Here is a 487,587-nt window from a genome sequence, read left to right as displayed (position 1 = left end):
CCATCCATTACCTACTCCTATTTCCAAAAGGGATGAACTTTGAACCCGTCAACTGTATGCCATGTCGTTATAACATCCTTATGCATGATGAACCGTTGATCAATATAAGCAAACATTTAAACAAATACAAAGCCAAATGGTGTATGGTATAAAATATTAAATAAAAAAAAATGATAACGATATCCACTAAGGATTCTAAAAGAATAATAGGTGTGGAGTATTAAATGTATTTATTTCTATTCTGAAATCTGGAACTTTCTAATTTAGATCTGTATTATTTTATCAGTACCGACCTATATAAAACTATAAAATCATATAAAGTTTTGTCATCTATATTCGACATATAAACACAACTCTTCTTTTACTACCAAAAATATAACAATCGTCTATGTATTACATATTAGTTTTTATAGATTTTGTTCTTTCAAAATCTATAGGTTTATGTTGATCAAATCCTAGTACAAAGGTGTACTTTCAAAGTAAAGGCTTTGCGATTTGCTTCATCTGTACAGACAACTTTTTTATCTTCTCATTTAACTGAGATTCTTATTTAATTAATTTACGGATATTCACTCAAACTTAGCAATAATTGAGTTGCTATTTTTACTTAAGTAAAACTTGTAATTCCTGTAGAAAATAACAGCAGGAATATACGGCAGACATACAAATAAAGAAAGTGAATAGTAGAAGGGGAGGAAAGGAAAAATACAAGTTATTCATAACCAAGGAATCTAGTAAAATCAACAAATATAGAACAAAAAATATAGATCAGAAATGAAAAATAGTAAAGCAAATAATAGAAAATATATAGAACAATTTGAATCAAAAAGTAATTAAAAATAAGAATAAATGCTTCGATGACGAATGCTGAAAAGAATTGGATGAAAGAAATAAGTTACGTTTAGAGGAGAACTAACATACAAAGATATGCTCAATAGAGAAAAATATGTAAAAATAACAGCAGAAAAGCAAAAAGAAATTTGTACTAAAAGGTTAACGATAAAAGAAGGGAATATCAAGGCGAAACAATATGTATTAGATATAAAGAAGGACAACCAATAGTTACTGAAAAAGAACTGGCATTAAATTGGGGTGACTATTTTAGAGAACTTATAAGTGAGGAACATACAGAAGAAGAAGTGGAGAATAAACATGGAAGTAAAGATACAAAGAAGCGAAACTGAAGAAACAACAAGCATTGAAGATATTAAAAAAATATTAATTAGCTTGAAATCCAACACAAAGTTCAGATGAGGACAATGTAACTGCAGAAATGCTGAAATATAGATGAGAGCAATTTGGTAAAAGAGATATGGACATAACAACGCGTGCAAAGAAATTGAAATGAAGCTTTATTAATCCCCTATAATAATAAATATAGATAAAAGGTGCTATCGACGTGTATAAAGAAAAAAACTAACGAAAAAAATGGAAGACATAATATGAAGGTATCAATTTGGATTTAGGAGGGGAAGGATTTTGTCGTCGACCAAATTTTTACTTTAAGAGATATACAAGTTGAAAGTAACCATCATCAAGTAGAAGAAAGGAATTATTTAATACACTAAAGTACCTCACTTTAAAAAAAGTAACGATGAAAAAAGGATACAAAATGGAAGAAAAACAACTTTAAATAATCTGCCATTTCGACGATGCAATTCTAATCTCTAAAAGGGAAGATGATTTATAACGAATGCTTTACCATTTAGTATAACTGCCAAAAAAAATTCACATAATAATTTTATCAAAAAAGACAAAATGCATGGTATAACAGAAAGTCTACTAAGATTTAAATTGGATATGGAGGCCACAGATAATAGGACCAGTGATAAAGTTTCAATATCTGGCTATCACACTGTCTAGTTACCGAAAGCTCGAAGCACAAATAGGAGATGAAGGGAGTAGAGCAAATAGAGACGCAGAATGCCTGAATAAAACAATATGGAGTAATAGAAATATCGGTAAAGAAATGAAAGGCAGACCAATAATTACTTGGCGCCAGAAACACGACCTGATACAGAAATAACAAAAAGAAGAACTAGACAGAGTTAAAGTGAACGTAAAAATAGCATTGAAATGGTTTTTAATTTTGTATTAGAGAAAATATTGAGAAAGCCTAAGTTGAATAGATATAGTATATGTACTGTATAATAGGAAACATCAGTATATGGATTTTGCTGATGATTTTATCACTTTAAGTAGACGTAAGAAATAGTTGCAACAGGCGATACAAGCAATGGAGGAAGTCGCAAAAACAATGGGTTGAGAAATAAATGAAGTAAAGAAAAAATACATCACGTGTATACATACATTTTTTATAAAAAGAAATACCCTAAATGTAACAGCAAGAAGAGGATGTACAACTTTGAAGAAGTCGCCAAATTTACTTTTCACGAGGATACCCCATGTCAAACAAGACGTTACAATAAATATGAATATATATCTAAAAAGTAGAAATCCGGAGATTTCTAGGTGTTCAAAACAAAAATTCAGATTTTTGCCTAAATCTGTGCCTTCTACAATTTTCAAAGCAAGCAGACGATGAATGGCCAACATAAAGAATCTAAAATTGCATTCCACGACATATCGATTCATCTGGACAAGAACCTTTCGTGAACTAGTTTCTTATACTCAAAATACGAGTAAATAAAGATATAGAAAAGACAGTTAAGATTTGATTTCGCGTATAGTGCCTCTGCAATTCGCTTATACGTATTTCGTCCTAGCAGGACTCATCAGAGCGACTGGGTAGAAGTCCTGAACGTGAAATCAAATCTTTTCCGTTGAAGGAAGTGCTAATAAAATAGTAAGAAAAATAGAAATCCGAAGATTTCTAGGTATTCGAAACCAAAATTTCAGATTTTTGTCTAAATCTGTATCTTCCACAATTTTCAAACCAAGCAAACGATGAATGCAAGCAGAATAAATATATATATATATATATATATATATATATATATATATATATATATATATATATATATATATATATATAAGTTGGGAAGAACTTAGTATCCTACCTCCACAAGTCTTGTAATTACATAGACGAGCTATAATATTAAAAAGTTATTGACATTTTTCATATATTAAAAATATTAGATTTGATAAAACCATACTACAAACCTGTCGTTTCATTGATATAGTAAAAATATAAAGACCAATGGATTCTAAACATATGCATAAAATTATTAAATTTACAATATAATAAATGTCTACCAACTTGAAGGCAGTTTTGAAAATACAGGGCTGTAGGTTTATATCGAATTACTTCTATTACAAATTATTGGAATATTGCCAATATTCAAAATATACAGAAACTATTTCATATTAATTTTCACTAAACATAAATAATACAATAGATGGTTGATATACATAGGTACCAGAATAAATTCACGTTAATGGTATTACTAACATTAATAGCAACAAATAATTATAAAGCAAGACCTAATTACAGTATTTTCGTTCATTAATAATAATTGATCCTCAACAAAGTATTTTGTTACATTATTGCTTTGAGAATGTGTTAAGTATCTTGCATTTCAAACTAGAGCTTTCAGTTTTATATCCTGTCATATCATGATATTTGTGATATCAGAGTCTTCGGTTTGTCCCTTGCTTGGATTTTCCGGTTGGCAACATCGATCTTCTCAGCATCCTGTGTTAACCTGTTTATCCACCTCATCTTTGGTCTGCCCCACTTTGATGTTAAAATCTTTTTCATGTTCGGTTCCGTGGTCCGGTCTACAGTCTGACCAAATTCACTTAGTATTTGAGATTTGGATGCGCACTGGTGTTGACGTTCGGTAAACCGGAATTTTCTGGATTTTATTTTGGTAACGGCTCGCCAAGTAAAATATCTGCACGGTGTGTACATTCGTTTCCTGTCTCGCTTACGAGGTCTATGGTTCCGTTCTCTTTGTGCGCATCTCAAATATAAAGTGAATTTGGTCACTTTTTTGTCCCATTCACTACAAACGGTTTCGCTTGATTATATTGGTAATATATTTTCCACCAAACTTATGCTTGTAGATTATTCTGCAGTTTAAGGTCATATATGTACACCTCCATTGACAATTAGATCTGCGTCAACATTTCCAGCTCTCGTATTTGTGATAGTCGGCATGCATTTAGTTTTATTTTGATTTATATGTAATCCTATTCGTTCTGCTGCTGCTACTAGCTCGATTAGGATTTCCGTGGTTCTCGCGCTGGTTCTTATTATAATGTCCACGTCATCAGCTTATGCTAAAATTTGGACTGATCTGGTAAATACAGTTCCTTTGCTATCTTAATAAGCATCTCTTACGACTTTTTTAAGGCCTGTAGGTATGTATTTTAAGTGGGGTTAATGAGTCGTTCTGAATTTTTATTGATATTTTCTTTGGATAAGACGAATTAATTAAGTTATTTCCGTTTAACTAAATACTTAGGTTGAAAATCAGCAGAAAAATATTAAAATAGTGTTAAGTTAATATTTGGTGAAAATCTGACAAGATAAAAGAAAAAGATAAGATAATATTCAAAAATGCAAAATATTGTTCCTTAAAACAAAATAGCTTTGTAGAAGTCTTTATAAGTTTTAGAAAAATTCATAGATATCATTTAGGTTTAGTGAATGAAAATAATGACATTTTGAATTGCACATATATAACAATTACGCTAGTGGAATGTTTAATACATTGTTTATAAATTAAATGTTTATACAATATCTACAATAAACCTTTTTGAGACATTTAAATAGTAAGTATAAATGAACTCTACAATTATAAGTACACATACATTGGCAAGATGATGTCGATAAGAGTACCTATGCAGAAACCTTTATTTTCATATAAGGTGTATTGGACATATTTAAATATAAAACTATAGTTATAGATTGTTTCTTAAATTTGGAGACAGAGTTAGTTATTTTCATCAAGTTTTGAGTTCTCTAATTGTCGTTATTGATGCATTTTAATTATCTTTGATTTTATTACTCCGATTATTCTTTATTTTATCGATTTTGATAACTAGAGATATTAAGCAACCGATAAAAACAGTGGAATAAAGTAGAAGACAGACCACTGAAAATAACAAGATATCGTTTTACAATGGAATAATGATCAGTAAGACGATTATGAACGATAATTTTCCGCTTTTCGATTATTTTTTGAATCTCAGTTATTCTTAATATCCTTGTATATTTATTATTTTAACGATGAAATTATTAGCTAGAGAGATTTATTTGTTGTCATGATTACGATGCTATGGTGAAATGTGTGGCATTAATGAAGACTAGAATCATAATTTATTATTCTTTTTTTGCTATAGTTTTGTATTGCTGACATGTCACAATTAAATAAACTATCCCTAAAAAAACTGTTGAGTAAATAAAGTAGACTCAGGCGCATAACGTACACGAATAACTCAGCAGTAAAGATTAAGTCAAAAGAAGGAACTTGTTGTTTTTCCAGTATTTTAAAATTAACTTTTTTGGCTTAGTACTACTAAAACAGTTTATTTTGAAATATATTTTTGACAGCGCCTTTTAATTTGGAAGAAGAAATATTAACAATAAAGAATTTATTACTAACAACTTATGTGTTTTTTTCCATAAAAGTTTTAGACAAATATTTTGAAGACGCGTTATTAAACTTACAGTATTACAGAATTATAATGAATGTAAAGTATAAATATTTTTCATTTAATAAAGTTTCTGCATACCACAAAAGTGTTTAAAATATCTCAGAATATTATACTATATGTGATAAAATTATATAATGTCCTGAAGCAAGTCTACATATATCGTAAATATATAAGATGTTCTTATTTAACTCAAAAAAAAAATTACGGTTTGAAATTAATTTAATGATTATTAAACAGGAGACAGAGTGAATAAGCAATGTTATGGTTGGGTATCTAATTAGTCATTATTTTGGTTTTCGCGATGTTTACATTTAAACCTACATTTTGTGTAGCCACAACGAGTTCCTGCACCTTGCCATTCCTGGATCGTCATCTATTATGACTATATCATTAGCGAAACGTAAGTTGTTTAGACGTTCTGCATCTATTTTTATTCCCTTTGTCAGCCAATCCAAATTCTTAAAAGCACATTCCAGCATCGTATTAACAAGCTTATGTGACATTGGGTCTCCTTGTCTAATCCCCGCTCTATTTTTATGCAATTACTATTAGTATGTAATTTGCTGTTGCCTGTAGGTATATATTGTATAATAATTTTGTATACCTATAATCTAGCCTGCATTCTCTAAGCGCCTGTAGTATTTTGCTTAGCTCAACTCTGTCAAAGGCTCCATGTAAATTGATAAATATTAATACTAGAGGTTTATCGTATTCCACTACTTTCTGTATTAGGGTTTTTATGCTTTGCAAATGGTCATTAGTTTCGAAAGTTTTTCGGAATCCAGCCTATTCTCTTTCCACTTAACTATTATTCGCGTAAACAACTGAGGAGGCTAATTGGTCTGTAATTCTTTAAATTTGCTTTGTCTTCTGCTTTATTTAATACAATCATAGTAGCGTTATTCCAGTCTGTTGGAATATTGCCGTTGTAAAGGCAGATATTGAAAAGTAGTTAAATTTTTTCAAGTAATATATATCTCCTCCAATTTTTAGTGCTTCTGACACTATTTCATCTTTGCCTGAGATTCGATTATTTTTATTTTCTTCAGAGCCTATTTCATTTCTGATTTTCTTATATCGGACAATAAATCTGATTTTAATTTTTTACTGTAGTTGGAGGCTGCGGATTGTTATCTTTTTTTTATCTATACAGCTCTGTGTAGAACTCTTCTTCTATTGTTAATATTTCATCTCTGTTCGTATTTTCTCCTCCAACTCTATTTCTTAGTTTGTTAATTTCCATTTTTCCCTTTTGCACACTCCTTCTCAAAACTTTCATGTCCTCATTTTGCTCTATTATTTGTTTAGTTTTTCCTTCTTTGTAGATTCTTATGTCTTTGGAACCCTTGAATATTAGTTGGTTTTGTCCATTTCTATGGTTGTTTTTTATTTATCATTTTAAGTTTTTCTTTTTCGATCGATATCGTTATTTTCGCTGTTAATAACCTATGATCACTGCCTGTACAAAACTGGTTTAACACATTTACGTCTTAAATAATTCTTTTTTGTTTGTTAAAAAATAGTCAATTTCGTTCCTTGTATTTCCATCAGGGCTCTGCCATGCATATCTTCTTTGTTGTCCTTGTCTTTTTAAAGAAGCTGTTCATTTGATAGAGATTGTTTTCCAAGAAAAGTTAACAGCTGTTTGCCTCTATCATTTCTGCCTTCGCTTCCAAAATTTCCCAATATTATTTTAGAGAGGTTTTCCTTAGTGCCTATTTTGGTGTTAAAGATGCCACCTATTATAAGAAGTGGCCAGGATATTCCTTGATTGTACAGGATATTTGATCATAGAATATTTTAACTTCTTAGTCTGGATGTCCTGTAGTAGGGTCGTACACTTGATTGATCTTTAGGATATTTCACAAGGATTTGACACAAGTTTAGATGCTTAGGAATAGCACTAAATGACAAGTAGAATCAGATATAAAAATAAAAACAGAAATGGTACACGGCAAAAACATATACTCCAACTGGAAGCAAATTATCTACAACCGAAAACTAAGCTTAGACGTCCGAAATAGAGTTATTAAATGTTAAGCCACTAAAATTAAATTCATGAGAAATCTAGAAGCCTTTGAAATATGGCTATAGTGCAGAATGCTCAGCATATCATAGTCACAAAATATAACGAATCAAGCAGTACTAAACAACATAAATAGATATCTATAATTAATATTGCTCCATTGCAGAATGCTAAGATCACAACAAATAACAAATCAAATAGTACTAAACGACATAAACAGATATCTAGAATTAAAAGCAACGATTAAGAAAAATAAAGACTTAGTACCTAGACGACATAATGAGTTATGGCAAATATAACTTGCTAAGGCTAATAATTGAAGGCAGTATAGGCGTAAGTAGAAGAGTAATCATCAGATCACATCAGACCTTGAACGAATGTTCAAAAATTACTAAGAGCGGCATAGAATAGGAAAGATTTTGATGTAATGATCGTACATCTAATAATGTATTTCACCAGAAGAAGAAGAAGCGTGTTTTACCACATAGAGTTGTTATTTTTTACTTAATATACATTTCTATATCATATTCAATGGAGCACTTGTATTCAACAATGGAACATATTTTCACTCAAAAGAGCTTTACTTTTATAACTAACTGAAACCATAGTTTTAAAATAAGGTAATTTTATAATATTTTCGTAATATTTTCTCCGTTTATTAAAATTGATTTTATAGTTCAAACATTGCATATTTTATCACACAGTAAAAATAAAATTAAAATAAAGTTACAAAAATATATCTGGTTTACTTACTTTGTACAAAGATAAACATTTTCTGTCATCACAGTTTCTAGTTGCGCCCTACATTGTTTAAAATAATATTTATAACATTCAACATCTGTCACATACTTTGTACTGAATTTTTCTAAACATAATTTTAGTACTTGTCAAACATAGTCCGATGGTACACTGTTACTACTTTCACTAATAGCAGCTAGCCTTTGCACCGGTCTTCTGAGTTCGCAAGAACCAGGACTGGGGTCCCATGGAGGCATGGTTACTAAACCAACTATTTCGTAGGCTCGTTCTGGCACTGTAGTTGTGGAGAGGTCTGAGTAGTAGGCACTGCTGGGGGCGCTGGAAATGGGAGCATCGGGATCCGTATAAGCAGAGTTCTGATAGGCTGGACTGTTGCTATCACGTTCATTGTCTTCACACTCGCTTTCTCTGTCAAGCTCGGCGTAAAGACCTTCGCCTACGCTATTGTATCCTAAAATTCAATATAAAAAATAAGAACAACTACATAGATATAATCAAGCAACTGTGACTAAATATTTATATACAGTTGATTAGGATTAGATTTTTATTTTTTTCGAATTTTTTTTTAACGAAAACTGAAAAAACAATTATATAGCGTAGTAGTGATAATGAACTACAATGATAAACTTATATAAAATAAATAGAAAAGAATTGCAAGGATTTTTTTGGTAACCAGAGAAAAGGGGAGAAAAAAATTACTTATTCAAATACCTCTTGAGAACAACTCTCAAAATGTAAATTAAACTCTTTATTATATCCTTTTTCATATTTCTGTATAGATTTTTCTGTTAAAAAATAAAAGCAGAGCGCATCTCAATAATTTACTCATCCCCCTTATATAAATCACAGATGTGATAATACCCACATCAAAAATGTTTAAGCAACACCACTATTATTCCACTTTTTTCAATAAAAACTTAAGCACTTTTTTGTTAATATTTAACATTCGATTTTACAACTTGTTCTTTATAAATCAAGGTACGCTCCCAGAAGTCATTTATTTTCTCACAAATAAAATATACAAAACGTACTGTTAGTTTATACCGGGTGTTTTTTTAGAGATATAGAAATTTAAGTTAGCAAAATTTTTTTAACTGGCGTCCATTTTGACAACTGTCAACTGATTTATGTTTAGTTTAGTTTGTCATTTCATCATGAATAGACTGACGCCTGAACAACGCTTTCAAATTATGCAAATTTATTTCGAAAATCATGGTTCTGTTCGAAATACCTATCGCGCACTACATTCATTTTATGGTCAACATAATCGTCCATTAGAGCAATTAATTCGATTTAGAAGACCATAAAATGTTTTAGCACCATGTTTACTTAAATGATAGTAAGCATCCACAGAGACGTCGTGTAGCAATGGGCCCAAAACGAGATTGCCGTTGATCCCGATTTTCATAAGCGAATTTTGTTTAGCGATGAAGCTCATTTTTGGTTGAATGGCTACGTCAACAAACAAAACTTCCGTATTTGGAGTGAAGATAATCCTTAAGTGTATGTTGGAAAACCATTACATCCAGAACTAAGTTTTTGGTGTGCTTTATGAGCTGGCAGAATCATTGGTCTGTACTTCTTCAAAAACGATGCTGCCCAGAACGTTACAGTTAATGGTGACAACTATAGAGCCATGATTACTAACTTTTTGTTTCATTTCTCAATTGAACAACCATGATCTGCACGAGCTGTGGTTTCAGCAAAACGCAATTCGTGCCACAATTGTTTTAGTGAAAGAAGTGATTGGTAACCGCATAATTTCACGTTTTGGACCCGTTAATTGACCATAAGATCGTGCAACTTAATACCGCTAGACGATTTTATGTGGGGATATATATGTGAAGTGGCTATTCTACGCCGATAAGTCTGAAAATATTGACCACTTGGAGGACAACATTCGCTGCGTTATTGCTGATATACGGCCACAAATGTTGGAAAAAGTCATCGAAAATTGGACCTCCAGATTGGACTACGTCAGAGCCAGCTGTGGCGGTCATATGCCAGAAATCATTATAATGCCAAAAGATTATCTTTCGAATAAACTTAATTTCATGTCAATTTAAACAAATCATCTTTATTTTATTCCATTTTACAGTTCTATACCACTAAAAAAAACACCGTTTACTTTGAGTGTATGCATACCTGCTAGCTTAGACCAACGGGCAATACATCCTACCAGGTGGTAAAGGTAGGTAAAAACAGTTTTAACTTTTCTTAAAGTCTCAGCATTCAAAAAATATTAGATGAATTCCCATCTTGGCACCAAAAGGACATTTTAATTTCTAAAAATGATACGACCCGTTCACCGTGCTTGGAAGGGCACTTAAAGACGTCGGTCCCCATGGGCTAGTGTGCATCGATACTACTTCAAACAGGGTTAATGATACAATTGGTGCCGGAACCTGTTCGAAGGATCTCCCCGGTAAGAATACCACGATACTACTTAAAGTCTCAGTGCATATTTTTACGTATGTTTAAAAAAAATGTTAAAAATTAATGACTAATACTGCCAGACTTATTTTGTTTGCGGTAACTTTTACCAGACTCTTTAAAGCTTCCAAAAAACAAATAATGTAACTTTACTTATATTGTCACTCTTGATTTTTATATATGATACTCAGTTAACTAATCCAATAATTTTTGTAAGCAAACAGACCAATCGGAAGGGCCAAACATTCCCGCAGACGCACACAAAAGCTTGCGATATGTATACAATAGTACTTACTTTTCTCAAAGTCCAAGTGCTTATGTTTACGTATGCTTTAGAAAATATTAAAAATTAATGATTAATACTGCCAAAACAAAATTTATGACGATTTCCAAAACACAACAACAAGACATTTTAAACATAAGAGGGGTTCCAATAGAAAAAGTAAAAAAATACAGATATCCTGGTACAATTATTAATGAAAATAACGAGTATACAGAAGAAATAAAAATAAGAATTGGACAAGCTAGAGCAACATTTAATAGGATGAGAAAAGTATTATGCAGTAGAGACCTTAGTTTGCAACTCAAAATAAGAATATTACGTTCATATGTGTTTTTGGTGCTGCTGTATGGGGTGGAGTCCTGGACCTTAGAGAAAGAGGTGAGCGATTGACTTGAAGCATTCGAGATGTGGACCTAACGAAGAATATTAAAAATAAGTTAGTAACAAATGTTGAGGTCCTCAGAAAGATGACAAAGGAAATGGAAATCATGAATACGATTAAAATAAGAAAGTTACACAATATCTCGGCCACGTTATGAGAGGGGATAAATATGTGTTGCTACAAACCATAATGCAGGGAAAAATACAGGGAAAACAAAGTATTGGAAGAAGACCCATCTCCTGGCTCAACAATCTGAGAAAGTGGTATAATTGCAGTTCCGTCGACTTGTTGAGAGCTGCAATCTCAAAAGTGAAAATAGCTGTGATGATTACCAACCTCCTTAGAGGAGACGGTACCTTTCGTCGGCGGGAACTTTTACTTTTAATTATTGGATTAGTTAGAGAATATAAGTATATATGTGTGGTTGGAAATAGGACTGCGGATTACTGGATCTATTCGCCTAACCAATTTTTATTATTTGAAATCGTGAATTTCTGCACTTTGTAATTTTTGTTTTACATTTTTAATATCCTTTACTAAAGGACATTTTTACAAGTTCTTATTTTTGTTTTTAGTTTTTGTTTGTTGTTGTTTTGTTTTAATTTTTTTTTAATTTCTTTAATTTTCTTTAATTTTTGTTAGAGATTATAAGTAAAGATATACATTCTTTTATGGAAGCCTTAAGCGTCTGGTAAAAGTTACCGCCAACAAAATGAGCCTGGCAGTATTAATAATTAATTTTTTATATTTTCTAAAACATATGTAAAAATAAGCAATAAGATACTTTAAGAAAAGTAAGTACTGTAAGTAATGTATATACATATAGCGATTTTTTTGTGTGCGTTTGGCGGAATGTCTGGCCCTTCCAATTAGTGTGGATTCTTACAATCATCATTGCATTAGTTCCGTGAATATAATATAAAAAAATCAAGAGTGAAAATATTATTAAAGTTACTTTACAAAAGTTATCTAAATCTCAATAAGTCTGGCAGTATTAATTATTAATTTTTAACACTATTTTACACAGGTAAAATACCATCAAACTGGCTAAAATCAACATTCGTAACATGACCAAATGTCTAAAAAATCCAATGCCTCATCATGCAGTGACTATAGAATATTAAGCTTAATGTCTCAGGTCCTTAAAGCTTTTCTCAGAATCATCCATACAAGAATTTACAAGAAATGTGATGTTCAGATCAATGACACTTAATTCGGATTTCGAAACGGATGGGGAACACAAGAAGCTCTTTTTGCTTTAAATGTCTAAACATAACGATGCAGAGACATGATATAGATGTATATACATGTTTTATTGGTTATCGAAAGGCATTTGATTGCATTAACCTTCAAAAGATCATCGAAATTCTGGAATTGAATAAGACTTGCAAATTATCTCAGAACCATATTGGCAACAATTGAAATAGAGCACACAACATCCGAAGATATACGAATCCAACAAATGATGCGACAAGGTTGCGTCTTATCACCGTTAATATTTAATCTATATGTGGAATCTATATTCAGAGAAGCATTGGACGAGGTCCAAGTGAAATCGTGATTAACGGAACCAGCGTAGACTGTACTAATAGCAAGCAACGCACAAGAACTATAAAATATAATAAATGCGGTAGTTCGTCATAGCAAAATGTTCGGTTTACATCTAAACGTTTCCAAAACTAAAATTGTAGTATTTTAAAAGATACCACTAAACGTACATTTGTATGCCAAGGGAGAAACAATAGAACAGCTAACTTCCATAAAATATTTGGGAGCAAATATCAACAGCCAGGGTAACCCAAAAAAAAATAAATACTATCAAGAATCGAACAAGCGAGAAAAACACTCATCAACATAAAACATTTTTTACAAGATCAAATCTTAGTCTTGAGCTCAGAATCCGAATGATCAGATGTTAGACATTTTTGATGAGTTTATCTAAATCGGAACTGCAGCTCAGAAATAAGAATCAGATTTAGCCACTTAAAAATCTAAAAATATTTCACTTAAGATTGGGTATAACTATTCCCATTCCATCCTTCTACATGTGAATTTGATCTTCTTTTTGTGGTACCGCACCCAATTCGGGTGTCAGCTGTTTATTTTTGCATAAATCTATCTTATACATACATAGGTAAGTATATGCACATATACGGGACCGACAGTTTACATTGATTCCAAAAGACTAAGTAAAGAGGAGCTTCACTTAACTTAACTTCGTAGGTTGGTTTTGCATTTGAAGAGGTGACTTTGAATACTTTTTGCTTTTCTGTTTGTAGTGAGCATCGAAAACATATCATTTGACCACATGGGCGGATACGCTCACTTATCAACTACCTAAGCTGATTTCGACTTCAACAGACTTAGAATAAATTCTTTGAAATATATATTACAAGTATCCACTACCTATATAAAAAAGATTGAACTCATATTATTTATACAATATAAAGTATTAAAAGAAATACTTAACAGAAATAGAGAGGTATTCTCAAAAGAAGTTGAACAACTTGAAATAATCTTTTGTAAGTGATTCTTGGTACCTATAGGGAAAATATTCCAGACCAGTGCTAAAAAGGTTAAAGATTATTCAAAACTTCTACTCGCTACGAAAAAATAATCATAATCACAAGTGTTCGCTGCTCACTCAGATATTATCTCTGTAAAATGGACAAAGGAAACAGAGCAATATGTATATTATGCGAAAATGCAGATGAAAATGTAGAAGTAGGTATAAATCTTTCTAAAACTAAAACGTATGTCTAGAATACATATAAAAGATCATTTAGGTAGTAGTGTGGAAACGTCTATGAATAACCTCTTTGAAATCTACAAATTTAAGAGTTATTGTTACTTAAAGATTTCAAACAATTTCCTAAAACAATTAAAAGAGAGTAAAAAGGCATACATATAAGTATTGGATTATAACAATACCCAATAAACTCACAGATACAGAAGTGTCTATTACTACTACTTTTTAATTTCCACTCATCAATATTCTTGTCTTCTTGTATGCCTTGTGACCAAGAAATTTTCGTTTAAATTTGCAGTGACAGTTGTGTACTATAAGTGAAAACAGAGAGTATACAGCATATTCCAGTTTATATTATTGTGGAAGTTGATATATTTTGTTTTTCGAGATATTTTATTTATGTTTGTCATATCAGACAAACAATATTATAACGAATAAGAAAAAATATAAGGCTTAATAGTCCCGTTGACTGATATTACGGCTTGCGTACATTGTTTTTTGACATTAGGGAGGATTTCCACACAAACAGAATCGTTAATTTTAAATTTTTAGAAAATGGATTTAACAGGAATTACATTCTTCTCGCCCAGAAGTCGATCAGAGGAAGCTCGCTCACGTGATAATAATCGAAAAACCAGGGGAAAATGACACATTTCCCTAGAATTATAGGCCGATATAGATTATTTTCAGCAATAAGCAAAATTGCAGAGCGGATCATAATAGCTAGACTAAAACAAGAATCAGAAGAAATCGGAACAATACCTGAAGCACAGTTCGGATTCAGATCCGAACACTCATGTGAACTTCCGGTACTGCGTCTAGCAGAATATATCACAAAAGGGTTTAATGAAAAGAAATATACAGCAGCCGCCTTTCTAGATGTCAGTAAACCATTCGACAGAGTCTGAAACGAAGGCCTGCTGTATAAAATGAACCAGTATGGTTATAGTGAGGCAATGATATGTCTGCTCTCGTTATACCTAGCCGACAGGAGGTTTAGAGTTCGGATAGGGCCAATCTGTCCAAAGCTGGAGCCATGGAGGCTGGTGTGCCACAGGAAGCGTTGTTGTCGCCGTATCTATACACCATATACACAGCAGACACCACAACCGAACCCAAATAGTTGCTAAGTCTATACGCAGACGATACAGTGACAGTTGTTAGCAGTACCAACCCAGACACGTACTAGCTACAAGACACGTACAAAGGGCACTTAACGAACTACAAGATTGGTGTGTACAGTGGAAGATAGCTGTCAACCCTGACAAAACACAGGCCGTCATGTACCAATAAAGAAGAGGCGGACCAAATGGGGTTCTATCCCTATTCGATACGCAAGTCGAATGGTGAAACAAGCCAAATATCTAGGAGTAACGTTGGACCTTAAAAGCTGACCTTTTCAGAACACGTGAAACAAACGGCCCCGAAAGCTAAAATAATTAGAAGTCAACTCTCATCATTAATAGGTCGGAAGAATAAACTGAGGTTTAAAACAAAGGTTAGGATGGCAAACTGTATAATTTTACCAACACTCACATACGCCTCGGCAGCATTGAGACACACTTGCAAAACGAACAGAAACAATATACAAATAGTACAGAACCATATGATTAGAGAGGCTCTGAATATACCTAAATACATTTTATTAATGTACGTATTTAGGGACTTAGAACAAAAAAAAACTTTGAGAACAATGGACGAAAAAGCACAGGCGATTTTTAACGATCTCAGGAACCATCCTAGTAAGTATTACGTATTAAGAAAGTTGACAGACTATGACAAAAAGTCCAGTACATAGGCGGCCCACACAGCAGCTAGCTGGATATAGAGAAGAGTCCGAAAAACAGTGAAGAAATAATAACCACGCAGCAGTCGAATGTACGCAGTCACAGAAGACCCAAAAAATACCATATCCTTATATTTAATTTCTTTTACTTTAAGTAATTTTTATTTTGAATACTAATAACCTTCTGTTACAGCAGCCATGCAGCACCAATACAATACAAAAAAGTAGAGTGAATGCTGATCAGCAGCACAGGCAGAAGAGCCGTTCAGGCAAAAGACCCTTTAGGTAGGTCAAAAGGACCAAGGTCGCGTAATCGAGGTCACGTACCGACAAACGTGACGAGAACAAAAATTATTTTGCCAATTCGGCGGCTGAGTGACTATGAGCATTTAGGAAAACATGAGTAATAAAGGTGCTGTTTTACCGAATGATAACAAAATATCATAAATTTTTTTTTCTATAAATCCAGCAGATACATTATATTATAAATGAGCTTTCCACTTTTAATTGTAGAAGTTTCCTGACAATTATTTTAATAGATTGCGCCGTACATTTTAAGCACTCAACGAAAATGTGGTCTAGATTTCCGATTTTGTTACAGAACTCGCAAATATCGCTCTGGAGTATTTTGATCTTATGCAAATATGCTGGATAACATGCATGACCAAATTTCATTTTACTGATAGGCGTACATTGCTAAACATAAGTCTCCATTAAAAGTTTTTATTTACACAGTAGTTAGTTGCTAGTTTAATGATACTCTATTATCGTCCATTCAACATATAAGTGGCCTTTTTGTGATGCACTTGTTTGTTCTTGATCTTTATTCTATCAGTTTTTATGTTTGTTTTCAGAGTATCTACTATTAAATTATTCAGGAGTACTATTACTACTTTAATACCAATGACCATTAATACATTTTAGCGCGTTTATTCTTTCTATGGTTTCTAAATTTCAAATGTACAAACTAGGCTGATAGCGTCAACGCCAAATATTATCCGAAAAAAAAAGGACCAGAAGACCAACAAGTATAGTCCAGTATAATAGTGGAACTAATTCTAAAGAGTAATAATCTAATAATCAATAATTAAAATAGAAAATACTATAAATTTATAACTTTACTTACCATCTTCCATATGTGTATAATGATTTTCTGCTGGTAAAGTTGGGGGTGTGTTTAAAGGAGAAGGGGAACTCACGTTTCTTCTAGACAGCCACGACCACACCCCATTATTCGCATTTTGAATGTTTGGAAGGTTCGGAAAAGTCGGGGGTGTAATAGTACTTATTTCCTTATCGTCGGGGATACTGATGGGTGGCCGTTGGGCGACTACCCTTTGATTTAGTGCTACACCTCGTTCTGATTCTGTAAAAATACAGTTCGGAATTAAAGAAGTGGTTAAAAGTAAACAGATTTTATACTATACAAACTTGATCAAGAAATTCTTCATAAATACACCATACCTATTATTCTATTTTAATGTAATAATCGATGCTGCAATATTTTTCTTTATTACGCTTTCAATATCTCCAGGAATCACAGCTTTTTGTACTTTTCATTTTCTGTACATAGTGTTCTTCCTTATCTAGTACTAAACTGAGAGCATATTGCTCTCTAAATCCTCGCCATTGTTCACGCCATATTTTTTTTTTCGATTGTATTTCACATTATCTTGATGCTATTTTTTCATATTCGCTTTGTTAATTGTAAGTATTTACTTTTACTCTTATTTAAGATTTTTATGATAATTTTCGAATTCAACCTTTATTACTTTTACTATTCTCATCATACCTTTTCAGTACTCTTAACGTTGATCTGTTATGTAGGCGTTTAAGCGATTTAACACGTTCTAATTTTTTTTATACCTTTTAAGTTCAATTTTCGGAATAAATTCTTATAATGGAGATGTGCAAGTGCTTGGAGCTTTTGAGAGTTTGAAGCTTCTCATATAGGTGGTTTGACATGTTCTTATGCTTTTATAGGTTTATAAGTTCCTTTTTCAGTACATCTAATTCATTCTTTTTAAGACTGGCGGATTGTTGCCCCCATGGTTGATTATCCCCCCATCTCTTGCGTGGTCGGCTAATACTTCTATCACTTGGTGATTTCTCCCTTGCTATTTTAAGAACTCTTGTATCCGCCAATATACTGATGTGCTTGTTCCATTCTTTTTCTGTTTAGTTTCCACTCGTTTATACCCTATATGTTACGCCATATAGAGTTATTAAGGCATCCTGCTAATCTATTTGCTCTTTATACCTGATCTCGTACTTCTTTCTCAACGTCTCGATAGGTAGACATTTTAATTTCCAGGTATTTTGTTTTCAATACTACCATTTCAATGGTACTTAACTCCACTGACTTCCAATTTATAGCTTATTGGCTCGTTACTGATTACTATTATTCTAGTTTTCTGAGATGAAATTGTCATTTTAAATTTTATTGCTCTTCTGTTAAATCTGCGACCTAGACTTTAAAGGCTATCTTTAGACTATCAATATTGGCTATCAAAATTGCATCGTCTGCGTAATAGATAATTTTAATTTCATTGTTCCCCATTCTGTATCCTCTTCTTTTGTTGACGCTGTTTATGACTTCATCCATGATTAGATTGAATAGCTAAAGCTTATTTCATTACTCGTGTCTATAGATTTCGTATGTTGTCCATCTATTCTAACTTCCATCTTGTTGTTTTGATAGACGTTTTCAATTATTTTTATCATATCCAGCAGGATCCCTATTATACAAAAGATGTATACATCTTTAAGTGTTACTCTGTCAAATTCTTTCTTTAAGTCGATCAAACACAAAACAATGCGAGTCTACTGTATGCTAATGCTTTCTCTGTAATGTAGTAAGTTTCAGGGTAGTATTTAGCAAATTGATACCTCTGTAGTTTTCTGGTTGTTTCTTATTGCCCTTTTTTGAATAATTGGATTAGCTCGCTTATCCTCGATTTCTTTGGTATTTTATTGTGTCTTATAATCTTCTTAATTAATATTGTCAGTTGATCCATCATTATTGTTTTCTGCTTGTTTATATGAACTTCCTCGTTTATGGGTATTTCTGATGTTTGTAGTTCCAACGTCATTTGTTAGTGCTCTTTACATAATTTCTTTAGGTAGTCAATCCATGAAGCTTTTCCAATATGTTTCTTTTTGTAAACCATGAAAATCATGCTCTACTTACTTTGAAAAGCATTCCCAGTTCTCGTATTTAATTCTTCTTACAAGTCCATGTGTTTCATTTCTTATTCTCTGGTAATCGTCGTATGCTTGCTGTGTCTTGTTTGACATGTACTTCAGGTAAGCTTTTTCTTTTAATTGCATTTTTTCTTCACCTGTGTGCAGAACCACGGACTTTTTCGTTTTAAAAAAAATTTGCTTTTATTTATCTTCCTTTCGCCCAGCTTTCCTCGAACTCATCGCTTTGGATGATATGTGTTTCTGCATCTTGCTGCTATTCTTTTTTGTCATAAAGATCTTGTTAAGTCGTCCTGCATATTTTAAAGTTTTATGTTTGTCGTGTATTCCGCCTTTTTACTTTTATGATATAAGATTAAAGCTACATAATAAATTTGTACTTACCATCTACTGCAGTTGTTTTTAACCGTTTACAATGCAGAACTATTATCATTACTATAGCTCCTATTAAAGCTGATATCAAAGATACTATCACTAATGTTAGGACCCATCCAAGTTCTGGAGATTCTGAAACAAAAATAGAACATTACATATCTCGAATGGAAAGAATCAGCACAACATTAGTTATATTCTAAATTAATATTACTTTTTTTAGGTATCCTGATAAATGGCTAACAATGAATGTTACACAGAGGGACCAAAAGTCTTGAAACGCCTGATTATCTTTCAAATGGATGGTTCGTACGTGAATTGTACAAAAACCGGGATACGCCTATTCTGCAGTATAGAGATTTTAAATTTGATGCTTGCAATTGTTGACAAATTTACCATTTTTCTGATATCATTAGTTCGATTCTTTCCCAAACCATTCTCTTATCCATAAGACGACGCGCGACGGTACAAAAATTGTAAAGCGCTTTGAGAAAAATGGACGAGTAAAGATGGCATTCGAACAGGTAGACCAAAAAATAATATAAATTACAATAAAACTTTAGATTTTATGCAGAGTTTCGTTGAAGATCCACACACACATCCTCACGCAAAGCTGTACAAATAATGATGTAAGTCATTTTTTAGTCTTGCATGTATTACATAAGAGTTCATTTAAACCCCACAAAATCTAGTTGTTACAAGAATTTTTTTTTTTTTTATAGCCCTTTTTCTATCCGAATTGTCAAATAAATGCCTCTCCCATTTCTCGCCATTCATCCCTGTTGTGTGCTAGGCGTTTCCACATTGGTCCTGCGACTCTTTTGATATCGTCGCTCCAGCGCATTTGAGGTCTTCCTCTTGGTCTCTTCGCATCGTACGGTCGCCAGTTTCCGACTTCTTTGTTCCATCTACCATCTTCGAGACGTTCGTTGTGTCCAGCCCATTTCCATTTTAATTCAGCTGCTTGCTTCGCGGCGTCCTTTATTTTTGTTCTGTTCCGGATTGCTTCGTTCGTTTGCCGATCTATTAGTGAGATACCAAGCATCTGTCGTTCCATGGCTCGCTGAGTTTTTCGAATCTTGTCCATGTTCTTTTTTGTGAATGTCCAGGTTTGAGCTCCGTAAGTGAAAACGGGAAGGATACAAGAATCGAACACTCTTGTTCGAAGGTTTTGGGGTATCTTTTTGTCTTTCAGTATGTATGAGAGTTTTCCAAATGCGGCCCATCCCATTCTTACTCGTCTGATTATTTCGGTAGTTTGGTTTTCTTTGTTTACCTTCTTGTTCTTGTTACAAGAATTAAACGAAGATAACTACGATCGTAGATTACAGTTTAGTGAGGTAATGATGAATACAATTGTACCTGACGAGAACTTCGTTAAAAAGATATGTTTTTACGACGAAGCAATATTTTCACTGTGTGGGAAGGTAAATTCCCGCCAAAATTCATGGTATTGGAGTGAGGTAAATCCACACTGGATACATGAAAACCATACTCAAAGATCACAAAAACTAAATGTATCGTCGAGTATATAGATTACTCAGTTAATTGAGCCGTTTTTTATGGAAGGAAATTTAACAAGCTATAGTGATGAAAGTTTGGAGCCAATTTTAAGGATATATGGTTTCAGCAAGGCGGAATTTCAGCTCATTTTGGTGTAAATGTTTGGTGTTATTTAGATCAGACATTTCCCGGACGATGGGTTGGTAGATTAGTTAATACTGAAAGGCCTCCTCGTTCATCCGATTTTAATCCTAATGATTAGTTTTATTCGGGATACTTGAAAAGTAGAATTTATAAAACTAAGCCAGCAGTTGTTAGCAAAAGCAGAGCTAAGGAAAATAATTATCAATGAATCCAGATTAATTTCTAGTGAAACATGTAAAATTGTAACATACGTACATACATTCAACTACCATTTAGGATACTGTCAAATTACCAACGGAGGACATTTTGAACACTTGATTAGGTAGATATTCATTTAACAATGTAGTAAACTTTTAAATATTATGTTCAAATTTAGTTGTATAGAATCTGAATAAAAAGACTTATTGAGACGATTAGCCGTTTCTTGGTTTTTGTTCTATCTTTTTAAGATGTTCCTGACTACATAAAATTAAATGTATTGTATACGGTTTAACTGGTAATGAAATGGTGATTTCAATCAAGGTACAATATACAGCATGTTATATGATATCTGATCTGTGACTAATGATATCAGAAAAATGGTAAATCTGGCAACATTGCAAGCATAAAATTTTAAATCTCCATATTGCAGAATAGGCATGTTCCGGTTTTTGTGCCCAACTCAGGTTGTTTTTCAACAGACGAAGCCACAATATATTATTCCGGTAGCGAGAATAACCAACACAGACACGGCGTGGCAGTAATAGTTAATAAAAAATCTAATAGAGCGGTGGAATGCTATTTCCCTATCTCAGAAAGAGTAATGGTACTGAAGTTAGTGACATCTTATGCCAAACTGAATTTGATACAAGTTTATGCTCCTACGGCGAATGCTGACGAAGAAGAAGTAGAATTATGTTATCGAGATATCGAAGAGGCACTTAGAATAACGAAAACAAGAGAAATCACGATAGTCCTAGGTGATCTCAATGCAAAGATTGGAAAGGGACAAAGCGGAAAGTGTATAGGAAACTATGGTCTGGGAAATCAAAACGAGAGAAGAGACCGTCTGTTACAATTCTGTCAAGAGCAGAACTTTATTATTACAAACACATTTTTCATGTTACCAAACAGACGACTGTATACATGGCGATTGCCCGCAGATACATCGGAGAAAGTAGTCAGGAACCAGATAGACTACATTATGATCAATGAAAGATACCGTAATGCTGTTAAAGCCGTGAAAGCATATCCTGGATCAGACGTGGCCTCAGATCACAATCCACTTATAGCCAAAATTACACTCACCCTTAAAAATATTAAAAGACATCAAAGAACCCCTACAATAGACACAAGAAAACTTAAAGAACCTAAAGTAAAAGAATGCCTCCAACATGAACTGCAACAAATTGAACACAAACACCAATGATATTGACGAGTACTGGAATCGACTAAAAGATTGTCTACTGGAACCTTGTAAAGAAATACTAAAGACTTCCTCAAGGAGAAAAGAGGAATGGATGAATGACGAGATACTCAATACGATGGAACAACGGAGACAATTTAAAAACAAGGATAACAATAAATACAGAGAGATAAACCACGAGATTAGGAAGACGATAAAGCAGGCAAAAGAAAAATACTTTGAAGAGCAATGCAAAGAGATCGAAGACCTTCAAAATAAATATGATCTGTTTAACCTACAAAAGAAAGTTAAAGAACTGGCAGGACTAAGAAAACAAAATCCCACTTGTGCAATTCTGGATAGATACGGTATTGCTATAACACATACGGACGAGAAAATACAAAGATGGGCAGAATATATCGACGAATTGTTCGATGATGAAAGAGGAGATCTGGAGCACATAGAACTTACGTCAGAAGAAATAGGTCCATATATTGCAAAAGCAGAAATATTACACGCATTAAAAACAATGAAGAGTAGGAAAAGCCCTGGACCTGATATGCTTCCTATAGAAATCCTAAAAATTCTAGATGAGAAGCACATTGATGTTTTAGTGACACTCTTGAACCAAATTTATAGTTCAGGCGTATTACCCAAAGAGTGGTTAACATCTATTTTTATTTGTCTCCCTAAAAAGAAAAACGCAAGAGAATGCAGCGATTACCGCACCATTAACTTAATGTCTCATATGCTAAAATTACTACTTAAAGTCATCCATAACCGAATATATCACAAACTGGACATAGACGTTAATAATACACAATTTGGTTTTCGCAAAGGCCTAGGAACACGTGAAGCTCTTTTTTCACTTAATATATTAATACAAAGATGCCTGGACGTCAATCAAGATATATACGCATGTTTTATTGACTATAATAAAGCATTCGATAAAGTACGACATAAACAATTAATGAATGTCCTGAAATCAAAGAAGATTGACAACAACGACCTCAGGATCATATCAAATTTATACTATAAGCAGCGAGCAAAAGTACGTGTTAACGAACAGCTGTCAGAAGAAATTGAAATTAGATGAGGAGTAAGACAGGTATGCGTATTGTCGCCAATTCTTTTTAATGCCTACTCCGAAGAGGTCCTGAAAAAAGCTCTTGAGGGTGAAACACCTGGAACAAAGGTAAATGGAGTTCCCATTAACATTAGATATGCGGACGACACTGTGATCTTAGCCGAAAACATTGAAGATCTTCAGAGACTGGTGACCAGAATAGCCGAGTATGGAAAAGAATATGGTCTAACAATGAATGTCAAGAAGACGAAATTTATGAGAATATCGAAAACTCAAAGAAATAACGAGAATCTTCTAATAAACGGAACCAACGTCTAACAAATGGACAAATACGCATACCTGGGAACAATGATTAACTCCACAAATGATTATAATCAGATCAAAATAAGAATAGAAAAGGCTAGAGCAAATTTCAACAAAATGAGAAGAGTTCTATGTACCAGGGATTTAAAACTGGAACTAAGAGTTAGGTTGGCGAGGTGCTATGTTTTTTTCGACTTTATTTTATGGAATGGAATCTTGGACCTTGAATGCGACATCACTGAAAAAACTGGAATCATTTGAGCTGTGGGTGTACAGAAGAATTCTGAAAATATCATGGACAGAACACGTCACAAACAAAGAGGTTCTGGGAAGGATGAACAAAGAAATGGAAATTTTAAATAAAATAAAAACAAGAAAATTAGAATGTCTCGGACATATTACACGTGGAGAGAAATACACCTTGCTCCTACTGATTATGCAGGGAAAGATCCAAGGAAAGAGAAGCATAGGGAGGCGTAGAATGTCATGGCTGCGCAACCTGAGAGAGTGGTACGGATGTACATCAAATGAACTTTTCAGAGCAGCCGTCTAAAAAGTCCGAATAGCTATGATGATTGCCGATCTCCGCCGCGGAGATGGCACTTGAAGAAGAAGGTTTTTGTACAATTCGGACCATCCATTTAAGAGATAATTAGGCATTTACAGACTTTTGCTTCACTCTGTATATGGTATCCTGGACATATAGAAACAAAGGTTATAAATCAGAGTTTACATTAATCGAGATAATAATATTTGATCGTTATAGACAAACTATACATCAATTCTTTGAATACTATTTTTTCATTGAATTGCTTACTAAAACATAATATTTTCACTTAAAAAAGTCGGAAACGGCGATGAACTAATTAAACTTTTAAATAACATCGAAATAAACAACCGAAATATACATAACTGTGACACAGGTAAAATAAGTACAGAATTTAAGAAGTAACTGTACTTTTATGTATAAAATAGATAAATGCTTGAAGATAAACATTTCCCATGTAGAAACCGTTATATATTTGGGAACAAATGGAAGTCATAGAAAGCCAGATCTGGTGGTTGTGGTGAATGTTTCAAGCATTCGTACTTTAATTCTACTAGTTTCGCTGCTAGGAGGATTGGCAAAGTGATAGATGATTTGTTTGCAGTCCATGCGTTTTCTTGCGAGTTTTTTCATCAGGATTAAATTGTAGATCCAAACATTATCCTTCGTTATGAATCGATGCACAAAATCTGTTTCCTTCTTTTTGAAAATAGTCATAGAAAGCCAGATCTCGTGGTTGTGGTGAATGTTTCAAGCATTCGTACTTTAATTCTACTAGTTTCGCTGCTAGGAGGATTGGCAAAGTGATAGATGATTTGTTTGCAGTCCATGCGTTTTCTTGCGAGTTTTTTCATCAGGATTAAATTGTAGATCCAAACATTATCCTTCGTTATGAATCGATGCACAAAATCTGTTGCCTTCTTTTTGAAAATAGGCCTAATGTTGTTTAAGTTCCACTTTAAGCAATGCGGCGCTCTCTTGCTAATAGCATTCTCATTGTTCAAAATAATTATACCCATTTAGCTGAGCATTTAGCACCACTTTCTCTTTTTTTCTGCATCTTTCGTTTTTTCTTTGCATATTCGTTTAGCTCTTCTTTAGATATCTTCGTATTTTTGTTTCACCTCTACTATGTTTATTATATTAATCCCTATTTTTGCATTGCCTCTGTTTTCTAGTTCTTGTTTACAATCATATTTGTGATCTTCGCCTTCTTCTCCGTCAACTCCTCTGCCATCTATGTTGCAATTTTAATCATATTTTCTTTTCTACTTTGTTCCCATGGAATTTCTTAATTTAATATTGTTGTCAGTAGGAAATGGTCTGAATTAGCATCGACTTTGTGTAGCTCCTACTACTCTGTACAATGTGAACGTCAATGATTTCTATTACGGAATGGTTGATTTGATTTGCAGTATTGCTATCAGGGGAGATTCATGTTGTTTTGGAAATATTTTTCCTATCAAAATATGTGCTATGATTTTTAGTCTGTGTTCTGTTGCGAAGTTTATGAGGATGTTCTCTCCTGTGACAGTTACAGTTCTTCTCGGGCAGTTTTTGATTGCAATCTCCTACTACAATTTTCACATCGTATTTTAGTGTACTGTCTAAAATATTCTCGAGTTGCTGGTACAAGTCATGCTTTATATATATGTCCTTATCTTCGCTTGGGGCAACATATTTTTCTGATATTGACTTGTCCACTACAGCCTCTTTTATTTCTGTATTTAATGAAAACCCTGTTCCTAATAATCTATTAACGCCGGCACTTTTAAACAATACAAATTTATAATATTCTAATTGGTCAGTGTCTTTTAACTTAGCCCCTTGAAGCGCCAGAAGTGGCAACTTGTATCTTTTCATTAGACTTACTAGGTTTTTTTCGGTGTACTTTCACTTGATTTTGCTTTAATTTGCAGTTTTGGTTTTGACAATGTAATATATCTGCATTTATTATATTTTCCTCCTATTTCCTTTGACACTATACCGCCTCGATTTCCCTTACCGTTTCCATGTTCATTACCGTTGGTATTGCCGGGTTTTTCATTTGTTTTCATTTGCTGTCTAAAAATCTTTTTGCCAGTAGCGAGTGCTGGTCTCTCTTGGTCAGATGACTTTTGAGAAAATGATTTTGTTATCTGTTTCTTTCCATATCGGCTGGTTGAATATGCTATTATGTCGTTTAATATATGCTAATACTTTTTTTGTAAAGTTTCCTTTTTTTATGTATAAACCTGCAATATCTCTTATACCAGTATATTAGTATTAATTATAATATAATATTATTCTTATATATGCGAATGATTTGTTTCTTTCTTTCTATTATTAGTCAATGTCGTATGCGAATTACTATACGATTAATAAAATTTTTTTTGCATTGTATTTAAATGACAAAAATATCACCGGTATGTTATGCAAAGTTACCTTAATGTATGTAATATTTGTTGAGTGCATCGATACAGGGTACTACAACAGAGCGAATATAACAGTGAAATATATAAACACTATAAATACTATATACGTCTTTGCTAAATTTAATTAGGAGTTCTTCGTTTGACGCAATAACTATATTTAGTTCTAATTAATCTAATCCTAAGTCATATTACTGATATGCAGTAAATTTTGTATTATATTTATATATATTGTGCAATATGAATCATGTAATGAAGGCTTTTCCAATTAAAGTGAATAGCTCTAACGATGATTTTGAAGCGAAGCTTCTATAATGACGTTGTATTACTTTTTCTCTATAGTAAAATGCTAAGGTGAGCGTTAGGAAAGTAGCGCCACAAAATAGTTGGAAAAGTCCATTTATATAACGAGGTGAGTCCATTATACAACATGTAAACTTTTTTAACTTTATCAAAATCTATAACAAATGGTTAAAATCTATTAACTAACAGCGGTTTTATGTACTTTCGAATGTACAAAAAGTTGTTAAAACAAAATAAACAAACTTTGTAAATCCATGATTAAAAAAAATTATAAATAAACAATCAAATTACTTAATTCTATTTTAAAAATATGCCTACCGCCTACCGTGGCACTTTTTTTGGTATAATGTCGCACAAGAATTTGATAAAATAAGGAAGATAATTAGCTTGCTGCAACTAGGGGAAATGAGATTTCTCTCGGGACTGTGACAAATCCAGGGATCTAAAAATTTTTTTAGTTATTATAGGCGTATATAATGCAGGGCACAAGACCGGAAAATAACAGTAAATCTTCAAAAGGATTTTTAGCTGTAAGAATGATCTTTTTTTAACTTTTTTTTGGATACATATTGATATTTTGACTATTGAACTTTCATTTGGTATGCGCAGAATTACCTTATCTTCATTATTTTCTGACTACTTTTATTGCAAAAAAGGTCTACGGGATAAACAAATAGAAGAACTTTTAAACTAATGTATGGATCAACATGAAATTTCGAGCGTTTTTTAAGGACTACAATACCTTTGGGCTCAATAACAAATATCTAGGTTGATTTTTTACAATCGTTATAAACAATTTGTATTATTTTGCAGTTTTCGAAGAAACACATTAATTTTATAACTGTTAGCAATCACCATTTTAAGGCTTTTTTATATTTTAAAAGAAAGTTTTACAATTTGCCTCTCATATTAAACTTTTTAATGGTAAGCAAAAAATCGAAAAAAAAATGAATTCTTTACACTAAATTGTTAATAAAGGATGTTTTTTTAGAGGTATAGAAATGTAAGTTGGCAACACTTTTTTAACTGGCAGTCATTCTGACAGCTGTCAAGTGATTTATGTTTAGTTTGGTTGGACATTTCGGCGTGAATAGACTGACGAATGAACAACGCTTCCAAATTGTGCAAACTTATTTTGAAAATCATAGTTCTGTCCAAAATGCGTTCGCGCACTACGTCAACTATAATCGACTACATCAATATAATTGTCCATCACAGCAATTAACTCAATTAACCATGGAATGTTTTCGCACCACGTTTACTCTAAATGATAATACGCATCCACAGAGACGTCGTACAGTGCGTACAGAAGAAGTTGTTGCTGATGTGGAGCGTAGCATAGAGGAAAACCCGAATCAGTCTATTCGCCATCGTGCACAGAAATTGGATATGTGTCCATCCACTTTACTTAAGATTTTGCGGAAAGATCTCGGTTTGCGTGCTTACAAAATCAAACTCGTGCAAGAATTGAAGCTACACGATTACCTAGCTAGGCGTAGATTTTGTGAATGAGCCCGAAACGAGGTTGCCGTTGATTCTGATTTTCATAAGCGAATTTTGTTTAGCGATGAATTTCACTTTTGGTTGAATAGCTATGTCAACAAACAAAACTGCCGTATTTGGAGTAAAGATAATCCTCAAGTGTATGTTGAGACATCATTACATCCAGAAAAACTCACTGTTTGATGTGCTTTGTGGGCTGGTGGAATCATTAGTCCGTACTTCTTCAAAAACGATGATGAGACGTTCTTCAGAACGTTACTGACAATGGTGACTGCTATAGAGCCATGATTGAGTACTGACTTTTTTTATTCTTTATTTGAACAAACATGATGTGCCGGAGCTGTGGTTTCAACAAGACGACGCAACATGCTACGCAGCTCTTGCCACAATTGATTTATTGAAAGAAACGTTTGGTAACCGCATAGTTTCACGTTTTGGACTCTGATGATGAATTAGCCTCTAAGATCGTGCGATTTAACACCGCCAGACTATTTTCTGTGGGGATATGTGAAGTCACTAATCTACGCCGATAGGCCTGAAACGATTGACTTCTTCTTCTTAGGGTGCCTGTCCGTTCCGAACGTTGGCGATCATTCTGGCTATGATGACTTTGTTGGTTGCTATACGGAATAGCTGTGTTGAGTTGAGGTCTTTCTATACCATGCTTTCCGGTTAGCAGGCCAGTATATTCTTCGCAAAATGCATTGAAGTAGCTCGTATCTGCCTTGATTTCTCATTATATGTCCCAAGTACTGCAGCTTACGGCCCTTCACGATGTTGACCAAATCTGCGGTTGTGTTTATCCTCCGTAGTACTTCTTCATTGGTGACTTTGTCTGCCCATGGTATCTTCAGGATCCTTCTGTATAACCATAGCTTAAAAGTCTGAAGTTTTGATGGAGTTTCGACCTTCAATGTCCACGTTTCTACTCCGTACAGAAGCACAAATATTCGAAAAAGTCATCTAAAATTGGACGAATCATATTTAAATTATAATGTCAAAAGATTATCTTTTGAATAAAGTCAATTTCATGTCAATTTAAAAAATCGTCTTTGTTTTATTCCAATTCAAAGTTCTATATCTCTAAAAAAAACACCCTTTAATTAAAAATGTGTATGTTTTCTTTATATAGGTCTATAATAACTAAAAAAAATTCAGATATATGGATTTGTCACAGTTCCGAATTGAGTCTTTTTTTGCTTATTTTCCTGCACTACGGTCCCTTTCTTCTATTGAACATCAAGTTAATAAAAATATGTGAAAGACAGATATATTCCCACCAAGACTATTATTATATACGGCCGTCTCAAAATTAAGAAACAAAATGCTCTTTGAATATTCAATTATCGGTGTAATTGACACTAATATGTACATACGATGTCACAAAGTATCTAACGACTTTGTTAATCAATCAGTGGCCAATACGAAACTTATGTCAAGGTATTTTTCATACTTTAACGAAAAAATAAAACATATCACATTAACTCAGAATTAGTGAATAATATATACTAAAAAAATTAACAATACGTTTACTGATGTCGTCATTTCATAAAAAAACGCATTGTTTCTTATATATAAAAAATTATCTCTGAAATCCATTAAATTATAAAATCCAATCAATATATAAAAAACAAGTAGTTGTTCTGAAGCTATTTTCTTGTGGCATTTTAAAGTAATTACTATTTAAATGGGAATAAACCACAATTAGAGGTTAAAGTAAGTTTATTGACGTTTCAATTTCGACTTTTAACCTGTAATTGTGGTTTATTCGCATTTAAATAGTAATTACTTTAAAATACCACAAGAAAATAGCTTCAGAACAATATTAAGAAACCGTTATGGGCCCAGCGTTATTAAAATTTTTCGGAAATTCTTTACAAAAAACTGGCACATTGTCAAAATTCAATTAAATTTTTACTTACGAAGATGTAGAAACAACTTAATAGCAAAGGGCTTGAAGTTACGCCCAGCATATTCAAGTAGAAGGTTGGAAAACATTCTACATAGATCCAGTTTGTCCATGATCCGCGAAAGGTTGCAATTTCACAGATTTAATTTATTTGTTGTTGAAATGATATGTAAGTATTGAAAATTTGCTTTTCAATGTGACATGAAATTCTGATTTTGATCAAATTATTTTTAGTTTACATATAGTATATGAAAAGAGAACGATTTCCGAAGTGGAAATTGAAACGTCAATAAACTTACTTTAAACTGTAATTGTGGTTTATTCCAATTTAAATAGTAAATAAGTAGTTGTTTGATAAATCACCTCTAAGAGAGATTTGGTATGATTGGATATAATGAAATGAATTAATAAAAAAGCATAGTTAATTCGAAGAACCATCACTACCAATAATATAGTCCTAGGTTCCTCAAACTGGCAGATGACACATCTATTGCATCAAACCAAAAAAGGTGTTAGGTCATGTCTAATGTTTACTTTAAATGCTCTAAAGAACATAAGTAATTCCAATATTTCAAAAGACCTTATCCTTGGATTCCTTCACCGACATTTATCTACCGCTGTCTTAACAAAAGAAAATATATATCCCAAAAGTCCAATAAAAAACAGGATACAATCAGAGCTTATATATACACAGGGCACAAATAAATACATACAATTTGTATGCTTCCATTAGATTGGCGAATAAAGCAATGACGAAGCAAGGAATAGGCGGATGAATGCAGCGTCGAGTACAGTCCGCCAAATAGTGTGTGAATGCGTAACTATTTGATACAAAATCCTTAACTATGAAATGCTAGTGATCTTAATCGTAATCCAAACTTTAAAAGTTTGTATGAACTAATATCATTAAAACGAGTACCTTGGAGTCAAAAAACCACAATATCCATTTCATTCATATCCATTTTTAAATATAGGCCCTACCTCCCCAACACTACATTGAGTACCAGGCATTTATTATTTGACTATAAAAAATGTGATCAAAAGCGATTTTGTCATGGTTTACTCAACAATTTCCGACAGGTTGTAGGTGAAATGTGATCCGTAGGATTAAGTCTACAAATGTTATGTATCAGTTCTAAATTGTAACCCTTACTTATATAGCCCTATATAGCCTCCCTCGTAAACTCTGCTTAATGTGAAATTTTCTTTAATTAAAAAAGAAAGAGAAATATGATCATTCTTTATTCTATAGAATGTTTTGTTTTGTGTTAAATTTTACTTCATTAAATCTAATGTACTATCTTCAAATCAAGTCGTCCCAGAAACGAACCTTTAGAATTAGAACTAGAATTAGAATACTTTAGAAACGATGAATTACTCATATCATTTTACAATCTTATACTTTAAAGTCTGTCAACGTTAAATTGTAAGAAGAATTTGTTTTATTTTCAACATAATAGATATAGTAAGTAAAAATAGTTTCTTTAATTGGTTGCCAGGTTAAAAGCAGAAACTGAAAAAAATATTGTGGTTTATTCGCAACAACTTTTGTGAAAGTTAATATTATGGACCTTTATATTTTTATTTTGTAAAGAACTGTATCTTTAGTGAAAAGTAGGAGGAAGCTTATAAGTAATAAAATAAAGATTTATATCTGCAACATATTTGCATCACTGACTACGTCACATTGAAAGAATGTATTTAAGGACAACACTAGATAATTAAAAACTCCGTAAATGGGCTTTGTCTTCAATATATACTGCACATTAATATCGAAGATTTATTATGATTGAAATGAATTTTTAAAAAAGCCAGTAAACATTTTGGTCCGATAATTTATGGTCCTTTAAGATGTTATTCATTACATACATAGGAAAGCCCGTTGAGAGGAAAGCAATGCGGCTAGTACGTAGTAAAATTTATTTTTATATTTATTTTATGAACATATTAATCATATGGCCGCATAACATTTTCTTACATTTTTATAGTTCATGCGTTGCATTTAAAATTGTTAACGAAAATTTGGGTAATACATGAAAATACGGTAAAAACTTATAATCATCGATATATCACCATGTCACCGTTTGAACACGTGTTTCGATTTAGAAAGCAAAACGTCAAATAAAACCTTTATTTCAGAGTTGTGGATTATTCTCAGTGTTTAGTGTCTAGTGTTAGTCAGGTTTATTGGTGGTAAAATCTGAAGCATAGCATGATATAGTAAGTAAGGAATATAATATAAAATCATAAAAATAATAACCACGAGGAAGGTAAACATAATACTGATTAGCGTACAGAGGTGCCATGTACTTTGATGGCCATGAACGAAACCGATTTAATAATATCGTTTTCTGTCCTCTGGGCTTTACGAAATGGACAAAAGATTAAATCTTTTAGCAAAAACTGCCATCGCTTTGTACAATTGAATATTCAAATATACGGCCTAGGAGGACAAATTTATTAAACTTTCCGTGTTTAAATCGGTATCAATAGAGTCTTATGACGTCACTTCAGCATCCCTGCTTCGTTAGACTCGGTCTGATACAAATTAAACTCTGAAAGTCCAACGAATGTCTCCTAAATCTTTACCACTGCAGTGGTTAGCGTACAGAGATACCATCTACTTTGGTGGCTATGAATGCTCATAACAGTCTATTGATACCGTGTACAGTAAGGGTATAAACCTTTACATTGTAGTGTTATAAAGAATATCTTAAATCATATATGTTGTCAAAAGTGGGTCATGACACGAGCAGTTATGTTTGGATTACATACACTTATTTTTTATACACAGCTTTTTTTATACACAAAGTCCGATAGGGTAACCCTGAGAGAATATGTAAAACGTGAAAGAGATTTATTATTGGATTATTATTGTAAATTTACTGTTCGAGATGTGTACATAACGTAACAAACTCCTCGTAGACCTGTAACAATGTACGTGTAATATTTTAAATAAAATATAGTGGAAAGTTGGTGCTTTTCTTGAGTTCGAGAGTTGGCCCTTTTTATCCCTTAAGGACCAACGTGACAACCGATTCAAGCACGGGAAGTTAAACAAATTTGTCCTTCTAAGCCATATATTTGGCTATTAAATTCAACAAAGCGATATAAGTTTTTGCTAAAAGTTTTAATCTTTTGCCCATTTTGTATAGCCCAGACGACATAAAACGATCGTTTTCGTTCATGGCCACCAAAGTAGATGACACTTCTATAAGCTAACCACTGCAGTGCTAAAGATTTAGGAGACATTCGTTGGACTTTCCGAGTTTGAATTTGTACCAGCCCAAGTGTCTGATTAAGCAGGGATGCTGAAATTACGTCATAACACTCTATTGATACCGATTCGAGCACGGGAAATTTAACGAATTTGTTCTCCTAGTAGATCATATATTTGACTATTCAATTCAACAAAGCGATAGCAGCTTTTCAACAAAGCGTTGCATTACAATGACCTCACATTCGTTTGATAGGTGGAACGACTAAACGAATTCGTTTCGTAGGTTTCTGTAAGAGTAAAATTACCTATATCAGTATAGACTTATTTTTCACAGGAAAATATAGTCAGATAGATTAAAATGGGCGAAAAATTACATCTTTTAATTAAAATACATTATTGGTATTTTCCAAGTAATATGTTTAAAATCATATTTTTGTTTAGCTATTTTTCGAAGTGGTGGCTGTGAAAATAAAATTAGTTCTATAAAAATAAAATAAAATAAAAATTAATTCCAAAGTACTTAAATCAAAAATCTATCCAAAAAATTATATGTATAAACAAACAACCATCTTGTACCAAACAGAAACCAAATCTGTTATATACAAAGCCTTTCTCATAGCGCTTAGTTTATTTGCTGATATGTTTTGAAGTTCGACTATATTTTGTCTTAGTTGCTCCAAGGTGGCTCGCTCGAATTTCTGTCTATACAAATTATATAGCTTGTGTACTAATCACACGTTCAGGAAAAATTTAATCTTAATAGTCTATGACTGCCTGTGCATTATATGAAGAACAGCCATCTTGGTGAAACCATTTAAGTTAACTTGAAGATATAGAAGTGCGGGAATAGGTTGATTTCGTAGTAATTCAAAATATTTTACTGCGTTTTAATCTCCTTCAATGAAAAAAGGACCAATAATATGATCTTCCAAAATTCAACTTTTGTGGATACTACATACGCACAGACACACTCAAATGCTTATTACCAATAACGTACAACGAAATTATGTCTCCTGTGAATTGTGAAGGAGGACTTTCTTCAAAAAATTATTATTTTTATTGGATTTCTCCATAATAATTTCATAGAATTCCATCCCAATGAAAAATGTTTCTAATAAAAGCTACTTATATTTTTTTTATGATTAATTCAAATCTATAATAAAAATGGGGTTCTTATTTAAGATTTCAAAGTTTCCCACTCCTTTCTGTACGGAGTGGGGCTGGGGGGTCGTGTTTAGTGTCATTGGAAAGATTTTTGAAAAATATTGTATAAGTATTTGCCAGGTTTTTGATCAGATGTTAATTTTGCAAAATATTCGACCATTCCTCTTCTTTTGGCACACTCGGTATAAGGGTGGAAGTAAAATATATTTTGGGTCCATTTTGGGCTTACCAACGATTTTAGTTACGGTTAACGTTTTTTGAAGTCTATCCCCATATCCCATCTCTGCTGTCGCAAATGCATAAAAAACAGCAACGTTTTGTGTAGTCAACCTGTGGATTACAGCAATGCCTTTCAGATTACGATAGATTTTCCATTTGTAAGATTATGACATTTGATTGAGTTAATGAATGACGTTTCGAGCAGTCTATCGATAGCTTTGATTTAATTTTATCATGCTCCAACTTTAAACGACAGCAGATTTCGCTGCCGCTGTCTGTATTGCGATACCCTGACATCATGTTGGAAAAGATTCTATTGACGTAGTCTGGACCTCCGAAGTTCTAGCTTCCCCTGTGACAAGTGAAGATCTCGAATAAGGTCGCTCGAGACAATCCGTGTGGCTTAATATGGTTTCCCTCAATATCAGGGTTATAGAATATGGAGAATTTATTCGTTTAAAGTTTCTAAAGCTACATATTGTAGTTTTGATTTATATGTGATTTATGTTGAGCCAAATCATTATCTAACAATGTCCCTTGGGCTTGTACTCTATTAGCACGATCTACCGGAAAATATTCAAAATTTTGCTGAAACTGCCGATAATACAGAGTGATCATATTAATTAGAGGAGGTCTTGAAATAAGCTTTCCTTTTTTCAGATGGTTAGTCACTCCTACACACGGAGTTATATCTAATAACCTACGTGGACTAACATGATTATGGCTCTTTAATCAGATAATCTTCTGCGAGGAGATCAAGAGAGCACTAAAACATAAAAGTGTATTGTACCGTTTTTGTTCGGATATTATGTTTTAGAAACCGGTCGTACTTCAGCCAATTGTTTTTTGTGCAACTTCTATTTATTTATGATACCCATTCCAGAATTATGGAACCTTGTAACAGCTTGTACAGGTCTAGTGGATTGGTACCATATGTTTTTGGAGTCACTTAACAGTCTCCAAAAGTACTTCGCAGTACCATTACAATCATGCAAGATGCGGTCCTCTGGCATGTTTCATGTCCAGTACAGAGTCTGCAGCTTAAGTTTCCATAAAACGTCCTCATTGTATGCAGGTGCTCTTTAATTGACGCCTGTCCAGTAATGAACCCTGTTATGATTCTGAGTTGTCTACTATGACTATCTCAGTATATACTCTAATAATAAAACTTACAAATGAATAATATTCATCAGCTTATGATATAAAGGAGGATGGCTCATGGATGAGGATTTTGATTTCATATGTGCTGAAGAAGAATCCTCCATTGCAACATCACAAAATACTTTTTTAGAGAAAAACGAAGTGAAAGCTGATAAGCCTTCTCCCTCTCCAGTTCTGACCCACGGAGGGAGTGTATTAGTTATCGTAATGTCGTTTATTGTCAGTCTCCAAAGATCTCTGTCTCTGGTCATTTCTTTTAACTCATGCATAGGTCTTTTGCATATTCCTGTAATTTGGTCGATATTAACTTCTTAACGTCTTGGTAAACAAAATAAAAGTCTCAGGGTCATTTGGAATTTGTCATTAAAAAAACTCTGGTAGCTAGAACAATAATTTTGATAACGGATTCATCACATATGTGATGTGAAAAACTCATCTACTTGTAAATGATATGTACGTGAAAACGCGGGTCTAGATAATAATATCTAATATTTTACTTCCGGTGGTTCTATGTTGGGCGAGTTACTTATTTCGATACATAAACTTTTGTAAAAGTTGATATCGTCGCACCTTTACCTTATCAAATAAAGCTATCGTTACTTTCTTAGTTTATTTTAATTTATAGTATTTTATTGAAATAATAATGAATTAGAAACATTTTTTTTACCATTTATTTTCAACTATTATATATTTCGGTATCACTTTAAGTTCAGCAAACTTTTTCACTATCTCTGTAGTACCCTGTATGAGCATACCTTCACATACAAACGAGTCGAAGTCATTCATTTTACCGACCCACGCTTTTTTTAGAAGGACATAATCAGTCCCAAAGAGATCCAATTATTCTAAAATGGGTTACATAATTTATAAGCGATACAATGTTGTGATAAGTACCTGTTCTTTATTTTGGATATAAATATTAATTGAAGAGTGTATATTAAACATCAATACCCGATAAAAGATACCATGAGATTGAATAAAAAAATCTTAATAACGTCAAAACGCTCTGTGTGGATTGGAGAACGTTTTGATATATAAAAATTAAACCAACCCGCTATTTTGAAGATCAGAGCTTTGGTCTAGGTATACATATATAGATATTGGAATAAGTATTTATTGATATACGGATGGGTAGATAAAATTAAGCTTGATATTCGTATTTTATATCTCTTTTTTAAGAATAGAACCATCCAAAAAAAAATCGTAATTTAAGGAGGCCAAGGAATCGATTACTTCTAGAGGTAGATAATAGCCTAGTCACCATGCTGTTGGCATTTATGGTTTGACATTGTCAATATAAAGTTTGGTTGGGCCTAAATTAATCATAAATATTTTTAGATAAATTAAGTAAAAATGGCGTTCAACGAATAGTGCTTCTACAGGGTGTCCAGAAACTCTCCTAACAAACGAAGACTGGAGATTCCTCAGATAATTTTAAGACAATTTAACTCAATTCACCTAGTCCGAAAATGCTTCCCAAGGGAGCTGGAGCTCTTTGAAGATGGCGCCTAATTAGATTTTTTTAAATAGCTCTAGAATGCTTCTATTTAGAAAAACTAAAACTGGTACGATTATTTATCCTCCAGAGTTAAATCGATTTCGTCAATTGTTAAGTTTCTATTACGGATCACAGCCGTCCGTTTTGGGTAGGTCAACGGTTATTTTAACGCATAACTTTTTTGTCTTTACCTTTTAAGCATTTGTGATACTAGATTATTATATTTTTAGCGATTCTATTACTAAAAGTACTCTTACTCTAAGTCGATAGGATACACCGTTTTCTATAAAAATCAATTTGAAAATTTTTCGTTTTTTCGTCATAAAAGTTCAATCAATATTGTTTGCACTAGTTGGCCGTGACTTGTCAACAGAAGTATAACCTACAGTTTTTCATTGTCAAATTGTGGTCAGTTCGTGAAGTTAATTTTTTTGTTTTTTATTTTGTGGCATTCATATATAACAGTTTCAATTCAACAAAAATGGTTTTTACTAATAAAGAATATACTGATATGCTTTAGTTTATGGCTCCCTTTAGATGCCCTGAAAAATTTCCTAATTGTGATGCCACTCACTCAGCATTTACAACCCTTCATCAACGATTAAGAGAAACAGGTTGAGTGGTCCCAAGAAATAATGAAAGAGGCAACGTGATGTTATTTTAATTGAAGTTGAGAAGTTTCATAGGAATATCTTACACAACAAAAATTTATATCCTTTTCATTTTACAAAGGTACAAGCACTGCTACAAGGAGATTTTTCTGCTCGTGAAGAATTCGCTAGATGGTTACAAAATCAGAAGATACATTTTGCTTTGCGACAAAACTACATTCTCAAAATAGAAATTGGAAAAATGAAAATTTTTAATTTGCATAATGCACAATATTATTCATACGCATGTGACAATCCTCGTTAAAATGGTGCTGATTACTTACATTTCCTGCAAAATGCTATACCTGTTTCGTTAGATGATGTGCCTTTAAATATTCGGCAAAACTTATAGTTTTTACATTCCAGCTGTCCGGACCACTTTAGCAGAAAGTTACGAGACTTTCTTGATAATAACTACGAAGACCACTGGATTGAAAGAGGCCGTCCAGTTGCTTGGCCAGCAAGGTCGCCGGATTTTAAACATTGCAATTATTGTGTTTGGGGATACATTTGTTTATTCCATTCCAATACAAAATTGTGCATAACTCTAGCTAAGGATACAAGATGTTTGTAACGAATTTCTAAATTACTTTGGAATTTTTGCAAGAATTAGGCGTTCCCTAAGCAAAGGGGCAAATTTATGCGTAGAGATTAATGATCATCAACATTGAACATTTTTTGTAACTATCTACTTTTGATACTTGTGCTTCTGTGTTAGCTTCGTTCTATCGTAATAAATAGTTTGTTTTTAAAACCCTTTAATAAAATGTTGTTTCAATTTGATTTTTTGCTTCTATTCCCAAACCTTTTTTACGAATTGCATACCGCATTTATTGAAACAAAAGATTATTTATAAAATTAATTAAGGTAATTATTAATTTAACTTTCATGACAAAAAAATAAAATTTTTTTAAATCGATATTCCTAGAAAACAGTGTATCCTAACGACTTAAACTAAGAGTACCTTTTAGTACTAAAATACCTAAAAATTTAATAATCTCCTATAACGAATGATTAAAAGTTAAAGACAAAAAAGTTAAAATAACCGTTGACCTACCCAAAACGGACGCCTATGACCGGTACTAAAAATTTGCAATTAATGAAATCGATTAAATTCTGGATGATAAATTATCGTACCAGTATTTGTTTTTCTAACTAAAAACGTTCTGGAGGTATTAAAAATAAACTAATTACATGGCGCCATCTTCAAAAAGCTCTAGCTCCCTTAGGAAGCATTTTCGGACTAGGTGAATTGGGTTAAATTGTCTTAAAATTATCTGAGGAATCTTCGGTGTTCGTTTGTCAGAAGAGTTTCTGGACACCCTGTATATCATGGATTCCTCCAGCTTTAAAAGTGGGCTAGACTTGCAGGGGGTCCGCGAAAACGAAAAAAGAAATTGGAGGTCTAGGAGATGTGAATGAAAGTCCACGTGAAAAGAGCATTCCTCTTATTTATGTTCCGTTTCCATCATTTCAGGTTAGCGGTTATGGTGGCAAACATTGCTCTGTCTTCAGCTGCATGCATAAGCTCTACAAAGCCTAGTCCTGTCCAATTTCAGATATTAAACAGCCAGGACAATTTTAAAGAAGCCAAAAGTACTATTAAAAGTACTACCAAAACACACATACTAGGAGATATTGCAAATATATTCATATGTGATACCAAAATAGGGGAGAGTTATATCAGAGCTTCACGGATTTTGAGATTTTTATATTCACTAGGAATTACAGATATTTGAAGTTAATAGTATTATTTACAATAAATTTATCAAGTACCAAAATTAATAAACGATTGTGAAGGCATAAAATTATTTAATGGCATGTGGTAATATGTCAGAATGAAGATATGTTTATACGATAATATATTAAATGAATTATTTCTCTTGGCTCATCACTTATACATTCAGAAATTCATTTTAAGATAAAGTAATAATGCTAATGATGAAGATTCGTGTAAGTTATTCGAAACGCACACTAATGCGCTTTTAAACGCAACTGCAATCAACGGAAAATTAAATGCGGTTTTAATTTTGCACCACGCCGGAGAAAGAAGAAATTTTGCGCTGTTAATACTAATAATAATGGGCCGTCTGTCGAGTGTGTAAAAACACACCAAATTTTATAATTATACCTTTTGTGTACGGAACTATATGAAATTTCCCAAGGGCTAATGAGAAACCCCTGTACTATATTGCTGCATTTAACTTTATTCACTTTTCTTACTAATGCATTTGAAACAATTTTTATTAAGTTTTTCCTGATCTATCACTTCCTTTCCCGTTTTTAATATTCTTTATTTTGTACCTTCACCCAGTGTCAGATTTTCTTTATGTATTTTTGTTGGTAAGATTTGTTTTTTAACGTGAAATTTTAGCATTAACATCATGCAACGTTGACCATTTTCATTTTTTTTATTTTTATTTTTATTTATGATGAACAGTTGTGGCTGGTGGTTCTGTATTAACAGATTTTATTATGCAATAGGACGTGAAAACCGCAATAGGTGATCCTATTCATCCTATTTAAAAACTAAATGTAATAAAATGGAGTTGCATTCAGAACACCTGCGTATTCGGGTTTCATTGCTGTTCCAGCGCTTCTAGTCAAACGCAAACTTAAGTAGCTTGTGTGATTGTATTTTTATGAGAAGTACATACATATAATTATGTCAGCCCGATTACAAAACTAGAAAACCCGAACAATCTGTACATATATGATCTCCTTGCAGGCTACTAGTGGTATAAAACATATTTATGTGTGTGTGTGTGTGTGTGTTTGGTGAGTTGGCTTGGAAACTAGTCCTTTAGCCACAGAATTGTAATGTAAGATATTAGTTTTTAAATAATGTAACCAACTTTAAATAAAAAGTTACATATTAGTTCGTATACTTCTCTACTATCTAAGGAGAGTAAATGGGTGATGTTTATGGGAGACTGAATTTTAAGTTCTGATAGTTTTGAGTACAGCTGATCTGTTTCATACCTATGTTTATCGCCCTTAAAAAGAATATGGTTGATGTCACATTGTGATATATTATCGCATGAGCATACCCCAGAAGGGATAATATTTAACTTAGCCAAGTGAGCTGGGAATGCACGGTGATTAGTTTTCAGTCGTGTAATTGTGGCTGTCAACTTCTTTGGCATTGCATATTTGAAAATATAGGCAACATCTTGTGGTAAGGTAGGGTGGATAGTATAATATTGATTATTTGAATTCGTTGCTATGTTTTTCCATTTTTCTTTCCAATTTATAAAAATTTTGTTATAATAATGTTGTTGTAAGTCCTCCAATGTAAATATGGGAATATAGAGTCCAACATGGGTCGCATCTTTAGCAAGCTGGTCTACCAGTTCATTTCCCTCGATACCAATATGACTTTTAACCCAAATAACTGTAATATCTTTACTATATGTTTTATTTTTAATAGCACAAAGAATATTATTTCTTTTATGTTGAGTGATATCTGAGTTTAATCCTTTAATGACCGATAATGAATCTGATAATATTACTGCTTTATTTAAATTGTGTAAATCTAGCCAATCTAATGCTTTTTCGATAGCTACCGCTTCAGCAGTATATATTGAACAATGTGATGGAAGTTTAATTTTCAAAGATTCGCTTTTATGTGGAATGTAAACAGCGCAACCTGTGGCACCATCCTCTTTTTTGGAACCATCGGTATATATTATTACGTGATCATTATAGTCACTCAATATGGATCTAAGTAAGACAAAGTTTATTTGTGGGGATTCTGTGTACTTTGGTATAATGACTTTTGGTTTATTTAGTGTTACCCGAAAATTAGCTTTATATATTGGTAATCTTTTTTCTTTGCCATAGATATTAGGATACTCATTAGTTTCTAAGAAAGCATCAGCAAGTGGAGGAGAATTTTTTATGCGCCAGTATTTATTTGAGAGGTTTTCAATAGATAACTTATACAGTTGACTAAGTAGATTATTATTATTTAATCTTAGCTTCAGGATATGTTTAATTGCCATAATTTCTCGACGATTTTGAAGAGGTATTTCATTACTTTCAGCAAGTAGTACAGGGCAAGGAGTAGACTTCATGGTGCCCAAGCATATTCTTAGACATTTAAACTGAATGCGGTCTACAGTTAATAAGTGTATGTTACTGTTAATATGTTTATAATAATATATAATATGTTTATAATAATATAAACATATTTATATCAATGAGTATTTTTCCTGGTGTATTCTATCCAATTTATTGCTGACTGCATTTATGGATGTGACACTTTTGTACTATTTTCAGGGTTGATCTCAGATCGCGTTTCTTAATTTTCAAAATTAGAAATTACACTCACAATCTTATTCGTTCTTGAGTTGTTGTAACGTACTTATTAAGATTTAAATGCCGGGTGTCTGAATGATACGGTATATATTTTGTTTGGATTTGCGATCCATTTCTGTCTTTTGTTATATTTACGTTTCGATATTCAAGTTTTTAAATCACGATGTTCATAAGTCGTGAGGTTAGTGGCTCCGTGAAGAAAATTTATAAAATGAGAATATGATATATATATATATATATATATATAAATATATTTATATATATATATATATTTATATATATATATATATATATATATATATATATATATATATATATATATATATATATATATATATATATATATATATATATATAAACATTAATCATCACGTTTTGTCACACCTCCATTACTCAAAAAAAAAAAAAATGGAGTACCCCTTCCTTGAAGAGGCGTAAAACCTAAACAAGGTTAAAACTAATGAAATGAGGCACCTGGAAAGTTTGGGTTGTTACATAAATTAAGTAAGGCAAAATATTCGGAAGAAAATGTCCACGAAGAAGAAGAATATCGCAGTTTAAAAACCTAAGACATATATGTACCAATAGTTGAATACATACCAGTCGACAGGTATGTATAAACAATCCAATCTTTTTTTCGGAAGCAGTTAATAATAGTGATGACCGCCAATATGGCTGCTAACGTCCACTAAGCGGATACAGCACTCCATAAAAAGAAGGAGTAAGTGCAAGTAATACTGTGTGCGCCTGCGCCTTTACATTCGACTACAGCAACCTGACGCGTTCACCGTATATTAACATTGTAAATTTTTCTGTAGTATTACTATTAACCAACACGATGTGTGAAATTTGCCGGTCATCCTGTAATGTGCACATTTTCTTTGGTTTACATTTATTTCATTATATTGCCTCTCATGATACCACGTATGATATTTCTCTAGTTCTTTATTATTTAATTATTCATCTATTATTATCAAGCCAGATCATATCGAGGAGCGATATGCAGGTCAGATCATACTCTCCTCGTAGCTAAAGTAAAGCTCAAACTTAAAGCGCTCAACAAACGGAAAGAGACAAAGAGGATGAAACTGAGAAAGAGGTACGTCCTTCACCAAGAAGTGCAAAAAAGTATGTCCTTTATTGGTAAAGGTACATCACAAAAAATATGCATTTATAATAATTAAACATTCTGTAACAATACCATTTAATCGACCAAAGCTAAATAATCCTTTGAAACAGAAACACTGGATAATAGATGAAACCCTTAAATAGAAGAAATCTTATAGCAAGATACTTTAAAGCCAGAACTTGCAAATAGCCAAGAAGACAACACAGAAACCCTGAGAACCAACAGAGAAGATATAGCAGAGACATGGAGATTATATTGCCAAGATCTATATAAAGATGATCAACGCCAGGAACTTATTCACCAAACTCCTGAAGAAATTGAAGAAAAACCTAATATACTTGATAATGAAATAAAACTGACGATCAGTAAACTTAAGTATGACAAAGCACCAGGTTCACAAATGAAAACAGCAAAAATGCTCAAAGGCACAGAAAAAACTGGAATAAAATTGTTTCACTTGCTCTTTAAAAAAATATGGCATTCCAAGCAATGGCCTGACGACTGGAAAAAATCTACAATAAGGACAAGATATAAATAAGGGAGCTTCCATAAATGCGTAAACTACAGAACCATTTCTCTTAACTTACATGCCAGTAAAATATTGCTACACATAATCTATAAAAAAATGAAAACTTTAGTACGAAGAGAAATACCCCAAGAGCAAAAGGGATTTACTAAAGCTAGAGATACTCGAGAACAAATTCTAAACATAAGACAAATAATAGAAAACTCTAAGAAATTTAGTTTAGTATCCCATCATAAATTTGTTTTATAGATTACCACAAAGCGTTCGACGCGACAGGATCAAATGGCGATACTTATATTAGATAAAAGAAGTAGGCGTACAGCATGACTTAATTTCGCTTATAACTGAACTATAGAAACACACTACTGGAACATTTAAAGTGCTTGACATACTCTCAAACAAGTCCCATCTGGAACAAGGTGTCAGACAAGGATGTATAGTATCTCCACAATTATTTATTATATATGGGGAGTATATTATAAGACGAGCACTTAGAGGATAGGAAAAGGACATTTTAATAAATGTCCGAGAAAGAAACAACTTACGTTTTGCAGATGACACAGCCCTTCTTGCAAATAGTCAAGAAGAGATAATTGATCTCATACGGCTGGTTGAAAACGAAAGTCAAATATTTGATCTGCAGTAAAATAGATCGTGACAAAAATCGTGATAGTTAATAGACTACATAACAATTATCCACCTACAACCACTATTGACCGGTATGAGGTTGTGAGCTCATACTTATATCTGAAATCATTATTAACAAATACAGGGTCACTACAGGAAGAAATAAAACGTAGATATGATCTAGCAAAAGTGGCCGTAGGAAAGATGGCCAAAATATGCAAGGGCTCTCAAAATTTTATGAACTCTAAAAATGTGGTTGATCAACTGCATAATATTCCCAATAACAGCTTCAGCAGATGGCTCATTAGGCTTATTCTTCACAAACTTGTTCTCCTGGTTTTTTGGGCAATGATACGAACTCAGATTTGAGCCACTCTACTGGTATTTTTCCTGCCTTGTACATTTCATTTACTATTTCAGTTATTATTTTTATTTGGTCTGCATTTAATAGCTTCAGCAGTTCTGCAGGAATTTCATAAAGTTCCGGTGCCTTTCCATCCTTCATTTGTCTGACGCCTGCCGTTATTTCTTCTGGTAGGATTTTGGGACCTGAATTTTCTTCAATTGTGTGCTCTTGTATTAATCTAAGGTCATGGAAAAGTTTCTTCAAGTATTCTTCCCATACTGTCTTTTTATCTTCTTTGGTTATGGCAAAATTGCCTTCATCATCTGTTATTTTTCCGCTGCTGTTGCGTTTTCGGAACTTTCCAGCTATTTCCTTCACCTTTCGATGAACATTGAAGTTATCATATCGACTTCGATCATATGACATTATTTTGTTTTTTGTTTCTCTTTGGCTTCTCTTACTTTTCTTCTGACGATGGTATGTATTCTCTTATATTCTTGGAGATTGTCTTTGTTTTTATAAGTTCAATAATATTTCAACGGTCATACACGATTTCGGTTTCTCTGTATCTTTCTTCAGGTGTTGTTCTTTTATTTCTCTCACTATTTTTTGTATGATGGTCATATTTTCCTCTATAGTTCCTGCATTTCTGCATTTTAGCACCTTTGTATTGAGGTTTTCACTCACCTTCAGTCGAACATTGGGATCTTTCAGTTTTCTAACTGTTGGCAGATGGTTAGGAGTTAAACTTTTTGGATTTAGTAAACAGAATAGATAGGAATAGATGCAATCAGAAATTGTTCATAATTTCATAAGTTCTATAGTATCACAAAGATCTGTTTCCAAGTGTCTTCTGTTTGAAAAGTAAATAAGCTGTAAATATTCCTAATATAATTTATATTATATTTTTAGTTGAAGAAACTTTTGAATCAGATGATAATAATTGACTTGTCGTAACAACCTAATCCAAAGCTACGATTTTAACCTAATTGTTAATTGTAGAAAACTATTTTGGCTATTGACCTTTTTTATACTTTAGTATCTTTCAATTTTACAAATATTAATTCGCATTACCCATTTTAGTGCTGTCTTAAGACAGATTATACATTCGATAGCACAAGTACCTACTATTGTTATAGCTGAAACTTAAAACTCGACGAGACACTGATCATTTACGCCGAAAAAACTAGGACCTGTTTGTGATATCTATACCAACACAAAGAAAAGAAAACCTCGCAGAAGAAGAAAGACGTGGAGCGATTATGCTTTGGGTGAAAATAACCGTGTCTTGAGAGAGCATATAATTAAGGAGGACTTAAAGAGTTGTTCAGTCACTCAGGAGGACGATACATACTAATCTTCTTCTTTGCGTTATTTAATTTTTAGGCCAGTCAAACGAAAAATTTTACAAAATTTTAGGGCAGTAACGTTAGTATTCATATGTGATACTGATGGTTCGCTAGGAAAAAGTACGTATTTATTTGCTACATTTTATTACACTTATTACAAGCAGTGACGGCTGGTGATAATTTTGTTCAGGGGCACTGATTCGTAAATACAAAAAATATAAATAGGCACTGGTACTTGTTAAAATGAAACTTAACCCTTCTGTTCTTATCGGAGATGAACCTGTCGATCAGAAATTTCTTCAACTAAAGTTTTTTCGATGGAAACGGCGTCAGTCTTTCCTCCGACATTGTATTCCTTAGTCCTAAACGTCTTGATCAATTTCAAGAAAAAATTTTAGACAAAAATCTTGAGATTCTGCAGTTGCTATTGGTATCGTTATTAAAATAATCAAAACTGTACGTATTTCACAAAATCTTGAATCTAAACTTAAAACCATATGAGACTATTAAATTTGAAGTACGTAAGCAACGTATTACATTTTCGTTTCCTTGTGTTATTTCTGTCCACCAGTAAAATAATGTGAATTTCAATTTCGGGGCTTATTTTTCAACTATTGAATATGCATTGCAGAAAACATCAAAGTCTTCTAAAGGAAGTTACTTTCTATAATATTCATAATTTCCTCTTTGAAACAACTTTGCTCTAGATAGATGATTTTAAAACAAAACGATCCTTAATTTGAAAAATAATATTGTCACAAGTTTATCTTGCAGATAAATTCAAATTCTTCTCATTTCGTACCCGTCTCTTCGTTCTCCCCGAATTCTGGCAAATTTTCCGTTACAGAGGATAGGCTGTTTCTGACGTTAACAAGTTATTTTTCAAAACTGTTGAAAACATATTGCAATTTCACAGAATCCGTTTCAATTTTCTGCATTTGGTTAGATAATGTGTCAATATGTGTTATAATTATCTAAAAGAAATCCAAAAAGTACTGGAATGTAGGATAACTAAACCATTTGACCAAACCATCGGCTCAAACTGTGGTCACCTTGTTATATATTTTAGGACTTCGGATTTCATATTTTCAAAACATTCCAGATGATGCTGTCTCGATTTTCAAATACAGTTTGTATCGCTTAAGACTACAAATTCCTTAGTGTTTGCGATGATTTTTCATTTCGTTTGTTCATTACTTACTTTAACGCTGTTGTTTTATCCGAATAATTAGAATAATATAGTGCGCGTATATAATGTGCATTTTTGTAAATTTCTCGGATATTAATTCCCCGCAACGGTCTCAAGCGAGTATTTTAAAATAGCAACAGCATTTTGATCTTCCGGATTTGAAAAATTCCAAAATCGCTCAAGTATTTTCACTCCAAAAAAGTAACGAAGGTCGGTCAGATAGCCAAATACTCTAATGTTTTAATGAAAGTGCGTTCGAATCCTAACTTGGTGTTCAGAAGAATAAAAAAGAGGTAAACGTAGCAGTTTAAAATTCTAAATCAATCTGCAACAGTCTATAATATGCTACAATAATAATAGTATCTGATAGGCCTAGTAGGGCCAGAGATAAGGACTTGCGGCTTGAAAATACTTCTCCATAGATCCCTACTGAAAGGGCGTGACGACGCCTAATATACCGGTATATATATCTGCCATTAGGGCAAGCGATGAATACTGTTTTATTTCGATTACACTTTGCTTCCTACATATCTGAAGCATACGGTCTAAGAGCTCATTTTGTATAGTTTTCGAAGTAACTTTTTAGTGAATAGACAGTGTGGAAGCACTATGTTTAGTACGATCAACTAGTTCTAAAAGCACGGTCGACGCTTCAGACCCATTATGACTAAAGTATTGCACTACGTGGTCAAAACTGCTTTTAGAAAATAACTAAAGTGGAGTTTCATTAATTTACATATCCTCAATGTAATTTCTTGATACTTTAACTTATGTTAATCAACACAAAATAATTATGTATTACGTATCCACGCGTAATACTCAACCAATCAAATGGTAAGTTGTTCTCGGGGCTGATTTCTGAACGCCAATACCGGTCCTTTAGAGGCCCGATGGACTTCGAAAATATTTTGGTTACTGCATTTCTTTATCGGGCGTTATAAAATCAGAATATCAGAATAAAGTCCGAATATAGTACGGACGTTTAAAACATTTGTCATTATTGTTAAATCTATTTTGGTTAGGTAAATATATATTAATTGATCAAGTTTCAACAGAAAGGTGTGAATATGAAATATAATTAATTGTTTGTACATGTCGCCAAGTGCTCGGTCAAGAGTGACCAATGAGCACTCTTGGCGCGCATCGCCCCGCCTTCCTTCCTTTTCCAATTTTTTCATTAGTCTTTTGATTTGGAATCTTGTAAAATATTATGTATAAATATTAATTGATTTCCAAACCAAAGGACAGTCTACCTCGGTCTCTCCTAGAGCCCTAAACTCTAGGGAGCCGACTAGCGGGGCTCTGCTCCACCTACCTTAGACTCTGAGGCTTTGTCTTCTCTTTCTACGAATTAGTTTTATTTTATCCTTCGAAAAAAACAATTCAACGTCCCAACTTGAATAAGGGATAAGTGCCTAGGATGTTTTGCACACCGACTTCACGAAATATCCTAGAGCAGAGCGTATAGCAGAGTGGATAAGTTCATAGGTCCATTCTAGCTACGACGACAGTGTCGTCGTAGCCCGTGCCTATAATCCGGGAATCATGGTTATCATTACCAACGTCATCCCATTTAAGGGATTGGTAAAATTCCATTTCGTTGGCTGGAACGTAGTTGGTAGCTAACTGCATTACGTCTTTGTACTTGGCCTTTTTTACGGATATTGATGACTCATACACCTTCAAGTTAGTTTTAACTGAAAGATTATCTTTATTGTCCCTCAAAATGTAGTATGATTCAAAAATAGGAATACCAGTTGTAACAGACACATTAACTGTATCCATGTGGTATTTGCTGTTTTCAAAAATCCGGTGTTGAAAAATCTTAAACCTCTGTTTTTGAGCATTCATTATAACTTTTTTAAATTGGTTCTCAAAATGATTGCTACAGTTGAAGATCATATCTTGATGAACCACAATTTGAATGTCTGTTGAATAAACTGACAGTATTGTGTAGGAGAGAAAATATAATCTATTTTTCGTAAAAACTTTTCTATAACACCAAAACAACGGTCACACGGTAGGAAACTGTGCCCTTATTCAGGAAAAGATGTTAAATATTCTCCAAAGACGTGGTTCTTACAAGAAGATGCAGAAACTGTAGTATCGTTGAATTTTTATTTTGAGCTGCAGCATTATCGGAAAAGAGGTACAGTTGTCTGACATTTTTTGGAAGGATATTTTTTATGTAGTGATAAAGAAAAGAAACGACTTCATTCGGTGAATTTCTAGCGGTTATTTCATCGTAAATGTAAAAATGAGCTTTTCCGGATTTGCCCGAATGTATGCAAAAATTGTAGACCCATAGTTGATGTTTGTAGAAGGCTTTGCCGCCCGGAATTTTCGGCAGAGGAAGATTCTGCTGAAAATCAAACGTTAAAATTTCTATGTCGTTATTTTGTTGGCTCAGTTTTGTGTAAATCGTTGTGTAAATAAAAGTCGTAAATTTTTTAAGTGTAAAAAAACGACTTGCTTTAACCTCATGTACTTTCTTCTCGTAAATTTTCCTTTTCAGTATCATCAAGAGCTGGATCGTCAAGGCTATTGTGTAATATGTCACATCTTTTGCAGGTGTCTGAACGAGGCGCCCTACAACTATAATTAAAATTTGCTTTAAAATACCTAAAATTAAAATCGTAGGTTACTTTAGGTTTATAGTTTTTATCAACAACAATTTCCGGTTCATTCACTTGCAAATAAAGTTCATGCATCTTTTTACCACGTATTGAAAATTTTTCTGAAGGTAATACATAGTCGTATCTACAATAAATGCGAGGAATACCTGGATGACACACAGTTTGGTTTCCGTAACGGGTTTGGAACGAGAGAGGCACTGTTTGTAATGAACGTACTTGCTCAAAGATGTCGAGAGTCCATGTGTCGAGATATATCTGTAGACATATACTGTTGTTTTATTGACTTCCGAAGGACATTTGATCGTGTTAAGCACTCTATATTGATCGAAGCTCTAAAAGACATTCGCTTGGACGGCAGAGATGTTCGAATAATTGCAAATTTATATTGGAATCAAACAACATCAGTTTTAGTAGATGATGTGGAATCACAGGCTCTTAATATTAAAAGAGGAGTACGGCAGGGATGCCTCGTCACCCCTGCTTTTCGACGTTTACTCCGAAAGAATTTTCAGAAAAGCACTTTCTGAAAAACAAGAAGGAATACTTGTGAACGGTGAAGTTATCAATAATTTGCGATATGCGGACGATACAGTACTCCTAGCTTCTAGTCAAGAAGATCTGCAAACACTACTTGATAGTGTCGTTGAGAGTTGTAGGGAGGCAGGTCTGGATCTGAACATACGGAAAACCAAAATATTCATAATAAGTAAACAACAGCATATAAAACCGTCTATATATGTAAATAATACCAAACTTGAGCAAGTTGATAAAATCGTTTACCTTGGACAGCAATTAAATTGTAACGCAGAAAGTCACGGCGAAATTAGATCTAGGATAGAGCAGGCTAGAGCGGCTTTTAGAATAATGTCCAAGGTTTTATGTAACAGAGACCTAAAATTGGCATTGAGGATCCGCCTACTTCGCTGCTACGTGTTCTCGGACTTACAGGACTCGGTGGTAATATACAAAAAACACCGTTTTTGCACCTTAAAAGTGCCATAAAAATTTTTTGGAGTTGCAAACACTTGAAGGTTACTCCAGGTATTGCCCTTTAGAACGCTGTGCTGTTTTCAAAAATTCACTAATTAATGCACGTTTTTTTCTCTACAGCTTGGACTATACATATAGTATATTTAAAATATCCCATTCAATTATTTCTCTATTATCTAAAAACAACTCCAAATACTGAACTATTTTTTAACCCACGACGTCTTCAATGTACAAATGTTTAATTAATGCAAGTAAATCCAGTTTGTAGGGCTACCATGTTACATAGTGACTCTTCTACAGCACAAAGAAGATAAGAGACGCGCCTGTTCGAATGCCGGAGGCAAAGAACCATCATATCACCAACAAAAGTGTCTTTAAACATAAATTATCTTTAATTCGTCGCGTTCGAGGAGCCACTATGTTACTTTTGATGAGGTAAAAATCGAGACGTAAATAGAATAGCTAGAATTTTATAGGCGTAGCAGTTTAAGAAAAAGCGATAGGTATATTAAATATACAATAATAAAAATAGTACAGTAGATAATATTTTCTTAATGTTAATTAATCGGATAATTAACTAGAAAACTTTTTCCATCCGGTTTTGATAGCGTTCTACGCTTTGCGGTTCCTAGTTTCCATTTTTTCTTGTCGTTCCTATCTCCAGCCTGATGTTTCCTCTCCGACATTTCTCTTTGGACGCCAACTAATTATGTCTGTTTTGGTCTTTCTCTTTTCCTTCTTTCAACATGTACCCATTTTATTATTTGCTTAGGAAGTCCTCTACCATCTATTCATTGGACGTGGCGATACCAAATAATTTGTCATTGTTCAATTTCTTCATTAATGGTTGTTAAGACTCATATTTTGTCGTATTTGGTCGTTGGGTATTTTTTACAGTCTTGAATAGATGGCAGATCTTCGCCATCAGTCCATTTCTAAGCACAATACGCCATTATGATTTGCATCCATACTATTGTATACAATACTTTTAAAGACTTAGTTAAAGAGTAGGTGTTTTCTTTCTCAGGATATATCTTATCCTATAACCTTTGGCTCTCTTACTGTCCGTTCTATTTTCTATTTAGTCCGGCCACTATAGTTAATTGTTATTCCTAAATATATGTATTCCTTGCAAGCAATAACTACAGTGTTCTCATCTGTGATCAACTAGTGTTAAGCAGAAGAGAAGAAATTATAGTGTCAAGTTAATTATTACAAAGTAGGTTCATAGTTCCCTGTCGAGTGCCTGTTTTCTCCATTCTGTCATTCCAATCGCTCTCAAATCTTCTTCCAGATCATTTAGATGTTTGAGCCTACGTCGTCATCTTCTTCTCTTTTCGACGGGAATTTGTTTAGTATAATTATTTTAACAGTCTCTTCCATCGATCTGAGTTTCTAGAAGGCTTTAATAAATATATCATAAAAAAACAGAGGGAAGAGGATAAAGTGCCTATTATGGTTAAATATATTTGTGTGAAGAATTTAGCTCTTAAAATATGTGGAAGAGAGCATTTTTTTGCGAGATCAATCAGAACCAAAAACTTGCATATCAAAGCTTACTAAAATGTACTACGGGTTGTCTGTTAGAGAGTTCTTCTTCTATAATGTTCATCCTCTATGGAAGTTGGAAATCATCACGGATAAACGAATCTTGCTGACAATACCTCAATATTTTTAATCAAGATATACCTCCTTTTCACACATTTAGTTTTTCCTGAATTTTGTATTGCATAATGAGCTACAATAATAAGTATTTTTGCCCTATTATGACATGTCCTAAGTACTCAAGTTTTTGTCTTTTAATAGTGAATATAATTTCTATTTTATTTCCTATTATCCTAGGTAATTCCACGTTTAACACTCTTTAAATTCATAATATTTATAAGATTTTTCTGTAACACCAAAATTCAAAGGTAGCCAATTTATTTATATGTACGTATTTTATGCTGGAGCCATGCTACAAAAAAGGGTAAAAAATACGTAACAATGAAGTATCCTTAGGCGTATCTCTAAGCTTACATCCCGAGAACATAAAAACTTTTTAAGTATAATAAAAATAATGTATATGCTATTTCAATATGTCTTGATTTTGTCTGGTTTGACAAACATTTGGTACTATCCATATTCCTAAGTATTTGTAGCTATCCACGATGTCAGTTATAACATTTTCAATAACCAGTTACATCGTTGCAACTGCTCATACAATCATAATCATGCACTATTTTTTTTTTTGTAAATCATTGATATTATCTGTCGTTATTACTGTATCGTCTGCAAAATGTAAGTATTCAAAATTTCTTTCTTGATAGATTTTTCTATTAAATCTTTTTCTCTCATTTTTTTGAATATTCCAAAGAGTAACCATGGCGGACTCTATCTTTATCTATCTGTATTTTGATATTTCGGTTGTCAACTCTTACATGGGCAATTTGATTCCAATATGGGGGAAATGTAATTTTTTATAACGACTGTCAATATTTTTGGTTTTTTAATATATTTACAAGCTTTTTATATTTAACCTTTAAATGTGCCAGAAGAAGGGAATGCAAAAAGTAGAATAGAATATATTGTCTATACACAAGATATAAACACACAAAGAAGCGGAACTAGGAACAGAGCATAGACTAGTAATAGCAGAAATTCTCATAGAAATAGATATAGAAAAACGGAGAAATAAATATTATTAAATAATAATATACGAACTAAAATGATGGATCAACAAAATTAACGAAAAAAAAAAATTCCTTGAAAAAAATTTAATAACACGGAAAACAAGAAAGAAAATAAAAACAAACGATATCTTAAAACTATGGAAAGATTACTTTATAAAAACGGAATAAATATAACTAATATAATAACTAAAGAAATAATGAATGAAGAAGACCAATGATGAGTTAAAAATAATTAAAATAGGAAAAGCATGCGGTACTGCTGTGCTAGAACCAGAAATAGTGAGGTAGTTGGGAGGAGATGGAAAAGAATGGCTAGTAGAAAATACCAGTGGAACGAGAAAATAACCTGTTTACTTCCGTACATAAAGGGTACACAAGGGTAAAGTTTACACAGGGATAGTAGAACAAAGACTTAGATAGTTGATAGAAAATGAAATAGGAGGAAAAAACTACTTTTATGGAATGAAAATAAAAGAATCATAATAATATATACATAGAGAGAACAATATTACCGCGATATTAAGGGGGAAGAGGACTTATGGATATAGGTGAGCAATTGGATAAACCGTTTGCTAATTTAAGAACTTATTTTCAGGTGCATGCTGAGACATCTACCTTACATCGAGCAATTTGCACAGTAGATAATACAACGGCCCTTAATCTGAGGGAACAAGAAATGCGCATAAACCACCTGACTAAGCAAGAAAAAATTCGCCCTTGGATAAGTAAACCTCTGCATACGAGACATCTGAATAAGATCAGCCAAGAATATGTCGACAATATACCGTTGAACTATTGGTTGACATCAGGCAAGATGTTTACCGAGACTGAGGGCTTTTTACTTGCCATTCAGGATCAGGTTATTCCAACTAAAAATTACCTGAAATTTATTGTTAAAGATCCTCAAGTCCAAAATGACAAATGCCGATATGGATGCCAAGCCCAAGAAACCATCCAACATCTTACCGGAGGCTGCCAGGTGTTTTTTGAAACTGATTTTAAAGAACGCTATGACTCAGTAGGAAACATTATCCACCAAAAACTAGCTGACAAACTGGGACTTCTCCAAAGCCACCATCTTCCTATCCTACGTCCCTGACAATGAATGCTTGAAAATGACAACTACAAGCTATACTGGGATCGCACTTTGCTCACAGACTAACCAGTGGCACATAATAGACCGGATCTGATAATAGTTAATAAACTTACTAGTTTGGTAAACATGGAAAGAGTTCCACCAGAGCTCAATATTTTTGATACCGTAGGTATCTGGGATAAGTGAATTTTCCCCTTAGAGGGAGTGTGAGCCCTATGGCTAAATCTGGAAAATATATACATAATTAAAAACATTATAGAAGGGAAATTAGAAAAGAAAGAAGAGCTATACCTATAAATTTCAAAGACTTACAAGCAGTTTTCATTACAGTACACACAAAAACTATAGATGAATGCCGAATAAAGTTAGAAGTACCTTTTCGAAGTAGTACGAGAAAGAACTTATATAAAAAAGTATTTATAGAAGTTCAACTCTATGGAAAAATAATCAGAAAGCTTCGTAATGCAAAAAGGTATAAAGCACGGATATAGCTTAGGTGTACTAGTATTTATAATAATAATAATGAACAAAATATTAAAGAATACAAGAAGATGAAAAATTTATAATCATAGTTTATAATGAAATGGAACACAATAAATAAATGAAGAGAAGAGCACGATAATGATAATGAATACTGAGAACAAAACACAGAATAAAACAATCAAAAAGAGAACTAATTGGAGTTAATAGAAACATGATTATCTAGGAACTATCTAGGAAGGACCCAAACAGAAATAAAAATTATACAACAGATGAATTAAGAACCGCTAGTAGAAAAAATTGAATAAAACAGTGGAGCTGGTACAGACATCTAATGAGGAAAAACCCAAACAATTTAACTAATAGGATAATAGAATCAAAGAGAACAACGGAAAGAGAAAAAGACAAACCAAAGAAAAAATGAATAGATACAATAAACCATTTGGACAAAAAAAAAATTGAATCAATGAGAGCAATGAGCGTAGACGGTAAAAGGCTTTAGGATTCACGCAAAGAACAAGACGAAAAAGTATCTTGGTGAGTTGATTGAAAATATACGTTATATATGTTATATTAACAATGGGACAAAGGAATACATACGAAGAGCGTACAGAGAGATCAAATTTTTATTGTACAGATGAAATTTCTAGTTGGACTTTGATTGTAGTATTACGCTTGATCTAATATGAATGTAATATATTCTTGAGTAAGTCCTTACTTTTTTCTATATAGACAGCATTATCTGTATTATGACAGTAGTAGTAGTATAATAGCTGTATATATCTAGTATCGATGGATGAAACGGATATACCCAGAGGTCTATATGAATTAATTTAATTGAACTTAAAAATTATTCGCGCTTATTGTTATTTTTCTTTCTGGTTTCGTACTCCAATTCTATTTCTTCAATATATTCATCGTCAACATCGCTGGTGCTATATTCCTAAAGTGGAGTCTCAACCTTCTTAAGTCTTCTTCTCTTCAGTCTCACCTATTGGCAACCAGGGCCAGTTTGTCACACCAATTTCCTAATGCTAATGAACTCTATTCTATCGTCCAAGTTTTGGTCTACCTCTTCGTCCACCTGGCTTTGCCATACATGGATTTTTATGGAAAGGTTGTTGTGTTGTGGTTGTGCTAGAACAGATAGTCTTTCTATTTTTATGAGTGATAATGACGTCTTTACATCTGATATGTGATTGTATTTCCTATATATTTTAAAGCAGTAATTCCTCTATCAGATACTGTTCTTCATAGATGACCAACAGATTTTCATCTGCTTTTCTAATGACCCATGTTTCGAATCCGTATATCAGTGGTACGTCAGTGGTAAAATAATGGTTTTATATACGGTGATATACTTTTCATTTGTCACAAGGGATAATACATGAATTATGACCAATATTTCTGTTGCTTGTGCTGATACCATCACTTTAATTTTTTATCATTTATTTTGCAGGTATCTATTTTTCGAGCCAATTGAAAAAATAATTTCATAAGAGTTTTTTAATATAAAAGAACATTTCTTTTAACTTGTACGGTTTGTATACGTTCTCCATATGTTTGTAGATAACTTTATGGTGTTTCTAAAGAATTGTAAATGTTGGTTATTGACTTCTTAGTAATATTCAGTAACGTTATTAGTAGTGATATTCAGTAACAATTCTGAAAATTATAACTTTTTATTACAAGCGGTTTCTTAGACTGTAAAACCTAAAAATTAAGCTCTTTCAAATAATTACTGACACATAAACTGTTATTTTGAGATCCGTAAAGATATACACTCGAAAAATGAAATATAAAGAAGACACAACCATAAACAAATGCCAAGCTAAAGAAAGCAATAACAGCTCTAGATTTTTGTACAAATCACAATGTAAAAAGTAGTAAAACAATCGTTAAGGAATGTTTGCAAAAGAAAATTTACAAATTACCCTACGAAGATTGTCTAACACACAAGAAAAATTGGTTTATTTAAACAATTATAGTTAAACATAGGTATTTTAATACGTTCATTGTATTGTAGTTTCAATAAATATTAAAGCATTAGCGAATCTACTACATAATATTGTAAATTTCCTGATGGACTCAATATTGTAACTTTTTAAAATTCTCATTATGGAAACTCTCTAAATGTGGCGACAAACATTTAGTTGTGAATATTTCTAATTTTCACATGGTAAGGGCAAACTATGTATATCTCCGAGGAACTGCTTGGTTATATCAAAGAGGTTGTTCACCTCGTCGATCAGCAATCAAGTTTGTGTTCTAATTACTAGAAAACCTCCATGAATTTAATGAGAACAACTTCTATAGAATTATTGATTTTATAGTTTCTAATCGAGTACTAAGATGGGTATCACTTTAAGGAACTTTAGGCGGATGGAGTTTTGTGAATTTATGTTAGATAAACAGAATGAAAATATACACTTTTTAAAAAATATTTTATTTTCTGACGAATCTTCATTTTCATTACACAAAAAACACAATCCATCCGTTGCAAGGTATTATTCTCGGAAAAATAAGCACCTCAGTGTTGCAGTGCGAACGCAGCATCCGCAAAAGTTAAATGTTTGGACTGGGATGTTAGGCGACCATATTGTCGGTCCATTTTTTATCGATGGAAACCTAAACGGGCCCAAATATTTACAACTTTTACAGAATGAGATCATTCTGGCAGTTCGACGCCTTCCCGTTAATTTTCAGGAGCTTTATTTCCAACAGGATGGGTGTTCGGCTCACAACTCTAGAGCAACTATTGACTTCCTCAATCAAACGTTTCCTGATCGACTGATAAGTACACGTGGTACAATTAAATGGCCCGCTAGATCCTGTGACTTAGCGCCTAACGATTTCTTTTTTTGGGGTTTTCTCAAAGAAAACATTTATAGGCATCAGTTTGAAAGGGCCGCAATCCTAGTCGAATTAAGGGCAAAAATACTTCATTTCTCTGCAAGCATTACACCAGCTCTACTCCAAAATATGAGGAGAAATCTGTATGACAGATTTGGTTACTGTTTAGCACAATTTTTATTTTTTGTTAGATACATTTTACGAAGCTTGTAGGTTTTTAATTAGGTAGTATTTTTATGTTTAAGTTTGGAAGAATTTTATTGTTTTTTTTTATTTAAAAATACAAACGATTCTTATTCTAATTTTTTCTTCTTTCTTGTCTTGTTGTTATAATCTTTGAGCATAAAATTTGTACAATTTTCAGTGACAATAAAGCATATTACTTATTTACTTACTTATTTATTTGTATTGCTATTAAGGCTAAAAAATAACCAAAAAATTAGTTTTAGAGCATTATAATAAATATACTCTAGAGATGGGATTGCAATAAATTCCTATGGTCAACAAAACAACGTTGTTATCTGTATACAATAAATATGAATAGTTAATATCTAAGTTTATTTGTCCCAGCTAAACTCATTTTTCAGATTACCTTTCTCATACATAAGAGATTGAGCTAGACAAGACCTAACAATTGGCCCCCAAAGAAAGTTATGAGTTTTATTGTTATACATTGCCTTCCAACTTTCAGAGGTAGTTATATTGTTACCCAATGGCATCCACCGTTTCTGATTGGTCGTTCGATGGTTACAATGGAATACTTATGATATTCAAACTAACGAAACAAACTAAATAATCTATGAGTTCCTGGTTAAATTAGTTTTGTACCGCCGATAGACAAAAAAAAAATAAAATCTTCGTTACAACTGTAAAATATAATAACATATAATTTCAGCGTTTAAGATCAATAAGCAATAAATTAAGCGATTTCGAACCCGTATACAATTATAACAAATACCCAACCAATAAGTCTATGTTGAATGGAAGCTAAATTTTCTGCGAGCAGAATAGATATAAGAAATAATGATATCCTTTGGCAACATACTGGCAAAAAGTGAATTGTAACGTACACCGAAGAGCAGTTCATTAGTCGGACCAATCACAAGCTTCCAACTAATTACCGACGAATAAATGAGAAATAGTCCCACCGCGTTTTACAATTAAAGTTATTATTACAGTTTGTTTTGCATTAATGGTATCAAGAACAAAGTGCAAATACCTGTTTCAAGTTTCTTTTAATGCGAATGTTTTAACGTCTAAAATTACCACTGTACTGAAAGGTGTATAAAACGAGAGGAAGGATTCGTGGGACACTCTACAGGAGCTAATCCTTTTACGATTTGAGTAATTAATATACAAATAAATATCTTACAGAACCCCATTTTTGCAGCATGAATAAGTTGTTATTTGCATATTCTTAAAAGTAGAAAAATTATAATGACATTTGAATTAAAATTAAAATTTTATTAATATTGTTGAACCTATAATGTTATGTAATGTTTTATATTTGACTACTATATGTAATGACTAGAAGCATGTAATAAAAAAACATAATACTTTAACGTAAAATTTTATTTATGCAATAAGGTAGATCATTCTATTATTGTAATAATTGATTTGTGTTAGCTGAAATAAAGGACCCACGTTTAGAAGGACTCTGCTATTGATGTATCTCGAAAATTAATCGTCAATCAATTGTCATATATTGCAGTCAGTGGCGTCCATTATATGCCACATACATATTTTATGGACAGTACTAGAACACATTAATTCCATCCCAAACCGAGTTTTAGTCATCATCCTGGAGGATTTAAATCCCAAAGTAAGAAATGCTGATGAAAGTACTCCCAAGCTTATTTAAAATTTTGTACTGGGAGAAAAAACAAAAGGGCAGACCATCTTCTAGATTTCAGTATGCAATACAATCTAAAAATTATCATTTGTCTCTTTAAATACCACCCAAGAAAACAATACACATGACGCAGTCCAGATGGACGAGTCAAAATCAAATTAATTTTATTTTAACTAGGTCAAGATGGAAATTACCAACCACCAATTAAAAACGTACCCTGATGCAGACTGTGAAAGTGATTACCAACTACTGATACTAAACATCAGGCTTTAATTTAGAGTCTTTTACGAGAAACACTTACAATGATATTACTTACAAAGTTAAAATATGATATTAAATCAGACAGGTGTGTATGTACATAAGGGTTCGTTTCAAATTGCCTCTTATGACCATAAGAAGAGGTTTCATCTCATTTTACTGACGCCTAAGAATAGCACTTAAGGTAATATGTTAATAATATATATACACACAAAAAGATTTTGCTTTAGGTGTGTAAAAGGATCTACTCAAAATGGTTTTTATATCGATAATGTTGTATCGGATTGATGACTCAGATATTATGTAAATAATACTTTTTAGAAAATATATAACAGGGTCTATGATTTATGAGATAAAAACTTAGAAAAAGACATTTAACGAAGGCTCGAAATTTTTTTTATTGTAAAGTAATCATCATCATCAATTAGCCTATATTTGTCCACTGCTGAACGTAGGCCTCCCGTAAAATTTTCCACCTATTTCTATCTTGAGATTCTTGCATCCAGTTTGTGGTGTTGCGCTTGATATCATCCGTCCATTTAGTCGGTGGTCGTCCTCTGCTTCGATATGCCTCTTGCCTTGGTCGCCATTCCAGAATCTTTCTGGTCCATCTATCATCCGTTGATCTGGCAACATGTCCGGCCCAAGCCCATTTCCATCTTCTTATTTCTAGGTTTGATATTTTATCTCTGATGGTAATACCTAATATTGATCTTTCCATAGCGCGTTGTGTAACTCTTATTTCATTTATTGTTCTTTTTGTCAGAGTCAGTGTTTCTGCACCATATGTAAGAACCGGAAAAACGCACTGGTTAAAAACCTTTCTTTTTAAACAAACTGGGATAATAGACTTCAAAATGTTATTCAATCTACCAAAGGCAGCCCATGTGAGACCTATCCTTCTTTGTATTTCAGTTGTCTGATTATCTCGGCCTAAGCGAATCTCATGCCCTAGATATTTGTAAGCTATTACTTGGTCGATGCTATGGCTCTCAATCAGAATTTTACCGCTGACTACAAGGACGGTCATAAATTTTGTATTTGAGGTGTTAATTTTAAAACCAATTGTTTTTGACGCTTTATAGAGCGTGTGCAGCATTTTTGTAGCCTTATCAACTCTATCAGATATTAAAACGATGTCATCGGCTAATCTTAGGTGGTTCGGTAGCGGGTAGCACTCCTCTACGATCCCGGTAGAGGACAGGCTGCTACAGGGAGTGGCGTCCCTGCCGTACGCTAGCTACTGACTTTCTCCTATGTACAAGCCTTTAGATGGGGCCAGGTCCCCAACCTGGGGACCTTCCTACCCATTTTCCAATCCTTTCCACATCCCGATATATCCCGCTACCAACCCGCACTGGCCAGCGTGGTAGTGAAATTGAATTGAAACATTGTTTTAAAAATTGCAAAAGTAGTGACACTTAAACCATTGTAACCTGTAAAGTACCTAATTGAGCTCCAATTTAATATTATATATATATATATATATATATAATTTATAATTATAATTATAATTATAATATTAATTATAATTTATTGATATATGTGATATAATACATTACATTATTTTTGGTGATACATTTTTATGCCATTCTTGCCCATACATATAACCTTACTCCTGGACTTGATAACTTTATTGTATATATTTTGCACAATTTTCTAGCTAAAATTTATTTTAAAACTTACACAGCGCTCTTCTCAAAATCAGGAAATACTTTATAAAAGCTTATAACTTCATAACCGTCTCAACGACCACAATTATATTTTTAATGGCTGTCTTGATTGTTTATTACAATTAATTCATGTTTTTATGACATTTTTATGCAAAAAAAAAACCAACAAGAATTGATTGTGACTTGGACTGGAAATTGGTGGAACTAACTATACAACCAAACACACGTGCTCATAACTAATATTAATTGTCACTTGAAGTAAACGATTATTTACATGCAGTTTACCAACAAAATGTAATTGAATAAATTAAAATTCGGTATAAATATTTATTTTTGAAATTTTTAGTCGTTTGTAGATTAATATTTATATATAGAAAAAGTTTTAATAACAATTAATGAATATACACTCCTATTATTCACGTTTATCCTTCTTCTTACAATTAAAAAAGTCTGCAATAGTAATTTTATTTCAGCTATTAATAAGGTGTGGTAGGAATTTTTGCTTTGTATGTTTCGGACAATGACCCTGCCAAAATATTCCCAAACTTACTAAACCGACTATATTTTATAGTCAATTATGTGTCACAATATGGCACAAAATTAACTGAAAAAATGTATATATACTATTGTTTCAATATTTCATTATAAATCTTCAAAAAACATGATCGTGACTAAATTAGGAACAAACTTCATAGAAATTATCGTAATGTTTCACTTCAATTGAAGCTCAATTAACTACACGATGTCAAATCAATGAGGAGCAACTTTCGTACACAACCGTGTCTTTCAATTTGTTCTATAAAACATAATATCTAAGAAGTTTTCTGGAAAGTTTCAGATTTCCAAATGGAATAATCAAAAATTACAGCAATTTTTATTCGAAGCGCTTTTAGCGTGCAACTTCCTTTTCGTAATGCAAAAAGAAGGAAAATAAAAGATAAACAGACATGGAACTTAGCAGAGCTAAGAAATTTAAACAAAACCATTTAAAAAGTTGTAAGCAAAAACATATTAAGGAAGTTTAACAGTGAAGAAGTAACTAATACCATGAAACAAAATAAAAACCTAAAACCCATGTTGAAGACTAAAAACAAGGAATATTTATAAATAAGATAATAAACAATCATAAAATAATCATCGAAGGGTACCGAAGAACATTATATAGTCGAGATTATCACATTTCAGAATTAGAAATGCCAGTAATACAAAATCAAGGATCAGAGGAACATATCTAATCATAGAGTAAATTAAATCAGGTTTAAAGGTATAACGAACAACAAAACACCTGGAGAAAAAGGAATTGTAAGTGAAATCATAAAACTAGGAGGCTAAGGCGTTAAAAAATCATTTAACTCTTTAACTCTTTATATTGAGTGTCTTTTTAAAGGAATTACACCAGAAACATGTATTACGATATAACAAAAATTGGAAACTACAGACATATCAGCTTGTTATCTTATTTATATAAGCTATTTATGAGAATAATTACTACATATGGGGATCTAAGCTAGCTACAAGTAATAAAGTCATTGCTAGAGAAAGTTATAAAATATAACAAGCAATTCATATAAATATTTGTAGACTTTGAGAAAGAATTTGGCTCAGTCTAGCATAGCTTAAGAGCACTTAGAGAGTGCAGTATTGATAATAGGTACACAACTATTCTTTGGAATGTTTATAATAGTTCAACAGTTGCAGTCAGAACGTACTATGGCAACAGAAACACATTTATTTTGGCAAGGAGACACTATCTCCCCTATACTATTTACCGCTTTATTGCAGAGTGCTATAAGAATCAATAATTGGGAAACTATTGGAGTCAACATAAATGGGGAGTTTCTGAACAACTTGAGGTTTGCAGACGAGAGATATCCTTATTGCAGATCGGGTAGATTATGCCTCTCAACTTCTTCAAGACATTTCAAAACATTTCAACGTATGGCACGCAAATTGAACACAAGTGTACCTATAAGTATCTAGGCTACGAAATTAAATTACGAAGAGACAACTAAATAACAGAAAACATGAACATAGAACTAACATGGGTAGCTTACGAAAAACTGAGTGAACTGAGCTTATGAGAAACTGAGCCAAATGGCTTCTCTCAGAAGAACTGAGAGAAGCCATTTGGCCGGAGTCAGAGATGGAAGATGGCCCAAGAAAATTTTAGCATAAAGACGTAGAAACGAGGTTTATCGTAATCGATGACGACCTCCAACAAGATGGCCGGATGACATTAAGCACATGCAGCATAACTTGATTCAAGGTGGTCAAGACCACAAGCAATGGAATTATTTACGGGAGGTCTATGTTGAAAAGTGAGTTATTTCTTTAAGATATTTGATAAACAAATGCACGCTATTTATAAATAATTAATTGTGATCCTCTCATAATAACACTGGTCTATTGCTATTTTTATCTTTAACCGACCATTGGTCCTAGCTTTCGTAGACTTTCGCAAAGCATTCGATACGATAGAAATTAACAGCGTAATGAGAGCATCGGAGGAAAGTCGCATAGATTATCGGTACTCCAAAGTGATCGCGAGTATATACAGTAATGCAACTATGCCCGTAAGACCACACAAAGGTACAAAATGTATATAAGTAAAAAAAAAGAATCAGGCAAAGAGATAAGTTCTCTCCCAAACTTGTTTCGACAGTTCTGGAATATGATTTTAAAGAATTGGGCTGAAAGTCAAAGGAATCAATGTCGATGGCGAAATGCTCTCCCACCTACGATTTGCGGATGACAATGCTTTGATAACAGATAACTTACCAGTTATCAGACCATTAAAGATATTGGAACTATGCTTACTGAGTTAAATGCCGCCTGTAATGAAGTTGGCTTCAACATAAATTTTGGAAAAACACAATACGTGACAAATCTGGTACCAAGCGAAAATCCAAAATTCGACTTCAACGCTGTATTTACCAGCCTACATGGTCGTTTTTATATGCAATTTTTTTAATTTTCTAGACAATATGTCATTATTCATAAGGAGAACAAAAGCTTGGATACTTTTCAGTCGTTATCTGGGTAGATAAATAATCTAACGTGAACAAAGACTCTCAGTGCCATTTTTTCGAAAAATCTTCATTGTGTATTTAAATTAATAGGCATTAGAAATCGAACTATGCTTACTGAGTTAAATGCCGCCTGTAATGAAGTTGGCTTCAACATAAATTTTGGAAAAACACAATACGTGACAAATCTGGTACCAAGCGAAAATCCAAAATTCGACTTCAACGCAATAGGATTAGTTCATAAAGATAAATACCTAGGTCGTGAAATCCAAATTACTAGGGACATCCAAACTGCTGAACGCACAGAAGAATCACTTTAGCATGGGCCACATATGGAGCTCTAGCAGACATCTTTAAGAGCAACAAGCCAAATTATTTAAAAAAGAAGATGTTCGACCAATGTGTGCTTCCAGTCAGGACTTACGGCGCTAAAATACTTTCCTTAACCCAGGCTACAGCAACCAAACTCAGGGTAGCCCAAAGACGAATGGATCGCTCGCTACTTGGACTTGGATGGACAGACGACGTCGAAAGAATCGCTGGAATTTGGCTACAGAAAACTCAAGACCGACAAAACTGGAAGAATTTAAGGGAGGGTTGTGTTCAACATTAGACGCAGAAGGCTAGATGATGACTGCTATATTTAAAAGTTACCAACAACAAGTTAGCAGTTGCCGAAATACGATAACCAGATAGTTTTAGAACAAAATAATCACTAATAAGAGCAGAAAACCTTACAATTTCTTGAAAAATTCACCAATTTAATATTGAAATCAAGAAACCGGCGCCGATGGAAAATAATTACAAATTAATTCCATTATCTCGTTCATAAAAACTATTGACGTATTTGAATGATAAAACCCGGCGACCAAGATGTTATCACAGACGCGGTTCGGGCTACCACAACTTTTTCTCTTAGAAATTATTAATCTCTTTTTTAAAATTAATAAAGTATTCTGTAGCGAGAGATACATCTCTAGGACGGTAGCAAGTCTAGAATGGTGGCTGCACGCCTTACAGCACGAGATCACAGCGAGATAGTATTAAAAATATTAATGATTTAATAATATGCGGGATGCCTGTCTTCTTAACAGGGCCGGTTTGTTAAATGACAGCCGAGATCTAGATAGCAGTGTGAAAATTTTAGAATTGGTCAATAGAAAGTTGTCTTAAATATCCGTGAAGAATGTCTTTCAAATATTTTAGTTTATTTTGACCTATACAGTTGTACACAAAAGATTCGTAAATAAGAAATTAAACTTAACCTTAAAACGGGTATACAATACCAATAACACATACACAACCCTACCAGAGCAGACTTTTCTAGACATAAGACTCATATTTAGAATTTGAATAGTGGAAACATTGGAGTTTAGACAACAACAAACGGAATATTCAGAATGTTGATGTGAAGATGTAAATACTACTAAAAATTTAATGGTGAACTTCTGATTGTGAAATGATTTACAAAAGTAATAGTTTTAAATATCCAGCATATTTATTACGTAGGATAGGTATTGCATACAAATGATTAAGTAGAAGATATGTATAGTAGCGATAGAGCAGCATGAATGAAGTCTATCTTGTGTCAAACAAAATTCAAATGAAACTTGAAGATAGATTTTATAAGACCAGTTATGATATATGACACGTAATTTTAAGCAGGTCAAAAGAAAGAAGAACAGCGAATATTCCTTGCCGAAGATAGCATAAAACTAAAAAATGTGAGAGATAAGTAAGTATATGAATTTGTATTTTATATGTGCATTATCAACAAGAAAAATGACTGGTAAACGAGCATCTTGAGGTTATTGAAAAAAGTTTGCTTTGAAAAGACTTGGGAAAAAATCATCGTATCATCATCCTAATTAGCTCGACAATCCTTTGAGGATCTTAGTCTGCTCGCAGGGGTCGCCACTCCAATCAATTTATAGCAACTTTCCTCCATGTTCTGACCCTTAAGGTCTTCGTCCACATCATCAATCGATCTTCTACGTGGCCATCCTCTACTTCTTCTGCCCTCTGGGTTTGAGAATGTCTAATATCCTTGTGTACTCATTATCTGACATCCTAAGAATGTGTCCAGCCCATCTTAGTATCTGCCTCTTAATAAATTTTACAATATCTGAATTAGAGTATAGCTGGTATAATTCAGAGTTATATATTCAACGCCATAGACCATTTTCGTTAAATCTTTCAAAGTAATATTTTTTTCTCAAAGATACCAAGTAGTCTATTGTCGTTTTGGGAAAAAGTCAATGTTTCAGCCCCATATATCGAGACCGGTCTTATTAAGGTCTTGTAAATGTTAAGCTTTACTGCAAGTTTTAGGTTTTCATTTTTCAGATTTTTTTGAAGATCACCGAGAGTTTTGTTTACTATTGCGTTACGTCTTTTTTCTTCGGCGCTTGTCGTGTTTGTCGTATTTACTAGCAATCCAACATATGTGATTTCTTTAACTTGCTTAAAGGTATAATTTTTGAACACTTTGAGAATTTTTAGCAACCAATATAAATTTGTTTTTTCTTGGTTTACAAATTTTACAAGTCTTAGTTCACGTACCGCGTTTGTAAACTTTGTAAAACACTGCATTACGTCTGTCATACTTCTACCCACTAAAACGATATTTTCAGCGAAAGCGAGAATTTGTGTCGATCTATTAAACATAGTTCCGTTAAATTAAATATTTATCTGTCTGACTGCCTTTTCCAAGGCAATATTAAAGTCAGTTATCTTAGACCATTATTAATATTAAAGAACGAAAAGATTTCTCATTGAATTCTAACGCACGAGCTTACGTTTTACATTGTTAGTTTTTTAAAAAAATAGTTTACGCTCAAATCCTTAGTATTTCCTGTATTATTACATTCAGTCTACTCTACGCCATAAACATACAAAATATGTATGATGTCTCCTCCAAGCGATAAAATATATTTGTCAGTTGGCAACTCCGTTCTGGCATGTCAGTTTTCGCTTCAATGGAAGGGAATGTTTTTTTGTGCACCTTTACATTTACTTAAGCTGAGGTTTTAGTACATAAATTCATTTTATATTGTTTAAATCTCCTTTGAGTTTTTTTGGCCTAATTTAAATTTTTGTTGAGGACTTCTCAACCATGTGGTACCACAAAGGGAGTAAACTGCATTAGCATGGACAGTGCTATGAAAAACTCAACATCTGCTTGAAATTACAATTGATCTACATTTAAGCCAGCATCTGAAGCCAACAAACACACTAACTACAATCCATCAAATTGTATGAAGCATACCATCCAGTCATATCTGTATGAAGCCAACAATATATGCAACAACAATGCCATAAGTATCATTTTTAAATTTTGTATGGCTCTAGGCAGGATTTGCTTTCTTTTTTTATTATTTTCAAATCATTTCTGTATAATAAATATGATAATATATTTTTTTATTTGTCCTAGCCAAACTCATTTTTTAGATCTATATTTAAGACAACTCGAACTTACACCTGAGAGATTGAGCTAGACGAAACCTGTGTCTCCAAATCTTTAACAGTTGGCTCTCAATGTTAGTTGGAGTTTAATTGTTACAAATTTAACTAACATAGGTGGGATTCTAAAGTTTACCATTACATTATATTGCTCAGTTCTCTTAACACTGTCATAGGCTGCTTTGAAGTTGAGGAATACATGGTGCGAATATATATATATATATATATATATATATATATATATATATATATATATATATAATATTCTAGTGACTTTTCTAAAAGATAAAATGCCTCTGTGCGTGTATTTCGTGTATAGTTAACTTTCCGGTAGTGAATTAGCACTGGTAATGTCGAAATATATCCTTTTTAAAGAGTCTCTCAAAAAGTACGTTGGCAAATCCAAGCCAATATAAGTATACTTATACTTCAGTTTATGGATTACCACCAAAATATGGTCACCACCTTCCTTATACATTTCAGAGCATATTTCATAGATACCTGGGACTTTACTGAACAAAATTTCTTAAAAATATTGTAAAACAAAATAATTTTACACAAAAGTCAAAGCAACAAAAATGAAGATGTTAAAAAAACAAGTTAACAGTTGCTTAGAGATTTAAATGATATTTCATAAAAAATATTAAAAAATATCAGCTAAAATCAAGAACAGAAGAATCAGGATTTGGTTACTACCTAGAATACATAAACGAGACGACAACAATAACCAGATTGCGGAAATTAGAAATTGAATATTGACTTAGCTTCAACCAAAAATTAGAGACTAGTCAAAGCATTAGACAAGACATTTATCTTTGCCTTATTTAACCAATTTTTAAAAACATTGTAATTCGCTAATAACCTGGCATGGTTGATGATTAAAGAATAAAATATAGTTATAAAAGAATCTTCCTATTTTTTGAAAATTACGGTAATAATTAGTTTGCTTTATTTTTAATGCAAAAAACAAGATGGTTTTTTACATTAAAAAATTATATTTTAAAACATGCCCACAAACTATAAATTCCGATCTGGAAGCCTGATTAAATAAAGAGTTTATTTTATAATTTTAGTTCATTCTTAACAATGCATTTGATAAAAGCTGAGATTTCATAAGGAAATAGTATCCGACCAGTATTAGAGTTTTTTGTTATATTTTTTGTAGTTTGAGTTTTGAAACCTAAACCAGTCCTGTATTTACCAGCCAACATGGTCGTTTTTATATGCAATTTTTTTAATTTTCTAGACAATATGTCATTATTCATAAGAAGAACAAAAGCTTGGATACTTTTCAGTCGTTATCTGGGTAGATAAATAATCTAACGTGAACAAAGACTCTCAGTGCCATTTTTTCGAAAAATCTTCATTGTGTATTTAAATTAATAGGCATTAGAAATCGAGCGTCTAATTTACTGGCTGATGTTTTTTCACCGGCAGTGTATAATTATTAGATGAGCTCTTTAAGGCTTGCTGCAACCACATAAATTCGTTAATTTCTGCCGGAAATGACACGTGTAGGCGTCAGATGGGAATTAAAAGCAATAACCACGGTAACTCGAAGATCAAATCATTAATTCCATTTTATTGGTGCTAAAAAAGCCGAAAGCAGGAAGGAATGAAGAGAATCCGATCATATATATATATATTGTGATATGATATTTTTAATGTTTAACGTCAATTCAAATTTGCCTATTTACTCTATCTTTGAGAAAAATAAACGTCTTGAAATTCACGTCGTATTTAAATGACCAATGGTGCTAAGTATATAGTATCTGTATATACCTATATCAGCAATATTTTTACTTTTTGACCACTTTTCTATGGTAGTATATCATTGCGAAATTTTAGTATATCATTGTACCTTTCAAAAAGTACACTATAACTATTTTTTTAGCCCTCTAGGTGCCACTGGGCCTGTGCCAGTGTTCCTGTGTCCCTTAAAAAGGTCATGTGTAGTTCTTTTTATTCTATATTTGAAGAGCTATCTATCTGACCCCAGTGGACCGAGTTTAACTCAGAAGGTCTCATTTTTTTGTTATAATGTCAAATTTTTGATGAAACAATTTACAAAATCGCAAAAGATAAGTTTTATTTTATAGATCAAGAAGAACGCAAAAAAAAACTTTCAAAATTTTATGATTTTCAATTAATTGTCAAAATGTAACCAAACTTCGATCTTTTTTACCTATAAAATAAAACTTATCTTTTGCGGTTTTGCAAATTATTTTATCAGAGAGTTGACATTATAGCAAAAAAATAGAGATATTGCGAATTAAAATCGCTCCATTAAGCTTAGAAATATAGCTCTTCCAATATAGGTAAAAAGGGCTCAAGTTCAATTTTTAGACAGTCAAAAAAAAAATAGTTACAAGACCCGTGCCAAGAAATTCCATAAAAAAACATTGTTGTATACACGTAGAACTATATTCATCTAAATTTTTATGCAATTTGAGTTTGTCAGAAAAAAGTACTATCAATGAAAACAGAGTTTTCAGTATTTTATTGTTATATAAGACTACTATCAGTTTACAAATGATAAAAAATGCGATTTTCGAAAAACTGGCTATTTTTAAACAGCCGTATCTTCGAATGTAATATAAATACATTCGAATGGATTGTAATTTGTCAAAGCTCATTTGAAAGTTATTTAAAAATCCTTTAATTAACCTGTTTTTACAATTTTTTCCTGTTTTGGTTAAATTTTGACAATTAACAAAAATTTAAAAAAATTCTTTTGGTTCTTCTGGACCTATAAAATAAAACTTATCTTTTGCGATTTTGTAAATAATTTCATCAAAAAGTTGACATTACACCAAAAAAATGAGACCTTTGAAAATAAAATCGGTTCACTTGGCTCAGAGATAAAGTTCTATAAATCTATTACAAAAACGGCTATTTTGAAGTAGTTATAGGCTACTTTTTTTAAGTTACAATGATATACTAAAATATGGTAAAAATCCGCGGACATCCCCAAAGTTGTCGAAGAGTGAAAATATATTCTCTGTATATTCTCTGTTCTCTTTAAAGGGCACTAAGATATCTAACAACGCTTGTTAGAGAATTTAATCTAGAATACAAATAGCAGAACAGGGAAGGCGATCAGCTAGTTCATTTTTTTAAAGAACATTACAATGATTTAATTGTCATTGTGAAAACGAGGAACATTTATATCTAGTTAGAACGTTTAAAATTAATTGATCGTAAATTTTCTATTCTCTTAGTACTATTAGTCCAGGGGCAGCTAAGGGCCATCGTGGCCTTTTCAATTCTGATGGGTCCACCCAAGTTTTTTTTTATATATTTTTGGCTGTTGTTACGAATTTTGAATGTAGATTTTGATCCAAGTGGTCACAACAAAAAATTGTTATAAACAATTTAATTGTTTATGAGGCTAAAACTATCGTAAACTAGAGGAGCTAAAAATTTTTTTAAATCAGATTTCTTGCTTGAAAAAAAAAACCAAAACAAGTGGCGTTTACTAAACTTCAGTCCAATAATCAGAACTTGTGATATTGTAAAATTAGTGAAAAATGGTTGCAAAATAAGTATTTTTAAGAAAAATTGCCCCGGCATGGGTTCCAAATGACGACACTGTACAAGAACATATCCAAACAGTACCCCGACAAAACCACAATTTTGACGAAAATTTTCATTTATGGGAATTGCATCGAGCCCTTGAACAAAGAAATAATACATCTCCAGGTATTGACAATGTGTCATATTCGCTGTTATACAACTTAGCTATAGAATATAAAATTTCACTATTAAACATTTTCAACAATATTTGGAAAAATAAGACACCAGTACCAAATAGTTGGAAAGAGTACCTGGTAATTCCGATTAAAAAACCTAGCAGACCAGAACGTGATCCAAGTTCTTACCGACCTATCTCCTTATCTTCATGTGTTTTAAAAACATTTGAAAGAATAATTAAAAATAGATTTGAACATTGGCTAGAACACAATGGTATACTTCCAAGTTCCGAATATGGTTTTCGCAAGTCTAGGTCCACTCAAGACGCAACTACAGCTCTAGTTACTTCAATTCAGCTTTATTTTACATCAAATAAGTCTACAGCAGCTGCGTTCCTTGACATTTCTGCTGCTTTTGATAATGTCAATTTAGACATTCTTTACCAAAAAATGTTGTATATTGGAATCCCTAGATCATTTGCTCTCTTTTTAAAATCTTTATATTCTAACAGACTAACTTTTTTAAAAATTAATAATGAGGAATTTTAATACCCCCGACTCACTAATATTGGATTGCCACAGGGGAGTATGTTAAGCCCGATTTTATACATCCTGTACAACATAGATCTTGAAGTTAGTATACCGAACCATACAAAAATTCTTCAATATGCTGATGATGTTGTTTTATACACAGCAGAAAAATTGTTAAGTACCTGTGAGGATAATTTGAAAGTCACATTAGAAATCGTAAATCAGTACTATGAAGAAATAGGTTTATCAATTTCTGACACAAAAACTGAGGTGTGTTACTTTTCACAAAAACATAGAGTTCCACAAGGCAATCTTAATGTGGGAAAGTTGAATTTCCCCATAAAAAACTGTATTAAGTATCTTGGTACCTATCTAGACAGGAAATTGTTATGGAAAGATCACATTCATCAAATTGTTAAAAAATCAGAAAACTCAATAAACATTTTAAGAGCTTTCTGTAAAACAAATTGGGGAGCAGACCCAAATATTGCTTTGATGTTTTACCGTAACATGATCAGGCCGATTTTCGATTATAACTGTCATTTATTTGGATCAGCGGCCAATACACATCTAAACAAACTTGAAATTCTAAAAAATAAATACCTGAGATTATGCCTAGGTTATTTAAAATCCACTCCAGTCCAAATAATGGAAAATGAAGCGGTGGAACATCCATTGCATTTACGCTGCCAATTCCTTAGCGACAAATTCACAGTCCGAATTATGTCCAAAAATTATAAATACCTTCAAGATCTTAATGAGCTATCAGTTTTAGACCTTACCCATAGGTACCTACTGGAGAACTAAAAAGTCTATACCTTTGGTAGAAAGCTATCTAAGTACGGTAAAATATAACGATATTCTCTATAAAAGCCAAATTCCGCCCTACTACGGTGAAATGGCAACAACACTATTTTCTAGAAAGGTTAGGATATGTTACTTAAACTCACATTTACTCCCAAATATGTTTAATATAATTATTAAAGAAAAATGGACAAATTATCAGTACATTTTTACTGATGGGTCAAAAGATGCAAATGGAACGGGCTGTGCAATGTTCCACGAAAATAAAAATTACCATCACCAGTATAGCTTACCCAGTGAATGCTCAATATACACAGCAGAAATGATGGCAATAATGTTTGCTCTTCAGTATGTAGTACTGAATCCTACTAGCAACTATGTTATATTTACTGACAGTAAAAGCGTGGTCGATAGATTTAACAACATTCAAACAGTCAAACACATAAACCACATTGAACTGAAAATTCTTAAAATTCTTTATGAAACTATACAATTAGGATTAAATGTAATAATTACATGGATCAAAGGCCATTCGGGAATAAAAGGCAATAAGATCGTTGACAATTTGGGTAAATCAGCATATATGCTTGGAGAAAAAGTAAACAGAAATTTAATTCCAGCGACAGATATTGACACCGTTAGTAGACAAAAACTTAAAAATAATTGGCATTTACATTACAGAGAATGTAAGACTGGCTTAAACTTTTATCATTGTAACACTAGGATACCATCAATAAGATGGTTCTACACAGAATCTAATCGACATTTTATAAAGATCATTAATCGGCTGAGAGCAAATCATGCTCTTACTCCATCTTACATGCATGGAATCGGCTAAAAAAAAAAAGTATTTTTTGAAGCTTTTTCGATCATAACTCGGCTTATACGCATGAAAATGAGCTCAACGTCTCATTTTAAAGCTTAATTTATAGAGTTCCAAATAAAATTTATTAAATTGCTTTATCTTTATTTGTATTAAAGTTATACCCGTTTGAAGTTAAAAAAAAAAATTTCTTAAAAGAATAATTGTAAATTAATTTATTAATTTTGAACTTGGTAAAATGTTCGTAGGGTAAAAGGTACGTGCGCGAACCGCTCGATACAAATTATAGTCAGTAAATAATTATTTTTATAATTATTGTGCTATGACGAGAGGGATTTAATTTCGATTCGGAGCCTCTGCATATGTCGGTCTGATGATACCTAATGAGGTTAAAATACGTATAAGCGGATGGCATATGCCCTGCATTGAAATTAAATCTAAGGCCGTCTTTCTGTTTTAGTTTTTTACTCTGTTTCGAGTACCAGAAACTAAATTCACTAAGAATTTTTACCGTGATGAAGGGCATGTGGAATGCATATTATAGATTCCCTTGTCGACTAATTTATCAATCTGTCTGCTTTGAAATTTGAATTTAGTTTCGCCAAGTAGGAAATCTTAGAGTTTCTAATGTTATTAGATTAAATTTTAGTAAACGCCATTTTTGTTGTTTCAAAATCCACCTTCGAACATTTAAAATTAATTGTTTCGTAAATATAATATAAACAAGATCATAATTATAGAATTTGAAATTAATAATTATAAAAACAGTTTTTTGTTGTCTGAGTAATATCTTATTCTTAATTGTTTCTTTTAAGTTTAAGGACAAAAAGGTTTTTGTGAACTCGCTCAAGAACCCTGATGGTGAAAATTTAAGTATTTGAATAACTACATTATATAATATATTTCTATTAATTATACAGATAACATTAGATAACAATTCTACTTAATTTCAATTTCTTTATTAAATATTCGTTACTTTTCAATATTTTGTATCATGTCTCTTCCGTCCTTTACTTTGGTATATGTACTGACATATATATATTTTTTTCGTAGCATTTATTAATCCACGCCGCTGTTAATTCCCAATTTCTATTCTATCTTTTTTAGTTATACCGACACCTTCATGAGATGATTCAAATTTAAATCCAAAAATAAACGAGTTGAGTGCGACGGTAGTTCCACCTTTATCTAAATGACTTTAAAAAAGCGATAATTTTTTAAAACAACCACTATTTTCTCATGATTTGTTTGTCTGAAACTAGATTTGAACATTCTTACTGGTTTCGGTAATGGTTTCCTTATCGCCATAATACATATGGATTTATAATTAAAAATAGCTACATTAAGATATACAAAATGTTGGGTAGATAGTGATAATGTAGCTACTTCTTAAACATTTCTTACTTAATTCTACTGAAAGTTGGATATTTATGACTTTATTTTTAGGTTTTTTCGATGGTTATATTCACGTGATACGCAACACTTAACTTTTAAAACATTATAAAATCTTTGAACTTTGCGTCTTCTTCTTCTGAATATTATTGTATAATTTGACTGTTTTATTTCATTACTTACTCCTTACTCTTCATCGGAAAGGCTATAGCGGGATAAGATCGTAAAATCTGTAGTCGGCTGGATTCTTATTTGGGATAAGGCACTCGAAAGTACATATTTAATATCCCTTTAGCTAAATTTTTATTTCCCTAAGTGGTCCCAGGGGTCCACTGTCGCAAAAAATGTGTTGTTTCGAAAAGAAATTTTCTTAAGCGATCTGTTGCCTTAAAAATCTGAAAAAATTACTGAACATATATTTTAATACCCAAAAATATTCTCATTCTTCTCAGTTTTTTTTGGGTCAAAATTGAGCTCAGGAAAAATATTTGAATTTTTAAAAAAAATTTTAGGTTGTCTAGATAATTTTTGAAATTCTGCAAAAGGTTCGTGAACGGTTCTATTGGATTAACTGTACAGAAAATGTAAGAAGATAGTGCCGGAAATAGGAAACTGTGTACAACCACTAATGGTCCAGTTGGCAAGAAGAGCGCACACATAAAACAGTACAATGTTATTAGTCATATGGAAAGAGTAGCACTCTATAATTGCAGATCCATTTTCAGAAACGGATGATGGAAATAAATATATCCTGGTAGCTATGGAATATTTTACGAAATGGACTGAATCAAGAAGCTGCTACCGTTATACCAAATCAAGAAGCTGCTACTGTTGCAGAGGTTGTAATTCTTCGAAATAATCAATTACGATGAGGCTATTACCATCTGGACTTTTCTATTTTCACCCTCTGTGTAGCTTTTTATAGAAAAAAGCTGTTAGTCTGGTAAATATGATTTCTTAATAAAAATGACATGCACCTCTCTCATTACTAACCGGATTTCCGAAATATATATTTCCAATGTATCCAATTGTGTCCCTATATCTGAATTAAAATCACCATCAACGATAGTTAAAATGGGCGGTTTTGTCTCTTATGGCTTCTCTAAATACTCCTAAGGATTGTAAGAATTACTTAGTAACTCAGTAAAATAATAACTCATGAGTCACAGTTCTAAAAGATTTATGATTCAATACCTTTTAAACCTACTTTGATTAAAATTAGACATATTAAATGACGCCAACATTCAATGCATTTGTCAGTATAAATTTATTAAAGGAAATATGTAATAATTCAAATTAATTATTTAATTTTTTTCTAGCATTTTTAGTTCTTGTTTGCTCTCCTGAGAAATTTGATTTTTGGTATCACGAAGTATTAGAATTAAACAGTCTATATAGTTTTTTAGTTGTTTTACTTAAGTTTAATAGCAATTGTTAAAAATAAAATATACGTTTCGATCAATATTTTGGCGATATCATATGGCATGGTCGGTAACAAACCCACCGTTATAAAACTATAGCTATAATTTATAGGTTCTATATTCTTGATATAACCCGAACAAGTTCGTTTATAGCAAATAAAATATACAATTGGTATGTCTCTAATGAAGCGTCAATGTCGGACCATTAACACATAAGGTTCGATTTGGGCGCATCTGAGGAGGGCCTTGAAAAATGTCGAGTCCCAAAACAGACCGATTGGATACTTATAAAGAGTTTCTCTAAAGCGAAAGGGAGGATCTCAATGTGTCTCGACACAGAGGAAAATCTAGATAGAGCCCCATGGCAGCTTCAAAATGTCATAATAAAGGCATATAAATCAAGTTGTCATTGAAACATATGAAAACCACTAGGGATGTTCCCTGGTGAAACAAAGAGTTGGTTAAACTTAGGAAACAGGTCAGACAACTCTTCAATAGGGAAAAATGTACAGGTGGCTGGAACTCCTACAGAAGTACTATTACTGAGTACAACAAAGAACTCAGAAAATCAAAGAGGATTTTTTGGAGGAAACTGTTCGTAGGGATAACAGAATTAGGCCCTGCACAAGGACTTTAAAAGGTTCTCTTAAAATATCACACAAATGAAATCTGGCTGATCAAAAAGCCGCAGTAGACAAAGACAAAGTGTCGTCTACTGCGACAGACCGCCTTCTCGAATTGAGTAAAAATATAAAAATTTTCACTGATGTTTTCACTGGTCACTGCACTCTGAGATATCATCTCAAAAAATGGACAAACTGCCTTTTCTATAGATATTAGTGCCCAAAAATGTATTGTAGATACCCTAGTAGACACTATTAGATGTAGATTTGCCCTAGTAGACACTAGGACAAAAGTATTTATTTTATCAGATAATCAAGCTGCCTTAAAGGCTCTAAAGTCATTTGTTTGTGAGTTAAAGTTGGTTTAGTACTAAACAATCCCTCAAGAAACTGGAAATACGCAACAAAGTAACTTTGATGTGGTTGCCAGGTCACAAGGGAATTGCAGGGAATGAGGAAACTGACAGCCTCGCTAAAGAAGGGGCTAATACCCCATTCCAGGATCCAGAATCGTTCTGTGGATTATCTAAAAACCACATCAAAAAGAAACTCTGGGCCTGGGAACTCAATCAACTAAGATTACATTGGTCTAACACACCAGGACAAAATACAACCGCCTTCTCAAAATGAATAAAAAACATATCAAAATGGTCACTGGTCTTCTCACTGGTGACTGCCCTCTGAGATATCATCTCTAAAAATAGACAAATCATATAGTGAGAATTGTCGTTTCTGTGACAACGAAAAAGAAACGACAGAACATAATATCCTGTGCAACTGCGTAGCACTGTTCTGAAAACGACTAAAATTCATAAGAAAGGTCAGTCTAGCGCCCTCTGATATAGGAAACAAGCCACCTAGGAAGCTAATCAACTTTATCAGAAGTATTGGCATCGTAGAGTTCAACTAGAATAAGGTATGCACAAAAGATCTCTATAGATCGAAGTGCGGTGAGGCTGCTTTACCTCACATAATCTAATCTAATCTAACAGCATGAATAAACTTCACGCGACTAACGGACGATCACTGAAAAACCCTACCTAATAATTACCACAACAAAAATATATTATATTATATAAAAAATAAATCAAAAACAATGTTAAAAAAATAAAAAAAAATTCTTCATTGTTTAAAGACGATTATTGGTGAACTTGAAGGTCAAAACTCGGTCACTTCATAATAATAATATATTATGTATCCGCCCATTCTCGCTATCATTTATTAAATCTAGTAAAACATCTTAATCCACAGTGTTACAAAATTTGTAACGGATACTCAGAAGAACCGAAATTATAAAGCTCCAATAATTTGTCCACTAATTAGGAGGAGGTCATTAGAAAAGCGGCTTTTTAACATGCTTCTTCGAGGATTTGTGTTAATGGGACGATGGATGATGGTATTCGGTATGCCCATGGCCCCATGGCGTGTCGGAAGGGATAAAGGTATTGTGAGTTTTGACCGTATACGAGTGGGAGTTTGATAGTTGTTAGTTTCCGTTATTTGAAAAGTGCCTCTAGCGTGAATGTTTTAATTTACGCAAGACTTTTTTATTATGAATAATAAAATTCTGATTTAATTAGATGTCACGCTAAAAATAGTAGGTTTCAAAAATAATTTTTACTTTTCAAAGTTAACATACATGCGTTTCTCAATCAGTGTTATACTGCCCAATGAAGCAATTTTGTATAACCGTTAAGGCAAGCTTCCTAACAACATAATAACATAAATCCATTTTTATTGCGTTAGGTAAAAGATATGATGTAGTTTCAAATATTAAGAAATTTTTCATTATTACTGATCTAACAATAGTTGGTAATTAATAAATGCTTATTATTCCTGTAAATTCAAAATCCACTTTTACAATTATCAAGAAATAAGTATGAACTTTTATAATGCCTTTGTATAAGAGACTTGTATATGTATGAATTATTTTACGTATCTGACCATGGGGTCTATGACTGAAAGAAAAAGGGAGCGCTGTGATACATGTTTTTGTCTTTTGTATCTATTACTTATTTTACATTATTGCTAATTTCAAGATACATGGAAATTGTTGCATACATTCTGTCGCTCTCATTAAAGCCGGAAGAAGTCTAATCTACTTGGCTAACAGAAACAGGGATTCACGTAATACCTCGCAACGAGCATTTGCATGTTTTTTAGAGATATCATTATAGATTAGAGACTTATCTTCAATATGCCAAAAATATAAATATTAGTGATAGAACCGTTAGAAAGGTTGAATGTTGCTTATCTGAAGTATCGAAAGCCGTTAGCATCGAAATAAGGATGCAGGCAACTACAAATATGATGAAATGAAATTTTGCCACCGAACGACGTATGCTGGCGGAATAGCATGAGACGAATATACTCAATGATGTAACCAGTGTTCGTTTAGTCCTCAAGTAAAATTGCCAAATAAAGTTTTAGGATAGTAGTTCAAGCTGTAAAGATGAAAATAAATGATTTTGAGCATTAATTACGGAATTTTTAAAAGCAGCACAGCGTTATGAAGGTAAATGCTTGGAGTAACCTCCAAGTGTTGGCTACTCCAAACTGTTGGTTATAGTTTTTTATGGCACTTTTAAGGAGCAAACAGTGGTGTTTTTTGATTATATGTATTTTTATTGTATCAAATCAATATCTTACGGTAAAATGAACACAATATTGAATGAAAGTACATAAAAAAGCTTTAATTTGAGCTGTGCTATATTAAACTTAACCTAATAGTTTACCATTTTTAATTTTTAAAATAACTTTTGTAATTTTTTTACGCAAAAAGCATTATATATCGAATGAGACTTTCTAAGATCCGATCGTTCAATTACTTTTCTAGATACGTTTAATTGTTAATCTACAGCGGCTTATATACACATTTTTAACTTATTTATTCTTATAGCTGAAATTAAGACAAAGATTAAAAAATATAAAGTTTTCTACGACCAATAGAAGTGGAGTTAGCTTAATTTGTTTAAAAAATCATAGCTGCGTTGTTTAAAACAATTAGGAATTAAAATTAGCGTCATCCGATAGTTTAAGGCCTGTATTTTATGAAGATATAATTTTTGTTTTTAAAAATCTGCTATTTCGAATAAAGTTGATTGTTTTGCTGGTTCTCTTGTGAGCCAGGCGTCCTAGTGTAGGCTGTAGAGACAAAAATGAGTGATTTTGAGCATCAATTAGCGAATTTTTGAAACTAGCACAGCGTTATGAAGGGCTGGAATAACCTCCAAGTAAATGCAACTCCAAATTGTTGGTTATAATGTTTTATGGCACTTTAGGGTGAAAAAAATGTCGCTTTTTGATTATTTTTATTTTTATTTGATCAAATCAATATTTTAGGATAGAATGAGCACAATATTAAAAAAGTACATAAATTAAAAGCTTTAATTCGAGTTGTGCTAAATTAAATTTGACCCAATAGTTTATGCAAAATTAACGATTGAAGGTCCAAAAATTTTAATTATGTAGTATATCTATCCACATATACCTTTAATGTATGTAAATAAATACGTGAGGGCTGCGTACTTTCACCAGCACTTTTCAATATATACGTGGAAAAGATATTTCAAATGGATCTTGTAGGAGAAAGTGGAGGTAATCAAATAAACGGAATTCCAATAGTAATTATAATATATGCTGAACAATGCGAATTATAGTACCAACCTTTGAGGAGCTGCAGCATATGTTGGATAGGATTGACGCCCCTGGTAAACTTTTTGGGCTTAAGACCAACGCTATACTATACTAAGACCAAGGTTATGGCAAACGGTCGACAGCAGATAAGTAATACTATCTTGACAGTCGATGGAAATCTTATAGACCGGGTAACACGATTTAAATAGCTGGGCACCACGGTCAATGAAAAATATTATTGCGATGAAGAAGAGAAACTAAGAATCAATTATGCAGAACAACATTTATCAAACCTAAAAATTCCTATAAGCACACAGTCTCCCACTTGCCCTTAGACTTCGTGTTGTGAAGTGCTCCATATGGCCCATTTTACTTTATTGCACAGAGACGTCGTGTCTTAAGGTTAAACTTTACGGAGACTGTTACGAGTGCCATGGACTGCACATGCCACGAATGAAGAAATTTTAAGAACAGCAGGTTGCGAACGAGAAATTCTCAACGTAGATAAGGAACAGAAATTTTCTACCTTGGCCATGTCCTTAGGGGAAGCAAATAATATATTTCCAAACTAATCTTACAAGGAAACATACGGAGGCGCTGAGGCCCAGGAAGAAAACAACTACGCACAACGTGACTGATTAATATAAGGAACTCGTGACTGGTGTAATATCAGAGATGTAGTCATAATATTCTGAAGCCGAAAGAAGTATTCTAAAAATAGTTTGAAGAGTTCAGCAAACCGCCATTATGGGGCCAAGCACATGGCACACGAAAAAGAAGAAGGTTTAGTTTAATTTTTTTTTTAAATTGAGATGCCACAACGAAATAGTTACAGAACGGAAGAAACAAGGACGTAGATGATAAAGATCAATGAGCCATAACTAATTAGCTCATAGCTACCGATAATTAAGAAAAATTTTGTACTACTCTCTTTCGCAAGTTTCTTCGGACAAAGTATATGTAGTTGTCAAGTAGAAGCTAAATTGGAAGAACATGTATCTAACTTGTAAAGACTTCACTGTCAAAGAATCTATGTGCATGAATCAACAGAACGATATCATAATTTATCTGAGCTGTAGTTAATTAAGTCGACTCTGGGTTAAAATAATCAGATAGATAGATCAGATAGATATGAATGTGCCATTACTCTACGACATTTTACTCAACACTCGTATAGGTATTATTACACACTAAGGGATAATAATAGACAAGAACCACCGATTCAGCTACACTTCTTCCACCTAGTGCCTCATTACTTTTTTTCGTCCTCGGTAAAAATAAACCAGTTTTGTATGTTCGGCTCAAGGTAACATTTAATGTAAATTATTTCTCTGACATCTCAATTCCCACAAATTACTCTATTATGGAAACACGTACCCGGATTAGAAATTCGGAGGGGATATAGATTTTTATAGAGAATTTACCTTATAGTAATATTAATATGTGAAAAATTTTACAAATATAATATCTATCACAAGATTTTTATGATAAAAAATAAACTGTTCATTTTTTACACAACTTAGTTATTTAAAAATTTAATCAATTTAAACCTACCGTCCTTTATAAAGACCGGAAGATTTCTTCTAGTACATTACAAACTTCAACCTTTCAAATGTAGATTCTGCATTAGTTTTATAATCCTAAATTATCATATATTACCCATCGAATACCGTTATGAATCATTTTTTGTTAAATTATTTCCAGGTAAGCTAGAAAAGCTATTACTGTTTGGTTTATAAATTAGTGATATCGGATCGTGATAAAATTTAAAGTTTAGAGACTAATTAATTATTTCACGGAATACAATAGATTTTTTGTCGGTTATAATATCATAAGACGTGCTCAAACTATCATGTTCTTTTAAAAGGGCAGTATGACAATCAGCGTCTATAGTGTTCTGTATTACTATATATATATTTTTCTTTTTCTCAGTCGTTGTTACTGGAAAAAACCTTATACTAGCTTATACTAGCAGAGCTACTTGAAGAAATAGAAAAAGAAGATATTGATGTTCCGGATAGAATTGCGATTTTGAAAGCGCTAACGATGATGTTATCATGAGGATTCGGGTAAAGAAGATAATGGCAGAGTCTCAAGCTAGTGTACCAAATCAATCTAATTCAGATGATGATAAGTCATTAGCGGTCTTTGTTGAACAGAAACCTGAAAAATTCAAGTACTCAAAACGAGATTTACAATCTAATTTCCCTATATGGATTCCAATTCAACCTGTAAACAATCAACGCTCACCAGCAACGATATTTAAATTGTTTATGTCTGATATATTTGATCAGATTACGGAATATAGTAAGCCCAACAAAAAGTAGGTGATATATCTAGGGATGAAATGTTCTGCTTCATTGGTGTATTGCTGCTTAGTGGTTATTGCTCTGTTGTTAGAAGAAAAATGTATTGGAAAAATTCTGATGATACAAATAATAAAGTAGTTTGTTCAGCCATATCTAGAGATCGGTTTCAATATACCATGACAAATATTCACTGCAATGATAACACCTAACGGGATAAGTAAGATAAGTTTTCTAAAATGAGAAAAATTTTTAAAAAAGAATCTCTTTAAAAAAATTCTTCGAATATGCTCCATTAGAAGAAAACCACAGTATAGATGAAGCTATGGTGTTCTATTTTTGGCGCCATAGTTGCAAACAATTTATCCGGGGGAAGTCCTTTCGCTGGGGCTACAAGTTTTGGGTTGGAGCAGCAAGACTTATATATAATTTATTTTAATCCATATCAGGGAGCATATTTAAGTCTACCACCACAATATACTTATTTAGGTTTAGGATCAAGTGTTGTGCTTAAATATGCAGATGTTTTACAGAAGATGCCATTTGTGCCATTTCATTTGTTTTTTGTTAACTACTTCATATTTTTGTCTCTCCTGAAAGAATTAAAGTTCAGAAATATAAAAGGTACAGGTACCATAAGAGAAAATAGAATTCCAGAATATCTCCTAAAAACAACAAAAGAGATGAAAAACTGGAGAGAGGTGCTTTTGATGATATGATAATAGTGTCGTTCCTTTGGCATCGAACGTATCTTCAGTTTTCCCTCTAAATAAAGTAAAACGATTTTCACAATCCGAGAAAAAGTATATATACATAAATCAGTCTAAGCCCATACAGCTGTAGACTGATAACATGTGTGGAGTTGATAGAAGCGACCAGAATATTGCTCAATATCGAACAAATATACAAGGAAAATGATATTTTCTTTTGATAACCCATTGTGTCAACATGGCAGTTCAGAATTTATACTACATGCAAAAACAGGATGGTGGAAAACTTGACCAGTTATCATTCTGAAGGACTATTGCAGTTAAGCTTTTAGAAATCCACAAGCGAACCACCAAAAGCGGTCCTTCAAAAGCGCCAAACAATCAACGAGAACACTGACGTTACGATATGTTGGATCATTTAGTAACCTATCAAGTACAGCAACGAAGATGCGTACACTACTATAAAAAGGCAAAGTGTAACGTTGTCCTTCATCCTAAAGAATGTCTTGTTTTTATAATTATCACACTCAATCAATATCAATTGTACTTACTAATAAATATAGTTTTGGAAAAAAAATGTATTCATTTAAAATGTAATCTGTAATCCTACTGCCCTTTTAAAAGAACACCAAATTGTGGCCAATCTAGAGGTCGGATGTTTTTTTTATTCATTTTTCCTTGACTTTTGAAGCCTTTTTAATCGCAACTTAAAGTATATATTCATGTTTAAACAAGCAAGGGTTAACTAGGGCAACTAACAATGGGAAAGACAATTTTAGGAATACATATTTCACTACGTACATAAATGTTAAAATAAAAAAGAAACACAATTGTGCAACTTTGAAAAATATATAAGCGTCTTTTGCAAGTGCGACTAAACTTTGTTTACAATATTCGATATTTTTTAAAGTGTCTTTTTCAGAAATATAATTTAGTTATTTAGTAAGTTTGCATTTAGAATTGCATAAAAAGTGAGGTTAAAAGTAGGATGTTAAAAAATCATTACTAAAATACTTATTTAAACTCGCTTTTAGCACAGATAAACTCTGTAAATATATAAATTGGTATAATATAGTTATTTATGCACCAAGGGTGTTATTAAGATGATTACGCCCAGAGAGCAACATAATCCAGCCAGAGGGCCTTTGGCTGGATATATATATAAAATATATATGCATATTTTTAGTAGTCTATGACAAATAAAGTGTTTGAAGTAGTCTATGACAGTTGTTAATATTTTGACGTTTGTTGAATATATTATTTAATTGTCAGTTGGATTTATATTCAGTTATGAATTTACCGGAAAGTATTCAAGAAAGCGCAAAAAAGGCAACGGAAAATGTATTGCCGCTTCGATATAGGCCATTGTACGACAAATAGTACAAAATATTTATTCAATGGAAATTGAAAAATAAAATAGCTGACATAAATGAAACCATAATATTGGCTTACTTTCAGGAATTGATATGTTTATTTTTGTTCATTTTATGTTTAGTTTACTTTTCTGATTGAATTATTTTAATCCGAAAAGTATTCTCCAAATTCCTTGTGGACTAAATATTCCATTTTGAAATCAACATTAATTGTTAACGAAAATGCTGATATTTTCCATTTTTGTCGTCTAATATCGTTTTTAAAAATGAAATCTAAAGGATACATCTCGAAAAAATCTAATGTTTTGAAAGCTAATCAGATTCTAAATTTCATATATTCATATATCTGAAATTTCATATATATTCATATATTCAAATATTTGAAAATTGTTTAAAATAAAAAAAAAACTTCGTGCTACAACATTTATATTTTTTTTCTTATACATCAGGGCATCATAGGCCAAAAAACGCTTATTATACCCATATAACAAGTCTGTTTATGGTAACCGTATCCAAGGTAAAATAAATAATATGCAAGTGAAAAATAAAATATAAAATATATTATGTTTAAAAAATATTATTGTTTAAAAAATATACATAATAAGTTGTTAAAATATGTATAATATATAACTTTAACTTGTGTTTGTAAAAATATCCAAATTTTGAACTGTCAACAAATCTATTTGTATAAAAGTTATCCACAGTCCATCTAATGTATTTACCGTTGTACGTCTATATCATTGACAGAGATCGAAGTTGACATAGTTGCCAAAGTATAAAAAAATCCTGAATCTATTTTAAATCAAATAGGTCACATAATTATTGCAAAAGTGGATTATACAACAAAACAAATTAATATTTAATGTAAATAAATAAAAACAAAACAATAGTTAAAAAATAATCTTGTTAAAAACAATTTAAGCCGCTTGTATGCGTCGTATAAAGATGTAAAATGGAATACTTAAACAAAAACAACACTTTTTTCATTACTTATTTACTTTGAAATGTTTTGTTACAACTAAATTTTCAAATCCTTTTTTGTTTTTTCTTCGGATTTATTTAAATTTCGATTTTCTGATCGATAGTGATTAGATAAAGATCGATTATTCGATTTCGTTTCCATCCAAACTAATTCATAATAAAGAAGCTATTATCTCTTTACAACGACTATTTAAATTCTTACGTGACATTTTTTAAATAAAACACACTAATTTTGTTATAAAAAGAACAGATTTTATTAAATAGGTAAAAATATAAAACAAGAGGTATTCACTTTAAAATTCAAAATAATAAAGTACAAAAAGTGTCAACACCGCAACTGTCAAATAAGTGTTACCAATTTATGCCAAAATATCACCTTCGTTCGATTACAGTTACAGTGTGTTTCGAACAAATGTTCTTCATAAAAACTCTTTATAATGCATTTATACAAATTAAATATTTAGTGTTGGTGTCATGTGACCTCACGGGCTATGACGCGGATGACGTGCAACGGTAAGTAAATTAGATGAAGTATATCTATATAAAAGGCTAGGACGACAAGTCACACTGCTTGGCTGGTAGGGTAACTAGGCCAACTAGGAAAGAAATCTGAACTACCAACATCTGACATTTCAATCATATTTTGTTCTTGAAACGATACGGTTGATTTATTGCTAATTCATTTTTAAAATTTATGATTCAAATATCGGAAATTTTACTACTTCATCAGTGATTAATTTTTTCGCAAAATTGCTAAAAATATAGGTTAGGTACTGTAATTTTAAGGTAAGATTTACATACATTTACTCAACATCTCGTTTGCTACGTCTTATTATGTCAATGTCATCAGCGTATGCTAAAATTTTTATCGATCTATTGTAAATAGTACCGCCGTGTCTAATTAGTGTGTCTCGGACTGACTTTTTGCAAGGAAAAATAATCTACTATGCCACTGTTATTATATCTCGAGTATAATACTCATTATCATTGGTGCTGATACAGCCCTACAGTACTCGACCTTCCCAATATTTCGCCAGTCAGCCCTATCCACTGCCAACCGTTGCCAGATTCCTACACCTATTTTTCTAGCTTCTTTATTTATGAAAACCTTCCACATGAGTTTTGGTCTACCTCTCCGTCTACTTCCCACCGATTGTGAAAAGATTCGTCTAGAAGGGTTGTTCTGCTGCGATTTTGCTAGATATCCTATCCATCTTAGTCTTCCTATCTTTATAAGAGATATCACGTCTTTACCAACAGATATCTGTTTGTATTCGTACTGTACCTCATCGTTGTACCTCCTTCTCCAAATACCGATTTCACAGATACCACCTAATATTGTTCTCAGAATTATTTATTTAAATATGAGCAAGGCGTTTTCATCTGTCTTAGAGATGGTACAGGTTTCCAATCCATATGTTAGCACTGGTAGTATAAGGGTTTTGTATATTGTTATTTTTGTTTTGTGGTTTAAGTGTCTACTTTTCATGTGTTTACGCCGCCCAAAACAGTACTTGTTTATCAGAATTATTCTCAGCTTGGTTTCTTTAAAGCATGTACACCACTTTCCCAAACGTCTCAAAAAGCCCATACTTTTTAAAATGTTTCGGAAAGTGGTGTACATTTCTTCTAGCTTGCACATTTTACAGGCAACTAGGTCTAGATCATCGGCATAGGTCATAATTTGTAAGGTTTTGTTACAAATATTTCCTAAAAAAAAGGAGGTACGCCAGCGCATCTACCTGCGGCAGTCTGATATGCATTTCAAATGCTTGAGATTGTTCACCCTCTTTTTTACTTTACAAACAACTTTAGGCATTGTAGTCCTTAACAGTTTTATTTGTTGGGCATGACCGAGTAAATTATAAAGATCTGTGAGAAACACTTATGGCATCAACTACAAAGATGTTATTAAAGTGATTGGAGTTATTAAAAATTTGTACTCGGAAAAAAACATCCTCCTAAAGAGGGGAATATTGAAAATAAATGGCAGGTAAAAGTGTCCCATGAAATGCTAACCCATCAGCTTCAGGGGATTGGTAATAGTGAACGCATGCTCTCTTGGTTGGAGAGCTACTTAATAGGTTAAAATAGACAATTTTCTCTCAAATTCCATTCTTATGTCCTCCGGCGTGTCTTAGGGATCTTATCTTGGGCCACGTCTCTTCGGTATCTTTATAATATTAAACACGCAAATGATTTTAAATTAATCTGGCTGATTAAGTCCTATGAAGATTCTAGCAAATTTCAATATAGCATACAGAGTTTTTCACGAATTACACTGAACTAATTTCGTCTAAAGGACTTATGGACTAATGGATCTCATAAATAAATAAAATATAATCGACAATTTGGATTTGAAATATTCATGCTATTATTGATCATGAAATAGTCTTAATCTCCTTTCGAAAACTTTTAGAATTCCTTTATTCGTGGTCTCCTCATCAACAATTCGGATATTTAAATGCATTATGTAAATTAGCTCCCAAAAACAGCAACTGACTCTGATCTCATCTTGCAATGACAAAACCAGAATCGAGAAAAAATATAAATCAATCAGTTTGCGTGCCAAGTCGAATTCGCAAATAAGTTAAACGACTTCATTTCATTAAGTCCGTATCAAATCAGGATCATAAGGACGATGAATTTGCATTTATACAAACTGTAATTCGTGCAGAAGTGACATCGTAATAACGAAATTAAGTGTCAATTTAGTATTCAACTGGGATATATTTACGACGGTTTGATTCTTGTTTTTATTTTTGGGTCTTTTCAAGAACAGGTCTGAATTTACGACTGTGGGTGTGTAAAAAACGGTAATCGTCTTTGAGAAGCGCTGATATGTTCGCGGTTTTATTTAAGTATCAATCGTTTTTATATATTTTTATACCGTAGTTTATGTGGATGTTAAACTGGCAATCAAAAAACGACAATAATTGACAATCACCTAATATATGTAAACAGTAATATACATATTTATTAAATTTTCAGTCTAAAATAAAATTAAATCATTTTACTTGACATCTCAACATGTTGCCAATTATTTATAAGCTTCATTAGTAATCTACTGTAATTACAAACAATATATAAACATCTGAAATATAAAATTGTTAAAATTGACAGAACTGGGAATTAAATATTAAAATTGTTTTGAAGCTATTTTTTTGTGGCATCTTAATGCAATTACTATTTGTATTGGAAATAAGCCACAATTTAAATTTAAAATAAGTTTATTTTTGGCGTCAAAAAATATGAAATATATCCGGTAATATGGAATACCATATTTTCGTCAAAACTACTAGTACCATCTATGCTCAGTTGCTATTAATGTAATTCCATTAGGTGAAAGTTCACCCACAAGAGTATTTAGATTATATCCATTAAGTGTTTTAGCCCAGTCTGGTTATACAAAAATCATCGATTTCACGGCAAAATTTTTCGCAGATATCTGAAGCTTTTAAGACATAGGTGTCTTAAAAGCTATAGTAGACTTATATTTTAAATCAACAAGATTTCTATCATTTTTTTATATTAAGAATATCTTTATTTTCTCGTTTTTTCAATTAAAATTGATAAACAATTTACGGAGATATTTGCAAAAAAGCAGCTTTTTTTGCACTAATTTATAAATTTTATTAATTTTTTTATTAACAAAATAAAATGTTATTAATACATTTGAACATCGAGGAATTACCGTCTTTTAAATTTGTGCGAAAAATTTCCTCCCGATCGGTCAAATAGTTTAAAAGTTATTTCATTTATTTATCCTTGAGGCTAATTATTTAAACTATTGAACTTGCCCTACGAATGATGCTAGACACATTTAGCAAATTTCATAGGATTCTTTAAGACTTAAACTATCTCAGAAGTTAAATGCATATTGCGTTGTCATCGAAATTATTTACAAAATAAACGTTTGAAAAATGGGTATGTTTTTTACTTATAAACAATTGTAATAACTTCTATATTTTTCAAGCTACAGACTTGTACGTACAACCATTGGATAGCTGGTAAAAAAAACTCACATTAAGTGTTACTGGTTATGCAAAAATCATCGATTTCACGGCAAAATTTTTCGCAGATATCTGAAGCTTTTAAGACATAGATGTCTTAAAAGCTATAGTAGACTTATATTTTAAATAAACAAGATTTATATCATTTTTTTATATTAAGAATATCTTTATTTTCTCGTTTTTTCAATTAAAATTGATAAACAAATTAAAAAAAAAAGTAAGTTTTTACGGCGAATTTTCAATGGACATTTATTCATATTTCGACGAGCTACCCCAGAATAAAAAAGAGGCTTCCCGCTGCAATGGAAGCCGAGATAATGTTAATTTTTCCTACGTGTTTCAATTTGAAGTTCCGATGTCGAGAAAAAAACGGAGCTGAAACAGTTATCTTCTCCACTTTCCTATGTCGATCTTTCGAAAGTACCTTCGTTTCGAAGGGCTGTAAGTTTCGAAAAATTGGATGAATTTTATAGCTATAAGTTTCAATATAAAGTTTAGATTTTCATCAAAATTTATGCAAATTTTACTTCCTAATGTTTATAAACAATGGAGATACGATTTTTTAAAAAAATAGTCGCTAACTTCGTTCCTATTGGTCATAGAAGTTTTTTTTTTAATGTGAGTTTTTACCAGCTATCCAATGATTGTACGTACAAGTCTGTAGCTTGAAAAATATAAAAGTTATTACAATTGTTTATAAGTAAAAAACGTTTTTTTCAAACGTTTATTTTGTAAATAATTTCGATGAAAACGCAATATGCATTTAACTTCTGAGATAGTTTAAGTCTTATAGAATCCTACGAAGTTTGCTAAATGTGTCTAGCACGATTCATAGGGCAAGTTCAATAGTTTAAATAATTGGCCTCAAGGATAAATAAATGAAATAACTTTTAAACTATTTGACCGATCGGGAGGAAATTTCGCACAAATTTAAAAGACGGTAATTCCTCGATGTTTAAATGTATTATTACCATTTTATTTTGTTAATTAAAAAATTATAAAATTTATAAATTAGTGCAATAAAACTGCTTTTTTGCAAATATCTCCGTTAATTATTTATCAATTTTAATTGATAAAAAGAGAAAATAAAGATATTCTTGATATAAAAAGATGATATAAATATTGTTTATTTAAAATATAAGGGAAAAAACTTATAGACAACAAATCAAATTGTGACCATAAATTATTGTTTAAAAAAAAAACGCAAGGTAAAAATACGAGTACCTTTTCATATATTCGTCATCTAGTAACCCCCACCTATGGCTTAAAAGCTTCAGATATCTGCCAAACATTTTTCGACCTTTTTTTTTAACCAGACTGGGTTATTTGGTTGTTCTAACAGTTGATGCGATTTCTGTGCACATAATATTTTTAAGCAAGTACATAAAAGTTTTATTTCAAACACTTTTAAAGGTGATTTTACTTGATATTATTGTTTAACTAAGTAGATGAATGATGTATGTAGGCTTTAAGGTATGGATCCCGCTCATTCTAGTACCTTGTTACTTTTTTTCAGTTCTAACCCCCAAATTAATATAGGCGGCAATTATGAAATAGTATTCCATATTACCTGACTAAAAATTTAAATCTTAAAATTATTGGTTCTATTTCAGAAATGCCACAACGATTAACAAAATGAAAAAGAATGCCACAACCACATCGCCACAACGTAAGAAGTGGAATGTGGAAGACATAAAAAAAGCAGTGATAGCAGTTAGAAGCAAAAGAAAGGAGTTATTTGAAGGCATGTAAAACATTCAACGTGCCTCGTGCCACCCTTTTTATGCTTTGTAAGAAAGATAATGCTTTTGGGCACCATCGTTGGGGTATGCCAAACAAGACTAGGGAGAAAACATATTTTCTCAGATCTTCTGAAAAAGGAGCTAGTGTAGCATTGTCTGGAAATGGAGAAAAAATATTATAGATTAACCAGCCGGGATTTCTGTAATCTTGCATTCCAGTTAGCCAGAAGACATTCCAAATTCCTTCTCATTACTTATAAAAACCGTTGGAAAGGACTGGCTAAAACGTTTTAGATAAAGGCACAAGGACGTGTTAAGCCTACGAAAGTCTACAGGAACTGAGCTTTAACAAGAAAAAGGTTGGCAAGTTTTTGGATCTGCTAGAAAAATAAATAATAACAAAATTTTCAGCTAATCAAGTTTTTAACGTCGACGAACGTGGTCTTAGCATAGTTCAATCAAAGTATTATGAGGTTTTTTCCCAAAAGGGAAAGCGGTAAATATGAGCGCTGACGTCTGCAGAGTGAGGATCTCTGATTACTTTCGAATACTACTTAGCGAATTTTTAAATAAGGGAGTTCCACCTGGAAGTGTTTTTGCTTTCCATCCATTAGGGTGGATTCAAACCGACATTTTTATGCAATGGTTCAATCACTGCATAGATTATGTAAAACCAAGTTCCGAAAGGCCTACACTTTTGATTTTGGACGGGCATTACTCGCACACGAGAAACCTAGATTTTATTATGGCTGCTAGGGAAAACCACGTAACTTTATTATGCGTACCGCCTCACAGTACACACAAGATGTAATCTCTCAACAAATCGGTAATGAGGGCTTTGGGCATTTTTTACAGTTAAGAAATTCGTCAATTTTTAAGGTAAAATATTCACCCAATATCTCATTTTGATATCAGTGAACTGTTTGGTAAAGCTTACTTGAAGATCCAAACTGGTGAAAGGGCAGTCAATGAATTTCGACTCGACTCGATTTTCAGTCCATAAAATATTATTTCATGGGCCAGAAATTATAACTTCTGCTTTGTTACCAATTGGACAATTATCTGAGATAGCTCAGGAAGCACGAAATGAGGTATTAAAAGATTTCATGCTTCAGGGAAATTGCTTAAAAGAACATACAATAGAAGACATTTTTAATCGGTTGATGATTACATCGCATCCATATATTTCTAGTGTTAGGATTTTACTACAAAAATCACAGAAATCATTATTATCAGAAGTGATAGAATTATTAGAACCTCCAACAATTCCTGATGCAATTATGGATGAGATACTAACTAGATTCGATGGTGGATCTTAACAAACTGATACCAAGTTTGATATTTATTGCGATTCTGATACTGAATGTTTATAAAATAAATATGTGTTTATATTTTACATGAAATTATTTTCTTTATTAACAATTAAAAAAAACCCAGGATATAAAATGTCGACTACAATAAATATATTTACAATACATGTATCTGCCTTATTACATCCCTAATTTTGTTTTTTGCAATTTCGATTTTGAATTCGTAATCAGCGACCTCAAAAACCCTAGAAACCAAATTTTTACTGCATTAAATATATTTATCCGCCATATTATACTCCCTATTTGTTTGTTGCAATTTCGGCTTCGGATTCGTAATCCGCGACCTAAATAACTCCCGGATACCAAATTTCAACTGCATTAAATATATTTGCAATACATATATCCGCCATTTTATTTTTTGAATTTTCGACTTCGGATTCGTAATCAACGACCTTAAAAATCCACAGGTACCAAATTTCATGCAAATAAAAAAAAAATGTTTTATATTTTGGCCATTTTTTCGGAATTTTGGACGAGTGTACCACAGTCTTACAAAACATTAAGTGTATAATTTTCCAAAATGACACCCGTCTGACGTTTTTATTGATTACGTCAACAACAAATCATAAACATTATGAACAGGTGCCCTATCTCTGTTACTCAAAAAATTATTATTTTAAATTTTATAGTTCAGAAAATAATTGGGGTGGGGAAAATTTGGACGCGCACTGTATATATATTTAGTGCCTTGTTGAATATAATAAAATATTCAAATATAAGAATTTTTTATTAAGTCTCCAAAGAGGATATATTAATAAATTTATTAAAAGTTGCATATCTTTGAAGGTTATATAGATAAATTGAAAATTGTACTACATAATATATTTAAAAATTATCCTTACCCCTAGATGTATCTACACTATATCCTCTCCCTTGGTGTTGAAACGACCACGTGCATAAGTCACAGGTAGTAAGACCATCAGGAGTGGCAGACTCGTCTAAAAAAAGAGGTCTGGGTGGTGGTGGCACAAAGTTTCCTGAGAAAAATCCCCCCTCGCTTGCATCGAGGGGAAGAGGTGAGTCGTCATCTAGGATGTCGTTCCATAACTCGCCACCTCCTTGATCCGTCGTGTTCAGAATATTTGTTGAGGTCGAGGGTGGCACCTAAAACAAAATATTTATTTTAAAAGAATCAATGAATCAAATTTTTACTTAAAACTTATAAGTTAATATTTTGTAATTGGGAAAGTTAAAACATTTTATATTCATTTTAGAAAAGAATATAATAATCTAAATTATTTGGATGGAAACGCACTTTTTGTAACCAAATATTTTAAGAGACAAAGAAACACTTTTTTTAGAGAAACATTTTTTTTTAAGTTTAACTCTGATGGAAAACAGGCACAATGAACTGGTGTTAACCTCTCCAAATATTCTAGAAACTGCAAATACCAATCTAACTTAACCTAATTCTCTTTTAACTTAATCTAAATGCTCTTTTGGTTTATTTATGAGAGCTGATGCAGATATCGTGATATCATGAAACTATTAGCTGAGTTTTCCAATATTCCCCCATTTCCCTCTATATCGCATTTTGACAGTGAAGTGCAAATAGTAGCAGCACTATGGTCCATGTATCGAGTAGGAGTTCTACTTTAAATTCTTTTGCTTCCTACCTGGTAAGTTTTTAAGACCATTTCTTCGGAAGACGTGTCCACAATAGGCTATTATTTGTCCTGATATTGGCATTTTTGGTCTTTTTTATGTTTATCTGATCCAATATAGATTCATTTATTCTTAGGGCTACCCATGGTATTCTCTATATCTGCATCCAACAATACATCTCAAATGCATCTATAATCTTTTTGCCTTTCTCCATAGAGTTTTTTGCAATTGCTGACCTGCGATTTATTTCTTACGAAAAAAAACTCCTTGTTAGTTATTAAACATATTCAGCGATATTCTTAATTACCCTTAGTTGATTTTGATTATTATTTCTGTCAATTATCATAATCCTTGTTTTATCTCTGTTTATTTTAAGACTTCTGTTTATTTTAACTTCATTTCTTCATTCATTTCTTTAATCCGTTTTAGCAGGTGAATCAATCGGAGCTAGCGAGGATATTTTGTATGATGTGCATATCTCAGATTGCAGATTTTATTCTTGCCGATAGTGACGACCACGCTTTAGCCTGCAGTAGCTTACTTTCCACATTATCCATTCGCCACATATTTTAAATAAAATTGGGCTTAGTTAGCAACCCTTAAGTCCAACGCTTTAAGTGTCCCTGAAACTTTCAGGTAGTTTCCCATTTACTCTTAGTCTGGCATTATTTATGCCAAATTAACATACCATATTATTTGAAAAAGAAGATGATGGACCAACGTATGCTTTCAGTCATAACTTACAGCACCGAAACAGTTTCCTTAACCCTGGCTACAGAAATCAAACTCAGAGTAGCCCAAAGATGAATGGAACGCTTGCTACTTGGACTGACTCTCAGATAAATAGTTAGAAACGAAGAAATAAGAAGAAGGACAGGCGTTACAGATGTCATAGAGCGCATAGCATGGCTGAAGTGAAACTGGGCGGGTCATGTGTCCAGAATGAATGACAAGCGGTGGACCAAAAAAAATACAGTGTGGAGACCACGATCTGACAGAAAAACGAGGTAGACCACTTACACGATGGACAGACGACGTTAAAAGAATCGTTGTGAATTGGAAGCTTAAGACTGATAGAACTGGAAGAAATTGGGGGAGGCATATGTTTAACTTTGCTTTTTTAACTATTTCTATGTTATCACAGTACAACCAACTGCTGCTTCTTAATTTTAGGGTTTTCACACATATATTTGGGAGTTTTTAAACATGTATGCATAGTAATTATTAAACCACATTTGCTTTAACTTTGGTAAAAATTTAACTTTTCACGTTTTTCTTAATTAGTAGTTATACTTATTTTAGGTAGCAGCACTGAAGATGGACTTTTTAATCCAAAAACGTTTTGTAATATGCTTTTTTTTAAACAAATATACTTTTATAAGGGGTTTTTAATAAAAAATTTTGTGATATAGAGTATACAGCTGACTATAGGAAAAAGGAAATTAACTTTTCCTTGTGAATAATAAATAAAATCTCTAGAGTTATTTTGCTTGTAAGTTAAATTCTACTGAACGTACTCGTATAACAAATATATACCAAAAAAAATATTGTTATTCACTACAACAAAAATTACAAAAAAAATACTTACTACAAAATTATACTTTTAGTTTGCAAACGGAAGTTTAAAAACCGTTATTTTGCGTTATATCATTTAATCGCGGCAAGGTTGTCAATAAAATTAGGAATTCATCTCATTAGGCACATTAAACGCAAAGAGAAAAAGCAAACTAAAAAATTGAACAACTCAGTAAGTAACTCCGATAATTTTTTTGTGAAAGATCAAACGAATCTCAAAGTAATAAGACGTAATATAAATCATATCTGCCGTGATCAATCATGTTGCCCAACGAAAGATAATAACTTAATTTGTCTTTTCTTTTGGGCATTCAAACAAAGGCGTACCCAAAATGCATCAGGGTTTGTATATAATATATTTTAATTTAAATTATATTTTGTTTCTATTGCATAATTGCTTGCCATATTTCAATAGAAGGAGCATATTATTATGTGGTTGTGGTATATTAAATCCATAATGTGATCGGAAATCAACCTATGTAGATCTTGTTTGGGTTTATTCGGCGTAGAATTATTACACGTGTAAAAAGAAATAGGTTAATTATTTTTCTCCTTTTGGTTTAGTATTATTAAGTTGTGTTAAATAGTAGTTGTGCTAGTTTTTGTTATGCGGAGTTTCAATTTACATACTTCTTTTTTGATCGTCTGTTCTCTAGCCTCCGTTTGTTTAGTTTCTCAGTCTGAGCCCAACGTACCCATCTGGCTCCTGTCTTTATCTTTTTCTTTTTCTTCTTCCTCAGCTATTCACTTTATAGGGGTCGCTGTTCCTTACTATTCTTAGCAACGCATTCCTTTCCATCATATCGTCTTTATTTAAACCTTCTTCTCGGTTTTCCTCTACCTCTTTTCCCTCAACTTCTAACAGGTCTATTCTTCGTCGCCCATAGTTCTTTTTTCTACGTATGATGTGACCAACCTATGGCAGTCTTTGTTCTTGAACCTTTTTTGGGACACTATTCAATCCGACTCTTTCCGTAATCACGTCGTCCCTAATCTTGTTTCTTCCAGTCTTATCCAACATCAACTGCAATATTTTCATTTCAGATGAATCCATTTTCTTTCCCTTAACCCTCTTTACAGGCCATATTTTACCACCGCACACCAACGCAGGCATATACAAGAGTGTGATTATAACGTTCCTTTTAGCCCGTCACCGATTAATCGATCACATAGTACTCCGCTTATTCACTTTGAGTTAAACTAACTAGCATGTATCGTGTGGGTAATTTTTCAATCCAATGTCCTATTTTTCATTATGTACGAGCCAAGGTATTTAAATTCTCCTACTCGTCCTAGTTTTTCCTAAAGTAATTCGATGTCCCCAACCATTCCTTTTCTTCCCAACTACATATACTCTGTTCTCGACTTGCTAACCTTAAATCCTCCCTCTTCAATACCTCTTTATCTAAGGAATATCTTTGTATCTAAGGCCTAATTACTTCAATATACAAACTATACCAATTACAAAATATACCAATGATTACAACCGACATCACAGCGGGCATCAAAACACAGTATTGAAATCTTTTTAAGAGTCTAGAATGACACAATTAATATTGATAGGCAGTATTTGGCGACCTAAGTTTCATAAGTGATGGAGAATAAGCTTAGTTACTATGAAAAAAGCTACATCACATTTATAAGAATAGTACTTTAAACTGTCTAGGACAAATTAATGTTTGATCGGTACCATTTTAGCATTGTTACCATATGGTCGTATAAGGTGACGCGAAATATTCAGATAAATAAATATTATAAAGAATTTAGCAACTTTCAAGTCTTTTACTGTTTTCTTTTCGATCGTCATTTTTTAAAATGGCTAGTACGCAAGCACGGCTTCCCCTTCTAGGCGCTAGCCTCTAAGCGTGCGTAGCGCATTATGAAAACGTAGAAGGTAGTTCAGTTAATTTCTTGTCATTATCTCAGTGCTCGCATTAGTTTTTGTTTGTTGGACTAACGATTAACTTAATAATGCGGTGCTGTTAATTTTAAAAAGTTATTTTTATAATTATTCCAAAAATTCCACAAACAAGTGGCAAGAGTTCCAAGAAGCGAAAACGTCTATGACGATAGTTATTTCAATTTTGGAATTTAGTAAACTAAAAAAAAAATATAACAAGAGACCACAGTGTGTATTGTGTATACAAGTTTTGGTACCAGAATAACCAGAATGTATGCTTCTAAGCTCCATGTAAATTAAAACGATATTTCAAAACCAATAATCCCAACTTTCTTCGTAAAACTCACGAATTTGTTACCAAAAAATTAATTTAATTAAAACAAAAAAAAGGCAGCATTTATAAACATATGTGAATACCACATAATGCTTTGCTAGCATTATACAAAGTTGCCTATAGAGTTCATCATATAACGGGGGTCCTACGGCGATTGCCGCTTCCCTCATTTCAGCCTCCATCTTTTCCTATCTCTCCAATCTCCCTCTTCTAAGCCTCTAGATTGCATTGTTTTTGTAATTTCTCTTCTCTAGGAATTTGGTGGTCTTCCCCTTTTCCTTCTTTCTGGCGGAACATACATTAAGGCTTTCTTTGGCCACCGCTCCTCCTCCATTCTCATCACGTGACCATACCATTGTAATTGCCTTCCTTGTATTCTATCTGAAAGAGTATCTCTAATTCCTGTACGGTTTCGTATTTCCTCATTCCTGATTCTTTCCATTCTCGATACTCGACATGACCTTCTAAGATAATCGTGCTATAGAGTTGCTAAGTGTAAAGAGGTCTATGTCATCACAGCAACTCATTCTAGCGGCTGCTGTAAAACTGGCGAGTCGGCGAGGAAAGTGCTTTCAAAAGTCCCTTTGTCTAATAATACCATTAGTCGCAGAATTCAGCACGTGGGCACGTATACGAGTATCGCCATATACAATTAATTGAAAAAGTAAAAGGAAGTGAATTTGGATTATGATGAGGACGCAGACTTGATTTGTTACGTACGGTTGGTAATTCAATCGTTCAGAACTTTCTCTTTTGCAAAAGTATTACTGGAATTACAAAGGCTCAGGCTTTGTTTGAAAATCTGAATTATTTAACGTGTGGTCAATAAAATAAACTATATAAAAATTTCATTATGCCAATGAAAACAAGATTAAAAATAAGTGTGAAGATATGGAAGCTGAATAAATATATTTGTTGTACTACTGTGACTCACGATCACTCTCTCGTGGGAGTGTATTGTCTCGTACATCATAATTACAGCAAGAAAGATACGCTTTCATTGAAAAAGAAAACTATGAGTATGCCAAACACATTGTAGAAATAACTTTTTGGATTAAACTCTAATACCTATCTGATATTGTTGAATGCGTTGACTTTTTACTTATATGCAATATGCACATTTTAAAGCAAATAGAAGCTTGCCATGAGTTTGCTCTGGTGAAGTCAAGGGGCAGAAATATGCATATCAGCGAATGGTGGTACGTTGTAACAAAATCAAACCTAAACCGTTTATTTTATTTTTATTATTTTACACTAGTATGGAGTATTAGGAAATCGTTTTCACAATGGGATTTCTGTCTAAATAAATTGGCATAACGTGGATACAATTATAAATCCTCATGCCAGTGTATTTGTCGTCTGCTTGCTTTGCAACGTTTAGAAAGCACAGATTTAGACTGAATCCTGAATTCGATTTCCGATTTATATTCCAAATAGAAAATATTTCAGCTCTCAGAAAAAAAAATTCAACTTGGAAAATACAAATTAATGAAGAGTGTGTCAGTGATTATTTTCCTTTGTTGCACAAGTTTGTAACCTCCAATGACATTATTTTGTCTCACCTATCAGAGTTTATGAAAAAGTCAGAAAAATTTGAAGCAGATAATGATAAATTTACATGGATTCAAGATCCACTTGGTGCTAAAGTTCCATCGGAATTTACTTCTTTAGAAGAAGAATCTCTTATTTACTTGTCTTGCGATAATACTTTAAAGTTGTAATTTAGCTCTACGAAAGTTTCAGTTGTAATTAAGCTCTTTAGTAATAAAGCTCTACGAAAATTAATTTTATTTGCAATATCTTTTTTGTGCGAAGATGGCTTTTTAGCGGTAGCGGTAATAAAAGATAAATACTGCTCAAAAATTAACATTGAACAAAAAATTAAGTTCGCCATATCCAATATAATTCTAAATTTTATGAAGTTGTGTAGTGACTATTAAGTCCATGCATTCTTTTAATAATATTAACCATCAATTAAATTTCCATAAATTATTTCAATTAGGCTTTCAATAAATTATTTGTAAATTTTAAATTTGCACTAAATTTATTTTTCAACTAATCTAACTACATGGTGGTTGTCCAGTCTTAATATGGATATTACCAAAAGTATCTGTTTTTAATTTTTGGCTGTTAAAGGGGTAATCGTTTTAAAAACGAAAGTTTTTCAATTTTTCAAGATAGTCAAAAATTTTAAAAATAATCTGATGATTATTATCAAGCCGCAAGCCAAAAAAATTTAGAACTTATTATATGACTCGGAACCTATATATACTTAATCCAACTCAACATTAGTCTACAGGTTAACATCAGCTATCTATTATCTTATTCAAAAAAATCTATATACAATATTTTAATTAATTTTATACAAATCTAAGATAAAAATTTGAACATCATTATAAATTTATGTGGCAAAAAGAATCTTTCAATAATCCTTTTATACATGTTTGATGTAAAATGATTTCTGGTACTCGCATCCTGGATAAAAGCATCATAGGTTCCTTGAATTAGGAACTAAGTTATTTGATGGTTGGGCTAAATACTCAGTCGCATGCTAATTATATTCCACACATGTTTAATTGGTGATAAGTTTTGGTAACAATAAACACATATAAGCAAAGTAAGGTCATTTATTTCTTGTGTGTTAAATGGTTGGAAAAAGGGTTGAATTATTATTCATAAGTGTGGAAGTGTAAAAAATTGCGGCATGACACTAGTGTTACGCAATCGCACTTCATTTAATCACACCTCGTGTAAAGGATGTCAGCTTCTGTGGCCATCGAAGGCCTAAAAGCAGATTCAAGACTCACAGAGAACACAACACGATTTTATTAACTATCTATGGGGAATTTAATCTGTTGTTACAATATTCAACGCAGAAAACACGATGTCGAGAATATGGACGTCTTCAAACCACATGGACCAACACTGTAAAACTGTTGGTATACCGTATCTTAGACGATCAGAGATTTATCTAATTTAAAACTAACTTTTGAGAGACGGCCCGGCCTTACCAATACTTTTTGGTTTCCTCTTTGTAGTGGGAATCCAACTCGCATCATTTGGACGGATAAACTCACAAATGAGCTATCAAGGACCTTATCTTTTATATCATAGTAAATTATGAAGCAAATTTTTTGGTATTTAAATGGAACCATTTTAAAAATATTTTGAAAATCTTATTGGTTAAGTTCCCAGAGTTTTTCTTTAAAGCGCAAGTAAGATAATGAATGAAAATATACTTCAAAATCAATAATGGTAATAAAAATAATTTGTGAATTATATTTTTTAGGATTGCATATATTACATTACTTACATCGTTACTCCATGTAAAATAATTAAACACTAAAGCTTTTTGGTAAGAACATAATTCTAATTTTCAAAACACTGTCGTAAAAAGAAAAGGTACAACCAAGAACAAGAATAGAGGGACAATATACTTAATAAGTAACAAATATATGATAATATATAGTGATTTGGTCACTATAAAATAGGAATAATTTATCAAAATTAATCAAAACACGAATAAGGTAATTGCGAAGTAGGCTCGTAATTACTTATATGTCTTCTTCAGTCTCCATAAAGCATCTCTTGAAGATCATTATTTGCAGCAAACCTAAAAGATCATCATTTAACTTAATCAAACAATATTTTACGGTTACATTTATTCTGACGTTTACTGTTATTATTTGTTTGTTTACTTTTACGGACATTATTTTAGATACTTTAGATATTTTAGATATGCAATATGCACATTTTAAAGCAAATAGAAGCTTGCCATGAGTTTGCTCTGGTGAAGTCAAGGGGCAGAAATATGCATATCAGCGAATGGTGGTACGTTGTAACAAAATCAAACCTAAACCGTTTATTTTATTTTTATTATTTTACACTAGTATGGAGTATTAGGAAATCGTTTTCACAATGGGATTTCTGTCTAAATAAATTGGCATAACGTGGATACAATTATAAATCCTCATGCCAGTGTATTTGTCGTCTGCTTGCTTTGCAACGTTTAGAAAGCACAGATTTAGACTGAATCCTGAATTCGATTTCCGATTTATATTCCAAATAGAAAATATTTCAGCTCTCAGAAAAAAAAATTCAACTTGGAAAATACAAATTAATGAAGAGTGTGTCAGTGATTATTTTCCTTTGTTGCACAAGTTTGTAACCTCCAATGACATTATTTTGTCTCACCTATCAGAGTTTATGAAAAAGTCAGAAAAATTTGAAGCAGATAATGATAAATTTACATGGATTCAAGATCCACTTGGTGCTAAAGTTCCATCGGAATTTACTTCTTTAGAAGAAGAATCTCTTATTTACTTGTCTTGCGATAATACTTTAAAGTTGTAATTTAGCTCTACGAAAGTTTCAGTTGTAATTAAGCTCTTTAGTAATAAAGCTCTACGAAAATTAATTTTATTTGCAATATCTTTTTTGTGCGAAGATGGCTTTTTAGCGGTAGCGGTAATAAAAGATAAATACTGCTCAAAAATTAACATTGAACAAAAAATTAAGTTCGCCATATCCAATATAATTCTAAATTTTATGAAGTTGTGTAGTGACTATTAAGTCCATGCATTCTTTTAATAATATTAACCATCAATTAAATTTCCATAAATTATTTCAATTAGGCTTTCAATAAATTATTTGTAAATTTTAAATTTGCACTAAATTTATTTTTCAACTAATCTAACTACATGGTGGTTGTCCAGTCTTAATATGGATATTACCAAAAGTATCTGTTTTTAATTTTTGGCTGTTAAAGGGGTAATCGTTTTAAAAACGAAAGTTTTTCAATTTTTCAAGATAGTCAAAAATTTTAAAAATAATCTGATGATTATTATCAAGCCGCAAGCCAAAAAAATTTAGAACTTATTATATGACTCCGAACCTATATATACTTAATCCAACTCAACATTAGTCTACAGGTTAACATCAGCTATCTATTATCTTATTCAAAAAAATCTATATACAATATTTTAATTAATTTTATACAAATCTAAGATAAAAATTTGAACATCATTATAAATTTATGTGGCAAAAAGAATCTTTCAATAATCCTTTTATACATGTTTGATGTAAAATGATTTCTGGTACTCGCATCCTGGATAAAAGCATCATAGGTTCCTTGAATTAGGAACTAAGTTATTTGATGGTTGGGCTAAATACTCAGTCGCATGCTAATTATATTCCACACATGTTTAATTGGTGATAAGTTTTGGTAACAATAAACACATATAAGCAAAGTAAGGTCATTTATTTCTTGTGTGTTAAATGGTTGGAAAAAGGGTTGAATTATTATTCATAAGTGTGGAAGTGTAAAAAATTGCGGCATGACACTAGTGTTACGCAATCGCACTTCATTTAATCACACCTCGTGTAAAGGATGTCAGCTTCTGTGGCCATCGAAGGCCTAAAAGCAGATTCAAGACTCACAGAGAACACAACACGATTTTATTAACTATCTATGGGGAATTTAATCTGTTGTTACAATATTCAACGCAGAAAACACGATGTCGAGAATATGGACGTCTTCAAACCACATGGACCAACACTGTAAAACTGTTGGTATACCGTATCTTAGACGATCAGAGATTTATCTAATTTAAAACTAACTTTTGAGAGACGGCCCGGCCTTACCAATACTTTTTGGTTTCCTCTTTGTAGTGGGAATCCAACTCGCATCATTTGGACGGATAAACTCACAAATGAGCTATCAAGGACCTTATCTTTTATATCATAGTAAATTATGAAGCAAATTTTTTGGTATTTAAATGGAACCATTTTAAAAATATTTTGAAAATCTTATTGGTTAAGTTCCCAGAGTTTTTCTTTAAAGCGCAAGTAAGATAATGAATGAAAATATACTTCAAAATCAATAATGGTAATAAAAATAATTTGTGAATTATATTTTTTAGGATTGCATATATTACATTACTTACATCGTTACTCCATGTAAAATAATTAAACACTAAAGCTTTTTGGTAAGAACATAATTCTAATTTTCAAAACACTGTCGTAAAAAGAAAAGGTACAACCAAGAACAAGAATAGAGGGACAATATACTTAATAAGTAACAAATATATGATAATATATAGTGATTTGGTCACTATAAAATAGGAATAATTTATCAAAATTAATCAAAACACGAATAAGGTAATTGCGAAGTAGGCTCGTAATTACTTATATGTCTTCTTCAGTCTCCATAAAGCATCTCTTGAAGATCATTATTTGCAGCAAACCTAAAAGATCATCATTTAACTTAATCAAACAATATTTTACGGTTACATTTATTCTGACGTTTACTGTTATTATTTGTTTGTTTACTTTTACGGACATTATTTTAGATACTCACTAGGAATATTAACGCAACTAATTATATAACATGTTTTAAGACCAGAGACATGCTTGTTAATATTTGTTTAGCGAAAATATATAGCTCCTTAAAAAGTGTTACGTTAATTTTGTGAAAAACTTACACTAATTCTTTAACCGCATTTCGCAAAATTACGTAGAATTTTTTTATATTCAGGAAATCGCAATATTTCTAACCCTCATCTGCCTACGTCTTTGTTTCAAACCCATAGATCGTGATAAAGTGAGAGAATGATAGTCCAGTCGGACGGCGAAGAGATGAAAACAATGACCGCCTTGTGATAAACTGCTTAAGATCTCCCAAGTTTTCACTTCGAGATAAATTCTTCACCGGCTTCGCCGCTCGATAGGTGATCCACCAATCGATGACTCGCTTTGACTCGTTCTTGCGGTTAGATCAGGAGATAATTTTGAAAAGTCAATAGGTATATAGTGCCTGCTGTAAAATTACTTAGGGATTGATAGTATGTCAGGAATAACAGAAATACAAGTTTCAATATGGAAGGAATAAATGCATAATACTAAAAGCACAAAATTTATTTTTATTACATAATTCATATTGTCATAATTAATCTTAGATTAATGAAACCTCGTTTCATTAATCTAAGTAATTAACTAAGTTTCCTTTAGGTATTCAGAAATTGCATACTTTAACTGTTTGTGTAGATCTATTGTATAAAATCTACGAACTTATTGTATTTATGATAATGACTTAAACAAAACAGTATGATGCCACAATACGCGAAACCAAATGCATAACGACACTAAAGAAGCGAACTCCATGCTAATTCAAGATATACGTAAATGTAATCACACAGGAAATGAAATTCAAATATATATGGAAATCAAAAGTATACAGTATAGTGAAATAAACATTAATTTGTAGTAAATTTAAATATTCGGTGCAATCAAATTTGCGCGAACAATGGACCGTCTATATAATATGGTTCAATGACCAATTTAAGTTTTGTGTCCTTTGTGTAGTTCTGAAACTCTTGTCTTGTGGTATTTCTATATCATAAATTATATTTTAAGCGAATAAACGGTTATTTTAATTGGAAATAAGTTATACTTAGGAAAAAATGCCAAAACATGGTTATACCAATTTTTTGTGTTAAATTTTGCAGACGGTCTCGGACTGTCCTAGCTAAGGATGAAACATATAGTACATGCTTAAAAAATTGATCGAAGAGTACAATTCTAATGGCCTTAGAAAAAATATGAAAAAAAAACAACCTACACTAACCGGCAAAAAAGTGGCCACCCTATAAATTTCCGAAAATAAAAATTCATTGGAAATTTTATGCACTGTTTCATATTGTATTCTCAACATATTTTATTTTTAAAATAAAAAAGGGCCATTACTGTTTAATTTCTTAGCATAATTTATATAATTAGAAGGCTACAAAAAAAACAGTGTGATATCGAAACGAATTACAAACAATAAAAATTACGAGTGAACATCAATATTATGCCTTAAAACATCAATAACCTTTTGAATATGATTTGGAAGGAAAAGGAAAAAAATTTAAATAAAAACTTAAGGAATACGTTCATATTCTTTACGAAGCATTTTTTAAAGTCCTGCAAGACTTTCTGGCTGACCTGGTTGACTTATAACCCTACGATAAAGTTCATCCCAAAGATGTTCGATGATATTCAGATCGGGGCTGCAGGCTGGCCGTTCTAGAGTCTTAATTTCAACTTTCTCCAAGTAATGCGGCCGTGCATTATCATGCATAAAGACAAAATTGTCCCCAATAAAAGAACCAAATGAAACTACTGCTTCTGCCAAAACATCCTCTATATACCAGTGATCATTCAGGGGTCGTTGATAAAAATAAGTTCAGTTCGAGTTTTAAGTGAGATTCCAGTCCAAATCATGACACCACCACCGCCAAACTTTCTTCTCTGGGACATATAAAATTGGGCATATCTTTCATTTCTCCGTCCACAAACCTTCTCTCGGCTATCGCCAAACAAAACCACGATTCATCAGTAAAGAGTATTCGGCTGCAATCTTGTATATCCCAGTGTTGATGTTGTCGAGAAAAAATTAATCGATTCCTACAGTGTCAGGATTGTAATTCGGGAACAATAACCTGCCTTCTTGTTACTAATTCATTGAGGCGTCTTCTAACCGTTATCTCACTTATATACCCATTTTGAACCTCTTGCAGACAGTTTCTTCAGCAATTGCAGTGGAATGGCGATTTCTTGGTATCAGTTCCATCACAATAAAACGACCATCTCTTTGCGAGGTAACTCTTCTAATTCTAAGACCGGAACTATAAACGTCGAAACTGTCAAAAACAAGCATACAAGATTGCAAAAAATATTTAATTTGAGATGCAATATAAAACAATGCATAAAACTTATAATGAATTTTTATTTTCGGAAATTTATAGGGTGACCACTTTTTTTGCCGCTCAGTGCTTTTTATTGCTTTAGCTTTAGGACAAGATCTCTGTATAGGGACAAAGTAGAAGCTACTGCCAACTTTACGTACTTAAGTGTGAAGTTGGCAATAGATGGTGGAAGCGACATAATAATAGAAGTGTAATAATATAAAGAATGGATCGGACACGTGCACCCTCGAAACAGCTAAACAGTTTATTATGGAGTAGACAAATAAATAAACATACAACAATAACTCTTTATTTGTTTTTTGTAATTATAATCTCAAAATTACATGCTTAAATCATGCAAGTTAAAAGCTGTTATCTCTTTAACAGAAACATGCAGGTATGTCAAAATGATAGCACTTCAGCCAAAAAGAAGTGCTCTTTTTCGTTAGGTTACCTAATTAGTACATTAATCAGTGAGCTTTTATTACAAATATACCACTAGGTTGACTAGAAGCAAATCCACTTAAGCAACTGGTGCATTGGCTATAGAAGGTTTATTCTCGAGATAGCTTAACGGCCATACCAATTGTTGATATATATCATGAGCTTAGTATGGAATTGATTTGTGACAACAGGAGCTACAGCCTATGCGCATGGCGGAAGATGGAAACAACGTGTAACACATGCTGAAGACAGCGTGACAGAAGCAAATGTAAAAAAGAAATAGAACATGCACAGTCTTTAGATAGTGTTGAGAGCTTTTAATCAGACTCCAAGTGTGTGAAATTATTAAATAATCTTAGGTTCTATAGGTTACTGGTTCAGTGATAAAAGGTAATTAGCGGTGTACGTAAGGTATTAGCAAGACTGCTTTTTAAAATGGTTAAATTCTAGCCCAATAAATATTAAAGAGACAAGTAATTTTAACACATTTATTCTAAATGAAAACTTGACAAAAATGGATATGAAAATATATGTAAAAGTAAAATAATAATGAGAAATATTACTAATACTAAAACTAGTGTATATGCCGATAAACTAAAACTACGGTATTGTATCTGTAATAATGTTCCGCGCACTAATAAAGTCTGATCTTTTCTCTCTTCAGACCTTTACCGAGAAATATGAACTCATAAGACATTTGTCCTTTAACTTATCTGCTGGGTTTATGGGTATCACTTAATAATCAACAATAACATTAACATAATGCTGATATCTAAAACTTATTTTACCAGCCGCAGTTATTGTTCCAATTATGTAATCTACAGTACTAAATATCCAGACGGTACGACACACTGCGGATTTGCAGGAATGATCAAGAAATCAATTAAGCATCACGAACACAGCAAAACCACTAAAGACTATTTGCAAGTCACCAGCATATCCATAGAAGATTAAGAAGGGCCATTAACAATAATAGCCATCTACTGCCCACCACGACATAATATAATCAACAATTCACACAGTTCTTCAGATCTACACACTGGGGATCTAGATTTATTTCTCCAAAAGAAAGATAACCTTATACATGTATGCAGACAACAATCTTAAAAACATATCCACGGGTGAACATACCAAAGGTAGGCCACGGGCCTACCAACAGACATAAAATACCAGACCTGGTAGATTTTCGTGTCCCCATGGGTTTACCAAACAACCACTTGAGGGCTTCTTCTTGTTATGATCTGTCTTCTAACCATTCTCTTGTATTGATAAAAGTAAGTTTAGAAATCGTTTACAGAACACCATCTAGTATATTAACTAACAAATCCACCAACTGGAGGCAATTTAGAGAATTGCTAACTAATAAATGAGAACTAAATTTCTCACTAAAAACAAATCTGGAAATTGACAATGTCACAGAATATCTTAACCAATCCAAACAAGAAGTTGCTAGGAATCAACGACAATCAAGACATTAACCGCCCTACTCATGAACTGCCTAATAAAATGAAACAAAAAATTATTGAGAAACGAATATTACGACTTAGATGGCAGCTGGCAAGGGCACCACAAGACAAGACCAATCTGAATAAAGCTGCATCACAGTTAAAAGCGTTAATAAATAACCACAAAAACAATGATATACATTTCTATCTTAGACATCTTTCGCGTACAGAAGCTACCGAGTATTCACTCTGAAAAGCAACCAGGCAAATAGAACGTCCTTAATTCTCAAACCTTCAATCCGCACTGAGGATGGTGCATTGACAAATAGCAATAAGGAGAAAGCCAAAATTTTAGCTGAACGTCTTAAAATGGTTTTCCAGCCTTTCCCTGCAGATGAATCTATTAATATAGGTAATGAAATCCAAATTTATCTAGAATCTCCCTATAAACTTGAAACTCCCCCTGAAATTTATATTAAACGAAGTCAATAATATCATTCACACTAATTTAAACCCCAAAAAGTTTCCAGTGTATGACCTAATTACTGGAAAAATCTTAAAGAAGTTATCAAGAAAAGCACTTTATCTTACACAACTGTATAACGCCCTATTAAGAACAGAAAGTTTCCTTTAGCTTATAAATTAGCCCAAATAATATTAATTCTAAAACCCAGAAAATCTTTGGAGGGAATAAAGTCCCACATAACTATTAGCCTGCTCCCTATTAGGCTTAAAACGTTGGAAAAACTGCTATTATGCAGAATAGAGTCAATTTTCATAGACAAACAAATAATATCTCATCACCAGTTTGGCTTTAGGTCACAGCTACTACTGAACAAATTCACCGGGTTTATCAGTAAATGCGCCAATCACTGGAAAACAGGAAATATTGTTTCGGAATCTCCTTACACATCTCCCAGGTATGTATTTGACAAGTCTTGCATAATGGCCTTTTACATAAAATCAAAAAATCCCTTCCCAACAATTAATTTCAAATCCTAAGAAGAAGAAGAAGTCACAACAGCAACTGCAGACGATAGAGCAGTAATCTTTTCTCATGAAGACGTATTTCTCAGGAAGAATGTATTTGAATCGCAGGCTTACATGGAGAAAACACATATTTACTAAACGAAAACAGCTCAGCAAACTATATTGGTAAATAGGCCGAAAGTCGAAACTGTCAATCGACAACACAATTCTCAATTCAACATATAAAGTTATATTTTAAAACCCATTTGGAGCTATGGGGAACAGCAGCTAGATCCAGTAGTGACATCTTGAGAGATTACAATCGAAAGTCCTCCGAATGATAACTAATGCTCCATGGTACGTTCCAAACAAGACGATCGCACGAGACCTAAAAATGAAAACTGTCAACGAAGAAGTCATCAAACTCTGTCAACGATATGCACAGAGACTGACAGACCAACCCAATAATCTAGCCCAAAGTTTAATGACATAACCAATCAGACGAAGGCTCCAACTAAAGATCCCAGCTTAACTATTAACTAGTCGCAGAAGCCCAGCCAAACTCCAAGACATACGTGACACTATTCCAGTGTCCACAAAACACAGGAAATTGTCAATGGGAAATTTTCTACAAGACTTTTTTTCTTTAATAATATTTATATTGTTAAATATTGTCATAAAATTTACTTATTGTAACTTATTGTAATTATATTACAGATTGTAAATATATTGGGATGTTAAATAATAAGAAAATACAAATTTCTTCTAATGATTGATTTGGCAGTCTTGTACTATAACAGAATGCCAATTCAGTGATTGTCGCATGATTTCATTTTATATCAACTCTTAGCGCCTGTAGTTTGAAGATCCAATAATATCCACTTTTAATGAATATATGTCAACTCTCAACTTGATATAAGGAAATGTTAAAAAAAATAATACATGACAAATTAAATTTTTCATTAACTAAATTTAATTCTAAGTAAAATAATCACCAGTACTAAATAAATCTCGTATATCTCAAACCTTCTTAAAATCAACTTCTCCTCAAATGAACACTATTCAAATACAGACATTAGAACCTTTGCTGCAACTTTATAGCCAACCTCCATTGATGATGGCACAAGTACCTACTTGTGAATCAAAGAGATCTTGTGTTTCAATATTTCAAGTACCTGGTTATGAGATATAGAGGTATCCTGAATGTAAACGATTGTTGGATGCTTGAGCGTGTTCGTATGTCGATTGATGACAGAAAGAAAAAATGAAGTCATTAAATGTACACATTTGGGTACTTAGAAATTTATAAAAATGACTTGGCTATTATTTTAAACAAGAATTCCTTCATAATGAAATATTATATTTATACTGGACTGCGTAATAAATATAAGGGCTTTAAAATAAAAATAACTTGACAGCATTCTGTTTCAGTCTTTAAATTTGTTTGATTTTGTTGGAAACTTTTAAAAAAATTGATATACTTATTTTTCATTCTAAAATGTGTAAAAAAGAAAATTATATAGTTTTGTATTTAAAAGTATAAAAAGACTTTTTACAGAAGGTTCAGAGTAAGTAATGAATTTTATATATCTACTACATATTTTTATATAATGCAAAATAATTTCTTCATCAGACTCGGAATTTTTTGTTGAACTTTCTCACGTTTCATTCTTTGTCAATGTGCTATATATACCATTAGGTATATGGATAGATATATTTAAAAAAGTGGCTTTTGGCTTATTCCACTGCGACCTTTTCAGATCTAATTGTGGTCCTCTAGCCCTAGATTACATTCTCTAGCCGTATCTCTTTTAATAGGTCTAATAACTTCGGAACTGAACCTTGCATGTAGATCTTTGCCAGTGGCTTTTCTTCGCCTAACGCAGAAACTTCGCAAGAACTGCATATTTTCCAGACTGTTACACTGACATAAAATGTGCTCTGCTGTTTTTTCTTCTAGGTGCCAGAATCTGGATAGGTCATTATTTGCCAATCCCATCAGCTTCAACTACCTATTTACCTTACAGTGCCCTGTTAGCAGACCTGCTATGGCTTTGACTCTTTTCCTGTCTTTGCTTATTTTTTCTGCCTTAAATTTTGGCGAATGTTCTTTAATGAACTGTTTCGTCTATCTTAATCCCGGTGAATTCCTCCACCATTCCAGAGATTTGTAAGCTACCCACTTTCTTGTAGCCGTTCTTGTTAGCGTCTTTGCAGCGCCGCAGAAGGGTTCTGGTCCAACGAACGGTATTGATGAGCCTTATTTGGTCATTTGAACTCCTTTTTCATTGTCCTTATGACCCTTAAGCCCCGGTACCCAGGCTACCGTAACCATGCTACGGTTTCTTAGTTTATTTCGAGCACCCACACAATCACATAATAGCTTAGAATTGACCTTTACGGAATTGAGTGTCTTAAGCGCTGCCTGGCCATCTGTGAAGATGGCAATTAAACGGTACGTTTTTTTTGCCTATTTATTTATATTACTATTTATACTAGTCCCGATACCCTCCGATGTTTTTGAGCCATCATTGTACCAGGTAGCTTCCGCCTATATGGGCACACCTTCCTTCCAGTCTTTCCTGCCTGGTATATTTATTTTGAATTTATTGTCAAGGTTATATCTCATAGCTCTTGCATAGACGGGTTGCCCCATTACAATATCTGCTTTTAGCTTTCTATTGTCAGCACTATGCGCCTGGCTTGTATACTGCTGACCATGAAGTGGTGGTAGATTCAGCAGGTCTTCCAACGCCGCTGTATGAGTTATTGTTATGGTCCCCGTAATACACAGGCATGCTAGCCTTTCTGTATTACTTAGCAGCCTTATTACTCGCAATTGCTGTTTCTGTTTCCACCACATCACAGACTCATGGGTTCTTATTGGTCTACTAACCCTCATGTATAGCCATAGGGTCATTTTGGGGTTAAGCATTCTTATCGCACTTTCTACGTCTGTCTACGAATATAGTTGCTTTCTGTGTGGTTTTTAGTATGTGAGTATTTCATGTAAGCCCATGATCAAAATATACCCCTAGGTGTTTTGTTTCTTTGATAAATGAAATCTCTGTTCCTCCCACCACCGGTGGTTTTGGCCTTGTAAACCGGCAAAATATTGCCTTTTTTGTGAAGTAGTTGATAATTTGCGTTTTTCGAGCATTGCCTATCACTCTCTCTTGTTTCCACCAGTGATCAACTATCTTTAGCAATATCGTCAGCGTATCCTAGACAGTAATTTTTGAGAAAACCATCTACAAAGGTTGCCCAAAGTAGAGGCGGCAGAACTCGTTGTGGAGCAGTCTCCACCTACTCTTGCTTTGACGGTTGCTTTACCCAGAATAGATACTACTATCGTATTCTCCAGATATGTCATCCATCTGTATATTTCCGTAGGTGTACCCTGTCCACTCATCGCATTTATAAACATGATGGCATGTACATTTTACATGGTTTGGCAGAATCATCATGTAAGGTTTACATGGATCTTGACAAGACCGCTATATAGGTTGCCAGAGCCACGTGAGACGTCGGAGGTGGGTTATTTTCAATGTTAAGTACCTAAGGGAGAATAAAATAACACATATTTACTAAACAGAGATCCAGTTTATTCTAGTTCTTTAATTGAATGTTAAATTGTATTTTAGCAATCACACAAGTTGCTAGCTCAGCAACTCGTGTTTAAAGAATTAGGACACTTCATATTTCGAGTTCACGTTACAAAACAATTAAACAAATATTCATTCGACATTTGTATATAACATACATAATCTTGATCCAGTTTAAATATTAAGTAATATTTGATATAATATATGTGTTATATATATATATATATATATATATATATATATATATATATATATATATATATATATATATATATATATAATATATATATATATATATATAGTTTGAGTTTAGTTCTTGAACCTTAATATATATTTTTTTAGTAGATTTTCTTGGGCTTTAGGTTCATAAAAAAGATTGTCATGATACAAAGACATTTTTATTTACTTTTCTCTACGTTTTGGCAGGAAATCCATGCTTTTTCAAGAAATAATATTGACTAAAAAACATATTATCAAAGACATTATAAGGTTTAAAAAAGAAACTTTTGATTTACCAAGCATGTAAAAATCCGTTGCCAACAAGTGCACATTAAACGTCACAATTAAAATAATAATAAAATCATAGGACAGACCCACTAAGATACTACATGTAAAATGTATTTTAAAATTTATTATGTTGTCTATTGATGTTAGTTTATCATTTAAACAATCAGTTATTTTAACATCATAGGCACTCTGAGATTATCTTTTTGTGTGTTTTTAAATTAAATTAAAATATATCTTGTTTAAATTTTTGACAACTTTTTTATCATTTATTGCATTATTATTCTTTTTGATTTGTATAGACTCTAGAAGCTCCCTTTTCTTCCTGTTATGTTCACTTTTTAGGATCTTGGTTTTATCAAAATCAAATTTATGTTTCTTTTCATTTTCATGTTTTGTGAGGGCGGTTGAGTTTTTTTGTCATATTTGTGAGAACGTATTCTTGAGTTAAGTAGCTGACTGTCTAATATATACGCCATCACAATTCAAGCAGGGAATTTCATACACAACATGCGATTTTTTTAATAGATGGTTTTTGTTTTTAGTCTTGTAAAATTCTTTTTCAAAAGATTGTGCCCTTTATAAGCAACCGTAATGTTATGTTTAGACAGAAGATTTGCAAGTTGTTCTGATCTGTCCTATGCTTTTATTATTATTATTATTATTTATTATTATTTTAATTGTGACGTTTAATGTATACTTGTTGGCAACGAACTTTTACATGCTTGGTAAGCCAAAAGTTTCTCTTTTAAACCTTATAATGTCTTTGATAAAATGTTTTTTAGTCAATATTATTTAAATGTCTTACTATCATGACAATCTTTTTTATCAACCCTAAGCCCAAGAAAATCTACTATATGTATATATATATATATATATATATATATATATATATATATATATATACAATGCAAGTGGGATAAAAATCTCACTTTAAATGAGGATATCGGTCAAGAAGAAATGAAAAATATAAAAAAAACTATTTCAATCTTTTAATAGAAAACATTTCATACAGTATCTCTGCACTTTTTCAGTTCTAATGATTGTAAAGTCATATAAAGATGTCAAACAATGTCAAATGCATAGGTTTAGATGTTAGAACATACATTTCAAAATTACAATAAAAATACAGTAAAAAACACATTAAGAGTTTTTTTGTAAATTTATACAAACAATAAAGGTCACAAAAATGTCACAGTATATTAACAAGAAAACAATATAATATGATATATAGAATAGAATATATTTCTATTCTATCGCTGATGTAAAATATAACGAAAATAACTTGTTTTAATTAGAGCTTAAGCTTAAGTAATATATATATATATATATATATATATATATATATATATATATATATATATATCTATATATATATATATCTATATATATATATATATATATATATATATATATATATATATATATATATATATATATACACAATGCAAGTGTATATAAAAATCTCACTGTAAATGAGGATATCGGTCAAGAAAAAATGAAAAATATAAAAAAACTATTTCAATCTTTTAATAGAAAACATTTCGTACAGTATCTCTGCACTTTTTCAGTTCTAATGATTGTAAAGTCATATAAAGATGTCAGACAATGTCAAATGCATAGGTTTAGATGTTAGAACATACATTTCAAAATTACAATAAAAATACAGTAAAAAACACATTAAGAGTTTTTTGTAAATTTATACAAACAATAAAGGTCACAAAAATGTCACAGTATGTTAACAAGAAAACAATATAATATGATATATAGAATAGAATATATTTCTATTCTATCGCTGATGTAAAATATAACGAAAATAACTTGTTTTAATTAGAGCTTAAGTGCACAATTTAAGAAAAATTTAAAAAAATAATAAATTATATTATAAATATATATATATACATATATATATATATATATATATATATATATATATATATATATATATATATATATTATATATATATATATATATATATATATATATATATTTATATTTATATAAATCTCAATAATTCTCATCACATAACATCTTCTGTGCTCCTCCGATTTAAATAAAAAGACATTTAACAAACTTTATTTGTCGCTGGGGAGAAACCTAACGATTCAGAACGATAGAAAAACCGTATGGAAGAGACCTATTATCCACGGTTTTTAACGCCTGTGAAATATCTTTGTGTAATTACAAATATTTTTTAACCAGCGTATTATTTAGCGGTGATGTAGATAGTTTTTTTCGGCCTATTGTCAAGTTATTCTTGTTAAAAAGTAATCTTTCTTGCGGTATCATTTTCGTCCAAGCCATTAAATTTCAAAATTACGATTTTTTGTTATCCTGTTAGATTCATAGAAATATTTATCTCGCCTTCGCAGAATTCAATTGTTGTCATTAGCAAGAAAAAAGTAATGATACTTTTTATCACTGTAGGTGTAGCATAAAGCAATATCTTTTTTTTTTGTTATGAGGCTTACTCATCTCTAATAGAGTTTTGGCGCTTTTATTATCACGTACGATAACATTGTGTTTCTTCACATAGCTTTATATTTATTTTGTCCTTCACCTTAGAAATTTAGGAAATAGACAACCATAAAAGCATATTCGATTTTTATTTCTTTAATTAAATACTTTCGCATTTCTGCATTAATAGAGACAGAAGAAAAAACTATTGTCATTACAAAACGATTATCATAGATCATTACAGTAAATACATATTAAAATACCACATAACGTTCTAAATTAATAAAGACTTTCATAAAAATTTCTAGTTGGAATATCGGATCAAATTTGGATTAAATCGGATTGAATTACACCTAAAGGTCGGTAACAATTTCTGCGAACTATATGCGGTTTTGTCCGTTCTCAGAAGTATATGTGAATTGAATCCTGACCAATGACAGATGTACTTTAGCCAGGAATACTTCCTACGACCAGGTTCTCTGCGGCTCTCTATTTTTCTTCTTAAAATAGTTTTAGGAGCTCATATCTCATATGTCCTAGGTACGCTATATACTATATTATCTTGATCAATTTTCGTATAGTTCTCAAAACTTCTTCATTTGTGACTTGATCAAGGGCAAGACTTAAGGCGGTTAATTGTGGTGATTTCATGATCCAACCTCTACTTTATACAAAAAAAAAGAATATACGTAGTACTTAAAAGATGTGAGCCTTTTGATTCTTTTGAAGCTGCCGTCGCTTAGCAAGGTCTTCATTTTAAAGAAAGTTCCATTTATCTTCTTATTATTATTTCTAGATTTAAGTCAAAGTTTTATGTTATCTAGCATATTCTAAGTATTTGAATTTTATCATAGTTATGTTTTTTAACCTACAGGTTGGGGTTTCTAACTATGATATTCCTTGTTTAGTAGAAGTTGGAGGTCTGCTGCAGTGCCTGCTAAGATCGCAGTGTCATCAGTGTATCTTACATTGGAATGTGGTTTACCGTTTATTTATGCCTTTTTGTACGCTCTAGCTCTCATTGATGCATTCTGAAATGCATTGAATATAATGGGCCATGATATACATCCTTGCCTTACACGACGGTTAATAAATGTATTGGTTATCAGGTCGCTTATTAATTTTACGCTACTTAGTACCCATACAAAGCAACGACTGTTTCTGAAAGTTCTTTTGAAAGACTGTTCTTGATGTGAAAATGAATATTGAGATCTTCACTTGTAACGTTATAAACGTCACATTGTTATTTTTCTTTAAATAATTATTTTATTTCAATTTCTTTAGATTTTATTCATTTATTAACTTTATCTTGCATTTTACTATTTTTATTCTACAATTAGTTGGCTCTCAACTCAACTCTTCGATCAACTTTCTATTTACTTAATATTCTGTCATCTAAATTTAAATTTTCATTTTCACTAATAAAAATATTTTAATTCCTTTATTCAGATCCTATTTTGTTCTATGAGTTGATAGAACATATATAAATTTCTATGCCACACTTCAGTCGCAAAAGCATATCTATCAGCTGACTAACCTTTGACTTCTGTCAATGTCAGTTGTACTTTGAATAGAAAGGGAATATTTTTTTTTTGTAAATATTCTTCATATATAAAAAGACATGCTTCTACTAATACATTCATTTATATCGTTAAAACTTCTCTGGGGTAAGTTGTATTTAATATTTAATCAATATATATCTTTTTATGCAGTTCCTAACACAAGGTTAATTTTTCTAGTTGTTGACCTTATTCATTTTTCTTGTCCACCTTTTGGTGAGACATATCGAAACCACATGGGTATTACTTCCTGATACTCGTTAAGGACTTTCCACAGAACATGGTCGACCATGAAATATCAACTACAGCTGCTAATTAGAACTCAATGACCACCTGAAAATACAAACATGATAGTATCTAGATTCAGCTACATCAGGCACTAACCACTATATTCTGCAATCCTATCTAACTACTTGAAGGCAATATCCGAAGCCATAAGTATCATTTAAAAATCTTTTTATGTAAAGCTATAGGCAAGATTTGTTTTGTTTGATCTGGAATTAATAAGAAAGATTTAATTGAATATTTATTTATGTACAATTGGTATGATTAGTTAATATCTTTGTTTATTTGTCCCAGCCAAACTCATTTTTCACATTTACTTCTAAGATAAAGCGTTCTCACACCTGAGACAATGAGCTAAACGAGGAATAACAATTGACTATCAAAGAAAGTTTTATTATTCTACATTGGCTTCCAACTTTCGGATTCCATTGGCACCCACCATTTCTGATGGGTCGTTTAATGGTTACATATTGGCGTCCAACGCCTCTAGACCTTAAAAGTTACACACTGTGGAAAAAAGAATTCGACAAGGGTGCATACTGTCACCAGCAATATTTAACATATACTCTGAAAAAATCTTTAGAGAAGCCTTTTACGAATCTGAAGATGCTATTGTAGTAAATGGCCAACTTATAAACAATATTAGATATGCAGACGATACCGTGTTTCTGATAGATTGTGCGCAGGGGCTCGAAAGGATGATGGATAATGTCGTAGAAACATGTTACAAATACGTCCTAAAACTAAATTGTAAAAAGCCAAAAATATTGATCATTAGTAAGAACACCAACAATATTGCTCAAATTACAATAATCGATACACCGTTAAAAAGAGTGGAAAAAATACGTTATCTGGGCTGCAATATTAAGGATACCTGGGATCATAGCTACGAAATAAAAACTCGTATTAAAAAGCCAGACGTTTTGTTGACGGTCTTAGGAATATTCTCTGCAACTTATCTTTAAGTATCAATATACGCATGAGAATTCTTGGATGTTGCGTCTTTAGTATTCTCATATACACATAGTCTTACAGAAAATGCGATAAAACGGTTATAGGTGTTTGAAATGTGTTAATGTGGTGCTACCGATATCTGTTACGGGTCTCATATATATATATATATATATATATATATATATATATATATATATATATATATATATATATATATATATATATATATACCGCACAAATAACAAAGCTATTCTTCAGAGGCTAAGAAAAGACAAAGAAATTATTAACACCGTAAAGAACAGAAAATTGGCTTAATCGGGCCACATTATGCGCAATAATAAATATTGACTTCTACAGTTGACTCTACAAGGCAAGATTAACAGCAAGAGAAGCCCTGGACGCAGACGTATATCCTGGCTGGTAAATCTTAGGAAATGAACTGATTTAACGTCAACTAATCTATTTCGAGGTGCTGTGAATAGAATAAGATGGATCAATGTGGTCGCCAACATCACTAGAAGATAGGCACGTTTAGAAGTGCCTATACAAGTAAAATAGAGTATATATGTCGTTGTTGTCTAATCCTGTTGCGGTAATAATTGTGCATTATGACAAATATGTGCATAGAGCATTTTGGTTAAAGTTCAATTTTATGTGTTTATATTATTTGAAGGAAAACTTACATCATAAGGATAATTCCTCATTCATCAACTGAATTACCTACTTCAATTTATTTACTATTTGATGAGATTAAACTACTATCACAATGTCAGCAATTTATAGTTTAGTTTATTTAAAGCCTTCACTAACACTAACGCTAAAACACGATTAGTTTATAATTTTTACTTACTTAACCGTACAAATTTTTATTTTTGACTAACTTTTGTCTACAATCTAATTTATCTTTATATAGTCGCTTCAGTCATTCCAGAACCCCGTGGAAGTTTCTTGACGGCGATAAACAGATGTGGATCGAATCGTCGCGTAGCATGGTTCATCAGGGGCGTGGCAAGGGCTTGGGGTAACTATATTATACATAATTATATATTTCCCTTTCTTGAATCATATGATTAATCAAAATTTTTTCAGCGACTAGCAGTAGCAGTTTAAAGAGGTTCAATAAATTCACTGGGCAATATTTTATATTAAAGCTGTTTTTTGATGTCATTTTATATTTTGGAACTGTATTTTATACGAGTATAGAAATTAACAGTAAAAGCGAAAATACTACACGAATAGAAATACAGTTGTTGGTATAACCTCAAATAGAAATGACAAAATGTAGAATCTAAGCATATTTCCCTTGTGTAAATCCAGCCGTGTTTCGACCAATCACTATCAAGCAGGTAGCTTGATTATGAATAAATGGAATTCATAACTCTGCTAGCATCAACGTTGTTACAGTTGGGTAGGTGCAACGTAGGTACAGTTTTTCTTTCTCTCAGTAGTAGGTGTGATGGAGAGAATAGTGACAATAAAACAAAAAATTTGTCATTCTAAAAATAGTTTCTCCAACTTAGTTCCCGATATTCAAATTTTGACGGTGATTGACATTTTTAAAAATAGTTGCCTTAATGCTTAAACATATTCAAATAAAGACATATTGAGTCAGATCCAATTATTTTTACGAAGAGAAATTATACTCCTTAAACTGCTTCTTTATATTTTATACATTTCAGATATTTCGTGTTCCTCTATTATTGCGATGTCTTGTTCTTTGACTTTGAATTAAAAAAATATACTAATTCATGTCCAATAATGCGTTTAATCAATTATTTCTTAACTAACCTATCATGAAAACCTCTTATTTACCGTTTTGGTTCCATCTTAACTCTTCAAAATATCTAGAACAGTTCAATTATTCAAAATCTAAATTCATGTAATTTATAGTTTTTCTTTAATTAAATTACGTACCGGGCTAACCAAACTTATGTACTTATTACGAGTAATAATACTGATTTTGAAGGTACCGTTTTGCATTTTCATGACTGACAAATGCGAGTACTGATACAAGCAGTAGGTACCTACGGCCAGGATTATCGAAAAATAAAGTTATTTCTCTTGAAATTGCGTGTCTGTACTTCGAATTGGAATCTCAATTGGAAACATTCAGGACCGGAATGATTCTAGTACTGATGATAATAAAATAGTGGCGGAAACAGAATCATCAATAAAAGAAAGCTGAAAGAAATAAAAAAAGTCGTATAAAACACTTATACAAGAAAAATGTACAAAATAAACAACTACATATATGAAAAACTAGATAAAATTTTAATTTTGCATGGACCTAAACTAGATCAAAATAGCTAAGGACCGCAAAGTGCGCAGATGATGAAAAGGAAGACATACAACACGGAGAGGCACGTCTTTAGAAAATTTAGAACATTGTTGCTAAGTCTTGTACTACCGTTTATTATAACTATTTTATTTACAATGATAATACAATTTCTGTGTACTTATTATTGTTTGCTATAGACTATTAATTTTCAATTAACAAAGTACGTTGAAGAAAAGAAAATACACTAAAAGAGGGTGATATTTACTTTTAAATAGTTGATTGGTTAACTAATAAAACTATATCCAAATCACGAATAAAGGTAAATGGGTCAAAATGAATGGTATTTTTAGAAAACTTGCCGTTTTCGCATATTTTCATATTTTATCACATTATAACACTGCACAAAATCAGCCGGCAAATTATATATATTAAATTGTTCTGTGAATTTAGCAATAATAAAGCTTTCCCTACTTTTTGGAATTTTGCCACTGCACACCCAGAACTCGCGTCTTTTTACTAATTTAGGCTAGTGTAAACAAAAATATGCTACTTATAATACTAGACTGTCACTGAGTATATTGTGGACTAACAGAACATTTTGAACATTTTCGATCTATTTCGGAACATGCATTACTGAGGTGTATTTTGCCAGCTACTTCTTCACCTTTTAGGAGGTGTTTCGAATGGTTAACGACTGATGGGTTTGTCTTCAAGTACCAATCAATTTTAATACATTTTTTTTATAAACCCTTCTTATACCTAGCGTCCCCTTGAAGCGTATATAATTAGAAAATGGGATTGGTGAAAATTAAAGTCAACGAAGGAAAATCTATCCATGTTACATTTACAACAATATCTTGCTATTCATTAGGACAGAAGTCTCACATGGAAGAAACATATTTGGACCAAGAGAAAGTAATTTGGTCTCTAATTTAGAAATCATCATCATCATCATCAACCTGAATGCGTCCACTGCTGGACATGGTCTTCCTCAGCTCTTTCCATCTGTCTCTGTCTTGTGCGGTTTGCATCCAGTTATTGCTAACACGCTTCAGGTCGTCAGTACATCTGCTTGGTGGGCGTCTTCTACTCCTTAGTGCTTCTTGTCTTGATCTCCACTCGACAATACGTTTTGTCCATCGGTTGTTTGATAATCTGGCGACGTGTCTTACCCAATTCCATGATGGCGTCTGTTGTTGTTGTTCTCCGATGTATTCCTTCATTTGGGATTCGATTTCTCAGAGAAACACCCAACATCTGGCGCTCCATAGCCATTTGAGTCACGCGAATCTTATTAACTACCTTTTTTGTGAGTGTTAATGTTTCAGCTCCATAAGTGAGTACAGGTAACACACATTGGTCAAAGATTCTCCTTTTGAGGCATATGGGTAGATCCGATTTAAATACATAGTTTAATTTATCAAACGCTGCCCAGGCTAATCCTATGCGACGTGGGAGCTCACATGTTTGATTATCTCTGCTCAACCCAATTTGCACAATATCCCTTCCATCAACAGCAATATTTTGACATTTAGTACCAGATTAGTCATTATTTGCATCTTGTTCATATTAATCTTCAGTCCGACCTCCAAGGAAGCGGGATATAATTTTTTAAACATTATTATTGCATCATCCATACGATCGGCTATAAGAACGATGTCATCTGCAAATCTTAAATGTCTGAGCTTCTCTCCATTTATGTTGATACCAAACTCGTTCAGATGTGCCTTCTTAAAAGTATGTTCTTAAAGCGTCGCGAATTGCTTTGGTGAGACGGTGTCTCCTTGCCGTACTTCTCGCTCTATACAGAATTTATTTGTTTCTTATTCAGATAGTCTTACGCTAGCTGTGGCATTTTAGCAGATATATTTGGTTATGTTAGTGTAGCGATGGTCTATTCTTCATTCTGTTAATTCTTTTAACATTTTCTGATGGTCATGAATGTCTTGCTTGTGTGAGTCCATTTCAAATAGGCAAAAGAAATAAATTAGACTTACTCACAATCAATTTAATTTTACTACCCAAAAACGACCGGTTTCGCTTTCTAAAATTTGCAAAGCATCTTCAGGTCAAACGGTACAAAGTAAATTAAATGCTGAAATTATAAAAAGCCCATATTAGGGTGCTGTCTTATAAAGATATAGATCAAAAAAGTTATAGTAATTATGCCAATATTACATGTCTGTGTTTATTAATATGCACAAAATTAATTTAGCAGACAAAGTAAAAACCCACAAATTGGTAAGAGATAATCTATTGAATTGTAATAAATTATAAATAAACAAAATACTACTTACATGCCTGTACAATGCTTATTATATAATGATTCGTGATACATAGTCCAAACTATCCTGTATTGCTGATAATGGGTGATCTTCGGTCAATGTTGTAACTGTCTGACAATTGACGTGGAAGTTTCTTGTAATTTGTACCGTTTGACCTGAAGAGGCTCTGCAAATTTTAGAAAGCGAAACCGGTCGTTTTTGGGTAGTAAAATTAAATTGATTGTGAGTAAGTCTAATTTATTTCTTTTACCTATTTTCTGATGGCTTATGATATCGAATGATTTCTCAATACTACATCAAAATGTTCTCCATTCTGCGCCCCTCTTAGTAATTGTTAAACGTTTATGCCCTTTTAAGTTCTGATATTGCGAAGCCATGACATTGCTCTTCTGCCTACTTTCTTCTCTATCTTTCCTTCAATTATTATTCGTAGCAGGTTATATTTGTCATTTTTCATTATGTGGCCTAGGTGCGAGGTCTTTCTTTTCATACATCATCATCGTACGGTCATCATACAGATTCAATCCATTCTCCGTACTAAGAATATAATTACCTACGTAGGAAATGATTGGGCCAATACAAGAACAGTAAAATATTGTTTTCAAGGAGGAGTCTTATTGCCTCTAGTGTGGTCGATAGTGGTTGACAATCTTTTAACAAAGCTCAAAATAGAAGGATTTCGTGCTCTGAACTAAACGATTTAGTTATAATGGTTAGTTTTTTACGTCAGTACTATTATTGATCGCAGGTAAGGTGCCTAAACCTACTAAATACCTGATGTTCGAAAGAAGTACAAAACACTTCACAACATTCTCAATTTAACCTCCGAAAATGACTGAAACAACACTCATTCTCATTCGGAAAAGGTTAAGTATCTCGAAGTTATCCTAGAAAGGATCGAGGTGAGAATTACGTGGAATCATCACCTCGCAAATATCGCCACTAAAGTAACAAAGGCTATTTGGACGTGCCGTAGGCTTTGTGGCATGACATGAGGTCTGAAACCTAAAATTATGTATTGGTTGGCAGACCTATGCTTACTTAAGCTGCGCTAGTTTGGTAAAACAAAAAAAGGCAGCCACAGGCAATAATAGAGTTGAAAAATACTAATTCAAAGCTAAGATATAATTCTATACTTATATAAGCGTACCATGGCGGGTATAGCTTTTTACTACATCTTTCCTTAACATCAGGACTAAGTCATACTGCCTAATCTCAGAAAAGCAGCTCCGTTAATTCCGCGTTTATTTATCTAGCACCGGCAATAAAGTTGGAAATGGTATCACACATTCCCATTAACTCGGCTCATAGGGCACAGAGCCACCTTCTCTGTCGCTCATATGAGTAATTCCTGTCTGGCGCGTCCACGTCGCGGGGGTGGGCATCTCTTGCTTCAGTAGACCGGAGCTAGTAGATGGCTAAGTTCAGATAGGGACCCAGTTCCGTGGGGTATAACACGGCCCCCTTGCCCAGGGATACGGGTGAAGACCACAACGATGATGAAGGTGGAGAATATAGTATTCGGTTCAGTGAATTCAACGGAAGTGGCAACCCTGTTTCTAGGGATAGTATAGAATTAACCTGGTGAAGGGCAGCAGCGATCACCAGTACTAGAATTAGGCGTAAAGGAAATGATCCTAAACCGGCTTCTTACTAGAATACCGTAGGTAAGACTGAAACAGTTAGAGGGCTACGGTACTGCGATGCGGAAAGCAAGTAGGAAACTACCGCATTATATTCCTCAGGACATCCGTCCGTAGATTTTTTCTTGTCATGTTGGAAGAAACAAAACAAACGGCCCCTAGTCCCGGGCAGGCCTTAAATGGCCAAGGGGTGCGAAGAATCTCCCGGTTTCAACTTGATAAGACAATCAAAATTGCTACGTGGAATGTTAGAAGCTTATTTGCAGCAGGCAAACTACAAAATCTAATTCAGGAAATGAACAGAATTAACATCGATATTCTCGGCATAAGCGAATTGCGATGGGAAGGCACAGGCATGATCAATACTACTGGTAAAACCCTTTACTACTCATGCAGTGATAGCACAGACCCTCACCACAGACATGGGGTGGGAGTTCTGATAAGCGAAAATTTGCGCGCCTCCGTGAAGAACTTTGTCCCGATCTCCGAAAGAGTCATACTTATTCAGTTGCATGGAAAAGTTAACATAAATATTATACAAGTCTACGCCCCTACAGCAGACAAGCCAGAAGAAGAACTAGAGCGATTTTATCAACAGCTAGACGAAGCCTTAAAGGTGACTAAGAATCACGAAATTAACATCGTATTAGGAGACTTCAACGCAAAAGTTGGGGAAGGAGCTGTAGATCACGTAGTTGGAAAATATGGTCTTGGTCAGAGAAACGACAGAGGGGACAGATTGATACAGTACTGTCAAGACAAAGATCTAGTCATAACGAATACTTGGTATAAGTTACCACCCAGGAGGCTTTACACATGGAAGTCGTCTTTAGACGGACATCAGGGCATTATAAGGAACCAAATAGATTATGTGACAATTAATAGAAGGTACAGGAATGCTATTACTAAGGTATCTGCATTACCTGGAGCAGACATAGGATCCGACCACAATCCCTTAGTAGCAAATATTAAACTGAGGCTCGCTACAGCTAAAAGAAAACACCAGAAGGCATCAGTAAACATTAAAAAACTCAAAAACAATGAAACAAATGAAGCGTACACAGAGGAAATAAACAATAGGTTCTCTAATATGGCAACTGAGAATGATGTTGAAAAGTCATGGACCACCATAAAAGAATCATTTGATGAGTTGAACAACACTTTTCTACTCGAGAGTAAAACAACTACCAAGAATGAGTGGATGACAGAAGAAATATTAGAGATGATGGAACAACGCAGGCAGTGTAAGATCAGGCAGGACGAAGTAGGGTACCGAAATATACACAATCAAATTCGTAAAGAAATTATAGCGGCGAAGGAGATCTGGATGACTACACTTTGCGCCGAGGCTGAAAGCCTATATAAACTCGGCGACAGCTTCAATCTTCACAAGAAAATTAAGGAAATTGCTGGTGTCTTCAAGAAAAAACAAGTCACTGGTATACATAATGACCAAAATGAATTAATAACGGACCCTAGCGATATACTTAATACTTGGAAAATGTACACAGCCAATTTGTTCAATGATGACAGAACACAAAAACCACCACAACTGGGAGACCATTTGTATGGCCCAAGTATTTTGAAAGCTGAAATTGTACACGCTATCAAAGTATTAAAAAGTAACAAAACCCCAGGACCAGATGATATGTACGCAGAAACAATCAAGTTACTTAATGAAGAAAACCTAGACATTATTGTCAAGCTCTTTAACGACATCTACGATACGGGCCAGATTCCAAAAGATTGGCTTCGATCTACATTTATCGCCCTACCAAAAACACCACGTGCGAACTTCTGCAAGGACCACCGACTAATAAGCCTAATGAGTCACTTTTTGAAACTTTTCCTGAGAATACTTCACACTAGATTGTTTAAGAAATGTGAAGAGGTCAGTGGATGGAGTCAGTTTGGTTTCAAAAATGGACTTGGCACGAGAGAAGCGATTTTTAGTATGCAAACATTGATACAGAATTGTTTAGATCAAAGAAAGGATGTTTTTATCTGTTTCATCGATTACGAGAAAGCATTCGATAATGTAAAACATGAATTGATGATAAAATACCTACAAGAGTTGGGATTGGATGCAAAGGATATAAGAATCATTGCCAATCTGTATTGGAATCAGACAGCAACAGTACGTCTTCAAAATTCCAACGAAACAGAAGATTTCTCCATTAAAAAAGGAGTAAGGCAAGGTTGTATACTGTCTCCAATGCTGTTCAATTTATACGTAGAAAAAGCCTTCGCAGAAGCAGTGGAAGACTCTAATAAGGGTATTAAAGTTAACGGCATATTTATTAATAACATCAGGTATGCCGATGATACAGCCATAGTGGCAGATAACATCGAAGATCTTCAATGCCTTTTGAATGATCTAACTCTTGCAAGTGAAGCTCGGGGTTTGAAAATAAATATCAAGAAGACAAAATCAATGATTATAAGTAGAAATGATTACCCCAACGCAAAGATATATGTCTCTGGAGAAGAAATCGAACAAGTCAGGCAATTCAAATACTTGGGATGTTTGCTGAATGAGGGTTGGGACCCCGAGAATGAAATAAAGAGCAGAGTTGAACAAGCCAGAAATGCTTTTTTGAGGCTTCGTAAGTTTCTGACTGATCGCAAATTGGACTTCAACCTCCGATACAAGATGCTTAAGTGTTACGTGTGGCCTGTTCTCCTGTACGGAATGGAAGCATGGACGTTAAAGGCCAGTTCCATTAACAAACTTGAAGTGTTCGAAATGTGGTGCCTGCGTCGAATGCTCAGAATATCATGGACGGACAGGGTCAGAAATGAGGAAGTACTCAGAAGAGCGGGCTTACAGGATAGGGAACTTTTTAATTATGTAAAAAGTAAGAAGACTGCATACTTGGGGCACATTATACGAGGAGAACGATACACTTTTCAGCAACTGATACTCGAAGGGAAAATAGAGGGTAGGAGAGGTCTCGGACGTAAAAAAATGTCATGGCTGCGCAATATTCGACAATGGACAGGAATCCACAGCTATGAAATGCTTCGCAATGCTGCTAAAAACAGAATTATTTAATCCAGAATATTTAACATCTCACCTGACAAGACGATGTACGGTGGACGCCTACGCAGAAATGCATGGCACCTTAAGAAGAAGAAGAAGGCAATAAAGTCCTCTATCTAAGCTCACACTGTCGTACCAGAATCTACTCATTTAAAAAATGTATGGCCTTACAGAGAGCTGACATGCTTCCCTAAAGAGATCACCTTAACATAATTAGCCTATGGATCGGAAGGAATCCCTGCTAAATATCTGTAAAATGCTCCTTGAAAAAGTCTGCAAAGACTGGTCCACAGATTAAGAATTTATTATAATCTCATCTCAGAAAACTAAAACAATAGTAGTCAGCAAAGAACCAACCAGATGTAAAATAGAAATTGATGACATCAGTATTGAACAAGTAATGGAAATAAAATACCTGGGAATTACACTGTCTAGCTATGGAGACCTGGACAAAGAAGTGAGAGATCAAGTACAAAAAGCAAATTGACTGGCTGGATGCCTTAATAACACTATATGGCAAAACAGACACATTAACACTTAAATTAAGTCAAGAATTTATAAAGCCAGTGTAGTACCAATAATGACATATGCCTCAGAAACAAGACCCGACACAGCCACAATGCAAAGGCTACTGGAAACGGCAGAGATGAGAGTACTGACAAGAATTACAGGAAATACGCTGAGAGATCGAAAGAGAAGTGAAGACATTAGAAGAAAATGTAACGTGCATTGTATAAATGAATGGACACAAAATAGAAAAAAAAGAATGGAATAACCACATAAGTAGAATGGAAGAGACCCGTGTCGTCAAAATAGCAAGATATAAGTCAGCAATCGGAAGAAGAAGTATCGGATGACCGTGCAAAAGATGGAGCAACAACCTTCCATAGAAGTATTAATCCGCCAATGAACAAGCATAATTGCTTATAAAGAGGAAGAAGAAGAAGAAAAGGGAACACAAACTCGTTGCTTTGGAAATAGGTTTTTGGCTCAGATCAGCAGGTATATCCAGAATGATGCACGTAACAAATGAAACAATAACACAAATCATGAATAGAACAACCAGCATCATAGAAGAAATACAGCAAAGAGAACTTATTTCGTACGTACATGTATAGATAATGATAGACAATCACCTACAAAATTAACATTGGATTGGCAACCACCTGAGCTAAAAAAACGAGGAAAACCAAAACAACAGCAACATGGCTTGACGGAGCCCAAAAGGCAATGCCAAGAAAGAGATTGGGAACCGGAAGGGCAGGACGATATGAAGCAGACATTATGTATATAATTAAATTTGTTGGACAGTAAGCGTGTTTCTACTATCAGTAAATTACTAATAATTGTAATGTAAAAGTTAATTTCTCATATTTTCTCATATTTTGGTTTTACCAAAATAACGGTATTAAAAGGCCAAACAAAGCGTGAGTTTTAAACTTATATAGTCAGTCCAGGTCTGTGGTTAAAGAAAATTATCATGTTACTGTACTGTATTGTCTAAAAATCATATAAAATTATATACCTACTAATTTGACTAAATTAGTGGTTTTTAAAGTTAAAAACTGGTTATTTCACAATTAAAATGTGGTTCCCTAACAATTTGACAAAGCAGAACTTACGCATTAACCGCAATACGTAATAGATAGCTTAAGTGATCATACAAGAGGAGGAGGAACACTTTTGTAATTGAATTAACGAAAATGAGTGAATTAAATTAATAGATAATAAAAGTGTTAAATAAGAAAGAGGTCACGAATATTATCGAGACTATGGTGTTTATTAAGATGGGCAAGTGCTAGTTAAATTAATCGGTTTGTCAGATTACATTTTACAGTTGGAATAGCAATATCCAGAACATAATTTAATTAAAAACATATTAAATACTTTTTTATTATAAATAAATCATTTTATTCTTTATTTTGAACTTGTTCTGTGATTTCTTTAATTCGTTCAGTTTATTTATCTTTTTATCTACATTTAGCAACACTTCCTAGGTGGAAGGATTTTTTTCCAGAAAGAAAGAGCAACTGCTCTTTCATCAACTTTGTAATTTTATTCATATATATCATACCTGAATTATCGAGTTTTCTATATTACCCATGTCATATATTTCACCAAATTCTTCTTAGTATAGGGTTTTAAAATAAACCGGGGAGTCAGATACGAAGAGACTATATAACCAAAACTATTAACCAAGCACTCTAAGAGATGTTTAAAAAGTTATAAAGCTACACTGAAACAGCTTAGATATTACCATAAACGGACAATATCTAAACCATAGCGATATGTTGGTGAAATGGTACTTATATTTTGTAAAAAAATTACAAGGAATGATTAAAAATCTAAATAACGAATCAATAAAAATAGGATTAAATAGAATAGAATTTAGTTAGTCAATATACAAAAATAGTTTTGTTTTTGACAAGTTAGTAAGGAATAGTGACAATTTACATACATACATATAAAACTTTTGCAAATTTGAACATTACAAACAGATATTTAATATCAACAATTTAAGAAGCAATAAATACACTATATAAAAACATAAAATATCATCATAATAGGCAAATAAATACCCTGACCAAACTAGTATTATTGTGTAAAAGCTGTACTTAGGTACTCCGTTTTTGAATAGAAACAATGTTTCAAAAAGTGTGATTTGATTTTAAGTCTAAACGATAACAAGTGAAGACTTTTTACTTCAATTGGCAAAAACTAACATCAGTCGAATTTTTTATGCTCTTTGTCAACCTAAAACGTTGTGCTCTAATAGCATCTCTAGATCTTGTATCGTAATCATGGAAGTTGGAGTTTATGTTAATCTCACCTTTGTTGGCCTGAATTTTAATCAGCGTCTCATGTATATAGAGTGAAGGTAGTGGCATAATACCTAAATTCAAAAATTAAGAAAATCGTAGACTAATTCTCGAAACCAAATTCAAGATTTCCGCTTTAATCTGTGCCTTCTAATAATTGCAAGGCAAAACAGACGTTGATAAAGATGTTAAGAGAGACATGGGGAATCTAAAAATTGCATTCCACAACATATCTCCTCAACTAAGCAAAATTCTTAGCGAATTGGTTTGTAGTACTCGTACAGAGTATATCGAAATAAAAAGGAAAAGACAGTTAGGATTTGATTTCACGTTCAGAGCGTTTGCGAAAGCTGTTCTGATGAGGCCTATTGGGCCGAAATACGTATAAGCGGATGCACAAGCGCCCTGTACGTGAAATCAAATCTTAACTGTCTTTCCCTTTTTTTTCCTTTTTCCAAAAATTAAGGTTTACAGTGTCCCTATAGGTACTCTGCTCTTGCAAGTATCCTCATTACTCTTTTTTGTAGTTTAAAAATTCGACCTGCGTGAGAAGAATTACCCCAAACAGTTATTTCGTACTGTAAATGGCTATGGAATCGTGCAAAGTAGAACATTATAAGGGTACTTTTAGGAATCATATAAACTAAGTTGCGTATTAAAAATATACTTGTAGCAAGTCTAGAACTTAAGTAATCTGTATGAGTACTCCAATCCAAATTATCATCTAGAAAGATTCCTAATAGCTTAACACTATTTCTTGAGATATACTTTCAATCGGAACTAAAAATAAAATCCTGATTTTTCTATTCATTTAGCTTTAGTCCATTATGTACAAACCCGTTTTTTGCTTTCTGGGTATCTCTATCTATTTTAATTTTTAAATTATGCTGATTAATATCAGTATTAATGAGGGTTGTATCATCTGTGAAGCAAACACATTTTATAGGAAAAGTATAGTGAAATAAATCGTTCAGATAAATAAGAAATAACGTGGGTCCTAATATCAAACCTTGAGATACACCATATTCGACACTGAAACTCAAAATAGTTGTTATTAAGAAAAACTGAGTGTTTTCTATTTGTTAGGTATGATTTAAATAGATTAAGGGTGTTTCCCCTAATACCGTATTTATGCGTTTTTTCCAACAGTAATTCATGCGAAATACAGTCAAAAGCTTTGAATAAGTTACACAATGTCAAAGACACAAAATGACCTTCCTCCAGACCATCAACTATATCTCTCACAATTTTCTGTATAGCTAGTGTAGTGCTACACTTTTTTCTAAAGCCGTATTGATTACAGTGAATTATTTTGTGTTTTTCTAGATATTTTTTCAAACGATCATTTAGAATACTCTCAAAAATTTTGCTGAAAATGGGAATGATTGAGATGGGACGATAAATTCCAATTTCATCTAAAGCTCTCTTTTTGAACACCGGCAATACTTTTGTTACTTTTAGTACATCTGGGAAAATCCCTTCAGTAAGACAATTATTATAAAGTATAATTAATTTATCAATAATTATATCGATTGTTTTCACAATTATTTTTTTGTTTAAGAAATAAAAATCCGTGAAGTGTGAATTTTTCAATCTATGCAAAATATTTCTGATTTCAGTATCACTAACAGGTAATGAAAATAAAGAGTCACAAGGAGAGTGTACATCTTTCAAAAAATCTACGGCTACATTTTCATTTGTAGAATTAAAAGAACTTCTAGTACGTTTAGCTACTGAAGTAAAGTAATTATTGAACTCGTTTGATGTAATCGCGCTTGGACAGACTTTTTATTTTGAAATTTATTTCTGTGATAATTTATAACTTTCCAACTTTCACGAGATGTATTTTCTGAATTGGAAAAGAAATTCTTATAAGCCAGTTTTTTCTTTAATGATATTGTTGATTTATAGTGCTTCATAAACTTTTTATACTCACTATATTCCCTTGTTACATCAGCAATTATCTAAATATGAACTATGATGAACATATAACCTTAACATATCAAGAAGAAAACCTTAAAATCACAGTAGGTAAAACAAACAAAGGGTAAAACAAACAAATATAGTCAAATCATAACATCGTAGGATAATTTCGCTGTATACGTACTATATTTTAGACAATCAAGTATAGTCTGGTATATTGTAAAACTCGTTTGCGAACTTCATAACTAAGACAATTTTTCAGGTGTATTTTAGTTCTTAGACAGTTACACTACAAACCTGCGGATTTTTTCCTTCCCCGTCCCTCATACCATCTATTTCTTTTTCGATTATCAAACACAGCAATTCAAATTCTTTATTGCGTTTTCTTTTTCCAGATTAGGATTATTTTGAGGATATTGACAAATTCTTTTATATCTTTTTGACTAATTGCTAATCATCTTCACTACAACAGCCAAAAAATATAATATGATAATATCAGCAGAAAAAATCCAAATGTATAACAACATCTAAATACCCACTACGATGTAAAATCGAAATTGATGGGAAAATAATAAAGTAGATATATGGGAATAGATATAACTAGTTACGGAGGTATTGAAGAACAAAGCTTAAAAGCAAGTAAAGCGGCGGGATCTCTTAATGACACAATCTGGAGGTTTAGATATATGGGAATAGATATAACTAGTTACGGAGGTATTGAAGAACAAAGCTTAAAAGCAAGTAAAGCGGCGGGATCTCTTAATGACACAATCTGGAAGAACAAACACCTAAGATAAGACACAAAAGCAAGAATCTATAAAGCAGCAATTAGACATTTAACATACACGGCGGAGACAAGACCTGAAACATCTAAAACGAGACGATTACTAGAAACAACAGAGATGAAAATATTCCGACGAGTATCAGGGAGTTTTTTAATTTTTTGTACAATAACTTAAAATGAGTATAATACAAACATATTTGGCAATTAGTATATAATAATTTCATTATTTCTATGTTAGAAACTTCCACAAAGATCACTGAAATATGTGTTTGTTATTATAAAAATACAAAAGTTGTCTACCTTATCCTTACATGTTCATTTATTGGTGCTTTTACCCTGGATCCCTTCTTTAGACTACTTCCAGCAACACTGTAATACTGAAGATACACTTCATCCTCGCTGATCAGAAATGTATCTAGTTCAAAAGCCATATTTCCAACAACCTTTAATTATAATTTTTATTTACTTAAATAAAAATAAATAACAGATACTAAGAGAAACGCGGTTTAAAAAATATTCTTTTTGGACAAAATTACATAGAAAACCGTGGTAAATAAAGATCTGAGAGACAAAAAAATATACACAGCTATTGGATGACAAAAACAACAAATCGAATACCTTGGATAAATGTGAAAACACTTATTTTGTTTCAAGTAAAATAAGTTTTTAGTTAGAAAGAATAGTAATAATTCATGAGTTATAATTCATGAGGAAAATATATTTGCTGCTAAATTACAAAGTGTCAGTTACAGCTACCTAACTACCCACCATAGAATAATTAATTCAAATAAAAATGGTGCCCATTAGAAACTATAAAAACAGCATATAAATATTTTCTCTAGACAAACAGAAATTAGAATTATAATTAGACACGGTTGGCCATAGAGCTGGGAAAGAGTGAGATGTTAACAAAGCAATTTGTTACAGTCCCAGCAACAGTCAAAGGCGTAACAAAGGAGGGTAATAGGTACAGCAACATGTACCGATTTTAAGTTCCCTTTGTTTCTTTTTAACTCATTATTTTATTAATATCCACTTATTTAATATCAATAGTTTACAAGTAGTTCTAAGATAAGAGGGTAAATTTTCTAATAGAACCTTAAATGGATTTTTGAAATATCTCTTATTATATTTCTATATGCTTCATATTATTTTCTTTTGGTTAACTATAAAAAACTGGAGAAGTTTGTAAAGAATACCGAGTTCTAGAATCTATCTCTTATAAATCAAAGCCAATTATAATATACGCTTCATAAGTGTATATAATTCATAATCGTCATATAAAAGTTTATTCAGTGCTCTGCACATGATCACTCGCAACGATCCAAATATATTCCGGGCAGTAGAGCTAAACATGAAACACTGGTGAAAACATTAGTGTAAAGAAATAAAATTTTAAGGTTTTAAACAAATTGATACAAATACTTAGTGTAGCTCATAACCGGTGATAATGAAATAACGACAAAAAATACTGCTTGTTAACAGGGTTTACTTTGGATTGAACAAACGTCTAAATAACAGAAACTTAAGCCAAAAAACTAAACCAACACTCATTTTATCAATGCTGAAATTTTGAAAGGAAACATCGACTATTTCTAAAACAGATGCATATAATCTACTCATTTTCAAACGATTAACGCAGTTAGGTCAAAAATAGTCTCGATCCAACCTTTATTGGAGACAGTCGCATCAATTAATTTTTAATACAAAAATATTTATTAACCAGTTTTTGTTTAAAACTATATCGTTAAGTAGTAATTAGTAATATTAATTATCAGTGTTCCATAAAAACGAAAATAAAATAACACAAGTAACCTGTCCTTAAGACACCGGCAAAAGAATTTTCGTGACGTAGGTATAAGACATTTAATTGTGATACAGGATGACCGACAATGTGGAAATCGTGAAGGACATAGACAATCCGTTCCTGAAATCTAATAAAGTGAGCAGATCTCTGATGAAAAAATCAACTTTAGAAGAAAATACCACTACCTTCAAATAAGTACAATGCAACAATCATCAAGAAATTGACTGACAATCAACAGGAACAACCAAGTAACTCTTTTTTTTTTCAATCATGCTTTTTCTTTTTATTAACCGTCACAACTATATAACATTAATTCACAAAATAGCCATGAACATCAAGAGAAAGAATGAGAAACTGATAATTCGCAAAAGAGCAAGAAATGGCAACTCTACAGATGAAAAACAATTAATACAAACAATAATAAGCGATTACTTGCTCCAAGAACCTGCACGGACTTCTAATAGATTTGCTAGCTTAGATGAAGTACCTGATGAGACTAACCATATGGTGAAGGTAAAAAAGTATTCAACCCCCACCCATACTTGTTACAGGTGTAGGTGATATACGACCTCAGACATTATTTAGAAACAATATCCTCACTGAGATATTCCATCAAATGGCTTGATGGAGTATCAAATGACTCCAATGACAACTAGAAATAGACAGCAACGACTGGCGAAACAGACTAGAAACGATCAAGACTCAACTAGGTCTGTAGTATTGTAGTCTAGACTGTATCGTCATACAGATGACGATAATGGTAATGATGATGATGGCGATGATGATGATGACTATATGGTGTAAGAAGTAGTCTTAAATTTAGTACAAATATTTTAATTACTATGAATATTTAAGAAGACTTCATTATCGTCACAATATTATTGACTTCTAGGTTGGATAACGTGTTGTCTTTGCTTATCTTGTCTTTAATTAATTCTTTAAGGAAAAGTAGCAGGAAAACGAGGACCAGGAAGGCGAAGGATTTCCTGGCTGAAAAATCTACGTACGTGGTTCAACACAACAATCACAAATCTTTTTAGAGCAGCAGTTTGCAAAATACATATTGCCATGTCTCTTGTTTTTATTACCGTTAGAATTAGCTGGTTTATTTGAATACTATATCAGGTATGTAAGTTTATTGTCCACAATTTACTTCAGTTGTCTTATAATTTGTCGTGAATTATTTTTTCTAAAACAGCGTTTGTAAATGCTGACTACTTTTTGATCATTTTGTATATAATCAATTTCACTGGACTGGTCGACACATAATTTATGTGTTTATTGGTGTATTATATAAAGACATAAAATATAAGCTGTTATTGATCGCTTCTCAGTAATTGGAAAAGACCGAAAGCTACCATGTTACAAGAGAAATACAGGAAATTTTAGTAAATTTTTTCTGCCTCAAAACTGTTCGTGCTAAAAAAATTATTTTTTTGGTAATGGATGCTGCCTTATATGGTAAAAGTAGGCGAAAAAATATAGTGATGTGTTACGATAAATATCCTGGCCTAAAAATAACTGTAAAATATATGATGACTAATTCTAATATGTTTTAGATTTTACGAGAGGCTTCTATGTACCTGAACGACCTTCCAGAATTAGGTCGAGCCGATGCGAGGGAAATCCAGTTTGCCTTTACCGTTTCGCCGTCGTCTACTCAAGAAGGTTTTAGACTTTTCGAGTCTAACGGTACTGAGTATATAACAGGACATTTTATTTGGAAGAAGTCAGTTAATAAAGAAGATTCGCGCCCGCGATAAATGTTACGTTCGCTTTTTAATAAATTATGTATCTTTAGTGATAAATAAATTAATATCAGTTATTGTGCTTTTTAATAAATTTAGATAAGAACCTTTTGATAAAGACATTATAAATTAAAGACATAACAATTAATAAATTTCACAACAAGTGGTATCAGAAGAAAAGTGGAATAAGTGGAAATTGTGAAAATGGCTACGATTTATGAGCTCACAGTTACGGATTTAAGAAGGCATCTTGAAGATAGGGAATTAGCTTCTACCGGGAAAAAGGCTGATTTAGTTCAACGACTAAAGAACGCTTTAAAAGAAGAAGGTTTGGATCCGGAAACTTATATATTTGAAGACAAGCATATTGCTGTTATCTCGTCGATTTCGAAAGTTTCTGGTGACATCGCATCACTGGAGAACAAAGTTTCCTGCGACATCGCATCATTGGAGAACAAAGTATCCGGCGACATCGCTTCATTAGAAAACAAAGTTTCTAACGAGATTTCTTCTCTGGAAAGTAAAGTTTCTGCTAACATCTCTAAAGTCACTTCTGAGATGTCTGCCCTCGACGATAGAATGTCTTCGTTAAAAGACCAAGTTGTGGCCGATATGTTGGCCTTCGAAGAAAAGATATGGAAAGAGATGGAAAGGAAGATGGAGGAAACAGGGACAGCAGAGAGAGGTAACAATCCGATTACAGTGGAGATAAAAGAAGAAGAGACGAAATGTAAGTTGGAAACACGGCCGAAATTTGAAGGAAGTGGAGGTTCTGTCCATGTGAAAGTCCCAACTTTCGATGGAAAATCGTCATGGAACAACTACATGAAACAGTTCGAATCAGCCGCAAGAGCAAATGGATGGTCTGAAAAAGAAAAGGCGGTAAACCTGACTATCGCTCTTCGAGGAGATGCCTTAGATGTGCTTCAGACCATAGCCGTAGAGGAGACCGATGATTTCGAACAACTGAAGAAGAGGTTAAATATGCGATATGGCCACGAACATTTGGAGCATGTATATCAGTCGCAGCTTAAAAATCGTAGGCAGAAGAAAGATGAGGCTCTTCAAGAATATGAGGTAGATATTGCCAGATTAGTACGATATGCTTATCCAACAGCTCCCGAAGACATGATGGAAAAATTGGCCGTTCAAACGTTTATTGATGGTCTTCGTGATCATGAAATGCAGAGAACACTACGATTAGCTCGTCACAAGACGCTGGTTGATGTCCTATCCGCCGCCCTCGAATACGAGTCAGCTACGCAGGCCTCTGGCGGGTACAGTAAAGTTAGGACTATAAAAGAGGAAGAAGATGAAGATAAACTTGACCAGCTCGTTAATATGATGAAAATTATTACATGCAAGAAAACGAAGACTATAAAATCAAGAAACTCACCATCAGGAAAACCAGAACGAGTCGGCTTTAGGGGAGCAGCTTCGACCCGGAACTTTTCCAAAGATCCTCTTATACTAATAGCTTCTTTGAAATGTCGTGAGGATAGCGTATATGTAGATGGAGAAATAAATGGTAAAAAGCATACGTTGTTGGTGGATACCGGAGCGACCAGAACCATTATACGCCCAACAGTTATAAACAGCCGAAAGAAACTGTTACCAACGAGGTTGAGACTTCGGACCGCTACAGGTGAAAATGCCAACATTCATGGAGAAATCCAGGTACAATTGGGAATTGGAGCAGAAAAGTTCGTCCATACTGTTATAGTTGCTGACATCGAAGAGGATGTTATATTAGGAATGGACGTAATGAATATGCATGGATTCCAATTGGATTTTAAGAATAAGGTAATCAAAGTTGGCAACGAGGAGGTATTTCTCCATCCACATAATGACAACACTGTGCAAGCAGCCATTACAGAAGATACAGTCGTGCCTGTGAGAAGCGAAACGATCATAGTAGCGCGGCTACAGGGAATTGTGGACGAAGGGAGACCTGTTATGATGGAGCCTTGGAACCACGACGATGAGGTTGGCCGTGGAATCATAATTGGAAAGGAATTGGTGACTTCGGCTAAGGAAATTCCTGTGAGACTTATCAATGTCAACGACTACCCAGTGACCATAAAGAAAGAGGCAAAAGTAGGAACTTGTGTACCTGTGACATCCATAATCCGTCAGGCGACAACATCTGATAATTCCAACGACAAATTCGACCAAATGGTTGCAGTTGCAGGACAGTCTTTAAATCAGATGGAGAAAAGGAAATTAAGGGAATTTCTTCGGCAGTATCGTGATATTTTCGTACCTAAAGGAGGAAAGACGGGAAGAACTACCGTTGTTAAGCATAAAATTGATACTGGTAATGCTAAGCCAATTCGTCAAACAGCTCGACGATTACCACAGGCGAAAAGAGAGGAAGCTGAAACGATTGTTCAGGAAATGAAGAAAGACGGGGTGATAGAACCTTCTACGAGCCCATGGGTCTCTCCGGTGGTCCTGGTTAAGAAGAAAGACGGAACGACGAGGTTCTGTGTGGATTACCGTTTGCTGAACAACGTTACCAAGAAAGATAGTTATCCTCTGCCTCGGATCGACGACACATTGGACACATTGGCTGGAAGTAAATTGTTTTCTACTTTGGATTTGAAGTCTGGATACTGGCAGGTAGAAATGGACCCAGTAGATAAAGAAAAGGCAGCCTTCACCACAGGATCTGGATTGTGGCAATTCAACGTTATGCCATTTGGACTCTGTAATGCTCCTGCGACATTTGAGAGGCTTATGGAAAATGTGTTGAGAGGGTTATCTTGGAAAACATGCCTGGTTTATTTGGATGACATAATCGTCTTGGGGGAGACATTCGAAGATCATTTGAGGAATTTAGAAAACGTTTAATCGACTTAAAGCTGCCCAATTGATGCTAAACCCCAAGAAGTGCCAGCTATTTCAAGGTAAAGTCAATTATCTGGGTCATATAGTCAGTAAAGAAGGAGTGGCCGTGGATAAGGGAAAAATCGATTCCATTAAGGAATGGCCAAAACCAACTGACAAACATCAAGTGAAAAGTTTTCTTGGACTATGTACTTACTACCGGAGGTTTATTAAGAAGTTTGCAGATATCGCTAAGCCATTAACGCGACTTACAGAGGAAGCAAGAGAATACCGCTGGGATACAGACTGCCAAAATGCCTTTGAGACCTTAAAAAAACATCTAATAACAGCACCAATTTTAGGGTATCCACTGCCAGAAGGAGAGTTCATCTTAGATACGGATGCAAGTAATGTGGGAATTGGAGGAGTGCTGTCTCAGATTCAAGGAGGACAGGAACGAGTCCTCGGATATTTTAGTAAAGTTCTTTCAAAACCTGAGCGGAATTATTGCGTCACGAGAAGAGAACTTCTAGCAGTAGTTAAATCAGTAGAGCACTTCTATCAATACCTCTATGGCAGAAAGTTTCTAATCCGAACCGACCATGCCGCCCTTAAGTGGTTGAAGCAGTTTAAGAATCCAGAGGGTCAGATAGCCAGGTGAATCGAACGACTCCAAGAATACGATTTTAAGATTGAGCACCGGGCCGGAGTTAGCCATAGAAACGCTGATTCTCTTTCCAGAAGGCCATGCCCAGCAGAGTGTTCCCACTGCAACAAAACGGAATCCAAGGAAGCAGCAGTGCTAAGAACGACGATTGTCAACGACGACTGGATGCCTACTAAGATAAGGGAAGAACAAGAGAGAGATCCAGTTATACAGAAAATCCAAAAATGGAAAGAGGAAAACCGTCGACCACCTTGGCAGGAAATATCAAACCTATGCTCAGTAGTTAAGACGTATTGGACCCAGTCGGACTCATTTATCATCGAAGGTGGCTTGCTTAAACGAGTCCTGGAAAATGATGACGGTTCAGAGAAGAGAAGACAGTTGGTGATCCCAAACAGCAGAATAGCCGAAGTACTTCGTCAGTTACACGACAGTTCATCGGGAGGGCATTTTGGTGTAAGGAAAACCCTTCAGCGAATTCGGGAACGGTTTTATTGGATGAACAGTTCCGACGACGTAAAAGACTGGTGTAAGAAATGTACTATTTGTGCTACGAGTAACGGGCCTCACCGAAAAAGGAGAGCTCCTATGAGACAATATAATGTTGGAAGCCCGTTTGAAAGAATAGTTTTGGACATTGCAGGGCCATTTCCAGAAAGTGAAAATAGGGGCAAGTACATGTTGGTAGTAATGGATTACTTCACTAAGTGGGTCGAGATTTACGCACTTCCAGACCAGAAGGCCGCCACCGTTGCAGATAAGTTGATCCAAGAATATATCAGCCGATTTGGAGTGCCTTTGGAGATCCATAGTGACATTATAAATTAAAGACATAACAATTAATAAATTTCACAACAGATGTTATTCTTGTAAAGTATGTTGCACATGATGAATTGGTAAATAATGTTAAAAAAATATTTTTGAAAGCGCTTGCCAGAATTAAATCATACAAAACAAATTATCTAATATATACAACTGCCAGAGGAACAAAGATTATTCTCGCATTTGCAGATGATGTAGATGCAGTAGCACAGACAACACTGGAAGTTAAGGATATAGTATCGAACTTTGAAGAAGCAACACTAAGCGTAGGCCTGAAAATAAACGAAGAAAAAACTAAATACATGGTCGTATCAAAAAAGGAACGACAGCGAATAAGACAAAACATTACCATAAACGATCATAATTTTGAGGTGGTCAAAGAATTCAAATACCTAGGAGCAACAATTACCAGTGAAAACACAGGAGAACGGGAGGTTGAAATACGAATACTGGCGGGGAATAAATCATTCTTTGCCATTCAACATCTAATGAGGTCAAAGCTTCTCTCAAGGTATGCCAAAATCCAAATGTACAAAACCATAATACGACCAGCAGTGACATATGGAAGTGAAACATGGACATTGAGAAAGAAAGAAATCAATTAGCTATTAGTATGGGAACGCAAAATCCTGCGAATTATATATGGTCCTTGCAGGGACAGCGTGACAAATGAATGGAGGAGCAGATACAACAATGAAATAGAGACTCTCTTCGGGAAAGGAAACATCGTAAGATACATAAAAGTCAATAGATTAAGATGGGCAGGCCACGTGGTACGGAGTGATGATGACAGACTGATTAGCAATGTGTTTTGGGAAAGACCAGATGGTAGAAGATCGACAGGAAGGCCTAGAAAAAGATGGAAAGACGCAGTCAGGGAAGACCTGGAGAAGATGGAAGTAAGGCCATGGGAAATAATAGCACAGGATCGGAATCAATGGAAGGCAATAGTAAACGCGGCAAAAACTCACGAAGAGTTGTAAAAGCCAATGATGATGATGATGATGAAGACTTTAGTTATATTAACTAAAAAATTATTACAAACTGAAGAACTACTAACACAGTTATAGTATTCGCACACTAATTATCAATTTATTACAACAACGGTAACTTAACTAGAAAAACTAGATAACTTACTCGATTATGTGAGTGTAATACAAAAATTTAGAGAACTTCCAAATTTAGGTAAAGGTTTACATGGAAACAAGCTTGTAGAAAAAATAGGAGGTTTTGAAAAAATAAGGGTTTTCATGAAACTAATTAGCATCTAACTTAAACAAAGAATATTCTAGTCACTCCGTTGGTTAAAATTTAAATACTCGCCAATAACTTCTGTAGTGATAGCCACAGTTTAATGACTAGGTACTGGCTTACCAAACCAGATGGCTCGGGTAATTTAACTTAGCCACTATCTTGCTTCAGAAGATATGTAAAGTATTCGTCAGTTTAATTTTATTAATCTCATAAATCTTAAAAAATGAATTTTATAAAAACTGACTTTTTGCGCCAAAATACAACAATTGTATACGAAACCTGTACTCTTCACCTGTAAACACATTTTGAATTTTGTCCATTGGACACTCTAATCAAAGGATATCGAACATCTGACAATAAGAATCACCGGTCGCTTCAAGCGTTGTTTCTTAGAGCTTTCATTCTAAATAAAAAGTGCTAAATAATTTGGTTTAAAATTATTTCAGCTACATTTTTTATTTAAAACATTGTTTTCTACAGCGTACAGATTATTAGTAAATCGATTTTTTCTGTTTTTCGTTCCCTAGAAGGGGCGTTTTAGAGGGAAGCCGGAGGGTAAAAGTGATAAACTTGTTTGCAACTTTTTTTGGTCCCAAAATTGAAATTCAAGAAAAAATTCAGCTTGTTTGTATGAGTTTTAGAGGTTCAGTAGCATTTTCGGCTTTGACGACTGGAGTACACTTATATCATAGTATAATATAATATAATATAATATAATATAATATAATATAATATACTATAATATAATATAATATAATATAATATAATATAATATAATATAATATAATATAATATAATATAATATAATATAATATAATATAATATAATATAATATAATATAATATAATATAATATAATATAATATAATATAATATAATATAATATAATATAATATAATATAATATAATATAATATAATATAATATAATATAATATAATATAATATAATATAATATAATATAATATAATATAATATAATATAATATAATATAATATAATATAATATAATATAATATAATATAATATAATATAATATAATATAATATAATAAACATAATATAATAGTTATAATAAAATCTAAGATCTAGATTTTGAATACAACTTCAATAGATTTACAGCCTATTAGAAAAACTATTCTAGGCGCTAATGGTCTGGGCACCTCGTTAAACTATTTTATATTGTAAGCATATTATGCAAGCTCATGGTCCGAATTCATCTTGAACCACAAGAATTTTTTCAACGCATGTCTGTCCATTTCATGGTTTTTGTTAACCAGATGAATTGAGGCAATTTTAATTTTTTTTTTCGTCGCAAATAACTCGAATTATATTGATCGAAAGCGACTTTTTGTGCTTACAGAAATATAACAAAGAACATATTTAGGTTGGTAGTCAAAGCATCAAACCTTTACTGAGTGTTACATGTAAAAAAGAATCATGATAAGAGATTCTGATAATCAAGATAGTCAGTTTATAAACAAAATAGAAAATTATGAAAGTAGTTTTACTGTTTTCATTTTTTTAATATATACATATATATATATATATATATATATATATATATATATATATATATATATATATATATATATATATATATATATATATATATATATTATTACTAGACAGGTACTAGACGGATGAAAGTGTGGAATATCAGTAGGAGTTCAAAAAATCAGTAATTTGAGATATGCTGATGACACTTTAATAATCGCGCCAAATCAAGAAGAAATGGAAGACAATGAGATGTCTGGAGGAGAAAAGCAAAACATATGGACTAAAGCTAAATAGGAGTAAGACAAAGATCATGATAGTAGGCAGAGCTCGGAATAATCTTCAACGCATTAAAGAAATTGGGGGCTTTGAACTAGTAAATAATTTCATATACCTGGGGTCCCTAATAACAAATGACGGAGATACGTAGAAGGTTGACTATTGCTAGAACAGCTATGATGAAACTAGTAACAATTTGGAAAAATTCTAGCATAACAATACACACAAAACTAAGGCTGGTAAGGGCACTCATTTTTCCCATAGCCACATATGCATCCGAAACGTGGACATTAAAGAAAGCGGATAAAAATAATCTAGACGCTTTTGAAATGTGGGTATGCTTTTGAAATGTGGGTACACCGCCGCATGTTAAGAATATCCTGGATTGATCATCGCACTAACGTATCGATATTAGAACAACTTAAAGTAAAGTATAGATTGCTTAAACAAATACAACAGAGATATTTGCAGTATTTTGGACACATTGCTAGAAGAACAGGTACGATGGAAAAACTGATAGTCGATGGTACAGTTGAAGGAAAGAGACCTAGGGGAAGATCTCCAAGCCGTTGATCAAAAAAAAATATTGATTAACCAAGGGTTACATGAAGCCGAACAACTAGCCCAGGGCATGGAAGGATGAAGGGATATCGTGAAAAAACTATAAAGGCCTGATGGTGTCACCACATCCCAAAAGGGATTAGGACTGAGGAGGAGTAGGATATATATATATATATATATATATATATATATATATATATATATATATATATAGATATATATATATATATATATATATATGTATATATATATATATATATATATATATATATATATATATATATATATATATATATATATATATATATATATATATAGGGTAAAGTACGGAGAGATGCCTCGTGGGGAGAGATGCCGCAGGTCACGTGGTAGGCATATCTCGAATAACAAACTTTTGAAATGTACCGAGTCATATAGTCCGTTAGTCTAATGCTGATTGTAGGTAGGTAGGCTGAAGATACCTTGAACAGTAAGGAAAACTAATGAAGAAGTATTAAGGAGCGTCAACAAAGATAGAGAACTGCTAAAGACCGTTAAACATCGAAAAATGTCTTATCTGGGACATATAGTAAGGGGAAGTCGATATAAAATATTACAACTGATCCTTAAAGGTAAAATAGAGGGCCGTAGAGGTGTAGGAAGAAAACAAGTTTCTTGGTTAAAAAACATTCGTGAATGGACACAGATAACAAATGCAGGACAATTATTCCATATTGCAGAAGATCGAGAAGCCTTCGCAATGGTGATCGCCAACGTCGGGTAATTCTGATATGGCACGCGAAGAAGAAGAATTGACTGTTACAATGCTAAAGGAATGTTTTTTCCGTCGGTAATAATCTTGAAAGAAGTTAACCGAAAATCAGAATTTTCTGATGGCTTACCTGTTGGTTCTTTGGTTTACATGAATAAGAAGTTTATAACATCCGAGATTTTTTTAAGTTGGCTGGAAACACATTCTATTCCTAGAAAACCATCATGAAAAACCTTACTAATTATGGATGGACACTCAACGCATTGAAATACTTCTAACACACTAAGGAAAGAAAAGGAACTAACACATGGATGCTCAATAAAAACCTATCCCGGTATCAAGTGGGAGAAATTCTAGGAAAAGTTTGGCGTCGTGTTGCTACAGCTGCAAATGCAATATCCGGATTTAAAGCACAGGTATATTTCCACTTAAACAGAATGCTATACCTAATCATTTCTTCGTAATTTCAGATGCATTAGCCTTATATCGGTCACTCCAGTGAATAAGTGGTTAAGTCAATTTTGCATAGTTTTCAGGAGATGAGTTACAAGTTTTGACAACATGTCATAAATCGATTTTATACGATAGAATGCTAAAACATTTACAAAAAAATTAGATAGAATACAAATGTATTATTGGTCTCATTCTGTAACTACTAAGTGATTAGGATACTGAGATATGAGACTTAACCATTTATTCACCGTCGACTTACCCAGTTATTCACATCAATATATTAATAAAAATAAGCCAATCTGTGTATTTTATTTCTTGGTTTAATGACTTAAAACATAAAAAAAGGATATCTCTTTATTTTAAATTTAACAAAAACAGTTTAACAGTTTAAAAAACATTTATTATGAATTATTTGGTGTATCTTCGTCAGGATCCAATTCTTCCAGGTCAGGATCATTGGCGACATCGTTTTTCGTTTTCAGGTTTTGATAAAATGAATGGAATGAAGGATCTATTAAAGGCAATAAAGACAATAAGTCTTTTTTCTTTTCTGCTGCTATCGGTACTGATTCGTTGTTAATATTGGGTAAACTAAATAATATAGTTGGACGTCCTCTACGAGCAAAATTTATTGTTTTGAAATGATCTTCTTCTTTTAATGAGCACTTAAATGAAATTTGGCCGCCGCTTTGAGCATATTGAAGCCATTGGACAGGTTTCCACAAAAACCGTTCGCCATCATTATCAATTTTTTTAATAATGTAAGGGCCATGTTTCTTCACAAGCGAATTAAAATCGAAGAAATTCTCTTTCAACATCATAAAAATTTCAAAAGGATTTTTTTGTTTAGCAATTCTGATTAACTGTGCCCAGTCGTTAAGATGATTTATTTTTAAATTAATTTTTTTCTTGGCTCTTTCAATAACGGAGTGGTCAGTATCACACTCCATATGGGTATGACCACTAACCAAAAATTTGTGGTTGATCTTCAGGTTTGCCTTTTGATTCACAAAATTAAGAAACATTAATGCAACGACGTTATTTTTATTTTGACCGCCACACGTATCGGAATAAAATGTTACTTCTGTTTTTTCAGAAGACAAGTGTGTTAAAAAATGATTAAGGCATGAGGCGATTTCATTAGCTCCCCTGCCAGATATGGTTTCATCCCACAAGTAGCAAGTTGCTTTGTCTGTTACCATGTCATGCACCGTGAGGTTAAAGCTCCACAGCTGCCTCTTGTAGAAAGAAACTGAGGTTGTAAGGTAAGGGGTAGGCAGGCACTGTTGCAAGTCAAATGCATAAACTCCTTTCGATTGATTTTCTTTAGCAATTGCCTTGTCTCGACTTTTCTGCTCATAAGCAAATTGAGCCATGTTATGATGTTCGTCTCTTTCGGCTATTAATTGGGTTTTATATTCTCCTGAGGATAATTTAATTTGTACATTAAAATTGTCACATTTGTGACATGTATCTTGCTTTGGTTTTTTAAAAGCTAAACCTAAATCACGAAAGATTTTAGTGTAAATAGTTAGGCAAACAGAAGATGCTCGTCCTTCCTTATACAAATCAAACATTTTTGAAATAGTCAAATTGGATGGTAAAAATTTCTTATTAGTTCGATTTCGACAATAGTGGCTCTCATAATTGGGGAATGACAAAATATGGGACTTGACATCCTGCAAATCTTTTAAGCTCCATTTACTTTGAGGCGAGGCTAAACCTCGTTGGTCTTTTTGTATTATACCCCTTGCAGAATTGGTCTTTTTTTCTATTACTAATTGGACAAAACCTTTTGTTTCGCCCAATATTTTTTGGAAGGAATCTCGGCATACTTTTACTTTTTGTTTATCAATTATTAAATGTACGAGCAACTGCATGACCTGTCTTTTTTTGGATTAATAATATTTTTTTTAGTCTTTTTATCATTTATTTCTATTAAAGAACTAACGTAACTGGCCCTCTTGTTTCTACTTCCTAAATTCCAATAGTTTTCGAAGCAAATTTTTTTATCATTTTCTGTTATCCTGTCATTGCATTTCATTCTACATGATTTTAAAGTACCCATTGTTCGTTTAGAAATTATTTTTCCTTTTTCGGTTATATATGATTTTCCTAAATTTCTCAATTTTTTGCATTCGGCTCTCTGACGTCTGGATCTCCCTCTTTTAATATCTTTTTTATTATTATTAGTTCTTACCTCAACAACTTCAGTGTTACATGAATTACTTCCATTGTTGTCTTCTTGGCACATATTTGTTTCTTTCGTCCGCTTAGTGTTGGAGTTTCCTTCATCTGACGAGCTTGAATATCCAGGCTGTGGTAAATAAATCGGATCAGCAATGCTATCATCTGAACTGAAATCTTCCAGCACGTCAACTGCAACGATATTACTAGCTGATGATGTATTTGCGACATCCACATCTGAAACAAAGAACTGTTCTAGAAAGGTTTTGCACAAATCTAAGTAAGTAACCTTTCATTAAATCGCTATCATTATTGTCCTTTAGTTTGTTGTCTTCTTGGCACATATTTGTTTTTTTCGTCCGCTTAATGTTGGAGTTTCCTTCATCTGACGAGCTTGAATATCCAGGCTGTGGTAAATAAATCGGATCAGCAATGCTATCATCTGAACTGAAATCTTCCAGCACGCCAACTGCAACGATATTACTAGCTGATGATGTATTTGCGACATCCACATCTGAAACAAAGAACTGTTCTAGAAAGGTTTTGCATAAATCTAAGTAAGTACCTTACCTTTCATTAAATCGCTATCATTATCGTCCTTGAGTTTGTTGTCTTCTTGGCACATATTTGTTTTTTTCGTCCGCTTAATGTTGGAGTTTCCTTCATCTGACGAGCTTGAATATCCAGGCTGTGGTAAATAAATCGGATCAGCAATGCTATCATCTGAACTGAAATCTTCCAGCACGCCAACTGCAACGATATTACTAGCTGATGATGTATTTGCGACATCCATATCTGATACAAAGAACTGTTCTAGAAAGGTTTTGCACAAATCTAAGTAAGTACCTTACCTTTCATTAAATCGCTATCATTATTGTCCTTTAGTTTGTTTGAATCACAAGCAGGCAGCACAATCTTTTTTGACAAAGCTTTTTCTTTTAATTCTCTCAAAAATATTGACCGGGAATGCATATTTTAAACAGAATGCAGAAATAGTACGAAGAAATAATGTTATCAGTCACAGAGTAAAAATAAAATGAATGTAAATTTTTAATTTATCCTCGATAATAATATCGTTATATGCGCGTGTACTTCATCGAATAGTGTTAATTAATAATTCAATAAATGTACATACAACGCTATCTAACGACTAGTGTATAACTACGCTGTAGCTCATCCAAAGGTATCTGCTTTGGATCGTAAATTAGCCAGAAAATGTCGTGATGTAATAACTTATATTATAGTTAACCAGTTGTGCACACTGGTCCAAAAAAGGTCAACTCGACTTAACCTGTTAAGCACAGAAAACGATTATTGGTCATAACTGGGCAGGTTAATTTAACCATTTATTTCCTAAGACATTATTTTATATGTTATTAGGTAAGTCGAGTTAATCTAAATAGTACATAAATTTTAAAGATGGCCAAAAATACACATACGTATAACTTTGGCTAGAGTCAGCTTACAACTTAACTACTTGTTCACAACATCGGAGTTCACATTCTTTCCTCATTTGTGCACTTAACCCATTTTGGCAAAAATTCGACTTAACCACTTATTCACTGGAGTGACAGATATATACAATACAGTAAAGCAAATACCCTTAAGCAGAAAAAAAATAAGCAGTTAGGAATTACAAAATCAAATGTCCAACTGGACCAGAAATCTACTAAAATTTCGAAAATACCGAGCAGAGATAACACCCCAGAACCTCATAAAAGAAAACAGTAAGCTACTTTACTTACTTCTCCCGAAAATATACTGGCAAAAAGAGAAAAAAAGGAAAAAGACACTGCAAACAAGTAAAACAAGAAGAGTACGGATTTAAATAATCAGAGTAAAAACAAAAAAAAAACAGAAGTTGCTAAGAAACACTGCAGTAGAAGAAATAAAAAAACATATGATCCTAATGCGGATGAAAAATATCACTGTGTTTGTTTAGAAGAGTACAGTCGTACGTCGAAAACTGTTGACGGCATTTGCTGTATCACATGTAACAAATGGTTGCATGAAAACTGTACAATGTATTTAAATATTTGTTACCCATGTAAAAGAGAAGAACCAAAAAGAATGAATTTTTAAACCACAAGTACATCTTTCACTTACAGAAAACGTATGGAGGCAACTCTGGGTACCACATTGGGCAACTTTCCGTACTCCGTAGGAGAGACGCCGTCAAAGCAATATTTTTTTTAGTATGAGACCAAAGGTTTTTATTTCAATGTTTATTTTTAATTCCTTTGTACAGTATTTTGTTATTTTTTTAATAAAAATTTTACCCTTTTACACGACTTTGATTCTGTTTTTGAAAAAGTGTGGCAACTCTCCGTACTTCACTATATATATATATATATATATATATATATATATATATATATATATATATATATATATATATATATATATATATATATATATATATATCTAAAGTATTCAACTAGTGAATTCAGAGGTTTAATCGGTCATTCAGGTTGGCAAATAAAAAAAGAAGTCAAACTTCATAAGTTTATCGAAGACGTTTCGCTTTATATTTCTAAAGCTTCATCAGTTCTAACTCAATATGTAGTATATTATCGATGTTATCATATATCTACTGTACACTTTACTCATTATTTAAAACCAACTTAACCAAAAAAGAAAAAACAAAAAACAACACACAAACTTTGCCGAATATAATGTTCATATTCGTAGATATGAATATTTAAAAAATTTTAAACGAACATTTGGCTTCATTTAGATGGTTCTCCGCTGAAGACCAACAAAGTTCTGAATATATATACATATATATACATATATATATATATATATATATATATATATATATATATATATATTTAATATAAAATTAGTTTTTCTTGGGTTTAGGTTCAATAAATTATATTAGATGTGGAACTAGATTTTATTTTCCATAAAAATCAACGTTTCGGCACGAAACCCTTGCCTTTGTCAAGATTTAAAAAGTAAAAACGGACACTGACATTAATAAAGTCAATAATTTTATGGAAAATAAAATCTAGTTCCTTATCTAATATAATTTATGAAAACCTAAACCCAAGAAAAACTAATTTTATATTAAATATAGTACGGTTCAAGAAACTCAAATCTATAATATATATATATATATATACATATATATATATATATATATATATATATATATATATATATATATATATATGAGCAATTCCAATACTTTTCACCCACTTTTGTGGGAGGGGTCTTCGGATTTGCTTCAAATTATAGTATGTTATTATACCTTATAAAATAAGACTACAGTTTAAATTTCAGCCCTCTAGGTACACTAGGGCCCGAGAAATCCCTTCTCAAAGGCCCAAAAAAGGCCCTTTTTAGCCTATATTCAAAAAGCTATATCTCGATGTCCTATAAACCGATTTTAATTTAGAATAGCTCATTTTTTTTGTTATAACGTCTGCTATTTACAAAACAATTTTCAAAATTCTAGATCCCAAGATCCATTGTCGGGGACTAAATTAGTGCAGACGAAATTTAAAGATTTTGGTTATTTTTAAAAAATCATAAATAGTGAATTGGTAATTAGAAATACTTTTGATAGGTCTTATTTGAAAGGATTTTTTATTACCTTTAAAATGAGACTTGGTAAATTAAAATTTATTAAGTAGATTTAGAGTTAGAGCTGTTTGAAATTGATCATTTTCGTGAAAATCACGTTTTTTCGAATTTTCAAGCTAGCAGCAAAAAAATCTTTGAACTTTTAGAGTAACGAAACTTGGTGTGATGATAGTTCTTCATATGTACAACAACCTGTAACTCTTTATTTTTTGTGTTTTAGCCATTATTGACCTTATCTAACTGCTTCAAATATTGGAAAAATCGAGTATTATGCATCTAAAGTAAGCCAAAGTACTCGGCAGTTTTGGCATTCTTGAATCAATTTTATAATACTTACTCCTTTTTCTCAATATAGATAATAAAAGTACTTACCAAGAGCTTTAACTTAAGTGATGGTAGAATTCTCTGGGTGCTCGAGCGGCTTGAGCGCCGAGCGGCCAAGAGTGTAAGGATTAATGCTAGTACGAATTCGTGCACGCATGTGTGCACAAATATTTTTTCTCTAATAATTTTTGGAATTCTAATAAATATAATAAGCTTACAATAGAGTTTTACCGTATTATTTTACAAAAATCGCTGAAAAAAATAATAAATTATAGTATATGAATTGAACCTGGCAGTAATGATACACGTATATCATTTTAATAGACTTTTCGGAAAATTATTCTTTTATTATTCAGCAATCTATTCAAGCATTTTATTATAATAATTCACAAGCAACGGTACACCCTTTTTGCATTTATTTTAAAAACAAGGAAAGTGATCAACTTTTAAACGTAAATTATTGCATGATTAGTGACACTAAGGACCATTTGGCTTACACAATAAATTCGTTTACTGCAAAATTAATGGCCGAAATTAAAGAGAAATATAGCTGGATCAAAAATGTCATCTATTTTTCAGATGGAGCACCACAGCAATACAAAAATAAGTAATAAAATTTCAATTATTTATAAATATTTAACTTTATAATAATAAAATGTTATCATGATTCTTTAATTTGAAATTGTTATTTTCCGCCTAGGAATCATTTGGCTAATATAATATGTCACGAAAAAGACTTTGGAATAAACGTAACATCATACAATTTTTTTGCAACCAGTCATGGGAAATCTCCATGTGATGCTACTGGCGGTACTATAAAAAGACTGATTATGCGGCATTGTATAAGGTCACCTCCAGAAGCACAAATCACAAATGCAAGTGAGATGTATGAATATGTAAACAATAATGATGCTACAAATATAAAGTAATTATATAAAATTATTTTTTAAATATCATGATAAAATGTTTATAATTGTATGGTGTATTGGTAATTTTATAATTTATTACAGGGCGTTATGGGTACCAACTAATGAGGTACAAAAATATGAGTGCCATTTGCGAAAGCGTTTCAATGCTATTAAAACATTTCCAAATACTAGAAAGTATCATTCTTACATTCCAGTAGAAGGAAAGCAAATGATAATGAAGTTTACCTCTTTTGCTGAAGAACAAAAAATTATTGATGTAGATTTACAATAGTTCTAATGATTAAATATAAACTTTTTATATGAAATAAAAATAAACATAAAATAAAGATAAAAAGTAATTAACGAATTTTTACCAATGAAATATTCTGGTTAAATATGTAAATTCAAAGTTTCACAGGAAATCAAAATACTTCTCGTATTATTTTTTACATAAATTTAATTTAATTTAACTAAATTCTTGTATTATTTTTTAAAAACATAATATTATAGTAATAGGTAATAAAATATTTTAAAATTAAATATGTATTCCTTTCATTCGATAATAAAGAAGTTTTCTGTATGCTACAAAATCAAAGTTGTTCAAAATTTTACATAAACTTACTAATAAGCAAAAACGACTTTTCACAGATTTAATACCCTGAATTATAAAAAAACGTTTCAACAATTCAAACTTTGGTTTTCGAGCACCCAGAGAATTCTACCATCACTTAAATTAAAGCTCTTGGTAAGTACTTTTATTATCTATATTGAGAAAAAGGAGTTAGTATTATGAAATGGATTCAAGAATGTCAAAACTGCCGAGTACTTTGGATTACTTTAGATGCATAATACTCGATTTTTACAATTTTTGAAGCAGGTAGATAAGATCAATAATGGCTAAAACACAAAAAATAAAGAGTTACAGGCTGTTGCACTTATGAAAAACGCGATTTTCACGAAAATGATCAATTTCAAACAGCTCGAACTCTGAATCTACTCAAACACCGTTTGTACAACGTGATATTTAAAGATTGAATCTTAAGATGTTTATATACATAAAAAATATATATCGATGTCAATAAGAAAGGATGATAATAATAGCGATATCAGACTATAAAACCTCGGACGAGAAAAGTAAAGAAGAATATTAAACGATAACTTGTAATGTAACTTTGTAAAAAATTTATAGTGAGTGACATTAGTGACAAGGAAAAAAACATACTTCACGAGCATGCGCAAGAATTAAGAATGCGCGGGAAGGCAAATTCTTGTTGCAAACGTTGTCTTTGTTACTTGTTTAATATATAATATATTTTGTACCATATTATATACTTAATGATGAAACCACAAGGGCCTTTCTTCACAAATTTCGACACAGACTGTGGCAGTTGTTTTCGGTTGTCAATAACAATTATTATGTATCGTTCCAATTATACATTAGATGATTTTTTTAAAGTTAAGTTGGCATTGCACTGCGCCGCATAGCCGCTGCATAATTATTTCATTCCCATTGCAGTTAGAACCTTATAAATAAGTACTTAAATAATATATATATATATATATATATATATATATATATATATATATATATATATATATATATATATAACTATATACGATATAAATATTCTTATATTCTAATTAAGTTTAAAAATTTTTCGTTTTACTGTTCGTTTTGAGAATAAACATTTATGATAAAAAACTTTGATAAAAAGTTTTCCAATGTGAACTAAAGCATAAATGCTATATACTAAAGCATATACTAATGCTATATACTAAAGCATAATGCATCTACTGTTCCACTCGGCATGGTTACATTATTGTAATAGATAGTGATATTTTTTCAATTTAAAAATTTTCGTTGATAATTAAAATCATTTCCTATTGGCGATTCAAACAGTTTTTTAGGCAGTGTCAAATTTGTAACTATTACTGCCAGGTTCAATTCATATACTATAATTTATTATTTTTTTCAGCGATTTTTGTAAAATAATACGGTAAAACTCTATTGTAAGCTTATTATATGTATTAGAATTCCAAAAATTATTAGAGAAAAAATATTTGTGCACACATGCGTGCACGAATTCGTACTAGCATTAATCCTTACACTCTTGGCCGCTCGGCGCTCGAGCCGCTCGAGCACCCAGAGAATTCTACCATCACTTAAGTTAAAGCTCTTGGTAAGTACTTTTATTATCTATATTGAGAAAAAGGAGTTAGTATTATAAAATTGATTCAAGAATGCCAAAACTGCCGAGTACTTTGGCTTACTTTAGATGCATAAACTCGATTTTTCCAATATTTGAAGCAGTTAGATAAGGTCAATAATGGCTAAAACACAAAAAATAAAGAGTTACAGGCTGTTGTACATATGAAGAACTATCATCACACCAAGTTTCGTTACTCTAAAAGTTCAAAGATTTTTTTGCTGCTAGCTTGAAAATTCGAAAAAACGTGATTTTCACGAAAATGATCAATTTCAAACAGCTCTAACTCTAAATCTACTTAATAAATTTTAATTTACCAAGTCTCATTTTAAAGGTAATAAAAATCCTTTCAAATAAGACCTATCAAAAGTATTTCTAATTACCAATTCACTATTTATGATTTTTTAAAAATAACCAAAATCTTTAAATTTCGTCTGCACTAATTTAGTCCCCGACAATGGATCTTGGGATCTAGAATTTTGAAAATTGTTTTGTAAATAGCAGACGTTATAACAAAAAAAAATGAGCTATTCTAAATCGGTTTATAGGACGTCGAGATATAGCTTTTTGAATATAGGCTAAAAAGGGCCTTTTTTGGGCCTTTGAGAAGGGATTTCTCGGACCCTAGTGTACCTAGAGGGCTGAAATTTAAACTGTAGTCTTATTTCATAAGGTATAATAACATACTATAATTTGAAGCAAATCCGAAGACCCCTCCCACAAAAGTGGGTGAAAAGTATTGGAATTGCTCATATATATATATATTTGCGATTCCATCTTTAAAATCGTAGTCTTTTTCGTATCCTCTCCACCGTTTTCTATCTCGACAGACACAATCCTGTAGATTCCTTTCAGTCATATCTTGTCTGATGACCTCCTGTCACGTCTTTATCAGGCGACCTCTTCTTCTTTTCTACACTGGTGTCGACTCCATCACTTTCTCTGGCTACATGTCTCTATTCAGACGGCTTACATGTTCGTACCATCTCAAACTCTATGCTTCAATGGTGTGAATTATCGTTGTCTCAATACTTATTCTTATTTTTTATTTCGTATTTTGTCGTGAAGTGTTAGCCTACAGCAACGTCTCCAAAACACCATTTTCATTGACAGTTGCTTCATTTAAAAATTCTGTCATTACCCAGACCACAGCTACAAAGTTGCTATTGCTTACGATTATGGTCTTGTAGATTTTGATATGGCTACAGGTCCGGATGAAATACCCGTTGAACTTATTAAGGTGATGAGTGAAGTGAGCACAAAGGAGTTTACTGAACTGTTCAACGCCATATACGATTCAGGTAATATCCCAGATGAATGGCTATTGTCAACATTTGTAACGCTACCAAAAAAACGATCTGCGAAAACGTGCGAAGATTTCCGAACTATCAGTCTTATGAGTCATGCACTTAAAATTTTTCTTAAAATCATACATGCCAGAATTTACAAGAAATGCGAAGAAAATGTCGGTGAAATGCAATTCGGATTCCGCAATTCTATGGGTACACGTGAAGCACTTTTCACCTTACAAGTCCTACTTCAGAGATGCCGCGATGTCAGTTGTGATGTCTATATTTGTTTTATTGACTATGCCAAGGCATTTGACCGTTGTCAGCATCAGAAGATGGTCACCGCACTACAAAGAGTAGGATTGGATGAGAAGGACATTCGGATCATCATGAATTTATACTGGAACCAGCGTGCTCAAGTCAAGGTCGAAGACCAACTGACCGACCAAGTGAAGATCATGCGAGGAGTAAGGCAAGGATGTGTGCTATCGCCGACTCTTTTCAATATATACTCTGAGGAGATTTTTAATGAAGCCCTCACAAACCTAGACATGGGAATCCGAGTGAACGGTGAATACATCAATAATATCCTCTACGCCGATGACACTGTGTTACTAGCAACCAGCCTAAACGATCTGCAGGCCTTACTAGACCGAGTGCGAACTGTGAGCGTAACATACGGACTGAACCTTAATATTAAGAAAACTAAATTCATGGTTGTCACCCGTACAAATTTAGATCCCGGGGCACTTATGGCAGGTAGCGAAGAGATCCAGAGAGTCGACAGATTCACTTACCTCGGAACTACCCTCAACATACAATGGGACTACGCTCAAGAGATTAGATCCAGAATTGAAATGGCACGGTCTACATTTATTAAGTTGAGATCCTTGCTGTGCTGCAGTGATCTCAGTTTGGGAACCAAGATGCGGATAGTGAGGTGCTACGTTCTTCCAGTGTTACTATATGGAGTTGAAGCCTGGACACTGACGCAAGCCACTGAAAAACGAATCGAAGCCTTCGAGATGTGGATATACAGAAGGATACTAAAAATATCTTATGTGGACCATGTCACCAACGTTGAGGTCCTACAGCGCATGACAAAAGAAAAAGAAGTGCTTAATTTAATTAAACAACGTAAGCTTGAGTACCTCGGCAACGTGATGCGGAACGAAGAAAAATATCGAATTCTTCAACTTGTTATGCAGGGTAAAGTATTTGGCAGAAGAGGACCGGGACGCCGTCGTATCTCGTGGTTGAAAAATCTCCGACAATGGTTTGGGATGACCTCAGCAGAGCTGTTTCGCGGAGCAGTCAACAAAACCATGATAGCCTTGATGATCGCCAACATCCGGACCGGATAAGGCACTGAAGAAGAAGAAGAAGATTTTGATTTTTGTATCTTGTCTAATTTGTGTGTTACACAGCAAACAATTTAGTTGTTTTGTCACCTGCTTAGCTTGTTCAATTCGTTTCTTAATTGCACTCTCAATAGAGCCTTATTTAGTAATTGTAACACCAAGCGTTTTTATGAATTAACATTTCTAATATCACAGTACTCTTATTATTTCGATCTGCTGTATCGAAGTAATCACACTGGATTATTTTAATCTGCTTCCCCAACAACTAGATATTCGGTTTTTTTTTCATATTATTTGTCAAAGTTGCTTACACTCTTCCTCCAATTTTCTGATTATATATCTTACATCATCCTCATCCTTAACTAATATAACTAGGTCGTCAGCAAACTGCAAAGTGGAAAGTTTGTCATCACCTACTGATATACCTATATTATAACAGGTGTGTCTTCATCGTCGTAGTGCTATTATTAATACACTTATGAAGAATATACACTTTACAAATAAAAGGGAGCTATCAAGCACAGTTTTTTATTAAATTTTGTTTAAGTACTTTCGCTCTGAGCATCTTCAGAGGCATTTCGTCAAAAGTGTTTCTATCCAGCACGACAATGAATGCTACTATGTTGGCTATCCAGCACGTCAATAATAGTTATTTAACCAAGTGTATTAAGAAGGGTGATTAACAATTGAGATATTTTAACGCGTGAGCGAAGCGAGCGCGTTAATGTTCGAGATTGTTAATCGCCATTTTAATTCACGAGTTCGTTACAAAATTTTTCCGTCTACCGTACTTTTCAGAAATAAAAATATCTTAGTTTAAATTTTTATTTACTTAACGATAAATAATGACATACAATGACAGACAGCCTACTTACAGCGGCTACTTCATTTTAAATAATTTTTTAGTGGCAATATAAATAGGTATATGTTTGGTTGTCTACACCACAGGTCACTGCCAATCACAGAGCGTTAAATGTGGTTAAATTAATTTATACAAGCAATTTATGTTGTGTTGCATATAATAAAATCGTTCATTAATAGAAAATCATTCATTAATAGAGGTCATTAATCAACGATTTTGAGGGTGTTAAAATTAATCATAAATGGACGGTCGACGGAAAATGTATTTAATGTATATGCTACGGACATTAATGTAGATTGGACATTCACGTTAAAGACCGGGCAGTGTCGTAAATATGCTTTTTCCCTGGTTATTAACGACATTGCCCGGCTTTTAACGACAAAGATATTAGCTATTGGCCAATGTTGTAAAAAAAATAACTTTAAATTAGAGTTTTCGAGTTTTCATAAATAGCCGGTCAATAACGACAGTTACCAGAAGCAAATGACCAATGTTGATAAATAAATAAAATGATCAATGATGTATTATTTTTTATTTAAAACAACTTTTGATGACTAATTAAAAGTTTCGAAACCAAACCTTTTTTGGGTTACTACCCTTTTTCTGATACTGTACACAAAGTCGTAGGTAAACCATTATTGTTTCTTCAGTTACGTTACAATAAAATTAATTTATTTCGGAAATGAACAGAAATGAAGTAAACAATACACCTAACCTAGCTTTTATTTAAAATTTTAACATTGACCTATTAACAATGGGCAATATTGACATTGGCCGGACAATGATCGAAGTGTTATCAAGAATTTAAAGTTATCATCCATGTCCAGTTTCTATGGAAAATAACGTTAATATCCAGCCACTCTCGACAATGACTAATATTCAACAGGCCATTGTCGATATGGACCGGTTAATAACGTTATTGACCTGATTTTATATATTATTTATTATTCGTAACAGATATAACATTCATTGACGTGCTGAATAGCCAACATTTTTGACGAAATACCCCTGAAGATGCTCTTAGAGCGAAAGTACTTGGTCAAAATTTAATAAAAAACTGTGCTCGATATGTGTCTTTTATTTGTAAAGTTCAAAAATTTTAAATAAGGTTGTAGCCATTCTGCATCCTTTTCTTAGTCTTAATCTTTTAGTACTTTGAAATTATTTCAGAAAGCTTTTTTTCGGCCTTAAAACTATCTGTTATATTCGTATACATATTTTGTGAAAGTTTTGAAAACAAAGGTTTTCAGTGTTTTATTGTTAAATAAATAGTTGGTCAGACAAATATTTTCTATAAAAGGTAAGTTTTTAAACACACAAAATTCTTTTTGTATCTTGTTTATCTTCTATATATATTCTACAAGCTCACGTAATCGGAGACCATTTTCCCAAGGCACCAGACAAATTATCTCTCAATCAGTAAAATTTATGTAAACTCTGATACCTTTGGTTACAAAGATCCCATATTTCTCGTCGCTGTCGACATTTTTCGGTAATTCCTCGAAAAATAACTACATCATTAATCAATGTAAGGTTAGGTACCGATTTTTTAATCGCTGGCCCCTTGAGGAACATTCGTCAAGTTCTTATCAGTAGGATCGGCATCACCCGCCGAAATTTTTTAACTTGAAACTTCGACTCGTCAGTTGGCGATAAAGAATCTGATAACTTCTGTGACGAATAAAAAAATATGTGAAAACAAAAATAAATTATGTAAAAAAACTCTTTTGGTATTAATACCCAACGTAAAACTTTAATTTAAAAAGAGAACAGATATAGGCTATTGATTATGTTAAAAAGAAATAGGGTCAAAAGAAACTACAACGTTCCTGGAGTTTTATTGATTTATATGGTCAATGGATGAATATGATCCCAAATATAAAAAAACCGCGGGATGCTACCATTTTAAGGGGTGCGTTTTTGAGGAAGGGGTGAATTTGTCCTTAAACACTGGGGTTCATTTGGATGAATTTTATGCACTTTTCGTACATATACATCTTCAGAAAAGTTATTCATAATTAAATGTCTTATCGAAATGTCACCTTTTAAAGTCAAAATAATTTTTTTGACAAAAATATACTCAAAAAATCAAGCAAAAAAAAACGGGAACACACGCGATGTTTATTTTTTGTCCCATAACTGATTTCCACGAGGGTATAGGCATTATTTAAAAAAAAATCTCATATCCTTCCTCTTCAAAAGACCATTGGTAGAAGTCTTTAGGATTTACAGTACTTCAGATCCGATTTTTGAAAGTTCGCCAACATTTTTTGGATATCTTCTATATTTTTTCGCAAACATTATTCTATAACTATTTTCTACGCAGTTTTAATAAATAAAAATCAATTACCTTAAAAATGATCTATTGTAAAAGAGTTTAAGACTAATTTTAAGCAAAATTCAATTCTTCAAAAATGTCTACTTTTAAGATTTGTATTAAGTTTTACTAAGTTTCTCATTATACCTTTTTTCACGCAATAATATGCCCTGTTTACAAAAAAGGAAATATAGCTGAATGTCAAAATTAAAGAGGCATAGCGCTGGTCAACATATTGGCAATGAAGGTTGATAAAAGCATAAGAGAATATCAGTGTGGGCTCAGAAAAGGCATAAGTACTGTGGATCAGATTTTCACACTATGAGAAATACAGGCTGAAAGCTACAAATATAATTAGGACACCGTGGTTCTTTGCAATGATTTTAAACAGACTTTTGATCACAGCACTGCAAGATATGGATGTTTGTCCAAAGCCCAAGTCATATAAAATGTTTAAGTCATATAAAATAAAAATGAACTCTCCAAAGGACAGTGAGTAGTCAAGATAAACGATAGTATAACAAAAAGCTTTGAGGTCAAAGATGGAGTGCGCCAGGGTGATATATTATCATGTATAATGTTAAGCATAATAATTAGAAAATGTTATACAGAAAGCAAACATTAACAGAAAAGGTCTGATCTACATCAAAAACATCAGTGTTTAGCATTTACGGACGATTTGGTAATCTTGGCTAGAAGCAAAATAGAGCTGATGAAGATAGTCATGAAACTTGAAGAGAAGGCAGCAACCAAAGGATTGTATATAAATTCGTTTGGGACAATACATAACAGTGACAACAGCAAAAGGAACACAATATAAATTCGAAGAAGTTAAAAGATTTGATTACTTAGGAAATGTCTTCACAAGAGAACCTAACTGTGAAGAAGAAATACAGAAAATAATTATGTCAAGCAACTGCGCTATTTATGCTCTCAATGGGTTGTTAAGAAGCAAAAATATCTCTCGAAGAGCAAAACCAAGGACATGTAAATCCGTAATAAACCGATAGTGACGTATGCTTCTGAAACGTGTTTCTGAACAAAAAAACACCAAGAGTTGTTATTAGTTTAGGAGCGGAAAATACTGCGTAAAACCTTTCATGGGAAAAACTTATATGGACAATATATAAGAATATCAAATAACGAGCTAATGGAGCTCTATCAAGAACCCAACATATTCGCAGTAATTAAAGCACAAAGACTTAGATGGTTGGGCCATGTGCAGATAATGATTCTATCTAAAATTCCTAGAATGGTACTATCTGGTGAATTGGCAGGTCCAAAAGCCGAAGAGGAAGGCCGAGGTCAAGGAAGGCCGAGGTCATGATGAAGCAACAAAGTTAAAGAAGATATGAGAAGATTTAACGTAACGAACTGGGAAAGACAAGCAACTGACAAAAGGGAGTGGAAAACAATATTACATCAAGCCATGGGCCTACTAGGATCGTAATGCTTACGTATGATTATTATTAATATTCAGTGAAACTCGATATTTAATATTGCAACTAATTTTCTTCTGCTTGATTTAAGTTAAATTGCAGCTTTATTTTCATAGAGCTACTCCCTAAATACTTAATTAGATCAACGTTCCAACTCTTTCGGGGATGGCTCTCACTCGGATATTTTAACAGTGATTTATTCCTAGTGATTCTCAATAGCCTTCGTCCTTTCTTCTTTTTTGTTTTAATTTCTAGTCTTAAATCTTAAAAAGTGTTACTCTTTTTGTGTTATTTATTGGAGCAAGTAATTTAAAATAAAAAGCTTATAGAGGTTTAGGTAGAAAACCAATTTCTTGGGGCTACACAGGGCATTTTTTCATACAACAAAAGGAGATCAATTTATTATTCTGTTGATTGTTATCTAAAATTCTATTTACGATAAATTTTCTAAATTTTTTATTTGTTAAAATTTTATTGTTAAACCAACCAGTAAAATGAAAATCTGTGTAAAACAAGGATACGGCTATAAAAACCATAAATAAAATATAGAATCACTTTTACAAGATAAAAAGCTACATAAATAAGGAATAAATAATATAAAACTAGGATGGGCTTCTTTATATCTGATATAATTTAACATCATTCTTTACATATTTGTTGAAAAACTATTTGAAAGAGTTCATAAAAACACAGAATAAATTCGGTAGTTACCTTGTGATGAAGAGACCATAATTTCAATAAAACAGACATCTAAAAATACTCATAAATATTGTACTTTATCTACAAAACCCACAAAAATACAGTTAGTCTATGCTACTAAACTGGCCAATCTATAAATTTATGTTAATCACCCAAAATTTTATTTCATTCTTTGAGAGTTTTTCGACTACAAAAGCCATAAAATTAAGTGATATAATCGAGGAAAACCACCGAAGCTATAATTTCGTCAGCTCCGATCGGCTTGTTATCGCAGGTATTTATTTGGTTTCTTGGAAGAAAAAACCAAAGTAATCTCTTAATCAGAAATGTCGAAACCTTCGGAATATGGGGTTACGTAGAAAAAGGCGTTGAATGTTTTAAATTGAGCACTTCTGTCCAATCAAATTTTGATAAAAAATGTAATACCTATCAATATTTTTAAATTATTATTTTTTTTCTTTATTTTTTGTAATTTTGTACAATAGTACTTATTAAAACCAACTTGATATTAGTTTTATCTCTATCTTAAATTAAAGATGTATACGTTACAATTATATGACATTGTAAATTGTGTGTCTAAAGTCTCATCCGCTCAATAAACATATTTTTCAAATCATCAAACATTAATACATTTTTGTTAACGGTAGTTTTTCTAATTTTTCAATGACTTAGTTATTAAAGACGGCCATTGGATGCCATTTTGTGAAATTATTTTAAATATGATCATATGTCTGGTAATACCTCTTGTAAACAGTTTTCAACTGCACTCACTGCAATCAGTTTAAGTCTAAAAAACTTAAAATATTCGTTTAATTACTATCTTCCATTATTATTATTATTATTAGTAGTTAGAAAATTGTTTTATTATATTTTCTAAGCAAGAAACTTATAACGAATAACTTTGTAGGTAGATCATTATCTAGGATTCATGCTTATAGTTTTTGATGATATTTCTCTCTCTCTCTCTCTCTCTCTCTCTCTCTCCCTCTCTCCCTTTTTCTGTCTCCAATGGCGCTATATCCCAAATCGAGCCTTGGCCTCCTCCAAACTATGCCTCAAACCTTGCCGTCCCGCGCCAATCTTCTTCAGGTTCTCAAATCGAACACATTTTGCGCATACGCTGAAACTTCATCCTCCCACTTTTCCGTGGCCTTCCTTTTGGTCTGGCGCCCTGCATTTTACTATTTAGGGCTCTTTTTGGCAATCTTTCGGTCTTCATTCTCCATTTTTAATGATATTTGGTCATGTAATAAACTCTTTCAAAAGGTATCTTATTTTAGTTGTAAAGCAGATATTTATACTATCTAAATTAAATATTTTAACATTTTTTGGCTGAAATTGATAACTGACTAGGTACCGTCGAAAAAAACTTGGAATGAACTTTCGATCAACACAGTACTTGCTATATGAGCCCATTTAAAAAATTTTACAAAATGTACATAGAACAAATTATTATAGGTGCCTTCGTTCAGATATTCAAAAATTTAAGTTTTATTTGTTTAGAAAATATGCTCGTGAGAAGTAGCGCGCTGATACTGACATATACAGATTGTTATAAAATTAATTGATGATGACGTGAAAATAGGTTGGAACACGAAAAGTTGTCCTAATATTATTAGACCTGTGCAAAAAATATATGTTGTTTTGCAAAATATCACACAAGAATATCTTGTAAGACTGTGTATGTGGTGAAATACATACAGAGACTGAAAATGAGTTGCATTGTGTCATATAACAAGTTCTTTTGTTAAGATAATGCTGAAATGGACATTTTTAGTAACAGTTTGAATCTACAGGTGCTTTAGTTAAGGTATATAAAAGTTTATTAATTTAGAGTATTATGGGCTAGATGCAGTGGAGATGAGAGGACTTTAGACCCGTACTGTATAGTTGTTCTTCTTTTAAAGGTGCCTGTCTTTTAGCGATGTTGGCGACCACATTGACCTATCTTTTCACTATTCACAGCAGGTCGAAATAGATCAATTGACGTTAGACCTGTCCATTTCCTAAGATTGGCCAGCCAGGATATACTTCTATGTCCAGGGCTTTTCTTGCCCTCAATCTTGCCTTGTAGAATCAACTGTAGAAGTCGGTATTTATTATTACGCATAATGTGGCCGAAGTAAACCAATTTTCTGTTCTTTATGGTGTTAATAATTTCTTTGCCTTTTCTTACCATCTGGAAAATAGTTATGTTAGTTGTGTGGTGTATATATAAGAACTTTAACATACTTCGGTAGCACTACATTATTCAAATGCCTCAAACCGTTTTACGGCATGTGTAAGACTCCAGCTTTCTACTCTGTAGACGAGGGCACTAAAGACGTAACATCTAAGAAAACTTATGAATATATTGATACTTAAAGATACGTTGCAGATGATCTTCCTCAGACCGTTAAAAGAGCTTCTGGCTTCTTCAATACGAGTGTTTATTTCGTAGCTGTGATCCAAGGTATCCTTAATATTGCAGCCGAGATATTATATTCTCTCTACTCTTTCTAACGGTGTATCGTTTATTGTAATTTGGGCGTTTATGTTGGGTTTCTTACAAATGATCATTATTTTTGTCTTCTTATAATTTAGTTTTACGCGGTATTTATAACACGTTTCTTCAACATTATCCATCATGCTTGAGAGCCCTTGCCAACTATCTGCCAGCAATAATGTATCGTCTGAATATATATTGTTTATTAGTTGGCCATTTACTGCAATACCATTTTCTGATTCGTCCATAGCTTCTCTAAAGATGTTTTCAGAGTGTATGTTAAATCATGCTGGTGACAGTATGCAACCCTGTGGAACTCCTTTTTCGACCGTGAAGGTCTCGGACAGTTCATTTTCAAATCGCACTGTTGCTTTTCGTTGGAGATATAAGTTTGAGATTAGTCTTATATCCTTATCATCGACTCCTGAAGTTTTTACGATGTCGATTAGTTTCCCATGTGGAACTTGGTTCTGCCTTCTCAAAATCAATGAAATATGCATACACATCGCAGTTGATATCCCTGGCTCTCTATTGAACCTCACTTAGGCGATGTTCTAATTTGGTGTATATGCGCGAGTGAATGATAGTAAGGGGTATTTTTAGTACATGGCTCATCGAACCAGTTAATTTATGTTCTTTACAATTCCTACCGTTGGCTTTTTTGGGAATGAATATTGACAGTAGCCAGTTCTTTGATATGTACCATTTGGTACAGTTATTATATCTTTTATATTCGTACAGTTTTGTGGTTTTAACACCTCCACATTATGATTATATATGTAGTGAATTTTCTATTCTCCATGGTTTTATGTTATCGAAGGACCTTTCGAAAATCGATTGAAATCAATAAAAAAATTAGTTTATTATCTCTCTAACATATATATATATATATACGTAACTTGTATATTCGTACAGTTTTGTGGTTTTAACACCTCTACATTGTGAGTATATATGTAGTGAATTTTCTATTCTCTATGGTTTTATGTTATCAAAGGGCCTTTTGAAAATCAATTAATAAAATAATTGGCTTATTATCTCTTTAACATACAAATATTTAAACAACAATAACAATAAGATCGACCAGTCATTTAAAATTAAATGTATTTGCGGCACCTTAAAGGATTATTATCGAAGTCTAATTTTATACGATTTTTTAAGCATTTTAAGCCCGTCAAAATTCACAGAAAGTAATGGCATTACACATATTAATAAAAAGCGAAAATTTTAATTGGCATGGACCATAGCCGTCGCGATTTAAGTACATCAATCTGGCGTAGTAGGTAAGTCCTTTCGCCTTTTTTGCGTCTCACCCAGTAGTGGACTGTAACACAGAAGTCGGCATGGTCTGATCATTACAGAGCTCCGAAAAAGATCGGATACCTATATAATACGAATAAAACAAAACCTATTATTTGAGTTGCTCGAAGTAGGCGGGGAATGGTGGTTTGAAAGAAGGCGGCCTTGAGCTGCCATCACCCGAAGAAAATGTCTTCATCACTGTATTATAACAGCTACAAAATAAGATTATGATATGCACATTTTTGCCATAAACAATATATAGCATTGTTGAAGTGATGTAAGATGGTATAGAATATTTGCAATGCACATTAGAATGATTTTCCAATGGGAACTACTATTAAAAGCATATAATAAGATATTTTAGCTTTTGAAGTCACGTATTCTTTATAAATGTATTATGTTAATATGATAGTTATAATAATAGTAATAGTTTATAACTTTTCTGGTAATATCACAGTATAATGGAAAATATAAATTATAATGTACCGATTTTTCTAGAGCCTACTTGCAGAGAAGTCATTTACGTGTACAAATAAGCCATTTTTTATTTAAATTTCATTTAATTATTAAACAAAATCGGCCAAAACATACAACGTATTCACAAATTATCGTTTACATGCAATCGTCACGAGAAATAAACTTTTAAAACGTCACTTATGTCAACTTTTACTTCAACTGATTCAAACTCGATTCTACAAATGTCAGTTAAGATACTTTTATGCAATTTATTATATATTTTATTTTATTATTTCTCAAGTTTCTAGCTGTAGTGTTTATTGTACGATGTTTATTTTTTTATTATTCGCGTCGCAACGGTATCATTCAAGTGCATTTGTTACCTTACCCCCACTAGGTAAGATCCTATAGGCTTTTTAATTGACCTTCAGAATCTCCAGTAATCTCCTCTATCTTATATTTTATCTTTTCTTCACATTTTCTGCACTTAATCCGTCCGTTCATGTTCATAACAAAAGTCCGCTATTTAGCAAAGAAAACACTTGTTCCGTTGATTTTGGGATTTCCATATTTATTATAACTACTACATGTCTCCTTGTACTCCTTAAATGTCCATCATGTATTTGCACGTTTTTATCTTCGCTATATTTTGAATATTCCACCCGTCGACTGTATTGACTTAAAGGACTTTGGATCCAATAATTACATAAATTCTACACTATTCTTACTTTTGTATAATTTTTTCTTTCACTCAGTTTATTTTATGACTTCTAGTTTTTTCTTAGTTTTTAAATCACACTTTCTCTTGCTTTTATCTCTTTTTAGGACTAGGTTCTAAAGTCAAGCTCACCTTCCATTTGAAATTATTCTTTTTCTACTCTATGAACTTTGTAAGTATAACCATCTATCATAATACCTTAAGAGATTTATCTACTAATTCGATTTTTAGTTTTATTTACGTACCGAGATTATTATCTTCTAGCCTTTCGAACTCTTCTTTCATTTTCCATTTGGATGGTAACTATATTCGTCTAAAATTCCTTCTGTAAATCGTCTTTCCCGGCACTTATCTTGGTAGAAAAATATCCGTTCCAAGCATTTACCTTGTGAGACAAATCATCACTCATTTTGTACATATATTTGCTGTATATATATATATATATATATATATATATATATATATATATATATATATATATATATATATTTATATATGTATATATATATATATATATATATATATATATATATATATATACATATTATTTTTACTAGTTCCTCCAGTAGTTTTTTCTCTATGAGTTTCCGCTATGAGCTTTTGATTTCTGACAAAAAAACTTTTTACAACTCATTAACACTCATAAACTAAATTTTCCGGAACTTTCTCAAAATGAACTATTAATATTCTGTTCACCCGCAATTAGTAGGTAGGAACTCCTCTGGATAGTCCTATCACGGAAAATGAACCAATCCCTACCCTCCGCAGATTTCAGGGGTTTCCTGACCCGGGAAACTAGTACCTGCTTAGGGTCCCTTATCCAGGGTCACGGATGAAGTCCACAACGGCAGCCACGGCGAAGAAGAATACCTTCGGTACGGCGTGGATGGCGGAAGTGACAATCCCCTGATTTTAAGGATTGTATAGAATCACTCGCCAACCCGCTCGGCAAGCGTGGCGTTTTAAAGATGCTAAAACCTCATAAGTTAAAGATGTCGAGTATCAATACGAAATTACTCCAGGTGAGTAGAGTTATACACTCAGAATCTCACACTGAGCAATCAGTCAGCCTCATGGATTCTGGGGGAGGCAAATATTCGACTGAATCTAATAAGAAAAACTAGCCATCATTGCTTCGTATAGCCACTTACAATATAAGAACTATGAGGACCCAAGAACACCTTGACAAACTAGAAAAAGAGCTCTCAAATATCAAATGGGATATAATTGGACTGTGCAAAACTCGCTTACTAGGAGAAGCATGTACCATCTTAAAATCTGGTCACCAGCTATACCAAAAAAACTGCGTAAAAAATCATCACATAGGCAGTGTAGCGTTCCTGATAAACAAACGAGCTCCCTATAAATTAACGAAGTTCTGTGCAGTATCAAACAGAGTCATATATCTTGTCATCGCTTTGAACAGCAGATACAGCTTACAGATAATACATGGATATGCACCGACAGGAAAGTCAACAGATGAGGAAACTGAATCATTCTACGAGGATCTGACAACAGCAAGGAACCAAGAAAAATCACACTTCGTAATAATCTCAGGAGATTTTAATGCAAAAAATTGGAACAAAAGAAGAGGGCGACACACAATATATCGGTCGCTTTGGGCTGGACAACAGGAACGAAAGGGGTGAGATGTTGTCAACTACTTAAACAACAAAAATTTATTTGTCTCAACACTTTCTTTAAAAAATCTAAACAACGTAAATGGACATGGACAAGCCCAGATAAGAAAACTAAGAACGAAATAGACTACATACTTTCCAATAACAAAAACATATGCACCGACGTGACAGTACTAAACAAATTCTATACCATAGATTGGTTAGAGCGAATATTAAAATACAGACGAGAGTAGAACGAAACTTATTAAACGATGACGATACCCAACCACCGACGTCCTGATTTAAAAACAAACGGAATACAAAAAAGAGCTAAGCACAAGACTAAAATCAATAGAGACACTGAAACAAATAAATATAAATGAACTAGCCAATAAAATAAAAGTAACTGTAACAATATCATTTAATCGAACTTCGGACAGCTTCAGAAGTTTAAAAAAACGCAAAGAAAGAAATTAGGAACGATCATAGAAACTATACTAACAATCTAATAAAAGATATAATACAAGATAACTGCAATATGGAAGTACTGAAAGCAAAAAACTCAAGCGGCATAACAAAAATCATAGAAATAAAAAATGAGAAAAACTAAATTATACTCGGTAAATACACAACCACAATAACGACGTACTGAACGAACTATAATTAACACCGGCTCAGAAGAAATACCGGACATAACCGACTATGAAATAAGAATGGCCCTAAATCAACTAAAAACGAATAAATGTCCGGGAGAGGATAAAAATTCCTCAAGCATGGTACAACTCCGAAGTCATTCTACTATTCAAGAAAGGAGACAAAGCAAACATCGAGAATTACCGACCAATATCCTTGCTGTCACATCTGTATAAATTACTAACTAAAATCATAACCAACTGCCTAACACATAAGTTCGATTTCTATCAACCTATCGAGCAGGCTGGATTCAGAAAACATTTTAGTACAATAAACCACTTGCACACCGTAAGAACACCGATAGAAAATGCACCGAGTATAATGTTCCAATTCATATGGCGTTCGTCGATTTTCATAAAGCATTCGATTTCATTGAATTATGGACAGTGCTTGAATCTCTAGAAAATGCACGTATAGATTTAAGATACACTAACATAATTAAAAAAACATATATGAAAATGCCACCATGCAGATAAAGCTGGACGAAAGCACAAAAACTAATCCAATAAGACTACAACGGGGAGTAAGACAAGGAGACACCGTCTCTCCCAAACTATTTACCCTTGCTCTAGAAGACATTTTTAAGAAACTAGAATGAAACAACAAGGGTATCAACGTCAACGGATCATACTTAAACCACTTGAGATTCGCAGATGACATAGTTTTAATAGCCGATAATATCCAAGAGCTAAATGATATGTTACAACAATTAATTGCAGTTTCAGGAGCGGTAGGCTTAAAATGAACTACAATAAAACAAAACACTGAGCTAAGACCTGACAAATATAACAATACAAATTCATACTATAGAAAATGTTGATCATTATGTATATCTAGGTCATGTCATCAAACTAGGAAAACCAAATCAAGATGGTGAAATTAAAAGAAGAACACAACTGGCATAGGGCGCTTTCGGCACACTAGCATATATCTTGAAAAATACCTCCATTCCTGTAAACTTAAAGAAAAAGGTGTATAACACATGCATACTACCAGTTTGTACCTACGGCTTGGAGACAGTAGCCCTTACCAAAAAATCTGCTAAAAAATTAGAAACAACGCAAAGAGCAATAGAACGAATCATGCTTGGAATATCACTGAGAGACAAGATTAGAAACACCGAAATAAGACGTAGAACGAAGATTAGGGATATTGTGGAAGAAATTACAAAAATGAAATGGCGCTGGGCAGGTCACGTAGCCCGATATGACAACAGGTGGACACGGAGAGTTCTAGAATGGAGACCAAGGACGACAACAAGAAGCATGGGAAGGCCTTAAAAAAGATGGGTAGATGACATAAGAGCAGTGGCAGGCAAACAGTGGATTAGATTGGCGCAATACAGAGAAAGATGGAAGCAATTGGGAGAGACCTACATTCAGGAGTGGATGGAAATTGGTTGACAAAGAGAGAAGAGAGATTTTGTTCAATAAGAATTTTATATAACAATAAAACACTGAAAACTTTGTTTTCAAATCTTCCACAAAATTTATTACAAAATTACTACAGCTGTTTCGGCACATGTGTATTTTGTGTATTTGTATGTGTATTTTTGGTATGTGTTTACACTTTATAGTCTTTAACGAAATAGGTTGAGAAGGGGAAAACTGTTTGTCTCAAGTTGGTCAATCAGAATTATGTCTGTGTTTTTTAATTTGTTAATTACCATAGATTCTAATAAAGACAGCTTAAGGCCTTTATTTTAGATGTGAAGAATTTGAAATTCTTTATTAAAAGAATGATCTAGAAGGTGAAGTGCGTATAAAGAATCTGTTTTTCTATTATTGAAAGCCCTTTTATGTTCTGCTATACGTTTATTAAAAAGTTCTACCAGTTTGACCGATGTAAGTTTTTGGACAGTCGCCACATTTAAATTTGTATACACTGCTGTATAAGTGCTTTTAATTTGGCTCTTGTTATTTTAAATATATTTGCCTAAGTTGTTGTTTGTTCTAAAAGCTGGTGTTATTCTTTTTTTATGTGTTTGGCTATTTTTGTCGATATTTTGCCTGTATATGTAATCGAGCAGAAGGTACTGGGTTTTTTCTCTGGTGGTGGAAATACCAATTTCAAGGCTTTCTTGTGTAGTTTTTGATTTAAAATTTTATTAATTGTTTGTTCGTTTTACCCAATGTTTACTGCTATTTACTTAAAGGTACTATATTCTGTCTCAAAGTTGTATTTTGACAACTGAATTTCTGTTAATCTATGTAACTGTCAGTTTATGTTATGTAGGATGGGATGATGAATTGTGTATAGTCGTGTCAGTATGGGTAGGTTTATGAAATACGGAGAACTCATGTTTGTTTTTAAGTCTGATAATTTTTAAATCTAAAAAAATTATGGATTGATTTTGTTCTGTTTCTATTGTAAATTCAATATGACTATGGAGTAAATTAATATACAATAAAAATTGGTCAAGTTGCTTGTTAGTTCCGTAAAACATACCAGTACGTCGTCTACGTATCTCTACCAATATAAAACTGTTTGAATACGGGATGTTTTGAAATCTTTGTCTCTAGATGATCCACAAAAATATCTGATAGGAATGTGCTTAGAGGATTAGTCATTATAAGTCCTGCACTGTGATTTGTATATATTTGATTATCAAATTCAAAGTAATCCTGGTTTCTGCAAACTTCAAGAAGATGTAAAATTTCAGATGTAATGATTAGATCTGTAATATTATGGTCTAAAAGGATTTTTACTAGAACAAAAGTTTCTGTAGGAGGAATACTAGGAAAAAGATTTTTTACGTCAAATGAAATTAATCTGGAGTTGTTAGGTAATAGAAAATGTTGGAAAATACAGAGCTGTATAAAAAGAAACTACTGGTCTTATTGGGTGATCCGGTTTGTCTAGTTTAATAAAAGAGTATAATTTAGGAGGCTGAGGGTTCATGGTATTTCTGTTCTATTAAACTTACTATTGATTTTGAATTTTCTAGATTTTATGATTCATTTTGTGAAAGTTTTGAAAACAAACTTTTCAGTATTTTATTGTTATATAATATTTTTTACCCTTCCTTATTTTTTATCGAGATTTTATCCTGTTAGATTCAATTTTCTGTGATTTTCTTAAGTTGCACGTCTATGCGAATAAGATACAAACCCCAGCGGTCCTCAAAGCCAAGATAACCGATGTTAACTAGTTGCTCTGAAAATAACCTCAGTTTATCTAAACTGGTGAATGTATTTGTCTAGTGAATTCGATTTATCTTAGAAGGATTCGCAAATACGTTCTCTTTTACACACCATTTCTTTATATCATTTAGAGCAGCATATCTCACTTAAAATGGTAACAGTTTACTCTTCTAGCTATTAAGCTAGCAGATCAGATTATCAATATCTATGTTTTATGCCGTTGGTGATGTATTTCTCCTTGATTGCACCCCACCGTTACCCTTAATTAGATTAATTTCGGCGGATATAACTCTACAATGAAGTATTTGAGTTATCCACCTGTAATTTATGTTTCATTAGTTTGCGTCCTCGAAAGTGCTTTGTTCGTAGACATAATAGATATATTATCAAGTTTATATAATTTTCTGTATATAACATATAAAACAATATATCCAACTCATTTTATATTATGTTAATTTTACCTATATTGTCTTCCATAATTGCAGTTAATGCCATGCATTTGTGGAATTAATTAATTAACAAATGGCTCCGTCGCACACTTTCATTAATGATATCGATATTCTTACAATCAGAAATATTTTAAAAAGCTACTAATAAACTACAGACAATGGGTAATCAAATTTACACCTAACGAAATAGTCAATCAAGCTGAAAAAGTTTATATTAACTTAACTTAACAACAAACGAGTATAAACGGGTACAAAATGTTAAGCAAACAATTTTTAACGAACTGTAGACTGTTTCTATATATCATTATCATAATTATATAGCATCCATTGCAACAAAAGGTACACTACTGTGTACGCTACTATACTGTCAATCTCACCTGTCTCTGTGTAGGTTCTACAAGCAGATGTTGAAATCTATCCTTTTGCATATTGTTTACATTTAATCCACCAAGTTAAAAATATAAATAAAACAGAGAGAATGTAGAATAAAGAATTAACATACATAATGGATGTTAATTTATATGTAAACTCTCTCTCTATATCAGTATTTGGATATTAAAATAATAGATATCATCATAAAAAAACATGGATACAATTAGTAATAGTCCAGGCGGGATCTGTCGAAAAGCAGACCATAATGGACATTTTCCATAGGAGTCTATTTTTTTGCTGGAATCACTTTAGAATATACCTTGTATCAATAATCACCATATGCGCAAGTCGCAAACATTGTGATTATTTTTTTATTTAACAAAATCTGAATTTTTGCTTTCAGCACCTATATTATTGCCTATATTGTTCCTCAAAAATAAGTAGGAGTAAAACTTTAATTTTTTAATTTAATACAACATGTGACTAGCTAGATTTCATCTAAATTCTGTCCACCTCCCCATCCTTCATATTCCGTCGAGAAAAACTTTATAATACTATCTAAACGTGTGCTAAATTGCATTAGCATCGGTTTAATAGCAGTGTAGGGTCTGCAAAAAAATTGCAAATTTGCAAAATTATGTTGGACTCAAAAAAGTATTTTAAATTATTCGCAAATTTTTTACATAATAAAGTAGGGTTAAAGCTTTTCAAAGCACTTTGGAAAATTGAAACCTCTCAACTTGGAGAGCTTAGAGAATTTTTTAAATTTAGAAACAATTTTTCAAATTATACGTCATTTAAAAATTCAAAAATTTTTAATAAAAAATTAAAAACTATATATATATATATATATATATATATATATATATATATATATATATATATTATATATAATAAATATTTAAAATTATTTTAATATAACCATGTGGCCGGCATTCTTGACAAGCAGTTGTTAATTAAGTCATGTGTCGTTTCAACTGTCACTTATCGAAACATCACCTGTCGTATTAGGCCGTTCCTGGTTACCTTTAACTGTCTACTGTTTACCAGTGGCTTGTTATTGTCTATGACTTTCTTTATATATATATATATATATATATATATATATATATATATATATATATATATATATATATAGCTTTATTGAGTTGCTTGAACCATACTATATTTAATATAATATCAGTATATCTTGGATTTAGGTTCAATAATTACTGTTAAATGTGGATTTAGATTTTTTTATTCCGGTACAATCAACGTTTCGGCAGGTAACCCTTGCCTTTGCCAAGATTCAACACGTAAAACGAGACACTACATTAATGAACGAACACAGAGTAAAAACTGACTGACAGTTTTAAAAATAAAGATAATTTGAAAATTTGAAAAAACTGCTTAGACTCTCCCAGTTGACCAAGGCCTAGCATAATTCTACACATTTGCATTTTTTTTGTTAAACCAATCCTAACGAAATTTAGTAGAACTTTTACTAGTATTATAAAGTTTTTCTAGGTGGAATATGAAGGATATAAGTTATGTTTAAGGTGTCCAAAAATGAAAAACTCTTTTTTTTGCACTTTATTTTGCAATTACTGCTATTATTTAAGCAATAAACATTAAATTTTTAATTTTTAGCTAGTCAAATATTTAAAATTAAAACACGAGACGTATACATTGTTTTACTAACGGTAGCTCTAGTAACTGTTACTAACAAATTTTTTTTGTAGGAGCAATATCTCTCGAGTTATAGGCGAAAATATGGGCGCAAAAAGCAAAATTATTTTCAGATTTTGTTAAATAAGAAATTAAGCACAAGGTTTGCAACTGGCGCATATCGTGAATATTGATACAAGGTACATCCTGAAGTGATTCCAGGAATAAAATAGACTCCTATGGAAAATGTTCCATTCAAAACAGATCCCGCCTGGACTATAATACTAGCTTTCCACGTGTCAACGTTTTTCAGGCCCTTCCATTGAATAACTATAGGATAAATGGGACGAAATTTATTTTTAATACTAAAGATAGCATATAATAAAACCAGTGACTTTATATTATAGATTTATTTTATCACAGGAAAAAACTAGAAATGAAAAAGAAAAAGTCTACTGATTATTTTAAAAATTTGTAAAAATAGTTTAAAAATAAGTTCAGACTGTATTCGTATAATATATGATAACACTGTGTGTAAAATCTAGCTATTACAGTTATTTAAAACGGTTCTGTAACTGTTTCCATGTGGCAAGTTAAATACTATGTTTATATGGGATTAAGCCGCAATATTGATTGTAATGAAAATCATATTTTGAACTAATATTTGACGTTCCGATTCCAACCAACAGTTGTTAATTGGGTTATGTTTTTTCAATATTGACGGTTGTATTACTTGACCTTGAGTTTGTACGTAAAAGCCATGCTTTTGGGCTGAAAAAGTGTAAGAGGTGGTGTTTGTGCCCTCGGGATATCAAATTCTGTTTATCTTATGTGCTTGTGTATTATTTGTTTGTATATACAAACGCGGATGTGTAACATGGTATATATTTAAACTTATTTTTCCAAAGAATTGAAATTATCCAAATCAATACCAGAGGGAAAGAACTTGATAAGTTCAATTTTTGACATTTTTTGTTTTTAATACGAATTTGTAGTTTTAATTACATAGTTTATAAGAGTAACACAATACCGAGTAATAACTCAAAGATATAACGGTTTAAAAACCCTGTACAGGCAAAGAAATTGACATGTACGTTGCAAACAGAGGAAAACGTTGATAAGTCCAGGTAATCCTAGTGATTGAAACAATGGCATGAGACATTGGGTAACGTCTAACATGAATCATAAGGTATAAGGTATCTATGGAAAGGGTGGGAGGACTGTAAAGCACAATAAAAGTATATGGGAAAAACAAGACTACAGGATATCGTCAAAGTCTGTAACATCCACTGATAGATATGAGTAAACATATATTAAGGGTAACATTCACTGATAGGCATGAGTCTGTCGAAACATATATAGGGCTATCAAAAGTATGTGACTACAAGAACACTACAGGGTATTGTCAATAACTGGGAAACTGGAATTATATTGTAAAATGTTTTTTATGATATATGTTGCTCTATTTCTGTGTTTTATTTTTTTTTCAAAAAATAGACAGCCAATAATTTTATAGGAAAAAATCCTGAAAGTCCTTCTTTACAAGGGAAAACTTGTTAAGTCCATGTAGACAAATACAAGACAAATAATACCAGTAATATGTGATATAAATTAAAAAAAAAACTAAAACGTAAATCAACTACCAATATAGCAAATTTTATTCTTGTTATTGCTGATTAATTGTAAGATGTATTTTAACATAATCACAGAGTTTTAAACTTTAAAAATGTTCTCCTGAACAAAACCAAAAATGTGACTTATCAAGATATTTTCCTGTGGTCTTTAAATGGATTAAAATTTCAGATGGTTTTTGGTCTTATCAGACCATCAAAAGTAAAAGCATAGTTAGCAATTGAAACTAGCCACTTAATAGGATGTAGTAACTTTTGGATTACATATTAAATGTATTATATATTAAAATTAATGCGACAAGAGTTCGATGTTAAAAGATTTCATTTTAAGAAAACAAACTGAACCCTAACCGACACAAGAAATACATCAGCGCCCTGAGGAAGATACCCGCCATCAGTTGGCTAGTATCATAATAAAATTTGTTTTAAAGACCGAATTGAGAAATGTTGATAGAACAAGTGTTTGTGTTCATACATATTTGCAAATTATTAATACATATTACGTGCTTATGTATGCATATTTTAGACATTTTTGTGTTCATTTGTGAGTTCCTAATAATATTTATTTTACATAGACCCCTTGTATACTACCACAAAATATTTTATAAATTTAGTAGATTTTGCATTTACCTTTGCCGCAACACTACCGTTAGAAACCCATACTGTAAACTGTACATTCCTTTATTACATTTTCTTAACTAGTTCATTAATTTCGCAAAAGGAACGGTCAACCAACGGAGGCAGCGCTGCACAACCACAACGATGCGACAGTAATTTTATAGATAGAAATAATTCAGGAAAGAGGTAACTAACTGGCTTTTGATTACGCCTTCCGACTCTTCTAAAGGTATTTAAATTAATCTGGTCTGGACTATGTAATTGATACAAATACCTATTACTTCAAGTAGTTACCTCTATGGGAATATGCTGAAATAGGGATAAGTAGTGTAATGAGGGAATATACTGAGCAATTAATTTGAACACTATTTTTTTTTCGATAATTATTATTATTACTGTTTTCATTTGATCGTTCTTTTCATGTCTCTTGCAGATTTAATATAAAATATACCACTACAACACTACAAGTAGATCTTCCTTCGAGAATATTTTTTTATATAAATCAACTTTTGATTGTTGTTGGTTGGGAATTGTGTCTTGGTGATAGTGTCGGTGTCAAGAGTGGAAGCTGTTGATAAATGCCAAGTAACGCCCATATATACTGTGTAGGAGAGAAATTAACATGGGTACGCACTTACAATAGTAGGAAATCAGAGAAACATATTAAAAACGGTAGAGTAATATTAGTATCTTCCGAAAAATCTAAAAGATTTTTATTAATGGGAGAAATCGATGAAGAGAGGCTAAAATTGTTGACAAACTTGTTTTTATTAGACCCTGTCGTCCTTTTTAGCATTTAAAATATGTGCAAAGACAATCAGATTTGAGCGAAATTAGTTAAATGACAGCGTCGCATTACAAGGAACTCACATTCGTTTGATAGGCGGAGCCACCAAACGAATTCGTTTCAAAGGTTTCTGTAAATGTAAAATTAATTTAAATATCAGTATAGACTTATCATTTATAGGAGAATATTCTCAGTTAAGATTAAAATGGACGAATAATTACGTCTTTTAATTAAAAATAAGACATTATTTGGTATTTTCCAAAAAATAAAACCATATGTTTGTTTAGTTACTTTTAAACGTAGTGGATATGAAAATAAGATTAGTCCTATAAAAATAAAGTAAAATAAAAATTAATTTCTCGTTCTTGATTAGTTTTCTTTTTACGAGGATGATCTGATGGGTAGCAGTTTTTACATCTGCTATTAGTAGGTACAATCAAACTTTTCAAATTGATGAATTCATAATGATGGTACAGTTTTTTCTACGGGTATTAGCCTATTTTAAAAGATATATAAAATAAATTAATAGTTTCTTGCACAGAATGGCCCTAAAAGTATAATTTTATTATTTGTACCTACTCTTTCTGTAGTAGTGTTAACAGCCGGCATATTAAATTTTTATTGTGACATCTAGTGGATACTTCTTAAATAAAAGACAGATGGTATTTTAAAAAGTATTCATTTCGATCAGAAATAATCGGGATTATCGCTCGGTATAACGCTTTATTGTGGGAGTTGATGCAGAATATGAAGGGGAGACTAGAGAGAAATATGTTTTTGATCTCTGTCTATTAAATGGAAATATAATGTTAGTATCTCTCGCTAATTTTATAATACTGACTATAAATTTTTTCCGTATCTGTATATATTCTACACTAGGAAACCATATCAGCGATGGTATACGTGAAGAAGAGTTTCGAGCACTTTAAGTTTAGGTCACATTGTCCAAGGAATGGTAAACCTGAAAGAAAATTCCCTGATCCTCTTAGTTGACAGTGGGTTAACATTTCGCTCCCGTAAAGAACCTATTGTTACCAAACCTTTAGTCCAATTAGCAAGGCTTGCGATCTTTCCAGTCATCTACTTGTATGCTTATATCTTTTCGAATTGTCTATTTCTTGTCTCGACGATCTTTTTGGTCTTTCTCTTATTCTGCAGTTAGTGGGAATCCACTGTAACATTCGCTTTAGCCATCGTTAATAATTCATCCTTTCGACAAAACCATACCATTTCAGCCTTTTGCATTTTATAGTTTCCAGGATGTCAATATCTGTGTCCATACGCTCCTTGATTTCATTATTCCTTATTCTATCTTTTCTAGTGAGTTGGCAAAATCTATGGTAATAATTCATTTCTATTGCTTTTATTTTGGATGCGTCTTTTTTATTTACCATCCAAGGATCTGAACCATATTTAGCAATATTTTCTATGATACTCTAGTATATCCTAATTTTCGTGTTTTTAGTGATGTGGTTATTCCGTTGCTATTTCTCTTGTATTCCGCATCATTTGTAATGCTTACACCGAGATATTTATAATTAATAGTATTTTTCATTTAAAACTTATCAAAAACACTAAATGAATACACATATAACTTCATAGCGCTTCAGTAAGGCTAAAAGAACAGAGGACTGATTCGTTAAAGTATGTAGGGCCATAAATTAGCAGAAAAACGGAGCCTACAACAGACTTCAGCACCGTAGAACGTGATAAATCTTGGAGGAGTATGAAATTCTTAGACAAAAAATGACGTTTAGAAGCACATATAGAAAAGTATACACTATTGAAGATAGAGAACCACAGTGCGTCTCCCAAACTAAAAGTAAAAAGAAATATTTGCAATACTAAATAACTAAGGAAAGAATACAAACTTTCTCCAACGTTGTTCTCCAACTTATACGTAAAACCAGCACTTACAAAATGAATGACAGATTCCAAAAAGGCAATTAAACATTAGGTGTTCGGATTATACTGTAGCTTTGACAGATAATATGAACGATTTTCAATGTCTTATACAGAATATGACCAATGCAATTAAATTTAGGGCTTAAAAATTATTATTAAAACGCAAAAACTATAATTGTAGGTAGACTTAATTAATTAGCAAATTTAGCAAATTTAGCAAATTTATAACTGCTTAGAAAATCTTCAATTGAAGTAGTTTAAACACTTAGACAGTTTTCTAAATGCTAAATCAATTCCGTTAACTCGGAGCATTTTTTTAGGTAATCCTTATTCGTTTTAACAATCCTCTTTAATCGGTGTTTTGTGTTACTGAAGCAGTTCTGAAATTCAATTTCAACTTCAACTTCATCCAAATGGTTGGGTTCTTACACCCGTACCATAAAATTTTTTTGATGGAGTCTAATGGGCTATCTTTAAGATATTATTTCCAACAACTTTTTTAACTTTTAAAAGAAAATGTTGTATTTTTCACTAATGGGATCCCTCTTTAGTAATGGCACTTTATGAACTAGACCATAGCTCTGAGGATGACTTTGTAAGCCGAAAGGGCTCAGCTAGAAATTAAAAATTTTTACACACTTCACAAATACTTTTCTTTTCCATTCTTTCATTTGCCATAAGTGTGTATAAAAACATATTATTATGTGGTACGGTAATAACAGCACTGAGACCTAGAAACTCTGACGTACCTCAAGGTGGTGTGCTTGGGTCACATCCATATTATACAAGGCTGGCCGACCTTATTCTGATCAGTGCTCCTTAGCAACATTTGCTGATGACACCGTTATCTTCTCGCTCCATACAAATACCTTCGAAGCACCTAGAAGCTTACAAGAGCACTTAAACACCATTCAGATGTGGTTAACAAAATGGCGAATTAGTTTTAATGAAAGTAAATCAAACCATGTAACTTTTACAACTTAACGACATACCCGCTCGTACACCTAAATAATCAAGATCTACCGCAATCTGATAGTACAAAATACCTCAGCATTTATCTTATTAGACGACTTACTTGGAGACACCACATGTTCAATAAACGAAAACAACTTGGATTAAAATTAAAACAACTTTACTGGCTACTTAAAAGAAGATCTGAACTATCACTTGAAAATAAATTATTAGTATATAAAGTAATTCTGAAACGCATCTAGAGCTATGGTATTTAACTGTGGGGGTGTTCAAGCGAATCCCATATTGAAATCATAGAGAGGTCCCAAACGAAGGTTTTTAGGCAGAATATTAATGTACCATACTACTTCCCTAACGAAGTCATACATCGTGATCTTTCAGTGAGTGTTGTGCACAAAAAAAAATTAAACAGTTTAGTGTTAGGGATTTAAAACGGTTAGAAGTTCACTCGTATTCAAGTGCGGTAGACCTACTGGATAATAGCAGGGAAGTGAAAAGACTTAATTAAGAGACACAAACCCTTGAACTTAGCAGATAGATTTAAAAAGTAAATTGTTTAGAATATAAGAAAAATTTTTAAATATGTATTAATTTTAGTTAAGTTGAATTAGGAAGTTACAAGCACTGGCAAGTAATCTTCGCCCATATTAATTTTTCTGATTGAATTATCAAATTAGATTATTGTCCACGCAGGGCAAATTGCAAATCCTTACCTTTGGAAAATAAATAAATAAAAAAATCTGAACTCTTATTCAATCAACATTTATGGTACGAAAGTTTCTACTGTAAATACTTTTGTTTTGTTTCGGGAGAGTTACAGTAAAACCACGTTGTCATCGGTAGTGACCACTTACTTCCAAGTTTTCAGAGCGATTTTTATATTCCCTCTAGTTATTTCCAGATCGGTTGAGTTTTCGAAACAAGTTTTTGGAGTTTCAAGATCTCTGCAATTTTAAATAGCATGCCTATACCACACAATTGGAGAACGGGCATTGCTTTACCAATATGTACCTACGGACAAATTAGGTCAACAATACGCTTTATATTCATAGTCAAAAAATAGCTAAGAAAGAATTCATTTGTAGATTTGATTTGATTGCCTTTGATTGATTTAGGTTAGAAGATGTGATAAGAAATATTAATACAAAAAAACAAAACTAAAATTAAATTAATATTTAATTAAACGAAATTAAATTATTACGTATCATTTTGGGAATTCGACAGGAAATTTTCTCAAGCCCACTACTCGGTCAGTAAAAGTAGTAAAAGTCCGACCAGGAAAAGAATATGTGCTGGGGATTAAACAAATAAAAATCCTTTGTTATGCAGACGACGCAATCCTCATCTCAGATAGTAAGGTAATTTACAGAGAATGATAGGAATATTCTAATCCGCAGCGAAGACATACAATATGAAAACATCAACCATCTAAAACCAAATAGCCAGTAGTGCTAAGGGAGCCCAAACGATGCAAAGTAGTAATCAACAACAAAAAAATCTCGAGAATAATAGTTAAGTATCTTGGGATAGTTACAGAAATCTTAAAGAGAGTGTAAGAAAAGAAGTAAATAAAAGCAGCTGATGTATCAGGATGTCTGAGGAATGCCATATGGAGGCATCCCCATGTGTAAGACCAATAATGACATACGCGATAAGAACAAGAGCCGATGTAGCAGAATTAAAATAAAAAAACAGACAGCGATAATAATTGAATACCTACTATTAAACATTTCAACTGACAAGAGTATAATCCAAGTTTTAACTCACATTGCAACAACCAAATATTCATTTTTTTAATCCCCTATAAATGTATATCCTATAAAATTTTGTTAATAAACTATTACCTACATTGTTTGGAATATCTTTCATGCGCTAGTTATCCCCACAAGAACCTATTACTCCGAACAGGTACATTCTCTTAGCATATAAGGACGCTCTTCCAAGAATTTCATAGTCGATGGCTGCACATGTTATTGGCCGAAGAAACATGATTTGTCGACGAATAATGTATGCTAAACAATGAAACTGTCTCATTAAAGTTATAATAAGAAGTTTTGTTCAAGGGACAGCGTGAAATTCGTCAGGCTTTTGCTATAAATTATTTTTCTCAACAGTAGGTTTTACAGCCTGAGAAAACACTTAAAAATAATTACTTGTGAAAGACGAATTGCTTGCCGACGTAGTTATGTTTATCGAAAGTTATTGTTTTTATTACCTTTTGAAATATTCCATTTAAAAAAGTGTATAAAATAAATAACTACCACGCGTATTCGTATACTTTCTCCAATTTCATTTGACTACATTTGGCTACAACACTACAATCAATACAATACAATGGATAAATTTTTTTAAAATTTCTCGGTAAACAAAATTAAAAATGGTTAATTCAAACACTTAAATACTATGTATTACTGAAAGTAATTCATTTCATAAACTAAGTAAAAAGTAGAAAAATTTTATGAAAAGATAATTGATAGTACTTCTTTCTACAAGACCCAATGATGTAAAAGTTTGGAGAGGAGCTGAGTGTGATTCAGACCACCTGCTAGTAAATGCACGCGTTGAAATAAGTTATAATAAGCTTTCATATACCAAGAACAAAATAATAAGGGAGAAGTCATAAATAAAGATAATATATACAGTTTTAGAGATGATGCCTTCTTTACAATCTTTGTTTAGTACAGAAATTTGATAATTGATTAGATATTAACGGCACGGCAGAAGAAATGTACGAAAGGATAAAACACAGAATCACGAAGTAGCACTAGAAGCCATTAGCATTAAAGAAAAAAGAAATGTAAAAACTCATGGTGGACAGATGATTTAATCCAAATAGTAGAAGAAAACAAATTATATCTGAAATAGTTAAATACAAAGGATGATGAGGACCGAAAGAACTATAATAGATATAAATGAACATATAGTGAAAAAAGAAATTAAGAAAAGAAAAAAAAATCATGGGAAACCAAGTGAGCTGAAATTAATTCAATGGTAGGGCGATCTAGGTCTAGAAAAGCGTGGCTAACTATAAACGCCCTTAGAAGAAATATCAAAGAAAGAAGAAAAATAAACCACATAAAAAAATAATAATGGAAAGTCTATGGAAATGGAAAGTATCTACTATAGCAACCCAATGGAAGAAGGACGTGGAGTGTATTTAGATACATAATTAAATCTGGAAAAAAACAAGGGTTAAAGGAGTAGATGCCATAACTGTACAAGAAATAAAATCAAGTTTATCAAAAATGAATGAAATAAACAACTGGCAGAGAATAGGCTAGCAATAGGAATGGAGCTTCACGCGACTTTTTTAGACTTTCGTAAAGCTTTTGATTCGGTTCCTTCGCAAAAAATATAAGTCGCTATGAAAGCAGCAGGTAAAAATAGGGTATACATAAATGCTGTGAAAGCATTGTATAGGGAAAATCAAGCTCTTGGTAAAATGGAAAATCAGATATCCGACGCTTTTTCGCAGCTTTGACGCAGTTTTTCAAAACAGTGGATAAAAAAATGCAGCCTCGTGGGGACAGAGATGGAGGACATTCACTTATATCTAATCTTATTTTGCAGATGATCAAAAGTAGTTCGGTAGTTCTAGCGGAAGATCAACAGGACATGAATTATCTTAATTTCCGTTGCTTTGTGATACCGATTGTAATCCTGCGCCAAAACAAAGCACTATTCAGCTATTAATAGAGCACGCTTTTGCGGGAAAGCACATCACTTGAACCCCGAAAGACGATGAGCAATTAAGCCAGTTCGGTTACTTTCCAAAATTCCTTGCATTCGTTTTAGTGTAGGTACAAGTTTTAAGTACAGCTACTTTGCATAATTTTGTTTACATCTTTCTTATTTTTATTTTAAATCGTTTGATCATCTTTCGTAATTGCATTTTCGCATAATTCGAACTGTGGATGGTTATTAAAACAGAAATTCTTTTCAGGTGTTTTGCACGAGACACCGGTATCCACATAACGACTTTCTAGGTTCCCCAGACAAGGGCATGATTGGTACTGTATATAGTATATATAAAAGCTAATTTTAATATCAGGAAATACTAAGCAGTACCACCACGTGGTGTTTTTTTTTTGTTTGCTTAATGGACATTGTGGCCCCAAATATTTACTTTTATTTATAATTCTACTTTCCCAGCAGAAATATCTATCTCAGAATATGTTAGGCTCTATAGATGTCTATAGGTTGGTCATATAGTGAGGATGGATGACGACCGATTGACAAATAGCCTTAGACAACAAAATGCATGGCAGAAGAACAACGAAGCCATGGAAAAAATTGTAGAATGAAATCGGAGTGGATACGCGAAATCGGATACGATAACGGTTAATGTAGAGGTAAAAATTACAGTTGCCAAGGCCTGCTTTGGGCTATATCCAGCTCCTTAATAAATAAGTATGTTTAGTAGAAAATAATTTTTTTATTATATAAATTTAATTACTTCCAAACCAAGGGAGTTATAGACGATAACAATGAAAATCACATACAAAAGTTACAATATTAACTACAAACTAACATAAAAAGAGAACTAATATAATTTTTATTTGTTATCAACTATAATGCCTACATACGAATATATGATATAAACTTTTATGCCTTTAACTGTTAGAATCTTTATGATGTTTAGATTTTGATGTCTCTAACAAGATCGGATATGTCATTAGTCATATAAAACAAGTGATAGTGCCGTAAATAAATATATGTAGGTATCTGTAATACAAACCAATTATTAGCTGTCATTGCTCGTCTGATTTAAAGTCATCTGTCAGTTAAATAATATTGTATTACTGTACGGTATTTCTACTTCAAAATGCACCTTCAAACATTCAATTTGTTAGTATATTGTGGGCGTATAAAATAAAATAAAAGATTAGAACAGACAAATCACATAGTTCTGTAATCTGACAAGAACAGTTTAAAAAAAGCTTTTAATATAAAGCACGAAATCAGATTTGAGTTAGTAATTCTAAGAACAGAGAACTATATAAAACCAAAGAAATGTATTTACATTGAAATAGGATATTAAAATAGTGTGAGTCCTTTTCCTTTTATGGTAGTTTAATAGTTATTTCTTGCTTACAGTTGAAAACAATCTAGAAACCATGGTTTTTTGTCTAGAAACAATGACAATTTCTTCATATTCTCATGTCGTGAACCCTGAAATTATGTATTATAAATCACATCATAGCATACGAGATGATTATGGGGTAAGCAAGCTAGCTGGCCGTTTCTCAAACAATTTTAGACATGTTTTTTCATAATATTTATGGTAAAAATTTAAAAATATTTAATTAGAATGATTATTATTTATGCTAGTTAAAATTTAAATATATCAATAAGTATGTTGTTTCATTGTATTGACTTGATGTTTAAGTACGAGAAGGGGATATAGACTGACATATTCATTTACTTTAATGATAAAACAAATGAAAAAATGAATCCGGGTAAATTATTTTCTTATAGAGGGTTAGCCATTTAAAAGAGTTGACTCTGATATTTGGAAATATCATTGGATTTTGTGAAAATGCTAAAACAGATTAATTTTTATTCCAAATGGGACATATTTTAACGATATAGATATCTTTCATTTGCCAATCCTCTCCCTTATCCTCCTGAGACCTGAGCTGATTCTTTTTGTTTTTTTTTGATTAAATAGTAAAATTCGTATGATGTTGATTATAAAAACACATGTAAATTTTTCTAAATTTTTATTTTGTTGTTAAATATGAAAAAAACTATGTCCATTCAAAAGGACATCAGGATCGCATCAATACAAAATTATTATAAATGAAACTGTTTAAAGCAATTGTTATTTCCCGTTAAACATAAAAATATGTCACATGATTCACAATAAACTTTTGTTTTACCCTTGCAACCTGGAAGCTTGCATCTAACAGAATTTTTAACTCGGATGCCATTGCAGGAATGTGTTGTATCTTTCTTTTAGTAGAAGTTTGAAGTGATGGTCTAGGATTGGAACTGTTTCTAGTTACTAATGTTGAAGTGTTCCCAAAATCAGAATTTTTAGAAATGTTGTCTTTAAGGAGCAACTCGGAAACAGCTATTTTAAATTCCAGGAACTTCATAACGGTTTTATTAGCATCACCAAGTTGCTTATGGTCATCTCTGTATAGAATCCAAGAATTGGCAATCGCAAGATCAAATAAGTGAAAAATGGTTTTGACTGTCCATTTTTTACTTCTAGCTCCCATTCTATAATAACTTATCATCCTGTCAATTAAATCTATTCCCCCCATGCATTCATTATACTTTTTAACAATGTTTGGTCTAGGTACCTCAATATATCGGGAGTCCTTTTTTGACCACCGCTTACATTCATCTGAAGGTTCTATTTGCAATGCAGTTGACGCTAGCATAACTGATTTCATATCATACCATTGGACTATGTTAATTTTTCCATCAGCTCTTACATCCTCCTCAGATGAACCACGACCCAATCGAGTCATCACCTTATCCGATGTTACATGAACTGCTTTGGGTATTCTGGATCTCATTATTGTACCAGTTAAAAAAATATTTTTGTTTAACATGTACTCAAGTAAAGGTAAGGTGGTGAAATATCTATCGATGAACACATGTGTTCCTTCTAATAACGTTGTAGATAACTTAATAACTGCGGATGGACCAACACCTAACTTCTTAACATCATCATTATTCTGCAGAAATGTATTTTTCCCTTGATAAATATCGAAGTCTAATATTAATCCTTTGGGAGTGGCACAGACAAAATTTTTTAATCCTTCTGGGTTAGGTTTACCTCGAACAAATTGTTTCATGTTACACACGCCCGTAAAAGGTATCATTAGTTCATCCACAGCAACCTCATTGTATCTTGGAAGTGTCAAGCAACCTCTTCGTATTCTGTCAACTAAAGGCCGGATCTTAAATAATTTGTCAGCATTTCTTTGATCTTGATCATCAAAATACATACCGACATAGTTTTCAACTTTCCAATTTTGCCTCTCGTAGACTGTATCGACAATTCCAGTAAAGTCTATATGCTGAGGGACAAAAACACCCATTTTTTTCCATGTATTTCGGTTCTCCTTTTTTTTTCGTTCACTGAGTGGCACGTTATCTAATTCATCTTCGGGTGGCATTTCTGTATCTTGTTCATCATCTGTATGTTGGGCCGAATCTGATTGCTGAGGCTGATACGATTCTTCATTTGGATCAAAGCCGTCATCAGAGTTTTCAGAATCTGAAACGTCTATATCTGAATTTTCCAGGCATTCCAGGCAAAGAAGTCTTTCAATGTCAACTTCGGGTCTTAAATATTTTTTATTACCAAACACAGCTGAAACAAAAAAGTCTAATATAATATTTTATGTATGCCTAAGGACCTGACGTCCATAAAAAAGGACATCCCCGTTTTAGATAAAAAACAATTTAAAAATGGTTTGATAAGACAACTACATCGCATGAATGCATTTATAATATCCTAAGTTATTAGACTAAGCAACATTTAGGTTAATAATCTAATAAAATTAGCTACTTACCATCAATTGTTTTTCTATAACTGCCCGCCATTTTTGTCACTTGAGATTAACAGGTTAACTAAGTTATAATGTGGCCACAGTAATACGGCGCGCTGTTGTCAGGGTCACGGTCACTTGTATATACACTACGATGGACCGTGGGACTCGGCACTGTAAATTTAGTTCTTTCCAAAAAAATATATAAAACGTAAATGTCCATTTAATTGGACATCAGGTCTCAGGAGGTTATAGTACCAAAAACCTTTAATTTTACACATGGAATATACCATGTGTAGCACAATATTAGACAAGTATTTCGATGGAGAATTCAGGCATCTATAATTTTTTTCCATATTAACTGCATTCTTAGAAAAAAATATCAGTTTATTAAAAGTGTTACCCCTTTTAAAAACAAATCAATTTCAAATTGTTTCCCGTTACGTTAAAAGCTACATTAAAACTAAAGTTGCGACATTAATAGGAAACTCATAGTAAATAGAATACAATAAATAAAATAAAGAAATTCATAATTCAAAAGAGTACTCATTAGCTATGGTTATTTAATTGAATGTTTAAGGTACTACGTTTAAATTGTAAAATTTTGAAATATTATCGTCTTTACGTTATTTGTTATTTTGTAATAATAATATCTACGATTGTAATTATTTTTTCGAAACACTTAACTTGTTTTAATAAATTTCTATTTGTTTATATCATATAATTATTTATGTAAGTTTTGCTTCTCCAGCGTCTTATTGCTTTCATCTACGGGTCAATGAATAAGCATCACCGAGGCAAGATACTTTATCTTTTACTATACTATACTATACTAATTCATCAGCCGACTGGATTAACTTACAAATTTCGATGCAACCTTGTAGATTAATTTTTCGTTTTATACTGCTACATGTAGAAAAATCGTCAGACTGGCGTATGGTACTAACCATGAATATACTAAATTGACCAATAGTTGATCGAACCGATAGCTCAGCCGTTATTAAAAAAAATAATTCAATTTTTTTATGGTCCTTTAAAAACCCGTTATTTAAATAAAATTATGCATATTTATTGTAAGAAAACATAAAAAGTTGAAACTACTCATAAAATCTTAAAGGGATCGTAAAAACTCACAATAATAGATATGTGTAAAATAAAAAGGTCATAAAACAGAATTTTTAAGCAAAAGTGATATATTGACTCTTTCTATCTAAGATAAAAAAATCTTATATTTTCGAAAGGTTTAAAAGTATTATATGAAAAAAAATTACTTGGTGTTACAAAAATTAAATTACAAAGCATACAAAAGTTAATTTAAAAATTATAGTTGGTAACTAACTACCTCTATTAACTTTTATAATACCCATCATCATCATTCTGTTTCGTATATTCATATGTGAGTTCAACTTTCCTAAACATATAACCTCACACATTTCTACAATAGGTCATACTGAGGACATCACTAACAAGAACGACAGGACATGACATACGCTGCTCCACTGTCTATTATAACGTCCTCCGCAGTTGCAGAACAAACGTCAGGAAGAAACAATTCCAGACCACAGTATATAAACTGCGAACACAATGCGAAACGACGGAACCGAAAGCATAAATACATTCCTTAATAAAACAGATTTCTTAATTACTACGAAGGAAATAACATTATTACAGATTACTAATTCGAAATTAGGACAAAGCATGAAACGATTGTGTACATAATATAGAACAGGAGCTCAGAATAGTGAAAAAATCTTGGAGGCACTTAATTTTACCTATATTCAGCTTTTTTGAATATTAGTCAAGCCTTTAATAATTTTTGGAATGAAGGCCTACTTTATAGGTTATAGCATTAAATATTATTTCTCCTTTCCATCCATTGTTTTATTTTGGTCGATCAGATAATAGAGTTCGACCTGCGTCAAAAAGGGTCGTCCAATTTTTTTTAAAGCTCCTTCAAGACAGATTAGAGGTAAAAGAGCTTGCAATTATTAAGCTGGTAATTTTGAGTTAAGTGTGAAAAGACATTCACAATAGAGTTTTACAGTTGTATTAAGAATATATTTATATAAATAATTCATTTTACGGCTAAAATTTTATTTATTTGTTTATTATAAAGTTACATATAATCATAAAGTTCATTTATGTATTGAGTATATTACGTGTACAGTTTACGAACCAAAAAGCTTTTTGAGTTGAAAAATTGTGGTCGTTAATTTTATTTTGTTTACTTGTACCGCCCGTCACGCTTCCGACAAAACCAAAAAATATCGTCGTGGAGATTATAAAATTGGTTGGACGTTAGACGGGTCGAAAACTGTCTGCTTGGAAACTGTTCGCCAACGAATGAATGTGAACGCCGGCGGCATATTTCTATTAAAGAATAGTTTTTATGACGAATTGTTCCGTTCGGCGCCGGAACTGTGACGTGACAGAACTGATGTGTTTAAATCGACCTTTAATGTTACAGTACCAGGCAAATGAATATTTGCCGACAAGATATTCTTCAGAGATCTGAGTAAAATTAATGATGATAAAAAGTGTTTTTGCAGTCTATGAAGTGTTTGGTGAAAACGGGACAAACTGTAAGTTATAATGTTTTTTGTTTTGTTTTTCTTTTTGATGATACACATTAATACAAGCTTAATATTTCCTTAAGGTGGTCAATATAAAAAATAATATATCTGTCTTTATTTTAAATTTTTTTTTCTACATGTACCCAGTGCACTGCCGTGTCACAGTGTTTTTGAATTTGGTATATCCCTTTAATTTTCTTGTTTTATATTTAAATATGTTTTGATCGCTATTATTTTACTAAACAACACCAAAATGGTATGTCGAGTAAGATAGTAATAAGAGAAAAATTTTCTACATATGGCAATGACCAAGGTAAATTATCATCTTTTAATTGTTTTTAAATAACATTCAATATATATTAAATTTTTTTAACTATTTTTACCAGGTCATCGAGAGAAATCTATTTTAAACTTTTTATAAAGATACAAGAAGGCATTAATTTGTAATGGACATTCCTGTTGTAAGATCTAAATTAATATGTCCAGCTAAATCCATGTTTTGGATAATAATAAATATGGCTAGTATGTAACAACATTAAATTTTTGATTTCTTTAACAATTTTCTTTTCTCTTGGATTCCATATAAATAATTGATAACAGGTTTGCTAAACGAACATACGAGGTAGGTGTGATTGTTACTGTTTATTTGTCTATATATGTATATTGCTTATTGTTTACTGTTATTTTGCTATAAATGCATTTTGGTTTTGAGTTCATCTCACTAACCTACTAGTTGAACTGCTGGGATCCTACATGTGAGGTAAATAAAAATAAAATTATTTATTATTTTATTGTAATTCTAATTGGAAACGATATAAAAAAATATTTCTTCCTTAATTAATCAATGCAATTTAGTAAATAAAAGTGTTTCAATAATGGGGTACATATCATTTGATCACATTTGTAAACCGTTCACGTGCCCTAATTTCAGATGTATTTTTTCCGTCAAACTATCTCCGCATCTCGCTTAATCGAGACATAATAAGTAAGCACTTAGAATATTCCGAGCTTCCTCGAATCATTGACCACTCTGTACTGCTTATATTATGTGTAGATCTCTTGTATTCGATGGTCATTTGTTAAATTGTTGTTTCGCTGTCATGCTATGCATTCACATCGCGAAACCTCTTCACATTCTCATTTCATATTTTATTTTATTCGGTCGATTATAATTAAGTTTTGTATTGGATTTCTTTTTATTTTCATACGATATTCCGCCTCGGACAATATGCGGCAACTTTTGTGATATGTATACAGCAAGGGGGCTCTGATGCAGCAAAATGAGAAAAGGACCACTGTCTTATTTTATATCCGCACGGAAAAAGAAAAAAACGTTAAGGTATCGTTTTACATCAAAATTACTACTTCCAGTGGTTCTTTGTTTGAGTTTTTGCTAAAAGAAAAGAACAGATAGATATATATTTAAAAGGGCCATGAGAAAGAATTCTCTTAGAATAGCTTTAAAAATAAAACAAAATTATATATTTAATTGTTAATTGGGATGTAATATCTTATAGTTAATCTAGATTATTTGAATGCTCCTCTTTGTTAGTACGTTGAGTCGATATAATATGGACATTTTGAATAGAAAATTATTGTAGTTACAGACATTTGCTTACGTTTAGACAGTTAAAATTAAAATGTCAGACAGCAGAAATACGTCTAGTTAAACAGTTATTTGGAAATTATGTTTAATATGTGACATAATTTTTAAGACCAACTGGAATGGGTAAATCAGAAGCTTATACGTGGTAAAGTGTATCAGAAACAGTTGAACAAGTAGTTGGTGTTCCCAAGTTCAGTTGTTATAGAAACGATTAAAATTTTGAGAAACTTTACAAGACAAAATGTATTAAAATGTCTTCAATATGAGTGAAGATTGCTTTTAGATCAATAACCACTTACGGATATTAAGCAGAAACATGCTGATCTTTGAAAATACTAGAATTTTAGTTTTGGAAACATTTAGATGTATCTCGAACATTTCGCTATGACGAACTACACCATTTATTATATTTTGTAGTTCTTGTGCGTTGTTTGCTATTAGGACGGTATCATCAGCGTACCTGATGTTGTCTATGCTGAATATGCTTTTCTGAATATAGATTCCGAATACAGATTAAATATTAGTAGTGATAAGACGAAACCTTGTCGCACTCCTCGTCGGATTCGTATATCTTCGGATGTTGTGTGCTCTATTTAAATTGTTGCCTTTTGGTGCCAATATAGTTCTGAGATAATTTGCAAGTCTTGTTCGTCAATTTCACTTGTTCTCGGAATTTCGATCATCTTTTGAGGGTTAACGCAGTCAAATGCTTTTCGATAATCAATAAAACATGCATATACATCTACATCCATATCTCTGTATCGTTGTGTTAACACATTTAAGACAAAAAGAGCTTCTCGTGTTCTCAATCCATTTCAAAATCCGAATTGAGTCTCACTCATCTGAAACTTCTGTAAATTCGTGTATGAATGATTCTGAGAAAAGTTTTAAGGACATGAGACCTCATGCTTAATATTCGATAGTTATCGTAGTGTGAGGCATTGGGTTTTTCTGGTAATGTTACGAATATTGATTTTAGCTAGTCTGATGGTATTTTACCTGTGTAATACATATATCTTATTGAATAGTACTGTTATTCAGTCGAGGCTTTTACTTTCGTTGTCTGCAATTAATTTAAGTATTTCGATATTGATATGGTCTGGACCGATGGCTTTTCCGTTTTTCTGAGCTTTTACTGCATAAATAACTTCTTCTTTTGATATTTTTGGTCCTTTTTCATTCATTTGATTATCCGTGGATGGTGGAGAACAAGGTCTATCATCGTCAAAAAGTGTCTGAATGTATTCTTTCCATCTCACCAGTTTGTCTTCTGTACTGTATAAAAGTTTATTTTTATTATTAAGAATGCACCCTCTTATATGAAAATCCAACCAGAAAAAGTCAAATAGTCAAAAAAGTTTAAATACATTGGAGAGTTTATTACATCTGATGGTTCAGATATTGATGCTATTGAAAGTAGATGTTCAAAATTAGAAGATGCGTTCCATCTGTGCAAAGACTTATACAAAATCAGAAGCTTAACTTTAAATCTAAAACTCTGTCACTATAATACAGTGATCAGGCTGTAAGTCCTATATGCATCCGAATATTTAAATATGTTATAGAAAGGGCCATTAAGAAAACTTAACATAAAAGATAGGAAAATTTTGAGAAAAATCTTAGAACCAACCATAAGTAAAGAATTTCGCCGAAGACACATCCATGAAGTATGTCAGCACTTGGAAGGAATTGTTACCTACATGAGAAAACGGAGAATGATATTTTATGGTCACCTAGAACGTATGCATCCCCAAAGACTTACCCATCACATTCACTTTTCAATCTCATGATAATTATTTTATTCAAAATGGACATGCTAGGTTGAAAAAGATTTGCAACAAGCGGAAGTAACCTCTAACCTAGTGACCTCCAAGATCGTCAAAGTCTTATAGACAAGGTAAAATCTACTAAGAGCCTTATACCTCCCACTATTGCAGCTCCTTGCAAGTGGTCACAACTGATCTCCTACAGAAAACTCAGTCATGAGAAAGATGAAAAAATCTTCGTGGTCCTAAGTAGGCCGAAACGGCAGCAAAAAAAAAATATTTTCTGTTTCTCATAAAAGGCCCAAAATTCGTTCTTCTCGTATACATTCGAGTACGGTTGTAGTTATCACATAAGACACATACGGTATTTTGCAAACAGTAACAATCTGATTTATTATCTGGATATCTAGTTGCATGCTGCATAATACGATAGACAACTAGTACTTGTCTAGATTTTTGTTTTTAATGGCCATTGATTTCTTGCTTCCCGTATCAAAATGATAAAAAGTTTATTGACTTCTAGAAACATTGATATCTACCGATATGGTGAGTCCATCTTTGCTTTTTTATATCTTTCTGCCAAATATTTTTAAGATTTCGTTGAAATCATAGATGTAACCAGCTTTTTAATTTTCTTCTCTGACAAAACAAAAATCTATATTTGATGTCATCACAAGTGTTGTTTCAAAGGGTTTTTTGACGTCTAGCATATCGTTTTTTTACATAAGTTAACCAACGTTTGCAGTGAAACTCGGATACCAATGAGTAATTACTGATTCGGACTAAAGGGCATTTAGTGTGTATTTGTAGATAGAGATTTTTTCACTTTATCAATTCTGCCTCAAACTTAGTATTTACTATAATGTTAGCACTTTTTGTTTTGTTTAATAGTCATTGCTATAACGAAACGAACATACATCACAAAATCATATGACCCTGATATGAAAGTCACAGAAAATATGTACGTTAAATCACCAATATCTATAGGTATGTATAACAACAGTAGGACTTATAATTTTTAAATGTTGATGTGCTTATGATATATTGAGTCAGACTTGTACACACTGTTTTTAGAAGTATCTAGTTGTAGTGTTTTCTTGGACACAGTTCATGTTTTATTGGAAGTAATTATTAAGCGTGGAATATTGTAAAAATTGCTGCAATAAAATGAAACCCCGAGGCCCTATGTACAATATAGCATCGAATAAATAGATGCATGTAACTAACGGTGGTTCTTAGCTTAAAAGTGGCACTAAGCAGAAGCAAGACTTTAGTTTGAGGCTATAATCAATCCCTCTTTCAAGAAAGAGACGAAAATATACTGATTATTGGTTGTAATCTACATAAATTCGCAAGGAACTCGTAACACTTTATGAGCAGGATATCAGCCGTAACGTGTAATCAAATCCAGGTCCGGATTAGTTTGTATTAAATTAGAGGAACATGATTTATTTAAAACAGATTTCAGATAATAATAATAGAGTTGCTACTGAAAAAAATTGACTTTCCAATTAAATATATAATATCTCTAGACATAAATATAACGTAGTATCTTTAAAAGTATAGTTAAATACACTAAAAAACCAACAACAGTGCAGACAAGAAGCACCAGAAATATCCCACTAGTAAACATCGATGGAAGAATCAAAATTACACAAAGAAAGAATTATATATAGAACAACATAAGGTCAAACAAAGGAAGTAATCTCGAAAAAGAAGACAGAACATTAGTAAAGAACCACAGGGATGGCAGATATATATGGCATCTTACAGGCAAAATGAACTGCCATTAAAACTTTCTGTAACTGACACTAAAAATATTGACATTGGAGTTTGTAGACTCATGCATTTTATGTTGGATTACATTTCATCTTAGTCTTTATTTATGTGCTCCTAAACGGTACAGGTACCTCATAGTTGAGTGTATAAATCTAAAAGTATATAACCAAAGGTATTTACAGAGGCAATCATAAAAACACGAAGTAACACATACATTCTGTATGAAGACGAAGATCTTCTCCTAAACAAAGATTATCCATTAGCAATAAGCTTTCAACTTGGCCAATCAAGAAAGTATGTACATGTTGACTCAGTTGAATGGATAAGCTCCTTTGTACTTAGATGCTGCTTAGACTCAGAGAGGAAAAATTAAATAGTATTAATTTTATTCTCAATAGTTTGATGTATTTATTCTCTATATATTTTCCATTTTCTTATTTTTCTTTGTCCTTTTCTGTACTAAATTCCATCTTTGGAAGTAATGTTTAACTTGTGATTATTTGGATACATTTAAAATGAATTCTTTTTTTTTTTTATTTATTTCTATATGCTAACCTATGATATTTTATTGTTTCTTTTGTTCGTGTTGTACTTATATTCTGGTTTTTCTGTCATTTTTTTAATATGTCAATTTTTTGATTATGTGTTTTTTTATTTGTCCCCATCATATATGTTGTTCTTTCACAAATCTTTAGTATACATTTTTCACTTTTTTATCGCTTCTTTCTTGTGTTTATTCGGCTCTTTATCAGCATTCTATTGTTAGCGGGTGATCTGGAAGAGATATTGCTTAAATCTGGTTAATATTAATAGATTGAAGAATAAAATGATCTTTTGGTTACTTTTTTTTTTAAATTCACTTAAAAAAATGTTTTTCGAGAAATAAAAAAGTGTACCTAATATGAACCAACCTTTGTCTCATCAATTCTGACCTATAAAATTAATGTTAAATCACAGAATAGAAACATAATCATTTTAGTAATCAGAGAATAAAATCTATTTAAAAATTAATGATGAAAAAAATTAAGCACGATTAAAAATCTGAAACAAAAACGAATGGAACCTATATACAGTATAATTATTTTTGATTAGTTTGTTTTTAATATAAATAAATATTATTCATTTTAAAAACAAGAAAAAAAATTTCGAGATATAAAAAAATATTAAAAGTCCTCTAGTAAATGCATAGAGCTTTTTTTAACTGTTCGCGTTTATCAAAACTTCTTAATCTATCGCCATCGATATTTTCTTCGAGCAAAATTTTGTATCCCCGTGTCCAATTTTAAAATATAACGTTTAATATTTCGTTTATTTAATATTACTCAAAATGTTCAGATTAGTTGTTTCTAGAAATAAACCATTCCAATTTTTGCATTTTTTAAGTTAGCAGCTCTAAAGTTAATGTGGGTCCCACGGCACCCGCGGCACCCGTTGTGGCCATGCCTTATCATCTTTTCTTACCAGTTGTTAATAAGTTAAGAGAATCTCGTCAGCAAGTCACTTGGGATATTTATGATGCTGATAATGTCATCAGCAAGTTGTTGGTCGGAATTTTAGGTTTTCTATGAGTACATTTAGATGTCTTTAGTAATCTCTTTCTTAACGGTCTTAATCTATGGTGGCCTTGAAGTCTTCACTATGATGGTATTAGTCAGATACCAGGAGATGTTAGTCGTCATGAGACCTAAGCTAGATTCCAGTTTGAGGATTTTAGACTGGTATATCCACACAGTTAGATACTCCAACATACATCCAGATGCACTTCAGAATGATTTTTTATATCACCATCTTACTCTCTATTGATAGTCTTGATTTTTAACCTAATCTCCAATATAGGTTCTTTAATTGTATAGCCAATTGTTTCCTTTTTGTGAAGATCTATTTGCTTCAATTTGATATGCGACCAAGATAAGTTCCTAAGTATTTTATATCTTTTTACTACGGCAAGATTGCAGTATTGCCTATTTAAAAATGCAAGTAGGCAGATTTCATTATTAGTGAAAGTACTTGGACCGAACTTGATGTCAATTAGTTATAGTGTTCGAATATTGTTGAAAATTTCCTGAAGCTTGTGTATTACATAAACTGGGTCCTCTCCTAATGCTAGTACCGCTGTGTCGTTAGCATATATCGCTGGTCCAAGAATACATCCCGATGTCTCGGTGAATATTAATCTTAAACTATTGAAAAGTCATACCGGTCCTAGAGGTGCGGCTTTAGAATGAGGAAGTAGGATGAGGAATGGATTTTTCTGCTTTTATATGTAAGACCAACATTTTCATTGGTATTAAACTTTATCAAACGGTTTTGCTAAATCCCCAAAAAAATCCAGATCCACATTTCCTCTCTTCTATTACCTACCGTATGTTTTTAAACCCGATAAATCTATTTTATTGTGGCGTGTGAGGGATCGCAGCCAAACTGGGGATCGGTTATTATTGGCTTTTTTGTAAGAATTGGCTCAATTCTTGCAAGCAACAGATTTCCAGAGTTTTAGACAGGATTGGTACCAAGTTCATTCTGCTCCTTCTACGAGAAGTTCAATAGTTTATTCTCCTCTGAGTAGTCGTCAGATGTCTTTCTTTTTAGTATTTTTTACTTTAGTAATGAATTTTCCTGAGTTTCTGAGGAAGTCTAATCTATTGACAGATTTTTTTTTGTAATTGGCGATTAAATTATCAATCGTGTATTCCTACTTTCTACTCTTTTACATTCATTTCCAGGTTCATATTTTGGCCCCCTTCACATGTGTACTAAGTGTGACTAAATTTGCTGTAATCTCCTGAATAAAAGGTAAAGTTAATAAACATGTCGGGCAACCACACGTTAAACCTATCATTAGCGATATTTGAATCAATGTAGATTGTTTTGTATTATTTTTTTTAGTAGGTACGTAGTTTAAATATATTGTTTATATTTTTGTCCTTAAAGCGTTTATAGATTGTTGAATTCAAAGGTGTTATTTGTTCTCGTAGAACTTTCTACTTGTGCGTCCTGAAAGAACTCATATATATATATATATATATATATATATATATATATATATATATATATATATATACCCTACATATATATTTAGCTCGTCGAGGCTTCTAACAAAACCTATTATCCGTTTGGGAGAAATTTGTTATCTGGCTGGATTCTAAAAAGACCTTTCTTGGTATTTATGGTATTACTGAGTAATTAGAGGAGTACAGTTGCATACAGTACGATCGGCCATTTCCTTGGGATTTCTTCAAAACCTACATGTTCCTCGTCCACTTTGACTATTTCACTGAGATGATCTCTGAGTGACTTCTAAGTGAAGATACTTGTGATTACTCTGAGTTGAGTTTTATGAATACCCCAAGAGTATTTTTGCGTATAGAGCAAGATTGTTAAAACCTTTTTGCTTGTCTTTGGCCTGAAATATTTTCACAGTCGGCTATCCTAAGTTGGATTTCCGATTTTCCGACGTTTTCCACTATAATTTTTGTTATACTGCAGAATGGCTCTAATTCGACAAAAGGAGTATTAGCTCCCTTTTTAGTAAGCCTATCAGTAATCTAATTATCAACAGTTCCTTTATTCACAGGCATCCATAATGAAGTTATTTTCTTTCGTTTTGCCAGTTACTTTATAAAATTATTGGCAATTCTAAGCTGTTAAGGACTCATAAGTTGTAGACTTAAGAGCCTTCAATGCAGTTGGGCTTGTTGAGGCAATAAATATATTTTCCGAATCGAGGCAGTTTTTCATGCGCTATCTTAAGCAATTTCCATAGTATCTAAGTTTATCTGAATACACATTAAGTTTTGATTAATACAATTTTCTAGAATTTTATTATTGCGTTCTACTTTTAAAAATTCAATTTCGTTATCTTAAAAGCGGTTAATCCGGTCATGCTTTAAAATGATTTATTTTTGTGACAACGGCTTCACAACTACTGTTATGGTACGGGTTAATATGTGTAATTTATTAAGTTTATACCTTTATTTACAATATAAGCAGAGATTTTATCACCATATAATATTACAAACTTTGTGAATAAGGAAAACCTTTATTTAAAGTATAAAATATTAAGTTATTTTGCCGGTATTTTATCTGAAAATCTTAAGATTTTGTATTAAGGTGTATGCACTATACACATAAAAAATAACGCTTAGATAATGCACAAACATTATTTAATTATATTATATATGAATCTTATAAAAGTGATTTAAGGTTAAGATTTAATAGTATTCTTTAGAACCGTTATTAAAAAAAATAACATATGGCTAACAACGAATATTTTTAGACCCTAGTTAATGTATCCATTATTAGTTGATTCAATTACTTGTTGCTCAAATTCTATTTACATTCTCTATTGGGCTAATTTTTTTAAGCACTGTTAAATTTTTATTTGCAATTTATCGAGATATTCTGCCACTAGTTTTGTAGTATCTACTTTTGTTGCCTGTCAGTTTTTTGTCTCCTACAAGATCAAGATCAAGTTGAAGATTAACGGATTCCTGATCTTGTAGTCTGGTAATCGTTACGTAAAAAGGAAAATTAGTAAAGAACTTCTAGATGTTTGCATACCATATTATTATAATGACTATTTCACTAGACTATTTTTAACTGATAAAACGTCATAGCAACGCCACGTTTCCTACTGACAAAACTCCTTCCTGTCCGTGATTTCTCAGTGACAAAATTATGACAGATTCGTCACGAAGGTGTTTGGTAATTCTATTGTTGTCAGTTTGACAAACGTCATTGGGGCATAATCAATTTTGGACAGATATAATGAATCCAGACAAAAAATCAAGATTTGAATGCCAGTTAGGTAAAGAAATCAAAAAATTGGTTTCGGAAGATGTCCTATTGAACACGCAGAGGTCCAGCAGCTCTATTTGGACCCAATTTTCGGAGTTCCTACGCGTGATAAATTTTACCCTTGAATGATGTACTACCATAACGGAACTAACAAAAATTATCGAGGATTATGGCTTTAACGTGAAAAAAGACAATGGCGAAGACTATAAAGAGTCGTCTGTTAAGTCAATGTGGAAAACTACAGCAAAAATGGTACAAGAAAAATATTTTACGGAGTACGGCATAAAAATCGACCCTTCCACAGATATATCTTTCAAATGTGCAAGATTGGCCAGAGATACTAAGTGGGAGCAGCTTCAAAGTGTTCAAGAAAAAAGAAAACTCAGTTCAAAAGCATTATCCATCGAAGAACTATTAAAAATCATCCAAAGCTACGACGAGGAAACCTCCGATGGACCACAAAAAAAGTTATTTCATCTTTGCTTATTTGAACTTGCCTTCTTCCAGAGAGAATTTGATGTTATGAGAGAATTTACGAACACAATTTTTTCCAAAACAAATCAAGGCGGTTCGAAAAGTTTGACAAGCAGCAAATGGCTGGTGAGAAATTTATCAAACAAAAATTTATGCCCAGTTAGATTATTTCTAAAATTAATGAAAAAAATGGGGCCAAAGATTTTATCAACAGACTCTTTTTTACCGTTTACCCCAACTGTAAGGATGGATCTTGGTTGAAAAACTGTCCGCTTGGAATCAACATCGTATCTAAATGGACAAAAATGAAGCTGAAAAAATTGGAATAGACAACAAAAAAACAAAATAACAAACCATTTTCATCGATCTTCAGCTGTGTCAGCCTTGTTCAAGCATGGCGTTTCTGAACAATAGTTAATTAAATTAACGTGTCACTCAAATGCAAGCTCTCTGAAACCATATCTGCAGCTGGATTTTAGTCACCACCAGAAGTTGATCGAAAATCTCAGAACAACAAACGAAGCTGGACCTTCGAGTTCCCAAATGCTACAGATCAATAATACACAAAATTATGCTTTGGTAGAAAAGAATGGGCAAACTACTATAGCTTATAATAATTATACATATTTAATATTGTTAACAAATGAATAAAGATTATGTTTAGAGAAAATTATTTACTGGCAAAATTTCTTCTGGTTTTATTCAAGTTTGTTGCAATTTTCGCTTATGAAATTTTGACAAAATCACTCGACTGACGTCTCGTGATTTCACTGCCACGGCAAATTTTTTTCTAAAATATAAATTAAATCAGTCGTCGTTGATACAAAAGAATAAAATCAAGTAATGAAGCAATAGAAGAAAACCCAACCTGTATGTATCCATATGGACAACCGAGCATATAATTCATACGAGTGAGAGGAGAATTAATTCAAATAAATCATGGAGTAATTCCTGTGAGCTCAATGCTCCCCAGGATATCTTCCACCATACATAGCACGCTGATGCGTTATTGAGAAAACTTTTAATGAAAATTCTTGCGATATGTAGATCTTGGGTACACGGATACATCTTTCATTCATAGTTTTCGCTATCGCTTGTTGCCAGATCTCTCTTGAGCATCCTCATTTCCTTTATTATGTTTATGTGTCCATTCCACATGGGAGGTTCCAGGTACATATCGTCAACAAGAGTTCATTTTTCTCCGAGAATTCTTCTGATGTCTTCGTTTTTAGTATTTTCTACTTTAGTACTGCATTTTCTTGCTGATCTTCTCATAAAGTTAATTTCCATTGTCAGAAATTGTTTTGTGTTTTGAGATAAATTGCCAATCGTCTGTTCCTACATTCTACTGTTTTACATATCTATTAAACATAATATATGTATTCTACAGATATATGTAGAATACATAATATGTTTTACATATACATATGTACATGTATACATATACATATGTACAATACATATGTAAGACATAGGTATTCTACATATATCTACATATATGTAATAAGTTTTATTAACATTAATAAATGTAGTTAGGCTGTATTGCATGTAATCTCCAACAATTGTTTGACCATATTTTCTATATCATCATATTTTTGGATAAAAAGTAATGTATATATGACGTAGAATAATGGTGATCATACGACAATTTTTACATAAACTATAATATTCGTGTAAGTATATTTATTTGATGACTTAGTTTTTTTTTTTAATATTAACTATCAAAGAATTAATCGTCTTACAGATTATTATATTGTCATTAGTCTTAGTACATGCCACCAAACCAATTTGGGTTTGTTTATGGTCTGTATTTGTTAACTCTATCAGTTGTATTAATGAAAATATTGTCAATTGTAGATTGCCTAACTCTGAAACCTGCCTGTTTTGTAAAGTGTTATATCTTAATCATTTTCTATTGTAAGGTTCTAACCACGTAGGTTGTACCATTTTGAAATTCACGATTGACTTAGGATCATGAGGAGATCAAGTTTAGCTAAAGTATCTCCCCTTCACCACCACAAAGAGCAAAAAAGCTGCGGCGTGACTTCAGTCGGACCGGTTGTTCGGTGTAATCATGCTGGGGTAGAGGTGGACTTTGACTTTTTTGTTTTCCTCGGCCTCTACGGCTACAGCTCTTCTGATCTTAGGTGGAGCTACTCCTGCCATGGAATCGATTTTAGGGACTGGAGTAGGTCTAAGGCACCCTTTAACGATTCCATCCGTCTCATTTAGAGCACTTTCCACCTGCGAGGGGTGTGTTGGGAGTCTCCAGACTGGAGCAGTGGACTCGGCTGCTGAGAAATTTAGTGCAAGCGCTGAGGTGCGAGGGGCATGTGGATGAGCACCCTAAGTTGTACCTGTCAGTTTCCTCAACTTTAATTATTTCTTGATTAATATTGATATTGACGTTTTTAAAAGTTATTAACTCTTTTTATAGATATTAAAGATATATTCAAATTATTAAATTATAAGTACCTACTATAAAATATGCAGTCCGAAATTTGACACCATACTGCGATTTTTCATATTTTTCTGTGAATAATAAGTAAGTTTCATCACCTTACCTTCGCGATCATAAATAATAAAATAATGATTGATAAATTCACAACCATCTGCGAATGCTTTCCAAGATTCCGTTAATTATGCGTTTAAAAAACGAGTTAATTAACTAAGATCTCCAGTATAACCGAACAGAGAAGAGGAAAAGTTATAAATCATATCGAACATTATTTATTCCTGATTACAAAGACGCACCTTATTAGAGACGATCAGTAGCGCACAACTAAAATATATTTTGTTTATTCCTTTAATCAAATTTAGTTCAGAATAAATAATTCTCATAATATAAGAACAAATAAATATTTATTACCGAATTCATTTTTACAGTTCGCATTAAAGAAAATTAAATTCAATTCGTTTGCCTCGTGAATCATAGTGACTAAAATATAGTGTTCTACAAACACCAAGTCTACTATTGGTGGACCATTATTGGTGGATTCGCAATGCATGTTTCTTGGAAAAAATATAAAACCAACGTACAGTTTCAAAGGCGAATGTATAATATAAGGATCTTCCTTTGACTATCAAGCCGAGGAAGATGTAGTAACAAGTGCTGTCTGCTATGATATCCTAAGGCTGATAATTAAAGCTAAGATCGAGGAAAAACGGTCAGTCAGTCCAAGAAAAAATTAAAACACGACATTAAACAAACATTTATCAAACATATGTATCAGCTTGGGATTCATATCTAAAATTTGACAAGTAAAACTAATGTATCCATAATCTGCTGTAGCTGCAATACAATTTTGCCAGTCTGGGAAAAATGGATTAAATAAACATTACGTTTAAAATTATCAGTAGTACTACCAATAATTTTTAATTGTTTTAGGAAGAGTGATTTACATAACTAGTAGTAGCATTTGGCTACCCAAAACTCAACATAAACAAAAAGTATTCTTATTGAACGAGCTCCATCAACTGGTGCCAAAACAAGAGTTTCTAGGTAAATATCGTTACGACATCCTTAACATCAAAAGAGCGCCCAATATCAAGATAAAAGTATCAAGTTTCTGGGACCATTAAGAGAAGAAAACCAAAGACAATGTTATGAGATTATGATAAAAAAAAACTCTAAAGAGCAGTAATATTGGTACGACCCAAGATAAAAATATAACTGGGGAAGGTTATGCAAGGAATAAGGGCAAAGAGTATGATGATTATGATACTATAAATTACTAACTTATTGTATAATAAATGTATGATAATTCATTTCATTATGTTGTTAAATGTTGGCAAAGGATCTCGAAGGTAGTATGAAGTGGTGACATTCATGCTGGTCGGGCATCTTATAACTGGAACAAATTGGCTAAGCGATACAACCCTAGCAGACAAATTCTGGTCCTCCAAGAATGGGGGTTGTAGCGATGGTCCAGCTCCCCATCATCTCTAAAAACATTACTTTGCTAAGCATCTCAACTCCAAGCTTCGGAACAAGGACAGCCTAGATAAAAAAGTGACCATTCCAATGAAAAAAGACATTCAATTATGAAAATTAAAGTATATAAGGATTAAGAATAATCAGAAGATATTATAGAATATTCAGTAGATATTCAGAAGAAGTTGAAAAACATAAGCTAGATTTTATGAAGCTCTCTAAAAGAAAGGGCAAGACATCCACAATTGTGGAAAATACATTGACATATGCAGTGGCGTTAAAAAAGAAGAACCAGCCAATAAACGAGCATCGATACTTATACAGAAAAAACAGCAAGACGAACATATGTAGTTGGAAAGTAATAACTGATAGACTGATATGAATTAACTTAAACTTATAAAGGTGCAAGACTACAATAATCGCCACCTATGGACCTGACGATACAGCATTTGCGAAAGAAAAAGATAACAAAGATGAAATAGCTCAAATCGGTCAAAATGGGGAAATAATACAATTGGGAGACCTAATATTCGGCTTAAACTAATGAACAGGCTTCTTCAAGTACAAAGATACATACATACATACACATGGACTTAACGTATTAGAAACTTTAATAAGGTTAGAATCAATAATATATTACTTGACATTTAAATAAAAAAGCAGGATACAAACGCATGACGTGAGAGTATATCGATCCGCAGAATATCGAAGTGATCAAAATTTAATAAAAACAAAGAAACTAGAAAAACAACAAAACATTTCTGATGAAACAATGAACTCTAAGAATTAAAAAAAAGAGAAAAGGTGTTCAAAATGCCTTACTAAAATATTTATGAACGCCTGAAAAGGTCATTAAATGAGTCACTTACATTACTAAGCATGTGTATACCAACACTCGAAATACATTTCGTATTCTATCTTGCTATTTTATAAACTTTATTCTTAAGGTAACCTCAAAAAAAATGAGTAAATTTTATTAAATTCTGGTGATCTGGGTTACCCCACTACTGTCCCATTTCTTCCAATCCATCTATCAGGAAACTGATCGTCAAATTGAACTTGACTCAATGCATTGTGGTGAACAGGAGCACCATCATGGCAATGTATTCACGTATACGAAGTGGAACGTATTGCAATAATATGGACAACGGCAATTAATACTAACAAATCTAGATACATCTGACCATTTAGGTTTTTTTGATATATGGTCCGACGACATGGTTACCAACAATACCTATCCATACGTTCAGCGACCATCTAATGTGACTCTATGTGGAATGGATTAGTTGTGCCATAATAATGAAAGTTATGCCTATTAACAGAATCGGTTTTATGAAATGTAGCTTCATCTCCAAATAGTACATTAATGAAGAAATCTCTCGGTTTATTGATTTTCTCTAAAGCCCATTCACAAAACACGATTTTCTTTTCAAAATCTTCCTAAATTAATTCTTGGTGCAATTGAATACGGTAAGGGTGCATTTTGTTTTTTGCAAGAATTCTTTGCACATAATAGTAAATTAGTTCTTTTTCTTTAGAAATACTCTGTTCATGTTTTTCATACATGGCTAAACCAATCCTTCAATATTTCAAAGCTTACTGTTGTAAGTTGTCACCCCTCAGGAAACTGTTCATGATAAATTTTTACTGATAATATCATATTTTTATTGTATTCCCCCAATATCCAGCTCATATCTACCATTTCATCAACATTAAAATTCATCTTAACTATTAAGTAAGTTTATACACAACCAATTATGGTGAACTGTCAGTTTTAGACAATTCAGTCCTGGCTTACTTAAAATTTGTAAAAATTTAGACACCTAATTAATAATTTTTTATGAAAAATGAAAATATCTGAAATATTAATAAAGTTAGACATAGGGAATATTATATATAAATTGAAGTATGGTAATTTTTGTACCATTACATAAAATACAGGGTGTTCTATTTGAAATTGTTGAGAAAACTGTACTTGCGTTTTGACTCACCCTGTATTAGATAACAAGAAAATTAGCAATATCAATTATTTTTGAAAATTTTGACAATCAATAAAAAAGTATGGCAGAAATACATCATCGTTATTTTGTTTCATTTTAATTATACAGGGAGTTTAACTTGTTACTATTTTCATACAAAAATGGTTATAACTTTGTAAATACCCTTTAGCTTAAGTATGAATAGTGCTGAGATGAGAATTACTATAAACGCTAAAAAAAAAAACGAAGTACCTACATGCTAATTACAAAAAGACCACAAAATATACATCACCTATTGACAATCAATTGTAACGTGATAGAACAAGTAGAAAAATATCAGTACTTGGGAACTTCAAATCAATGAAACCAATGATCATACTGCAGAACTAAACAGGCGAATAGAGATTGCCAGATCAGCATTTATACGAACGAATCCACTTCTAACGTGCAAAAATATAAATTTGGAGATCAGACTACGTACCATTCGCTGTTATATATTTTCAATATGATTATATGGAGCTGAAACTTGGAAATTAAAAAAACGCAATTAAAAAAAATCGAGGCCTTCGAAATCTGGTTATACCGCAGAGTATTAAAAATATCATGGACTGATAGAATTACAAATAAAGAAGTACTGGAGATGGTTGTTAAAGAAACAGAACTAATCACCACTAACCAGAAAACTGGAATACCTAGGCCACGTGATGAGGGGAAAAATTAAATTTTGAGACTCATAATACAGGGAAAGATTCAAGGAAGAAGATCTGTTGGCCGAAGGCAGAACTCATGGTTGAAAAATATACGTGCAGATCGATTGATTTGTTTAGAGCAGCAAGTTCGAGCAGCACTTAGAGACGGCACTCTAAGAAAAAGAAATACCCTGTATACCATAACAAAATTGTATATTGCTGTAATGGGAAAGTGAAGAAGGTTTGGAAGATTTGAAAGACTCTGGAAAAATGTGGTGGTATGGGTTTGCCTATTGGGAATACAAATTTTGTATATGCTATACTATGCAGACCATATCGAGTCTCCTGGAAATCTGGACTGAAAAGAGGAAAAATTAAATATGACAATGAATGTGTATATCTTGGTATACAACTAGCAACGAAAGGAAGCTGCGAAGAGACAATTGGAGACGAAATCACCAAAGCGAAACGGCTAATAGGTGCACGGTTACATTACGGTACAAAAATATGAGACCTAAAACAAAAAAGAGAATAATACCATATTACAAATGGAAACTTGGCAGTTGACATAAATGGACTTTTAGAGAAGAGCAGCAAGAAGATCTAGACTGAAGCGTATTACAAACAAAGAAATCGGAAGCAAAAGAAACGATAATACAAGCGATAATAGCTAAGCAACAATTAATATGTTATGGACATCTAAGGCGAATGCTAGAGGAATGACTCTCAAAGAATATTTATAATGGAAAGGAATGTCAGTAATAAATGTATTATTAACCTTACCTTAACATGAATGTACAGAAGCAAAATGAAGAGAATTATGTACATTTTTGAAATTACAAATTACATTTTTGAAATTGAAAGTACAAAGTTAAAATTGGCGGTGATTTTGAGCAAAAACGATTCTCCTTTTTCAGTTTCAAATTCAAAATGGGGGACAAAGCAACAATTGGATTCAGTACCGATTTTTAATTTACACTACTATTGGTCCCCTCCTAAAGGTTAGAATAATAAAATTTAGGGCAGTTCTCCATGCAAGGCTAGACCTTTTTTTGGCTAACCCAACTGTACTAGTAGTAGTATAAATAATTCCAGAAAATCCGGTTTCTATTTGTCAAGCCGAAGACATATTCTACCACCATTTATTCTTGGCTTAATATTCTTTTGGGATCCTTTGCCGTTCTCTGTTTATCAGAGGTACCTTTTTATACTGATCGTTCGTGCAATGATTTTACTTTTATACTTCCTTATTTATTTTTTCTTGTGCCTGAGTAGAATTCCCATAGGATTTATTTAACATTGTTCACGTTCACTCTTCTATGACTCCAATGTTCAATTTTATTTACGTTACGTTTTTTTATTTAACTTTGGTTTTTTGGAAATTTCTGCCTCAAAATTCATTATGTCTCACAGCGATTTTTTTTTTCGGAAGCCCGTTGTTATTATAACTGGTCGTACTCAAGCCAATTGGCTTATTGTATACCTTCCATTCATGTAATATTATGGCTCAGGTTTTAGTATTAACGACTACTTACTTAGCCAGGATGGAAAGGTTTACGTACCCTCCGAAGTACGGTGACCAATTTGAAAAATTTTTGGTGTCTTTTTGGGGGATCTAACCTAGGCCGTCCGGCTTTTTAAGTCAGTACCATAGCAACTGAGCAACGACCGCCATTATCTATGCTTTGAAAGTGGTTTTACCGTTAGGTCCTATTATTGAAGATTAAGTAAAAGGAAAGACTGAGGCATATCTATAAAATACATTAAACATTAAAAACAAAAAATGTATGTAAAGATCTTAATACAGTGTATTTAGAGAGCAATACCTACACCACTCGATTTCTGAGGATGCATATTTCTTAAGTATTCAGTAAACCGTTTATCTCAAGATTAAGAACGCCACTGGCCATAGAATCTAACACTCCACAGTCAAAAGATTGTTCAATATTAACCAACGAATTGAGTCACGATAGACAACATTTTTTATATCTCGCAATGACTTTTAGAAATATTAATTAAGACTATTGACTACGTTTCGGACAAGTAAAAGAATGTACATCGTGTTATGACCAATTTTATTTCCTGGTGATATATAAAAGAAAAACCTACACCATTAGATGTAATTTAGTTTCAAAGAGGCTATAATTGTCACGGATACAGTTATACATGTACTAGTTCGTCGATTCAAAGAAAACAACAAAGGAAAATGGAGTTTTAATCGTTTTTATTTAAACTAGACTGAAGTATGCACTGTTTTTAGTTATATACAGGCATTGTAGGATATAATTATATGAATTAAAGGAAACCATAAATTATAGATCGACATTTAATGAGTACTATAGCATGTACACATGTGTCCTTGTTACTGAAGGTGCCATATTAAAATTAAAGAGTTACTGTGGAGTTAATTAGATTTTAGAACAAATCAGATAATAACATTCCAAACATACATAAAATAAGGTATGCAAAGTACTTTTGCATACTGGACACTTAGTCACAGAAGTGAATAACAGAAAACTTCAGAGATTTATCTTGATCCCTAATATAAAGGAATATGTTATGCCTTCAGTCGCCAACCCGATTATCGTGCCTGCAACCCAAAAATCCTAAGTTTTATGTACGTAGCAATAATAAGACTAATCAACACTTACAGGGTATTGGCCTTGGAAAGTAGAGTGAGTCTGAGTATAAGCTGGAACAAAAGACTTTCATAATGTCTGGTAGTCAAATAGCTATAAAATAACAACATGAATCATAATGCTGATGATCCTGAACTCCTCGCACGTTTTCACGTCGCTCTCTTATATTGACATGCCGATAATACAATTCATTTCTGCTGGGTTGTCTCGGTGGTCCCGGAAAAGTTCTTTGATATACACTTTTCAGGTGGCCATTGTCTCTGCAACTGTCGTGCCATGTTCTCGTCTTTGTCCATGAGAAGGGTTGTTACTTTTTCTTGTATTGACTAGTGGCTTCCCGAATATTTTGGTGAATGTTTATATGGTTGTTTTTTATTTGGAGCTCCTCGGTTAATTAACATTTTTCTTGCATCCATATTTACTTGACTCTCCTTAATTCGTTCGTGATTGTTCTGTTGATTTTTTAATATTTCCTCGCCTTCTTGTTTCTAATATCTCGTTTGATACATTATCTGAACAATGCCATCAGCCATTCATTATTTATTCATTACTCTTGTTCTCTTTCTCAGATGCTCTTTTCCCGCATTCAGCACTACGTCTTTGACATGACTCTATTTTTGTTCTAAACTCTGTTCATATTGTGTAGCCAACATGTTCTATTTTGTATGCCAAAAGTCCTCCATGCTATTTGTATTCATCTTTTATACTTTTATATTATATACTGAGTTTGTTAAGGTTAATTTTTAAACCTACCTCATTTGATGCAGAGTTTAGTGCAATAACAACTTTTGGACTTTTTTTTAGACTGTTTATAAACAGCACTATCTTGTCAGCGAAGCCTAACTGGATTAATCTTTCATCGTTGATGTCGGTTCCCATGTTGCCCTAGTCAAGTTGCTTAAACGTGTGTTCCAGCAACTTTTAAAAATATTTGGTAAGATGTTATCACTAAGTTTCCCTAGTTTGCTTAGTCACAGTTTCCGTCAGCTTTGAGGATTCTAATCCAGTACTGTCCTGGCATCTGGGGGTCACACAGGCTACTAGGCCAAACACTACGGAGTATGTGGCCCAGCTCTTTTCATTTTCTTCGCCTTATTTTTTTTATGACATTTTCTTGGTTGGTTTGCTTACTTAAATTTTTATTCGAGATTCGATTAGGCCAAAATATACGAAGGATTTTTCTTAACACTTTATTGATGAAAACTTGTAATTTGTGTACTATGGGTATACAATACAGCTTTTACATTTATGTTGAAGATTTTTATATTCTTTTTAGTTGGGTAAATCTTGGATTTATATATATATATATATATATATATATATATATATATATGTTACTAAGCATATTGTAGGCATAACGAGCCTTATTTATTCTTTTCTGGACATCACGCTCTGTACCACCGTAACAGTTAATTATGCTGCTCAGATACACAAATTCCACCACTCCCTCAATTTACTGATTGTTAATCACATTAGGTTGGTTGTTTCTGGTGTCAATTCGCATGTCCTGTTTTTATATGTGCTTACATCCGTATCATCGGCGTAATCTCAATCGTCCTGTCTGTTTGCTAATCCCTAGTAAATTCCACTATTAGAGTTTATCTTTGTTAGTATGAAGTCCATGTTGAATAGTAAGGAGGATAAAATATAGCTCTATTTTAGTATGTTTGGCACAGCGATTTGGTTAGATGGTATGCCGTTGGGTAGAACTTGGCTTCCTGTATTCCTATTTCCATTAGTGCTTTCTTTATTATTATATTAGTATTACATGTGCAAGAGTGTTGAAGGCCTTCTTGAAGTCCACAAAACATATAGGTGAGTTAATTTGGTCTATCTATGATCGGTTGAGTCTAAAGCCAGCTTGTTCCTTCCTTAACATTAGTTCCACACTGTCAGTTAGTCGATTATTTACAATTATTGCCGTTAATGTATTTATGGTATTAAGAAGTGTAATTCTTCTCCAGTTTTTCCAATATCTCTTGTCACCCTTTCTTCTGGTATTTTTATTATAAGTAATGCTTTCCATTCTTTGGGGAAATTTTCCTCCCTCCAGGCCCCCCACAAGAGTGGATTGATTAGCTCTGTTGTTATGTTTTTGCACGCTTTTAAAAACTCTGGTGCAATATTGTCAGTGCTACTTTGTGCGCTTTTAGTTTTTCTATGGTTATTTCTATTTCTTGCGTTATTCGTTCACTGGTGTTAATTCTTTGTTTATTGACAATTGGGATTAATATTTTGTCCGTCTTCTAGTAGCGTTGGAACTAAACTTCGAGTCTCACGGAAATATTCATGCCATATTTTAATTTGTTCCCATAGCGATATTATATCTTCACCTGTATTGCGTTTTATGATTGATTGGTGGGTGGCATATCTTTTGTTGGCTACTTGTTGGTCTCATGTTTTAATCTTCAACGGTGACCCGTACTTCTTCAGCAAGATTTTCTAAATATTTTATTTTGTCTTTCTTTGCTGCTTTCTTGACAACTTTATTCGCTTCCCTATAACTTTTTCTAAGTCGTTCCTTCTCTGCTTCTGTTCAGGAATTTAGTTGTTCTAGATTCATTTTTTTTTGCGGCCTTCTGTTTTATTCCAAGTTTCTCTGGTGATTCTTTTTTTTACATATTTTTAAAGCTTAATTTCTTTTCTATTAAAATGTTTTCACTTGTTTTCACAAGCGCACTGCTAATCGTTTCCCAATTTGATTCTGCCTTTCGTCTATTTTCGCCCACAGTTCACATACGAATTCTATTTACATCTCTTTATTTTGTAGTTTTTTAACGTTGAACTTCTTTCATATAGGTTTGTTAGGTTCTTTCTTCTTTTTTTCTTACGTACTTACTTACTATATTACATGATTAAGGTAATTTTAAAAAATTGTATTTTTATAACACAGTATTCTGCAGTTTTGAAATTTTGTAAATAAAAAATTGCTGGTAAATAATTATAAGGTTTTTCATTTATGTATACTACCCCCCCCCCCTCATTCTTCCTTTCATTCCCGCATAAATAATTCATATCTTCTTCTTCTTGTTCATTTTTATACACAATTCTGCTTGTTTACTGGCGTATTGATACTTATATGGAAAATTGTCACATCTTTTGTGCGATCGGTTCATTTAGTTCTTGCTAGATTGATCACTCTGGTCTTTTTCATTCTACTTATTATTGATTTGACTTTATACTGTTTGGTATCCAGTCGTTTATATACGTACGTTATATTTTCTTCTGGTGTCTTTACTCCCCTTTCGGTCTCTCAGGCTATTTCCTGTTATATAATAATTTACGTATATCTATTAAATATAATGAAAAACAAAATAACACTCATAGCCGACATTTAGAATTGTTGTATATGACTTTTATATAGGTTTTAAGATTTTAATTTCGCTGAATTTTGTTCATGCAATTATTATGGATAGTTGGAAATGATAATTCCCATATCGTCCAAAATTTAAAAAAGCTACATAATTTTTTTATACGGTAAAAAGATAAAGATACAAAAAAACGAAAAGAAGAAGAAGTAGTAAGGAAAACCATTTCAATAATTTACCTGAAATGCTTTAACATTCTTGCAGCGGAAAATACAGTATTCAACTCTAATACAGTTACTTCACGTTCTTAAAGGCCTTTCAGGCGTTTAATTTACTAAATAAATCAACAAAAAATGCCGAGCTTATACGGTAACAAATATTAAAGTACTGTTGGCTACACAGGAGATCAAATTACCCACTTTCATCTTTAATTTAATTAAGAGTGCAGATAAAAGTTTAATAATGTTATATTAACACGGTTCAGTAACTCTTAGTATGAGAAAGAAATCGATAAAGCATCTGGCTTCTACTCCTCGTCTAAGAATCCATGTCGACGAACCTCGGCCGTTTTACAACCTGTTAAATTTGATTTCTTCACAAATAAAATGCTTAAAATGATATTTTTTTAAATACTGTTAAGCAATCTTTTATTCGGAAGAATTATTATGAAACCATATATAAAAAACCTAAAATAGTAGAATACACATAACAATAACAAACTAATCGTTTAAGAAAATAATTCTTTAATATCCTATTTATAATTTGTCAATGATAATGGTTCCTTTTATTTTGAATCCTTTTGGTTTGTTTTTGGTTTCGTTATAAAACATTTTTAAATGATATTATACTTATATATATATATATATATATATATATATATATATATATATATATATATATATATTATAATACTGTTTTATTTAGTAAATTAATTTTTGATGTGTCTTCACCATACTAATATCTTAATGCTACAGATCTTTTAAAGGTAAGATCGTTTACTTATTGTTTTTTATATTAGATGTATCGCTAATACCATTCTTTTAGATGAACTGACGATGCCCATTGAACAGTGGGCGAAACGTATTCAATAAAAAGATAAAGTAGCACAACTCTTTTCTTTTTTAATCTCCAAATTGACCGAAAATATCCCTTTCACTTACGAGTGCACATTTATATATATATATATATATATATATATATATATATATATATATATATATATATATATATATACGGGGGTCTTAATAACCTCTATTCCGTTCCTCTACCGATTCCGCATTTTAATCCCCATCTGTTCCTTGTCTTTCTTTTTATCTTATTTTTCTTATGGTCTAAGTGTTTTTAGGCATCCCTCATCGTTCAATCTCATCATATGTTTAAACCATTGTAGTCGTCTTCCTTGAATTTTCTAATATATTTTTTTTGAAATTTGTATCACGCTTCTCTAATTAATTATTTCCCTGACATTTGTAGGACACTTGCTTTCTATATATTTAATTCTCTACATTCTTAAAACTTGACATGGTAGTCTAGGATAGTCCATTTTGAGGGATTTAAATATTTTTTTTCTTTCACATAATCCAACATTCTGTGTCATAGGTTACGATTGGTAATAATTTTTAGAATTTATATGTTTTACCTGTGGAATTAAACTTTGTATATATTCTCTACATGCCCTAACCTTTGTTATTACGTTTCCAAGATGTTTATATCTATTATAATTTTTATATATTTTATATATATATATATATATATATATATATATATATATATATATATATATATATATATATATATATATATATATATATATATATCGGTTTCAAAACGTCTTGCGTCGTTGTCCGATGCCTAATTTCCACGAATTTCTATCATTCCATTGTTCTTCGGTCAAGTCTCGGGAGCTCATTGCCTTTGTTATTCCCTCCTTCCATGTTCTTTTTGGTCTTCCTCGTTTCTTACGATTTGGTGGTATCCATTTCATGGCGATTTTTGGTAGTCTTGTTTCTGGCATTCTTTGAACATGGCCATACCATATAAGTTGTTTCCTTTCTATGTCTGTTGCCAGTGATCCATCTACCCCCATCCGATTTCTTATTTCATCGTTTCTAATTCTGTCTGCTCTAGATATTCGAAGTGATCGTCTAAATACATCCATTTCTGTTGCTTCGAGTTTTCTTTTATTGCTTTCTGTTAGTCTCCATGTCTCTGTACCATAGGTTAAGCTGGTTTTTATGAGAGATTCATATATATTGTATTTTCGTCTTTTACCAATTTCTGAGCTCCAAAGAACTCCGTTAAGGCATCCAATTGTTCTACGGGCCTGGGTTATTCGTTTTCTAATTTCCCTATTGTCTATGCCTGTGGTGTCGAAATCAATTCCTAGGTAGGTATATTCAGTGCAGAATGCAATTTCGGTTGTGTCCATCTGAATGTTGGATAGTTCTGCGCCTATTGGGAGATATTTTGTTTTTTGTGTATTGAGTTCTAAACCCCACTTCTTGTATTCTTCCTGTAGTTTTCTGGCCATATATGTCAGGTCTTCTTTATCGTTGGCTATAAGGACTTGATCGTCTGCAAACTGTAGGGTATATAGGCAAGTTTCTCCCAGGTCAATGCCCATTCCTCTGCACTTTCTTTTCCACTGATACAGTGCTTTCGCCACGTAGATTTTAAACAATGTGGGGGATATGCAACACCCCTGCCGGAGTCCCTTGTTTACAGGAAATTTTTTTGAAAGTCTATTTCCAATTTTTATTCCCGACGTTGATCCTTCATAAAGCTGTTTAAGGGCGTTAATTACTGTGTGGTTAATGTTTGTTTCCTGCAAAACTTTCCATAGCTTTTTAGCGGGTACAGTATCATAGGCCTTCTGAAGGTCTATAAACATAAGGTGGGTTTCTTGATTGGTACTTGATCTTTTTTCTATTATTTGTTTCAAAACAAACACATTATCGGTGCAGCTCCTTCCTGCTCTAAACCAGATTGTTCCTCTTCTTCTTGTTCCTTATATTCTTGTTCGATAATGTCTCGAAGTATCCTTCCATATAGGCGACTTAAGGTACTGGTTACTGATATACCTCGATAGTTTGAGCAGTCCAGTTTACTTTCCTTCTTATGTATAGATGATATGAAGGATACTTTCCACTCATGCGGGACTGGTGCACCGTTTAGATATTGGTTTATACACCAGGTTAATCGTTCAAACAGTTTGTTAGTACCGCATTTGATTAGTTCTGCTGGAATTCCCTCCGGACCTGCAGCTCGACCATTTTTTAGTAGTTGTATCGTTTTTATGACAGTCCTCTCATCGATGTTTATCGTTTCTCCCTGTATGTGTATTTCAGTTAAAGACATTTATCTATATTCCTCTCTGTTTTCTGTTAATAGATTTTCGTAATGTCGGATCCAGTTCTCTGTTGTTATTAATTGTATGTTTGTTTCTCTTTTTTCATTTGATTTAACTTTTGTCAGGAATTTCCACGTCTCTGAGCATTTTCTACCTCCCATATATGTGTCTATCTCTTTGCATTTTTTGTCCCACATTTCTCGTTTAGCTGTGTTTACTAGTTGTCGTGTTCTTTTTTTAATATCTTTGTATTCTTCTCTATCCAACTCCTGTTTTGTATTTAGCCATTTGTGGTATGCTTTTTTCTTCCGAAGTACTAGTTCTTCAATTTCTTGATTCCACCAAAGTGTTTTACTAGCGGAATTAGTTTTTAGTCCAATGGCCTCCTCTGCTGCTTCTTTGATGCTACTTGTTATGTTTTCGTAAATTTGTTCTACTGACTGGTCTTCTATATTATTCTATATATAGATATTCTATATCTAATTATATATCTATAATTTTTATATCACCTTCTAATATTAAATCTGATGTTTTTTCCTCCACTCGCAAGTATTCGGTTTTTATGGTATATATATGGAGACCCCATAATGCAAGTTATTTCACCTTCGACAGGAGCAACCACTACCTGGTCATCTGCGAATAAGAGAACGCACAAGCAGTTATCTTCAATTTCGGTGCCTATATTTCTACAAGATTTGAACGCTTTTGGTACATACATTTTTAACAGAACAGGTTAAAAATAACAACTTCTATTACATTTTTTGTCAAAACTCTATACTAATTTAAGATATTTTGCCGATCTTACTACAATTCTTAGTTTTCTTGTCAAGTTTTTACATTGGCTTTACACATATAGGATTTACATATATTTGATTACCTGATTACTTCAAAAAACTTTTATAGTGAGACACTATTGTAAGGTTTTTAGGACCTACGAAGATAAAGTAGGTATCTTCTGAATATTTTTCAATTACTTATTACAACACAAATATATTGTCCACATGATCTTCCAGGTCGTAAACCATTGTTCCTTTCGATTTCTTAGATTTGCTTCGCGGTTTTCTTTTTTCCCATACAAACGTGCCCGTTGTGGATATACTCACGAATTTCTTTAGCAGCGTGATAGTATTCAAGGTTTATTACTTAAGGTTTCGATAACTCTTGCCTGACTTTCATTTCTTAGTAATTTGAGACCACTTTCATGAGTTCACTATCATTTTCAACAACGTAGTTTGGATCTTTGTCAGTATCGTGTGCATATCCAAATAAAAATTTCAGTTCCATCTTTACAAAGTCACTCACATTACAAAGTCACTCCTTTTCTTAAATAAAATACTATTGACAAGTTTAATATGTTAAGCATACACTAAATTGTAGTTTAATAACAACTGTTAACAACAAGGCTACAACAACAGTCGGGATCCTAGTGATCACTTAAACTCTTATCGCTGCTTTGGTTAATTGGTGTAGGGGCACCCCCATGTATGGAATCACCCAAAGAAATATACACGTGAATCTATTTGCCATAAATGGTATTTTTACTATCTGTTTCTGCATTTAACTCTATTTAACCAAATAATCACTTTGCCCCGTTTATTTATTTAATAAAAGTCATATTTGTTCTCGACATGTCTTGTGTAAATTTTTGAAATAACTAAAAAATTTCAATAATCATTAATACCATTATTAGTTATATAATATGTATAAAAAAATACTTACAATACTGGTAGTGTAAAATAGTAAGCGTCTTACCTGAAACAAATACGACACAATTAACAGTTGAATAATAATATTCTATGCAAATATGTAGCACAGGCAAGGTAAGAATAATCGTTAACACAAATGTGATCTCACAAAAAGATGCATATAACGTATGATCATTGTAGAGGGATTAGTTATTATTGCGTTTATTCTTTTTAACGTGACAATTTCTCAAAAGAGATCGTCAAACATAGCATCTATATCCTACTCTTTGAGCGAGAGAGAAGTTTAATTAGCATTCATCCGAAATAAACATTCTTTAGTGTTATATAGTGAAATTGAGAAGAAAAAACCGACATAGAGTATTACAGAAACATGGAAAAATTACTGCTCGAAAATATATAAAGACACTTCAAAAGATGAATCACTTCCAGAAAACCAGAAACATGCAGTTAAAAAGGCAGAACCAATCATTTTACGAGCGGAAGTAAAAAAGACTCTTAACCAACTCAGAAACAAAAACCGCAGGGATAGATGCCACACTAGCGGAGACTCTAAAAAGCAATGGCCGAAATTGGCATTAATATCATACTTGATATCCGCAACATGATAAGGATTACAGGTGACTGGCCTGATGAGTGATACGACTCAACCTTTATCCCTATCCATAAAAAAGGATCACTAACGAATACAGACAGCAAGAACCAATACCCTTATTCCTCATGCAAGCAACATCCTGCTACATATAATCAATGACCGGCTAAAGAACTTTCTACTTTTAAAGATAGCTGAAGAATAATGTGAATTCGTACCAGGAAAAGAAACATTTGAGCAGATATTGAACACCAGATAGACAATAGAAAATGCGCGGGAACACAATATACTAATGCTGCTATATCTTTTGTAGATTACACAAAGGCATTTAGTAAAATGGGATCCCCTCTGGAGTATAATGGAAAATATGAGATTGCCTTACCTCGTGATTAACCTAATAAAAAAACCACAGACAGGGCTACATACTATCACAATTATTATACAACATATTATTCTGAATATATAAGGAAAGTACTAGTCGAATGGGATGGAGAAATCACTAAAGAAAGCAAAAAAATCAGTAACCATACCATCAGTAATATGCTAGCAGCGAATGAAGTCAAAATTACTACCATCACCGACTAGCTAAGCCTGATAGTCAAAAAATTTAAACTTTAGTTATAGTTAATAATCTACTACACATACACCAAGTGGCGAATTTCGAAGTAGTAGACAAATTTGTTAACTTGGGCTCCCTAAATGCCAACAATGGTGACAGCTCCTCATATATCAAGCGTAGAATAGCAGTGGTCCGAACCGCAAAATCTAAATTAATTAATATTTGGAAAGACCGAACAATAATAAGAAATAGTAAGCTGCCAACGACCTAATTTTTTCCATTGCTACGTAAGCAACTGAAACATGGACTCTCAAAAAATCAATAGAAGTAAGAGAGAAGACTACTAAATATGGACCTACAGAAAAATTCTACGCGTTTCCTGACCAGAATACAGAACCAAACAACTGTTAATTCTGGAAGAGCTTAACATAAAAGACAGGCTATTGAAAAAAGTAAACCAATCATATCAAAATTACTTCGGCCACCTACCCAGAAGAACGGGGACTATGAAACTATTTTATGGTAGTAGAAAGAAAGGAAGAAGGTCGAAGACTGAGAGGAAGATCTCTGGTGGGAAAATTCCTACCATACCATCCAACACAGGATCGCAGGCAATGGAGACAGCAAGCTAACAGTATTCAGAGTGTCGCCACGCCCTATCAAAGGCTCAATAAATGAGAAGGAGTGTTATATTATAAGTTATCCCGAATTTAAAAAAAAAAATTGGATTCATGTATTTATTTGATATCTGTTCGTAAGGTTAAAGTCAATTGCTAATTAATTTGGATATTTTACGCATATAGTCTAGTTGTCAGAAGTTGACCCCTAAAAATCATACGAACAAGCTGAATTTTGCCGAGAATATTAATTTTGGGACCCCAAAACAGGTGCAAAAAAGTTTACTACTTTCACCCCCGGGCTTCTCCCTAAAACCCCATTCGAAGGGGGGTAAAAACGCAAAATAAATCGATTTACCAAGAATATGTACCCCATAGAAAAAAATGTTTTAAATAAAAAATGTAGATGAGACAATAAACAAATATGTTTATAAGCACTTTTTGTGTAGTATGAGCGGTTCTCTCACAAACAACGCTTGAAGCGACCGTCAATTTTTAATGTCAAGTTCGAAATCTATGTTCAATAAAATTTGTATCAGCTCGACGGTAAAAATTCGATATCTTTTAATTCAAATGTCCTATCGACAAAAATCAAAATGCGTTTTAAAGGTACAGAATTTAGCTTTCGCATGCTTTCGTATTGGGGTCCCAAAAAAAATATTCTCGTTAAAATTCAGCTTCTTCGTATGATCTTTAGAGGTTCAGTGGCATTTTCGTCTCTGACGACTGGAGTAATAAGCACCTTTGTAACTGACAATTACTAATTTCGTGCACGCTGTGCTCAATATTATCTGTTTCACCTCTTACAATATATATAAGATATATAAAATTTTGTAACTATATACATGATTTTTGCCATTATGATTAATTGCTAAGTTTAGCTCTTTTATAAATTTCAATATAGCTAGTGGTGTGTAGAGTGTCAATTTTGGCAATTTTGTTAGAAGATACACTATAATGTTTATATGTTTTACTGTTTTCATGGTAAACTATTTGATATTTACGGGAGTGATATTATATATTGTAATTATCAAAATGAATTAATCAAATTCTCTTCTTCAGCCTGTTTGTATCCACTCCTGGAGGCCTCCCCAGAGTTCTCCACTCTTCCCTGTATTTTGCTATTTGATGCCAGTTTCCAACCACTTTTGCATTGATGTCTTCTAGCCATCGTTTTTGTGGTCTTGTTCTACTACGACTATATTCGCGTGGTCTCCAATGTACCACGTTTGTCATCCATCACTTATTTTCTTGTGTCACGTGTCCTACCCAGATCCATTTCATTTGCGCAATTCTTCCAATTACATCTTCCACCTTCGTCCTCCTTGGTATACGCTCATTTTGTATATATTCTCACAAACAAACTCCTAAAATAGCTCGTTAGATGGCCCTCTGAGTTGTTCTTTTTTCACTATAATCACTAGAAACTTTAATATTATTAACTTTAAAACAGGAAGTGGTTGCAAGGTTTTCTAAAAGCAGAGAAAAAAGATCTGTACCTAACAATTCATTTTTTAAAAAGTAGACTGCCTGCATTTTTTAAGTAGTAAAAGACTGCCGGAAGAAAAAAGCAATTATGCTACGTGGAAATATAAAATCAGCACTCTCTTAATAGAAATTACAAATCCAGTTCCAGTTTTTACGGAAAATACAGCAGTGGGGGAAAAAGAAGCATATGAGAAAAGTTTAATCAATTTTCACTTACTTATCAAAATCGAATACACATCTACTTCTACCAGTTTACATAACACAGTATACTTTCAAAAAAAATATGATGTTTATAGCTGAAAGAGATGTCTGGATAGACTTGCGTACATTTTTTAATGAAAATATTGATAAAACGCCCACAATTCTTTGACTATACGAAATAAATTGAACATGACATGACTGCGCATACATCTAAGCTTAAGCACCTGTAGAATGAGCTACCAGATGAGTGATATCTAAAGAAAAATAGTATAATAGGTATTAACAAGTGTATACAAGTATCTAAGGTAATAGGATTTCTAGGTAAAGATTTTCTCTCTTCTTGTAAGAGGGAAACTAAAATAAAAAAGGACTACTCCTTCTAAGTCAAGCTAGATGCTTGTTTTAAAAAGTAATTGAAATATATGACTACCTGAAAAATGAGACCAGTTATTCGAAGGCGTGAAAAATCTTAATGGTATCAGAAGTGATGTAATTACTGTAAACGAGGTCATAAAATTAAGTACTGTTTAAAATGGAACGAAGACACCACCATCATATTAAAATGATATAAGTTTATTTACTAAATATGACGAAAACAGCTGGTTTTTGAATAATCACTAAGTTATATTACGAATAGAAATAATATTTTAAAACGTTTCACTACTTGAATATCATGATAGCAAATAACACCAAAGAGTTGATATGAAGTGCAAACAAAAAGTCAAAGCAAGGACGACATTTTAACATTAGAAAGTGTTTGGTATGTTCTCGAAATCAAGAGGAATATGTTTTCTGATTTGTTTGTACAACACGAGTAACCTGATCGTAAGTTTATTTCAAATACAGAAAATTACACGTTTGCAGTTAGTAAAAAAATTATGTATTATTACTTAAAAAAGGAGTAAATATGGGAATCTGTATAAGCTTGCAAATCATAAAACAGATAATAAAACCAGAGGTAATAGCTCAGATAATATTATAATGAGATATAATAATAAAACACTAACACTTTTGTTTTCAAAACTTCTACAAAATTTATTATAACTTATTATCACTACAGCCATTTCTGTAGAGTGCCTTTCTCAAGTGATCTACTTTTGTTTATGAATTTACACTTTATAGTCTTCAACTGAATAAGTTGAGGAGGGGAGAACGGTTTGTCTCAGTTGCTCATTCACATTTATGTCTGTATTTTTTAATTTACTTCCATAGATTCTAAACAAAGATAGCATAATGCCTTTATCTTAAATGTAAAGAATTTGAAATTGGTCATTAAAAAATGATTATGGTCTAGAAGGTGAAGTGCGTACGTAGAATCTCTTTTTTTATTATTAAAAGCCCATTTGTGCTCTGCTATCCGTTTGTTAAAAGTTCTACCAGTTTGACCGACTAAGTCTTTGGGCAGTCGCCACATTTAAGTTTGTATACACCACTGTGTAATTGCTTTTTCTTTTGGCTCTTGTTGTTCTTAATATATTTGCCTAATTTATTGTTTGTTTTGAAGGCTGCTGTCATTTCTTTCTTTTTTGTGTTTGGCTATTTTTGTTGATATCTTGCCTGTATATGTAATCGAGCAGAAGATACAGGGTTTTTTATAGAAAAACATATTCTACGTTCACATTTCACCTTCTAGATCATAATCATTCTTTTAACGACCAATTTCAAATTCTTCACATTCAAAATAAAGGCCTTAAGCTATCTTAATTAATATCTATGGAAATTAACAATTTAAAAAATACAGACATAATTCTGATCGACAAACTTGGGATAAACAGTTCTCCCCTCCTCAACTTATTCAGTTGAAGACTATAAAGTGTAAACGTATACCAAAAACAGATCACTTAAGAAAGGCACTCTGCCGAAACAGTTGTAGTGAAAATAAATTATAGTAAATTTTGTGGAAGTTTTGAAAACAAAAGATTTCAGTGTTTTATTGTCAGATAAAATGAATTTCCATCAAGTAACGGTCGAATCCATCAGTTATTATAATGAGAATTTACTACAACTTTATCATAAACGTTTTGCTCTCTAAACAAAAGACATGTCAAACATGTTTTAAGACAGGAGCTTTTGATCTTTAGGTAAATTTGGATAGTGAACTCTCTGACAAACGTTTTTATGGTAAAATTCACATAAATAAATTTGCAATATCAGAAGGAGCATGACTACCAGTAGAACTGATGCATTAGCGGTTTATGGACAATTTGAAAAATCCAAACGTGGTTATCTTCTTACAAGTTATTCTGTTAAACAATGATTTTTTAAGTCGCTATTGTTTTATTTACCTCATCAAAGAAAACTCTAAACACTCAGAAAAGTCAAATAACTTACCACACATGTTAGATAATAATAACAAGTATATTATAACAATATAAGAACATTTCTAATTATATCAATCAATAAACATCTGAGTTTAATATAGTTTGATGCCTGTACATCATTTTTGTATGGCCAATTACAAGAATAGATAGAGGAAAGTATCCAACAGTGGACCCCCATTTTGACGTGACAACGTCTTAAATTAGGTTGTGGCTCGGAGTCATTTAAGAAAAAGTGTAACGCCCGCTCACGTCTGTTACAGTGAGTCGCCGAACGAGAGAGAGGCCCGCCGGACCGGCGAATGCCTTGCGTCTCTCTCCCACTCAAACATGATCGGTCCGCTGCGCGCGGTACTAGAGAATTAGGCGCGTTGAATCGCTAAAGTTGAAAATCGTTGAAAGTATCGTCAGCTGTGTCTGTAGTGAAAATGTGGAGTGCTTAGATTCGTCATTTACAACAACTACAAAAATAAAGGTAAATAATTGTACACTAATATTTCATTATCGTAAACTATGATTGATTGATTAATTGTTAGATTGACACAAAAGTTGAGAAACTGAGTTTATAGGTTATGTCATACTATTGACAAATGTTGATAGTGTTAAGTAAATTATTAGTTTAAATCACTCTGCAATCAATCGTAATTCAGTCGATTGAGAAGAAACAGCGCGTATTGCTAGTCAAACATTTAAAATAACAAATTATAACTTCTAACCTGTCAAAACAGGGCGACCAAACAAACGAACTAAACCGACCAATCACCACGCGCGGAGTTAGAATTTAACTGTGTTTAGCAAGAATTTCAAATTCCAATTTTAGTAAATGTTTTAATTTTCAACTTTACCATTTACATTTACAAATTTTAATTAATTTCAAATTTATTTAGCAAAAATTTGAACCTTCAATCTGAATAAGTGTTTTGATTTTCAAATTGATTCTTTAAAATTAAAAATATTAAAATATATATAATCAGAAGTGAACGTCACATAACATTATCTGTACTTATTATTATTTAATATGTAGGCAAATACATGTGACCATACTTGGTAGACACAATTGGAAATAGTAATTTTTTATAACTGAAAAAAATAAATATATAAAATACTGGTAGCAAACAATAACTTCAATGATCGATATCTCCGCAACTAATTGATATATCGAAAAAATTTTCAAATAAATTTTGTAGAAAATAATAAGATCAATAATATAATATAAAATAAATAATATATAAAATAATATATAAAAATATAATATATAAAATATAAATAATATATAAAATACCTAATAAATCGGTAATGCAATTCTTATTTTCATTCAATTCCTTGTTCCTAATTTAATAATATTCATATCAATAAATATTCTACCGAGAAAAAGACGTTGTCACGTAAAATCTTCGCCCGTAAAACCGACTTTACAGGCAACCGATTTTTTGTTTTTATTTTTTTTTTTTTAAATAGGTAGACTTTGAAATTCACGCTTTATGAACATTACATGTATACTTTATTTAGTTGTCTATGGCTTCAAGTGATATTTTCAAGAGTTTGAAATCCTTTTCTTATTTAAAAAAATTTTCAAAAAAAGTTAACAGTTTTCATTTAGAAAAATTGGTACCCAATTCGGACCTCCTATAAAAAATATTTTAATTAGCAATGAAAATGTGTCAAAAGGATAAAAGGATGATACTACGAAATAAAATAAAATCAAAGTTAGAAATATTATTTTAATTGAACTAAATTCAACAAAATCAAAGAAATGAAAGAAAACATTTAACTAACATTTTTGAAAATTATTCGTCTACCGGCAAAAGTCACAAATGGATAATATATGTTACACACCACCAGAAACTTTAAAATAAATTTTTCGCAAGCTTTTGAAATACATGTGAAGTTATGACATGGAGATGCTCTATTATGTCTGCTTTTCAATCTAAAACATTAAAGAAAATTATGAGGAATACACAGCTAAACAATAAGGAAATTATTTGTAAGACATCAACGCAAATTTTGGCATTCGTTAATGATCTAGATTCGATCGCTTGCATCACCCAAAAGCATAAAGAAAGGAAAAACAAAGTCAAGACTTTCATCCCTGAATAACAGAGTATAGTATAGAAAAACCGTTCCAAACTTCAGGGTGCAAACTTCAGAGTTTATACATTTTAATGCTGCTTCCTTAAGTTATAAGTAGTTACCGGAATCATGTTTTTAAACGTTTTTTCTTTATCAATACATTTTCTATCCTAGGTTCTTCTTTAATTATTGTTCTTTTCTTTAATTTCTCTTTCATCCTTTTTGGGAGGATAAACGGACTGTAGACGCTCACTGTATATTATTTTATAATACCATCGGAGTTGGTATATATCGCTAGGTTAGGATTTTTTACATCAATTCTTTCTGGAAACTAAATACTGTTATTTCGACCTTTACGGATTTTAAAAATAATTGAATAAAGTCACCTTTGTTCACTCGAAACCATATTTATGTTGTATAAGACTTTATAATCAGCCCATACGATAAAGCCGATCGAGAAAAGCTATGAAAGTAGTAATTATTCTTCACATACAATATTACTCATATCTTTATGTGGGTAGTGGTAAGAACAAGTAGATACTTTTAAAACCCTAGCTGACCAGTCGATAAAGTCAAACAAAACAAAACCAAACAAGACTCAAACAAAAATATGTGAAATACAAATAGTACTGTTTTGCGATTACTGTAAGTAGTAGCGATACAATTTTGATAACATATCTGTTTAGATATATGTTTATCTACGTTTCAAAGTTGACGTTCTTACGATATTCTAAATGCAGTGTTGCGATGTGTTCAGAGTTTTATGTTTTTAAAGAGTGTGCTGGGAAAGCAGGAAAAGAGGGCCATTTGGTTTAGGGTTCATTTAGATATATCTCTGTACCGTCAACTAACAAGCTTATACATGTTTTTTGGTGAATTATCATTTAATTATTTCCTTACTCTTCTTCTTCTTTACTACAGGGATTAGATTTTGTCTATTCCATATTGAAATGGTATTATGAACATCTTTTCCATTTTTCAATATTTTTCTTATCCATTGACATGTAATTGAGTATGTTTGTGGACACTCTTTCGTTTTTTTTTTTCTTCTTCTTTTTCGGCTTTTTATCATTATGAGTTCGCCGTTTTCGTCTTTCAATCTGTTCCATATTTCATCTATTCTTTTTATATCCAATTCAACTGTTCTTATTTTATTTCGTAGTGTTGTTGTGATTGGCCATACTTCCGCTCCATATAGGGTAATATTCAGCACTATGCTCTGAAAGATCTTTTTTTTGTTTTCTTTGGTTAGACTGTTGTTCCATATCACTTTAAGGAGTGTTTTCGTGGCTTTTTTTTTAAGTGCTATTTTTATTTCTATATCTTTCATATTAGTGTCATCTCGGCTTGTCATTAATCCTAAATACTTAAAAGTCTTAAAATTCTTAATAGTCCCTCCTGCTAAACTTTGCATAGAGTTCAAATTTGCAACGTTGTATCCAATACATAAATATTCGGTCTTACACATATTTATCTTAAATCCCCATAGCTCATATTATTCTTTTTACGCAGAAAGTAATACATGTAGTCTTAAGATCAATAAACAAAAGACAAAAATTATGATAGTCAATTATACAAACTTACTGTAAACAACCGGAGCTTCAGTTTGAAATGGTTAAAGAGCTCAATTATCTAGGATTCTACATTAGTAACACAGGCACTCATCATCAAAAGTATAGAAACATCACCCTTTGTCGAAGAACACCAAAATGGGATTGGTAAGTGCCTTAATTTTTCCCATCTTTAGTTACGGGTCTAAAATATGGAGAATGAACTTTTGAAACACCTTTTTATTACGGGATTATAATCGGTTGCCTGCTACAACAATACCAAGAATATCAGGTAGTGTCTATAGGTACTATCGGTAATATTGAAAAATAAAATATTGAAATAAAATGAACATTGGAATTTCCAGTTACTTAGTCATACCATTATCTAAGGTTAGATAAATATTTTTTTAAATCCGAAATTCTAAATAAATTGACGTCTTTGTATATTATGCAATTTTTTGTATAAATATGCAAAATCTCCAAAATATGCAATATATGTATTTTGCATGTATGCCCAAGTCCATTTACAATTTCGGAAAACGTTGAAGATCGCAGAGTCAGAGGTCGCTCACCCACTCTATGGACAGAACAAATGCAGAAAGTCAGCGTCAAGACATTATCTGAGTCTATGGGTACGTCCAAGATAAACGCTGGTTTTTGGAGCCGGCGCCGATCGTCGCCCAGTCGGTGTGCTAATAATACTTGCGCCGTCAACCTGTGCGATAGTAGTCTGACTCAGAAGTTTACCGAAATGAACCTTCTACTCTGGTTTCAGGCACCTGACGACAATGAGCGTTGATTTTGATTTTTTTTTAAGTGTGATTCATGATGGATATGGAGGAATTAATAACAAAGGTCCAGGTTAATTCTCCTATATGGGATAAAAGAGTAAAGGACCATTAAATATTGTTGACGCCTGTTGAAGAAAGATATTATCTGAAATAAATATTCTATGCTACACTGATCAGTCAACGCTCTACACTGTCGGCATGAAAAACCAGCGTTCATAATGACCATATCCTACACGTTGTTCGGAGCCAGACAGTCATCACGAGATCTGAATCTGACTACCAGCTTTTACCAGTCTTTATGTTGAACGTGCCTTATGAGATCAGCCTAGGCTAGAAGCCGATGAAAAGAGATAGTGGCTCGTATAGTAGGAGAGAGGTTGTAATGAGACAATGACTAGTGTGTGTGTGTGTGTGTGTGTGTGTGTGTAAGAGAGAGAGAGAGACAGTGAGAGAGAGAGAGAGAGGGAGAGAGAGAAAGAGAGAGAGCGTGAGAGCGAGAGAGAGAGAGAGCGAGAGAGCGAGAGAGAGTGAGAGAGATTGAGAAAGGGGGGGGGGAGGTGTATATTTCACCCATCAGTATAATAAGTAAGTGTCTCTTCTGATTTGAGAACTTTTTCTTGATATTTTAATTCATAATCGTTTAAAATCATACTTAATGCGGGATAAAATCTAGTTTTGTCTTTAACGTGTGTGAAAATATCGAAATTGCGTTGTTTCAATCCATAGAATATCCAGATGTGCAGTCAAGTTGCCGGATTTTTGAAACCTATGTTAGCTCTAGAAAGGCACTATTTGGAGCGATCCTAATAAAATATCTGTGTAACATGGGGAAAGGTCTAGAGTTATCTCTAAGGTTGTATTGAGCAAAACCCTTTGCATCCGTATTTCCTACGTATTTGCAACTCTAATAATTATTTCATCAAACTAGCACAGCATTATTATTTATGGATCTGATATGTATATATATATATATATATATATATATATATATATATATATATATATATATATATATCTTTAAGGAATATGACCGTTTAATTTAATATAAAAAAATGTGCACTCGTAAGTGAATGGGATATTTTCGGTCAATTTGGAGATAAAAAAAGAAAAGAGTTGTGCTACTTTATCTTTTTATTGAATACGTTTCGCCCACTGTTCAATATATGTATATATATATATATATATATATATATATATATATATATATATATATATATATATATACAAGAAATACAGGATATTAGTCGATATAAACAAAACCACAAGTTTATTAGGGCTGCAGTCAGAAAGGTTGGGCGAGATGTTAGAGAAACATTCTTTTGACTTTTTGTCGAGCTTTTCGAGCTTGTCGAGTTTATTTAAAAGCCTACCCTACCCCATAGGGCTTTTAAATAAACTTATTTTCGGTTCTCCTTTTCCATCGAAATTTTTAAACAAACAAAATCTTCATAATAACAATGAGGTCCGACAAGTGACATTGACAAATAACACTTCAATGATACCATCTAAAATAACTTAAGGTTCCTTATTCTACATTCCAGTTCTGACACCTAAGCTAATGAACATTTTCAAAAATGTTAATGGCTTGAAAATTGCAACTAAGAATGTGAAAACGGTATCGAAGTTATACACAAAGACAAAAGATCCTTTCACAATACAGGAGTCAATTTCCACAATAGGGTGATCTCACATCGCAGTGACATAAAAACCAACAAAATAAATGCATGTGCACTCGCAGAACATGCAATAACTCGGAAACATGAGTTCAATTTCGAGGATTCCTGTATTTTGGCAAAAGAAAAAAACCATACAAAACGTGTTTTCTTGGAAATGTGTTGCATAAAATCCAGTACATCTTGCATTATTAAAAAGTCTGACATAGAGAAATTGAGCATTTATTGTTATTTACTGGAAAAATCATCAAAAATAAAATAATTATTAATGTCTAAATATTCTTGTATGCATAACTGGTTGCATACCATTAAGACAGGTTAATAATTAAAAATCTATACTACCCAAATATGAGCCTCTTGTTTTTTGAAAAAAATAAATACAATATTAAGAACAACTAATTACACTTTAATCACATTGTTTTTTCTTTCTGTTCTCTATGTATTAGAGTTAAAACATACCATCAAAATATGTCATGAAATAAACTAAGTTTTACTATCCTGACCAAAATTTTTAGAGTGTATTGTCCAATATTATATTTTAAATTTGTGTTTTTAATGTTGAGTGTCAAAGTTTATTTTAAATAATCTCAATGACTTGTAAGTTGCACTGACGAATTGTGATATTTTGTAAATATTTACACATTTTTTTTATATACATTACAGTGTCTTGAAAAAGGAATCAAACCATTCCGAAAGCTGGACAAAAAGTCAAAAGAGTGTTTCTCTAACATCTCGGTCAACCTTTCTGACTGCAGCAATAATAAACTTGTGGTTTTGTATATATATATATATATATATATATATATATATATATATATATATAATATATTATAATAAAAGACACTATCCAAAGACAAAAAGATACCAAAAGACAATAAAAGAAAGGATATCAGCTACTTTCTCCTTTTTTTGAAGACGTTTGGTATATGAATCCATACACTCCATCAGTTCATTTTACAAGAGATATGCAACTTAAAAAGATGAAAGTTAAGTAATAGCTTAACTTATGAACCATAAAGATTTAAAACGGACAATTTTTTATAAGAAAACATAATTCAGTTTTTGTATGTAACATTTGCAAAGAACAGAATTATAAAAAATGGATTATAAGAACAGAATACTTTCCAACGTGGAGAACAAAGAGAATTCCGAAAAAGTACTGATACTATTTATTCATTAATTAAACATTATTACGTTTTCTATTTGGCTTTCGGTAGCATCATTCGACCACGTTATTACAATGGATTAAATAATTACAATTTATTTTAAATTACCAATAAGATACCAAAAAGAATGAACCTCTCTAACAATTCTTTTATTTACTAGTCCTACTTCATTTTCCATTTTTAGCCCTATTTACTATCGTTTTTTGTTACACTACTTTTTTGAACGAATTCTATTATTCATTATCAGAATATTTTTCTTTGTGTTTTACAAAAAGGTGTAATTTTATACAAAAATCTTCTCGAACAAATGCTGCTATTCCATCTCTGCTTCAATAGGCAGTAGTATTAAAAGTTATGACTGGACATCGTGATTGTGCACTATCTTTTGTTAAAAACAGACGATATCTATTGTCTAGCTAGATAAATATTACCTGGTTCTCAGCGCCTCCGCTGCTACTCCTCACATTTCATTCGTTATTGTTTTTTTGTTGCCTTTTTTAAACGACTGTTTTCTGTTATAGATGTTTTACCATATACACATAAAAACCGCAATGCAAAAAAAATTAAATGCATAGTAGTGCAGTTTAAATGAGTTTAAATGAGATGATTTATTTAAAGAGAAAGAGTAATTTAATAGATTTAGTAGTTAGCATTGGTTTAAAAGCAATTACAGTCATTTAGTTTACAAATTCTATGGTTTACAATTTTTATTAAAATATACCTATTCTTCTTCTTCTTTAAGTACCGTCTTCCTATCGGAGGTTGGATATCATCATCACTTATCTTTACTTTATCTACTCTAGCTGATCGGAAATAAAATCTAATTAATGTATTAGTATATGGAAAAAAAGTATTGGAAATATGTTGTATTTTTGAAGTATAGAAGGTTTAATTTAATAATAGTAAAAGAGTCTAAATATCTGGGGACGGTAATCACAGATGACAACCATAGACAAAGAGGTCTTTGCAAGGATAGCTGCGGGAAATACAGCATTATACTCCATATCATTATTATTTAGATCTAAGCTGCTAAAAAGAAAATCTAAATTAAGACTGTAAAAGACAATTATTCGCCCAGTTATTACATATGGAAGTGAAACATCGATTCTACATCAGGGGGAAATAAATAAGCTGCTAGTATTTAAAAGGAAGGTTGTTAAAATTATATTTTGAATTGACAGGAGAGTGGAAAAGGTGCCGCAATGCTGAAATGATGACTCTGTATAGTACTAAAAACATCGTTTTGAGAGACCAGGTTAGTAGGTCATCCCAGAAAAAGATGGAAAGATGATGATGAGGCCGATTTATCTAGGATTGGGATACAACAATAAAAAATGAAAGCGCAAGATCGTAGAAGTTTAAGAGCTACAGTGGATGCAGCCAAGGCTTACACCGAGTTGTAAAGTCAGTCAAGCAGAAGAAAAAAAATTTTTAATTCATACAACAAATTTATTGTCACAAATGCTAAGGTATATAATTAATATAGATATCTCCTTAACAACCCCACTGCAGTTTCAATTATCTCTGTATGGAAAATATATTCATCTAGAAACAATGTTTCACTAAAAATATTCCAAACAAAACACTGCTGGTCAAATATTCAGTCAGATTCTCTAAGGGCTAATCATCATCATCATCATCATCATTGGCTCCACAACCCCAGGTTTGTCATACAGGCGGTAAAGTTCGAAATTATAGCGTCTACGCCATAATCCGCCCTCCTGTACTCCTCCATAGATATGCCGGAGGATTTTACGTTCAAAGCATCTTAAACGCTCTTCATCGCTCTTTGTCATCGTCCATGTTTCCGACTCGTAGGTGAGGATGGGCTTGATAAGAGTTCGGTATATCACTACTTTCGTTCTTTATGTAACTAGGCTTGTTGTTAAAAATTTTTTTAATCCATAATAGGCTCTATTTGCCAGATATATCTGTCTGTTAATTTCTGCACTTACTGCATTATTCTGATTAATTTGAATCAGTGAAGGGCTAATCACTTCTCATAACAACTATGAAGATATATTTTATGCTGGTTAAAAATTGTGTTTAAATAGGATTAACAACCCACACTTTTTAACACAATTCGTAAATAATCTTAATTTTTGAAGACGATTTCCGAAGTGGAAATCGAAACGTAAAATTTTTAGTTAAAAATGTATATGTAAATGTAATATAAATTTAGACATGCCACAAGAAAACAGTTTCAGAATCATTTTATACTGGTGCTTTAGAAAGTGAATTGAATCAAGCAATGAACTCTAATCCCCGTACTAATAAAATTGTAGCTATATGCACTGGTTTGTTAACATCAATCCATTCGATTAAAAATTATTTTAACAATAAAAATTGGAGGTTCTAAAATGACATCAACATTTAATGGCATGAGAAAATTCTCCGATGTATTCTAACTGTAATGAAGCACATTCTTGTTGATTCTCCAGTATACGAACATTCCAGAAAAAAAGGAAGTCTAAAAGATTTTGTTAATTTAGTTAACGGACACTAAAATGTACTAAACTTCTTGAATGACTGTCAATTTTATTACAAAATTGAATGACATTCCTATTATTGTTTACGAAAATCGTATACAGTGATGAGTGCCTTAAGAACCGGCAAAATAACGCAAAAGATAGAAAACATAATACGTTGTGAAATAAAAAGAGATGAAAGTAGTAGAGGTGGGAAATTATCGATAGAAACCTCTAATTTACATTACATTACATTAGGACTATCGATAGTTTCCCACCTTTAGACGTTAGCTTATGAGCTAGTTGACTTCAGTCATAATATTACAAGTATGACGTCGAACATTAACATTTTTTAAATTTCGCATAAAGTAAAAACTGATTGAAGGCAATAAAGCAAATGTAAGTAAACAGTTTAATTAGTAGTAATTTGATAAATACAGAAGCTATGATAATTCTGTATTGAGAAGAGTGTATGCGACGTCTCAAATCACAGTTTATTATTGATCAATACTTTAATTTTGGATAAAAACATACTCGTACTTGAACTGTTTTTACTTACATTACCTGATACGTATTACTATGACTGAAGTCAACCAGCTCATAAGCTAACGTCTAAAGGTGGGAAACTTTCGATAGATATAATGTAATGTAAAGTAAATTATAGGTTTATATCGATAATTTCTCACCTCTACTACTTGCATCTCTTTTTATTTCACAACGTATTATGTTTTCTATCTTTTGCGTTATTTTGCCGGTTCTTAAGGCACTCATCCCTGTATAATTAGTGTACGTTGTTACATTTCCTTTGCTCATAGACTGATTTACTCCATGTTGTTTTTATAATCTGAACCTTCCTTCCTCTTTTTCGTCCTTCTAGCGATTGTTGTCATTTCAGGAATTTGTTTGGGAGTCTTCTTTCTAGCATACGTTGGACATGTTTACGCCAAATCAGTTGTTTATTTTCGGTATCCTATATTTATATTTTCTTCTATACCCATACGTTGCTTTATTACCTCATTTCTGCTTCGTTTTTGTCTGGAAATACAGAACGATCTTCTGATTGCATTGTCTACTGTTTCTGTAACTGTTTCTTGTTTTTCTCACTAATTCTGCATATTTCAGCACCACAAAGGAGAGTATTTTTAACTACGGTCTCACAATATATTAAATTTTCTTCCTCTTATAATGTGTTTACTCTATAGTATACCATTGAAACATCCCAAGACTTTTATTGCCTGTGTGATTCGTTTGTCTCTTTTTGGCGTTATTAAAAACTAACACCCAATTAGTCATAGCTCTGACAACAGAAAATCTTTTGTCATTTTTCCAAGTATAGGTTCTCTGCCTCTTTTCCAATGCAGAGATATTTTTTTAAGACAAAATACGTTGCCGCTGCACGATCTTGCTGCACTGCTTTGTTCTATCTCTTCATAGTGTTTGCAATCTTTGATCATATTACTTAAAATTCGTCCATACAGTTTAGTTAAGGTGCTTAAGGTACTTAATACTTATTTATTATAGTTTCTTTTCGTTTTTTTGTGTATTGAGTAAACGTACTTAAAATATAATAAATAAAATATTTCTTAAAAACTAACTTTATGCAAAAGCCACTAAGCTCTCTATGAAATGTTTTAAATGTTTTAAATGTTTTTTCTTCTTTTTCTTTTTACGTAGACATAATTCTATCTGTGCCTCTAGTAAGTTGTCGTTCCATCGTTGTCTTGGTCTTCCTACTGATCGTCGTCTTATTGGGAAACCGTCTTTTGCCTTCTGTACTACTCTATTTGTTGTCATTCGGCTTATTATGATCGTTCCATTCTACTCTGCTATTTCTTACACAGTGCTTGATGTTCTCCTCCTTCCATCTACGTCATAATCTGTACTTCTAGCTCTGTCCCATGGTGTTTTACCATCAATTTTATAAGTGTTTTCATGTCTGCTGTTTATAACATCCTTTTTGTCCTGTCTGTGTCAGGTCTTGTTTCTGCCGCGTATGTCATTATTGGTCTGATGACTGTTTTGTAAATTCTGCCTTTCATTTCTTTCCCGATATTTTTGTTTCTCCATATTGTTTCATTTAGGCAGCCTGCGGCTCTGTTTGCTCTATTCACTTGATCTTTTACTTCAATTTCGAGCTTTTCGTAGCTACATGATGTGATAGATATTTAAACTCTTTCACGTGTTCTGCCTCATTCACACTCGCATTTTCACCACAAACCGACTTTACACTAATTTCAAATCGTTTTTTAAAATTTGTCAGCCATACACCAATTTGTTGAGGAAGTTGCCTTGGTTCGAATACGAAAAAATTTTACTTTTAGGTATGATGGACTTTTTAAAATGTTGAACTCTTTCGCCAAAAAATGTCAAATTCTTTCGCCAAAAATGTCAAAAGTTGAGATTTTGTTTTCCCCTTTTTTTTTAGGGTTTATTAACCCAATTTTTCTCTAATTCTTAATAACCAGGATTGATTAGTTTTTTGTAAGCTCGTCATGTTTTCGTGGGCGTTAAACTGAAAACTAAACGTGACTGATGTGTCATCAAGAAAATAAACAAACATGTCCTTCAACCGTGAGGGTTAAAATTCGAGTTACAGAGGTAAATAAACACACTAATTTTTTAAATTCCGTTCGAGTTATTGAGGTATGTGTTGGGGTTATAGAGGTTAAAGTCTTAACAATAGAATAGGATTAAAACGGGACCAGAATAAAAGTACCAGTTATTGAGAATTTCGAGTTATCAATGTTCGAGTTATCGAGAGTCGCGCAAATTTTCAACAGTGAGTTAATCATAGTGACCTAAATTGCTAATTAAATGGGTTTTCGTAGTAGAAGATCGTGTACAGATGCAATATTCGTTATAAAGCAAATTAATAAGAAATCATTGGAGTATAATAGACCAGCATTTCTGTGTCTGATGGACCTAAAAAGAGAGTTTGACAAAGTAAGACTCAAAGATGTAATCCATCTTCTGTATAATAGAGAAGTTTATAAAATATAAAGAATATAAAAACTATCGAAAACGTCTACCAAAACAACAAAATAAAAGTCAGAATAGATGGACACCTTACAGAACCTATAGAAATAGGCAGCAGAACTTGTCTTATTCTGCTGAGATTCATTGAGCCCCATGCTCTTCAATTTGATTAAGGATGAAATCATCAAAAGCGTTAACAAAGAAAGAGGATAGAAAATGGAAAACAAAGAAATAAAAATATTTTGTTACGCAGACGACGCAATATTGATATTCCAAGATGAAGATGGTCTACAAAGACTGGTCCACAGATTTAACATAAGAGCAAAAGAATTTATTATGACAATCTCATCTCAGAAAACTAAAACAGTAGTAGTCAGCAAAGAACCAACCAAATGTAAAATAGAAATTGATGGCATAAGTATTGAACAAGTAATAGAAATAAAATACCTAGGAATTACACTGTCTAGCTATGGAGACTTGGACAAAAAAGTGAGAAATCAAGTACAAAAAGCAAACAGACTTCCTCTTAATAACACCATATGGCGAAACAGGCACATTAACACTGAGATGAAGTCAAGAATTTATAAAGCCAGTGTAAGACCCAATAATGACATATGCCTCAGAAACAAGACCCGACACAGCCACAACGCAAATGCTACTGGAAACGGCAGAGATGAGAGTACTAAGAAGAATTACAGGAAATACGCTGAGAGATCGAAAGATAAGTGAAGACATTAGAAGAAAATGTAACGTACAGTTTATATATGAATGGACACAAAATAGAAAAAATGAATGGAATAACCACATAAGCAGAATGAAGAAAACCCATGTCGTCAAAATAGCAAGAGTCACCAATCGGAAGAGAAGTATCGGACGACCGCGCAAAAGATGGAGTGACAACCTTCCATAGAGGTATTAATCCGCCAATGAATAAGTAGAATTGCTTATAAAGAGGAAGAAGAAGCAGAAAAAGCAGCTTATTAAATGAAAAGGCATTTTTCCCAATTAACTTTTTTGCACAATTAAGTTGACAAAAAAGTAAAGATATTATAAACACACATTAAATTATCATGGAATTTTAAATTTAGAAATTACAGAAGCGGCAAGAATTTTGGCAATATAGGCAATATATTCAATTAGTCTTTATATTCTTAAAAAAATATTTGTATTTGTATGATTTTGCATATCTGACATTTAAAAACATAAAATACAATTGCAGTATATAATACAATTAACAAACTAAACATTTGTTGCGAAATTATCTGTTCATAGATCTATCTGACGCCCTAATCTTGGAGTGCAAATATCTATTTTTTTACTTCATTAGCCTTTTCTTTGTTTATTTTATTTATGTTTCCTGATCTACGGCTGAGAACAATATTAATTAGTAGCCAGGTTATTGTACTATTATGCAATTAGAGTCGTACCGCTGTACAATGCGAGTTGCACCAAGTAGGTTCTAATTTTTCTTTCTTTTTTTGATGTTTCTTTCGAGATAAGGTACGCTGCGGTGTGGTCTTAATTAGTTCATACCGTAATTTGGGTAGGTACCAAGTGATTAATAGTACATTTCGTTAATAGAGTTATTGACAGAACAATGTTCATTGGATTCTTTGGTATTTTTTCATTATTGTTATTATCTAATTAGTTAATTAAGAACAAAGGAGGTCAATTAAATAAAGTTAAATTATATGGTTATATAAGAATTATTAGTAATAAAGTAAGTAAACGAGATATAATTAGTATTATTAGTGAGAATAACATCGAAGAAAAGCCATTAGGGTAAGCAGAATTATTACCGACAAAAACGATGGCTGTATTCCAAAACCGTTGGGTGGATTAATACGGCAAGGATGTAATGAAACGCTATTAAATCTATGTAAATTATAATAATTTATGGTATACTTGATATAATTAATCTCGTTTATATTAATGTATAAATAACAATAATCGCTCATTATATGTTATTTACAATTTTTGTATTTTCCGTATTTTCCAAAGATTCAATTATTTTGCTTTATAATATTATTAGTGAGAATAAATGGTTCTTATAGTGAATATTTACATCTATTAAGATTAAAACTCGTAAGTGTGGTAAGCTTCTAATCTTGCGGTTTATATCAGATAAAACCCGACAAAGAGGCCACTGAACGTAATCCAAATGGTTATGAATCAGACACAAAAGATAATTTGCCTTTATCTCAGTATAAAGATAACAAAAAAAATTTGAAACAGCAGAGAAGAAGAACAAGGATAATAATGTAAAAGAAAATATATAACTTCTATTCAAAACCATTTTGAGACATCCGTTACTTCGCACAAAATCCGCTAACGCCTGTTAATATTTTTTCCTTATTTTTTATGACGAACTCATAGAAATGCTTACAGAAGAAAAGAATCGATACGTATCACAGAAGAACCAAACAATGGGCATTACCTTAACTGAAATGAGAAGTGCTTCTTCTCAGTGTTATAATTTTACTTCTTAGAAGACGAATGTACTGGCAGCGGTCAAAAGACATCTACAAAGAACTTTTTGCTGAAGCCATTACTAGAAATAAATTTGAATTCATTCTATCCCACATCCATTGCCAAGACAACAACACGTTGGATAAATCAGACAAATTTGCTAAAGTTAGACCTAATTTTATACAACTAAATAAAAAGTTTTTGCAAAATGTCTATTTGGAAGAAGACAGTAGTATAGATGAAGAGATGGTTACATATAATAGGAAGACATGGATGTAAGCTATACCGCTATAGTAAGCCGATCCGTTATGGATATAAACTGTGGATTGGTACCATGCGACAAGGCTACATAAATTGGTTCAAACCCTACCAGCGAGCTTTCACAAATAGCAAAAAATGTAAAGATCTACGTGTTGGAACGTCTGTTGTGCTAGAATATGCTAATTCCTTTAGATCTAAATGGACTGACTTGAAATTTCACTTATTTTTTCTTTTGACCCATGCTTGAATATTTAACTGATAAACATTTTTTTGGGAGTGGTACTATAAAGGAAAACCATATTCCACGAAATTTATTTAAGTAGACCAGACCTATATCGTAAAATTGTATAATAAAAGCATGGGAAGGGTCCACCGATCTAATAAGAGATTTATAGTACAGGCATAAGAGGTAAAAACTGGTATTTTTCTCTAATAGTCCAGTGTTAATATGACAAATCACAAAGATTGACAATTACATTAAGTCCATCCATCCTATGGCTCTACAGTCCAATTCAAACCCTGGCCTTCCTCATCAAACCTCTCCATCCGTTACGGTCTGTAGCTATATTCCTGCACGATGAAGGACTATAGCTATAGGACGACTACCAAGGAGGTTTCTGGCGTCCTCATCCACATCATCCTGCCATCGCTTTCTCGGCCTTCCAATAGGTCTCTTCCTCTGCATTCTTGCATTCAACAGTTTTTTGAGAAGCCTGTTTTCTTTCATCCTATATGCATGGCCTGCTCATTGAAGACGCTGTAGGTGGACATACTGAGATAAATGTGCATCTTTATATATATTATATATTTCTTGTAATTGTATCTGATTCGCCACCTGTTGTTCTCATTTATAGGGCCTAGTATTCGTCTCAGTACCTTTCTTTTAAAAATGTCTATGTGGTTTACAGACTTTTGAGTCAACACCTAAGTTTCACATCCATACCTCACTATCGGTAGGATTATGGCCTTATACATTCATATCTTAGTTCTTTGATGTACGAATTGCGTAAAGAGGGAATTTTTGTAAAGGTAAATATATGGAACTGCGCCTATGATTGACTGGATCATTGGGCTATCCATCAGAAAAAGCAGACAAGGTGTGCAATCTGTCATCAAAAAAGTACAATTTAAATACAATTTATTCCCAAGAATTACACATTTTTTATAAATTTAATTCTGCTTGATCTTTAAGAATATTTTAAGTAATTGACTCATTAAGCTAATGCGCCTAAATTCGTAGCATTTTCGGAAACCAAATTGCTTTGTACAGCTATAAATTCTGAGTTAAGTCATTTCTTTGGTATTACGCCACTTTGATATATGTTGGTAAAATTATGTGTTAATAGTGTTATGTTATTAACATCTATTACTTTTATAACATATATTTCTATTTCGTCTGGTCTACAAGTATATTATACTTAAGTGGTAAGTAAGTATATTGGTAAGTTATTATGTTAAGTGATATATTGTTTAATTAAAAAATTAAATTAAAAATCCAAATGGATTATAATAAAGTTCAGAACGTTTTCGGACTTATCAGTCATCTTCAGTGAACCTAAAAAGTAAGTAATCCCACTAAGAATGTGAATGTAAAATTTTTACTGTTAAATGAAAAATGTGGTTTAGATTACTTATTTTAAAGTACTTGCACCAGTCGTTGGTTCTAAATTGTAGATATCATACTCCAGGAACAGTATGTCCCTACTCAAAATGATATTTCACTTTCGCAAGGATATGCGAGAGTTTGCCAACTAATCTGAGATGCCGAAAATAATAATTTACTGTTTCAATGACAATGACACTCAGAATATGATGAATAGTTCGCTCTTAAGACGTAAACCAGGTCAACGACCTTTCTGTTGATAGAATAAAATTTTATATATGTACTTAGTTTATTAAAATTTAAGAAAATAGTTATTATTAATAATAATATATAATAACAAATAATAAATTGATAAGTAGTATTAGAAACTTAGATTAGAAAAAGACAAAAAGAATACTTCTTCTTCTTTTATTGCGCCGTTTCCTTTCAAAGGTTGGCGATTCAAATGACAATTGTAACTTTGGAAACTGCTGCACGAAAGATTTCTGTAGATTAGCGATCAAATCTTCTCCTCAGGTCTTTCAGCCACGAGTTCTGGCGTCTTTTGCCAACCAACTGAAGTTTTGCCCTGCACTTTACCTTCCAATATGATTTGGTGTAATTCATATCTTTCACCTCTCAACACATGACCTGAGTACTGTACTTTTCTCTCTTGACTAGACACATGTAGAAGGTTGAGTTATTGATATTTTGTTGATATTGGTGGAATACGAATGAATGTATTTAAAATATGAAAGTGTACTTGTGTGAATGGAATAAAACTTTTGTAGTGTAATGGTCATGTGAAATTTATCTTATAACTCGATTATAGAAGGCCCTGTATGTCAAAAAACATTTACATATGTTTGTTTTACAAAAACATATGTTGTTTGTAATGGATAATTCCTTTACCATTCATTCTATTTAACACGACAATTTAGTCAGTCAGTATATATATATATATATATATATATATATATATATATATATATATATATATATATATATATATATATATATATATATATTATTGTGATATTTAAAGTCTTGGTGCGCCAAGCAATAATTAGCTAATTAATTTTTTTGATTAATTAAGCTTATTTAAATGATATGATTATGACTCTATCACAATTTTTAATTCTTTTATCTCAGGGTTAAATTCGTGCTTCAATATCTATGCTCTTACATGTGAAAGGTAAGGTCCAGAGAATACCGGAATAATAAAAAACACATATGATCTAACACTATATATTGAAATAAAAATAATGAAATAATTCACACTCAAAAGTTTTCAATAAACAAATCTCATATAAGGATTCTCAAAATTTTGTTCTCCGTACGTGAACAATCAAAATTAATGGTACAAACAATATTAATTGAAAACTCAAAATCCCAAACTATTCTATCTCTCCTAATCAAAATATTTATATCCTTTCTAAATTACGTGTAAAAATTGTGTTATCAATAAAAGAAAAAAAAACTGCAGAAAACAAAAATATCTCTCTCTGATGATGAGTGGTCCAAATCCTTATTCCTTGCAGACTGTATTATCTCCTCTCAAACGCTCCCTATGTAATCAGCAATCTTACAACAGATTGTTGCAAGTATATCGTCCTTAATGATCTCCTTCAAAAGCAACAATCATTCAAATTATGATAGCCTTTCTCCTCTCGATAAACTGAATCTCTCGTTGGCCCGAGTGAAAAATGACTCTTGGAATGTCTTCTCTTTACGATAAACTGAATCTCTCGTTGGCCTGAACAGTGACTCTTGGAATATAAGTAGGAAAATATGACTTACAATATTTTGCTGCTTCACCTTCTGTCAGATACACTAACTCCACAAAAAACTCACTAACATTCAACACTACTGCTTGCTACTTCTTGGGAACAGCCAGAGAACAATCACTGTTTTCTTACAGACTTGGAAACCAACTGACTGCTATCTTTTCTCTCTCCTCAATCTCGCTAAACTTTCTCCCACACACTTATCCCACCTTTTTCAATCTCCGCCAATCACAACTCGTCACAATTCCCCCATTTCTTCATTTCGATAACAAACAAATTTTTACCTATAATTATAAATTTCCTAAAACTTATTTACAAATAATATTTTTCTATAAATCTTAAAAACTAACAAAAACCTCTTTCTATAATCCCTTCTATTGTCTTTAATCACTGCATTAATGGATTTTGAAAAACCCCGTTCAATTCTTTGGCTTTCACTTAAACTTATGCGGGTCACTCAAATTTAACAAAGAAATGATTGATGTAAAGCTTACATTTTGTTTGGTACAGGTAATTCAAGGATTTAATAACTTTCCTTCTCCGAAATGTTTGTTGGATATTATCCTACTTATCTGAATTATTTTAATGTTTTTGAACTTTGAAATATTTTTAAACAAACCAATATTTTTCTCGATTTTACATATCATAACAAATCCCCGCCATTTGATCTGCCGAAAACTCTTTGTTAAATTTTAAAAATGACAAAAGTTTTCTAGGATCAAATTATTTCACTATGTTATTAAAATCTATTCATGATATTGATAGATGTCGTGAATGTTAAAAATACCCCGTATATTTCCTGTCTCTATGTGCGCTAATTCATAACTATTTACCCCATTTTCCGTATTGACCCTATATGGACCTTCAAATATCGGCATCAATTTAGCACAAATACCATTTTGTAAATTCGACACCCTCAGTGCCTTCACTAAGACTTTATCTCCTTTCTGGAATTTGATCGGCCTTCTTCTTCGGGTTCTCTCTTGTCTTTGGAGATATTTCTCTCCACTTCGTCTCAATCTTCTTTGAACCAATTCGATCACTTCTTCGTATTGTTTGGGGGCGGTGTCTTCCCACGGTCTTGTAGGCATTGTTCCTTTCATTATATATAAAGGCGTCTCTTTGGTAACCGTATTTGGAGCACAATTCAAATAGGTCTCGATCTCAAACACTTTTCTGTCCCAATGTCGATGATGTTCTTCCGCGGCAATTCGTAGAAATTTTGTGACTTCTTGTATAAAACGCTCCGATGGGTTGCTCTGTGGATGACGGATACTTATAAATTTTGTATCGATGCCTCTCTCTCTTAATTCCCTTTTAAAACGTTCGTTCCTAAAATATGTCGCATTGTCCAATAAAATATTGTCTGGTCTTCCCACCGTTTCTATAAAATTGTCTATCTTCCTAAGTATTTCAATTCCTTTTGTGGTTCTGCATGCGTACAATTTAACATATTTTGAGAAAAGATCCACCATAACTAATATGTGTTTATTCCTTTGAGTTGTTGGTATCAAATCGCTCAACATATCAATAGCAACAATATCCAGTTTCTTCCGAGCTACGACGTTTTTTGTGACGTTTTCATTTTTAAAGTTCCTACTTTTACACTTTTGGCATGTCACACAATTTCGAGTCACCTCCTTGGCTATTGTATAGTCCTGTCGACAAATGTAGTTCTCCCTGAACATAAGCCACACCTTTCTACTTCCAATATGTCCGTTGTCACAGTGTAACTTTAAAAAAACTTCTTTTGCCATTTGCTCCGTGATTACATAGAGTTCTTTACCATCGACCCTCTTAAAATATAGGTTATTTTCTTGTTCAGCCCTTTGCTTTTCTCTTTCATTCAGTTCTTCCTGATTTTCCCTGATTTTGGCCAACGAAAATAAGCCTGCTTCTTCTCTCATTATGTTCATGCCTACGTGGAGAGTTTTGTGATCCTCTTTGCGGAATTGTTCATCTCTCGTCAACGCATCAGCCAAAATATTGTCCGTTCCTTTGATATATTTAAATTCAAAATCATATTCTTAGAGTAAAAGAATGCCCCTATGAATTCTATTATTTACCAACCTATTTTTCATTATGTGTATCAACGCTGCGTGGTCCATTTCAATGGTGAATCTTGCCCCAAGTAGGTAAAAACGTAATTTGTTTACACAAAATAACACACTGGCAAACTCTAATTCAGTAACGCTGTATTTTCTCTCATACGTTTTGGTTACACGGGAAACAAAACATATTGGCACCTCTATATCGTCTTGTATCTGTGATAACACCCCTGCAAATTTTTTTATGGAAGCATCGGTCCTGAGAATGAAAGGTTGCTCATATCTTGGGTGGTGCACTCTTACAGCTGTGGAAAACGCTCCTTTTAAATTTTTGAACGCGATTTCTTGTTCCGTTCCCCATTTCCATCTGACATTTTTCTTAAGTAATGCTATTAGCGGTATTTCTTTTGTACTGAGGTCTGGTATTAACTTTTTGAAATAGTTTACCATTCCTAAAAATCCCCGCAAAGTTTTTAAATTGGTTGGCCTAGGGTAGTTGTTTATGACTTCAATTCTATCTTCTGCAAGACAAATCCCTTTTGTGTCTAATTTGAATCCTACATACAATACCTCTTTTTGGAAAAACTGACACTTTTGAATATTTAATTTTAATCCGGCTTGATCAAGTTCTTCGAGAATAGTATGAATATGTCGTAGATGGCTTGTTATATCCGGTGAGAAAATTAATAAATCATCTATGTAATGTACAACAAATTCTCCATGCCTATTTAAAATTGTGTGTAATGCGCGAACCAAAGCAGCGCATGCACTTTGTAGTCCAAATGGTACTACCCTAAATCGGTACACCACTCCGTCGATAGAAAAAGCGGTATAATTTCGACACTTTTCTGCCAAAGGTATTAACCAAAAACTGTGTTTCAAATCGATTTTGGAGAAAATGTGTGATCCTGTGATTCGTCCAAAAATGGCTTCTATGTTCAAAGGCGCTTCGTATTGCGCGATTGTGTGCGAATTAATGTTTCTTGCATCTAAACATAATCGCAAATCACCATTTGATTTTTTTACGCATACTATCGGGTTGATATATGGAGAGTCACATCTTTCGATCACCTTGTCTTTGATCATATTTTCAATTTCCTGTCCGACGCTTTGCCTGTATTTATACGGGATTGGATATGTTTTCGATTTAAAATTTTCTAAGTTTTTAACTTTAAAAGAATGTTCATAATTTTTAGCCACTCGGCTTTCTTCATTAATGAGATCTCCATAATTTTCTAAAATCTTCTCTATTTCCTTCTCCATGTTTTCTCCACATATTATTTTTCTTTCATCCTCAGTTTGTTCACATGTGTTCACTGTCCGTATTACTTCTTCACAAAATTCTGGATTCTCGTCCATAATTGCCATTTCTTCTCTGTCCTCTTCCGTTATTTCTTCTTCTATTTTTTCTTTATCTTTAATTTCTATCTGGTATTCCGAGCACCATGTTTCGGCTCCTTCCATTTTTCTGCTTATAACTTCCTTTTTTTCCTGCTTTCTTTTCGAACTCTGCTTCTTTTTTTTTATTCTCTTTTCCTCTTCGGATTGATTTTTTTCTTGAGCTTTCGATTTATCCTCTACCGTCATATTGATTTCTTTATGTTTTTCTTGTCCATTTATCCTTTCAGAAAATTTTCTCCTATCTGTTTCCTTTTCTTCTTCTATGTTGTCTGGTTCTGCTCTGATTTCCAGTTGATTTTCCGAAAAATTGATGGTGATATGTTTTTCACTCAATTCATCAATTCCCGCTATCATATCATGATTTAGATCTTCGATCACCACACATTGCATAATATAGAATTTGTCTCCCACTCTGATCCGTACTCCTAAACCTTCGTTTACTGTCGTCAATTTTTTATTATTTGCACCCACTAAAGCAACCCTCGGAATCTTATACACAAATCTGTCCATATTTAATTCTTTTACTAGTTTTTTATTGATTAACGAAATTTCCGATCCAGAATCAATCAGAATTTTAATCGCTTTATGTTTTATAAATGCATCTAAAAAAATTAGACTGGAATTAGAATTTTGTTTTTCGTTTCCCGCCAACTGTATAAACTCTCTCGGGTGACAAAATATACCGGAGAGTTTTTTACTTTTGTTTAGTGGATGCCTTATTGAAAATCCTGTCTGGATTCATTGAATACTTCTTCTTCCTCCTTTTCTATTGCCACATGATTCATCTCTCTTCTGTTTTGTCGTTGGAATCTCTGATTATTTCTATCGTCCCTTTGTTCGTTCGTATTCCTATTCGGAGGATTTTGTGCATCTCTATTCCTGTTGTGATTTTCATTTGTTCTATTTTGTGTATCATTCCGGTTATCGTAATTTTGTTGTCTATTGTAATTATTGTAATTTCTCGGCCTATATTCGTTTGTTGATCTGGGATGTCGGTTTCTCTGGTCATAATTTGATGAATACCTTCTTTCCGCTCCATTATATTGGTCATGTTGTCTTCTATTTCTCATTTCTTTTCTTTTCGCTTCTTTTAATTGAAGGAATTGGCACAAACTATCAATATCTTGATAGTTTCTCAAAATCACGTGGTCTTCCAACGTTTCCTCAAAATGTCTGCTGATCATTTCTACCAGCTGTTCGGTAGAATATTTGTATTCTAGATATTTTGAATTGTTATATATCTGCAAAGCATATCTTTCTTCAGATATTCCCATTTTTTCGTGATATTTTCCATTCTGTAGCTCTTGGTTGATTTCTCTCTGTTTATTTTTTCCCCAGAAATAGTTGAGAAATTTATTTTCAAAATCTGTCCAATTTTCAAACTCATCTTCCTTGCTTTCATACCATAACGCTGCTCCTTCTTTCAAATGGTTTCTAATTGTTTCTTTGCAATCGTCAAAATATCTAATATGTTGTAATTTGGTTTTCAAATTTTTAACAAACGGTACTGGGTGTGTTTTCCGAATATCCCCGCCAAATTGTATTTTCGACTCGCTTGTTTCATGGATGATAACTTCTTTTCTCTCTACCCCTCTTAGTTCAATTTCTGCCATTTGTTTTTCATTTTGCTTTAATCTTCTTTCTATTTCCTTCCTGTCTTCTTGTAGCGCCATTTCAAATTTTTCTTCTAACTGTTCTAATTCTTTTTTCTGTACAGTCTTAATATCTTTCATTTTAGTTTCTATTTCTTCTCTCTGCATCTCTAGTTTCCTCTCTGTTTCTTCTCTGACTTTTTCTAAACAGACTTTTACCTCATTTTCATATTTGTCAAAACGCTTTTCCATTTTTCTATCATTTTCTTCTAATTTTTGTTCTATTGCTAGCCTTGTTTCCCGTTGGTTTTCTTCCATTGTCTGTTTTGTTTCTTGTTGATTTCTATCAATTTTCTTTGATGTTTCAATTTGGTTTTTCTCTATTGTTTGTTTTGTTTCCCTTTGATTCTCTTGTATTTGTTGTGTCTGTAATTGCATTAGTTGTAATATTTTCTCTATTCCTGATAATTCTTTTTTCTCCTCAACTATTGTAACATTTCCTTCATTATCCGATACTTCTTCCAAAATTGTTTCATCTTCTCTGTTATCCTCCTTCCTTTCCTGCATTTTACTTTGTCTCCTTGTGACAGACATGTTGTTACTTTTTGTTATTGTTTTTGTCCCTGCCAAATGTGAAATTTTACAACACTCTATATGTTTCAGAACACGACAATATTTCTCCCCAAATGTATTAAATTTTCACGACAAATATCAAATATGCAATCAAGTAAAATTCAAATAATTTAAAATAAATATCAAATGTACGATTGGTAAAGAAAATAAAATCAAATAATTCAATAGCAGTAAATATCCACTAACTACGATCAATCAATAAATCAAATTTATATTCCCTGGAAAAATTGTCAAAATACTTTCAAATTCAAATTCCCTCAATGTTATATGTTTTTATCTCTGGATCACCTGTACTTATTCCATATCTCTTTCCCTTCCTTCAAATGTAAAGCTGCGATATTTTCAAGCCCCACGTTTTGGAAGCCAGTTATTGTGATATTTAAAGTCTTGGTGCGCCAAGCAATAATTAGCTAATTAATTTTTTTGATTAATTAAGCTTATTTAAATGATATGATTATGACTCTATCACAATTTTTAATTCTTTTATCTCAGGGTTAAATTCGTGCTTCAATATCTATGCTCTTACATGTGAAAGGTAAGGTCCAGAGAATACCGGAATAATAAAAAACACATATGATCTAACACTATATATTGAAATAAAAATAATGAAATATTTCACACTCAAAAGTTTTCAATAAACAAATCTCATATAAGGATTCTCAAAATTTTGTTCTCCGTACGTGAACAATCAAAATTAATGGTACAAACAATATTAATTGAAAACTCAAAATCCCAAACTATTCTAACTCTCCTAATCAAAATATTTATATCCTTTCTAAATTACGTGTAAAAATTGTGTTATCAATAAAAGAAAAAAAAAACTGCAGAAAACAAAAATATCTCTCTCTGATGATGAGTGGTCCAAATCCTTATTCCTTGCAGACTGTATTATCTCCTCTCAAACGCTCCCTATGTAATCAGCAATCTTACAACAGATTGTTGCAAATATATCGTCCTTAATGATCTCCTTCAAAAGCAACAATCATTCAAATTATGATAGCCTTTCTCCTCTCGATAAACTGAATCTCTCGTTGGCCCGAGTGAAAAATGACTCTTGGAATGTCTTCTCTTTACGATAAACTGAATCTCTCGTTGGCCTGAACAGTGACTCTTGGAATATAAGTAGGAAAATATGACTTACAATATTTTGCTGCTTCACCTTCTGTCAGATACACTAACTCCACAAAAAACTCACTAACATTCAACACTACTGCTTGCTACTTCTTGGGAACAGCCAGAGAACAATCACTGTTTTCTTACAGACTTGGAAACCAACTGACTGCTATCTTTTCTCTCTCCTCAATCTCGCTAAACTTTCTCCCACACACTTATCCCACCTTTTTCAATCTCCGCCAATCACAACTCGTCACAATTCCCCCATTTCTTCATTTCGATAACAAACAAATTTTTACCTATAATTATAAATTTCCTAAAACTTATTTACAAATAATATTTTTCTATAAATCTTAAAAACTAACAAAAACCTCTTTCTATAATCCCTTCTATTGTCTTTAATCACTGCATTAATGGATTTTGAAAAACCCCGTTCAATTCTTTGGCTTTCACTTAAACTTATGCGGGTCACTCAAATTTAACAAAGAAATGATTGATGTAAAGCTTACATTTTGTTTGGTACAGGTAATTCAAGGATTTAATAACTTTCCTTCTCCGAAATGTTTGTTGGATATTATCCTACTTATCTGAATTATTTTAATGTTTTTGAACTTTGAAATATTTTTAAACAAACCAATATTTTTCTCGATTTTACATATCATAACAATATATATATATATATATATATATATATATATATATATATATATATATATATATATATATATATATATATATATTAAAGTTTAAGATAACAGTTATTATTTTATTATTAAGTAATAATATATAATGTCATACTCGTACAATAAATTGATCAGTAGTATTAGAAACTTAGATTAGACAAGGACAAAAGAATACAATATGTATATTAACATGAAGAAAGTAAAGTTTCAGATGAATTAAGTAATATGGGGCAAATGTATTCAAATTGTAACTATGGATGAGATGTATAGTTGGTTGTATATATCTGAGGAAACATTAAATTGTAGGTATGTCATATAAGTATTTTGAATTGATTCAAAAATTATGGACATTCTAAAATTATTTTTAATAAGAGAATGTTAATATTTTATACAATGTAAAAATGTACAGAGGCAATGTACAAATTAGAAATACAGACGGAACTCATAGAAGCTACAAAAGCTGTGTATAAAGAAAATAAAGTGTCCATTAAAATGGGAACAAGAATCATAGGAGACTTCACCACAACAAAAGGGCTCCTGCAGGGTTGTTCCACATCTCCAACCCTATTCAAAAAAATATACTAAGAGGAAGCCTTGACTACATGGAAAAGAAAATGCGAAGGCATGGGAGTACCGGTATGGAACGGATACCTATATACGTTAAGCTTTGCAGACGATCAAGTAGTGATTGCACAAGACCAAGACGACCTTAGCTACATAATGAAGAAACTACCAGAAGAATATACCAAGGCTGGCCTAGATATTAACCTCGCGAAAACAGAGTACCTATCTACAAGTGAAGAAGACATAGACGATCTACAGATTGATGACAACGTAACAATCTAAGGAAAGGATAAATTCAAATACTTGGGGTTTATAATCACGAAAAAGGTAACAGCAGAGGAAGAAATTACACAAAGACTAGGACAAACAAGAACAGCAATCCGACAACTTAACTCAGTATGGTGGGATGGAATGCCTGAGAAGATGCTGCAGAGTAACAAGAATGGATAGAAGAAGTAATGACGAAATAAAGCAAAGAACATCAATAAAAACAGACATACTAACATATATAGAACAAAAAAGACTACAGTGGTATGGACATGTAAGAAGACTAGCGACAGCAGATGGATAAAGAGAATAACCGAATGGAGCCCCATAGAAAGGAGGAAAAGAGGACGACCCCGAAAACCCTGGAGGAACGAAGTAGATGACGCCATGAGTAAGAGAGGCCTAAACGATGGAGAATGGGACAACAGACAGAGATGGAAACGGTTGAGCGAGGGAAGGCAGTGAATACTGTAGAATATCTGAATATATATATATATATATATATATATATATATATATATATATATAAATATATATATATATATAATATTTTATAAATGAGAAGAGAGATTTTATTTTGAATCAACGTTACAGGGGTTTTAAGATAATTAAATGTGGTGGTTGTAGGGATAGAATGAGCATATAATGAAAGATTTTTTAAGAATTTTAAGACACTAGATTGTGAACTAAAATAGTAGTAAGGAGCATAAAGTCTTCCTGAAGTAGGAAATTGGCATTAGAAATAAGTAATATGTGGTAGGAAACTGTAGTGAGTTGTATTAAATGTTCAGGGAATCGAAAAGAAGAAAAGGATCATTGTTGAAGAAAGGAAAAAGGACTGCATAAAAGTAATATAAATTGGGAAAATAAGTTGTGACAATAATAATTGTGAAAAAGAATATTAATGGGAATTAGAAAGATAAAGAAAAAGTCAATGATGAATATCTATAGAAATGTAATTTTGTTTGATGTTCAGGGAATTGAGAAGAAGAAGGGGGCCATTTTTGCACAGGGGGAAAATGACTGGATGAGTTAGTCAGGTTGAAATTAATATGGGTTGAGTAGTTAATTATAGTTAATCTGGGATAGAGTAATAATGGGAAATAGAAGGAGTGGAAGAAATAAATCAATATTGAGTAAGTGTAGAAAAGCAACAGAAGATAATAAAATAATATTAAGTATAACCTTTGGAAATATATGAAAACAATACCAATGTAGAACTCTTGTTCAGAGTGTTATCAACTTTAAATGAAATTTTGATGTTGTCACAAGAACAAGTAAAAATTTATTTGACTCTTTATGATAATTTGAGATAATGAAACGGTAAATACATTGCATTAAATTACATTAACTACAAATTAATATTCTCTCAGATGTATACAAAAACTTTAAATCTCACCTATAGTTACAAGTTCAAAACTTTTTCCTCACATTACTTAATTCATCTCAAACTTTATTTTCTTTATATATTAATATGTTCATGTTTACATCCTTCATCATTGGTCTAAAAGATAAATCGTTTTTACATTTTATTACTCAACCTACCATTTCATTCTTCCTTCACTTTCTTATATTCACATGTTGTATTCTTTTTGAAATGTATATAAACAGACGGATGTTGAAAATTTAATGGATACAAAAAGTTACCAATGCTGAGGTACTTCGGCGCATGAGTAAACAAAAAGAATTACTCAGCATAATTAAAGAGAGAAAAATCCACAAGGAATCTACGTTCCTGTATTTGGCTGTATACCATATATTAAAAAATTAATTAAAATCCTTTGTAAAGGATATATATTTAAAAACCCAAACGGGCTGTGTTAGACAGAACGTTTTTGGAATACATCATTCCATCATCGGTGTCCTAGAAAATATGTAACCACTTAATTAAAAAGAACATGAAGTTAAAATTTTGACCAAGGTTAAAGAAAAGTGTGGTTAATACTTACTAGGAGTACATGAATGTAGCCACTAAATATATGGGTAAAAACCCGTTAACAAATAATTAGTTACATTTGTTCGACATTATATCTTATAAATACTTATGATGTTAAAGTTACCGTTGGATTAGGTAACATGGCGACATATGACTCCACTTTTCTCAGATATATACAACCAACTATACATCTCATCCATAGTTACAATTTGAATACATTTGCCCCATATTACTTAATTCATCTGAAACTTTACTTTCTTCATGTTAATATACATATTGTATTCTTTTGTCCTTGTCTAATCTAAGTTTCTAATACTACTGATCAATTTATTGTACGAGTATGACATTATATATTATTACTTAATAATAAAATAATAACTGTTATCTTAAACTTTAATAATATATATATATATATATATATATATATATATATAGATATATATATATATATATATATATATATATATATATATATATATATATATAGATATATATATATATATATATATATATATATATATATATATATATATATATATATATATATAAACAACACAATTTATTAGGGCTGCAGTCAGAAAGTTTGGCCGGGATGTTACAGAAACACTCTTTTGACTTTTGGTCTAGCTTTCGAAATTGTTTATTCCTTTTTCAAGACACTGTAATTAGAAGAATGTGTAAATATTTACAATATATCCCAAATTGTCAGTGCAACTTACTAGTCGTTGAGATTATTTATATAAAGCTATGACACTTAACATTAATAACACACATACAAAGGAGCATACGCAAATTATTACTAGAATTAATACTGAACAACAATATCAACATCTATTTTTTTACTTCAGCTCCTATTTAGGAAGAAAGTGATATTAGAGTGAAGACGCACTTATAATATGACTTACTGCTAAACGTTTCTCTTCCAAGAGCCCCTTCGCGTAAATACATAAACATTTCCATAAAGTAAAAACCATAACTTTGTGAAGGATATTAGCGGTCATCATGTAAAATTTTTACGACATAGTATAAGATGTGGCGGTGAGATACAATTAACTGATACGCTGATGTTAATGTTAACCTTGCGATTATATGAGTAATAGAGATATCATCAATATCGATCGCCGACATGAGTGGAATAATGGTGAAACTAATTCCACATTTCATAAGAAAGCTTGTATCGTTAAAGATCTTTTTTTCATACGAATAATTGTTTTTGTATCTGGCGATCTCTTCGACTGGTTTGAATAACGAGATATTGTGATAATTCCGAGATGGATCTTTGCTTCAACAGTTCTGGAATTCTTAAGTAGGCGTAAACATGTAAATTGCTTAACGTAAGACAAAATATAATATAGTTAATATATATCCATATATAATTATGAGATCTATTATTATCATTTAAGATATATAATAAATTAAATCCATATTAAGATTACAAGTATTATTTTTTAACAAAATCATGTTTAATAATAAATTTGCCGATATTATTGTTATCGTTTTTGGCTTTAAATCAGAAAGTATAGAAGAAATAAAAAATATATAGGATTAATGTGTTAAACTAAAATGTTAAAAAAAAAACAAAAAAAGTGGTACAGTAGGCAGTATATACTGCAGACTAGTGCGAAACTTCATACTTCATGTTTTTTGCATTTTTAAAATTTAAATAATATTTTTAAAATTGAATAAAGTAATTTTATTATTAATTTATTGTGTTGGGAATGTGGAAAACTTAGAGTGTGTACATGGAAAGATAAGATTGGGAATATCACTGAGAGATAAAAGGAGAAAAAAACAACATGCCCCAACAGAGGATAAGGTGCAAAAGCGAAACAAAAGACGCCGTTGAACACGTTTTAAAATTAAAATGTAAGTGGACTGGGCATAATAAACATATCAGAATGAAAGATGGAATAAAGAGATTGTTCGTTGGAGACGATTATACTAAAAAATGGTGAATTCGAATACCTAAATTCATTAATGCGGTATGTGCCACCCAAAATAGGGATGGATAGAGACAGAGACAGAGACAGCGTAAAAACAACAATACGATCCCTGAAAGAAATCCAACATTCATAATCACTACGCATCTGTTCAGATATATAGATTGGAAGGAAGAATACAATAGTTCAACTAAAAAATATAAAAAAAAATTAAAAATTACCGTCAACTACGAACATATAAAACAAAAAAGGGTTCAGTAGGCGGTACTGTAGACTAACGTGAAGCAATATATTAATCAACAAAATTTCTGTTTTTATTATTCTCTTTACAATTTCATAATATTTTCAATCAAATTTCTATTCAGCAGCAGTTTTCGTAAGTTTATCTTTTTTAACCTTTTTCCATGCTTTATCTCAAAGGGATGAAGTTCTGGTTCATAACCCATTTCACCCAAATCAGCATGTATATACTTCGGGAAGACTACCGATTCTGCACTGCATCAAGTAGTGAGAAAAATTATAAGATTGCTGGATAACAACGAATCCACCCTAGGTATATTCATAGACATTGAGGGAGCGTTTGATAAGAGGGATGGAACAATTGAGAACTCGTTTCTGGCGGGGAGAGCTGGATGCGCTACCCCTAATACAGGCAGGCTGCGACTCAATTAAACCAAAGTTTGTCTTCGACAAACCGTACAAAGTCGAAACAAGACAGTATAGGAAGTCAAACGCGGCAAATGCGTATTGCATATACATCGATGGCTTCAAAACGGAGGAAGGCTCATGATGTGGGATATACTGCAGATTATTGAACATTTTGTTGATTCTGAATCCAGAATAAAGTGGGGTATAGGCAAAAATGCAAGCGTAGTTCAGACAGAACTGGCTGGTATCTCCATAGTCGCAAAAGAAATAACCCAAAAAGGTATAGCCATGAAAACTATAATAATCTGCACAGATAGCAGACAAGCGCAACTAACCTTAAATAGACCACGTGGGTTAAAGGACGCAATAAGAATAAAGGCAACCGCATTGCTGACCAATTGGCTAGGAAGGCGGCAGGCCCAAGACTCTTAGGACCTGTGGATCTTTTTGGTCGGTTAACTACAACAACCGCGAAAATTGTCAAATATCACTTCCATACGCAAACCGCAAAAAGATGGGAAGAAGTGCAAGGATGTAGACTTGTTAGGGTAAAACTAAGGAACCTTGAAAAGGCACCATCAAAGAAGTACTTAAGAACGACCAGGAAAAACCTACGATTGACAATTGATTTTTTAACTGGTTATTCTCAACTAAGCAAACACCTTCACACACTGGGGCTAGTAGACACACCTCTATGCACAAAGTGTGAACGAGAAGACGAAACTGTAGAGCACGTCCTATGCGAATGTAGGGAGTTATCGTTAATACGAGAGTACGCGTTCGGCGAGCCCTGGCCCACACCTACCCACATAAGGGAGATGTTCTCTGGTGACTTGTCCACCTTTCTAGAAATGGCAGGATGGACAATGAGCTAAGGACGACAGCTAATTTCAATAATCAAAATAACAAATGATGGTCAGTTTTTACATTTTTTATATCTAACGGCCAATCCCTCGTTAGGCACACAAATGAACCCTTCCGCTGTGACTGTATAAAATATAAAAATGTTTTACTAATAACTCTTTATATCGCACTTTAATACACTAGTCGAACTGATAATTGCAAAAATTCAACATTATATTTATATGAAATTATGAAAATACATATAAATAAGTATCATTTGATAGTAAATTTAATTATATACAAGATGTTTAAAAATAACAAGTTATATTAAAAAATATTTTTAAAATTTAAATAATATATTTAAAATTAAAAAGTAATTTTATTATTATTTTTTTATTTTTTAAACAAATTCAATAAATTATTATTTTTGATCTTAACGCCCACTGTTAACGTATTAACAAAGCATACGTGGTTTACTTATGACAAACCTGTAAAATTCAGACCAAATATTAATAATAAAATATAAATAAATATTATTTGATAGTAAATTTAATTATTATATAAACTAAATAATATGTTTAAAAATAATGATTGTATTTATATGAAATTATTTTAAAACGAGAATTATTATAAAAATTTAAACAGATGATTCAATGTTGTTATTAATAGGATGACATTTATGACTTTGTTTTTAATTTTATTTAACAATTTAAACCTGCTTAGAGTAAATATATGATGATTAGAAACGAACTGATCGAGAGTAGTGAATCGATGTCAAGAATAGCTATTCTATAACGCTACCCGTGACGACGCCGTTTGTGATGCTAGCCTCACCATTTTACTGTAGATAAAAAAGTAATACAACGCCATTATAAAAGCTTCGCTTCAAAAAAGATGGTACAGTAGAGGGTACTCTAGACTAGAAGTTTTCTATATTTTTAAAATTTAAATAATATTTTTAAAATTGAGTGAAGTAATTTGACTGATAACTTCAACTCCAACAATTAATAGAAAAAAGAATATCGGTTGGTACCGAAGTACATCTAGCCTTCATCGACGTAGTAAAGGCGTATGATACAGTTCAAAGACTTATTGTGGCCAGCTTTACAACTCGGCCATAAGTTCATACCTTTTAGGAATAATCACAGAAGTATACAGTGATAACAAAATCGGAAATAGACTATCAGAGCAAATAAAAGTAACTAAGGGACGAAGACAAGGATGCAGTATGTCACCCTTACTGTTGAATTTATATACTAAGGCAGCCCTCCAAAATTTGAAAAACCACTGCCACGGAATGGGAATCCCCATAATTACGTACGGTTCTCCCTGAACTTTGTGGATGACTTAGTCGTCATAGCTCAAGATTCTTATGATCTAGAACTTGTAAAATCTAGATCATAAAAATCTAGTCTATACAGAGAATATGTAAAATGGGGGTTACAAGTCACAAGTTACAAGCATGAAGAAAACAGAATATTTAGTTATCTGTTCGGATGCAAGATTTGAAGCGTTGATAGACGAGGACGTGGAAATCGAACAAGTGGAAAAATTTAAATATTTAGATGCACTTATCGATAAGAACGGCTTAAAACACCGAATTAATCAGGGACGTAAAATTGTAGGATGTCTGAACTCCCTATGTTGGGATCGCAACATTTCCAAAAGGAACAAAAAAAGAATAGGGAAAACCATGGTTGAATCAGTCGTTTGTTATGGCTCTGAAGTATGAACAATTAATGCAGACTTGAAGAGAAGATTGTTGGCAGTTGAAATGCATTATTTGAGAAGAAGTACTAGAACATCAAGGCTGGAAAGAAAGACCAACGAATCTATAAGAAACAACATAAATGCTACAGAAACGGTCATTGGCAGAATAGAAAGAAGAGGTTTAAAATGGTTTGGACACCTATTGAGAATGCATGACGAACTTTAGCCCCAAAAACTTCACAGATGGAAGCCCCCTGAAATAAGAAAAAGAGGTAGACCTCGACGCTCATGGAATGAAGGAATTAGAAGAGCGATGGAATCGAGAAGTTTGGAGGAGGAGTATACCTTGGACCGGGAGGATCAGCGGAGGAGAACGGGAATACAGCGATAGCCGTCTCCAAAATGTATTATATTTACAAGTTGGATCCTGTAATATATAAGTAAATTTATTATTTACGCATTATTAAACAAAATACGTTTTATTAAAATAATTCAATAAATTATTATGTTTATGTGTAATTATAACAGACCCTAAGCAATATGCGAACGCTTCGTTGCGTAATTTGTAAGAAAATGTACACATTTGCTCGTTACCAAAAATTCATTAATAATGTTGCGTTATTAATGTTTCTACTGACAAACAAATATAAATAGGACCAAACATCATTTTACCAGATCTCAAGAATCGTTATTCTAAACAGCAGGAAATAATCTTATCAATACAAATAACACTTTTACGCGAAGCCGTATGTTCAGTTAGCTATTTCAGTTCTAATCCGATTAGATGAACAACTTTCATGTAACGAAAACATCAGTCAGTTTACTTAATTTTGATCTATAAATTCTTAGAACTTTATTACATTTGTAAATCCGCTTTAATTAACAATCCTTTTTACAGCCGATCTTGTTATTTATTAAAGGATTAAATGTTAATGCCTGAAGGATTTAGGACAGCCGAAGCTGAAAGACCTATTATTATAAAATGCATACAGGTCCGTAATATTTTAAACCTCTTATGTACGAATATAATTGTAGAAATATGAAAAAATACATTAAGCTAAAGAAAATAGTAATTTTTACGTTTTTAATGTTTCCAATTTTTTAATTTTGTATTCCCTTTTGTATTGTATAAACAAATATTATTCTGAAATTGTTAGGGTAGATTTTCGTGAAATTTTAACAGTAAGTATGGATAGGGAATACCTTAACAAATAATCCTTGAGGATGGAACCATCTTAAGTGGGAGGTTGGAACTTTTATATTAAAAATAATCTCAATAATCTACAGAAAAAAATATACTAAGCAAAATATGTTCTATAGAGTTTTTTTTTTTCAAAAAATCAATACTTCTAGACTTATTCGTGATTAAAAATTTTAGTAGCTCTTGTGTTTTCAATTGATTTTTCACGAATAATTAATTGATAAAATCTAGCTTATTTAAAATCAAAGAGATTATTTTCTTTATTTTTCTATAAGCCTAATACAAACAAGTTATATCTAATTTAAGTTGACAATTTCGTATTGAACGAAAAATTTTAAAACATAACATAGAATAACATTAAAACGGTCAATTTTACTGCAAAAATTTGTCATATATTTTTTAAAATATTTAAAATAGCATTAAAATGAGACTTTGTAGAACTCTCTAGCGTATGAACTGAGTAAGGATAAAAATAAGATCGATTTCTATTTTTTTGTGACTATTTCACTAGACTATTTTTAGCTGATAAAACCTCATAGCAACGCCACGTTTTCTACTGACAAAAACTCCTTCCTGCCCGTGATTTCTCAGCGACAAAATTATGACTGATCCGTCATGAAGGTGTCTGGTAATGGACCGTGGAAGTGATGACGTAGATTTTATTGACATATGTCAGTTTCACTTTCCAAACAAACCTTGTTTAGTGTGGATAATTTGTATTTTTCGTTATTTTTTCATTTTTTTCACAGAATCTTTCCGCTTTTTGCAATATCTAAGTATTCTAATAGTTACTACAACAATTTTACAAGGTTGTGTAAATAATAAAGCATGTTGTTTTATAAAAATAGCAATAAAATGCATGTATCGATAAAGTAAGGTTAGAATGTCTTTAATTTAAACTTTTAAATTATATTTCATAGAAATAGAACATTGAATTATGATGGTATTATCGTAAAAACACTATACTTAAAAGAAAAAGCAGCAGAGGAAGCAAAATGTTAACTTTATAGAAATTAAAAAGTCTTGAGATTGGACATTTCAACTTTTGTTTGGAAAGTAATTGACAGTTGTGACGTCACACTTCCACTGTCCATTCTATTGTTGTCAGTTTGACAAACGTCATTGAGGCATAATTAATTTTGGAAGGGTATAATGAATCCAGACGAAAAATCAAGATTTGGATGCCACTCAGGTAAAGAAATAAAAAAATTGGTTTCGGAAAATGTCCCATTGAACACGCAGAGGTCCAGAAGCTCTATTTGGACCCAATTTTTTCCAAAACAAATCAAGGCGGTTCGAAAAGTTTGACAAGCAGCAAACGGCTGGTGAGAAATTTATCAAACGAGAATTTATGCCCAGTTAGATTATTTTTAAAATTAATGGAAAAAAGGGGACCAAAGATTTTATCAGACAGACTCTTTCTTACCATTCACCCCAACTGGAAGGATGGATCTTGGTTCAAAAACTTTCCATTTGGAATCAGCACCGTTTCTAAGTGGACAAAAATGTCAGCTGAAAAAATTTTAATATACACAAAAAAACATAAAATAGCAAACCATTCTCATTGATCTTCAGCTGTGTCAGCCCTGTTCAAGCAAGGTGTTTCTGAACAGGAGATAATTAAAATAACGGGTCCCTCAAATGCAAGCTCTCTAAAACCATATCTGCAGCTGGATTCCAGTCACCACCAGAAGTTGATCGAAAATCTCAGAACAACAAATGAAGCTGGACCTTCGAGTTCCCAAATGCTACAGGTCAATAATACACAAAATCATACTTTGGTAGAAAAAAAGGGGCAAACTACTGTGGCCTATAATAATTGTACATGTAATATTGTTAACAAATATATAAGGATTATTTTTCGTTGCTATGGTGCATTCATTGTCTCGTGAAATAGTCTTGTCGAATATCATTTGACAAAATCACTCGCGAAAATTGCCAGGCATTGCCAGCAAAATTTTCTCTCTTATGAATGTATATACGAGAAAAACTAATCGCTAGTCTAATTGCAATTAAACGTTATCCACTTTAAATTCGTTTTATTTAAGCATCAGTAATGGGATCCAAAAGGTTTAACAATTTAGAACGAATAATTTTGAAAAAAATTATGGTCACAGTAAAAAAATATTTTTGACATTTTTAAAAATACTATCTTTTTTTTTCAAAATACGTATATAACTATCAAAGATACGTATTATTTGCTTTATAACAAAAAGTTTCTATTAAAATTATATTTTTTTAAATTTAAATAAAATTTTATTAAATTTAAAAAAAAAAATACTGTTATAGCAAATTTTACGTATCTTCGATATTGTGATTTTTAAGGATATTAAATTGTAGGAGAAAGATTACAGGATTGTAAAATTCCGGTAAGCATATATTTTATTTTTAAATATTTTTGACTCGTCTCTTGTTTTCAGGATGATTAGTGGACTAGATAATTTAACTGCTCTCTCCGTTGGACTAAACACTTTTTTTATGTAATATAAGTGCATTGGTGTTAAAATTTAAATATCTTCCAGACCAAATATATTTTATAAACCAATTAGTAGTTGTTCGGTGGTCATTGTTGTATTAAAAACATAAGTCAAAAAATATAATCCTCGTATTATTTCCTATTTTATTAAGTCGATTGAATTTTATTATAGAAGTTATTAAACATTTAAAAAGCATGGCTACCACAATTATTGTTTGGAATACAAAGAAAGCATTCATCGAAATTTGTAGGATTATAAGTTGTAGTTCAATTTCGATATGTCACATGCTTCCACTACTTCCACTAATTACCATTTAAATGGGAACAAGTCACAACTTTCCAATTAGGAAATCCTGATTAAAACGTCAGTAAACTTGCTTTAACTTTTAGTTGTGGCTTGTTCCCATTCAAATGGTAATTACGTTAAAATGCACAAGAAAATAGCTTCAGAACAATACTTCCACTACTTTCACTACCAAGTTTGCATTTATTGCCGAAATTGATAAACCGATGCCTACTATGAAAATCGTATTAATTTTTATGTTGAAAAACGTAACTTGAATGCAAAGTTGACTTGAATTGACAGATTTCAGATATGCAAAACATGCCTGGAACAATGAACACAGACTACAATGGAAAATGCATCAATAATCATGAAAGGCAGCAAAAAAGAAAAATCAAAGAAGCAGCCCTCCACTTACTAAACCAAGAAAAATGTGCAAACCCATCAACAGAATATAGCAGAATCTGGTTACCAATACTAAAAAAAGAAGTGAGCCGTAAGTATATACTAATATTTATGGATTAATAAAAGGTCAGAGATCAACAATTTGACTTTAATATAAATCTGAGGGTAAAAAATTACTTCCTGTATTTCAGCTTAAAAACATGGCTATTTTGCCTACAAGATCGAGGCCTAGTGTGTCAACTGTCAAATTGGAGACTACAAAGCGCCAATAAATAAACATCTAGAAGTTTAACGAAGTGTCGAATTTTTTTTTCAGGATCAGTATGGAATTTACAACTGTTTTTGTTTAAAACGTATAACTAGGCAGAAATAAAACTGATTGAGATTCATTTTATCCTTGAGATCTGCCATTTTGTCCGGGATATATATATCCCAGTCAGACTTGTTTGGAACATATGTATGTTCTATAATAACCCATCAGACACCAAATTATCACTTTCTTTTAGTAAAGAAAAACCAAAAATTCAAATAAAATCTCATATTTTGCACACAGCTGCAATGCACGAGAGTACATTGCAGCTGACACAGTGTGGTGGTTTATTTTACTTTTTTCTGAGAAGAACATCGTTGTCATCTTCTACTGGTCTCTCTTTTGATATGTAAATGAGTTGAACATTTTTTTTTCTTTGCTGGAGGACGTCCAAGTGAAGTCGAGAATTTTCTTTTAACAATAACATGGCTTCTTCCCAATGAAATAAGTCCCTTAGCTACACTAATAAGAAAAGGCAAAAATGATGTTTTTTTCCTTTTTAGATCATTATGTAGTACATGAGAATTAGCCATCATCAGAGAGCGAAAAAATACTTTCTTCCTCTATTTGGTAGAATTTCTATCAAAGTCATATAAGCCCAAAATATGATCTGTTAGGTTCACGCCGCCCATTTTCTTATTGTACATGTCGAGAAGTTCAGGACGTCACACTTCATTTTTCGTTTCACTTCTACTTGCTTATCTTCAAAGCAATTGCTTACTGCTTACAAGTCTTTAGTATCTTGCCACTACGATTCAACTTCCTAACAAATTTAGGAACATTTATTCTCGTTGCAATTATTATTCCTTTCGCTGGATAAGATACTATCAAGTAGTCTAATATATGACAAAAATATGTCGAAACACAATAATACATCAATTTCCCTTATAGTAATAACCAATTTGGTCACTACTCTTCTCCCAATAATAAACTAGTATCATTTCCTGTTTCCTTTCCCTCGTATATATTAAAATTGTATACACATTTTGTTGCAGTCACTTCGTACCCATATCTTCATTCCCCGTTTGATGGGTTTAATGGGTAGGAACTGCTATAGCTTTAGGGAAGAACTTCCTTTGTCATTGACTCTTTGTTCGATATTTTAGAAATGTGAGTTTTAGACAATTAGCGACATCCTCGATGTAATATAATTTTCTCGCATTGCTAGGATTTACGATATCAGCGAACTACATTTTGCAAGGATCTGCTCACAGCTGTCTCGAGAAATCGCCCTTTTTATTGCTACATTTCCTAAAGAATCATTTTGTGACCAATAATCATTGAAAGGTGATACTCGATTGCATGCCTTAACCTAATACAATAATAATTTTATTTTCATCGCTAGGAATTCTTTTTTTCTTGGTGTCGTTTCAAAATTTCTCTAAACGTAAAATCGTACGTTCTGCAATATGTCGAATGAGGCTTCTGGGAAAGACTTTTAGAAATATGTATATTTCGGTCATGGTTTAAGGAAAAGTACAATCGACTTTTTTTCTGATGGAACCAAAAAACGTGGTAAAAAAGTCTGTAACCAAATACCTGGTTGGTATGTACCTTCGCCTTCTTCATCATTTTTGTCACTACTGCTTTCTTCTTCACTTTCGTCACATATCATCTAATTATCTTTATCCATCTTATTGTCCTCGGCAGCTGAATCTATTTCGTGACTCTCTTGTTCTACCTCTCCTTCGCATCCTGATAGATTGTAGTTTTCATCATCGGAGCCACTAATCTCAAAAGGATCGACTTCTGATTTGATATCTCTGGCAAAAATGGCTGCTGCCTCATGCTCTAGCTGTTTCTTCCGTCAATACCTTTCTACTCATCGAGAACAAAACAAGACAGTTGAGATACACATAACCCACCATAAATGTCTGTTGGGACATATTCACCCATAAAACAAAATACCAGTTGTATTGAATATATTTACCTTTTTTTGTAGGTAGCTCTAACTCACAAAAACAAATTCGCAACAACAGTAACAGCGCACAACTGTCCCTATGGTAATTATCAACAAAACTACATAAACACATTCCACAGATCAACATCACGGGAAACATCACAGCGAGAAAACGGTTAGCAATGTTACCGCTTACACAAATTATTCTTCTAAGATTGTTATTAAGTTCTTAAAAAGTCAGTTACGATAAAAATTCATGTAAAACGGTTTAGATTTAGTCCAACATACTTGATGATTTTATGACTGTAATACATACGCTCCGTCAGACTCAGAAGGGTATAATTCCTATTTTAGAATTAATTTTTAAAAACGATTTGCAGATTGGAAATTTAAATGTCAGAAACAAATTCAAATGTACTTTATTAGAATCAATTGTGGCTTAGTCGCATGTTAGTATAATATTTACAGTGCTAGTGATGTGACAGAATTGTACACATAAGAATTATTCAAGAAGAAACAAACATAAATTCCATAACGTTATTCCGACTCCGTTATGACTTTAATACTATTTGCATAATTAGTAATTTCGAGTATTATCAAATTCCATATCTGACTCATTTTATTTGTAACCCGTTTTTGTTTTAAATTAAGTTGTCACTTGTCACTGAGACACTTATCTCAAAATAACTAGGATGTCGCATTTATATCTGACATATTAATTTTGAAATCAGTGGCATTCTATATATTTGGTTGGGCATAATAGTTATGGAGTTTGCATACTGTTACTTGTATATTTTTAGAATAAATATTTAGACCTCAAAAGTGAGAATATGTACGTTCTATTAATAAAAATGGTTCTTTTTCTTCTCGTGCCACTCCTAGCGGAGATTGGAAATCATCATGGCCACTGCATAAAAATGGTTACTATGGTCTAAAATGGTACTAAAATGGTCATAGTTACATCTAGTGTATTTAAAACAAGATACAGAATAAAGAGAAAATAAGTCTATGATTTTTAAGTTATTGCCTTTAATAGGTACTATAATCAACTGTTTAAACGTTTATCTATCTAAAATAGTGTCTACCAAAGTCCACCTCTGCATAAAATACAAGCACTATGTTGTAGTGTGATTAAAAATATAAGTTGTTCTAAGATTATGGCGGCATATAAAGACGTCGCTTGATCTCACGCTAACGATCTCCATTTTCTAATGAATTGCTTTCAAAATCCGTTGTAATAATATTTTATTGAGCTCTAGTAGTACTGGTGGTAGCCCATTATAAAACCATAATCCTATAGATATAGAGATAGAAAAGTTAGATCTGATATTAAGACATATTGATACTTTGTACTTAAAGAATTTGTCAAAACGTTGTATCGAGAATGATATCGAGATAACTGCTAGAAAACAAACAAAGGGAAAGAAAGTTTTAATTATGGTTTGGTAAGATTAATTTTATTTAGAACAAAAGAATTGAAATTACATAAGTTATGCAGAATGTAAATGAAAACAAAGAAATATTGCCCCAATACTTGTTATATAATACGAATTTTTATTTAAAATGGGTGTGAACGGTTTTAAATTACTTTTCAACGGCATCTTCAAGTCTCACTAAACTTGATCTCTCTATTAGTTTTTAATATTGATTTGTATTCTCCTAAATATATTCATGTTATTAATATTATGTGAGTATTTGTAGAATTCCAAAATGTTATTCAAAATTGTAAAAATCCTACAAGTCAGTTATTTATTTAAATTTTTCTAGTGGTCCTTTTATTGTTTTTGGAAGGAGGTGATGTATGTATAAGATTATCACTTTACTTTCACAAACAAAACACATCAGTTAATTATGAGATCCCATTGGTTTTGACAAAAATTCATTCTTGGGGGAGAAATACTTGTTAACATTCGTTTTATTAAAAAATGATTATCATTTGTCGCTTATAAATACGGAATATTCCAACATATTGGGACTTATTTTATCTAAAACCAAACCTAACAACGAACAAAAAAGAACAAATAATTGTATTTATAAAGTATCTTAAGAATGCGAACATTTTTACTTAGGTAAAACATCAAGACAAATAAATGTTAGAATTAATGAACATCAATCTTATATCAAAAATAGAGAATTTGATACATTTTACATTTGTAAATACGCTTGGAAAAATGAAGACAAAGTTCAATGGAAAGATTCATGTATAGTTCCAAAAGAAACATATGGTAAAAAGAGAAAAAATAAAGAAGCTATTTTTATTATTATAATAATTCCCAATAAAAATAGTAAATCATATATTTCTATGTGTTACGAGACCCAAAGAAATTCTACTGCCAAAGAGGGATAAATTTAAAATTAGTTTCTTCGAAATAAATTATAGAACGATAATTTTGACCAATCATTAACAGCAATATTTGTAAACAGGTGTAATACCCTTTCAGATTTCACTGTAGAATATGTTTGTTTTGTTTTAGTGTAGGAATAGATTTTACTAAATGTTAGTGAGCCTGATAAGTTTTACAGAGGATCAATTTATCTGGAGAACATATAAAATTTTCAAAAAAATCTGTTAGTTATTCAAAGTTTAGTACCTGTCGGTCTAGAACTCCGTTTCTATGGTCTGTATCTTCTTCTACACTCCCAGAGTAGTACAGTGTGCCAACCCAGGCCATCTTAGCTCGTTTCATATTAATCTAAAACGTTTAATGTCTTGGATCAATATACTGAATTTCTCTGCTGCGTGGAGACTAAATCTTAAGTTGTGATATTATAAGTCTTAAGTTGCAGGGACTTCGTTTGATGACGATTGAGGAGGCCCCACTATATGATATTACATGCCCTTCATCTGTTCTAGGCTTGTAACCTTTAAGTAACACTAATAAAAAGTTTAAGAATAATTAATCCATTGACTCGAGTTTAGAGTACGTATTGGTGACCTAGACAGTGGCTTTATTTCAATAAACAATAACATCTAAGCAAACATTGAAATGACACAGGTATTTAAATATTTACAGGTATAAATACGGTACATATCGGATCGAAGATATATTAAAATATTGTTTCACCAACAGTTAACGTAGGTAGATGTATCGATGCATTGTTTATAAGTTCCGGCTGATAATATTGTATTAAATGGAGATAGTGACCAATAGTTAATAAACCTTCAACCATTCCTTAAATACCACCTGCGACCTTTTTTATATTACACTTCTTTTTATAATAAACTCCATGATCAGTAATGCTTTCTTCTTTGCTTTGATTTATGATAATCTTGGTCGAGAAATCTAATAGGGGTGGTTTCCCGTTGTCTTCCCAATAATTTCTCTTTTAAGTTAATTTGGGTTAAAAAACTTGGGCTAGGACATGTTTTCCACTAACTCCTTAGAGAGTTAGAAGGTAGCCATAGCTTGCATGGGCAAGGTCGTATCCTTAAAGTAGATCTGTGTTATAACGGAATCGTTTACCTATTCGTATTACCCGTGTTTTAATACCACTACTACTAATTTGACAGAATTCATTATAAGTGGATTAATTTCTTTAGTAGCTAGCTGTTCCCTACATATAAATCAATGAGTATCTATCACATTAAGATTTGAAATGCCTCATAAATAATTTACGCGGCTGCCTTTTAAAGAACCCTTGTATATTAATTGACAGTTGTTTTTGATTTCACTTTAGTGAACAAATTATATCTATGAAAAAATACCAAAATATCCAAAAACCAATTCTTTACACAATTTTAATTTTGTGATACACGAGGGAGATTATAATATAAAACACTAAATTCTCTGAACCTGAATCTCTAGATCTGAAGTAAACGAGTCAGTGAAAGTACCATGAAGCCATATACCACCCACATGGGTTTGGGCATTTAACCTCAAGCCGTATAGTGCCACACTGCACTGACCGCGGGATAGATAGAAGCATGCCAAGGTTTTCAGATTTTTGATATCAAGTTAAGGTTAATAAAAAGATACGGCGCGTTTTGGGATGATTTATAAGTGGGTGGTGTAGGTCTAAATGCATTTTATACAGGCAGTCCAGGTGAAAAATGTGAAAATATTCAACAAATCTTTTTAAAATGATGTCTAAACTGTTTATGCAAATACATAAGAATAAGAATTGTACGAAAAAAAAAAATGTAGTAGAGATGATTAAAGAAACGACTTTAAAAATAATAAATAGTAGGCTAATTTAACTTTGGTGTGGGGAATGGGATCGGACTTAACATTAAAATATCAAGTGATTCAATAGTCAACCTACCCTGTACGTATGGTAATTAAATAAAACTACTTCGTATCCTAATATAAGCTATCTTATAAGGATGATATATCTTATAAAGCCTGGAAAATTATGACTCACTAACCAGTTTTTAAAACCTAAGAGCTATTACTAAGATATATATATATATATATATATATATATATATATATATATATATATAAATTCCAAACAATACAAATATCTATTTTCTAAATAGCTATGGAATTCGAGAGAATGGAATGAATATCAGCACAAATATTATAAGATCTCTAAACACTGAAGAACAAATTATACAATTAGACGAAGAGCTATTGAAAATAAAAGGAATGCTACTGAGCTTTAAAGAAAATAGAAGAATAGGCGAACAAATAATATAATTTAAGAGAAAATTGGAAAAATGTGTTACAAAACTAACAAAGATAATAGCAATAACGAAAGAGGTTTCATAGTAAAGAAAAATTATGGAAGACTGAGTAACCTACACGAGATTAAAAATAAAACGAACGCTCTCTAAGATAGTGTAAGTATTGCACCACATACAGAGCATCCACAAGAGTATGTATGTTTTATGTGCCCATATCTGTTGTTTAATAAGATTGGACAGAACTCTATACAGAGCCAATTTAGCCATAGTAAGAGAGAGGATTCAGTACCACAGGTTCAATTTATATTATTTAAAACGGGAAGTCGTAAGTATTGAAAACTCTCTGTATAACATTAAATTCTAAGTGTGATAGAATAAGAAACACACTGTACACACAAATATATACTAACAGATACAAAACCACACACATCAACGAATGTAATAGCCTGTTAGAAAATACCACTAATAACAAATACATGTAACAACCTAATAAGACTTAATACAAACAACACAACAGTTGTCAATCTATCAACAAGACAGCTGAACACAACAGAGAACCTGATCATCTGATTATGCAGTCACACCCCTCTCAGTTCCAAAATTGTACATAATTAGTGCAGTTGAAAAAGTCTGTCAAGTACTACCTACATATGGAAATGAAAAATATAGAGTATAGAGTACTGTGCAAAAAGGAACTGTAGAAAGGCACTAAGTCAAAACCAAACATTAGCAAAGAGGAACTCAAAGCTACCAAAGCTCTTACCAGAGCTCATATGTAATAATATTACCAGGTAATATTATTATGAGTCCATAATAATATTACCAGGTGTCAAGGCCAACGCAACTGCAATTATGGATAAAAACCAAAACAAATTCAAGAACTAATCACAGATGAAGGACGAAAGCACGAAACTAACAAAGGATCCAACCAAATCACTGGAAAACAAAATATAAAACATTTCACAAATTTAAGGAACACTTGATCGACTAATAAAGAAGAACAATAACACCGCACCTATACGGAGTCCCAAAAATTCACAAAGAAAATATACCCCTCAGACCAATTTGCAGCACCATGGGTTCCCCTTGCAGCTGCCTGTCTAGAGTTCCTCCTAGACATAATATAACCTCCAGCTCACAATACAACAACATGCATTAAAAATTAACAACAATTTTTGCAAAAACTAGCAGAAATAGATTACAATTATAACAATATGCCAGTCAGTTTTGATATCACCAGTCTTTTCACCAATGTGCCATTGGAGAAAACTTTAAAGCTAATAAGAGTTAAATTAGAGAGGGACGATACCTTGACAACAACATTGTACATAAACAAGACACACAGCGGACAGTATGATGGAGATATGTAGATGATGTATGCTCTATTTGACCGTTGTATTTTTGGCGACGATTGGTATCCGCTGAAGATTAGATCAATTAAGAATTGTCACTTAAATAATTATTGAGCAAATTATGTAAAGTCAATCAAAATAGAACAGTAACAACGCATTACATAAACAAATATTATTGTTATTTAAAACATTTATCAAAAGTCTAGTAAGTGTAAACTTGATCTTGTTAGCTTGCATAAACATTGTAAAGTAGTAACCTTGTAATATAACGAATGGTCATTGAACAAATCTATTAAAGTCGGGCAGGCAAGCGAACGGTCTCAAACGGTTATATGCAGAAGAAAAAAGTATTGTTTCTCCTAAACAATGCAACGGCTCAAAATACCGTTAAGACAATGGCAAAAATTTATGAGTTGTTCTTCCAATTGCTTTCTCATCCGGCTAAGTCTCCTGATTTGGCCTTTCTGATTATTATATGTTCCCAAATCTGAAGAGATGGCTTGATAATACAAAATTCAACTCGAACGAAGAGATGATTGATCAAACGTACACCTATTTTGCACAGCTTCCAGAATCGTATTATTCGGACGACATAAAGAAATTGGAAAAGCCCTGGAATCGTTATATAGAGCTAAAAGGAGACTCTATCAAAAAAATTAAAGAATTTTCTGGAACAACATGGTTTTTATTTTAAAGCAGGTTACTTATCAGACCACCTAGTATTTCCTTAGTAGTCACTAACATAATTAGGGATGCTACAAGTATTTTATAATTAAAATAGATAGAGTGTACACGAACTCAAGTTGTAAGTATAGTACGTATTCGAGGAAATTTTTTCCTGTAAATTTTTATTGCCGTGCCGCATACCGTACGTAATCGACGAATATTACTTACAACTCATGATACTTATTAGAGTATTACGAGCAAATATTACGTACCTTATATTATATAAAGCATATCCTTGAACACTTTGCAGATGTAGCTTTTCTAGAATCAATTTTATTATATAAACTGACTTTTTACAATATCATTTTAAAAAAATACTTCTCGTGAATTTATAAACACACTGAAATTCTTTGAAGTGAACCTTATACACTTCCACCTCATGCTTAAGGCCATCGATCGCTTCGATTTTAGTTCAAATTTCTTGTCGTTATTGTGGCTTCACATACAAAGACCGCAATTTGTCGAGATGGTTTTATCCACAGTTTCATGCTTTCGGTCAACTAACAATACGCCATACTAGTTTATCACTCTGTCTTTTGTATAGCTTATTTTAAATTTACCCTGTATCAGTTAACATACACACAAGCAAATATTAAGGAACGCAGGTATATTTTATATTTTTATTTGTTTTGTACACGTCCGTGAAAATAAATTTGTACAAGAAAACATTAAATGTAGTATCTAATTAATTCTATTATATTCTAACGCGGTTTATGTAGTTTGGATGATATTTAATTAAAAAAAAAACACCAGTTACAAATAGTATATTTGTAAAAAGGCAATTGTATGTTTTGAAATGCTCTTATATTTTTTATGATGTTATCGATAATTCCTTGAGAGAAATTCTCGCGTTAAAATCACTATAATCACTATTTCAGTGTTTTGAATGGCCTTCTCCCCAGCATATTCCAGATATATTCAATCGGCTTTAAGGTTGGCGAATATACAGTCTAATTAATGGATGGTATTCCCACTTGGTTTAAAAAGTCAATTACAGAAAGAGCTATATACGTGCCAGCGTTGTTTTGCATGAAGAGAACAATTTCTTCAATAAATGGTACCCCATTATCTTGCAAAATGTTAGAAATATACCGAACTGTTGTCAAAGTTTGGCCATCAATCACCACTAACTATATAATATCCCACATAAATATTGAGTGTCTTCCGAAAAAATGTAGGAGTACAATTAAACTAATTAAGTATTTTGTCTTCTTGGGTGCCGATATAATCTTTACCATTTCCCACTTCCCACCGCTTACCGTTGTGTCCTTCAAAACACCTGAGAGCCGGGTAGCATTGTGGACGTCTTTAAACCTGGGCTTCTTCATTTAATTTAAATTCAAAAACATAATATCCTCTTGGGTTAATTGTTACGTTACCCAAAGTAGAAACCAACTTCTAAGCCTCTTTTTTACCCATCAAGGTTTATTGTACGTTACAACATTTAAAGAGGCTACCACATTTCATCATGGCGGAAAAATTCTTTCGTTAGTAATCCCATTTTAATCATAGGAAAAAATCACGAAAGAAACTCGTGGTACTATGATGACATGATAAGTATTTGGCCTTACATTTAGTTTACTCTTGATATTATCAAATTGTAATTTTATTTGAAGATGACATTAAAACATAAATGATTTGTTCTTGGTATGTTGTTGGAATATTCTTTTTAGTGACTTATTTTAATATTGGTAACCTCCTCCTCATAGATCGTACCGAGGAATTAGCGACGCATTTGGTTTCATTTAGCAAAAGAATAGCAATTTCTTAGATTTTCCCTTTCTACCATCATTGTTCTTTATAACTATAAATACATTATTTCATTGTCCATGTCTATTTTCCCATGCGTGTTTACATATCTCAGATCTGACAAATTCTTAATTTTTGATATACGATTGATATTCACTTAATCTAACATTTATATGGTCTATTTTTATATATGATATAAATATATACCTTTTTTTATTTTCTTCGAATCATGTCTAATAAAACTTGTAGAATCGTATTTAATATTGTCCTGTTCTATCTTCTCTATTCTATAACATGCCTTATTTATGAACGACAAAGGATAATTTTTTTAAATAAAATATATGTAGCAAATTTTTCTTTTCTAAAAAAGAACATTCCGTTAGAACAAGTAATTTTGGCTCTTTTAATATATGTGTTGTGATTTGTGCGAATATAGAAGAAATATGTTCGGCTTTTTAATTCAGATCTTTTGTTATAAAACAAGTAAGGCATCGTAAAACTTTTCTTGTGTTATTGCCTATTTGAATATCTGAATACGCCTCGTTCTCGTAAAATATTTTTACATAAAAAAAATGAGCCAGTCACATTAAAGTTCTCGCTTTAATCCAGCTTCCATTACGATATCAAAGAATATCTTAACGAAGATTGTATTGATAGTATTTAAGCTTACTTTATTTGATCCAGTTTGATGCCGATCATTTGTGTATGAGTACGAGTGAATTTATTGAAAAGTGGAACTAATTAACAAAAAGTCTGTTAAAAATTATAGTTTTAATGTTAAAACCTGTAAAAATTATTATCTACAAATTATAATTGCTTTTAAAATTTTTGAATAAAATCTCTTAGTATAAAGCAAAGTCTAAATTTTTCAAAATTTAAATGTGTATGTGATCTAAATTTTAAAGAGATTTATGGGCCCCTAATGAAACCAAGTTTTGAACGATATTTTACCGTCGATGTGAACACTAAAAGATTATGTATATCGAAACGAAAACAGTGCGATAGTATTAATAGAGTCCTTTGGTTTTACTTGGTCTTGTATTCTCGTATTCTGTACACCTTAAGGTCGGTACACATATACGAGCCAAACGGTATGCATACGGTATGCGAACGCTTTATTCGTTAATGTGTACGGCAGAAAAAACCGCTTGCGTACTGTTTCATCGTGACTTGTCGCGAACCAAATTGTTGCGGTTTATTCCACGACTTCAATGGAAGCTCGTCTTTCAGTTTGGACGGCGCTTACTAGACGCAGTGAACATTTTTATTGTCTCATCAAATCGACATTGTGTGAATGACGTGTTCCTTCCTAGAGAGACGTGAGTAAACAGTAAACTGATTATTGTACATATTTTTATTTTTGTTAAACAAGCAAAAACAGAAACATAAATCAGTACCTAAATTATAAATAAAATCATTTCGCACATGTGTGTTCGTTGTTGGTTTGTCGCTTTCCATGGATCGAGATAAGTATGCGATCAGTACGATGTAGAATATTTTTCAAGGATCTGTACGCGTACGGTACGTATACCGTTTGGCTCGCATATGTGTACCCACCTTTAAAATGTATATATTATGAATATAAATGTTCTTCCAGGGTTCTTATTGATTTTTTTTGGTTCTTGATCATTCTTTATTCCGAGTTTTTGGCGATCACCCTCTGATTATATTTCTCTCTGGTTTTCCTTGGACTAATGGCCTCTCTATATCATCCGCATGAATAATGCGACCAATACAGTAACTAGTCTTGTAAATACAGATCTAAGAGAAACGCCTGGATTGCCTGGATTGCCAACATCCTCAAGAACCAAGTTCGTAATTCTGGCTGTATAAGGCGTTAGAAACATTATTTTCCAACAACACGTCTTAAATGCGCCAATTCTTCTCCAATCTGCTATTTTCCGCTGGTTCAAATTTCGAAGGCATAACAGAATATTCTCATAACAAGAGATCATATCAGATGGATGTTAGTATTTTTTTCTATATTTATGTTTTCCATGTTTTGGTTGGTTGATCATTGCTGTTATACTTATCTGAATAATTCGTCGAATTTCCTGGTCAAAGTTTATTTCATTCTTAATGGCAGTACCCTAATGGATGGGTAGCGAGCAGAAACTCCTTTAAAGTCCCTTGGATTCTATTGGATAGTCCTATCAGGGAAAGTGAATCAATCCCTGCCCTCCACAGATTCCAGGAGCGAAGATGGCGCAGTTGGCAACCCCTGATTTTAGAGATAGTATAATATCACAAAACCTAGAAGCGTCTGACCCGTAGCGGGCGGCTTCAAACAGGGTCGGTACTCACAGTGAGAGGCTGAATTAAAAACTCACCAACCCGCCTTGCTAGCGTGGTATTTTAAGGCAAATATCCCCCAACAAAACGTCAGATTTTAAAACAAAAACGGATATACCCCAGGTGAGTATAGCGAGAATTTATCTGTACCTACAATGCCAGAACATTATTATCTGAAGAAAAAGTCACCGAAATTTAAATCGAGATGTCAAAAGTAAAACGGGACATCATTGGAGTCAGTGAAGTAAGGCGACATGGAAAAAACCTGACAACACTATAATCAGGGCATATATTTTACAGTATAGGTAGTGAAACCGAATCAATCGATGGAGTCGGTTTGTTTATACACAAAAGACTTGCAGATAACATAGAAATTACAAGAAGCATATCCACAAGAGTAGCCTATTTAATCGTAAAGCTAAACCGAAAGTATAAAATAAAGATTATTCAAGTATATGCTCCAACAACGGACCATCTGGATGGGCAGATTGAAGAATTCTACGATGATATCTCAACAGCACTGAAAGAAACACCAACACACTACACGATTATATGCGGCGATTTTAACTTTAACAAAGATCGGTCTTAGGCAGGAATAAACACAGGAAACAGCACTAGGTAAATTTGGATCCAAGGGCAGAAACGAGCATGGACAAACACTACTAGAGTTTCTATTACAACAAAATCTATACCAGATGAATAGTTTCTTCTCTAAAAAAAAGACCACAGAAGATGTACGTGAAAAAGTCCAGATGGCAAGATCAGAAACGAGATAAACTACATAATCAGTGACAAAAAACATATATTTAACGATGTCACAGTCATTAATAGCTTTACCACAGGCAGCAATCATAGAATGTTAAGAGTCAAACTAAAATTAGACTTAAAAACAGAAAGATCCAAATTGATTAGGAAGAAAGCCAACCCCATATGGAACGACCCAACAAATTTAAATGAATACCAAGACAATATCAATAAAATCCTAAAACAAAATGACTGCATAAATAATGTAAATATCCTAAACCAAAACATCCTAGAAGGTATTAGAGAGGCTCAAGTAAAATGCTGCCCTAAAAGAAGCCAAGATGAAAAAATAACCATTGAAATAAAGCAACTAATGGAAACTAGAAGAGAAATCAAAGGAAACGAAAGCATCGACGAAGAAAAACTACGAAAAATAAGTAAAGAAGTATCAAAAGCTATAAGAAAAGATTTAAGACAATTTAAAAATGAAAAGGTCTACCGAACTAGTGTTGGAGAATAAAGGTCTGAAAGTCCTAAGAAGACGGCTAAACAATGGAAAATGTAAAATACATAAACTAAAGAACAAAGAAGGAGTCCCCATTTCAAATAGAGAAGAACTACTACACATAGTTGAAGACTTCTATTAAGAACTATACACAAGTCAAAGAGAAGACCAAACGAACTTGGAATCTTTAACCAGGGTTCAGAGCTCATGTCAGAGATCACACTAAGCGAAATCCAAGACGCATTGAAAAATTTGAAAAACAATAAAGCAGCAGGAGAAGATGGAGTCATACTAGAAGCTATAAAGATGGGCGGAAGTGCCCTTCTCAACCAGATAAAGATTTTGTTTAACCTTTGCCTAACAGATTGTTGTATACCGGAAACATGGAACAATGCAGTAACAATTTTACTACACAAGAAATGAGACAAGGCGCACCTGGAAAAATATAGACTAATCAGTTTATTGAAACACATCTGTAAAATGTTTACCCGAATAATTACTACAAGACTAGAAAAAAAGTTGGATTTCTACCAGCCTCGAGAACAAGCTGGCTTCCGCTCAAAATTCGGAACAAACGATCACCTACAAACAGTAAAAACCTTAATAGAAAAATCGATAGAATAGAACAGATCACTGGTACATCACTGGTACTTATCTTCGTAGACTTTCACAAAGCCTTCGATACCGTGGAATTAGACAGAATGATAACTGCTCTAAACAATAGTAGAATATACTGCCGGCTTACAAAGTTAGTACAAACATTGTACCAAAACGCCACAATGCGTGTAAAACTACATCTATATGATACCACCAGCGAAATTCATATAAAGCGAGGTGTGAGACAGGGCGACACTCTCTCACCTAAATTATTTATAACGGTCCTCGAATACGTCTTTAAAATGCTAAAGTGGGAAAAAAGAGGAATAAAAATAGATGGAGAAATGCTCAATCATCTGCGTTTTGCCGACGACATGGTACTTATTACCGAAGATCTGGGCGAAGCACAACAAATGGTACAAGAATTAGAAAACGTATCTTCAACAATAGGTCTAAAACTGAACATCAGTAAGACCAAATTTATGACAAATTTGGTTCCCAGCGAACACCTAACCATCCAAAATCAAACGGTAAAATTGACAGAAAAGTACATATATCTCGGTCATGAAATCAAAATAAGCAAGGATAATCAGACCTGTGAATTTCAACGGCGAATAACACTTGCTTGGGCGGCGTATGGTTCACTAAGAGATATCTTTAAGAGCAACATCCCGATAGCTATGAAACGGAAGACATTTGACCAGTGCGTTCTTCCTATTATGACATACGGATCAGAAACTCTCACTCTCGCAAAAACAACAGCACTAAACATGCGAGTGGCACAAAGGCGTACGGAAAGATCGATTCTCGGCGTGACAAAAAAAGACAAAATAAGGGACCAAGACTTAAGGAAAAGAAGAGGTATCACTGATGTCGAACGTATAGCCAAGCTGTTTAGTGTTCAACATAAATATTATTTAATATTTTTCTTTGTTGTCCATTGATTTTAATTCTCTTATCCAACAGCAATCAATGTTTTATCATTCACCTTTTGTTTTACTTCAGCAAAATAAAATTTTAAATTCTTTGATGATTTAATTGCCAACAATTTCCATTATTTCTCAATTATCATCGAAGGTAAGAGAATAACACTTAAGTTTTTGCATATACATAAAATAAAATGAGTCAATTATTGAAATTAGTGGTGGCAGTTAAACGTTTTTTAAGCTTTTATATAGTGGTCATTTATAACAGGACGGAAACATTTTATAGCCTACAGAGCTACCGTTTTGGTGTTTCCTGTACACCTAACTATTGTTATAATTGCTTAATTTATCATGTTCAAATTATAGAGCATTCTATTTATTTCATCGCATTTTAATTGTAAATTAGGAGATAGATGGATCAGATTAGGCAAGTGTATTTAAGCATTTATAGTTCACTGTATTTACCAACTAACGTATGGATAAGTAGTTAGTAATTAATGAGGTTTAAAAAAGATTCTTCTTATTATTTGTAGATATAATATTTCTTTACTGGTATTTGTTTTCTTATTTTTTGGTGAGAACTAATTGTGAGCATTTTTGCAGTGTTAAAAATTAAGTAAATATTGTAACGATTTTCCTCGAACTAACTAGTAACCGTTACATTTATGACATATGTTGAATATTTGATATCGCAGTGACAGAAATCGCAGTTACAAGAATATTCAAAACTAAATGCTATATAACGGATCCGACATAGTATTAGTAGGTTATTTGACGGTGACAAAGTGTCACGTTGAGGTTTTTGGTAAAAGCTAAGTTGTATTTAAGTTTTACCTGAATAAATGTTGTTGATTTCGAATCCCACTGTATTTTTGAACAAACTCCAATATATTCTTATATTATGTGATATTAATCATCAGATTTAAGGATGTTCACATAACTGTCTGCTACATTACCCCTTGTTACATTATTATAATATGTTTACAAAACAACATATACAAATATAAATTTTATGACTCTATATAATAATTTTAGACATAATTAAATATTTGATAGGATGTAACAGGAAAAGCAGTTTGGACTGTTTGCTATACAGAATCCATAAACAATCACATATAATCGAATCACGGGCTACAAAAGTAGACTACAATGTTTTACACTTCATCACAATTACAAATTTTTACACTTCATTGAACCTCTTTTGACTCAAAAAAAAAATATTGCTATTGGTCATTGTTTTCTTTCCCTATCCCAAAAATCTACATATATTTTTTAGTTAGGACATTATTTTACTTAAACTTCCTTAAATTTTATACTTCATATTATATTTTATATTTCATAATAAGTTGTTCCTCAAGAATGGAGATTAAGAATCCTAATACCTCTATTCAAAAAGGGAGACAAATCGGACCCGGAAAATTACAGAGCAGTTAATTTATTAAACATAACACTAAAATTAACAACCAAAGTGATAATAAATAAACTGAATGAAATTATAACAGTAGCAAAAGAATAACAAGGTTTTAGATCAGGAAGATCATGCACCGACGCTATATTTATAATAAGGTAAGTGCAAAAAAATCATTAAAATATAACAAGATGGCATATCTATACTTCGTGGACCTTAAGAAGGCATTTGACCGGGTCAAATTAAAGGACGTTATCCACTTATTGTATGCAAGGGCGATACCTCTAGGAATAATCAAAACGATCGAAAATATCTACCAAAACATCACAATAAAAGTAAAAGTAGAAGAAGAACTAACCGACCCTATTGAAGCTGGCAATGGGATAAGACAGGGAGATTCCCTGAGTCCTCTATTGTTCAACCTGATTATGGATGAAATAAAAAAAATAAGAATTAAAAGGGGATACCAGATGAAAGAAAGATAACTTAAAATAATCTGCTATGCAGACGACGCAATACTACTCTCTCAAAGTGAAGACGCTTTACAACGTATGCTGCACCAATCTAATATAACCGCCAGAAAAGTTAACATGCTAATTTCACCAAAAAAGACAAAATGCATGGTTACAACACACACACACACACACACACACACACACACACGCAGTGATCAACCCTGCCCCTAGGAATATGTGTATACCAATGTAAGAATGGGATCCACATGTCCGAAGATCAAACCGGTCACACTTCGCTAGTCGAAGTGGTACCTATCTGACCCCCAGGCTTTTCCACCACCTCTCCTCATCGTGTGACTTACGTGAGGAGGCTTATGATCTGAAATTTACTTAAGATGCCCTGGGTAATAGGACATCCTCGGTTTTTAGTGAATGTGGTTATGCCCACCTAACTGTAGGGGTAGCCACCTAGGCTTTTCTCCCTATTTACTTTACTGACTCTATTGATTTTATTCTAGCTTTACGTCGGGACTTGAGTCCCTAAAAAAAGAAAAAAGAGCGTGTGTTCCGACCATAGAGCCATCAGTCTGAGCTGATGACTCTATGTCCGGAAAAGAGTGTGTGCTCGGTCACTCAGCCGCCGATTTGGCAAAATAAATTTTGTTCTCCTCGCCGGCTGAGCACCCGAGAGGGGTCCGGCCACCAAGCCCATGTATGCCGCACATGACCTCAGTGCTCGGATTTCGCGAGTAGATCTTTCATTTCGATCTGCCTTAAGGGCCTAGTCCGCGGAGCGGTATATAGAAGGCCTGGCGGGCCCCTTCTATATTTGCTATATATATATATATATATATATATATATATATATATATATATATATATATATATACGTTAAACCGTTTAATGAAAAGTATGAATATATCAATATGAATTTACGTTATTTAATCAGAAAACACATTTTTTTTTTGTGGACTTCCTTGTGGCTTCGGGACTATAAAATGCCTGGGAAACAATTCTTTCCTTTTTTCCTTAATCCTATTTGTGTGCGTGTATTGGGGTGTGCATTCCCAAGTGTATAATGCTCTCACACACCCCGGTCTATATTGGACTTATAATTACCTAAAAACCTAAAAAAGAAAAGCGTACCCTCTCGCCAGAGTTTTTTTGGTGTGTTTTCTGATTGACTGCATTTCTTTGTTCGTTCTTCTTGCAACCATCTCATTCTTTATTTATTCGTTCGGGTTCTCCCTATATCGAGCTATCTGTGGTTTTGGTCTTCTGTGTACCGTCCTTGTGTTTTCATTGTAGTTAGTCAGCTCTCTTAACATTCTGCTGGGGTGGTTTCTTAGTCCGTTGAAAATTTCATATGCTCTCTCGTCTAGCGTGCGTAGGATTCTTGTTTGTCCTGAGTCTCTATATACATATATCAAGGGTACGTACCTTGGTATCTTAAGGGCATCTCTGACTATTTGATTTTGAGTAGTCTGTATCTTTTTCCTGTTTGTTTTACAGGTGTGTCCCCACGCAGCGGATGCATATGTTAGGACTGGCAGGATAATACTATTCGCAACCCTGATTTTGGTTTTAAATCGTAGTTTACTTTTCCTTCCAATAAGTGTTGAGAGCTGACTTTTCAACGCTTTGGCTTTGCGTATTTGCTGATTGATGTGCTCAGTGAACGTTAGCTTCTTATCTAGATGTACCCCTAGGTATTTAGCCTAGTTGGTCCAGTCTATTGGGGTGTTTTCGATTGTAATTTCGCGATTTGGTACACTTCTTCTGTGACTAAACATTACAGCCTCTGTTTTATCTGGATTTAGGGCTATTTTCCATTTTATGCACCATCTTTGAAATCTGTTTAGTGCTCTTTGCAGATGATTAGCTGCATGATCCGGGTTTCTCCAGCTAACAGCTATTGCTGTGTCGTCAGCGTAAAGACTCAACAGAGAGCCTGGCTCTTTTGGCGTGTCGGCCGTATAGATGGTGTACAGGTACGGCGACAGCACCGCTCCCTGAGGCACACCCGCCTCCAGGGTCCCGACTTCGGATAGGGTTGCCCCTATTCGAACTCTGAACCTTCTGTTGGCAAGATATGACGCAAGGAGGCATGTCATCGCCTCACTGTAACCAAATTCATTCATTTTATAGATGAGTCCATGGTGCCAGACTCTGTCGAAGGCTTTGCTGACGTCCAGAAAAGCTGTAGCTGTGTACATTTTTTCATTAAATCCTTTGGTGATGAATTCATGGTTACAACAGTGAACATGTTATGGAGTTTAAATATCTAGCTACGGAAAGCTCGAAACTGTAGTGGAAGATCAAGTGAATAGAGCGAACAGAGCCACAGGCTCCCTGAATTAAACAATATGGAGAAATAAAAATATCGGGAAAGAAATGAAAGGCAGAATTTACAAAACGGTCATCAGACCAATAATGATATACGAGGTACAAACACGACCTGACACAGAGAAGACAAAAAGGATGTTAGAAACAGCAGAGATGAAAAATTAATGGTAAGACACTATGGGACAGAGCTAGAGGTACAGATATACGACGTAGATGCAAGGTGAAGGACATCAAGAACTGGGTAATAAAAAGAAAAGTAGAATGGAACGATCATATAAGCCGAATGACAACAATTAGAGTAGTAAAGACGGCAAGAGACGGTCCCTCAATAGTAAAACGATCAGTAGGAAGACCACGAAAACAATGGAACGACAACTTACTGGAGTCACATTGAAAAACAGACAGAGTCATGTCTACATGAAAAGAAGAATAAGAAGAAGATAATTAATTGTAATATTATTTGTGGTTTGTTTGTTATTCTCATACCTACTTCCACGTTTAACCTACCCCCATCTGTGAGATCCTTGTGCAATAGCCAAATATACTGTTAAGAAACTGAATCTGCCGTGATTTTTGACAAAATAATCACACAATGACCAGCATATCCAATATATAATCTAACTCTTTCCTGTCAGAATTTTCCTTGACTCAATGCCTTTTTGCACTCTACAGCAAAACATTGGGATCATGAATAAATCGCTTAAAGTCAATTCGGTTCAATTTCAGAATGTAAAATATATTTATTTCCGAGGTTATTGGCGGTGGTCTAGAGTTATGTCTTTCTGATGGAAATACATGTTTTACCTGTTATTACGGAAGACATTGTCAAAGATGAGGAGGCAGCAAAGTATTAAGTCATAAGACTCCTTATTGACTGTGCCTACTTTTTAAGGGCATGCGCTTTTTATATTATGTCGCCAAGTTTTAAGTTTTGTTGCATTTAAATTTCAAAAGCTGGAAGAAAGGAAGCAGGTGTATCCTAGCTAGCAGTATTGTCGCCGATATTATACGCATAATATACAGCTGACACTACAAATACACGCGGAATTCAGTTCAGTCCACACGAAGACTACACGGCGATAGCAGCCAGAAGAAGACAGCCAGACATAGTATTTATATATTTTCAAATTGAAATTAAATGAATTGTAAATCCAATCAAAAATTGTTATAACAGCAGACAAATCCCAGGTTGTAATGTTCAGGAATATAAAGGAAACTCCCAATCGACATAAATATTCGAACTAAAAAAGGCTGTATGCAATATAGTATACAGCCCGGGAGTTAGCTGTTCATCATATAGTTAAAAACTCGAACACCGAAGTAAAACACTTCTCTTGTAATTGGTATATTTAATTAAAATCAAATTTTAATTTTTAAATTTAATTTTAATTAAATATACCAGTTACAGCAGAAGTGTTTTACTTCGGTATTTGAGTTTTTAACTATATGATGAACAGCTAACTCCCGGGCTGTAGATAGTATTCGACTATCAAATTGAATGGATTAATGCAGCCAAAGACGTGGATTTCACACAAAATAGCACATTACGTACAATATATAATGATTATATCATGTATGTACAATGTACAGCTGGTTCCTAAAAGAACCGATACGACTCTTAGTAAGATTTGATCATTTTTAGCAGTGTATTTGATTGGTCTGACATTATATTATATTTATTATGACAGACAAATAATAAAATAGACAAACAATCGATTAAATATTTTAAAAAATCATAAATAATTGTAATAATTATTAAGGTCTAAATTTTTGATATTATTTTGAATTCCTGAATTTTAGAATGAGTATTTAAATGATAGTTTTTAAATAAAATAGGGTTGTTGCTATTATTTTTATTATTATTAAGGAATAGAACAAACGACTTAACTCAACAATATATTAAAGCAAAAATTGTAACCAAATTAAAAGATAACTGGGCACTACCAGAGGCAACAAAACATTTTAACATAAACAGAACCACAGTTGTTCTATTAATAAAAAATGGAGGGAACAAGTGACTCTCGAATGAAAGCGAGTGTCTGGAAGACCAAAAATATACTAAATTTAGGTATGTAAAAATAAAATTAATATTTTGTAATATCTCCATCAACATTGATAACAGCTTGTAGTCTTCGGTTCATCTGCGTGAAAGGAACTATGAAATTGTCTTCTTCAGAGAGGTCTTCCCAAACCTGTTGTATACCGTGCCACAGCTCTTCAGTATTTTGAGGTATAAAATTACGCCGATACAACCCATATTTTTGTTTAAATCTGGAGTGTAGCTGGGCTATGGTAAGGTTTCGATGTTGTTATTCTGGAGCCACTGGTTTATTATATTTGCAGTGTGAACAAGACAATTATCTTGGAGGATAAAATTATTTTCTGGATCCAACTGTTCTACACTGGGAAACATGATGTTTTCTAGAATATTCAGATAGTCCAACAAACCTGCCATCAATACGCCATACCATTCCCATTCCTCTAGATGAAATCCATCCCCATACATTGGCGCTAAAATGACCAGCTTCTTGATATCTATCAACACATAGAGGATTAAATATATTATAATCTGGTCTATACACCCCAATTTTGCTCTTTTTAGAAGATTGAAAACTTTTCTCATCTGTAAATATTACCCTGTTCCAAAAATCTTGATTTTGTAGCTGATGATTTATAGCCAATATGTCTTGATTGCTTCTGTTGTGGTGTGAGAGCTTGTTTTTTTTTGCTGCAGTTCGATACCTAAGATATGATGCTTGAATTCTGCACCAAGTTATTGTCTTTCTTCCCGGAAACTGTGACATCTTGCACTTTTCACATCTTCAAAAGGATTCTTTTCATGGGCTGTAGATATTTTTGGTCTTTCAGAACCTTGCTTTCTTTCGAGAGTTTCTTGTTCTATCCATCTTTTATTAATATTAAAAACTGTTGTTCTGCTTATAAACGTTAAAATGGTTCGCTATGGCAGATAGTGACCAGCCATCTTCTAACTTCGTTACAATTCTTTTTTTTTAGTTCTTTGCTAGCATGTGTAGCGATTTTTTGAAGTTGAACCGAATAAGTTACCTGACAAATTTTAAGATTTGGCAGTGACAGTGACAGTATGTAAATAATAAGCATTTCTCCTTTAAAATACACAGCTCAATTTTCTACAAAATACGCTTTAAGAGTCGTATCAGTTTTTTTAGGAACCAGTTGTACAATATGCAGTAAATAAGACAAACCAATAAAATGGTCATAATAATTATAAATTTAATATCGGATTTGCTTAAAACAAATACTTAAAATACGGAACCAGCACTAGACTTCCTTATTGTGAACTTTGTATATTCATACAAGTTATGGCCAATTACAGTATGAACACAGAGAAAAATAGAATGAGTTATAACAATATTTAAAATAAAATATTAACAGTTCATACGTCAAATAACTGTCAAAGTTAAACTTGATAATTAAAAGTTCTCCTATTAGTTTTTAATAATTGTGTGTATATTAAACAGTATTTAATAGTTATATTACAATTAATAAGTATTCAAGATTCCCATTAAGGTAGCCAACGGAGTGGTACGGTGGTTAACGTGTACGGAGTGTAAATAGCTCCCCCCTAAATGGGGGAAGCTTTAAAAAGAAAGACGCCGTTAGGTGTAACTATTAACCAGACAATGAGTGCACTTAACTCTAAAAGTGATGCGGAGTCAGGAAATTATTTATCGGTCCCTGTACAAGACATGGATACCACTTTAAGTTCTGAGACAACAGCTGAAACCAGTCGCCAGGTCATTAGTGATAAAGAAAAGGATAATTATAAACAAAATAAAACACCTAAAGTTTTTAATCTAAGAAATGGAGATAAGTATAATTTGAGTAATATTTGTGTTTTTATCGAACGAAAAAATATTGAAAATGCCGGCCGTCTTCATCCCTTATTTGTGGGAGATATCTTACACAAAAAACTAAATGTTAACAATATTAACCAAATTAGATCTGTTGGAAAAAATAGAATAAAAGTTAGTCTAAAAACATGTTCTGATGCCAATGCTTTAGTAAACAATCCTCTTTTATCAGAAAATGATCTTGTAGCGTTTATACCAAATCATTTATTAGAAATTAAGGGTTTGATAAAAGATATTGATACTCAATTCGATACGAAATATATTTTAGATAACATAAAATCTCCTTCAACAGTAGTTGATGTTAAACGTACACATCGTAGAATAGAAAAGGATGGTGATATACAGTATGTCCCCAAAAAAACCATTATTGTAACTTTTGAAGGGAACACTTTACCTAATTATATTTCAATAAATAGTGTATATTTTTCGGTGGAGCGGTTTTTTAGCAGAGTTACACAGTGCTTCAGATGTCTACGCTATGGTCACATTTCTAGGCAATGTAAAAATATTGAAGAGTTATGTATTAAGTGTAGTAATGTAAAAGCTGAAAATCATGTTTGTCACGATTCAGAAATTCGCTGTTTATATTGTAAAACAAATGACCACGTTTCTATTTCAAGAAAATGTCCTCATTATGAAAAACAACGTAAAATTAAGAATGTTATGGTTGAACAAAATATTTCCTTTATTGAGGCAAAAGAATATTGTGAAATGTCTTATTCTGGTATATCTGTAAACAATAGTTTTTCTATTTTATCCAACTCCAATTTTCCGCCTTTACCAGCGATTGAATCTAAGTCTGGAAATTCTAACTCCCTTTTACACTCAAATTTTAAGAATAATAGCAATTACGTTTTGCCCACCCATCCTACACGAAGTCCTACCGGCCATAGCAATAAAAAACGTCGAATTTCTAATGACACTCCTCCTCCACAACCGATGTTTCCGTTTCAGTTTGGCCCTAATCAACCACTGCCTCGAAATAATAATCCACCAAATTATCAAAATTTAAATAACAAAAACATTGTAAAGTCAATTGCAGATTTTATAGTTGAATTTTTAAAAGGTATTCATACCATTGAAGATATCAAAAATTTGAATAATGATTTAATTCAAACAGGAATAAATAAAGTGTTGGAGGACACATGTAAAAAGTAACCTTCACTCCAATACCAAAGACATTAAATATTTGTCAGTGGAATGCACGTTCTGCTGTTTCGAATAAAAATAGTCTAATGCATTATCTTGTAAATAATAATATTGATGTAGCAATAATAAGTGAAACATGGTTTAAACCCAAAAAAGTATATAGTTTCGTAGGTTATAATGTAATTCGTAAAGATAGACAAGATGGTTTTTCAGGAATTTGCATTTTGGTCAAAAAGTCGATTTCACACCAAGAATTAAGCATAGTTTCCAATTTTAATGTCGATCTTCTTGTTTGTGGTATTAATATCAAATTCAACAATAAAACTTTAAGTATAATTTCCGTTTATAGGTCACCGGATATTAAAACCAACACAACTGATTGGGTAAATATTTTTTCGCAGTTTTTAACTCCATGTATTATTGGTGGGGATTTTAACGCGCATCATGCTACTTGGGGATCCCATAAAAACGATTCTATTGGTAAACAACTCATTGAAGCAAGCAATAATTGTGATTTTGTAGTTATGAATACTGGCGAACCCACGTGTATTACCCGGCCAGGATGCAATGATTCTATGATAGATGTTACCTTTTGCTCCTCGGACGTAGCTAGTGATATAGATTGGGCAGTTTACTCTGACACACTTGGATCGAATCATTTTATGATAAAAATAACTCTTGCAAGGCAGCAAATTCCGCAGGACATCACAATTCCGCGATATAGATGGAACCTAAAAGGAGTTAATTGGGAACAATATAAAGAGTTTGTGGAAGACTACTTTTATAACTTTACTGATGCAGAATATCCAACCACCAAAGAAAAATATGCATTCTTAATCAATTGTATAAATAATGCGGCACAAAGAACTTTAAAAGAATACAGACCGTTTAAGTGCAAAAATCGAACACCTTCACCTTGGTGGGATGCAGAATGTGACAACATAATTTCTGAAAGAAAACATGTACTGCAAGTATACAAAGCAAACCCCACAAAAGATAATTTTCTTGCATACCAAAAATGCATGGCACTTACTAAACGAACATTAAAAGAAAAAGCTAAAAAAAGTTGGATTGAATGGTGTTCCAATCTCAACAAAAATACTCCAACTAGCATGATATGGAAACAAGCAAAAAAAATGAATCGTAAAACAATAAACATTGGTAAGCCACATAATGATGATTTAATAGATGAGTTTTTTAATCATGTAGCTCCCCAGACTGTTCCTTTCACTGTAAATATCGAACATACGATCTTAGATAAAAAACATTTTTTGGCAAATAATTTTCACATTAATGAACTAAATTATGCTTTAAGAAATAAAAAAAGTACTGCCCCGGGTTTTGATCAAATAAAGTATCCGATGTTAGAGAACCTACCAATTATAGCAAAAAGTTTTCTTCTACAAATTTTTGATGAGATGCTTGCAGGTGAGTGCATTGAAGATTTTAGGAAAATTATAATCACACCGATTCCTAAACAAGGTAAAGACCCTAACTTGGCCCATTCTTATAGACCAATTTCTCTGCTATCATGTGTGCAAAAAACTTTCGAACGTATGATAAAACATAGGCTGGAATGGTGGCTACATAAAAAAGACCTGCTTACGCCCTGTCAATTTGCATACAAAAGAGGAGTGGGTACGCTAGATGCACTTACAACCTTAGTAACAAATATTCAAAATAATTTCTCTAGAAATAACTTTCTTCCAACAATTTTTATTGATATTGAGAAAGCATATGACACCTTAAACTTAAATATTTTGAGTAAAAAAATGATTATTGATTTTAACATTCCTAAGGCAATAGTGTATGCTATTATCGGATTATATTCAGAAAGACATGTTTATGTCAGGGATTTTAACAACCATTTATTAGGCCCAAGATATGTTTTCACAGGAATTCCACAAGGAGCTGTCTTAAGTCCTTTTCTTTTCAATTTATACACAGCTGACCTACATAAATTAAAGTTGGAAAAATATCCTTTTAAGATCATCCAATATGCAGATGACTTCTGCATTTACTGTGAAACAAAGAAGAGAGATGAAGCTTTTGGATTTTTAATGGATACCTACAACGTTGTAGAAATATGGTTGGAAGAAAATCACCTTCAGCTGTCGGCCACAAAATCAGCAGTGACCATTTTCAGTAGACATAATATTCCCAATATCGAAACATTTATAGTAAAACAGCGAGAAATTCCTTTTAAAAAGGTAATTAAATATTTGGGCATTATACTGGATCACAAGCTCACATGGAAATTTCACATAGAATATATGTTAAATAGATGTGAAAAAGGCCTAAACTTTCTGAAAATGACAACTAAAACTTGGTGGGGAACAGATGTTCAGACTTCCTTACTTTTTTATAGAACTTACATTCGCTCTATCATAGATTATGGATGTTGGTTATATGGATCTGCCAGCAAGAACTTACTAAACAAATTAAACATATTTATAAACCAGTGTTTGCGTATCTGTATTGGTGCCATGAAGACAACTCCTATTGAGCCCCTTTATGTTGAAGCACGTGAGCCTCCAATTTCTCTTAGAAGACATTTCTTGGCCGAAAAATTTTTACTGAAAATTAAACACCAGAACACTTTCCTTTATACCGAATTAACAAATTTAAACAATTATGATTTAACGAATAAATATTGGATTAAGAAAAATTCTCCAACCCTATGTGAAGCTCTTAGAGAAAACACAGTTTGTGCCGATGAAGCTATTAATTTAAAATCACACACAGATATAAATGATTTTGAAGCTCTTTTTTATAGCGTTAAATTTATTAAACCAAATTATGTTAACACTGGAAGAGCAAATAACAACATTATAACAAGCATCTTATCCAATTGGGATTACTACAGTACTATCTACACGGATGCCTCCAAATCAGAAGACGGTACAGGATGTGCCTTTTACATCCCCATGGAGAAGGTAGAAAAAATGTTCAAATTAAAAGCAAATATTTCCATATTTAGTGCGGAAGCAATTGCCATATATCAAGCCCTACTTTTTGTTTCTAACAGAGATTCCTCCGTTATTATTGTTTCAGATTCCATGTCAGTTCTCACAGCCATTAACCAACCTTTTTTTCCAACCTCATACTCCAATCCCTACATAATATTAATTAAAAAATTAGTTAAACACTTTAAGGAAAATAAAAAAAATGTGATATTTATATGGGCCAAAGCACACAGTGGAATTAAACATAATGAACATGTGGACCAACTAGCCAAATTAAGTATTTATTCAGTGGATACCACAGAATTTCTACCCAGTATTTCTGATTTGGTTGCTTCACGCAAGGCAGTTTTAAAATATAAATGGAGTGACCTATGGTCTGAGTTTTGTTTTACCAACCCAAATAGATACACTTCTTTACACACAACTGTCCCTGTTGCACATTGGCACAGAACTTATAATGTCCCTAGGCGTTATATAACAACCATATCTAGGCTTAAATTTGGACATGCTTGTTTTCCTGCTCATCTTGCAAGGATTCATGTGATCGAGAGTAAAAATTGTTTGGAATGTGGAGTAGAAGGTGACCTAGATCATGTTATTTTTGGTTGTGCCAAATATAATTTGGAGTCCACCTTATTATATAATAATATAGTTCGTATTACCGGTAAATCTCCGTTTAACGTTTTATCTGCCCTAGCGACTCAAAATAGATTAATTTACGATTGCATAATCGATTTTTTGACCAAATGTAATATTTTTCTTTAGTTAAAAAAAAAAAAATTTTTTTTTACTTTTTACCTTTGTTTTCTCTCCTTTATATGTTTAATCCTATTTACTGTGTATGTTATATATTATAATGTCCTGATGGTCCCCTGGACGTGAAACGAGTGACCCATGTTAATTGTATATGTTTATGGATATATATGTGTATGTATTATTTATATTTTTTCTCTTCTTTTTGTTAAATGTTGTAAATTTATCTATTTTAGTCTATTCGATTGCAAATAACTCAAAAACTTTTTACTGTACCTAATGAGATTAAAAGATCATGTAACTGGCTGTATGGCAAACTGCCGAAGCCATAAAAATAAATAAATAAAAAAAAAAAAAAAAAATATTAACAGTTGTGAGATTATATAGTGAACGGCTAAATTATGGATAATTCTCATTATTTCGAGAACCGTCGAGTTTTGATGGAAATCCCGAAATAGGTCGATTTTTGTTATAAAATACCCATGTTATAACGTACATGGAGTAGGGATGATGTCACCGGTGTAGATGTAGTGACGTAATCGTTAATTTTTTTTAAATAGAAATCGGTATAATGCGACACCTCATTTGAAGGAAAATTTAATTCTCTATTTAACGACATTACATTTTTAACTAAAATATTTTTTTAAGGTCACATAAACAATTTTTTTTTAATTTAAATACAACTAAATTACAACTAATGATTTAATTCATAACGTACTTTAAAGTAATCAAATTACAATTATGAACAACCAAATAACAAATATTTTAAATCAAATGTTCGAAATGCCATCCATCGGTTCCTGCCATGACTTTCTGAAGTAAATACTTAAAAAAGCAAAAATAAGTAAAAATAATAATTTATAACAAAAATCGACCTGTTTCGGGATTTCCCTCAAAACTCGACGGTTCTCGAAATAATGATAATATTCCATAATAAGACCGTCCACTGTATAATATTCCATTATTGACAACTATCTATATTAAGCTAACATTTTAAACATAAAATGTTAATGCCAAAACCTTCAGTATACATTAAAATACCATAATTACAAATTTGATCAGGGAGATATTGTTTTTCAAATACTAGCACTTTATCTTTACTTTGAAGTAAGCCATGTAGACTAATATAATATCACTCTAATTTGTGTATAACGCTGAAATTATATCTTTACACTTTGTATCCACATACAAATTCAAAAGGTAAAAAAATATGTGCTCATTTGACAATTACTGCTCTAATTTTTTATTTCCAATTGTCTGTTGTAGTATTTATAATTTCATGCCCTTGATTTCAGAAAGTTTAGTTAGTTTATGTTTATATGATGATATTTTAAAACTCGACATTTTCGCAGATTTATCATTTTTCTTACTACTGCCACCAATAAATTTTTACCCAGATAAACACATTTTTGTACCTATTTTATATTAATTTTAACGACCTTACTCATTTTGTAGTAAATTTATTCAGTTTGTTGTTGTAAATCCTCCTTTGCATATTTTTTACAATTTTGTTGGGGTTAAGATTCGATAAAATCTATATTATTAGAAGCAATTTAAGTACTTTATTCATTCTCTAGGTAGTCCAGTCGTCAGAGATTTGTCCCCTAAAAATTATACGAACAAGCTGAATTTTACAGATAATATTAATTTTGGGACCCCAATAAAGATGCAAAAAAAGTTTACCACTTTTACCCCCTGGCTTCTCCCCAAACCGCCCTTACAGGTGGGTAAAAATGCAAAAAAAATCGATTTACCAAGAATCTGTAGACCGTAGAAAAAAATGTTTCAAATAAAAAATGTAGCTGAGATAATTTCAAATAAAAATGTTTTGTGTGGAATGCATTTTTTGTGTAGAATGATACGTTCTATTAGAAACAACGCTTGAAGCGACCGTCGATTTTGCATGTAAGTTACGCGCGCGAAATCGATGTTCGATAAAATTTGTATCAGCTCGACGGTAAAAATTCGATAGCTTTTGATTCAAGTGATCTATCGACAAAAATCAAGATGCGTTTTAAACGTAAAGAGTTTAGCTTACGTATGTAGTTTTTGTATTTTGCCGCAAATTAACTCAGATTTTATACAGGTGTTAAATAAATAAACGTGGCGCGATTTTTGCCAAAAGAACGGTTCATTCTACACAAAAAATGCCTCTAAACATTTTTGTTTAAAATTATCTCAGCTACATTTTTTATTTAAAATTTTTTTTTCTATGGTGTACAGATTTTTGGTAAATCGATTTTTTTGAGTTTTTACCCCCCTTCTAGGGCGGTTTTAGGGGGAAGCCCGGGGATAAAAGTGGTAAACTGTTTTGAATATTTTTTGAGGTCCAATTAATATGCTCAGCAAAATTTAGCTTGTTCGTATGATTCTTAGAGGTTGAGTTGCATTTTCGTCTCTGATGACTGGAGTAAAAGGAGTGCTTCACCATACATAGCATCACTGAAATTTTCAGTTCTAAGGTAGTTAATGTTTTATTTTAGCTAATTTTTTAAGATTTCTGCATGCTTCAGACAATGCTCAGTCAAATGACTTTTGACTTTACACAAGGTTTATGATTTTATAAGTGACTTTTATTACATTACTGATAAATAAGTCTACTGTTACAAAAGTAACCAAAAGTACTTAAATGTTTTTTAGACTATTTTATTTTCTTTAAAAGAAATCGGATAATTGTAAGAAAAGTTAGGTTATCTTTTAAATATTTTGTGTGGCTGTGATTAACCACCCAGAAGAAGGAAGAGTTATTTTAAGGTTTGCCCTAATTACGGTTTACCCTAATTTTAAGGCTTGCCCTATTAAATAGAAGAGTGGAATGAAATTCTACTATCAGATCATATAAGCTGAATGACAACACATAGAGTAGTAAAGAGGGCGAGAGACGGTTCCCTAATATAAAGACGACTAGTGGGTAAGTCCACGACAACAATGGTACGACAATTTCTACACAAAAAGAAAAAGAAGAAATGATTTACATGTGTTACTGGTATTTCCATGATAAATTATTTGATATTTACAGTAACAAAATAAATATTGTAATTGTAAATCAATTAATTAAATGATTAATTTAAAATCTTTATATTTTGCTTAATATGTCATTATATTTACTAGAACATTTAGTAGCTAATTTATTTCTGAATTATTTATCCACAGTCACTTATTCTATTATTCTTTATAACTGGGTCTATAATTTGAATGAAGATTAAAGACTTAAAAAGTGCTCTCCTCGAATGTCTGTTTGGTACTATATTGATTAAGACTCTATTAATTGCGACCAATTTTTCATTTTCACCAATATCCAATTACGAGATCTCTAAATTATATTTATTTATATGATCAGCTTTATCGCTTTTATTTACCATTCACGGACTAAATGCAATAAATTAGTAAATATTTTTGCATTTAAACAAACAACTGCATTTATGCTAATGTGTGTAAAACATTTTTAAAATAAATTAATTCAGTTTCATTAATAGTTTTTAACAATACACCAACATATTCCCACACATAGTTTTTCGCCGGCATCTGATACAGACTGTTTTACATTAAACACTAATTAAGAAATAATGTAAGTTAGTTGGCTGTAAAATCACCGAAGAAAATAATATCTTTATTAAGTGAGATCGGAAGAACCGAAGACAAAGAAAGAAACAATAGTAAAAAAGCAAAGGAGTGAGTGAAGAAATTCAGACCACACACTTTAACCGGAGAGCGAGATGCAAGCGATAAAAAGCCCCATCATAAATAAAGAAAACTTCACGAAAACGGATGTATTGAGTCAGTTAAAAGCACTAGTTTACAGGGGTTTCGTTTTTGGGAGTGACTAATCACACGATAACATAAGTGTCTACATTCTGACATTTGTGAAGCTCGAAAGTTTATTGCGTTAGTACGGTATTTAACTATTTATATAAATCACAATGTGTGGTTTCACTTGCTTTTTCGACATGCAGTATCCACTTAGTAAACGTTAGCTATCACATACGCAATTACCGTCGTATTTACCGTTGTTAGGAAAGTATATAATATTGCTTTATGTTGTTTTTGCATACCATGATCTCAGGTATTTAAGCCATGATGTTCTTGGCCTGGATGTCTCTTGACGGCTATTTTTGTTTACATCTGTTGTATTACGCACTCTGTGTATCTAACTAATGCGCAATATTCTTCTATAGATAACTGAAAACTTTTTTTTTAAAAACTTTCACAAACTTTATTATAATTTATTATCACTGTATAGATCTGTTTTGGCAGAGTGCCTTTCTTAAGTGATCTATTTTAGGTATGTGCTTACACTATAGTCTTCAACTGAATAAGCATCGCTTTTTAAGCACGGCTTTGGTATCGATTCATGATTTTACTCTGTAGAGTATGGAAAACACCTAGCACTTTAATATTCTCTATTCAGTTACACATTTAAATAATGCCTACAAATAATTTTCTTATTTTCAATCTTTGTTTGTTTTGAAGGTGAAGGTAATCTCTTTGACATTACCTTTTGGACACCTTATGATTTGTCTTATTCTTTTCATTGTTACGTGCATCATTTTTGATATACCTGCTGATCTGAGTCAAAAATCCATTTTCGGAATAAGGAAGTTTTTGTTTCGTTCTCTTAGTGAGTTGTCAGGTTTCGCATCCATAAAGTACAACGCTTCTAAAAGGGCTGTTATATATCTGTATATTTTTCTGTTTAGAGATAGTTTTTAAGCAGATTAGTGAGTTTAAGGAGCCTATTTTATCCCTTTTATGATTTGTTCTCCGATTTCTATTTCAGTGTGTCTTTTTCTCTCCCCCTTGACCTTCCCTTGCCCCTAAATAGATTTATTCGAAACATAACAAAATTACATTTCCATCTTCTACGTTTAGTTTATCTTTTTCAGCTCCTCCTATGTACATGTATTTCGTTTTTGTTGAGTTAACATTTAGTCCTCATCGCTCGTATTCCTGTATTAATCGCTTTATCATGAATTGCAGATCTTCCTGGTTCTGTGAGATGACTACTTGATCGTCCGCTAAAGGAAGCGTGTATAGGGTTGTTTCGTCGTTTAATGGTCTATCCATTCCAGAACATGATCTCATCCATTTCTTCACTGCCTCACTCAGGTAGATTTTGAAGAGTGTTGGAGTTAGACTTCAGTCTTGCCTTAGTCCCTTATTGACCCTGAAATTCTCGAAGAACTGGTTGTTAACACATTCGATTCCGTCTATTTATTAGGTACTCACTATTGGTGCCACATACATATTCAGTAACATTAGTAGGAAGCCAGTATGAAATTTAAAGACTATATTACTTTAATCTCAATTATCTTTAAGACTATATTATATTTAAGATTAGTTCAAAAGTAAAATTTAGGCTTGGGGTAGGAGAAAAAAAAATTAAACGCCTAAACGAGTCAAAAATCTTACGAAACTGAACTTACAAGGAACTTCACAAAGAAAAACTTAAACTCTTAAAATTAAAAAAAAAACTTTATATCTGAACACAAAAATAAATATTCTTACACCATAAATTAAATTGTTACTTATGTGCTATTATGCAACAGTTCAAACAAAAGCCTGAAGCGTTAGGACAGAGTTTTCATTGATACACTGTTTCTACACGTGATCCTTCTTTGCACATTGTGCACACCGTTTTCGCATAATTCTTCCTTTTTTACTCTTTTTTTGACGTTTTGTCACAATATGTCGCTTTACAATTGACGGCTCTTCAGTTAGTTCTGAAGTCAGCATATCTCTAATGACTGACATAAGACAGTCATATAAGCAGATTTCTTTTCCGGATTATTGCTTGTACAAGATGTGTGCATTTTGACTATCGACTATCGGTTTCATTTTATGGATTTCTTTTTTTGAAACAGCCTCTTGCATATTTTTTCTAGTTTTGGTCGATATGTAAAGGATTTGCCTTGATCCTTCCGCTTTCCAATTATAGTACACCATCTCTGTATTTTGAAACGGTTTCGCCTTTGACTAGTATTTCTTGTGTATAAAATTTTGGATTATTTTTTCTGTTAAGTCTTAGAGTGCCAGTACAATGGGTCTCAGCACCCAGAAGATTCTTGGCTAATTTGAAAGAATTGTAGAAATTGTCCATGTAAACAGCATGTCCAACATTTAGCTTTTTCTATAAGAAATGCAATTCTAGATTCCTGTTGCCATTCCTTCCGCAAAAAGATATATATTTCATATTCGTTGGATTGGTTTTAAACTTGTAAAAATTAATCAGTCAGTATTGTAACAGTTTAAAAAGGGTTTATCCCTAGTCAGAGGCACCAGTAAATCATATAATCCATATTTGTTATTAAGAGATACTACTTACTACTACTTACAATACTATCTACTTAGCAATAGACTAAAAAACTGTGAATTCGTAATATTTAACATAATAAAACAGTGTTACATTCTATTTCAGTGTATTTTTAGGAAAAATAATGGAATAGGAAATAAAGGACATCAGATAAAAAACCAGAGACAAAAATTTATGAATTGAACCTTTACCTAGGTGCCCGCAAAACAAAAAGTAATTATGCGTAAAGCTGACTGGTAAAAGGTGGTAAAAAGACTGGTCATCCTATTTATTTCTACAATTTTGTAAACGCCAGAAGGCGACAGTGGCATATCACTGAAGTAAGGCAAAACGCCTCAAACGCAAAGCGACAGGTGACAGCGAATGTGTTAATCTTAATTTTTGATCGAAGGCCGTTGTAGAATCGTTGCACTGCTTTCACAAGTGTAATATTAATAGATGAATGAGCTTTGCAGTACTTGTCATAGTCTACATGGGGCTATTATATCATAAGCTTTCGTTAAGTCCACAACTAATACATAGGTTGATCTATCCATAGCCATTCTTTTTTCATTTAGTTAGGTTAAAGTTTAGATATGGTCGATGTAAGATCGGCCAGCTCCAAATTTTGCTTGCTGTTCTAGCTCAAGTGAATCATATTAGTTTTCGACTAGGGTTTCATAACTGTTCCGTGCAATATACTCAGACTGCTGGTAACTGGGATGCAGTGGTAGTTGCATCTCATGAAAGAAAGAAAAAGTGTAGAACGTCCCTTGAATAGATAGAGTTTGATACCTGAACAGGCAATAAATGCCTAATCTCTGGAATCAAAAAGAACAAGCATTTTCCATTGAATTTCTTCTAGTGACTTATAGGCGATAGTTCACAACTGTATTACGACAGTAAAAAGGCTGAAAATCCTAGTCACTTGTTAGTTCGTTTACGTTACACAAAAAAATGTTTTGCATTTTTTTGGAGACGCTTAGTCAAATTCACGTGGAGCCAACGTGGAGACAATTCACGTGTTGTTGGTTTATTCCAGAATTTTTAAGCGAATGCCACTACACGTGTCCGAACTAATGGCTCTTACACATTTTTCGTCAAATCAGAAGATCTCCAGGGGAAAGTATTAAGCAATCTTTTATTCTCAATGTTTCTGTCTGACATAGAGTATTACTTTAAACCTAATTTAACCCTTTATTTAAGAGGTTTTCACCTCTTTTAGATTTAACGTTATTGAGAATGCCATTTCGAGAAATGACATTCTCAATAACGTTAAACCCAGTTTTTTTTAAATAATTTTACTTTTTTACTTTTATCTTTGAATATACCAGACTACGTTGTTAGATTAGAAACTGGCCGTGTTAAAATTGTATATAATGGAATCACTCTTGGCAAATCCACTGAAAGAAATCAAAAGTGTATAAAATAAAATTATCTATGTTTTTGTTAATAAACATTTATGTCGTAAAATTTATAATAAACAAGATAATTCAATAATTATACTTAGTCACTATTTTCTTCCTTATCTCGGAAAATATCGACCTCACGAAAAAATTTGCCAAGAGTAATTGTAGGATATCGTAATTGCAACAACTGAAGTCCTACGATTTTATCAAAACGGTGAAAATAACCGAGATATTGAATAAAAACAATTCCTATAAAACCAATCCCTGCAAGGTCTTACGCTCGGGCCTTTGCCACATACGTACGACCCCAAATATTCATTTCAGCAAAAGAATGAAAAAAAATAAAATTGTGTAAAATATATTTATCTCCATTTTTGTTTATCTCGTATATATTATTATTATATTATAAGTAAGAATAATAAAATTTGAGGCAGCTCTCCATGCAAGGTCAGGCCTTTTTTTTCGCCTAACCCGACTGGACTACTATTAAGTCAGCAAAACTATTACCCAATATGCCTGAATGTCCCTAGTCCCATACGAATTTAACATCATATGATGAAGTTGATAATTTTGGTAACTGTTAAATTTACATGAATGTTGTTGTTTGGTATTTTACATATTATTGTTAATAAAATTAATTTAAATAATAAAAAACATAACAAAAAGAAGCTATATGTATACGTATATTCTGTTAGTAAATTTTTTACAGTAGTTATAGGTAAGAGCATCTAAAGATCGGAAACTTAGCCACAACCTTTGTTTTTTACATATGTCTTCGTTTTGCTCGAGTTCACAAGGGACGAGCTTAAAGAAGTGTAGGCCATTCAGGATGAAAAATTGAACAACACATCAAGGTCATTCCAAGAATACCATTATTTTTCTTGTACATCATATTAATCAGTAGCTCATTTTGTATTTTGTTCATTTTATGCCGGTGATTTCGCAAAAAGGTTTTATATTGTATCTATATACGTATTTATATAGACCGTTTAGTCGTAATAATCGTTTCTCAGATTTTTTATTTTTCACATATTCCAACTAATTTCTTTAGTTAAAAAATAAAAAGAAATATAACAACATATAAATTTGTTAGCTACGACATATATTTTATACCAGGTTTTTATACCACGGTTACTCAAATAATTTTAAGTAGAAGAAGTCGATGCGAAACAAAAACAAAATTAGTATAGTTTTGATAATTTTAGCACTTTATGGTAAATTTTGAAGATTGTGTCTATAGCGACATTTATTTAAAACAACATTTATTGCAGAATGAGTTCGCGCGCGTGTAAAGGGATTAGTACAGTCGTACTGGTTTCCGTTTATTCGTTTATTTCGTTTTAACTTATTAAATATATACTTACAGAAAGGCAAATTTAATCTTTACAGCTTACCTGAAACAAAATATTGATAATTAGATAGGCAATACGAAATAACATTAAAATAAAAAGAATGCCAAAAAATCTTTGTATATAACACTGTCTAACAATGGATATGTTTGTAAGTCTTCTATTAAGTTTATATAGTTGTCAACCTGGGAATTTCTCTAGAACTTCTCATACACCAATTTAAAGGCACTCGATAGACTTTTCTCCACAGGTACCAAAATTTCATTACAAACCTGAGTACCTAAAAAACGCTTCCTTAATTTTATTCTCAGTTAATTATGGGAATAAGTCCCCAAGATATTGAAATCCTTCTCCTGATTTGTCCATTGCCTGAATACATTTTTTACTAAACTAACTTTATATTAAATAATATGTTTATATAGAATTAAGCCACTGTTTGTAACTGTTTGTAATTAAAATTACATTTTATATTTGTTCTTGACAAATACAACATTCAAAACAACCAATACACTGAGATCTACTCTGATCAAAACCAAATCAAACAACAAAAAAGAGAGATCAAGGAACTGCATCTATAAAATACCGTGTGAATGCAACAATTTTTACGTGGGACAAATGGCAAGATCACTTAATATCAGAATAAAAGAGCATAAATCATACATCAAAAACAGAGACTTTGACAGATCCTAAATATGCAAATATGCCTAGGACAATAAACACAGCGTACAGTAGTCATGAAAGAAACAGACAACAAAAAGAGAAAAATCAAAGAAGCAGCGCTCATCTTATTTAATGAAAAATGTGTAGCAAACCCATCAACAGAATTTAGCAGGCTTTGGTTAACAATACTGAACGAAAAAGTCAGCAACAAGAATATACCAATATTAAGGGATCAATAGAAAGTCATAGATACATCTTATATCCATACACAATACTTAAACACACAAGACATAAATACATAACATATAAACTTACAACAAAATAGAATTTGATATTGTCTCCAAGGTAAAATATCTCAAACCTGCCTGTCAATTTGGTCAACCACCAACAATAGACAACAAACAGTTGTATAATCTTTTTTTATTTTATATGAACTTTAAAAAAAAAATTTGATAACGATTTCGGATTGGAAGTTGAAACGTCAAAAACAAATATAAAATGTAATTTTTATTACAACCAATTGTGGTTTAATCCCGTATAAACATAATATATTTAACTTATATATGACACAAGAAAAGTTTTAGTACTATTTTTATATGTAATGTTATTAACATTTATTTAAAAAGATAAGCAAGCGGTGGATATTTCACACTTTTTATTTCAGGCTCTCATGTTGTTCTTATATATCTTTACCTTCACAATATTATTCTTTGTTCCTACTATTCTATTCACATAGGGAACAACAATAATTAGTGAAACCAGGATGCATTCTCGTTGGTATTTCTATAATTTCGACATCGGCCGTGATTTGAAAATAGTGCCCGGTAGAATTTATTTACAAGGCAAGATAGAAGGCAAAAGATCTCAAGGGCTCAGAAGGACATCGTGGTTGAAGAACACCAGACAGTGGGCAGGAATGACTACCATACATCTATGTAGTGCAGCTGTCAACAAAGTTGTATGGACCGACGTCATTGCCAAAATCCACAGAGGATAGGCACCAAAGAAAAAGAAGAAGATTTTATGTATCCAGGGAGTCATGTAGAAATTATACCTGTATGAATCAGGTATGAATAAGGTATATAAAACTTGTAATAAATGAACAATTGACCGAATAAGACAAATCACGAAGAGAACAACTACCATCATAAAATAAATACAGCAAAAACAGCTTATTTGGTAAGGACATGTACAGAAAATGACAGACCATCCCCTACCGAAGATAATATTGGATCGGCAGCCACCTTAGCTGCCAAAACAACACGGCTTAATGCAGTCCAGAAGTAAATGTCAGAAAGAGATCTACGACCAGGAGACTGGGTCGATAGACGTGAATGGAGACGGAACCGGACATTACGAGTATATATGTAGAACTTGTACCGGCTAATATATTTTCATTTAACTCTGTTTAATTCTGTTAAGGAATCTATAAATAAACGGTATTTCTGGTATACGCGTTCTCTTCCTAGTTGAGACATCCACTTACATCGTTGCAATACACCATATCTCTAATTTGTAAAGACAATAATGAATTTTGCAAAGTACATTTTTTAGAATACGTTATTTTTAAGTTGGATTAAAATAAATGCCAGTGACTTATTTGGGAAGATAAAAGTTCGAATTTATCTCTGATCAGCTTCAAATCTCTTACGTGATCATTGAACATCGTTTACTAAACTTTTGAATTTAGCGCCATGTATATATAGTTACGCTCCCGGTCACTAGGTGATGCGCCAATCATTGTTTTATTCGTTAACACGGAAGTTTCAATGCTAAGTGGTAGTGTGCTATGATGAAAGCAACTGATTGAAATAACAATCTTGACAAGTTAGGACGGAAGTCCGAACAAAGCAGTCAGTGTAACTTTATCATAGATAAAATTACACCTAGATTGGTAACAGGGATAGCCAAGGTCAAATCATGTTCGGATTAGGCGCCCATTCGTTTGGTGGCGCTGCTAGTCTCGTTCCTGCGCGGAGGGAGTGTGCTGTGATCAAGTCAAAGTTGAGTTTAGACAAATACGGCGCATAGATAAAATTACACCTAGATTGGTAACAGGGATAGCCAAGGTCAAATCATGTTCGGATTAGGCGCCCATTCGTTTGGTGGCGCTGCTAGTCTCGTTCCTGCGCGGAGGGAGTGTGCTGTGATCAAGTCAAAGTTGAGTTTAGACAAATACGGCGCCATATTTGTATTTGTTTTATTTCTTATAATTTATTTTATAATTTAAATTTTTTTATATAAATAGTGCAAAATCGTACAATTTTCGACGATTTTTTATTATGGAATCGAACACATTACATGGAATAACAATGTAGAGACGAAGAACAGGAACAAAAAAAGATGTGTTCCAGATTGCATGGATACTTTTTTAAGTCCAGGACATTATATGGATATGTTTGATAAATGGGTGAATGCTGTTAAGAGCCCTAGGGCATTTCTAACTTCTAACCTAGGGACTTCTAATTAGAGAATGCTGCAAAAGAAACTATTTATAACAAATTTCGTGTATGCGCTAGTCATTTTAAAGAGGAAGATATAGTCAATGTTGGAAATAGCGGTATTACGAGACCAGCCGTTCCGAGTTTGTTTTTACCAGGACCAGGTAAGAACTATTATACCACTGACCTATATTTTTATTCACATTATATCTGACCTTTTACAAATTAGTTTATAAATTTAACCTAAAATTATATATTATAAAACCAGTCTTACTTAGCTTAGTATTTGAATTATTTGTAGGTAGTGGTTCAACAACTATCTTAAAAAGCATCACCTTAGAGAGGGTTCGGCATAAATTTCTACAGGTGTGCGCCTTTCAAAGTTGGATTAGATTAGCAGACCATGACTACACTATCATGGAGAGGTATATGAGCTTGCCTGCTTTAAGTGTGAGGAGGTATCTGTCCCTCTCTTGTGAGTGAGATTGGTCTTAGAGTACCATATTACCATGGTTTGCCTCATCTATGTACTTTTAATGTTCCATTTTGTAGAACAACCTATGGTGCTAATAGCCCACTGAATAGATACTTATCTTTGTTAAACAACCTAAATGTAAATATTTAATATGTCCCTCAATAAATATATAAATATTAGTAGAAGAGATACTGGTACCATAGAGTTTGGAAACTTAACTGTGTAAAGTACTTCATGTTTTTATTGTAACTAGGTAATACTTTACATATTTTTTTATTTTTGTTATGTTATTTTTCCACCTTTATTGTGCTGGATTTTAGAATCATAGAACTAACTGTTGGGTTTATAGGGTTTAAAATGTAATTAATACATGTTTAATTTTATATATATATATATATATATATATATATATATATATATATATATGTGTGTGTGTGTGTGTGTGTGTGTGTGTGTGTGTGTGTGTGTGTGTGTACATGCATGTGTTTGTGTACATAATATATTTTTATTTCACATTATTTAATTTAATTATCGTAAAATACTGTGTACTTAACCACTATTTTGTATATTGTAAGTTGTAACATTTAATCGGCTTGTCCCGTATATTAGCCTGCATCCACACAGACAGTGGTAAGGCGTTCAGAGTTATGAATAAATAAATTTGAATGTGTCGACAGGGATCTTTCCTATTCTGTTGATGATAGGGATGGGATGACTGATCTTAAGGTGACATACTGGTGAAAAAATCTATTGATTGTAATTGTGTTTGTCATTTCAGGCATAAAAACATTATTATCCTCTGTTGTTTGGAGTTTATACTGAGCAAATAAAGTTACTATATCAGGTTTTAGCAAAGCTTACATTCTGGGTGAAAACTTTAAGCATACCTTAGAAATAAATTATTTACCTTATCCATTGTTTTTTTTTTTGTTTGTTCGTTTTTTCTAGTTGCTATCATTCGGTTATTCCTCATTCTTGGGTTTTCTTTTTGCAAGAAGCAATATTTTGCTAATCTAATCAAAATCATAATTTTGTTGATAACCAGAATATTTTTCTGGAACTTATATTATGATTGTAAGGTGAATTTTCTGTCCCATCTGGTATTTATTTAGTAGTGGAATTCTCTAGTGTGTAAAGCAGTTTTCCATTAAGTGAATTATAAATTTTTGGTTTTCTATGCTAGATTCACCAATTTCCATATAACTCATTGTATTTTTCGACTTAACCATTTCCTTCATGATTATATGGTGTTGTTCTACTTGAATATATTCCTTTAGAGTGTAGATAATTAATAAATTCTTGTGAAGTAAAGCTAGTTCTCCTTGTTAGATTTGATATATACCGTCATTCTATATAAACCAAATAGTGATTTAATCTGTAATTGGTTAGAATTGCTTTTCTACCAGATAATGTCTGCATTTTTTTTAATACTTCAACTCATTTGCTTTTTTTTCAATTGCATAATGTTTTCATTCAGAATCTGTGAGGGTGTGTGTGAAAAAAGCAATTGGTTTTCCAGATTGATTGCTTCGCTTATGTAATCGTAGATTAATTTTTTAAAAGCATGTACTTATCTTTATCTTCTAGGGATTTATCTTTAGATTCATTGCTTTCTAAAAAATTCTTGAATTTTATATACTTACCAATGTTTGAATTCTTTGGTGGAAGTTTGACAGTTTGGATCAGCCTCTAGTTTATCTGGTCTAAAGTACTTCCCCATTGTAAATTTATGCGAATGAAATTGTAGTAAAATGTCTTTTGCAGAATTAGACTTTTATTCACATAAAACTTGATAAGAATGACAAAACAATTATTTAAATACTGACCAGTTCTTGTCACAACATTAAGAAAACTAAATTATACTACACGTGGCTTGTATTATTAATATTTCTTGTAACACATATAACATTTCTTGTAACATTTTTATAAATAAAGATTTTATTCTATATTTTATTCTTTAATTTTTTTAACCACTTTGGCATTTTAATGTAATGGAAAATAAATATAGTCCCAATGTAACAAGAAAACCCGAAAAGTATACGAAAAATATTTATTATCGTATAGGATAAGGATTTTTCTTGTTATTTTAGGATTATATCGATTTTCCTTTACTTTAAAATGAGTTCACAATCCTAGGTAATATTACTAAACTTTTGAATTTAGCGCCATGTATATATAGTTACGCGCCCGATCACTAGGTGATGCGCCAATCATTGTTTTATTCCTTAACACGGAAGTTTCAATGCTAGGTGGTAGTGTGCTATGAACTTTATGTGTTAGTCTAATTAGGACAGGAGCCAACGTTATTTAAAAATTTGAAAAGTTAAAATTAAAATAATATAACAGTAGCAACCATCAATGTTGTTGTTTTAAATTGTTAATTTGTCCTGAATTTATTTGTAAGAACATGGTGAAAATTGTTTTATTAATTAATGTATGTGGAATGAATTGTGATGAGAAAATTATGTGGGTATTGTAGGCAACCAACTATATATACGTCTAAAAGTGGTGTAAATTAGAGATTCTAATATAAGTCCCCTTATGTTTTTTCAACATTTGGTACCTGGAAAATGGAAACTAGACATATATGTGCGAAGTTGGATTCTTGAAAATTTATTGTTGATGGGTGAAATAGGAATTAATATATTTATATTTGAAGGTAGTATTGAGTGAATAAAATAAAAGCTTTTGTAATATAGTGTTCATGTAATATTTAACTTATAACTTAAGCATAGAAGGCCCTGTAAAAAACAACATTTGGTACCTGGTAAATGTAAAACTTTTTAAGTTACAAGTTCATGATCATAAATAACTGATTATGTGTTAACGGAAGAAGTTGGTTAGTTGTTTTTTTGTGTATTGACAATTATATGAGATGAACAAAAATTGATGGTTGGGAAGTGGTTTTGTAATATGATGATCATACAGTACTCAACTTATAACTTAAGAAGAAAGGCCATATCTGTTATAAAGCAACACTAGGTACATGAGAAATATAAAAGGATAAGTTATAAGTTCATGAGCTTAATAGACTATTGGTATATATTGACAAGAACTGTAAAAATGAAATGGTTGTGGGTGGCTCTGTTAAATTTATGTAAAAAAGAGAAAATTGTGATGTTTTTAAAAATTGTGAGAAGAGGAAAGACTACAGAAGGCTGAGGTATTCAGAGATCCGAAACCAAACCCTGAAGGAGTTATGTGGATAAGTAAAATGAGAACTGAATAGTTTAAGAGGGGGATGACGAATAATCTACTCTGAATTTAGAGGTGTCGAAAAGAAGCATGAAAAACATTAGGTATAGGGGTCAGACTTGAAGATTAGGTTGAATAGAAAGAAGTGGGGAAAGTATTATGAAATTAGGAATTTATTTAAATTTTGCAATGAATTGTTTATTTTAGTATCATTTATTTTGTGATATTGACGATTTATGTAATTTCAGTAAATTTTAATTGTTATTGTTATTTTCTGACTTTTTGTAAGCTTTGTCCATAAATTTGTACAATTTTCAGTGACAATAAAGCAGATGTCTATTCTATTCGATTCTATTCTATTTAGTTCAACAGTGACATACTATTTATCAGCAGGTAAAATTAAAATACCGTTATTAGCATATATGTCATTTAATGACCTTTTCTCCTAATATGTTAGGTGGTTTGGCTCGTCGTTGAATCTGCGAAGATTCGATCCGGATTTCGTCTTCATTATCACGCAGTAATTTACAAAATCCAAGTCTGCATAATTAATTATTTCCACAAACGGTTTTTTTTTTTTTTTTTTATTAAGAAGATATATTGCCGCATCCACCAAAAGGTTATAGCGGCATTACACAGTAAACAAAACTTTAAATCTGATACAAGATATTAATTGACCTTAGGTAATTTAATAAGTTTTTTACGTGGCAGTTTTCTCCTAATAAATCTGGTAGAGTATTTGGTATATTGTTTATGGAACGTTCTCTATGGTATTTTGGACACTCGATTAACAAATGGACGACGGTAAGAGGCGTAACACATAGGTCGCACAGCGGGCGTTCACTGGCCGAAAGTAAATACGAGTGTGTTATCTTAGTGTGTCCTATACGTAGGCGCGTTAGAACCGTTTGAATAAACCGTGTGCTAGCACTAGTTTTCCACTGTCGTGTATCTGGTTTTAGCGATCTTAGTTTAGATTGCGATAGAAACCATTCGCGCTGCCACTGACCCATCACTTTTTGTTTAAAAAACGATTTCAGATCTTTACACACACTCTCACGCACTAATTCAGATTCCGCACTTGTTGCTGCATCACGAGCACTACTGTCTGCCTCTTCATTGCCGATAATTCCTATATGCGATGGGATCCATATAAATTTAGGAGTTATGTGGTTCTCTTGGGCGATTTGTAGTTCAGTTTTTATTAGTTGCTCCAATGGCTGTTTAGGATACAGATGCTGTATTGCAAGAAGAGAGCTGAGCGAGTCAGTGAGAAACAGAGGTTTTGGAATTCTTGAGAGGTTTGCATGTTTTAGGGCACGGTACAAAGCAAACAGTTCAGCGGTGAAAACACTTGAGCTAGGCGGTAGCTTAAATTTGAAAGTAGACGTTGGAGTAACAAAAGCACAACCAATGCCATCAGTGGATTTAGATGCATCGGTAAAGATGTTTGTGCAGTTAAGGTAGTCTCGTTCAAGAATCTCATTTAGTTTGTTTTTGATTATTATGTTGTTATTGCATTTTTTGGACAACTCTATTAAAGAGGTGTTGCAATTTGGGATGCTTATCAGCCATGGAGTCGGATGTTGGATGTTACAGTGAAATACATCTGGGATTGTTGTGTCAAAATTATTTAGAATTGATCTTACTCGTGTGTAATAAGGTTTTCCAGTACGAGGTTTATTAAAGAGGAAGTCAAGATTGTTTTTAGAAAAAGTATTTTCGAAGAGTGGATGATCCTTATTAGCAGCTACAGAAGAAGCATGTAAAAGTGTTAAAAGTGCCCGCCTATACTGCAATGATGGTTCTCCAGTTTCGGAATGTAAGCTTTCTATGGGTGAAGTGTGAAAAGCTCCGAGAACGATCCGAAGTGCGGCATTGTGGATTGTATCTAATGGTTTTAGGGTACTCTTGGTTGCGGAGGCATAAACAATTGAACCGTAATCGAGCTTGGATCTAATTAGTGTTTTATATAGAAGGAGTAGTGTAGAGAAGTCGGAACCCCAGAAACGATTTGATACGGTTTTAAGCAAATTGAGTCTTTTGTTGCATGTTAGCGCCAAATGTTGTATGTGCTTTTTCCAGGAAAGTTTTTGATCCAGCCACATACCAAGGAATTTTACGGAGTTTTGGAAGGGAATTATGCTGTTGTGAAGATAAAGGACTGGTGTAATGCATGATTTTTTCGTAAACACCATACCAGTTGTCTTTGTAACGGAGAATTCGAAGCCTGTACTAGCTGTCCATTCATCTAGTTGGGTTAAAAATGTCTGTACTATTCTGCACATAGATTCTTTTTGTGCTCCTTTAATGTATACCACTAAATCGTCGGCATAGAGGCGAGCTTTGAGAGGTTTCTGTAATTTGTTTAATATGTTGTTTATGGCAACTAGGAATAGGGTAGGACTAAGTACTGAGCCTTGTGGGGTACCGTTTTCTGCAGTATAAAAATCAGAATAAACGTTATTAACTCTTACTTGGAAAGAAAAGTCTTTTAACAAATTTTCGATATAGGCTAAGCAGTGTCCTCTAATATTGGATGCGTGCAATTTTTTAATGATGTTGAATCTCCAACACGTATTGAAGGCTTTCTTTATATCGAAGAAAATAGCTATGCACATTTGATTCATTGCTAACGCTTCTTGGACATCACTTTGTAAGTCTACGATATTGTCCATTGCTGACCGATTACGTCTGAAGCCGTTTTGCTCTGGTAAGAAGAAATGAGATTTTTCCAGTGTCCACATAAGCCGGGCATTGACTATTTTCTCCATTAATTTAGCCATGGCACATGTTAGAGAGATGGGTCTGTATGATTCTGGATCAAGTCGAGGCTTTCTGGATTTTAAAAAAGGTAAAATTGTGGCTTTTGCCCATATAGACGGATATTGTCGTTGTTGCCAAATTTGATTGAAAATTTGCAGTAGATGTTGTTTTGCTAAGATTGATAAATGCTTCAGGAATACGACAGGAATATTGTCGGGTCCTGAACTTGAGTTTTTCATATCTTGTAAGGAGTTATTTAGTTCTATAATAGTAAGAGGTTGAGATAGGGGGTTTTCGTGGGATTCTTCTAGAGACAAGATGGTGCGTTCTTTCTTTAGCTTGTAGTCCCTAAAATTAATGTCATAGTTTTCGCTAGAGGAATGTTGTTCAAATGTGAAAGCAAGAGTGTTAGCAATGTCTTGTGAAGAAGAGACTGTAGTATTGTTTATTTTAAGAGTGTTAATTGATGAAGAATACTTTAAACCGGAAATTTTCTTTACCCTTTTCCAAACTTCGCTCATTGGAGTAGAACTATTTATTTCTGAGACGTATTTTGACCATGAGGCTTTTTTTGAATTTTTTATGATTAATTGGGCTCTAGCTTTTAATCGTTTGATTCTATTTTACTTTCTTGGGTTTTGTGCCGTTTAAACCTATTGAAAGCTTTTTTACTTTGCTGTATTGCTTCTTTGCAATCCTTATTCCACCATGGTACTGGATGATGATTGTGAATTTTTTTTGTTTTTTGAATATAGAGTTCTGCACTTTTTAGTATTAAGTCATTAAAATTGGTGATTGTTCTATCGATATCACAGTAATTTATTTCACAGCTTTCTACGGAATTATCAATATATGTTGAAAAACTCACCCAATCAGCCTTTTCTGTTTTCCATTTTAAGACAAAGGTGTCTTTTGGTTCCGGTAGGGCGTTAGTATTGCAGATTTTTATGGGGTGATGGTCGCTGCCGTAGTTGAACGACAAAACTTCCCACGATAAGCGAGGAGTTAAAATTGGATCACAGAGACTTAAGTCAATTGCCGAGGATTCTCCTGATGCTGAGTTGAACCTCGTAGGGGTTAAATCATTAAGAAAATTTAAATTAACGTTATGTATTAGGTTTTCTATTATTCTTCCCATCTTATTTGTGTTAGAAGATCCCCATATTATATTGTGTCCATTAAAGTCACCGACGACTATACGTGGTGTTGGAATTTGGTGTATAAGGTGCAGTATATCTGCATAATTTACCTGTGAGTTGGGAGGAATGTAGATATTACATAGATAAAATGACATCAAGGAATCAATTTTGATGACTATAGCTTCTAAATTGCTTACTACGGGAAATAAATTTGCATCGAAAGATTTTTTTACTAATGTCATAACACCACCACTAGCATGGCTAACAAGCATCCTGTCTTTACGAAAGCATATGTATTGTTTAGGACTGTATTTCTGTTGAGGTTTTAAATTGGTCTCTTGGAGACAGATTATGTCTGGACAGTTTTCGGCAATGATAATCTGTAGCATAGCCAAGCGATGGAAGAATCCATCGATATTCCATTGTATGATCGAGTTGAATGTAAAAAATAAAAAAAATTAAATAAAAAAAAAAATAAAAACTAAACGGTAGCTGCTAATAAGTGCTGGTTTGTGATGCATCACTTTCTACTTCAGAGCCCACCTCTCCAAGATAAGCAAATATTTGTTTGTTTAAGTTAGTCTCGATTTTATTGACCTTTCTTTTAAATAGGGACGGATTTGTTTTAACATGTGAGAGACACCTAGCAAATCAGGAGTGAAATCCTTGATCGAGATTATAGGATTAGATAAGCCGGCAGTGTTGTCTAGTAGGAGGGCTAATTGTTCACTGTTCAGTGGAAATGGTGGTTCGTGATTATTGATGAAGGTTTTGGCTGGTTCTATCTTGGATGAAAAGGATAAATCCGAATGCGTTTCTACAAGTTTAGTTTTCTTTGGCTTTTTTCGAGTTCCTGTAGATGTTGGTGTTACAAATGGGCTTTCTTGAGGTGCAGTGTCAGTTTCTGGAGAGATGACTTCATTTATAGATCGTTTTGAATGCGTTTCTTTATTTCCTGTTTCTTCTGTATTTACATTGGGTAATTCTGACTCGGTATGTTGTAAAATGGTGCTTTGGTGTGATAATAGAGGTAGAGTTTGGTTAGACGGCGACGTTGAAGGTTGGCTAATTTCACTGGCAAAGGAATCCATAGAACATTCTTCAACATGAACTTGTGAGTTTTCATTGCAGCGATGGGCAGTATGTCCGGTCTTTTGCAGTTGTAACATACCATACTATCTTGAGACAGAAAGATTCGATATGTTGTTTCGTCATGATTTATAGTAAACGAATCAGGTAGTTCTATACTATGAGGACTTACATAGACCTGTCTTCTGAAGCTGAGAATATGACTATACTCAGGTGATGTAGCGCTGATTTTTAAAAATGTTATTGGAGATACCATGTTAAGTCCGATATTTTGTAGGTAGTTGATTAAGAAACTATGCGGTATGGTGGGACATACATTTGAAAGAACAATACGTTCCGCAGGGGTGATTAATCTTCTAGCCTGTACAGTTACATTTTGAATTTTTATATGACCGTGGTTTGTCATGAAGTCATCAACAACTTTTTTATTTGCTAGATACATACAAATACGGTTATTTGATAATCTGGATGAAAATATTATATTCTTAGGTTGAATTATCTTGCCCAATGGAATTAAATAGTCCTGCAATTTAGTATTATCCAAGGCACTGAAGACAATCGCTTGTTCTTTCGATGGGAACTGCATATTTGCTACTGCTGATGAGTACGTTGAGCTATTAGAGTTTGTTTGAGACATTAGTAGTGAGGTAGGTGAGATGCTGCTGTTAGTAGCCATATTTAATTTTCCTCCAACGTATTAAAATTATTGAAGGATTTAATACGTCTGTGGCCAGCTTTACAGCTGGCCGGTGAAACTGGATTTAAAACGAAAAACTAATAAACTATTTTGTAGTTGTTGATAGTTTTTTTAAAACACTACTAGTTGAAATTTTTTATAGACGATAGATAGTCCAAAATTTATAATTATTTATTCAATATGTAGAATAAAAAACTTACTGACTGTTAATCACTTCATATGCAAACATACAAAATAACACAAACGGTATTGTTTGGTGTAACAGCAAATGTTCATCTTTGGCTAATACACCGTATTACATGGAAAATTCCCGTTCTGAAAATTGACAATTGTTCTTGATATATTGTCTATTTCGACTTCTGCAAACTTTTAAATTTCTTATTCTTTCTCTCTTATTTTAATGTCTCCGCCTCTATTGAAGTATCTTGTCTAATTTCAGTTTAACGTCCTATTCATAGGACGACACATTTGATCACCCTTTCACTGGTCATTGTTGACATTTCAAATTCATTAATATAAATAGTACTGGTTGTCATAAATACATGGTTAAATTTGTCCAATGATTCCAGCATCAAACGGATATTTATTATGTTTTATTCCCCCAGGCTATCTTAATTTTTATTATATAAATGGGTTTACAAAACTATGTAAAATAAATTGTTAAGAGTAAAGCAAAAAATAATTTACAATTTATTACTTGTCAAAAGAACACAAAATTTCCGATACTATATACTTATGTGGTATGGAACTCTCAGTAATCGTATTTACCATAAATTATCTGTAACCAAAGTAACTTCAATAAATTGCGATCATTCTCGGGATGCACAATGCCGAATCCACGCATTTGAATCTCTTTAACTCGAAAACAATGGATCCAACTAGATAGGAATCTCTAGAGACGAACAACTGCACAGCACTAATGGCAAAGGAAATTTTTATTTATATTAATTATCAATTATTTTCATATTACCTGGAAACCCACACGTCTCTGCTGTTATGTGAATAACGGTATGGGAGGAATAAAAAACTGGAAGGTTTAGTGGTGAATGGAAATCCGAAGAAAATGTTAATGATATATAACAGCGAAACGGTATTATCAATAATGGCGAGGATAATATGAGTCTATAAGGTATATAAGGAATATTTATTTCGATGATACGGGACTGACTAAAAAAGATTTGATTACTGTGTTAATGAATATCATCATTTTTGAGAAAAAAAAGAATATATTTTTTAAAAGTTAATATTTATTATAACCGTAACTTAATAAGATCAAAATCAATAAACTTTTAATTTTTGTATCAATATCGAGGTGTATCCAAAAATAACAGTGCATGCAAGAGAGTATCAATATTTATACATAAAAAATACCAAAAGAAGACTCACTGTTTGGGATATGGCCAACGAAAGACTAATGACCGTCAACCTTACCATCAAGGGACATAGAGTAACAATAATAGGACTGTAATCTGGATTCTCTATGGGCTGAAAAAGATAAGTTTTTCGATCTCATCAATGAAGCCCTCCTAAAAATTCGAACTCAACGTGAAAAAATATTATTCAGAGACTTTAAGGCAAGAACAGATAGAAGTAAGAACAGTTTGATAGTTGAAGAGCATTGATAAAAAATTCTAAATAGTAACTTTCAAAGATTAATAGATATATGTGAACAACACCAGCTGAAAATTCTAAATGGGTTTTATTAACACAAAGATAACCACAAATACACCTTGTATCAGACTAAGACAAACCCAAAATCTAGTATTGAATACCTCACTATAAAACAAGAAGAAAATTAGTTGTTTAAGATGCCAGAGTTTACAGAGGTGCGGATTGTAGACTTGACCATTATTTAATAGTTTTCAAAATTTGTTTCTCCTTCATTACAAATTCTCAGAACAATGAAGATACACTACAACAATAAAAGCCATAAAATACAATATAATGTCTTCACTCGGCAGCCCAAGAAGCCTTGGTAAGATAATCCAAATACCATGTAATAGGCAAAATAATATAACGTGAAACTCAGAAGTCGAAACTCAGCGGTATATAAATCAAGAAGTATATAGACGGTGATTAAGTACGAGCAATCCAACAGATATATACACGTAACAGGCTTTTTTTAAACAAATGATTAGAGACACGAGAAATGAAACTTGAAATGCAAAATGCAAAGATATTGACTGCTATACTCGAGGATCAAAATCAAGGGAAGCATGGAAAGTACTAATATCTCTTCGAAAAGACACGTCAAACAAAACCAATCTACAGCATATTTTGAATAAATACGTAGAGGGGACATTACTCAAAGCAACTCCTAGATAAAAGAGAAAAGTATTCTGCACTACCACCCATATGTGTTCATGTTGTGAAAGCAAAAATGGTAGAAAAAGCACTAAAATCCATGAAAACCAATAAGGCATCAGGGCGAGAAGTACAGCGGCCGAACTATTAAAGATTGGAACATCCAAGTTGACGTCCTATCTGAAAGAAGTAATTACGAAATATGTAAACGAAGAAAAAATTTCAATGAGTTAGAAAGAAGCATGGTTTAGGCCTTTTCATAAGAAGGCCCAAAAGAATGTCGTGAAAACTACAGATGCATCTCAGTGACCAGTATCTTTAGTCGACTATATGAATCATATTTTTACTAGAACTCAAATCAAAAATAGTTTCAAGGAACCAAGCGATCCATTTTCCATTTGTTGATCTAAGAAAAGCATACGATAGTGTACCAGTAAAAAAGCTATGGCAAGTAATGGAAAAGTCTCCAATAAATACAATTATTGCTGCAGTAAAAAAACTGTACAAAGAGACCAAAGCAAAAATTAAAGTAGGAAATTCCCTATCGGACGAATTCTTTTTAACTAAAGGATTGTAACAAGGATGTTAGCGAGTTATTGAAACCGTAAGATAAAAGCTGCCTTTATTAAAGAATACTTTAATAAAATACAATATAATACATGTCTACAATTGAGTTATTGCTAACATTTTATAGGAATATTTTATTTTAAAAAATTACATTGAATATTTTTATATTCAATGTCATTAATGTATCATCATGTATCATTAATCAATATATAATATAAAAATAACCTTTAAGAACCTACTTGTTACCTACAATAAGATACTAGATCAAATAATTAAAATAAGATTGAAAAGAGTAAAACGTATAATTAAATTTACGAAAAAACGATTAAAAGAATGTCATAATTCATAATAATCATCTTTCAATAAGAGGAATTAGAAATAGCGATTTTAATATATAATAGCATATAATAGCTATATAATAATAAAAAAGTTGTTGTAAGTTGTGTTGTTACTTTTGCCTAACAGTATCGATATAGAGCAAAACAATAATCATGAAGATTTAATAGTTGAGAATAGTAATAAAACTAATACCTAACGAATAATAATAATACTAAAAACAATATTCATTAAATAAAACAGAACATACAACAAATGTTATGAAATACCCAAAGATATTCACAAGATGTGATAAGTAAAAATGAAGTTAGACGTCTTTATTCTTTCTACACATAATTTGACAGATTATGTCAGATTTAAATAAAAGTTTTCTGGATTTCATTTAATTTAATATATACATAATATTTATAATTTATAAATATCGGCGACCTATATTTTAATAAAGAACAGTAATAAAGGAAGCAAAACTGCACATGCGTATATGTCAAATTAAAGTAGCTTTTATTAAAGGACGACGTAAATACCTCTTCAATAACTCTCTGTTGTCTTTCTCCAGTTCTGTCTAATATATATCTAACCGAAGTCCTGAAAAGATGGAGAAGATCCTCCAATTGTGTACAATTGAATGAGGGAAATACTTTGTATACTCTTAATTTCATAGATGATCAACTGGTTATAGCTCAGAACAAGGACGACTTGGAATTTATGGCTAAAAGGATATTTAAAAAATAAGAAGAGTTTGGTCTCTACATGTACCGGTCAAAAACACAATACCTGTGCATTGGGAAGCCGATAGAAAGCCTGATCATAGATTAAAACACTTTGATTAATGCTTGTAGAGAGTATATATATTTAAGAGTGGCCGGAGTGAAAAGGAAATAAAAGAAAGGATAGTAAGAGGAAAAAGGTTATAGAATGTATAAGTTTAACACTGTGGTCCAGAGATATATCTCGAGAAAGAAAGCACCTCTTTAACTCAACCTTTAAAAAAATTGTATTGTAATTGTCCTTAGAAATGGACTACTGGCAAAGATCTGCCGGAAAATTAAGACTGAAAAATACTCAACGGCCAAATACGACAAAATATGAAAATCTCAACAACTATTATTGAAAAAATCGAACGCATGTAACTTATTTGGTATGACAATGTCCAAAGAATGGATGATCGAGATATTCCTAAGCAAATATGAAAATGGAAAAGAAGAAGACCAAAGCAGACATGGTTACGAGGCGTTCAAGGAGCAATATCGGAAAGGAATCTTTAGGCTGGAGATTGGAATGGCAGCAAGAATGGAAACCAGGAACCGGAAGGCGTAAGACCCTTTAAAAACCGAATGAAAAAATAAATCAATATTGAACAAACATGTATAATAATCAACAGAAATTTATATTTGAAAAACGTATTTTCAATTAAAATTGGGGTTTAATCTCATTAAATGTAGTATATAACATAGAAATTCCACAAGAAAATAGCTTCAGAGCCATATTATGATATTGTATGTTATAAAACATATTTCGTCAAAATGCACAGATAGGAGAAGATCTTGAAATCAATTAGGCTCTACATGCACTGATTAGAACGAAATTCGTCCAGAGCGAAATCTTTGTTTTTATTTGTATAGAATTAATAAATTTTGTTAAAATAATAGGTGAGTTATATTAAATCTTTTATAATAATATCAAATTCATTAGGTTCAATAAACGTTTAAAAATGAGCTAATTCACGAGGTAATAAAGTAACCACCATTTACTAAATGGGTTGTACTCGTGTCGATTATTGTCATCCACGGACCTTGTGATATACTATATTTTTGGTTGTGTTGCCAGGCGTTGTGATTCTGAGAGTATACAGACCGACTAATATCAGTCTGATAGCACAGAAAAACGAGTTTATGGACACCTTACAAGAAAAAAAATTGAAAAACAGGACCATGACAAAAAATAAAAAATGCGAGTAACCTAAATAAAAGAAAAACTAGACGACAGAACGATAAGACAATATCCCCTTAAGGAGAGGACTGGTAAAGGACAATGGCGAAAGACTTTAAAGAGCGTTAAAAGCTTTGGGAAAAGTTGACAAAAAAATATTCAGCATAAAGCAACGATATACGAAGGAACCAAAAAATGCGTCAAAATAAGAAATTCCTCTTTAGAAAGCAAAAGAAAAGAACGAAGAATGGCAAGGAAACGGCGCACATATTAAAAAATATATAGGAGAAACAAAAAAATTTGAGCAAGGTTCTGAAACTACTTTCTTGTGGCATCTCTAATTTAAATATTATATTTATATGGGATTAGGCCACAATTATTGATTGTAATGAAAATCACACTTTTACCTAACTAATGTTTAACGTTTCGATTTCTACTCCAGAAACCGTTGTCAAAAAGATTATTATACAAATTCTGGGAAATTTATAACCAAAGTTTTTGTTATTGGTTATATGTAATATCACTTCAAAATTGACCTGCTTGACCTAGATCTTGGAGACAAACAGCATGTAAATAGCTGAAAAAATCTGAGGGTGGTTTTTTTTACCATAGGAATATCAAATTTTGGCTGTTTTGTGCATGGACGTATGGTTTTGTGTATTATGTGTTAAATGTTTGTGTAAAAACTGTCAAGCAGGTCAATTTTGAAATGACATAACCAATAATAAAAACTTTGGTTATTGGTTTCCTAGAATTTATTTAATAATATTTTTTGAAAACAATTTCCGGAGTGATCCGGAGAGATCAAAACGTCAAATATTAGTTAGTTAAATATCTGATTTTCATTACAACCAATAATTGCGGCTTAATTCCATATAAACATAATATTTAAAGAAAATTTTAATCCTGGAAAATATTGAAATACAATAATTTAAATAATTTAATTGTTTAAAAATGAAAATTCCCTTATAGAATTAGTAAGTACATGTGTAAGGACAAGTGTCCTAAATTTTTTGATAATTATCACAAAATTGGAGGATTGATCCCCTAATTGAGGTTTTTACCTTTGACACATACGTTAACATTGAGTAACGACTATTTTTATTTTACTATCAGTGTAAAGAACACAAGGTGGATCGTATATTGAGTCACTCGACTTAAGTTCTAATCTTAAGGAATGTAATTTTACTCACTTAAGAAAGGCACTCTGCCGAAACAGATGTAGTGATAGTAAATTATAATAAAATTTGTGGAAGTGTTGAAAACAAAAGTTTTCAGTGTTTTATTGCTTGATAAAATGAACTTCCATTAAGTAACGGTCGAATCCATCATATATCATTCATAATAATTACAACAAAAAAGTATGTTTTTACAAATCTTGTATAGAGCGTACCAAAAGGAAATATAATCATTTTGACGATTTATTGGTTTGGTAGTTGATATGTTAGTTGATGAATATGGCCATATGAAAATCTTTTTTTATAGTTAAATTCAAATTCTGCTCCTAAATTTAGTTTGAACGAGTCACCACTGATTATTCTCTTTTTATACTTCAAATACGTATGTCGGTGAGGTTAATACGAATTATCGAATGCAATCCAACACAATGAAACGTCATATAACGAATAAGTGTGAATGAATACCCGCAGAGAATGTAATAATGCTTACATGGGAATGCCTTCTATCAATTTTATCATTAACACTGTTGGAAATAAGTAAGTTATTTTCTTTTACTGCATGTATCTTTAATTCCATGTGTGAAGCGAAATTTTTAAAAATAAATGACTTTTATATATTTTTTTTATCATTCCGTATATTTTTAGTTTGATAATAAATGATTCAAAGTGCAAGAGGAAAAACACTAATCAGTTTCAAAGTGGCGTTGGAATGCTTAAGGAACTTGAGTGCCTAAGGTTAGGTTAGGTTGAATATGAGTGGGCGCTCAATCACCCTTCCACTCGACCTAAGAGGTCTGTAGTGGCTTATTGCTAGGTTAAAATTGTACTTTTAGCTCAGACTTTTTAAAAAAATCTATTATGACATCTGGTGGCACTTTTACGAAGTTGTAGGATTCGAGTTGATAATACCTAAATGCATTGAGCCTTATCCTATCCAAACCTGGACAGTTGCACAGGTTTCGCCTGTCAGTTCGATTTTGTTTATTTGCACTTTGAAGCAAGAGTATCGTACCTGTCAGGAAACCTACGATAATTCGCAGATTATTCCTATTCATATCTAGAAGATCTTCGGATCTCTTCTTCGAAGATTCATTAATAAAAGCCTCCGAATGTTTTAGACTCTTCGGTTCGTACCAGTGATTACGCTTCATCCGATATAATTTTGACTGTGCGTCTTGTTGTAGTAACGAAAAGTTTTAGGCCTATGAATGTTTCTCTTGCCTCACCTGTGGCAAGTAGTCCGTTTTTTCGTTTCCTTTAATACCAGTGTGTCCAAGCATGTAAAATAAACTTACTTTGTTACTTTTTCCAATCCGAATGCAGACTGTTCCAAACTAACTTGGAGTAAATTGTATTCGATTATAGTGCCTTTCTGCTGGCACGCCTGGTTATCCGATATGATTTTAACAGATCTGTTCCTGCAGTTCCTGTAGGCACATCTCTATAACATAAATTTCTACTTGGAAGATAGTAAAGTGACCATGTAGGCTTTCGCTAAGGGTTAGCCTTCGTTTTCCGTTATATAGTCCAGTTTCAGATGATTTTTTCATCTCCTCCAGATATGATCCCGGTATTTTTTCGTTCTTCTTCATGAAGAGCCATGGTTGTCATTGAGGCTTATTCAGCTTCTCTTTGGTGATTTTTGTTGGCATTTAGACCACCATACTAGTGACCCATAAGTAGTCATAGTTCTGACTACAGTTATATATGGCCATTACATCAGTTTCCGTTTCATACCCCATGATTTCCTGCATATCCCTCGACCTATCCATAGTGAAAGCTTTGCTTGGTTGGATATTCTTACCAGATAGGCGTTCCACGTAAGTCACTTATTTAGTAATATTTCTAAATATTTCACTTTATTCGCCTTTTTCACAGTTTTTCCATATATAGCGGGTATTCAGCTTCTATCTAGGTTCCGTCTTCCTATAAAACTGACTAGTAACATCTGACTAGAAAAATAACACCAAAGATTATTATGAAACAAAAGGAAATATATATATATATATATATATATATATATATATATATATATATATATATATATATATATATATTCCTTTTGTTATAGAAAAATATAATATATATATATATATATATATATATATATATATATATATATATATATATATAAGAAGTGATATAACAACGGAAAAGGTTGGAAACCTTTCTTACTATAACTCTGGAAGGTCTCAGGTTTATTTTCACCAATACGTAATCAATCTGGTTGATCACCCTTCCATCCGGGGACATCCACATTCCCTTGTTTTGTTTCTTGTAGGTCAATATATATTATTTTATATTTGTTTATCTTATTAACAAGCTCACTTAAAGCTTTCTTTATCATCTTATATATTCGTTTACTCTTTTTGTTGCTTGCTGCACATAACATTCTTCTATATAATCTATAGAGGTCATCAGAAAGAGCGGATGAATATATACATGTTCAATATAGAACTCTCTAGTGTTTACCTTTGGCTTTGGGTATGTATATTACTATAGAAAAATAAAATCAAGATAAAATTACATACATTTAATTCAAAGAAATCCAATAACTACAAATTAAAATAAACGTGACAAATATACAAAAACAATTTTTATTCATAATCCGAAATGCTTTACAAAAGTTAAATGAATTAGCGTAAAACACAGCTGTTCGGAAACTAAATATGATACGAATTTAGATATCTATATTGTAACAATGTTACAATAGTTTTGGTTAGAGAGCTGAGTCGTGGATAAGGATTTCTTAATTTGGGAAGGATTGGGAGAAACTAACTACAAAAAAGAAATAAAACAACACTTACAGAGATGTCCTGGGCAACACTACACAAGAATATTCCTAAACTATTTAAAATAGGATGCCGTTTAAAAGAATCCTCTTGTTGGTTAGAAAGGAAAGGCATTTCTTTCCTAAAACCTTTTAAGGTGAATATCTTTTTAAAAGAAGTAATTTTAAACTCCCTGTTTAAAGAAAAACGTTATATATTTATGTTTATTTCATATAAACAGTTATTACAAATAAAAATATCCAAATTTATTAACAAACCTTACACTGAGTTTAACCTTCTAACAAAACCGAATCTAAAAAAACAGACTTTAAAATTTTGGTTGTGTACCAAATGACAGAAAAGGATATACTGACTGTCATATGTCGAAATGAAATACCAAACTTTTCCGAATTATTAATTAAATATCATAAGTTAACTTTCTTTAAAAGAAAACTAAAATATGACTACTAACTGATCCATAAAACACAAATCTTAGTATAATAACGAAAAATGTTGAAAAAAATTTGACAAAACTATCTTCTTCACTGGCTAATTATTTCCTTTTAAATAAATAAAAAAGCTTACCTTGAAATTGGATACAAAACACACTGTCCCACACAAACTTCGGCGATCCGGATTCGACCCATGGGAGACAGAAAACGGAAGCTAGACAAATCTTGGGAGACATCAAACATCGAATTGGGCTTTAGGTTATCCTGGATGATGACAATATGTATTCTTCAAAACTTGGCTGCTTAATTATCACTTAAAATCATTTAGACTACTTAGCCCTCCGAAAAGCTGTTTTAAAATCCCGTGACATGGAACAGAGCAACAAACCGGTGATAATCTCACTTCACAAAGACTTCCACATATAATTTGAGCCTAATTACCTTCCTTTTAACCAAAACTCATTCAAAATTAGCCAAAATTTCTGGCTTTTGAAACTATCCCCGAAAAATATCTTTTCTTATTCAGACTCCAATTCATTCTCTCTGACTGCTCACTAAACTAACAACTTTTTGATGACAAAAAAATCCGGACTTAAATAATGAAACCGACTGTTTTGAAAGGCGATCCATCGAATAGTGATATTATCCTCCCAAAATCATTCTATTTTCAGCATACATTTTCCCACCGATCTAAGTGGAAAGATTCATGTTTATTTTCAGACTAGGCGGAATTAAGATCAAAAGAAAAATCAATTTGTGTTATTATAAACAGACTAAAAAATAATGTTTATATTACCAATCTCAGAGACGCAAAAAAATTTAAAACCTTTTTGGGTGTTTTAATATATACGGGGTAAAACGAAAATGCTACAATATATCACACAAACGGTGAAAGAATATGATACGGTAGGAAAGAATAAAGTCGCAAGGGTTTCACAGCTAATTACTACATAAATATCGATGTAAAGAGATAAAAAAAGATCTATAAATACACATATTAATTAATGCTGAAACAAAATTACAATTATTATACAATACAGTAAATAGTGTTTAAATAAACCGTAAACTATTATGTTAAAAGTGTTAAAGTTAAATTAATGTTTCAAATAAAGTTTAAAATTTCTCTTAATTCGCGGCACAAGATTCAATAGGGTTCATCACAGAAAAAAATGAATTTGCAGCAAAATGTATATACCATTAAAACGGTACTAGATATATAGCAGCAATGTAATTTTGATACCGAAAACGACGTCTACTTCTACATACAGAAACCACAAAAGACTCGGCAATAGGGTAGCAGGTCTCCACCCCCTAAATTAGGACACGGCTTTCTTGTTTGGCAGATACAACAAAATTGACGCTACGGGTGGGCGATAATTACTCAAGTAATCTGCAATTTTAACTAAATATACTCATTGCTCTATGCTCTCAATATTATATCAACAAACGTTTAACTGTTCGATAGTGTTTGTGTCTTTGTAAGCGGAATCTTGGCTAAATATACGGGAAGAATCAAAACTATCAAAAAGTATGTAAATATTTTAGCAATGTTTATATACATTTGCGAAACTACAGAAACACTTTTTAACCTCCACTTCAGCTTTCTGCCCAGCTCCTTATAAAGTTATAACCAGTATTAATTGCCTTGTTCCTAACTTAGTTGGTTTTCTTGTTGTCAGTCCTCTGCTCGTATCAGTTTTGATTTTTTTTAATTTCCATTCTCCTTATTCCAGTTCCTCTTCTTCTATTGATATTTAGCTTAAGCTTATTTTACTTGCTTTCCATTATACTCTAAATTACAATTTCTTTTTTATTTATTTAAATCGTGGTTCATATAAACCCTTTTCGGCCATTTATTTTTTTGTTTTATTTTTGCATTTTTTTGTCAATGTTTTGTAATTTTAACAGAAATGAGAAAGATCGATGCAGATCAATATTAGAATTTGGTTGCTTACAAAACTTAAAATAACCAGACTAGTAATCACCATTATTCAAGCAACCAATAATTTACGCCAATTTGTGGTATTAAACCCATAAAATTTTACCATTTAAAATAATAAAAAAAAAAGATATATATACGCTTTACTCTTTCCATGTTCTGTTCGCTTTACAACTCGTTCATTTTATAATCGCAACAACGATACCTGTTCATTACTTTATTATGATCATAAGATTGCCCCCGCCCATGACAAGGAGTTCCTCATTTTCATTTCTTTTCTTCGATCAAGCATCAAGTGGAATTCGGCCTCTTATGAAGTCCGTGGTCTCGTCAACGAGTAATCACTGGTCGATTTTAATAGCATTGGAATTCAGTGATTACCGCGTAGAAGCGATACACAAGTTGATCTCAACAATTTTATTTATTAATGAAAGCAGTGGTTGTACCATATAAAGCGTTATGTAACACCTGACTTTTCTTTGTACTTTATAAAATTTATATACAAAACTTTGAAAGTTAGTATTATCTCATAAAATGTATTAACGCACTTACTAATACGAGTGTCGACAGGAACCTATGTAAATTAAATGTGTAAAATATAAATAGCGCATTTGGTTAATTAATATAAGCTCAGAAAATTAAAAAAAATAATAACCTGATTGTTCATGTAACCTGCATTGATCCATTTATTGTATACTTCCCACACCTTAGATATCAAAGAAATTTCTTAAACACTTATTTGATGGCATTATAATGATTGTTTTAGTGACATCTGTCAATGTTTCTATTATGATTAAAGGTACAACTTTGATCAAATTGTTAGATCCGTATATCCGCACACAAGCTCAAAAATCGTTTAAACGTGATTTTTGGTATTTAACAATATCTTCGACAAGATAAACAACTTCGAATACAGTAAGGTAACATCATGCCTTATTGCATTGTACCTAGCTGTCAAGACAAGTCTTGTCCGAAGTCAGAACCCCAGAAGCTTAAGTACCACAGAGTGTGGTAATGTCATTCTTACTGTATCCTATATAAACATCTGATACGCCAAAAACTCCGGATACAGTATTTAGACTTCACGACGACGATACCGCCATAGTTTCAAAAAGCCTAAGCTCGGACCTAGTAGCTAGGACAAGAATACTTCAGGATGCACTAGATGAATAAAAATACTGGTGCATAAAATGAATGATAACTGTTAACTTTAAAAAGATAAAAGGTGTGTTGTTCAGAAGAAGAAGACAAGAACCTGAAGAACCAACAAAAATCTTTGAAACATCTTCTTGAAGTAAAAGAGTTACACGAAGTCAAGAATCTAGAAGTGATACTTGACAAAAACCTGATGTTTTCTCAAACATAAAGCACATAATACAAAAAGCTAAATAAATACAGACAAAGCTATGAGAGATACGTGTACTATAAACAGGAAAAAGAGTACAAGTAATGCAAAACAATTGCATAAGGGCACCAGAAAATATTCACTAGTATGTAGCCAATAGCAATAATCACAAAGATACTCAGCAACATGTATAACTCTGGAGAAATACCATGTATTATAAAAAGGTTGCCATGTGATATAGAAGGGATGTTAGAGAGTTTATTAACTATTTGTCACTACGTCCATTTAACACTATATTTATTTCTTTACAAATAGGTGAACGACTGTTTACAATATCAGCCGTATCGTATAAACAATACATCGACCTACGCTAACTTGCGTAATAACTTATATCTACAATGATTGATTATTATTGACTGCGTTCTATTCTAATATATTTCTGCGATTCTATATTTACCGTATTTATACCTATAAATAGCTAAATACTTGTGTCTTTTCAATGTTAGCTTAAATGTTATTGTTTATAAACCGAAAACCTGTCTAGACCACCAATACAGAAAGTCAAATTTCCCCCAACCAGTTCGGGTTCATAAATGCTGTTGGTACGAGACAGGCTCCATTATCAGTACAGGTCATATTCCAAAAATACAGAGACTCCAATTGTGATGTATACGCATGACTGGTTAATTACCAGAAAGCGTTTGACCTAATATGGCATGCCAAGATGATCCAAATATTAATAGAAGCAGGAATTGACAACAAAGCTCTGAGAATAATTAATAATAATATAAAAAAATAATACTATTAAAGAAAACTCTTCTGGAATCAAACAATAAATCTCAGAAATGAAGGTGAGCACACTAAAGGTAAAGGCATAATAATGGAAGAATTATTAACAACATAAGATATACAGATGACACCGTGATTATGGCAACTGCTGAACAACTCCAACTACTACTAAACAAGACAAACAGTTACTGTAAAAAAAATTTACTAAAAATGAATGTAAAAAGTATAAGTACATGATAATTACAAAGAAAATAAATATACAAAAAAACATACATTTGAAGGATGTGCCAATATAAAGTGTTGAAAAATCCAACTACCTGGAAATCTGGATTTAAGAAAATAATCATCAAACAACAGAAATATGGGCCAGGATAGAAATAGCAAGAAATGCGGTTGTAAAAATGAAATCAATTCTTTGCACTAAAACCTCAGATTATATCTGAGAGTAAGAGCTCCGGGATGTTACGTCTTTCGATATTACATTATGGACTTGAACACTGAACACTGAAGCAAGAACACATAAATAAACTACAGTCATTTGAAATGTGGTGTTACAGAAGGATGCTTAGAATAGCAGAAGAATGAGAAGAACCGAGAGGTTCTGAACACAATTAAATCGCGAAAGCCACAGCCACTAGTCCAGAAAGAAGAATATCCTGGTTACAGAACCTCAGAGCCTAGTTGAACACATCATCTGTGCAGCTTTTCAGCATTACTACAGACAAGATAAAGATTACTACTATGATGATCGCCAATATTTGTCACGGATAAGCACATCAAGAAGAAGAAGTTAATAGGTCCATGTACAGAAAAAGTAACGAATAAAAAATTGCTGCAAAAGATAAGATGAGAAGGCAATGATTTAAGCTGAAGTTATACACCACCTAACTAGGATTAAATTTCCTTTTAGTTTTTAGGTCATAACGAGGAAAAAACTTTTAATAAAAATTATAAAAACGGCATAAAGTTTGGTTTTGCAACGATAAATTAAAAAAAAACCATAAATTTGAAGAAATCACAAAACTAACAAAAAACAATAAAAAAAACTGATATTAAGATTAGAGATCCAGCCTTAAAGCCTGGACAGTGATTGGAAGACTGGGTACACACAAAAGATACGTGAGCCAAAACTAAAGAACTATGGGAGAAAACACTTAATGCAACCTTATCAATAAAGTGGCTTCCTCGCAAACGAAATTCATCATCATCATCATATAACGGGGGTCCTACGGCGATTGCCGCTTCCCGCATTTCAGCCTCCATCTTTTCCTATCTCTCCAATCTCCCTCTTCTAAGCCTCTAGATTGCATTGTTTTTGTAATTTCTCTTCTCCAGGAATTTGGTGGTCTTCCCCTTTTCCTTCTTTCTGGCGGAACATACATTAAGGCTTTCTTTGACCACCGCTCCTCCTCCATTCTCATCACGTGACCATACCATTGTAATTGCCTTCCTTGTATTCTATCTGAAAGAGTATCTCTAATTCCTGTATGGTTTCGTATTTCCTCATTCCTGATTCTTTCCATTCTCGATACTCGACATGACCTTCTAAGATAATCCATTTCCACAACGTCTACTTTATCTCGTTCATTCTTTGTCATCGTCCAACATTCAGCACCATATGTGGTAATTGGTTCTACAATTGCTCTGTATACGCGAAGTTTGGTATGCATCTTTATTTTATTAGACCACAGTAATGAATTCAGTATTCGGATGCATTTTTTCCCCTGGGTTATTCGGTTTTGTACATCTATCTTAACTCTGCCATCTGCTGATATGATGCTTCCTAGATATTTATACTGGTTGCAGCCTTTTATAACTGCGTTTTCAAGCCTCAGATCTGTGGTATTTCCTCCAATTTTTAAATATTCTGTTTTGCTTATGTTTACAGTAAGCCCCCATTTAACATATTCCTCAAATAATTTTCGATTCATATAATTTATATCTTCCTCATCGGTTGCAACCACCACCTGATCATCTGCAAATAACAATGTATACAGAGTTTCTTGTCCCACTTCGATGCCCATAAATCTACATTTATTTCTCCAATTCCTCAATGCTTCTTGGACGTATATTTTAAAGAGTGTCGGTGACAAACAGCATCCTTGCTTTAGGCCTTTAGTGACTTTAAATTCATTTGAGGTTCTGGTTCCAATTTTTACACAACTAACTGCATTTTCGTACAATTTATATATCGCTCGGATATACGTCGAATCCAATCCGGACCTTTCGAGGACCTCAAACATTTTCTTTAACGGGACACTATCATATGCTTTCTCAAGGTCTATAAATACCAAATGGGTCTCTCTACTTCTTTCGACACGCTTTTCAATTATTTGTCGTAGGATAAATATATTATCAAGGCAGGATCTCCCGGTACGAAAGCCGCTTTGTTCTTCAATATCTTGTATCTGTCTTTCAACCCTCTTCTTTAATATTCTGCCGTACAACCGGCCCACAGAGCTCGTCACACTAATACCTCTATAATTGGAACAGTCTCTTTTATTCCCTCTCTTATATATGGAGCTTATATATGATTTTTTCCAATCTTTAGGAATTTCCTGGTCTCCACACATACATTTATTGAAAAGGTCTACTATTAATTCTAAAAGTGCTGTCGGCCCATATTTAACCAGCTCTATGGGAATGTCTCCAGGCCCTGCGGCTTTTTTGTTTTTAACCTCTTTTAAGGTTTCCGTCAATTCAGATAATGTTATTATAGGGATTTCCTGTCTTTCGTCTCTGTTGTCTATTAATTCCCTTATCTTTTCCCATCTGTACTCTACTCTATCCTCTTACGAAAACGCAAACGCAAACAACTTACAACAAACGAAATTACAACTTGGAATAGCCATCTTTTCGAGTCATCCCAAATCTAAAAAACGGCGATAGCAGCCTCGCCATATATCTGGATGATAGCGTGGAGCGAGTGGTATTGGAGTACTTTGGAGTTGATGAGGACTATCCTCGAGAAAAAGAACGAGAAGTTGGGAACTTACTCTGAGGTCCTGGTCTGCTGGGCAGAATCTCTTCCTTTCTTAGATGTATAAGTCCGCAATAACTCTTCAAGGGGACGCGAGTCCATATATATCTAAGAAGCTAGGATTGTTAGTTTTATATGTGTGTCCTAATTACCGTTAGTGCTAACTTATTTTCATTTAAAAGGTTTTTTATTGTCTACAACATGAATTTGTTTAACTATAGGGAAATACCGCGTTATTCTTTTCATTTTATGTTTTGGTGTTCTTATGTTAGTTTTATAATAAATGTATAATTTTCGAATTCAGCTTAACAAGATTTAAAGTTATTTAGTTTAATTTTTATTGTAATAGTTTATCTACTTTATATTTTTTTCACTTTATTATTTTTTTAGTAAATCAAAGGAAATTTTATAAATTTTTTTAGCAGATCTGATATTTTGTCTCTCATCTATTACTGACAGCTATTTTGAATTTGCTAATAATTGTAACTTAACGAGAGCTTAAAAATGGAACTCTCCAATTAAATAAAAATATAAATAATTGTGGCTGAACACATTTGAAGAGAAAAACGGTGAATATCTACTAATCAGTATCATTTCAGTTTTTCAAAGGAAATAGAGCAATCAGTTGTTAATCTGTAACTTATCGATCAGAATCTTTGAAATTACAATCATTATATAAACTAGTTATGTTGCAAATAGAAGTCAGATGAGAAATAGATTCATTAGAGAGATTAGGTTCAGAATTGAATGATGTTATGCGAAGAAATATGCAGAATAAAAAAATTATCATTGAAGATTGCTATTCTTTAAAATTTTGTGAACAATTTTGATAACTACTTTGATTAGTATTAGGTTTTACAAAACATCTTAGTATAAGACAAGAAAGTAACGCAAAAAGGTGGGTAAATAGTGGGAAATCAAAATTATACAGTATATGCCTAAAAAACAATAACAATAAGTTTCTGTTATTATGTTACATTACAAACGTTCCAGTTCAATTAATTTATTTATTCAAATTTAACATTCAGAATATCTTTTATCGAACCATTCTAGATCATCATTATTCCCTTTGCCTTTATCGCTATGCGGGGTAGGCTTCCCCAATTACATTTCTCTGTAAGTTTGTATCTTGGGTCATACAAATACCAATCCCCTTTACCGACATGTCTCCTCTCCCAGATATTTGGTCTTCCTCTCTTACTCTCTTGGTATCACTAAGACTTCGTCTAATATACTCATTCTTAATTTTATTCTTTTTTGACACTCCTCTTATCCATCTAAGTATTCTCAATTCCGTTACATTCATTCATTGTTCGTTTTTCTTTTCGACTTGTTAACATTCAGTTCCATACATTATAGCTGATCTTATGGCAGTTTTGTAGCAATTTCCTTATAGTCTAATTGAAATTATAAACCCAAGTGAACTCTTAAGAAGATTATAATTTCTTTTCATAAATAATCTAAATAAGTTGGTTAAATCTCGTACATTTTAAAATTTAACTTTATTTTTAGGATAAAGTCCACTGGAGTTAAATCGTGAGATCTGGATGGCTAATCTATAGGGTATCTACTAGTAATCCACCAATTTGAAAAGATATTATTTAGTTTATTTATTAGTAAAGAGTATGAATTATTTCTCAAAGTAACGTAGATTTCAACGTCAAAATGAATGCCCATTTTTTCTTTATTCCTAAATAGTCATGTTATCTGTTACTAGCCTTGTGTCTTGCTATAAATTTACTATTATTTCTATATTTACTATATGTACAGTATTTACTATAATAACTTAATAACTCCAAAACGTGTTTTGTCTGACATTTCTACGTTTTTTATCTCCGTTATCCCTATATATATATATATAGTCTATATATAGTCCTGCCATAAATATTTATAAAAGTGTAAACGCAGTGTAAACTGACAAACTGAACGCAGCTGTTGACATTCCAGTTTAGTTTGAGCTGTTACTATAGAGTTGACAGACAAAGAGTATTGCAGTCATTGCTCTTCATAAGTATGGAATAGAAAAAGCTCTATTTTTGAATTACTAAAAACGTTAAATACTACCCGTGTTTTTGTGTATTGTACTTTTAAATTGTTTTTGGATACGGGCGGAGTAAGTGACCGTAAAAGATCCGTCCGGTCGTAGTGTGGCTTGTGCGCCACAGGTTATTAAGATATATTGTTAATATACATTATCAAACAAGACTTAAGACTTGGCGTTTTCAATCAATAAACAAGACAACGATTAATCGTAGCATTAAAACAAAATGGGAAAAAAATCAAGACGCCTGTTAGTTGTGGTTGTACGGTAAAACGCATTACAAAGAAATCCTCTTTGCAGATAAAAAAAAATTAGTCTGGAGAAAACTCAATAAGCAAAACGATATAATTTATGCACTGTCATCCAAGGAAGTCCGCGAAATGATGCCAAGGATCAAACGAGGACATTTTCCTGCCTCAGTGATAGTTTGGTAGGGAGTGTCCAATGACGGCGTCATTTCTTTACATTTTTGTGAAAAGGGCATTAAAACAACATCACATCTTCAAAACCACAATACACCACAGATTTTGATAGGCGCTTTGATTTTTGCTGTCTCGTCTAAGGGGAGTTAGAAGAGGACCTATGTTCTAATTGCAAAATAAATGCACATGCAATAATTACGTATTTAAATTGCAAAATTGTTTAGAAAACATTTAGAAATGATAAGGTTATCATGTATTTCCTGTTAACAAGAGATAAAAATGTTCATTCAAAATAAAAAAATTAGTAAAAAATAACAAAATCTATTTTTTTAATGTAAATGTGTATAATTGTATATTTGAAAGTAGTTTTTAGTTTTGATCAACTTTTCTTAATAACAATTTTCGATATTGTGAAATATAAAGGTGCTTTAGTCTTGAGCGAAATTCATATTTTGTGACATACCTTGTATACTAATAATAAAATTTTTATAAAGAATAATTTTTTTTCGTAAAATTAATAATAAAAAAGTTTTCCATATGGTTCTGACCTAGTGGGACATATTGTATTTATATCTATAATAAGTTTTATTATTGTATATATATATATATATATATATATATATATATATATATATATATATATATATATAAGTATATATATATATATATATATATATATATATATATATATATATATATATATATCGTTAAATGGTGCACAGCAGTATTTCCCAAATTAAATTCTTCTTCTTAGTTTCACCTATACCCAGGTAAGATATTATAAGCAATAAGCATTTAAATTAAAGGAATAAAAACTTTTAATTCTTGCATAAATTGTTCTGTCACTGACTGGGCCATTATTGAGATATGGCAAGTGTTCGATCTGCACCTTATATACATACCTAATTATTTCGTAAAAAATATGGTTGTTGTTTTTAAACTCTGTTCGGTGAGATTATGAACAACGGGGTTCGATAGCAATCTGAATGCAAATACACACAGAATTCGTGCTGTGTCAAAAATATTGCATCCACTTTACATATTAAAATAATAATTCTTACACCGCCCACCGGCATATCAGTCCCACACTTAATTGGAAACAAGGAAGATCCCATTGTTTGCAGAATTTCATCAACAATTACGATCCAATGTTGTAATTTTCTATAATAAATTGTTTTCTAGTATTTTTTCAGTCTAAGGGTTTGTGATATACGCCTACATTAGTCATAATAGGTTATTATTACTATTAGGCTGTTAAATTGAAATATCTAATTTTGTGAAGCTAATATGTTATTTGAATTGTTGAATAAACAAAATCAACGTTATGATATAGAAGAGATAAGATTAGTCGGAGAGGCTGATGCACCAACAGAAGAAGAAATTCAAAATGTAATGCGATACAATAACCGTAGAAATGTTAAAATATGGAGGACTTAGAATACAGAGTGAAATCTCAAAGTTAATACTAGATCTATGAAATACAGAAATACTATACACTAGAAAGGGAATAAGTTAGACTGCAATAATCACCGAAGAATATCACTCCTAAACGTTGGATACAAAATATTTAGCAAAATATCAAAAGAAAGGCTAAACAATATAATGAAACAAACAACAGAGGATTATCAAGAAGGATTCAGAAAAGGTAGGTCAACTATTAGACCAAATATTTACAGTAAGGCAACGGCTGAAAAAATTTTACGAACGGAATACCGAACTACATCATCTTTTTGTAGATTTCAAACAAGCGTATGACTCAATAATTAGAAAGGAATTATGTAGCGCAATGTAAGAGTTAAATCTAAATTAAAAAACTAATCAGATTAGTAACACTATGTCTAACCAACACCAAAGCAAAACTAAGAATCCAAAATCAACTGTCCGATGAATTTAATATTAACGAAAATCTAAGACAAAGAGATGCGCTATCCACAACAATTTGCTATCCACAACAATCCACCTTGCGTTGGAACAAGTTATCAGGAAAACTCCTATAGATAGGGAAGTTGTAATATTTACAAAGATTAACCAAGTCATAGCTTACGCAGATGATAAAGACAATTAGATGGACGTTAAAAAACCTAGAAAAGATTTATACATATTTTAAAGAAGCAGCATATACTATGGGTCTAGAAGTTAATGTCTCAAAGACAAAGTACATGAAAACAGCTCAGGAAAAAGTACAAATGAAAGGCACTCATATATTTTTGAGCGGACAAAAATTTTAAAGAGTAGACCATTTCAAATATTTAGGATCAATAGCTACAGAAGGTGATCAAAAAAAAACAGTGATGAGGTAACAGAATATTATAAAGTCAAAATTCGTATGTATTAATGCAAAAATAAAAATATACACAACAGTTATGTGACCGGCAGTACCATATGGATGAGAAACATGGACTTTAACTAGTGAATAAGAGGAACAACTTCTTAGATGGGAAAGCATCAATGGGATCAGGGCATCATCAGGGTTAGATTAAGGGGAAGCTCTGCCAATTTTCAAGAATCTTCAAGAATCCAGGTATTTTCCTTTAAATAGGAAAAGAAAGGGATGCAAGGGATAATGATGCGCAACGTATAGCCTCTTCTATCCAAATGTCAACCTCACCTACCCGCGTGATGATCTTGATTATGGTCATCCGGTGCATCCTGCTAGAAAACAAATGAGGCTCTGACGTCAGAGTGATTGCCGGTATAATCAATCCCCCACTTACTAACCAACGGCTTAGGATGGATGAGTTGGTGAGTGGTAGGGCATTCTTTTGTCCTGGAGTTGAGAAATCGGCCCCGAAGGCGGATGAATCAACAAATAATGGTCAGCGGCATAAGAATGCAGAAGGCAAAGGGGAACCACTGCATTAAGGGCTCATAGAGCACCCCCAGGAAAATCACCATAGAATTGACACTGCAATTCCAAACCGTTACTAATCATGGAAAGCGGAGGCCAAGATTCGGCAGGAGAGGAGAACCATATTTATACCATGAGGCCTCTCAGGTCGTAAACATGCGAAAACCTCGTGAAGAAATCCTAAAAATAAAGAATTCTAATTTTAGAATGTGCACATGGAATGTTAGAAGTCTATTTGCGGCTGGAAAACTTGACAACGCAATTCAAAAAATGAAAAGAATGAAAATAGACCTACTGGGAATCAGCGAAATGAGATGGCCAGAGTCAGGATCATGTAAAAAGGACAGAAGTGTATTATATTATTCCGGTAACAGCACAGAAGACCCGCATCATAAAAATGGTGTAGGTATATTAGTAACATCAGAACTGAGTAAATATGTGACCAATTTCGTACCAGTCTCGGATAGAATAATATTACTACAAATAAATACTCAACCATTTAAAACTAACGTACTTCAAATCTATGCCCCGACTGCAGATAGAAAATATGACGATGAAGTCGAGAAGTTATATTATCAGATCCAAGACATCTTACAGAAACTTAATAAACACGAAATTTTATATATTATAGGCGTCTTCAATGCAAAAATTGGGGAAGGTCGACGAGGTCAAACTGTAGGTCCTTATGGTCTAGGACAACCTAACGATCGAGGACAGAGATTGTATGAATTTTGTTAAGAAAACGATATGATCATTGCAAACACCTGGTATAAACTACCCAAGCGACATCCATACACTTGGAAAGCCCCATTTGATGATGGCAATAATCCTGAGTCCTCAAGAAATCAAATAGACTATATACTTGTAAATGAGCGTTTCCGAAATGCCGTCAAAAAAGTCACTACATTTCCTGGGGCAGGTATTGGATCTGATCATCAATCACTTGTAGGAGATATTAAACTAAGGTTTCATGGACTTCTAAAAGGCATTCGATAAAGTACAGCATGTAAAATTAATGCAAGTACTGAAAAATATCGGAATAGATGACAAGGATATTCGTGTCATTAAAAATTTGTACTGGAATCAAACTGCTATCGTAAAAATTGGAGATAACTACACCGATGAAATCTTCATACAACAAGGTGTCAGACAAGGTTGCATTTTGTCGCCAACATTGTTCAGTATTTACTCGGACCAGTTATTTAAAAAGGTGACATATTTGGAAACTGTGATAACAGACCAGCTAGATTCAGATATAGAAATAAAACGTAGAATACCAATGACTAAAACTACATTTATAAAAATGAAGTCATTTCTTTGTAATAATCATCTGAGTTTAGAACTAAGACAAAGAATGGTTAAGTGCTATGTTTGGTCCGTACTTTTGTATAGTTCATAAGTGTGGACGCTAAACTTGCATCTACCTTGCATCTACGTCGTATATCTGTATTTCTAGCTCTGTCCCATAGTGTCTTGCCATCAATTTTTCTGTGTTTTCATCTCTTCTGTTTCTAACATCCTCTTTGTCCTCTCTGTGTCAGGTCTTGTTTCTGCCGCGTATGTCATTATTGGTCTGATTTGTAAATTCTGCCTTTCGTTTCTTTCCCGATATTTTTATTTCTCCATATTATTTCATTCAGGCAGCCTGCGGCTCTGTTTGCTCTGTTCACTTGATCTTCCACTTCAGTGTCGAGCTTTCCGTAGCTAGATTATGTGATGTCAAGATATTTAAACTCCATCACTTGTTCTATCTGACCTTCCAGCTTCAATTTACATCTTAGTAAATTTGCTGTTGTAACCATGCATTTTGTTTTTTTTTGGGAAAATGAACATGTTAAATTTTCTGGCGGTTATATTAAATTAGTGCCGCATACGTTGTAAATCATCTTCACTTTGAGAGAGTAGTATTTCGTCGTCTGTATAGCACATTATTTTAAGATGTTTTTTTCCCATTTGGTATCCTTTTTTAGTTTGTACTTTTTTTCTTATTTCATCCATAATCAGGTTGAACGATAGAGAACTCTTTTACTTTTATTGTGTTGTTTTGGTAGATATTTTCGATGGTTTTGATTATTTCTAGAGGTATCTCTCTTGCGTACAATAAGTAGATAACGTCTTTTAATTTGACCCGGTCAAATGTCTTCTTTAGGTCCACGAAACATAGATATGCTGGTTTGTTGTATTCTAAGAAGAAAAGGAGAAAACTGTTAACCCAAATTCAATAGAGTTTTTTCCTACACCAGAAGAAACCTTTAAAGTATACCATCATCAAGATAATTATTATTTTAATGAGAATAAGCCACAATTGAAGGTTAAAATAAGTTTATTGACGTTTCAATTTTCACTTCGGAAATCGTTCTTAAAATACAAGGATTAATCTTGTATTGTATGATATATATATATATATATATATATATATATATATATATATATATATATATATATATACCTATATATAATATCATATAATGCTTGTATTTTGAGAACGATTACCAAAGTGGAAATAGAAACGTCAATTAAACTTATTTTAACCTTCAATTTTAGTTTATTCCCATTAAAGTAGTAATTACTTCAAAACGCCACAAGAAAATAGCTTCAGAACAGCATCATCAAGATGAAGATCACCTTTATTAAGATGAAGATCCAGTTAGTAAGAATATAAGAATAAGAACATTTATTGATGACGAAATAAGTATAAGAAAAACCCAATAGGAATGAATATATCAAAATTTAAGGCCCAAAATTTTTTTCTTTGAGAGATATTGCACAGATGGGCAGACAATGACATGATTTCAAAAAGAACCTGTCGGGTAATTAATCATTTAATTAAATTATGTAGTATAATTAAAGGTTACTAAAATGAAAGAAGTTATGCAATTAATTTTTACGTTCAATTTTTTTTCCAATCTATATCCAAAAGTAAGTATATTTTCTCAAGCCTGCCGCTAAAAGTTTTCTCTTTAAAAAACAATCACAAAAACACAGTTATCAACTCATACTGTAATGTTTGTTTAGTTATTCTATATTGTGATCAAACTACCTAATGTCAAAATGGAAGAAGTATTACGTTTGAAATTCCCATTCTCCATGAAATGAACGTTGTTGGCAAATTTCATTCCTTTTAGAAAAGACAGTTAAGATCTGAACGTGAAATTAAATAAATAAATAGTTATAATGAAATTCAAACAAAACTTAAAAAACCGAAGATTTTTAAGTATTCGAAACCAAAATTTAGATTACTACCTAAATCTGTGCTTTCTACAATTTTATAAGCAAACAGACATGCGGAATCTAAAATTGCATTCCATGACATATCAATTCACCTAGGCAAGAACCTTTCGTGAATTGGTTTCTTATACTCAAAATAAACGAGTAAATAAAGATATTTAAAAGGCAGTTAAAATTTGATTTGACGTATAGTGTCTCTTCTTCTTTAAGTGCCATCTCCGCGACGAAGGTTGGCAATCATCATGGCTATTCTGACCTTCGAGGCAGCTGCTCTGAACAATTGCCTTGAGCTGCAACCAAACCACTCTCTCAGGTTCTTCAACCTGAAAACGCGTCTTCTTCTACGCTTCTCCTACCCTCTACTTTTCCTTGAATTATGAGTCTTAAGATGTTGTATCTTTCGCCTCTCGTCACATGTCCGAGATATTCCGAGATAGTGCCTCTACTTTTCGCTTATATATATTTCGTTTTAGCAAGACTCATAAGATCCCATGTCGGTCCATTCACCGTCTGTTTGCTTTGAAAATAGTAGAAAACACAGATTTGGGTAGTAATCTGAATTTTGGTTTTGAACGTTTAAAAATCTTGCGTTTTCTAAGTTTCATTTGAATCCTTTTGTTTAATTTTATGTCCATGATCGTAACATAGCCCATACGAGTAACACCAACGAAATTATATAATCTTGAATGTACGATAGCTGAATGTGTCTATTAAATATCAGATCTTGATAATACGGTAATCAAACAACTAAACAACAATTATAGGTAATCAAAATGACATAATATAAAAAATCCTTACAATTATTTAATTGACCTTATTAAAAGTCTTAAAAGTTTTAAATTATAAACATTACCACGAAGCGTCAATGTGTTGTGAAAACAGTGATATTCTAATTAACAAATAATGTGTCGAAAATAATTGGTTTCCGCACCGACTAATTGAGTTGTAAGATTGCCAGGTACCGCGTTTGACAAAATGGGATGTTACTAAACGGTTTTTTGATTTAAACCATTAATAAGTTGTTGTAGACCACCAGCGGTGTCCATCTGCGGTTTTAATAGTTAAGAACGTCGTACCAACAAACAACTGATCACCGAATAATCAGGATGAGTAATCATAATAGGAACAGTAAGACTAAATAAAGACCGGCATATTGTACATGGTGTTTCATTAAAATTCCGCTATGTCAGGTATACTAGCTACAGACACTCCTCTAAAAAAGTTGGAACAAATTTAATTAACACATCTACAAAGTGTCGCCAAACTTTTGTTGCTTTATGGTAATTAAATTTTTTATGACCTGTCTTATGATAGAATTTATTGTTATAAATGACAAATACCCCATGCATTTAGAGCGCCTACGTTATTCTTTTTTATATTTATTGTAATTTTCGTATGTTTTCATTGTCCCCATTTTAAATTTTTTATAGTTATAACTTATTTCCCTAAAAACATATATTTAAATCTAACAACATTAACTATTGGTCATTGTATGTCATTAAGTTCTTGGGAAAAATGAAATTCGATTGAAAAATGATCGTCCGTATAGTATAGACTGGATAAGCTGTGGTAATCTATGGGTAATCCCATGCTGTTGCATTTTTCTTCAGTGGAAGAGGTATAAATACATTACTTGTTTAATGATAACTCCATCGACTTCCACTTAACATCTTATTGGTTCTTTACTGATTACTATTGGTCTAGTTTTTTTTCTTATCGCATTGCCTGTATCTATAGATTCCATCTATTCTAATTTCTATCTTATTGTTTTGATTGTTTTCAACATTTCAAAGTTTTTAATTGTTTTTATAATATCTAGCAGGATCTCTTTATTTCATAAGAGATGTATTACATCTTAAAGTCTTACTCTGTCAAATGCCCTCATCGAGTCGATAAAATATTATGATAAAGATTGGTATTAAGCTATCAAATTTTGAAGAAAAAATTCTGACTGACATATTCTCTTCTACAATTGAGCAAACTTTCTAACGCTTCTACATGTAGAGTCTTATTTGAAGGTGACAGTTTCTAAACAAATGCGTAGTCGTCAGTTTTGTTTAACGTCTACTCTGTTTAAAATATGTTTAGATATAGTCAATGTGGTGGATTTTGGCCTATTCCACTGCGACCTATTCAGATCTATTGTGGTCCTCTAATCCTAGATCACATTCTCTTACCTGACTCTTTTTAAAAGGTCTGACTTTGAGACTAAACCTTCTAATTTCTTTAGGTATTTCTTCGCCGAATACAAAGAACCGCACAATTGCCATACTGTCACACTGACATCCAATGTGCTCTGCTGTTTCTTCTTCTAGGTGACAGACCTGCATAGGTCATCTAATGCCAATCTTACCAGCTTCAATTATCTATTCAGTTTACAGTGCCCTGTTAGCAGACCTACTTTGTTTTGACTGTTTTCCGGTCTTTGCTTATTAGGTCTGACGTAAATGTTAGCGAATGTTCTTTATTGAACTATTTCGCCTGCCTTTGTACCATTTCAGAGATTTGTAAGCTACCCACGTTTTTGTAGCAGTTCTTGAATATGTTTAGAAGGTGAACGTTATAGATCTATAAGCAATTGCAAATCTAATATATGATCGATGGAAAAGGAGATACATTTCAACTCAGCTACCTTATCGACTTGTTATTTCACCAAAAACTGGGGACTGCTTTTCGACGACTGGAAATTATCGAATTTCAAATTATTTTCTACTTGGTTTAAAACCTAAAGTCCCCGGTTTATAATAAAAGATTATAACCATAAAAATGTTATCAAAGAAGAGACCAACGTGAAATATTTTAAACTGATTATATGCATACCTTTGCAAGCGACTATGCCAAGGTAAGAAGAATAAGCTGTTGAATCGCAAATTCGACGAAATTGTACTCTTTATAGATACACAAATTTATTAATTTATAGTTACATTATACTCAGTTTCAATTTTTTCCTATTTCCTATAGAATTAAACCCACACATTATATAACAAAACTTTTTTCTGTTAACAAAATTTCTTAAATGGTTAAAAAACTGCGTAGGGGTTTAATTCCTATAAACATTTATATACAAAACAGTGCAATATAAGTACAAACTATGGGATTTATAATACCCAATAAATCTTACAACTACCATGGAATTGTTGCATAAAATGTTTTAGATGCTTCGTTTCTATTTCACATGTCTATGATAAAAGGTTTATAACCTTCCAAACTCGCCCGTTTCCTCTTATGGACTTCTAATTACGACGTAATCTTATTTTATTATTCTAAAAGTATCCGAACAGTTCGTAAAAGATTTTAAAAAGGTTCATTAAGTGTAATATTGACTTTTATATATTTTCAATTCAAATTAAGGTTAATTTACAGTCAAAGAGCCTTTCGGCGGTCAATTTTATTTTATTTTAACAGTGGTTTCGACAGACAGTGGTTTTATTGTCGAATTTGAAATTTACTGCTTAAAACTGTTAGGTATATTGAAATATGTGTTCATATAATCATTTAAAACACACATCATAAAAATGATTACATCATTAATATTTTGTTGATGTGAGATAATTTCTAATAAAGTTATTCCTCTTCTTCTTCTTCTTTATATGTTTTTGTGATATAGTGGTTAGCTATCATCGTACCAATTTTATCCCTTTAGTCTGCTCTAGGCTACTGCCTTTAAGATATCAGTCGCTGATGTTTCTCAATAAACATATCGTACTTCTTCCATATTCTGCGCTTTCCTCAACTGTGTCCTTGCATAGAGCATTGTAGCAATAGGTATTATATAACAATAAAACACTAAAAACTTTGTTTTCAAAACTTCCACAAAATTTATTTTAAATTCTTATCACTACAGTGGCTTGTACTTGAGAAAGGCAATCAGCCGAAACAGCTGTAGTGATAAGAATTTAAAATAAATTTTGTGGAAGTTTTGAAAACAAAGTTTTCAGTGTTTTATTGTTACATAAAATGAATTTCCATCAAGTAACGGTCGAATCCATCAATTATAGGTATTATATCTCCACGTATTAAAATTTACAAATGTGATAGTTTTCTCATTTTAATAATTAATTATATCTCTGTTTGTTTGCTTATTATTAGTAATTCCTGGTTGTATTCTTAGCCAGTTCCTCACTGGACTACTTAAGCTCTGACGTCACAATGGGCGAGGATTTTAAAAACCTTTCCCAACATTTCTAATTTGTGTGTATTTGTCCCATAAAAAGTTGGAAATATTGGTTTTTTTAATCGTTTGAAGAATAAATAAAAACTTTTGATTATGAACAGTCATTCTGTGTGATTGGTATTATTTGTTGTTCGTGAATTTGTGAGATTAGGATATCAAAGCATTAATATTACTATGAATGTTCATATTTTAAGGTTATGTTATGGTTTGATTAAAACTTTAATTATTTTTTACTATATTTCAAGGTATTTGGTTGTTATTTTTATCAGGGTCATTTCAAAATAAATCAATAAATCATTGAATTTATTTACGAAGTTAAAAAATATTTAAATCAATTTTTAATCTTTTTTAAGTGCTAGTGATTTTATCCCCTAAAAGACTAAATATATTCGTTTTCTCGTAGTTTAAATAGTTAATAGTAGTTTTGTTGTCATTAAAAATACAGTAAAAAATTATTAATGTTTTAATCATATAGTAACATGAAAATAACATAAATAATATTAAATAACATAAAAATATGAACATTCATAGTAAATGAGACCTATATTTAGAGAGATGAGACAACCAATCTCCACCCTGGCAAAATTGTCGTAAATTGTAATTCTTTATCGTGAATATATTTGTAAAACCTGGAGCCACAAAATTCGTTATCCATAAACTTTGATCGCTCAAAATTAGTTTTTCGTTGCTAGTTTCTTGGTTGTTATTAAAATGCTCTTATATTTAAAGAAAAATATTTGGAGATTGGCTACTTTGCAACTAACAAGTGGATATTGGCTATTTTGAAATGAACAGACCAGGAGATTGGTTATTTTGTACTAAAAACACAAATGTTGATTATCAGTACTTAATACATTAAAATAATTATTAATACCAAAATTCTATACTCTTAAGACTTCCTCGTCGTTGTCATTATTGACTGGTTCGCAATAAACGTCGTCTTTTGCTTCACCGATGGTGTCGTTTCCTTTGAAATCTTTTCAGTGAGTGAAAGACATGTCGAACACATGTCCGTCTGTGTCGCCTTAAATGAAATGTTGAATTTTCTATTAAAAATCATTCGAAAATATCCTTTTTTACCTGTGTCTCTGTAGAATCAACTTTAGAAGTCGGTATTTATTATTGTGGGTAATAAGAGAGTAAGCCAATTTTCTGTTCTTTACGGTGTTAATAATTTCTTTCTCTTTTATTAACCTCTGAAGAAAAGTTATGTTAGTTGTCTAACGAAAAGTTATGTTATATATATATATATATATATATATATATATATATATATATATATATATATATATATATATATATATTGTCATACTTTTTCTTTTCCAACCAAAGAAAAATAAATAAAAAAAATCCATCGAAATAAAATTTTAAGAAATCATTATAAACAAAAATGTATATATTAATTTAAGATAAGATTTAGTGTAGATAAAAATAGAAATTTGTTTCCGTTGCAAACAAAATTATCAAAAAACCTTTGTTTAGAATTAGAAGACATTTTACCTGTAAGTTAATCTCTTCATTGTTTGTAGAGTCGAGTATTAAATGACCATATTCTAATCTTTTGAAATATGTATAAATGATGTATTGAAAAAAACCAATTTTAAAGTAAGCTATTTAGTTTTCTCTGAAACCGAAATTAGGCTTTTCCAATATCATAGTAAACACAATTTAGGCTTTTTGATTGGACGGTCGTTTTTAAATGGGAATTTGGGAGTCGATGATGAGACAGGAGAAGTCAGTCATATTTTGGTCATCGAAAGGAAACAGTCGTTTTTCTCAAGATAGGGTGTGGTTCGTGAGTTTGGATACCGACGTAACGAAAAGAAGTGAATAGTTTAAAGAAGGAGATCACAAGTAGATTAAAAGAGGTCCTATTCTTACGGCATCAAGTTGACAAAAGGAGGTCCTGGTGTCATAAATAAGTAGCGGAGTTTGGAGAAGTGAATCAGGTGTTTTTTGTGTAGTCTGAAGGAGGGTTGCAGAGACGTAAAGAAGGAGCCGAGGTGCCAAAGAGGGGAGATCACATCTTTGAGGAGACTGGACTTTTCTGGGTATGTTCCAACATACAACTCAAGAAGAAAATAAATTGTGTTTGTACAATTGAATTTTATATCTGTGAAGGATCTTTTCGACATCATGGTCATTAGCATTAAAATTTAAGAACTGAAGTTTTTGTTAGGCTAATCAAAAGTTTAAAGTTTTGTGGTTTCTTTTTTTCAAGTAAAGAAAATTTTAAGTAAAATTGGTTTTTCGCGTAATATAAATGTATGTAGTTTTATAATCTTATTATCATAGTAATTTGATTTATTTTCTTGTATGCTGATTGATAAGATAACGACAGAATTTAATAATTGTTTTTTTCGTTCATATAAAATAAAGAAACGTAAATCTTTGTAATATAATATATTTGTATTATTAGCCTTTCTTCTCTATTCCGATAAAAGACAACTAGAAAATCTTTTGAATCCATCGAACACAGGTAATATAAGGATTATTTTACTTTTGATAACAGATAAGTTATAATTTTTTTATTGGCTCAATAAACTAAGTTTGAACTCAAAATAAACAATCATAATAATATATATATATATATATATATATATATATATATATATATATATATATATATATATATATGTATATATATATATATATATATATATATATATATATATATATATGTATATATATATATATGTATATATATATATATATATATATATATATATATATATATATTATTGTGATATTTAAAGTCTTGGTGCGCCAAGCAATAATTAGCTAATTAAATTGTAGGCGATGAGCAAGTATAGCCGAGTATGCCCTCTACACAATCGTGCTCGCGCTTACTTGTCTGTAATTGCCGATTATGAAGAGGGGCCATTAAGTGTGGCCAATATTATTGTGGTGTATATACATGGTCAATCAAATTAAAATCAATAAATAGAATTTAAGGATGCGAAATGTTGATTTTGAGAAGAGTAGGTACTTATGTAAAATATCGTGGAGTATAACGAGTTACCAACGAGGAGCTTATACTCGCGGACAATACTGAGGTTAGAAGATGACCGGGAAAAAATTACATTCCTGGTGTGGAACTGGTGTGGTGCCGAAGATTGTGGGTCTATTTTGCTGAGGAGGAAAACCTTAAAATTAGAATAGAATAGTTAATTATGACTGCAACTGAAACTCCTAGACGCTGCTAAGCATATGGCACAATAATAAGAAGAAATAATTAAATTGAAATTCGACCGAAATTTTCTCTATTTACCTTTCTTATTCTCTGGATATATTCCGATAGATAATATAGAAGATAGAAGATAATAAACCGAATACAATAAAGACGGGCTTCTTTATTCAAGTAAAATTTTCAAATATTTTTACATTTTGTACGTACAGGGGAAGTTATTATTATTTAATATAGACTATATTTAGATTGTTTAGATCAAAATATGCCTATTTGACCCAATAGGTCTCAATAAAATGTTTGTGTGGAAAACATAGCAGACAGTGTGTTAAGGTTGTTTTCTTTTTCGATCTTTGTTTCGAAAATAACATTAACATTATAACATTATTAATAACATTATTTTAACGAAATACTGGTGTAATCTTTTTTAAAAATACGATAATTTCAATCGTTTCGAGAACAACGCAATTGAGCCATTCGAAATACCAGGAGGACATTTCATTATTTATTGCAATAGCTGTAATTTCCCTATTTCACAAAAACAAAATATTTTATTCATACACAACTATTTTTTTTTATCTCTATTAAATTTAAACAAAATCTATTTAAACAGATCTTCATTGCAACGCCTGTGTTATTTTCCTAATAGCAAATTCGTACAGCGAACTGGTCAGTTCCCAGACCACGACAAAATCTCATCATTGAACACAATTGCTTCTAAATATTGTTGGATGTCCATGACGTTTGACTAATGAAGAATCCTTATTAGGTAGCTCGACATCCGAGCATACGTTTAGGCAGTTAATTATTTGTATTATTAATTAAGCAGGATTCAATCGATAGGTAACAATAAAGACAGATGAGAATCGTGGGATAAATATTTGTATACCTATCGATATTAATTAACCAGGGTATGGAATTATATAGTTCATTATTAAGATTCTAACCGACCATTATTTAATTCTTTATTGTAAAGTATATATGAAATAAATAAACGAATGCAGAAAATAATTTTTTTAACAAATATGTTTGTCACTATCTTGACCATATCTTGACGTATCTTGTATAAGTACTTAGTACTTAGTGCTTTGTTGTTATTGACTTAAATAAAATATATTAGTGAAGAGTTTCATTCTCCGTCTTTTTTTAAAATAGTTTATTAACTTTTACATAAGTTTATGGATCAAAATAATGAGTTCACCGAATAAGGAGTTCTAAAATTTTAATCACAAGTAAAATATTACAGATGATTTAAATCCGATTTTTCTTTTCCTAGTTTTATTTTTAGTTTAATGGTATATAAAGATAAAAACAAGGCTCTATGGTAGACACTCAGTAAGAAAAAAGTTCACGGTGGATATGTGAAGATTATAACAGATATGCATGATGTGCATAGGTATTGGATTCTCTAAAAAATCTCGTGTGAAGGTTTCATTGCATCAGGCCTCAGAACTCAGTTCTTATTTATTCTCAATAGTGTTGTCTTTTTTTGGTTAAAGTAAAAAAAAAAAATTAAAGTGGACCTTTGAAAATTTCTTGGAGCTTATTTCAAAACCTGATATGAAAAACATATCAGGTTTTTCAAGAATTTTGGGTGAAGATCATTGTAAGTGGTTGATACAATGATATTTCAACAAAGTATGTTTCTTTGATTAGGTGCATATATTAGGTAACTAATGAGTATAAAGAGAACATTATTAGTTTTTTTGATTGATTTTACATTAACGTGATTTCTTTTACTAAAACAAGTATCTAAGAATTCACTTCATACATACTAACAAGAAGTGAATAAAATAATATCTGTTAGATTTATTTATTACAAAATGAGCATTTATAAATTATAAAAGAGTTTATAATATTTGCGTAACAATAATCTTCCTCAGATCCAATATCAAAGATAGGAAAAATATACACTTTAAACTTCTTTTTATAATAAATCAAACCCTGTTATTGGGTGTAATTAATATTTTTTGTAAATCAAAGCAGGCAGTTACAACTGTTGCTTGTTGCTTTTCTTAGAAACCTCTTCATCACGATTTTTGGCTTTATGTAGAACACATTTGGTTGCAATCTCTCTCACTATCTCTCTCTCTCTCTTTCCCCCCTCTATTCAATCCATATCCCCCAGAGGGAGTGTAGTGATGATCGGGATATTGTGTATTGTCCGTCTCCAAAGATCTCTGTCTCTGGTCAGTTCTTTTAACTAATGCATAAGTTTTTTACATATTCCTGTAATTTGATCAATCTATCTTGTTGGAGATCTTCCTCCTGATCTCTTCGGCCTTCTACCTTTCCTTGAATAATAAATCTTTACATGTTTTCTATGTGTACTCTTATAACATGTCATAAATATTTTAATTGTTGGAGACGAACTTTGCTGGATAGCCGTTTGCTGACTTTTAGCTCATTTAAAATTGAAATATTTGTCCTGTAGTCGGTCCACGGAATTCGTAACATTCTTCTCCAACAGAACATTTCAGTGGTGTCTATCTTTATTCTTTCCGCTTGTCGTAGGGTCCAAGATTCACATATGTTAGCAATATGTAAAGCATATTCCTTTTCTGTTCGGTGTTTCTCTGCTTTAGTATTATGTAGATTACAAGTGAGACACTGATTTTTTTTTGTTTATTTCGGTTTCGATTAATTCTAACATATGGTTCAGAGACCTGGACTCTAACAAAAAATAATGAAAACATGTTAGGATGTTTCGAAAGAAAGAAAAGTACTAAGACGAATCTATGCAGCGGTGAATAACAATGGGGTGTGGAGAAGACGATACAACTTAGAACTTTATAGAATATACCAGGAACCACATATCGTAAAACACATTAAGATATGACGTCTGAGGTGGATAGGGCATATTATACTTATTTTTCTACTTTATATGTAGATATGAGTCTGTTTTTCAATGTGCCTCCTTTAAGTTTTTGATCCATTGTTTTCGTGGTCTTCGTACTGTTCTTCTTCCTATTGGGGAACCATCTCTTGCCGTCTTCACTATTCTATTTGTTGTCATTCGGCTTATATGATGTAATGCGGATGGAATAACATAACCTAGCTAGGAAAACGCTCCTTGATAGACCCATTAGTCAAAGAAAAAGAAGAAGACTCAGAAAGAACAAGGTTCCTTGATAACATCGATGAAGACATGAGAAATATGGGAAAACGTGCTTGGCGGAGGTAGGCGACGGAGGGGGTAGACTTGAGAGAAATTCTAGAGGAGGCTAGATGATAATGACATTATATATCAGCAGCAAATACTGAAAGGGACTTAAAAACAAAGACAGAAACAGTTGACACCAGCTCTTAAGGGAAAAGGTTTAACGCAGCTTAGTAAGATAAAAACTGAGTATCTAGAATGTTAATTTGAAGGTAGAGTTACAACTACAAATCAAATGATACTTTTGGGTAAATTATTTATCTTAAACAAATATGGACATGGACACCAGACGGTAAGAAGAAAAGAGGCCGACTAAGGAAAAGCTAGATAAATATTTCGCAAAAGTTACATTTGATCAAGAAACCGAAAAACACGTTTTCAATATCTAAATCAAATCTATCGAATGACACCAAACAAGATCCCGTAGATCCAGCCCCTTGAAGAGTGAGAGGAGGCGACTTTGAAAGCCTAAATAGGAATCCCCATTTTTTATTGCAGATTTGGATTTCGTATGCAAAATAATAGAACTACTTTGGGAAAGTTATGGAAACGGTCTTATATCTAAAAACACGACGGGGTAACTTTAAACTCTTAAATAGAAAACCCTAGGAAAAAGTAAACAGGTGTTATCTAATTTTTTTTAGATTCACGATAGACGACGTTGTAATTGTAGAAAAACAAATACAGATCAGAAGTCTGCAAATGAATTTTAATGATACTAAATACAGTTTTTTACGAATTTTTTACAAAATCAGAATCAAAAACAAAATGGTTGATTTAAACTTTCAAAGTTGTTTCCGCCCCAACCCCAGGGGGTAGAGGTGGGAGATCATATTTAGTGCCTACCAATAGATTTTTGAAAAATATTAAACACGGGTTTTTTTGGGTTTTCATTTAGCAGTGCATTTCTCGAGATATAAGACCGTTTTCATAATTTTCTTATGGTATCAGGATAAATCGTTTTTCTTTCGATTATACTGCCATTTGTCAACAATTCTAAAAAATGTCCCGAATAAAAGTTCCTTATTTTTGCATAAGGAATACAAACCTGCAATAAAAAAATGATAGTTTTCATTTAAGATTTCAAAATTGTCCCCAGCGCACCACAGTTGTGGAAACACGATAGATCAAATTTTTATTTTAACCAAGTAGCGCATTGTATTTGCTTAATTTTTTTTTTATAGCCCTTTTTCTATCCGAATTGTCGAATAAAGGCCTCTCCCATTTCTCGCCATTCATCCCTGTTGTGTGCTAGGCGTTTCCACATTGGTCCTGCGACTCTTTTGATATCGTCGCTCCAGCTCATTTGAGGTCTTCCTCTTGGTCTCTTCGCATCGTACGGTCGCCAGTTTCCGACTTCTTTGTTCCATCTACCATCTTCGAGACGTTCGTTGTGTCCAGCCCATTTCCATTTTAATTTAGCTGCTTGTTTCGCGGCGTCCTTTATTTTTGTTTTGTTCCGGATTGCTTCGTTCGTTTGCCGATCTATTAGTGAGATACCAAGCATCTGTCGTTCCATGGCTCGCCGAGTTTTTCGAATCTTGTCCATGTTCTTTTTTGTGAATGTCCAGGTTTGAGCTCCGTAAGTGAGAACGGGAAGGATACAAGAATCGAACACTTTGGTTCGAAGGTTTTGGGGTATCTTTTTGTCTTTCAGTATGTATGAGAGTTTTCCAAATGCGGCCCATCCCATTCTTACTCGTCTGCTTATTTCGGTAGTTTGGTTTTCTTTGTTTACCTTGATATTCTGACCCAGATATATGTATTCTTCTACATGTTCCACTTTTGTTCCTTGGATGGTTATCGTCGGTTGATCATCTTTATTCGACATTAACTTAGTTTTACTTAGATTCATTTTCAGTCCTTTTTTTATGGATTCCGTATGAAGCTCATCGATCATCGTCTTCAGTTCTTTCCAGCTGTCGGCTATTAGTACTACGTCATCTGCATATCTTAGATGGTTTAAATACTTTCCGTTTATCGATAGTCCCTTCGTTTCCCAATTTAGTGATTTAAAGATGTCTTCAAGTGCGGCAGTAAATAGTTTTGGAGATATGGTGTCTCCCTGTCTTACTCCTCGGTTGATTTTTATTGGCCTCGTTTTCATTCCGTTATCCATCGTGACTACCATTTCAGCGTGTTGATATATATTATGTATTAATATCCTATATCTAGAATCTATTCTGCTGTTGACCAGTGCTTCCTCAATAGCCCATAATTCTATGCTGTCAAAAGCTTTCTCGTAGTCTATAAATGCTAAACAGATTGGTAAATTGTATTCGTTAACTTTTTCTATTAGGACCTTTAGTGTGTGAAGATGGTCACATGTACTGAACCCTTTTCTAAATCCGGCTTGCTCTACTGGTTGATATACATCGAACTTTGTTGTCAATCTATTTGTAATTATTTTTGTGAATGTTTTATAAAGTTGTGATAGTAGTGATATTGGACGATAATTTTTCAGATCTGTATTGTCCCCTTTTTTGTGTATTAATATTGTGTTAGCAGTATTCGATTCCTTTGGTATGTTTCCTTCAAATAGGCATTTATTAAAAAGTATTTTTAGGTACCTGATGACTTCTTCTCCGCCTTCTTTCAACATTTCTGCCAGAATTCCATCACTACCCGGTGCTTTATTTCTTTTCAATTCTTTAATTGCATTTTCTATTTCTACTTCGCTTATTTCGGGCATTACTTCAGAATTTACGTTTGTTATTTGTCTTTTCAGATTTTGCTTTGAAGAGTCGGGGGGATCGTTTTTTGTGCGGTATAACTCAGTATAGAAGTTTTAAACTATGTTTGATATCTGAGCTTTGTTTGTTTCTAGTTGGCCTTGTTGATTTTTCATAGTTATAATATTTTTCTTTCCTAATTTCGGTTTGGTATATTTCAGACTTCGATTTTTCTCTATCACTCTTTCTACATGTTCTTGTTGATGTTTTTTAATATCGTCTTTTATCTGTTTTCGTATGGCTCGATTAAGTTCTTTGTATTCTGTGGTATTTCTTTTGTTTAGTGACAGGAGCTCTTTTCGTTGTTTCAGCATATTCTTCGATTCTGCACTTATTTTGGATTTTTTGTTGTTATGGCGGGTTGCTACTTCTGAGCTAGCATTCAATAGTTCTTTTGTTATAACTGAGTTAATTTTATTAACGCTGAGTTGTTCCAGATTCAGTGCTTGGGCGGTTTTTAATTTGCTAGCATATTTTTCTTTATCGACTTTTAGCTTTTCTGTGTCTATTTGTATCGTGTTATTAAAGTTAATTCTACGTTTGCTATACTTAATCCTTATTTTAGCTCTAACCATTCTGTGATCACTACCCAGAGAGACAATATTTATTACTGTTACATCTTCTACGATACCTTTCTTGTTACACATGATGTAATCGATTTCGTTCCTTGTTTTTCGGTCTGGTGATAACCACGTCCACTTTCTTTGCGGTTTTTTCTTATAAAATGTGTTCATTACGAAATTTGCTTAATAATCAAGAGTATTTTTGTGGTGTACCAGCAAGAATTAGAGAAGAAGAATTTTCTATGTATTCTTCTGTTACTTGGAATGACTTCCAGTCCATACGCCTCTTAATATTTTAATATCCGTATCTGTATTTACTAACGTACTCGCGGAAATACGGTAGAAGCAGTAGCTACTATATTCTTGTGGTTTTTAATAAAAATGTAGCATTTTTTGCACCAAGTGCCGAATATCTAAATAAATTTTTCTAGCTTTTTGTAGCTACCACTTGTAGTGAGAAATAGCAGGATACATTCACTGACTTTCAGTGTAGGGGTTTGTATCTACTCGACTGTCTGAAGACATAGGAATACAGAAATAACGCTATAACAATCTATTGATACCAATTTATACACGGAAAGTTTGACGCAGTGCCTTTCGTCGTTTATTTATATATTCGGCGTTTCAATTCATCAAAGCCGTAAAAAATCTCTTGGTAAAATCTGTAAATCTTTTATAAATTTCGTATAGCTTAAAAAGATAAAAAACGATAGTAGTAAATCGTTTTCATTTATGGCCCTCAAAATAGATGGCACTTTTTGTAGCTACCATTTGATGTGAGAAAAAGCAGGACACATTCGCTGATTTTCTGTGTAGAAGTTTGTATCTACTCGACTGTCTAAAGACGTAGGGATACAGAAATAACTTTATAACAGTCTATTGATACCAATTCATACAGCGAAGGTTTGATGAAGTGTGCTCCTTTCGCTGAGCTTTTGCCCAGATACGTTGCTGGGCGGTTCTTATTCAGAGGCCCAAAACAAATAAGGGTACTGGATATGATAGAGGAAAAAGCCAGAACAAAATTCGCTTAAGAAATATTAAGTTATGATGCAAACAGCAAACATATAATAAAGTGTAGACAATCGTAGCTATATCAAAAGAAGACAACGCGCATACCTTTGGCATGGCAGTGTATGTAGTAATGTTGGTTTTATATGTTTCAGACAGCCCTCAAAAAAATCTATAAAAAACAAAAAAAGGCTTCGGTCACCAAAAAAAAATAATAAAACACCCACAAAACGCGCAAGCTACAAAAAATACTTACAAAACCTAAAAACAGGCAAGAGGGGTCCACATCCTCCAGCGCCTCGAGGGGAGGGGGCGAGCAAGCAATACAGATCGATGATAAATCACTAGAGATAGCGGGAATAGAACTTTGCTAATAAGAGATCCTTTATTAATGCTATCGGGCAGAAAGTGGATGGTCCGGAGCATTGGGACGGGGTGGAGTGATTCCTGATTACCGTAGTTAATCCTCCTCGCTCTTATGAATTATATCACCCTAATGTTATGCTTAAGGAATGTGCAAGTCTCAAGCTATTGCTTGTTTGCTCCTTTCGCTATTTATTTATATATTTGGCGTTTCAAGCTTGCTGCTGAAAGTTGTTTCATAGATGCTGAACTAGAGAACTTTTTAAAGAGCTTCAAGGAAGCATGTTTTGTTAGATATACCGCAAGTTCTCTATTTTTTTCTGTCAGTTGATCCTAAACTAATAATGGTAGATTCAGCTGAATACTGGATCAATTCGTTTCTAGGGATGTTTGGCAAATATTTATTCGATGGGTTTGGTAAAATATACTTCTGCGCACACTATATTCAATTACATTAAAATGAAACTGGGAAGTCTTTTTGTATGGGTAAGTTTGTTTTATATAACCATAAACCATGTTTCTATAAATTATATTATATTTATTACCACTACCACATTTTCCATTCATACAATTCACTAATTTACATAAATTATTCCTTTTAGGTATAATATGAAACACGAATTGAAAAGCTAGCTGTGTGTATTTGGAGCATAAACCCGAGAATAATACAAGAAGAGCAATAATTTAATACGAAGAAGGTAAAAAGTATTTATGCGTCTTCCTAAAGAGATAACTATAAAGATGTATATCTCAAGAGCGTACTGTGATAGCAATACCATATTATAGATAGAGCGTAACTTAACTCAAGTCCACGGTAAAACTCTGAAACAATGGAAAATTTTTCAGAATCCGGTTTCAACCGAGCAAGCGCTTAAAAATTTCAAATTCTCGTTATGCCTCCTTTTTCTTGCGGAGGAATGTATACCCGGGACGAAATTTTCGTACTTGATATTTTTTGTGTGGTTAAAAATATGTAGGCATTTTAATGCTTGAAAAAGAAAGGGATTTAAACGATTTTAAAAGGTTTGCGACTCTAGCTACTGCATTTTTGTTTGGAGCTTAAGAAGTATTACGTTGGCTTCAAAATTATAAACTTTAGAAAAAAGTGTGTGTTGCAATTTATATTCGATTCTGATATACAAGATGGTTAGAAAGAACTTAAATTGATTTTTTTTTGTTGGTAAAGGATAAATTTATTTAATTTAGTTTAATTCCGTATGGTACATTTAACAATTATTTAACATAATTGACGACAAAGCAATTTATGGAATTATCAAATATAATTTTAACATATAAAAATAAATATAAAATAAACATTTAACATAAAAAAGTATATATATATATATATATATATATATATATATATATATATATATATATATATATATATATATATATAAAGTTTGTGACCAGTTTATAGCGTCCTGCGCCTTCGTGTTTCCTGTGTCCATTCACATCTGAGTCACCTTGAAATTGAGGGAAATTGTCTTCTGTTTTTCCTTTTTATGGCCTTAATTAAATTGTTTTCTTGTTGATCTAGATTAAAATCTACAGGAAACAAGACTCCAGTTTTAATGGTGATGTTATTAAAATTTGCTGTTGCTACTATTACATTCATAGTCACTTTAAAATTTAATCTCATTCGATTTTTAAAAATTGGGAATCGTCGTTTCCATGCCCTGAATTGCCTTTCCACAACATTCCTAGTTCGCATGGGAGATTTACTATGTCTCTGCTTCTGATCCAGAATCTGGTCTAGCCATGTCATTAAATATGATTTCAAACTGTAACCGCACTGACCAACTATAAAAAATATTACAACCCTAACAAAGTTTTCAGCTTTAAATCTTTGTACGCCACTATTATTAAATATTGTTTGGTCATGTACAGAACCCAGCCATTTTGCAACAAAATTTCTAATTTTTAAACTAGTCACTGATTTTTTGGACATTTAATGCAAAAACTCTTTTTCTGAACGACATATTTCTGCATTTGAACCTCCACGAGAATTAATTCTTATTAAAGTACAAATAACTGCAGCTATGTGTCTTGGAAATCATAGAATGGCATAAAGCTCTTCTTCCTCTTCTTCATCTTCGTCTATTTCATCATTTGTTTGATATATTTTCAATTCTTGAAGCTGTTGCCCTAGATATACCTATACAGTCCACTATGGATATTTGCATTTTCCAGAATCAAAAAATGTTAAAAATAACTGTTGGGCTGGTGTAACAGCTTCTTCGCTAAAAATATGTGCTGATTAGTATTTTCTTTATATGCATTAGAACATTAATGTTGGTTGGTTTGACTTTTTAATGATTTTTTATACACCAATATTAATGTGATGACAAATTTTTTTATATCTTAATGATATTTTTTTTGTTTCACAAATTTCATTCACAATGTTTTCTTCAACCTAATGCTTCAAACAACATCAGATATTTCTTCTTTACTTATATTAGCATTATTTCCAATAAAATATCAAAACTTTTTACTTCTACAATTGAAAACATCAAAATTTACTTCAAGTCACACAACACTTTAGGTTCCTTTTTAATCAACACCAAAGATAGGATGAACACACTTGACAAAAGTGGTATTTATAAATTAAAGTGTGATGAAAGTAATGCTTCTTAAGTAGGTAGAACCATTAGAAAGTTATCTACTAGAATTTCAGAACATTTGAAAACATCAAACTCTTCAAGTTTTGGTCAACACTTATTTTATACTAAACACAATTTTAACATCAATACTGGTTCGTCTATTTTACATGACATTAGTAGAAAGAAAAACTATTTGGAGTTGGATTTATTGAAAGATTTGGAGATCACAAAGGAAACAAATGGAAACTCTCACTGTCTTAATACTCAAATTAATTTAAATTGTACTAAATTTAAACCTATTTTTCAAAATTTTATTGCAGCTTCATCTCGTAGTGGGCCCAGCTCTGTTTAGACTTCCTGCACTGAGTATACGCATTAAGAATTTATTAATTTCATACTTTGTTCAACATTAATATTGTATTCTTCAACAATTTACAAAACTAGCTTGCTCAGGTTCAATTGATCTATAGTTGGCGTTAATTACACTTTCCTTACCTCTGCGTAATTTAGATATACTATCTCCACAATTGTATATTTCAACATCTCCCAGTGTTGGTCAGTTGGTCTTGAGTAACGCTTTTACATATTAATTTTATAGTTCTCCCATTGACTGGGGGGTTTAACTGAACTACTTGAATTTTTTCAAAATGGGGTATAATTCAAGTAGTTCAAATTGCTCTTAAACTAAGACCCTAATTATTATAGACAGGTTTAAGTGTGAGATCTGGAATCTGCAATCTAGTTCAAATATTCTCTATGTCATATTTCATGAGTTAAATTCCTATAGTAGTGTCAGTTGGACGAGTTGGACCTTTGGTCAATACTTAGTTACATATAATTTTGAAATGTGCAGATCACATCTACATGATTGTGACTGCCCATCCAAGCTGTCACCTAAACATTTTCGTTAATACCGGGAGCCACTCTCTCTCCTGTTGCCGACCAGAATGTAGCTTCGACTTTTTTAAATAATTTTAAACTGTTTGTCCTTGTTTAGTGTAGTGTTATGTTTAACTTTATGTTTAATTTTATGTTTCTGACATTCTGCGATTGTTGGATAGCCCAAAATTGACGAAGTAAGTAAGTCTAAAACGTTAATCACAAAAAAACTTTTATCGTCCATTAACTTCGAGTTTTTATCGAGGTTAATCAATTTCTTCATTAAAAAAAAGCGTTTTATTGGCTTATTTCAGATGCCCCTAAAGATGCTCTAGGCAGCGAAAGTACTTGGGCAAGATTTAATTAGTAAAACTGTGCTCGATATCTGCTTTTATTTTTCCAAGTTCATTTATTCGAGCATTCAGCCTTATATCAATTTAATGATATTTGAACTTTGAAAAATTAAAGGCAAATATCGAGCACAATTTTAATAATCAAATCTTGCCCAAGTACTTTCGCTTTCTACAGCATCATCAGGGGCATTTCGTCAAGTTTGGGCTATCTAGCAAGCGCAGAATGTAATCAACATGAAATTGAAACATAAATTGTACATAACGCCACACCAGAACAAGGACTAACAGTTTAAAATTATTTAAAAAGATTCTACGCTACATTCTTGTCGGCAACAGGAGAGAGAATTTCTCGACAGTGATTATAAGTATGAATCGAATTATTGATTACATTGTAAGGTAATAGGTTTATATTAATTTTCTGATTAAGAAAAATTTTGAGTAATATTGTTTTATCAGTACATTTATCACTACAATTTATAATGAATAGAGTTTGTAATTTTATTATTAAACCGTAGTTTTGCTTGTCGTCGACAGTGTTTAAAATATTGGAAGAATTTGCTATCATTTTTCTTAGCCCAGCAAGCCATCTCCAAGGTCAAAGGTTGCATTCCTAATCCAAAATGGCAGCCAATTTGTAAAATATACTTTTTTTGGTAAAAATTGGTGGTAAGTGGTAAAAATTTGAATTCTGTTTCGCCAGGTAGAAATCGTTTGATTTCTCTTTTTGTTTTTAGATGGCGTAGTTACGTCCGTATATAGTTATTTTGATAACTATTGTCTAGGACGGCGAAGATTTTTGTTTTGGTTCAGAGTAGTGGCTATATCGCTCTGAGGAGACCTAATGAGGTCGAAATACGTATAAGCTGCTGTCGCTGCCCTGTATCAAAACAAAAATCTAATACCGTCATTATGTTTTATTACTTTACTTCGGTTGAAGCACCAGAAACTGAATTCACTACGAATTTTGACCATGATAAACGGCATGTGGAATGCAATTTTAGATTTCCTTGCCGAGTAATTTATCAAGCTGTTTGCTTCGCAAGTTTTAGGAAGCACAGTGGTAAAAATTTGAATTCGGTTTCGCCAGATAGAAATCGTTTGATTTCTCTTTTTGTTTTTAGATGGCGTAGTTACGTCCGTATATAGTTATTTTGATAAATATTGTCTAGGATGGTGAAGATTTTTGTTTTGGTTCAGAGTAGTGGCTATACCGCTCTGAGGAGACCTAAAGAGGTTGAAATACGTATAAGCGGCTGTCGCTGCCCTGTATCAAAACAAAAATCTAATACCGTCATTATGTTATATTTTTTTTATGTAATGTTTACTGAGGAAATAGATTTTCTTACGACCCCCCGACTGGTCACAAAAAAGTCCGAAGAGTTGATGGGAACGATATGCTAAGTGCACTATTAGCTGTAGAGTAGGATTTTAAGAAAATTTTGTAATTTAGAAAGGTTTATTGTAGAAAATTATATACTACAATGCACGTCCTTACGCTGCTCGCATTATCAGAAAATGTTTAGTTGGTATTTTCCAAAAAATATTGCTAGAGCACAGTCCCATCAAGCAAAAATACTATCCAGCAGACTTGGTAGAAGTATTCAAAACCGGGTACCTGCTCTTATTATGTTGGAGAGACTCGCTCGGAAAGATCTAAAGACACCTTAAAGATTCTTTTACGAAATTGACTGGAAACCCGAGAGGCTTTGTTTTGCATTCATGTCCTTCTGCATCCTCGATTTAACAGCTTTGATCTCTCTCCCTTTTGAGAATATAGTCGAAGGGCATAGTAGACCTATTAAACGTATTCCAATAAAACGAGGATTGACAAAAGGCTATATCATAACCTATAATGTGTAATGTATACTTAAAGAAATTTAAAAAAATCCCTGAGAGGCAGACAGAAACGTATGAATATAGGATGAGAAATAATTATTAGTATAACATACGCCAAGGACTCATAAATATTAGTTCAGAAATATGAACAATTCTAAGACTTTCAGATTCTTGCTAATCTGGTTACAAAGAAATTCACGTAGGTGTAGAGGTCTTAATATAAATATCACAAAATCGAAATAGATGGTATTAATTAGAATGGTGTTATCATTGGTCAGTTAGAACTGAAAAATTCTGGAAAACAATATGCAAGAGGTAAAACTCTATTAGTATTCCTAACAGAATTCTCAAATTAGTTTGTTCTTTAATTCTTACATTTTGAATATTTACTATACGGATACCTGCACCCTAAAACCAACGCTGTGGCATTCATAACCAACGAGGAGGTGGTTAGAGTAATAAATCCAAAGAGGAAACTACTAAATACAATTAAAAAAGAAAAACATAATCTTTTTCGAATAATCGAATAATTCGCTAGATTTATTATTCAGAAAACCATTATAGGAGAGCGATGAGATTGGCTTTAAACTGTCTTGGTTTCGTAATAATTTAACGTCTGAGCATTTAGTTTAAGGATCTGTTATAAACAGATGCGGAATCGGAAAAATTTCATGATAATATTGCTAATAGACAAAGTCAAAAAACAACAGGAATTGAAAATAGTGGAACTGGCTTGTTTGCAATACCTACATACCACAACGACCAAAAACAGCAGCTTAATTTTCCTTGATAATGAACGAAATAAGAACCACGAATTTTTCTTATTATATTTAGAAACATATCCATCGGTAGATTTTAAAATATCATCCGCGTTAATAATTTTTGACTAAAAAAATACATAAAAAAATAGCAAAAAACATATGGTTGGATAGCCTACTCCCATAAAGGATTGAACAGTAATCATCGCTTTTTTATTCACATTCTATTCACTTCTTTTAAATAACCGCAGGTTCTAATTTAGAACGTCAAAGTATAAGCATGAATTAAGCGTTGATTACATTCGACTAATCCTATATTACACGACATACTTCTTTCTTCACAATGCGCTCTTTGATTGCAATACGATTGAAGAATTAACTGTTTCTCGCCACTCTTGAGTGTTACTTAATTGAAAAAATATATAAGCATAATCATCTAAAGAGCTTTTGTTGCAAGACGATATTTATTTATTCATTTGTGTTACGAAAATCCAGTTTTAAAGATGTGCTGTAATGTAGTTCTAATCAAAGAGAGATCAAGGCAGAGCCGCTTTAATCAGTACGAAATTATCTTGGCTTTTATTAAAAGCAGGAAATTATGTTTGAGACGAATATGTTCATATTTACGTATATTTATATATTTTTATTAAAAATAACATATATGGACTGAGGTCAAAGAATATTTTTTTATAAAATGATGTACAAATAGTGTAAAGCATGGAAAAAGGTCTGTCTGAGGAGAATCGATGACCTTGATATATTGCGGTAGAGTTATTTAAATATGGGGATTCAGTAATTTTAATCAAATTAAACATTCAATGAACTTATAAGTGCAACAAAAGATACCGAACGGGTCGAAAATAGTCCAATAGATAATATTCAAATCGCTATAATCGGTTGGATAATACGCTTATACACCAGGACGTTTACCTTATAGCAAACAAATAATTAAAACAAAAAAGATCAAAAGGGATCAATATCTATACTTAACTTTTATATACCCGAAAAAAAGAATTACGACATAATTCCAGAAATAAATTATTGTTCTTTAAAGAAACCATTGACACTAGCCCCGATTTAACTCAAATTACTAGAGATTTTACACATACTATGTAGCTGACGAATTCAGTGTAACTTTATGTCAAAGAATATCTACACCAGTGAAGAAACATCTCTGAGGAATTTTAAAAGGTCTTTTCAAGGAATGGACGTGTTGTGAATGTCCCTTGTCCTCAACACAAGACAAGAACCAAACTTCCAAGTAGTTAAATATCAAAGGCTCTGATCAATAATTAATCTTTGTCGAAGCAGGTACAATTTGATGTTGAAATAATAGTAGATTGTGAGTTTAAATATTTTTATTTTATTCGAGCACAGTTAATTTTACAAACACTTTTATTTTACAATTGTGTTAAAAATTACGAAGTTTGCTGTGTCTGACGCAGATATAGCCTCATCTTAAATGCTTTCAATTTCTTGCACATATTCAAAGTCCACGATTCAAAACCATAAAACGGAACAGAGAATAGCATTGCAGCATTTTTACTTTCATAATAAGAGAGAAATTATGGCTTTTGAAGAAGGCCCCCATCCAGTTAAAGGTAGATAGGTATAGCTTTTCCGATGCACGCTCTTTATTATGGTACTGAGGTAGTTGTCGCTCTTTACTCTTTCTACTTGGCTTTGGTAGAAGCAAAATTCTTCTTCTTATTATGCCGGCTCCTTCCGAAGGTTGGCGATCCAAATGCCAATTGTAGCTTTGGAAACTGCTGCACAAAAGATTTCTATGGATGAGCGGTCAAACCATCACCTCAGGTCTTTCAGCTACAAGTTCTGTCGTCTTCCAACTGGTCTTTTGCTCTGCACTTTACCTTCCAATATGATTTGGAGTAATTCATATCTTTAACGCACAGATGACCTTGACCTTCTGTTATTTTTTTTTAGTAGTTATCACGTATTTTATCTTCTTCACGTTTTTATTGAGTCCGTATTGTTGACTGTGGTACGTAATTTTGTTCATAGGGACTTGAAGGTCTTCTAGATTGTCCGCAATTACAATAGTATCATTTTCCAATAGTACCGTTTCAATTTTATGTACCTCTTCACTAAATACTCGTATTCTTTCGGAGTAGAGATTGAAGATTCTTCTTCTTCTTCTTCAGTGCCTTATCCGGTCCGGATGTTGGCGATCATCAAGGCTATCATGGTTTTGTTGACTGCTCTGTAAAACAGCTCCGCGGAGGTTATCCCAAACCATTGTCGGAGGTTTTTTAACCACAAGATACGACGGCGTCCCGGGCCTCTCCTGCCAAATACTTTACCCTGCATAACGAGCTGAAGAATTCGATATTTTGCTTCGTTTCGCATCATGTATCCGAGGTACTTAAGCTTACGTTGTTTCACTAAATTAAGCACTTCTTTTTCTTTTCTCGTGCGCTGTAGGACCTCAACGTTGGTGACATAGTCCGCATACGATATTTTTAGTATCCTGCTGTAGATCCACATCTCGAAGGCTTTATTCCGCTTTTCTGTGGCTTGCGTCAGTGTCCAGGCTTCAACTCCATATAGTAACACTGGAAGAATGTAGCACTTCACTATCCGCATCTTGGTTCCCAAACTGAGATCACTGCAGCACAGCAAGGATAACTTCATAAATGTAGACCGTGCCACTTCAATTCTGGATCTAATCTCATGAGCGTAGTCCCATTGTGAGTTAAGGGTAGTTCCACGGTAAGTGAATCTGTCAACTCTCTGGATCTCTTCGCTACCTGCCATTAGTGCCTCGGGATCTAAATTTGCACGGCTGACAACCATGAATTTAGTTTCCTTAATATTAAGGTCTAGTCCGTATGTTACGCTCACAGTTCTGACTCGGTGTAGTAAGGCTTGTAGATCATTTAGGCTGGTTGCTAGTAACACAGTGTCATTGGTGTAGCAGATATTATTGATGTATTCACCGTTCACTCGAATTCCCATCTCTAGGTTTGTGAGGGCTTCAATAAAAATTTCCTTAGAGTATATATTGAAAAGAGTCGGCGAGACAACACCGCCTTGCCTTACTCCTCGCATGATCCTTACTTGGTCAGTCAGCTGGTTTTCGACCTTGACTTGAGCACGCTGGTTCCAGTATAAATTTATGATGATCCGAATGTCCTCAACCAATCCTACTCTTTGTTAGGCGGTGACCATCTTCTGGTGCTGACAACGGTCAAATGCCTTGGCGTAATCAATAAAACAAATATAGACATCACAACTGACATCGCGGCGTCTCTGAAGTAGGACTTTTAAGAGGTGAAAAGTGCTACACGTGGACCCATGGAATTGTGGAATCTAAATTGCCTTTTACCGACATTTTCTTCGCATTCCTTATAAATTCTGGCATGTATGATTTTAAGAAAAATCTTAAGTGCATGACTCATGGACTGATAGTTTGTAGCTGATGGCCTGATAGTATCTTCGCACGTTTTCGCATATCGTTTTTTTGGTAGTGTTACAAATATTGACAATAACCTTTCCTCTGGGATATCACCTGAATCGTATATGGCGTTAAACAGTTCAGTTAACTCCTTTGTGCTCACTTCACTCATCACCTTAATAAGTTTAACAGGTATTTTGTCCAGACCTGTGGCCTTACCATTCTTAGACTCTTTTAAAGCTGCTTTCATCTCGCTTTCTAGTATTGACGGCCCTGACATGCAATTTATTTCTGGAAGGTTACCTCGGTAGTCTCAGAAAAGTTCTTCGATGTACATTTTCCAGGTCACCAACTTATCCTTAACTGTCGTCGCTAGGTTCTCGTCTTTCTTTATGAAGAGATGTGTGTTTCTCCTCCTCTTGTATTGACCAGTGGCTTCTCGAATCTTTCGGTGGATATTTATCCATTTTTTACTCTTGTTTTCTTTGCTAGATGTTCTTTTCCCGCATTTAGCATGACGTCTTTGATATACCACCATTTTTGTTCTACACTCTGTTCTTGTTGTTTAGCGGTTTCTAGTTTTTCTCTCATTACATCTGTTACGTTCTGACGAACTACGAGATCTTTTAGAGTGTCATAATCTAGGTTTTGTTTAGATTTATTTTTGATGAGTTTCTTTAATTTGAGTTCTATCTGGCTCACTAACGGATTGAAGATTGGAGTAGTCAAAAAATAATACCTTGTCCACTCCACGCATGATTTTCACATATTGGGTGTGTTTACCTCTGATTTTAAGATTTGCGGTATGATTCCAGTAGAGGTTTCTAGTTATTCTAAAATCTTTGTTGATAATTCTTACTTGTTTTAGTATTGGTATCATCTTAATGTGCTGTACTGCATCAAATGATTTCTCGTTATCAACCAGACATGCGTATACGTCGCAATTAACGTCTCTGCATCTTTGGAATAAGACTTGTAGTGAGAACATAGCCCCTCTTGTACCAACATCATTTATGAACTCGAACTGGTTGGGGAAAATTTTACTCTCACACAGCTTGTAATTTCTATTATGAATTATGTTTAGGAACAGTTTTAGGAAATAAATTTTTCTTGGTCCATTGGTTTTTATGCTGTTATTCTTTGTAGTAATTGACATTAATTTGTAAATACTGATGCTTCTGTGTATATTTTATGTTGAATATAGTCCTTAAAATTTATTTTATAAACGACATCTGATTAACGGTTTTCACAAGGATAGTAGGTTTGAATGTTGAACATTATTTATTGTTTTCTAGTTAACTTCTTTGACATTTGTCCGTAGTAAAACCCGTTCAAGAATGGAAATAATATAATATACTTCTTATGTGTATTGGTAAGAAGATTCTTGTTATTGTTTGAGAGAGTGTTATGTAAGATATTTATCTTAGTAGTCGTCTTAGGAGTCTTATTTCGTAGTTATTTTGTTTTAAAATATTTTAACTTTTCTCAGAATTTTGAAATGTACAATTCCGAAAGAATGATTTCTTAATAATAAGTTTTCAAAGTAAATACCCCTTTTTAATGAGTACCCTAGTGATGTGCACAATAATCATTTAAATTTAAATGTGTGTTGTTTCGTTCCACTTTAACAGTGCGTAATAGTACCTATTGTATCTAGTTATTTCTAAAAGTTACGTCATTGTCAACCCTATAATTACATGCCTTTCAATTATTTTATGTTTTTCTTCGAACCTACGGTCTGTTAACTTTGTTTCCGCTTGTACTTCAATAAAAGTGTCACCTTGTAAGAACATCTTTCCTGTTACTTTGTAAAATTTTATTTTTATATGTTACAATTACGTATCCCTTTAGTTGGTATATAATTAGAAATTAATAAATGTGTTTGTTTTAAGTATACGTGAAGAATTACATAAGCAATAAGCGTACAGCAACAACAACCATCATCAAATTGGAATAATAAATGGAAAGAATTAGTTATTGCATAAATAGTTACAAATAGATATTTCAAAAATATTCATTTTCAATGTACATGTAATCTTTTACTTCGATTTTTCTTAATTTATTGTTAGTCTTTTATTTTTCTTCTGATATGAGTATTCTCCAGTTTTCCATTGACAGTTTTTTCTTGATCTCTTGCTATTAAGAATTTAAAAAAATAATGTTGTTGATTTCAGTGAAACTAGATTTCACTAATCATGAAAAATGAAATGGAATTTTTTGGAAATGTAATAATAAATATTGTGTCGCCTAAAATGAGCAAGCAATCAACAACAAAGAACTGTTCTTTTTCAACAAACATGCTGACTTTTTTAAAATATGCATATTACGCTGTAAAATTTCAAGCAATATAAATTATTTATTTTAGCTTGTATTTTAAATCTTCCCGTTTCAACGTGCTTTCCATACTTTTATCGCTACGTGACAACATTGCAGTTAAGCTACACTGAAATTAACCAAAATGACAGCTTTCTGCTAGTAAGTAAGTAGTAAGTAAGTAGTAGTAAGGTCTGAATCAACCAGGGATTGACAAAAATTATCTTTTTATTGAATTTTTTGATGTTCTTGTCACAGCTAATTAACTGCATTTATCATTATCTGTATTATCCAAAAAACTGCAGAAAAGCATGTCACAAGCATATGATATACGTATGCTGAACGACCTTTATGCAAAAATGGAGGTCCAAGCCATGTAACTGAGCAAGTAACTACGATTAGGGATGAAACCAACCAAGAACAAAAAATCAAGCATATCAGTTTAACATGTAAAGAAATACATTTAAATGCAGATAAATAAACCAAGAAAAATCATGGATGACAGATGAGATCCTACAGATGATAAACGAAAAAAGAAGAGCTAAATATATCCGGACTGGTATAAGATGATAAATACAACAATAAGAAGGAAAATCAGAGAAGCAATGAAAACATGCGAAGAAATTGAGTACCTACATTTAAAACATGATAATTCCAATGTGCAAACAAGGGAATTAAAGAACTGACAGGTAGACTAAAGTGGAGACAGAAAGGAAATCTAACTGATTCCGACGAAAACATTATATTGGACAGAGTAAAATAAGAACGTAAAAAGATTTACCTAGAGGAACTGTTTGAAGGCCAATGAAATATCATATTTGAGCTAGAAGAGGTAAATGCTGAGCCAAAAATATTACAGCAGGAAGTTCATTCTGCAATAACACAACTAAATGACGGTAAAGCAGCAGGCTCTGATAATATACAAGCAGAACTACTCAAACTAATGGAAAACGAATCAATAGCAATAATCACAAAGATGCTTAACAACATTACAACTCTGGATAAATACCAACAGAATGGCTAAAGACTGAGTTTGTTGCACCAGGATATTATAGCCTTAGGCAAATATTTTGGAAAATAACCATCTTTTCATTTTTGAATGAAAAGCAGTTAAATTATATTTAAAGATATATGTTGGAGATGATTCATATTAAAAATCAACTAGTTGTGAATGTTATCAGCACCTATTATATCTTTTTCAGTTTCTCTATTGTCCATTGAATTTATACTATTGATATAGCAGGTTTGTTGTAGTCATCATTTGGCAGGATCTCAATATATAAGTTGTCATCTGCGTTGTCGTCCTTCCTCAATAATTTGTTTTTTGTGTCGTTCATCTTCCACGTTTCCAAATTGCTGTTTATTACTGTTAAATTATTGAAACTAAAGCAGCAGCATCTCTACACTGGATAGACCAGGGAACTAACGATTTTTCCATGAGGTTCGTTGAAACAGGTACTATCTAACAACCGCTTTTGATAAATTTGGTAAAAAAAATATGTAATAAACAAAATATGCAAAGATTAAACGTCATTTTTTACTCATCAACAATATATAAACAATGTAAGATCGCTATTTGATTTTAAATACTAAAGGTCAAGATCGTTAAAATATATATATGACACAATTTTGCTGCAAAAACTATAGAAAACCTTTTAAAATGAGGGTTTGTAAAGTTATTTTTGTTAATTTGTTGCTGAATTATTGCAAAAATAGCTTCAAAATTCGATTCTTTGAAAATTATTAATAACATTTTTAAAATGCATATAAAACGTGAAAATAAGAATAAGGATAATATCACAAATATTTAGTTCTAAAAATTTCAAGAAGTTTCACTTAATAGTTATTGTAAAATTGAAAATTTTTCCCAAAAATCTTTTATCGACAGCGGTATTATATGTAAACTATTGGCTCTACATGGACTCTGAAATCACCAAATTAAAGAAAAAGGTTTATTTTATCAAATTAAAAAAAATAAATTAAACGATTAAAAAATTTATGTTAAATATTGTAAAATAGTTTTTCAAAAGTACTGTGATTTTAAGCTTATAAACAATTACAACAGCTCAGATGCAATAACATGTAGGAAGTTAATTTTTTTATTCACAATGTTGGCATTTTTACACGAATTAAAAAAACATTCAGAACCCGAGTAAGCTTTTTTTTTAATTTACCGAAACCCTAATTTTCATTTATTAGAACTAGAGACCTTGCGACTTTTAAAAAATTTGAATTTATTAATTCAGTTTTTCAAATAATTAAATCCAGAAATAAAAAAAGGCCGGGTTCTAAGGTTCGTAGGACACTGTACTTTTTTTTTATTCGTGAAAAATACCAAGATTTCAAATAAAAAAATTATCTTCCAACATGTTGATGGGTCTGAATTATTTTGTTATTACATATTCCAATATGTTTATAAGTTTGAAATCACAGTACTTTTTTAAACATATTTTACAATATTTAATGTAAATTTTTGAATCGTTAGATAAAATAAGCTTTTCTCCTTAATTTGGTGCTTTCAGAATTCATTTAGACTTAATATTTTAAGCATAATTGTAGATAAAAGCTTTCGAGGATTAACAATTTCTTTTTTAATTTTATTTAATTATACATTTAAATTTATTGAATTTTATTGAATTTTATTTAATTTTATTTAATTTTATTTAATTTTACTTAATTTAATTTTGTTTAAATTTATTTAATTTTGTTTATTTTATTTAATTTTGTTTACTATTATTTATTTATTAATTTTTTAATTTAATTATTTCTGTTTACCGTTATTTAAATTTATTCAATTTTTTTTACCTTTATTATTTAGTTTTATTTTATTTTATTTTATTTTATTATTAATTTCAAATAATTTGAATTAATTTTGATTAATTTTACTTAATTTTGTACTCATTCTGTAAAAGTTGTAAATATTTGGGCCCGTTTAGGTTTCCATGGATAAAAAATGGACCGACAATATGGTCGCCTAACACCCCAGTCCAAACATTTAACTTTTGCGGATACTGCGTTCGCACTTCAACACTGAGGTGCTTATTTTGCCGAGAATAATACCTTGCAAAGGATGGATTGTGTCTTTTATGTAATGAAAATGAAGACTCGTCAGAAAATAAAATATTTTTTAAAAAGTGTACATTTTCATTCTGTTTATTTAACATAATTTCACAAAACTCCATCCGCCTATATTTATCTTCCGGAAAAAGTTCTTGTGTTTGTATCTTAAAACAGTGATACTCATTCCTTTTGAGAACTTGCTGGACAGTTCGAGCATTCACGTTAACTTCCCTAGCAATTTGTACACTATTGCAGGGTTCACTAGCTTCCCCAAAAGCACAAATATCAATATCCCTGTTTTGACGCTCCTCATCGACAGGTCTAACACGTGGTTCATTTCCTTCATGACACTTTTTACAACTATTTACACATCTCGAAGTTTAAAAATGTTTAATGGTATTTTTAACTGTTGTAACAATTGGTGAGGGTCTACTTTCGAAGGCAACAATAAATAAATCAATTACTTCGCGTATCGAATGACCGTGAAAGTACGATGTTAGAAGTTGCACTTTTTTTTGGACGGTATACAACGTAATAGGCATTTTATTAATTATTTGTTTATTCTTTCATAACTTCGTTTGAATTTTTTAATGTCAATGTGACAATTACGACAATTCGCACCTACTGTGAAATGAATGTAGAGGTGGAAACGTGTAACATGTCACAGCGATTGCCATTGTGTTGTATGGTCAATAAAACAATGTCGTGATCTGTGTAATATCATATACAGCAGATATATATATATATATATATATATATATATATATATATATATATATATATATATATATGTTCGGATAAATTTCCGCGGTCAGATGAATGAAAATTACTTAGTTCTCGGGAAGAACCGCGTTGAGAATTTATTACTCGACGTTTCGGCACCCATTTTGGAGCCATTATCAAGAGTGATACGGTTCGGTTCGAGTTCGGGGTCTCAATCTGCCTACTCCTCAGTATCGAGTGACAACCGGTCTTACCCTGTGTGGCTGCTTTTATACTCGCTGTATGCGCGGGAACGGTATGCCCTGACGTGGTCTGAACTGACGTGGCCTAACGGTGTCGCTGTCGCTGAAGCAGGGGTCACCATGTTGCCAGCAATCGTTTCGCGTCATCGCGCGTGTTCAAGCTGTTAGGCCGTTGTCACTCGACATTGAGGAGTAGGCAGATTGAGACCTCAGTGCCGAGAGACAGTTCTTGTAATACAGAACACGATACTGGTACGTCTCGAGTGAGGGGAGTAGGAGGATTGAGACCCCGAACTCGAACCGAACCGTATCACTCTTGATAATGGCTCCAAAATAGGTGCCGAAACGTCGAGTAATAAATTCTCAACGCGGTTCTTCCCGAGAACTAAGTAATTTTCATATATATATTCATATATATATATATATATATATATATATATATATATATATATATATATATGAAGAAGACATTAGAGAGGATGTCGAAAGCTCGGCCCAATGGATATCGACGCGGTTCAACCGGGAAGACTGGTGAGTTTATTATTTATTATAATATATTATTAATTTTTATAATAGTATTAATCTTAGCTCTAGGTTTAATATATATATATATATATATATATTGTGACAATTGGGGTTTATAGAAAATAATTTATAAGTTATATACTACATAATATTAGATATAAAAAAGTATTTGATTATTTTAAATAAGTTATATACTAGAGAAATTAACAAAAATATATTTATGTGAGGGCATTTTTAATAAATTAGCATATAATAAGTGTAAAAAGTTGTATTTTAAGTGAGCCATGTGCCTAGGCAACCAACTATACAGTAAGTAATTGACAGATAGAAATTAATCATAATACGAATATAAAGTGGGGTTATAATAATATATTGTTTGAATTGTGTATTTTATTAAATTAGAGTGTTAGTTACTAATTTCAATGTTTATTCTGATCTGAAAAGCCTAAATGTCAACAGAATTATCAATGGAACATTAACGAATTCTCCAGAGTGCAGAGTGTGATCATTGTTTACTGTCGAACATTCTGGAATAATGATTATGTCGGTGGATAGAACAGATATTTTTTTCGAGAACATCGATATCGAAGAAATAGAACAAATTGGAACATGATCTCTTACCAGATGGTTCTGGAATATCCAAAAGGATATAAATACCCGTGATTTGGATTCAAGAGGGAAGTTTTTAGTCAGAAGTCAAGCAGTTTATTATGAAAGTTAGTAGATTAGTTAGTGAAGTAAATTGTTCACAGTTTTAGTAAGTCAGTCAAGCAGTTTAATAAGAAATATGAAAGTTAGTTGGAGATAGTCCAATTGTTTAATATAGTGAGTTAAATGAAGATTAAAAATTATGCATATATTTAATGCACATTTATAATTATACACAAATAATTATTGAAGATTATAAAAGTATATTAGAAGAATATTGGATGGACATTGGAAGGAATTAAAATTATATTATGATTGGAGATTAGTATAAATCAACTTATAATAATTGGATATTGGTATATTGAAAAGAAGAATAAATATAAATGGTGTTTGCTGGTTTGCTTGGTGGTATATAAATGCTGGTGAAGAAAAATATATCTTAAATTGGTAGAAGCTGATAATTGGAAAAAGAAATTTCACAAAAACAAGGATAACCGAAGTACGAAGACATTCAGTGGTGATTAGAATATATATAGTGGAAAACAGTTCATTTAGGCATTCAGTGAAAGAAAGGTACAAAATTTTGTTAATATAATTTAGTTAGTGTTATAACAATTTCAATTTTGAAGATAGTTTGTTTAAATTTAATATTGTCTATAGAATTTAATTAGTTTTATAAGAACATCAATTTAAAGATAGTTTATTTTAAATTTACATTGGCTAGGTTAGATATATATGTGTGTTTCATAATAGTTATAATAAAGATAATTTAAAAAAGTACTTACAAACTAATTCTTTGAGAACCGCGATAAAAACCCTATATTATTAAAAATACTCATTGCTCATCATTCAAACAAAAAACACATCATAACAATTTGGCACCCAACGCGGTGGCTCTCTATTTAAAAGAATTAGTTTGGGAAGATAAGTGCTCTCATATAATTAAATTAATTATCAGTAGAAAGAAAAAATTATAGATTTTATTTTTAATTATATTTGAACAAGTAAAGTCTCAAAATGTCTCAAGGAAAGAAAGGTACAAGAAGCAAAAAGAATGAAGAAGATGTGGAAGTAGAAACACAACCTATACAAGAGGAGAGTTTAGTTCAAGTTCCACAAGATACTGCAGAAATGAATCCAGAAAGAGAGGAAAATGTCAATATGGCAGCTTTGATGTCATTAATGATGCAGATGAACAAGACAATGGAAGAGAATTCAAAAGAAATCAAAGAAGACATGAAAAAAATGGAACAGAAATTGGAAGAGAATTATAGAAAATTAGAAAAGAAAATAGAAGATAATAATAATAAAATTGTAAAACAAATGGATAAAAAACTTGAAGCTGCAGAGAAAAAAGTAGCAAATGAAATAAAAAGTATACGGAATGACTACAAGAAAAGGATAGACAATGAGAGGACAGAAGTAAAGAGGATTATTCAAGATAATAAGATAGATATAGAACAGAAAATAGAGTTACAGAAATGTAACTTAGAAGTAAAAATTAACGAAGACAGGAGAAACACAGAAGAAAAATTAGACGATATACAACAAAATATCCAAATAAATTGTAATCAAATAAGAAATGTGGAACAGAGAATAGATGATATTTCACAAATGAGAGACATAGGGAGACCTTACTTAAATTTAACAAATGAGACTGGGATTAAATTCTCTGGTAATATAAAAAATTTGCATCCTAGAGTATACATAAATAGTTTAAAACATAAATTAAGATTTGTGAATAATATTAATGATATTAAAGATTATATTAGAGTGACATTAAATGACAATGCAGCAACTTGGTTTGCTAGTATTGAGAATGATTTAGATAATTTTCAAACATTTGAAAATAAATTTTTAAATTATTATTGGGGTGAATTAGAGCAAGCCAAGTTTAGAGAAATTCTATATTTTGGAAAGTATAATCAAAATTTAATATCAAATATGGTAGATTATGCATTGAAATTGATAACAGTTGCAAAATATTTAGAACCACCACTTAGAGAGGATGAAACAGTCTTAAATGTATCTAGACATTTTGATGCTGATGTTGTGCAAACCGTAACTGTACAAAATATTCAAACAATAGATAGTTTTATTAATTTTATTCAAAGAATACAAAGAGGCAATATGACAAGTAATAATAACAACAGAAAAAACAATAATAACTTTCAATATAATAAAAATGATAATCAACAATATAGACAATCATATAATAATTATAGATATGGTAATAGTTTACAAAATTTTAATAATAATAATAGTAATCAAAATAGACAGAACTTTAATAATAATACTAGTTATAATAGACAAAATTTTAATAATAATACTAATTATAATAGACAAGATTTTAACAATAGAAAAAATACAGAGCGACCTAACTATAACAGACAGGTAAATTGTGTTCGAAGGAATAGAAGCTGCGAAGACAGGGAACGAAGTAGTACAAGGCAGGAAAATGTGAGTAGAAGTCATAGTAGGGAAAGACATAGGACATCAGATCCAAGTGGTCAGATACAATCTGACAATTCTAATAATCAAAATTTTGTGCAGTAAACTTTCTGAATTACAAGTTAGGCCATTGCTATTATGAAAAACCTTCAGAATTTATTTCTTTAGATGAAGAGAAAATTATTGAATCTATTAATTTAATTTATATAAATGCTTTGGCCAAAAATAAAATGATTAAGATTATGATAGATACTGGTTCAGAAAGTACTTTAGTCTCGGAGAATTTTATTTTTAATACATTAAAATTATCAGATATAATAAAGATTCCAAAAATTAAAATTGTTGGTGCAAATAATAAGAAGTTTGGTGAAATTGATAAACTAGCCAATTTTAAAATTAATATTCTTAATAAAGAAATTAATATGCAAGGATTGATTGTCAAGGATTTATGTGTTGATATATTAATGGGAAATGATGAATTGGAAAAGAAGAAAGTAAAGATAGATTTTGAAGAAAAAATGGTAACTTTGGAAGGGCAAATAATTAAATTTATGCAGAAAGATGAGGTGGAAGAAGGAATAAGAGTTGATAGGATATTATTAAAAGAAAATAATGATGTTTATGAAGAAGAAATGTATTTTGATGATAGGGAAATGTCCCAAAAGAATGTAAAGAATAATTATTGTAGTGAATATTTAAGGAATGGAAATTTTAAGCAGATGGATGCCTACGAGGCGGAGTGCGTAAAATTGGAAGCAAGGAATAATGAGTGCATAATGAAGAATAATGTTATTTGTAAAGAAGAAGATATGATGAAAGTTTTAAATTGCCCTGAAGAATATAAATCAGTAGTCATTTCCATATTGCAGCAACACAAGGGACTTGTCAATAAAGAAAATAGAATTGCACAAAATTATATCCATAGTATAAAAGTTAAAGAAGAAAAAGATTTTAAAACAAAATCATACCCAATACCATATAAATACAGAGAAGAAGTAAACAAAACAATTAATAATATGTTAGAAGATGGGATCATTGAGAAGGCAAACACACGTTTTATTAACCCCATAGTAGTAGTACGAAAAAGATCAGGTGAAATCAGGTTATGTTTGGATGCAAGGAATATTAACAAGATTACTGAAAAGCAATTTGAAGCACCAATGAGTATAGATGGAATATTAGGAAGAATTACAGGAATGTCATTTTTCACTAAAATCGATTTACAGCATAGTTTTTGGTTAATACCTCTACAAAGAAAAAGTAGACAGTATACAGGATTTCAGATAGATAGAGTAGTATATCAATTCAAAGTAGTACCAGTTGGACTTCAATCATCTTGCAGTGTTCTATGTAGATGTCTTCATGATATTTTGGATCAATATGAACATTTTGTAATTCACTACATTGATGTTATATTAATTTTTTCTAAAACTGCTGAAGATCATGAGAAACACCTAAAAATTATAATAAATAGATTAGACAAAGTTGGACTAAAAATAAATCAAGAAAAATGTACAATTTTTCAAAAAAGTAATGATATATCTAGGTTATAAACTTAACACTAACATCTTACTGATATATCCATTTTATTCAATAGACTTGATTTGTTAAATAGATGGTAGATTTCATTATTTTGAATCAATTTGACATCATACTTGTTGAATTTTGTATATATGGAAATTAATTTGTACCCTAAAAATCATAATTTGGGGTTAGACACAAAATTGATACTATAATTGCTATAAAAATGTCTTTCTAATATAATAAAGTGGAAAAACTTACCAATTTATATTGATGAAATTTATTTTGAATGGAAATACTTCCTAGATTTTGTCTATAAATAAACAGAACACAATATAGATTATATTTTTAATTAAGGTTATATTTTATTCTCTGATAAAATCCATTCTCCATTTGACATGACAGTTTGACCATAGAATAGCCGAACTGTGCTACGTTGTTCTCTGCTTTGATATAGACAGCGAACAGAGATGTATTTAACACATTTTAAATAATAAAAAAAAAAATTTGATTTATTAAATTTAATAAGGTATGAGAAAATTAATATTTAAAAAAATAATAAGTAAATTATTTATTTTAAATATTATTTTGGGGTATTGTGACAATTGGGGTTTATAGAAAATAATTTATAAGTTATATACTACATAATATTAGATATAAAAAAGTATTTGATTATTTTAAATAAGTTATATACTAGAGAAATTAACAAAAATATATTTATGTGAGGGCATTTTTAATAAATTAGCATATAATAAGTGTAAAAAGTTGTATTTTAAGTGAGCCATGTGCCTAGGCAACCAACTATACAGTAAGTAATTGACAGATAGAAATTAATCATAATACGAATATAAAGTGGGGTTATAATAATATATTGTTTGAATTGTGTATTTTATTAAATTAGAGTGTTAGTTACTAATTTCAATGTTTATTCTGATCTGAAAAGCCTAAATGTCAACAGAATTATCAATGGAACATTAACGAATTCTCCAGAGTGCAGAGTGTGACCATTGTTTACTGTCGAACATTCTGGAATAATGATTATGTCGGTGGATAGAACAGATATTTTTTTCGAGAACATCGATATCGAAGAAATAGAACAAATTGGAACATGATCTCTTACCAGATGGTTCTGGAATATCCAAAAGGATATAAATACCCGTGATTTGGATTCAAGAGGGAAGTTTTTAGTCAGAAGTCAAGCAGTTTATTATGAAAGTTAGTAGATTAGTTAGTGAAGTAAATTGTTCACAGTTTTAGTAAGTCAGTCAAGCAGTTTAATAAGAAATATGAAAGTTAGTTGGAGATAGTCCAATTGTTTAATATAGTGAGTTAAATGAAGATTAAAAATTATGCATATATTTAATGCACATTTATAATTATACACAAATAATTATTGAAGATTATAAAAGTATATTAGAAGAATATTGGATGGACATTGGAAGGAATTAAAATTATATTATGATTGGAGATTAGTATAAATCAACTTATAATAATTGGATATTGGTATATTGAAAAGAAGAATAAATATAAATGGTGTTTGCTGGTTTGCTTGGTGGTATATAAATGCTGGTGAAGAAAAATATATCTTAAATTGGTAGAAGCTGATAATTGGAAAAAGAAATTTCACAAAAACAAGGATAACCGAAGTACGAAGACATTCAGTGGTGATTAGAATATATATAGTGGAAAACAGTTCATTTAGGCATTCAGTGAAAGAAAGGTACAAAATTTTGTTAATATAATTTAGTTAGTGTTATAACAATTTCAATTTTGAAGATAGTTTGTTTAAATTTAATATTGTCTATAGAATTTAATTAGTTTTATAAGAACATCAATTTAAAGATAGTTTATTTTAAATTTACATTGGCTAGGTTAGATATATATGTGTGTTTCATAATAGTTATAATAAAGATAATTTAAAAAAGTACTTACAAACTAATTCTTTGAGAACCGCGATAAAAACCCTATATTATTAAAAATACTCATTGCTCATCATTCAAACAAAAAACACATCATAACAATATATATATATATATATATATATATATATATATATATATATATATATATATATATATATATATATATATATATATATATATATGGGTATTTTTAATTCTTAGATCAATATGTGTACAAATTTCTATAAGCGTAATTTTTTATAAAAATAACAAATGTTTCACACAAGCACTTGGCATTGATATTTTTTCCAAATTGCCAAACTAAGCAGCATCATCTCTACACTGGATGTTGTTTTTCGCAGTTTTCTGCGACGATTTTCTGTAACGGTGGTATAACCTTTTTAACTATTAAAATATTTGGTGGTTGGAAATATACTGCTGCCTGCTGCCACAGTAAGGTGTATACAGAATTATCTAGAGATTAAAACTGAGAGTAACTTTTGAAAGTACTTCTACTGGTATCAATACCACATCAGTGCATTCATCTGTCACACAAATACAGCAACACTTAAATACAAATTTTCCAGAATGTCAATCAACACAAAATACTTTAACGGTATTTTTACTTAACAGGTTTTTTTAATAGATACAAAAGTCCGATAACTAACGCGGAGATTAAAATATTGATTAATATAATCTCAAAAATTAACGCGTTCGCTACCGTTGACCCGTTAAAATATCTCGATTACTGATCGCCTTTATTAATATATAATTGTTTGTTAAATAGCTATTATACAGTGCAAAAAGTGAATCTTTTGTATAATTGTTGATCTTTGTAAATTTTGTAGTTGCCAATAGATATTTAAAGCATTTAAAATCGAAAGCAGCTTATTACTCATAATATTTATATTTATTGTACTACAGAGTTGTTATTCCAATTGCTCTAGCAAATTTGTAGATGTGAAGACGCACCCATATCTGTATTTTTTTTTAAACATAGTTGTTGTCAGTTTATCATCCATGATATATTCAAATTCGATACAATCTAAATAGATTCCACTTTGTAACCTCCAGATTATCTATGCCTCCAAGCATTTCCTGTTGAACGTATTAACAGTGCAAATAAAAGTGATTCTCAATAATTATAAATATCTCTTTGGCATTTCGCATGATAATTCGACTGTCCATTCTTCAATTTCCAATTATGCGAACACCCACGCGACTGGTAGAAGTACGGATTTCTCTGGTCTCCTCGTGATAGAATGCGTCATCGTATGTATGAGAAATATTGTTACTTCCAGGTTGCACGACTGACTATTCATTGTGTTATGAGGTGTTAGTTACCATAAAGAAAGAAAAGTTTATTGTCATGGCTTTAAATTGTTGCCAAACAAATAACGTTATAAAAAGGTTCTAAAACTGTTTTTAGACAAACTGTGGAAATTTATGTAATAACTGGTGCGATCATTGAGATAAAAGATATTACTTTAAAGTTGTCCTGAGTTACATATTAGCTTTGTATTATATGTAATGCATAAATTGTTACCAGGCATTTAATTTTTAAACAGTAAAATTAAACACACAAAATTGCAATGTCTAAAACCCTCGCTGTATAAGCGTTTGTATATAATAATAATAATATCGTATGGCATTTTTGCAGGGAAGATCTATTAGGATTATTCCGGCGCCAATTGCATCTTTAACCCTGTTTCAAATAGTCGATGCATACTAGCCCAGAGGGACCGACTTTACGTGCCCTCCGAAGCATGGTGAACGGATTGTAACATTTTTAGAAATGAAAATGTCGTTGTTGGTGCTGAGATAATATATATATATATATATATATATATATATATATATATATATATATATATATATATATATATATATATATATATATTTAAATTCACCAAACAAGTAAATTCGTTTTACCGTATAAATAGGAATGTTAAATTTGTAAGATTCAAATATTCAAATATAATTTGAATTATAGGCAGATAGGAGAATAGATATTTGTACGATAATATATGATAACAATAAAGGATTTATCATAAACGATTAATGTTAATAGCCCAAAGATGTTAATTTTAGAATATAAGGTTTAAGTCTTTTGAGGAGAGCGCTCTTATAACTATTGTCTAGGACGGGAAAGATTTTTGTTTTGGTTCAGAGCAGTGGCTATACCGCTCTGAGGAGACGTAAAGAGGTCGAAATACGTATAAGTGGCTTGTCGCTGCCCTGTATCGAAACAAAAATCTAATACCGTCATTATGTTTAAGTCATTTGTTTACAAAGAAATTGGACAAAGAATTAGAAAGTTTTGTGGTCAGCGATAAGTATACAATAACCAAAGTAGTATTAGCTGTATTGTCTCTAGAAACTTGGAAACAAAGAAAAGACCTTATTTATGTAAAATTTAAAAATACCAAGGTTATGTGATATCATAAAGGCATTGAGCTTGTGTTTGACAAGTCACAGAATTTGATTGGTCAAAAGTGATGGCGTGGTATGTAGGATGTGTGTATCTGATTGGTGAAAAGGAGAAGAAGGGATTGAAGTGAAGTAAGTCATGTTTGGCTCAGGAAAAGGGACACTATTGTAATTTGAATGTCGGAAGAAACAAGTTGTTTTTGTTCCATATCCTGCAGTGAAATTTAGCAGAGTTCTTGTCAAATAATAATTGTGAAAGGTGTTTTGTGTCTGTAGAACGAGTCCTAAGAATTGGTAGCAGTGGACAACGAAAGTACATCCCGTAATAAACAAACAGGTGTATAGTATATTTGGTACTAGTCGATTAAGTGAAAATCCTTTCGACTAGAAAGAAATTGGGTTCCTGTGAGATAGGAGTTTGGTCCAGGAGCTTTTGAAGAAACTGTTGCGGCGATAGTGTATGCAAGAGACGTTGACAAGCAGAGGAGATAGTAGGCGTGTGTAGAGCAACTGAGAGTACGAGCAAAATTTAAGCAGATCACGGTCGTAAGAAGAAACGGAGCCAATAGAGAATTTTTGGCAATAAAAGGTTAGTTTGTCATATAATCAACAAAGACCTTCAACCACGATTATAACTAGATCACAATTAATTGGATTTTTTAATATTTTATTCAGTGATTTCATTTCACAATAAATATAATCTTTTATTCAGATATAAAAAAATTAAAAGAAGTAATATTTCTTGAAAGAAAATTCTTTGTAGAGAAAAAAAAGTAATACAACGCGAGTATAAAAGCTTCGCTTCAACAAATATTTAACTAGAGACCACGAGAAAGAAGAGACGTGGGCATGCCCATAAGAAGATGGCTAGAAAGAAGATGAAACCCGCTTCAAGCCTAATCCTTGAATTGCAGAAGAAAAAGAAGATCAGTTATGGATCAATTCGAGCACAAGGTAGTTATATCATATGGATTTTTTCTTAGTTTGCTACATTTTAGCTAGGTATTGATATTCAGCCATTTATTTAATTTTTTTCTTTATAATTACTGAGTCAGTAAGTAATAAGCTTTGAAGAATATTACATCAAGTGTTTTCTTGTATGTAAATTGAGTTCTTATTATTATCATCATTAATATGATGTCACATTTTTTATTATTATTTTTGGTTAAAAATATTTGCAGATAATATTTCGTTGATTTTTTTGGAAATTTTGCTGCATACATAATTGATTTAAATGGTGTAGCACAGTGTGATAGATTAATGTGAAGATAAAAAAACATTTTCATAAAAAACCCTTTTACCAGCCTTGTTCGATTACAATAAAATTGTTTACTTATGTTTTTATATAAGAAATTTTGAATATGTACTCATTAATTGATTATTGTATAGTGTATATAAAACATTCGAAGAATAAATTAATATTACAAAATATCACTTATATTAGCCAAATAGTCAATAACTTTTAATTTTTTCTTTTTATTATTTCAGATACAAAAACAACTGGCAATACCAAGCACTGAAAGCAAAAGAAGTAAAAAAACGTGTATATTGAATTTGTAATGCTTTTTTGATGCTGGTGGTCCAACCAGACAAATGAATTAATCAAAACTCGTTTGTTAACTCCTGTTTTGGATCTTGCAAGATGGAGTCTTTATATTTTCTTTTTTCTTGCTTTTCAATTAAAATAATTTCAGCGAATTGTGATATCAATAAACTCCTGACGGAGACATAATCAATTAACAGATAAATTAATGTACCTACAAGGTATTGCAAAAAATACATTAGCAATTAAAAGATACTTATTACTCCGGTTACTGTTGTGTCAGCATTGCAAAAAGTTGGATGAGTTGTTTTGATTTATAATTATCTACTGATATTGATCTTTTAGATTGCTAACCTGAAATATTGGTTATTTATTATTTCTGTTCTTCCTATAACATTTTGTTACTATTCTCAACAACTGTCTTTTATATCTGTCTCTATATAAGTATATAAAAGAAATTCAGTATGTTATAGTATCAGACGCCAACACAAGTAAATTGATAAAATAAAAAAAAACAATGGATGATGTGCTCATATAAAAAAAAACAAAAAAACACACATGATTAACGACATAAGAACTTATAAAATGCAAGAAAATTTATATGCAATGTTTATATAAAACTCGTAAATATTGCTACTTGATGCTCCAGATGAAAACATCGTATGTGAAGATACTTTCATACAATAGAAATGATATTTGTCCGCAGTGTCCAAACCCTCTATGTACAATTGTATAAACAAACGGGATGTTTAGACACGACTCTTGAGATGCTATGTATTTTATACCCTTTTATATGGAGTCAAAGCCTTGACCTTGACGGAGGCAACATTCAAACGATTAGAAGCCTTCGAAATGTGGTGCTACCTCCGCATGCTCAGAATTTGCTATATCCATCATGTTACAAAAAACACCGTGATCCAACGTATGAATAAAGATCTAGAAAGACAAAGAAGGACATCGTGGTTGAAGAACATCAGACAGTGGACAGGAATGACTACCATACATCTATTTAGAGCAGCTGTCAACAAAGTTGTATGGACCAACGTGATTGCCAACATCCACAGAGGATAGGCACCAAAAGAAGAATATGTTTAGACACTGTTAGTAGGAAATTGTTTTGATATATTTATATTTTTTTACCGACCTTAGAATATTTGTATGATGATAAAAATATCCACTAATACATTTTCTTCTGCATTATATTTTCATCAAAATAAGGTTCTGAAATTGTTTTCTTTTGGCATGTCTATTATTCACCAATTTAGTTGACCAGAAAATAGAAAAAAGAAAACACAAAATAACATAGGCAACCCAGAAACACTCACAAGAAGGGACTCAAGGATGACAACAGTACCATATGTAAAGGGCTTATTAGAAAAATTGAAAAGGATAGAAAACAAGTACAACGTCACAACAACACTCAAAATAACCAATACACTTAGATTCATTATGTCTAAAACGAAACCTAACAACACACAAGGTAGATCAAAGAACTGGATCTATAAAATACCTTGTGAATGCAACAACTTCTATGTGGGAGAAACCGCAAGACCACTAAGTGTGAGGATAAATGAGCATTAAACATACCTACGTCAAAAATAGCACAAATCACAGATATAAAAAACATGCCTGAGACAATAAATTTGAGTACAATGAAAAGATGCAACAATAGTCATAAAAGAAACATACATAAAAAAGATAAAAATCGAAGAAGCAGCCCTCATCCTACTCAATGAAGAAAAATGTATAGTAAACCTTACAACTTCTCTATACTCCTACCACTTCTAAATCCACTGTCTTCTTCACCTAATGTGTGTTCTATCATTCGTTTATTATTTTTTCTAAGAGTTTCATAGATGTATACAGCAACGTCAATCCTTTCCATGAAAAAAATGTATATCCAGTTTTTCATGTTTTATTCATTATTTTTAGTAATATTTGTTCTCCTTTTTTCCCATGTTTTTTTATTATTTCTGCTGTTATTCTATTCACATTATTTGTTTTCCGTACGTTGATGTCTTTATTGCATCTTCTTTTTCATCCTTATTTATTGAGTTTTCTTGTTATTTTCCAGTATACTAAGTACCTTATTCTTCATTATTGCTATTTTGTTTTTTTTTCTAATTAACAGTTGTTCAAAGTGTTCTTTCCATCTTTTTACTATTTGTTTTGTCTCTATTATTAATTCTTAATTTTTATCCTTAATACTGTATATTTCTTGTTTTTCTTTGTGTTCCATCGAGTTAGAATCTATGGAGAAGCTATGAGCATATTAACGTGTGTATTAAAAACGGCGTAGGTAGGCGTGGCTAACGGTGATACCAATATGGCGGTGAGATCATGGCCGGACTCAATAATATTAAAACTACTATAAAAATATGACTAGTTATTCAGAAGATTTAATCATAATCTACAAAGTGCAATACATGTTTAATAAACTATGATTTATTTATCCCGCGGTAAACACTAAAAACACGATATATTATACATAACGATAAATTAATACAGTCAAATACTATTAATTTATTCTCTGAAGTACGGGCCATTACTTTGTTTACATATTTGTATACTAACCTGTAGAACGTTATTCCTGAAGATTTTTTATTAACATTGCTTCTGCCACTGCAACTACGTTGAGAACAAGAAACCATTATTATGCACTATCACAATATATTATTACAGTTTCTATAAAAGTATTATAAAACTAAAAACATTCGAAAATCAACAAACGTAAACAAACATATACGATCTGTCAAAAGTGTCAAAAAAATATAGCCGAAGTGAGGTCGTTTTTAGTCACGTGATGCCCTCTCCATAGATTCTAACTCGATGTTGTGTTCTTACCGTCTACAGGATTCTGTAGAATAACTTTTGATTACTTTTGCTATGTTCTTCTATTTTGTGTCCGAATTTTTTACAAGTATCTCTCTTTGCTGATGTTACTAATATTTTTACCTTTTTTCCTTAATTTTTATAGTTATTGTAATTCTAGTAAATTTTACCTTTTAGATATTGTTTTCATGATTTTTTCTTTACTTGCTTTTTTATTTCTTCGGGCTATAACGTTGTCCGTTTGTTTGAGGAGTCTTTTTTACTTATTTCGCATACTTCTTTAGCTGTATGAAACAGTAGATCCTTAGAATTATTTCATAGGTTGTTTATATCATTATTATCTGCTATTTATTTTATTATAACAAGTTTTTGGTTTACTTTTTTTCAAATATTTTTGCCATTTCTTTGTTTCTTAGTGCATATATTTTGATCGTTTCTGTTTTAATTGATTTTTCCTTTTCTGTACTAAGATTTTCGTTCTTCTTTATTTTCTCTGGTATCTTAGTTACTCCCATGTAATGGTCGCTGTCTATTTCGGGTCCTCTGTGTAGTTTTGTATCCATGACTTTTTTCTACCATTGCTTTCAAGTAGTATACAGTCAATTATGTATTTGTCATTTCGACTTTTCTAGTATACTTATATGTAGGTTTTTTTGTATTTAAAAAATGTATTAGTTATTGTCATATTGTTGAATGTGCAAAATTCTAGCTATCTCCTTTCATTCTTATTTCTGGTTATTTCTCGATATAGTTCTATAAAATATGACTAGAGTGTCATATTATATATACACTCTAGATATAAAAATATATCTAGAGTGTAATGTCGTCTCTTAATCCAAGCTTTCTATTGAGATTCCCTGCAATGTATATTTCTCCACTTGCGGCTTCTGTTGCAAACGTTAACTCTCCTCAAAACTTATCTTTACTTTGTATTATCATCTTCGTTTGATACTAGATACTATAATAGTTTTATTACGACTACATTTTTTATCATTATTTTCTATTAGGTAGTTATATGCTCTCTGCCCCTCCTTTCCAGAAGTGTATCTGTTTATCAGTCTTTTCTGTATAATACATATAAAACCCAACCCTGCAGCTGCTCTTTTGTCGTCTTATACACCACTTTATATTAAGGTATGATTATTTTTCATTTTTTCTTATTCCTTATTCTTTTCTCATTTTATCTTAGAAGGTGAAAACCCTTCAAAATGGCGTATTGTAGTAAATTTTTAATTTTATTGGTTGCTCAAAACAGCAAAATAAGGCAAAATGATTAATCGTTTATAACTTTTATAAAAAATAAATTACATTTTTGTGATGGCTTTCAAATGGAAGCTTATAGTGCTTAACAAACGATCAAAATTTGCGCCCGATCCATTAATAAATTGGTTTAAAACTTGTTCAAATTGTTTTCCCGGAGGTCATTTTTTCTAATAATATAACTTCTTGTAAAATAATGAAAATGCGATAATTATACGGATACCGTTTGAAAAGTAAATACTTTTACGTTTAACATACATCAAACAAAATTTAAAACAGATCATTTTTATAACCAAAAATAGTTTTGCAAACTTACTGTTATTTTTAACTAAAAATTAGAATAACTTTTAAACTATTACTCGTAGACAAAATATTTTTTTGTATTTAAAAAGCTAACAATTTTCTTCTTTTCTTCTAAATATGGCTATCTTATATTGATGTTGACGACCAGATTGACCCATCTTATTCTATTCACAGCAGCTCGAAATCGGTCAGTTGACGTTAGACCAGTCCACTTCCTAAGATTGGCCAGCCAGGATAGACGTCTACTTCCAGGGCCTCTCCTACCCTCAATCTTGCCTTGTAGAATCAACTGTAGAACTCGGTATTTATTATTACGCATTATGTGGCCGAAGTAAGCCAATTTTCTGTTCTTCGCGGTGTTAATACTTTCTTTGTTTTTTCTTAGCCTCTGAAAATATTTATGTTACTTGTGTAGTGCATATATGAGACCCTCAACATATGTAGCTAGCACCACATTTCAAATGCCTCTAATCGTTTTATGGCATCTTTTGTAAGGCCATAGAGGAGGACACTAAAGACATAACACCTAAGAATTCTTATGCGTATATTGATACTTAAAGATAAGTTGCAGATAATCTTCCTAAGACTGTTGAAAGAGCTTCTGGCTTTCTGAGTTTGTACGATATTATATAATACGACAATTTTTACACTAATTTAAAAGAAAAAAGTTGTAATATGGCATGTGATGTAAAAAAAGTGGAATGATTAGGTAAAAAATAAAGATATTTTTAAATTTGCAGACAATTTGTTTATATTAAGTAAGACACGTAATTAGGCTTATTTTAAAAATAAATATTTAAAGCTTTAAACAAACTTACGTAGAATTAAAGACTTCTTGTCTTAATGGTATATTTTATTAAAAAAATATTTCAAATTTATCCAAAAGGACTACAATTTAAAACAATTTGCGGTCCAGTCGGAATATTATCAGTGAAAAACATTTAAAGTAGTAGTAAAATCATGGTTAATTTTAATATTGCAATGATACAAGGTTTAACATGAATGGAACATTCATCTTTCATGCTCGAAAGGGGATCAAGTTTGTCCTACTATTAGAACCAGCTAACTACTTTTAAGGTTTTTCATTGATGATGGTCCGACTGGACCGAAAACGTTTTGAAGATTTGTAATCCATTTGGATAAATTTTAAATAATTTTTTAATAAAACATACAATTACACACAAGAAATCTTTACTTCCATGTAAGTTTTTTTAAACTATGGTATACAGCCAACCACTGGGATTTTTTCGCTCTACGTTGTATTCAAAGTTTTACTAAACAATAGAAAATGAATTAGATTATAATAAAAAAAATTGAATTTTTTGGTTAAAATTTACTTTTTTAGTTGCTTAAACAAATTACATTGTTTATTTATTAATAATATTATTAAAACATGGCAAGTTTGTAATGTACACAAAAACTACATACAAATTAAAAAAAAAATTTCAAAATCCATTAACTAGAGCCGGAGATAAACAACAAAACAGTATTTTGCAGTTCTTTTTCATTTTTGAACGCTTGCATTTTTAATTTTCTTTCACACGGTCCGACTAATCTTCATTTAAGCCTCAATTTTAACACTTACAGACAATGCTGTTTAAGTTTAACCTTGTTTAAAATTCGTATAATTACACTTTAAGCTTGATCCGTCTCATTATCAATTTTTCTTGTGTGCTTTGGAAAGCACTGGTAATAGATTTATGGGTCTATATGATATTAACTCATATATTATATATTTTTTTTTCTGATATGGTATAATTTAATATTAATATTGCGTTTAAAGTTTTTAATATTGAAGTTATTGCTTTCTTTGTTCATTTTTGAAATCTGCGTATTATCGCATCAGAACCAAGGCTTTTTTAAAAAAAGTATCTTTTGAAAAGGTTTATTTGGTACTAGGTACTCCATTTATTTCCTTTATTTATTCAGGTATTGATTTCAAATTATTTGATTGAAAATTGTATGAACTAGTTCTAGAAAGCATTGGTTTTTTCTCTGTTATTTCTGGCCCATTTCGATTGCTTTTCCTTATTGAGGAATATTGGTGGTGGAGGGATATTGGTGGTATTGATGTCTGAGAACGTTTAGTTATCCTTAATAAGTGACAGGTAAATTCTGTTTGGTGTCAAGAGCTTCGTCTATGTTATTTTTATATCAGGTATAATTTTTTTCGTCCCCTTACTCCGTAATTAAATTTATTTTTATTACTCACTATTTTGTTTTGATGCTAAGTTATTCTTAGCCTTTTTTTTAGAAATTAGGTATTTCGGTGTTGGAGGATTGCCAAAGTAAACAAATAGAAAGGTATGTAGAAATATCGAAAATCTCCCAAATGATATCCCAAAATTATCAGATATTGTTATAAAGTACAACTAAATAGCCAACTCCAGGTCTTCCGGGCTGAAATACATAAGTTCAAGATTATTATTTCATATCCTAGATATATTTTTACACGATTATGAAACAAAAGATAACAGTTTAAAAAATATAGGTATGTATCTAAAAAATTTAATTTTTCAGAAAATTGGTACATTTTTCTTCATGGCAACTTTTATATAATACATGATATGTATATTTTATATTGACCTGTCGAATACGGTCAAATTTATTGTAACTGACGAAAGGAAGGAAGAAACCCCCGAAATAACTGATCATATAATAAAATTATTCGAATTTGACTTGGAAACATTTCTAAGCTTTATTGTAACCAAACCAATAAGGGTGGCATAGAAAATTGTATATGAAGGGTGATGTTTTGGGGAATATAGAGGATAATTATTTCTGAGATGATTTGATCAAATTAGAATTCAATTGTATATCGCTGCGTTAATGTATAGAATACGGGATTACTATTAAAAGTTACATGCAAGTTTCATATAAAATGAATAAGCAATGAAAAACAGAAAAAACGTGAACGAATGAATAAAACGAACAAAAAGTAAAGAAATCAGATCGGAAAGTATTGTATAGGTATACAGAAACGTAACTACAGATAACAGGAAGCACAGATTCTAAACCAATCTTAATGGCATTGTTACATACAAAAAAACTTCTCCATAGAAAAACTGAAAATGGAAAGAAAGGAAAATGTAACAGAACGCATAGGACTTTTCCAGACGTTCGCATATAAATGGAAACCTGTATAACAGATATAATATTGAACAAGTAACTAGTAGCTTAACTAGTTCAAATTAAATGTATTATTAATATAGAAATTTACCGATTCAGGCCAATAAAATTTATCATTTAAAGACTAAGATCCCTAAAATGTTCTGAATTTTGAATATCATTTTTGTCATAACTCTCCTACTGTCAAACATGATATTTGTCATAGAAACTGTTATTTCATAGCTTTTTATTGTCACCTTTTGTAACTAGTGTTTTTTAGCTATTTATTGTTATAATCGTATATTGTTTACTGTATATTGTGATATAATTATTTTATTTGTGGCTATTTTTAGCCCCAATATTTTCAATTACGAATCATAATTTATACCGAAAAATATTCGTTTTTTATTAAATAGTAGATGTAAATTTAACTGGGCCGACGATTAGACCATTTTGTATTGATAGTGCAAATGATATAGGAAAAGATAAATATAATAAAGCAAATTCAAACAGTCTTAATACTAATTCCAGAAAAAATAAGTATTCTAAAACCTATTCTTTGTCACAAAATCAAATCATTTATATTAAACAAAGTTAAATATTTATAAAATCTTGGTAAACCGTAAAAAAGTCGCCAAATAATTGAATAGTATTTATTGTAAACTAATTACATCTTGGAAAACGCAGAGTTGAGACATTTGACACCTATAATTTTTTAACATCTTAAAAATGATTATTTAAAAGGTAAATATGTAGATTTAAAAAGGAATTAAGAAAAACTGTTAGAAAAAAAGGTCATTCGACTGTAATGGTAAGGTCACAACCGAATAATTATTTGTTTTAAGTTGACAATTTTGACCGGTCTGAACCTTTGGACGTTTATATCATCACTCCTGCATTTGATTAATATCGACATAAAGTTGTCCTACCTCGTCCATCATAAATCCTTATATCCCGTCTCAGCTGATCCCAACGTTCACGTATCCATGGTAATAAACACAAACAAAACACAGCCGCTGTGAGTTCGCCGCTGTCACACACACGTCAACGTCACATTTACCTGCAACGCGAGAAATCAACGGAGACCGTTACCACGGTAACCAACCGCGTGTTTATCGTAGCACGTTCGGACCGGTCGAAGTCGGCTATGTGATGCGGTCAACGCGGCGATCAGACGTTTTCTGTTCTTTACGAATGTCTTCTACCATGCCGGATGCATCTCGGTGACGTCACCAACAGGTTGCTTCTCTCTAGAGGTGGCCCTACGATCTTGGGAGGCCGACGAAGATGGAAGATTGAGAGAGTAGAGGGAAATGATGGTGTTTTGTACTTTTGCTTGTGTTTTACTTTGTGCGAAATGCTTAGAAATGAATTTATGTAATACAGCGATTTAATTGGAATCTCTCGCAGGTTCATAATTAGGTATGCAGAATTTTTGTACAATTACAGTATTATTGCATGTATAGGTATACATGAATACACCAGATATTTAAGTAGCATATAAGTAATAGTGAAGGGGAGTATGGAATTAAACAAACATTAAATTAGTCCAAATTACAGTGTAAACACATATATCTTGTTTTTATTCATATTCTGTCGTATTTTTACGCAAGTTAGTAAACATTATAAAAACAATTTCTTAATCAACAGCTGCTAAAAAAATTTGATTTTCAAAAAATTTTTTCACTATCTTAGATTATGTAGCTAGGTTATGTATTTGGATTTTATAAAGCACTTTTAAAGATTACGAGATAATATCATTTTCGCTGCATTTTTATTTTGACAATTCAATACTTTGTTTCCTCTTAAATTTTTTACAGTAATATTTCAATAAACTTTTTAAAAACTCCTTTTATTTTATTATAGATTAGTATGGGATTAGGATAATAAAAGTTTTACGAAAGAATTCTAAAATCCTGAACAGATAGGGAAGTCACCGATATTAAAGAATACCTATAGTGAACTTTGATCAAAACGATTGTACATTGATAATATATTAACAGTAAAGAATAATAAAAAGATACTAGTAAGACTTATATGACTTCACATCGCTTTTACTTCCTTTTTCTTGATACGCCTATCCATGATGAATGTTGGCGATCATTATGGCAATCTTTATCTTGTCTGCAGCATCGCGGAAAAGCTGCCCAGATGTTGTGTTGAAACTGTTGTGGTTCTGAGGTTTTATAACCAGGATGTTTTTCTTCTGCCTGGAACTCGCTTTGCAAATATTTTTCCTTGGCGGATGGCTGGTTAGAGAGCATATCTGGATTCATTTCGTAAAATATTTCCGAAGTATTCTAGATTGGATGGTGGTCAGTACCTCTTGGTTTTTCTTGATTCTTCTGAGGACCTCCTCATTTGTGACTCGGTGAGTCCACAAATCCATCTTAAGTATTCCTTGATACCATAGCAATAGCATATCTCAAATGCTTTCAATCTTCTGCACATATCTACGTTCTTCGATCCACGATTCAACACAATAAAAAAGGATAATTAAGTAGTATCGCAGCGTTCTTCCTTTTATACCAAGTGAGAGGTTGTGGCTCTTGAAGAATGCCCCTATCCAGTTTTACGTTGATCTAGCTTCTCCGATGCGCGCCCTTATCTTCTGATTGTTTGCCCATTCTTTATTTATTATAGTGCCTAGGTATTATAGCCCAGTAGAAAAAGTGCGTCACTTTTTCTACTGGGGTTTGGTTGATGTAGAGTTGTAGAGCTCATGAGACGCCATCATGAGCTGTGTCGTCTTTACGTTTATATTGGGTCCATATTGTTGATTGTAATACGGGATTTTGTTTACAAGAACTTGTAGGTCTTCTAGGTTATCCAAAAATACTATGGTATAATCTGCATATAGTAGAATGTATTTTTCAGTTTTGTGGAAAGCTTTGCTAAATATTCTTTCAAAGTAGAGATTGGTTACGACAGTTCCGTAAGATTTATTCCATACTAGCTGACGAACTTCGTATCGCCTTAGAATTAAATATTGTGTCTAAAAAATTAACAAAAAATAAAACTAAAAAAACATTCAAACATATTATGCATGACAAAAGTTAAATCAATTTAATAATTTCTGATAAAAATATTGAAGAATTTCCAAATATTGTTTCTGATAAAACATGGAAGCTCTAAGTTAATTCCACAAACTTTTAATGGTTGGCTTTGTGATTTGTTTATTGTCATTGCAGAAGCCAAAAGCACGGGAAATGTTAAAATCAAATGGTACGTTCGTTGAAATCATCATTTTACGCGGGATCAAAACATCCTGTCCTTTGTATTTTTTCTTGATGATCGTTCTAAGACTTTGCACTGTACCATTGCACACTCGAGGTTGATTAATGTTACACAGCATAACTTTTAATTGAAAATTGTTACGTGGGAAATTCCAATTAATTCAAAAACTCTGTAGGACAGTAGACTACGTGAAAATTAAGGATTTTATGTATTGTTTAATGCCACATCATAAAAAAAAATAAAAAAGTTTTGTTTGATAAACCACCCTTACATCTTAGGGGCACGAAAAATAGATCACGACCGATTCTCATACCGAATAAAAATTAAATCGAATTATCGATTATCAAACTTAGCGAATATACATAGAAAACTTCATAAAAATCGGTCAAGCCGTTTTGAAAAAGTATGGCAACTAACTCTTTGATATTAATATGGCAATTAAAAATAGGGGTTAGTAATATTAGGGAAAAATCAAGGGACGTATATATTTTTTAATGCAACATCATAAAAAAATAAAAAAAAAAATTGTTTAAAGAATAAAAAAAAATGTTTAGGTGGACCACCTTTATCACTTAGGGATATGAAAATATATTGCAACCAATAATCAGACCTACCTAATATACATCGAAAATTTCATAAAAATCAGTCACGCTGCGCTGTTTCGTAAGAGTATGGCAACTAACTCTGTGAGGCTAATATGGCTATTAAATAATAGGGGTTGGTGATAGAAGGGTAAAAATTAAGAGGCTGTATGTATTTTTTAATGCCACATCATAAAAGCATAACAATAAAAAAAATTTATATAAAAAAATTAAAAAAAAATGTTTTAGGTAAACCACTCTTACCACTTTAGGGTATAAAAAATAGATAGTAACCTATTTCTATACTTACAGAATACACATGTTAAATTTCATTATAAAAATTAGTTCAGCATTTTGGAGAAGTATGACAACTAATTCTGCAACACTAGTATGGGTAATAAAAAAAGGGTTAGTAATGACAGGGGTTAGAAGGTAGACAATGCATATGCTGAACTCATAAAGCTATTTAACATCGACGGTACTCAACGACTAACAAAAATATTCAATGACATATTTAAACGGAGTAATACCAAGATCATGGCTGAAGTCAACGTTTATTGCTTTACCAAAGAAAACAATATCCGTATCCTGCCATGATTTCCGGATCATTTTAAAGTTATTTCTAAAAATCATACATCAAAGGATAGACTATGGAACAAAAATTCAGCCGTACACAGTTTGGTTTTCGGAACGCAGTGGGTACGAGAGAGGCTCTCTTTAGTATACTGTTATTTCAACGATGTAGATATGAGAGTTGCGATATTTATGCATGCTTCATTCAACACGACAAGCTGATGGAGATATTAACAAATATTAGAATAAACACCTGTGATCTAAGAATTATTAGCAATTTTTACTGGAATCAAACATCGTCTATCCGTACAGAGGCAGGAAAATCCGATGGTATCAAAATCAATCGTGGGGTCCGACAGGAATATATACTATCACCCTTGCTGTTTAACATATACTCTGAGGAAATCTTTTAAAAAGCAGTAGAATATGTTGAAGCCGGAATTAGAATTAACGGTAATATATCAATAACATCAGATACGCGAATTACACGGTGGTTTTCGCTGACAATTATGAAGTCCTCCAGGAGTTAATGAATAGAATCACAGAAGTGAGTCAGAGATATAAACTTTCACTGAACATTAAAAAACAAAATGTATAATGATCTCTAAGAAGGAACAGCAAATTGAAATAATCAGTGTGAGTGGTCAACCAATGGAAAGAGTAAAAACTTACACTTGCCTTGGTACGAACGACAATGAAAATTGGGACCATTCCCTAGAAATACAATTTAGGATAGAGAAAGCAAGATCTGCATTTTCAAAAATAGCTAAACTATTTAAATGTCACGATTTATTATTTCCCATAAAAATCAGATTACTACGATGTTATATCTTTCCTATACTGTTGTACGGAGTTACGTCGTAAACTCTCACAGACGCTAGCTGTAAGAAAATTGAGGCTATCGAAATGTGGCTTTATCGTAGAATCTTGAAGATATCCTATACCGACCACGTTACTAACCAGGAAGCCAAAATTGAATACCTCGGTCACATCATGAGGAACAGCGGAAGATATGGGTTGCCGCAATTAATTCTTCAAGGAAAGGTAGAAGGAAAACGTGGACCAGAAAGGCGAAAAATTTTCTGATTGAAAAATCTACGTAAGTAGTTCAACATGTCATCGAAAAATCTCGAAATGTCTCGTATTGTCTGGAACGTCATAAAATGTATATAAACATAGGAAGTTGACAGTTTTAGTAACAGTAGAAATTTAGTTTTTGAGTAGTGTCATTGAATTAAAGTTATAATGAAGTATTGTAATATTGTTTGTGTCTTAAATAAAAGTAATAAAAAAGAAGTGTAACTGATTAAAAATTAGAGAAGATAAAATACAACCTTGCCTCATACCACGAACGATTTGTACGTATTCGTTGTGGTGTGTTCACCTTCAATTTTTTACATTTTCGATCTAACTCCAGTAAAGGTTTCTAATTATTTTCAAATCTTGGTTATTAATTTCTGCTTCTTTGAGTATTTTCATTATCTTGGCGTACTGTACTCGATTAAATAGATCTTATAGACCTTAGCAAATTATTTTATTCCGTTACTCAAAAATTTAAAAAATGGGGCATAATCACTCAAAATAACGTCAAAATTTCACATGTGATTTTTTAGCTGAAGAAATAGCAATAACAACGAAAAGTATAAAATAAGAAAAATCAGCTGGTCCTGATGACGTGCCTCCCGAGGTGATACAGATCATCTTCAAGAAAAATCATAAGACGGTCCGCAGGATACAGGATCTTCAATAAACTAGGGAAATTTTATGAAAATCTAATTAAAAATCGCCTAGAAGGCGAATTACAGAGTATCTCAGAGACATTGTAAAAAGACGAAGATGAAATGGGCCGTTCACGTGATGTTTGATGTGAGAAATCCATTCAAGACCCAACTTTGGTCACATCATCACCTCATTGGAAAAAGTAAATATGTCAGATTATTTGATCGATATAATTAAGCACTACCGCCTTGAGAGGTATGTCCAAGTGGCAAAACCGAGATACCTGAAAATATCAGCATGTGTACTGCAGTGATCCATACTAGGACCAACGCTTTGGAAGCTTTTATTTAATGAAATACTAGAAATCGACTATGGAGTAGAGCTCTACTCGTTCAGTGTGATAATAACTTGGAGTTAGAGATAATAGTCAACAGAAGCTGCAAAAAAGTCAACAGATGGATGGTAAAACAAGATCTAGAGTTGACAATAGAAAAAAGCCATGTTTTTTCTGTTAAAAACTCTAATTGTTAATCCTTGATGTGACGGGTAAACTCATCACCAATTAGACCCGTAGGTAGTACAAACTCGTCACCGCAATAAAACCAGGGATTTTAAAATAGGCCTGGAGAGATTTACAAACTGATCACTGTCCTACCTGTATCCCGTTGCAGGTAAAGATCATAAAATACTGGCAAACCGCTGAGTTTTGATAATTTTGGAAAAAATTATTTTTTAATGGTATTTGGGAATCCCACCTAATTCTACTGATGGCTAAATAAAATTATGCAAAAAGAAAAATTTGTCATCATTTGCCTTTGTCCCTTCAACATGAATAGTGAACTGCTCATTGATTACGTTCTAAACGGTGTTCACGGATCATTATGATTAAACAGAGAAAAATCAGCGTAGGGTCTTTAACTCAATTGTACAAGATGTTTCTTATAGGCAAGACATATTACTTTTTTGATTTAAGTAAAGTACTTTGTCCGATATTACACTTTTAAATTTTTGAATGTACATTGTCACTTATACGCGGAGTCCTAGTTATATCGTTTCAGAGTTATGTGTTTCACAGAACATAAAAAAGTTTATTTCTAAACATGAGATATCTCAAAAAGTACCACTTGAAGTTAATTTTAAACCTATGGATATGGCACCAAAGATTTCTGTTTTTTTTATTTTTAATGAAAATTTTACAGTAGGCGGCATCTAGTTAATTAAGTTTTATTGTAACTGCAATAAGAATAAGAAAATTAAATATCTACAAAACTGTTGGATAAAAATAAAAACTTCGTGATAGCTACTAAAGAAATATGTATGTTTCTTATGCATTATCTATTTGCGAAAAGTGTGTTAATAGGTTTACATATTCCATGTTTACGAAAGATCTCCAAATGATTTTTTAAATGACGTAGATTCTAGATTCATTGAGGAATCTGTGAAATAAAGAAGATGGTGTTCTATTAAAAACGACCTAAATCATGCGTGATAAACCACCCGATTTCGCAGTCGGTAGAATAAAACACCCTGCATATTTATGAGTTTAATTCTAAACATGAATATATGTAAATATTGTACTTTAAAGTTTGTTTAGAAATGAATAGATCTACCTTTCTGTTTCATATTTTTTGATAAAAATACAAAGTGCCAAGATTTTGAAAATTATTTAGTATAAATAGCTAATGTATTTATAGAAAATTAATTGTATTCATATTTAGTTTTACAATATCAGCTGGAGATCTATATAATAAAAAAAATGATCAAAAAAATTTTTTGTGGTCTAACCATAAGTGGATCATTTTTATAATTAAATAAAACAGTTTTTCAGTATCATATACAAAAAATATTATTCAAATTATAAAACTAAAGCAGAACTTGTTTTATAAAATAAAGTCCAATTGTCCAATACAATCATACAAATGACCTCCCAAAACTAAGCCATCAAGTCATCAGCAACTCCTGCAAGGTAAAAGCTCAAGAGAAATTATTGGAGAGACCATCAAAGATCATTCACCAGAAGATTACAACTTCTTCTTTTAAAAAACACTTGACAACAACGGACATATCTTGCATGCTGAGGAATATAAGCAAAAATCGTTTGACTTTTATGTTACCTGTACCAAAAGACGTTGGAAGCGCACACCAAGCAATCTAACAGATAAATCTAAAGAACGTGATGAATGTTTTGTATTGCCCAACGATTTTTAAAAAAATATTATTACTTTTGGCAGTCTTGAAAGTTTACATTGCTTGGCGAAAGCAGAGACATATTACATAGATACATTTCGATTAATGCCAACATTTTTCTTGCAAATATTTACTATCCGTGGCTTATTAAATGTACATTATGTGCCTCTTATATTCTGCGTTCTTCTCGTCAAATGCAAGGAAACCTACGTCACGGTCTTTACTTAATTAGTTCGTTGCTCCGAAGAAGTCAGTGTCGTTTTAAGTCCATCAATACTTTTTTCTGATTTTGAAATTTCGATTCACAAGGCCGTAACTGCCATTTAGCCATACGCAAAGCGAATTGGGTGTTTATTTTACTCGAGTCAAAGTTGGTTTCACAAAATCCAAAAACTTGGTTTGGTAACCACTGACAAGAGGCGAGATTCCAATGGCAAGTGGCTGCACCACTTACTTGGTTTGTCATTTTTGGACCCAGAACAAATCGGCGATTGTTTTGTAGACGATTTCATGGTGGACATCCTTAACCTGACTTCATTTATTCTTTTTTTCTTTTTCTTTCAACTTTTTGGGCATCCCAGTCTAGTCATATACATTTGACTACAAATTCATGCGAATACTTTCATTCCCATTTTTCCAATTATTTTTACCATTCCGATCCAAATATCTTCACTTTTGTATCTACGCTTCTATAGTACCAAACAATGGTGTACGTAACACTGTAGAGTCTACATGAACCTGTCCGTACACTCACCAGGAAGGTCAAGCAGGCTGATGAGTTACAGTAAGCTACGTCAAAAATTGGAAGAGCTGAGTAGAAACGAAATTTTCGATTATGAATTTGCTAAATTTGTGTCTTACAGATATCATAAAAGCTTGTAAAACTAAACCTGAAGAAACAATAATCGTACTGCAAATAAAATGTTTCTTTTTTAAAATCCTACGCTCATTATAATTATGAAATTCAAAACCCATTTTTTTCCAAAATAATAAAGAAAAAGGAGAGGCTAATTTACCAAACGCTTCATAAAGACTTTAGAATTATACTTTAATCTTAATTTAGTTTGTAAAACTTTGTAAAAGGTTTTCCACCAAAATTAAAATTGAAGTTTTTAGTGAAAATCATTTAAAAAGTTTACAGAATCAATTCTATTCAAAGATAAAAAATAAGACATTATAATTTCCAAAACCTTATCATAAATCACATTATAATTCACATTATAAAAGCCACCCTGATCTTATATTGTAGTCCAAAAATGGTAGGTAAAATATGGGGTGGTCTGAATTGTAACATAAAATTTGTATTGGTGGCCGTTGTTGGACCATAAAGCGATGACAATATCAGATAAAAGGTCATAAATTGCCTCATTCTTTAGAAGTTTAGAGATTTTGAAGACGCCTCTTTTACGCACCAACTGATTTTACCTGTAACAGCAACTGACATTATTGACGAATGTTCCAAAACCAAATCTAAAATAAAGATGTATAATATATTTTTGTATTCCTGCTGTGTCACAATTGGATTCCTTTTAAAAGGGCAAAAGGCGCCTAGTTGTCACTGGGGCACCTTTTTTTGTGAAAGTTTGTCAATTTAGAAATTATAAAATTTTACATGTTTTATTTTAATTACGCGTCTCACATTACGTTGAGGGTAAAGTAGCGACTGTTAAATTCTTTCACATACAAGTAGATAGTATTTAGTAAATTGTATCTTCGATTTAGTTTTTGGAAGTTTTAGTATTTATACTACCGTTATATTTTATATTATTTTATTGTTAACTAATATAATTCTACGATTCTTTGTTTGTTAGAAATCGGAGTGTGTGTTTCTGAAACTATTTTTTCGTGGTATTCCTTTGTTAATTATTATATTTTATGAGAATAAACCACAGTTTTAATTAAATAGTATAATAATTAATATCAATAGAAACAGGCATACTATCATATATAGAACAAAAAAGACTAAAGTGGTATGAACATGTAAGAAGAACTAGCGACAGCAGATGGATAAAGAGAATAACCGAATGGAGCCCCATAGGAAGGAGGAAAAGAAGATGACCCCGAAAATCCTGGAGGAACGAAATAGACGACGCCATGAGTAAGAGAGGACTAAACGATGGAGAATGGAACAACAGAGAGAGATGGAAACGGTTGAGCGAGGGAAGGCAGTGAATACTGTAGAATCCCTAAATATATATATATATATATATATATATATATATATATATATATATATATATATATATATATATATATATATATATATATATATATATATATAATAATTAACTTTTTATTTACGAAGTAGGAGAGGACATGGGCATTAAAATAAACTCAAACAAAACCAAATTTTTAGTCTTTAGGCGTAACCCATATCCAGATGCCGAGCTTCAATTAACTGCAAGTTGAAAAAGTTTACAAAATTACATATTTGAGAACTGTCATAATGAACCAACTAGATCCAGACATAGAAATAAAACGAAGAATAGCAATGACTAAAACTACTTTTATGAAAATGAAGACATTTCTTTACAATTATTATCTCAGTTTAGAACTAAGACAAAGAATGGGTAAGTGCTATATTTGGGCTGTACTTTTGTAAGGAGTGTGGACACTAAAAGTATCAAGTATGGACAGAATTGAAGCATTGTAGATTTATAGATGGATACTAAAGATACCTTGGATAGCAAGAAAAACTAATCAGGAAGTACTAAGGAGGATCAACAAAGATAAAGAATTGCTAAAGTCTGTTTAACACCGTGAAATGTCTTATCTGGGACGTATAATGGGGAGAAATCTTTATACAACTCATCTTTAAAGGCAAAATCAAAGGCCGTAGAGGTGTAGAAAGAAAATTTTTTGTTTAAAAAACATTCGTGAATGGACTCAGATATCAAATGCAGGACAATTATTCCATGTGGCAGAAGATCGAGAAGCCTTTGAAATGGTGATCGTCAACGTCATATAAGTCTGATCTGGCACGTGAAGAAAAACAATAAACTACCCATCAGAAACAGTGGGCAGTGTGTAAAAATAAAACTACAACTTTCTTTGGGACCCAATTGTTATGGTTTCGTCTAGCTCAGTTTCTCAGGTATGAGAACGTCTTATATTAATTGCAATTCTGAAAAATGAGTTTGGCTGAGACAAAAAAAAAAACAGAATATTAACTAATCATATTTATTGTACAAAAAAAATTTAATTTTAATATTAAAGCAAATCATGCTTAGAGCAATACAAAAATTTATAAATGATACTTATGGCTCTTTGTTTTAAGTACTGTTGGCTTCATGCAGTTGGATCGCTTGTTGAACGTAGTTGTTGTCTTTAGATGTAGCTGAATCTAAAGTCTATCCAACGAGAAGGGATAATGCGCCAAAACAACAAGGCGTTGCCAAATTTATCAGGACCGGATTTAACGTGCATTTAGTAGTACGAAAAAAGCGTTATATATAATATCATATATATAGTAATTTACGTAACAAGTTCCGAAAGTGATATTTTACGAGACGAGTAGGAAGTTTCCAGGGCGAGTCGTAGGCGAGTCCTGGAATCCTGTGAGTCTCGTAAAATTACTTTTGGATCGTATTACGTACAATATTTGTTTCTGCAGCCGTTTTGTATGTTAAAAGAATATATGGATAAACTTTACTTAATAACTTTTATTACACTTTAAAGTTACTCTTGTGAATTCATCATTAGAAAAATCTACTTATAAATATGAATAACACAATTATAACAATTATTTACTTTGATATTCTTAGGAATATTAACAGAAGTGGCAGTACTGAAATTAGTGTTAGACGTGTCAGTACTTTTACTATTTACTTTAAGAAATATTAACTTGTTTGCGGCCTTTTCAATCTGTGAAGCTATGTGAATTTTATTTCTTAAAGAATTTTCTACGTATCCCTCTGCTACATTAGTTGATTTCCATTCTCCGTGTTTTTTGAAAGTGGGTTATAGTACCACCACTATCAGTCAGTAAAGTGGCTGATCTCCTTCGTAGACAGGTGTATTCTTTGGGATGCGGTAATTTAAGAAATTCAGCAATAGTGCAGGTGATTTTTTCAAAAGTGTTAATACCAATAGGTTGTATAGTACACCTTCCATTTTTGTGATATACAAATAATAATGTACGATGCGGTGTGTTTGCTTGATGTAATGACAAATATTTTCTGTATAAAGAAATGTTATTTCTCCAATAACCACAAAGGTTCCTTCCATGTTCGTTTTAGAATTAGGAATTTTAATCACTAACATGGATATCTTATCTTCTATATCATCTAAATTCATTTTGCAAAGCTCCTCACGACGACAAGCGCCTGCCAAACCAACTATTAATGCAACCTAAAATTTACAAAAAAAAAAAAAAAAAAATAAAAGACAAATTAGATTTAATTATATAACCTTTGTCATTAAGTAGACCTTATCTTCAGCTGCTCATAAAAATTTATCCATTTCTTCTTTATTCAATACTTTCGATATTTTTGGTTTGTAGCCGATGGATTTTCTTTTAAGGAAAGCAATAACTTCTGGATAGCGGCTTATATCTATATTATTTAATGTTAAGTGTGGACTTGAGCATCGAGTAATTGCTCCAAAGGCTTAATGACTTTAAGATATTAGATTTTTCCATTAGATATGTACGAATGACATTTATTGTATGTACATTTTTATAATTGCTCCATTTTTTAAATAAATTGTAGACCAATTCATACCTCTTTCTTGACTTTACCGGCAATAATCCATAAATAGCGGCTTAGCAGTTTCCTTAATCTCATCTGGAATTATTTTGGCTTCACTTTCACTGCTGATTTCCATTTCTTGGAATTGAAAAACGAAAAACAGCGAAACCATACGAATCTTAAATGACACGCGTTATAATAAAATACAAAGTTGATGTTATTTATCATGGTACTTTTGTAACATGTACATTTTGGTACATGGTGTAAAATGGTACTTTTGATTTAATAAATCATACCGAAAGTTTTATTTTCGGAACGGCCGCAGAAAAATATTTTTACAATGAAATCTCGTCCTGAAGCTTTAATATTGGAAATAGTTATACAGGCTGCTTCCACCAGTGGAGAAGGTGTAGCTTCTGTGTACAGAATTATTGGGGAAAAGAAAAATACAGAAGGATTTTCTTCAGCGAAACAGAACAAGTCCAGAAAAACCATACTGGATAAAATGGAAGATTTTTATAAAACTGTTAACGACAAATTGTATACCAAATTTTTTTTGAAACGAGATACCAACTGTAGAAAAAAAGTTGTAAGTAACTTGTAGTTAACGAAGACAAAAACTTGTCAAATTTTAAACGCAGTACTTTCCATAAACCTTTAAAATGATTAGATTTAGATTTTAAATACGTACGTAGGTGTAGAAGTAGTGATTTATTAGAACGAAAAGGGATTATTTAGATGAAATGTGGGTACATGCAGGACATACAAAATCTCATCTGTGGGTCTCTCAGCAGGTATCAAAAATCCATCTATCAAAGGAAAAATACTGTCTATTACACATATTGGGAGTAAAACAGGTTTTATAGAAGGTGCCCTATGGATGTTCAAATGAAAGAAGAGTGGCGATTCTCACGGGAAAATGAACTTACTTCTCGGGGAAAAAATCTATCCTATATAAATAAATATTGTTATAAGTACATATTTTTACACTCTTAGACTTAGCTTTACAAAAATATATCGTAGTTTTTACAGTTTTATTTCAGTTTTGTTCTCCCAATAAATAAAGCTTTAAGTTTGCAAGAAAATAGTGTTTGAAAAAAAAGGTACTTTATTTCTCATTTCATATGCATTTCAAAATGTATGTGCACATTTTTCATGTTTTAATAACCTTGAATTTAAAACATATGTAGCAGATACAAAATATAACAACTTGGCAAAAGCGCAGTAGCCAGGCTATCGTCCCAGAGATACATCTTTAACGATCGTCATCTTTTCCAATACTTATTTCACCGAAGTTGAAGCAGTACAGCTTCAAAAGTACAAACAAAAAATTGTATAATGAGTCCTAGTGTACGATATATGTGATAAAAAAGAATAGTGCCAACTTTGTACATGCATTGAATCAAAAACTACCTATTATTTAAAAATATATATTAGTACGGAGCTCAAATGAAGCTTTGCAGGTCACACTGCTAGAAAAAAAGACCAACGTTGGAACGCCAGAATACAACATTGGAGACCACAGGTGAGATGGGTGGACGACTTCAAAAGAATAGCCAGAACAAATTGAAGGTATTTTATTTACTCAGGATAGAGATCGATGGAAGAAGTTGAAAGATATGTCCAAAAATGGACGAGAAATGGCTTAGAAGATGTAATCATAAATAAATTACTTAATTTTCGTAATTCAGATCTGAAAAAGGAAGAGAAAGCACTAAACGGCAGCCAATTAAAATATTTATAACCCTATATGCGTATATTTAGTTGTTTACTGGCGCCATCGCTTCTCATTGAATAGAGTAAAGATGCTTGCATGCATGTATCTTAAGGCTACCTGAAGGCTACCGGGACTCACTGAATAGCAGCTGTAATTTTTATTTCATGCAAAGTCCTTGTGTCGTCCCACAAAAAGGTGAACAAGAAAAAATTAATAAGGCCAAAAACCCAAAGAAGTTTTAACGATATAAATCAATTTATTGACTGGAAAGACTTAAGTAGATGAAAGAAATTATAAAACCACATTACTCTTCTATTCTGAAATTAAACTTACATGACTGAATGGAATTGCCAAATGACAAATATATTTTGTCGCTTGAAGTAGTGCGTAAAGATTTTCTTTATGTCTATGACCTAGAATATAATGGAGTATATATGAGGCCTGAATATGGAAAATAGAATATAATAAATAAAATATTAAAATTGAGAAATAAATATTAAATAGGATATTTAGTTGATAGAATAGATGAGTGCCAATTATGTTTAAAAAATAATAATAAACAAAAGAGAAAATTAGTAAATGAATAAAATTTAAAAAAATTGAAATAAAATCATTATTTGAAAAAAAAAAACAATAGTAAACATGTGACGTTTATAACGTTACAACATTTTGACATTTCGATTTCCACTTCAGAAATCGTTCTTAAAATACAAATTAAATCAATTATTTTGTTTTGTGAGTTTGTCGTTTCTAAATGAGCTATTTTACATAATAAAGACACTTTAAACAATGTAATAGTTAGTGAGATAGTAAGCCAACAACATAAGTGGCTTGTGCTGGACATCGATGTAGAAAGCGAAACTAAACCAAAATATCTGAGAGTACCCAAAAAATCAAGTGTTGGATCTTAAAAGATGAGAAAAAATTTCTATTCAGGGAAAAAAGTAGACAAAATTTAATGTAACATGAAACGAAGTTCTAAAACAATTTGGAGGAAGGTGGCTAGTATCATTAGAGATTAGTATCTCGAAAGAAGCTTGAGAATAGAGAGGCCTAGTGGTGGTCAAACGAAGTTCAAGAAAAAATAGAAGAAAAGAGAAAATTCAAAAGACAAAAAGGACGCGAAAGTAGCAGTAGATAAAGCTAAAGTAGAAGCGTATACAAATATACACGATCAACTTAATACAAGAGAAGAAGAAACAAAGACACATAAAATGGCCAAACATAGAGCAGAGAAGATTAAATGTATCCGAGATGAAAATAATAAAATACTAGTTCATGAAAAGGATTTCAAAGAGATGGAAAAAGTGCTTTGACTGTTTATTTAATGAAGAATTTGACAGTTGAGTTAACGAAGATAGTAACAGCAATGACCATCAAAATCACAAACGAGGACGTGGTTGAAACACTTCACTGATCAGATGATATTTCTGGAGAAGTGTGGATAGTGTTAGGAGAAACAGGAACAAGTTGGTTAAATCAGGTTTTAGATTTATGCAATTGGAACAAATGCCAGACACTTTTCAACGGAGAAGCAGTATTTTAGTACCTGTTTACATAATCAAGCGGTGTACACAACAATGCCTAAAGCTTCATGTAGTGATTTTCCCACCAGAGTCTTCATTTGGTCTGACCATCATGTTGGAAATCTTTCTTTTAGTCTTCGGCCTCCTACCTTTCATTTTACTACCAATAGTTCTATGGTACCCATCCTTCTAGCTATGTGGCCGAAGTATTTTAGGTATGCTCAGTTTATTTTCTATTGCTAGTATGCTAGTTTATATACCCACTTTTCGAACGCTTTGATCTTACTCCTATCGATTTTTTGAGAGTTCATTTTTCAACTACTTGCACACGATAATGTTTTCTTCACAAAACTTAAAGAACTATCATCTCTTGATAATCTTATCTATACTGGAGATTTTAAATTCCCAGAGATCACCTGGCCAATAACTTCATTATCTGTTGCCGAAAACGCTCATAATTTGTTTAAAAGCTTTGTAGTAAATTCAAACCTGATACAACTCATTACAGAACCTACTAGATTTAGAAATAATAACCAACTTTCTACTTTAGATTTACTGCTTATTAATGACGAACAGCTGATTTCATCTCTCGAAGTCAGTTCTCCTATAGGAAATTCAGATCATACAGTTATAACGGCTCACATTCAGTTCAATCAAATATTACCCCGCAAAAATAATATTGTAACATATGCTTCTACCGACTTTTCTGAAATGGACATTGAACTCTCTCAAATCGACTGGCATTTATTTTTTGCAATCTTAAACGACCCCTCATTAATGTGGACTGCATTTCTCGATAAAGTCCACAATATAATTTCTACAAATACCACTTTCCGTAAGAGTTATAAAAACAAGCTTAAACCCTGGATAAATCGAACAGCAATTAAACAAATTAATCACAAACGACATCTATGGTGAAAATTTAAACACACCGGGCTTCTTAGTAATTTCCAAAGCCTCCGCAGATTTTCAAATAACTTAAAAAAAATAAGTCTACAAATACATACGTTCCTACATGACGTCTAAAGTTTCCATTCCTTTACTTCAAAAATCCAACCAGACTTTATGCTCTTCTGATAAAGAATCTTCCGAAACTCTCTCTTAAGCATTTTCACAGGTTTTTACTATGAATCGAATGATGGTTATCTACCTGCTATTAACTGTAATCGTCTCGTCCTTACAGCAAGTTGAATTCACAGTGGATCATGTCAAACAACACTTAATTAAACTTTGCACGACCGCTTGCCCCGGTTTAGATAGGAATACCAAAACTGTTAAAAACGTGCGCAGACACGCTTGCAATACCCTTAACGTTAATTATGCAAACTTCTTTCATCCAGAACTCCTTAACCCCTAGTTGGAAATTAGTTTCCGTTACCCCTATTTTTAAAAAAGGCAACAAACTCGACCCCAACAATTATCGTCCGATTAACTTGCTACCAGTAGTTGCCAAAGTTATGGAAGCCATTATTTCCGAGGAGATGACCAAATTCCTTCTCCAGGAACATGTTATTCCAACACAACATGGATTTGTCTCTGGTCGCTCTACTCTAACCAATCTCTTACATTGTGTTAACGAGTGGACGTTATCCATTAACAGTTCGCAGCCGGTCGACGTTGTTTATCTGGATTTCTCTAAAGCCTTTGACCGTGTACCTAAGCGCAGACTTCTACATAAGCTAGAACATTTCGTAGTTCGCGGTACTTTACTTCGTTGGATAGATGATTTTCTGACAGATCGATATTACAAAGTTAGAGTTGACGAATCTTTCTCACAGGACAGGTTAGTGGAAAGTGGAGTGCCTCAGGGTTCCGTTCTTGGACTTCTGCTGTTTACGGTTTACACCAGCGATGTTCCTTATTATGTCTCAAGTAAAATATCGTTCTACGCTGATGACACAAAAATATATGCCAATCCAATCACAAACCAGCTAACCCTCCAAATGGACTTAGACTCTATTTTAACTTGGTGTTCCCAGTGGTTACTACCCTTAAACGCGGAAAAATGTGTAGTGCTTCGAATTGGTAAAAATGACCCACTTGTGCTGTACTTAACGGGCAGCCATTAGATTCTGTGTTTTACTATAACGATATTGGTGTTATCATAAACAGCAGCCTAACCTGGTTCGACCATATTACCTCTATTTGTAAACGTGCGAACTCCAGACTGTATTTTATTCGGAGGTGTTTTTCGAGAGTTTCAATGCAATCATTCTGTAAACTTTACACTCTGTACGTAAGACCCATACTTTAATACGCTGGACCAACGTGGTATCCTGATCTGGTTCAAGACAAGACTATGTTGGAAAACGTCCAAAGAAAAGCCACTCGAATTTCTTTGGGACCGAGAAGACCTTCTTATGCAGATAGACTTAGTATGGCTAACCTAACTTCTTTTGACCTAATTACAACTTTTAAAATACTAAAATTTAATTTTGCAAATCTCGATGAAATGTTTACTATTAATCAAGATGAACGCCTCAGAGGTCATCAGTTCAAACTGAAGGAAGAAAATTTTTCTACAAGATCAAGGCAGAACTTTTTACCAAATAGAGTTTTTGAGTGCTGGAATAACCTTAACGATAACATTGTCTCTGCTGCCTCTACCAACTCGTTCAAAAACAGACTTGACCGTTTTACATTATAGTTAAAATAATGTTTTTCTTTTAAACCAAAAATTGTAATTATATTGTAATTATAATTACAATTATATTGTAATTTTTGTTTTTTACTAGTAGGTTATTAATGAAATTACTTTGTTTTTGGGCATAATAGGGACTTAGTTCCTCTGCCCTCGCTTATGTATAATAATAATAATAATAACTGCGTATGTATCAATGAGAAAAATAAGGGTATTGACCAACCTGAGCTTAGTATTCCTTATTATTTTTCGGTCTTTCCATATTTTAATTAATTTAGCTGTTGCGTTTTGGACCATTGCTGGCCAATGCTTGATTTTTGAGGACTAAATGGATATACAAACTACAGGGTCATAAAACTACACAGTTATACCATGAAAATATGGGAAAAACAACAGGGGTAATTTTCATTATAAGGCAGTTGATGGAAAAATATAAAAATACAGAAACAAACGCTAATATGGTATTCATTGTTCTTGAAAAGGCATATGATACAGTTCCTCGAAAGATTTTGTGGTGAGCAGTCAATAACAAAAGAGTTCCTGATGAATATGTAGATTGTGAGAGAAATGTATATATGTATGAGATAGTGACAACTAGTTTTAGGGCAAGTATGGGAGAGACTGGTAAATTTTATGTGTAAGTAGGATTGCTCCAACGCTCGATACTTAGTCCTTATTTATTCTTATTAGTGTTGGATGAGATAACAGCGAAACTACAGGGTTAAATTCCCTGGTACTTAATGTATGCTGATGCGATTTAGAACAAAAGCTGAACAGTGTAGATAAGTTCGTCAGAAAAGAGGTTTAAAACTTAGTAGGATACAAACAAAGCATTTGAAATGTATACAGTAGTAATTAGAGTTGGATGTCAAGCAAGCGGGGAAACATGAAAGACTCACAGAAGACCTAAGAAACATAATGCAACGAAAAAGGAAAATGAAACATAAGCAACAACGAACATTACAGAGCTTAGAAATTTAAACAAACCTTTTAAAAGCTGTTAGGAAAGACATAAGGAACCTTAACACTAAAAAAAAAACTAATATCATAGAACAAAATAAAAACCTTAAAGTTCTAAAATAAAAGTGAAAGACAGGAACGAGGAATATTGATAAGTTAAAAGATAAACAAGGACATGCCGTATATAAACAACAAGAAATCCTGAAAATCATCGAAGAATACTACAGAACAATATATAGTCGAGATTCCAGAGGTAGAAATCTCAGCAATACAAAATCAAGAAGAGGAAATTAAATCAGCGTTAAAAGGTATAAAGAACAATAAACATCTGAAGAAGATGGTATTGTAAGTGTAATGATAAAACTAGAAAGCGAATGAGTCATAAAAGCTTAAAAAACTCTTTATAACGCCTGTCTCTTTGAAGGAATTACATCAGAACAATGGAATAGTGGCATTATGATAATATTGCATAAAAAAGGAGATGTAACAGAAATTGGAAACTACAGACCCATCACCTTGTTACCTCATTTATATAAACTATTTATGAGAACAATTTCTAACAGACTGGGACATAAGCTAGATTTGCACCAACCACTGAAACAAGCCGGATTTAGAAGTGGCTTTAGAACGAATAGTAATAGACAGTAGAAAAGTAATAAAATCCTTGATAGAGAAAGTTGTAGAACACAACAAGCCAATGATATTAATATTTGTAGACTTTGAGAAAGCATTTAACTCAGTCCAGCATAGCTCCATGTTGAGAGCTCTTACAGAGTAGAGTATTGATTATAGGTACACAACTCTTCTTCGAAATGTATATAATAGCGCAACAGCTGCAGTGAGAATGTATTATCGCAACACAAACACATTTTCGTTGGATAAGGGTATTAGGCAAGGAGACACCATCTCTTCTTAACTATTAACTGCTTTATTACAGAGTTTATTAGAGTCTTATGAGCAACAATAATTAAGAAAATATTAGAGGCAAGATAAATGGGGAGTTTCTGAACAACTTAAGGTTTGCAGACGACATAGTCCTTATTGCAGACTGGGTATATCATACCTGTTAACTTCTTCAAGACCTTCAGATCTCTTGTACATGAGTTGGCCTTAAAATTAATATAAGTATCTGGGCCACAAGATTAAATTAGGAAGAGGCAATCAAACAACCGAGTTAAATAGGAGAATAGGAATAACATGGGTAGCTTACGGAAAACTGAGGTAAGTCTTTAGATCAGATATTCTCATGTGCTTGGAAACAAAGGTCTTTTATCAATGTGTACTTAGAGTTCTAGCGTATGGATCAGAAACATTGAGCCATGTCAAAAAAGTCATCAATAAGATGCAAGTAGTACAGAGAGCAATGGAGAGGTCAATGTTGAATATATCCCTCAGAGACAGAGTTTCAAATCACATAGTTATGAGAAAAACTGGTGTTACGGACGCATTTAAGAGAATTACAACGCTGAAATGGAACTAGGCAGGACATGTTGCCAGAGTTAGAGATGGAAGATGGACCAAGAAAATTTTAGAAGGGACACCTAGACACGATGCTTACGTAATCGAAGACGTCCTCCAACAAGGTGATCAGATGACATCAAGCGTGTCATCTGTCATATCGTCAGCGAATGCGAGAATTTACGTCGATCTATTAAAAATAGTTCCATTCATTCTAATATTTAATTGTCTGATTAAATATTAGACCATTATTAATGTCAAAGAACGTAGAGTTTTCTCCTTCAATTCTAACGCATGAGCTTACGTTTTGCATTGTTAGTTGGGTCAACTTAAGTAACTTGTATATGTGATACAATTTTTAAGTTAACATATTGGTTGTTGTTATTCTAAAGAAATTCTCGTAGATTACCTCTACTAATCTTAATAATAGGTGAGCTTACATCATTTTTTGTGTGCATTTATTTAATTTTTTAACTATAGATATTGTAGATAAACTCATGGATGGGAAGATATTCTGATGGTACATTTTTGTTTCATTAAGATCATTTTTTAAATTATAGCTTAAGCTGTTTCTTGGGAAAGTGATTGTAGATGTCATGTTTGTCAATAAAAAGTAACGATTGTCACACTATGTCGCATGCTGTGGATAATTTTGGTACTAATTACTCTTCGTTACAAATAACCGTAATGAGACTATTTACCGTGGTGCAAGATATGACCCAAAACAATCTTATTCAAGGCCTTGACAAGATAAGTGTTAAGAAATACATAACAGCATTCAAAGAGATCAGTATGAAGTTGTTAAAAGAAACACCTATAATCACTGGTGAGTGCCGTAGAAGGCAATCATGTAATCTTAGTGGTTGCCTTTCTTTCGATATTTAACTGTAATGGATATATAATCATAGAGAAAATTCTGAAGCATTGTTGAAAGTAAGTAATTAGTGTAATGTACAGATCTGAAGGAGATATTAAAGTAATAATGATAATAATAAAATATCTTTGTTATGTAAAAGTGCTGGGAAAAATATTACAGTTATATCAAAAATTCGGAAATATAGTCATAGTATTATTAAACCTTTTAAAATGAAACTTTTCGGTTAAAAGAAGAGTTTATTATTTATTTTAAGGTACAAAATATACGTATACTTTTGTTGATTATTATTTACACATATTTTATATGCTTTACAAATACATGCAAAGAATGCGATCTTAACATGAAATCGCTTAAAATTATGCCACATGGAATTGTCATAAACACTTGGTGTCATCCTTTATAGCCCAGACTTTGGGTAAATACAGGATGTCCAGAAACTCTCCTGACAAACGAAGACTGGAGATTTCTCAAATAATTTTAAGACAATTTAACCCAATTAACCTAGTCCGAAAATGCTTCCTAATGGAGCTAGAGGTCTTTGAAGATGGCACTTTGTAATTAGTTTTTGTTAAATACCTCCAGAACACTTCTATTTAGATACACGAAAATTGGTACGTTTATTTATCGTCCAGAGTTGAATCGATTTCATTAATTGCAAATTTCTAGTACCGATCAAATTTTGTTTTTATTTGATTTTTTGCTTCTGTTACCAAACTTTTTTTGAGAATTGTATGCTGCATTTATTGAAACAGAAGAAAATTTAAAAAATTAATTAAGCTACCTAATAATTTAAATTTCATGACAAAAAAACGAAAAATTTTCCAATCGATTTTTCTAGAAAAAAACGGTGTATCCTGATTAGAAAAAAACCGTTTTTGTTGAGTTGAAATTGTAATATTTGAATGCCACAAAGAAAAACACTAAAAGATAAACTTCGCGAACTGAACACAATTTGTCAATGAAAAACGTAAATTATACTTCTGTTGGCAGGTCCACGGCCAACTAGTGCAAAAAATATTAATTTAATTTTCATGACGAAAAACGAAAAATTTTCAAATTGATTTTTCTAGAAAACGGTAGGGATAAATAATCGTAGCAGTTTTCGTTTTTCCAAATAGAAGAGTTCTGAAGTTATTCAACAAAAACTAATTACAAGGCGGCATCTTTAAAGAGCTCTTGCTCCCTTAGAAAGCATTTTCGGACTAGGTGAATTGGGTTAAATTGTCTGAAAATGCTCTGAGGAATCTCTGCTCTTCGTTTGTCTGGAGAGTTTCTGGACACGCTGAAGTGAAACAAAAAATAAGACTGGACAATAACGAATTTTGAGAGAGAATGCGCAGAGACATAGACAATACGATAGGAAAAAATAAAAAACATCAGAAGTAATAAACGAAGTAAAAATATAATACAGGTAATTTTATCAAAGGAGCATATAACTAAAGCACGAAAGAAGGCCACAAACAACATAGCATTAAGACCAGAGAACATAAAAATAGAACTGCTGAAATATGGACGCGCAAGGACCATGCCATTCATACTAGGGATGGAAAAAACTTACCGGTTTTAACCGAAAACCGGTTTTTTACATCGCAATAACCAGTTTTATAGGTTGTTTTTTTGTCCTGGTTATAACCGGTTTTTTATTTTTAAAGTAAAAACCGGTTATTACGTTTTTACGGTGATTAGGATTAGGTTAGGCATTATTTTGGATCCCAATCATAATTATTATTCTCAAGTAATTATTCCAAACAAAACCATAATTCAAATTTTATTTTATACATACAGAAGCAAACTGAAAGTGCAAACCCACATCAGCCAGAAACAAGTTTTTTATAATATTTCGTTGAAAAGGTATTTGTAATCATAATATTTACATAAGAAGTGATCTGGTACATCAACTATTTTTCACACGTGACTCTTGACATTGAAAGTGGGTGAATGGCTTTTTCTGATTACCAAAAGTAATGTTCTGACTACGAATATCGAAATAGGTACCGATTACGAATACGCATCTCCAAGGATTTCCCTACGTTTTCAAAACGATACACCCATATAGGAAGTATTAAATGAGTTAAGATGTACCTATTATACAAATATACAAACGTGTAAAAAGTAATACATGATAAATTCTTTTTGATGGTAATAAAAATAAAAGATGAATTGCATTATCCAATTTATTTTTAAGTAAAATATTTATGTTGATATTATTTTTTTTAAATCCCATTTGAAAGAATCTGGGAAATTTTTTATAAGTTGAAATGGTTGGGGTAACAGGAAACAGGGAAACAGGAACTATTCTAGTTGCCGACTAGAATGTAGCTTCGACTATTTTTAAAATAATTTTAAACTGTTTGTCCTTGTTTAGTGTAGTGTTATGTACAATTTTATGTTTAATATGTTTACGACATTCTACGATTGTAGGATAGAACAAATTTGACGAAATGCCCCTAAAGATGCTCTAGGAGGCGAAAGTACTTGGGCAAGATTTAATTAATAAAACTGTACTCGATATCTGCCTTTCATTTTATCAAAGTTCATTTATTTGAGCATTCAACCTTATATGAATTTACATCCAATTTAGGCTCGGGAATTAGGACGTACCTTACCGAATTTGGAAAACTTTCTCCTTTCTGCTATTTCCAGAATGAAGAAGCCATAGTGAGTTTAAAATCAAACCCTCTTTGTTGGTGGTGAGTTGGTGAACAGTGATTCCAGATCAAGTTCTCAGGACACACGGATTTAAAGTTCTGTTCCAAATGAACTGACTCTATATCTGCAGCAGCCTTTGCTGCCGAGATTAAGTGATCCGTTTTCATTCTGGGAGCGGAACAGTACCTGTATGCCAGGCTTGGCTTTTATAGCTAAAAAATACATGTCGTTGATCGGAAGTTCGGTGGCATCAGAGAGACTGGTGTCATCATTGAATGATATTGTGTCAGATGAGAGAAGCCGCTTAACCGATCAACATAATATGTTGATACATATTATGTATGAACGATTTTTTCTCAATAGGCTTCATGAAAAATACTGGTTAACACAATGCTAAATCCATTTCATATAATATAACTTATTTGTAACCTTCTAACCAATACTTTTTTACTTAAAATATTACTTCATTCTACTTATATTATAATTTTATTGTATATTATTGCAATATGTATATATTAATCTTACGCTATATTATATTTAATAATAATCAATAAATATATAATAATAATAAAACAATAAATAAATATAATAATTAATAGAATAAAATGGTTTTATTAAAAATTGTGTTTTATTTATATTGATATTGATGTTCTTTCGATAGTACCTTCTAATTTTGATCATATTGATATCGAGTCGAATGACGTATCGCAAATAAAGTGCATTGTAAATGTAACGTATTGAATTAAAAAAACCGAAAACCGGTTTTTGCAAAAACCGGTTTTTTTGGCCGGTTATAACCGCCAGGTTAAACCGTAAGCAAAAAAAACCGGTATATCCGAAAACCGGTGTTTTGTCAAAAACCGCCATCCCTAATTCATACGAGTGTTGTTCAATAAAATCTAAGCAGGAGAGGAGATTCCAGAGGAGTGGAGTCTATCATATATGTCCTTCATTAAAAAAAAAGGTAACAAAAGTTTACCAAATAACTACAGAGGGATCAGTGTAGTGCCTTCAAGCCGGATTCCGAAAAGCCAGATCGTGTCTAGATAATATATTCATAATGAGACAGGTGATAAAAAAAAAAAAAACAAAGAGAAAAATATTGAAACAAATATGAACTTTATAGACTTAGCAGAAAGCATATGATACTGTGACCAGCAAACAACGATGGGAAAAAATTAGAAAAATGCACGTTAGAGAGAAATGGGTGAATATAACACAAAGACTATATAAAAAACAGAGGTGCAAATTAAGTTAGGCAATGAAATAACAAAAACCATCACCGCAACCAAAGGTCTCAAACAGGGATGTGGTCTATCATCTACACTTTTTAACATATATTTAGATCAGGGTTTGAAGAGATAGTATACAAAAAGCGGAACAATTGGTATACCTGTGCAAGAAAATATATTACATTCACTACTTTTCGCAGATGACCAAGTCATTTTTGCACAAGACAGGGGGGATGTGGAATATTCTTCTTTTTATACTGTCGTGCACCTATAGTACGTTGGCTAATTAACTTAAGGCCAGACGTCTATCTTTTGCGGCATGCAAAAGCACGCCAGTGTTATTTATGCCTGTCCAATTCTTTATATTTCGTATTTCGCATTTCGTATTTCACAAGAAGAGATTGTTAAGAGTTTTAAGACTTTAAGGATTTAGGGTCAATGATAAGCCGAGATAGTACTTGTATGAAAGATATAGAAATGAAAATAGCACGAAAAAAACAAATTGCGAAAGCACTCCATGGAATGATATGGAAAAAGATTCTAACTAAAGAAAACAAAAAAACAATATTTCAGAGCATAGTGATGAATATAACTATATGGAGCGAACGTATAAACAATGACAACATCAATACGAAATAAAATAAGAAAAGTTGAACTGGATTTTAGGACTTTGGAAAAGTTGAACTGGAGTGGATAGAAAAGAACAGGGGAAAATGGAACAGAATGGAAATATAATGCTCAATTACAAAAAAGTAGGAAAACAGAGCCCTACATTGGTACGGACATGTACAATGAACGCCAGAACATAGGTAGGCGAAAAGAATATTGGACTGGGACCCGCAAGAAAGAAGACGGATAGGAAGACCTGCTACAAGATGGAAAACATATATAGAAAATGTTATGATAGATAAAGACCTCAAAGAAGATGACTTGGAAAATAGAGTGTTGTGGAGGACGAAAACGGCGAACTCATAATGGGAAATGCCGAAGAAGAAGAAAAAGAGAATCTATCGAAGACTGGAACAGTATATTACCGAGACACAATTTGATTTCAGGAATGGCCTTAAAACAAAAGAAGTTTTATTTGCCATGAATGTGTTGTTCTAAATGTGCATAGATATAAATGAACCACTGTAAGTCTTCTTTTTAGACTACCACAAAACGCCTCGTACAACTATACGAAAGACGCTGAAATCATTACAGGACTTAACTATAATCAAATAGTCACGTAATGAAGGAGATGAAAGAGTTTTTGGATGAAATCGAAATAAGGAGAGGAACCAGACAAGGATGCATATTATCACTTATCCTATTTAATATGTATTCCTAAAAAATTATCCAAGAAATAATAGTCATAAAAGTGAAAGAAAAACTTATTAACATTTTAAGATACGCTGATATACGGTACTGATAGCAAAATATCTCGAGGAATTACAGCAACTACTAAATCGGGTTGTGAAACACTGCGACGAGAAGAATCGAACTCTGTAACAATTATAATTTGCTTATTGGGGGCTAAAAAGGTTGACTAAACAATTACTGGGCTTGGAGATAGGGTAAGCAAATAAATTGAAACGTTCGCGAACGGTTACTCGTGTTTTGGTTGGAGAACAAGGTCGTGGATAAGGATTCCTTTTTTTTTTTGGGGACGACTGGGAGAACTAACTGCAAAAAAAGAAATAAAAAAATACTTACAGAGATGGGCAAATAACCAAACCAGAAGATTTCTGAACTATTTAACATTGGGACGCAGATTAAAAAATCCGCTTGCTGCTTAGAAAGAAAGGTTTAGCTTATTCTTTCCTAAACAATTTTAAGGGTGAGTATCTTTTTAAGTAAATAATTTTTTTAAACTCATATTTTAAGAGAAAAATTACATATTTATTTTTATTGTACATAAACCAGTATAACAAAAAGTAACTAAATTTATTAACACACAATAATTGAACCTTTTAACAAAACAAACTTTAAAACTATGGTTATGTACCAAATGGCAGAAAAAAATGTAGTAACTGTCATAATGTCAAAACGAAACTACCAAATTTTCTGAATTATTAATTAATTATCAAAAGTGAATTATATTTAAAAAAAAAGAATTAAAATATGACTATTAGCTGATACATAAAACTTATATTTATTTATAAACTTTTAAATTGTTATGAGAGCAACTCTTATTACGATAAATGTTTATTTATTGTAATAAATTAACAAAAAAACATTATCCCAGAAACTTCAAACAATTCAGATCCGACCCATGGGAGACACAAAATGGAAGCTGGACAAATCCTGGGGAAAATCAAACACCAAAACTGGTCATTATATGTGACTCGGCTGCTTATTTTCCACTTAAAACCCTGTCGGCTTACTTATCCCTCAGACACGCTTATCAAATCTCTTGTCAAAAGATACAGCTTACAACAAAAGGGTAATTAACTCACTTTACAAAGATTGCCATACTGCAGTTTAAGCTTAAATCACCTTCTTCTCACTACACACATGGAATTAAGCGAAAACTTAAGCCAGTTTTTTCAAAATCTTACGGAAACGAATCCCATCCTCCCAGACTATGTTTTGTTCTCTTACGCTGCCAACATCGAAGTTCCGATGACCGAATTCGGACTTCTAAAATGAAAGCGCCCGTCTCTAGAGAGCTCCCCCGCGAAGTGACATCATACTCAAAAATGATTCTCTTGTCGACATCAGCGGAAAGATTGTTATTTATTTCATGCGTAAATATCTAGGCGAAATAAAGATCAAACGACACAGCAAATTTGTTTATTATAAACAGACTTCAAAATGTTTACATTACCAATCTCAGAGATGCAAAAAGATTAAGTATCTTTTCAGGTGTTTTATGATATACGGGGTGATTTGTGATACGAAATTCTACAACTCTAAATACAAAAAAACTCAATTTATGGTACTCACTAAATTACAACAACGAGAAGAGAGCCTAATGGTTCACGAAGAAACGATAAAAAAAGTTCAAATATATATATATATATATATATATATATATATATATATATATATATATATATATATATATATATATATATATTTATGACCAATAATTAGCGACAACATTTATATTGAAGAATAAAAATCAAGAATTTGATAAATAAGTTACGCATTTAGAAAATGAAAAAGATTTAGACTTTTGAGGTGTTATGTGTTCTATCTGCTATTGTAGAGAGAGGGGACATGGACGCTAAAAACACATATTGCCAATATATTCGAAGCTTTCGAAATGTGGGTTTACAGAAGAATGCTTAAAATAAGCTGGGTGGATGGATTACAAACGACGTAGTATTGGAAATAATGAGAAAACAAAAAAAGTCCTAAACACTATAAAAATTCTTCTTCTTCTTAAAGTGCCCTCTCCTCAATGGAGGTTGGCTACTACAATTTTAAAATCTTCTCTATCTTCAGCTGTTCTTATTAGCTGTTCAAAATTTAGCCCTGTCCATTGTCGGATGTTTCTGAGCCACGATAGCCTTTTCCTTCCTAGGCCTTTCTTTCTTTCGATTTTTCCTTTCACTATAAGTTGGGCATATTGGTACTTATTATTTCTCAGTATGTGGCCTAGGTATGATGTTTTTCTAACTTTTACTGTGTTAAAAAGTTCTCTTTCCTTGCCTATTCTATACAGTACTTCTTCGTTTGAGGTATGCGATGTCCATGAAATTTTGAGCATTCTCCGGTAGGTCCACATTTCAAAGGCCTCCAATTTATTTACGGTTGATGTTTTTAGGGTCCACGTTTCAACTGCATATAGAAGAGTCGACCAAACGTAGCATTTTGATAAACGTAGTCGAATTTCGAGTTTTATTCGAGAATCACAAAGCAGTTTTTTTATTTTTTCGAAAGATTTTCTGGCCTGTTCTATTCTCGATCTTATTTCTAGATCAGGATTTAGGCTGCTATCGATTCAACATCCCAGGTACTTAAATCTATTGACCTGTTCTAAAATGTGCCCATTTATTGTGCAAGGTTGAGGTACGTTTTGGTTTTTTCGGATTGACATCACTTTGGTTTTTTTAATGTTTATTTTCATACCAAATTGCTCACAGGTCGAGTTGGTCTTGTCGATGAGTCGTTGTAGACCTACGTCGGAATCCGCAATTAACACTGTATCATCGGCGTATCTGATACTGTTGATATTTACGCCATTCACCTTGACTCCATCCTTGGAATCCTCCAATGCTTCTTTAAATAGAAACTCGGAGTAAAGATTAAACAGCAGAGGCGACAGAACACATCCTTGTCTAACTCCCCTCCTAATTTCTACTTCTGCGGATGTGGAACCTTCGATCCTAACTCTGGCGTTTTGGTTCCAGTACAAGTTTTTTAAGAATTTGATGTCTTTTCCATCTAAACCGACTTCTTGCAAACGTTCTAATAGTAGGTCGTGTCTTACTCTATCAAATGCTTTTTCGAAGTCTATAAAGCATATAAATATATCTTTCTGTTGGTCGTAGCATTTTTGGGCGAGAACTAGTAAACTGAACAGGGCTTCTCTCGTTCCCATGCCGTCTCTGAATCCAAACTGATCGTCTCCGATGATTGTTTCGCACTTTCTATAGATACGATTATGTACGATTTTTAGTAGGACTTTTACTGCATGACTCATAAGGCTTATCAGACGGAACTCATTGCAGTGTTGTGGGTTTGGCTTTTTTGGTAGTGGGATGAATATTGACTCCAGCCAATCTTGGGGTATTTTACCTGTATCATAAATGCGATTGAATAAAAGGACAAATATTTCGATATTTTCTTCGCTGATTAATTTTAACGTTTCTGGGTATATTCCGTCTGGACCTGGGCTTTTATTTGTTTTAAGATGATTAATTGCATTTATGATTTCAGATTTCAGAATTGTTGGCCCTTCGTTGTTATTTTCCAATCTTGGTTCTTCTCGTATGTCGTGAAAAAGAATTTTAATATAGTTTTCCCATTCTTTCAGTTTGTCTTCCGTTGATTCTAGCAGTTTGCCATCCGTGTTCAGCATGGTGTGAAAAGTCGTTCTCTTGGTAGTCGATGTAAACTCTTTTACCTTTTTATGTGAATTAAAAAAATCGTGCCTTTGTTGTAGTTCTTCTATTTCCACGCATTTTGTTTCCAGCCATTTCTCTTTTGCTTCGGTTATTTTTTTTCGAATTATTCTATTTAGTCTTTTGTATTCTCCGTCCTTGTCATTTTTTCCTTTGGATTCTCTTCGTTTGTTCATTAATTGTAAAATCTCTTCTGTCATCCATTCCTGTTTGTTATTTCTAGGTGTTACTTTTAGATGTTTTTCCGTTACATTGTTCATTTGTTCTTTAATAGTTTTCCTCAGAACGTTTATGTCATCGTACTCGCTAATTCTATTGTGGTCGATATTTCCTAAATTTTTGTTTAATTCTTTATTTACTGTCTGATGTATGGTGTCGTTTTTCAATAATTGGATGTCTAATAGTTGGTGTTGAGGTTTTTGTTTCTTTACTAGTTTCCATCTTGCGCGAACTTTTGCAACAACAGGATTATGATCGGAATTGATGTCAGTTCCAGGATATGTTTTTGCACTGATGATTGCATTGTGATATCTTTTGTTGACCAATATGTAATCTATTTGGTTACGGATTACTCTGTTTTCATTGTGTTGTGGTGAAGTCCAAGTGTACAATCTGCGAGGGTGTAATTTAAACCATGTATTTGTCGCTACCATGTTGTGTTGTTGGCAGAATTCTGTCATTCTCTCTCCCCTGTCGTTCCTTGCTCCAAGTCCGAAGTCTCCAATCAATCCAGAAACTTTTCCTCTGCCTAACTTAGCATTAAAGTCACCTAATATAAAAATTAGAAAGTTGCAATATTTGGTCCATTTCAGGAGAGGTGATTGATATGAAGTGTTACATATGATATTGCGGGGAAAAGTTTAAGGACGAAGAAGTCAAGGTAGAAGACAAATTTTTTCTTCGAAACTTTCTGCGAGGAGACGACACTTAAAAAAGAAGAAGAAATTATTTAATTAAATTTATTCTCAAAACTGATTTACGACAAACTTTAATGGCATGACTGAAAGTCTTGATTCTAAAGTTAATTAGCTTCCTATAATATCATATCAATCACCTCTCTGAGGTTTGGGATGACCTCAGCGGAGCTGTTTCGCAGAGCAGTCAACAAAACCATGATAGCCTTGATGATCGCCAACATCCGGACCGGATAAGGCACTGAAGAAGAAGAAGAATATCATATCAGAAGCACTGAAGTTACATTCTATTAGGATGTGACGAAATTGGTTCATGTAGTTAATTTTGTTCCCACCCGAAAGCTTCCAGGTCCTCTTATGAATATACGTTTAAAATATGTATCTTTAATTCCTTTGCAAAAACCACCTTTTCTCGGAGGTGGAGATAATATATTATGTGGTCTAAGACTTTGCTACTCTGGTGAACAGTTGTGTTGTGCAATTAGATAATAAGCTTCCTACTCCTCCATTAAAATTCATATATTTTTAATATTTCTCGAATATATTTCTTTTGGTTAAAACCAAGTTCATTTATTTTACCTATTAAATATTATATTTTCAATTTTCAATTAGCTGTTCTAGTTGCTATAATAATGTTTGTTTTTTATGGATAATAAGGTATTATTAATTACCTTAATCTTACAGGTATCCCATAATATTTTACTACAGGAAATATAAGAACTGATCATTATTTTCCAATAGAGAGTTTATGATTACTCTCATAATCCCACAAGTTATATGTGAAACGTCAAGTAACGTGTTTTAATTTACCACTTAATGTACATCATTTGCTCTTAAGTAACATTCTTTTCTTTAATATACAAGACATGTGGTAGAAGAGATATATGATTGAACAGATACCTAAACTAGAGCAGGAAAAGCTATTACGGGTTTATGTTACAGAGTTGCCGGTTTCTATATAAAGGCAAGAATATTAGAAAAGTATTAGCATGATATTATACTACAAAAAAGTATTAAATATTATCAGTTACATGTTTTTTATGAGCATAAGTAACCTTTTTTTATATTAACCAAATTTAATTTTTTTTCATGTTCCACTCAATTTATTTTAAATATTGTTTTTATATGGGATTAAACCACTATTGACTGTAATATAAATAACGTTTTACATTTGTTTTCACGTTTCGATCTCCAATCCGGAAATCTTGTTAAGAGATTATTATAAAACAAGGAGTATATTTTAATTGACAGCCGCAGTGTGACGTCACGGTGGCCATATTGGTATTATCACTTTCCAAACAAAAGTTGAAAAGCCAGTGTTTGTCCAATCTCCAGACTTTTTAATTCCTATAAACTTAAAATTTTGCTTCCTCTGCTACTTTTTCTGCCTAGTATAGTGTTTTTTACGATAATACCATCATTTTGTACCATCATTTGTATGAAATATAGTTTTTTAGTGATATTCGCCAAGCAAAGGTTAGGAACTTTTGTGAACTATTGTATTTTGTGTAATAAAAATGGTAATGTGCTTTGCCCTGGATTGTAAACACTATAATGGAAGAGGGATATGTAGATTCTTTGTGTTTAAAAAGGATCGGGCTGAAAAGAAGAGGTGGATTTGATTATTAAGATAAGCAAATATCGTGAATAAAAAGAAATGAATTTATCGCTTGATTATTGACTCATATACGGAAAGACAGGGAACCATCTAATCTTTGGTTTTGGCCCAACAACTTTCGAGCACAACAAAACCAAACGGTTTCTTGACGGACAATTAACCCTTACATCTAAATTAAAAAGAGCAAAGTAAGTAGTTTTACTTGTATTGAGATATCTATTTGAATCTACTGAAATTTTACAGAAATCAAATTCAAAATGTGGAAAATGAAACATTAGTCAGAACTTTCCAGGAGCCTTCACCAGGACTTAGTACCTCTCATTCAAGTCCACCTACTCTCCCACTAAGAAGTGAAGAAAGTAAACCTAGCCAATGAAGCTACTCAGTTTCCTTTAGTTGCAACGATGGAAGTGTAAAATTACTCTGAAGAAAGAATTTCAGGAAGCAGTAGATAGTGCACAGAAGTTGTCTTCTTGTTTTTCATTTGCATGTATTGAAAGTAGTGATGAAAAAGTTGTACTGGTTTACCATGCAAAAATGTATTTATGTGTTAATAAGAGTTAATGGACAAATATCAATTAAATTATTATCAAGGTTGGGCTGTTGTCAATGTACCTAAAATTGATCAGTTATTAATTACATTGATGAAATTAAAATTAAATCTTGTTAATGAAGATTTAGGCATTAGATTTAAAATCTCAAGTAAAACAGTAGCTGATATTTTCTACACCTGGTTATATGTACATGAAATATTATATAGAAATATTATGAAGGAAATTCACAGCAGGAATTAAATTACATTATGTATGCCAACATGTTTCAACAATTCTACAAATTGTAGAATAATTTTAGACTGCACAGAAATATATTGTAACCAACCAAAAAATATGGAAAAATAGAGAGAAACATATAGCTCATATAAACATAGATATACTTTAAAAGGTCCAATTGCAGTGGCTCCCAATGGATTAGTTACTTATGCAAGCAAATTATATCCAGGTTCAGTATTTGATAAGAAAATAGTAAAAAATTGTGGTATATTAGAGCATATATTTAATTTAATAATTGCCGATAAAGGGTTTGTAAGGGTTTAAGTTTAAATATACCACCTTTTTTAACAACTGCTCAATTTACATCACAACAGGTAATTCAAACCAGAACAATTGCTAAAGTAAGAATACATATGGAACATGCTTTAAGGTTCATTAAATGCTACAAAATTTTAAGTCTTATACCTGCTAGTCTAGTACCACATGCTTCATTTGTATACCAAGTCTGCTTGAAATGAAAGTTCCTATCAGCTTCAAGTCGATCAAGCACATCACGTTCGTTCAAACCTTCAAAGCCAAGATCATGTGACAGATCCAAAATGGTTTGTCTATTTTCAGGAAGGAAATAAACTTCCGCATCAGTACTTTTTATATATTCTGCCCATATTTTTTTCCAAACATGGTTCATTGTTGTTCATTTTAATTCCTTCCATGATTCACTGATATTGTCAACAGCATCCAGATGTTATAGTTTTCCTTATAAGTTCTCAGAAAGTTCGGCGTAGGTAATATGTCTTAAAAAGTGGTTATTGCACCCTGATAAATTGGTTGGATCAGAGCTGTTTCGGAAGGTACTCAATTATGACATCTCAAGATAGTTCGGATAAATTAGTAGGATGCTCTGGTGTATTATTCAAAATTGGCAAAACCTTGTTGCTTACATTATTGTCTCGTAAATATTTTTTCACTTCTGTACAAAAGTGATTTTTAAACCAATCCGCTTCATAAGAACACACTGAATAACGCTCACAAACAAGAGGAAATTGAAGAGTGATATATGATAGATATATATCGAAAGTTTATGTTGCTGTTATAGCGAAATATTTTATACCAAAAATTGAAAAATTGAAGAGAGCCGTTATAGCAAAATGCTGTAGAAAGAGCAGCTATACAGGGTGCTCCTTAAGTAATTGGTATTGTACAAACAGAAACCGTAGATTCTGCTCTTTAAAATATTACGATTTAAGCCAAATTGCTTTAATAAAATGTTGATATTAAGAAAGATACAGGGTGTTAAAGTAAAAATTTAAAATTTTATTTTTCGCTATAACTTTTACGTTTGTAAATATTTTTGGACAAAAATTTACAGTTGGATGCTTTTGAGTAGGATAAATTATAATTTGATACTTACTTTAATGTAACTAATAGAAAACGCCACATATGCCACATGTGTGGCATAAATTTGTACTTAACTTTTTTGCTCTTTAAAATAGCTCTATTTGTGTTAAAAAATATTAAAGATACATTACGTTTACAAAGAAAAGATATAATTGTTAGTAACCTGAAAACTCAACCGTTTTCGAGATAAATGCATTTTATAAGTCTGCTGAACAATAATTCTTAGTTTAATATTTGCGCGGTAAAGCACTGAATACCTGTAGATAAGCAAAATTTATAGTTTATTCTTATTATAACAACTCAAAGATAATAATGTAACATCACAAAATGCTTTGTTATGGGTGCTAAATGTCTTATTCGAGAAAAGATATTTCATCTTCAGCTTTAGGTGCCGTGTCCGTATTCAGACGTTGGCCGTCATCATGTTTACAATTTCCCTTTGCTATCGCTTCTTAAGTTTCTATAATGGCGTTGTATTACTTTTTCTCTATTGTAAAATGCTAAAAACCCAAAATATGTGGTTTATGCAAGATGTTACACCACCACATTCTAGAGAGAAGGCAGTTAGAACATACTTAAATACAACATTTCTGAACGTTGGATTGGTCGTAGTAGTCATATTCCTTGGCAATGTGGTGAGATATTGATATAATTATTTAATTCATAAAAAATCCGAAAAGAATATTTATTGTTCATTACGTAAATTGTTTACCCATTTTTATTAGGACAAATAGAAACTAGAGCACAGGTATTGAATAACATATATGTGTCATGTTTCATAATACTTTTGCCACAAATCTAACCTGAAAGACTGAGCATTTTTACAAAAACATCATCGTTGTCCTAATAATCGATATTGTTATAAATATAGTAAACACACAGGCAATTTAGTTCAGCATAATATTAGTTCGTTAGTAAATCATAATAGTCCATTTTTTCAAGATGTAATTATAGTTACTCGTAAGCTGTAATAAGCAATGTCATTGATAGGTTATTCCGTGTGTATATAAGTAACCAATGAACGAGATACATCGCAGTTTATTACATTATTTAACTTCTGCGACAAATAAAATGTAGTTTCATAATATACCATAAGATTTGGACGTGTATCCAAAATAATATATTCATCCATTATACATTATAGCCACCACGTAGCCCCGAATTTAATCCGCTTGATTTTGGTGTATGTGGCGCATTAAAACAACGTGTCTATAAGAATCCCATAAACATTCGCAACCAACTATGGGAAGAAATAAATACTGCAGCAGTTTCTTTAGAACCAATGATTATATTTAATATGAGACGATCTTTTATGGAATATATTGACAAATGAATTAAAGAAAATGGTGGACATATCGAACACTTACTTTGACAAAAAGTTATGTTATTTAGTTTAACTATTTCTTAATTTGGTTTGTAAACAAAATGTTTTGATTATGACTTTAATTTAACATAAAACGTAAAATGTTTGATGTAAAATCCTATTATTCTGTTATTTTGTCAAATCCTATTATTAATTATCCTGCTGATATATTTATTTTATTTAATATTTCGTTAACTATTAACTTTAGTTAAAGGTATTTTATACCAAAATTCAGAAGTATTAATGTTTTTGTCTATTTTTACTTCGTTGCCTGAAGTAATTGCCTTAGATCAGAATTATGCAGCTGATTTTTAAAATGCGATTATCTCGAAAACTGTTGAGTTTTGAAGTTATTAACAGGTATACCTATTTTTTTGTTAAAATAATGTATCTTTAATATTATTTATCCTAAATACAGGTAACTTAAAAAGCAAAAAAGTTAAGTGCAAATTTATACCACATATGTGGCATAAGTGGCGCCCTCTATCAGTTACATCAAATTATAATTTCTCATATTTAATAGTACCCAGTTGTAAATTTTTATACATAAATGTTTACAAACATAAAAGTTATAGAGAAAAATAAAATTTTAATTTTGCACTTTAACACCCTGTATCTTTCTTAATATCAACATTTTATTAAAGTAATTTGGCTTAAATCGTAATATTTTAAAGTGTAGATTCTACTGTTATTTTTTGTACAATTACTTAAGGACCACCCTGTATAGCGAGGTATGGGTGTATTGCACATCTCCTGTGTCTGCAACATTTGATTTATTGTTCCTTAGTTTAAACCAAATAATTAACCTTCATTTGGAAATAGCATAGGACAGAGTTTCCAAACTTATCTAAACCGCGACCCCTTTTTGTTAAAAAATTTGTTCGCGACCCCCCAATTTCCCCCCACTCATTTATTCAATATTATTTGACAGAAATAGCGTGCCTAATTTACAATTATCTGATGGTTCCTCAAATTTAATTTTACTTTACTGTTTAAGTTTAAATCAAAAACAATTATTTTATTTTAATACAATTATTTTAATGATTGCGATCTGTCCCACTAGTAATTAGTAGTAGGTACTTCTGCCAGAATAGCATTTACAATAAAAATAAATAATAAGAAATCGACTGCACATTGTACACCGCGACATATTAGCTTGTGTCTACATCGCAAAACTCTTCCATGATAATCGCGAAAGCGCTCGCTACTAGATGGCACTCTGGAACGTTCTCGTAGCCCCGTTTTGGCTTTATATAAGCGGCGATGCGCAACGAAACCTCAGTTCGAATCCAAACAGCCTATGGTGGCGAACGCGGTGTTGAGTAATGAGTAAATATTTTACGACTTTCGTATTCCCGTTTACGTATTTACGTCTACGATAAATTATAAATTATGGATAAGTTTTTAAAAAGAAGTGCAGAACCATCTATTAATGTAACCATCTATAATGTATTGCTATATGCACAGATGGCGCTAAAGCTATGACAGGACATAAATCTGGCCTTGTCGTCAAATTACAAGAAATAATGAATAATTCCAAATGGAGACATTGTTTTTTACATCGAGAAGCTCTTGCGTCCAAAGCTTTACCTCCTGAAATGGACTGTGTTATGAAAACCATCATTAAACTTAGCTTTGCAGACCCGTATTTTTAGAAAAATTTGGGAAGACATGGGTGCTTTATTTGAAAATCTTCTCTATTACACCGAAGTAAGGTGGCTTTCAAGGGGCAACGTCTTAAAAAGAGTATTTCACTTAAGAGCAGAGCTTTTAATGTATTTGAAAGATGAGAAGTCCCCATATGAAAATCAATTTTCCGATCCTATTTGGCTTCTGAAACTAGGTTTCCTTGCTGATATTTAAATATTTTGAACAGTAATTTACAAGGTCGTTACATTAATATAATTACAGCCACAGATAAAATTAAGGCGTTTCTAAGAAAAAATCGATTTATGGTCGACCTCACTTAGTAAAAAATAACTCGATTCATTCCAGTGCCTTCAGGAAATTATGGAAAATGTATCCAATTACAGTGCTACAAATTTTGAACACGTTTTTGCTGACATGCATGTTACTTTGCTCAATTTAAAACAACAGCCCTGTGATTATTTCCCCGAAGAAATTCAAAACAGTTACGACAGTTGCAGATGGATACTAAATCCGTTTTTAGCCGATTCCTTTCAGCATGTTGAAATACCAATAAACATGAAAGAAAAACTTATTGAAATATCAAGTGATGGAATGTTAAAGCTCCAATTTTTTTCCCAGAACTCGGACCAATTTTGGACCGAAAAGATGCAGGAATACCCCCAGTTGGCTAGTGAAGCTGTAAAATGTTTGGTTCCATTTGTAACATCATATTTGTGTGAGTTAAGTTTCTCGTCTATGACTGCCATTAAAACAAGAGTTAGAAATCATCTCGTACTTGAAAATGATATAATTGTGTGTGTGTCTCAAATACACAGCCTAGATTTGAAAGATTAGTTTCACAGAAACAGGCGCATAGCTCTCATTAAGATTATAATATTTGACTTTGTTTTACTCTTTTATTTTTACGGACTTTAATATTTAGTTTTATATTTCGTCTGATAATTAATTGTTAATTTCTATTTACGGCGTTGTTAAAATAAAAATACATGATCTAACAAAGTGGTGCTTTTGTCTTATTTTGGAAATGTTTGGCGACCCCCCTAGTACCTCATGGCGACCCCCCAGGGGGTCGCGACCTCCACTTTGGGAAACACTGGCATAAGGTATTGTCAAAATACCATAGTTGGTTTTGTACCTGTTATACTTTTACTTTGTAAAATTAGATAAGATTTTAATAAACACTTACCGATATTAGCAATACATCTAGGTTTTTAAATATATTGTAATTATTTTTTAAGACAATTTATTAATGGTATCTTATTCTAATATTATTGAATCAATGAGTGAATGAATTAATTCAATGAGCTAGTTAATTAGTTTCAAATAACATTTTAATATTAAAACGTAAATTAAAAGTCTTTCTATAAATGTAATCTGGTAAATAAAGACAATAATGTTTTCTATTTGCTATTTTCAATATGTATAACATTTATATACACAAAATATACAGAAAAATATAATTTTAAAGTGTTTTATTTCCAAATAAAAATGGTATATATTTATTAAAATAAAAAGATTTTAATAGTTTTATATTTTTTTCCCAGATTTCTTCAATATTAACATCATATAATAATATGATCGATTCTGAAGGCGTCCAGATCACTAGGTGGCACACCTCTTCCTTTTTGTTAAATATAAGTTCCCTTGAATTTGATTGTAATAATTGTACTTTGTGTTCAGCACTACTTCATTTTTTTCATTAAACTATAGTTCGCATAAAAATATTGATCCATATTCTTCAGACGACAGTTTAAAAGATCCTAATTGCAATGATAAAGATCAAAAATATATTCGAAAACGGCTACAAGCACAAAATTCCTCTATTAATGATGATGAAGAGCCAGCATTTTATGCAACTTGGACCAAAGAAAAACGCTCGAGTAGAACATAAATTATTAAAATGGATAAAGAATTCCACTACAACATCTTGTATACAAAACTTTTGTATTTGATCAGCCCTTTGGTGTACAGTGTAGTATTGAAACAGATAATATTCTCTCTATTTTTGAATAATTTATGGACAACAACATCTGGCAGGTAATTGTAGATCAAAGCAACTTACATGTATCATAGAGAGGTGCTAAATTAAATGTATATATGAACGAACTAAACTAGCTAACAAACGTCTGTCTCAAAAAACTCGTATAAGGCTGTATAGAACACTGATAGTCCCCGTTCTCACATATGGATCAGAGGCATGGACGCTAACGAAAACGGATGAATCCGCTCTATCCATTTTTGAAAGAAAGGTGCTACGCAAGATATTCGGAGCGGTCTGTGAGAACGGAATATGGAGGCGTAGATATAACTTTGAACTGCAGAATATCTACACGCATACGTTTGGTGGTGAAGATATTACCACTATAATTAAGCAAAACCGCCTGCAGTGGGCAGGACATGTAGCCCGGGCACCTGAGTTAAACATGATAAAAAAAGATTCTAACAGCGCAACCCGTGGGAATGAGAAGACGGGGTAGACCAAAGCTGAGGTGGATGGACGGGGTAACACAAGATGCCGAGAAGATCGGAGTCGGCAACTGGAAAATGCAAGCGAGGGATAGAATAGAATGGCGTAGAAAGCTTGAGAAGGTCGAGGCCCTCTAAGGGCTGTAGCACCAAGATGATGATGATGATGATGGACGAACTAAAAGCATTCTTTGGTTTACTAATTTTGTTTGGGCTTAATAAATTCAAGTATAAGATTGTATTGTTCAAATAATGCGAATTTTCACAACGAACGAGCATCATCTGTGATGACAATGAAACGTTTTTTTAAAAATACTAAAATTTATTCATATAGCGGACAATACTCAAATGCCGAAAAAAGGAAAGAGTGAAAATAACAAATTGTATACAATTTAATCCAAGCTTGCGTATCTTTCTAGTAATCTTTCTATTGATGAGAGTATAGTGGCATTCAAAGGTCGTTCTAAGATGAAACAATATATGCCATTAAAACTCATCAAACTAGACTTCAAAGTTTGGGCAATTGCTTGTAGCGGTACTGGCTATATGGTAGACTTTCAAGTCTATCAAGGCAAATCCGAAAATTCGGAGCTGTTAGCTTTAGGCGAAAGAGTTGTTCTAGACTTATCAAAACCTCAAAAGGGCAGGAATATTGCTTGTATTTTGATAATTTATTTTCCCCCTCTCTAGATAATTAGACGACAAACTTTTGCATGTGGAACATTTAGATCGATCAGAAAACAATTTCTACATGAAAGTGTTGATTTGTTTGACCAGATTTATTCCACATATAACATTGGAAATCACAAAGATGGTGGATCAAGTTGTTAGCGAAACATACAAAAGCGAAAACCACACTTCTAAATCTTTTAACCATTTACAATTTAGGAGCTGCTTAGTAGATCAACTTATTAGCACATTTTCTAGTACAAAACAATAGGGAAGGCCAGTAAATGCAGAGGGATCTGAACGCAAAAACAATTCTCGCTGTACACAGGGCGCAGTAAATAATTCTATTCGTTTGTCAAATGTAGGTGCCCACTTACTTATAATTTCTACTTATTAGAGGATTCATTCTGCGATACTAAGGAAAAGTAGAAAATAAGTAAAACCAAAAACTTTGGAAGAGAAAGAAAAACCGAAGATTTGTAAGTGTTCAAAACCAAATTCAGATTAATACCTAAATGTGTGCCTTCTACGATTTTCAAACCAAGCAGACGGTGAATTAGACTGACATACGGAATTCACCTAGATAAGAACCTTTCGTGAATCTTATAGTTAAAATAAACGAATAAAAATAAAGGTATAGAAAAGACAATTAAGATTTGATTTCACGTATGGTGCCTCTACTATTTGCTTTTATATTTAGATATAACAAAATTTACATTTTCACTCTTCTAGTTGTAAGTATTAAAATATTCACTTTGTTTACATAGAATAATTATTCAAATATGTAAATTTACAGTTTTCTCCTGAAGAAGTTACAAAATCGTGACGAAATATTGAGACATAAAATAAATAGAGTTTGATTTCCCACAGACCGATTGCTAAGACTATAAATATAATATATATATATATATATATATATATATATATATATATATATATATATATATATATATATATATATATATATATATACATTTAATTCGACATAAGCGAAAGCTTTGGCGAAGATATAAACTTACTGGATCCCTTGATGATTTTCTCGCCCACCGTAATTTTTCTAACCGAGTCAAACAATCTTTGCTAAAGTTAAGAACAGAATTTGAAGAATATATCATTGCTAGTGGTAATAGTAAAAAAGTTTATCGGTACATTCGTACATCTCTATCTTCTTAAGTCTCCATACCGTTACTTCAAAAAGCTGACGGGTCTTTATGTTCTTCGAATAACGAATCTTCGGAATGTTTATCGTTATTCTTTTCTCAGGTTTTTACAAATGAACCTAACGATACCATTCCTCAAATAATGTGCCCACGTTTGTCTAAAACTCTTGATAATATATCTTTCACACCAGATGAAATTAAACATCATTTAAGGAAACTACGAAATAATTGATCACCTGGATTAGACGGACTCACCTCTTTTTTCCTTAAACAATGTGCAGAATCTGTAGCCATCCCTATATCTCTTATAATGAATGCTTCTTTTAATCAAGGTTTTCTCCCCTCGTCCTGGAAATTGGCTTCGGTTACTCCTATATTCAAGAAAGGAAATAAACTTGATTGCAATAATTATCGTCCAATCAGCCTGGTTCCTATTGTCGGCAAGGTCATGGAATCGATTATTTCGGAAGCTATGTCTGAGTTTCTTCTTCAAGAAAATATCATCCCTCACCAACAGCATGGCTTTATCAAAGGTCGTTCAATGATCACAAACTTACTTCATTGTGTAAATGATTGGTCATTATCTTTAAACAATCGAAATCCTGTCGATGTAGTCTACTTAGACTTCTCCAAAGCTTTTGACCGTGTTCCAAAACGTCGATTACTAGCTAAATTGGATCACTATGGTATCCGCGGAAAGTTGAACATTTGGATTGAAGATTTTCTATCCGACAGATACTTCAGGGTTCATGTTGGGGAAGACCACTCACTAGATAAGCCAGTCAAGAGTGGAGTCCCACAAGGATCAGTGCTTGGACCGCTACTATTTTGTGTTTACACTAGTGATCTTCCGCTCATCGTATCCAGTAAGGTTTCCATTTACGCTGATGACACGAAATTATATGTGAATCCAACTATTAACCAACATGTTCTTCAACAAGATCTTGACGAAATATTCAAATGGTCCTCAGAATGGTTACTTCCGCTTAACATTGAAAAATGCGTTGTTTTACATATCGGCAAAAATAACCCATCACTACCGTACTTTATTAATGGACATCCCTTAAACTCGGTAGCCGCTCACAATGATCTCGGAGTGATAATTAATAGTGACTTAAATTGGTCTGATCACATGTGGAACTAGATTTTATTTTCCATAGAAATCAACGTTTCGGCAGGAAACCCTTGCCTTTGTCAAGATTTTAAAATGTACAAGATTAAGAACAAACAGTTATTGTAAAATATGTATATATATATATAACTTACCAAAACGTAAGACAAATAAAAGTTGATATTTTATATCTCATGGTTTACTGTCATTAGTGTATAATTATTTTTATATGGGCGTAAGTTATATATATATATATATATATATATATATATATATATATATATATATATATATATATATACATATTTTACAATAACTGTTTGTTCTAAATCTTGTAAATTTTAGAATCTTGACAAAGACAAGGGTTTCCTACCGAAACGTTGATCATCATCATCATTTTGGCTTTACAACCCTGTGTGGGTCCTAGCCTCCCCAAGAATTTTTCTCCAGTCGTCCCTATCCATCGCCTTCCTCCGCCAAGCACGTATTTCCATATTTCTCATATCTTGGTCTATGTTATCTAGGAATCTTGTTCTGGGTCTTCCTCTTCTTCTTTGACCAATAGGTCTATCAAGGAGCGTTTTTCTAGCTGGGTCGGTTTGCTCCATCCGCATTACATGGCCTACCCACCTCAGACGTCCTATCTTTATGTATTTTACGATATCTGGTTCCTGGTATATCCTATAGAGTTCGAAGTTGTATCGTCTTCTCCAGACACCATTTTCATTTACCGCTCCATAGATGCGCCTTAGTATTTTTCTTTCGAAACATCCTAACATGTTTTCATTGCTTTTTGTTAAAGTCCAGGTTTCTGAACCATATGTTAGGACTGGGCGTATTATTGTTTTGTAGAGTTTTACTTTTGTATTTCTTGATATAACTGTAGATTTAAAAAGGAGATTAAGCCCAAAATAGCATCTATTAGCCGTGCAAATTCTGCGGTTTATCTCTGCGGTAGTGTCATTTTCAGTATTGACGAGCGTTCCCAGGTATACAAATTCGTTAACTGCTTCGATGACGTCATTTTCTATAACAAGTGGCCGTAGTGTTTGTGGTTGCGTACCTATTTTCATGTATTTTGTTTTGTTGGTGTTTATTATTAAACCTATTTTTGTAGCCGCTTCCTTTAATGCTACGTACGCCTCTCGTGCTGCGTTTTCCGTTCTCCCAACAATATTGATATCATCAGCATATGCTAAGATTTGCACAGATTTGTTATATATTGAACCGGTAGTTGTGATTTGTGACGTACGTATTACTTTTTCCAGAGCTAGATTGAATAGTATACAGGAGAGTGGGTCTCCCTGACGTAGCCCGTTATTTGTTTTAAAAGGTTCAGAGAGTTCCCCCTGGATTCGTACTTTGCATTCAACTTTTTCAAGGGTTAGTTTGGTTAAACTTACCAACTGATTTGGTACTCCTAGGTCTATCATTGCTCTAAACAATTCTCTTCTATTTACAGAGTCGTAGGCTGCCTTGTAGTCTATAAATATGTTGATGAAACGTTGATTTCTATGGAAAATAAAATCTAGTTCCACATGTAATATAATTTATTGAACCTAAACCCAAGAAAAACTATATTTATATTAAATATAGTAAGGTTCAAGAAACTTAAAACTAGTATATACCTATATATATACTCCGTCGTACTCCTTTTCTCTCTCTCTCTCTCTCTCTCTATATATATATATATATATATATATATATATATATATATATATATATATATATTTCATTTCTGTCCAGACTTTGGCTTTTGAAAGCCACCAGAACCCAGTCACCCGCAAGAAATTCAGGCGAAGGACTAAGAAAGAGTTCCTCCTCGTCGTATTCTCCTTCTAAACGAAATCTGGCCGACGAAATCGATACCTTCAGACTCATCGTGTAGGGAGATCTGATCGTCCTGGTCTTCATCATTTGTGTCTGGTAAGGTGCCTTTCCTGCGTCCGGCAATGATCACTTCACTGTCTGCTGCAATTCGCTTATTTTTTTGCCGAAGTTAGTTTTCCGCTTTTTACAGTTTGTAGTAGGAGATGTTCGAAATATACTGGCAATCTGAAAAACAGAATTATAAAGTTACGATAGTAGCTTACTAAAATCCTACAAAATTCATATTGTTCAGATACGATACTCACGAGTTTGTCTCGAAGGTGGCAACATCTGTCACGTCTAGAGAAGTCCCTTGGTGCTGCTCTCTGAAGTCCGCTAAAATCAGCCATCGCTTTAAACAAGAATCCGCTTAACCAATTTTCTGGTACAACTTTATTGCCAAATGGAAAGATACCTCCCTTCTTAAACCCATTTGTGATAACTTCTGGGTTGATTGTTGTCCATATTTTCCCAATCAGCTTAGAAAAAACTTTTTTTGGGAAAGTCTCCGACCAGCAAATTGTCGCTGTCACTTTACGAGTTCTTCATCCTATATTGATTTTAATGCTTTAAACACCGCCAAATCTAATGACTGTAGAAGGTGATTTGTATGAGCCAATAGTTTCAGGATGGTGATTCGTTCCGATCTCGCGTAATTGACCAAATCTGTCGTGAGTTGCGTTGAAGGTCCGTCGTAGATAACTAGTATAGGCCGATAAGGACCAATGTTCTTTACAAAAGTACGCTCAAAATAGTTGCGAAATACAATAGCTTCAATCCAGCCATTTTTAGTAGCATCATAGGCAGTACCAGAGAAGGCATCATAATCGTCGGCCATCCATTCATCATAGATACTTTTGCCTTTAAAAACTATTAATGGATGCCACTGTAGTGTTCTTCTTTCGCGATCTACTGGTGGTTCTTGTGCATGGTGCTCCTTTCTGGCCAACAACTTTTGTTTTAGAGGGATTACTTAAAAATCCAGTTTCATCTGTTTTGTAGATTTTCTCAGGTTTGACTTTTGTTTTCAACCAATCTTATGAGATCAATTAACTCTTCTTTACTATTTGTACGAGGGGCTCTGTCGTCTGCGAAACAGGTTGTTTATTTTTCGGCCATTTATTGAGATGCTTTTTTCTCATCTTTTAAGCACTTTTCTCATAATATGCTTCCCATTAATATTAAATAACTGTATAGACAGTATATAACCTTGTCTAACACCTTGTTCTAGATGGAATTCGTTTAAGACTGTATCAAGCACTTTAACTGTTCCAGTAGTGTGTTCGTATAGTTCAGTTATAAGCAAAATTACGTGTTGTGGTACGCCTACTTCTTTTAGTAACTGCTATAAGTGTTGCCATTTGACCCTATCGAACGCTTTGCGATAATCTATAAAACAAATGTATAGAAGGGTATTAAATTCCCTAGATTTTTTTATTATTTGTCTTAGATTTAGAATGTGTTTTCAAGTACCTCTACCTTTGGTAAATTCAGTCTGCTCTTGGGGTATATTTCTTTGTAGAAAAGTTATCAGTGCCTCATTGTATGTGTGGCACTGACAACTGTGGCATTATGTGTAGCATTATTTTGCTAGCATGGAAGATAAGAGAGATAGTTCTATAGTTGTCGCATTTATGCAAGCTGTCTTTTTTATGTATGTAGTTATTGCAGATTTTGTTTAGTTGTCAGGCCGTATTGGAAGACTATATTTTGTTACAGAGCAAGTGAAGCAATTTTATGGTTTGGTGAACAAGTTTCTGATGTTGATTATGTTCATATTGATCCCGGCAATATAATCTCCATGTCTCTGCTATATTTTTTCTGTTGCCTCTCAGGGTTCCTGTGTAGTCTTCAATGGCTTAAGTTATGACTTTAAAGTCTCTTGATATGCAGCATATTTTTCTAAATAGATATCTTGGCTGATTGTTTTGATCGTGGCTCTCAATTTCTTTGCATATTTCGGGATAGTATTGTTGTTTATACGCCTTGCATTTTTTATTTTTTATTGATGTCTCTTAAACTAGCTTCTTCCCTTTCACTATGAATCCCACTTTAATAAAGAGTGTTCGTCTATTCTCAATTGTTTAAGGGTTTCATCTGTTATCCAGTGTTTCTGTTTCACATGATCATTTACCTTTAGGAGATTAATTTGCGTTGTTACACAATGTTTAATAATCTTCCATATTTCTTGTAATCTAGCCTTACTAATAGAGGGCATTCGTTTTTGAATCTCATCTCTTAGAGAAGGTCGTCTTTCTTTCTTAGTTCTATTCTCTTTGTCTCTCTTCGTTTTTTGGGCGCTTTAAGTTTGAGCTCTACTTTAGCTACGAGGAGAGTATCATTTGCTTCGCATGGTGCCCCCGGATATGATCTGATTGATGATCTCCATCAAATATTAGTTGAGGATGTAGTCAATTTGATTTCTAGATCTATCTCCAGGACTTTTCCATGTATAAAATCGGCGTATATGGTGTTTCAATTAAGGGTTCATAATGAAAAGAAAAGTCGTTTTGTGTAGTGTTGGCTACTTTTGCGTTAAAGTTATCTCATATTAAGGTTAACTCTTTATTTGGAATGTTAGCAAATGTTATTTCCAATTTACGTAGAATTTCTAGAATAAAAACATAAAAGTATTTAAATCAAAATTATCAAACCACATTAACTCAAACGAAGAAAACGGGATCCTGATGAAATTATGGATGGTGTCCGAAACTTTTTCTTTATTATAGCTCTGCATCTCAGTCAACCACACCGTAGACAAAAATCCAAACAGTAGAGTCTGAATATATCCACAAAATGGAAAAGCTTTAACGAGATCTCAGGAAATCCCTGTAAATTTAAAACAAACAGTGTTTTTAATATATCTTGCCAGTTTTTACATACGGTGTTAAAACAAATGACTCTTACATAAATCCGCAAATAACGTAATATTATATTGAGTTATGGAAAGAGTAAAAGTAAAAATAAGTTTAAGAGACAAAATGAGAAATGACATGAAATACCTAGAAAAATTTAGTGTTCTTGAAATAGTGGCTCAACATAAGTGGTAATGGACACGACTATTGGTTTTTTGTCCAAGAGTAACCAAAAGAATTGTGCAAAAACCCTAGAGGATATAATGAGACTGTATCCAAGAGTATTTTTTATTTTAGTATTTTGGTGAGTATATACATCTGGTAATCAAATTGATCATCATATTTTAAATGAAAACAGTTATGTATTATAAAAATAGTATAATAAGACAGCAAACTTTATTTTTTAATAAACAAATTATGACAAATTATTTTATATTCTATGTACCATAATATGTGCATTTACTATTTATGCTATCTTTTTCTATTAATGCAAAACAAAAGTTTCCGGAGAACAAGAATAATACCGTTACATATTTTGGCAACACTAAAAATTAAAACAAAACAAAACTCTTGAAGCAGTCTTCAAAACCTAATCATAAAATAAAATGCTTGTAATTTTTAAACCAATAACAATTTAAAGTGTATAAACCAGAAGAATGCTTGGGTATATGAGAAACAGTTGGGTAAACTAATTCTCCGGTGACAAATGACGCTTGTAGAGAAAATTCATTTGGTAGGCGTATTCCGGAGATCTATCTGAAAGAAAGATTATAATTGCATCGGATAGCAGCAAAACCGAAATGTGTATGTACATTTAGTTTCATTGGCGTAGATATACCAGTACGAACCAACAGGCATTAATTACATATGACCCAAGATTAATTAAGCTTCCTTAAGTCGTTATAACTCGTTAGAACTTTGAATTGCATATGTTATTAATTATATAGGTGACCATTTTGTATATCTGTATATAGCGTCATTTTAACTAATCGTATAAGTTTCTTAGTAATCTTATTGCTTTGTATAGTCCGTTTCGTATAAAGTTGAGTTGTAGGCCTGTTTAAAATAAAAAATTAGAGCATATGCAAACCTAGATTTTGTTCATAATTGTTATTTTGTAATAATTTTAGCCTAAAAATTTAATGGGTTATTGTTCTTCCCTGTCTGAAACCAGCCTGGTAATTTCCTGTTATCTCTGTTTCGTAGGTTTTTAGTCTACTTCTTATAATTTTTGCTAATACCTTATACAGTACTTTTACTAGTGCGATTCCTCTGTAATTTTCACATACTATTTTATCACCTTTCTTGTGAATTGGGTAGATTTCATTCCCTTGTATTCATTCCATGTATTTCATTGCTCTTACATTTTTTCATTTTCCCATATTTTTATAATAGGTGGAGCTATCTTTTTCTGCAGTATATCTCCTACAACTTTTAATATTTTTGCTAACACTCCGCTTTCTCCATATGTTCTAATATGTATACCATAAAGCAAAAATGTGACTTCCAGAACATGGTAAGTTCTGTAGTAGGCACTTAATAAAAAACGAGTTTCCCTGTGAAGTTAACAAGTGAGTGAGTAGGTAACGGTAGGATTTTGGTAGGTTTACATGATAGATCAACAACCAGTGATAGGATAGCAGTAGGAGAGAATAGTAGATTTCATGTGAAAGTGATTCTTTTTGTCACTGCCGCCAATTGGTACATTGTAGTGTGTATGTGTTTATTGAGTAATTGCGTTACTAAGTAAAGTCGGCTTATCTTAAAGACTTCTATATCTCGGGTGAGTATCGATCCGACAAACAAGATACTTTTTTTTAATAGGAATTCTCATCTCAGCGGGATTCGAATTAACAACCCCCGAGTTTTTACGATTAGTAAGCTAGTATGATAGTAAGTTTTGTGATTAGTTACAAATAGATAATAGAGAAATTTCAAGATGACATTCTTTTATCATTATCAACCTGTATGCTCTACTGCTGGACATAGATCTTCCTCAGCTCTTTCCATCTGTCTCTGTCTTGTGTGGCTTGCATCCAGTTTTTGCTAACAAGCTTCAGATCGTCAGTCCATCTAGTTGGTGGGCGTCCTCTGCTCCGTAGTGCTTCTTGTCTTGGTCTTCACTCGACAATATGTTTTGTCCATCGGTTGTCTGATAATCTGGCGACGTGTCTTGCCCAATTCCATTTTGGCTACGTGATTTTTTTGATAGCGTCTGTTGTTTTCGTTATATGACGTATTTTTTCGTTTGGGATTCGGTCTCTCAGAGAGACACCCAACATCTGGCGCTCCATAGCCCTCTGAGTCACGCAAATCTTATTCACTACCTTTTTGTGAGTGTTAATGTTTCCGCTCCACAAGTGAGTACAGTTAACACACATTGGTCAAAGATTTTCCTTTTGAGGCATATGGGTAGATCCGATTTAAATACATAGTTTAATTTACCAAATGTTGCCCAGGCTAATCCTATGCGACGTGGGAGCTCACATATCTGGTTATCTCTGCACAACTTAATTTCATGTCCTAAGTATTAATTTGATGCAGTCTGCATAATATCTCTTCAATCAACAGCAATATTTCTATGTAGCACCAGATTAGTCATTATTTGCGAATTGTTCATATTAATCTTTGGTCCGACCTCCAAGAAAGCGTGATATTATTTTTCAAACATTATTATTGCATCATCCATACGATCGGCTATAAGGACGATGTCATCTGCAAATCTCAAATGGCTGAACTTCTTTCTATTTATCTTAATACCATGCTCGTTCAGATGTGCCTTCTTACAAGTATGTTCTAAAGCGTTGTGAATAGTTTTGGAGAGACGGTGTCTTCTTGCCATACTCCTCGCTGTATATAGAATTTATTTGTTTCTTGTTTAGATATTCTTACGCTAGCTGTGGCATTTTATTAGATATATTTGATTAGGTTTGTGTACCGATGGTCAATTCGGCACTCTGCCAATGCTTTTAATATTTTCTGATGGCTTATGGTATCGAATGCTTTCTCGTAGTCCACAAATATCAGTGCCAATGGTTTATTGTATTCTGCAGACTTCTCTATCAGGTTCTTTATCACTACTAAGTGGTCGTTAGTTCTGTATCCCGATCTAAATCCAGCTTGTTCTTTAGGCTGATATAAGTCTAAATTAGCGTCCAGCCTTTTATTGATAATTTTTGTGAAAAGTTTATATATGTATGTGTGAAAGCAAACTGATATGATGGTAGTTTTTAAATCTGTTATGTCTATTTGCTTGTGTAATAAAATAATGACTGCACTGTTCCATTGAGAAGGAGTCTTTTCTTAGTAGATGAATTCGGTGAAAAGCTTGGCCAAAGCATGGATAATTTTATTTCCACCTAGTTTGATCACTTCGATCACTACTCCGTCATCGCCAGGGGATTTGTTATTTTTTAATAACAAACATTTTTGTTATTTCTGGCATTAATTCTAATCCCTGGTTTGTAATTTTTTGTAGAGGCTGATCTTGGCTTTCGTCGGTGCTCTCATACATTTCGCGATAAAAGAATTCGACAATCTCAAGGATTTTGATTCTATCCATAGTAATCTTTCCATCTTTGTTTTTTATTTTGTACAATTTTTGTTGCCTATGTTGTAGGTATTTCGCCTCAAAAATATCACTTTTGTTTTCTTGAATTATTTTAGTTATTTATCCGGTATTGTTTTCTCTTTCGTCTTTTCGGATTGACCTGTAGTTATCTTTATTTAATTTCTTTATTGTTGTGTAGTTGGAGCCGAATTTTTCATTGGTGATTAATATATGCTGATAGTGTATTATTAGTAGAAAATACTAAAAGACAACTAAAACAAAAAGACTATAATAGAGTGCAGGAATTCACTTTTAAAAACAATATCCGTTTCTTCTTATATTAGACCTTATGTCTGTTCTTGTACGTTCGTAAGACTGTAGTCATATTTCTGATGGTCCGGTGCGTGCTGGTCTTAAATATCCTTCTGTCCTTTACTATCCATACGTGTAATATACATAATTCCATCCCTAGCGATGGCTAGCGTTTGTTGGATTCAGGGTAGGGGAATACATCCGAGCACATTTTCCTCTAGAAGGAGGTCCTGCTAACGGATGTCTTCATGTTTTCCTGCCTATCAACTAAAACAACCCTCTCCAAACAGATATTTAGGTCAACAAAGCTCGAAAAAGAAGAATAGGAAAATTGCTTTAAGCGTTAAACTAACATGTTTAGTTAAGGTTTAATTTAAAAATTATATTTTGATAACAACATCTTATTTGAGGGTCGAAACGAATAACAAAGATTTAATTTTACAATTAGTTCTTTATTCTCAGGAGATATTTAAAAAATAAAGTAGATACCACATCTAACATCCATAATTATTTCATCATTTAGCATGTACTACTTACATAATATCGAAGATATCTTTTTATACGTCTTATAATAAAATCATTTAGATGTTATATAAAAATATACAATATAACGTCTCTTTTCTCATTAACTCTCACGCGGTGAGGATTTTACGCTTTTATGTTTGTTTTTAACAATTGTGCGAATTATGAGTCACTGTTTAAAACACTTATAACATTTAAATAACTGTAAACAAGACACCATTTAATTTCTTCTCTTCTAAAAGATCTACTGAATAAACAAGCGTTTATATTTACGAAGCTGCGGTCAGTAGAGACACTTTATTTACACCATAAACACGTCATTATTTTTAAGAAACCTACCTCAGAATGCCTGATAATGCAAATTATTAACAAATTTCAGTACATAAATATGTTACGGCCATACTCTTTACCTCTTCACTCCCGAAGGCAAGCCGCAAGACTTTACTGGCAACTGTTTGCTCTACCTTCTAAAGCTCTTAGTCCAGGCAAAATGGACAAAAACTACAACAATTTGTTTCTTTATACATTTTCCAGAATTTTTAAAATAATCTTTTTGAAAACGATTTCCGGAGTGGAAATGGAAACGTTATACTTTATTTAGCTAAAAATGTAATTGTCATTACAATAAATTGTGCCTTGATCCTGTATATAAACATAACATTTATACTCCATTCCACGAATATACGACTGTTTTAAATTCGCTTTAAGGTATCGATTCAAATGGTCCAATGTGCTGAATTATACAATAGTAAATTCTCCCCATTTTTAAAATACTGTTATGACAGATTTAAACCTTAGATTTAAATATGAAGTTATAATATAAATATAGAGTTAATAGTTTATAGAACAGTAATTCAGATTTTGAAGTATATAATTACTATCATTGAGTTTAGTATTGTAAACAAGTTGGTTTGTGAATTAAGTTATTTAAACACTAACAATACTTAAGTGATCAAATAGTGTAATTTATTTAGTCGAATATTTAATTAGTATTAAAAAAAAACAAAAAAACTTACTTATTCTCTTATTCTCCTAACCTCCTAAAACTATCATCAACGATCAGATTCACAGCCATAATCAGTCGGCGATATGAAACTGTATATAAATTTTCGTTACTTTTTAATATCTATAACGACTTGTTACTTTAACTATCAATAGCCGGTATGTTATACCTGTTACTTTCGGAACTTATAAGAGTACATCCACTCAAAGCAAACAAATATTTAAAACTAACAAAGTGAAATATTAGATTCGTTTTCTGGTTTCTAAACCATCGATCTGCCAATTTCTTTTCATTTATATTAAAAATAGTATATTTCTTTTTATTACAATTGTAGTACCTGAAAAAGTAATAAAATAGTGTAATATCACAGAAACCCGGTACGCCTCTTTGGTGTTTACATTTCACAGAAAGCTTACCCAAATGTCTGTCATTATATTTATTTATAGTAGCGTTTGTGTAAAAAATTTTGTTATTTTCGGATTAAATTTCACAATAAATTTTGCGTCTATCTGAACATCTATTAACTGAAATAATTTTAGTTTAGATGTTATACTAGTAAATCTTTTTTATTGGAATAATAATTAGACCAATTTACCTTCATACTTCTACTTGCACAGTAAAATATTCGTTGTCAAAGTAATCCAAAACAGACGTACCTATATTCGTGGAATAACCTATAACTTATACATGCCACCAAAAAGCAGTTTTAGAATTTACATTATTAGGATTACATTTGTTAAGAATATACCCTTACCTAAAGATCTCAAAATAGTCTACTACTCAGGATAGATACATATAAACCATTTAAAACTAAATTTAACGCTTTTTTGTTGTGGGTGTTTTAACTATTTTTCATGTTTATCTATTAGTTGGTCTGTTTCTTTATTTCCTACTTTACTATTAAGTCTCATAATCGTATATATAAGTTCTCATGAATTTTAGATTTATTTCTTGCATATCATAGTTGTTCGAAAAAACTATCTTACGGCTGATTTCATAATCAAGTTAAAAGACGCATCAAAAGCCCTCTTTAACTTTAAAGTGAGGATTTCGGACCTTTACGTTGTTACAGCTTCCTTTAAAGAGTACATAATCTATTTTTTGAATATTTTAACAACACTGTTTGAGATTAACGTAACTGCCATACTACATTGTAATAAAATATTACTATACTTAATACACTTTTACACTTTAAAAGCGCAATTATGCATAATTTTGAAACATCTAGTTCAAGTTCATCCGATGAAGAGGAATTTATTGCGGTTAGGAGATCAAACACTATTTTGAACATTATGATGATCTGGATTTTTATCAAAGATTTAGGTTAAGAAAAGAAACCGTTTTATGCCTTCTACACAAAATAAAAACCAAATATCTTTGCCTACTAACGGGTAATATACTAAAAATTTGTTGATATTAAAATAAGTACAATGCTATTTATTTTAGAGGTGGATGCATTACTCCCACTCAACAAATTCTGTTGACTTTAAGATTTTATGCATCAGGAAGCATGCAATTAAATGTAGCTGATTTTATGGGAGTGTCCACAGCTTCAGCATGTAGGATTATAAAAACAGTATCCGTTAAGACCACAATACAGATATATGCCAAAGAATCATCAAGAGATGGAAAGAGCTGTTGAAGGTTTTTACAAGATCGCTTCATTCGATAGAAAAATTGGTGCAATTGATTGTACTCTAATAAAAATAGACTTTGCAGCTGGTCAGGTTGCAGAAATTTTTAGGTCCAGAAAATCATTTTTTGCATTGAACGACCAGACAGTCAGTGATGCAAAATTAAAAATTAGGGATATTGTTTTACGGTGGCCAGGATTTGTACATGATCAGACAATTTTTAATAATAGTAGGCTAAAGCATAATTTTGAAAGTGGTATGTTTGGCCATTACATGTTGGTTAGTGACAGTGGATACGGTTTAAAACCATATCTAATGACTAAATTGCAGCAAACGTCAACACCAGCTGAGAATTTATTTAATGAATCAATCATAAGAACAAGGAATGTAGTAGAACGGCAATATGGTTTGTGAAAAAGAAGATTTCCTATTAGATAGATAGATACTAAAATTAGAAAATACCATGGCTGTTATTGTTGCTACAGGAGTGCTTCATAATATTGCCATTGATATGGATGACAATTTTCCTGAGAATGAACCTGAAGATAAAGCAAATGATGAATTAGAATCCATACAAAATAATGAAAATATGCCTTTTTTTTAATGGCATAGACATTATTCATTCAGCCAGTTGCAACAGATTCTAGAATCAGACAAATGTACAACCCTATCCCTAATAGAAAACTAACGGATAATTAATAGAAGAATATACGACAAGGAAAATTACAGGGTCACTTTCTTAGGTACTTCTCTTTTAGGGGCCCATCAAGACATTATTAATAGACAAACAAAACTGGAACACAGATAAGGTGTTATAATATTTAGGGTAAACAAAGGATACAAATCTAAACTTCCACACGATCATGAAAAATTCCATGCTTGAGTACAAATTTTATAGAGCCTGTGCATGTGTCTGACAAGAAATCTATAATGATATTATATATTTGTTGTGAGCCTGTAGCCAGTAGCGACTGGATATTGAATGGTGCATACATATTAAATTCGATTAACTTTTTGTAGAGAGAGTTTGAATGCTATTGAAACTTAGGACATTCAAAAAAGATGTGATCAAGATCACCCAGTTCTCCGCAATGTTTGCAATTATCAATTTCAATAACATTTATTTTATATAAATGACTTGGGTAGCACGCATGTCCAAAGCGTAGTCTATTTATGGTGGTTATATATTTACGTGAGGATTTAACATTCTTAAACCAAGTAGTTTGTGGAATAACTGGTTGTAAAGTGGTGTATCTTGTATGGTTTGTAAACCAGTAAAGATTCCATTGATCTTTACATGTCGATACCTGGTTTTTTTTTAAATCGTAATGGCATCTGATACACATAAAGAATATGACAATAAAGTGCCTGATATTATACTGGTTTTAGCTAAGTAATCTACATATTCATTATCTTTGAGACCAATATGTGCCTTAACCCAAGTAAATTTTATATTAAAGCCAGAGTCTGCCAAGTGCTTTAATTGATCTTTTATTAAAAATATATAAAGATTACTAAATGTTTTGGGCACAAAAATTTTTTTTATGTTCTGTAGAACTGAAAGACAGTCTGGAAGAATTAACGTTTTTTTTAATATAAGAGTTTTTAACATATTTCAAAGCTTCGAGTATGGCTAATGATTCCGTCGAGAAAATTAAAAACTCATTGGAAAGTTTGTACTTAAATTCAGAACCTCCTGAGGGTAGAAAATAGGCACAGCCAGTCCTGTCTATTGATTTAGATGCGTCTGTGTTTATAACTGTGGCATCACTATAACAGTTCAAAACAGATCTCAGAATATTGTTGCTCAGTTTATTGGTGTCACTGTATGTGAGTATTACAACTTCAGTTTTATGGAAGAGAGCAAAGAAGTCTAAATTTTTGTCCACTTTGGCCAAATTCTTTGAAAAAATAGAATTGTTCTGTAAAGCAGTGCACAAAGGTGGAGATGGCGTTTTAATCCAATATTTGTGAGTGAGGTCTGATTCGTCAAGTTAACGTATACTGGAAAATAATATACAAATTATACAACCACTACATGTTAAAGTTTGTGAGCCTCCTCTTGAGATTAGAAGAAATTTATTAAGCGAAAAATGGGTACTCAAAGCCCACTCAACAAATCCCAAATTATTATTATACGAAAATATGTCAGAAAACATAGGAACTTTGTTAATAAATGAACACTTTGGTAGATTGTAAATATATTTTTTAATAAAAACAAAATTAAAAACAAAAAGAGAAATCAAAAGATTTCTACTTAGCGAAACCGAATTCAAATCTTAACCACTGTGTTTCCTAAAATTTGCGAAACAAACAGCTGGATGAATTACTCGGCAAGGGAATCTAAAATTGCATTCCACAAGCCGTTCATTCTAGTCAAAATTCGTAGTGAATTCAGTTTCTCGTACTTCCAACGAAGTAAATAACAAAACAGAATGACGGTATTAGATTTTTGTTTTGATACAGTGCAGCAACAACCGTTGATACGTATTTCGACCTCCTTAAGTCTCTTCAGAACGGTATAGTCACTGCTCTCAAAATTATTACATTTTTTTATTTATTCGTTTTCTCACACTTGTTTTTGTTTTAATTTTATGTCTAAATCCATTGATTTTACATTTTTTTCGTATAGATTCTTTTCCCTTTCTTCCCTAATTGTTCTTCCTTCCTCTTTATCATTCTTTTCCTTCCTTTCCATCCTTTTTCTTCTTTCTTCTTCTTCTGCTCTAAATGTTCTCAGGAGAAGTCTATATTTTCTCTTGTAATATTGTTTTTTTGCAGAAAAAACTGCATTTCTATTTTTTGGCAGTAATTTTTTGTTTCTGAGTGTTTGTAAATTGTTTGGAGCATACGTTCTTCAATTTTGTTTTTTCCTCTGATTTGGGCTGCTTGCTTACTTTTCAGGTATTTTTTCCTCCTACAACAAAACATATTATTTCATCATAAAATGAAATGTTTTCTTTTGGTATTTAATGTATCCAAATAATGTGTGGGTGGGAATAGGTAGTGGAGGAAAGACCAAAGTAGTGAAAACCGGCTCTTGCAGAACATTGATTAAAGCTGAGTACAAAAGCAGAGTATTGGGAAGTTCTTTTAAAGATGGTATTTCAAATCCAAATAGCTTAGCTTGAATGGACAAGAACTTGCAGAAAGTGATAGTTTTAGATATTTAGGATTGGTATTACAGAGCAATAGGGAAGTAGATAGAGATCCAAGTAGTAGAATTAGAGCATGTGTATAAAATGGATTCATGTACCTTTTAAGGTAGGTAGATTCGTGAAAGGTCACCTTATAAGATTGGACAATGACAGAACACCTAATGGAACGATTAGTGGACCTATGGGGGGACGTCGGCATGGAATAATTGGAGGAGAGCAGCCAGGGTCCGACTTGGGCTGTAGTGCCATAGGGTAGAGAAAAAGTATGAAATGAATTAAGGTGAGTGAAGTGCTGTGTCACAGAAAGGTACAAAAAAAAACTAAAAGGTAAGTTCTATAGTGCTATGACAGTGAGACACAATGATGTATGGTACTGAATGTTGGGCAGTAGAAAAGAGGAATAAACAGAAATTACATGCTGCTGAAATGAGATTGCGTCATTGAGTGAGTTGAGTAACTAGAAAGTTAGGAATATTATAAGAGAAACTTTGGGTGTGGCTCATATTCAAAACAAAATTAGAGGACATGTGCTAAGGTAGCTGAGATATATGCAGTGTAGACATGAGGACCATCTTATACAAAAAGATGGGAGGTATTTAGTCCTGGGAAGGAATAGAAGAGAAAGGCTGAAAGAGATGTAGTAGGTGACAATTACTCAGGATATGGATGTAAAAGGTATTCATATTGATATACCAGAGGATAGAAAAATATGGAGGAAAATAATTAGAGAAGCTGACCCTGCACAGTGAGAAGGCAAAGAGAATGATGATGATGATTACACTATATAGTTTTTATTAATAACTCACTAACTCCTCAGAGGCATAGGAGTGATCAACTTTAGTTATAATTATTTCAGCATCCTAAAAAGTAATGTTTAATTAGGAACCTATAGTCTAAATTAAAAAGGATTGTCAGGGTATCGCTTAAAAATGATATTAGGAGCTGTCCGAGATGAGAGACATATTACGTAGTTCAATGATGGCATGTATATTTTTAAGGGCTAATAAACAGATAAATATATAGCCATTTGCCATCAGATGTTTACGAACTACAAAATGTCTACCCCGACAATTCCATTGAATTTAAACTACAAGTATATTACTTTAAAAGTTAATACTCACTATAATTTTTTTAGTATTTGCTGATCCATATTATATCCAATACAATATTGGATATAATATAATATACAGTACAATAAATTTCAGTAAAGTTGTATGTAATATAAATAATAAAGCTTTATTATAAATATATGAAACATTTGTTTACTAAAGTTTCACCAACAACAAATAAATCGGTGAATTGTTATTCGAGAAATAAAATTTATTAGTCGATTATATTTTTATTGTGATTCAATAACATTTTGCTCTATAGCTACTATGTGTGTATTATGACCAAATATATAATTTACTTCAACTTCTCTTATTGCAATAGATTGAAACATATACAGATATAGTAGAGTGCAAAACTACAAACAAAATAAACAATAAAGAAAAGGTTGGTACAATATAACAAATGAAATTTTCATTTGTTAAAAATCTTTAAATTATCTAAATAATTATTGAGTATTATGTATTACCTATATACAGTCAAGCTGTTGATGTTCATTTGTCATGATGTTCATGTTTATTTGTCATATTGTACCAACCTTTTCTTTATTGTTTATTTTGTTTGTAGTTTTGCACTCTACTATATCTGTATATTTTTAAATCTCTTGCAATAAGAGAAGTTCCTCCTCTTTGCTAAAGTTTGTAGAATGTTTCTTTGATTTGTCCATTTTCGGTTTTTTTAATTACTTAATTGAAAGTACTTAATTAATAGTAATAATTAATGATATAGGTACTAATAGAATTAATAGTAGGTACCTAATATTAATAAAATTACTAGTAAACTAGAATTAAAAAGTAAGTATTAAGTAATTAATCTAATTAAAAATAAAAGTAGAGTAATAATAATGATAATGAACTATAACTAACTAACTGACTAACTAATGAATTAAGTCATTTTTAAGTAATTAATCTAATTAAAAAGAAAAGTATAGTAATGATGATGAAATAACTAATTAATTAATAAACTAATTAATTTTTAAGTAATAGTAGTAGAATTAAGTAAGTATTAAGTAATTAATCTAATTAAAAAGAAAGTCCTGTAATAATATTTAGACAGAAATATATATATATATATATATATATATATATATATATATATATATATATATATATATATATATATATATATATATAGAAATAATAATAATTAGTAGTTAAAGTTAAAAGTAGTAATAAATTAGTATTACTATTAAAGTTAATAATAATTAAATTAAATCTGGATTAGTAATTAAGTAATAATAAGTAATTTAGTAGTTAAAAAACAATAATTATAGTATATCAATCTGATAAGTAGAATACAAATTCGGCAAAATGTATGACATTCAATGTCATTATTTCTATTTTAGTTCAAATACAAATAATGACATTCAATGTCATTATTTCTATTTTAGTTCAAATACATCATAATTCGGTTTAACCAACAGTATAAAATTTCATTAAAAGCCACTTTACTTAAAGAATCCTTTAAAGCGAGTTATGAAATCAAATATCGGTAACAGCTACTTTAAAGTCGACTTTAACATAAAGTCTCCTTTTACTAAAGTCCACTTTATTAATCACATTAGCTACCATGAAGTTATGTACTTAGTAAATCTTCATTGTTTCATTAAAAATTACTTTTTTGAGCTACTAAGTTTTGAGATCTTTCTAGTGCCAGCCTCTAGCTTATTATATACATATCTTTAAAGTTTTTTTGCAAGTATTGGAAGTTCCTCCAGTGCCTCAACCCTTAGATTTCAAGCATCACAGTTTTTTTTATCCCAGTTAGTAGAATTGTACAAGTACCAGAAAATAATATCTTGAAAACAAATTTTATATTATGACACAATATAAAAATTTATGAACAAAAATAATCACAGAACACATAAATTAAACAGAAACGTAAAAAAAGAGTGGAACAGCAGCCGGTACTGTAGACTAACGTGGAGCTTCATACTATATTTTCGGTATTTTTAAAATTTAAATAATGTATTTAAAATTAAATAAAGTAATTTTATTATTTATTTGTTTTTTAAATTTTCAACAAATTCAATAAATGAATAATTTGCTTTTTAATGCCACACCTGTTAACGTATTAACAAAGTATACGCTGTTTACTTATGATATACCTGTCAAATTCAGACCAAATATTAATAATAAAATCTAAAAAAATATCATTTGATAGTAAGTTTAATTATTATATAAACTAAATAATATATTTAAAAATAATTATAAGTATATGAAATTATTTTAAAACGAGAATTATTATAAAAAATTATACAGATGATTTAATGTTATTATTAATTGGATGACATTTATGACTTTTATTAAATTTTAACAATATTTACGAATCGAATCGAATCTTTTAGTGACAGATCTTTCTTTTAATTTTTTACTTCTCATTTAATGTCTATATTTGGTTTGTTATTTTTTATGCAGTTTTTAATTTAAACCTGCTTAGAGTAAATACATGATGACTAGAAACGAATTATAGTAAATCGATGTCAAGATACACTAGTCTATGACGCTGCCCGTAACGACGCCATCTTGTGCTAGTTCCGTGACGCACCGGTACAAAAAAAAAGATTATCTTATTGACTGGGCTATACCGTCAAAGTAGTCACAACATGATTTTAAAAATATTACGCCGTTAATTTTAATTATGGTATCCCTTTAACCGATAACTAACGATTCTAGATATTTAATGACCATAGGAGCGTTCCGATGTTCGCGATCATGAGCGCAGTTATTTGATGAAAAATTCGTATTGGTAATTTTTGTGTCAACCTTATCTGTGCAGAGCATGTAATTGAATCAATTTTCAATCGAAAAACAGAAGAGAAAACTACCTATATAAAGTTTGGCAATATAATAAATATGTCGCCAAAAAGGAAAAGAAAGTATCAGGAATAAAAGCTGAAGCAGAAACATATAAAAATCTCTACGGTCAACTTGATACCAGACAGACTGAAAATAGTCAAACACACATCAAAGAAAGTCACACATCAGGTAATAAATCTGGAGGAAGGAGAAAGTAAACTGTCCCGTTTAAAAAGAAATACGCTCATAGAACCGATCAACGCTCAGATACAGGGCAGAAATATTTGAAGACGACCTTAGCAAGGACAAGAATTACGAGAAAGAATGTCGAATTATGATAAGCATGCTGTAATACTAAAACATGGACATAAGGAGATCAAGAAGTACTGATCTGATGAGAAATGTTAATCAAATACAATATATCATCAAATCAATATATACGCATTCTCGGAAACTAGTAAAGAAATTAAGATAAAATAACATTAAAATAGCAAAATTTCCTGCCCATTTACAACGGAAAAAATAAAGGAGACTATGGAATCTAAGGAGTGGGCCTTACGAGACGAGACGAGACGAGACGAGACTATTGCTGAATTCCCTGAATAGTTTGTCCACGAACGTCAAATATAATACACTATTTTCTCTCTCTCTCTCTCTCCCTCTCCCTCTCCCTCACTATCACTCTCTCTCTGTATATATATATATATATATATATATATATATATATATATATATATATTATATAATCTACATCCTCTTCGATGTCTTATGACAATTAAATGAAATATTACATAAAAAGGCATACTAGACTGGAAAAAGCAAACAAGCGAAAGTATAAATCTAATTACAAAACTAATATTAATGATAAATACAGGAAAATCCTAAATACCGTAGTTCAAAAAATAACCACCATGATAGAAAACTACTATCGAACATTATACAAGTCAAAAGCTACACCACCACCAAGTAAACACAAAAAACACAGAAAATAGTAAAAAATGTTGGATCTGAAGATATACAAGATATAACAGAGGACGAAATAAGAAACGCAATGAGCACTATGCGAAATAAAAATGCTCCAGATAAAGACGGAATAGTATTAGAAATGATCAAGTGTGGCGGAAAACTTATCATAAAAATATTAAAAATCATTTTTAATAAAAGTACCTACAGCTGAGTTAAATGCTCTTATGAAACTGATATTTAAAAACAGAAATAAATATAAATTAGAAAACTATAGACCCATTAGCCTGTTATTAGTCTTGTAAAAGCTGTTTGTGAAAATAATTACATTAAGACTAACAAACAAAATATTATAATAATATTTTGTATATAAAACTAACTTGCTTATTGATCATAGTTAATGATCAGATAGCAATAATAATAAGATTCCTGTTGGAGTTTTATTAAATAAAAAAAAAGACTAACAAACAAACTGGATAGTTATCAGCCTCGGCAGAAAGCAAGATTTAGAAGAGGTTATAGCACCATAGATCATATACAAGTAATAAGAATACTAATTGAAAAATCAAACGAATACAATATACCACAATGGATAGCTATGGTAGATTACGAGAAAGCACTTGACTCCTTAGAAATTTGGGCCATCCTTAACGCCTTAAGCAACAATAGAATTTATGACCGATATACAAAAATCATTCACTGTATAAATATATAAATAAATACATATATATATATATATATATATCTATATATATGTATATACATATATATATATATATATATATATATATATATATATATATATATATATATATATATATATATATATATATATATATATATATATATATACATATAACTCTTGGACAAAATTAACGCACCACTTTAAATAATCTAAATATTTACAATATGAACACAAAATAAAACTAAGTTACATTGAAATAATAATAAACACCTACAAATAAGTCCAACATGACTTTATCATGACCTTAATTTGCCTTATTGTTTCTTTAAAAATTTGTTTTTGTCGGAAATGCTTAAATAAGCTAGCATAACTCCAAATTGCAAAAAGAAAAAAATCAGTAAAGTAACACAATAAAATGCATCTGGGTCATCACTTATACCGTGTAGGCCCTCCTCTACTTCTTATGACTGCATTTATGCATCGAAGCATGCTTGATATCAAATGTTCAACAAAAGTTTGCGGAATATTCTCTCATTCTTCGGCATAACGGCCTCAATGAGTTGGTTGTGATTGGCAATAGGGAGTCTACGACTTCGAATCTTTTTTTTTGAGATAGTCCCATAGATGCTCTATAGGATTCATGTCCGGACTGTTAGGTGGCCACTCTAATAATGGAATATCAATATCATTTAGGTAGCCAATAACCTGCCGAGCCACATGAGGATGAGCGTTGTTTTGCATGAATAAAAAATTTGGTCCAAGAAACGGAGCAAAAGGCATTACATGTTCGACAATAATGTTGTCTAAGTAATAATGGGCATTCATAGACCTCGTACGTATAGAGACCAACTTCGTACGAGCTTCAAAACAAATTCCCCCCCAAAACATATTAGAGCCACCACCAAAAGGTACTTTAAGAGAGATATTGCAGCTGGCAAACCTTTCTCCTCGCCTTCGCCAGACACGCTCACGACCATCTGGAGATTTTAGGCTTACTCTAGTCTCATCGGAGAAAAGAACTCGTCTCCAATCATCGATGGTCCAATTTTGATGCAATCTTGCAAAATTTAATCTCTGACCCTGTGTTCTCTGGTAAGCAAGGGTTTCTTGGCCGGTTTTCTGTTGCTCAATTCTACTTCATGTAAATGTCTTCTAATTGTTCGAGACGATATCGTGACATTTCGAACATCTGCTAGTTCATTTTTTAGCAAATTGCTATAGCAATTGTGACTCTCTTATCTCTGAGCGCACGTTTTCTCAAAAAACGATCATCAATTTGATTAGTGCAACGTTTTCACCTTTGCCCTGGTTATCGATGGTACTACCCTGGTTTCATTATGTCGCCTCACCTTGCAACTGATGCTGGAATGATGTCTTCCTAACAAACCTGCAACGTATCGCATTGAATATCCTTCATCTAGGAGAGTCGATGCTCGCACTGCCTCCTCCATCGACAAATTTCTTTGGCGGTTCATGTTTTATTTGATTGTTATGCAAATGAACTTCCAAACATGCATGTGATGAAAAATATTACAATAAAAAGCTTGTTTCTCACAATCACTTTTATTAGCTTACATAACAACTGTCACTGTCACACAAGGTCCATAGGCAACTCGTCGTACAGTAAATTATCAATAAATAAAGATTATTGAGAAAAATATGTGGTGCGTTAATTTCGTCCAGGAGTTTATATATATATATATATATATATATATATATATATATATATATATATATATATATATATATATGTATGTATATTATATATAACAATATGATTATAACAGCTATTTAAATCATATAAATGTTCCTTGGGTTAGCAGCTGAATATCAAAAGCCAAAGTGTACTCTTATCTACGATATCGTTATATTTCGTTAAATTTCTCTAACAACTTCAGACGAAAGCTAAAATAGTGTTACAAAATGATGAAATTGTATAATTTACAAAATAGGATAAAACATTTACGTGTGTGAGGTTGCAGCAAAAAGTTGTTAAAAAAGTCTCGAGGTGTTCATTGTAGTGAAAAGACAAAAATGGACCAAAATGATCCGCAACAAGATAAATCAACCAAATTACAGGAATATAGGCTAAAGACCTATGCATGTTAAATGGACCCATGAGTAAAAAGAAATGACTAAAACCAGATACCTTTGGAGACGGACAATGCACGATATCACGAGGACCACTATTCTCCGTCTAGGAGTCAGGACTGAAGAGAGAGAGAGACCATTTTAAAAATTGCAGATATGCTATTGTCATATATTTGACATTTTAGTATTTCTATGACATGGCACTTGAACGTTGACGGATGTCCTGGGACGCTACTCACTTCATTACTTACGGAGTTACGTTATGTAGGTTACCACACATGTTTTTAATTAGTGAAATAAAGGAACATAAAATACATTTAACACCATTTTCATTACATTAGGACGGTCGAATCTATAAGGAAATACAAATATTAAGGCCAGTATACATACATAACCTAACTGTAGCCTGAAGACCTACAGTGAAAATTTACAAATAATCTACATACATAATTGAAATCCTGTCTAATTTACAATTACATATACATTTAAAAGATCACTGAGACTATAATCCTTTCAGTTCACGCCGTATTTAGCATTGAAACTTACGATACATCCAAGAATTTTGACCGGTGGTTACAACGCCTTCAGAGTGCATTCAATGTATTTGCAGTACCAGAAGACAAGAAAGCCGCATACCTTCTACACATCATGGATCAAGATGCATATGATATTCTTTGTGATAAGATTTCGCCGGAAAAACCAGACGAGAAATCATATGCTAAACTGGTAAATACAATGAAACTACATTACAACCCTAAACCGTTGGAAATAGTGGAAAATTTCAGATTTTCACAAAGAAAACAACACGAAGGGCAAAGTGTCAATGAATATATTACAGCTTTACGTAGATTAGCTACAACTTGCAAATTTGGTGATTATTTAAACAAGAGCCCTGATGAATCAATTCGTATTTGATCTCCGAAACCAAAATATTCAAAGCAGACTCCTAGAATACAAGGATCTTACAATGGAGAGAGCATTATAGAGAGCATTATAGAGAGCAAATACAAGTACTAATATAAATAAAGTTTCTAGTGTCAAGAATAAACAAGGGCACATACAACCTACAAATAAACTAAAGTTTTTTTGTTTAACAAATTTACAATTTCAGTTGAAGTCAACAAGGTAAGCCTATTCTTTGAAATAGATTCAGGTGCAGCTGTTATATTATTAAATTTCATATATATTCAGGGATTCTACAGTCTTCACTGCCTTCCCTCACAACCGTTTCCTCTCTCTCTCTGTTGCCCCATTCTCCATCGTTTAGGCCTCTCTTACTCATGGCGTCGTCTACTTCGTTCCTCCAGGATTTTCGGAGTCGTCCTGTTTTCCTCCTTCCTATGGGGCTCCATTCGGTTATTTTTTTTATCCATCTGCTGTCGCTAGTTCTTCTTACATGTCCATAACACATTAGTCTTTTTTGTTCTATATATGTTAGTATGTCTGTTTCTATTGATGTTCTTTGCTTTATTTTGTCATTACTTCTCCTATCCATTCTTGTTTCTCTGCAGCATCTTCGCAGGCATTTCATCTCTGTTGCTACTATCTTACTGCTGTTTTTCTTGTTTATGATCCAATTTTCAGTCCCATATGTCATAATACTTCGCACTAATGTTTTATACATCTGTGTTTTTGTCTTCATATTTAGGTGTCTATCCCACCATACTGAGTTAAGTTGTCGGATTGCTGTTCTTATTTGTCCTAATCTTTGTCTAATTTCTTCCTCTGTTGTTGCCTTTTTCGTGATTATAAACCCCAAGTATTTGAATTGATCCTTCCCTTTGATTGTTACGTTGTCATCAATCTGTAGATCTTCTATGTCTTCTTCACTTGTAGATAGGTGATAGGTAGATAGGTAGATAGGTAATTAAATTTCAATTGTTTCAAAACATATTTTCCTAATTAAAAATTACAAAATACCGATTTAAAGTTAGTTACATATTGCAAAAAGTCATTAGATATGGTGGGTTTTACACAAGTCAATGTTAAGTACAAGAGTGATACAAAATGTTTAAATATTTACATAGTAAACTCAGATAGACCACCATTAATGGGTCGTAAATGGATACGAAAGTTAGATATAATATAAACAAGTGAAAAGTGGAACAAGAACTTACGATATTAGAAAAAGAAGGTATTTTAGAAAAAGTTATTAGTTCTGAATATGCTACACCTATAGTAGCAGTTATTAAAAGTAATGGTCAAGTACGGATTTGTGGAGATTTTAAAAGTACACTTAACAAGCATTTAGTGGTAGACGAATACCCATTGGCCATTGCCTACAATTGAAGCTCTATTTTCTACTATGACTGGTGAAGATAAGTTTACAAAGCTTGACTTCCAACAAGCATACCTACAAATGGAAGTACGCTCAGAAGATAGGAAATACTTAACACTTCGTACACCCAGAGGATTGTATAGAAGTACAAGATTAATGTATGGGATTTCCAGTGCACCTGCAATATGACAGAGGGAAATTGAAAACATTTTAAAAGATATTCCAGGAGTGACAGTTTTCCTGGATGACATAAAAATTACACAAAATACAATATTAGAGTCAATCATGATAAATTTCAATTTTTAGCAAATCAGATTGAATACTGTGGATATAAAATTGATAAAAATAAAACCAAAGAAAAGATGGAAGCTATACAGAAAGCAAAAGCACCTACAAACACGTCCCTTTTCTGTTAACATAGACTTGTCTATAGAATAGATAATGTCTTTCAAATGAACATTGTCGTGTACCTTTGTTAGGTCTACAAAATAGGCGAATAACAGTTTGTTGCGATATTCTCCTATCTGTCAATCTTTTACTTGATTCGTCTGTTCACAAAGAATCCAAAATATCGTGTCTATAAAGTAATATTATTATACACGTAAAAGCAACATAAAAACACTAAACTTGTAAACTTAAAATAATATTCACTAACAAGTTCATTAAACTTTTACATCTGTCTTAGAAATAAATGGATAAGATCTGTATATCAGGTGTAATTGTATACGTCTATGCTACTTTTACAAAATAAACGAAGAGAGAAATTCCACTAAATGCTTCCAACAACATTCATGTTATTAAACCTTTACATATCTATTTCAAGATCTCATGAAATTAACACTTTCATCGACGACAATACATATAAGACAGGGGCATAAAACGTCAACTTAAAATCTAAGAAGTCTGAAATGATTGTCGAATAGCGCTGTTGCCATCGAAAACTGTTGGTGTGAAGATAGAATAGCATGACATTAAAATTGTAGAAGAGAGAAATAATTCTACCAAATAATAGAAGATATAATTTATATCAAGTAAATAAGCGTTTTTCTAGATTAATAGGAACAAACTTATTTTTTAGATATTGACGATATGATTTCATATGCTTGATAAATATTCTTATGTAAGTACTTTAGTCACTTCCACAGGAGAGTATTTATTAACTTATAATTTTATTGCAATTACAGTTTATACCCTCTACGTTCTAGGTATAACAAAAAGGAAGACAATAATTCATTTCATATCAAAAACAAAGTCAAAATTTACTTAATACTATTTAACGCAAGTAAATGACCGTGTTGGAGTGTAATTTTTTTCGTCACGACGGATTTATTTGAAAATTTGGATTTAGGTTTCTCTTACCGTCTGCTTCAGTTTTGGACTTAAGCCCAGGGTTGCTTTTACTTGAGGGGCGAAAGTTAACCCTTCTCGGGAGTGAAAAACATACGTTTAAAATAAGTCCTAAAATGGATAAATAGACTAATTCTGACCAACTTTTATTCTATAGAGTTTTCTCATCTCACTAAGTCAATAATTTTTGAGCTATTTGCGAGTTACTCCAGTCGTCAGAGATGAAAATGGCACTGGATCTCCAAAAATCATACAAACAAGCTGAATTTTTCCGAAAATGTTAATTTTGGGACTCTAAAAAAGATGCAAAAACCTTACCACTTTTACTTCTGGGCTTTCTCCTAAAACCTCCAAGATATAGGGTGGAAAAAGGAAAAAATTGATTTATTTAGAATCTGCACGCCATAGAAAAAAATGTTTCAAATAAAAAATGTAGCTAGGATAATTTTGAACAAAACCGTTTATTAGCATTTTTTGTGTAGAATAAACCGTTCTCTCAGAAATATCGATTGAAGCGATCGGTGATTTTGAATAGCAGTTACGGGCGCAAAATCAATGCTGAGTAAAATTTGTATCAGGTCGACGGTAAAAATTCAATACCTTTTGATCTAAGGGTCCTATCGACAAAAATCAAGATGCGTTTTAAAGATAAAGAGTGCAGCTTTGGTCCAGCTCGTGGTTCATTTTAATTATTTACGAACCATGGCTGCATTGGATGGGTCCAAATATTTTCCTTAGTATTTTGCGCTCAAATATTCTCAGTTAATTTTCATCAGTGGTTGAGAGGGTCCACGTTTTACATCCATATGTGATCACTGGTCTAATTACTGTTTTGTAGATTCTAAGCTTAGACTCACGATTCAGTAACTTACTTTTCATTAAGTCTTTGTATGCATAAAACCACTTATTACCGCTAAGAATCCGTGCTTGTATTTCTTGACTGATGTTGTTGTTATCATTTATTATTAGGCCTAGGTAGGGAAAAGTGGAGACATGTGTAGGGATGGTTGTCTACCTTCAGATTCTCAGCTGATTCGATTTTGTGCACTCCATATATTTTATTTTGCTTTCATTTATATATAGACCAAACGTAGCCGCTTCTCGTTTCATTTCTATAACTTTTTCGCTTAATACTCTTTTGTTGCGGCTTATTATGGCAACATCATCCGCAAATGCGCATATTTGCATTGATCTCGTATAGCCGTTTGTATCCAGTTTTATAAAAACAGCTTCTAAAGTTAGATTAAAAAGTGTTATTGATAAGGCATCACCTTGTCTAACTCTATTTTCAATATTAAAGGCCTGTGTCATATCTCCATCTGTTCTCTCCAAGCTTTGGAACCCTCCAGAGTCATTCTTATAAGTTTTAACAACTTATTGTGTATCCCTAGTATAGATAGTTGCTTTAACATCTTTTGTCGATCTACTCCATTAAACGCCTGTTGAAATCGATTAACAAGTTTTTACGAAAACGATTCCAGGCGGCTGTATATAATTTCTGATAATATCTTGTAGACTTTTATGCCCCTTAAAACTTTTATGCCCCTTTAATTTTCACCGAGTCGTTTATCTCCTATATAGGAAGCATGATTCCTACTTTCTAATCTTCTGGGACGGCTTGTAGTGTCCATATGCGGTCAATTAGTTTATGGATACGTCTCCATAGCGCATGTCCACCACTCTTTATCAGTTCTGCAGTTATTCCATCTGTGCCAGGTGCTTTGTTATTTTTTAGATGTTTTATGACGTTTATCGTTTCTTTTAATGTTGGTTACTCAACTAGTTGTTGTGCTGTTGTGAATTTTTGTCCTTGTAAACTGTTGATCTTGTCATGTATCCTCCTTGGGTGTATTGCTTGGTTTCCTTGTAAAATTTTCTAGTCTCTCTTCTGTTATTATAATCTGTAATTTGTTGTATGTTTCTATTCAACATTTCTCTCTTTTTCCTTCTACATATTTTCTTTGCATCTTTTCTTAATTCTTCATATGCCCTTCTATTCAATTGGGAATCCCTTTGTAGACATTTATGTCTAGCTATATTTTTGCTATTTATTACTTGTTGGCAATCTTGGTCAAACCATTCCTTGTTTCTTTTGCTTGAGGTTTCACTTAATGTTTCCTTTGCCATATTTGTAATTGTCGTTTGGATGACATTCCATTCTTCTTCAACGTTGTTTTGTTCTCCTCTTTAATTTATTATTACTTTTATTTTCTGCTGGTACTCATTCTTCTTTTTAGGATTTTTAAAGATATAAGTGTTCCATTTTCTTTGTTTGGCGCCTTTCTCTTTTCTTACCATTGATATTCTTTGTTTTATCTTAGATATAACCAAGAAATGGTCCGAATCGCAATTTGCGCCTCTATTAGTTCTTACATCCGTTACGGAGGCTGCCAACCCATATGTGATCAATTTGATTAAATTTATTAGTACCAGGTTTCATCCAGGTTCTTTATGAATATTGTTATGATGGAAACACGTACTAACAACTTTTAGTTTGTTTGCCATTGCCAACTGTGCCACTCTTATACCGCTGTTGCTGGTAATATCACGTAAACTATGCTTTCCAAAGGATTCTGCATATATTGGCTCTTTTCTCAGCTTCGCGTTCATATTACCCAGGACTATGATCAATACAATGTATTCCTTTTATTAACCGGCCACTATAGAGTTTCCATAACTAGAAACTAATCTTCAAATCCTATAGCACGAAATTTTAGTTTTGAGTTTTGGCAACAAATGTGAGGCATTTGAAGTATGCTTAAAAAACGCTGAATTTAAACCGTCTTTTTGCAGGCATTTCGCGTGACGTGCGATCATTTGTAATATAAAAGTTTAAATTCTGCGTTTTTAGTCATATTTCAGATGCCTCATATTTGTTGACAAAAATTAAAATCGAATTTTCATGTTATAGGTTTTAAAGATTGGTCTCCAACAATGTAAATTTCACTACGACCGGCCAATAAAAGTAATAAATTTTATTGATCTCACGGGAATCGTAAAATATCGAGCAAAGTTTATTTATTGAACAACTTTAGAAACTGACTTCATTTCCGGCAAAATACAAAAATTGTTTTCAAAATCTGCACTCTTCACCTTTGAAACGCATTTTGATTTTGGTCGATAGGATATTTTGATTAAAAGATATTGAGTTTTTACCGTCGCGTTAATACAAATTTTATTGAACATTGCTTTGCGCGCAACTGACATTCAAAATCGCCGGTCACTTCAAGCGTTGTTTCTGAGAGAACGGTTCATTCTACGCAAGAAGTGGTAATGAACATGTTTGTTCAAAATTATTTCAGCTACATTTTTCTTATCTGAAACATTTTTTTCTACAGCGTACAAATTCTTGGTAAATTGATTTTTTTGCGTTTTTAAATTGGTAAACTTTTTTACATCTTTTTTGGGGTCCCAAAATTAATATTATCGGCAAAATTCAGCTTGTTCGTATGATTTTTAGGGGTAAAATCTCTGACGACTTGACTAAGTCAAATTGTTCATTTTCAAAATAAAAACCACGTTTTCAAACGGTTTTTCACAAATTACTCAAAAAGTAATTATTATTATTATAAAGTAAGTAGTTATCGAAAAAATATTCTTAGCAAAAATGTAGCTTATAAAAACACAAACAAAAAATTGTGTAAGTACTTATAAAGTCTGTACACGATATAAATATAGTCTGTAATGTATAAAATTGAAGCACTTTTCAGGGAAAAGAATTGAGGGCTTCTAGGACTAACCTTCTTTTCTTTAAGTATTCTATCCAGTTTAATCAAACCAGCTTTTCGCTGATCCATAAAAAAGCCTCCATAGTCCAAAATTAATCTGTTATGCTCTGTAAAATGATAAGTTTATTTGTGGGTCTGTCCCCAAGCCGTATCGATTAACTGCTTTAAGGATATTGAGTCTTTTTCACATTTGTTAATGCAATTATTAATATGCTTATTTCAAGTTAATTTACAATCTAAGGAAATAACTGGGTTTGTAAAAGTGTTATATCCAGGGATTTCCAGCTGTGAATGTTTTAAAAAATATATTACACATGACATCTTAGGTCAGATATAAAGCCAAGGAGCATCAAAATACTCTTTACAATAAAATATTTAAAGGGCATTAACACATTGTTAGAATGTTTTTTGTCAACATAAAATACGCTCTATTCCCATAGAATGTTAGTTTAATGAATACAAGTTAAATAGCCAGGAACTAAGAACTGAGTCCTGAGGCAAACCTTTGTTAACTATCCTTGGGCCAATTAATGTATTATTAAGGCGGATATGACTGGTTTCTAAGGTTAATAAGGTCTATACTGGATGTTTGGGAATAGACTAGAAAATCGTTTGTAATTATTCCAATGTTATACAATTGATTAAAGAGATCAGTAGAGGCTGCTACTTCATTATTTCATTTAGATTAAGGTTTTTTCCGGTTATGCCCATTTTATATCATTTTAGAATTTCTGTGTTGTGACGGATGCTTGTGAACATGCTTTTGTTATGCAGTCACTCAGTTTTTACGAATCCTTTGGATGTGATTTAAGCATAATTTTGATTGTTAGACGGTTAATGGTTTTTTTTTGTAAGCATTATTATTATCAGATATGGAAATAAATGATTAATTTATGAAGAAATACGAGATCAAAATTCTATACATACTGTACTTGTAATTTCATGATATTACTAGAAGATCGGCAACACGGACAATTTATAAAATAAGTTTCTTTTTTAGAGCTTCGCTTGGATTTGTCATCGCCTATTCTCCTTTCTTCTTATTCTTCTTCTGATACTACGCTGGAGACCGTAATAGTCGCAAGATAAGATGAATCTTATAAATTCTTATTACACTGAGATGTTTCTTATCACCACCCGAGACGTGTTCTTTATTATTGAGATAACTTGCATGTGGAAGTAGTACTTTATTTTGCTACTTTCGTACGAAGGTACGTTCAGGTCCGAACTAGCGGTCTATTAGTTTGTAGTTAATAAAGTGAGTAAATAATTCGTGAACCAATAAAATAGGACTTCTTTGGTTACCATTACCAGATAAAATTGTAAAAGTTTTTAAAGGACTAAAATTAATTACCTGAATTTGGAGAATATGTATAAAAATGAACAAAATTAAATAGAAATTAAATAATAGTGATCGATAGCGCAAACAATTAACATAAATAAAATTACTGAATTTAAACTTTAAATATTATTTAGAATTTTTGACTAATATTCGACATACTCTTAGTGATAAATTTTATAACGGTAATAGTTGGTGAGTTACTTTTACTTGGCCAATTTAATATTGCAGAATATATATGATTAAGTGGTTTTAGCTACTCGTATACAATCAGTTTCACAATAATAATTTTTATAGAGATGCTGCTAGGTTAACGACTGATGGAAAATATGAAAAACTAGTTATCACCATGGATAAGGACCAGGGTGCCCTGAAGCAAATTAAGGTTGCTTTAACGGACAAAAATATGACCGCCCTGCAGATGGGTGTAGAGAGGCTGGTAATTTATCCGTGTCAAAGGAATTGAGCTAGACACGCCAGAAGAGCAGTTAAGAGAAGCTATTACGGCGCAGTCTGGTTTATGGGATGAATCGTGAAGGTCTCAGAAGTGGGACATTTCAGAGGGGATGCTCAGGCGGCTTCATCCATTATGTCTAAGACAGCCACGGATATTCTCTTACAGGGGTAGTAGGCATGGTGCGCTGCACATTAGAAAAACAGTTGAGGGTGCTTAGATGTCCCAGGTGTTGGTTTTTCGACCACACTCAGAATAACTGTAAGGAGTCGGACAGAAGCGGGTCGTCTTTCTAAATAATGGAAAATCCACATTTGTGAGAGGTGAGAGTAGAAGTCACATAAATATTACCCTTGTGAATGAAAGTTATGCCAGCAAGATTGTGCGCTGGAATGTGTTGAAGAATAATCTCTACACTTTTCACAGATATATAGTCTTTGAAACTGGTATCAAGGTCTCGAAAATCGGCCGGAAAAAGTAACCTTCAATAAAGAAGTTTACACGAGGCAGATAAATAACCTACAAAAGACAATACTACCAAATTCCAAGATTTCAGACAGAAAATTATAAATGCATATACCTCAAGTCACTTCAGTCAATACCAAAAACGTCACATATACAATGACCAGATGACCAGATGAAATGACCAGATCCAATGAAATCCAGAGCAATAGAGCCGAATATTTAGGCGAACAGCACAAAGGCATATGACCCTACAACATACTGAAAATTACAAGCGAGCTAAAAAGGAACTGGGTAGAGAAATTATGCAGGCGAAGCACGCTTGCTGGCAGAACCTATGTACAGTAATAGAAGATGGTGTATGGGTCGAAGCCTACAGAATTTCCACAAAAACATTAAGAACAGAGACCCTATACAGCCTTTGTGCAAAAAACGGAAGGAAATATACTCTTAAAAGCACAATGCACCTTTAGGTTGTACATTTTACCCTCGTATACGGCGCCCCCATATGGTTCCAAGCCTTGAGAATGGCTGAATATAAAGAACTGCTTACAAAGCAATAAACAAAGGTAGCAAGCGCGTACCGGACTACTTACATACGACTGCTGTATAGGTCATAACGAGTACGCTCCCCATTCACCTCCTAATTAAAAAAAGAGAAACTACATAACAGAGAAAACGGTCATCTACCAGAAATAAAATCCGAAATAAGATCACAGATGCTCAAAATGTAAAAAAATTAATAGATGGCACAAACGGCAAAGGCTCAATGGACCAAAATGTTAATCCCTCATGTGAATACATGGTCTAAATGTAGATTTAGAAGGTTAAATTATAATTTTATACAATTTCTTACCTTCCATGGCTCCTTTAGGTCGTACACGTATAGAATACAGAAGACCACAAATAATTTGTGCATAGATTGTGACGTCACAGACCACGCAGAACAATGCATTTTTTGCATTATTTTCCAAAGAGAACGGAACAACCTAATATCAAAGCTAGGAGCGATAACACCCAACAATTTAATACAAAAAGCCATGTAGAACCAAGTATCCTACCATTATTGTCGACCTAATTACGCAAATAATACAGAAAAAGGAGACGCTAGAAAGAGCGAGACAGGAATAATGTGGATAAGGTAACAAATTACATATAAAGCAGTCATGGGCTCTTACAGCTCAGCCGCACGAGGGAATAGACGGCACCTTTACAGCTAGATCTATAATTATATTACGTACATATACATCTGCACTTTTATCATTCCATATTTTGTGTCTACAATACTGTCTCTAGATTTTATTTTAAGTGGTTCTTATCGTTCTTAGGTAAGAATCTTCTTCCAGTTTTTCACTCGAATCTCTAGACTGCTCAAGGTATCCCAATCCGGGGGTGCCTTGTCCGAAGAAGGGGTCTTTTTAGTTGTTGGTATTAATCTTCAAGTCAATTAATTTGATGGATTCATAAAATCCATTAAATTAATCGTAAATTTGTATTTTGTATAAATGAATATGTACCTTTCTCTTAGTAATCTCTGTCATTCCGAAGAACCTTCTAGAAAACATCAAACGTTTGGATCTTTATATTATGACAATACAAAATACGGTACTGATTGCGACGTCCAGATATAAATTAAAATTTTTGGGAAATACTTCAGCATACTAGGTCATCTAGGGCTCTATAGCAACGAAATAGTCTCCTCAGAGCTCAATTCTTTTGATTCCGTAGATATCTAGGATCAGTAAATTTTCTGCTTAGGGGTAGTCAGAGCTTCAGGCAGGCGTAAGTATGTTGTTCATGAAAATGTAACTAAAATAAATATTAACGATCATAAAGATGAAAGCAGACCAGAGTAAATAGCTAATATAGTTATCTCAACAAAGTGCAAAATCTTGTGAAAGAAATTAACAAAAATTGAAAAAAACTTGTTATACATTAGTTGTGTTATACTTAGTTATACCATTTATGACTCAAAAACGGCTGTACTAATTTTAATGATACTTGGTTTTTTGAGTTTGCCTCAGCTCCGAATAGACAAATAACCAATAAAATATCGTAAAAGTTTACTTCTTCTTCTTCTTCTTTTTCTTCTTCTTCCTTCTTGTATGTAGGCTTTAAAGCCTTTCTTCAATATTAGCCTTCTAAATTGTTTAAATTATCGCACTATATTTTTCTAGTTCTGCCAATACTTCTTCGTACATTTGGTGACTTGTGCTATTCGTACTCTATACATAGGTTACAAGTCCTGTCTCAGGACTATGTAACCTATGTAGAGCCATACGTTGCCATGTTACCAATTCCAACGGTAACTTAAACATGCTAATTTATAATAATATATAATGTAACATATCTATAAATTAATAACATTTAAAGGGTTTTCACCCATATATTTTAGTGGCTAATAGCATGTATACTTCGTAAGTATTAACCACATTTTGCATAACATTTTGCATATACCTTTTATAAAGGATTTGAAATAAAAAAATTTGTGATACATGGTATACAGCCAGCTACAGGAACTTAGTTTCCTAGTGGAGCACATTATTGTGTTTGCTTGAATTGTAATCTCTGTGTAACTTTTTGTTTATAAAGATGTACAATACAAGCTGTACAAAGGATATACTTAAAGTACAAAGATACAAAGGTACGTCAAATGCCATTTTAGATAGAATTCGTGTCAGCTCAAAGAATGCTAATCTAGAGATGAATGCGGAGTAGTCTTTGCTTTTGGATGAAAGCATGTATTACGTCATATGCAGTCATTTGTTAGTTAAGTTAGGAATGCCATACCCAAATTATGAATTGAGAGACGCTTTCAATAGAGAATTAGAACGTGAAAGTGAAAGTAAATTAAAACTCTTTCTACCGAAGAGTTTTCGAAGTAAGTACAGGCTATCGGTAATGGCCGTATTCCTGTCGACAAACCCAATGGTTTGACTTCGTTTTTGCGAAATATTTGACATTTCTTCTCCACAAAGGACAAACTTATTGTTACAGTGTTCCCGAACATCATTTCTGACCACAAAAATTACAATTAATTGATAAATGAAAAATTTTAACAGTAAAAACAAGAATATAGATGACTTAAACTTAATAATTCCAAATAAAACCGATAGTCTACTGAATTCCTTCAAATCTATCGACTATGTAACAAACAAATAATGTCATCATAATAATAATAATAATAATAATAATAATAATAAATAATAATAACCTGTGGGAGTTTTTATCAGTTCTTCTATCAGGCGCGGCCCCCTGCGAATGGGGGATGCTCTCTGGGTATTCTTAGAACCGATACCCAGAGGGTAGCAGGGATGCCTGCCGTGGAACAAAAACTGACACCTGGCAGTAGGTATAAAATGCACACCCATGAAAATGGAGATTAATGATTTATGTTTAGGGTCGCTGCCTGGGGATCGCCAGGGCACGTCTGGAGCCGGCGCTGGACGTGACAGCATGCGGGACGTCGGTGGCAGGGTGTTGAGGAGGCGGGCCCCTGTCATACAATCAGCTACAGCCCAACAACAAGAAGAACCACAAATGAGCCAAACAACAACAAGAGCTCCACCCGCTGAAGGTGCTGCGCTGGAACATCAGCCGGCGCTCACTCAAGCGGGACGACCGAGGCAGCGCATGAAATGGACTGTGTCCATAAACGAAAATATTTTGCGCTTTTATTATAAGGTGACAAACCTCGGTCAAGAAACGATCGGCTATCGACAACAACTGTATGCCGAATTTTGCAGGGAATACCCAGAAATTCAAGTATCTGAACAAAGAGTAGCAGACCAATACCGGGTAATTTTAAGAAACAATCTTATCCCAGAGACTAGACGCGACATTATCAGAAGCGAAATTGAACAGGAGATCCATAACCAAGAGCAAGTTGCAGACCAAGTCCCTAATGAAGTCCCCAACGAGCAGATTCCTGAGCTTCTCGTACAAGAAACTCAACCTAATAATACACAGCAGGACAATAACGAGTTGCACGATAGTCTGGTAAACGAGATGGCACGCGCTGTACAAGAGTTTAGTGGAACAAACCCACTTAGCAGACCACCGCTACCAAAAATAAACTCTTCTAAGAAACTAGGAGCGCTGTTACAAATTGTGAATACTGAAGTCCTACCCAATTATATCACAGAGGCCCACACATTAGAATATTTGCATATGCTGATTTACTGTGCAGCAACAGCAATTGCTAATGTTATGGGCATTAAGATCAGAACACGACGGGGTACCAACATCGGAAGGACTGGTAACAGAATAGCACCCTGGGAAAAACGACTGCTGGGGAAGATTGAATTACTGCGTAGGGACATTGGACAAATAACAGAATACATAAGAGGAGTAAGAAGTAGAAAAATCATCAAAAGAGCTGAAGAAATATTGTTTAACACTCTAAGACACTCACGACATGATCCAGAAAACAACACACCTCAACAATGCCTGGACACATTAAAACAAAAACTATCTGTTTACTCAGGCCGCCTGAGGAGGTACAAGGTTAGTAACCACCGGAAATGCGACAACATACTTTTTGAGCAAGCAGAGAAGGCTTTCTATAGGAAACTTAATTCCACTGTAGAAAATGCAAATAATAAATCCTACCCAAGCCAAGAAGAAATTCATGAGTTTTGGGGAAACCAACTTTCGACGCCAGCTACTCATAATAACAATGCTGGATGGATTGAACAAACGACGAACAACTGTCAACACTACAGTAATATTCCTTATGAACCTTTCACCACTGAAGAAGTCTCGAACATTATCAAAGAGCTTCATAACTGGAAATCTCCTGGACCAGACGGAGTTCAAAACTTCTGGCTAAAGAAGTTTTGGAGTGTTCATGAGCTTTTAACAGTATTTATTAATAATATTATTTCTAATTCACAGGAAATACCATCATTTCTTACTCAGGGAACCACTTATCTAATACCGAAGGATCAAAGTAATACCCAAGATCCAGCAAAGTACCGCCCAATTACTTGTCTTCCAACTTTGTACAAATTGGTCACATCCTGTGTGGCCCGGCGTATCTACCAACATTGTGCTCTGAACAATATCATAGAGCCTCAACAGAAAGGATGCGCTAAGGGCTCCATGGGCTGCAAAGAACAACTTATTATCGACTCAGTCATTTCTAACCAGGCATACACCAAAAAAAGAAACCTGTTTACTGCCTTCATTGACTACAAGAAGGCTTTTGATTCAGTGCCGCATGAATGGCTGGTAGATATATTAAGAATATATAAAGTCGATGATAATCTCGTGACCTTTTTGAAGAATATAATGGCAGAGTGGAAGACTAAAATTCACCTTCAAATACCGGGTGAAATTAATATCGAAACTGAAAATATCCCTATTAACCGGGGGCTTTTCCAGGGGGACTCGTTGAGTCCACTTTGGTTCTGCCTAGCAATGAACCCACTATCTCAGCTGCTGAACTCTACTGACTCAGGTTTTAGCATCAAAAATAACAACACTGTTGTAGCGAAGCTTAATCATCTGTTGTATATGGATGATTTAAAATTAATGGCTTCCACTCGAAACCACCTAGATGAGATGCTAAAAACTGTAGAAAATTTCTCAAATGATATCAGTATGAATTTTGGACTAGACAAGTGCCGTATACTAAATATAGTCAGAGGAAAGATTCAGCCCGGAGGTTTTGATATGCAAGATGGCCAAAACATCGAGGCAATGGGTGAAAATGAGATGTACAAATATCTCGGAGTAAAACAAGCGCGGAAAATTGACCATAAACAAATGAAAACTGAACTAACTTCGGAGTTCGTCCGAAGAGTAAGACAACTAAATCGGTCATATCTTAATAGTAAAAATTTGTTTAAGGCATTAAATACGTACGCCTGTTCCGCGCTGAGCTACTCATTTGGTATTATAAAGTGGTCAAAAACAGATATAGAGGATCTTCAGCGGAAAGTAAGAACACTTCTCACAAAGGCGCAAAAACATCACCCACGCAGTGCAGTAGAGAGAACAACATTACCGCGGTATCAAGGGGGAAGAGGACTTATGGATATAGGTGAGCAATTGGATAAACAAATTGCTAATTTAAGAACTTATTTTCAGGTACAGGCTGAGACATCTACTTTACATCGAGCAATTTGCGCAGTAGATGATACGACGCCACTTAAACTGAGGGAACAAGAAATGCGCATAAACCACCTGACTAAACAAGACAAAATGCGCACCTGGATGAGTAAACCTCTGCATGGGCGACATCTCAATGAGATCAGCCAAGAATATGTCGACAATACAGCGTCGAACTATTGGTTGACATCAGGAAAGATGTTTCCCGAGACTGAGGGTTTCCTACTTGCCATTCAGGATCAGGTTATTCCAACTAAAAATTACCTGAAATATATTGTTAAAGATCCCCAAGTCCAAAATGACAAATGCCGATATGGATGCCAAGCCCAAGAAACCATCCAACATCTTACCGGTGGCTGCCAGGCATTTGTCGGTACTGATTATAAAGAACGCCATGACTCAGTAGGAAAGATTATCCACCAAGAACTAGCTGACAAACTGGGACTTCTCCAAACCGACCATCTTCCTTATTATCAATACGTCCCTGATAGAATGCTTGAAAATGACAACTACAAGCTATACTGGGACCGCACTGTGCTTACAGACCAACCAGTGGCCCATAATAGACCCGATCTCATACTAGTTAATAAAATTACTAGGCAAACAACACTTATTGATGTGACGATACCCAACACCAATAATTTACGTGTTAAATACAACGAAAAGATCGCCAAGTACAGAGATCTAGAAATACAAATCAGGAGACAATGGAGAATGGAAAGTACCCAGACGATACCCATTATTCTTTCTACCACTGGAGTCATCCCGAAGAGCCTCCTAGAAAACATAAAAAAGCTGGGTCTAAACGAACATCTATATAAGATTATGCAGAAAGCTGTGTTACTTTCGACGTCCAGATGCGTACGAAAATTTTTGGGAGATACACCGACATACCAAGTCACCTAGGACTCGATAACATGGAAAGAGTCCCACCAGAGCTCAATCCTTTTGATACCGTAGGTATCTGGGATGAGTGAATTTTCCCCTTAGAGGGAGTGTGAGCCGTATGGCTAAATCTATAATAATAATGTTGTCATCATAATTTGAAATTTGAACCAACTAAATCCATGTTAGGATGGTGTGAAAACTCATAGACAATATAATACCGCAACGATACTCAAAGGAAAATTAAGGATAAGAAAGTTCTCACTCCGAGAATTCCGATGATACCAATAGGTATGCCATTGAAATTTAAACGAATTTAATATCCGTGTTAAACAAATAGTATGTTGACATGTAGATAACCCATCTACTCTGTTCATTCACACGTCTGGTAACACAACTAAAAATATAGTACATCACAAGGTCCTGCAAAGAAAAGAATTAACCAAAATGCAACCCATTCAGTCAATAGTTACTTTTTTGCCACGTGAATTAGCTTCTTTTTAAACTTTTACTGAACTCAATTAATTTTATCGTTAAGTTAATATAACTCATCTATTTTGGGCTTTTATTGACCTTAAATAATTTGATCTTAGTAAAAACAGTTAATATAACTCAGCTAATAATTTAGTTAATATATTTGTTCTGCGACAGTGCGAAATTCACCGGGTCAGCTAGTTGGATATAAAATCTATTTACTCGTCCAAATATTATAATCTAAGTAATTTGGTGTTTTACTGGATGGCAGAATCAACAATTTCATATATGGATCCTACAGCCTACTGGATCATATTGAACCATTATGAAAGTTAATTAGCAAATGAGATTTTCTATATTTTGATTTTATTACTAATGTTTTTTTTATTCATCATTCATCAGGAAATTCATCAGGAAATCTTTATTATGTAGTTCATGAGGCGATATAATATATTGGGTTTAATGGGAATCTAGAAATATTAATAAGAAAAACTTGATTCTATATAAATATATCTTCCTCTGTAGCTACTAAACTTCAGATCTAATCGTCGTCGATTCTATAAAATTCCTGTATGTAAGCAAACTGCTTTTTCTTGACGACACATCGACATTATAAAAGAGGCAACAAAAGTGAGGGTAGTCACAGTCTGAGCAATTAAAATTGTTGACTGTTCGAGAAATACTTGGTACGCCATTGTTTCGGAGAATTTGGTGAAGTTAGAGCATTTTCAAACTCAAAGACGTGTGGAGCGGGAGGGCGAGGGAATAAAAATTTTTAGAATACAAGCAAATTGTTTATATAAAAAATAAGCTTATATTTAATCTTTGTAAGATTTTCATCATGCATATATTATTCTAGCTTTATATTCCTCTATGGTTCTAGACTCATCAAGAATTTCTCTCCAGTCGACTCTATCTATCGCCTTCCTCCGCTAAACACGTATTCCCATATTTCTCATCTTTTCATCGATGTTATGAAGGAATCTTGTTCTTCTTCTTCTTCTCTGACCAATGGGTCTATCAAAAAGCGTTTTCTAGCTGGATCATTTTGTTCCATCCTCATTACATGCCCTATTTACCTCAAACGTTCTATCTTAATATGTTTTACGATATCTGGTTCCTGGTTTATTCTATAAAGTTCAAAATTGTATCGTCTTCTCCACACTCCATTTTTATTCACCGCTTCATAGATTCGCCTTAGTACTTTTCTTTCGAAACATCCTAACAAGTTTGTATTACTTTTTGTTAGAGTCCAACTCTCTGAATCATTATTATTATTATTAATATTATTATACATAAGTGAGGTCAGAGAAACAAGTCCCTATTATCCCCAAAAATAAAGAAATTTCATTAATAACCTACTAGTAAATAACAAAAAAAAAAGAAATAAAATTACAATTTTTGGTTTAAAAGAAAAACAATGTTTTAACTATAATATAAAACTGTCAAGTCTGTTTTTGAACAAGTTGGTAGGGGGAGCAGAGACAATGTTATCATTAAGGTTATTCCAGTACTCAAAAACTCTATTTGGAGAAAGTTCTGTCTTGATCTTGTAGAAAAATTTTAGTATTTTAAATGTTGTTATTAAGTCTCCACGTTATCGGCGAAGTTCAAAAGAAGTTAGGTTAGCCATACTAAGTCTTTCTGCATAAGAAGGTCTTCTTGGTCCCAAAGGAATTCGAGTGGCTTTTCTTTGAACGTTTTCCAGCAAAGTCTTGTCTCGAACCAAATCAGGATACCACGTTGGTCCAGCGTATTCAAATATGGGTCTAACGTAAAGAGTGTAAAGTTTACAGAATGATTGCATTGAAACTCTCGAAAAACACCTCCGAATAAGATACAGTCTGGAGTTCGCACGTTTACAAATAGAGGTAATATGGTCGGACCAATTTAGGTTGATGTTTACGACAACACCAAGGTCGTTATACGAAAACACAGAATCTAATGGCTGTCCGTTAACAAAGTACGGCACAAATGGGTTATTTTTACCAATTCGAAGCACTACACATTTTTCCGCATTTAAGGGTAGTAACCACTGGGAACACCAAGTTAAAATAGAGTCCAAGTCCATTTGGAGGGTTGCTTGTTTGTGATTAGTTTGGCATTTTTTTGTGTCATTAGCGTAGAACGATATTTTACTTGATACATAAAAAGGAAAATCGCTGGTATAAACCGCAAAAAGCAGAGGTCCAAGGACAGAACCCTGAGACACTCCACTTTCCACTAACCTGTCCTGTGAGAAAGATTCGCCAACTCTAACTTTGTAATATCTATCTGTCAAAAAATCATCTATCCAACGAAGTAAACTACCGCGAACTCCGAAATGTTCTAGGTTATGTAGAAGTCTGCGCTTAGGTACACGGTCAAAGGCTTCAGAAAAATCTAGATAAACAACGTCGACCGGCTGCGAACTGTTAAGGGATAACGTCCACTCGTTAACACAATGTAAGAGATTGGTTAGAGTAGAGCGACCAGAGACAAATCCATGTTGTGTTGGAATAACATGTTCCTGGAGAAGGAATTTGGTCATCTCCTCGGAAATAATGGCTTCCATAACTTTGGAAACTACTGGCAGCAAGCTAATACGACGATAATTGTTGGGGTCGAGTTTGTTGCCTTTTTTAAAAATAGAAGTGACCGAAGCTAATTTCCAACTAGGGGGTAAGGAGGTAAGGAGTTCTGGATAAAAGAAGTTTGCATAATTAACGTTAAGGGTATTGCAAGCGTGTCTGCGCACCTTTTTAACAGTTTTGGTGTTAAACCATCTAAACCAGGTGAAGCGGCTGTGCGAAGTTTAATTAAGTGTTGTTTGACATGATCCACTGTGAGTTCAACTTGCTGTAAGGATGCGCCGACACGATTACAGTTAATAGCAGGTAGATAGCCATCATTCATGTGCTAGTAATGGGTTTAGTATTGTTTTACTTTTATATTTCTCGGTATAATTGAGGATTTAAGAAAACAATAACCCCAAAATGACATCTGTTTGCCGCGCGAATTCCACGATTAATCTCTGCGATAGTATTATTTTCAGTGTCAACGAGCGCTTCCAGGTATACAAATTTGTTTAGTGCTTCGATACAAAATTGGTATTGTGCTTCGATTTGTGGTTGCATGCTTATTTTTATAAAAGTAGCTACTTTGTTTTGCTGGTGTTTATTATTAAACTCATTTTTGTAGCTGCTTCTTTTAGTGCTACATACGCCCCTCGTACAGTGTTTTTCATTCTCCCAAAATATTGATACCATGAGCATCGGCAAGTATTTGCACTGATTTATTATATATTGAACCGGTGGTTGTAATTTGTGACAAACGTATTACTTTTTCGAGAGTCAGACTGAAAGCACACAGAAGAGAGGCTCTCCCTGTCGCAGCCCGTTATTTGTTTTAAAAGGTTTAGACAGTTCCCCCTGAATTCGTACTCTACACTCAAATTTTTCAAGAGTTAATTTTATTAAATTTACCAAGTAATTTAGTATTCCTAGCTCTTTAATTGCTTTGAACATTCCTCTTTTATTTACAGAGTCGTAAGCTGCTTTGTAGTCTTTAAATATATATATGATGAGTGTCTATGTCATATTCCAGTGTTTTTCCTAAAACTTGTATCAGGGTTACGATCTGATGAATGGTCAATTTGTCACCTCTGAAACCAGTCTGGTACTTTCCTACTATTTGTTCTGCACTTGATTCTATAAGACGACATAGTACTGTGGCAAATATTTTATACGCTGCATTTAGAAGCGAATTTCCTCTATGGTTAGAGCATTTAAAGATTTCTCCTTTTTTTTGTATGGTGAAAAGTATTCCAATATTCTAATCACTCGGGAGATATTTCTGTGTCAATATTTCTTTTATGAGATTCTGCAGTGTCATTATGCTAGAGTGAGCGCCTACTCTAAATAGTTCAGATAGAAGATTTTCTATTCCGAGTGATTTGTTTCTGGCTAATTTTTAACTGCATTTTTAACTTCGAGTAGGAAGTTAAAAAGAAATTAATATAAGAAAATAGAAGATCCAGCCAGAAATTTACCGATTCATTTAGTATTCGTTGACGTTGACTAGGAGAAGGCCTATGATACAGTACCTTTAAAAAGATTGTTTGAAATATTGACGAAGGCAGGTCTAAGTTATGTATACATCAACGCTATAGCGAACATGTACATAAATGCAAAAAGTGCCGTAGACTTAAAAAAGAAATGGATAGTGCGCAAGAAATTCTCCTGGTTGAGAAATTTGCGACATTGGACAGATTTAACAGCAGACCAATTGCTACATTTAAGCAAGACCAAGATCAATATACGAATTTTGTTAGCTTGGTAGTCGCCAACGTTCCTAGAAGCACGGCACCCTAAGAAGAAGAACCAAGAGCGTTAGTAAAAAAGCACATCCGGATGATTAGAAATGACTTCACATGACTTCCTAGATTAAAATTTATTTTCTTAAATGTTTACGATATTTTAATGGTTATTCTGCTATTCGAGACTAAGACGAATCAAAAAAATCAAATGTCATTACAGGTATAGGTACAGGAACAAAAATCGGTAGAGGCGTTCTTAAAAAGTTGTAAATGGTGTAAGTAACACGATTTACTAGTTTGTTGTATATATATATATATATATATATATATATATATATATATATATATATATATATATATATATATATATATATATATATATATATATATATATATATATATATATATATATATACGCCCCAACGATTACTCACACTAACAAAGAAATAGAGGAACTCTAGAGTAACATAAATCAAGCATTAAATAACAACAAAACTCATTTCAAGTATTTAATTGGTGACTTTAATAGCAAAGTGGCAAAGAGAAACAACAAGGAACAAGTCATGGGAAAGTATGGAGTCGGTGAGAGAAATGAAAGGGGAGAAAGTCTGGTTCAGTTTGCACACTACCAAAACATGATAATTGCAAATACATTTAAAAAAAATCGAACAGAAAATGAACTTGGGTAGCACCAAATGGAACAACTAAGAACGAAATTAACTTCATTCCAACCAACAAGATTGCTAAAATAAACGATGTCAGTGTAATAAATAAATTTCAAATAGGCAGCTACCATAGACTAATCAGAGCAAAAATTGTTCTAGATTTGAAACTAGAAAGAATAAAATTAATCACAAAACCAACAGTAACCGGTATAAATATTAACAATCTAAAAGAAAACTCACTACCACGGGACACTTGATGAAAGATTACATGACCAAATCGACAGCTCTCAATTAATGGAAATCATCCTTGATAGTGCCAAAGACATTAGAGGCCCGCAACAACAAAATGAACATAGTAAACTGTCTGATAAAATCAAAATAATGATAAAACAAAGAAGGGAAATTGCAGTAAGTAGCAACATACGGAGAATACAATACACAGAACTTTGTAAGACGTTAATAAGGAAAAGTATTAAGGAAGACATAAGAAAATACAATGAAAGGTGGTGGAAAATGCAATCGAAAACAGAAAAAACTATCTAAGTAAACAAGAAAAGCAATCATCATTGGGAAGAAGTAAATCGTAAAACAAACGAAAACGCTAGCATTACAGACAGAAATGAAATAATACAACTAGTGACTAAATTCTTCATCTAACTATACATAGCACCTGAAACACTTAAAGAAGCAATAAGTAACCAAAAAGATATACCAGAAGTTCTTTCGGAAGAAATAGAATTGACAATTACAAAAATAAAAAGCGGTAAAACAGCTAGAATAAATGGCATAACAGTGGGGCTGCTTGAACACGCTGACAAAAAAAACTGGAAAATAGCAGGCATATTGACGAACTGCCTAAGATCAGGATGCCTACCAGACCACTGGAATACAGCAAACAAAGAGGATATCAAAAACTACAGACTTACCAAAGTCTACTACCAATCATATATAAGATATTCACAAAGATCATGAACAACAGATTAACAAATGCATTAGATGCTGCACAGTCAAGAGAGCAAGCTGGCTTCAGAAGTGGATTCAGTACCATGGATCATATCCATACGCTTCGAGAACTAATGAGTAGAGCTTACGAATATGAAATACCGCTAGCATAAACCTTCATTGATTTTGGGAAGGTTTTCGATTCTATATGTCCCAAGGCAGTAATAGATGCTTTGACCAACCAAGGCATCGACAAACCGTACATAGAAACTTTAGCAAATATATACAGACAAGCAAAAGCTAAGGTTAAAATTTAACAAAACACTCCAGAATTTCCTACTACCAGAAGCGTCCGACTAGGAGACGCAATATAACCAAAGCTCTTCACTGCAACTCTAGAAAATATATTTAGCAAAATTACCTGTTTGTTCTAAATATTCATTGATGGAGCATACCTTAACCATCTAAGATTTGTAGAAGACATCGTTCTGATTGCTAATAATTTTGCACAACTACAAGAACTTATAAGCGAGCTAAATGCAGCTAGTAATGAAGTTGACCTAAAAATAACCTTGACAAAACAAAAAACATGTTCTTCTTCTTCATGTGCCATCTCCTCTAAGAAGGTTGGCAACCATCAAGGCAATTCGCACTTTCGATACCGTTGCTCTAAAGAGGTCAGCAGAAGTGCAGTTAAACCAAGCTCTCAAATTGTTTAACCAGGGGATGCGTCTTCTTCCGCGACTCCTTCTACCTTGTATTCTTCCTTGTATTAGTAATTAGTAATGTCCCAGATATTGCAGTTTTCTGACTTTCATTGTATTTAAAACCTCTTTATCTTTTCCCATCTTTCTCAACACCTTGACATTCGTGACTCTATCTACCCAACTTATTCTTAATATCCTTCTGTATGCCCATAACTCGAAGGCTTCTAATCTGTCCGAAACATCTTTCTTTAATGTCCAAGTCTCCAACCCATAAAATAATACGGAGAACACGTAGCATCTCAGAAGTCTTATCTTTAAAGAAATTGAAATGTCCCTGCTGCAGAGTACTTTTTCAGTTTGTTGAAAGAATTTCTTGCCTGTCCTATTCTTGCCTTAATCTCTTCTGTGTACTTATTATTTTCGTTAATTATTGTACCCAGATATTTAAATTTTTCAACTTTTTTAATTTGTTCTCCATGTATTGTTATATTTTCTTGGCGCTGTTGGGCTTTTGGAATAACCATAAATTGTGTCTTTTTTGTATTTAGGGACAGTCCGTTTTCTTCACTGACTTCTACCACTCTGTCAACCATTTGTTGTAACTCCTCAAGACATTCCGCTAATAAAATAGTGTCGTCGGCAAACCGTATATTATTGATTGGTCGCCCATTTACTTTTATTCCCATAATTAGTTCTTCTAGTGCTTCCTGGATTATTTCCTCTGAATACAAATTGAACAAAGTAGGAGACAGAACCATTTGTTGTAACTCCTCAAGACATTCCGCTAATAAAATAGTGTCGTCGGCATACCGTATATTATTGATTGGTCGGCCATTTACTTTTATTTCCATAGTTAGTTCTTCTAGTGCTTCCTGGATTATTTCCTCTGAATACAAATTGAACAAAGTAGGAGACAGAACCATTTGTTGTAACTCCTCAAGACATTCCGCTAATAAAATAGTGTCGTGGGCATACCGTATATTATTGATTGGTCGGCCATTTACTTTTATTTCCATAGATAGTTCTTCTAGTGCTTCCTGGATTATTTCCTCTGAATACAAATTGAACAAAGTAGGAGACAGAACACAGCCCTATCTGACGCCCCTCTCAATCTGTATTTCATTTGAAAAGACGTTGTTCTCTTTTACCACAGCGATCTGATTATAATAGATAGCGTTAATGATCCTGATGTCTCTCATATCTAAGTTTTTCTTTTCAAGTAATTCGATAAGACGGTTATGTCTGACCTTATCGAAGGCTTTGTTGTAATCCAAGAAACACATATATACTGGCTGATTAACATCCATGCACCTTTGCACAAGTACATTCACAGCGAACAGGGCTTCCCTCGTTCCCAGTGCATTTCTAAATCCAAATTGTGTGTCACTTATGTCCTGCTCAAGTTTGTTGTGTATTCTCCAGTGTATAATTTTTAAAAATATTTTGAGCGTATGACTCATTAAACTTATTATCCGGTGGTCTTGCCATTCTTTTGCATTTGGTTTTTTTGGTAATGTTATGAATGTTGACAGCCAATCTCTGGGAATGATTCCTGTACTGTATATTGTATTGAATAAGTCGACCAATATTCTAACTTGCTGTTCTTCTATTAACCGTATTATGTCTACAGGTATTTCGTCAGGACCTGTTGCCTTGTTGTTCTTTGTTCGCTTTATCGCCTCCAATACCTCATTATCTGTTACGTCTGGGCCATTGTCGAACTTTTACTGCTCTAGCACTATCTCAATCCGTTCGTCTTTACATAGCTCTTGAATATATTTCTGCTATCTTTTAAGCCCTTCACCGACGTCTATAATTATTTTGCCGTTTTTATCCAGCAGTATATTTGATTTTTTCTTAATATTAGTGCCTGTTATTTCCCTATTTTTTTTATGAAGGTTTAAGTTATCATGTTTCTCTACCAACTGTTCAATCTCCTGGAAGATCTCCTTGCTTCCATGAGATCCAGAATCTCATCGGTCATCCATTCATTTTTGTTCTTGATCAGCTTAGGTGTTAGTGTTGTCTCACATGTGCGTATAAGAGCATCTTTTAACATATGCCATTTCCTGCTCGAATCTTCGGTAGGAATAATTTCTATTTTGGTGAGCTCTTCTTTAATTTTTAGTGTGACTTGCTCTTTTGTTGATGGATCTCTCAAACGGGATACTTGTATCCTCTCTACTTTAGTTTTAGCCACAAGCTTTTTTAGATTAATTCTAAACCTTCCTACAACTGGGTTGTGATCTGATCTCACATCAGCTCCGGGGTATGATTTTACTGATTTTATGGAATTTCGATATCGTTTGTAGATGAGAAGGTAGTCAATTTGGTTTCTAATGACGTTATGTTGGTTGTCTGCTGGAGATTTCCATATATAGAGTCTCCTAATAGGTATTCGCGACAATAAAATCGGTCTCTTGGCAGAATTGAACATGTACAACAAGTTTATTACTACAGACACAGAGAAATATTACAAACGACAAGAACAAATACATACTTACTTCTAGTTTTATGCCTGTCTGTCCGTTCGTCTGTCTGCCGTGAACACAACTCTTTAGTTAGTAAAATAGATATAATGACAAATAAAGTAACAAATGAAGGCTTATATACGAAATATGGTGTTTAAGGTGAGCAATTTGACCTCAGACTTCCGGTTCCAGAATTCCAAATTCCAAAAGGAAATATATATATATATATATATATATATATATATATATATATATATATATATATATATATATATATATATATATAATCCTAAACCCATTTACCCTAAGGCAAAAGGAAATACTGTTTTAAAATCACCGAAATAGTACAAGCGATATATTATTTGACGCGCCTTAGCAAGATCACGACAACAAATATGTAAATCTGGTTGTTAATTCAATTTCGGTTAAAAAGTTATAACCAGAAGTACCACGTTATAGTCACAGAAACAGTTCATGTAATATATTAATGACGCGTATTACAAAGTTCTTCTGCTTCATCTTTTTATGTAGATATGACTGTGTCTAGTTTTAATTGTGACTTCAATAAGTTGTCATTCCATCGTTTTCGTGGTTTTCCTACTGATTATATTCCTGTTAGAGAACTGTCTATTGCTGTCTTCACTAGTCTATTTGTTGTCATTCGACTTATAAGATCGTTTCATTTTACTTTCCTATCTTTTACCCAGTCCTTGATGTTCTCCACCTTGCTTCTACGTTATATATCTGTACTTCTAGCTTTGTCTCATAGTGTTTTACTATAAATTTTTTAACTGTTTTTATCTCTGCTATTTCTAACATTCTTGTCGTCCTCTCTGTGTCAAGTCGTATTTCTGCAGCATTTCTTATTATTGGTCTGAGGACTGTTTTGTAAATTTTGCCTTTGATTTTTTTCCTGATATTTTTATTTCTCCATATTGTTTCGTTAATGCAATTTGCGGCTGTTAGCTATATTCACTTGATCTTCTACTTCTGTTTCGAACTTTCCATAGCTAGATAATGTGATTCCTAGATATTTAAACTCCATCACTTGTTCTATTACCTGACCTTCAAGCTCCAATTTACATCTTAGTAAATCTGCTGCCATAACCATGCATTTTTGCATGAAGTCATCTTCACTTCACTTTGAGAGAGTAACTGTGCGTTGTCTGCGTAGCAGATTATTTTAAGTTGTTTTTCTCCCTTTTGGTATCCTTGTTTAGTTATTACTTTTTTTTCATCCATAATCAGGTTAAACACTAAATGACTCAGGGAATCTCCCTGTCTTGTCCCATTCCCAGCTTCAATAGGGCCAGTTAGTTCATCTTCTACTTTTACTTTAATTGTGTTGTTTTGGTAGATATTTTCGATTGTTTTGATTATTCCTAGAGGTATCTCTCTTGCGTACAATAAGTAAAAAACGTCCTTTAATATGCCGGTTTGTTGTATTCTAATTATTTCTCTTGCACTTGCCTTATTAGAAATATAACGTCGGTGCATGATATTCCCACCTAAAAGGTTGTTGTTTTTCTGTCAGTTTTATAATTTCAAATAGCCTTACACAGTTTATTATAAGTAACCTTGCTAGATTCTTCATCTCCAGAATCCCACCTTTTAACTAAGCTAGTAATTCGCAAAATACATTAAGGTAACAAACAAACGCAGTGTTAATTAAAAAAAGTGTTTATTTTATCTTCAAATACTTTTGTAACATAAATTTTCGTCAAATAACAGAGGATTCTTTAGATAATAAAAAATATAATCAGATGCTAAGGTCCCCTTTTTATAAAAGTTGTTGAGTACGTCGTTGGTGATAAAGGCTAAATTCCCTACATATTAGGGTGTTTAAAGAAATGTACATGTCGAGATGTAAAAGATAAAAAGCGCGCTTGGCCTGTGTGATACCCAAAAGGTACAAGTACTGGTTTTATGCAAACCCATTACTCGCCTTGTTTAGGACTCATGAGGAATTTTTGGAGTTTCTCCTTACAGAAAACGAATACTTTTCCTGTAATTGGACGTGCGAGAATATCTCGCGTGTATTTACTAATGTGACTCTTATCGAGCGATTAAATTAGCTACTACTGATAGAACGACTGGTGTAAAGCCATCTCGCCTTTGGTGTGGGCAGCTGTTCCCGATTAAGAGATAATAGGGTCAACGAGTTTTTTATTATTCCCTTGCGGAAAAGAATGGAAACAACAAGCTGGGTAAATAAAAATTGTTTATAAAATGAAGATTTAAGAAATGAAACCAAATTGTTTCTAAAAATGGATGACGTTGTAAGGTTTCATATTCGTTTACTTATATTATATAAAAATTTAGTTGTTATAAAACACAGCTTTAGGTTTATATTATAAATAAATTTATCGAAATTTCTAGATTTATTGTAGATACAGAATTAAGAAAAACCTCGGTGGTTAACGGGTCATGATTCTTCGAGGTCTGGGTTCGAATCCCATCAAGGTGAAAAATTTAAATTAACCCAGTAATAACAAAAAACAAAAATAAACATAAACCTGGAAGGCCTATTTTCTATATGCAAATATTTACATCTTCTAGAAGGACTTTGTATTGCTCAGATGTATTTGTGATGATATATATGTCGTAGGAGCCCGATTTGTCAGCCTTTTTGTTTTAATTCATTAACAGCATTGCACTATTATATTATTTTGACCTCGTTTCAGTGTCTTCAGGTAACGGGTGGCT

At 32.4% G+C, this 487,587-nt stretch overlaps 1 protein-coding gene across 2 annotated transcripts; it reads right to left on the bottom strand.

Annotated features, from left to right (window-relative positions):
- Positions 1 to 2,986: 2,986 nt before the first annotated feature.
- Positions 2,987 to 393,130, bottom strand: LOC140437038 (uncharacterized). Of its 2 annotated transcripts, none has more exons than XM_072526272.1 (5): positions 392,883 to 393,130; positions 95,369 to 95,630; positions 19,632 to 19,754; positions 17,170 to 17,409; positions 2,987 to 8,861 (listed from the first exon to the last, which is right to left on the bottom strand). In XM_072526272.1, exons 1-5 carry the CDS (start codon positions 392,892 to 392,894, stop codon positions 8,539 to 8,541), a joined length of 960 nt encoding a protein of 319 aa, XP_072382373.1. In that variant the 5' UTR covers positions 392,895 to 393,130; the 3' UTR covers positions 2,987 to 8,538. The 2 variants fall into 2 exon arrangements, with proteins under 2 accessions (XP_072382373.1, XP_072382372.1); XM_072526271.1 differs by lacking the exon at positions 392,883 to 393,130 and adding an exon at positions 271,525 to 271,637.
- Between the last annotated feature and the right edge of the window lie 94,457 nt (positions 393,131 to 487,587).

The sequence above is a fragment of the Diabrotica undecimpunctata genome, chromosome 3 (genome assembly GCF_040954645.1).
Source record: "Diabrotica undecimpunctata isolate CICGRU chromosome 3, icDiaUnde3, whole genome shotgun sequence".
In the NCBI taxonomy this organism is placed as follows: Eukaryota; Metazoa; Arthropoda; class Insecta; order Coleoptera; family Chrysomelidae; genus Diabrotica; species Diabrotica undecimpunctata.
The sequence above is the reverse complement of the archived record's forward strand: the minus strand, read 5'-3'. Positions and strand labels throughout refer to the sequence as shown.

Bases quoted from the DNA above. Each gene is read 5' to 3' on its own strand.
- LOC140437038 (XM_072526271.1), bottom strand. From the start codon at position 271,620: ATGAAACGAGCTAAGATGGCCTGGGTTGGCACACTGTACTACTCTGGG. The intron at 95,631-271,524 runs GTACTAAACTTT...ATTTTGTTTTAG, and splicing joins ACGGAGTTCTAGACCGACAG to GTGCCACCCTCGACCTCAAC. The intron at 17,410-19,631 runs GTAAGTACAAAT...GTATTTTTACAG, and splicing joins AAAAACAACTGCAGTAGATG to AATCAGAACGAGGTGTAGCA.